Source organism: Sparus aurata, chromosome 2 (genome assembly GCF_900880675.1).
Source record: "Sparus aurata chromosome 2, fSpaAur1.1, whole genome shotgun sequence".
NCBI classification, from domain to species: domain Eukaryota; kingdom Metazoa; phylum Chordata; class Actinopteri; order Spariformes; family Sparidae; genus Sparus; species Sparus aurata.
Window position 1 is genome coordinate 19,724,100 of NC_044188.1, and position 576,716 is coordinate 20,300,815.

At 40.9% G+C, this 576,716-nt stretch overlaps 21 protein-coding genes and 2 non-coding genes across 33 annotated transcripts in view; 12 read left to right on the top strand and 11 right to left on the bottom strand.

Moving 5' to 3' along the window:
- Positions 1-24,076: 24,076 nt before the first annotated feature.
- On the bottom strand, positions 24,077-32,950 carry rab38a (RAB38a, member RAS oncogene family). The gene is made up of 3 exons (XM_030441540.1): positions 32,571-32,950; positions 28,642-28,922; positions 24,077-24,820 (listed from the first exon to the last, which is right to left on the bottom strand). Exons 1-3 carry the CDS (start codon positions 32,770-32,772, stop codon positions 24,665-24,667), a joined length of 639 nt encoding a protein of 212 aa, XP_030297400.1. The 5' UTR covers positions 32,773-32,950; the 3' UTR covers positions 24,077-24,664.
- Positions 32,951-33,927: 977 nt separating this feature from the next.
- Positions 33,928-43,858, bottom strand: ctsc (cathepsin C). The gene is made up of 8 exons (XM_030404403.1): positions 43,239-43,858; positions 42,015-42,160; positions 41,095-41,249; positions 39,608-39,763; positions 39,373-39,491; positions 35,973-36,104; positions 35,272-35,504; positions 33,928-34,980 (listed from the first exon to the last, which is right to left on the bottom strand). Exons 1-8 carry the CDS (start codon positions 43,396-43,398, stop codon positions 34,714-34,716), a joined length of 1,368 nt encoding a protein of 455 aa, XP_030260263.1. The 5' UTR covers positions 43,399-43,858; the 3' UTR covers positions 33,928-34,713.
- An 11,448-nt stretch (positions 43,859-55,306) lies between these two features.
- Positions 55,307-125,341, bottom strand: grm5b (glutamate receptor, metabotropic 5b). Of its 4 annotated transcripts, none has more exons than XM_030398400.1 (18): positions 124,972-125,234; positions 118,337-118,728; positions 117,243-117,680; positions 116,938-117,052; positions 107,477-107,551; positions 106,847-107,021; positions 74,570-74,805; positions 73,691-73,812; positions 72,350-72,474; positions 72,058-72,226; positions 71,619-71,745; positions 68,607-68,724; positions 68,185-68,371; positions 67,047-67,205; positions 66,490-66,615; positions 65,465-65,647; positions 64,289-64,455; positions 55,307-61,748 (listed from the first exon to the last, which is right to left on the bottom strand). In XM_030398400.1, the coding sequence occupies exons 2-18, from the start codon at positions 118,490-118,492 to the stop codon at positions 60,665-60,667; spliced, it is 3,762 nt and encodes a 1,253-aa protein (XP_030254260.1). In that variant the 5' UTR covers positions 118,493-118,728; positions 124,972-125,234; the 3' UTR covers positions 55,307-60,664. The 4 variants fall into 4 exon arrangements, with proteins under 4 accessions (XP_030254260.1, XP_030254290.1, XP_030254279.1 ...); XM_030398430.1 differs by lacking the exon at positions 124,972-125,234 and adding an exon at positions 125,277-125,341 and having other exon boundaries at positions 60,665-61,748; XM_030398419.1 differs by lacking the exon at positions 124,972-125,234 and adding an exon at positions 123,231-123,763 and having other exon boundaries at positions 60,665-61,748.
- A 10,241-nt stretch (positions 125,342-135,582) lies between these two features.
- Positions 135,583-141,345, top strand: tyr (tyrosinase). Its single transcript, XM_030405446.1, has 5 exons — positions 135,583-136,729; positions 138,355-138,571; positions 139,297-139,444; positions 139,770-139,951; positions 140,037-141,345. The coding sequence occupies exons 1-5, from the start codon at positions 135,902-135,904 to the stop codon at positions 140,282-140,284; spliced, it is 1,623 nt and encodes a 540-aa protein (XP_030261306.1). The 5' UTR covers positions 135,583-135,901; the 3' UTR covers positions 140,285-141,345.
- A 704-nt stretch (positions 141,346-142,049) lies between these two features.
- On the bottom strand, positions 142,050-166,755 carry nox4 (NADPH oxidase 4). The gene is made up of 18 exons (XM_030405432.1): positions 166,298-166,755; positions 165,780-165,875; positions 159,470-159,580; positions 158,878-158,962; positions 157,319-157,416; positions 156,534-156,561; positions 156,155-156,227; positions 154,661-154,741; positions 153,384-153,543; positions 151,526-151,690; positions 151,264-151,326; positions 150,446-150,506; positions 149,011-149,092; positions 147,658-147,777; positions 147,447-147,555; positions 146,477-146,545; positions 144,431-144,531; positions 142,050-144,330 (listed from the first exon to the last, which is right to left on the bottom strand). The coding sequence occupies exons 1-18, from the start codon at positions 166,352-166,354 to the stop codon at positions 144,210-144,212; spliced, it is 1,680 nt and encodes a 559-aa protein (XP_030261292.1). The 5' UTR covers positions 166,355-166,755; the 3' UTR covers positions 142,050-144,209.
- On the top strand, positions 144,949-145,021 carry trnam-cau (transfer RNA methionine (anticodon CAU)). Its single transcript has one exon. It is a non-coding gene; the product is annotated as a tRNA-Met (tRNA).
- trnad-guc (transfer RNA aspartic acid (anticodon GUC)) lies at positions 145,788-145,859 on the bottom strand. Its single transcript has one exon. It is a non-coding gene; the product is annotated as a tRNA-Asp (tRNA).
- Positions 166,756-172,634: 5,879 nt separating the features above from the next.
- naalad2 (N-acetylated alpha-linked acidic dipeptidase 2) lies at positions 172,635-186,000 on the top strand. Its single transcript, XM_030408405.1, has 20 exons — positions 172,635-172,957; positions 173,394-173,505; positions 174,793-174,979; positions 176,138-176,239; positions 176,421-176,546; positions 176,778-176,858; positions 176,951-177,056; positions 177,152-177,245; positions 177,551-177,646; positions 178,302-178,387; positions 178,617-178,736; positions 180,976-181,058; positions 181,196-181,259; positions 181,377-181,444; positions 181,567-181,658; positions 182,412-182,502; positions 183,051-183,315; positions 183,416-183,497; positions 184,767-184,859; positions 185,095-186,000. Exons 1-20 carry the CDS (start codon positions 172,876-172,878, stop codon positions 185,282-185,284), a joined length of 2,220 nt encoding a protein of 739 aa, XP_030264265.1. The 5' UTR covers positions 172,635-172,875; the 3' UTR covers positions 185,285-186,000.
- Positions 186,001-188,849: 2,849 nt separating this feature from the next.
- Positions 188,850-193,238, top strand: LOC115574165 (uncharacterized). Of its 2 annotated transcripts, XM_030405481.1 has the most exons (7): positions 188,850-188,878; positions 189,383-189,427; positions 189,668-189,952; positions 191,164-191,275; positions 191,410-191,513; positions 191,622-192,008; positions 192,099-193,238. In XM_030405481.1, exons 2-7 carry the CDS (start codon positions 189,394-189,396, stop codon positions 192,110-192,112), a joined length of 936 nt encoding a protein of 311 aa, XP_030261341.1. In that variant the 5' UTR covers positions 188,850-188,878; positions 189,383-189,393; the 3' UTR covers positions 192,113-193,238. The 2 variants fall into 2 exon arrangements, with proteins under 2 accessions (XP_030261341.1, XP_030261350.1); XM_030405490.1 differs by lacking the exon at positions 191,164-191,275 and having other exon boundaries at positions 191,481-191,513.
- Positions 193,239-194,222: 984 nt separating this feature from the next.
- Positions 194,223-204,897, bottom strand: LOC115574160 (NACHT, LRR and PYD domains-containing protein 3-like). The gene is made up of 12 exons (XM_030405470.1): positions 204,534-204,897; positions 203,592-203,789; positions 202,712-202,804; positions 201,902-202,076; positions 201,416-201,563; positions 200,640-200,732; positions 200,071-200,423; positions 199,251-199,466; positions 198,739-198,914; positions 198,263-198,533; positions 197,519-197,734; positions 194,223-195,147 (listed from the first exon to the last, which is right to left on the bottom strand). The coding sequence occupies exons 1-12, from the start codon at positions 204,557-204,559 to the stop codon at positions 194,752-194,754; spliced, it is 2,361 nt and encodes a 786-aa protein (XP_030261330.1). The 5' UTR covers positions 204,560-204,897; the 3' UTR covers positions 194,223-194,751.
- A 1,706-nt stretch (positions 204,898-206,603) lies between these two features.
- LOC115565800 (nuclear mitotic apparatus protein 1) lies at positions 206,604-224,389 on the bottom strand. Its single transcript, XM_030391327.1, is given in 26 exon segments — positions 206,604-206,819; positions 207,088-207,134; positions 208,107-208,424; positions 208,536-208,637; positions 208,853-209,137; positions 211,231-211,367; positions 211,568-211,766; positions 212,141-212,246; positions 212,722-212,847; positions 213,306-213,502; positions 213,681-213,890; positions 214,145-215,487; positions 215,490-218,784; positions 219,564-219,677; positions 220,479-220,619; positions 220,823-220,940; positions 221,294-221,405; positions 221,621-221,760; positions 222,185-222,344; positions 222,505-222,598; positions 222,731-222,805; positions 222,884-222,972; positions 223,384-223,457; positions 223,634-223,719; positions 223,813-223,889; positions 224,233-224,389. Coding segments are annotated over 25 exon segments (7,611 nt in total). The 5' UTR covers positions 223,852-223,889; positions 224,233-224,389; the 3' UTR covers positions 206,604-206,815.
- Positions 219,673-227,087, top strand: lrrc51 (leucine rich repeat containing 51). 2 transcript variants are annotated; one of them, XM_030391349.1, is made up of 5 exons: positions 219,673-219,813; positions 225,305-225,376; positions 225,764-225,969; positions 226,070-226,218; positions 226,778-227,087. In XM_030391349.1, the coding sequence occupies exons 2-5, from the start codon at positions 225,325-225,327 to the stop codon at positions 226,911-226,913; spliced, it is 543 nt and encodes a 180-aa protein (XP_030247209.1). In that variant the 5' UTR covers positions 219,673-219,813; positions 225,305-225,324; the 3' UTR covers positions 226,914-227,087. The 2 variants fall into 2 exon arrangements, with proteins under 2 accessions (XP_030247209.1, XP_030247200.1); XM_030391340.1 differs by lacking the exon at positions 219,673-219,813 and adding an exon at positions 224,491-225,055.
- A 179-nt stretch (positions 227,088-227,266) lies between these two features.
- lamtor1 (late endosomal/lysosomal adaptor, MAPK and MTOR activator 1) lies at positions 227,267-232,415 on the bottom strand. The gene is made up of 5 exons (XM_030391358.1): positions 232,158-232,415; positions 230,797-230,942; positions 230,612-230,689; positions 229,613-229,736; positions 227,267-229,322 (listed from the first exon to the last, which is right to left on the bottom strand). The coding sequence occupies exons 1-5, from the start codon at positions 232,197-232,199 to the stop codon at positions 229,230-229,232; spliced, it is 483 nt and encodes a 160-aa protein (XP_030247218.1). The 5' UTR covers positions 232,200-232,415; the 3' UTR covers positions 227,267-229,229.
- Positions 232,416-234,346: 1,931 nt separating this feature from the next.
- Positions 234,347-239,255, top strand: sfrp2l (secreted frizzled-related protein 2 like). The gene is made up of 3 exons (XM_030439458.1): positions 234,347-235,081; positions 237,194-237,274; positions 237,416-239,255. The coding sequence occupies exons 1-3, from the start codon at positions 234,556-234,558 to the stop codon at positions 237,808-237,810; spliced, it is 1,002 nt and encodes a 333-aa protein (XP_030295318.1). The 5' UTR covers positions 234,347-234,555; the 3' UTR covers positions 237,811-239,255.
- A 487-nt stretch (positions 239,256-239,742) lies between these two features.
- On the top strand, positions 239,743-242,941 carry tomt (transmembrane O-methyltransferase). 2 transcript variants are annotated; one of them, XM_030397789.1, is made up of 5 exons: positions 239,743-239,805; positions 241,054-241,321; positions 241,403-241,599; positions 241,778-241,900; positions 242,380-242,941. In XM_030397789.1, the coding sequence occupies exons 2-5, from the start codon at positions 241,060-241,062 to the stop codon at positions 242,575-242,577; spliced, it is 780 nt and encodes a 259-aa protein (XP_030253649.1). In that variant the 5' UTR covers positions 239,743-239,805; positions 241,054-241,059; the 3' UTR covers positions 242,578-242,941. The 2 variants fall into 2 exon arrangements, with proteins under 2 accessions (XP_030253649.1, XP_030253657.1); XM_030397797.1 differs by lacking the exon at positions 239,743-239,805 and having other exon boundaries at positions 241,040-241,321.
- Positions 242,942-243,154: 213 nt separating this feature from the next.
- anapc15 (anaphase promoting complex subunit 15) lies at positions 243,155-246,095 on the bottom strand. 2 transcript variants are annotated; one of them, XM_030397829.1, is made up of 5 exons: positions 245,778-246,095; positions 245,322-245,443; positions 245,185-245,244; positions 244,619-244,759; positions 243,155-244,380 (listed from the first exon to the last, which is right to left on the bottom strand). In XM_030397829.1, exons 2-5 carry the CDS (start codon positions 245,439-245,441, stop codon positions 244,333-244,335), a joined length of 369 nt encoding a protein of 122 aa, XP_030253689.1. In that variant the 5' UTR covers positions 245,442-245,443; positions 245,778-246,095; the 3' UTR covers positions 243,155-244,332. The 2 variants fall into 2 exon arrangements, with proteins under 2 accessions (XP_030253689.1, XP_030253682.1); XM_030397822.1 differs by having other exon boundaries at positions 244,619-244,762.
- Positions 246,096-247,397: 1,302 nt separating this feature from the next.
- Positions 247,398-251,908, top strand: folr (folate receptor). The gene is made up of 5 exons (XM_030397811.1): positions 247,398-247,624; positions 248,885-249,017; positions 249,302-249,490; positions 250,898-251,033; positions 251,576-251,908. Exons 2-5 carry the CDS (start codon positions 248,889-248,891, stop codon positions 251,848-251,850), a joined length of 729 nt encoding a protein of 242 aa, XP_030253671.1. The 5' UTR covers positions 247,398-247,624; positions 248,885-248,888; the 3' UTR covers positions 251,851-251,908.
- A 5,127-nt stretch (positions 251,909-257,035) lies between these two features.
- On the top strand, positions 257,036-283,964 carry inppl1a (inositol polyphosphate phosphatase-like 1a). 3 transcript variants are annotated; one of them, XM_030397775.1, is made up of 28 exons: positions 257,036-257,534; positions 265,356-265,419; positions 266,075-266,222; positions 266,621-266,702; positions 269,447-269,593; positions 270,018-270,108; positions 270,900-270,989; positions 272,070-272,168; positions 273,827-273,977; positions 274,499-274,605; positions 275,065-275,167; positions 275,335-275,531; positions 275,766-275,883; positions 276,326-276,422; positions 276,590-276,728; positions 276,827-276,926; positions 277,561-277,649; positions 277,738-277,819; positions 277,929-278,018; positions 278,506-278,624; positions 278,938-279,112; positions 279,210-279,365; positions 279,481-279,565; positions 279,777-279,863; positions 280,010-280,160; positions 280,398-280,760; positions 281,078-281,211; positions 281,509-283,964. In XM_030397775.1, exons 1-28 carry the CDS (start codon positions 257,359-257,361, stop codon positions 281,615-281,617), a joined length of 3,549 nt encoding a protein of 1,182 aa, XP_030253635.1. In that variant the 5' UTR covers positions 257,036-257,358; the 3' UTR covers positions 281,618-283,964. The 3 variants fall into 3 exon arrangements, with proteins under 3 accessions (XP_030253635.1, XP_030253622.1, XP_030253628.1); XM_030397762.1 differs by having other exon boundaries at positions 280,010-280,760; XM_030397768.1 differs by having other exon boundaries at positions 278,506-278,619; positions 278,936-279,112; positions 280,010-280,760.
- A 615-nt stretch (positions 283,965-284,579) lies between these two features.
- On the bottom strand, positions 284,580-288,763 carry phox2a (paired like homeobox 2A). Its single transcript, XM_030441555.1, has 3 exons — positions 288,129-288,763; positions 286,576-286,763; positions 284,580-286,449 (listed from the first exon to the last, which is right to left on the bottom strand). The coding sequence occupies exons 1-3, from the start codon at positions 288,349-288,351 to the stop codon at positions 285,955-285,957; spliced, it is 906 nt and encodes a 301-aa protein (XP_030297415.1). The 5' UTR covers positions 288,352-288,763; the 3' UTR covers positions 284,580-285,954.
- Positions 288,764-299,360: 10,597 nt separating this feature from the next.
- On the bottom strand, positions 299,361-333,300 carry clpb (ClpB family mitochondrial disaggregase). The gene is made up of 16 exons (XM_030391580.1): positions 332,640-333,300; positions 332,414-332,465; positions 329,309-329,395; positions 322,024-322,127; positions 320,425-320,553; positions 315,045-315,142; positions 312,827-312,941; positions 307,198-307,275; positions 305,285-305,340; positions 305,018-305,062; positions 304,464-304,625; positions 304,228-304,384; positions 303,783-303,856; positions 303,509-303,628; positions 301,879-301,983; positions 299,361-301,127 (listed from the first exon to the last, which is right to left on the bottom strand). The coding sequence occupies exons 1-16, from the start codon at positions 333,094-333,096 to the stop codon at positions 300,930-300,932; spliced, it is 2,037 nt and encodes a 678-aa protein (XP_030247440.1). The 5' UTR covers positions 333,097-333,300; the 3' UTR covers positions 299,361-300,929.
- Positions 333,301-337,376: 4,076 nt separating this feature from the next.
- Positions 337,377-354,201, top strand: stard10 (StAR related lipid transfer domain containing 10). Its single transcript, XM_030391594.1, has 6 exons — positions 337,377-338,294; positions 347,330-347,477; positions 347,592-347,695; positions 351,289-351,406; positions 351,863-351,915; positions 353,185-354,201. The coding sequence occupies exons 1-6, from the start codon at positions 338,136-338,138 to the stop codon at positions 353,392-353,394; spliced, it is 792 nt and encodes a 263-aa protein (XP_030247454.1). The 5' UTR covers positions 337,377-338,135; the 3' UTR covers positions 353,395-354,201.
- Positions 354,202-357,541: 3,340 nt separating this feature from the next.
- On the top strand, positions 357,542-410,124 carry arap1 (ArfGAP with RhoGAP domain, ankyrin repeat and PH domain 1). The gene is made up of 34 exons (XM_030393939.1): positions 357,542-357,672; positions 368,346-369,491; positions 374,815-374,978; positions 377,507-377,595; positions 377,674-377,756; positions 379,192-379,344; positions 379,537-379,606; positions 379,825-379,945; positions 380,081-380,265; positions 380,662-380,768; positions 381,564-381,763; positions 381,925-382,010; positions 382,386-382,568; positions 390,307-390,481; positions 391,065-391,199; positions 391,276-391,411; positions 391,516-391,618; positions 392,412-392,604; positions 392,798-392,843; positions 393,072-393,235; positions 394,524-394,736; positions 395,897-396,002; positions 396,096-396,243; positions 396,899-396,982; positions 397,724-397,801; positions 397,933-398,050; positions 398,932-399,045; positions 399,157-399,302; positions 399,392-399,474; positions 400,288-400,347; positions 403,273-403,336; positions 404,158-404,316; positions 405,781-405,818; positions 407,169-410,124. The coding sequence occupies exons 2-33, from the start codon at positions 368,431-368,433 to the stop codon at positions 405,799-405,801; spliced, it is 4,848 nt and encodes a 1,615-aa protein (XP_030249799.1). The 5' UTR covers positions 357,542-357,672; positions 368,346-368,430; the 3' UTR covers positions 405,802-405,818; positions 407,169-410,124.
- A 23,109-nt stretch (positions 410,125-433,233) lies between these two features.
- The window catches only part of pde2a (phosphodiesterase 2A), a 168,092-nt gene continuing 24,609 nt past the window's right edge, over positions 433,234-576,716 (top strand). The window contains exons 1-9 of one of the 2 annotated variants that reach the window (XM_030393820.1): positions 433,234-433,736; positions 493,458-493,548; positions 569,348-569,437; positions 569,682-569,770; positions 573,316-573,425; positions 574,205-574,260; positions 574,489-574,548; positions 575,785-575,941; positions 576,623-576,675. In XM_030393820.1, coding sequence (XP_030249680.1) covers positions 433,678-433,736; positions 493,458-493,548; positions 569,348-569,437; positions 569,682-569,770; positions 573,316-573,425; positions 574,205-574,260; positions 574,489-574,548; positions 575,785-575,941; positions 576,623-576,675 — 765 coding nt within the window. In that variant the 5' untranslated portion in view covers positions 433,234-433,677. Of the gene's footprint in view, positions 433,737-492,893; positions 493,093-493,457; positions 493,549-569,347; positions 569,438-569,681; positions 569,771-573,315; positions 573,426-574,204; positions 574,261-574,488; positions 574,549-575,784; positions 575,942-576,622; positions 576,676-576,716 lie in introns of those variants that run through there. The other variant, XM_030393828.1, reaches the window with a different exon arrangement.

The following is a 576,716-nucleotide window of genomic DNA, read 5'->3' on the forward strand; positions in this document are numbered from 1 at the left end:
TTGTAAAACCAATGAGGGGTTCAGGTGGTTTGTGCACAAACTGGACCCTATTTATATTGCCCCCAAAAGGCTTGGGTAAGTACAGTACATGTACGTACGCTGTAGTTTAATTGGACAATCAATCGTTTTCTCTTTTTGGGGCCCTAATGGGGGCCACCACTTTAAGTAAGGCTGCATACCTGCTGTGTTGCTGTTGACCATAAATTAAAGAGTTTTGTTTTGCGGTTGGGAAAGCTGCCAGAAAACAAGAACAATTCCGAGGCCAGAGAGTTTCTGATGGAGGAGGAGGAGGTCATCAGGGAAAACATTGCTTGCATAATGACAGATGCTGCTGCAAATACAAACCTCATTAACTTGTGCACTGACTTATGTCATTTAAAATGCTCCGAACTAGACTCACAAACAGCAAAGGTATTGAATGTGGTATCAGTTGGTATGGAATTTCTTTAAGATAAAATATGTAACATCTCCACTATCAAAATTTCTAAAACTGACTTTTGTTGTATATTTTGTATATTTCAGTGGTGTACTTACATTGTCCTAAATGTTTTCAAAAATGTTTATACCTAGAGATTTCATTTGCGACACTAGTGCGTTTCATTGGGTAGCCTGTCGACTCAACTTCTGGGAGAGAGTCAGAGAGTGAGGAGGGAAGTATTTAGTGAATGTTTCTGGCTGAGACACGTAAATAGTTTTTCATCAGCAGTGGTTGGTTTGTTTGAAAATGAAGACAACAGCTCCCACGATCCCACACTGTTTATGTCTTTTGTTTTCTTTTGATCAAGAGAGCAGAATCAGCCGAAATTATGTACTGTGCATGTAATCAAGCGCTTGGTCTGTAAAATATCCAATATTGCATGAATGTCTGTGAGATGCGGGTTTATAAAGCTGTGAAAATGTTTACTCAAGCTGAAGTCGACATATTGTCAGGAAAGTGTTTAGGAGACCGTTCCAGGCCATTTGGAGTCGATTGGTACCTATTTGTAGTGACACTTTTTTGTATCATATTGTTGGATCTAGGCTTAGACCCAAGATATTTGTGAAGAATAGAAATTCCACCTCTCATTCAACTAGTAACCAACGACATTATGTGTGGCATTGATTTTGAGTCAATGGGTCAAATGACCTACAAGCTAATGAATAAGACATGTCCCTATGCAAAGTGAATGGGATCGATCATTGGTGAAATTTGTCAGATGTTCAATTTCCCAGAAAGTTCCTCCAGGATGTATTCAGGAGCATGTTTCAGGCCGTTTGGAGTCCACTTGTACCAACACTTTTTCAAAAGTTTCACATAGTTGGACTGAGAGGCAGTAAACTGACTTCAGTCAATGACTGAGGGTTAGACCTAAAATATTCGTGAAAAATAGAAATTCCACCAAATTCCAATAAAACAGGGGTGCTTCTTTTAACTAGTAACCAAAGACATTGTGGCATTGAGTTTAAGTCAATGGGTCCAATGACCTAGAAGTTATTGAATAAGATGTGTCCCCATGCAAAGTGAATGGGATCGATCACTGGTGAAATTTGACCAAGTGTCAAAATCTATTGATATTATTCTACCGTTCACCTCATCATTGTCTTTTCATCTTCTTCCTGATGCCTTACTCTATCACAGGTATATTATGCTCAAGTGTCAGGACCAAAATGATTCCCCCAGAAAGTATTTCACCACAGTATACCAAAGTAAAGTAACGTTAGAAAAATTAATTTGTGAAATCTGAAAACTTCTCTAGTGTGTTGCCCAACATATAGATTAGTTCTCGAACGTAATGTTAGGGAATGTTTTCAAAGCCACTGGCTCAGCCCTGCAGTGACTGCAGACTCCATCCCCCTGCGCCTGCAGAGGAATATAACCACACAGGTGAGTCCTTTTATTTGCTGTCATCCTTCAATGATGCCACCACGGAGCTTTCGGCAGAGGAGAGGGTCTCTGGCTCCAAGGCAACGCCACCTATTAAAAATGATTGAATGTTCTGTCCTAGAAAAAAATTCCTGCTGTGACCAGTCACTGCAGTCCACCTTGGAGAAAACCTGAGGCGGTTCAATCTGAAATCATTGAGTACCACTTCAGTGACAACAATGCTGGAGCCAGGATTTAGAGAGCCGGAGTTTTTTCAGCTGAACACACGACAAAAAAACACCTCTATCACAAGCTGCTGGACCTGGAACCTCCTCAGCTGAACATATTCAATAAATATTTATCTGACATAATTATATGAACATTATCATCAAAAATGGAACAAATCAATATTCACTAACAAATTAAAAAAAAACTTTGGTGCCATCTATTTGGGTGCAGCAGGTGCATGTATGTATCAGTGGTGGGACTTGATTAAAAAAAACATCTAATTAATTAGAGGCTTTGTAATCAATTATCTCAATTAATCGCATATCAATATTTGACACGAGAAGCAACATTTTTCAATTTAAATGGATTTTGGTATATGACTGAATCAACGAATAGACACATAAATGGGTTTAAACAACAAATTGTGTTAATTTTCATCACTGAGTGTTAACATACAGTGCAATATGAATAAAGAATATTATGACTGCACGGAGAGTGGCCGACAGTCCACTGCAATCCACTTTGTCAGTGCGTTTGTTAATTCGTCAGTCATAGACTTACTCCTTTTGGCTCTGAACCCTGTCATCTTGTCGAGTGTGGATTGGTGACACTTCCTGCTCAAACTAGGAGCGTTGTCTGTGCTAACTGCAACATGTTTGGCATTGAGGTGGTAGCGGAGGCTGGAAGTGCTCCGTTGATAGGCAAATTCTTTCTTGCACAATTTGCACACAACTGTGCTTTTATCCAGGTTTCCACTCAGCAGTTTTTTAAAACTAAAATTTCTTCTCACCGGTTTCCATTTCTCGTGTTGTGTCCTGTGCATCAGTATTACAGGTTTGTCAGGAACTCGTGCAACGAGCAGCAATCGGCAATGTTTGGAGTGCAAAAATAAATTGCGGTTAAATGCGTTATTTTTTTTATCGCTTTATTTTTTCTGTAATTAATTCATCGTAATTAACACGATAAAGTCCCAGCCCTAATATATATATATATATATATATATTAATCCCTGATATATGGACACCTACTAAGTAGTTCCAGTCAAATTGTCTGTTCACCGTTCTAAATTAATGCACTAGCTGGCGTATCAGCCTGTCTCTTAAATGAGTAACCATAGCAACGGGAACGCAGTCAAAGCCTCTGTTTACAACTTATTGCAACACCGCAACAAACTAACAACAATGAGTGACTTCAACATTTATTTTAACCTATTTGGAGAATATGACAACTTTGATGACTGGGATGCAGCTGAAGAATGAGAAATTGAAAAGAAAAGAGAGAAATGGCACAAGGAGTTAACACCGGGAGAAGTAAATCAAATAGAAGATGAAAAAGATGAGATCAACACCAAAAAACACTGAGTGCAGTCCGTCAGTCTTTCAGTGTCTTATCCTCTGAACACCACAGAATGGCGACTGTAACACACAAGCTGCAGAAAGTACACTTCCCCTCCAAACTTACTGATACTTTGTATCACATAAGTGAATAATCTCACATCCCGTTCACTGTTCAACTCTCTACTTCAGGCTGCAGCCACAGTAACGTTACACACGGCCAATCATTTGTTCGTGAAAATCTTGATATTGATTTTGCGACAATGACATGACTGGTTAGCTAGCTAGTCTTGTTGTTAAACATACTGTCAAATTATATTTACTGTTTGTCAACCGTACGCGATGTTATTGACTTTGAATCTTACTAGCATAGCGTTAGCTTTCTGGCTCATCGCTGAGCGGACTAGAATATCTCCCGTTGCCAAGTCGCATCTATGGTCCGTCCTATTTACTGGAGGAGTGAACAACGTCTCCGTTGCATAAGAACCTTACAGGAGAGTAATGATTGTTCAAGGTATTAGTCAAAACCTCAGACGTTACCAAGGAAACTTAGTTATGGCTTGTGAAAAACTTTTTATTTTGATTGTAAAACGCATGAAAATATAAATTAATGGTCTTAATTTCTTTTCTTTGGCAAGTGACCATGGTATAAGTGGGATAATGCCCTTCGAGGTGTCCATAATCAGGAATTAAAGGCCTCTCCGCGTCGTCCATTAATTCCTGCTTATGGACAACTCGTCGGGCATTATCCCTTACATATATGCTAACCTGCAGCTGGTAAGAATCTACACAAAAAGAATGAAACACAGCATGTTCAAAGACGAGCCCCAGTAGAGTTTGGTTCGTCTTTTTTGTTGGGTAACACAGTCAATGTGCTCTTGTACTTCTCTCATCTCCCCTCCGTATTTCCAGGAACACATAAGCGCTTATGACTCACTTGTGTTGGCTGCACATTAAGCTCATCAAGCGCAATTCAGCTGGCTTCCTGCTTTCCTGGTGTTCATAAGGTGTGAGTCACCCACAAAAGAAAATACTCGACCGCCAGTTGAAATTGAAATGTTGGAGCCACTTGGATGAATGGCATCTAAGAGGCTGCTCAGCTGCTGGGTCTGCATTGGGGCAATTTGCAGACCCTTGATGCCAGTGTTCCCCAAACCTTTCATTGCTCTTACCTACCGTACACAGACACAAAACAGGCGCTGGATGAAGTTTCATGCATCAACCGTTTCAGGTGGAGCTGACAGCTAGTGTGGCGCTCTCAGAGTAGGACATTCTAGTATCAGGAGAAACAGTGAAGCACACAGATTCAGACTACAAACTTTATTTAACGACAAAAGTTTTGACTTACAAGAAGGATATGTAGAAGGATGTAAGTTTTGGGGTTATTGGTTTTGTTGGTTATATATATTTATACCATGGTCTGGGGGAATACTCGATTCTGATTGGCTGCAGGGTGTCCATTAACCCCTGATATATGGACACCTACTAAGTAGTTCCAGACAAATTGACCGTTCACCGCTGTAAATCAATGCGCTAGCTGGTGTATCAAATCTAAATATTTTATTTCCAGCACTGAGTGCAGTCCGTGAGTCCTTAAGTGTCTTATCCTCTGAACACCACAGGGTGGCGACTGTAACACACAAGCTGCAGAAAGTTCACTTCCCCTCTAAATTTACTGATACGCGAATAATCTCACGTCCCGTTCGCTGTTCAGCTCTCTACTTCAGGCTGCGGCCACAGTAACGTTACACACGGCCGGTCATTTGTTCGTGAAAATCTTGTTATTGATTTGGGGACAATGACATGACTGGATAGTTAGCTAATCGTATTAGCTAGCATACTGTCAAATTATATTTACTGTCTGTCAAACGTATGCAATATTATTGACTTTGAATCTTGCTAGCATAACGTTAGCTTTCTGGCTCATGGCTGAGCGGACTAGAATATCTCCCGTTGCCAAGTCGTATCTATGATCCGTCCTATTTGCTGGAGGAGTGAACAACGTCTCCGTTGCATAAGAACCTTACGGGAGAGTAATGATTGTTCCAGGTATTAGTCAAACCCTCAGGCGTTACCAGGGAAACTAAGTTATGGCTCGTGAAAAACTTTATATTTTGATTGGAAAACGCATGAAAATGTAAATTAATGGTCCGAATTTCTTTTCTTTGGCAAGTGACCATGGTATAAGCGGGATAATGCCCTTCGAGGTGACACCTCGTTGGGCATTATCCCTTCCATATTTTCCATGTATCTAATAATAAACCCCAGCTCTGAGGAGATGTATATGGCGTCAAACGTTCCTTTTTGTGTGTGATTTATTATAGTTTGTCGCTAAATTAGGGTGCTCTGGTATACTTTGGATTATATTCGCATAGTCTCTCCTGATATAAAATGGGTGCCCTTGGCAGCTATTGCCAGGTTGGCAGGCGAGTCATTTTCAGTTGGAAATAATGTACAATAACTTGTTGACGCATAACGTATCTGTCAGTCTCTCACGCTGCTTTGCCTCTCACTTCTCCTCTCAGTCAGGTAGTGTTGCTCTGGCCGGCTGATGATGTGATAATACCTAAATAAAACGCCCTTGAAGCTGACAGCACTGTGGCTCGGAAAGTAATAAAAGCTGTTGCTGCCACATCTGTGCACACTTATTAGTTATTGCTTCAGGGAAAGTAATGAACGTTAAACCAATGAGCCTGCTGTATGAATATTGAATTACATGATATAACAGCTCACTGTGTGCCATCTGATGTAATAATGTAATCTTTGTCTCTGCGGACATGTTTCTGATTTCCTTCTCATTTTTCAGTTTTGTAGGCCACATATGAATCGGCTTGTACAGTTAGTTATTAAATAAACAACTTTCAGATATACAGCAGCACAGCGCCTGCTTCCAGGAATTCATATAGATGAATAGCTCATATAAGATTAGACATTAAGATGCTCATTACTTCGGTGGATTGAGGCTGGGCGCTGGCGGTCAGCCTCCCTGCTGTCTGAGTGGACTCCCCATCAGAGGGTGATCAGTGGGCAGCGCTGCACACTTATTTTTCCAATGATCCGTGTCGATGTCCAAAACATATGGCCTCATGACTCGTTAAACAACCGCAGAGTTAATCATCAGCCCAAGGAGGTCTGGCACTAATTGCCCTTATAAACCACCGTGTGCCAGAAGAATAGATGTGTTCTGGACAGTCCAGGAGGAGCACGTTGAGGCTGGCTATCTGTATTTAATTTCCCACTGCACCTATGGCTCTCAATGCACCATATTCCCTGAACCAGTTCTTGTTGTCGAGTTCAACATCACAGTCCACATCCCTCACCTCACAAGTGCTGAGCAAATATTTTCTTTTCTCCCCAAGCGAGGACAGATCTGGTTCAAACTGGGGAATTTAGGGAGTCTTTGCAGGATCCTGCAGAGCGAGCAGATAGTGTGAACATCACTTCATCGCTGGTATGTTCTCCACACGGGGATTTGCAATGATTGAAACCACACAGCCGAGTCTGAGGGAGATTATTGTCACAGAAGAAGCTATAAAGTACGCGGGCTCACACACACTCTAGAGGAACGCACCTCCCTCTTGTACATGCATGAGCAACTGTGCACACTGAGGGCGATCAGTCTTATTCTACAGAAACGTCGGGGGAGCAGTCTGCACAAGTCTACGGCAAATTTAAATGTCAGACAAAGCTTTAATGTCACTACAACAAAATGTCAAGAAAATCCAAAGTCACTCTCACATTCCAGGTCGGTCCACAGAGATGCACACACACACTCTCACACACACAAAGACACATCTATGTGCAGGCACACCATGCCAGTGCTTCTCTGCATTTCCGTTTCTTTTCACTTCTCTCATCTGTGTTACATTTCTCTCATCTCCTACTTCATAGTGAAGACAGAGATGGCAGTATTAGTCGATCTGTCTTTTAAGCTTCCAGCAAATTTCTTTCACTCTCAATTAATCTGCTGATTATTTTCATGATTAATAGTTCAGCCTAAAAACATTTTCAGAAATGCTCATCACAATTTCCCAGAGGCGAGCGTGACGTCTTTAAATTGCTTCTTTTCTCCAACCAGCAGTCCAAAACCCAAAGACTCTGTGTTCACTGTCAGAAATGACAAACAAAAGCAACAAGTTCTGTCATCAAAGAAGCTGTAACGAGCAGATGTTTGACATTTTTGCTTAAAAAATGATTAAGCAATTATCAAAATAGTCGACAAACTAATTTATCGATCATCTCATTATTGCAGCTCTGCCTCCGACACTTGGAGGGTGTTTTCTTCATTAAAAGTTTGTTCTTAAATGTAAATTTTAAGAAAGGAAAAAAAAAAATACCCATGATAACTCCAACAAGGTCATCTGACCTGTCGGCAATGTCACTTGGCTCACAACTGTTTTCTTTCTTTCAATATTTCACTTGTTTCTTTTCGATCGGCGACTGTAGTTCAAGTCACATCATGTCATGTCATGTTCAAATTCACATTTATGTGGCTAAGCACAAAATGTACAATATGTAGGCAGTAAACAACTATTCTTTCATATGATGTGTATCCATGTGTAATTCTAACTTCTGTGAGTAATAAAATAAAATAAAATGTCAGTTTACGATCTTTGGGCAATTTGGAGTGCAACAATAGCGCAGCTCTTGTGTACCACTAGGTGGCAGCTCGACTCGAGCACCACTGGCGGACCGTGTACCACAGTTAGGAAGCCTCTGCTTTGAGGCCAAAGTTAAGGCTCCAAAACCAAAAAAGATATTCAGATTAAAGCAATATAAAACAAGGGAAAGCAGCACATTTTCAGATTTCTTAAGCTACAACAATAGATTGTTTTGCCTTTTTTGGTTTTGTAAAGCGATGTAATAGATGAAATAAGTTGTCTTTAAATATTTTGCTGATCAACTGATTTCTAATGGCTTTGTGACATCACCAGCAAATCACTTCAGGAGATTATAGGGAAATGTTCTTAGCACACATGAACGATAAAAACTGCACTGTGTGGACTTTGCCCAAGTTTCACCCTCAGGTCCAATTGCTAAGTCAGGACACACAATAACTAATAATCTAATATAAAGATTGCAATGAAATTTGCTGGGTACATTCACGAGCCCAAGCAATTTAATTCCAATCGCAGCATGTCTAGTCTCAGGATGGACTTCACATTTTCAGGCTGAGCAATGATGTAAAATATTCTGTTTGGCAGCATGACATCCATCAGTGTTAGTCTCATATTGTCCAGCGTATTGCAGCCTCTTCGCCTTTTCCAATTTCTTCCTATAGGCCACTCTCCTCTTCTTCACCATCGCCTCCCATTTCCCACGACCTCTTGTTCCACATTTGTAATCCCCAGATGTAAATCCCAGTCGTCCTCTCCAACCCACTCCATCCCTCTCCTCCTCTCCACTTCCTATTGAGCGCCGCTTAAGGCCATAATCTGTCTTCCAGTGCTCACCGCTGATTGGGTCCGCAGGGAACTGGCAGCAGGAGACAGGTGGAGCGACAGGGCAGAGGAGAAGCTGTGACAGAGATAGATTGTGTAGGTGTGTGTGTGTGTGTGTGTGTGTGTGTGTGTGTGTGTGTGGGTGTGTGTGTGAGTGAGTGAGTGAGTGAAAGGATGCGGAGAGATGGAAGAGCATCACAACACAGAAAAGTTTAATTTAAGTAAAACTTCTCTTGCTGCATATTTCCATTAAAAAAGACACACACACACACACACACACACACGCAAACACACACACACACACACACACACACTATTTCCAACAGCCATACAGTGGTTTCATGCATTATGTATGAATGTGAAGAGAAGGGGAAGAAAGTGACAGGTTAGGTGTGTGTGCGTTTGCGTGTGTGTGCATTTGACTGTGTGCTGGGCAGTGCAGTGTGACCAATTGGCTGTAGACTCCCCGTCTAAATCCTCTTTTAGACAGGTACATGGCCTCGATCGATACCTGAGATACACAAGAGATGTGTGTGCTCGAGCACATCCGCTGCTGTTCAGTCCTCATCTGTGTCTCTTGTCGCTGAGGCTCCTGCATGTTTGTATATGTATTCAAACAACCTTTACAGCAGGAGAGCTCATTTAATAGCAGCAGCAAGACTCACACACTTACTCAAGAGGAAGAGTAAAAAGCTTTTCTAAGCATATTTAGTAAGCTTTAGTAAACTGAAACTCAAACCTTGCCACTGCACCTGGACCTCACGTCCAAAGTTGAATTTCCTTTTTTCAAAGTCAGAAAACTTTGCACACTACAAATGATCAATGATACCACCATGTTCCTCAGTAGATCCTCACTAAAAGTAATCAGAAAAGAGGTACAGGGATGTGGCTTCACAATTTTTTGAAATCATATCATACACGAGTGCACAAAGCGAGAGTTTGTTGTTGAGCTCACCTGTTTTTGTAAGGCGTCCGACACCATCTGCTCTTCTTCGTTCTCAAGGCATCGGGTTATACCGCTGACATCGTGCTGAGATGATTGTTATTTTTTGAATTTAGAATTTTGCTAAAGGAGTCACAATCAGCAGTCACGGCACTCTGACAGGGTTTGTGTAAAATACCAGAAAGGTTGTCCACAGCACCATGAATAGCCAGATTTAGCATGCACCTGTTGGCTGTGAGACACTGCAGGCGTGTTTGATTTGTTTCACTTAGCGTGCTGAATAAATTACTAGTAATACTAGTACTAATTACTAGTCTGACTGATCATTGGGCAAGGACTGCAAACGGCATTCCCACTTTCCTCCTGCTATCTGTCTGCTACTGTATTCAGAATGCTGTGTGGAACAGAAACCTCCAAGCTAGCAACCTACACACTGAAAATGGCAAGTTACCCTGACACCAGCCTGGTCGATGAAAATATGATAAACAATCTTGCAGCTGTGACCTTTATTTTTGAGTGGATTAAGCTGTTTTTAATCCCAGGGCCCGGGCACGTACCGCCACTCCATCCTTGGTTTCACGCCACCAAGGACAAATGTAAAAAATGTCATATCGTTGGTCGTTTCTTTTTATATGTATATATTTTATGGTACAAACCTATTTTTCACCGCTCTGTAAGCAATAGTTGTACGTTTAATTTTATCTATCTTACTTCAGCTTGATTGTCCTTGTTTAAACCTTTCCGATTTGTATCTTCCTGTAATTTTTTCTGCGCGTAGCATTGAGAGTCACATTCCTTGATTGTCAGTATAATATTGATGTGTTGGGTCTGTTATGTTCAGCCGTTCAGGCTCATTCCCACGTCTGTTATTGAGCCACAGTGAAAGTTATTCTTGCTGGGGGAATCATTATATTTTAATGCAAATCTCAACTTTGGAATGTCAGCCTCGGGCAGATTCGGCTTTGCTATTTCACGACAGCGAATCCAGCGAATTTGGGCAGGACAGTTGCAGAAGGAGACAGTGCGGCCATGACGATGTGCAGCAGGAGCTGCTTCCAGCCGCTGGCACTCCATCAAAGACAACAAGACAGGGACAGAGAGAGAAAAAGACATGAAAGTGAGACGGGGGGATGGAGACGAGCGAGGGCCTGTGTTACAGGGCATCTGGCCTGTGTGAGGAGACAGATGTTTCTCGTGTGGAGGGGGAGAGGTGAGCGCACACGCGCCCTGTTGCGTCTGCTATTGCAATCTCCCCCTGGGATGAACAAACAGATGTGTAGAGAGGATGCACTGGCATGCTGGGACTCTCAGAGCTCATGTAGCGTTTCTCTATTGATATTCTCTCTTCTCCTTTCCACCAATCAGCATCATCATCTCCTCTTCCTCTGCTCATCAGGCCTCACAAGTCCTCAAGAGTGGCTCATACTCATCTCTCAGGCTCCCCTTTTAACGGTATTCAGTTACTTATTTTCTTAATTTTCAGAAAGCATCCACAGCCTGTTATCTGGAGAAGAAGTGAAATGATAATCCATTTGTTACATTGTTTATTTTTTTACATGTTTTGTTTGTTGCTGTCAGTAACTGAACTCTCAGTGCCCGCTGTGCTGGCCTCTGCTCTAATTCTGTCCCATGATCTCTGATTGAATTACTGCTGTTTATTTAGAGTGGGAGTTGCTTCTCCCAGTATGATCTTGCAGCGTCCTAAGGTACCGAACACATGTGAGGGAGCCACACAGTCATTTCAGTACACCTGACAGAATGCAGCTAATTATTCCCACGGTGGCTTGAATCCCAGAGAAGACACTTAAAGACACTTGAGTATGATTAAGACAATGGGTAAAAACAGACGTAAATATAGCATAACTTAGATGGCTGATTGGTTTTGTTTGGAGACAAATTAAATAACATGGTTTAAAATGTTATGCTCATTTCTTTTCCTGTCAAGATTTATGCTTTATACATTTATTCATGTTTCATTGTTCTTGTTTTATGTCATGCCCATCATGTGCTTATTGTCTGGTTAGGTTACAGAATACACTTGGTTAGGGTTAGGATAAGATCAGTTTCTTGTCTTAAAATACCTACTTTTGTGTTGCTGCAACCATGGCAGTATAACCATATATTATGTACTCTTAATATGCTTCTTTCTGATTTCAGGATCTGCTCCTCCTCAAGATAAGAAAGTCAGCTCATACACAATGTAATATATCATTGTGTTATATATAATATAAAAGTGACCATTTGTGGCTTTTGTGGATTTTATTTGTGATAAAGACCAGTTTTTTCTCAGTTGTCCACTGCTTCTTTGTATCATCTCTTGTTACCGTGCATGTTAAAAGATGCGGTTGGTAAGCTATAGTTTTTGGAAAAAAGTCTCTGTGTTGCAGTATTCACAGCACATTCAATACAATTCAGAATGTGTTCATTATCGCAGCAGATTTCGTTATCCATTTTCGTATTTCTGCAGATCCTACATTCATCTCCTCTCCTCCTCACACCCTTGTGTCTTCTGTCTTTCCTGTCCTTGCTTCCGGTAAGTGTGGACAGATGAGCACACTGTCAGGTCTCAGGTGGTCCCGTGTGTTTGTCCTGTTTTCCCCTCATTCACTCTCCCAGGGACGGGGCTTGTTGCTAATACAGCAATAAATCACATTGCACGTTGTTCGTGTGCATCCCAGTGTGTGTGTGTGTGTGTGTGTCTGTGTGTGTGTGTGTGTGTGTGTGTGTGTGAGTGTGAGTAGGGGGGTTCGGGAGCAGACAGTAAAGGCACACAGGGGTAGTAGAGGTGAGAAAAACAGAGCAATGGCTTGCTGCCACAAGATTTCAGGGTTTAATTGGTTACTGCATTATGACATGATTTACAGTTTAGACATTTAGAGAGAAGGATACAAAAAAATGAGTTCCATTGTCGAGAAAAATGGAAAATGTTGGCTTTGCTTCCACAATTATTTCTTTTATAGGTCATTTTATCATTTTCTAGCAACTCTTTCTTTATTTAAATGCTGAAAACTTTGACTATGTCTGTGCAAAAGCTGCTGTGACATTGTACCAGTATGTAAATGCACCAATGAAAACCTGTCAGTACACAGAGATTATTATTCAAACATACAACTTTTTTTTACAGTTTTCTTCTCATCATTTTCACTTACACAAGTATGATTTATTCATTTTCTGGAGCTTGTGTGGTGTCGTAAGTGGTCCATCATTGGTAGGATTTTTGGTTCGTCCACCTAAAGCCCAAAATACTGCCAACATATATGTTTGGGAGAAAAAAAAGTTGTTTCAGACCAAAGTTTCTGATAAATGAATGAAATGTAAATATAAATGTGTGTGTGGTGCTCCTGAATTCGCTTCAACATTAAAGGTGTAGTAGATTTTATTTAGAAATGCAAAAAAGGAAAAACTGGGAAAAAAATAAATAAAATGGCTTCATACAGCTCGTCCAGTGTAGAGATCCAAAATTAATTTGAAAAGATAATATTCACCCTATTTAAAGCTGTATGGAGCCATTTCATGGCTTGCTGCTTTGAGACACTCGACATGCACAATATCACTCCTGCAAAAACAAATAGCTTTAATTAATTGATACATTATAGAAACCTCCTTGTGTGCTTGACGAATTACTCTGTTGATCATCAGCACCCTGGTAGGAAAGCAGCGCTGTGCGCAGAGCATTGTTAACATTATGTTATTATAATGTATAGACATGCTGAGTTGTCCTATTCTATTCAATATAATGAATGAAGTGATGACAATGGCTTCAGTCCAATAACTTCTATTGGTGTGTGGTCTGGATAAGAGCGTCTCCTGACTGCATGTAAATGTAAACATGGTAAATCTGGAGAAGAGATTATATGTTTTGGCCGATACAGGTCACATTCCTTGACCTTGCATGTGATGTGTAGCATTGATAAGAATGCCCTAATCTTCTCTCCGTGCCACTGCTGCGATAACCAGGAGCAGTGGGTCAGGGTTACACACTGACTATAATCTTGGGCAGAAAAACATCATCACATGCACACATGATCACACAATAGCATACACTAGCTAAATGGTTAGTTTTCGAGCTGATATTTTTAGAACATATGTGATCCAAAGCATCATGAGTGACAATATGTTTTGGCCATTTGGGGGCAGCGCAACATGCTGTAAAATCAACACTGATGTGTTAACGTCTTATAAAGCTGGGTTTTCGCCAGCCTTGTTGCTTTTTACGAAGTTGGAATGTCTTTATCTTTGATGATTACTTATTTAGCTTTCAAACAACCTCCACAGCCAGTGGGATACCAGAAAATGCCTGAGGGGTCACAAGCCTGACAGAGTTAAGCAACCTCTGTGTTTTGAAGCTAAATCAGTAGAGCTGTGAATTAATGGGCCGTGTGTGTGTGTACCATTTGAGATGGAGCGAGGGGGAGGCTGTGAGGGAGCGAGAGAGGTGAGGTGAATTACCGCTCCCTGTGTAGGAAAATCCCACCCGTGAGTCCATACAGGTCATTAGAGCGAAAATCCAAACACATATACACACATAAAAATACAGCCTCCCTGCAATTTATCACCTCCTATTTATCTCTGTTACAGCTGTGGAAGAGGAGGAGCGCGGGGGATTGGAGAATGCGGGGAAATGGGGCCAATACATTGGCGAGAGAGAGGAGAGAGGTCTGTGGGGTTCTGGGACAGCTGAGATCTTGAGGAACGAGACGACATCCTCTGTTGCCATGACAACTGCCTCCACGTGAGCGCTCACTTGCTCGGTCCCATGCTCGCTCGCCCACACAGAGAGGAGGCACACACACGCGCACAGACACAACTCTTGAACGTGCCCTCAAACTCCCACGCTGCCTGCCTGGCAACACACCTCTCATCCACCCACCTCCCTTCTCTCTGTCCACCCACTCTCCAGCCATCCATCTATGCAGTCTGACTCCCAGCACATCAACATCCACGGTCCCCGGCACTCCGTCTGCCACCTTAGAGTTATTTCCTTCTCTCAAGGTATCAGAAACAAAAGTGTTGCTAGCAGTGGAAAAAGGTGAAGTGCTTACTGCAAATGTTTCATCCAATAATAGTTTTGCTTTTGTCTTGTAACATTTTGATTTTGATTTACTTTAAAGGTTTAATATGTAAGAATTCGTACAACAAATAGGGGGCAGCATATCACCATATTAGCTGTTAACTGCTGACAACTGTAGCTGCTGTTAGCTAGTTAGCTCAGTTAGCTGTGAAGCGAAGCTGTGTTGGTGTTTTCACCACTAGCACAGGAGTTTTGATCCTCCACATTGTGTAAGTCTTTAGAGTTTGTTTTTTTTAACCAACATTCTTACATATTGCCTCTTTAAAGGTTTAAGCTTGAAACTTGCAATAATGAACTAGAAATTATCAACGGAATGTGAAGAAATAACAGTTTTGATTTAATGACAAAAACATGTACTGTGTTAAGGAGAATATCTAAACTACAGCTAGCCCCGGCTCAAAGCTCACAGTTTGGACTACTAGCTGCAAATCCAACTGAGCTAACTAGCTTACAGCAGCTACAGTTTGCAGCAGTTAGCCGTTGCTCCGGTGATACGCTGCCCCCTGTTTGTTTGGAGTATGAATTTGAAAAATGGACAATTGTTACATAATGCACCTTTAAATACAGTCTTTGGCCATTAGTTTCTAACTGTGCAGAGTATTACCTTTGTTGAATCTCCAGTTTAAATCGATAACACGACTTGTGATGGATGTCTGATGTAATTGTTGAAAGAGTGAAGCGAGGGTTGGCAGTGTGTTTGTTGGTATGCATTGTTTGTGCAATACACGTCCGCTGCTGGATAGAGCTATGAGGCACCACGGAGAGGATGGCAGTGGAACAAAACCCATGAGATGATTTTCTGCATGTGTGTATAGAAGACAAACACTCACACAAACACACACTGACACACAACAGATGTGGCAGGATTTTTAATAGGGTGGATCGCACTCAACGCAAGGTCACATCAACATGGATATTCTGTACACATGCTGCTCTGCACACATCCACAGTGGAGGAGAGAGAAATGGCACACAGGGGAAGGGCTTCGCTGACCAATCCTACACACAGCTTTTTTACCCTGCCAAGGCAAAGAGAGCCGGCAAATACTCTGTTGACACACACACACACACACACACACCACACAGACACACACACACATACACACACATACACACACGCGCATGCAGTGGCCTTGGCCAAAAGACTCATCCCAGGGACAAACACGATGCAGCAGCAATCAACTTCCTGAGCCGAGACACACTTGTTATAAAGTGAAAACCGTTAAATCCATACTGTCATAAATAACAGCAGCCTTTCCCTCCTCCTCCTGCCACAATATGAAGAGGGTAGACTGGACAGATCATGTGCAATTGTATGATAATGTGACACAAATAGAACTCTATTGTCTCTTTGGAGGACACTGTGGCATCATGTACCTGGAGGCTGAAATCAGTGCATGAAAAACATCAATTAGTGGCACAATACAAAAATAAAACATGATTTACCGGAAATAAACCAGCCATGTTTTCAACGTTTTCTACCATCACTGTCCAAGGTGCTGATCCTGAGACTGGCAGTTTACAGGCTGTCGCTGATACACTGACATCAGTCTGGGCTGTAAGTTTTGTTGAGCCAAGCTGACACACCACATGTGTAATATGTGGAAATATCATAAAAAATATACAGCAATTTACTTAATTTGCACATCGATATTGCCTATTTAGATTCAATCAGTAAGTGCCCTGTATCAAATATTAGTATTTATCAAACATTGTCTACTGGTTTGTTCTTCTGAAATAGATGTAATAAAGTACACAGTATACTATAATACATCACACACGTTATCCCTCAACTTTCAGATGAGAAATCAATCGAGTGCCTCAAATGCTTAGACAATGTATTTATTGATCTACCAGTTGCAATATCGTCAGATGATGATATTTTGTGTGCGTGTGTGTGTGTGTGTACCTTTTGATGAAACTTTACAAGTGTGTAGTTCAGGTCAAAATGAAGGCCAAGTTTGAAAAATGGGGGTTGTCCTGGTTTTCTCCTGGCTCACCTGGTGCAGACTGGAGGTAAAAGCCTGTAAATCCCCTCTTCCTACTGTTTCCAACATCCTCGTCACTACATGAGCCACCAACAATAACAACCTCCCTGCTGTCAAGCTACACGCGAAAATGGTAAGCTACCCCAACACCAACCTGGCCACTACAAGTAAGACCTTAAACTAGCAGCTGTTACCTTCTGCAGGGATTATGCCATTTAAATGCCAGGGCTCGCCTCTCCACATGCAAATTGAGTTCCCCCCCGACCTTATTTGGCAGAGGCACAGTCGCTGCATCTTGGGTTTAGACCGTTTAGCACCAGCCAAGGCGGATCTTCCTCCAGTGCTGTGGAGATAGGACCGACTGCGAGACCAGTCTGCTCGTGGACAGATTTTTGTCACTGTGATATTGTCATATAAAACTTTACTGGTGTTGAGATAAAATTGAAGGGTCAGAACGTGGTGTTGCAGCTCAAGTTTTTTTCTGCATGAGAAAGGCTGGGTCGCTCAGATGCAGAGAAACACCCTGAAAAGGTGAACTATCTAAAAGCACTTGCACACACACAGCTACTGGCAGTCTAGAGCTCCCATTCGACCTGACTTTGATGTCCGTGAGTCTTGCAGGAAACAGTAAGGCGGTGCAAACTCAGCACCAGGAAGTGCCTAAATTTCTTGCCATTACCTGGCAGAGCTAATCACAGAGCCCATGTGTCACTTCATACACAGACAGCCTGTTCAAATAAAAGGCGGGCTCTGTCAGTCACTGATGATCTGTGTGGCAGCAAGGATAACAGACCAAATTTGTGACTTGGGGGATGATGCCAAGTTTTCAAACCAGGCAGCGTTCCAACTGCATAGGAAGCTGCTTGTGATGAGTGGGTAAACCTAGTGTTTGCTGTTTGAACCTGAAAGCGTGCGACTGCCTGCATATGTGCATTTAAAGAAGTCGGATTACTGAAAAGTGCTGAGCTGAAAAAACACAAGAGCGTTTTAAAGTTTGCAGATAATTAAAAGTCCAACTCACACAGGGCTTGAAAGGAAACACCGATAATCCACTGAACCCTGCGGGGATCTTTCAGTCGTTAATTGTAACAACAGATGAGGGCATTCATCTCCTGTTCCTTTCATATAAAACATGAGGAGCCTTGTAGTCCTGGAATGGTATTACAATCCAAGAGCTATGTTTTCTGTCAAAGGTTTATCCCGTGACTTTGAGATGTTTCTTTTGTGTGACAGTGACGTTAATCAGGTGAAAGTGAGACTACGCTGCTTGTCGTTCTTTATCAGCATCATAGTGATATAAAGCTGCAGAAGACAAAAATACACAATTCGAGCTAAATCCTGGTGTGCATGAGTAATTCAGCACATGTTTAAGGAAACTAAAGAAATTACTTGCTGTTCTTTGGCTCATGGCAGTGTGTGAGCTCTGTCTGGCTTTGACAGACACACACACCTGTGTCCTCTTCCCAGCACAGTACTTTGTGTGTGATTTAGACCCAGGTGGAGAGTTCTTTACTGTCTGAGCAGCCTCTCCACTCAGTCGGGAGCTGGTCAGGGTACATTATGGAGCTTTTTGTCTCTGGCAGTACATTACATCTTTTACTGCCTGTGCCTCGGCAGCAGAGACCACGAGAGGGTAGAAAACATACAAAATGGAGTAATGGTTACCTCCAGTTTGGATCATGTGCATTGTAACTGCTCTTTTCTTTTTTTCCCCCCCTCAAGTTCAAGTGGAGCACAGCAGCAATCTTTCCAACATCGGACAGAACACGCAGCCACTTGACTCGCAGGTAAGAGCAGCAATTTGATGCCGAGTAGGAGCAATGCTGGGGTTAACCAACAGGTGAGCCTGTCAGGAACCATTATGGTCCCCGACTAAATCATGGCCGTGTCAATTCCCCCCCACCTCTCTTCCTATGCTTGTCGGCTTGTGGTCATAGATTGCCATCCATTGCGTCGAACCATCTCCAGCTTTTTCCAATAACATCAATCCAGCTCTTCTCCTCCCCAATCCTCCTGTAATCGCTCCTGAGCTTTTTTCCACATCACGTCATGCATTGCACGGACGCGAGCTGGAAGTGGGCTGTCATTTTGAACAAAAACAGAACAGCCTGGACTGTTTTCTTTCGCAGTCAGTGAGATATTTGAAGATGGCAGGTGTTTGTGCTCCTGACGATTCTGTCGACCAATCAGCAGACTGAAGTGTTTCTCGCTTTACCCTTTAGGTGCCGGATCAATGTGCGGGGTACCTTAAGAGAAGGGCTCGGAGAAATCCGGACGGCATGGAACGGAAAACATGAAAAAAAAAAATGTGCAAACGTAACCAAACTGAACCATGCTGCTTGGTGGAAACAAGGCAAAGACCGGAGATACTTATGAACCCCATGTCCTCAAAGACAACCGGTTGATGCACTGTATGTGTCACTGGAGGATACCACTGGAGGGCATGTGTTAGCTCCTATTGTTGTCCCTGACTGGCTTGCTGGTTTCTGACCCTGGCACATCCTCGCACCGACACTACACTGCTCCTACCCTTCATGTGCATAATGAATCTTGCACACGCAAAGTGTTGATTTCACGCTCTAAACAGAAGCAGGATACGCCAGCTCCCATGGGTACCTGAACAAGTTGGTCTAAAGCCACTGATATAGAGCTGTGACAGCTCCGTGCTTCATCCCGTTGCCACCACAAGTATCCTCCTCAAATGCTCAATTTATTTCACAGATTCATTTCTAATTTTTTTGCATCAACACTTCACATTCTGACTCTTATTGCTACACAAATGTCTATTTTCAAAGGAATATCTGCTCATTTTATTTTATTAATTTATTTTTCAGTGCACATTGGTCATCATCACTTGTAAATGTGCCGCGGTTAGCCTCATTTTCAAGTGTTGTCCCTTTTCCAGATGTAAGAGAAACATTATGTTGAAATTGGCTTTTCTTGCGATTTGGCGCCCCCCACAGTTTCTGAGTCCAACACCAATGTCGTAAATCCAAATCCCAGGTGCAGGAACAATGAGTGTGTGGGGGGGTATCTATTACAAGTCACTGTACCATGAAAAATGATTATGACACTGTTATTTTAAGGTAAAAGCGTTACATAATGTTGCTTTAAAAAAGCATTCAAAACGACCATTAGCATTGACATATGAGTGACCTTGTGAAAAACAAACAAAACAGTCCTTTTACATAACAAGCTTGTAATTTCCATCAAATCAAAGAGTGCAAAGTGCCGCCGGGACTGGTGGCAAAAATACCCAAACAACATCACGTCCCACACAACTGAGTCAAATAGTACCTGCTGCGAGTGGAAACAAATCCTCAAGTGTAATCAATTGTACATTTGTTTGCGTGCGTGCATGTGTGTGTGTGTGTGTGTGTGTGTGTGTGTGTGTGTGTGTGTGTGTGTGTGTGTGTGTGTGTGTGAGAGACCCAGGAACTGGTATTGAAGCGGATATTCTCTCCGGCCGAGCTGGTTGTGAATGGTGAGTCATCCAAAGCAGGACTTTGATATTCCACATAGCACTCCATTTAAAACTCACTGGGATTTGTGCTGCTGGGAGGTCACTCACACACACACACACACACACACACACACACACACACACACACACAGGCTCACACACAGACACGCACTTATCGATCAGCGTCGGAGGTGCAGCCTCTATTTTCATTCATCCTCTTGTCTCCTGTGGCTCCTGCTTATTGATTCCATTTTACTGTGTGCTTAATTCACAGCCAGAGTGCGCCTGCCACAGCCTCCACTACCAACACCTCTCTCAGTGTTTATCGACCATATGGTAGAACCACAGCCGAGCTCAGTGCCTGTATTTTCACTGGGACTGTTTTATTGCTGCTCTCATAACGTTTTGTTATTTATACCTGCGTGCATCACCGCTTGAAAATGAATATCCTTTATCCTCAAAGGGTAATTTGTCATCTGAGAGAACAAGCAGCTGGATTTACAGCGAATGAGTGTGTTTGTGAAATGCTTGAAAAACAATTTACAGCACAATAATCGTGAAAGCCTGGACAGGTAAAGCTGTGTGTAAAATATCCATGTGTGAGTGTGTGAGAAAGAGCGGGAGAGAGACTGAAGTCATCCTGAAATCACGTGCAGCTTATTACCTCCTTATCCTGTATGACTGAGAGGTCTTGTGATTACAGTCCCTTGTTATGGTCTCACTCTCTCTCTCTCTCTCTCTCTGTCTCCTTTGATCTCTGTCTCCTTTTCTTCTTCTCCCTTTGGTCCACGGGAAAGAACAACAGGCACGGGGCCTGTAAGTAAAGAGAAACTATCACTTTCCCGGCAGCTTGTTGCCTTAGAGACCGGCACAGAGTGAGAGATAAATCTGCAAAATCTTCTGATCATCCGTGTGTGTTTCAGTGTGTGAGGAGGGTGCCTGTGTGGGTGTACAGAAAGGGGGCGGTTGGCTTCTGACACGCCGCCAAAGGGGAAAATTCCCAAATAACTGCACATAACCTTTCTTCCTGCCCCTTGAAATTGTAACATCAATGCTGAAAACCAGATCTAATTATTACAAATTAGAGAGCAACATCGTCTTTCTCCAGCGCGTGCCCCCACCTCTAAACCAATATCCGGCAGAGGCCGTGCAAGGCGATAGATTGTGTCTTTGCCACCCTAGGATGAAAAGAAACCACAGTGTTGAACAAGGCCCCGAACGTTATCTGCAGAGGACATTAATTAGACAGTGTCTATCTGAGGCGGGAGTAAGGAGAGGAGACTGAAAAAAGGTTGGATAACAGTACAGTAATGTTTTGGTGCAGCATTTGTATAAATATTCTATTTACCGAGCTGACTTAAATCTGTGACGGGATTTAAAAAGAATACCCAGGGAAATGTTGATGGTCGCCCTAATCTGGCCCTTTTCTGTGTGACTGCTTAGTCATTGACCCCAGTTAACTTAATGTTGACATTCACAAATGTAACCAAACGAAAAAAGTATGGCAGTGTAGTAAACCACACACAGAAAACACTGAAATGCCTCATCAGTAGTCCTGCCTTTAATTCTGTGACTTTGTGACATCACACCGTGTCACACATTTGAATAATGTATGCCTAGTGGCTAGTTTGACATGTAAAGAGAAGTAAAGGCTAAAAAGCTAAAGACACAGGAGTCAAAACAGAGTGTGTCAGACATAGGGGGAATACAGAGCTAAATATACATATGTCAGTATTCTTTTAAATGGTATATCTGTCAGTTTATAAAGAATATATCAAAAATACATTCCAAGTACATTATTAAATATATTTCAATACATGTGAAGATGACACTGATTTCATACGTAAGCCTGCGTCAGCTCTTTATGTTTCATATGTTATTATGAGGTGAAAATATTGTCATATGTTTAATCAACATTTACATTTTGGTGTGAAGGTAAAGTGCTGGCTGCAGTCATATGGCAGGTCAGAAGCAGGTCACTGAGGGGAAAAATACAACACCTATTTTGTTGGAATCTGAACTTTTCTCTGTGAAAATCTGATTTTCAGCATATCAGCGGGAGCTACCGGTAACACATACAGTGAGAAAAACAGCAGAAGAAAAATAGTGCTCCTCTAGGAGGACTGAATGTTTTTACACGACTGAAATGAGGGATTGATTCTGTGGCTCGGTGCCAGGAGATGTTTGAATTGTATCAGTTTTCTTAAGCTTTGACGAAATCTGTTAATTTGCTGCTGTCTGATTTTAACAACCACCTCCTGAAAATAATAGACTATTTTGCATGTAGCTCCGGCAATAATGATGTAACTCTGGTTACAAATCAGAGAGAGGTGATTGAAACATCACATTCTGCCTGTTTGTGGCGTCTTTTGTTTTTCTGTTTGTTTTTATAACTGATTTGATCAGGGAGAGAACAGGGTGGTTTAAATCAAGCATGATCTGGTCACAATCCAAAAACACGCTTGATTTTCATGGACCAGGTACAGCTTCGAAAAGGGTTGTCATAATTTCTTTCCCACAGCCCCATCTAAATTTCTCATGTTAGCCATGTTTATATATGTAACAAAATGTCTGGATACATACTGTATATGTGCAAAGACAAAAGATGTGATGGCAATGAAACTTGCTTTCTTAAGTTAAATAATAGACAAATTAAGATACATATAAACATAAACACAAAATCATAAAAAAGTATGTTTAAAGTGTCTTTAGCTAAGTGAACAGGAGTGAAGCTGATGCTTACTTAGATACAATTTCAAAGACTGGATTACACACTCCTACCTACACACCAATAGTCTCTCACAGGTTCTTTACAGTTTCTTAGTGTTATTAACTTTCATCACTGCCATTAGTTGGGACAGCTGCACACATGCATTTGTTTGGATTACATCATAGTACTTACTTTTCAAGCAGCAAGGCCAGCTCAGTGACTGTCTTGAGGCCTTTTTTTTCTGCAAAGCTCTCCCCATTGCTTAAGAGCCGCTCTGAGACTAAGGCCCAAGTTTTACCCCTAACCCTTGGTTCTCAGAATAGAGTTACAAGGTTTAGTAGTGGAAATTCAGTAACGTTACGACCAGACATTTCCAATGTGGTGTCTCCCGCTGTGGGGCGGTGCAGAGTTGAGTTGCGTTTAGAGTTGAGCAGAGTAGCCGGAGTACATGAGAGGGAAAACCAGAAAACATTTTCACGACAAAAATGATCCAGTTACACTGAAATCAGTGATAGCTGGTGGTGTGTGTTGTAGTGCTGTAAAGAAATACAAACTTTTCAAAGGAGATTGTGCCCGGCAACACAAGTTACATTGTGCGAGAAGAGGCGTTCAGGTGCAGAGTGGGAATGAGATGCACCATTTGCCTTCTTACAATTTAGTGTAAATTTTGATTTAATAGAGTTTAGTGACCTCATATAATTCCCAGCATGCCTCCATCCAACATTAATGTGAATGGGTCCAGTCAGCCAGATGAACTGAAATACATAGGTGTGTACAGCATTTCTTTAATACAAAAAACTTTTACTCACACCCAGGCAGGTGAAGCTTGGTTTATTCATATGAACATGTTGAACACCGGATACATCTTTGGTTCTATAATCTGTCTCATTATATTGGGTATAATATGTACATACGCATATTATATATATATATATATATATATATATATATATATATATATATATATATATATATATATATATATATACATACAAAAAGTGAAATATAAATTTCATATAAAACCATTGACTTACGAGATATAAATGTGCTTTTTTCCCACTCATCAGTGAAGAATGACTTGTGAAATACTCAAAATGGTGTCAGGGAGGACAAGCAGAGTCAAACTCAGACACAGAAGAGAAAAAAAAGAGTGGAGAGGAGACTGAACGAAGGGTGGGAGAAGAAGGAAAGCGAGGACGAGAAGGGCAAAAAAAGAGAGACAGCTAACGTGGCTTGTAAATAGAGATCACCTCCATGGATCCTCAGTACACATAAACTGTGATTTGCTGCGATCTTTCTGCACGTGTGTTCATTAACGGTGTCTCCATGGTAACCGAAGTGGCAGTGTCGGTGCTTGAAGTCGCCCAGAGGGTGACCTTGCCTTTGACAAGCGCACACAGCTGCATCCATCTCTCTTTCTGTCTCTGTTTCGATCCAACCATTTCTTGAGCCAGATGCCTCTCTGTCAACCCCCCTCCCTCCTCCCCCATTTACCCGAGCCACCAGACAGGAAACAAGTTGGCACCCACACATGCTTCTTAAAAAACAGCCAAAGTCATTCTCCTTCCACCGCCTCCTGCTCAAAGACAAACTCGACTTTGTGTCGTAACGAGATACAAAAGGACATCCAACTGTCAGGAGCTGTTACTGGGATCTAAAGCAGGAGGAGCATGTCCCGCCTTTGTCCTTCTCTAACTGGGGGGTGATGGTGTCGGGGACTTCTGTTTGGAGCATGTCGCTCTCACTGGCTATGATGTGTTTCACCAGGCAGTTAGCTGCTTCGTCGATGTTGATGTTTTCCTGAAAAAGAGAGGAGAAAGCGAATGAATGCATGGAAGAGATAGTATGAAATGGTGGGGAGGGGAAGAAGAAGAAGAGGGATAAACTGATTAATGCAAACAACGAGCCAATGGCAGCTAAGTTAGCTGCAGTGTAGCAGTAACTCTGGTGAGATACTGCCCCCTGTCGTTTGGAGTGTGAATTCAACAGGTGGCCAGTTCGGACATATTGCACCTTTAAGATATCTGACAATTAACAAATAGTGTTGATAAATGTAATTCGACTTATAAGCTTGAATTTTCAAAATAGTTTGTTATTTCTTAAGTGTGTCTACATGTAAAATATCAAAACTTTAACCCCATTTTGGACACCTTCTGTGCACTCTTACAGCAGCAAAAAAGACTAAAGTTGAATGAACATATCACACAAACACTCACATCAGCAATATGATTATTTGGACAATGAATAATAGGACATTTTTGGTGCCAGCTGGGTAGCTTTGATACACTATTAACAATAGTGAATGAAAGCTTGGTCAGCGAAGCACAGTCTGATAGAAATAAATGCTCGGTCTAATCGATTCTCCTTGTGTTTTGAATCATTTCAAAACATATTTATTTTTGCACCACTGCACTTCATCTTTCCTGTCATTTGTATTTCTATGAGGCCATTGTCAAAGGGTATTTGAGGACATTAGGCCTTAATTGAATAGAGACAGGAACCAGAGGGATGACATGCAACAAAGGTCCGGAACCACGTGTGCCTACACGATGCCAGCCTTACACAACTTGCCCACGAGGCTGCCCATTTATGAGATGATTACAGCCAACATAACAGGGCTGAGAGATAATCCTGAGATCCTTGTCCTGCCTGATTCACAAAACCTATTCTGCCCGTCAAAATAAAACACAAATTAACTCCTCGATAGCACCCACACGGAGGATTTAGAGCGACTTGGACCAGAGCTGAAAGCTGAGCAGACTAGAGAAACGGTCCACTGCTGAGGTTCACATGAGGAGAGGACCAGCAGCCAGTGTGGATGAGAGACACACACATGTGCAATGCACTGTGCTAACATGTGAAGCAAAGAAATACTGAATATTCATTAGATGTAGCAGCATGCTGCTCAGTAGGATGTGACACGGTGCCGTCTACAGAGCCTTTAACTTCTCACGCACACACACGAAAACTCCTCCGTCTGTCACGTCGTGATCTATTATACTTACTGGGAGTCAAACTAAAGATTCCTCCAAATCAACACAAAACACAAGAAACGCTCGTCTCTGTCAAACTCACTTTGTTCCCTGTACATGTGGAGCATACCCAGGTTATATTACAATCACACACCTCAAAGGAGAAACTATTCGCGCTACTTTTTTGTGGCACATCAGCGTGACATCACATAATATTCACGGACTAGTGCTGTTTAGATTTGTTATTACAAATAAATCGGTAGTTTCGGTACAAAATGGCTGAACACTTGCCGCTGAAAAACATTTCCACAGGTTTTTATGAAAACAAACACAAAACAAAGAGCTGTATGGTCTTCAGACTCTCCCTTTGTGTTCAAGAAAAGCCTCTAACTTCCTTTCACTGGTTTACCGCCATGATTTCAACAGCTTCGATCCTCAAGTTCATCTCTGTTTATCTTCTTATTTCACTGCAGCAATCAATGTTGGTCAGTATTATTTCCAGGTACCTCCGCTCCCCGTTTATTTCTCTGCTTTTTCTATTTTCTCTATTTACATGAATATTTCAGCGAAGTTTGGTGCAAAGGTACAAGTCAATAGCTTGTCTCCCCATCACTTTTTATCAGCGTGATTTGTTAAAAATAGTGTAAATGAGAACACTGTGTTCTCCATCAGCACCTGCAGCTGAACCTGGCTGCTGCCAACATGATCTGAAACTTTGACAATATTCAAACCCAGGACCTGATATGTACATACGTTATAAACAACAGTCATCAACATGATGATGCATCTACTGTATATCTGATATTGGCTTTTTTTATTGATTTATGCAGTCATTTTCCTGTAACCCTGTGACATTGCCTAATATCGCTTATATCAATGGCTGTTTCAGAAGTTGTTTCATCTGAGCCCCTTAAGTCCCTTTACTTTTCATTATAAAGCTTGTTCCAACCAGTATGTAGATGCCTTAAGTGTGTGAGTGTGTGCGTGAGTGCGTGTGTGTGTGTGTCTGCATGCGTATGTGCACATCGCAGTCTATTTTCTCCCCTCGACATCCAGCTGTGAGATTCCTGCTGCCCGTTAGCTGCTCTAATCAGGGCTTGTGTGTAGGTGGGTGAATCCTCAACTCGCATCACTGTCAGAATTCAGTCACCACTTTCTTTCACCCCCATATGCGTCAGTGAGTCTCGAATTATACTGTCCTTAATCAACATTTTCAAGACTTTTCATAAAAGTTTCATGTTTGTGTTTCATGTTTTCTCAGTGCTTTTTTTTCTGTTTATCTGTCCAATCCGGGCTGTGAAGGTTAACTTAGATGGACTGTAATGCCCATAAATGGACAGCTTGCAAACATAAAGAAAAAGTGGCATATACTCTTGTACATCTTCAGTAATTTAGAATGCCTTTTAAGATCAAACGTAAGTCTTAGATCTAATATGAATTTCTAAGTGACATCTGCTTTTCTTTAACTGACGGCCAAAAGCAATTTTGCTGTTATGTTCAGAAATGTATTGATTAGCTTATGGCTATACCACTTAAAGGTTAATTTATGCAACCATGAACCCCTGTCATTTTTGTAGCGGAGGTAGTAAATGAGCTGAGCTGATGTCAGCGTAAAAAGAGGGAGCCGGCAAGACAGCAGGATGAGAGAGAGGTGGGACATTTGAGACAATTTGTTAGGTGTGCAACACACAATTTGGAGATTTTACATGCATCTAGCAGCTAACTCAAAGAAGAAGAACAACTGAATATGTCTGCAAATGAGGTGAGGAAGCCGGGAGTTCCCTACAATCCAAGCAGAGGACAAGATAAACCATTAAATGACGGTTAATTTGTCGTCGTGTTTGTATAATGTCACACAGTTAATGCTGATGCTGTTTGTTTTTACACGGCATGTCTCCTTTGCTTCTGGAACCGTAGCATGCTATCCAAAATGACACAGCGGGGCAGCAGTATACTTAAAGGGCAAAAGCAAGCATGAAGAAGGGTCATTACTGCATCAGTGTTGTACGATCTCTGTGTAAGAGGAGCAACAGAAATGCTGGTATTTTTCTCTGCCACTGGACAACATCAGGCTGGCCATTTCCCCCTGTTTCCAGTCTTTATGCCAAGCAAAGCCATCCATCTTTTTAGACTGATATTAACAAACACATGAGAGTGGCATCCATCTTCTGTCCAGGAAAGCAAGTTAGTGAGGAAGAGTTATTTCCCTAAACGTTAAGAGTATTCCTTTAAAATCTGTGTCAGTCAGTTAAACACAGAGGATTCATATCATTTCTCAACATTCTCGGACATCCTGTCTGGATGATCGAGCACCTGATGCAAGCGCAGCTGACCTGAAATTTTCCACCAGAACGCTTTCTGACTGAGGTTTCATTCATATGCTAATACTGAGCAGACTGAGAGTCTGGGAAAACTCAGCACTTTTAAAGGATTTCTTCACTTCCTGAATGTCTCCACGGTGGCCTCTCCACAGGGAAATCAGGTGCTGGGTCTGACACAGTCGAGCCGATCGGGAGTCAGCTGCTTCTCAAAGACATTTGAACTTGAGGACACACCTGCAAACACCTCAGAGCTCCGGTTGAAGGCTATCGGCACTATCCTGCTAGCTGTGTAGCTAGTGTGTGTGTGTGTGTGTGTCATCTTTCTCACCTTAGCAGACGTCTCGTACCATCCCACGAAGCCGTTCTCCTGGCAGAACTGCTCCATCTTTATTCCATTATTGGTCAGTACATCACGGCCCTGGTCACATTTATTAGCCAAAAGCACAGTGGCTACATGTTTCCCATTGGCAAGTGTCAGTTTGGAATCCAAGTCCTCCTTCCATTTGGTGACGGCCTCAAAGGAGGCGGGCCTTGTGACATCGAACACGATGAACGCGCCCATGGCCTCGCGGTAGTACACCCGGGTCATGTTGCCAAACCTCTCCTGACCTGGAGGACAGATAGGAACAAGGACACAGATGTATACACACAGAAATAAATATGATGTAGTCTCTCGGGTGCAAAAACTCATCTCAAGAGAAATTCATCTTTCCATTCTGTACCCCTGGCTGGCAGCGAAAAAGCTGCGAGTGACGCAGTCTCACTTCAGCAGCAAACACATGGACGCTTGAGTCTGAGTCATCCGATTTAGTCATTTCATCACACTTGTGTCTCATACGTGCAACCATGCAAGCATTCCCAACATACCTCTACACCCACTCTCTCAAACACACACATACACTTGATACGCACACGCCATTACATGCATGATTTTACTGTTAAAAGATGTAGACACGAATAGAAGCAGGAAGGAGGGAGGGGAAAGGTGTCTCTGCTGTGTGTGCCTGCCTGTGAAGTTGCCTGTAAAAAATTCCTGAGGGTGAAATTAATTCGGTAAGCCCCGTTGGAATGTTGTATCCACACTGATTTTCCCATCCGTAACTTCTGCTAGAGCCCCATCAGTAGCAGCCTCTCAATCAGCTCGTGGGCAAGACATTTTCACACTGTGGGCTGACCAAATAAACTACACTGGTCCATCAAAAAAAAAAGCAGAGGAGGGGAGCTAAGGTGTTGAGGCCCGGAGAAACATTTTCTGTTCTCCTGCACAGGTGCACCAGAGCACAGGGTCAGCTGCAGAACAGCTGGGGGGACGTCTGGTTGTAGGACACACAGTATCAGAAGGGCAGAAGTACTGTAGGATAGTATTACTGTACACCACTATGTTTCTAACTTCCTGTGTGAGCCCAACACACCAGAGAGATCTAGTAGATCATACAACTTTTACACTGATATTTGGGTGTATACGCAGGTTTTTTAAATGCAGGTAAACCTGCTCATAACTGGCAGCTAACTCCTTTCACATTGCCAGTCGATGAGTGTGCCTTTCTGTGTTTGTACTCACAAACGTGCCTGAAAACAGGGAACAGTAAAGCAGCGTATGATACACCTCATCAGACTACATCCAGACGACATTAAACGGAAGTTGCAGAGGAGCGAGACATCTCGCTTCTTTCTTATCTCTGATGAGCTGCACATGCTCAGTACTGATGAGGGGACTGACCAGCCTCAGACCACATGGAGGCCACAAAGAACTATTTCTTTTTTATCATCTTTAACTTCAATCTCTCTTTCAAACTCAGGGCTGACTGAATGTTGCCACTTGACAGAGATGAAAGACTAAATATTAACAAGCCAACAGACTGACAGGATAGAGATTTAGATATAATGACACTAATTGATCAAAAAAGTAGGTATTTCAGAGTATTTAAGGCAGGGAGAATCATGTTAATGTGGATGAGACCTGCAAATAATTCAGCAGTGAAGTCGAGTAGCTTGCCAAAACATCTGGAGTTACTCCATCTCAAACCCAGTCTGCAGCCTCAGACTTCAACAACTCAACATGTGTATACATCTATGTGATTTTAAAAGGTTGAAGAGTTAAAAAACAACTCCAATAAGCCGTCAAACCAACTTGCCTCTTCTTCCTGATTTGCCTGTGCAGCTAGCCCTGTCACCCTGTCAGCTCAGGCTGTAGAATAATGGCATCCAAAAATAGAACAGTTGAAGTTATTACTCGTCTTGGGAAATGCACAGAAACATCAAGTGATTTATCACATCTGTGGCATGAGAAAAACTCCATCATCAAATCCCCAAACAAACCCACAGCAGGGCAGGAAGACATGTTCTGGTTGTGACTTACATAAACTGGACGCTAACATAATTACTTTAATCATCTTCAAGTGTCCTTTCTACGATCCACAGACTCCAAAGGATGCTGACCCAAGAGATTTCCCACCTAAAGGCTCGCAGGGAGAACATACAGCACAGACCTATAGCATGTTTCTCTGAGGGGGACGCTCATTCTCAGTCCACAATAAAAGCCTTCTGTACACAAGAGGCTCAGGCCTCAAATCTCACTCACATGAGTTTGAGACACATGACTGCTTGCGCCTACTGGAGAGGGCGCACAGGAGGGGAGAGAGCAGCGGGTCAGAGGATTCTTCTGGTAAACCTCAGCCGACACTCATGTGAGATGAGACTGCTGTAGCCTTCAGGTCTGTTATCTTGAGCCGCTCAGTCACAAGCCTTTATTATTTATCAGTTATGTGTTCGCCAAGGACACATGTTTTCATCTTATAATCAAGACTGTTCCACCCTCTAAATGGTAAAATCTGAGTCCCCTTAAAAACAAATAGAACAAAACACAAATGCTTAAAAATAAAAGATGCCACACAGAATAGGCGACTGACCAATAGGTTGTCTGTTAAATTTTGAATTAATGTATTTTGGTGTGTGAAATTGAATTACTAGTATATTTATAAGGAGAAATGTGACCACACCATAACAATGATTCAATCAAAGCTCTGATTAGGCGGGAAAACCAACCATTTCAGGGCTCGACAATCCAGCTGATCGTCAGGGCGGTTCATCCTGATGACTGCAAAGTGATAATGATGGCTGACTGTTGCCATGGTGCTCCCTGGCGTCATGATGCTGTTGCATAAAGTCAAGTGACGCTCAAGATGATAAAGAAAGGCTTATGTGTAAATGTTAACACGGATCTATCTTTTAAAAATGATAAAAGACAGCTGAGTGCCCCCACTGCACTGCACAGAACAGCTTCTGTTCATGAAAGGTTAAAGGTCATGGTCATGGACTTGATTTCACATATATAATAGGAGTCATGTGCAGTCTTGTCACCTGGGAGGGGAACGTGTCTCGTGACTTTTCCGGATTTGTGTGCGTGAATGTAAACAAAGCGAAACGCATAATTTTTGAAATGTGTTGCCAAGTGATTTGAAGTGAGCGATTGCCTCAGGTCAGCTGGTGCCCATGAGGAACATTAACCCTGGATAACCCAAAATCATCCTTCTGTGAGCATGTTTTAAAAGGGTCTAATGCTCAAAATCTGTCTTTTTCATCTCTAACATCTACCTGAATGAAAGATGTTGGAGAAAAGGGGCTGAATAAGCTCTGGCTTTATACAACTTGTTGCCTCTCCTGAAAGGAAAAAAGTCTTTAGTTTCCATTTGTGCAACCGACATGATAAATGTTTTCATTTTGTATTCAGATTTGTCTCTGACCTAAAACAACATGCATTAAGGATGACTGAAAATTGACTTCATAATGACCCGCTCATTGTGTGAAGCACATTCACTCATGAGTCATTACAAACATAATTTCCTCCAGGACCACAGCTTTCCATTAACATTAATGAAATTTACAGATGTAGCCTTGAGCTAATGCAATTTAACAGATTATTTTTAATAGACTGGGACAGTTTATTTAATTGTCTCACAAAGCATTTTTTTTGGCTTGATCTTTGAAAAACAAAATAATGATTATCTAACGACTTTTTTATTTTTTTTTCAACAAACGGGCTGAACTAATATGCATCTATTTTTGACCAATCACACTCCTTACTTCTTACCTTCAGTTATCAAATCTCTTTTATTCTTTTAAATTTACCAAATCGGCCGTGGCTCACGTAAAAAAAAAAGAAAAAAAAAAAAAGTGTAAACTTTGAGTCAAAGTCACAGATACCGCCCTGTGTGGGAACTCATTTCATGTGCGCCGTGCGTAAAAGTTGGACTGTACCTGCGATGTCCCACAGCTGCAGACGCACCGTCTCCTGGTCCCAGTTGAGGACTTTGAGTGCGAAGTCCACCCCGATGGTGGCGCGGTAGTTGGGGCTGAAGTTGTGGTGGACATACCGTTTGATGATGCTGGTCTTGCCGACCCCGAGGTCCCCTATCACAAGGATCTTATAGAGATGCTCCTTTTGGTGGTTGTTTTGCATGGCGACCGAGGAGGGCGAGAGCTGAGCATGAATCCACCGTAATGGAGAGGACCGTGGGCATGAAAGGGGAGAAGCACAAGGACAGCGCAGCAGAGAGGACTGAAGAGAGCTGGGAATGAGAGAAGGGGAGGTGTGGTACGCCCTGGCCCGCACAGGGAAGTGGAGCGGACACGTCCGGACCTTGTGACTCAATCAGAGGAGCTGCCTGCCTGGGAGTGCCACCGTGAAGCGCTCCAGAGCTCCAAGACGGAGAGAATAATCACTGTTTTGATGAGACAACAGGGGTGGAAGAGGAATTGTTAACGGCTTACACAAAAAACATCTTTAATAAATGTTACATTGATTCAAATTTAGCAGTTATGTCAATGTTAAGAAACGATGATATTTTTATTTAAAGTTGCAAATGTTGTTTATACTTAACAAATGCTTGATAAACACTATAGTTCACCTAGTCTATCTTTAAACATTATTTGGGAAGCCATTATGAAGTGAAATGAAATTGCTTAATAAATGGTTTATAAAGAATTGCATTGTTTATTAACAGTTAACTATCAATGAGCCCTCGGGAGCCTATATGCTTCGTTAGGTGCCATTTATGTATTTGAAATAATTTTTTTTTTGGCCTTTGTATGGCTTTATTGATAGGACAGCTTCAGAGATGACAAGAAGCAGGGTGAGAGAGGGGGGTGACACGCAGCAAAGGGCCCCAGGCCGGGACTCGGTACTCAGGGCCGCTGCAACAAGGACAAAGCCTACATGTCGCCCATGAGACTGAGCTGATAGGCACCCAGGTGCCATTTATATACAGTAAATCAATAATAAATATTTTTCGTAATAGTTTGTCAATGGAAATAAGAAATGCATAACTTAGATTACCCACCACTGCTCCTTATTGCTTCAATCAAATTAAACATGCATATGCTATACATTGTAATATAAACTGTAAGATTTACCCACTTAAAGTTGAGTGAATTAGCCATTTTGGGCATCATTCCCTCACCACCTTGTACAGTCATCCTCTAGTCAGGCATATTGTTGTGACAATCTGTTTGAGAGAAAACTGCTGATTAGTTCCAACCAAAAAATAAAAAATAAAGAGCCCATGAAGATTGTGTAAGAAGATGGAAAACCATTTTAAACCAAACGAGACTCACATCAGTTTTGAAACGCTTTTATTCCGTTCAAATCAAAAACAGTGCAAATCTCACAAAACAATGGAAACACTTGCTTACGCTGAATTGGAGGCAGAATACAAAAAAGGCACAAGGTACAATTACTTAGATCCCTTTATGAATTGATTTTAAGAATCCCTTAAAAAAAATGCTCCACAGGGAAACAGTGGCAGTCATAGCTAAGATTTGATGCGAGGACAAAAGATAACACCATTCTCCCTGAGACAAAGAATCAAGGTGACTAGATAGAGCAAACACTGAGTCCTCAGCTCCCTTTAAATGTAACAATTAGAAGTTAGTAACCATAATTTGTCACAGTGTGCACCAATCCATTTTGATCCAGAGTTTGTGTCGGCAGTTACAGCTTCAAGAAAATCATTACAGGCAGCTAATTGTTGAAATCAGGACACATTTAAAACACTTAAACAACATGTTTGGCCAACAGATGTTTTCTTGTCGCTTTATGCTTTGAACTAATGTAGGATGAGATTTGCCTCATTTTACTACAGTCTCCAGTGTAAGGTGATATAAAACTCTCAGCTGGGTGTCACCTCATGTTACAAGTTACTCCCATAAGCCAGGTCTTTCCTGGAGAATCTATTCAGCTTAATGGTTATGTGTGTGATTATAGAGGAAGAAGACAGATGCTACCCATGTGAAGAATGGCAGATTTTGGCTCGAAAACAGCTAAGCTACATCGTGAAACTAATCTAAGTTGCACTCATCATCAAGACAGCCATTCGTTCTGTCGGCCCTGCGCTCGCAGCCTCTACAGTTTGGGGATGGGCTTGGCTGCGACTGCGATGCTCTCGATGGAACACTCGTCGCTTCCCCGGCGAATTCGGAAGTAGCCGTCCTCGCCCCAGGTGGTGCCCCAACTGTTCTTCACAATCCAGTACTTCTGCCCGGTCATGTGGCAGCGGCCATACCCCACCAAGAGCACAGCGTGGTTGGTCTCCTCGAAGGGATTATAGTTGTATGCCAGGCCTGTGTGGTGGTAGATGCCCTCCTTGTAGTGCATGAAGTCAGGGTAGACCTGTTGAAAGAAAGGGAACATTTACCTTATTTTTCATTACTTTGTGTCAAATTCAAGTTACACACAAGAAGGAGAAAGGGTTGCTGAGTTGTAAAGGAAGTACAGAGAAGCTTTCGTAAAGGATAGAAAGGTTAGATACATGATCCAAATTAATGGCATGTTGGCGTTTTGTCTTTCAAATTATGACAACACAGGTTAAACTCTACGTAAACTCTAAACCACACCGACGGAGCAAAAACTCCAAATGCTAAGTGAGCACATATACTGTACATATAGGACTAGCTGTTGTACCTCAAAGGCCACTCCCATGGGTCCATTCTTGACCAGTTCCAACATCATGGCCATCTCACTGCAGCCGCCATAAAACCCACCGACGTAGTAGTACTCTGCTGTGTAAACGCGTCTGCAATTTTGAGGAACGCCACAGGGAGAATCCTTTCCAACGTATGGGAAGCATGACTCGTCCACCAAGCCGAAATCCTGCGCATACTTCCCGATCAGGTAAGGGAACCCACCATCACAACCTTAAAGTGGAGAGATGAATATTAAATCTGGTTTGTTCAACAGGTCTACAAGCTATGGTTACCAATTATGTATTTTGTTGTGAGGTTGTCATGACTTTAACAAAGGGTGAAATCTCTTATGTGATCAAAGAAAGAATATGAATGTGGCTTAGTGAATACTAATCAGGGCAGTTGTGAAACGCTGCACTTTCTAAAAAGCAGTTGGGTTCAAAGTTACGAAAAACCCTTAAGCACCACTTGTTCTGATTAGAGAGGAAGGCAGCCTGGAGTTTTCCCACATACAGCAGTAAAACAATCATCCATGATTATTGCTTCTCACAATATGAATATTCTACAGAGTACATCATGTATATTTTTAAACCTCTACCTGATTAATATCAGCAATAATATGCACCAGCTATTTTAATGTAAAATGAAGTGATATGGTTGGAAAACCAGACAGATTTTATTTTAGATTTGTGTGTTCACCTTGAGAATATTCAGAACAGGAGACCACTTGTTGCGGGCTGAGGATGGGAGTGTCACTGTTGTTGGTGAGGATCCGAAGACGAGCCTCCAGCATTCCCATGGTGGCAAAGGAGTAGCAGCTGCCACACGAAGCTGAAACAGAGCGTTAAGAGTTTTACACATGAGTTATTACCTCAAGTGATAAGTAAAAAAACAAAAAAATATCTGGAGATATCCTACAGATATGAACAGAAATGGAACGCCAAAGTACACATATATAGTATTTCTTATTTCTATACATTTGTATTCTTTAGTTTTTATTGATGTCATTTTTGTTGCATTTCCTAAATTATTTTATCTTAGATTTCATTATTCTATTTTTGTTAGCGTTTGTTTTTTCTTTATAATAGTGGAAGTCCATTGTAAAAGGCCTGTGGCTTCTTGACATCCCCTGATCTGTTATTCTTTCATTATCTGGATTCTATTGCTGTTTTATGTGTATGCAAATTACAAGAATACATTTAATTTAATTTCAGTTTCAGTTTTTGTTAAAAGTTAGAGCTAACTCTGGTCATTTCTGAGGCTATAATAACTGATGCTGTTGTACTAGCAAGCAAACAGGTTCTTCGAATATTTTGTGGCAAAAATGGAGACAAAGCAACGGAGACATCTTTTATTTTAACATGATGCAGCAAGACCACCAATAATGACCCCAAAAGGTACACCTGCACAACTTGATACAGCACCACTGACATTAAATCCTAATTACCTAAGACATTTATAACACTAGCCAGTACAGACGTTTCTGTAATGTTCCTGACTCAGTATAGTCAGCCGAATGAGTTGTACTGCATAATAATGGAGCAAAGCACACAGACAGATACACTGATTAAAGCCACTGGTTGCCCTCCATAGTATGAGACTCCAGCTTCTTAATAAAAAGCTCCACAGAAACAAATTAGGTCAGAGAGTAGAGGCTGCAGGGATCTGTCGGGTGGTTTAATTGCAGTAATGACTCAAGTCTGGATGACACTGAGAACAGTTTTTATTTGGGTATAAGACCTTAAGTCCCTTAATACTAATAAGGTGCAACAACCATTCATTCAATTTTAAAGACCTATGCTAGTGGGAAGATTTGCTGTCCTGATTTTTTTCTAATGATGGAATCAGTTAAAGTTTGTCATGTCTGACCCACAGGAATCTCTCACAGGACTTAAGATGAAGCTTTAAGTTGGTACAATGCCAGTTACACCTGCGTCTTCCCTTCACATTTGGCTGCACGTTATGCAAAGTACCAGCAATGTTCCTTTGCAAGACTATCCGGAGCAATTTCTCCTCAATCCTACCAATTTTTGTGAACTGAAATGGACACTGCAAGTGTCCACCTGACTAGTAAAACTGAAGCAACATAAGCTTCACAGCATTGCACAGTGGCTTAGAGGGCTTCTATTGAGCCACTCCAGCCCTCTTACAGATCCTTAAACCAAGTCCTACAGAGGCCCTCTCACACACTCAAAATACTCAGCACGTATAATCTCTCCACTCACACACTAGGCTGTGCAGAAACACAGGAGGAGAGCAGAGAGCAGACTCAGGCCTGCCAAGGGGTAGGCAAAGTCACTGGTGAGCCGCTGTCTGCTCTTACAGGCTGGCCACACTGGCTACGTGAGGTGCACACGTGCTCGGCATAATGTGTTACTTTTTTTATTTCGACTTCCATGTTAACAAGTGAGAGCAGCCACACTGGCGGCGTGAGTCGCACTTCATGCATGCATGTCAAGAAAGGGCTGCAGCGAGAGATTCAGAGTCTCACCTATTTTTACCGCGACATGTGCGCATTTCTCAGCAAACATAGACCTGAAAACGACCTGTAGACAGTCATATGGATGTGATAACACTGTCTGTGTGTGTAGAATATGTCACAGCCATGAGGAGAATTCACACAACAGGTAAAGGGCAGTGTGCGTTACTGTGCACTCCATTTTTTTTTCCAACTCAACCAGGACAAATCTGAAGCCATCCTCATTGCTTCCCCAGCCCCTCTCGGCAAAACCTCCCACCTGAGCTTCTCCATCCCCGATTTCATCACATCCACGGTTGCTGAAGTTAGAAACTTAGGCATCACCTTTGACTCCACCCTCTGCTTTGAATCACATATCAAAAACATCACAAAAACAGCCTTCTTCCATCTTAAGAACATCTCCAGACTCCACCCCTCTATCTCACTCTGTCACAGAAACACTCATTCATGCCTTCGTTACATCCAGACTGGATTACTGCAATAGCCTTCTCCTCGGATTGCTCAACAACAGACTAAAAAAACTTCAGCTGCCAGAGTCCTAACTCACACCTGGTCCTGGGAACACATCACCTCCACCCTTCAGCACCTGCAGTCCAATGCCAAATCACTTTTAAAACACTTTTTCTGGTTTTTAAATGTCTTCATGGCCTGGCACCTCCCCATCTATCCCGTCTTCTCCATCCCTATTCGCCACCCCGTTCACTACGTTCCTCTGATTCCCATCTCCTCTCCATTCCACCCTCTAGACTACGCTTTATTTGTTTTATGTATACTTAATTTGTATAAATGTAAATGGTCTGCATTTTTATAGCGCTTTTCCAGTCTAACGACAGCTCAAAGTGCTGTACAATACATGCCACATTCACCCATTCACACACACATTCATACACTGATGATGGAGGCTGCCATTGCAAGGCGCCAACTGCTCATCAGGAGCAATTTGGGGTTCAGTATCTTGCTCAAGGACACTTCGACATGCAATTAGACGACCCGCTCTACCCACTGAGCCACAGCCGCCCTATACTTCATTTGTATACTTCATTTTGCTGCTTGACTGCTGTTTGTTTTTGTAAAGTGTCCTTGAGTGACCTGAAAGGCGCTTATAAATAAAATGTATTATTATTATTATTATTATTTTTCTTTCCCTCTCTTCTTCCCTCTTTTCCCCCCTCCCACTTTCTCACTCTTTCAACGGGGGTAAATGAAAATCATGTCATCATATTTATGATAATTCTCAGTGGTATACTCCATGTAAACAGATAGGACAGGCAGGAGACGGGCTGCAGCAGAAACACTTTTTATGGACACATACAAGTGAGCAGCGGCAGCTAAGCAACACACACCCACACCACACCCACTACACTACACAAACAGCCAATGTGTCCAGCCTTATACTGAGGGCTGCTCAAGTGTTAAGGTACGGCTCTGTCTGCCTCTGATCTGGTTTTCTGTTTTGTTTTGGCATCCTTATAGTAAAATGTGTGTCATCGTGTGTGCAAAGGTGAATTACAGTTATCTCCCAATCTGTTTAGAGCTGACTTTTTCCCATTCTAACTCACTAACTTTGCATTTGAACAGTCCAAATCAAAAAGTTTCTGCAAAACAACGACTGAATGTCACCTTGGTTTCGCACAGGGCTGACGAAGTTAACTTCATTAACGTTTCTCCAATCCCAGCGCTCAGGTAGAGCTGCTGCCATCTTGGCTACCTCGGCTGTCACAGGCATGGGGCGAACACGCCTAAAGTAAAAGAAAAACAATCCCATTTGAATCACAACGGCATCAGCTGTCAGACATTTTGTGCAAAAGCTTGTCGCACTTACACTCCATCAAAAGTAATGCAGGAAAATACTCACCTGGGGATACGGGAAGCGGGCCCCCCTGCTCGGTTGATCAACTCCTGCAAAGTGTACATCTCATGCTCTTTGTAGGCCACAGCCTTCCAGGATTTCTGGACTGAGTTGATGGAGTCGATGAAGTCCATGTTGTGTTTGTACGGCTCCTGGAGCAACCTGGAGGGGCGAGATGTGACGTTATTTGAGTGTGAGTGTGTGAGTGCGAGTGTCTGCCCCAGAACCAGAAGAGGGGAGCGTAGAACAACTCCCAACACAATACAAGTCATTTACACAGTGACCACAGCGTCCACAACAGCATCAAATGCAGGTTAGTAAAAGTTCAGCCAAGGGAAGAACAGCAACTCTAATGTTACCCTTTCAAATCAACTCATTTTGAAAGTGTAAATCATTACCATGGGTGCAAGGTTTCACATTTAATAGTGGGCGACAGATTAAGTATAAACATTTCAGCAACAATTGTGAGCTTTGCGTAAGTGAGGAAAATAAGACATGACACAGTCTGAAGTGTGAAGACGCCTGTTCTGATTTAGCAAACTTCAAGAGAAAAACCACTCTTGCCATGCACTCCCCTACTGCTTGTAAGCTGTGTGGAAACGGTCTCTTTTTTAAGTAGGATGTTGAGCATTAATGTGTACCAAATGTTGCCTGGCTGGATACTTTCAATTTCTAGCCCGAGCTGGACAGTTTTTCCAACTTACTGACCCCAGCTTTAAAAAGACATACCCCAAGTTCAACTGGTCCATCTTTGAATACTCTGAATAAAAGAGCTTGGATTTTGTACATTCTTTTCATTATGCAAAACTTGTTGAATCGATGCTTGAGAGCAGGCTGGGGCAAAGATGAACACAAATAGGTACATTTTGACTGAAAGCACGCAGCCTTTATACTTTATGATGTTATAGTACTTCAGATGATAATATGCTAAAACGCTATCATGACAATTGATGGTATTTGGTGAGTAAGTCAGACAACACAGTGGATACCAGCATTTAAATCAATGAGTCAATACACTAGATCACAAAAAATAAAAGTATTTTGCTCAAATATACTTTATGGTTCAAAATACAAACCGACATGTATCTACTGAACACTTGTAACCAACTTAAAAAATACTGGCAAAAATCCAACTGGTACAAAAGAGTCCAGGAAGCAGCTTTGCATTGCCAGAAACTGAGTCATGAAATTGACCCAAATATTCATTTCTCAGTCAGGTATTTTTGTATCAACCTGTTCAGCAACGTTTAAGCTTTCACATTCAGATCCCAGGCCCATTTCCGAGGGTTACCGAGGGTGAGTAACTCAGTTCACTTTAGAGAGGGAACATGTAGATTAAAGCAGAGAGCTCAATAGTACACTGAATGTGAGGATCGTCAACACTGCACTGTGCTGAGAATCTGACTACAAACAGAAGTCTTGGGTTTGTTAGCTTGTGTTCCTTTACTTGGAGATATTCACTGAGATGTACAAAGATATCATTATTTACGTACCTGCTTCTGAGGAGAGGTTTGAAATCTGTTCGGGGTGGCACTGGTGTCACCCTCTTCCCAACGAAACAGGCCCAGTTGTTTCCCAGGACATCATGGACCCAGCCTGGCAGGGTCTGGTCGCAGTAACTGGTCACCTTCGGGCCATCCTGGCTGTACTGCGAGTGTAGTGAGAGATTCATTCAGGGCTCGTCATTCTATATCCTACTCATGTAATTCTATACAAATGCACATACTTAAATTAACATCTGACTATTCACAGTACATTATTCTGACAATCAATAAGTTATTGGTTTAAGAAGGAAACACTGACATAATTATTATTTCATTCTTTTTTTTTAATCACCCATTCTGCTCAAACCACAACATTAACCTAAAACAAGTCCAGATAATGAGGAAGTTCATCTAGACGTAGATAGACCTTGACTTTGGTTTGCAGACAGAAGGATTATGACACTTCCTCCTACTCAGTGTCATGTGAGTGTCAAAGAATAGCACATGACTGAAAGATAAACTTCGAATATAGCTGCTTTAAATAGAGCAGATTTCCATCATATATCAGCACCCCCTTGGTGTACAGAAGTTATGCATATTTTCCAGATACTGCCTTGTCAGATGAAGGGAGAGGAAACTGAGTGATGATGAAACTAAACTTTTAATGTCAGGGAGATGCAACTTCCTTGCCACATCATTTCCAACGAACTTCTTATTGCTTCAAGTGACGACATAAAGTTTGTTATCTGGACTAAGTCAAGGAAGATTAACAGTGTATAACACAAGCTCAGTTATATTACAAGATTGTGATATCATGTAGCCCTCAGCAAGCATTTTAGTAGAGTGCAGGGAAAACCTGACAAGCCGAGGAATGACAGGGTTTTGCAAAATGAAAAGATCACTCAGACAAATTAATTCTGTCTTTTTACCTTGAAGAAGCCGAACCATTTGTATCCATTAATGACCACTTCAAAGCCCTGGTTGTAGATGAGGGTGAAGAAGCCGGTGTTCCCCAGCTCGTCTGTGGCTACAGACAGTTTCTCCAGGGTCACAGTCACTGTGCTCTCACCTGTAGCTGGGGAGGAACACCACGACACGAGATTAGTGTGCAGCTAATGATTATTTTTTTATTGATTAGCAGATAAATCCAGTCCCACAGCCCAAAGGGATGCCTCACGTCGCTTTTGAGAAAAATCCTTACAGTTAAAAAGGTGCAACATGTACGAATGGCGTCTTGTCTAACCTTTACTCAAATCAAATTGGGGACGGCATGTCACCAGAATAACCACTACCTGATGCCAACTGTCATTAGCTTGTTAGCCCAGTTAGCTGTGTGTCTAGCAACAGGGTACTATAGGGGTTTACACCTCTTGCACAGGAGCTTTGGACCTGTACAGGCCAGGGCTAACCAGTTAGCATGCTAACTTCAGTAGTTATCTCTGCAGCAAAAAAACATAGAGGTTGCAATATCAAAACTGTTTTTTTTTAAAAATGCATTCAACTAAAATTCTTACACACTGCACCTGTTATCAGTTTAATCAATTGATTGACTAATCATTGCAGCTCTACATACAAGGTGTTTCACTGCAGGGACTGATTAAGCTAGAGTCATCTTTTAGAATATCCATTCATTTGCTCTCGACAACAAAGTTTCAACAACCAATGCTCCTAAATAATGAGAATGATGCTATAATATAGTGTTGATGTCATGTAGGTGTTGACAGCCACTGCAGAGCTTTATCTCATTCCTTGGGTGCTCAAACAGACTTTTCACTTCCAAAGTTGACAGATTCTGATTCATGCATGATATAAATGTATGTTTAAGAGTGACATCACACATTTAATGGTAACATTTGAGGTGGCTTAAAGTATTTAACGTGAAGTCCCTTTGCTGGTCATAATCAGGATACACAATGAACAGCACTAAAAAAGAGACATGACACAGCACTGTGTTAGCAACAGGAGTATGAAATTAAAAGATTAAAAATGTCAAATCAAACATAAGGCATAAGGCCACACAATGAGGAAGTCTTGAGTGAATCACCTGCTCCTAGTCTATGTCTGGAAACCATGTCACGTGATTTCCAAATGAAACCGCTAGTGTCATCATATCTGATCAGTCCCATGATGTGGGGTTAGTCTTTTTTTCATACCTTCGGCGGAGCAGTTGACGGTCTTGTCGCGTCCTCCTTTCGACACCTGGAAGACCCATGTCCCCAGCAGGTCCTCATAGGTGCAGTTGGCCGGTGTGTCACCCCGGGACCCCTCAACCCAAAGCAGGAACACACACACCAGCACACCGCTCAGCCTCATCTTCACACACAGCTAGCTTACCTGCCCCCACACACACAAATGCACCTTAAGAACTACGCAGCCAGCTCTGCGTCTTCTGGGAAAAGCCTAAAAGTTTTGACCCTGTGTGTCTGTTGAGCACCTGTCTCACCCTGTGACTTCTCCACTTCCCTTTTGTCCGCTGACTGTTATTTATGCAAGCTGAAACTTTTCTACAAAGAGCTGCGTTTCAACGTCTACGGTCAAGATAGTTCACTGAAGCCCTATAGCACATGCGTGTAAGGATTGTCGTCTAGCGAACGTTCTAGGCAGTTAAAGTGTCCCGACATGAGCCCATTTTCAGATATTAGAGCAAATTAAAGAGTAATCCTAGAATTCTAACTTACGTATATTAATTGAATAACATATGTGCATAGCTAATTGCGACTTTTACACTCTTTCACTTCGGCTCTGTCTACTTTGGTGTAATCTAACAAGGAACCGAAGACCAGTGTTTCTCTCGCCCTCGACTGTCCTTTGTTTGTTGGTGGCTGTTTGGTTTCGGTTTCCTTGTCATGTGACCCGCCAGCTGCGGGCATGCGCAGTAGACTTGAGAGATGTACAGAGTGCAGTTGGAGCAAAATAAGAATTAAGGCAAGTTGCGTCTTTGCAACTTGTAATAAAGGAGCAAGTTATAGTTTTGGAGAAGAAATTCAAATGCAGACACTTAATATCTACAGTAGTAATGAGGTGATAATACAAACTCAGACATATATATATTTTTTCCATGACTAGATAAACAAGCTGTTATCAGAGGAAATAAGGTGAAGAACACAGTTTGAAGCTAGAAAAGTGGCAGGGTCTGCCAATTATAACTGAGAAACATCAGTAAAACAGTGTGAAATTGTATAGTCCTTTAAGTGTAATCCAGTCTGTTTAATCGGTTTATTTAGTCATGAAAACTAAAACTACACAGTGCACCTTTAATCTTCATGACTGAAAACTGAGATCTTTTGCCATTTTTATAGCTAAATTGCGTTAGCTTAAATTATATGTTTAGTTGAATAGTCCTATCAGAAAAAACTGAAAAAAGAAATTTGTGAAATTACATTTATATTAGCAGACGCTTTCGTCTAAAGCACATCAGCAGCTGTTAGGAGTTCAATATCTTGCCCATGGACACTTTGACATGCAGACCAGGGGAATCGAACCAACCAGAAAAAAAGTTTCAAGTTGTCCCCTCCAAAATTGATTTTTAGTTTCTACCCCCGGTTGTATATCTGTAGTTTCCATCAAAAACTATAGGTTAGTTTTCACAGCACATATTTTGTCAAAACAGAAAAAGCACCGCCAGGTGTAAATAAGAAAGAATTTATTATAATTGCATTCAGTTTAGGTGCCTCAATTCATGCACTGAATTCATTACAAAACACCACTGTTTTATGATTAAACAGGTTTTAAAGAAATCAAATTTCAACAATTTTATTTTAACCATTCATATTACTTCATAACCACACACCCCCCTTTTGGTTACTGCACATGCGATCGGCCACGGTATGGTTTGCGATGTCTAATCACCGTTTGGTTAAAAAGAATGGCACCAGTAATTTGGTCATGTAACACAGCTGAGACATCAACATGGTCATCACTGAAGCCTTTTGTGATGAGCCAGAGAGACTAAATGACATCACATCAGGAGCTGGCAGTGATTAGAGCTGCAGCAAATTGCCCTGTACATAGGCTGTCAGAGGTGATCTGAGGTCGAGGTGCCTTTCAGTGTATAAGCCCCAAAAACGTCTTTCCCTATTAGTTAACATAAATATGACAATAAGATCTTGTTGATCTCTTTTCCTTCCTTTGAGTCAAACAATTAGGTCTTATTTAGCACTTTGTAATCTTGTTGATAATGTTGTGGTAATCTAATAATCCCTATGGGGGAATTCTCTTTGTCTCCGGAGGGAGGTCAGAGAGTCAACTTGCCTGTTTGCTCGTGTATTTGTGTATGTGCATCACTGTAGCCTGATAGGTCTGTAGTTAAAGGGGTTAAAGAGCTTATTTTAGCCACCGGGCACTTAAGGGAAGTGCTGGAGGCTTTGATCACCATAGTAACTATGACATAGACTGACTCATCTCCTTGACAGACCATAATAAGCACTCATCTGAAGAAGGGACTGAAGAGGTATTAGTCACGCAGTCTCATTAGTGCCATTACAAAGTGTTTGTGTGGAAGTGTGTGCACATCAGTGTGGGCAGATGTGTACGTTACTGCATTTATGTGACAGTGTGCGTATATGAATGCCAGTGTGTGTGTGTGTGTGTGTATATGTGCCTATGCAATAAAGCTAAATAGAGGAGCAGGGAGCAGAGAGAGAGCGACAGAGACGGAGGGGTGATGTTATGAATGTTAACAGCCTGAGCCCACTGAGCTCCCTCTAAGAGTGACTCAGTGAAACTCGCGTTTCAATCTTGATATTGTTCTCGCTTCCACTGGCAGGAAATTAAAACTCAAGTGACTTTCAGTTCTGCTATATTGGCACCCACAGATTTGTCCTCTCCATGGGTTCCTCTCTCTCTCCATCATACTCTCTCTTCTTCCCTCATGCCTTTTCGGTTCCTCTCCTCTGCTCTCGGTTGGCTGTCTCCTTTCGGTTGCTTTCCATACTTTCCATAAATTTCTCGTTTATGTTTCCCCAGCACAACACAGGCTTGCGGTCTGCTCCATAAACACACTTACAGATATCATGCGACACAGAACCTGTCTCCGAACCCAATGTTAGACTCGGGAGGGGGGGAGTGGGCAATAAAAATGAAAAGGGCATCAGCTGTAAGAAGTCGGGCAACCTAGAGGGCACTTTATCAGCTGCAGCCATACCATAGGGGCATCAAAGAGCGCATTTTCACAGCGTTTTATTGTAACGTCCACCAGTGTGCCAACCTGTATACGTGGCAATTATTTTCTTGATTAATCGATTATACATTTGGACTTTAAAATGTCATAAAAATCATTCTAAAAAACATCAATCACTATTTCCCAGAGCCAGAGGTGACATATTTTAATGTTTCATTATGTCCAAAATTGGTCCAAAATCCCCAAATAACACATTTACAGTGAAACAATGGTGAGAAAAGTAGCAGATCCTCACATTTGAGAAGATGGAACCACTTGCTGGGCTAATTGTTCAGCTCAGCCTGGGTGCAAGTACTTGTGTCTCAGTGTGTGTGTGTGTGTGTGTGTGTGTGTGTGTGTGTGTGTTTACAGATGTACTGGCAGTAAAGTTGTTGCAGGCCAGCCCAACCTACATAAAAATATAAACAAAAAATATGAAAATCTAGGGGGGAATGCTCTGTGCCCGCTACTTGGACAATAAATAACAAATGCTTCTTCTGGGTATAACAAACAAATGCCTCCTACAAGCCCCAGCAAGAAATAAAATGTTAAACTGAAGGTGTATAGGAGCTTGGAATTTATGTGGTTCCCAAATAAACACCGTTTCCACCTCTACTCCTCAACCAGGAGTCAGTCTCTCCACCTGCGCACAGGTGATCTGAACCCCCTGCAATTAGTCATGAGGGATTTTGGAAAACCAGCCCAAAACAAAGAAAAATCTCAAGTCTCAAACAACTGGACTGCTACGTGTGTGTGAGAATATTAAGCATTGCCTCCATCCTTTTTCCACCAGTTCCTCGCTCCCTGCACACAGCTCTGTTGGAGCCTGCATCGCTTGTGTATTTTGTAACGCTACATTTATGCAAATTTAAACTCTGGATGAATTACTGAATTTAATATAACTGTAATAATAAAAGTAATTGATGAAAGCGTTTGCTCCGCTCCTCGGTTCAGACCGGCTGAGTCATGTTAAGAGCTGTTAAATACGTGATGAACATCTGTGACTAAATTGCCTTCATTTATATACCGCTGTTTCAAAGCCGTTCGGCGCCTCATGTCGCTTGAGTGTGACTGCAGAAAACACTTTTCCCTCAGTGCGTTCATCAGTTTTTGGGTCCTTCTTGATGGGTGCTGCATGATGGTTCGAGCTGAGAGGGTCTCATAAAGCCAATAAAACCCCATTGAAGCGAGCTGATAGAACTGATCACATCGTGTCTAACAACATCTCTCAGCCGCACTAACACCATTGCCTTCTCTGCCTTTTTCTCTGTTTTGTCACTCACAAGGGACGCAACGGCAGCAGCATTTCATTAAGTCGTTGGAGGTGTGGGTGGAGCCACTCCATCGCAGAGTGGGGTTGGCCACTCGGGCCTTGTGGTGTTAACGCTGCATCCTTCACATTTAAATGGAGTCCTCTGGAGTGGCTTCACGGTCAGTTACCTCAGCCATAAGCATTCCACCTACACACGAAAGAAGTGTGCAAAGTGGAATGAATGTTTTCACCTTCCTCATACGTCCAGTGCCCACACATAAGTGCTGCGTGTGTACATACGCGCAGCTAATGTATACGTCCATGCACACGCATGCACGGCCTGACACTCACTGTTAACCACATGCTGCCATGACACCCCATTGCCCACACAGTCTTTATATAGAGAGTCAGCATACCATTTACATGAGAACAAGCAACACCCAACACTGATTGCAGTGAATGTACATTGTAGGATGCTGAATGAGGATTAGTCACGGTACGACCTGGTTTTGTTTCTTGTTGTTTCTTTTTGAATGCCATGCAATGCCGAGCAGTTACTTATTTGCGAATGTAAGAAGACAAACGCACACTCACTGATTTCCTTACTGGACCAAACACACAGCTCAGTTAACAACCAAGTGTAAGGAGGTGTAACGGAGAAGAGATCCCTCTGTCTTCATGTTCCTTTTAATATCACAGGTGCAATCAGGTTTTTATCCACTTAAAAACATGCCAGCGGAGGGCTTTATTGATGGTAATATTATAATCTTTGCTGACGTGTCTTTGTTGTTTGGGTTTGATCGTGCTGCAAATCACTGGTTGTGGTTGATTTGAAATCTGCCTGATCGTAATTGCTGAAAGCCTGATTACTATACTTTTTAACCAATGGCATAGGTCTTTACCGAAGAGAGTACGACTCTCAAACATTGTCCCACAAAAACTCAAACACTGGAGCTGTTTATTTAAAGCTGACATGCAGAGACATCCGTTGTTATCCGTGATCACTAAATCAATACATATTCCTCTAGAGACAAACACACACACGTGAGCATCGCACAGGAAGCAAATATTGATGCAGCCACTGCAGATAAACACATCAATGACCAAGCAGGGCTGATGAATGTGTTTCTGAACATATAACACGTACTTACCGCTGCCTCCATTCTAACATCAAACCAATTCCTACCTGCTAGCCTTATATTTTTTTTAACAATTTTTGTACTCCTGTTGTTTGCCTATTTACTCTTCATCCATCCATTTCCTTGAACAGCGGGTAATTTGCAACAATTTTGGAGATTTCTTCTTTGACAGGGCTATTTCTGTACTGACATTTGGAGAGGAGGAAAGAGCGGGACGGTGGGGAGGAGTGACAGAGGCAAATGGAGGCTGGTGATCGGGCCAGACCAGGAGGAGACGAGGAGAGAGAATGAAAGATGGCAGGGTAATTTTATTGTCTTGACCTGCATGCCTTCAGTTAAATGAGCAAAATGTTTTTCGGGGGCTGATTCATAGCCGAGCTGTGTCCCTCTGTCACAGCGGCTGCCATGTCGCTGGGACGCTGGAGGAGACGGAGGAGGAAGCAAATATCACAGGAGCTGTCAAGGTGCTGTCTGGCAGCTTCCACTGACTGGGTTCAATGTGGAGGCCAGAGACTCACAGACTGTTGAGTTTAGTTGTGGTGGGCGATCAAACTGGGAGCTCGTCCAAATACTGGATGAAAGATATCCAACGCATACTGGGTTCTTTCTCCAGACCTGTACTGCGAGGTCTGATTCATTTCCATTAATTATTTTCTAACTTTTGCACGATGATTGCTGCAACGATTATTTATTCATTTGTAATTGACTGTATGGATCTGGTGGATGTGGTACATGGTGTACAATAGCTGAAGCGGGAGTTGGAATTAACAAAGGACTGTGGTGGCTTCAGGGTCATGGGGCCGAGTATTGATCTGAGTGCTTTGTTCTTTAAAAACACCCCAAAAAAACAAAAACGAAGCCTCACTCTGAGGAACTCACTGAACACAAGACACAAAGATGTGGATTTGCTGATTGATGGGGTCAGAATTTGCAGAAGTAGTCTCTTATTACAAGAGTAACATTCTTCATCCATTTATTATAGTAAATAATACTATAGTTAATAATTGCATAATAGTTTGTTGCTCCTTCAGTCGCTAGAAATTAAAACCAAGCTGCGATGCTTCCTCCGCCCAGGCCTTTTTATATTCTGAACCTGCATCGACTCTGGCACAGGAGTGAACAGTGTTGTGAAGTTTAAACAACAGTAACATTTACTGTTTTACTGGGATCCATAATTTTCCTACCCATTCCAGATCAGAGCAGATTCTGTCCCAGTTTACCTAGTTTGATATTTGCTTTGCTTTTGGCATTACACATTTCTAATATAACTACAGAATTACAATTAGGAAATTGCAACCGTACAGCAGATACTGACAGCCACGTTCAACCCCCTCAGCTGTAAATTTCATTCTTCTCAATTTTATTTAGATTCTATCACAAACAAGAAAAGGAATCCGAGGTATGCTTACTTCATCTGCACTGTCAGTCATGTTGAATCCCAATTCGAACGCTGTAGTGATCATTCTTAATTACTGATCGACTGATTAGTAGCCTGGTTGATTATCTAGCATTTTTCCAAATAAAGAATGTGTTATTTTGGCTCTGATGCAGCTACGTACCTGCATTAATGTGTCCATCACTTTAATGTTGCAGCTGGTGATTTTGGTGATCTACAATAATACACCACAACAGTCCATAATAGTTATTTTGTATTTTGTAATAACCAGTAACTAATGTTACCAAATGAACGTAGTGGCATGAATATTTGCCTTCAAATTGTGTATACAGTATACATACAGAAGCTGAAATGTTTAGAATATTTTATTTTACTAGAAATGTATATATGTATATCAATTCCATGTATCAGCTATAGGTCTTCTTTATTACTAACATTCCTGTGAGTATACCCGGAAAAAAACATATTGGTCGATTCTAACACTTAATCAATTAATAATCAACAACCCTGTATTCACACAGTGTGGTTATCTCATGATGTGTATAGACAAGATGCTTTTGGATTAAAAGCCTGGTGAGCGTAGTTAAAGATAGGTTGACTGTGTGTTCTGTATACTGTGTCTGCACATGGTTTGTATTTAAATGCCTGTAACCGTCTTATTAAATAACATCTGGCTGAAAAGAAGGAAACGACAATGAGGTTAATCATAGTTTTTTTTAATAATGGTTTCAATAATGATTCAAAGGTACTTCGAAGTACACTTACACAATGATTCATCAATGGCAAAAATAACAAAACAAAAAGAAGCAAAATGCAAAACTCTCTTTATTCATTACCCTTTTTACCCCACACCATATCCCATCTCTGGTCTGACTCCACAGCACTGCTGTATGGTCACACCAGCTGGAGGGCCCCAGAATTGTTTGTTACATCCCGGTGAGAAACAACACAAAGAGAACCATTTCATCCTGACGAGCTGTAAAGTTATAATGAATGCCCAGTGACGTTTGGTTCCATTTTAGGAAGGCTACTTCCAGCTTGGTCTCGGTGCTCAGTGGGTGACTGCAGTGAGTCAAACTATGGTGACTTTTAAAAATCCACCTGTTAATGCCAGAGTGCTTTTTTAGCACAGTGTTTCTACAGCGAGGACAAGTGCTCAACGAAAGATTTAACGTGTTCCCAACACAATTACACAATCACAGAGTTACTTCCTGGTATGTGGATGTGTAGCGAGCTAGAGCTGCCTAATGCTCGTCTAACTTTCGGTGCCCACTGATTTTCGTTTCGCACATTTTGGGAAGGCTTGCGGTTCTTCTCAGATTCCATTAATGCATCTGCACTTCCTGTCTTTCATATTTTTTCATCTCGCTAACAACAAAAGCAAAAAGCAGGGACAGAGGAAGCAGAGCAACATGGTATTGCCTTATGGGATGCAAAGGACAACAAAAATAAAGAAAATGTATAAATTTTTTTTCTTTTATTTGCCAGCTGATTCTCTCAGTTGTTGCATGGTCCAACTGTACCACCACCCCTAAAAACATCACCTAAGATAAGAACATATTCATGGATAGGTGTAAATCTTGCCAGATTCAATATTTTGGGGTGAATTCTGTAAAAGATAAATGAGTGAACTTATTGGCTAGCATAAAAGTGTTTTGTTATTGCCGCAAAACAACAGACAAAATGTGACTGTGAGCATATACTCCTCGTTCTTGTGATAAAAACACTGTATATTAAAAGAACATGGAGCATCCTGTCAACACTGCCCACTCTTCTTTGTCTTTCCTGTTCCCAATGGCAACAGATCAGCCAGAGAGGGGTCTTCACAGGCACCGCCGTGGGCTATTTTGGAATGAGTAGATAAAGATCCATTAATTGGTAGATGAGAAGAACTCTGTTTGGCCAAAACGGTCCTTTTGGGAGCCTCTGAAAAGCCTGCGAACAATCTAGGCCCCAGTGTCTGTGATAAACAATGAGGAATCCCTTAGATTTATTTAGAGAGCAAACCTTTCTGAGTAAACCATTTTATCTCATTGTATAATGGTTGAGGCTAGTTTTAAGCCAACTTCTGGGCATAAACATAATTAATGAACCTAAAAATCTGTTGACGACTACAACCCCCCAACTCACCTGTCATCAACCCTCCCCCCCAAAAAAGCCACTTAGAAACATACTGCCTAGAGCCATATATTCTCACACTGCACATTTCACAAAGCTGAGTGAAAATATTAAGTATTGAAACAAATATCCAAATATAAAACCATCTTCCATGATCACACCAATATAAAGCATCAAATTACATTCTACAGTTCTGAACACTGGAGGTGACAAAAACCGAAAAACCAACACATCGGAGCTTTAAAAGTTGTGTTTGTCAGAAGTAAATCATTCATGAAATGTGTCTAAGGGTGGATAAACACTACAAGACCTCCTTTATAAAATCGTTACTTAAAGTTATCTTCATCGCATTTACAAAATGTTTAGGAAAAAAATAGATATAATTTTTTTTCTCACCATAGAAACTTGAGTAGATTTGATTGCAGTTAAACCAGGTTTGTGTCTTGTTCATCCACCCGAGGTAAGAAAAAAATGCAGAAGCACTTGAAATAAAAAGACGAGAGAAAGTTGGCACTGAGTGGAGGAGTTTATGTCAGCCACAGGAGTTTAGGGATACGCTGAAATTTAATCTAAATAAATGACTAATTAACATTTATTGTACATGTTAATTTCCGTTATAATAATTTTCTGCCTGGAGTTAATAAATACTTTAAAATTAAAAAATATATTACATTCTGTACACATTCATCTTCCCTTTAATCATGTTTATGGTACCCCTACATCGTCTTTGTTATTATCAAAATGAAGCCTGAACTAGCCGCTCCAACAAGCACGGTTGAATTAATGTGTTGATAGATCTGGGTTGTAAAACTGATTGGAACACAGCACAACGCCTTAATCTATATGCAGATGAGCTGCTTTTGTTGAGAATAAGTTAAATTTGTTTTCCACGTCAGTGTACCCAAAAAAACGCAAACACATGTACGCTTGCTTACAAAAATGTCTACAACAACCGAAAAGTAGTCTTGATTATCTCAGGTGATCAGTAAGAATGTAAACATCACTTCTTCTAGGCAACATTCATCTCCTTATTTATATCTCTAACACTCTACTGAAAATAGAATCTCATCAGAATTTAAAGCAAGGGGTATCAACAGGAATTTCCTGTGCGTTTGTGTCCACAACAGCAAACCAAACAAGACGGATTATGATGAAGAATAGAAAGCACACAACATAACACCATGTTCATTCACTGCCCATCATGCCCTGCCCAAATACCTCTGTGTTATACGGTGTGATGTCACAGCTACATTTGGTTTAATTCTCTAATAAATAGAAACACGGGATGAGTTTGTTTACCTAAATATATTTCACACCACCATCAATACAAGATACTGTAAATTCTGCTCTGTATGTAAAATGATAATGCCCTATAGACACACAAAGACCTGCCTAATACATTATTCTGCTTTCTCGAATTATCCTGAAGACAAATAAACATAAAACCCCCCCCTTACTTCTAATCTATGAAATACAGAACCTTGTTTCTTATTACCTTACTCCATCTCCTCTACTATCCTACACCAACTACTGTACCTAAAATCATCTTATTAAAACATACATGCTCTTTACTCTGTTAGAAAAAGCAACATTCAAATCAGCAGCTTCAGACAAACTTACAAAAATACTGTTGATGATTTTTAAGACATCTAGTCATTACCCCCAACCGGGCCATCGGTTTCATTAAACCGGCTGCAGCAAAAGTGGATTCATCTAACATTCATCTCACAATGCTCTGTACCATGTAGTTTAGAGGGTATTATTTCAGGTTTGCAGGTACTGTCTGTAGAACGCTTTTTACCTCAATCTGCGCATTTAGTATATCAGCTGATTTGTAAATACATGCTTCAGTATTCAAAAGAATGGGCTATTCTCACCAGCAGAACTGGATAATATTTGCTTTAATATAATAATAGTATATGCTTTACATCTAGGTCTTTGTTAAAAGCAATTAATTAATGGTTAATAAGGCCCTTATAAGTCCTTGTAAGATACTAACATTAGTAGGACTAACACGTTTATTGTCAGATTAATAGACATTTACAAACTCTTATAAGAGCAGACTAGAACATTTTAGAGACTTCTTAGGAAAGCTAAAGGACCAATATTTAAGTTAAAAACATCCCAACATCATGCTAGCAGCACCGCTATCTGAGCTAACTTAGCTAACGGCAGCTACAGTTAGCAGCAGTTAGCCGTTACTTTGTTTTGAGTATGAATTCAACAGTTCACACCGCTTTACATCGCCGCCAGACCGGCCTTTCTTTTGGCACTACATTTTCTCAACCGTAGAACCTCCATATCCCTACTCCTGAAACTCTGACCCAAACAGGTGATCTGCGGGCGATACAGTGCGAGGCCCAGTTGCGCTAATGCGTAGGGATACGGAGGTTCTACGGTTGAGAAAATGTAGTGCCAAAATAAAGGGCGTTCTGACGGTGATGTAAAGCGGTGTGAATTTTCTCTATATAACGTACACTTGAACTGATATAGATTTTTTTAGGTGAGCCTTGTTTTGGGTGTTTAAAATTTGCTTTGCATCTGGACTTCGTTCACTGCAGTACAAAGCTGAACGTCTGGGCTGGAGCGGCTCTCTACTTCTCCAAACTGAGGCTGCGCTGATCGGTGATAACGGTAGGAAACAGGTCGACTATAGATATGTACTTTATATGACCCCACTTTAAAAAACCCGAACTATCACTTTAAAAGTTTCATATTATTGTTCATAACAGCATAACAAACACATTTATTGAGTTTAACTATGTTAATTAAGCTATTATGTCATTGTTACACATGTATGTACTAACTTTTGCCACTTTATTAAAGATGACATCATAGCTTAGTTAAACTCAATAAATGTGTTTGTAATGCAATTAAAAACAATTATAAGAAACACATTTTTTATGCTATCGTTAACACTAATATAGTCTTGATGATGATAATAAGCATCTTATAAGGACTTGTAAAGGCCTTATTACCTATTTGCTAATGCTTATTACAGGGACCTTGATATTAAACGTTACCAACCTGTCAATACTGGTTTCTAACAATATTTACTTTTAATCTATTGCTTTTTTCCTCTATATAACAATCTTCACTCAACACTCTAATAATTTGTTTCTACAAAATGTTATGAGTCATTTACTCTCAGGGATGGGGATCATTAGGATGTTATCCATACTGCTAATTGCTTTATTTTGATTTACTTGTGATAAAAAAGATAAAACAATCAACAGATTCATCATAAATGGATTAACAGGCAGAGGGAAGACTTCGTCGCAACCTCGCCATGTACAAGAATTTCAATACCCAGCCTTACACAACACCCCCAAGTGTGGTTTAGGCTAACAGTTAACTCACATAAGCATCTGGTGATTTACTAATGTCATTAACACCGCTAAAATGGTAAAAATTTGTGTTATCAACACTCATGAAGGTGTTCAACCTGACACATTATTTATAATAATTATGTGAGAGTCTGTGACAGCGGGCTGACAAAACAAAACTTCTTCCAGCCTGCCCTGACAGTGTAAACAACCATATGTCTATGCTGTGTTTATACAGTAAACATAGTTTTGTTTTCTGCATCAAATCAAACAAACAGTCAGCCAGGGCAGTGGGAGAGGCCACTCCATCACACAGCGCTGACAGTCAGATTGATAGAGCCTTAAATGACTGTTTTTAGCAATACTCCTTCTGTGGGCCATTCTTCTGAATCTGTCTCCCTCATCAGTACATCAGCACACCGCCTATAGATGCTGACTTCTGCTTAACTAAATTAAATTTCACCCTGAAATCCGGGCTTGTTTAAAATGCCATTATAAATAACATTGAAGAGAAACATGTGAAGCAGCCTCACGATTATATCTGACTCTGAACCAGGGTTAAAGTACTGAGAGACAAGAGGGAGCCCTAGATGGACTGCGAGCTGGTTTTCACTCCAAACAGTATAAAATAAAAAAATGACCTTGTGTTTTTTTTCCCCTCTGATCAGCAGATGAGCATGCCTGGATTAAAAGTATTTTTGAGCGCAGGGATTATCAATCCAATTCTTTAGAGTGCATTTATGAAAATAAGTCGGCCAACAGCTTTTTGGGTAGACATCATCAGGAGATCATCTTCCTGGCTAGCATAAGACATTATGTTTCAGCTTGAAAATGAAGGGAAACATCTATAAGTGAGATCACCCCAGATTAATGTGAGCAGTAGCTTTTTGTGATCCTTGAGGCAGGGCTCAAAAGCGGAGCGATGGTATTAGTGCAGAAAGCTCAGTTTGTCAAGAAAAATGCTTTTGACAAACTGAGCTTTCTAACCTTTGTCCTAACCCCGTCCTGCATTACTACTGTACTGTAGCTCGACTTCTGCGTGTTTGTCATGGAAAATTTCGGAAAGCTCACCAGGTATAAAAATCCCCTGACAGATGAGGAGATACGATTCAAATGAAATCATATTTGATCAACACGTGACAGATTAAATTTGATCTCTCAGTGAGTTTGTTGACCTTACAAATCAATGCCTGCATTAACTTTAATATGAGGCCACGATTCTCCAGCATTTTCCTGATGAGCCGGCTGCTACTTAACATTGGTCATGTGTAATATTTAATACAAGAAGATATAAAGTCACAGAACTGAGCCCTTAAAGAGAATAAGATAGCAGCAGACGTAAGCATCGATCCTGCCTTTTTCTGCAGAGGTAGCACTCAACTGTCGAGCCTCACCCAGGGGGGCTTATAACACACAGCCGAAGTGCTGAAGCAAGCTCCCTTTGACTCTCTCAGCATGTTTGAAACACCATCAGTGACAGGAGCTCTCCTCCTCGACAATAGCGCGGGTTCATTTTATGACAACAGGTCAGGGCCCAGATTGTTCAAATTAGACAAGTAGATGTAAAGGCAATGGTGCACAGACAGCACTTTGAGACAAGAACCAATTATGACAACAATTATCAGCAACAGTTCTTTCTTCTGGGTACAATTCTATGCCTATCATAATGAAAAGTCTCTGTACAATAATCTCACAAGCTGTGCATTTTTTTTTCCATTTAGTCTCTTTGCATTGTCTTGTTCTGAGTTGACAAGACATACTGTAGCAACACCAGATCAGGTTTGCGTCTTAACTAACGGGCACACTACAAAAATCAGCAAAATACTAAACTATGATTAGTGGCACACACAAATATTCTCCTTAACTCCTGTAACACTGTAGTTCTATGTCAGTTCCAAAGTGAGAAGATCACACAGCAAAAATAGGGAATCGCACCATCTTTGATACAAGAAATGACATGTACCCTTCTACTTACTTAAAGATTTAGTGAAAGTGCAAAGAAGAATTTCAACTTATCTACCCGCCATCTTCCTTGTTGAATTGTCCAGCAGAAATGACAGAAAAAAAAAAAACAAAAAAAAAAACAATCTAAAACATTGTCGATGATTTAAGAAACCCCTCAGATGTGCACCTTGTATACATATGGATAATATTGCTTTAACACTGGAAAATGTGGAATATTTATATAGAAAATATCCAAAACAATAGAAACAGTTTTACATTTAAATTTTTTCTTATTTTTTTTATGAAACCACTTAATTACCCACAGGCTAATAAGCTAGACCCTCCCGAACCCCTTTGGCACAATAATCATATTAATATTCATTATTATTATATTGTTGAATTACAAGACATTTGAATAGGAATGGTCACTCACATTCAGAGTAGTAACACAGTTTCTGTAGTCTTTAACACATATTGGTACTGTATGATGTTATAACATAGTTCAAAAACATCTCTTTTTTTCTTTTTTTGTTGATATGTAAATAAAAATTACTTTCATCTGAAACAAAACAGAACTGTCTTTGCATGCCCTTAGTATTTACAGAATCACGTTGTCTGAGTTTGTTCTTGCTGGCTACTGTAGAGCAGAAATACGTCACTCACGAGGAGAAATCAGAACAAGGACTGTATCCGCATCAGTCAGCTGTCACGGCAGACGGATGCATATGCTGCAGAAACTATGATGTAATTGCGATGGACAATAGTACAGGCAACATTTTTCGAAGTACTGATTTGTGTTGAGATACCAACAGCTTAATTATCTTTAAGTCAGACGTACAAATCCACGTCTTTGCTGCAGGTAACATTCCTCATACAAAACAATTAAAATGTTTGACTCTTGTTTTTTCTCTTCTTTTTCTTTCTTATCTCTTCTGAGTGTGTTCCGCTGTGGAGGGAGCTGATACAAAGCCAAGGCCCCATTTCTCAAATGCATCTTAGAGAATGCAGTCACTGGTACATCAAATTTTATATTTCAGTCCTACTTTGGGTCGAGTATTCTGTTGAAGTGTTGGTACAAGTAAAAGTTCCTTTTTTAACCGAAAACTGAAGTGGGGGCAGATTAAATATGTTAGGTTTTGCAGTCTTTTTCAAATTCACTTCTGTTTGCCCATATAAATAGACATCTATAATAGGAATTAATCATGATATCTAAAAATGAAATATTGATATCATGTTAATTATACACCTATGAATATAATGTTTCTTTTTTCTGTTTCTTTCTGTTCTTTTATTGTCATATTAGGTGGCATAAATACACCAAAAAATCTGAAAAATTATGAAGAAAACACAGTAACTAGCTAGAAAACACAGCGTGTGGCTACTACTCCTGCACAACATCATGTCGGAGAGGATAACAGACACTCTTTCCAAAATGTGAGAAGATATTGGGATATTACAGTTCATGGGAATTCTTTTGGCCATGATAATCATGTACTGAAAATCTGATACCGTGACAGCTCTCATGCAAGGTAACGTCTCATTCAGACCCAATGAGTCAACTTTTGCAGGAATGCAGTTTTTATGTTTTCATGAGCACCAGGTGACATGACATACCATCACATCGGCCAAAAGTTCACATTCAGAGGTTCGACAAATTGCTCTGATTGTTTTTTCTATGACCTTGCTTGGGGCCTCCATGCCTGATTTGATTTGAGTCCACATAAATCAAACTCTGGTTCCTAGAAATAACGAGATGTACTACTGTGATTAAATACATTTTAGAGATATTGTAATAACCAGCTGGATAACGTTTTTTTTTCCAGAATAGAAAACATGACGTTTGGGATTAATCCAATTAGGCAAGACCTTACTTTAACAAAATAGATTTGATTATTTTGATTAGTTACTATTAAAAGAGAAGGTCGATACCACTCTCATGTCTGCCTATTCAGAATGAATCTGTTGTTGCTCCATCATATTTGTCTGTAAAGACTGGAGACATTAGAACAGGTCTTCACACCAAGAGATGATTGTGATTTCAATTAATCCCATTCAAAGCACTGTTTCTGATAAAACAGAGTGGCACTTGCGCCCTGCTGACACATTGTAAAGAAAAATGTCATGATCGGGATCCAGCTAAGCCTTACATAATGCTCTGTAAAATGTCATACACTAAAGAGGCGCTTTGAGGTCAGATTTCTGCCAATAATCCACTTGAACCAGATGGTATGACTAAGATGTTTATAGCAAAATGAGGCCTTGTCTTGTCAATCTCTCCACCTCCCTGTTTCTCGAGTAACAGACAGAGAAATACAAAAGGTTTGGTCCCAACTACTTCAGGAATCGTGTAGAAAATAGACATTCAAACTTCTGAAGAAAACAAAACTTGGAAGAGTAGAAAAAATAAGGAAACACTGGCAGGAGAAAAGAAAGCAGCGAGAGAAAGAGGGGACAGAGGAAAAGAAAGCAGTACGGAGGGCTGAATTAATAAAAATATGCGTTTGTGATAAAGTTCTTTAGAGTAACATACAGTCGGGTATGTTAACACAATGCACTTTTTGTCAGAAGCATGTTGGATTTTATCACCACAGAAAAATCCATAACCTCCTCATATATTTACATTTTTTTTCCCTTAAGTTGTATTTGTTTGTGTGTGCTCACACCTATGTGTTTGTGTGTTAGTGCGTATGACTAAATGTATATGTGCCCTTGATAGCCTCTCTTTAGTCCAAACAGGCTTTGGGAGTCTTACCTCATCAATACTCTTTGCTGTCATGTCGCCATAAACTCTCATTATCTAAGAGACAGCGAAAATATACTCACGCACACAAACACTCACACACAAACACACACACACACACACACATTCACAATCTCTAATTAGTTGATAGCCATGTTACCTTAAGGCCACTACCCCAACCTAGCTGACACGTAGCCCGTTACCTTCGAAACACCAAAACGCTGCACAATAGCAGCCATTTTTGTAGTTCTTCACGCCCAACTTTAAGAAACAGCACTAGGAAAATACAACGTGTGCAAGCTTCTTATACTTGCACCTCACTGCGAACATGTAAACACGAATACAGCAGACCTTCAACGCTCGGCGTCTTCATCAACCAGCCATCCACGACTCCTTTACTTCAGGTTTTCACTCCACGTAGGGACGAATGGATTTCAGTCTCTCCATCCTCTTCTTTCACCGTTGTTTTTGAGTGCTCCTCGCTTCTGCGTTTTCTTTACTCAGCCTCACAGTGAGGATGAACTCTGGCTGTAGTTTCTGAGTGTCAGTCTGCTGTACCTAGGCGAAGGGGGAGAGGGCGGAGGATGGGAGGGGACTGGAGGGAGACAAAGACCTGTCTCTGAGATAGGCGAGCTACTACTAGACGCCAGGGAATCGCGGAAAGGCGAAGGCGGAGTCAAAGCAATGAGCTCCTCTTCCAACTCTGCCCTCCTCAGAGGGGAGTCGGCGAGGCAGGTGATCAGTCCTCCACGCATGGGGGAGAGAGAGGGGGAGGTCTGGGGGTGAGGAGGCGGCAGGGGGTAAGGTGAATGAGGCATGGAGTGAACAGGACAGCCATCCCGGCCCCCCATGCCAGACTCGACAGGTGGAAGGGGCTGGACTTCAGCGTAAGTGGTGAGTGTCGGGGGCATCTGGATTTCGCGGGGCAACAGGTATGGATCGGCTGGATGAGGAGAAGGCGGTGTGTGTTTGTGCGTGCTGTGCGAGTGCGTTGGAGAGGGTGTCAACATCATGCTGTTGAGCTCAGTGATGTTGGCAGTGAAGCGGTTCACAACGCAGCTGATCTGATCCATCAGCGAACTCTGGGGCCGTCCCGGATGGTCGTCCACAGTGACCAAACGGCCGTCACTCCCAACAACAACAGAGCCGCTGCTGGAGGGAGCACAACTGCTGCTACTGCCGCCACTGCAGACACTGCTCGGGTACTGTGGAACAGCAGTCATCTGAGGCTCCTCGACGTAACCTGCCCCCAGCCTCTGGCTGACCGTGCTGATTGGTGAAGGTGTCTGTGGTCGATAGGTGATAGAGTAGCGCTCGTCCGCTTCAGAGAGATCATACAGGGTCTTGTCTGTGACAGAGTCGGGATGACTAGGCAGGGAGGACATGGAGGGGAGGGAGGGAAGAGGGACATGCGGGGGCAGCCCCCCCCCTCCATAATAACGCTCCTCAGAAGTCTTGGAGAAGGGCTTGATGACAGCAGTCTGATTGTTCTCCTTCTTCTTGATGTGGAAGGACAGCCGCTGCCACAGGTGGCTGCTGCGTGAACCGCTGCGCTCCGTCTGCGCCCAAGACACTGATTTACCGTTGGAGCTGGAGGACAGGAAGAAAGGAACAAGAAAGAAAGGGGGTTGTTTTTAGTTCTCGAAAGGTAGATTCAACACATTTAGCTAATTAGTTTATTATGATTTTTTAATGATTCACCACAATATAATATAGGTACAAATACATTTTTTTCTTTCTTCTCAGTTTATATAAAACAGAGAGAGATTCTTTTGTATGGTTGTGATTAACATGTTTAAGGATCAGAAACATTTATTTTACTTATTTTTCCTGCAGACTCTACTCTCTGGCTGGCAGCTGAACATTAGCTGCCCTTTTTTCAAATGTCTTAATTTTGTATCACATCATGATACATCACATGTAGATGTGATATTCTTACTAGACCACGTGAAGGCTTTGTTGTTAAGAGGAACTTGTAGCTTGCAAATACTTTAATACTTGTTTCTCCAATAATTGTGCTCCTTTCAATAAATTCATCATGCTGTTCATTAATATTTCATCTTGACAGCAACATCTCCTTGTTTAAGTATGCATTAAATCAGATTTTTCTCCATGATAAAATACTGATGTTGCGAGGACAATTAAACCTGTTTTGTGGAGACAATCTAGAGGCACTCATTAGCAGTTAATTAGCATTACAAGCCAAAACAGTGAAAAAAAATTACATAAACTGTGCCTGATCCGCTCTGCGTTATCTAAAATGTATTAATCTAGATGAGTCATGTAATTTAATAGATACAAACATATTCAAATGGAGCCTTGACTCAATTGGAGTTTACGTGCATTACAATTAATTTCCTGCTCTGTATGTTCTTCATTTTTCTTTGTCAGGTTCTCTCTTCCTCTATTTCTTCCTCTATCTTACAATTTTTTCCAGTTTTCTCTGCTTCACATCAGTCACAGTACTCTGTCCGCCCCCCCTGCCCACTTCTTCCTCTTTTCCTTTTGTCAGGTTAATTAGTGTGATTAATCTATAGTGGAACTCGTGATTAAACTTCATGCCGTCCTGGCTGGGGGTGAAAAGAACTCAAATCATCCTGGAGACATGCATACGCACACACATCCAATATGCTGCACACGCTGACCTGCACCTACACATAGTTCTGTGATCTATACATTTCATCCCATGGGAAGAGTCTCTTAGAGGCTGTTTACATTTGGTATCAACATGCACTATGAGCGATCCAATCACAAGTGGACAGCTTTAGGCCCATCATGATGGCATCTCACTTCCCCGCTCTATATGCAAATATATATAACACGTTATACAAAGAAACAAACATCTTTATATATTGTTTTTAATGCTGAATTTACAAGAAGGTATCAAGGATTTTAAATTTACTGTAGCTGCTTCACAAAGTTTCTCCACATGCAACAACTCTTAAAATCATGCAATTTGTAAGCGAGTGCACATCTGTAATAAGAGCTGTCCACTTGTGATCAGATCACTCAGAACATGTTGTGATACAGGCCGGACCACCTTCTTATTGAAGGATTTGGTATGACCACACCAGACCTACTACTAGCTTACACCCACAGAGAGTTTGTTTGATATCATCTTACAGAAATCCAGCTCTGGTGTCTGGTGAAGGCATACCATGCACTTTTCAGAAGACAAAACATTTGGTTCAAACATTAGCCAAATATTTATCTTCAATATTTCTTCTATTTCCTCTCCTGCACTGCTGGTTTCATGTCTGCCTGTTTCTGTTCAGAATACACAATGACAGCATCTCAAAGGAGTCAGCTTCCAGCCCTGCACTGAGGAGATAGACAGCCCTGCCAATTACCACCACCCACAGAGGGAGATAGGACTAAAAAGAGATGGAGAGGGGAAGAGGGGAATAAAAGGAACGAAGATGGAAACACTTCTGATGGAGATAGAGAACACATTTCTCAGAAGAGCGTGATTGAAATCTTGCTTGCCAAGCCGGGTGAGCTGAAGTAACCTGCTGACAAACGAAAAAGTGTTCTTGTCTTTTTTCTCAGCTTTTCATCCTGGCCAAGTGACTGTGCGTCTCTCCCTTTGTTTCCTTTGATCGCTTCCTTGTCACTGTAGATGACTTGTGGATGGCTTAAAGATAAGCGTGAAAGTTTTTATGTCCCTCCTTGTCACACTACCCCATCAGCCTTTTCTTCTCTTTCTCTTCCAGCACTTCTGTTTTTCACCTCTCTGTTGATTCCCTCCACCCTCTCGTCTGTATTCAGGTTCCTCCTTCAAAAATGTCTCCCCACCCTCCTGTCCTCAGTTCAGTCCTCTCTCTGTCTTTGCCATGTCTCCATTAGGCAATTGTCTGCAGTTCATGTTAGGGTCAGAAGAACAGTCAAGCAGACTCAAGGGAGTTCAGGGAATCAATCTCTCAGAGAACTCACACAAGCACGCAAGCCCACACAGACACACACACACACACACACACACACACGCCATAAATAGTCTCAGTGGGGCCATTACAGAAATGGTGCCTTGGACTGTAACTGAGGAATAACCTGGTATTAACCTGGCCAACAAGCCTCTAGTGTAATAGCACGCACGCACGCACACACACACACACACACACACACACACATACCTGAGTGTCTCTCCAGTTGAGCCTCTACGTTTCCACAGGTTTACCAGACTGGAAGAACGGCTGGCAGCTGAGGACGATTTGCCGTCGCCCACATGCATGCGCACCACTGTGCTCGTGGTAAAGGCACTGCGCACGTTACGCTCTGGTTTGGCTAGAATGATGTACACCTGAAATGTAATAAAACATGGAGTCTGTTATTTAAATATAGCAAAATAATTCATAAAAGAAGACCACTCAATTTAATAATGAGCAAAAGTAAAATCTCTGCATATGTTTTTGGAAATAATTTGATGCAGCCTGTTTAGACAAGACTCTTTTAATAAATGTTCCTTTTAGAGGAGTGATGGAGGCTGTCACCTTTGTAATGTAAAACTCTTATTAAAACATAACGCTCAAAAGAGGCAGCTGCTAAATGTTTTTATTGATTCTATAACTGCTGTGGTTTAAGCACAAACTTTCTCCTTCAAACTCCATGGGGACATCGAGCAATTATAAGCTGGACGAGCCATTTTCACTTCAAGGCACTACGTGAAAAAGTCATTTCAGGTTTCATACTATTTATTTAAAAACTGAACAGTGAACACTTACGTTCAATTACATGGTGTTTACTGGAAGTGTTGCCTGTGTGTGAATTACCACTCTAATAACAGGTTTGCCGTCAAGCAACAAATATTTCAAGGGGATTTATCGTCACGTTTAAGTAGTCACACACCAAACCAAATTGTGATTTACTGCATGCACAACATTTGGATAGGGGAATGTGAAAAGTAAAATTTTACAGTGGTTCTAGGAGGAGGATGTAAATATTCTGCTCTAAAACGAATAGAAAAGATTGACATAAACATTCAACAAGCATCTATACATGTGAAAATAAACCCATCATATTAAGTTCTCCAAGATTTTCTACATCAGAACGCCTCAGGGTGTATTACTGAGGACATATAAACAGGTACTACTGACAGGATGCATATTAATGCTTTTGCTAAGGTTACCTGCCGTTTAATATACCGTGTGCACTGATTTAGACTGATTATAAAGACCAAGTGTTTGAGGTTTCCTTATATACACTATTAATGGACAGCTTAAAACCAATCAAAAGGTTATTGTAGCATGTGGAGAGATATACTGTGCGGTTCAGGGAAGTGAATGAGTGGGAAGTAGAAACTGTGGACCTACCTTGGGTACGAACATGCAGCACAAAGCCACAGTGGCACTGAGGCTGACACTGAAGCACATGGTGATAATTTTGTAGTTGGAGCCGAAGTAGATGGGTACAAAGGCCAGCCAGATAATACAGGTGGTGTACATGGTGAAGGCAATGTACTTAGCCTCGTTGAAATTAGCTGGGACGTTGCGGGTCTTAGGAGAGGGAAAGAGTTGCAAACAATGAGCAAACATTCATACATTTCTCTGTTGTTCTGTGGATCCTGCCTTACATTAGGAAAATAAAACAAAGAAAGACAGTGTTGTTAACCTCACCATAATGTGCAATTAGCTGCAACACCGAGTCATAATCATTCACCACCACACTTGAATTAGTTTTCTCTGCTGCTGTGTTCACAGACACAGAGCATTCGTGCAGCTCTGAGCTCTACGGATAGTGGATGCTCTCAGGCCACCGACAATCAAACACTGACTATAATATGTTTGGTGTGACAGATATTCATTTACTACAAACTCTATTTTAATCACGGTCTGACTAACTACATAAGGACTGTACTTGAATAATCACCAATTTGAGGTACTTTTACTCATGTTTTTACTGCTCATGTCACTTTCCACTTCTACTTACAATTCAGAGAGACAGTTTTAGTTACTTTACTAATTAAGATTTCTGCATACAAAAACATTCTAAAAACGAACAGAGAAAATTATTTGGCAACTATTTTGATAATCATTGTGGTGTAAATTTCAAATAATTTGACACAAACTGAGATGCAACAATGTACAAAAACTGCACAGAGTCCTAGTACCCCTTTAGCACAGTGGCCGCAACTTGTCCGAAGTAAAGGGTCTGAATATCCTTCCTCTATAACTGCAAATTAGACCTATTATAGTATGAGTACACAAGCTCCTACAGTACACCAGGAACGTTTGGTTCCAACAACATGTGTCCTCAGAGCTTTTAAGCACTCAGTAACTTTATTTCTGATATTTTTATTTGAATGATATACAACAAAAACAAATACTTTGGCCTTTACCTTGAAGGCATAGAAGGTGCAGCTGAGGATGAGCAGGCAATTGTATCCCAGCGGGGCAACCACAGCCAGGTTGGTGGTGTTGCAAATGAGGTTGACCTGGCGGATGCTGGGGTAGTCATGGATCACCTGTAAAGACATGAAACATGAAGACAACAAAACATGATAAAATCTTGAAGAAGCAGTTGGGGCTAATGAAGGTGAAGTGCTGCCTTTAACTTTCCCCACCCAGATTTATCCTGCCGGTGAGCTACTAGGGATTTGCCCTACTATAAGCGCCTTTTCTTTTTCTTCCATAAAGCAGGGAATGATGATGAAAACAGACGCACTGACAGAGAATTAACACTGACATTCATTGACCTGCAAACTTCAAATGCCCAATTGTAGGTCTGGCCAAGAATTGTGAGAATGTTCAACTACTTTGGATTAAGAAAACAAAAATGCATTTATGCTACTATGTGATTTAAAACCATTATTGAGGTGAAGCAGACTCTTAGAGATTAAACTCTTTCAAGCAACTCACACACTCGCACACACACACACACACACACACAGTTTACCTCAGGCGGCTCCATGAGGAAGAGAGCCACGATGATGCTCAGCTGCAGCAGTATGAGGAGGAAGGCGATGATGAGCTGAGCGCAGGCAGACATGAAGCGAGGTTTCTTTGTGCAGATCTTCTTCTTGCTGCCTGCCAGGATCCGAGCGATGCGGTTTGTCTGGGGTCACATAGCAAATGCCGTCAGGACCTTTTAATTAACTACATACTGAACATACTCTATGGCAGTTGGGTCATACTGTTTTTCTGTATTTGTGCTGACATATTAGTGAGAAACACTTGCACAAGGGCGTCAACATCATTTGCGAAAAGCTCAAGGGCATATTTTTTCAGTAGACTACTGCAGTTCCCTGCTGTTTTATTAATCTGACCTCCATGTTCCTTCAGCCCTCAGTCCCAAAACACCACATGGAAGGGGCAGGAGAGACATTTGGCTCCCTCTGATGTTAACCATTAAGCAGTGTTCCCCAAAGAATGGGAAATGGGGTGTCAATATTTGACGGCCTGAGAATGAGACTAAGAAATCTTCACTTTCTTCATCAGCACTATGTTTTTATATATACGCCGCAAAATGGCGTTTTTGGTGGACTGCATCTGGAGGAAGCTTGTCGTTAATAACACAGAGCATCGAAACCAATGTGGTGCCACGTTTAACGCATTAATATGGGGAGGTTGCATCACAATCTTTTATGTGAGGGATGTTATACAAGAGAACAGGGTAGGTTGAGGGCAGTCCACTGTCCACTAGTTAATCGTTTGTGGATTGCGTCGCTGTCTTTAAGTACAAATACAAGTAAAAAAAAAAGCAAAAGTCGGTTGCCAAATATTCTTTGGTGGCCGTTAATATAACTGGACAGGCCACCGAAGTAAAGTCTATGTGTGTGAACCACTGTTAAGGAACAGAAGGGGTAATAATTGCAGTATCAGGGGACTATAATGGCCACTGTTTTTTCTCTGTTTCTTTCTCATTAGGGCCACAATCTTGCTTCCGTCCACTGATTTATCTCTACTGCTAACGCTCCATCATCTGAAGCTTTTCTGTGGCTATTCCCCACAGACTATTGATGAGCAAAGCACATTAGCATAGAACTAATGACTACTGAAGCCTATGCCTCATACTTTTTTTAAATAGTCCTTACCTTGGTGACAAGAGCAGAGTAGCTCATGGCAGGCGACAGGCCTATTCCCAGTCGCTGGAGGTAGCAGTGGATGACATGGGGTTTGGCTATGAGGCTGAAGGTGCAAAGGTACCCCAGGCAGATCCCTGCCAGAATAATGTAGCACAGCTCCCTACTGGAAGATTTTACTACTGGGGTGTCCCGGAACCTTGGTCACAGACACAGTCAGAAAAATAAATGTGTGCAGGAACACAAACATGTAAGTGAAGACATACACACACATACACACAGTTTATACACAAGAATTAAAACACACACTCGTGAAATCAGTAATTAAGCAATGAGTATAATGTTTAAAGTGAGCATGTATAGTGTGTACATCTTTCTAGTCTAACCCTGATACAGATACATATATGTTCTGATACAGATGAAAGTTTTGTTACCTGATGAAGACTGCAGTGACAAAGAAGGTGGCCATTTGACCAAGGCAGGCGAAGACCACAGCAGCAATGGGTTCAGGGTCTCCCCACCGCAGGTACTCCACTGGGATTAAGTCACAGCCTGGGGATATGAATATGTAGACATGTATTTCTTGAACATGATTCAAGGAAATGTGTGTGAATATATAATAAAGAATATATTAAATGGAGAGTAGATTCTTGATAGAACTTTAGATAAGACCTCCACACTTTTGATAAACATTTAATTCTATGTTTAACGTTTTTTGTGATCTCTCTCATTCTTTTTGCTTTTGTTTCTCTAGATCCTTTTACATCAAGCTTTGACCCACATCCGACACAGATTGAGCCACACACACATATGTTGGACCCACAGATGTCTAAACAATTAGCTGACTGACCAGGATTGCCTGAAGCCAAAGCCTGCTTCATGTGTAACTAGCTTGCCATAGGAAAAATGATGGGTGAGGTTTAGTGTTAAACACATGATTTTGAAACAGGTCAATCACGGGCTTCATTGAGTAAATGACAGTTAGTGAATGTTTGTGTGCTCTTTGGATGTGTGCAAAGATTTGTCAAAACTGAATGATTGTTTACCGTTAATCCATAATCAGAATACCAAACTGAACCCATTGCTTAGCATGTCTCCGTCATTATTCAATGTTGCTCTCCACGTAAGGATTTCACTTTCTTCTCTGTTCTCCACACTTTCTTTCTGATCCCTCCGTCTGCATCTTCATTCCCTTCCTCTCAATCCCCTGTCGTTAAATCTTTGAATCTGTTTCCTGTCACTCTCCTTACTTTGCAATGCCCAATCCATCACTATGTCCCTCTCTTTTGCCCCAAATATCTCCCACATCTCTCTTCATCCTTGTCCAACCCATCTTTCCTCTCCCTTCCTTCCCCCTTCCATCTCTGTCTCCCTCCTAGGCAAGGAGATAGTGTCATTAATTAAAGGGACAGTTCTAATTACAATCCTTCTTAATGCTTGCTGAAATTATCCGGCTGGCTGGTGCTGACGTACTGTAGCAGCAGGGATGCACAAAGAAACTTTCGGCCCCTGTACATCTTCACTTTATCCATCCTTTCCTTTCATTAGCTGCTTCTCTCTCTCGTAAACACAAACCTGTTCAAACAGCACTGCAATTCGCAGCGGGAGAGGAAGAGTCACAACAGTCATTAAAAAAGACTTAAGTAATGTAATGACTTTGTCTTTAACACGGTCAATAAAGTTTATCAAATCAGTGATTTACGTCTAGGGGCATAAACAGCAGCCTAATTGCTGAATGGGAGCCACGGGACAGTAACAAACAGACGGAGAATAAGTCAGGCCGTGTAGCTCACTTGCAAGTGCCATTTCCATTAGAACTGGATCAAATCTGTGTAAATCAGCTTTTTTACTACTATAGTAAAGACCATGTTTACGAGAAATCAGTAACTATACTGCCCAGCAATGAGGGGTGTGGACCATGCACATGTGAAAATAAAAGGTGGGAGCAAACTAAGGAACTTGGTGTGAATTTAGCGCTTTCATCCGGGGATGAGTTCAGTTCACTGAACATGCAGGAAATCGTGTAAGGGTTAAACCAGTGCCACACTGGTGCATCAAGGGGAGGGGGTACCCTTTGGGGGGTTCAGTCAATATAAAGTTTTTTAGGCAAACTCCTTCAAACATGTTCAGACTCAAACTGTGGAACTTTACCGATCAGTGGAGAGGCTCAAATCCCAGAGCTAATCCTCCCTTTTTCTGCTCCTTTCACTCTCCCAGGCTGCTGCTTCTGTCAAAGCCCCCATTCATCTCCATCTCCATCTCTCTCTCTCTGTCTCTCCCTCTCTTTCATAATCACTTTTTTCTTTTCTTTTTATGTTTCTAAGTCACTTTTCTCTCACTCTTCTTCTTCTTTTTCCGCTATTGCTGTCTCCCAAATTCTCCTTTTGCTTTCTATTGTTTTCACACTCACTGCACCTCTGTCCCTGCCAGCTGAGACCTTGCTTTATCTCTTCTATTCCCTCTGCCTCTTTATCTCTCCCTCTCTTCATCTCTCACACTCTTTCTCTCCCTTTTTTTCTGGCCTGAGGGAAAGAGATCAAAATGTCTGCCGGAGGAACAGGGCAAGCAGTTTGTTTACACCTCATTATTACTGTTCCATACAGCCCCACTGGGGGACATGCAGCACTTATTGTTGATGAAATGAGTCACATAAACGTACTCGCACACAAGAACAACACAATGTAATACATGGGTGACCCAAAGCACGCTTTTAATTCTTTGTCACCCTCCTGTTTCACTGTCAACTTTTTCTGCTCGTCAAATTCGTACACTGGTTTGCTCCCTGTTTTACTTTAAGGATGCTTCTGTCTGGCAGTGAAGCTCAATCTGAATTTCCAGCAGGTCCTGATTCATGTTTTAATCATTGAGCTTGGTGAAGAGCTAGCAAGCGGTATAATGAGCAGCTGAAAAAATAACAAGGCAATAGCCAACCTCTTCGAACGCAATGGAGCGTAAATAAATTTTCATTGCAACTGAATTGTATTTGCATTGAAAGCTGCTCTTGATGCAGAATAATTAAAACACTGGTGACCATGTTGGTAACAAATTAAAGGGATGAAAGAGGGGGAGGGGAGGGGAGGGAAAGAGGAGAGGAGGATGAAACTGAAAGATCTCTCTCAGCTTCTCTCTCTCGCGCGTATCTTGTACAATAGTTTCTGTTTAATAATATGCTGTAATGGCACACTGTATCAATGAAACCTATCTCATTCTACTAAACATATTTTATCCTATGACCCTACACACATACTGTAGATGCACAGACACACAGTGCTCATTGTATGGGTTCCTATGAGTGACATCAATACTATGTAAAACTTCATCAAATACTGCTGTTTCATGTCCTCATTCAAGTGTTTCCATTCAACAATCTTCCTGAAAAGGGAAAAATGCATGTGAGATCACGCCAGAATATTATGAATAAACATGCACACGCAACAGAGACTAACCTGTGAGGTCATCAGTCGGCCAAGAGCCCAGTTCACAGGCTCGGCAGGTGTACTCGTCGGAAACAAACTCATTTTCTTTACAGGGAGTGCACGTCCAGCAGCAGCTCACCTCACCTTTACGGATCACCTGGAAAGGAAGAGATGCACAGTGTCTGTGAGTACCTTTGACTTTAGCTGTGCACCAGGTGCTGTATTATGTGGAGCCTTTTATTCCAGTGATCAGAATGAAAATGCCTCATGAATTTAACTGATTTATTTTAGGTATAATAGATTCCACATATGAACATTTTTATGAACAGGATGCTGGATTCACAACATTGCTTGCAATGACCTTTCTTTACAATTACTTACTGCAAACCAGATTTTATTTACTACGTTATGTGTTTTATGTCTCAAATACCTCCTGAATCCAGAAATGTATCTGTATCTGTTATATTACCTTAATCTGTCCTTTGTCGCAGGGTTCACTGCACACTGACTTGATGATGGATTCTTTGTTGGGCCAGATTTCATCATCATCTATCTTCAAGCCTCTGTTGTCCCAACTGCCAACATTAATGTAGTCATAGTAGTCCTTGCCCATCTTTTTGAAGTTCATTATTTCATACCTGTGGATAAAAAGAAAACATACAGTACACATTCAACACAGTAACGTACACATAGTGAGGTCACATGTTGAGGCCATACTAAACAGAAATCCATGTCAGCTCTGTTCAGTTACACCTGTGTACCTGCCAGGTGAGTCTCCATTCTCGTCGAATAAGATGCCCTCTCCTGATACACCTGTGAAGTTGGTTTTCATCAGGAAGTCAAGCAGTGTAGCACCATCTATAGGTCGCATGGCATCACACAGGCCCTTGAAATTACACGAACAGTCATGTTACATCCAACAAATATGATCCACATCCATGCTGATACAAATTAAAAGAACTGAATACAATCAACAGTACAAAAAATCCTTTGGTTAAAATTCAGTTTGAGAACAGTGATATATATCCAGACATTAAAACTGTACTTTAAAGGGACAACTCAACCTAAAATCAATAATACATATTTTTCCTCTGACCTTATCCATCTGGAAGTTTTGGAGATATCAGCCATAGTGATGTCTGCCTTCTCAAGAATGTAATATAATGAGATGGCACTAGGCTTGTGGTGCTCAAAAGGGCAAAAAATACATTTGAATAACTTGAGAGAAATGTCTCTTACTTAAGATAATCGATGGACCCAGTTGTGAGCAGTTTCATGTAGGAAATATTTTCTTTCTATCTCTATCTATGTCCCCAAGCAGAAGGAAGCATGCATCATCTTATCAACAAGAGGCTTCCTCACTTTAACATTAGCCTACTTAGTTAGCTAGCCTGGAAAAAGACATTGCTGTTGAGTTTTTCAAATGTATTTTTGGGGGACGTTGAGTTGGTTGTATGGGGGAGAAGAAAGACATCTCTATGGCCGATATCTCCAAAGCACTGCAACTCACAATCATAGAGTGGCTTAAACAATCTAGATGGATAAATAACAATACAGGTGAGAGGAGATGATGTATTTTTAATTTTGGAGGGAACTCTCAGAGGGGTGTAGCAGATGTTATTTTTCTATCCCATGACTATACCATTAGGCCACCACTCCAACAGTGGATGGTGCCAAGTTCAATGATCTCATAGCACAATGATGAAATCTAAAGTGATTACCACAAAGTTACAACTTATATGAGACAAAATTGTTAAACGTTAAGCAGCAATTATGTATTTTCTTGTGTTTTTACTCTCTTAGCTAAATTTGGTTCACTTTTGTACATTTCTATCTGAATCCTTAGATTGGCTTGTAATTAATAAATCATATTTGTTTAGCATAGGCAATCATCCAAGTTCCCATCTTGCACTATATGTAGTGAGATGTTAAGTCAAGAATGGCCACCATGTGAACCAAATCCAGCGTAACATGGCAGCAATACCCAGCTGGTACCTTCTTTTTGTCCCACCATTCCTACTTTCCACTCCCCTAATGTCCCTCCTTATCTCCTTGGTTTGTCCTACTACATAACTCCATTAATCCATCAGAGCAGTACCTACCTGATAGCCTGGGCACAGTGCCCGTTGCATGTTATGCAGGCCATATGCCATCGAGTAGATGGCATTAATGACAAACCCCATTTTGGTGTCCTGTGCATACTGCTGCCGAAGTGACTCCCGCTCTGCAGAGGTGGTGGGGAAGAGCCAGGGGGGAGGGGACGGAAAGAGAAAAGCAGGTATATCAGAGAAACTCTTAATTTCCCCTCTAGTTTAATGAAACACAGTCTGCTTTTTGTACCTGACATCAAAGACCTCTCTCTTTCCTCTCATTTCTTCTCCACTTCCCACCTCCACATCTCCTTTCTTTCTGCCTCTTTCTGTGTCCTGTTCATTTTTATTTCATGTCCCATTTCATTAGAATACATGAGACATGACTCCCTTTGATGCAGCTCTCGCACACTGTTTTGCGTATGAATGGAGAGAATGAAACAGAAAGAGAAAGATGGGGGGAGACAGATACAAAGAAATAATGGAAGGGTGCACCCACAGCCACAAGGGATATCTCCAGATGAACCGGAAAGCTGTGTGTGTGTCCATATGGTGTGTGTGTGTGTGTAGGTGTGTGCTGTCTGTTCAGCCAGTATGTTTTGTGAGTGTATGTTATTTGCATTAATAGGGGCCATTATGAAATGCTAGTCAATAAAAATGCAGATTGCTGCTGTAGCCTGTTGTGTTGACCGAAAACAATGCAGTCTCTCTCTTTCTATGTACTCCAGATGGTTTTGTCCAATCAGACACACAGTACAGCTGTAGAATTCTGTGTTGTCTATGTCCATAAACCTGCAATGATTATTTTCACGATCAAATAATCTGCTTATCAATTCCTGCATAATATTCTGTTTTGGTTGCCCTTGAGTGTGTATTTGTGACTGCACTCACTGCCGCAGGTGCGGTTGTGTTTGCTGCTCTCCTGTGGGTGGCCTTTAAGACGACAGTGGAAACGATGCTGCCAGAACTCCGGAAACCAGGGGTTCCTGTGGTTGTTCTCAGGACGGAGTTTAAGGTAGTACTCATCAAACCACTTCACATCAGCCGACTGGAGCTTGATGGTAATACCACCGGCAGCTTCCCTGACATAGCCATCTGTTACATCATATCGGTCAGCCCATCCATCACTGAAAAACAAGAAAAGACAAGACGTTTAGCAAACTCCAAGAACAGAGTTGGGATAACCATCAAAATATGTATTTGTTGTCCTCCAGAATTCTATGATTTTGGCTGGACAATGACCCTGGTGCAACATTACATGAGATAGTCAGCAACTGAGTAAGCAATTAACAGCTGGCTAACTCAACATGCCTTAAGTTCGGACATGTTGCATTCTCAAAACACAGAGAGACAAGACAGCAACTTGTGTCAGTGTCGTGACATACAAATTCAGGTATCGGAATTGGGTGAGGACTAAAAAAAAGTTACTTGTGCATCTCTATTCAAGACCCCTATCAACTTATCTGTGAAAAAAAAAAAACATACTTGCTCCACTTTTTTATACAATATTTCCATTGTTTTGTCTGAATATGTGGGGAATCGTGTGATGGTTCCCCAACACTTCTGCTGACAATATTGCACAGACGATTCACTTAGATGTAGATGTTATGTCTATCATGTCAATGTTTTGGGGGAGGACTGGGGTTGAAACCATGTGGGAAACATGTATTTGTAGTTTTTTGACTTACTATCTTAACTAAAGGCTGAAATACTTGGGCTGACTCAATGATGTTATGGACTGCCCAGTAGCCAACGTTTACACCTCATCTCATCTCACATTACCGTTTTCTGAGCGTCTGTTGCTATGAGAGAATCTCGTATATCTAACAGAAACCCCCTCGCATGCTGCCATGTAGGGCTGTGGATTTTTTAAATGATCAGCTTCTATATGATTTACAGTAATACTGGCAGTTCAAATAATCTACCCAATTAGTTAAGCATGCACAGTACATGCAAATTATAGTGTGCTGAGATGCAAAGGTGAATGGGTCAGTTTATAGAGCCCATTAAGAGCGCTGATCTTTCTTCATAGAGATGGGATTACAATAAACAACTATGTTCGTTTGGTTTCTCTGTGTGTGTGTGTGTGTGTGTGTGTGTGTGTGTGTGTGTGTGTGTGTGTGTGTGTGTGTGTGTTGTGTGTGCGTGTGTGCGTGTGCGTGTGTGTGCGTGTGTGTGTGTGTTTGTGTGTGTGCATGCAGTGAACAGCTGACATGCCTGTTATTGTGTGAAATTAAATGTTTGGGATGAGAGGTGGAGCGCAGGGACACCGATATGTCATCATAACAAAAAAAAAACCTATTTTACACACCTGAACACGCACACACACGCACACACACACACACACACACACACACACATAAAATCACACAGACATTTACTTGGTGGGTGCTCCAGTTTCCAGAGGGGAAGGGACAAACAGAGAGAATAAGAAACAGAAAGAGCAAGAAGAGAAGCGGGAGAAGGAGAAGCAAAAATAGCAAATGAGGGAGAAACAGTGAAAGGAGGCACAAACAGAATGATAAGCAGAGAGTCAGTGGACACGTGGGAGGGGAGCTCTTACATCATTATGGGCAATGTCCAAATTTCATCATATCGCTGACAAATAGGCATAAACACTATGCATAGACACACACACACCAGCCGGGTGCCGAGATGATCTGGGTCAAATGGAGTATTTTGGCTGCAGCTCAGCAGTCATGCCCCGTCAGACAACAGCAAGACGAATACATACACACACATGGATGGTGTAGACATATCGCTGTGGTTTGCATTTTTGGGGAGCAAAATTTGGGTTTACTGCTTCTCAAGGAAGCACAGATGGCACAGTGAGTGTGTGAGTGAGAGATAAAGAAACGGAGGGAAAGAGAGAGAAGTGGATGCGAATGACAAATCTTCCCTTCTCCTTTCTCAACTACTGCCAACATAGCCTCAAGCAACACAATGATCCTCAGCTCTTCCAGTGGAAAATCTTTCTTTTCTTTCTTTCTTTCCCTCTTTCTTTCCCTCTCTCCTTGTCTCTTTCTTTCTCTCTGAGCCTCAAGAGAACAAAACTCATTTTCTCCTACAGCAGTCCTACAGCCTCAGTCATATTGGAGGGCCAAAGTGTTTGTGTGAGTCTGTATGTCGGTCTGCCACCAATTGTGCCACTATCCCTCTTTTTCTCTTTCTTCCTCTCTGTCATTCTTCTCGTCACCCATTGCCTCTGAGCTGTGGCCATGAATCACGCTGGAAGCATTTCTAGATGAATATCCATTACATGATAGTCCATGCCTGTAACCATCCAAAGAAATGTGTGTTTGTGTGGATGCATGTTGTCATATTTGTGTGGCGGGTGGGCAGCAGTTCTGTCACCAAGTCTTGTTTGGCTTGTTGTCGTAGCTGAGTCACAAAATGCTACTTTGTTGGATGGACTGATGTAGAATCATGATGTACAGTAAAAAAAATTGTAATGATTTGTTTTTTTTATAAAGACATGTAATATGTTAAGGAAAAAATAGCTGATGAATAGCTCAAACTGAAAGAGGCCACAGGATCATTGTATATTTATTTTGTAACACTTTACAATCAGAAGAATAAAAATGTAAGCAGATACTAATGAGCGAGTAAGATATGAATGACTTGATAACTAATGAATCGTGAATGCGTAATCCCTGAATAACTGTCATTCAAAGACTATTTCGTAGATAATGATGAGTTACGAGAAAACAGACTAGGAGATACTTTATTAATGAATCATTAGGTAATGATTACTTCATAAATATCTGTGAGTCAACATACTGACCACTTTCTTCATGAGTTGTTCCTGGCTAATTGTACTTCTCTCTACGCCTTTAGAAATTACTCAGTAACTGGTTGACTTGGTCATAACACATCGACATATGCAACCATGACCCAACTTAATAACTTGTGGGGTCTCACGCCAGGACGGTGGGGAACTTCTGGTTTATGGTATACTTTGGTTTTTATCAGGTTCCACAAAGTAACAGGACTTTAAGTAAACAACTTGAATTCAAGGCACAATCACAGTACTACAACAAACATATTCCTCTTATGTAATCTTGATTGAAAAAATAAACTACATGACTATCATTTCAATAGCAGTAATACATTTGGTACAAGGCATTACTTCTCACCATATTGTTCTACATGTCATTGAGTCTTGACTTAAAACCATCTCCCTGTAAAATGGGTCTTAGATGGAAAGTAAATCAATGGAGCTTGAAATAGTGTTGAGCACACACTATTGAAACTCTTGGAGATCCACACTGCTGCTCAAACCACTGGCCATTTTTGTCTCTAATGTTATGCAAAGGACCATTTCATTATTGAAGTGCTGTTATTGATATTATGAGACAGTGTGTCGCAGAGTGAAAAAGAAAGAAAGAAAGTAAGACAAGGAAAAAGAAAAAAATCGAAAAAATTGAACTGAGATTAACAGGTAGAGCCAGTGAAAACACACAGAAGTAAACAATCGATGACAATTAATTAATCAGCACTCTCATCCAATTTCTTCTTTTTTTCACTCACAGTTTTCTCTCTCCATCTGTCTCTTTCGCCCTCTCTCATTAACACCTTCAGCTTTCCCTTGAGCCCCTTCGCTCTGTTTCTCTATCCTCTTTTTCTTCCCCCTCCTCCGACTCACACGGCACTGCATCTATCTGTCAATATGTCCTTCTCGTTTTTGCTGCTTATTTCTTTCCCATGCACACAACACATCGATACTGTCGCACACATACACAAACGCGGCATGTGTATGTGTTTCTCTAATGCTACATCTGTTTATTTTCGAAATCATTTTTGTTGTTTTAATTTCTCTCTCTTTTGTCTCCCACTCACTCCTTCCTTCCTTTCTTTCATTCTTTCGCTTGTCACCTTTTTGGCAAGCTTCCCAGAAAGTCACACCTGCTGCTCCTCAGAGGCCAAAATTACACGCAACACACACCAACATGCTCATTAACTTGCATTAATCATCACCAGAAAGTAAGAACAGTTCTGGAAAGTTGTCCTTAATTCCGATAAACAACTCTGCTTGCGCCACTGAGGTCTTGAACCCAATCACTGACCTCACTAAACGGCTTCACTCCCACTGCATTATACTGTCTGTGATCAAATTTCAGAAAAAAATTAAAACAGCACACTTACCATTGCTGAAAAAATATGCAGCGTTTTATCAGCAAATTTCTAATTGCCCCTTCAGAAAGTAATATGTTTGGTTGGCTCTCCGGCACCAAATCATATTTGCACTGTTCTGTCTTGCACTATAAGCATAAAAAATATGATTTTAATGATTTCCTGGTTAACACAATGACTCCCACACATGTTGGAACAAGACAATCAACAACAATACTTTCTTCTGACTCCCACAAATTCATTTTATAATTGAGATATTTTTCATGTGTGTTGACATTTAACCAATAACTGATGGCCTTGGGCTTGTTTTCCAAGCACTGTTGTGCTTCACTGGACAATGTATCATAAAATAGCATTTTTAAACAAGATATATGTAGTGACTTTTCTTTTTATGAATTCTCATTACTGATATGTCTGTAATAGCTGGAGGACAGCAAAGATCACTCCGACCAGCATGCAAACATAAAAGAGACCTTACATGCGCTCTGCATATGCCAGCAGTGTAATTTCAATTCTTACACAGTGAGGTCTGTCTTCACCTGCTCCTGTTTAGTTATCTTGGTGACTCGCCTTGCATTAAAGCAGGCGGTGAGGCCTGCGAGAATGTTACATATTAGGGTTGCAAATATGGATTGTTTCTTTCAGCCAATACGGATAACAAATTATTAACAGCTTCTTGTTATCAATGTCGATGTCCCCCACCATGACAACAATATTTGGCTCTCTGGTCTACAGTGCATGGATTGGCATTGTTGTGCAGGTGCTCATTACACAATTTAACGTTATGACTGAGACAACAGCGTGCCGAGCTTGTCCTGCTTCGTCTTCACTGTTTATTTTGTGGATCACACACCAACTTCAAAACCTTATCATAGTTTATAGCTGCTGTGCATGGAAAGTCCATGAAAGCATTGCCAAATGGCTTTCTAGTGTTGGCTCTATTTATTGGCTATAATTTCACTGAAACCAATAAATAACTGATAATATAATATTACCAAAATTGGGGCAATCATTTATTGATAATTTTATTATTATCCAATAGATATCTTGCATCGCTAACAATTTTGGTGTCAAGGCTGTCTTATGCTTAAGTGTTTCAAACTCAAACCACTCATGATGGACAGAAAGCTTGTTTCCTTATCAATTTTTAGTATTCTATTTATTTCCTAATGAGTTGCAGTATTCAGCAACAACACAGCACCTATTGAACAAAAATATTTGTATCATCTCAGGGGACGGGACTGGACTGTTCAGTTACAGAGTGTCAGAACATCATGGTGGGGAGTAAAACTGCAGGTGCCTCCAACACAGAAATACCACAGATGCACTGGTGGGCCCTCTGTTTACTGTGCATTTGGGGCATCTTTTCATCCCTTGCCTGCAATTCAAAACCACCTATAGGGCCATATGTGCTGTGTGGCTTTAAAGACACAAATGTTTACATATGAAAATCTACAGTATGTATCTGTGTGGGCGATGTTCCCACAACAAGTCTTCAGGGTAGATGTAGTGTGCAAAGAACATGTGTGTGTGTGTGTGTGTGTGTGTGTGTGTGTGTGTGTGTGTGCGTGTGTGTGTGTGTGTGTGTATGCGTGTGAAGGGGGCAATACTTTTCTGTGTGTACCATCTTACATTAGGCTAATCGATCACTCACTATACCTGATAAAAAAACAAACTGATCTTAATGAATTCCTCTCTTTCTCTCTCTCTCAACATGTCTAGGAGCCCAAGGCCGTTGCCATGGTTTCCAGCCCACGCTCAACCTGCTGTCTGTACTTTGTGTCTCATTAGACCACACTGGATTTTAAGTGTATGCACATCCACACACACACACACCAACACACACACACACACATATCCTCTTCCTCTTCCTCTCTCTCTCACTCACACACACACACACACACACAAACACACTTTTCTATCCACTATTCAATTAACATTAGATGGCCTGTCTCTACCAATATTGGAAATGCTATTTGCATAATAGTACAGTATGCCAGTGTTGTAGGCCAACGCACTACCTTAAGCAGAACTTTTTACAAACCCACTCTACATACTGGAGCCTGGGGCAACTGCCTTCCTATTCTGTTCATTCAAAGTATAAATAGAAACTGGGACTCATTTGCGAGTGATTATTAATTTTCAGTTGGTTCTTTCTTGGTTAAGAAATCTGTCTCACGCCAGAAGTTGTTCACTCTTTGAATTCAGTAGTATGTCTTCCAGGTGGATTTGGTTACATGATTAGTAAATGCACCAAACAAATGCATCCTTTGAACCATGTATTTTCTGATAGCTACTCCTTTACAGGAGCTCTGTTCAACTTTCAAGAAATGTACATGTGTTTGTTGGCTATATGTGAGCGTATTGCAATGTGACATGAAAAATTTGATCTTCCCCATCCTGTGGACAATGTTAAAGTTGTTTAATACTACTGGACTGTGGATTTCTTTCTAAAGGACTTGGGTCAGATTTTCATTGACAGTCCAAGGGATGTGACTTTATGCACATTCTCAAGTGCCTCGTCTCATTGCCTGTCTCCGCTCCGCTAAGAGGTAGCAACAGAAGCTCATGTTAGTTTAGGAAGGAAGTCCACTAACGTAATAACTGGCTTCCAGCACAAAACAGAAGTTCCAAAGAGCCCCTTTAAGACTTCATTAAAAATGGTCACATCTAAAATCACAGCTGAACAAGGACGTTGATGAAATATTGGGGCAGTAAATGTGTGTCGTACAGATGAAACAGTACAGCTTAATAGAAAAAAAAGAGAGAGAAAGCTATCTAAGGCAAAACGTTTCTCTGTCGTTTGTGTCTCTCTCCTTCCAAGAAGGAGAAATTGACAACAAGAAAGTTGCATTCAGAAATAAAGCAAAGGGGGTTTTGACTAAATTTGACTGCTGGAGTGGGTTTTCATTCTCTTTTTCTGGACAACAGCAGTGAATGGACAAAAATCTATTGCGTGCGTTATTGATGATTTCTCAATTGGCCTTAAACTCAGCTTTCTGTGATTATCTTCCAAACTCCTTTTGATCTTTTGTTGAAGCCTTTGTGAAATGCAACTGACAAAAAAACCTTGACCATGATGCATTTGATTTAGAAACTGGCAAACTAGGGTGTTTGGAGAGTGTTATCCTGACCAGGTGCATACAGTCTCTCCTTTTTTATTCAGTTGAGTTTTATGGAGATTAGAATCTGCATGTAGGACAAGGTGATGTGGATATTAATTTCAAACATCTAAGACAGTCCGCTGCGCCTAATTAGTAAGTAGATAAGGAATTTTGGACTGTGATTGCTGAATACAACTAAATCAAGGGCTGATTGTATCATTGCACCTCTACAGCTAGACAAGACCATCCATGTTGAACATTTCATCTGAATTAAAGGGAGCTGATATCATTTAATCAGTGAATTATAGTGTGGGGATCCACAGCTTAAAGTAAATGCTCGTTTGTGTTATTGTTTACCTTTGACCTCAAAGGCTGTGCTTCGTTCTTGATACAGTCGTTGATGTGGTGAGAAAACAAACTGCTGCCAATGTTTGATGAGAGAGTAGAGAGTGGAGGCATGCATTTCAATTTCAGAGCTGTTATATCAGGGTACAAATTTGGATTGTTCTGCGATCATTGTAGTAGGACCACTTTAGCTGGGGTAAATAAGGTCAGATTTTTTATTGGCAAAATATGTGAATCTGATCTGAAGCTGAGCTGCCAATGGGTCACTTTAGAAATTAATGTCTGCCACCCGACCCTAACCCACCCACTCTCTAGCTGCCATGGCAACCTGGCAGTGATTCTAGATGAGCATCTGCTGCTTACAAACGTACTGCGTGCACGCACACGCACATGCACACACACACACACACACACACAAACATACACACACACACACACACACACACACCAGCAGCCCACCAACCAAACCTGACAGCATTAATTAGCTGGACAGACAACACAAGTAGGGAAAGTGAACATGGAGCACATAGACAGACGGTCACAATCTGACAGAGCGGAAAAATGAAGGGGGAAAAGAGGGATGTAAGCTGCTCTGCATGTCCGAGAACATCCAAAACTTAGTGACACAACAGCTGTACATGCAGAAGCTCTGCTGTCAGAAAGCAATGGGTAAAACAAACATCGATGTTCTCTAAAGGAATTTGGTTGTCTACTCCTTTTAAAATGCTCTTGTTGATAAGCACAACACAGCAACACATGTAATCTGCAGCAGACTATTTGGACAAAATAGGATAATGCAACCCAACGCTGGGAGGGGATGCTTTTTGCAAATACTATGCATCCACAATTTGTAGGAGAGAGATCTGACAAGTTGGGATTTATCAGTGTAGATGTCAGCTGGGTCAACTCCTTCTCACTGATGGATGGTGAAAACATCTGTTCAGTGCCCTGGATTTTAGCAATGTAGTTTTACCCAGACAGCTCACTAAGTTAAAAAAGCAATGATGCACAGTAAACTTGTTTTTTTTTTTTTTTTATCTATGACAAACAGCTTTTAAGCACATCAAACTAACCATTCTCTTATAGTTTTACAGAGTGTGAGGATATCATATCTAACTTCAGGTCTGACATTATGGGGGACTTTTGGTTTCAGATTAAAATGCAGCATTTTTGTTATGATTGCAAAAAAGTAGGCATAAATAATTGTTTCCATTCTTACCCTAAAGATAAGAAATTAGTATATCTGAGCAACTCCCATTGTAATAAATGACTGACAATTTGCCTGTATAGCAAAGCTATTGTCATAAATATTGGCAAAGGGCAGGACTTGCTAAATTACTTATACTAATATCTAAATGTTAAGAAAGGAGAGGGGCCTCCTTTACATTTTTATTTGTCTATTAAGTGTGTAGAGTCAATTCATGGAGAGTTTTAGAGTGAGGCTTTAGGAAGAGCGTGAGCTCTGACATTCTTTTTCAAATTATAATTTGAGCGGAGAGGATCCAGTCACCAGCCGTGAGCCACATCACCTCATCTATCAACAGCCTCAGCCGACTGGAGGTCAAAGGTCACCATGACAACAGCAAAACTCATTAAGCCAAATGTCAGAACTGTCTCACAGACAGACACAGTGGCACTAAACTGTGTGTGTGTAATAACAGAGAGAGAGAAGGTTGTGAGCCATGCCTGTGTCCATGTGTGTACCCAACTGTGTAATTATGTGAGTGATCGGGCCACTTTACACGGCCGTCATTCAGTAACACGCACACACACGCAGCAGAACAGCCCACGCCTGCTTACCTTGGCAGCAGGTTCACTTTTACTCATCTATCGATGCCACACTTCATTACTCTCCATCTCTATTTTTTCTGAGACTCTCACACACAGTTTTTCTTTTTTCCATTTTCACCCCACATCTTGATCCTCCCCTTTTTATTCTCTCTTCCCATTTCTTCCACTTAATGCCTCTCTTTTAATTCCTTTATTTTTCAGCATTTCTCTATATCTAAATATCTTTTCCATACAACTCTTTTGCTTTTGCTCCCATCTTTCACAAGTTGAAGTAAAAGATTTAAAACTTTTTTAAGCACACAATATAATTAGCACAAATTTGCTGAAATTCCATGTGACTGAACAACTCCTTTTTCTTTCCCTCATTGCAAAGATAATCCATTTGCATGACAGGTGTGGCAAGTTATATGGTTGGTGCCCAGGTGTGTTTTAGACTAGTCACAGTAAAGGGCCACTCCAAACTTTGCAGTTTGTGCAGGAAGTATTTGGGTTGTGTAAAACAACTGTTGCATCAGCTGGTCTCAGACAATCATGCAGATGCAGAAACTGGATGGGCAGGTCCTGGGCGGTCATGGTAACAAGTGATGTGTGGATGTGAGGCCAGTTGAATGTACTACAGAATTATCGGAAACAATATTTTGAGGGGGCATATGGAAGTGAAATGAGCATTAAATTCACTAGTAACTACTCTGGTTGATATTCTCGCAGTCAGCGTGCCAATTTCACGCCACCTCAAAACTGTGTGTGACATTGGTACATTATGTGATAAAACTGCACATTTTAGAGCGGCATTTTATTGCGACTGGTCCAAAGCACACCTGTGCACTAATCATGGTGTTTAATCAGTATCTTGATATGCCACACCTGTCAGGTGGATGGATCATCTTGGCTCACTAAAGGCAAGTTTCCACAAACCATCATTTCACGCCTCCCACTCACTGTATATGCATTGATGTGTTTCAAGAGATGGGGTGTTGCGCTGCCTGCTCCTGATTTGCATAAAGTTGATTTCTGGCTACTTGATGCAAATCAGTGGCGTCTGGTACTGGTACGACAAGATGCTTCTGGAAAAATGAAACATTATCAACTTAAAATGTAGAAAGATCCTGCAACAGCATGGCTTCATTCTCGTCTAAAATGTCTTCAGAAACACCTTTCGCTGAGCTGAGCTGAAAGGTTCCTAACTAGCCGCGGTGTTGGTTCACTTTGAAATCCCATCACAGCTGCCCATGAGTGGCGGTCGTCCAGTCGGGTACAGCCAATAAGAGTTTGCATGGTTGCTGGAAGATGTAGCCTGTTTTGGTCAAATGTGCTGGGAGGGCTGGGAAGCGTTGCCTGGCCTTGCATCAAAACATGCCCCTGTGGATATACCTCAACACAGATTTCAACACATTTGTGTTCAAAATCTAGCAGAAATAATGATGATTTTGTGTGGAAAAGCATATTCATAAGTCTAGGGACAGTCTCTAGAAGATAGATTCATTTCTGTAAACTCAGCACTTGGAAATTCCTATTGTTTTGTGAATGTGAATGTGATGTCATGAGTTGGTCTGTTCTTTAATCTTTGATGAGATTTACCTGTTTTTCTAGCCAGTCTCCACAATATGTTTCTTTGATAAACGTTATTTACCTTGTAAGTAATCTAATCTAGGCTCTTGAAGACACATTAAGCTCTAACCTACTTTAGTATTACATTTATACTGCTATATTATTTCTATTGTGTACATACGCATCTATCTATCTATCTATCTATCTATCTATCTATCTGTCTATCTGTCTATCTATCTATCTACAGTATGTATCTATCCTCTGTTTGCTCTCTGTTCTATCCATTTCTTCTTCCTTCTCTTGCCATTTGCTCCCTGTTGCACACATTTCCTATATTCTTTCCTAGACTATTACTCAATCTTTCACAGAACCATAATTACATTGGCAGATAATCACTGTAATTCAGTTACCTAACTGCCTCATAGAACAAGAAAATAAATCAAACAAGACAAACACACACAGACAAAAATATTAATATTACTAAAAGGATATAGAATGTTTCAACAAAATGAGTGTTTAGTTCATCTAAAAATATATAAATTACCAGAATTGGAAGCACTTTCACCATTCAATCAATGCAATAGGAGTCAATGAAAGTTCCATTTTTGTTCAAGTGATTCTTGACCCGAATCTAATCACTTTGAATAACTTCAAACCCTCCAGGGGACCCCTTCTCAACAACATGCGCCAACCTTAGAAATGCCCTCACTCCCTCAACTGTCTGTAAAAATAAGTCACACAGATAGACGTGCACACTCCCCCTCATTCTTACACTCACCCACACACACATTTGTTCAGGCTAGTTTAGGCATACAGAGTGTATTTTGGATTTTGGCAACTTTGCTGATTTCCCCTGGGCTTCAGACAGCAGACGTTGATTTGATATATGACAGGGGGACAAAAACAAAACTGTCAAGGCAGAAGAGAGAGAGAAACGCATAGACAAAAAAAGGAAGAAAGACACAGACAATAATATTCAAGGGGGACTGGTGCAGAGACAAGCAGGCAGGCAGGCAGCCAAGGCAAGAGCAAAAAAGTAAGGAAAAGTAGATCATTCAGATTCAAACTAGTTAATCATTCACTCCTGGATTACTGTTTTAGCAAAAAATGGTGTTCAGACAACCCACTCCATTGATTCTCACTCATATTGACTCAGCTCAGAGAAGGTCATTTGGAAAGAGGGAGAAGAAAAGAAGAAAAAGGAGAAACAAAAAAATTGCTCTTTCCCAATAGAGAAAAATGACAGTTCAAATTTGATCGATCTCAAATTACAGCGCTGTTTCTTTTTCGTATGACAGTGTCATTTTTTTTAGCATGCTAACTTCATCAATGTGTACTGACCTTCAGGGCCCATCCAAACTCGCTCTATCACTGTTTGTCATCGAGAAAATGTTCTTGGAAAATATGTCACAAGCAATGGGAAAGAACTGTTTTGTAACAGAATTCGCTGCAAAGCATCACTGGGAGACGACACTGTGGGGTAGTTCACAAGGACATAGGTATATGATCCAGTGCAGTGGTGGAGGCAACACATTGGAAAATGTCCAATCCAATTTGTTTTCATTACTGATTAACTTAATGTTCAATCAATGGCACTGTGGAGTCAATAAAGATAGAAATAACTGTTAAGAGGCCTGAAGAAAGTAGTAATTAGCCTTAACTTACACAAAGGCAGAGTAGAAAGAGCAAAGAGAAAGACAGAGTGATAAACAAACACAACGAGATTACCAAGAACAAGAGATGTCTGGGATTATAAAAGTACATTTTGATCAGTGTGTCCTCAGTGGAAACAGAAGCACAAAACCTCCCATGCTCTACCTACTGAATCATAATTGGAAAGGTTTTATGGCTCTCATTGTGTGCAGAAAGCGTGGCATTTTACTCCCATGCCAATGCATGAGAACGGTTGTAAAGTTTGCTCTTTCTTGCTAACTTTGACTTAATGACTTTTTTGACACTGACAACAGAAATCCCAAGGAAAGCTCACATTTGCATTTACAAATTGGCAATGCTGACAAGTGATCACACAAAATGTCATTGCTAACACCTCTCTGCCACAAACACAGATAAATATATAATGTTAAAAGCAAACTGAACACTCTTCTTTTGATTATATAATCCTGTTTTATTACAATAAATGGTTCTTCAATTACAGCGTGCCTTGCATTTTCATTCACAGTATGTTTCATTAAAGCAGGATTGCGTTGGAGAACACTTATGGTTAAGTGGACCTTGCATTTCCATTTCAATACTGCCAGGCAGTCTTGTGGGCTATAAATGCAGCTTGAATTCAAATTTAAATTATATTATGAAATCTGTACATGTTGAACAAAAACAGAACAGAACTGTCCTTCGTATTTTCCCTTTCGAATGGCGGCAGAAACACCCCTCTTCACCCTCAAATTGGAGTACTGAGCAAACATAAAGAAAAGGGGGCAGCAGGAGATGCATTAAAATTAGGAGGAGTAAAGAGGGAGACACGAGTGAAAATAACTTTAGATGGAGGAATGGCATCGGTGGAGACTGAAATAGAAGCAGGGAAGAAAGATGGATGAAGGTAGATAACAGACATTACTGCCCTCCAGCTGGGGTCTTTGACTGGATGCAGTCAGCTGTGTGAGTTACACACAGACACAAGGATATTTATAAGACACAAATACATACATTGGTTTGCCTCTGCTGAATAGTGTCTATGTGTGTGGATATGTGAGCAAAAGAACGTTTCAGTATTTCGGGTTATCAGATGGACATTGATTGTAAGTCAGGCATTACCACACAAACCTTCAATGACAGCCCATTGGACCCATTTTATGTTCCTGCAAACAATGGATATGTTCACACTTGTCATAAATATAATATCAACATTTCTACAATATGTGTCATATTACATTCACATTACATGCTTATGAGCAAAGCAAGAAACCAGTTGTCAATACAGTGTCTTAACATTTGTTATCGTGAAACCGCTGAACTTTTTAAAATTTTCCTGCCAACAAATCCGCAGTTTTATTAGAGCTGATGAAAAGTATCTATTTCAGAAGACAAAAGTTTAATTCTAATTACTCAGGAGAGTTTCTTCTGTCCCGCAACTTCATGACTACAGCTTTTAGGTTTGCTGCTTAAATACACCGTGATATTTGTTCCAGTGACATTACTGCGTGGATAGAAACGTTTAAAAAAAGACTGAAAGCAGCCTCGCCAACCACTATCTATGTAGGCACATCTTACTATCTGAAAAAGGTGCCCTTTAAGTAGCAGGAAAATAATGCACTATTGGCACAGTTGCTTACTGCTGCCTAAAGAAAGCAAGGCGCCATCAATGCATCAGACCACACCTAATTTTAGGACCAACACAATCAGGGGCGCATAGGTGGGCACAAGTACAATTGTTATTTACACAACGTGGGCGCTGGGCATGAAAATAACAACTGCGTCAATCTGAAACTAGCAATGGCACTTTGGGGTCCCTGGTTGGCAAAAAATGTACATTGCCAACAAATACATATCAACAAAGAAAAGGAAACATGGCAGGGAGGATGATTAAAGAAATAGCAAAAGGAGCAAACACAGCCTGTAACACACGATGAAACTCTTGAGAGAAACACCGGAGGGAGAGGAGAGGTTAAAGACAACTAAATCCACGGAGATAAGGCGGGATTGAGCTAGACGAAGAGAAGAGAGGATAAAGTGACACAGATATGATCTCTGGGGGGAAAGACAGAATGAGTGACAGAGGAAGAGAGAGGATGATCAAAAAGGAGGCGCCAGTGTTTCGTAAGGCTGGATAACATTGTTTCTTGAGGTCAAGAAAGAAGAAGAGCAATGATACACAAGGTAAAGAAGTGAGTTGAGCAGTGGAGAAAGAAACACAAAGAGAGATTGGGGAATGATGTCAGGGGGGAAAGAGTTAGAACGAGACAGAGGCTGTATATTCTGCCTATTCCTCCTGGTCTGGCCTCATCGCTTTTTATTTCCTCACACATTAAAGTGTCATCTCTCATATTCAGCACAGTAGACATTGTAATATCACCTGCTGAGGTAATACACCACCACTGTAACATTACTCTCTCTCTCTCCCTGTCTCTCCTATTTCTGCTTTATCTTTATCACCACAGTGGCCTTTTGGTCTCTTGCTCCCTGATGTTCTCACTGCTTTTCCAACCTTCTCTCTATCCTCCCAGCACTTCTTCATTTTTTCAGTTTCTATATTCAAAGACAGCTGTGCCCAAAGCCAAGTCATTTAACTGACTTTCAAAGGAAATGTCCCGGCCTGGGACCAGACTCCGAGGTGCAGTTTGAAGTTAAGTAGCTCCATTATTTGGAAAAGGCATTTCCATTTCAAACCAGCCATGTGAATCAACAGTTAGCAGATAGGTTAGGAAGTCTATCTTAATATATAATGTCATATTTTAATTGGCAAAGTGGTCACCAATCATTGTAAAAATAATAAAAAATCTGACCTATCCTTATATGAGTTGGGAATCTCAAGGCATCTCGCCATTTGATAAGATTCTCATTCACAGAGATATGATGGAATTATGAAACGATTAGTAATGTTTCTTAATCATGCATCTTTATAATTCTGTACATGATTTTTCTCACTTTCTGACTTCTTGCTGCATGTAAAACAAAGCATATTTGAAGTGATCCATAACTAAAATAAGCATGAATTTAATTCCATTTTCTTTGCTCACACTCATACTCCTCACCAAACCTCAAGAGATAGCCTCGCTTGGAACATAAACACGACAGACAAGTTTATGTCTGCAATGTTTCATCATCCAGTTGCTTCTTGCATTACTGTAGGTCGCTTTGGACAAAAGGGTCTGCAGAATCGGTGTGGGTTGCCAAAATGCACATAATTTGATTTTTTGCCATAACATTACCTTAAACATCTCTGGTAATAACAACTATAATAACATATACAATATACTATATGCAGTACTTATATTCAGCTGAAGCCTATGATTTTACATCAGCAGAGTAAAACTAACTTTTAATAATCAGGTTCAGTTCAAGTGGATTCTGAGGCCATCAACATTTGAGAATCTCTAATGCCAAGTCACTTTTCAGTGCACACACACAAACCACAAAGCACCACAGCCTCCTCTCTACACACACACAAACACACAGCCATTAACCGACAATCTTGTGTAACCTAATGATGGGCCAGTGGCTTAGAAGCAGCAGTCAGAGCTATTCCCTGCTTTACACGATGGCAATAATTATACTGGTTGGGCTGCACACACACGCACACGCACGCCACCAGCCTGTCTGACAGCAGGGATTAGCAAGGAGAGGTGCAGTTAATGCCCAGTAACGAGACATCCAGCTTATCGCCCACAGAATCGTGTGCGTGTGTATGTGTGTATGAGAAAGAGAGAGACAGAGTACTAGATGGATCTACAGTAAATTAGCTGCATGTCATTTTGCAATTTAATGGCTTTCCCACATCTCATTGGTACCACATTTCTCAACCAGCGCTCTCCTCCTCTTCCTGTCTAGTCCCCTAAATCCAAATTTAAATGTGCTTTATTTGCATGAATGGGTGTTAGCTGGTTTTGCAAATATGACAGCAGATAATAAAACAAGACAACACTTTCTAACCTAATAATTAATGATGAATAAGTCCAATAATGTATAGTATAGCTTTAAGCATGCACATGAAGATTATAATATACTATGAATATACATCCATGTACACAGTTTACATACACAATGTCACATACATGATATCATTGAACAGATGTTTTCAGTCTGATGGCAGGTGATGATATAATCTGCAGATTTTTGTGGGTTGGTCTACATTTCCCCGCACAGCCCTGATCTGCCCCTCACAGCTTAACTTATATAATTCTGGTGTTTTTTTCAGACAGAATATTTCTCTGATCTGTTTATACTCTGAGGAGAGTAAAATATTCTGCTTGTCCTCTGCTTGTCCCAGCTAACAATGTTAGCAATGTTTTTGTTGTGACAATGTCTATGGCCAGACTGTTTCCCTACAGTTTTGTGATGCCACAACCTTTAGGGCATACAATTTTAGATTGTTATGAACAGTAAAATGTGTTGCTTGTGTTAATTTTACCATCATGCCTTCAAACTCTTTGGGGTTTCTGTCTGACACTGTAGAGATGTGTGTAGCCAGTTTGCGTGAGCCAATGATTAGTCCATTCTTTGGATTTTTTTTTTATCGTCAGGGTGTTTTTGCTTTTCTGAAACACTTTCATTCGGTTTGTAATTACTGATAATTCCCAGCCATATAGCAATTTTTCAGCATGGAAAGGTTTTGCTGCACTACCTGTGTTGTTGAAACAGTATGACACCTGCATTGACAGGCCCGAGGTGATGAAGATTATTCATTAATATGCAGTGAATGCTGAATAATGTGTCTGGTTGATGACGTTTAATGCAAAATTGATTTGTTTATGATCTCAACGACTTTACCCCCATGCAAGCTATTTTTTTTAAACTCTTGTGCCAAATACTAGTAACACTTTCAAATCAATGAAATCAATGTTTCTTTGCTATATTTTGTCTTTGATGACACATAAAATGTTTTTTTTCAGTCATTTATTATAGCAGTAAATTATACTTTTGTGCTTCTCAAATGTGGGGAGCTGGAAGCTGTAGATTAATGTTTAGGGTTTTTGGAGCATGTTGTGAAAGAGCAAGATCATGTCCGACGAATAATGTGACCATTTGCAGGATATCTGTTGTATTACCTTGCCTCTGATCAGTCACTCTGTTACCATATATGTGAATTTCTCCATGTGAATTGAAGTAATCTTCTTCAGTCTTCAAGTCGAAATAAAAATAAAAATAAAATGTACCCAAATTACCCAAAGTAAAGAATGGGAGTGAAGGATTTAGAAACCATCCTCATTATAGTAAGGGGACACAGATGGAGGCATGTGTAAACATCCTGATATCTCTCTCACAAACTTTCCCTCTCTCACTCTATCTCTGTCCTTCTATAATTTTCTTGCTCTCTGTCTCCTGTGTTGCTATGGTAACAAGCTGTGCGGGGGCTGTGATGCGGCACACATCACACCCGTCTCACTGAGCTCACCTTAAGGGAGAGAATGTAAGGGAGACAGAGACAAATGGGCGACAGGGTACATGTGTATATGTGTTTGCAGGAGTCGGGGGAGGATATCCTTAACTGGCAACTTTAGCTGTCATCTGAAGTCCAGTTGAAGATATGTTTACAAGTTGAAAGAAACATTTTGATGTGCTGTTGATATGGATTTAATGATCCGTACAGCATTGAGATCACATCTGCAGCCTGAAAGATGTAACCTAAGAATCTCTGTTTAAATGGCTGCAAAAGAAATCAAAAGTGATTTTGCGCTACACTGTTATCTGGTGCTTGCTTAGGCTGATGCTAAACTTGGCCAGCACCTGCAGAACACTCTGTGCTGGTGTTAGAAATAATTATATAATGAAACCAATCACACTGTCTGACAGTTTCATGAAGTCACCCAACACAGGATTAATTGTTGATTACAGAGTAATGGCTCAGGAGTTCTGCCTGTTAAATATTGTCTGATTAGGGTGGGTTATCCTGATTAAACTAATCTCCAATGGTTACCCAAGACTGTTAACTGTCAGTACCTGGTGTCTTTTAGATAAGTAGTACTGAAGTACTACTTATCTAGTACTGAAGTACTAGTACTGAAGAATAACTATTACAAAATGGAGAGTCAGGCTATACAAAAAAGCTACCACCATGTTCATTTATAGCACCAGATATCACGCTTTTGGAAATTAAACCTAGACTATTTGGTGGATTACATGGAAATGCCAAATTACCATTTAACAACATTAGGGTTTCATCAAGCACATACATTTACAGTATGAATAATTTTACAGATGTTCTCTCTAAATCTCAAAATGCAACATTTAAAAATAAGGGTGCATCACACACTCCTGGATTCGAAGATCATTGTGCCAGAGAAGCAAGTCACCACTTCATGTGATATCTCCCATGTGATCTCATGGGGAAGAAGATAAGATAAGAAGACAAAATGGAGACTGACATGTTTCAACAACTTGCTGTAGTAATGTTTTGCAGTGAAAAAAAAAACTAAAGTAGAGGGCTACACTATTCTGGATGAAAAAATGGTTTGGGAGAGGCACAGATTGTCCATTGTTCAGCTAGAACTGGAGGTGAGATTTAGAATTTCTGTCACCAGTCATATGCTAGCTAACGTTGGCCTCATGGGATAGAATGTTTGCTGTTGCCTGACAGTTCTATAAGATGCTTCGCAACATCTATCTATTGTGGTCCTTGTGAGAGAAAGCTGAGGTAACCAACTAAATCTTAAATTGAACATTTCAAACATGTTTGAAACTATCAGTGTGGTCCCGATCGGTTTTCGAGCAGTTCAGAAGGCATAAGACTGGACCTGTACACCCCTCACATTACCAGAAATTCTTGGTCAAACGTTGGTACCAACCAAGTTCCAAGACCAGATTTCACCACTGAATGTGTATAGGGGCAAATCAGGAAAAGAAATCAGCCCAAATCTCAGTGCAGTGTTAAAGAGAATCTGTAGCTCATCAGAACACAATGGAGGGTGCATAGAATTTTTTTTCAAAATGGACATAGACTACCTTCTTATCCTTCTGTGAATGACCTCCTCGGGAGACACCAGAGACAATCTGTGAGTATAGTGGAAATCAGTAAAACATGCATCAGTAGTACTATCAGTCAGCCAAGTTTCTGATGAAAATTCCAACTCCCAATTCAAAATTTGGATACAGTTTCTCACAGCTCATCAATTTTGTTTATAAATGACTTTCCCTTAAGGATTTGAATTGGCAGGCAATGAACTCTGCTACAGCTCCCCCTCCTCCTCCTTATTTCTGAGGTTTCATGTCATTGGGAAATCAAGGTTAAAGCTCCTGTTAGTAAGATAACTGATTCTCATTCCCAACTTGTCAAATACTGATGCTTTTTGGTCAACTCGCTTTTGGATGGCGGCCATTCCGACCTACAATTCCAAAGCGTCAGCATTTGACAAGTTGGGAAATCCAAACAGACGGTGCTACTATCTTACCAGAAGCTTCAAGCTACTTTACATTGGCAGAGTAGAAAACACAGAACAAAAAATGTATGTTATCACTGCTTGCTAATTTGAATTAGAATTACCACCCTGCAATTTATGCCTCCTGCCAACCCGGTCAACATACAGTTTACAACCATGTCTTTATGATATATGTAGTGACTACTTTGAAGGAATGTGGTGAAATGCATCAAGTGTATTTCTGGCAAAATGATATTAACATATGATTTTAGGGGGTAATTCCCAGTGAAAAACATGCTGCCCCACTTACTATTGTCACAGACGAGTACAGTGCAATACCAGTCAACTAAAGCCCAATATCAGCGAAACCAATGAAGTTATGTTTGACTACTGCTGTACGTCTATTAGTGTGTAACTTCATTGAGAAACCCAATAAACAGCAAATTCTTGTTTAAGTTAAACACTGCAGCGCCAAAGATCAAAGATTCAAAGTGAGTACCCAAGGTTAATGTCACCAATTGAGCATCCAACCCTGTAGATCATATAAATTGACCATTGGCCACTGGATTAAGATGCCATGATTTCATTTTATACAACTGGATATTTGTGTGAAATTCTGTTATTGTTAGCATATCAATAATGATAATAATGGAGTCATGGCCAAAAAATTGACAAAAAGTTATGTGCTGTCACAGGAGCTTGACTTTGACCTGTGACCATCAAAGTCCTATCCATTTATCTCTTAGTCCAAGTGGGTGTTTTTGCCAAATTGGATGAAATTGCCCCAAGGCAGTCCTGAGATGTCCACAAGAATAGGAAGGATAAACAGACCGACGGATGAACAGATGGCAGTAACCTCAATGCATAAAGGCTCCAGCCACGACATATCAACACCTTTTAATTTTTCTCTGTATAAATAACTTGTTCGTTTTGGTCTGAAAATGTCATGTCAGAAGCCAGTGTAAATCAGTTGATTTTTCATGATATTTGCGATAATCAGCCGACACAACCCATTTTCAATAGTGTTTAGTTTAATTTGTTGACACATTTCTTGCTGTGACCCATTAAAACATTAGGCAACTGAACAAATTGCCTGATGTGATGAATCAATACATGCTGCTGTTTCTCTTCCTGTAACATGCCAGGAAGAGCTGTCTTCTTAAAAACTCAATAAGAAGACAAAGGAGACAGTTAATGAAATACTGAGGATTAGATGCTTTCTTTCTCGAGGCCCGTGTCACGTAATCCCATTTCTACAATTGCTGCCATTTTTCTGTTCTTTTCACACAAAAGCAGAAAAACAATTTAAAACATGGTATCTGACATAGACACTCAGCAGCTTCAATTTATCCTTATTCGTGACTTTTGCCTCAGTAGGGTTCTTGCCATTGCTTACGGGCATCACAGTTCATATTTCTCTTAATTACCTTTGCCTGGTTCAGAGTCGAGCTAAATTAAGGGCCAATTCATTTCCTGTCCAGACACTTCAGGAGATAGCAGGGCAATTTTTCACAGATGGCCTTTCAAATGTGTGATGGATGAAGAGCAAGTGTATTTTGAGAAGAGAGAATGAGGCTGAGAATCTGTTGCCGATTTTGGAAATAAGTAGAGATACAGAAAGTCAGGTGTATTAATGAAATGAAGAGCAAACATCAGAGCTTATTTCCATACCTATGAGATCCTTGTTGTCATTCATTAATGTTCACTCGATATCAGCGTAAGACAAAGTGCAGTCAAACTAATGTACAGAGCATTTGCATATCTCAAAAATTGAACAGAAAAACAAAGGTGAAACCCTTTAGATTCCTCTGTGGATTATCATAATGACTATAAAAAGGATTATTTTTGTGTTTATGTGTGCTTGTGAGTGAGTGTGTGTTTGAGAATGCTGAGCCACTGGGCTGACGTAACAGTCCGTTTAATCTCACAGTGTAGATCTCAGAAAATGAGCAGCAAAATGCCGAACTGAGAACTCACAACAGACAAACCGCGCGGACAACTCAGTTTGTTGTACCAACACACATTTATAAACACACACAAATTCACACAAGGACAGATATATAATTACTCCGGGTAACCTTCTCACCAGCTCCCTTTCCTACTGTCTCTCTGTCTTTTCTGTCCATCTGTCTGTCTATCTCCCCCTCCTATCCTCTCTAATTCCCAGCACTTTTCTCATTGGAGTGCTGTAAGAGGATAAGGCCTTTCCCCGGGAGAGCAATAAGAGGATGAATATGTGTTTATAGGTATGTTTGTGTGTCAACCAATGCTCAAGTGCGTGTGTCTATGCATACAGAGGCATTTTTTTGTATGTTTACATGTCAGTAAGCCAATGTGAAACAGAATACAGGTGCATATAATTGTATACTTGTGTATGTGTGAGTGATTTGTGTGCGAGAATGCATGTGTCTACATTATCTGCACGTGTGTCTGTGTGTTTGCCCATAGGTCTGCCCTACATATGGAAAACCCCCTTATCGCCCACCATGAGATTCTGAGATTTGGAATACCATTCCTGTGTATTCCTCTTTTGTGTTTGAATATCTCTGTTTTTCCCTCCCCTCTGACTGCAGAGTGATCACTAGCAGTCATTAATCAGAGAGAAAAAAGATGAAGAGGATATGCATATGCAGCACCAGAACTGCCTAATTGTGGAAACATTCTAAAGCAGCCTGTTTTATATTGATTCACTCAGAAGGATGGAATCAGAAAGAACTGCAATCATCGGGGAGTTTTTAAACCAAGAAACAGCTGATCACAGCAGTCAGTCCATCATTTCATCTGCGGACATTAAGATGAGCAACTGGAGATCCAGGAGATGCTAGCGTCTCCTCGGTCTCTGTGGCTGTTTGGTTGTGTCAGCTTGTTGTTGTGTCGGCAAGCTAAGAACGGTCGCTACTTTCAAGTTAAAAGCCCCCGCTAAGAACCCAGTTCTAAACTGCAATGGGGTGCAATGTAAAGCTCTTATTTTGAAGTCAAATTCGTTGTCATTGTTCACAGCCCAACTTCGAGCTTCACGTCACGTCACATGTTTACGCCCACCTCAGAGGCAGCTTTTGGAAAAGGTGGAATATTACGCCTCCGTTTTAGAAAGACAGGCCGGCACATTGCCGTCCTTACCTTGGAGCAAATGTGCCGCCTTTTCTATCTAAAAAGGGCTACTGATCAGTAAATGAGTGGGTAGACAGGTCCAAGTCAAACATTAATATCAGTGTTCTCCTAATTTTCAGAATGAACTTAAAAGAGAAAAGCACCTGCTAAATAAATATTTGTCTTGAGAGTAGCAAGAGGTAAGGCAAGCAAGTTTACAAATACATAATCTGATGTTAAAACAGATATATTCATTTAGACACCCCAGTGTTTCGTTCTGTTGCGAAAAATAACCTGCACCCAATTTGCCATAAATCAGTGACCAGTACTTGAGTCAACTTCTCCTTGTTGAGAAGAATATAAAACTGAAACTATGAACGGAGGGGGAAGATTCATGTCTTTGATTCAAGTTTTTCTTGTTTTAATATCATTCTCATTTGTATTCTATTCATATATTTAGTGAATACATAAATACAGTATACAGTTATATACAACTCAAATCGAATAATTATTTATATGGTATTTGTGCAGCTGCAGGCTCTCATCAGTATGGCTTGACAAAAAAGAAGCTGTCTGCTGTAAAAATGCCTAAACTCAAATCTCAAAACTGTTATGCCAAAATTGTTGTTGATTGTTGTTTATTCAAATGACTGAGCAACAGGGAAGCTGTTGTCCTGGATGTCTCTTTAAGTCTTTCCACTCCTCTCAAATAAACATTCATGAGCTGACCTTCCTTATTCAATGTGGAGACCCGAAAGGAAACAATAAAGAAAGGGGCAGGAAGACAGAGAAGGAGGAAGAGTAGAGATGGAGTGCAGTGGACAGATACTGAGAGAGATACGGAGAAAGAAAGGAAAAGACCTGTGAGCGAAATAAAGAATTCTTTGATATTGGGTAGTTTCAGTTCAGCAGCCTTTTGATCGACTGTCTTAGAGGACTTTACCCAAACTGACAACAGAAAATGTAAGCCAACGTGGAGTTTCATTGCACTTTCAAGTGTGAAGACATAAACCAGCTGACAGAGTTCTTTGATATGTGGTTGACACTTCTGACACCACGGAAGAAAGAGATCCAAGGGACATTGCTTTATGAATTCCATTCTTTGTCAAACTCACAGGGAAAAAAAGGCATTGATACAACAAAAGAATGCCACTAACAATGACAAAAAACTGTTTCATGAAAAAATATTTGAAATACCAAATCCAATGAAAGGTGGCAGGATATCTGTCGTATAACTAAAGAGTTTTACTTATTTATTTATAATATTAAGTAAAGCTCTTTTTTTTAACTCAGGATAAGGTTTTGATTAAAGTTGGCATTAGCCTGATGTATAAAGAGTTCACTTGGTCCTCAGTTTTGTGTACAAATGCTAAAAAATGTAGATTCCAAATAGTGGAGATCTTAACAAAGAGGAAACAAGGTCAGGAGTACGAAGATCAAAAAAAAATTGATTTAAAATATATGACCACCATATATCTATTATATTGAGCAGTCATTTGCCAATTGGAGGGTCAGTGGTTCAGTGGTTTGCTCTCGTGGCTCTTCCATTGGTATGTGGATTCGTATGAATGGTTGTGACTCCCGATGAGCAGGTGGCACCGTAAATGGTAGCCTTTGCCACTAGTGTATGAATGACTAAATACTGACTTGTGAGTTGGAGTGGGCATTAAGACTAGTAAAGCACTATATAAATACAGGCCATTTGTCCATGAAATATGCTTTGGATCAAACAGTGAGTAAAACATTACAACTTCAAATGGATATAGACGGAAAGAGCTATAGACCACTGTGGGTAGCCCAACAGAACAGGTGAACCGCCGGAGCGAGTCGAGTGCGAGTCGAGGAGCAATTAACTCAGAGCTCACTGCAGCTACAACTACAGAGGCGAAAACATTACTTTAGAAGAAAATGTTAAGTTGTACCAGCTCTGCCGTACTGGAAAATGTTTACGGGAGCTGTACTTTTCTGTTGGCTGACAAAATAATCACGAATTGGAGACTGCACTGAGTTGCAGAAGCTATTGAAATAGAGGCTAGCTCGGATTTGACACTAGGACTATAGCTCTCTTTAGATCAGTCACCAGTATTTTCTGCTAAAATGAATCTGAGAACCCACAAATGATATCACATTTGAAAGACAGATGGCTAAATAATTGCACGGAGGAATAGAGATCTCCTCAGAAAAGCTAAGCATGGTGTAGATTAGTGATTCGGCTTCCAGAAATCCAAACATTCCCTGAAAAGAAGGAGATTAACTCGGTCTCAAAGCTAGATGCCCCTGTTCAGACTACTGGGAACTCGAAACAAGATTTGAGTGATTAATACCGACTTCAAATGTTGGATTTCTAAACCCAGTTTAAACACATTTGGACTGTTTACTCACATTTCAGCAACAGTTTCAAGAACATGCAGTATGTGCGTACATGCGTGTGTGTTCGGTTGATGCAGCTCCCTGAGGGAGCCTCCAAAGAGAATCCATTTATTGATCTCAGAATGAGACCGCACCATAGGGAGAGCATTCACTCACTACACTTAAACAGGCGCAGACAGTCACTCTCTTTCACACATACCCCCCCACACACCTGCATACATGCACAGTGCCTCACATTTGTATAACTGACATGTCAGCAGAGACACAACGATGATGTCGCATCACACGCTTACAAAAGGAACCATGAAAAACATTTTTTTCTTAATCCTCCATCTCCCTCCCTTTTTTTTATCTATCCATCTTTCTTCCCCTTCATATTCCCCTGTGTTTAATTAATGGCAGTCTTTTATTGCAAAGTTATGAAAGTAAAGAGCAAAATTAATTTCCATCATTCCACCAATTAAATTGCACAAAGAAGCTCTTGTTTTAATCAAGGGTAAATTAACATGTTATGAGCAAGCATTACACAGCCCCGTGTCAGCTCACAGACAAAAAAAAAACCTTATTTGCGTGCGATGTACAGTATGTGTCAGTGTCTTTGTGTGTGCTCATGTAAATTTGTGCGCTTGTGTTGATACATCCCAAACCCAGCGGTGATTCATAAATTACTCTCCTACTGCGTGGGATTTGCTTTTCATGTCTGGCAAGAAATCTTTTATTACCATCTGAAACACACGCACACACATACACACACTGACACACAATACCTGTCCTCTCTGCTCTGCTCTCAACTGCTAATCTTTCCTCTCTCCAATCTTCTCCCTTCTTTTCCGTACCTCGCCTCTTTGCATCTTTCCTTCCCCTCTTCGCTCCGTTTCCCTGTTCTGCCCTCACCATGTCTTTGATCTCATCTCAGAACCATGCCGGTGTACAGTCCACTAAAAATCAATTTTTAGGATGTGCTGCTTTTAGACATCTTGAGCCGCTCTGATGTTTTTGCCACAAGGTGCCGTTTAACCCCTCTTTACAATTTCTTTCAATTTAAAACCACAAGGATGCAGACAGCTGTGGTGTTAAGTGGGACACTGCGGGGGTCTGACCTCTGTTAAACGATCAGTTCAGGGTCTCTGTTCTCATATATCACATTTTAACTCTCTGACAAAACCACAAGCGTCTGCATTCAGAGAGGGACACAGTGACAGAGAGTGAGAGACAGTGAGATAAAAACATATGAGCGAGGGAAAGGAACAGACTGATAAGAAAGGAAAAAGAGCATTAAGAATGAAGGAGAGTCTGACACAGATGAGAAATGTAACAAAACAAAAGAGTTATGGGACACAAGAGGGCAGTGGGGTCATTGGATATTAGCTGTTCAGGCTCTGAAACGTCCATTAGCCTTATCAGTAAGCTCTTCTTCTGACAGTGCTGAGTGTTGTTAATGGCGCTCTCACAATATGACAGAAAAACCTGACAGCCACACACAAATATATAGATGCACCCACGCATGCACAGAGCCATTCACATAAACACATGCGCATGCGCCACATATCACCCCAGCTGCTATGCTGGATTCATCCAAATATGGTAGGGGATATTTCCATGGCAACAGCAGGCAGAAGGGGTGCAGACTTTTGCTGGATGATCTCCGGAGAGAGTCTGCTTTTTGACTTTTGATTCAAACTATTCTCTTTCAATTCATTCAACTGTACAGGCATTTCATCAGCACCAGTTAAAATATCTCGGCTCATGAAAACACACTGAATTTAGCCTTGATTACATGTTGGCTGCCATGGAAAATGCAACTTCATTGCTTCAACTGTAAGGTTGCAAAACTTGCCTACATTGGTTTTAACCAATCCCGTTGTCATATAATGTTTTAGCTGTTTTTTAGCAACATGGGTCTCCTCAGCAAGGATGTTCACAGTACACAGGATATTTCCCTGTAATCTGTTGCAAAACAGCTGCAGGTGTGAAATCTATGACGCAGTGGACATCCAGAAACAGGCGAAAATCGAGAGAGTGACTCTGTGACAAACATTTCCAACTGTATAGACCATAAAATACAGAGATGTTAGTGCTGTGAAGTCAACCAAATGATAAGCTATAGCTTTTATCACTGACTGCCTTACAGAGCTTGAAATTGTATAGGGAGGAAGGACAGTGCATCAGTAGATTTTGTGTGAGCACGTGTGTACAAGAAGTTAAAAAACATTTTAAGCTCTGCTGCCTAACACAATTAGCCATACATCTATACATTTGCTAACACATGCAAATCTTTCTTTCTTTCTGTAATATGTCTTTTAGAGGAATTAGGAGTTTGGTAAATGGTAATTCACAAACTAAGGGCTGACCTCACGGTGGGTGTATACTTGTTTTCGACAAATACGATATGTATCTTGTTGGGTAACTCTGCATGGCTGAAATGGGATGTAACATTTTACAATTGCTGGCTGACACAGATGTATTTGCGTCATTGATTAGACCTCATCTGAACTTGAGAAAGGAGAGTCTGTTTCACTTAATGACGGATAAAAGAGGCTATGTGGCATTTGGCTCTAGATATTTATTTCAAGCCAGCTATTCATTAATGGTTCTGTAGCCTGCTGGCACCATGAGAAATTATAGGACAGAAGCAATCAATACATTCAGGCTCCAAAACCAGCCTCAGTGTGTGTGTGTGTGTGTGTGTGTGTGTGTGAGTGACATAGTTTTCTTATGATGTGGTAGTTAGCCCTAGGACCTGCTGTGGGTTTTTAGGATTATTTCTAGAAGAACATAAAAAATCTAAAACTAGAACCTGAGTGCCTGCTCAGGGCAATTTCATGTAAATAGACCGGACTGACAGTATTTCTCGCTCTGAAGCCTCCTCTACACTAAATAATCTTTATACAGTATATTTTATATATCATGTTAATTTTAATGTAGTATCATGTTAACTGAGGGTATATTTATACATAATTCGCAAGTGACAAAAGTGCCCAGTAACTCAGTAAAAGTACATATACTGAACAAACAAGATCAAGTTATCGGGTTATTAAAATGTCATATCTTGAAATTATGCAAGTACTTTGTCATGTAGGTCTTGTACAGAAAAGAGAAGAGGATTTTGTTTTGTCAAAAGGTGTACAGTAAATGTGTTCCTCATGAGCACACTATGAAAGGATGTAAAAAGTATCAAGATCAAAGAAATTCACAAACTGGGGACCAGAAATCATCAGAGAGTGACTAATTCAAAAAATTAGAAGCCGGCAAGTGTTAATGAATTTTCGTTTATCTGATTAACCCGGTAAGAGAGGAGATTCAGGACATGTGATGCCTTGCTTTGTGTGTATTTAATGAAGCTTATCTGCAGTAAATCATGTTGTACTTGATGGGAGAATATAGAGTTTGGTCTACCATGGAGCCAGTGCATCTCTCGTATGAGATATTTTGAAGGTTAGATGCAAGAGGAACAAGAACGTGACCTTGTTTGTCTGGGAGACATCACACCTTATCTCCCCAGCTGCTCAATACAACCGTTCCACTATGACTGTAGGGCGAAAAAGAGAAACCTCTGCACACAGAGAAGCCTGTGACCCTGAGCATGACCTCAGCGTAGCTTTGCTTCCTGGGTGAGCAGAGAGGTAGGTCTATATTGATAAATGTAGGACAATATTAGCAGCGATAATACAGACAGACGTCAGAAAAAAATCTGACATTCACCTTTAATTACTGTTGGCATCCAGCTCACAGCACATCTCAATTTAATGATCATACATTTCTCCCACAACATTTAAATTAGTAGAAATGTAATCAGGAGATCTACAGAGCTTGTGGTATTCTACTCCATTAATGACCATATCTGCCCTAGGTAACTGAATAATCGTCTGTGTGCTCTTGTGGTAATGTAATTATCCTGGTGTTAAACGAGTGTCTGCCCAACTGGGCTAATCAGAAGTTCCTTCCACAGACCTCCTGTGAGCAGGGCACCCACCCGTGACCATCTCTAATTTACAGCTACAGTCCGTTTATGATGCTGACGCTAACGAAGGCTGATATTCAATTAACCCACCTAATCAAAACAGACTGGCCGCTGACGAAGGAGTACAAGATGTGCTGCAAAAAATATCAATTTTAAGAAACCATTAAGGTCTAAATTCAGCCTTAGAAAACTACTTTCTTCACACAAGTGGAAAGTCAAATGATGTGAGAGCTGTAGTCGATGTAAATTCCTTTTCACTTAGTTCACAAAGTTTGAAGTGACAACTTACTATAAACATTAAATAAGGGAGAATGCTCTACTGGTATCAATATGGTGCATGATTGAAGGAAACTGTTGTACTAAGTTCATTTAATTTGGCTGTAAGTGATGTTAGGATAACTTCTTAGATTTAATATCAAATAAATAACACTTTTCTAGGTGGTTGTTGTTGTTAAAATGGAACAAATCACAAATGGCTGTGCCAATTTTCTAGTCAGTGTGGTGAACAATAAATGGTCTTGTCATCCTTCCTATCTTTTATTTATTTAGCTGTATATGTTTTCCCCTTTTTTCATCCAAATTGGGAATGTCCACTTTCCCCTGAACTGCAGTCCTCAGAGGAGTTAAGACAGCCATGTGCTACACCAGCTGACTCATTTTGTACCTGACAGCAATGAGCTTCACAAGAGAGAGGTTCCTGCTTTACCCCTGATCCTACCTCCATGCAGGTGCTTTGAATAACAAGTAAGAGAAACATGACAAACCAGCGACAAGGTTAAGAACCTGCCAAAAACCACAAATTGGGTTTACTGGAATGCACAGAGTTGAACCCCAGGTCTCTGCAGCAGTGAATGAGAATTTTTCACCCCTCTAACTCTGACTGAGTATGACAATTGTTTTGACTTTTATCCACTTCCACACACTCCCATTTAGGAGCTTCCATATATTTCTACTGCGAACCATTGAGCTGCTCCACTGGACCAGTTGGAGGTTAAGTGTTTTGCTCAAAGGCACATTCACAGTAATTGTTAGAGGTGGGGAGAGCACTGTAGTGGGTTTTTCCTCGGTTTTGTAGCTTTGGGCCAGGACTCTAAATAGATGGGCTCCTGAGTAATATTATTTAGACTGACACTAACCCCAACACCCTCTGTATCATATATAGCCACAACTTAAAAACAACTTAACCCATGACAGGATATCAACATTATGACTTAAGCTCATCCATTCTGATCGGATCTTTCTTTCCCTTCTTCCACTTCCATCTCTAATGGCAAGACAAATCAAATCAACAGGAAGTACAGCATTTTCAGTACGGTTTTAGACTTTACCTCACTCGCAGCAGGATGACGATGATGATGATGTAGATGAAGATGATGATGTATAAGATGAGCTTGGTGATAATAAGCATCATGGTGGTGATGGCAACAAAACTGCTATGATATAGTTACACAGCGCAGTTCACTGGGGGGGAGAGTAGAATAGAATTAAATAGAATTAGATTTATGGCTTTTGAATGGTAAACACGTGAGAAGCTTCTCAAAGCATTATTCATCATATGTATATTACACAGTTGACATGGAAACCAGAACTCAATAAGCTGAGAGGCATCTTTCATACACACACATGCATACATGCACACACACACATACATATCCGCAGATGTATATTAAAACAGTTCATTTGGTGAACTGTTCAAGTGAACTGTAGGAGGAATTCATATAAGTGAGAACGAAGCATAATGTGAAAACCACCTCCAAAATTCAAAACAGCACGTGGGTCTGTGTGTGTTTTTGTGAACGTCTATTGTTATTTGGATGTACAGTCTATGAGCACCATTCAGTAGGCTTCATGCTTTGTTATATGCAGAAAACTAATCTACCATTTTACAGAGGCACAGCCAACACGGCAAATATCTCAAACTTCTTTCACTAACAAGTCACAGAGTTCAAAATTAACTGGCCAAATTAACATGTTTGAAAAGGAGTCTTAAAAAGAATGCGGAGTCCTGGCTGCCACTGTAATTACCAGGGTGTGCTGGAATAAACACTCTAGAAACTAAACTGATCAAAAAGACGAAATGTCTGGATCTGTCTAACTCAGCTGAGCTAATTACAATGTTTGGTCTATTAGATGTGTTACCCATTTGCATAATGGCAATTCATTTTTAAAAATTCCACAAAATTAGGAAATAACGTGTCAGTTGGGAAATGTTTGAGGCAAATGGCTCAATCAGTCACAATCATCTGGGGAAGTGTGCAGGATAACGTGGAAAATGTTGGAGAACTTAAGCAGCTCTAGATTCACATTTTATGCAAAGAACTTGGTTACATAAAGTTTTGAGTAGATCTTTACTAGCTGAGCTTATTTTAACATTAATAGCTCTGCATTTATCATCATCAATGGCTCGTTAAGAGGGTTACGCTCACGCAGAGCCACTGCTTTGCCTCTCCATCTGCCCTCCAAAACATCCAGTGACTGAAATCCCCAAGATCACATATTTTGAATATAGTTGCCTGGCTATAAATATCATGGAACACGCTAGTTACAAAACAGATTTTTTTTTCAGTGGATTCCGTTATACTGATCCGATCATATCCATTAACTGGGCAACATTCACTGGCAAAGAGTAAACAGAGGAAATCAAGGACCCATTGATAAATCTCCATTATATTACTTCAGTAAGTAACTTGTCCAACATGTAATCAGAGAGAAGTTGTTGGGGGAAACCCTAAATTTCCCTCATATAGGGCAACCTACCACTACGCAACATAATGTGCCACAAGTGATCTCCACTGACCTGCCGATGAGTAGGAACTCTCCAACCAGTCCCTGGCGTCTCATGGCCATGAGGATGTTGCGGACAGTCATGCCTTCGCAGAAACATGCCACCACCCTGGCCTTAGGTAGGTGGGCCATCAGTCTCTCCAGCAGCCGGTCGAAGCTCTGCTCTCCAGCATTGCTCCAGATTTTGCCTGGGGACAGCGTGACAGACACATGCAGATGTGGTTTGTGATGGTTGTAATACGTTTGCATCGCTCTTGCATCATGTGTTGTGAGGTGTTGGCTGTCTTTTGTTTCTTGTCACAGTTTCTCTACTTTATTACTTATGTTATTCAGTTCTCCTAAAGTGTCATCCACCTGACACCGCAGTGTGAAATGTGTCACAGGGTAATAAAACAACAGGCCGACCTTTATTGTAAAATGTACTGCATCTTTAAAGGATGTCTGCAACCTGAGACAGCTTTTAAATTCATAACTGTCGACACCATGGTGTCCTTGTTTTAGTGCTGCTTATTGCTGTTTAAGTGAAAATGTTAACAAACCCTTGAGTACAGTAATGTTTGTAATGTTTTAGATTATTATAACTGCAATGTTTTAGATTATCATTGCTTAGTTTACTGTAGTTATCTTGACCTGTGTATCTTACCAGAGTGGGCGATACAGATGCCCTCTTTGGCCGCCATGTCCTTGAATGCTTCCATCCCACTTTCACCATAGTTGCCTGTAAATCAGGATGACACAATTAAGTTAATTCTGTTTTGTTTTGAATTGACTCACACTAATGATTGAAGAGCAGAGGAACATGGATATCTGTGTGTAAAGACAGATACATGAAATCACATACAGTATAATGGAAGATGTGCATAATGATAGTTCTTATTGTCTCAGTTCAAGTCACGACTTGTGTAAACCAAAAAAGGATACATGCCATCACAAATGATGTCATTCTACCACAGAGACGATGATTTTGGTGTAAAAAATGACCGTTAACGACTTGATCCCTGCTGATTTCAAAACATGCTCACTGCGATACCTTGCCTGCTATCGTGTGCCTCACAAAAAGCTCAAATTTATGTCAGAGAAAGCGTCTCCCTACTGTGGCACCCATTTCTTTGCCAGAAAAAGTGGGTGACCTGGAATTTATGCTAATGAAGGGTTGTACACACTGGCAAAGAATATGATAGGATTCCCCTCTTTAATTTCCCTTCCTCTCCCTTTTATCTCTTTCCCTTCTCTGTGTTGATTGAAGAAAAGATCAAAATTCTCTCTTTCTGTCCCTTTTTACCAGTGTTTCTCTCTTCTCTCAATCAATGAGCTTGTTATATCTTCTAATGCCTCCTCCTTTTTACTGAGCGTGTTGTCATTATTACAATGCAGTCTAATTAGGCATCATTGATCTGTGCTCTAGTTTAACTGATGAAGCACACGAAGAGGTCAAAAAAGAGGAGAAAAAAGTGCAAGAGACAGATTGAGAAAATGAGAGAGATAAAAGATGGCAAATGATGGTGGGAAAGAGCACACAGAGAGCAAAGGGGAAAGAAAGGGAGAGGAAAAATGTACACTGAAAGTAGAAGAGGTCCCACAATCCCTGACTGCTGCTGTATCTCAGTGTGTGTGTGTGTGTGTGTGTGTGTGTGTGTGTGTGTGTGTGTGTGTGTGTGTGTGTGTGTGTGTGTGTGCGTGTGTGTGTGTGTGTCGAGTAGTCAGGCCCATGATGAGCGTGGTGGAGCGAAGTGTAAAGTCCTGTAATTAGTGTCTCAGTGAGAGGAGTGGGAGACAGATGGTACAGACCATCCTTCCCCTCATTCCCCTCACACACACATACACACACACTCATGCACGCACACACATTCATACTGTTACCATCATCAAAATCGATAAAGCTTGTAACCTACTTCGCTCTGGTCTCAACTGGGATTTATGTGTGAGACATCTCTCTCTCTCTCGCTCTCTCTCCCGCTCACTCAGTAAGCCCATCATATGTCTCTCTACCACCCTGTTTCTGTCTCTCACTCTCTGAAACACTCTCCATGCTACTTTACATTACTATCACACTCTCTCACATTAATACACCTTTGCTCCAATCACTCCCAAACAAAAACCCAGCCACCCCCACACACACACATATTCCTCAGCTTTAGATCAAAATCCAAACAGAAAGGAGTCAGTCTGCACCCACAGAGTATTGTGATTTCACAGGATACTCTCCTGAAAATCCATATTGAAATTTGCAGATAAGCCTATTTGTCACTATTTTGAGAAAAGTGAATATGAAACATCATATCGCAATCATGTCATTATTGCATCATGGGTACTTATTCAATGCTAGAACAGATATTGAGGTAATTCATTGCATGCCAAAATACCACAACAATGAATATATGTATATATGTATATATATATATATATATATATATATATATATATATAGAGAGAGAGAGAGAGAGAGAGAGAGAGAGAGAGAGAGAGAGAGAAATATATATATACATATAAATATATATATATATATAGAAATAAACCAAAATCATAAAATCAGCACCTGTTTGATTAAATACAGAATGAGTAACTGCAAAGCAGAGTGAAAATGAACAAAGAGCCTACTCTCAGGATTAATAGCTAGCTATTACTGCAGTCAAAACCAAAGAAACCAAAGAAAAGTAGCTTTTCTAAGTTTAGCTCTGCACTTCCTACTTGCACCCCCTGTATGATGCAAATCACTGTGCACAACCACTTTCCATTTACTTCAAACTTCCCCCTCACAAGTGGTGACTGCATTTGTTTCATCACCTGACAAAATCCAACTGGGACCTGCAGCATAGAGATCACACACCCACAGCTTCCCTATGGTTTCTTTGTACCCCTTTGTGCTTTTGTCCCTTTTACCTCTTGCTTCCTGTGTCTCTCTTTAATCCCTATATTTATATCTATAGTTTCAATGATTAAAAAAACAGAACAAAAACAACTGCAACGGGTCAAATTTTACGAAGAAAATATAAAAGGAACAAAAATCCCTTCTCGCCGAGTGCTCTTCACATTTATGCCCCTCTGCCCTCTTCTTCTTTGATCTCTCCTTCGTATTCATCTAACATATTGCAATACTTTACAACATGCAATCAAATGCAAAGCTGAAGGGGCCTTCTGCTTGCCCTCTGTGGAGCTTCCTCTCCCCCCTTTAGCTGCTTGCTTCTTCTACCCCCGCAATCTCACAGCAGCAAATCAGGCAGTAAAATTTTAAATACTGAGACAGGGGGTTCTGTGTCTTTTCTCCCCTCCTTTCCTTTCCTTCCCTCTCCCTGTTACCCTTCCTCCATCCTTCTCAATTACCATCCTCATCCTCTTGTCACTCTTATCAGGTCTATTACATGCAATTACATGTTCCCTCCCTTTCCCCTGTCTCCCTTCCCTGTCTTTTTTTAACCCTCATTCCCTGCAGTCACAGCTTCACCCACAGAAAAACAAAAATGTAACATTATTAAGTAAAGGCCAACCTCCTGCCATCTCCTCCCATTCCTCGCCATCCCGTTGGTTTTCTTCTCTACCAGTTCTCCTTAATTCTCACCAATTCCAACACTACCCCACATCACATCTGGGGTGCTATAACAATGTGCAGCTAAATGTCAAACATAGTAATACCCCGGGGGTAAACCGACACTCACACTGTGTCAAACACAGAGTTACACAAGATTACAGGATTACATGGCTAATTGAACACATAACAGCATGCTTTAGCACACAGACATACACAGACATACACACTCTTTATGACGAATTTGTGTCTATCAATCCACATTAATAAGGAATCATTAATGCAGAGGAACATTGCTGATAGACATTTTATTCCTTTTAATGCTGTTACACAAAATTAGGGCTGCAATAAACAGTTATTTTAATTAATCTGCCAATGTTTTTTTCAAAGCAGTTAATTTTGAGCCTAAAAAACGTTGGTAAACAGTGAAAAATGGCCATAATAATATCCTGAAGCCGAAATGATTGTCTTCAAATTATTATTTTTTTTCCAATCAACAGTCTATTTCATAATATAACTCCAAAATATTCAGTGGACAATTATATTCAAGTGGAAAATCGTCAAAATTTAAAAGCTGATACCAATGTTTGTTATTTTAGCTAGGAATAAGATACAATTAAGACTGTATCTAACAATTGTTTTCATCTGTTGATTAATCTGTCAATAATCAGAATATCCTCACTGCAATTTCCCAAAGCAAGGTTTTGAAATTGCTTCATTTGTCAAACCAACAGTCCAAAACACAAAGACTCTTCATTTACTGTCACATATGACAAAGAAAAGTAGCAGATTTCTACATTTAAGAAGCCGTAACAAGAAAATATTTAAAATACCTTCTTGATAAATGACTGACAGGATTCATCAGTTATCAAAATAGCAGCAGATTAATTGTGTGTCAATCGACTACTTGATAAATAGACTATAGCTGGTGCAACTCAAGCTGCAATACTAATTAATTGTTACAAATTCATTTGTTTCAGCTCTACTAGCTATTAATTTAGAATGTAAGTATAAACTGTTGCTTGTAGCTACAAGGAGAAGGAAAAGCTGACCTGCACTGGACATGACGGCTTAACGTTTTGTTCCATAAAATCAGTTAATGTAATTACTCACTCAAGGCGTGATGCAAATCTTTTCTGTATCTGAAGGATAGGATAACCATTTAGCCTGGAACTTTCTAATCTGATAACACATGAACAGTCTCACTAGAACCTATGTAAACTCAAGGAAGTTGTTGGCAAAATCACTTATTCTTACCTACTATACATTATGTATGTATCCTATCCACGTACAGAAATTATTGTTTTATTTCCAGCCATGCAAATCATACTACAAAGGAGGCTCAATGTCAGTTAGTAGCTAAGTTCAAATCCCTTTAGTTATTATTATAAATAATCAGCTGTAGGATATATTTGAATGAATTTCATTTTATGTATGCATGACTATTAGCCTTTTTTCTACAATGGATATAGCCCCAGGTCACAGAGATGTGGTTGTGGTTTTCTCCACAGGTGTAGTTTTCACTCAACCTAAGGTAGCATTAGACCCACACCTTACAATTTAAATTGATTAGGTTACCTGCTGAGCTGCTCAGAAACATCCTGTGTGTGTGTAATCTGTGTGTAAAGTCTTGTCAATTAAAACACATGCTAAAATGCAAGCACACAAAACTGTGCAACTGCATCAGTGCACGCACACAATTACTGCAGGTAGAACATTCCCTTCCACATACATCCTCCAGTAAAGGCTTTCAACCTGTTTTACCATGGCAACAGCTCAAACATTTTTCCACCTTAACAAACATATTTGCCAGTAGGAAATCTCTCTTTAAAACACCCTCATAGATATCATGGATAAAGCCAAGGAAGCAGAGTGGCTGGTAAACCATCGACCTAACGTAAAAGAAGCCATTAAATGGATTCCCACAACATAAGTTCTTAAAATCTGAGCCCAAGAGTAGATGTAGTCCTGTGACCCAGGCTCATTAAAACACGGAACAGCTCTTGTTTTATGGGGACCCAACAGAAACTGGCCCATGACCCACTTTGAATCTTCACCCTTAGGCAATACTGCCAGAGAAAACAGTCAAAATGTCAGCAGATTCTGTCATTCTCATCTCCTCCATTCATTATACCTTTCTATGTGCTGCCCTCCCCAACCCAGTTCACCTTCATGTTCCTCAACCCTGCCAAGGCCATGACAGTTAAATAGACACAGGGCTTGTCATGCTCCAGAGATGCAGAAAGAGAGAGACGATGGAGAGAAAAAGGGAGAGAGAACAGACAAGGGTGAGAGAGAATCGGTGGTGTCAGAATCCTAATAGTCGATAACAAATCGGAGAAATAAATGAGGGAAAGTGAGACAGACAAAAGGGTAGCGAGAGTAAAGAGGGAGCAGTGGAGAGAAGGTTGACATCTTGATTTATGGAGGGATTGATCAGTTTCTGTTGGAGCGTGCTTGGGTGACACATGTCACATTTCATGTCAATAAAACCAATCAAGCTGAATTGGATTGAACTGAACTGAGCGACACAGAGAGGAATGAGGGAGGGAGGGAGGGAGGGAGAGAAGGAGTGAAACAAAGGAATATTAACCACTGTGAAGTGGATGATGCCGATACTGAACACTGAAACCCAACCTCAGCCATGTGTGTGCATTATCATCAGACTGACAGCATATACTGTGATCAAAAGAGTGAGATATATGCACACAGAATGCATATACTCTAGGTACGACCAATAGCAGAAGAGGATGATGGTGGATTGAAGAAGAATGCTGACAATGGACAACACCTCCCATCTCTTTCGCAAGAACTAGTGAAGCAGATGAGCACCTTCAGCTACAGGTTGGCCTCCCCGAGGTGCTCTACAAAGACTTAATTCCAGGAAATGCCAGACTTTACAACTTCTCCTGTCTGTTAAAGCATAGACATCAGTGTGTTGTAATGACAGTGTTTCTGCCGCTGTTCCTCCTCAGCTCAAATTTTGTTTATGAAGCCTTTTGTTATCTGCCTGTAAATAATTTTTTTATGCACTTGACCTTTCACTACGCTTCACATTGCTATAATATAAGTTAACATGTTATGTAACACAGTTCATCTGGGCTGCTATGCTGCACTGCATAATAACTATTTATCCACCTCTATTTATCTTTTGTGTCTGATTTCTTTCTGCCTCACCTCTAATTTCCATGGTGACTGGACCTTTAGCTTGAAATCATAATGATTTACAAAAGACAAAATGAATTGATGATGATTATAAGATTATCCTAATTCTTGTCATTGTCCCTGCAATAACCCATGTGTTTCCCCTGTGTTTCTGAGTCTGTGTGCTGCATTCTGGGTCCACTCATTCCTAAACATAATATCTCTAGTGTGCTACAGTTAACCTCAAACTACTTCTGCATTTTATACCATAAGGGATTATTTTATGCATTTAAATCAGCATCAGACACAGAAGACACAGAAACATAGGTACTGTAATAGCCTAACTATAAGACAATGTTTCTCTCTGAAAGTTAGGTTTAAGGACTAGACATTTAGGTATTCACAGAAACAGATGCTTGTGTTAAACTTGTGCTATAGGGTGAGTTTTGTACAAAAGACCGATAGAGAAGAAACGTTTTAAATCCACATATCACACGCATATATTCAGGCATGTACTATATCTACCTATGAGAAAGTTATATTCACAATGTTTCCCCTACATTAATGTTACTTCATTTCTTCAATGTAATTACTATGCTGATATTGCATACATTATTCAGATCCTTGCGTATCACTTTCTATCGTCTCTTGCCTCCAGATGCCAAATGTTAATCCAAAGAATTAATGAGTCTCTATAAACTTAACCCCCCACCCCCCATCCTCATCACCATCTTTCTCTGAATCTGCAGCTCCTGTATACTCTCTTATCTATCCAAAGCATTCGACACACACACGCGCACACACACACACACACACACACCTTGTACACAGTCTTCTGTGGTTCTCTGGCACTATTATCATTGCTTTCCCATTCGCTCTTCCACCCATGTGCCTCATCCCATGTTTTTCTTCTTCCTTTTGGCCTTAAAAAACCCTTCATTTCCTTCCTTCCTCCTCCGTTTTCTGCCCTGCCCTCCATGCTCACCAGCCCCCTCTCCCTTCATTCATCGCATGCCTTCGCTATCCTTTGCCTCTCATCCTTATCTCTCTCTTTCCCATCCTTTCCTAATTCTTTCCATCTTCTCTCTGCCACCCTCCCTCGCTGGCTCTCCATGTTGGAGAATGATTGTATTTGAGAAGGCAGCGGATGACCTTGAAGACCTGTTCCAAGGTCAAACGCGCCTGTCTGAGGAAATACAAAGACTGATACTTTGCTGGCAAACACTCACATTTGCAAGCACATCCACAAGCGCTATCTTAAACACAAATGATAACAAAACACGCAGGCTACCCATCTTGTCCAAGACTAGTAGCAGCAAGCCAGAGAGCTCAAATATACACTCATAACTCGTGTTTTTTCTGACAGCATCATTGTACATATTGTTACAAATATGTCTGCAAGCCCTCATTTATATAATCAAATATAGGCACATTTGTAAATATGTCTTGAGAAGCCAGATTTAATATAAATGACATGTGACTTTAAAAGGCTGACATTTTTTTACATCACTGAAATTGATCAGTCACTGTTGTTATCAAGGTTAGTGTCTTATAATCCCAATCTCTTTCATTGATACCAAAAAAAATTATTTTTGGCAGGAACTCCCCACATCTGTTGACTACAATGAAAAAAACATCGGTCAACCACATCACTGTTGCCTTATGCATTGCCTGCTAATGAAAACAACATCTTATCTTTCCATGCTAAAGTTAACAATAACATATATGCATTGTATGGTTATGCTTCAAAGATAAAGGTTTTATTCAAATTAAAACTATCATCATCAAGTTTATACCCAGTACACCAGGCTTTTTACAAGAAAAGACTCACTAGTAGAGCGCTGTATTCATTTACAGCAAATACAAATATTAACATTTCCTACTGCTGCATCTTTACATTAAGAGCATTTCACTGCCAAATCACAAACTGACTTGAGCAAAACAATGGTCAATAACAGCATTTGTTTACAGCTGATAAATTTAAAATATGTCAGGGAGTACTTTTCAATGGTCTGTGGGAGTAAAGGAGTTGTTGATGAAGATTTGTAGTCGACAGGCGGCACAGGTCCAACTTCTCAGTGAGTGACCAACACCTTCTGCCTCATTAATGTTGTCCGGTGTCCTATAAGACTTGCAGCTGCTGCTATATGGAGCAGACAAGTTTGTAACTGTAGCGTCCATCGTCCTACAATATATTGATTGAACTAGGACGACAGTGGAGGCTGGAGGAAAGCAATGTAATTGGTGTATATCCAAGCACCGTCACCCACACATGCTGTCTTCTACTGGATCGGTGGGTCCATTACACGCTTTGACATGAGACTGGGCTGCCGCTGATGCTGTTGTAAAACCCTCAGGCAATGCCAGAGGCCATGATCTTAAGTCGTCAGTGTGTGTGTGTGTGTGTGTGTGTGTGTGTGTGTGTGTGTGCATGTGTGTGTTTATCGCTCTTTATCACACATTTTCAGGTTCAACAAGCCCTCTCTCAGTAGACACATGCACACACACACACACACACACACACACACACACACACACACACACACACACACACACAGTAACTGCATTGTCCTCTGGTTCCAGTAGCTGTCACACTTATCGCCCACCAGTAAACCCACTGACTCAACTCAACTCACTTCCATCTTCACAGTGACTGAGTTAATTTTACAGTAAATCTCCATGCCTATGTATGATTAAATTTCATTTAATTTTCCTTTCCTCTGGAAATTATTTTAATTGTCTACTGCTTCCTCCCAGTTTCCACAAGTTTCTCCCTTGTCAAAATTCAGGCATATTGAGAGGATACTTGATACTTTGTGTTCAATGGCACCTGACACTTCATCTTTGTTTGACTATCCTCCCTGGCACATTGTCTACCTTGCTGATATTTGGCAGCATGGCAACCACCTGTTCTTGTGACCCCATTCATTTTCCTTTCCTCCAGCAATTACCTACTGATTTACACTGCTGTTTCTGGACAGTACTGCTTCATCAAATTCTTGGCTTCTAACTAGCCTCAACCCAGCTACAATAATTCCAATTTTAATCACATGTACCTCAGTATGCTGAAAACTCACCTTCCTCTTTCTATTATCTTCCTCTTTCATTTCGCCCTTACTCTGAAATTATTATTTTTCTGCTTTTCCTTTTTAGCTCTAATATCTAACAAAATTCCTTTTTGTAAAGCACCACACATTTTCCACAGCTGCAAATTTGAGCACAATCAATAGCCATCCACTTTCCACTGACAGTAAGTCACTCTGCATACAGTTGAGGTTAACAAATGAGTAGCAATGATGAGCAAATAACACACTGTAATGAAATAAAAGCAGAGAGGAGGAGAGAACAAAAAGAAAGAAAATAGAAGTTTGTGTGTCCATGTTTAAGCGTGGTAGAGAAGTTAAAAAGGCCAAGACAGATTGTGTGGGTGGTTATACCTTCAGTGTGTATAGCAGACACGTAGCTCCAGTTGTATCTCTTGACAATGTCTACCATAGCTCTTGCCTGCTGGGCATCTGAAGGCACCACCCGCATAAAGTACTTGTAAAGGCTCTGGAACAATGGAAATAAATCAATGACAAGCAGGGTTATCCAGGAACATCGAGAACATTCAGTTAAGTAATGGGTAACATTACATAATTAAAGTTACATTAAAGCATCAGTATTTCCTCCCTGAACTGATTGATTCCCTTTAATATTGATGGGCCTATATCTGTAAATCTTCAATAAGATAGAGTCTCACCTTGTCGCTGAGGTCCATACTGGTGGCAGAGTAGGCAATCTGTGGTATGTTGAACAGCTGTAGAAGGTTCTGGACCTGGATGGCCACTGAGCTCGACCCTGGTCCAATTAAACCCACAATGGGTTTCTTCCCCCGCATTGGAGTGGCAGAGGGGTCTGAACACTTCATTGTCGATACTCCGCCTCCTCCCCCTCCCCAAGAACCTCCTCCGGCCAGCTCCTCTGCTTCGTCAGAGGAGACCAGCGAGTCCCGAATGAACTCGATGCTCTGCTCCAGAGCAACAGCCGAGTGCCAACAGGAGTCTCGGATTTCACAGCCTAGGCTGATGTTGGGAAGGATGTTTTGGTCAGTGTTGATGCGGTCAAGTGTGTGCATCATGGCCTCCACCCTCTGGATGCCATACTGCTCTCGCACCGCACCACACTTGCGCTCGTGTACCTGCACATGATGCACAGAGCAGAGGAAGAAATCTCTGCAAATTGAACTGACATTTAGATAACAATGTTGTCCAAATGCTCTCACTACTGATGATGACATCAATTATTCAGATTTTCTTTTGTGAGCAGATTGGATGAGCAGTATGAGAGATTTTTAAATTACGCTTTTAACACAAAGGTGCTTCACTGTTGGACTAATATTGGTTTTATATTCGCATGGTTGCCAAGTTCTAAGAGTCATTTTTTCCTGTTTGCAATTATCTGTAATGAGATGGAAAAAGCTTGCGTGTCAGTGGGTGACTACAGGTTCCTGGGGCAGCTAATGGAGACTGAAGGTTCATGGACTTAAGAGCTACCCATTGTGCAAATTGAATATGTCCTCTGGGTCTTAATAGGCAGAGTAACATTATGACTCTCCGTACAATAGGTCGGACATTTGGCCAAACATTATCTCCAGTAATTTTTCTGTCCATCACTTTAGAAATGTACTGTCTTAACTCGTGTACCATCCTCAATGTGCCTCCAGGCAGAATTACATGACATCACATCGAAGATCAGTGTGAATGGAATGTTAAAAGTCACAACAAGTGAATTCCTCAAAATGATGACACATAAACCATTCTGCAGACATAAGCAGACAAAAAAAAACAAAATTACCTTGTCAGCAGGAGGCTGATGATGGACAGAGAACAAGGCTCCAATGATGATGTCACCAGGTATGTGTGCTACAACTCGCCGTTCATTGGACTGGGCAGAGTCAGCTTCATCAGGCCCCACCCACATGGAAAGAATTAGCAGCAGACAAAGCATCATCTTGGCCCGTTAAGGTCACACAGGAGAAGCAGATCTCAAACGTCGTGTAGAGCTGTCACAGGAAACTACTTGTCCGAGAAACACTTTTCCTGGCCATGGCGAAAGCTAGTGGCACACTAGAGTTTTTGAAAATGGATGATTTCAGTATATTCCTTTCTTCAGATTTGTATTTCTTTCCTCCGGATTTCAAGGTGGGACCATCACTGCAACAGCTGAGACAGGTGCAGCAGTGCAACCTGGGAAATTCAAAAGAAAAATCTTTGCTAAGTCTCACTGGCTGACAATAGTTCAGGCTCCCCCAATTATAAGGCAGAGTTGGTCTCCACAGTAACAGGTGACAGACAGACATGTTCACATAAACCTGTGAGCAGAGAAGACTTTGTTAGAACAACTTTCTTGCTTCTGGATTTCACAAGCATGCTTTCCACAAAGTCTCAAGTCTGATTCGCCGTATGTACTTCTATAATCATCTTCTATATTTAATTGACAGATCTTCTGACATAATATTCTTTTCACATCTTCACTCTCACCTTGTCTTTTCAGCTGCTACTAGCAAATATTCAATCCCGTGTCAATTAAGTGCCAAACTTATATCTTTCACTCTCTCAGGATATTTGTTGTTTAATGCAAAAGTGGATGCAAACTGGGGTAAGCCAACATAAGTACCATTGTGTCAGCCATTATAGTCATAGCCATCATAATGAGCAGTTGCTGTTTGTTCTTCACAAGGGAGCTTAACATGATGATTGAAGTTGGCTGTAGGCAGTTTTAAATCACTCTGACTGTGCGGAGTCACCACTGTGTCAACATAGTATCAGTAACATCGTATCACACCTCACAGCTGCTGTGGGGGATCTCTGGTTGGCTGACAAGTTTTGTACAGCACTCACTCGTAAAACTGTGACACCAGCAAGGTCACATTAAACCGCTGGCAGCCTAATTTTTCTCCTAATTTTCGTACTGTTTTGGTCCTTGAAGATTAACACGGTTAAAAAGCCCTGATGAGAAACAAAAAAAATCCATCAACATGCCGTATGTCATTCCTCAGGTGTCCGCTACCCGACTCTATCCAAATCAAACTTGCTATGTTACCCTGCTGCTTTTATGGTATTAGCTTAATATTGGCTTTTGGGTTTTCTCTCCAAATTGGGTCCCCTTGCATCATTCTCATTACAGTTAAAATTGTTTTCAAGAGTGAAACAAAGACTACAATGCAAAAACTTTGGCATTCAGGGGTACTCCTATTGTTTTAAGAGAAAAGGTTGACTGTTGCATTGCTTTGTTATTATAAATGATAGAATTCATCATCCATTTAATGAGCTGCAAACATATGTTAGATAACATGGAAGAATCCCTTTTGCAAAATGTAGGCAAGTCCAGCACTACTGGACACATCGAGCGAAAAGAAATACACCAAGCATGGTGTTTAACAGTCAGACAAATAGGGAGGACATCAGCTTCCTCTCCTGAGTCTTTCAAGTACCCATCCATCTGCATTAATGGAAAAGTATTTTAATTTGCTCAACCTCAGAGCTGAATAAATACTTTACTTTACTGCAATGGAGCTTTTTAAATGACCATAAATGGCAGGGGAACTGGGACAGTTTAGACAATGAAATCCACTGCTCATACAAAACAGGATCAAGGTCGTGACAGGGTTGGTGGTTAGCTAAGTGGTGTAACAGGGTAGAGACACTTATTTTTTGCATATATCTGCATATATATACATATATATATATATATATATATATATATATATATATATATATATATATATATACAGATTTCTATTCTGTATTTGATGTTGTTTCTATTTCACACTTGTAAACAATGTAAACGTCTCGTTTTCCATGCCAATAAAGGCCCTTTGATTTAAACTGAATTGAATTGAGTGGAAGGGGAGTCGAGGGTAGAGTACAGTGACATATAAAAATAGAGGATAAGGTGAAAGAGGAAGAGAAAAGGTGGGAGAGGAGAGAGAAAGAAGAAGTGTGGGAGGAAGAAGTAGAGGAAACGAGATAGAGACAGAAAAGGAGATAGAAAGGAGACAGAAGACGAGGGAGGGAGGGACTGTTACAAAAAAAGGCATCAAGGGACAGAGAGTCTCACTGAACGTAATTAACGTGACAGTGTCAGGATGGCAACAGGGCTAACTGCTGCTCCAATAAGGAACAAATCAAAAAAAAAAAAAACTCAGCTCACTCTCACACACATACACACTCGGTCTCCATCAGTGACGCAATCGTGTCTCTGTCTCCCATCCTCTCTAACTGCTGGCACATTAATGTGGAGTTACAAATATCCTTTTCACACGCACACATATACTCGTACACACACTCCCACTCACCAAAAATGATTTCACCGCACATTTCTATCTCCCAAAGATAAGCCACTGTTTAATTTCCAATCCTCCAGTATCCTCAGTCACATACATGCTGTGTTCCTCTGTCGCGCTCCCCCTCTGTGTCTCTCTATCTCTTGTTGCGTAGGCCTAACTGTAGCTGAAAGGGAGAGAAAATCAAATCCTCATTCCCTAAACAAACATCTTGCACACGCCATTAGGCATTTATATCTCTTCTTCTATCCAAACTACGCACAAGGGCATTATAAAAACCTTCCAAATCAACTTTAACACAGACATAAACACACAACACAGGCAGAGACAGACAAACATTCTCCCTCCCTCTCTGTCTTACTTTAATTCAGTGGGTTTCATTAGTGCTGACACACTGTTCAGTGTGTTGGGAAAGCATTTAATTTTCTGCACATTGAAAGTAACAATAACAATTACCATGTATCTAAAAGCATGTTCGACAGAAACGCAGAGGAAACAGGCACCTTCAAATGATACAATATCTTAGTGTTCCTCCAATGAATTGCTGGCAACTAAAATGGGTCAGACTGTTTTTTTCTGTTGGGTGCAAAGTTTAAGGAGGCAGCAATATTTGGGGAAGCTTCAGTTATTCAGGGAAGGCTTTTGCTGAGTGGGCATGTGATAGTGTGTCTCCATGTGCCTATCGTTCCCGAGTGGACAGAGGTTTTCTGTTCTTGTTGCACCTGAGCCCGAGGAAACATCTATCAGCAATTTTTTTTGGAAAGGTTTATTTCTATCTTCACTAATTGCTGCCTGCCTTGTTTCTAGAATTATCTAATGCGCTGCTCAAACAGAGTACACTAAATGTAAGAGATGCTAACGCTCTCAACATTGTACTGACCAGCATTTCCTTTGTTAAATCGTGCCCGTCTGCTCCAGCCAATTACATTTTTTCTTAATCAGTCTGCCTAGCTTCAACTCTCAACAAATAAATAAATAAATAAATAAATAAGACACTGGGTGATCTTATCAGACAGTAAAGGGCATGAAGATGTCAAACAACATCTGAATCTCCGAGCCAAATTCACTAGTGAGACAGCCGAAACCTACACCAGGTATCCAACAAGTATGTCAGTCACTGGAAACATGCTGAGTGCTAGTTGACTTAGGGCTATTCTCAAACATGCAGGTACAGCCACTGTGTCATCAGGGAGTGCCAACACAGTAAGGACTTTACCTGCTGCAGCACACAGCTCACAAGCTCTGACCTTAAATCACTTCACCCTGCAATGTTTCAACAGGGACTTGCAGTCTCCATCGTCGGTTTTCAGCGACCTCACTTTGAATCTGCAGCTATTGTGATTTTGTTAATACTCCTACAGCGTCTCGATAAAGGGATTCGTTGACTGGCGCGCTGTTTTGTATAATCCATCACTGACACGCACGTACGGTGTCTGGTCAAACTGCCTCTCTCTCCAAGGAGAAAATCAAATCCAGAGACAACAACAATGACTGGCGCAGCGCTGCATCCGTCACCCGCAATGGGAGATCAGAGACCATCATTCGTACCGAATCCAACACACACTCACCCGATTTTATTACGAGCGATTTGCGCAAAACATGACAGAGACACCGTCTGAAATGAACATGCCTACAACATGCACCGACGCAAACCGGGTTCCCGATCCCTCTCTGTCTTATTGGCATGACCGTACCTCACACACATCAGTGCAACTGGCTGCTCTCTTTAACTGGGTTACGGGGTATGACATACAATGATGTTCAAGGATAACTAGAACAGATGTAACTGCAAGTAAGTCTCTTCATTAATATTGCAACAACAGCAGGCAATGACAAAGTGCGACCATATCCCTCTTGAATATGGAGTGAGGTAGACAGGATAGTTTTTTTAGAATAGAAATTTTGAATGAGTCGCGATTTTCTTTCATTACGTTTCTGCAAAATCGTCACAGCCTTACCTTATAGGAACCTATATGGCTCTCACGTCACCGGCACGCTCCCGCTTGGCAATTAGGTAGCAAGTTACAATCACAGAAAAAAAAAGACGCCGCCGATCATGTGCGGTCCAATGTCAAACACTCCGGAGCTGAGCTGCCTGATTGCTGTGCAGCTTCCGAGCTTCCTCCGTTTTCCAGTCACGCACACCTGAGCCTCTCTCCAAACACCTCTCTCCCTCTTCCCACCCCCTTTTCCTGTCCTCTGCTCCTCCTCTCCTCAGCCCCTCTCCCCGCTTTTCTCTCCGCTGCCCATCTCTCTTTCTCCACACACCCCCATCCCACCTCTCCTCTCTGCCAGTTTTACACTCTCATCTACCCATCTCTAACTCTCCATCTTTACCAATGTATCCTCCAGTCCTCCACCATTCATCCCTGATTTCCCCTATCTCCACTTTTAGTCACCCACCTTTTTCATTTTGCCTCCTCTTTGCTGCTCTCGTCTCCTCTTGTCTCTTCCGCTGCATCAGTCATTTTATTTTTTTGAACATTTCTTTTATCTTTTGAGAGGTGAGGGCAAACTAGAGGCCAACCTTTCTGCAAAGAATAGACGAGCAAGCAGCTGGTCTGCTACTAATTAACGGAGGAGCTAAAGTGAGCTAACTAACGTTAGCGTTAATTGTCTTTGGTCAAGAATATTTCCTTAATGTCATAAATCAGGGAGCAACGAAGTTTATCTGTAACGTTAAACATATTCACGTTGTCTGTTTTTAATTTAAACAATACACCAAACGTGTAACAGGCAAATCTAGTTAATGATAACGTTAACGCACATTTAGCAACTAGCTAGATTCTTTCGAGACTTTAGCCTAACGTTAGCTAGCTGCATGGCGGTTCAACTTCGTTGCTAAGCAACGCGCCACGGAACAGGTATTTTGCTTAAGTTTTTTCTCCCCATCGATTACTTAATGGTTCCGCCTTCCCCCGAACCCAACTTCACTCCCCCACAAACTCCAACAAAGCATCTTCTGCATCAAAACTCCTAATGTGTAGAAAACGACTTTCTAACTAGAACAAAGCCATGCTTACATTATGTGGGGTAGCTAAGGGACATTACATGAGGGGGGACAGACTTTACCATAACACCTGTGCAGTCACTTCTGATTCAACCAATCAGAGCCGAGGAGCTGTATCTCGTCTCTTCTCCATCGTTTTCTCTAATTTATAATTTACCTTTTATTCAAGCATGATTCTCTGGCAAGACATTTAGTCTTAACTTTGGACCGTTTTCACAATAAATCCCGCACTCACACGCCCCTCTTATTTAGAGCTGAAATACTGGTATATCCGAAAAATTGGCAGAAATATAGCCCACTGTGTCAGTAGATCTATATGAGTTATTACATGAAAGATGAAGGCGGCCTGCGTGCATCCCCCCTCTCTGATCAAATAGACATCAGAGGTGACACTGCGGGCTGGGATAACGATGCAGTGGACGGGATCGATAACATCTGAAGTTTCGTGGCGGTCATACGAGTAAGGAACCATTAACCTATACTACAGCTTCGCCTGGCGTCCAACTTTAAGACCCACAGAGAGCAAATTGTTAAAGATAAGAAGAAAAAAAAAAATCAATAGAAATCTAATGGAAACAATCCGGCTCCTCCCGCGCCATGTAACACTGATACTGACGGGCAAAACGACAGGCTGTCTCTGGTTCTGCGCGAGGACAGAGTTTTTTGTAATTCAATTGAATTCAGTTTAAATAGTTGTATTCTTTTTATTTGACTTTAATAATAATAATAATAATAATAATAATAATAATAATAATAATAATAATAATAATAAAATATCAATATAGGGGATTGTCGAGATGAAACACAAGTTATCATGGTGGCGTCTCACAATCAGCAAATATGAAAAACAATATTTGAGTGGAGAAGAAAAACGACTTAAATGATACAGTAGAAGGTCATTTACGTTACACAAATCTGTCTGTGTAAGGACATTATGAGCGGTGAAAAATATATGCGCTATTGACTGTGATGGGTCTCCTCCAAAGCGTAAAAGGGTTTGTCCGAAAAAGCGTCCCCTTGTCACTTTCAGATGCATTCCCGTACGTGAACTAAGACATTGTCTTTCCCCGGTCATGCCCCTACGTCTATTTCCTTCCACGGATGGGGAAACAGGAGAAGTCAATGGTCGCATACCTTTGCATGCAGGTGGACAGGTGGACGCTCCTGGAGAAACACAGCATCCCTCACGCGTCCATCAGGGCATCATGCTCGCGATGAGTAATCTACTTTTTCACTATGGCAACAAATAAACCCACTGTCCTCTCTCTCTCTCTCTCTCTCCCTCTGTCTCTCTGTCTCTCTCCCTTTCTCTCCGCCGCGCCATGCGCTCCAATGAGGAGGCTCCGCGCGCTTGACAGGTCATCCTCTCTCTGTCTCTCTGTCTCTCTCTCTCTCTCTCTCTCACACACACACACACACACACACACACACCTACCTACCTCCAAGACACCATCTGGAGAGAGATGCTGATAGAGAGTAGCCCTGGAGGAAGAATGGGGGAGACATCTAGGAGAGGAGGGGGAGAGGAGAGGAGGAGGAGTGGGGTATGGGAGAGAAGCGGTTTTAGAGCTTGGCTATGACAAGGCTTGGATTAATTTGCCAGCCAAATGCATTTGGGATTAGTAGACCATTAAAAGAGCATAGACACACACTCACACACACAAGCATACACACTCACAGGCACAACTGCACAAATTCACACTGTTTGCCCCACGCACTCACACACATGCGGCTTTAGCTGATGCAGTGATAGCCTTACTAACCCTGACCTCTCACTCTCTCTCTATCCATTTCACTTTTTTGAGCTGGTGTTGACACAAACAAATGGGCTAACAGCCAAACTTAGCAGTGTGCATGTGACACCGAAACAGACTCTCTCTCACACCCACAGCTTCACAATTGTGTGTGCAAGTGTGTGTCTGCTGGTGGAAATAATCTGTGTGGAGGTAGTAGACATATTGCCCATTTGTTAGGCCTCCTGGAGCCGTTAAAAACTAATAGAGTATAAAAAACAAAAGATGGATTACCAAGTGTGGCAGTTAGCTTTTGGTAGATTAACTCCACCAATTTTTCACTTTAAGATGTGTTAACAGGTCTAGGGGAGTACTACAGCATATGTGAAAAAAATAGTATAAAGCCGTTTTTGTAGCTCCAGAGGAAGCGTCATGTAATCTGATAAACTGATTCCAGTGATGCCATTCAGTGGCTATAGCCTTGTGGGTAATGTAGGCACAAGAAAAGCAGTAGGCCACCAAAACTGTGGGATTACAGTCTGGTGAGACATAAATGATCAAATCGATACAGCACAACCAGAGATAACACCTTTTTTATTCCATGCAATCTTCTTTGGTTTATAAAACCTGCTGCCTACATTACCCACAATGCAATTAGCAGCTGAGTTTGTCACTGGAGGCAATTTAGCTTCCTCTGGAGCCCCAAAGGGCTTTATTCCCCTCTATGTAGTAGTACTCCCCAAGACCATATAACACACTATAATGTGTAAAATTGGTGGAGTTCCCCTTTAATTGTCTGATCAAAATAAACTGACATTCAGATTCGGGTTCAGGTTACTTTATTTGTAGCCGTTGGTAGATTGGGTTTGCAGTATCCGTCTTAAAGTGAAACTCTCGCCAAAATGCAACCTCTTTTTTTGAATGTATATGAGTCAAACCTTTGTGTAAAAGAATAATTACGACGAAAGAGGCACTTTTAAGATTTACTGTATTTTCATTTTCGGGTCAAGCTAATTTTCTCAGTGCAAGGGGCACTTTTACGATAGCATCAAAATTGCCTTTTTTAAAACACTAAGAAGGCTCGACACCACATGAAACTTTGCTCGTAGTATCACCAGGGTCTCTACACATGAACACAAGCGTTGAGATCATTGTTTGTGTACACAAAGTTTTGACTCATGTATATTCACACAAAAAGCCAAGGTTGTATTTTGGCGAGAGTTTCACTTTAACACACATTATGTAACAACACTGACGGACGGATATCATTAAACACAATAAAAGTACTAATTGTTCCACTAACTAGCATTAAATCAACTCTTAATAAAGATAAGTAGGAGAACATGAGTGACTCAGTTGGTGCCCATATCTCCTTTCTTGCTCTACGACAGTTCTGAAAATGCCAAAAGCATAAAGAACAGTTACACCAGTTACTTTTCAATCCTGTTCCCAGGCGGACCTGCACGTTTAGATGACCACACCCTTCTAAACCGCAACTGATTCAGACGATCATCTCGTCATCAGACTGATCACAACCCAGTTATTTGAATCAGGTGTGGTATTGAAGGGAAACATTTAAAACATGCAGGGCAGGGGGCCTCCTGGAATAAGACTGAACACTGATTTACACCATCAATAAATTAGCAGGTTTATTTTTGCAATGATGAAAAGCAAGCTGTTTTTTAATTAGAAGGAGACACAGGATATGTTGAAATCCTGCTGTCAGTAGAGTTCAGACGCAACTAATTAACCATCTGTGTTGATGTCTCACATGAGGGATAAACCATGAGGCAGAACCAAATCAAGATTTGGATCTTCTGAGGGACTCCACAAAGATGGGTGCTTTAGGGAACCTGATGGTTAGACTGGAACTATCCTTACTCTTTAAACTGTGTAATCTCACAACCTAATGGTGCATACGAGTACCAGACTGTAAAGACATATTTAAACAGCCAACAAAGTGCCACACATCCGTTAAATCAGCGATTTACACAGCAATTCCACGACACAGCACCTGAGCTTCAGTTTCCCAACATAATGGAAAAGCAATGTATCAGCTTTGAGAAATGACCTCGTTCCACTGACACTGCTGAATTCATCAAGATAAATATATAAATATGTCCAACACTTCAACTTGTCAGTAAATTACATTCATTAACATCAATTTCAGGATGCTAACAAGAACATTGCAATTCATGACTTATTTCCAATATCTTGCAGTGACCTTTTCATTGATCCAAAAGTATCTCCCTCATCCCACCACAAATATGGCACATATGGTCGATGGTCACTTGAATGCACCATTAAACAATCGACCCGCTTGGATTGGAGAGCATTATGGCTGTAATGAGTCTCTGGATGTGTGCTGCAGATTCAGGAAAACAGAAAGTGGTATTTCTTGGGGGGAACGTCTTTGTTGATGCATTTTGACACGTTTGGTGTTAAAATACAGACTTTGGAGGTTTCAGTCGCTGAATTCAGATGCAGTGTATTCTCTCATGTCCTCTTGTGTCCCGGCTTTAAGTCTGAAATCACACTTATTATGATCTTAGAGGATCAGTCTGTACAGATCTCTACCTGACAGTAGGCAGAAGTTAAAGTGGAAAACCTCTCTTCAACACACATACTGTATTTTTAAGAATTTCCCAGACCACTCACACAAACATCAACAATACTCAAGCACACGGGAAGTTTGGGACCGCTGTCACATCACATCGTGTCCTTGATTTTCTTAACAGGGCTGCACAGGACAGATGAAACGGCAGAATGATCTGGGGTCACATTTCCATGGCAACCCCGTCTCTGTTGTAGTAAAGCAGAAAATCAACAAGCAGCCAATGGATCAACTTAGTTTGTCTCATTTGATACCAGTCAATCACTCTCTCTTCTCACAAATTCAACTCAATAATTGCTGAAATGGACACCTGATGCAAATTTGGGTCAATAAGCGAATCAACACTGAAGCATGTCACGGAGCAGAGTGTGTCGAATCCTGATGAATTGGATTGTATGGTACGATAGATGAACATCATCTAGTTACCACACTGTATGTGCGTAATGTGACATTGACACTGTTAAGCGTGTGGGCTGCAGTGGAGTGTATCACAGAGTGCCAGGTCTCCTGGTTAGAAGAAAAGAAGATTAGAGGGACACAGCAAACGGCACAAGTACACCCTGTGAAACATACCCGCACACCGTGTACAGCGGCACATGCTCACACACATCTATATGGTAAAGTCGTCTTTTTTTTGTCAACACTCCTACGCAAATCACAAGCACAACGGAGTCAGTGTCACAGTCAGCAAATCAATTATTCAATGGCATTTCAAAATAACAGTGGATACCCATGGTTGCCATAGACACAGCTGATTTACAGGGTTGTCACTTGACTGTGATATTCCCACTCTAAGTAGGACAAATAGGAAGAAAAACTACAACCACGTGATGCCAACAGAGAAACAAGATCTTCCAATATAAAACAGCCACTGTCATGTAATGTGATCTCAGAACAAGTGAATTTTGATTATCACTTATTTGTTTTTAGTAAAGGAACGAGTGACATCTGGTAAACATATTCACCCTCTGGCCTTTAATTTCCGATAAAATCTAATCATCTTGATTATTTCCCTTATCTCATCATCAGGTGACTCTTTCAAAACATTTTCATGATTTTCATGAAGGCCAAACAGTTCTCAAACATAATATTCAAAAATCCATACGTTACATATGTTGTGCTAATTTCTAGGATCAGAATCTTGTTTTGGGTTACTAATAGAACAACTTTACATGTTTTAATGCTCATAAAAGGCATCAGTTTTCTCAAACTGTCCTTTCTGTCTGAAACGCTCTGTTTTAGCTCCTGTCTCGTAAGTCCCACCTCCTGAATACCCAGTCTGCTCTGATTGGTCAGCTCGCCCGACCAAGCACAGCTAACAACAGGGCAGATGTGCTAAATTGACTCCTAAATGAAAAACTAACCCCTTGGCATAAATAATGCAAATGTGTGACATAGAGACGTAGTGTGATGTCACAAAATCACAGATTAAAAATTTAAAATTATTGACGTGGCGTTTCAGGAGCAGTGTTTTCTGTGGGAGAGGGGAGCTACCGTTGGTCAGTACTTTGATCTCCTCTTTTAAAATATTTTGCATACATCAGAACCTATATAAAACAGTCGGCGAAAGGAAAAAACTACATTATAGGTCTCCTTTCGTAAAAGGTATTTTAATGTGACATTTTGACACAAGTGTCAAGTACTTCAACATTGTCTAACTCCACTCAGCAAAGATGTAGAAACTAGCTGAAACACACTGTATTCAAAAAGCCTTGCTTCATTTGCAGACCTATACCTAATAATAAAATAACAGTGAAAAAAAAATTCAACAAATGTCCTTTAAAACAGAAGCCTACTGGAGCAGATGTGGGTTTGAACTATAACATAACACTGAGTCAGTCCATCACATTTTAAAGCAGGAAAATGCAAATTCAACACACTTTAAAAAAGAGAGCTTGTCCTCAGATCCTCCAGTAGGATGTTCCAGAGTCTGGATGCATACGAAGTAAAAGCAGCCTCAGTATCGATGTTAACTGTCAGCACAGGTTGACAAGCTGTCACTGTGTCTCTGAGTACCAAGACGCCCTGATAACAGGGACAGCACACAAACTGGGATGATGCAGCAGAATATGAATGCTGTCATGCAGAAATAGCTAACTTTGAAGTAGAAGCCCCACTCAGAATATCTTCAACTTAGGGATTCAACTAATGATCGTTTTTCATTACTGATTAATCAGGTTATTTTTCTCATCCAATCTGTTTGAATGTTTTATTTAATCAATCACTTGGTCTATTGAATATCAGCAAATAATGCCCATACCAATTTCCGGAGCCGGTAGTCATGTTTAAAGTGTCTTGGTGTGCATAATCGACAGCTGAAAACCCGAAAAATACAAACTGTCATAATCCAGTGGAAGACGTAATCAGATCTTTTACAGGTAAAAGTAGTAATATCTTATATCTTAGCATTGCTTTGGTAATTATAGTACCAAAAGTAAAAGAACTTGTTATGCAGAATGACCCATTTCAGAATGTATAATATATTACTGGATCATAATTAGTGATGCAATAATGTATTAATCTTTCTAATGTCTAAAGCTGGTAGGCAGCGATGGAGTGTGACTAATAACACTGATAATCAGTCGACTCACAGGGTGCAATATTTACATACATGTAAATACATCTATAATTTACTATTACTTGTGTTTATGATACATTTGATATAATATTTTGAGACTTTTACTCAAGTAATATTTGTATGGGTTACTTTCATTTCTACCAAAGCAATATTATAACACATTACCTCTACTTTTACCATAGTATGATTTTTGAATACTTTATATAACACTGCTGGTAGGTGGAAGAGCTGTTTTAAACTACTTTGTATACTGCTGGGTAGATAAATCATTATCAGTACATCATGTTGTATTGGTTCACTTCTGTTTAGCAGAAATAATCTCAATCTGCATAGTATCAAATAAATGCAGTAGAGAAGTAAAGAGTTTATTACTGGCTTCCAAAATGTAGAAGCATAAAAATGACATACAATGGAAATACTCAAGTGAAGTATAAATACCTCAAAACTGTAGTACTTGACTCAATGAAAAAGGTTGCTTTCAAAAACATTCACATTAAAAAAAAGGTTGAACCAGTTATGTATGCTTAAAAGAATGATTAAATGACTAAATATACAGATCAATCGATGTAATTTAGGTTGATTTGTCTGTCCGCCGCACTTCCTGTTTGGATGCGGATGAGGAGTCATGCAAAGGTCAGGAGGTCATACCATCTGACCTTCTATGAACCCCATACACACACACACACACACACACACACACACAGCCAGCTGTTCACTTGTTCAAAGATTGTTCACAGACTACAAATCAGCTCCACCTGTTTCCAGGATTGGACAGAAAAGCAACGTTCTGACTTCCAGGCAGATCTTCTAAGTAAGAGAATAATTATCTCCTCGGGCTACAAGGTGCAAATCAAGTCTCTCCCCTGTAGTCAAATCAGCAAAAATTATCTTTCATCTTTGCAGGGCGGCGGGGACGGGTTTTAATATGAAAAAGCTTTCAGAAATGAGAAAACAAGAAGTCAGAGGCAAAAGAAAACACCAGCGGCAGGTCAGATCATCAGTACCCTCCATCCTCTCCTGCCTCATTACAGCTGTTGAGGAGGAAGCTCTGAGTGAACTAACCACGCTGTGACTGGCAGTCGTCCTGTGGCGCTCTTCTGTTCCAGGCAATAAACGGGCCCTGCTGCCCTCTTGTGTCTGCTGGAGGAGATTAATGAGAAAGTGTCACTCAAAGCCTCATTCTCAAGTCTTTTACATGATGTCACGTGGGTGATAAATTATTCTTACTGCTGTGACTTGAAATTCTCGGTAAGTTCAAAGAAAAAGCTCCCTGTATATCTGTCTGTCTGTCTGTCTGTCTGTCCCGGAGCCCTGCGGACAGGTTCATCCTGTGATGGTCATTCCTGTGCGCTCCACCGGGTCCCTGCAGCGGGATAAGCTGCATCCCGTGCCTGGCTGCGGCAGCATGTGACCGGCTTGTGATCGCGGGGTATTGCGCAGATGACTGTCTGACCTGAGCCCGACTGTAACAACTTGAGGAAGAAAAGCCAGTGAGGGGAAACAAATATCTCTCTCTCTCTCTTTCTCTCTCTCTGCACGTATTGGACATTCCTGTGTTGTGCAGATGATCGGCACGCTGCATCATGTGGTGCAGATGACGAGGACGCTTTCAAAGGCTTTCTGTAGCACAGTGTTTCATAAACCATTGCGTAACTTTCATGTATTATCATCAATTGATATCGTTAACGATGACTACCATGGGGTGTTCTGTTGAGGCTACTTGTTCTTTACATTTATAAATGTTCATTTTATGCTACCTTATACGGAGGACTGACACCGACAAAATCAAAAAGATTCATAAAGAAATAAAGAAACGGATCTAATGTATTTGATATAGCATAATACTGTAATGATAAAGCAAAAATGTTTACAAAACAAAACTAAATGCAAAAACTACTTACTATGAATAGAACAACTGTGGGGAAAATGCAGTGCCAAAAAAATCAGAAATAAAAACATAATAATTTAGAATAATAAAATGTGATTGTAAATGCTATAAACGAATAAATACATGAATAAAGAGGTGAATTAATACAGAAGCAAACTGAAACGGAAGAGAGCCATTTATTTGTGTATTATTTGACTTTTGATTTGATCAGTTTCCATCCTCAAGAACTCAGTACTTCAACATCGCTACATTTCAGAGAAATACAGTAGCTTCACCTTCACCAGTTACAACATGAAATATTGTTCACATTTAATTAATAATCCAATAATATAATATGATAAAGCAAAACTGGTGGATTAGTCTGCCACATTATGAGTTGTTTTACATCTGTGCTTTGAATACATTGCTGATGCAGGTTTCTTCTATTTAAGTAAGACTTCGACCACATGTTTTTACGTGCCGCTTCTTTTGCTTTCGGTCACTGATCATCCCCCTTATATTTTAACTACAATGCTTTAAACGAATTAATGATGATATCCACATAGTTGTCTTTGCATAACATGGCAGCCTTGGATATTAACTCAGTGATCATCTGCTTTGTGCTTTGCGTGTGTTTTAGGAAAAATAAGGAAGCAGAACGACTGTAATTTCCACCGGGGAAGTCTCCTCTGACCTGTGCACATTACTGGAAAGTCAAAAGTGGAGCAGCGCAGAGATTTCTTCATAGAAGAAATTACCACAAAAAACACACAGTGGTGGATTTTTTTTTCTCTTACAGTGTGAAAATACTGTCACTAAACATGGTGACATGAATTGTTTGTTTGATGGAGCCATGTGTTGTGCCTTACATGTCAACATTTGTATGATAAAACAAGAGGAAACAGCCACAGTCTATGTTTGTTTACAGTATGTGGCATGAAATGAGATACAATAGAAACTCACATCTGCACGTGTGACAACCTCATACATAAGTCTGTGATGTCGTCATGCTCTGAACAGATGACTGATGTTAAAGAGAGAGGAGGTGCCATCTGTTTCAGTATGGCATTAAGCCATTAGTTTACACTGTGGATGACTGATTGATAGATGGTTTATGCGCTCTCCAAAACATTATTGGTTTAGCTTTCCTATTCAGTCACTATAAATGCTTCCTGCCAATTTTCAATCCTGTGTAGTCATAATAGCATATAACAGTACCAGGAAATGATGAAAAGATGAAAAGAGATATTTTGACCGTTTATTCTCAAAGTGGTATATCTCAGCAGTATATACAAGCTACAACCAGGCTTTATTGAAGTTTAGAATATGAATTTCCACAGGGTTCCTCGTGGGTCACTTTATGTTTTGCGCTGTCTTTTTCCAACACGCTGTTTCAAGAGTTGTCTGATATTGTTATTGCCCTGGACACCCTTTAACGCTGTGCTTTATACAAACGTACTGAAAGTATTTGTTTGTGTTGATCATAATACTTGAACAGAAAAAAAAAATGAAATTAACGGTCAGTAAAATAATTTTATCTCTCTAATAGAGCTCAGTTAGTCATTCCAGTTGATCTAAAACTAATTAACATTAGTATGTTTTTCCTACCGGGGTCTCCTCTTGGTCCTCTTTTGTAAACCATGTACATTCAAGATACACAAGATCCACAACTGCATAAAAACACCCACAGAGGAACAAATGATAATTCCTCTTCATTTACCTCTTTTATTGACATAAGGACCCGACCAATATATTGGTTGGTCAATATTATCAGCTGGTATTAGCCTATCACAGAGATATTGGTGAATGTTGTCCCATATTATAATGCAGAAAAAAGGTGCTTGGGGTGATTTATAATTCTTAGATTGCCTGTGAAGTTTAGACAATAAAGTTTATTGTTTAACTATAAAATCTCCTGCCTCTGTTACATAGCTTTGTCACAAGTGTTTGATAACCACCTTTGAGGGATCATTGCAAAAAAAATTGTGTATATCATATATATTCTAATACATATGTGTGTGTACAAGTGTGCCTTCAGATATGTCTTGATGAAATAATCAAAAGTCATAGTAGAGGGGATTTTTATGTGTGGGAAGTTTACTATGGTTTTTTCTATGAGTGACAATTTGTTGTGCAAGCCTCAGGTTTTCGACTTGACTTTTGTCTTGTCTCATAGCAAACCCTCATTAAATTTAGAAGGTACACAACTCTTACATAATACAGCGATGGCCCATGGCCTCACAAGGCGGAACCCAAATGAAAATGCTGCATTGGTCTACATAATGAACAGTTTTGCCTGAGTTAGCAAGCAGATAGAGATTTAATATGTTTAACATGTTGCCCAGGCTCATGCCTATCTTCACTGCATCCTTATAGAAACATTTATCAACAAGCAGATTCACAGGACTCCCATCTACCAATCTTTCATCTTCAGCAGAAAGGGAATCAACATAATTCCTGCTCTCTTCATCCCAATTTATTGGTTACCCCATACTTTCCTGTAACACAGAGTGCACTCTTTACCTTAAGGACACTGTGGCACAACACTGGCTCCTCTTTAATAGACTGGGTAGTATTAATTAATACCACCTCATCATCTTCTGTTTCTTTTCCATTTCTCACTTCCCTGTTTCAGCAACAGGACATCAACCTCACACTCGATCATGCACAAATTCCGGGCCAGCCTTTTGTTTAGGATAGGGGGTGGGGCGTGCACACACACACACACACACACACACACACACACACACACACACACACACACACACAGTCTGCCTGAGGTATAGTGGAGCAGAGGTCAGCTGGTCTTAAGACAAAATCAGAGAGGAATCAGGAATATTATCCTGAGCATGTGATGGTGTGTGAGTGCACATGCTTGAATGTGTGTGTGATCCCACACTTTGTTAGAGGACGGCCCACTGAAACAGCTCAATGAGTAGGGAGAGAGCAGGAGACTGTTGGCTGGGTGCGAGAGAGAGAGAGAGAGAGGTGGAAGGAGGTTTGGGAGAGAGTCGGATGGGAGCACAGAGGGGTAGAAAGTTTCAAGAACCTATAAGCTGGAAGTTTTTTAAATAAGTAATTGGTCGCTTATGTGAATACAGGTACCTCAAGAGTTTGAGTTTTACTCTTAAGTGTGTAATGTATTTCTCTGCTTACTTAGTTAGCAGAGGTAACTTTGAAGCACTGTATCTACTTCACTGTGCTGCTTTTGCTCTGTTGCATCGATCTTCTCAGCACGATTTCACGCCGTGGAGTTGCCCTGACTTTTCATCATGAGGAGCCTTTACACATCTCTAGTTCTGCTTCAGCTCATTGGGATTTGTTTGTGCCAGTTCCCCCGCCCTTGTGCCAACTCAGAGGGGCTACGGACCAAAGAGTGCTGCCCAGTGTGGGACGGTGACGGCTCAGCCTGCGGCGCCCTGTCAGGTCGAGGTTTCTGCACTGAGGTGGAGGTCTCAGACGAGCCCTATGGGCCCCAGTACCCACACAGTGGGATTGACGACAGAGAGCGCTGGCCTTTGGCTTTCTTCAACCGGACGTGTCGCTGTGCTGGAAACTATGGAGGCTTTAACTGTGGCGAATGCAGGTTTGGTTACTGGGGTTCAAACTGTGCTGAGTACAGGGAATCAGTGCGCAGGAACATCCTGACCATGTCGACTGCTGAGCAACAGAAGTTCATCTCTTATCTCAACCTGGCCAAGAACACCATCAGCCAGGACTATGTCATCTCCACAGCAACGAGAGCAGAGATGGGGGAAAATGGGGAGAACCCCATGTTCTCTGAAATCAACACCTACGACCTGTTTGTCTGGATGCACTACTATGTGTCCCGAGACGCCTTCTTGGGAGGGCCAGGGAATGTATGGAGAGACATCGACTTCGCCCATGAATCTGCAGCATTTCTGCCATGGCACCGAGTCTACCTGCTTCACTGGGAGAACGAGATAAGGAAGCTGACAGGAGATTTCAACTTCACCATCCCATACTGGGACTGGAGGGACGCCCAGTCCTGTGATGTGTGCACCGATGCTCTGATGGGAGGACGCAGCTTCAGTAACCCTAACCTCATCAGCCCCGCCTCAGTCTTCTCCTCATGGAAGGTAAGAATTGATTAGTTTCTCTCCTATTCTGAGTATCTGCGAGCGAAAGCATGCTTGTTTGAGTATGTATTGAAGCAAATATTTCTCATCCATCATTAAGAGAGTGAAAATTCCTTTCCCCCCATCAAACAAACAAAGGCTTGTTTTATTTCCATTTCACTCTGAGCGTCTGTTCTTCTAAAGCTGGCTAAGCCTCTTAATCCAAAGAAGTGAGTACTGCTTCAGCCATCTCAATGAGTGTAGCAATTGATTTAAACTGAATATGGATGATTGGGGAGTACCTGTTAGGAAGAACCTGTTATTAACAGCAAGAATTAATAAAAAAGCTCATGTGATTTGCTTTGAAAGTACAGGAAATGCTAGACAACCATTGTTGATCTGTGAAACTGACATTAATAACTTGTGATCTCAAGAAAAATGTCACTTCTCTTCATGGGAAAACAGAGGAAATGTTTCGACCCATGGCCATTCAAGGCTTCCATACAAACCCACCCTACAGAGCAGTGTGTAGGTAATGGTCCACTCTGGTTCACAACTATGAATCTTATAAAGTCACTTCCTCGTGAATAATTCTCTCACTATCTTGGGAAAACAACATTTGTTATGTTGTGATAATAATGTGAGCAAAGTTCGTTTTCCCGAGCTCCCCAGAAAATTATCTTTTTATCTCAGAAAACTCTTTTGAGCTCAAGAAAACGAATAGAATTAAAATGTCAACACAGGACAACAGAGCTCTCTTTTAACATCATGCCATTTTGTCTTCACTTGTTTTAATCCATGCTTACACTCGGAAGCAAGTAACACATACAAGTCTGCTTAATCACAGAAGCAAACATTCCTCTGTGGGAGTCATTTCACTGATGGATGGAGATCTAAAGGCCCCCACACACCGCCCAGACGTCCAACTGCCTTATCCGACCACTCCGTTGCCTCTTGTCTGACCCGTTCGGCAGAAAAGTTGCATTGAACACACCGCTTCGACGTGCTGCCTCCGCCACAGTAGCGTGTACGTTCTGCGCTTGCGCGAGATGCAATAAGCGGGTGGCGCTTGTGTTGTGAGTTGTAAACGAGAACCTTATGCACGCAACTCTCTTTACTTTCGATCAAAACGAAACTTAACTATTTCCGATAAAAAACAGCTGCATACCAAACATGCAGCGAGGCATTATCCGACGAACAAGAATTAATTCGTCCTGAACGGACGTAACAACTAGTCTGGTGCCACTACTGCAAAACATGAAAACGGGGAATGACGGAACGGAGTGCATAGAAAAACAAAGCGCACACAGTAGTCCGTCCCTCCCACACACCGCGCTGATTCGCCAGCACACCGCCAATCAGAACGGCCATTCAGCTGGCACACAACCAATCAGAGGATCCAACGGCCCAGACGTCCGACGGCCCTCCTCCTCACACTTCGCATGCTCAGTCGGATCCGACAACGTCCGCGCGGCTCCGAAAGCTTCCGACGCAGCTGAACACACCAAACATATGTGTTCCCGACCTCGTCCGAGCCTCTCCAAACGCTTCAGACGTCCAACGGTTGGGCTGGTGTGTTCCTGCCTTAAAGAGATCGGTAGGCTCTCTGATTTCAGTAGCTCACTAAATGTGTGTTGTGTGTGTAGGTGATCTGCACCCAGCCAGAGGAGTACAACAGCCGAGAGGCATTGTGTAACTCTACCGGGGAGGGTCCGCTGTTGCGTAATCCCGGAAACCATGATCGGAACCGCGTGCGGCGACTCCCTACATCAGCTGACGTGGACTTCGTTGTGGGCCTCCCCGAGTACGAGACTGGACCCATGGACCGACTCTCCAACATGAGCTTCAGGAATGCCATAGAGGGTACACACACACACACACTCCTACACACACTAACACACAACAATTTGTCGCCAGATGTTGGAAAAGGTGCCGTCTAGGGTTTTTATTGTTTTCGCCCCTGCCCCTCAAACATCCTGAGTTCGCCACTGCAATTGTGTCTGCGTGATACGCATACATTCAAAGAGGGGCATACACACAGACATTCTTAATGTAAACCTATAATGTAATACAGAGACACACATTCAAGCAGGACCAAACATATGTACTCTCGAAACAGCTCCTTAAACCACACTTCTTACTTAAACATGACAACAAACAAATAATTTCACATCAGCCTGATAATTTAGTTTTCTTGGTTAATAAAAAGAAAGTGTTCTTTCAGCAGCAGCATGTTGCTCTTGCCCAATATCTTTTCATTAGTGTTGAACTCGCAGTTACCTCGAAGCAGTTTCTACGAGGATCACTCAAATACACAGTAAGAGGCCTTCAGCTGTTCTTAAGCTCAAAGAGTCCCTTGCTTGTCAGTGTGCTAGAAAGCATCCATCTTAAAGCAAAAGCATTTCAAAGATCGGTGAAAAAGCTCAATAAACACTAGAAGTGACTCCATCAAACCCAATCAACCATTAAAAAAGAATTGATTTCAAACAAACTATCTTTTTAAATGATTGGACATTTCTGCAACAGAATGTGGGGCTTGAACAAAACAAAAATTTACACATATCTCTTATCAACTTACCTTTCCTCAGGTTTTGCAGATCCAGAGACCGGTCTTGCAGTGCAAGGTCAGAGCACCATGCACAACGCCCTGCACGTCTTCATGAACGGCTCCATGTCCTCGGTGCAGGGCTCAGCCAACGACCCCATATTCCTCCTGCACCATGCTTTCATTGACAGGTACACACAGGAAAAGAGCATTATGGTTACAGAGAGTTGACAATCAAGTATTCATCTGGTCGATTATACAGTAAATGTCAGCCTTCTTATGTGTGTGTTCGCATTTTTGATATTCACACGTGACATTTTTAGTACTGCATGTTTGTGGGGATCTTTGTAATGCTGGTGAAGATTTACACCTCCTGAATGGAACATTGCTCCTTTTTCTTCCCGTATGTCTTTGTCTGCATCCTGGTCTGACCATTATTCCTGTTCTGTCTTTATCATACTCATCTTTACCCATCCTCCCTCTTGTCCCTTCCCTCTCTATTTCATCCCTCTCTAGCATCTTTGAGCGCTGGCTCAGGACTCATCAGCCTCTCCGGAACAGCTACCCACGTGCCAATGCCCCCATCGGCCACAATGATGGTTACTACATGGTGCCCTTCATGCCTCTCTATAGAAACGGAGACTACTTCCTGTCCAACAAGGTGTTAGGATTTGAGTATGCCTACCTGCTGGATCCTGGTCAGTACAGAAAAAACAACCACGTCCAGTAAATTAGTCTTTCTATAGCTCTTTCTTTATGTTAAACTCCTCCACCTCCCCACAGGCCAGAGATTTGTTCAGGAGTTCCTGACGCCCTACCTCCAGCAGGCCCAGGATATCTGGCAGTGGCTCCTGGGAGCAGGGCTCATCGGGGCGGTGATCGCCGCGATCATTGCTACACTGCTAGTTGTCGCCAGAAGGAAGTGGAAGCGCAACCAGAGGAGGAAGAGGGTTTCGAGCTATGGAGAGAGGCAGCCACTGCTGCACAGCAGCTCAGAGGAAGGCTCATCATCATATCAGACAACACTGTAACACACAGATACTGTGCATACTGCTGCGTATGAATGTACAAAATGTTAGGGACACTGTTTTGTCACTGATGTCCCATCATAAATCTGTGTTGTTAAATTTCAAAATAAAATACAACAGTACAGATGAGTTAGAAAGAAAACATCTGTTGCCGTCATCATAGGAGACAGTTTTGCGTGTCATTGCAAGTCTATTTTATTGCACCCCAACGCAGTGGAGGTGAAGTGAATTTCATTGATAGCACTGAAAAATATCAGCGTTTTTAAAGGCCTTCTGACTTTTAAGATTTTTGGGCATCAAAAAAGCAAAATCCACTTCTCTTCTGGTTATTTAATATTGAGGCGCACAGACACTTCGAGGTCTGAGAAGATTTTTAAAAGGAGATTATGAAGAAAGAGCAGGGACCCAACATCAGAGAGATGTCATTAGTGTTTCATACTTTCTGTTTATACCACACACAAACTGTAAGGCTTTCAGAGCTGTCTCGTGTGTCGGGTTTCGTGGCATCTAGGGGTGAGGTTGCAGTTTGTAATGCACCATTACCAACTGAACACCCCTCACATCACGAAGAGCATAAAAGGGCCACCTGAGGGCCCAGAAAACATGGCTGTGCATCATGGTGGACTCTGTGGAAGAGGACGATGTTTAGTCTATGATGAAAACATAATTTTGAATATTCAGTGTCTGTGCCTTAATTCCCCTGAAACCCAACACACTACATCTTTAAGTGATCATTAGCGCAATGTAACATATTGCCAAAATAAAAATGTGAAGATGTTGACGGTACACTGAGTATTTTCTCTTGGGTGTTTAACCTGTGACTTGTGTTCTCATTTTTGAGTACATTTACTGTCTTTTCACATGAGCTACTTCATCAACAGCCTAAAAGCACTGTATGTAATTACTGTGAGTTTACTGGAGTATGAAGTTATATAATATTCAACTGACTTGCGCACAACTCAAAAAGTCAAGCCAGGTCTGCTGCTGTATCTGTATAGACTACTCAGGGTGTAACAGTCACATTATTTGCCCCCTCACACTCAATAAATCAGTGTCTGAACAAATTTAAAGTCTTTCCTACTATATAACCTCTACATCTTCATTAGTAGAAATGCATTATTTCAGAATCTCTAACTGGCAACAGAATTGCTGTTCTGGATGTGATTTGAACATGATTCCTCAGATATGTGTGTGTGTGTTTGCACTGGTGCTATAATGTATAAAGTATAGTGGTATCACGGTAACAAAACTAAATCATGAGTTTGTACATGCTGCATTAAAATCCAACAAATCGGATCCAGTTTTTTCCATGATTTATTTGTTCCTCTCTTGGATATGCAGGAATTCTGACTGAATGCTTTCACCCTGATATAATCTAACCCTACTAAACTAACTAGGATTGTATGCATTTTACATATGTGGTAACCGGAAACTGAATTAAATTATGGTTTTGGGTTTTACCTTTTGTAAGCCAGAGCCTAGACTGCCAGCCTTTATAAAAGGGTTGTACTGTCAGTTTGTATATTGAGAAGCAGTTGTTAAACTAAATTACACTACTTCCCTTTTGATTTGGGGTTTTCAAAAATCAAATGAATATGTTATGGCTAATTTGAATGATATCTAACTACTACTACTGTAGACTACTGTCTACTTAATGCCACTAAACAGTTGATGTATTGTAAAAATAACATTGTTTCTTATATGCTTCTGACCAAGAATAACATTTAAATATGTTCTCACTTATTGCCTGCAAGTAATGAAGAAATAATAAATAGAAAATCTTTTATTTCAGACGTTGCCTTGTTCTTAATAAAAAAGAGGACAATCCTGAAATTCAATATGCAAATGAACGTGAAAATATATTTAAATTTCCAAATGCTAAATATGTGGTGGCTAATTACAGTGTGAGAGAATATGCTTGTTTCAGTCATGAAATCAGAAATATCAAGACGTTCATTCTTTGCAGACACCTGGGGCCTCATGTACTAAGACTTGCGTGGATTTCCTACTGAAAGATGGCGTACACTAGAATCCAGAAACTGTCGTACGCACAAAAAAAATCAGATGTATCAAGGTGTGCGTACGCAACATTGATACATGAGGCTCCTGGTGTATTCCAGTTTTGGCATTTTTCAAAATAATAGCTGACTCCAAAACACAACAAAACTTCTTAAACTGTAGTGTCAAACTTACACATCAGTTGTTATCAACTGCCATCTGTATCTAAATTTCTTTCAACTTTCTGGATTTGTGTAAAAGTAATAACAGACACTTTGTGGAAAAATTGCCAAAGCCCTGCAGAAGTTTTCACATAACATAAAATAACTTTAAACATTATAAATAAATTGAAAAACAACTTACTAAAAATACTGACTTGAGGTGTAGTGAAGGTTTGCTTTGCATTAAAGCAGATCTTTGATATACAAAATATGAACAGAAGACCAATAGTTAAACATGGAAATGAAAACAAACTGAATTAAGTGTCCATTTTGGTTCCGCTCCTTCTCTCAGAGGCTGATGATTGAAAGTCTGGCAGACCAATCAAAACTTAGTTCTGTTTCCCAGCTCAGACACAGGCCTGACATTTTCAGTTTTTTGACAGTTCACCCCAAAATCAAAACATACATATTTTCCCTCTCATTTGTAGTCCTATGTGTCCATCTAGATGTCTTTGGTTTGAGTAGCAGACTTTTGGACAAGGGGCTCATGGTCCTAATGTAAACATTAAATGTGTCCTCCTGGGCTGAGCAGTAATGTTACCTAGCTTAGCCAGCTTAGTTAGCTAGCCTCTCTTCTGCGCTGTCATGAGGTTCCAAAAATATTTCCCATAATGAATCTGGTCACATCAAGGTCTGTGGATTGTCCTCAGTAACCAGGTCATGATTTCTGTAAGGAGACATTGCTGTTGAGCACCACAAGCCGGGTGCCATCTGGTTCCATTATATCCATCAGAAGGCAGAGATCTCTCCAGGTAATATCTCAAAAACGTTGCCAAAACAACCTAGAGGGATAAACAGCACCACAGGTGAGAGGAAAAATAGTGTAGTGTTTGAACTCTTACAGACAGCAGTTTTTGAGTGCTGACAAAACACAGTTCAAATGACCAGGCAAGTCAATTCTTTACGTTGTGTATAGAAGAAGGTACCTGTATGTATTTATGATGGATGAAGACAGACAAGCTACTGAATCTAAAGCCGGAAGTGGTACTGGGGACTCTTAAAAAAACAAAAGTTTTGCTCTGTAAGGCTTGTTGGGAGCCAGTTTGGTGTCGAGTAAAGGTTACATGAGGTCTGTCAGTCACAGCGCTGGGTCACTACAGCTGGGTTACCCGTGTGGTTCCACATCTCTGGTCTTTCACTGTTTTGTTGTTTATCTGGTCTCTGCAGTCTGTGCAGGTGCACTGAGAGATGCAATTGTAGATTGTGTCAGAAGTTGTTTTTTTTCTCCAGGGACAGGGGATAAGATGAACTCCAACAGGAACTATAGAAAAACAGTGCACCATTAGGGGAGAATCCCAGCAGGGAGCATGTCTCTTTAGTTTTCCTCAGAGATTTATTGGATCAGATGCTGAAGCTGAAGCTCTTGGGGGTCCTCAGTTGGGCGTCAGGCTGCTCTGTAGAGAGGAACAGGCCTCGTACTGTTTGTTAAAGTCTTACCCTGCTGGGGCCTTTGGTGACTGACCATGGGCAGGGATGCATATGAAATAGTAACACAGTGTAAGAATATGCAAGTTCTTTTGGCCTGTTCCGAGTGTGTTAAACATTTCAAGTAAAAAAGATCAGCCAGAATCAGATATTCAGGAATTTACTTGAAATGAAGACCACTTTCTCCTAAAGCTATGAAAATCAATTGGTCCCAGGGTTGCTGGGTTTTTTCTTTTTTGTTGCTGGGGTTGAGCTCGGAGAGTGAAGTCTGCTCTGATGTTGGATCAGCTGAAGGACTCTTTGTTGAATTCAAAGGTTGTTCCAGAGGATCGGGCTGAGTTACACAGTCTGTGGAGAGTCCTGGAGATGCCCTTTGGGCCACAGCAGAAAACCCCAACTCGCTTACTAAAAACCACAGACAGACAGACAGACAGAGAGAGAGAGACAAAGTTGATAGACATAAAAACACTCATACTCCAGCCCTGCACATTCCCACTCTGCTCACTTGTTATTGGTCTTCGCAATCTCATCAAGCAGTAGCTTCCACCTGGGTCGACCAACCAGCAGTCTTGAGGTGAGCGGGCGGTATTTCTCCTCAGACATGCCCTGAAACAAGGGTACATAACAACAAAATCATTTCAAGAACAATTTTTGGCCATACTGGGACTACACTAACATTATTACTTTTTAAAATGATGCGACAAACATGTTCGCAAATTGTGTCCGTCTGCTGTTTGATGCTGAGCAGGTAGTAAAATTTTAATTTGGAATTAAAATGAGAGTTAATATATCTACTTATTCTTTTACTATTCAATCTACACTGGATTCCCATCGGTCTGCTAGAGGCGAAAAAAAGTCTAGGGTAGGGATCATTTTACTGGTCAACACCACCAGTATTTCATTGGGTGGGGGGGATTTTGACCGGTTTAATGCATAAAAAAATAGATGTTTCACAAAATGTAGCAGGCAGAAGCATCCTGAGAGAGGAAGTTCGGGAATTCTGTGGAATAGTGTCTCTTTGTAGCCTCGTTGGCGCAGTAGGCAGCGTGTCAGTCTCATAACCTGAAGGTCGTGAGTTCGAGCCTCACACGGGGCAGGTGTTTTGGCCACAGCGCAAAATAAAATATGGAGTGTGGACTGCAGGCTGAGGACAATAACCGATCACCTCCTGAGAATTGCAGGGATGCCCTTGAGCAATGGACCAGACCCTAATTGTTGTGACACCTCTCTAACATCATAATATCCTAACTTCATGCAGTTTGAGCTAATCTAAGCGGGGTTATCTGAGTGCAATGGAAGGGGGTTTCGAGGAAAACCATGACAAAATCTGAACATGATCAATAACTCATGCTGTCAAATTTAAAAAAGCCACATAATGTGTGAAATATATTTTTTCCATTAGGTTTAAAAATCCTAGTCTAGCTTTCTCCTGCTAACCTGCACTCTGACGCAGCCTGTGTTATCTGGAGCGCAAACAGCTGTGAACAGTTATCAACAAAGCAGTGCAAACTTGTGGGATCATGTGAATGTAAAAAAAAATCTGTACCAGTCACGTAAGCTTCTGATATAATGAACCTTATCACAGCAAAACAGCTCTGAGACAAGTCAAGATTTTTCCATTGAGGGGTAACCTGACACCCAAAAGTGTTATCCAGCCTTTACCACGGCGATCCGGGTGACAGCTGTAAACCTCACAAATCAGGAATATAAAACATAAACAGGGACTTGACAGAGCACTTCTCATACTTCCCTGATAATTTCCTCCGACCGGCTGCTGAACCACGACAGACCAGTTTTTTACGGCCTCTTGTAAAACCAACAATGATTCAGTGAACCACCCACACGCTATGAAAAGAATCACTCTCCCCGTCGGGGAATTGAACCCCGGTCTCCCGCGTGACAGGCGGGGATACTCACCACTATACTAACGAGGAGCTGTTCTGGCTGCATCACATGATCTATAAAAATCATGTCAGCCACAGGGAACACATTTGTTTTGGAGCTTCATGGGTTTGTATTTCTATTTCATCCACATGTATGTGGGCCATTTGGAAAATACAGATATAAAGATTTTGGCTTGATCTCAAAGACATGAATCACTGAATAAACACTGGAGGGGATTTAAACAGCCACTGCAGTATTTTTCAAAATATGCCCAAAAAGTAAAAACAATAATCAGAATTTCTTTCAACATAAACTAAATGACTCAATTACTGATCTGCCTTGAATCTTTGCACAGAAAAAATGAAATAGAATTTTTTGTTATATTTTTAATACATTCATGGTCTCTTATAGCTGTTTTTGCAACATTGAGAAATGATGAAGAGAGTTTGAAATAAGTGGATTATTATAGAAGCACATTCACTGAAACAATATGACACCATAAATGCTGTACTGTTCAGAGAAAAAGAGAGCCGACAGATGAATAGACTTTAGACTTCAGCGTCTCTCACTGTCACATAATTCCCCCTAGTGGGGAACAAACACTGGAACGATGAAGATTTAAATGGTTGAACACACAATGAAATAAAAATATGAACATAAGACATACCTGCAGGTTGTCTGTCTGACTGATGAACAGCTTCAGATTGAAGTAGTCCGGTCTGTTTTCCTGCCAAAGCTAGAAGACAAACACTGACATTCGTAATTCAACAAAGTGATATATAGGATAAAATGCAACATTTCTTTGGGTTTCTTTGACTGTGTGTTTTGATTTTGATTATTTAAAACCCATTCATCTTTATGCTGAGACAACAAAAAATATGATATCAAGGAAGGATTGTTTTATTTCAGGGATTCAATGATTTTTGGTGATTCTGTTGATAAAACACAAGATCATCTTGAAAATCAAGCATTTTTTAATCCATATAGTCACATATATTTTCACAAACTCAAAAACAAAGCGGTTGTAATAATCTTTTTCCAAACTTTCAAGACCAAACTTTGGACAAACACTGTTACGAACAGCCACGAGATGGCGCCAAATGCCATAAAACCTGCATTTCATTCTTTCTTATTTCACTCATATCATGGCAAAACACTGCTAAAATTGTTAAACCTGGTTCATGGGGCATGTTTTCCCTGCTCTAGCTAATGGTTTTGGTATGCCTATAAAGAAAAAACACACGCATATACTAAACAGTACACTCAGACAGACAGACTCGAACGAGTCATTTAATTTGACCAAAAATGTCCACACAAATTTTGTTTTACTATAATGAGACTTTAAAAGCGCAGGTGCCACAGTAATGACTCCCCTGCTCGACTGAGGTCTTTTACGCCTTTAACCTCCGACCTTTCTCTCCCCTTCGAAACCCGGAAAACTTTCTTTGACCTCACTGCCAGCCAACACACACAGGAATGAAGAGCTGCGAACCTCTATAGCCTGTGGCGAGTAAATTATCTCTGCTGGTAAACTGGCTTCAGTTACGTTTTCTGAACAGATGGTGAAAGCAGAAGCATTCACAGATGTTTTGATGTGAATCTTCTGACATTCAAGCAATCAGTAACTTCGTACTGACCTTGTGATGCACGGCACACAGCAGCTCAGCAAACCAATAGAAGGACTGGAGCTCCCTGCAGACCCACACAAAATACAACCTCTGCAACCTGAAACCCTTCCAGCCGTCACTGGGTGAACAGCAGGGAGGAAGGAAGAAAGACGGATACAAATACTCAGTGTTCAGATTTCTCATCATTTGTAAGGGATGTGATCATCTTTACTGCACTCACAGCAGGGCGTGCAGCACACAGGCGAACGGCGTGACTCCGATTCCACCCGCAACACAAAGACTGACATCGTAGTTGAACACTTCCTCTGATGGACTTCCAAAGGGACCATCCACGTAGAGCCTGAACACACAACGTTGACAAAAATACACGAGACGATTAGCAGAGAAACCGGACAAACATACACACATATATTTATACTTTCCCCTCAGGGTCAAACAAACATAAACAGATAAACATCCTGCATTTGAAATCCCACAGTCTGGGTGGACTCTGTGTGTGTGTGTGTGTGTGTGTGTGTGTGTGTGTGTGTGTGTGTGTGTGTGTGTGTGTGTGAGACAGACAGTCCCCCCTACACACACCCATCATCTCTACAACAGCTGCTCAAACACTTGTGTCACTGGGAAAACACACACGCGCACTCACAGATACTAAACAACTGAGTACAGTCAACCAAAGCATTTCTCTGCATTAAGACAGTACACTCACATGTACTATTTAATGTACTCACACAGCTCCACACATGAAAGCTCAGCATTGAGCTCAGGACACGTTGGTAATGTTCCAGCAGCCTTTACACACCCCAACACCCTCCACAGGGCCAAGTGAGGCTTGGCTCAGTATAACTGTCACATAATCACAAGCTCTGTGACCTCACTAACACTTCTGGGACTTTTTTTATTCATGGTCCAAACTACTGCAGGGTGGGACGAAATATTGATATGGCAATATATCGTATTTTTTATATGTTTTGTGACACTTTTTGTGTATACAGAATAAGGACACATATGAAACGGACTCACTAAACTCACTATTTCTTGTCTCCTCATGGAGTAAAAGTTCATTTACACAGATTGTGAAGTTGTATCCTTCCTTTAAACATTTCAACCCCGCAGCTGTTTTGCTTTTGAGACTCTATGCACTTGTATGTGCATTGTTTTATTTCCCTTGTCAAATTCTGTGAATTGAATAAATGCATTACTCCTGCTCTTTGCCTTGATAGAGGTGTCTTCTTCTTCTTTAATTACAGATATTGTGATGTATCGTGTAAGGATTGTACCCTAACCCTTCAATCTGTACGTTGGCACTGTTGAACACTAAACAGCAGGAGGGGGTCTAGAGGTTCTGATTGTTTGTTTAGCTCTGGTTTACTGTCACAAAACAAACTCTGGTTCACCCCCAGCCCACATCACCCTCTCTATCTCTGCCTATCTCACTCTCTCGAACACAGAGCAGGAAGAGCACAGGGTCAGAGGTCAGCAGGTCAACACCTCTGACCCATCTGTGATTCTAAGCCTTCATGAGAAATCATGTCAGCCACATCTCGCGCACACATACTCAAACACACAAACTTACTTGGGATATCTCCTCTGTTGCACCATGGGAAGGATCTCCAGGTCGATCCTTGGTTTAGGAAGTAACAGCTGTGTGAATCGCTCTGAGGAGAGAAGAAAGGCTTTGTAATTTCACACCACGTTATCCACTGATCTAACTCTCTAAGAATGGACGAGCCATAAAGATTTTAATGCATATGTTGGGTCTGTACAAATATTGCCATATTTAGAGGTGCCTATACATTCCAATTTAATGTTTCCATACAGCATGTGGTCGCGGCAGATTGAGGGGCCAACACAAACAACACCGACTTCCCTTCCTGTGTTCCAACAGCATGTGTGCGTGGATATGTACAGTAGCAAGTGGAAATGAGTGTATGTACTCTCGCATGTGTCACACGCTCCCAGGGGCCACAGCTTCCTCTGACAGTGAGTCCCTTCTGAGTCTGATGCATACCAATGCAACGGATGCATTCAAATAAAAAAAGCCAAGACAAAGGATAGTGTTTTTCCCAGTGGAATGAATTAATTTCCTTTTCTCTGACTTGAATATGCATGTGGGATGGGGAGTGAGGTATTGTTTTTATTGTTCTCATTGTATCGAGCACTTTCTTACTTTGCTGTAAGAAAAGTGCTATTCAAATAAAGTATCATTTAAATTGTGTCTGCTTATGACTTTCAAGGTGAAATATTTAAGAACTGGCCACCTGCTGAATTCATACTCCAAACAAATAGGGGCCAGCACGTCACCAGCATAACTGCTAACTGCTGATCATTGTAGCCACTAATTAGCTTAGTTAGCCAGGCAGCTAGTGGGAGCTCAGCGCACCAGGGGAGTGCTGTTGTTTACAATGCTAGCACAGGAGTTTTGGACAGTGATGATGATGACTAGCTGGTTGGCATTTTGATACATTCCCAGTATTTATATACCACCATGACCTGCTTTATAATAACACATGCTTTAAAAACATGGAAATCTCACTGTATGCAATAGGGGACCTTCAACACACCAAGTTTTGGAAGTGAAAAACATCCAGAAATAAATATACTAGTTCCAGTTTTCCAGTTATGTTGAATCCAACAAGCTCTGTCCTTGTTAATAAACTGAGTGTGCACTAATAGCACATACAGTTTTCCAACCAGACAATAAAATTGTGGGAACCGTGAGAGCCTCAAGGTAAGAAGAAGTCCCCCACACACACACGAGATAATAAAAACATAACCACATAGTGAGACAGAGAGGGACGCACACATAAGAACGTAGTTTTGGGGAAATCCATCCTCCCCACAGAGGAGGACAAAACAAAATGACTTGCATCCTGTCATCTCTGATAGGGAGCAGATAGTTTGCTTGTGTGTCTATTTGTCTGTCCTTTAATCTTTGTGTGTGTGTGTGTGTGTGTGTGTGTGTGTGTGTGTGCGAGCGTGCGTGCATGCGTGCGTGTCTGTGTACCCACCAGTCCAGTCTCCCACGACTCGGAGATGGATGCCAAAAGTTTCCTTGTTCTCTGTGGGACACTGCGAGGAGTTAAGAGAGCAGACAGTGAGTCACAACAAAATACATGCACACACACACACACACACAATCACACAATGGCATAAACAAGTACACTCAAGTATACACACACTCAGTTGCTAGAAAGAAAAGGAAAACACTCACATACAGCGTACACGTGCAGCTAACACAAAAACCACACACACACAGAGCCCAGTATGCACACATACAGTACATAGCTACAATTCTTTTCATTAAATTTAACAATGCGCGCACACACACACACACACACACACACACACACGGACACACACAGCCTTCCTGTTGGCAGACGGCGTTACTAGCCTCAGGGGTCTGTCTGCTCTCTGTCAGTGTGATTCTTTGCCCTCCTCCTCAAAGCTCCATAACACACCAGGCATAGGCATGCACATACTATGGTGTGTGTGTATGTGTATGCTTCTTTGTGAGCAAGCGTGTGTGAAATGAGTGTGCGCTCTATGCTGTCGAAGCAGAAAGTTGCCTCTGTGTCTTCTGTCTTGTCTCATAAATCTGTGCTAAATCTTAACATTAGCAATAAAAATCGTGACGCAGGGTATTACTGGACGACCCAGCTGTCAGTCAGCTCGCAGCAGAGGGGGGCGGGATGTTGAGGGAGACAAAGAACTGCACGTTCTTTGCCAGGGGGAAGAAAGTTTAAGAAACCATGAAAACATGTGTGTGCGTGAAGAGTGTGTGTTTGCATTGTGTCATGTGTGAGGAATGCGTTGAATCAGATCTTACTGTTGTTAGCGTGAAGGGATGGTTCTCAAATGAAGAGACACCTGGACAGTTAAGAACAATATACTGAGAGAGAGACAGATGGAGAGACAGCAGGATGACAGAGACAGAGCGGAAGAAAGAGAGGATTAGGGAGAGGGCATGTGGAGAGAAAAAGAAGGGGGAGAAACAAAAGAAAGAACTCGTCAGATGAACTTTTTAACTCAAGAGACAAGCAACAGTCAGTAACAACAGAGGACCCGATACCTCCTCAAAATCCAAATACCTGTCCTGGACGAGCTTTAAAGTTCTTCTTCAGCATACGCAACTCGATGACATCACACGGGTGCCTGATGACTGTCACTATGGTAACAGGGTCACAGCTCCGGATGTAGCGGTAGAAACGCTCAGCACAGTAAAGACAGAGAGGACCGGACACCCAAAGCCATGTCTACAAAAACACACAAGACACAAAAACTACATTTGTCATCACACTGGCGCTCTCTACATTGAAATGTTAACAGTTAATCACTCACAAAGGTGACCGAGTCAGTTTAAAATGGACACTCTGATGTCATGTTTGCTGCCCTGTTTGTAGCGATTACTTTGTTGAGCACAGATGGTTTGCTACAAAAACAAACCCAAAAGTGGAAACATATGGTTTTCCTTTAAGGCTGGAACGTACTTCGCTGAAGTGTATGTGCGTCATACAAAAATGTTTATATGGAATTTTATTTCATATTTCTACAGACTTTAGGTATAACATTAAACATTATAAAGTCCGTCAGGGAGTTGCAGCAGCCTCTGACATTTAGTCATCCATTACAACTTTCTCTGCACAGACCTGCAGAGACGTTGGAGCTCTCGTGGATCAAATACACTGAGGTAAAAACTGATTATTCCTCTTCTTGTTTAGTGTAAGGATGCAAAAATTATTGCTATTAAATTAATTGCCAACTATTTTAAAGGAGACCTATTATACATCTTTTTCTTTCCTCCAGTTTGTTATATATGTTCTTTTGCATGTTTAAAAAGGTCAGTGTCCGCACCAGCAGAAGCTCCTCTCTCCCACAGACAACACTGCTCCTGAAACGCCTCATTAGCAGTCCTGCCTTTAATTCCATGACTTTGTGTCATCACACCACGTCACAAAGTCACACATTTGCATAATCATTGTTTAGTGACTAGTTTTCAACGTATAACACTGATTTAGTCAAATTTCTCTGATTTCAGCTTCTTATTACTGAAAATCTTCTGATTTGTTTACTCGTAAACTGAAAATGTGAGGGTTCAGGACCAAACAGGACATTTGAGGAGATCTTCGTGGGTGATGCCAAGCAACTGATTCTCAGTTAATGGAGAAAACAATCAATGACTTGATGATTTATTAACAATGACAATAATTGTCTCATAGTTGCACCAGACAAATGAAAATCAACCACAAATGAGATTTGTAATATACTACGAAATACATAAGTTGAAAGTATGTAAATCCATCTTTAACTAATTCAATTTGACTACATTAGTGATACATTTGGATTTTACATGGATGTAACTGCCAAATTAACACATCTTAATGAACAGAAATTCCTACACAACATTACAACTTGGAGGTGGATTTAAACATTTTTTTCCCCACTAGGCTGCTGTCCCAACTTGCTTCAAAAAATCTCTGAAAGATCTCTGAACTAAACTTGGCCGAGGAGATTTTATTCATGAGAGTACATGTGAGATTTCTTCATCTTTCTGTCACAGTGTGTGGTGTTTCTGTGTGTGTCTGTTGGCAGTTACCTGTCGCAGACTAATTGCTCACAGCTCCCATAAAGCCCGCGGAGCAAAATCAGGTTTAAGGGGGATTTTATGGAACCAGCTCGTTGCTTAACGACCATGTGCAAACACGTAATCACACATGCAGAGGGAAGCACACAGCAAAACACAGGCCTTGATGTAGAAAGAGGATGCCTGCCCCTCCCTAACAGCACCTCACCTCTAATAAACAGGGCCAACTCCCTCCAACACTTCCCAAATACTCCACACCCCCTACAACACAGACACACACTTACAAATACGAACAAACACGCCTTCAAATAAATGGAAATGCCAAAACATACATAACACACAGACACGCACACACCCACACACACCTGGGGGTAGTGAGGCTGGAAGTGAGCCTCCTCTCTGCATCTCCTCTCTTCATCCTCTCCCTGCTCCAGCTCCTCGCCTAGCTGCTCTGCACCACTCTGATTGGCTCGGAGGCAGCCGGGAGGGTGGGCCTCGATGTTGGTCTGGTACTTCAAAGCTCCTCTGGTGGAAAATACAAGAAGAGAACTGATACTGTTCATTTGATTATTCCAGTATAACGTTCAGGACTGGTTAGAAGACCAAACAAAGCCTCATCCAGGAACATATTAACATATCTAACAGGATCATTTTTTACTGCCACATTCAGACCTCCTGTTACAAAAAAATACAGAAAAAAACCCACAAGGTCTGCAGTGTTATTTGCCTAATATGTCGGGAAAGGGATACACATGTTTTAATACACTTTATTTTAAGTGACACTGTGCAGTTAGCTAGGCAAGGTGCACAAATCCACACGGTGGTACAAAGTATCTTAGTATATTTACTCAAGTACTCTACTTTAAATTTGATGCACTACTACTATACTTCTACTGCTACCTTATACTTCTATTCAGCCAGAGTTCAGAGGCAAATATGGCACCTTTAACACCACTGCATGTATTTAACAACTTTAGCGACAAGTTATTTTGCAAATGTCGCTTAATGATACAACATATAATAAATAAAATAGCTATAATGTGACACTGTAGATTAAGATAAAACTTTATTGATCTCTGACCCAGCAGATAATATCATATCCATCAAGCCATCAAGAGAATACTAAAAACTCCCATTTAACAAGCTATAACTCAACTGCACTGAATAAAACATCACAAAAAAGGGAACAACTGTGCACAAAGAGAGCAGGCGTGTACAAGCAAACCCTGCTGAAGTTACAGATGAATGACTGTTGGCGAAGTTAAGCAAAGAATTCACAGGAAAAAATTCTCTTTCACTTGTCAGAACAAGAAATAAATGACTCTTTGTGTGTTTTGAGAGAGTGGCGTGATTTGTATATTGAATAAAGGGAATTTTTAAAGAATGCGTTTCTAAAATGATGCATGGTTTGTGGATGAAAACATGAAAATGAAATGTGTGTTATCTCCATCGGCATCTGTGGGAGTCTCCAGTATTTGCTGACGCTCAAGTGAAGCAGACCCTTATCTCGTTTCTGAAGGTAGTGGTTGAGATGAAGACTAAATGTACTAACAGTGACTCGTGCAGAGATAAAAACCCATACACAAAACCACACACATAGACGTTTTGTGCTGCCATCAACAGTTTCAGCGCGGAGACCTACCCGACCATGTGCACCATGAGGATGATGTAGAAGACAATGAAGAGGTTGTGTGTGTACCAGAAGATCTCATAGTTGGACACCCTGAAAATGAATCAATACCAAGGATGTAAATGCCAAAATAAAAACAAAGTAACGTGATATACAAGGAAAGAAGAGAATGAGAGACACAGAAAGAGCAGAGGCAGCAAAAGAAGAAAGCGAGGTCAGAGTTTGTTCAGGAGCAGACGCACAGACTCAGAGCTCAGAGCCTGAGTAAGCAGGACATCAGAGGTCAATATTAAAGGGGTCATTACACACGACGACCCCCCCCCCCCATAAACACTGCAAACAATGAACATCATCAAACCCTGTAGCCGTCCTCTTTTGACTGCAACTTCTTTCATGTTTCGGACCAAAAAAAAAAAAAAAAGCTTCGGGTGGTTCTTTTTTTTCTCTTTCGCAGATGAAGAGTTCACGCACTTCATTTGATGAAGACGCACTTTATGACCGGATTACATTTAAATCCCTTTAATTTATAACATGTCAGAATTGTAGCCAAGTGTTTGTACTTTGTTTGCACAGTTCTGTTTTTGTTCCTACAATGACTAGGAAGGTAACCTTTAGCTATTCAGAAAGCGACAAAACATTATGTGCAAGTCGTGCATAAGTGAAGGGTAATTTATTCTAAGCTTTCTTTGTAGAAGAAGTTGGAAAAACTCAAAGATCAGTGAAACTCTTAAGAACTTCTGGGGATATTATTTGAACAATGATGAAATGTGATGTTTATGAATTGACATGCCCGAAATAAACAACATAAATAAATTGTTTGTAATTTAATTGTTTTCACCTGACTTTTGCAATAACAAAACTCTATGCTAATTTACTGTTTTACAGTACTGATCCTGTGCCAACAAGCTCATTGCGACTCATTATTTTGGTATTCTTCTGGTGAGCAGCAGCCTTCATCCCACCACGCCAACAGCCACTTACCCAAACTCTTATCTAAAGCCTCAAGGGGTCTGGAAAAGCCTCTTATCCTCTGTTCAATTACTGAAGAGAGCCAAGAGAGCACACGCGCACACACACTGCAGGTTTCACACACCTGCGCGCATGCACACATGCAGAGTGGGTGACCCGCCATGACCCGAGTAATGACAGAGCTGTGAGTGGAACACTTAGTGGGGATTTGCTCCGTAACAGACCTCTGTTGGCACGTCTCCTTGTGGTTTCCATCTAATATTTCTCTCTCTCACACACACAGCTAAGATAAACTCAGACCGACAGACAAAGGCGATCAGGTTTCACTCACAGAAAACAAACCAAAATGTTTTTTTTAATTACATGCGAGGCTCACAGAAAATTGATTTTCCTGGCTCTGAGACACTTTTACAAATGGCTGTCTATGTTTAAGATGCAGCGCTAAAACTGGACCCAGTTTTCCTAATACATCCTTGAGACAACACACACCAAACACACAAACTATGATGGTTTCAATTGTGGAATGGTTTGACACACCGTACGCAGTAGGAGGAGGACGTGAACATAAGGAAGAGGATGAGAACCAACAGGACGCCCGTGACTCCAGGGACTGGGGAGAAATCAGCAAATCAGAGAGCAGAGAAACAAAGTCAAGTTAACATCCCAGGACACGTCTTCAATAACTTAATTTAGAAAAACGGAAACAATTTAACTTTCAGTGACTTCTTTTACAAACTCGTAATTAAAAATGCCGAGATGTTTAAAGAGAGAGACTAAAAAAAACAGCATGACTTCCTGCTTTCTTCTTGGCATGAAGCCACTCTAATCTGTAACACGTTGAGCAGTTTCATTGCAAAGAAAATACCAGCATACACAGCACATTTGGTAATGTATGAGAAAGAGTAGTTTATCTTACTTGTGGTCAAAATGATCAGCTTGGGGTCCTGATAAGGAAACACAAAAAAAGGAATAATAATCAATTTTTGTGAGGACTAATTTCAGTTTCAGATCTCACAGCTGCAGCCAGCCACGTACTAAAGAGAGAAAAACAGTCTGCAGGTTTCACTTCGACCAATTGCTTTAGCAGCTGATTTCAATGCTAATTTCCTCCTCTTCACTTGAATGCATGCTAATCTCTGCGGCACACGGTCGACCACCTGCTGCTTCAGAGACAGGACATTTTTGGAACATGTGGACACTTCAGTATGCTTCACACTTAATGCTCGTGGGCTCATCTAACAGCGTCTGAACCACTGTCATGTAGAAAGATGGAGGACGTACCTCCACTTTCTCTCCCCACCTCCCCCAACTTTCAAATGCCAATATTGAAGGATAAGTATGTCCACTTTATGAAGACTGAATGGATCAAAATAAGGGTGGGAATGCCAGAAAGGCACTGGTTTCACGTTGATGAAGAGGGTCATGAGTGAGACACAATGAATGCCTTTGAGATGCCTGTCCAGAGTTACACAGCTCATCACATCTCACTTGACTTTTCACCCCGTCTCTAAGTTCTATCATTGAGAACATGAGTGCTGACTATTGCTTTCAGATGTGGTCAGACGACATGTTCCAAGCATACCACGGCCTTAAGGTTAAGGCAAGATGAGGGGTTAGAGACGTCCCTGTGATGGTTAAGCATAGGGGCCAGGTTAATGATGGCCCTCACAAGTATAAAATCAAACTGTGCGTGTGTCTCACCTCTCCTCTGTAGCGGGCCAAATTGAGAGCGGGAAAGTCGTCTGAGTAGCTCACGCTGAAGTTGATGACATTCACCAGGTGGGCAGACACGTGCACGACTGCAGAAGAAGAGAGCGGGTTACACAATACTGATTGGAAACACACATTTTTTTGCACCAATATCAGCCGAGGCGCAGAACACGGACTCTACTTCAAACGCACACAAACCTAATTATAAAGGTCAAAATGAACTGCGAGACACTCACACAAACATTTCTTTGTCTATTCAGCAGAAAGTCAGCAAAACATCCTCCTGACTCACTGGCACACACACACACATACACACACTCCTCTCTGACATCATAGACGAACCACGCAGCCCTTCGACAGCTGATGGAATTAGAGGGCGTAATCATGAGACACAAGGGTCCTTTTTTCCCCACTCACATCCTTTCCCACTCCCACTGTCTCCCACCCCTCAGTCTCTCTCTCTGTCTCTCTTTCTTTCTTCTCCTAGTCCATGTCTCTCTACCATCCCGGCCGTCTCTCTGTCTTCATTGTCATTTGTTGTCTCAGAACTTTGGAACTCAACGATTAGAACATGAGCGCTTCGCCCGAGGGAAGAGATATCTGTGTCTGGCGTTGAGAAGCTGACAGTAATGATGAAGGGAGGTTTAAGCTCAGATTCTCTGCTTTTAATCCATCCTGAAGGAGCAACCAACGTATAGCGCCCGGAGAGACCAACTCCAGACTCTAAACCTGCTGGCCTTGGCAAGGACACTGACCGAAGAATTGACCTAATGTGCATGTTTTTGATGGTAGGGAAAATCTGTTTACCCTGTAGGAAACCCACACGTGTACAGGAAGAATATTCTAACTTGCCCCAGTCAGGATAAAGTTAGGATATGTTGACTTCTGCCGTTTTGATCGTCTCTTATGATTCCCTCAACTTTATGGAATTACATGCTTAACTGCAGAAGAATCCCTTTATAATCAATCCAGTCACCACCCTCTACATGCTGTCTGGTGGATCAGGAGTCCTTTCAGCTGTTGAACACTTTGATTCAGAGGTCAGCATAAAGCAGTAGGCAGAAGAACTTTAGAAAAGAACCGGACCTGAGAACAATGACTGGACCACTACGAAGAAGCGCGCACAGTACGCTGCTATATGTTGGTGTTGGTTGTCGGTGCTGATTTAGGTCGCCTTTATCGTGAGAAAAAGAGAGTCACGTGTGACTGGACTGATGTGAAGCCAGATCTCTCCGACATGAATGAATAAGAGGAGGAAGAGGATACACAGCTGTTGGTACTGTAGCTCCCATGATGTCATGAGAGGAGACGCACAAGATCGACACAGATACACAAACACACACACACACACACACACACACACACACACACACACACGACCAGACAGCAAGAACACACATGACCAGCTGGACGGACATCACAGCTGGTACGCCAGGAATGCTGAGCCAGCCTCAATCCATTTATCCACACTTAACACACACCCATACTGACACACACTCAGTGTGATACATGTAGACATATGAGCTGTAGTGGTAAGTGACAGTTTTTACCAGAGAAGATGCAGATGGCGACTCCACAGGCCACATGAAAGGTCTTGCTCTTGTCCAGCAGTCGACGAGTCTTTCTGCTTGAAACCTGTGTGAGTGTGTGTGTTGTAACACAGACAACAGTATTATTCATGTGTGTCTTTAATGACAATGCACCAAAACTAAAACTGTTTTCATGCATTTTTACATAATTTACCTCATGGACGACGGTGCATTGTAGCAGTTAATTTTCAATGTAAGAGTGAGTTTACATTAAAATAAAACATCACAGATGTTAGAGCAAACCCTAAATTCAGTTGTCTCTCATAAATGTACATGTGATATAAGCAAAAACTTGTGTAGCCGCAGAGTTTTACCAACCCCCCCATCCGCAAACCCTTTATCTAAATAAAATTAGAAACAGCTGTTGACATTTTTAACTCACAATGAACTTGCTGTTTCAAATTAAAAGAGGAAATTCAAACCCTCATTCCTCTTTTATTATGTTCTCAGAGGTTTCATCACCACTGAGAAGAACTCCAGTCACTCTGTTTTCTTCCTCCCTCTTTGCTTCCTCCCTCTCTCCTTCCTCTACTCCCCTCAGTCTCTTTCTTACCGTGTGTGATCCTCGGACAAAGGTGAGCAGGGAGCGACACATGGGCAACAAGACCAAGCTGCAGTTCAGGTTCAGCACAGACGCAGACGCCCTGCTGATGCACAGCCCTGGCTAGAAAAGACAAATGATCACACACAGACAAACGCACACTGTTAGGTAGGTTGCTGAAATACAGACGGATTCAGTGGATGTAAGGGGACTCACAGGCTAAGATACATACTTTTGAGCTGTTCTGATTCAGATTTGGACACTCCTGTGTGCACACTGAGAGCTTAAGGCACGAGTTCCCGGCATCACCGAGAAAGTTACACCCATCTTTGTCCTTCTCAGTGCGGAGAACCTCTCTCTCTCTGCTGAAGCTTTGTCTCCAAATACAGCTCTTTATTTGAGTATATTTGTATTATGACACACAAAATCTTCTTTGGTGATTGTTCAAAAGATGATTCAAAATATCCATCTGAAATAACTGAAGTCTTTAAATAACACAAGACAAATGTATATATCAAAAGTAAGTTTTATTTTAAAAGATTTGTTGTTGTTTCTTAAATTGTTTTAGATGTTTGTCTCAAATACTAACAACTTTTCACCACAGGGCAAACACCCTTCCTGAATTATTTTGAAGAAAACTTAAAAATGTGATGATTCTGGAGTTTGAGGATCTGTTTTATATCGCATTCATGATAATGACATCCTAGGAATGGGTTTAGTTACACTGAATCCAAAACCACATGTACCATGTTTGTTCAGATTTAACTGAGTTATGACTCCGAGAAGAAGTAGCTTGAGTATTGTAATTGCCTCCATAAGTTGTGTATCACAGCCACTGCTACTGCTGCTGCAACTGCTGACCATGTTGGTGAATAAGTCCAAATCAGCAGGCTAAAATACAATAACAATGTCCCTGTCACATTCATCAGTACACGAATCCCTATCATCTTAAAGAGCATCTTGCCTCATGACTAGCGCTCACCCGTTGACTGTATTATACGCAGTGAACAGCCAATTACTCCTGTCCACCCGATTCGGACTAGGACTCTCCAGAACAACACTAAACTGGTTTGTGTCCCGGCTCAGAAAGCGAGGTCACTCGATCACTAAAAGTGGCATTGCGAGGAAAACAGTCCAAGTGTCAATTTCTTTCCAATGGGGTTCTGCAACGGTGTGTGTTTGATCACATTCACCTCTTAAATTTATACCATTTCTCTCAGTCCGACTATTCTATCACAAGGGCAACAAGTAACCATTACTATGCTTGTGATACCCAGCTCTGCCCTTTCAGCATTGTCTCCCCGTGCCCTCAAACCCCTGGGTGCCCTGGTAGTCCAATGGAAAAGGGAGTTGACTGTTTAATCACACATCAAATGAGACAATAATTAGCTAGCTGGTGTGTTCCTAATTCTACGTGCAGTCATTTTTTTTCCAGCAATTGGTTTGTAAAATAACAGCCAGCAGCAAAACTGATAAAACAGACTGTGGTTTATGTGGTTTCCCGGCAAACACATGGACATCCTCGGCTGTCGCCGCTGCAGCGTCTTTGGGATGGATAGCGGACCAACGCGATGGCAGCCTTGAAATGATAAGCCCTACAGATACCCAGCCTCTCCATGCTGCTTAGCCCAGAGAAAGCTCGGGGAGAGGAGAGCCACTTCGAAGGATAAGTAACCCACAGAAGAGCAGCAGCAGGAAGGAAGGAGGGACAAAGAGGTAGGTGTGTTTACCGGGAAAACTACAAACACATGCTACACTATCAGTCAACAGGTTGGGTTAAGCATAGAGAACAGAATCAATGAAGACAACCAATCAGAGGCAGGGTAGGGTTGGGCTTGCAAGAAAACAAGTGGGATCCAAAAAAACACACACTGAGAGATGTCTGCCGTTACTGTAAAAGCTGTTTTCATGCAGAAACAATGGATGTACTTTGGGGTCTACTAAACTCAGCACATTTAAACACTTTCTTGGCAGCCTCTGTGAGCACCGCCAGTGCCGTCTCTTCTGATTATCCCCAAGAAACTGAAACAACTAGTGTGAGAGGTGAAGGTGTGTGATTGTGTGCATCAGCGAGAGAGAGAGAGAGAGGTCATATGTGAAACTGCAATCCAACATTTTAAGAGATACTTCACCCTGAAATCTTTTCAGTCTTAGACTCCTTTAAGACTCAAATTTCAATTTTGGACTCCTTTTTTAAGAACAGTTAACAATGCTATACATGTTACAACCAATGTAATTGTGTCTGTTAATTCTCTTTTCAGTTATGTTATAAATAAATAGGAGGGGGCATTTAGGGGCAGTAAAAATCAATTGCAAACACGATGGGAATGCACAATTTTTTCAGCCGCTACCAAAAAACAATAATTACTATTTATTATTCCACAGTCTCATATTATTCTGAGTTGATGAAAGCAATTTATCTTCATATTGTTGGCTCTATTCTTGAGCAAGAATTTTGATAATTACATTTTCCAATATCAGGACCAATATCATATACTGGTCCCATAGAAATCATGCATCCCCAAAACTCAATATCAAAATTCTTAGTTAATATGGTTACAAAAACACTTGTTTACACATCCAACAGTTAAGAAACATTTATTCATTTAACATGTATTCATCAGCACAAACATGACCATATATTAATTCGTGTCTGATACATGTAAATCCAATATTCATTCTTCTTTTTTGTCTCCACCAACTCCTGGAGGAAATATCTGGCTCTTTAGCTGCTAAATGCTCCACTACAAGCTAAGCTCATCATTAATTTTGTCTGTCTGCAGTAGGGAGCTTATAAAGTATAAACTTGTGAACCAGACAGCTAAAAAAAAAGAGCTGAAACTCACTATAAGATAAGCTGCAGATTCAGGTGATAATTCTTTATCGTTTTATCCGTCCAAACAAGCTCTTTCACGCTGTTTTGACTTTATCATTGATACACTGTTATCGTGAAAATAAAGTTTATAGACACTATGACGTGCAGGTTGGCTTATATAGTTATGACTTACTTGCATGTTGACATACATGACAATCTGTGTATAGAGAAAGCATACTGCTGAGTTTCTGAAAAGTGAGAATCTACATTTAGAGATTCAAGGTTAACTCAAGGTTAACTACTTAAAAGTCTGCTACCCTTACCCTTTAAAACTTCCCACACACATTCACTCAATACGGACGGCAGCTGACGGTAAAACCACAAGCAGGAGATCTGATATCCTGCTTTCTGTACATCCCCGACACCCCCAACACCCAAAACACACACAGGCATGTGCACTGAACCATACAGGTGGATGTGATAAGATGCTTTTTGAAGTCAAATCTAAATTCCCTTCAGCGGCATTAAAGCTTTGAAATACATCTCCAACTTGTGTGTGTGCACACACACAAGCACACACACTCACATAAACTTAAGCCCTCTGGTAAGGCATTCAGTCAAAGCCAGCGGCGTGCCCACACTTGCCCCTCTCTCTCTCTCTCGTGCCTCCCACTGTAAGGGGTATGCATGAATAGCTCACACATGACGCTCGCTGCTACACCAGATTTTCTCTCTTGTTTCAAACAACACACACATCTGTTTCCAATCTATGTTAATATCATATTTTTTCCCTGACTCAGTTTGTTTTAAAGCTGTTACTGACAAAAACATATGATGTATTATAGTTGCTAAATTGTTAATTCACCTTTGATTTTGTATTGCACTGTCTTTGAAAGTGCAAAAACAAAAATTTCAGAGAGTCGTCGCACCAAAATCTTCCTACCTGGTGGCTGCTGTCTTATTGCTTGGATCTCCTGAATCCTGATGAGTCAGGAGCATGTGCCGCGGTTATCAACATGCTGTATATGTGCTGACAACACCTCTTCTCTAAAGTAATAACACCCATTAGAATACAAATAAAGAGAAAACGGGGAGCAGTGCAAATTTGGTTCTTGCTTCGACAGAGCTGATCTAGAGATCAGCACAAAGCAAATGGGTTGTTCAGCTTAAATGACCTGACACACCAACATGAACCTGTGACAGTAATTACACCAACACTCACGAGTCAACAAACACCAAAATTGAATTGTGTGTGACTGGTTGCCCGGGCTGATATAAATTTGGCTTGTCAGAAATATTGTTATCAGTATCTGCGTATGTGTTGTCGGTGTGTATGTGCCCTGACAACACATACATGAAAAAATATTCTTGTTTTTCACAGAACATAATGCAGAAAAAGATGACTGTGGTCTAAATAAATCTATACATTTGAGTGAAGCTTGTTATTTCAGTGCACTGATGGCATTTTGGATAATAACGTATAGTAAAAACTGCCTCCATTACATATCTTGACAAAAAAATGTGTGTTTACATGTATACTGTATAACAATATTGGAATATTTTTACTCCTTAATATCGGTATTGACATCAGCCCCAAAAATCCAGCATCAGTCAGGCCCCTACGCGCGCGCACACACACACACACACTCACACACCCCAACAGGAACTTGTGACAACGATTACACCAATGCTCACACAAGTCAACAATCAACAAAATCAAACTTTTGACTGTGTCTGTGTGTGTGTGTGTGTGTGTGTGTGTGTGTGTGTGTGTGTGTGTGTGTGTGGCTAAGTAAGTGTGACCAGGCCCCTGGGTTCATACTGCTAACAGACTGGCAAACCTGTGAACACACACACACACACAGACACATGCACACGTGTGTGGCTAATTGCTGTGACAGAGTTTAAAGTCACAGCTCAGACTCATTAAACGTGCACGTGACAGTCGACCATCCATCACAAAGCCTGCGCCTGTGATATAAATAGACATTTCTGAAGCCAGAGGAAGCAGGTTTATAAAATAAAAAGACTTACATTACGATTAATGTCGACTGAAAAGTCACTCGAACGTGTCACATGACAAATTTTGGAGGCAACGCCTCATCATACTCTATATATCAGGATGTTTCTTGTTTCTGTTTCTTCTGTTTGAGTTTCATTGCTGATGAGGATGTTATTTTTTTCTCCTTGTGCCAATTTAAATATGGATACTACTCACTCTCTAACTTACTTTCTCCTCCTTACATGTAGCTTTTAAAGAAGCTACAGGATGCTCTAAAGCGTTTTCCATCCATCTGAACAGCTACTTCACAAGTTTTGTAACAGACGCTGTCAACAGTTAAGAGTCCGGCTGAATCTCTCTGCACACAGTCAAAACTTTGAAGTGTGAATGCGCTGATGAGTCAGTGTAGATCTTAGAGGCCTGGCACACAAACTGTATACACACCGAGACAGTCCCCAGTCACGGACAATAAGTGGAAACAGAGACAGTAAATAGCTTACTCTAGCGGTAAATCAAGATTTCTGACACTCATGAATCATCGTCATTTTGTGTGATTACGAACAGGTTTAGTTTTACACAACTAGAACTTTTGCATCTATAAAAATGTTGCAAATTGCGTTGTGGGGTTGTTAGCAGAGAGTACTGAACATGCAGATCAAATAGATGGTTAAATTATACTAATTATATAGAAAAAAACGGGGCACATTTAGACACAGTGTAGGTCTTTGCTGCAGCAGACACGTCACCTCCGTCCACCCCAACGAACAACTTTTTTACAGCAATGGTCAATCATGGGGCCTCTCAATAGATCCCAGAAGTTAGCTGCCTGTACCGAAAATCACAGTTCTGCCTGTATATATTCATATATTTAAACTGCCCGCCAAAAACTTCCTGGAACTATCTGAGGTTTACGTGGAATCACAGGACAATCAGCATTTTCGAACTTCCGTTGTCACAACTTACTCGACCGAAGGACTCTGGCTGGCTCTAAAGAAAATTGGAGTTAACGTTACTTTAACACTTTAGTGGCAGATCAATACAAACCTTTAAAGCTTCCTCTGAGCCAGGCCACAACTTACTTTGGAAGAATGAGGGGACTAATAAATAAACGGTCACACTGAGCAGCATGAGCTGAATGTTTGGAATCTTACTTCTGCGTAACAAATCCCACCAGAGTAACCGCTAACTGCTGCTCACTGTAGCTGCCGTTAGCGAGGTAGCTCAGTTAGCGGTGCAGCTTGCGGTCCGGACTTGGCGCTATGAGCACCGGGTCACCGTAACATAATGTCAGCACTGTTACTTCTTCACAGAAAGTTGATAATTTGAGTTTTAAACTAAATGTGTACATATCGTACCTTCAAAAGGAGACACATCTTTCTAATGGTACATATGATTGATAAAAGTATGCAGTTTAGGATGTAACGCTGACTACTATGGATGAGCTCAGCCGTGACTTGAGTACTGAGACATATAAATTTAAAGTATGCAGATGTGTCAGGTCTCACCCCGAGCATCTTGTAGAGGTAGTGATACTGCTGTCCCGTGGAGTACAGCAGGAAGGTCTTCAGGAACAGCCAGGTGTTCGCTGCCAGCCACAGCATCTGCACGAACACAAGATGTACAGTGTAGTGTAAAGTACTCAACACTAGGTCAATGTCAACCAATAAATACGATATCAAAACAGGGTTTGTCATGTTTTTGTGGGACTAATGGTAGATAACTGTCTCTAAATAAACATGTAAGAAGATTTACATTCATTCTTGTGGGAAACAGTGTAAACCTTGGGCATACTGCAGTGGTAGCCTGTTGGCCGCAGCACATTCAGTACAACAAACCCACTGGTGAACACTGAGAGCCTGACAAAAAGTCCAGAGCCTGTGTCAGTGACTTTCCCTCGGGATGGAGGACTTCGGAAAAGACTTTTTGCAAGTTGCTACGGAATAAAAAGTTGTTGTTCGCAGGTAGAAACAAAACAAATCCCTGAACAATGACTTCCGACGCGAGCTTTAAAAAGTTCACCCACCAAGACCAAGTGCTTCCCTCCCTCGTTGGCGACCCAGCTCCGCACCGACACGACCATGATGCCTTCACTGACCCCGCAGCTGTCCCAAACTTTATTCAGCGGAGCCTCGGTGTGGCTGAGAGGTGAAGCAGGGCTTTTCCTCCTCCCTGCAGGTCTGCCTCTGTCTGTCTGACTGTCTGACTGACTCTCTGTCTCTGTGCAGCAGCAGCAGCAGCAGCAGCAGACCGGCCGGTGTCTGCTCCGTCCGCCCTCCCCTCACTCCTCCGTTACGCCGCTCCTGTCTGCTCTGAGCGCGTCTGGACTTTCTCGTCCCCCCACAGAGAGACTCCGCGAAGAGCTCCGTCTCAAACTCGACTCTCCATCCGTCCCCATGTCCCTTCAGCTCGCCTCACGTCTGGAGGTCAAGTGGGCAGCTGAAAAAAATGACCTCGGGTTGAATAGAGTTAACCAACACGCACACAGAAGAACAATAAACATCGCTCCACCGCTCAGCACTGCTGCTCTTCTGCCGCCAGAGGGCGCCACAGTCTCACATGTGAAGCACAGAGAGATTTCCAGATTACAACCAGCACAGATTACACTTGAAACTATAAGAAATGAGACTATAGTCCGGCATTGGCGATAGTAATGTGGTTAAATCTTTGAATGATGGCTATTCTAAAATGGATATTTTTTTTAATAATAACCAAAGGTCTATTATGTTTCTCAAGGGGTGATTTTATTTGACCAACAGCAATAAGATATGTGCACTTAAATGTTTGATTTTTGCTGTAATCCTGTAATGCTGTAATTTTTTTTTTAAATCGGTAGTTGACATGTAAAGTCATTTAATATTTTTTATGATAAAATGTGCAGGTTACCCATGAACAGAACAGGATAATCACATATTTTAAGGTTAAGGTTGTATTTTCAGTTCAGAGGCCCAGCGTCCTCAAGCAAATCTGATGATTGTGTGTAGACCTGCTGTAAAAGTCCCTGAAACATTGGGTTATTTCAGTTCCCCCTCTAACAATTTGTCAGACATGATGTAGGTGCTAACTACAAACAAAATTCGTTATATCAACATTATGTGTTGAAAACTTGTACATTTAAGTTAACATAATGATACTTTAAGGTGGAAAAAGTAACATAATGGAGTATGTTAACAATTGCCATGTTATTTGTAATAAGTAACATACTACATTTAAAGGTAATCTGACCCAGCCCTTATCACCATTCCTCTATTAATGGTTAATAAATCATTAATTATCTACAAACCATATCCACTGATTTCTTGTATAAATCTACATAGATATGGACTGAAATAAATGTATTATCATCTGATCAAGACCTGCATTTGCAGATTTGATCATTCAAACTCCTTTGTTAATAACATATTAACCAGACCAATTAGCATGTAACAACTGATTGTCAACATTGATAAATGCTTTATTGCCAAATGAACACCTGCCAAAGGGATTTTTATTACAACTCACCCGCAATCAGCTTTAAACTGAACAGTGGAGCATTTCCAAATCATGTATTAACCATTCACAATCCCATAAGACATGGTTTATAAACCAATTATAAAGGATGCCTCATTAAAATGTGGCAATCAAGTGGTAAAAACAGGATAATTGATACTTCAGAGTGGTATCAAGTTAGTCCGTGCATTCCATCTCTCTGGACCGTCAGCACGATCTGTTGCTCGTAGGAAGAAACGCAGCCAAGGGAAAGTGTGAGAGAATGTTTCTATTGGACCAGAGATTAATCTAAAACAAAGGACATTAAAAACAGATGCACATAGCATTGTATAGTGATCTACAGGAAACGTCTGTAACTATATTTTGTGCACCTACCTCTACCTTTTTTTTTTTTTTTTTTTTTTTTTTTATTTATTTATTTTTTTTTTTTTTTTCTTGAGCCTTGGCGGGTGGGATGGGGTGGGTTTGTATTACATTGTATCATTGTATCTTTGTCGTTCTTTGTTTTGTAAATTGAAAATCTATAAATAAAGTACTTAAAAAAAAAAAAAAAACAGATGCACATGCTGAAGTTGTGCGATATGAAACCACAGATCAGTCCAAATAAGTCAAAACATCTGGTACACCATATGACCAAAAGTATGTGGATACCTGCATCCACAACACACTTCTGTGCAAGTATTTTTTCATCGGCTGGACAAAGTTAGTTAGTTAAAACCAAGATACATTTTAATGATACAGCTTTCTTTTAGATTTCAGACAATTTTATGGTGAGTTTCAAGAGTTCTTGTCCTTACAAATCTCAATTTAAGCTGCATTTTGTATCAGTTTTTGAGCATTTGATTAAATCACAGTCTTTACCAGCAACTGAAGCTCCAGAACTTCTACTAAATGGGCCTTTGGGTTGAGTTTGTATTATCATAGCTTCTAACTTTATAGCAACCGTTTGGGGAGGCACTCTTTTCCAATCCAGAGAGAAATACAAAGAGAAAATCTGCTCTCTTAACTTGTTCTGGCCTGCACAGAGTCATGACCTCAACCCCGTCCTACATCTTGGGGATAAAGCGGAGCACAGACTGCGGGCCAGATCTTATCAGCCAGCGTCAGTGGTGAGTGCTCTTCAGGCTGAATAGAGGCAAATCTCTGCAGCCAGGTTATGATTTGTAGAGAACCATCAAGGCAGTTCTAGCAGTGATCATCATCGAAGCCTTTGGTCTACATCAGGGTTTTGTCATGCTTGTCAGGGTTTTTCTGGATGTTCATCAGGATAAACCTGTTGTTGTAGCCACGATATACAGTATCATACTGAGTTTTTTAAAATGGGGAGCAGCATGTGTTTCTACACTGGTAATACTTGTTGTGAAGGCCTCATCCACCAGAGAGCAGACTGAGATCAGGATTGTCCCAGTCCTGCTCCACATAGTTTATGTATTTAAGTTGATTGATGCTCTGTAACAGTGGTTCCCAACCTAGGGGGGCGACAGAGAATGCAGGGGGTGCGCACAACTTTGTCTGCTCTGAGGTTGTGAGGTCACCAAAATTATATTTGTGCACATCAAATGTATAAAATCCCAATAACACACCCAACTGGATGATCAAACTCTGTATAATCCAAATTGAAACATATTTTTGGCACACATTTAAATTCATTAAGTTATTTATCACCAACACCCCTATGAGGTAGGCCTATTCTGGTCCAAAATTAAACTGTGTGTGTTTGTGTGTGATACACCTGATGACACAAAAAGGAAGGAAATGTATCTATACATTGTAAACCAAGGAGTATAAGAGCAAAAACCTACAACTGTTGTTTATTTTTGCAAATAAAAGTTTGTAATTTATCACTTTATTCTTTTAGTGTATGTGGGTTGGGGTTGGGGGGGCCTGGCTTGTCTTGGACACATAACAGGCAAGGGGGGCTTCAAGGAAAAAAGGTTGGGAACCACTGCTCTGTAGTACTTTTGTTATAAGCTGTGACTGCAAGATGATCTGTTCAAAAACCCCTAATCATAATAAAACAGTAAAGGTAGGCCAAGGTGTATTGTTTTGGGACATATTACCAGTTACTCCAATCACTTTGAGACTTATATGAGATATTTCAGCCATCTAATTGGAAGTTCATTGAGATATGAGCACACTCGCTGTGATTGTTCACACAAACAAAATTCATGAATAACGTGGTAAAAATGTATTCATAGTTTATGTTTTTTTCATTGCCAAATTAGTGGTCATTACTTTTCCAGATTACTGTGTTTCTCACTGGGTAATACTCCTACTGACTTTAAAATAGGCTAAATAGCGCAGTTATAAGAGGTTGTCATCCTGTGTAATGCCTGATTCAGTCCTAGCCTTTCTGAAAAGCTTTTGAATGTAGATATTGAGATCTTAAGGTGTATCGTGATATCATCTAAAAGTATTGCAATATTTTAAGGCCATGTCACCCAGCCCTATTCAGACATACACTTCCAACAGTGCAGAATAAAAAAACAACAGTGTTGTTACATTTTATGATTACCCACGGTCCTTTAATCATGGAAAAGTAATCAAATCCAGCACTTTTTTTTTCTAACCAACCTCCCCCTTAAAACCAAAAGCTGCCGGTTTAATTAAAGTCATCTCTCCAGATAAACAACGTGTTGAGGATGAGGCAGAGCTGTGGTCTGTGTCCTCCCCACATTCCTGAGGGCAGAGAGTGTCCTCCCTGCTTCACGCTCCAGCCCTCCGCATGAAAGAACCGTCCTCCACGCCACACAGCTGCTCACAGAATCCACGAGGGGTCAAGCACGACCAAGGCTGCATGTCTCATAGTGTGGGAAAACATGCCTCTCTATAGCTCTATATGATACCCAGCAGTGTTGTAACTTAAATCTATCCTGAACAGAAATTTGAACTGAAAGTGAACTGAAGCAGGCTTTAATAACCTGACTCAGCACACCTGTTGTAACTGAAGTTAGTTAGTAGAAGTTGTGTTAGAAGCTCTGGTGACTGACAGTGTATATGTCAACTAAAGTATGACTTATGACTACATTTTAACCCACTAAGTAAAAGTTATGAACTACTTTGTCAGATGTTCGACATAATTTTTAACAGCAGGGGAGATGTTAAACTCAGTATCAGCCGAAATTGGCTTCCATACATACATAATTCAAATCTTTGTATATAATTGGAACCTTCTGCTGCGATTAAAAAGTGAGATTCTTGCTACATACGTTTTAAATCTAGCAATATTCAAGTACCAGGTAAACAAATTAACTTCATTAGACTATTAAGTCAAGTCAGGTAAATTATATTTATATATCTGTATATTATAGAGCTTTACAAGCTGTCCTTAGACCCTCGTTTCAAATAAGGAAAAACTCCACGAAACAAGCCTTTAACAGGAAGCAAATTGAAGAGACTTGGGAAGAGTAACAGAGGAAGGATCCCTCTCAGAGGGCAGACAAATTGCAGTATGTTACAAAATGATGATGACATAAAAAATACTGTTGTATGAAAGAAAATGGATCCAGGAGTAGAGGAATCTCAAGTGTCTCCAGATAAATAGGACCTGAACCACATGTCCTCATTTAAAGACCTATAGACTCTGAAGAGACCTGGAGAGAGGACAAGCCACACAAACTACAAAAACAGCAAGCACAGCCTTGAGACAGAGAGAGAGAGAGAGACAGAGAGAGAGAGAGAGAGAGAGAGAGCGAGGGAAACAAACTCCTTGGGGGCAAATCCAGAACGAAACATCACCGGCAGCCAACAAAACAACAGAGAGAGAGAGGTCCCAGGGCTGTCCAGCAAAAAGAAGTCTGGATGAAAATAGAGGGAGAGAGCAAATGAGGGAGATGTAGAGAGAGACCACACAGCTTAGCAGCTTGTGGGAAGCAAAACCAAACACAGCAGAGGTTAGAGAAATGCAGTGGTTGTCGAAAAGTTTGAAAGTTCGTTTGTTTATTTCTCTGGTAGGAGAGTGGTCACAGGCTCAAGGCCTAATGTATCAAATAATTAGCACAAAAGCAAAGTTAAGGCATTAAGATGAGTTTCTAGCATAAAACTTGACATGAAAAAAAGAATAAAGTGAAAGGACGGAAAAGGTTCTGCAGTCATCAGACTGTTGGTGAAATGACAATAACATTTGAGTAAGCACTAACTGCTGCTAACTGTAGCTGCTGTTAGCTGATTAGCTTAGTTAGCTGATTAGCTTAGTTAGCTGTGCTACTAATAGTCTAACACAGGGGCTTTGGACCAAGACGTGACACGGCTAGCTGGTTAACATGCTTCAGTAGATATCAACATAATACAGGAACATCGTAACTGTATTTTTTTTTTCAAATTCTGTTGATAGTTTATGTTATTTCTTAATGTTGTCAACTAAAATTCGTACATATTGCACATTTAAAGTGTGAAATTAGCCTCCAGAAGAGCTTCAACACTCTTTAGTATTGATTCAGTGAAAGTCTGAAAGTCTGAAAGTCATTTTTGGTTAAAGAACATCCCCTTATTTGGTGTTCAGATGATGGTGGTCCAAACTCTTCCATATGTTCTGCTCACTTCTAAAGCCATACATGATATGAGTCACATCATCCTCATCACAACACTGTGTATTGTTTTGTTTTTCCTTCATTTTGTCTGTACATGAGATTGTATCACCGTCACAGACAATTTTAGTTACTGTAGAATCAGTTTTCCACATGAGCTCAGTACCTGCTGATCCCATCTCCAACTTAAAAATACGTGGGGGAAAATTGTCCTCAGACTGGATTCTTGGCCGTCCAGCCTCTTGGTTGGGTAATAATGAGTCAGCCTTGGAGCGACCAAGGTGCACAGCGCACAATCCTCAGTCTCTTGGCCAAACATAGCACTAATGACCAGCTCTGTCATTGTGAACCCCTCCAACTTTTCACTCACTGCCTCTTTCTTTGCCACTGACAGTCACCCGGCCCCCCTCTCCCCCCTTCTCTCTCCCTCTCTCTCTTTGTCTCACTCTAACTCGCTCTGCCATGCCTCCACAGTGCACTACTTAAACAAATTACACTCTATCTCTATCTCTGCGAGCAAGCGACTCTGACTCTGCAGAGTCAGACGTGTCGGTGTGAGTGGAAGCCTCTGGGACGTACTGCTTTGAAAATGAGAAAGGAGAGCAGGTTACTCAAATGGATCTATTTGATCGTGGTCGTGACGGCTTTGTTCCTGCTGGGCTTCGCCATAGGTAAGATAAGATAAGGCAATAATCCACAAGTGATAAAGTTAATTTTGTCTCTCAGTGCTGTTAATGTTGAATCCTGAAAGTGTGTTGTTGTGTGTGTGTGTGTGTGTGTGAGAGAGCTCTAGTTTGTCTCCACTCTGACACATTTCACACCTGTCTGCCCACAGCAGGTTAACACATACTGTCCACAACCACAGCTCCATTTAAATAGGATCTCTAACATAGTGGGAATCCTTTTTTTTAGGATCCAAAACAACTGGGCAGTCGGCGAAAAATAGATGTTATTGTCCTGCTGCTTTGTCCCACTTGTATGACTGTAATATGTTTTTGGGAGAGGTCAGTTTAATCACATCATGAAGTCGTGCAGTGGTAACAGTCTTCTTGAAATCACACTATTATTCTTGAGCTGACTTTGCTGTGTTTGTGTGTTTTGTCTTAGGATGGTTTGCAAAGCCCACGCATCCAAACACCGAAAACAGCAGTGCTTCCCGCAAGTATCTGAGGGAGTTTCTGGATGAAATGCAGCCAAACAAGATCAGGGAGCATCTCAGGTAAGAATCCAGTCAACTTACTAAACCTGTCCTGCTCATCAGTCCAAGGAGTTCAAAGCAAAATGATATGATAAAAACAGTGTTACTCATTCAAAGGGGTCTCAGCAGGGGAAAGAAAAACTACTTCAAAACTCAAAGGAGACTATCTTGGAAAGGAAGAAAGTTCATAACCAAACTTTTCGATTGCACAACAGCTCAATTCTTGATGTCATGCCTCTACTAACTTCAATCAACCTCAATCTCAAACCTAACAGCACACCAGTGTGTGGGTCTTTCCACGATCATGCTGTGCAGCCAGACATTGTTCTTTAATACCAGCGGACATGTCAAAGTTTGCAAAGATACCAAATAAAACAAAACAAATCCCTCAGCTGTCACTGTATGCATTAAATAGCTTCAGTTAAGAGCTGGAACACACAGAAACACAATATAAGCATAAATACATGCTTCCGTTGGATGCTACAGTATTAGACTCACACTGTGTTCTAAATCACATACTTTTCCAGTATGTACTATTGCATGCAGTACGCATACAGTTATTTAGACATACTACATTGCCACAAAATTGTGCCTTGAACTTTCACCCTGCAGCAGATAAATCCACTGCAGTCCTTTGTGCCAAAAAAGAATGTGATGTGGAATGCAGCGGATGAGCGGCCATCTGTCTGTGCTCTCTTGATGCCCCAGCTGATGTGACTTAGCTTCCACTGCACAGAAAATTGTTGGTTAGAAAAATGACTTGTTGATGATGGCTAAATTTCGTTTGGCTGTGTCAATTTTGGGGTTCTGGAATCACACTGTCACAGCTGAGGACACACGAATAGAACAAAGCCATCATTGATGTTATTAGTAACACTTTTCTACTTTGACAAGTCAGATAATCTGCTGTGAAAAAGGTCTTTTAGCTGAATGGATTGTAATTTGTTCAAGTGAAGTCAGTCATCAAGAAACGACAGCTCTGCATGCATTTACTGTTATTGTCATTTTCGGTGGGTAGATCTCGAATATCTCAAATTAAGAAACAAAATGCAGAAAGAGATAAATAACGACTTTCACTTGTAACTTGTTATGTTGTTTACGTCATCAGTCACCTGTATCAAACAGAACTATGCACAAAGCAGAACAGACAAACTGGGAGGAATGTTGTGAATGAGATTCTCTCGCTGTTTATGTCTGATAAAGTCAATGACAATACATTGTTATTGTATGTTATAGTGTGTTTGCCTGAAGCCTTTTTCATTCTATGACTGTTTGCCGCGTCACTGACAATTAACAACCACTCTGCAGGAAATTTACACGACTCCCCCACCTGGCCGGTACAGAGCAGAATCTGAGATACGCAGAGCAGATCAGGGACGAGTGGCTGGAGTTCGGACTGGACTCAGTGGAGATGGTGCCCTATGACGTCCTGCTGTCCTATCCCAACAAATCACAGCCAAATTACATCTCCATAGTTGATCAGCTTGGCAACGAGGTACAATAAATGCGCACAGGAGACATGATCACTTGTTTGTCAAAGGCACATGTACTGAAAAAGATCAACTAAAACTAAATATTTCTTGTCCACATTTAATGTCAACCTCTCTGTAAAACGCAGGTGTTGCTTCAACGTCTGTACTTTAGTCTGGTGCAATATTGTCATTACTGTTTGCTCCCATCTATTATAGCATTAGGGTGGCAGTCAACAGCCTGTGGAGCCCAGCTACCAATTATATTATTTTAAGAGCATTTCACTCCTATGCCTTGTGTTCACAGTGAGATAACACATTTTACTGTATGCTTCTTTTGATGTTCTGAGAGCTTAAACATTCTCCATTCTGTACGCTCACACCCCTGGTGGCAAAGTATTCAAGAGATTGTCTTTTTCTCACGGACATGAACAATAACACCGATTCAGCCTAAACCCCTGAATACTCCTCAGTCTGTTTGGGGAGATAACAAAGTTTCAGTGTGCACGTGGAGATCACAAACACAGCCTCCAGCTCTCCGCTTTTCAGCTGTTAGTCCTCTCCGCAACACAGCACATTCAAGTCCAAGGTCCCTTTATAACCCTGCTATGAGATAAAACTGTCCATGTCTCTTATAAGTAGAGATAATGATACAGCACAGAGGCCAGCAAGAGACAACATACCAGGGTTTACTGCATGGCACTGCATTGAAGAACGCAATCCCGATTTTAACATTTAAGTCAATTGAGTAATACATTTCAGCTGAGAGCCATTCACTGAACAGCACACTGATCCCGAGGTGATGGCTTAAAACACGCGATGATCAGGTCAGACTGGTCAGGAGATACTGAAAGTCTATTCTGAAGCTGCCAGCGGAACAGGATCTACAAATAGCTCAGCAAAGTCATTTTAGGGCCTCTGATCACTCACCGTGTTATTTCTTATTTGCAGTAGGGGGAGGAAGACATAATCTGCAGGGTTGTTCAGAGGTGTGAGCTGATTGACTGCTTTGTTCTGACTACCACCACTTCCTCTCTTCATTCACTCTCCAGCTCACTCGACCACTACTGCTCTTTCTCTCAATCTAGAATGTAACAGAGTAAAATAAAGTGAATACATAAGAGACTCTTCTCATCAGCGTTTCTTTTCATTTCGTCGGACCTCTTCTCATTTTTGTTCCACAGGTTTTTAACTCGTCCTTGGCTGAGCCAGTTCCAGAGGGTTATGAAGATACTTCTAACATTGTACCTCCGTACAGTGCCTTCTCTGCTAAAGGACAACCTGAGGTACACACATGCACAAAAACACACAAATAACCTCATACTGACAGGAAGAAAATTATGTTTTAACACCTTTACACTGCAGCAGTAAAAGTCCTTAACATGGATTTTAAGCATGACCCACCCCCATCCTCACCTAACTGATCCGCACCTGAGTGACGTCTCCTCTTTCTGTCTTCCTCTCCAGGGGGATTTGGTGTACGTGAACTACGGTCGTACAGAAGACTTTTTCCAGTTAGAGAGGGAGATGGGCATCAATGTTACTGAGAAGATTGTCATTGTTAGATATGGGAAAATATTCAGAGGCAATAAGGTAAGAAAACTCTTATATCATAACTCGTCATGCTCACTGAATATTAGAATGTAACTGTAACCTGTCGTTAATTGACCGGAAAGTTAAAATAGCTAAAGTGCTAGTCAAGCTTGATCTGTTGGTATTTCAGTTCAGATTATTAATTCAACGCACTGTGGCATTTCAGATTATTCAAAATTCAAAATGTTCAAAGTGTCCCACCACCCTCTCACGCTCTGTGTGGCTCCACAGGTGAAGAACGCCATGTTAGCTGGAGCAAAGGGGATCATTATGTTCTCAGACCCAGCAGATTACTGGGCTGCTGGAGTCCAGGTACTACTGGTAGTATTTTACAAGTATCAAAAGGTATTTTTGTGTTCACTTGTGTCAAGTCTGTAAAACACAATTTGTGTGCGCGTGTGCAGCCCTACCCTGCCGGCTGGAACCTGCCCGGTGGAGGAGCCCAGAGAGGAAATGTTCTCAACCTAAATGGAGCAGGAGACCCACTGACACCTGGGTATCCCGCCAAAGGTGCGTACGTCTGTGTGCTTGTGCATAGAGCCTGTATGAGTGTCTACATGTGTGTTGTGAGTTTATCTAACGTAAGGCTGTCTCCTGTTTTACAGACTATACCTACAGATTCAGCCTTGAGGATGGGGTGGGGCTCCCTAAGATTCCTGTGCATCCAATTGGTTTCCATGATGCAATTCACCTGCTGAAGTAAAGGTTTTTCATTTTACAATTTATTGTATTGACCCTTTGCAACCCTAGGTGGCACTAGAGGAAAAGTCTAGTAATTACAAAAGTTATTCTAATTCAACTATGTAGAACACGGATGTAATCAATGGCAATCCACCTCGGAGTTGATGAGATATATTTTTGTCTGGACTGCCACCCTTAAACCTGCGTAATAATAATCTTGAAGTCAGGACAAGAAACTGAAACTTTCATTGGGCTCCTGAAATTGTATGAGCAGCTGGTTTCTGTTATTTATAAAAGAGTGTTGAATATTTATCATTCAACAGGAACATGGGAGGACAGATTCCACCCAACAACTGGAAAGGAGCTCTGAATGTCTCCTACAGGATTGGGCCAGGCTTTACAGATGACTTCAAGAGCCAGTAAGTGCTTTTTTATTTCTTCCATCCACTTCACTCTATAATAATATGATCCCCCAATCCTCCTCTACTGTGAAATTGTTTTTCTCTTGAATCCCTCGTCTCCTGCTTCACTGCAGTCTTCGCTCTGTGTGTGAAGTGTTTGAATTGTTTCTCTCTTTTTGTTGCTCTTTCTTTCTCACTCGGCTTTAATGACCCGGTGGCAAGCAGCCAACTGAAGTACAATGAAGGCCCTTGTGTCTCCTGTGTGTGAGAGACATACATTCACATACAAACTCCACAAAAGCATGTAGTATGTACCTATTTGCAACAACAGAAATTGGGTGTTTTTGTGCTTTCGAACAGTGATTCCCGGAGCAACATCCCCCATCACAACAAGTAGAATCAAATCTGTTATAAGGGACTTTAGCAAACATTTAACAGGGTATGATCTGAACTTTCTGTTTTTCTGTCCTCTCTTCTCTTTCATTGTGTCTGTTTGTATGTGATTGCCATTGCCACCATTGTTTTGTTACTGTTATAACTTGTTCCTCCCTTTTTCTCTAATTTCTTTCACGTTAGTAATTTCCTGTTTAGCATAGCTCTATTGATCCGTCTCTCCTCTGTATCTCTTCCCTCCCTGTGTGTTATCACCACTCCCTTAACCTGACTGTCTCAGGAAGGTGCGTATGAACATCAACACTGACAACAAAGTTACCAGGATCTACAACGTTATTGGCAGGATTAGAGGAGCTCTGGAGCCAGGTACAACATATTATCATGTTCTAATCTTTCATTAAGCTTTTAGCGACGTTATACACACAAGGAACACATGCGAGTAACATTAATAATGCCAACATGGACACGAATACTGATGTGCTGATGTAAACAGGTTAGGATAGCTTGATGAAATCATTTAAATTCATTTTGGTCAGTAAAACAAAACTGTAGCTGCTTCACTCTGTTTCTAAACCTGCGTGTTTGGTGTGTGTAGACAGGTACGTGATTCTGGGAGGGCATCGGGATGCCTGGGTGTTTGGAGGAATTGATCCGATGTCTGGTGCTGCAGTGGTCCATGAAACTGTCAGGAGCGCAGGCAGGCTACTCAGTAAAGGTGCGTCTCTGCAAGTGTGTGAGTGAGTAAATAACAGTACCAATAGTCAGTAAACAATGTCTGTGTGTGTGTGTGTGTGTGTGTGTGCGTGCATGCATGCGCGTGTGTGTGTGTGAAAGAGAGAGAGAGAGAGAGATAGAGAGACTGTCCACACATTGCTATGAAGACAAGGAGGTGTGTGTGAGTGTAGGCCTGTCATGATGATCCCGTTATCACCTATTTGTACATATTCTGTTTGATCAATGTATTTTCATCAACGCCATATTTGAAGACCTCAATATTGCCTGGTAAGTAACATTTATGTTAGAAAGTCACCCACGTCTTAGCCAACATGAAGTCAGGGCCCATATTCACAAAGAATCTTAAGGCTAAAAGTAGCTCCTAACAGGCGAATTTAGGAGCAACTCCTAAAAATAATGGGCGTGTCAGTCGTAACTTTAGGACTCCTAATTTTTGAAAATAAGAGTTATTCACAAAACATTTTAAGCCTAAAAGTAGCACCTAAGTCTGGGAGACCTTAGAAGTAGTCCAGAGGACTCCTAACTCGCTAAGACCTGGTCCCAGCCGAATGTTTTGGAGATGCTAAGTGACAGGGAATTATTAAAACGATGTCGGATGGACCGTGAAGGGACTGAAGTTGTGGTTGAGTTGGTGAGGGACGCAATAACGTTCCCAACCAACCGAAACAATCCAATAACGCCAGAGTTAAAATACACACCGGTATTTGGCTACGGGGAAAATGCAGCTCTTCGCACGGGACTAGTATTACCTGGGGACCTCAAGTGATTTAGAATTTATCCCACCACGTCCGTGTTTCGTGCGGCGCATTCGCACAGGATAAGCAAAGTCTGTGTTTTACTGACATTATCCCCGGGTCGATCGCACCGGAGCCCTTGCTGGAGCAGCACAACTGTTATATATGGATATTTTTAATATAATAACTGGTGAGCCTGTTGAAAGATGGAAAAATGTTCCTTACCGCATGCTGCAATGCATGTAATCCATCTAATCATCTTTCGAAATTTCGCTCTTTTGATGAGCCTCCTGAATTTGCACCCAAAATGCTGTCAAATGTTTCATTTATAATTCCCAACGCAGCCTCCATAATTCTCGACTGGGAAAAAGGCAGAAAAAAGGTGGAAACACAAAAAACCTTAAGAAAAACAAAAAACGACCCCAAATCACAGAGATGCCGATTCGCACGGGACTGATGTTATTAACTCATGACCTCTGTGTTTGGTGAAATATAATAGGTAATTTGCAGTGGAATTTTTACTTTACAAATTATGGACATGGCAGATTCACACGGGATTAAGATCACAGATGACCTCCGCAATTATTACAAATTACTGGCGGTCCCCAGGTTATACTAGTCCCATGTGAATAGGGCTTTTGTCAATCGGAAAAAGTTGCATTCCATCAATACACAAATTGTCTTTGACGCATGTTACAATATACTGGACATTGTTGCGAAATGGCCCGGATCAACACACGATTCCCGAATGTTAATGGAGAGTGGTTTGACGCAGCTTTTCGAGCAAATTCCGCTTTTATTGACAATTCACGTTTTTCATCGCAATCTTCTAATTTGTAGTTTTTGTCTGAAGCGTTTTTGTTTGGGGGGGGGGGGTTGCACTTCATTCTCATCATAAACACATTTCTTTATCCAATATCTTTCCATAGGCTTTGTCATGGGCTTGCAGGCTTCTTCCTTATTTTCACTTCATGCATTGCGTAGCCTAAATGACTTTTCAATGGGCTGCCCTGTCACTCAACAGCCAATCACCGTTGTCACCGCTTCTAAGTGCGTCCTTATAAAATGACGTCATCCATAGCAACAGAGAGTTACTTCTAGTTTAGGAGTTCACTGTTTTCATAACTAAAAGTAGGTCTCAGCGGCTTTGTGAATTACTTTTAAGAAACGACTCCTACATAAAAACTTTTAGTCTGATTTAGGAGGACTCCTAACGTTAAGATAAAAGTCTTTGTGAATACGGGCCCAGAATTCTTGTTTTCCATACCCTTCCAGGAAATTGATTGTTTTTTCTCTTTCACATTTTATTCAAGTTTTGGTTTTGTGATTGCATTTGTTTTGTTTCTTATCTCAATATGTTTCACATTGCAATAACAATGTATGAATATGCTTGAAAGGTCAGGCCTGCACTTTTATGCTAGGATATTATCACCTGTGGCATAAAATTATTTTAAAATGCCAATAACAATTGTCCTGTGTTTGTAGGTTGGAGGCCCAGGAGGACAATAGTATTTGCCAGCTGGGATGCAGAAGAGTTTGGACTGCTGGGATCTACTGAATGGGCAGAGGTATACATACACCGACCCATACCCCCTTATAGACATGCCCACACACACACACACACACACACACACACACACACACAGACACACAAATGCACACAAACACACGCATACACACACTGACACTTTACCCTTCTCAACAGGATAATGCCAAGCTGCTGCAGGAGAGAGCTGTGGCCTACATCAATGCCGACTCCGCCATTGAGGGTGAGTGTGTTTCTGGGCAGCTCAATATTCTCAATGAATTCAAGACAACGTTGAGGCTGAGTTTGTTTTGTTATGGTTCATGTGTGCGAGTGTGAATGCATATTTTTTTGAGTGCAGGCATGTACACACTGAGGGTTGACTGCACTCCGTCTCTACACACGTTGGTGTACGACCTCACCAAGCAGGTGAGCAGTAAAGGAACGGTCCATCTGAAAAAGATCTGAGTAAATTAATCTTGTCCATCATGCTCACTCACATGTCTTATGCCCTCCCTGGTGTTCTCTCTGTCTTGCCTCTATGCATGTAGATAACCAGTCCAGAAGAAGGAGAGGAGGGAGTTTCTCTGTATGAGAGTTGGCACAAGAGGGACAACTGGACGAATGACCGTGATGCACCCAGGTGCAAAACCTCACAATCAGATGCTTGTTTGGTTTCAGAGCCAGGGTTTACACATACTGAAATAACATCACAACGCCAATGAAATACACAGGGTTCAAGAGGAAAAAAACCTCAGCAGCCACAATAGCAATACTGCAATCAGAGGTTAGTAGAGGGCAAAACAACAGGATGAAATAATAGATCTAAGTGACAGCTGGGGATTACCAGTTCTATAATGCAACTGTTGGAGAAATTTTGCAGATTGAACACAATATGAAACACTTTTTGGTCAGTCTTGGTCAGCTAACCAAACAAATGATCAATAAATTAAAGATATGTCTGAAAGGACTGGATCTTTGTTCAAATATCAACTGAACTGCCTATTTATATTATCACAAATTTTTCCAACAATGTTAACACCCACAGAAATATAAGTCAAACTAGGTATCACATTTGGTTGCCTGTCACTATACCTTCAGAGGTAGCATGAAAAACACTAGATGATGCTTCAGAAAGTGAGGACGGAAGTCACAAACATGATTTAAAGTAAGGTGAATGAAGCTTCAAAACATCCGTGAAAATGTCGTCCTGGGTCACCTCATAGATTTCCAGTGGTAATGGTGGTTGTTTAGCAATGATGAAAACCACTCCTATGATCCCAACAACAACTTTTGTTGTCATTGTTTTGATTAAGAGATATTTAGCAGCCTAAATTACATTCTGTGCATTTTATTAAACAAAGCTCGGCCTGTCCTTTACTCCTTTGTCCTGTAGGATCAGTAAACTGGGGTCAGGCAGTGATTTTGAGGCCTATTTTATCCGTTTGGGTATTGCTGCCGGCAGAGCGAGATACACCAAGAACAAGGTGAGAAACACTGCACTTACACGTGTCTGCAAAAACATTATTCATTGTTACTGTTATTAAGGTTTACTACTGGATGTGTTTAATTACATCTTTTTGTGCTGTGTCGGTACTCTGGACTTGAAATGGTGCCAGACTGAATGTATGTTCCTGTAAACCACTGACATGTTGACACCTGGCGTTGTTTTATTTTTACCTGACGCTTTGCTCATGGTCTGGTGAGGTTAAGGCACAAAAAAAAAACTTTGTTTGAGGTCGGAAATATCTATTTCTGGCTTAAATTCCCAGTTTCGCCTGAAAAATACATTGACGGCTTGGTATTGTCAGCAAAAATGGTGCCCTTTAAGTGGTTCTATACTGGTCTCTCGCTTGGCAGCCAACTGGCCTAGTTGCCTTGTGTAATCTGAAGGTAATATGACAGATATTGTAGAAATACTGCAATGTATATGTGGGCCTTCGTAGACTCAATGTAACTCATTGAAATGTCCTTTGTGTGTGTGTGTGTGTGTGTGTGTGTGTGTGTGTGTGTGTGTGTGTGTGTGCTCATTCAGAAAACAGAGCGGTACAGCAGTTATCCAGTCTATCACAGTGTGTATGAAACTTTCGAGATAGTGGAGAAGTTCTACGACCCTACCTTCAAGAGGCTTCAGGCGGTGGCCCAGGTGAGAGGTGGGCTCATCTTCCTATTGGCTGATTCTCAGCTCCTCCCTCTTGACGCCGACCAATACGCGGACTCACTTAGGAAATATGCACACAGCATCACGCAGCTGGCGCAGACCCACCCAGAGGAGATGAAGGTGTATGAGGTGTCGTTTGGTGAGTTGGTTGTGGTCTTTGAGGGCTTCATGTGCTGCCAGCCTGCTGACTTTTCCAACAATGTCTCTGCATTTTTTTTCCCCCCATTCTTTCGTTATAGATTCTTTGTTTTCTGCTGTGGAGAACTTCACTGTAGCAGCCAGGGACTTCCATGAGCGCCTGCAGACTCTCAACAGAGCCGAGTGCGTTTAACATTTTGATACATTTCAGATGTCCAAACAAATGCTGAAAATATACAGTGTTAGTGTGCATGCTCTTTTTTTGTAGTTGCTTTGAAATATCAGGTGCACATGTACAATCTAATGCAACAGCTAGTCTACCTTTTCGAAACTCAAAACACTCATTGTTCATAGCTCACGTTTATCACTAAGGTCGTTAAAGATGGTGTGGCATCAAATTGGTGGGAAGGGAATGGTTCATAATTTGGTTCATACCTAAATAAGTTGGAAAGAATATCAGGAACCCCCTCTGAAGATAATGCAGTATTCTATTTTATGAATGTATTGGTTTATTTTAATGCACATTAATAAAGAGTGCTGCAAATGTATCATGTTACCCAAAAATGTACCTAACAAAACCACTCAGTGTACACTACCTCAAACGTTTTGGATCCAAAAGATATCACATTTTCCGTGAAAACCAAGCTTGAATTCATTAAATATGTGGTCAGATGAAAAGAAAAAACAGAATCAAGACTCTGACATTGTCCTTTAAACGTTGCTTTCCTCAAAGAAATTAGCAGCAATCACAGCCTTGCAGACCACTAGCACTCTAGCTGGCCTCTTGTCCTCTTGCGTAGTTGTGCACCAGGGCCACTACTTCTCTCTCTACTCTGATTTGAGCCAGTTTGTGCTGTTCTCAGAAGGGAGTAGTACACATTTGTCATAGGAGATCTTCAGGTACTTGGCAATTTTTCACATGAAATAGCCTTCACCTCTCAGAACAAGAATAAACAGACAAGTTTCAGAAGGACTAAGACCCACGAATGATGATGCTCCAGACACAGAGTCTAAATATTTGTAATGCTTCTTTAATCAGCAGTCAACAGTTTTCAGCTGTGCTCACATGATTGCAAGAGCACTTTCTAATGATCAATTAGCTCATTTAACACAATAAACTTGGATTAACATACACAACTGTCCACTGGACCACAGAGGTGATGGGTGCTGAAAATGGTTCTCTGTTTATTCACAGTCTTTTACCATCTTTGTAACATTTAGACTGTTTTAAATGTGATTTTCATAGAATAGAATGGTGCTTTTCTTTAAAAAATAAGGACATTTCTAAGTTATCCCAAACTTTTGAGCAGTTGTGTATGTTCTATAGAGTCAAGAGTGTGTAAAACACAATTCACGTGTGTGTGTGTGTGTGTGTGTGTGTGTGTGTGTGTGTGTGTGTGTGTGTGTGTGTGTGTGTGTGTGTGTGTGTGTGTGTGTGTGTGTGTGTGTCAGTCCTCTGCAGGTGCGTGTCATGAACGATCAGCTCATGTATCTGGAGAGAGCCTTCATTGACCCCCTGGGTCTACCTGGCAGACCCTTCTACAGGTCAATTAGTCACACACACACTCAGTCACATGTTCCCAGTGGTTTAACTGCCTTTACAGTCAAAAATCATTTTCTACCTACATGTCAACACAAGCTAGAAGTGCTGGAAAATAGATTTCTCCCTTTAATCCGAGACCATTTTGGGCTTGTTTTAAAGAAAACACTCAAAGATATTTAATCTGTAGTATCTCCAGTGCATTCCTAAATTTAACACTCCCTCTCTCCTCTGTTTCAGGCATGTGATTTTCGCACCCAGCAGCCATAATAAATACGCAGGGATGTCTTTCCCCGGGATCTATGATGCATTGTTTGACATCGAGCACTCAGCTGACCCGCAGAAGGCCTGGGAGGAAGTCAAGCGTCAAATCAGCATCGCAGCATTCACCGTTAATGCTGCAGCTATGACCCTGACACCACCTGCATGAAGCAAACCGTTTATAGCCGTGTGATCGAGCCATCTATTGACAGATATAACACCAGGATGTGAAGAGAAGGGATACGCTACCTGCAAGAAGCACAGAAATGGACGATCCCTGTTTAATGGAACAGCCGTGATTGGGGGAATGTCCAGAACTCAGTGACGCTGTGAATCACATGAACTGCCTTTTTGCTCCTCTGTGTTTTGTTATGTTGCCCCAGTAAAGAATTAATTTATGCATTTTCTTATTTGAGTTTTTGGTCACAGGGGAGTCAAATGAAATCAATCCATGTGAGCTGAAAGCAATTGTGTCCAAGTAATGTGACAGATGTGACAATTATTAACATATATGTTGATATTTTTTAATAAATTACTATCTTCAAATTCCTTATAAACACTTTAGCACACATCAAAACCAGTTTTCTCAGTTGGATCAACAGTGACTAACTTGACTAAGACTTGAAAATAAGCTGACTGTAAGTTGATGGGTAAGACACAGAATATATGTCAAAGTTATGTCAAAATATGTGAATACTATTCAGTATATTGTATCAGTTTTGCAGTTGGACAATCAGATGCTGTTGTCCTCAGTGGCCTGCAGGATGGAGAAGCTACAGTGTGAAGGCAATATCATAACATACAAGTCCTTCAGAAACAAACGATCTTTTAGTGTTGAACAACAGTAACAGACAGAGATGAAATAAAATGGACTGAAAATTTAAATGTTCCATGAACCTTCTCTAATGTTGTTTCTACATTTGATAAACACACCAGCCAACATAGCCAAATGCCATTATCACTGCCTGAAACACAGTCACAACTTGTCGCTGGTTTAAGGATTTTGTATCCACTGAAATGATTGTAGATATAAGGATGATGCAGGAGGACATTATGCTCAAACAGATCTGACTTTAGGTGACGGCACTGGGAGTGAAGAAAATACCAAGGAAGTGTTTGACATCTTCCTGTTGCTGACCCTGTCGGAGGAAGGGCAGGTCCAGACAGGTTTGCGTGATCAGCCCAGCCTTCTTCAGCGACACCTTGATGTCTGCAGCCATCAGGTTCACTCTGCCTCTGTTCAGAACAGAATGAAGGAAAAAGTTTGGATCTTTGTCACATGCTTCCAGTTTTTAAAACACACGTACAATGCTTTCTTTGGGCAGATGTTAGTAAATGAAAAACCCTCTCATTTCTATTACATCAGTTGTCTGAGTTCTGCAGCTATTTGTTGTGCTTCTTCAGTTATTTTGGGTTGATATTTACAAGATGTTTAGATTTCAGGGTTTTGATATCACAGGCCATCCTTAGCATGCAGTCTGCCACAGTGGGTTTAATTATATTACCACAAGAGGGTGCCATAGTTGTAACACATTTTACTTATGGCAACCTTGAACCTTTTTAGATCTTCTGTGCAATTTCTTTAACTCCCTCAAACACCATAGGGATGTTCACGTGGAGCAATCAGAGACATATAGCAGAGTCATTTGGACATATGAGGGAGTGCACGCGAGAGTGAGCGCGCTGCCATGTCTGTGTATGTTTTCGACGCGGTGCTGTCAGCCTCCGTGTAGCTGAGCTCTGGTGGGTGAAGGAGTTCTTGGCATAGATAGAGATGATGATTAAAAACATTCTCGGTGAATGCATTTGCTTCTTCATTGTTTGACAGGACTGCTTCAGAAAGATGACAGGAAATAGGATGGGGGAGGTGACAACCAGCAAAGGTTTCAGGCTGGACCCTGGGCACATGGGCGTCCGCTCTTCCAACTGAGCTAATGGCGCCCCGTCTTGTCCTCATTGTTGATACTATTGGAAATTAATACCTGTTAATGCATCTTAACTGGACATTATATACTTTTTATTCTGTGTGACAGTGCTTGTTCATGTCCTATTTATTATGGTTATGTTGCAACTATGTTCAATGATGTCTTCTTGCAAAGAAAAAGAAAGTACAAAAAACAGAAATGCATACATCTTGTCTATAGAGAATTCTATTTTTCAAAGGCAAGTTGAGTAAAATAAGATATCATGTACACCTGTGACAAAAGAAGCATTGCCCCATATGCATTGTTTGCATAACCCAACACATTTGCATGCTCACATGCACCTTCCACGGAACTGATATTTGCATCTTCTGCGACCAAACAAACTGATCACACTGTTAGACTGCTGAACTTGTGTTTGCATGTGGTTTGCGGAAAACACAGAGGATCGACACGAAGGCCTTGTTCCACCGAATACTGTAATAATTTCCTGGAAATGTGATAGCGCCTCAAAAATTTTATTCAAGTTGCACTTAAAGCAACATTATGTAGAAATTGTGTGATCTGGAGTTTCTGAAAGCAACACCACCGTCGTAAATACAAATTCCGGTTGTGTAACAGTTTGTCACAATGTCATTAAGGTGCTAAATAAGAACAAAACTCATGACGTCATAACAGTGATATGTTTTAAAACTTGTATGTTGACGTGAACATGTGTAACGCTGTTTTAATCCTGCCCTCTCACTGAAGTTACACAGTGCAGAAACAAGTGATGAGGGGCAGAGTGGCTGAGACAGAGACACCATTCACCCTGTTACAAGACACTGAACCATCAAAAATGATTTAGAAGCTGTTATCTTAAGATTTAAAAAAAAAAGTTACATAATGTTTCTTGAAAGCCTAGACTTTATATTTCTAAACACGAAATCAGTGCCGAGTCAGTAAGGTAATTTGATAACATCACTGATCAAATTATCAAACTATTGTTTTTTATTACTTTCTTTTATAATCAGCATAAGGTGCATTGTTTAGGTGCAACAGGCCTCCTGTAGACCTCTTTTATCTAATTTCAATACGGACTGTCTTTTCTGTTGTGACCTTTTAATGCAGTAGCAGAAGTGTTTCCATGGAGCATCAGCCAGAATCAACACTACACTGTCATAAGCAGCTACAGTGTTGATTTGTGTGCATCCGAGGATTCAAAACACAACGTTGTTTTTATGTATTTTTTTTTTTGTAAATATGATCGAAATGAACAGTTCGCAATCATTTTTCCTGATGATTCCAGACAAACATGAATAAGTACTGTCAACATCAAAGCCAAATACTTCATGTTTCATCTGAGAACATTTGGGAAAGCAGAGAACTGTTTTTAAAGGGACAGTCTGATCAACATTAACATCAACACTTGCTACAGTGTTTTTTACTGTTTTTGCAAAACCAAAGACACGTGCTAACTATTGATTAGGTTGTGCTGTCAGACTGCTTTGAATTTCTGTTGTGGGCACGTGTTCACCATACAATATCACACAAATATACCATTACGTGTGATTTTACCATAAACTGTATTGATAGAACTGAATTGTACAAAAGTTTAAGCACTCATTCCGCTCAGCATTCTCTACGGGTGCCCATGTGTTACAATGCATCCACAGTGTCCCTACAGGCATCAGATTAAATCAGTTTAGAAACAAATGAGCGACAGGGTGTGGGTGTATTTTTTTGCTCGACAGGCGGGAGAGGTCAGCAGCTCTATAAAGTGATGTATTGTGAAAACTCTGGTTCACATTTACCTACATACCCTCCCAACACATTCTGAAGAGCTACACGTCACTTGCTGGGTAAGTGTTTGATTCAAACAGCCGCTGAGAAAACTGTCATTTTCTTGCTCAATCCTGTCGAGCTGAGTAATACATGTGGTAGAAGAAATCACTGAAATAGATATTTTAATTTTGATGTGAAGTTGTACATTTAATGATAACTTACAGTGTGTAGTTACGCAGGGAGACCGGTGTTTTTCACATCAGGTGTTTGTCAGATATATGTTTTAAGAATCTACCAAAAAATTAAAAACAAAAGTTTCAACAAATCAACATTACATTCTCAACTAAAGCACTGTCACATGTGGAAATGTGGTACTTTTATGTAATGTGCTGGTACAGGACATCACTTTACAAACAGAACAGGGCAGTTTATATCTACGCTAAGTAGATTAACAAAAGGTTTATGACATAGACCTGTGATTTTTAATAATAAAATTCATATAAATAGATGAGTTTTAATAATCTACATGTAAGATGTTGTGTGCGCTTATCTTCTCAACTTGTAAAACCTTATTTGTTTAGGTTTTGTGGCCATGGAAAAATTCATCCTTCTATCACTGCTGCTGGGTATGTTTTAGTATTAGATGTATTCAGAAGCCTTTTTTGTTTAATTTCATCAAGATTATTATTTTCTTAATGTTAAATCACTGTGCATATTGTTGATATGAATAAATAAAGATCTTGTTACTGTAAATTACTGGATTTGCTATTCTTGTTCTTCACAGTAGTTTCTGGTTTACCTTGCTTTCTAAGTTATTAGGTTTGTACAAAAAAAACTGATTCTCATTTATGGTTTTTCTCTTGTAGCAGCAACAGCCCAGCTGCCTGTTGTTTCAGTGACAAAGATATTTGAAGTGGGGAAAAGAGAAGTCACTTTCAAATTTCCTCCAAACTGGACCGTTGAATACTGTTGCAGAGATAACATGTGTAAGTTTTTGGAAAGTGATATCAGTTTTCATAAAGTCAAAATAGACAAAAAAAGCCTGACTATTGAAAAAAATCCTAATGAGCAAAGCATCGGGAACTACAGCTGCTATGGTGACTCAGACCCTCAAATCGACACTGATCTGCTTCTGTGTCTGAAGATAACAGGTGAGCACTTTAATCCTTTGACGAGCTTATTAATTGTCTTCCCAATCAAATCAGTATTTTATATGATTTGTTAACATTACTTATCTTGAGAAGAATGTGAAAGCCTCTGTTCATAACTTCACATGTCAATTTTCAAGTACAGAGTTTTCCTTAAATGAACGAGCAGGATGAGTTTTATTGTAACTTCTGAGGGAATCAGCACATGTCGAAAATGTCTTTATCCGACCATAAGAGAGATTGGCTTAAGGGTAAAAACTACAGGTGAATGGGGTAAAATGTATCGCCATGAAACTTCCCAAGCTAAATATTTACAATGAGACAATTATTTTAGTTTTACAAGTTGTATGAGATTGTATGTTTAAATATGCAAATGAGACATTATCTAATAAAAGGGTTCTCGTTATGCATTTATCATTTTCATCTTTCTTCCATGATCTTTTTTGTAAATAAATAGTACCTAGTGTTAAATCAGATAAGTGCATGTTATGTATACAGTGCTCCAAAAGTGCATATTGTTCAAATGCAACTCACAAAGGGAATGGCCATGGCCCCCCCTGGAGGGCACCACTGTATATAGCTGCTGCTTAAGATGGAGTATTAATTCAGAAAACTGTGTCCAGCAAACTCATTCATGCACACACACAAGCATGCCCTGAAGAATAATGAGGATAAAGGACTTTGAAGACCCTGGATTAAAGAGAAAAAAAAAACGTGTTTAGAGAAAATGGCCTTTAAAGTATTGTAATTGTAAAATTCTATACAATCTAAGACAGACAATATTGAATAGGGTAAAAATTTGAACAAATATATCACCATGAAACTTTCTAGCTGATTATTTAATACTTACATTAAGACAGTTCAACAGATACCAATTAAATAGGCTCTAATTTGCACAAATGTCACTATAAATAAACACTTAAATGTGTATTTTGGAAATGCTCTATTCACTAGTCTGAAAGAAGAGTTGGTATGGAAACAAAATAGCTCAAAATTGAACAGTGCATGACAAAATGGTATCTTCACCTGTATCCCCTTAGAAAATACCATTTGCTCGGTCACAAAATTACAGATCCAGGGTGGAAAAACAGCTGTAGCATATTTACAGAAGTAAAAGATTTAGCCACTACACCTAGAGGAATGAATGAGGTTATGGAAATCTGTTGGAACTCCCACTCTAACTGTTTTTCTGAATTCTTGTGTTTATAAATCAGGTTGTCAGAATCAAAAGTCTTGTAGTGTCGAATTTTCAGACCATCTACACCTTACTGAGGATGACTTTAAGGGAATCTGTCTAAAACCTAAAGGAGCTGCCTTCAAATTCATGTAAATGTAATATTTTTTTCATAAAAAGTAAATATCTGTTTTGCGGAATTTGTCAGTAAAAAGAAAATCACATCACTGTGGGTCCATCTGATTAAATAAAGAGTTGTAATCAGACTTACATTTTCCCCCCACAGAGACAATGAATGTCACCTGAAATCAGATTGTAAAAAGGTTGAGATACAGCTTAATAATAACTTTGTCTCAGGGGACTGTTTCAGCAACAGCTACAGTGGAAATGGTAAGTGATTTCCTTTTATCTTTAAAGGACATGGTAATTATTTTTGCAGTATCTTTGTTTACCCTATAGTTTTACCTTTGAAATAACAAATGAAGGTTATTTTGCAAGGTGTTGAACATGATGCAGATTTCCAGTTCTACAAAGAGGCCAAAAGCTGGATTGATGCCCTGGAGCACTGCCAAAACAAGGAGTCCTCCCTGGTTGAAATCCCCGCCCAGACAGTGCAGGCCAGTGTGGACTCTTCCCTGCTAAACGAGACGAGCAGCATGCCGAAAGGGGCATGGATCGGCCTGGAGCGGTCCATCTTCGGAAAAAGCGTTGTCCCATGGAAATGGATTTCAGGGAAAAAGGTTGAAGAACATGAACCCTGGAACGAAAGCTTTCCTGTCGACAACTTGAACCACCACTGTGGAAAGATCATCTGGGTAGAAGAGTTAAAACAGTTCAAGTGGCTGGACGCCTGCTGCCATGAGGAGCTGCCTTTCATCTGCCAAAGTAATCAGATTTAGTCAGTTATCCATTTCCTGTTTTGAATGAAAGGCCTTGCTTAAGGTTTCTCACCACGTTTTGTCTCTTATATCTCAGGAGCTCCCACATAAAGACAGTGTGGCGGTCTGGAGACTACAAGAGAGGTTCCACCATCCCTTCACCGTTTCATTGAATACTGGTGTGTTGGAGTACTGCTACTTGCTTTTTATTGCACGTGTTTTCCCTTCAGGATATTTATTATATATACAGCATATGTTAACTTTATCATAATAACTGGGGGACATGTCCCCACCACTTTTTGAAATGCCAGTTTTGTCCCTCTCACTTTTCAAAGCATTATGAGTTAAAGGTGCTGTTTGTAAGAAAAGCAGATTTTTGAGTCTCATTATTTGAGGAGTTGGGAATGAAACTCAAAAATTCAACTTTACTTCTAAATGACACCTATAGAGATGTGCTAAGAAAGAGCTTGCGCTCAAATTCTAACTTGTAAATTAAATCAAATTAATTTTGATGCGCCATGTGATGTAACATCTACTCTGACTCGATCCCCTTATCAGATTGTCTCAAATGGCACATGTTGAAGATAATTTGAACTAAAAAGAGTGTTTTTAATCTGAGCCCTGGCACCCCTACCACTTTTCAACAAAGTGACGCTCTTGTCCAAGTCTAAACAACACATGCAGGGAAACTGTTATTTTTCATTGAATAAAGATGTGATTAGTGTACTGTAAATAGATCAAATCAGTGCGTCTTATGTGATGGATTTTACAGCAAAGCAGTTTCATTTAACATCTTACAATAAGGTTGATTTATTATTTATTTATGTTGTTTATTTCGGGCATGTCAATTCATAAATTATCTTTAGCTAACGGTGATAACATTATTCCTGCAGTTGTTCTATGTTGTCATACTTTAATGCAGCCATACTGAATACTGTTATGTGATGCAGATGAATGAATATTTGTTGTGCTGTCAACTTTGTACATTTTATCGATTCTGAAGTAGCTACCATAAATATTTACTCTGACCTCATACAGTACCTTAATTAAACTGCCTGCATTCGCATTTTGAAGACTGTTTATAAATTGTTTTCATCTCAGTCTTGATGTCCTTGTGACACTTGTGTAATAGCTGATTGATCTGCTTGCCTCACTGTAAAGCCAACATGCATTATGTATGTACTGTAATGTACTGCATGCACTTGTTCATCATTTATCCATAAAACAACTTCACCAATTCCTCTTCCACTAGTGACATTTCAGTTGTAGTTCCCTCAGATACAAACTAACTATACAGACCAGTGATTAAATAATGAAGTCAAATAAATGAACTAGTCATTGTGAAGTGTCAATGACGGTTTACACATGTTTAATCATAACGGTGTCAACAACATAACCACCAAAATAAAGAATCAAGAGCTGAGCAAGACACAGAAAAAAAAGACAATTCATGAACCACCTGTCCATAAAACATCTATCATCCATTTTAACCTTATCAATCATATTGACAGGGGCTGAGCAAGTACCCGCGTTGTATACAAGTATACAAATAATGTACTTTTTTACCAGTAAAATGTGTCAATATCCAACTCCGGATGAATAAAAAAATCCTCATTAGGTAAATAAAAAACTTGTGATCAATAATACTGATCTGAAGTTCAATTCTGAGGCTGTTCTTACAATAAATAAACAACGTCTGGTTACCACACCCACTTCCCATTTAAACCACGCCCATTCAGAGTACCAATACAGATAATCTCACAAAAAAAAAAAAAACATAGTGAGTAGCTGGTGGAACAGATACAGATAATGGTGTAATCGCTCATCCGTAGTATTTTCCAGATTTTTCTTGAAATCATGGTAACTACTTTTACACTTCACACAAACAAACAGCCTTAAATATCCCTTTTATCAGAGAGACAAAAACAAAACATCTTTGCTAGAATTCTCCCTTTAGTAACTCTTATGTCAGGTGTCAGGTGGTTACATGAAAGCCTAAAACAAATGTATAACACAAATGCTAAAAGCATTATATACCACATAATATATTCTGATGAACTGATGAAAAGACAGACTAGCAAGTGTATAAATTCAAGTATAAAAACACAGAGACACAAACACATGATTTAAAGCCACAACTATTTGAAAATCAAACTCATCCATAAATATCATTACTTTTCATCAAGATTCCATTAAAAAACACAAACAAATCAAACTACAAAATGGTATCACTATATTGGTTTCCTCCAACAATCTAAGGAGTAGAGCGGTGTGTGACGCTAAACATGCCTTATATGGTTTGCATATACAGATGGGAAGGTTTTCTCCGAATGAACAAAGTCAGACTTCATCACATTTCTTAATCACATTTTTTGATCTTTGCTGCTGAGTTAACATTTTATGAATCTTAAGAGTTTGTTTTTTTCTTTTATCACTTCAGTGTATTTTGGTGTGGAGAAAAATATCCATTAAATAAAAGATGACAGCTGTGTGAAGTACAAATTCACTGAGGGAATGCATTTTTATTAGTGCTTGTCTAAAGACATGACAGACTCTTTTGAAACAGAAATGCATAGAATAACATTTTAATTTGTCTGGAGCAACACTTTTACGTCTCAATCAAAAACATCGTAAGACATTTAACGTTATCAAAGCCTAAATGACACAAACCCTTCCAATCAAATCACTTCTTAAAGTGATTTAGAGTTCTTAAACCAATGCCGACTTTCTTGATTCAATCTTACACAGACTCACTCATCTTCCTGGATCATTTCTCTAAGGCACTCCTTTAAGTTTTCCACTCGGTCTCTATTGTTCTCTTGAGCGTTCTGTATTGCCTGCTCCAGCAGCCGCTGCGTGTCATCGATTCCACTCACCTTGGGTGAGTTGCGGCTGAAGAGACACCCGCTCATCTGATTGTGGTGGCAGTCCAGGGAAAGCATGCCGCACAGAAAGCGCAGGAACATGTCGTATTGGCCAAGCGGGGTGCTCAGTGTCCGCTCCAGGGCACACTGGACCAGGCCTGCTGCTGATTTGGTCTGATCCTTGGAGGTGAAGAGCTTGGGCATCTGCAACAACCCGGAGTCCAGGACGTTCTTGTTTTCTAAGCGGAACAACGTGAAGACGTACACAGCAGCTATGAACTCCTGGAGAAAAGAGGACATACAGTGGTTTTAGATGATTTCTTCGGGGTAACTTCTTGGCCAGGCAGTGTAAGGGCATGTGTCTCTGCTACAGGAATATTTTACAGGAAGCTGCAAGTTGTGTTATATAACACCAATTTAGCAATTTATTTATATACATCTATACACATTATATATATATATATATATATATATATATATATATATATATATATATATATATATATATATATATATATATATATATATATATATATATATATATATATATATATACACATATATACACACACACACACACACACACACACACACACACACACAATATATTTAATATATATTAGAGCTGGGACTTTATCGCATGGATTACGATTAATTAATTGCAGAAAAAATAAACGCGGCAAAAAGAATAACGCATTTAATCGCAATTTATTTTTGCACTCCAAACAGCACGGAACGTTGCTCGTTGCAAACCCGTAATACTGATGCACAGGACACAACATGAGAAATGAAACCGATGAGAAGTCTTTGCCGGGTTCGGTGGGTGGAAATTTTAGTTTTAGAAAACTACCGGGTGCCTAGTTGGAGCAGGCAGTGTCACGAATCCGAACTCGACAAGATGACAGGGTTCAGAGCCAACATGAGTCCACGACTGACAAATTAACAAACGCAGTGTTTTGTAAAAACAAATGTGGTTAATACATAAGACATTTTACAAAAAGTCCTGAAAAAGCTTGAATATAGCTAACTTGAATTTAAGTTTGTGCCTTGTGAACAGTGCAATCATAATTGTTTTTTATGATTGCACGATTTTGTTGTTTAAGCTCATTTATGTGTCTATTCATGATTCAGTCATATACGAAAATCCATCTAAATTGAATAATTTTGCTTCTCGTGTCAAATATTGATATGTGATTAATTAATTACAAACCTTCTAATTAATTAGATTATTTCTTTTAATCGAGTCCCACCACTAATATATATAAAAACAATTGATATCTATATCAAAAATTCCTTTCCAAAATAAAATTCCAAAAAATCCTGGGCATTCTTTTCTCTCGCACAAAGGTTAAAATATTTTTCATCACACACCTTGGAATATATATCTTTATGAAATCAAATCTGATTTGAGATGATTAAATAAAATCACCTATGCTATGAAACCATAATGGGGTCGTGGTTCAGAGGTGGTTCAACTCCACACCTAACCACTAACTGCTGCTAACTGTAGCTAGTGTAGCTATTAAGCCGAGTTATCCGTGCAGGTAGCGAGGGATCCAATTAGCTGAGTCTGCCCAGACTGGGAGCTTGGAGCAACAGGGCTCACTGGTTAGCATGCTAACTTTAATAGATATCTCTGCAACCTAATACAGAGATGCAACCTTGTATATATTTCACCTTTAAAGTCGATTCATCTCTCTCATCTTTCTCCCCATGATCCAACACCATAGGTGAGGCAGGTGGAGGTCCAGTACCGCTCCGTATTCACTAAGTCACGTCCATTTCTACACAATCCAATTAAATACATCACATCAGATTGGAGAAGCTAAAGATCTAGCTCCCATTCCACTGTAATTTTAAGAGTAGCAGCACCTGTTTTGAGCAGCTACCTCTAGGCACTTCAAGTGCAAAGTCAGGTGATGTCAGGAGACGTGTGTGTGTGTGTGTTTCCCATGTCTCACATTTCAGTTGAGTACAAAACCACAAGACTTACATTGACAAAGAAAGCAAAAGAGAAATACAGCTCTGATAAACGATAGGCAGCACCTCACGGATCTTATATTACCTGGTGGAAAGATGACGCATATGTGCACACTTTTCCTTCCATTATATTTGAAACTAATGGCCAGATGATAAAACATCTAGAGTTGTTTAAGTGCAAAGTACAAAATAAATATCTCCAAAATATTTAAATAGTCTTCTTACAAATTCGAAACAGCATATCTACTTACGTACTAAATTAAGTTATACATATAGCATATATAGCATTTTTTGTGTGTTATTTATACTACACAATTTTGATTTGTATTTTTGTAATCATTTAAAAGGACCCCAGGAGGATTAGCAACCAGATTGTGGAGGCTAATGGGCTTCCCAATAAAGAATAAAGAATCTACCCCTTCACCCTCACTACAGTATATGAATAGCAAATGTTCATTTCAAAAGTTTAACTGCTAGACAAAGAATGTCTCCTTATTACTACTGTACTAGGTTCATTCTCAGTGTACTTAGGATGTCACAAAATGATGATCATACCTACACGTGTTAAACTTAGATTTAATGTTAGCTCAGAGAAATGTTCCCTCCTTCAGCAGACACATTCTAAAAAAACAGCCATCTAGCGTCAAACTCTGTGAGATGGAGAGAGTTGTACCTGGAAGGTGTAGTGTATAAAGCAGAACGTCCTTTTCCCATCTGCGGATGCAGCAGGGAGCTCAGTGACCACGCCGGAATACACTGCCACCTCCGTCAATTTCAGGCTGTATTCCTTCAAGTCGTCTTCAACGAACACACTCTTGTTTCTCTCCAGCATCTTCAAGGCCATCTTGCCCATCTTTATCACCAGGTTCTTGTCGTCAGTGGACCATTTCTAAAATGAGAAATTCGGATGATATTGGACGTAAGATGTTCATTAGCCTTTCTGGGCAAATCTCTTTTTTTTTAAACATTCAAATTCCAAAAAAAGCTCAATTTTTACAGGGGTACAGGGGGTTCATTTTTGAGGCAGAAGTTTGATTTGGATTATTGGATTAGTGGAATGTGTAAAATGAAATAAAAAAACACAAATGCTAACTACAGTCTTAAGAAATATTGAAAATTATAATGTTTCACAAAGTTATTTATTTCAGGTTAATTTTGTAAGACATCTAATGGTACAAGAGTTCATGGCATTATATCCCCTAATTTATGGATTAGTAAATCTCTGCTTGTGACAAAAATAAACAACTACATTTTAACTGAAATTTAGTACCAAATAAAATAAGGACTAAACAACAACAAAAAAAGCTATTAAGTGTTTCATTTTTGTACATTTAAAAAGATAGGTGAATGTGGATGGTGAATTAAGTTACCAGAAATTTTATGAAATCACTTAAAAGACAAAAAAGACTCAAATTACTAGTTCGTTTTCCCCTTTCCCATAGTAGAACTGCAGCCTGCGATTGATCTGGACAATCAAGATGCTGACATAGAACGGTGTCAGCCTCGGGGGGTGCTCCCCATATCCCCGATAACGGTAGCAGCGCTCGAACACTGTAGCCACCATCCAGCTGACAAATGGCTGACGAGCGAGAACTTGGAGCATTGGCACGCGTTTGTAATGTGCAATGATCTTCGATGGTAGATCGCCATCAAAGCGTTTGGCCAGGTATTCGTCTATCATCTCATCACTGGAAAAAAGAGGAGGAAAAAAGATACAAATTTAACTACTGAAACTGTTTAAAATGATTTTTACTCTATTTAAGTCTACTGATGAACAATTTTTACATTCTTACTGTACATTACCAAATATATTTACAGGATCATATATACGAAAGGCTAAAACCAACAGCAAGTACGAGATACAAAAAAAATGTAAATAATCTACACACACACCTGAAGCCCTGTATTTCCGTGACAGCGTCTACGAACTGAGATGGTATTTGCGAGACAGCGGCCCGTCTCCCGAGGATCCAGACGCGGGCACCACGAAGCACGGTGCCTCGGATGATATTTACAATTAAGACATCAGGATGTGCTGGGGTGTAGTTGTCATTTATGACTGGAGCATTCTAAAGAAAAGAAAACCCAATTTAAATACAAATATTAATGTATGAGTTTTTTCTAGTTGTTTTTTGTTAGAAAAGGAACAAATTAGTAGACTAGCCATTTGTATTTTGCACTTTGAAAAGTCCTATCTATTATTAATGTGAAAATCAATCAGCATTGTCCTCATTAGTGGATATGGAAAGTGGATATTTACATCTTTTAAATAACTCTACTGTTAAGCACATGAAAATATATATTCTTTTTATGAGTTACAAATTAGTATCCATCATTACAATTTGATTGGTGCTGATGAGTTGTCAATAATTCAATGTGGAGGTGTATGTGTGCAGATGAGATACCTCCCAGTCCAGAGGGGCTTGGTAACAATCAAGTGCGTCCATGATGATGAGAAATTTACAATCCTCTTCCTCCAGGAATTTAGTGTCTTTACACTCTTTATGAAAGTATTCTATGATTTCCATGACGGACATTTCGGGCTTCTTTGAAGGAAGAGGGTTTTTGGTTCGCAGATACCAGAAGGTTCGAAACGAAAGTTTGATGATGAACTGCAGATCCTGAACAAAGAATGACAAGGAAATGGTGTTAGTCACGAGAAACTAAGTAAAACTAAATCTTCAACTGTTAGAATTACAGGTGAGAAAGAGCAATTGCATCATCTTACCACTAGGTTTTAAAAATATAAGAAATATAACTCAACATACCTTTAAATTCAAAATCAAATATGATGATATAATGATAAAATATTCATGTGCTGCCAAATGTTTTCAGTGTCTCATACATGTCCCTACTGCTACATAATTCAACATTAAAGCAGCATGAATACATTTTTTTTTTTGGTCACTTAGAGGCAGATGTTCACAACAAAGTCAACAACACACTAACACACACACACACACACACACACACACACACACACACATTTGCCCCATTATCGTGTTGCACACTTTAGTTTACAATCACTTTGCCTATTTACATCCAAAAGACACTGAACAACTTCGTCATTCATTTGGAGTCCCAATCATGGTGATCCAAAGAATATAAGACCAAAACAATTCTGGCTGTTTAGATGAGGGAATGCTCTGCAATGTTTACTAGCTGGTAACTAATTTTGTTGGTCTGCTGTTTTGTGCTGGGCAGTTTGTGTTTGTTTTGAATCACCTTATTCGCGCGCAGTTCTGACCAATCGAGGGCAAATTTTCCCACAGACACTGACATCCCAATTCCTGGAATTCCAGTGGTCACCACTGTCCTCACCAGCTGACCATCAGCCTTCTGTAGGCGGAAAAGATTGTTCAGGTCGACATAGGTGTCGGGGCTGGGGACCTGGACAGGTGACGGAGGTTGTCGTGGGAACAAGTGGGAGGGGTCTATTCCTCCATAACCACAGGTGGAAATATGGGGCTGAACGTAGATGGTATCCAGCATGTTCTGTCTTCCGGCACGAACTACCCCCTCACGAATGACTTGGTGTTTTCTGATCAAATACTGCTTCAGTTGAAAACGCATCAGCGCTGGAGGTAGAGAAAGATGAAGAGGACAGTCAGATCAAAATCACATGGTTGACATGTACCATCCACTACCATATACAAAGCAGTCTCTGCTCAGTTACAAAACTTGTTTTAAAACGTCATGTCAAAAACACACTGCCACTACATTCAGGTTTAATGAATACATCAGATTTCACCAGTATTAGCCAGTGTGCTCAGACAAAACCAGTGTTCACTTGCCTCTTTTGCACTTTTTCTTTAGTTCCTCTGCCTCTTCTTTCTTGTTGACTTGTTCCAGGCTACTAATCGTATGTAACAGGGCACGATCCTGGCCTGCAGGACAGAATTTGAAGAAAAAATAAAGAGAGTAAGCTATCGCTGACACTAATTTAGTACCTGTGCTATCCACGAAGCTGTATCCTTATTTTCATGACACTGAGTTTTACTCAGGGTTCGTACACATTTTTCAAGGTCAAATTCAAGCACTTTTCAAGCACTTTTAAGAGTCATTTTTAAGATTTTCCTGCACCTTATTGCTGGGGTAAAATACATTTCCAAAGGAATATATATACTTATGATTTTTTTCTTCATTTTTTATCACAATTATGTACATTGTATTATGTTGTAAACATCTAAAATCATATTTTCTAATAGAAAAAACTTCAGAAATTAATTATCCAGTCTGATCCCAATTTTGTGAAAGACACAGAGTTATAATGTCAAGCACTTTCAAGCACTTAAACTAAAATCCAAGCACTTTTCAGACCTTGAAAACACAACATTGAAATTCAAACACTTTCAAGGATTTCAAGCACCCGTACGAACCCTGTTTACTGTTGCTCATCTCATCTCATCTCATATACTGTTGCAAGATTTCAAATTCAGATAAAAAGAGACAAAGTTTGAGAGAAGAAAGAGTTTTCTTCAAATCTGCCATGCAAAAAGTCAAAATATATTTCTCTAAATGTTTTGCTCTATTTGTACTATTCACTTTGAATGCACTATAGCTTTCTTACCAAGGATCTCCATGATCCTGTCCACAAAATCAAGAAGGTCTCCATCCATCACCTGCTGCAGGGTTATGGCTGTTTCCCATTGGTAAAACCAGACCTTAAATTTGTAAAGCTCTTCTGGAGTGAGACCTGACAGAACAGCCTGGACACTCTGCAGACAGGGAGAAAGGCATAAGATAACATATGGTCTTACAGAAATCATGTCAGCATTATTTTGAATCATAGCACTTATTACCAAACTTGATTAAATTAGAAAAATGACACAAAGTTATTTGTTAACATTTCAAGTGTTTTAATCTAATAAACAGGGTGTGTTGAAGGTTTTTCAACATATCTAACAACTGAGTCGGACATAAATTGATAACTGTACTTTTATTGGGATTATAACATCAATATGCAAGTTAAAATGCATTATCAGGTCTAACAAAGTCCGCAGACCAAAACAACTTCTCAATATTAGGCATTGAGGACCAAACCTGATGTACCAACCTTGAATATATGGGGCAGGTCCTGTTCTGGGTGCAGTCTGCCCGGCTGGCTGTTCTCGTCAGTCTGCATTGTGTCATTAAATTCAACAGGCTCAGGTGGTTCTGGCGAATGAGTTACCAAAAGTTCATCCATATCTTCCTCATCGTTCTCTGAAAAATCCCCCAGATCAGATGACCTAAGAGACAAAAGGACCAAGGTCAGAAAGTGCACTGCAAATCTCATCCAAGGATCACCTGAGGTCTTGAGGTAAAACTGCATTTAGCATATTGATTAATAGATAATAAAGTTTTTTCTTTTCTTTTAGAAAGAGACCTTTTAAAGATAGTTCCCACGTGTACAGTAAAATAGGCCATACTGAATGTATCTTAAGTATCTAAACGTATCTTCAAGTAATACACACATGACCAACTACAGCCTAGTGGTATCATTTTATTTACCGCTGACAAAACACATCAGTGCAATCAGAGACGTGACTTGCACTGCAACCTTAAACTGTTTAGGCACATTTAACTCTTTGGCAATCTTTCAGCTGTGTTACAGTTCTGGTAAGTTAAATCCTTTCACTATTGTTTAGTCCCACATTCATTAACTTTCCTGTCAAATTTCTGCAAGTGGTGAATTTGAGAGGAATTAATAGATTTCCACTTTTTGTACACTAATGTGCATCTACAAAAAAGCATTAAGTAAACATAGCTATTGGTGTTCATCACATTGTCCAGATTCCTGACAGACAATTATTTTTCTTGTGTGTGTGTGCGTGTGTGTGCGTGTGTGTGCGTGTGTGTGTGTGTGTGTGTGAGCACCCTCCACCTGGTGTCAATGACAACAGCTCCTGGAGGTTTGGTCTGCTGCGTGGTCATGGTGTAGAGCGTCTCTGGAGACTCTGAGCGAATCATCTGCAACCTGGAAAAAAAATTCACCTGGTTAACCTCCTATTAGATGTTTCTAAGTCATTGAAAGCAAACTTGAAGTTCACATTATCACTTGCTCTTTACTAAAAAGATTCAATGTGTTCTTAAATAGATCCTCCCTTTAATATTCTAGCTGAATCCCAAAAACATTAACACTGAAAGTTCATGAAGTTGTGTGTTGCAATACAACATTTACCTGAGGGAGGACCCCCAGATTTCTCTGCCAAATAGGTGCACCTAAGTCTTCCACAAACCTAGGGAACCACTGGTGAACAACTGTTTAATCTTGGGTATAAATGAAGGATGTTCAAATTTTACTGCTCAGTGAGATGTGTAAATAATCTTGTAACTTTGAATATGGAAAAGCAACCTCCAGTATCATGTGAAGGCGGTTTAGAAATACTCCTGAAAGGAACCTTTACCTTTACATGATCTATCTCCAGAATTCTTTAAGTCTACAAACTGACTTGCATACTATACTAAATATCAATGCAAGGCCAGCCTAGAAGGTCGGAAATCAACCTTGTGAGTTGAAACTTTGTGAAAACTGGTGCTGGCACCTAGAGCCCAGAGAGGAGAAACAGACTTGAAAGGAATAATAATTAAATAGCAAGCCCATCACGAGCTCAGGTGCCGGATTAAACTGGCAAGATCAAAGCAAAAAGTAACGTCAGTAGTGGTGCGAAGTTATGCCATCTGTGCTAAACTGGCCAAAACAACAATCAAGACCAAATATACACACTGGGATGAAGCTCAATTATCAAACCAAGACACAGTACCTTGTCCCCCCATGAGTTGACGACCCAGGTAGCGCCACAGGAAGCGGGGGAACAAAGGCCTGTCCAGACTCTTCATCACATCCCTCCTCCTCCTCCTCCTCGTCACTCTTCATCGAGCCATAGCTGGAGGGAGGCCTCTGGTGCTTCTTCTTCTCCTCCTCGTCATCCTCCTCATCCTCTTTCTCTGGCCTCAAGATGCTGAGGATGACAAAAAGAAGGTGTTATTGTGCATGTGGTTAGTTTTAAATCAGTACAACAGATAATCAATGACCAATAATATTTTACTGGAATGTTTATCTGATAAGTCAGGAAGGAGTTGACAAGATATGAAAAGTTTTTGGTTTGTTTGTTATTTTTATTCAATATCCTTAAATACTTACAGGCAATTTATACAAGTTCAACATTCCAGTCCATTTTCAGCACAAGCAAACGTCAACTAACAAAACAAAAACAGTTTAGAGGTCTGCTAATTAGAAAAAGTAACGTTCAAATATCTAAATAGTCCGTTTGTTTGCCAATTTCTGTTTTTCAGATCAAAATTTTAAACTGAAGTCAAATATGATTTCAGATTGTTGGCAAACATTTCATCTGGGGAGAAGTTGGATCCAATTAAAAATTAGTAAAATATCAGTCAGTTGTTGGAGTGACACATTTTCTAAGTATTTCTGAAAGGTGCGTAAAAGGTCTGGCAGCTCAACGAGCTCTGGGCGTGCGTGGGTGTGTCAGACGAGACCAGTACACTGTAAGTAGTTAATTTACTATAGAGCTAACAAACAAGCTTAAGGAGATTAACAAAAACAACTTAATTATCAAAATATTATTATTTTGGGTGAAGTGACTCAACGTTGAAGTCCGGTAACTTTTGCCAACTTTGTGTTCAACACGCTCTGTAAGTGATAAAAATCAAAGATGGCAGACGCTACAAACTGTCTTCACACTCACCTTTCAACCTCAGTGTCCGAGTCCATGTCTGTGGCACAAACAGACTCACGCGCCGCAGGTGTACAGGTGATTTAAGTCTTGCTTATCGCAGCAGGTTCAGCCGTTACGTCCCAAAAACCTGAATTCTCTGTGCTAACGTCTCTGTAACGTGCAGGCTGTCTCCCTCCGCCGCTGCTGTTACGAAAACGTCATTAACAATCCTACATTCACACCGCGAGTTTATGATTACACAGAGGCGTTGACGTCTCTCAACAAATAAATAAAACAGATAAAAGAAGCTAGAAGATATAGGGTAACGTCAGCGAGACTCCATTTTAACTTGTTTCCTCTTCAGCTCTAACTTTCGGTTTCGAGCACACTCGGTTTCCGGTACCGTGTCCTTCAGAATAAAAGCACACATTCGGTACAGCAAAAAAAAAAAAAAAAGACGCACAAATAATGTCTCAAAACAGTCATCCTGACTTATACTTTACCCCAAGTCATAATTACATTTGTACGTGTCTAAAAACACGTCATAATGGCTACTCATACATTTGCTGTCAAAGAAATTAAGTAAAACGTCGTTGGGATTCAGATTACACTTTTTGGGGTTTTGCCTTTCCTTTATTATGTTATGTAGCATTTTTGTGCGTGTAAAAGGTCTGCAAAGTGAAAAAGCAAAAGTGAGTTTTTCCCTTCCACAGAAAACACTGCTCCTGCACTGCCTGAAACACCTGGTTTGGAATCGAGCCCCTTACTTCCGTAAATGATGTGCATCACTATGTAACAGGTGTTATATAAATACACATATTTATATTTTTATTATAAAATCTATACAGTCCAGTCAGTCAGCAGATATACAGTTGCTTGTGCTGTAGGGGTGTTATTTTAGATCCCACTTCCTTGCTTAGCATGACCTTCCCTATAAGTAATGCACATGTGCAGCTCTCACCAAAGATCGAACAGAGGCGAGATGTCTCACTGAGTAGCTAAAACAAAGCGTTCAAGACACAGTATGAATGGGATGCTGCAGCAGTGCCCCAGATGAGATAAACATTGTGTTTTCTGAAAATTCAAGTATGTTAGCATATTCTACTAGGATCCCCCAATAAAAGTACAAACCTGAAAATTAGAATAATAACCTCTTTAAAAGGAAAAGCTTTGACTTCTTGGACTGAAGTCACCAATGTGAAATATCTTAAGTTACATTGTAAAATGAGGCTTATGTTATGACAGATGCTGTGCTTGCATATTTTAAAGCTACCAAAAAAAGAAATTCATAATATTCTGCTTTTATTTTGAAGGCGTACAGTGCATATCGGAAGTGAAGTTGCGTTTAAATCAGGAACTCAGGTGACCCGTCTTCCTTTTTCTCATGTGCAGAGTAAGCACTACTCAGAAAAGCAGACTTACATGAAATGTAATTGTATGAATTATATATTTATTTGACTTGTATGTTCCTGGACAAAAATAATGTTATATGTGCGTCCGAGCCCATTTTGGCAATGTGATTGTGGACTATATCAATACAGTTTACTTGATTTGACTTGTGTGAGACACTTAGGATAAGATGACACTTCCTTGTAGTTGTTTGTATCCTCATAACACCCTCTATCATAATTACACAGCATAGATCTACTTGTTAACAATTTTTTTTTAACAAAATAGGTGTTTAAGTAGTTGTTCTGACAATTATGCTGCTCTACCAGAGAATGAACTTCATATATGATAAACATGCTTAGATCTTAGACATGCTTAGATAATTCTAATAAGTGGGCAAAACCAACCTAAAACATATTCATGACTTGAGCTTCCTCGCCTTACAATAATGCCAGATTTAATCAGATTACTTGAACACATTTAAGTACAGTGACACTGGTTTGAGTTAAGTCTGTCAGAGAGCCATGAGCCCAAGTGGCCATGACCCCATAAATCATCTGTGCTACTAGTACTGTGTTTTCTGAATACGTGGATGCCTGAGACATATGTAATAAAAACCTGTGCCTGTTCTCAAACATCAGGTGTGGCTCTCTCACAATATTACCTGGACCATCAATGATCTGGGTTCAACAAGGATGCTTTCTCCCAATGTGTCATTTAAATGTTTTTATTAACAAACATGTAAATATAATACAAAGCAAATAAAGAAAGAAAGGTTTATTTGGACACGATTGTAAAAAGTCCTAAAGGACAAAAAATAAAAATGAATATCAATTTGTGAAAAGAAGAAAAAAGTAAGATCAAGTAGATGATCATAATGAAGTCGTATTCGGAAGCCAGTCCTCACACCTTCATCCTGTTCATCATCTGTGGATTAAGAAACAGAAGATTTGAGTTAATCGGAAGCTTGCAAACACATTACAAACAAATTTTAATGTGACCTTTAGTAAAAACTGAAATCACATGCTGCCAGTGAGTGGTGTTTGACAGAGACGTGCGGGCATACAGGATGTGAAGTGAACACACCGTGAGTTATTATGGCATTAAGTGAGAACCAACCACCAGCCAACCACCATAATGAGCACACAAACCCCCATTACCAAAAATAAAATGAGTATTATTAAACTATATTGACCTTCTAAGACTTTCAGCAAGATATTCTTCCTTGATAGTCAGACGTTTCTGAAAACAGTGTTCAGATTCAGCAGATATTGAGATGTAATGATTGAAAACATATTTCAAATTCTTTCACCTTAGCGCAGTGTTGCTTCTTTAGTTAGCAACTCTGGTAGTTTGAAACAATATATGCAAAGTTGCATGTTTATTAGGTATACATGTAATCTATAACAATATAAAAAAAATGCCCTGGAACTAATTCTATCACACATTTGGTTTTTAAAAAAGGGTGTTACGGCAGAGTATCTCTGCACCACTTCAGTGCTGTTTTGTCACACATTTTACCTTTAGCAGAATTGTCATATTGTGATTTAGGTGATATTTTGATTAAATATTATGTTGCATCAGACTGAATCATATTGAAGTGCTCTATTGCTCCATGCCCTTCTCATGTGTAAATGGTAAAAAGGAAATGTATTACAAGCATAGACAATACAATAAAATCATAAAATCTGCACCACTAACATGGAATGTAGACTATAGACACGTTCCTGCACCAAAGCAGGAAGAAAATTACTATCTATTAACACTAATAATGACCGTTACAGCCACAATACCTGAAGGCTAGTGAACCGAAATACAATGCAGCTGTTAAACATGTCTGACAAGTCAAAATATGTAGGCCATTAGAGTCCAGAGTTAATTTGCAAAAGCAGATAGGGAACATTCTTCATAAGAATAAATCCAAACCAGTTAAATATTCCCTAGAGTGCACAAAAAACATGATATATGCACATAAATAAAAAGAAATACTCTATCATTTTAGCAAATTAACTGTTGAGAGGATATGCCTCAGAAACAACATTTTGAAGGTGGACTACAGCCAATATCAATGACATAAATGTTAGTCATAGATGGTAACTGCTTGTGTATCAATATTAAAACTACCCTGTGGAGTTTTGACCATTAGGACAGCTTGTTTCATACCTTAGAAATTATTATCTACCTGTGGCCTGTGAAACACGGAATGGTGTTTACCTTGCGAGCACTAGCTGTCAGTCCAGGAGACTTCGCAGTGCTGCTGGTGCCTCGTTGAGTTTTACCCTGTCCTTTAGTTGCTACCTGAGGTGACTTGGAGCTGCCGATTCTGCCTGCCCGCCCCACTGCAGTGCGAGAATTTCCTGAAGGCACGTTTTCCTGGTACTTGCGTGCAGATGTCTGAGCAGGCGACTTCTTTGAAGTTTTGCCTGGAGATTTACGGGTGGAGCTGCGTAGTTTGTTCAGCCCTTTCTTTAAGTAGTTGCTGCTTTTAGGGGTGTTTTCAATAGTGAACACCATAGATTGTCTCCGATCAACCTAAGGAGATAACCCAAGTGGAACAGTCAGTCAGCATACAAAATATAACGTTGATGGAGGATTGAACCAGACAGAAAATTCTAGGTATGTGTTCACCCATATCATACTCACTGGACTGAGAGCAGGTCGAAGCTGAGAGCTGGAAGGTCCACTCATCACGTTCTTGTTTTTGGGAGTTAGTGGACGTGGGAAGCAAGAAGCCTTGACTTTTTTCTATTAGATGGAGAGAGGGAAAGTTTAGAATTCTGAGAGCTTTAGTTAAAAAATCATAATTACATCTTCGGTAACTAGAAATTAGAGAGAAAATTAAGCTAAAGAAAACAAAAACATCAAATATACATAAAAACTATGAAGCATTAACTGATAGCTTAAAGATAAAATCCCACAAGATGTAACAAATATTTCTGTGTATATTAATGTGAACCAACCTCAGGCGAAGTTTGATGCACTGACAGCGTAGATGAAGATCGCTTTGTGCCTTTCGGGCTTCTCAGCTGAGAGGCGCTGACAGATTTTGATGGCAGCTGGCCCGGCATCAAAGACAGACGATGAGAGCGAGTACTGGCTGCAGCACCCATCATGAAGGAGAGCCGATGGGATGTGAGAGAGTCCTGAAGCTGGCCGGGCATCATGGACGCCCGACGAATTGTGTCAGATGGGTCACCAGTGCGCAGTTCTTCGTCTGTGAAAGTGAAAGCATTTTTGCAGCCAGTCTAGGGGAAGAGACAGCGAAAAAAATTGTAGAAAAAGTGTCAAGGGCAGACAGTGCAACGTAATGTAACATTTAAATCCTCTTTGCTGCAGACTTAAAGCAAAAATCTTGCCAAAATGCAACCTAGGCTTTTTTTGTGAATGTATACGAGTCAAACCTTCATGTAAAAGCATAATTACGACGAAAGAGGCACTTTTAAGATTTACCATAGTTTTGTTTTCGGGCAAGCTCATTTTCAATGGAGTGCTGGGGCACTCTTACGCTAGCATCACAATCGCTATTCTTAAAACACTAAGAAGGCTCAACACAACATGAAACTTTGCTCGTAGTATCACCCGGGTCTCTACACATGAACACGAGCATTGGAAACATTGTTTGTGTACACAGAGTTTGCTAAAAAGAAAGTTTTTGGACAACTCACTCAACCGTCCTGGCAGCCGAGAACTATCGATCTCCAAAATGTGATGTAACTTGGAGGTGACTTAGGTGGACCGCTCCTAAAGCTTAGTTCCATATAAATGCACGGATAATTCATTGTTTTGTTGTTAGCGAAAAACAATATTGACCTTGAAGTTGAAAAAGGAGCCTCATATAAGAAACAATACTTAAATCAAAAGCCGGAAAAGTCAGGCGAGATACCGCGTGGATAGTTGTTGCCGGAAGACAGTAGCGTTCCACCTTAACTGTCCTCAAAGTTACGTCACATTCAGAGATCGATACTTCTCGGCTGCCATGACAACTGGGAGCGGAACAAACTACTGCTAAGGTGAGTTGTTAGAAAAACTTTCTCTTTAGTCAACTCTGTGTACACAATCAATGTTCTCAATGCTCGTGTTCATGTGTAGAGACCCTGGTGATACTACGAGCAAAGTTTCATGTTGTGTCGAGCCTTCTTAGTGTTTTAAAAATAGTTTAGTGTTTTAATGCTAGCGTAAGAGAGCCCCAGCACTCCATTGAAAATGAGCTTGCCTCGTAATTATGCTTTTACACAAAGGTTTGACACATATACAATCACAAAAAAAAGCCTAGGTTGGATTTTGGCGAGAGTTTTGCTTTAACAGCAATGCAGCATTTAGTGAGGCTGAAACCAAATGCCTAGAATGGGGATTTTCTGAGCATTTCATTTCCATATTTATCACAATTGTTACTGCTAATCAAGGACATCTTTCATGTGTATGTGCAACCGTACACATACTGGCCCTCATTTATCAATCTTGTGTGAAAACGGGTGCAGATCTAAGCGCAGAATTGGTCTTACGACAGGACACACATGTGATTTATGAAAAGTTCTTATCTGACCAATCCCAGCGTACGAATGATCAGGTCTTGTTAAATGCGGCGACTGAATTCAATCGTCATTAACATGTTACGCCCTTAAATATTCCTGGTTCGAAGGCCTCGCCCACTGAGGTCGAACATGGAGAGAAGAAACACTGGCAAGAAGAGAAACTCTTCCGAGATGGAGATCAGCATCCTGGCAGCGCTGGCACATCAAAGGCACTCCATTCACTAATGCAATGTTGTGCAAAACTGAACAGGCCAAAATAATATCGCACACTTTCTCTGGGATATACAGCAGAATTCCCCCTGCTGGTCCGAGACGGAGCCACCTGCCCTTCAGCAACCCGAAGCAGCGCTCCACTGTGACCCGTGTGTGTGCACTATTGAATCTGCGCTCCTGCTCTGTAACAGGGTTTGCCAGCGGGGTTATTAGGTATTCCGTTAATTAGTTATCATATTTTATTTTACAAAAAAGTGGTATCAGTAAAAACGTGGGCTTTTTTTTATTTAAATGTTTGTATTTTGTTTTATTCGTTTTAAGAATCCGTTTTGATCTGTTCTAAATATGGGACTGTTTATGCTTAATGACAGCCGAGGTTTGTTTAATAATTATTTTCAGACTCAGCCAGATTTTGCTGTGCTGCACCTCAAATCCACAGACTAAGATTTGCGTACACGAGCTCAGACCTGACGTGAGATCTGAAGCCAAAGCTTGTGTGGAAATGGTTGTATGCACGGTTTTCTGCCGTAGGTTCGTTTGATAAATGAGGGCCACTGTGTTCAGTGTGTGTTCAAGTATCTATCTTCACTAACATCAAACTCCGCAGGGTAGCTGCTCTTGAGATGAGGAAGGCAGGCCTTGTTCCGGGCCTGAAGCTCAGCAATCCTCAGCCAGTCGTCAGGCGCACCGTCTGGCTCATTCTCTGCCCCAACGCACAACGTACTCGTGGCTGAACACAAAGGACGAAGAAAAAATAAGAGATATTAATAATAACAACAATAATATTAATAATAATAAATATAATAATAACAAACATACACCACTTTTTCTTTTTTTATTTTAACTCTTTTTTTTATTCTGGGTCCGAGTTCGACCTCTCATTATACTTTGCAGTTTGCCCTCCTGTAAGTGAGCCATGCATCTACTTACGTTGTGAATGGATTGTGCTCCGTCTGTACCCTGGAAGACCAATGAGCTGGTCGCTGGCAGTGCCGGTCTTTCTGGCAGGGGTTTCAAACAGCTCCATAGACACAGGTCGAGCGGAGTGGGCACTGGAGAGGTTTGGCTGGGAGCGAGCTGAGGCCAGACTGTAGAAAGTCTCGTCATCTTCACCGCCGCCTGGGGTTTTCTACAGATCAGAGTTCAACGATCAATTCAATAATTCTGCAGTGGGAGTGTGGGGATGTTCCGAAAGAGCTGAAGTTGAAACATTGGGGTTGAGTCATTTGAGCACATTTTTGTGTACTGAGAGCAGTGCTCTCCGCAATCTTAAAGGCCAACAGAGAAAAACTAGGATGACACTGTCCTAGTAAAGAAAACAAGCGCCATTAACGCAAATCTAAATTTGAAGATTCAGTTGAACCTTCATAAAGCTTCATCACCATGAGTATATTTGAGAAAGGGTGAAACAGAATCTATTGTGATTGTTAAAGTGTTGAGCCATTTTTCAAAAATGTGTGTTATTGTGAGCATGCAATAAAAGTGCAAGTGATTTTCCTCCACCTTGGTCATGGTGATGTTAATAACCTGCGTGGTCCTGCGTCGTTTGACAGATGAGGTCGGATTTCTGCAGGCCGAGTCCGGTTCCAGTTTGTGCTCTTTATTGGTCCTAGGCGATGAAAAAGAAGGAAGGAACTCAGTGACAGAGTATGGAAAAAACTGTGACTGCGGTTAAACCAAGATTAGGAAGTTCTGTGTGTATTAGGAAGGGAGAATTTTCCAGGGAATATTTCTAAATAATTTTTTTTCGGTAGGTGGAGCACTGGGACTGTGTCCTCGCTGCAGCAGCCCAGGCTACAGGCCTGTGGCCCTTTGCTGCGTGTTGCCCCGCATCTCTCTCATCCTATATCCTGTCATCTCTCTAGGCATTCAATCAATAAAGCCATGAAAAGGTTATGGTTTAATTTAGGGCATGGTAGGCTGAGTAAAGCTTAGCAATTTATTAACATCTTCAGTATACTATATGCTGAAAATACATTTAGTGGAACGCTAATACACCGATCACTCATTTGTGAACAGAAAAAACTCCGTCTGTGAAGTTATTCTTTGAAATACCAAAATTGTTAAATTTTTGGGTGATGTACCTGTTGCTTATAGGTGTGAAGTAAAGGGTCTCCAGTGACTCGTGATGCAGACCCCGGCGTTTGGCTGCTAAGCGCTCTGAACTGCGAACAAGTGGTGTGCTTGATTCATCAGGTACCAATAGTGTCCTGCAAAATGTAAAAGACGGCATTGTGCAAGATTAGAACAGATTCTCACTTTACACCGTTAATGTTAGATTTTATGTTTTTTTCTGCATTTCCCAAGTTGTGTACTTTATTGGAGCAGAAAGAAAAACAACTACACAGTTCAAAATCACAATGCCAAATGGGTGAAAGCGGATGTTGGTTCGGCAGAAAATTCAGTAACATATGACAAGATATAGTTAATTCTTATTAAACTGGCCCAGTTTTGGTTTGAAAACTACAAAGACATGTTAGTGTCTTTCAAAAAAACGTTCATACCTGCACCAGCCATCTTAGTTTTAAATAAATAATAAAATAAAAATGAAAACGCTATAATATAAATGTCAAATGTCAGTTTAAAAAGTTATTTTGTCGCATAATGAGATATCTGAAATATCTATATTGAGGATTTCATGCTATTTCGCTGAGATGAGGTGTGTTACCTGGTAGTGTTCAGGGAGTCCTCCAGAGAGCTCTGGTCCAAGCTGTCAGAGCTCATGGTCCGCTTTGCTTGTGCTTGTAATTTAGTGTGAACGCTTGGTTGTGCATTGGGAACCTCCAAATAACATGACTCTGTTGCACTTCTTTCACTACCATGAATCTTATTCTGTTGCCGCAGGTTGCGGTCAGCAAAGGCCAGCTAAAGGTAAATAGATATAGTAAGAGAGATCAGGGCAAAATGCAACAAAAAAAAAGCACCATTTAAGTCATAAAATTCAAAGTTTCCTTTTTTGCAGCAATTGAAAAGGCAACATTTCAGTCCAAGCTTGTTCATGATCAATAGATTCAGTTCTCATGCTTCAAAATAAACCACCAACCTGTGCCTCCAAACTGGCCACCATTCTCACAAGTTTCTTCTCATTGGTCTGAGCCTTATCCAAATCCAACTGAAGCATCTTTTTCTCCATGTCAAGAGTCTTCATGTCACGCTCTTTATCCTCCAAGGTTTGCTTGATTTCAGCCAACTCCTCTTGGCTTTCCTGGAGTAGCTGCTTCTTGCTATTGTAATGACTCACTGCCTTCTCCATCTGTGGCATTGGGATAATAAAAGAAATGTCTTGTTAGTGTCTTTGTCCACACTACTCATCTGACAGCAAACAGAAGTATGTACATGAAGCTGTAGTACTCCTCCAGTTGATCTTACTGGTGAATAATTACATGCAAGAAGGTAAATATTTACATCAACCAGTTTTACCTGAAAACAACTTATACATACAGATATACAAATAGTGAAATTGAATTGTGTTAATGTTCTGTAGGGATTGTTTGAGCTCACACCAACCTGTGCCTTGTAGTGATCTGCAACCTCAGATTTAGCCGAGAGCTGTTCCTGCAGGTCTCTCTTAATAGCCTCAATTTGTTCAGCTTTTTCTCCCTCTTTCAAGAGTTTGTCTCTCTCCATTTTCAATATGTCCAACTCCTGCTGTAGCAGAGATTCCAGTTTATGGGAGGCTATGTTTTCTCTCTCTATGGCCTGCTTGGCTTGAGAAAGTCGGTCCCTCTCAAAGACGAGAGCTTCAAGTTGTTTCTCCAGAGCTTTATGATCCATCTCCGCCTGGAGTATTCGGGCCATCAGTACTTCTTTTTCCTGAACAAGAGCCTCCTTTTCCCTTAAAGCGGAAACCTGCAACTCCTGTGCAGCTTGTGTCTCTGTTTTTACAGAGACAAGCTGCTGCTGGAGGAGGTCCATCTGCTGAGCAGACTCCTGTTTAGTTTGAAGTAGCATCTGCTCTTTAGCAAGAAGATTCTGAGAAATAGTTTCCACCTCTCTTTTCAGATCCATGATCTGTCGTTGAAGAACATCCGTCTGTTTTGAGCTCTCCTCTTTTCCCTCAGCAAACATTTTCTCATTGGCTTCGGCTTCCTCTTTTGCTTTTTGAACCAAGTTGGCTTGGGCTGCGACCTCCTCTCTTAGGGTGTTCAGATTTTGGTCTTTATCAGCGACAAGTGTGTTGACGGAAGACAACTCTGTTTGGAGGCACTGAAGCTTCTCCTCAGCCTTGACAATGAGACAGTCTTTCTCACTCTGAGATTCTTTAAGCTTTTGAATCTCTTCTTCACGTGAATAAATCTGTTTCTGTAGAATCTCTACTTGTGCGACTTCTCCTTGTAGGCTTTGGAGTTCCGTCCTTTGTTGAGTATTTACTTGTTGCTGTTCAGCTAACAGATTTTCTTTGGACTGTACATTCTCCTCAGCTCTCCTCAGTGAGGAGCCAAGAGTCTCCATCTGTGCCTTTAAACTTTGGATCTCTTTATGTAGTGAAGCTGACTGCTCTGAGCTGTCAGTCTTCAGCAATATCAACTGTTCTTCTTTAGATTGGATCTCCTCTTTTACCTTTCTCACCTCTTCCTCAGAAGCTGACAGCTGTTTCAGCAGCAGCTCTTTTTGTTGGGCGCTCTCCTGCTCCTGTTTGGCGAGCAGGTTTTCTTTTGCTTGAACCAGCTCTGTTGTAGTCTTCAGGGATTCATTCACACTTTGTACTTGATCCCTGAGTGTTTGGATCTCATTTTGTAGCACTTCTGTCTCCTTGCAGTTCTCAGCCTTCGTCATGTTTACCTCTTCTTCTTTAGTTTGGATTACCTCCCTCAGCCGATTAACGTCTTGTTCAAGAACTGCACTGTGCTTTTAAGTTCCTCAATCTGCACTGTGCTCTCCTGCTCCTGCTTAGCCATTGCTTCTTCTTTGGCTTGAACCTGGTCCTTGGCGATTTCAAGAGAATTGCTCAAAGTTTTAATTTGATTGTTCAGACTATCAATCTCCTGCTGTAGCAGCTGAGAGTGAGAAGATGTCTCAGTCTTCAGCAAGGCCAACTGCTCCTGCTTATCATGAATCTCTGCATGTAGCTTCTTTACCTCATCTTCTGATGCTACCATCCGTGTCTGGAGTGCCTCCATTTCTTGAGTGCTCTGTAGATGCTGCTCAGCAAACAGATTTTCCTTAGATTGCAAATTCTCCTCAGCGTTCTTCAGTGAGGAAGTAAGACTGTCAACTTGTGTCTTTAAATCTTGGATCTGTTCATATAGTAGTTCTGACTGCTGTGAGCCTTCAGTTTTGAGCAATATCATCTGTTCCTCTTTAGCTCGGATCTCCTCGTTTACCTTTCTCACCTCTTCCTCAGAAGCTGACAGCTGTTTCAGCAGCAGCTCTTTCTGTTGGGCGCTCTCCTGCTCCTGTTTGGTGAGCAAGTCTTCTTTAGCCTGAAGTTGGTCTGTTGTAGTCTTCAGGGATTCATTCACACTTTGTACTTGATCCCTGAGTGTTTGGATCTCATTTTGTAGCACTTCTGTCTCCTTGCAGTTCTCAACCTTCATCATGTTTACCTCTTCTTCTTTAGTTTGGATTACCTCCCTCAGCAGATTAACGTCTTGTTCAAGAACTGCACTGTGCTTTCTAAGTTCCTCAATCTGCACTGTGCTCTCCTGCTCCTGCTTAGCCATTGCTTCTTCTTTGGCTTGAACCTGGTCCTTGGCGATTTCAAGAGAATTGCTCAAAGTTTTAATTTGATTGTTCAGACTATCAATCTCCTGCTGTAGCAGCTGAGAGTGAGAAGATGTCTCAGTCTTCAGCAAGGCTAACTGCTCCTGCTTATCATGAATCTCTGCATGTAGCTTCTTTACCTCATCTTCTGATGCTACCATCCGTGTCTGGAGTGCCTCCATTTCTTGAGTGCTCTGTAGATGCTGCTCAGCAAACAGATTTTCCTTAGATTCCAAATTCTCCTCAGCGTTCTTTAGTGAGGAAGTAAGACTGTCAACTTGTGCCTTTAAATCTTGGATCTGTTCATATAGTAGTCCTGACTGCTCTGAGCTGTCAGTCTTTAGGAGTACCATCTGCTCCTCTTTAGCTTGTATCTCTTCTTTCAACTTGTTCACCTCTTCCCCAGAAGCTGACAGCTGTTGCTGCAGGAGCTCCTTCTGTTGAGTGCTCTCCTGCTCCTGTTTGGAAAGCATAACTTGCTGAGTGTGAACCTTCTCCTCAGCCTTTGCTAGAGAGTCAGCCATATTAGCCAGTTTCTTTTCAAGACATGTAATATCTTGCTGTAGCTTGTCAGAATGTAGGGAGCCCTCATTTTTTAGAGTAACCAGCTGTTCCTCTTTAGCCTGGATCTGCTCCTTAAGCTGACTCATCTCCCCTTCTGAGGTCGTCATGAAGTTTTGAAATTGATGTTTTTCCTGAGAAATTTCCATTTCCTTTTGAGACAGCAGGGTTTCTTTTGCCTGAATCTGGTCTGTTGTAGTCTTCAGGGATTCTTTCAAACTTTGTACTTGTTCCCTAAGAGTTTGAATCTCACTTTGTAGCATTTCTGTCTCCTTGGAGTTCTCAACCTTCAACAGGTTTACCTCACCCTCTTTAGTTTGAATCTCCTCCCTCAGCCGATTAACATCACCCTCAAGAACTGCACTGTGCTTTCTAAGTTCCTCAATCTGCAATTTGCTCTCCTGCTCCTGCTTAGTCATTGCTTCTTCTTTGGCTTGAACCTGGTTCTTGGCAATCTCGAAAGAATTGCTCATACTTTTGATTTGATTATTGAGACTTTCAATCTCCTGCTGTAGCAATTCCGAGTGAGAAGATGTCTCAGTCTTCAGCAGGGCCAACTGCTCCTCCTTGTCATGAATCTCTGCATGTAGCCTCTTTACCTCATCTTCAGATGCTACCATCCGTGTGTGGAGTGCCTCCATTTCCTGAGTGCTCTGTAGATGCTGCTCAGCAAACAGTTTTTCCTTGGATTGCAAATTCTCCTCAGCGTTCTTCAGGGAGGAACTCAGGCTGTCAACTTGTGTCTTTAAATCTTGGATCTGTTGATGAAGTAGTTCTGATTGCTCTGAACTTTGTTTTTTCAACATGCTCATCTGTTCCTCTTTAGTCTGGATCTCCTCCTTCATGCCCTTAACCCTTTCTTCAGAGATAGACAGTTGTTGCTGCAGGAGCTCTGCCTGATGAGCACTTTCTTGCTCCTGATTTGTAAGCATAACCTCTTGATCCTGAACTTGTTGCTCTGCCTTTCTGAGAGAGTCATTCAGACTTTCTAGTTGGCCCTTCAGATCTCTGATCTCTTGCTCCAGCAATTCAGACTGTCGAGAACTGTCATTTTTTAGAATAACAAGCTCCTCATTTTTGACTTGTATCTCTTTGTTTAACTTCTGAATCTCCTCTCCACATGTTGCAATCTGCTGTTGAAGACCCTCCCTTTGTTGGATATTTTCTTGTTGGGTTTTAGCCAGTAGGTCTTGATTAATGTGAATTTCCTGTTCAGCCTGTTTAAGGGATGAGCTGAGGTCTTCCACTTGGACTGTTAAGGCCTGGATCCTAACATGAAACATTTCTTGCTCATTAGACTTCTCCAGAAGTAATGTGGCAAGCATTTCTTCTTTGGCTTGAATTTCATTTTTGTTACTTTTGGTTTCATCTGTAAGAATGTCAACTTCTTCTCTGAGACAGTTAATTTGTTGGTCTTTATCAGCCAATAGAGAATTGGCAGCAGATAACTTTGTCTCAAGATCTTTCACCTTTTCTTCAGTTTGGCAGAGAAGGTCTTCCTTTTCTTTCTTAATTTCCTTTAGATTTTTAAGTTGTTGTTCACAAGCAGAAATATGCTGTTGTAGTCTGGTCATCTGCTCGTTTTTTTGCTGCTCAACTTGCTCGAGTTGAAGCTTGAGATCCTGGATCTCTTGCTGAAGGACTGCCCTCTGCTCAATGATCTCCTTTTGCAACTTCTCTAAAATTTCATCCTTGGCTTGTATAATTTCTTCTGTTTGGGACTTGTGTTGCTTTAAGATCTCTTTCTGTTGTGTAATTTCATCCTGATACTCTGTCAGCTGCTGTGTTTTGGAATGAATCTCCACCTCAGCCTTTTTCAGGGAGCAAATTGTGCTCTCCAGCTCATTCCTCAAATCGTTGATTTCAGTGTCAAACTTCTCTCTCTGGCAATTTAAAAAGGAGTTGACAATTAGTTACCATTAAAAATCTAGAAACAAACTTTATATTTAATCATACAAGATTTCCAAGTTCAGTTTGATGACACAATCAGTGCGTTTACATGCACAGCTTAGTCAGATTACAGCCATAGTTCGACTATGCTGCTCAATTGGACAACTGCAATTATCCGAGTATACATGCCAGTGAGAAAATCGAATTACTGGCCGTAAGCATGTCATACCCCGGTACGCTAGGTGGCGCTGTACCCATTTCAACTAGTGTTAACGGCGCACCTCCGGCTGACCTCTTGACGTCACCAGCTGCCTCGGCATTCAAGAAAGATGGCGTACGAAGAGCGAGACGAAGCTACATCTTTGTACACTTCGTATATGGTGTACATGATAATTACACAAACTAGGTGCACTCTGGCGCTCTTTCTTGCGGTGATTTCGGAGGAAAGCCGCCGCCGCCACCGCCGTCACCGCCGTCCGTCTACTTCCGGCTCGCGGCCCCGGGGAAAAATCTCGCGCCTGCGCAGAACACAAAATCCGATCCGATCCGCTGGAAACGTATACATGCAGGAGTAATGCGACTATCAATCGAATAATCAACGTGGTGTAATTCGACTATGAGAAATCCGATCCGGTCCGATTTTAGTCAGACTAAGGTGTATACATGCATCTTAAAGATCCGTTCATAGTCAGACTAACGCAGTAATTCGGTTTTCTTGAGTGTCATGTAAACGCACTGAATGTCAGCTTCTACATAGAATTGTGGACTTTACCTCCATTACAGGCCCCATATTCTCTCCTACTTCTTCCTTTGCGGCCCTGCTTATTTCATCCTCCAAACACGAAATCTTTCCCTGGAGGATCTGAATTTGTTCAGTCAGTAGCTCCTAAAAAAACAGGAGGATAATGCTGCATCACTAACTCATTAGTGCAGAACTGGAAATGAGAATTGATTCTAATAAACAAAAACACATACAAATGATCAGTTTTACGACCAGTCCAGCAGAAACACAGTCAAATAATGTGAGTATGCTTTTCTTCCCATAATGACCTTGTGTTTTTACATTTTTACCCATTAGAGTCAAACTTATGTCGACTTGACAGACCAATCAAACAACCAATGGTACTGAGGCCTACTTGTCAAGTGACACATTTTGAAATGTTTTTAGAACGGTGATATGGCATTTAAACTATAACATAATATTGTTATATACCTTATATTACATTATTGTAACTGTTTATTTCTCCTGGGTACAACATGAATCATTTAAAGTTAAACTCTCGCCAAAATGCAACATAGGCTTTTTTTGTGAACAAATACGAGTCAAACCTTCATGTAAAAGCATAATTACGACAAAAGAGGCACTTTTAAGATTTACCTTAGTCTTGTTTTCGGGCAAGCTCATTTTCAATGGAGTGCTGGAGCACGCTTAAGCTAGCATAAAAATTGCTATCTCTAAAACACTAAGAAAGCTCGACACAACATGAAACTTTGCGTATTTTCGTTTTCAGGTCAAACTTATTTTCAGTGGGAGCGCTCGGGGCAAATTAGCGACAGCATCAAAAAAAAGAGTGCATATACATTCATAAAAAAAGCCTAAGTTGCATTTTGGCGAGAGTTTCACTTTAAGGATTTTTCAAACCAGAGGCAGTTGCAAACACAGCTTCAGTTTTGAGGATATATCTACCTTTTGAGCTGTAGCTTGGTTGAGTTCAGACTCTAGGTGGCATGTTCTGTTTCTCCACTCCTCCTGAGTAGATGCTTGGGTTTCTGTCAGCCTACCAACTTCTGCCTCGTAGATGGACAGCTGCGAAAACACTCCTCTCATCTGTGAAAATATTCAAAGAAAGCCTTCACAATCTGTTTAATGTTATAGGGTTGTTACAAGTGCCCAATCCACAGAGACTTGACAATGGCAGCGTATTCACACAACTTGTTTTAGTTTAAGTCTGCTTATGTTTAATTTTATGAAAATGTAAGAATTGCACAAGGAGGATTCTTGAGGAGGTTAATTCAAAACTTTGCACACACCTGGGAAGAGAGTAAACCATTTTCTTCAGACAGCTCATCCACTTTGCGCTCCATAAGCGAGGAGGTACTCTTGAAGTCTTTATTTTCCTTTAACATCTCATTAAAACGCATTTGTAACCTAAGAAAGAAAAAGAAAAAAAACATAAACGGCAAGTGAAGTTGTAAAGTCCTAATTTATATCTGGCCCAAATCTTGCAGTAGTCGGAATAAAATAACATTCAACTCTAAGGTTACTGGCTCAGTCTGTTTATTTTGAATTTAACAGTTTCAAATTAGGGGCAAGCGTCACCTGAGACCAAAAGGATAATTGTTGTAATTATTGTTGATAATTTGCAGGGAAGGTGTCATGGCCCATTGAAGTAAATATTTTTCACAAACTCAAGTTGAACACACCTCTTTGATGTGACATGGTGTTATTCACTCAAAATATGCCTCATGTAAAAATAAAAAGCTCTGGTCTTAGGTACTCACGTGGAGTTCTTGGCCTCAAGCTCATTGATTTGCTCCCTGGTAACCTGTTCCTGATCACATTGTTCTTTTTTAAGCTTATCCAGACGGTACTGTAACTGGTTAATGTGGGTCTCTGGGGAAAAAAAAGTATTAAAAGGAGCTTAATTTAAGGAGAAATAAAAACATAGATGAAAAGGCAGACAGTAATATTATGCAGTGCATATTATAACTATACGGTAAAGTAGCACTTTGACAGAATGCGTTTGATAATATTACATTATATTATGTTTCTCTTATCAGCCTAACTAATGATGTTTTTATCCAAAGACAAACACTTAAATGTGCTACCTCTTTGTGCAATAAGTGCAAGCTTGCTGGCCAACTCTCTCTCCAACCCATCTCTGTAGTCTCTCTCCTTTATCATCTGTCGTTGCATCTTCCTCAACTGAAATTTAGGTGTGTTCATGATATCCTGCAGAGGAGATGTGCTGTGGGAATTAAGGCAGATCAGACATAAAGAATTATAATCAAAGTATCATACCACTGACTTGCAAACAATTATGTAGAGACTTGAATGTAGCTTGAATATTAGACAAAGTTTGAATGTTAATATGCAACTACAAAATTTGTCATTGTTTCAGTACGACAACAAAAATATTAGTTACAACAAGTTTATCAAAGCACAGAGGATTACACTGTGTTCATGTTCATATAAAACTAAATTACAGGCTCTCATTACAAAGAATACAAACAAAAGTTGCTTCTGCCAAATATTAATTCAGGCGCAAGGTCTTTCAATTGAGACGTGCAATTAATTAAGCTGTGAAATGTCAAGTTTGGACCATAATTGCCTATAAAATTTGATACATTCAATCAGCCCCCCTCTTGGAATAAATTGAAATCAACAGATACCTGACTGAGGAAGAAGCGACAGTTTTCATATCCACAAATGTGATTTTCTGTGTGCGGCGGAACAAGGGGGACTCGTCATCTGAGATCGAGGAGATAGTGGACATGTTGGAGGAAGAGGTGGTTGGCGATCGCTCAAATATTTCACGGGCAGCAGGCAAACCTGAAATTCAGGGAGATAAGTTTTGAAAAATGTTTACAGCTTGCATGTTAAATTCAAACCAGAAGACGAGCACTGTACAGAAACATTACATGAGTGACACTAATGTCAGTTAATGTAACATAACATGAGGAAATGGAAGATTTAAAATTGCGTGACTTACGTCTCCTTGCCAGATAGGCATCAAGTCCATTGCTCAGATAAACACAGCCTTCGCTCTCCATCACAAAGGAGCTGGTAAGGTGTGCTATCTCTTGCTGATAGACAGATAGACAGATAGACAGATAGATAGATATGTATTAATTGGCTAAGAATTAAATGGTCAAACACATGATGAATGAAACCTGATATATCTCAGTAGTGATATAAAGATAAACAGTGCGGCTTACCTCCACATCGCAGTTCAACATGCTCAGAGTGCAGCGGTCATTCATAATGTCATGGTACACCAGCAACAAAAGCACCTGGTGATTTCACAAAGAATGAGTCAGAGTGGGTCTTTGCCTATCCTTCTCTTTAATGTTTTTTTATTTGTTGTATACCTTTGCGATTTCAACTGTTAGGTTGATGCCATCTCTGATGTTGTCCCAAGACAATGAAGTGCCTTTGGTTGCATTGAATCTGCCGTCCCCTAATACACAGAAAAGACAGATTGGTTAATTCTCAAGGGAAAGCAATTTTAACATTGGTGTGCCTGTGAGACTGAAAGAGTTACAACACATACACAGATAAAACATTTCTACTTGGGGTGTGTTCTTCATCTGCCGGTTGTGCTTACAGGTGTACTTCACACCACACCCCTCAGTGATGTGGGGTGTGGTCAATCATGCAACAGATTTGAATTCCTCAACTACAAGATGTCAGAATAAACAGTGCCTTAAATCCAATAATGAACTTACTCTGAGCTGCTACAGGTACATTTTCTTAGCACAAATGTTAAGACACCCAACTTTTGAGTCTTGGATAAAAGTGGAGACTAAATCACAGATTTTTAGTAAACACATAGTAACTGAGAATATACCAAAAAACTAGAGAAACTCACTCTCCAAAAAGTCTGCAATGACCTTTAACCTGCCCTCGATGGTATTACTGAAACAGGAGTGTGGTTCCTTTTTCCTGAGATGACACAAAGTTGAAACAAGAATAAAATGAAGGTTTATTCCAAGAAAGGCGCAGTTCTGTACTTTCATGAACCCACTGACAGGAGAAGCATGTTTAAAATGTAGTTCAACAGACATTGACCTTCTCCTGTTTAAACAGACCAAGCACGTCAACACATAGCTCCCACTTACAGCATATAAACAACTTTCAGCAAGACTGTGCCATCTTGTAAATCGTCCATAGCTAATTCTCGGTCTGACAGCTTTACACTGTTGACCTGTAAGGAGAGAGTTTGATAGATCGGTTAACCAAGACAGCAGCTATCTTTACTTAGTGTAGCACTTTACTTAAAATGTAACAATTAACTTACCCAGCCGAGAAGAGCCTTGACACCCAAGTTAATCGTCATCTTGGCTGGCTGACCCTTTATCTCAAGGGCCTTTCAACCTAAAAGCGAAGGAATAACCTTACAGTCTTAACAAGTGTATGCTGCCAGCGTTATCAAGCCAACTAGCTGATGAGCACATATCAACAAACCTGCCCTCATTACTTTCCATCTTGCTAATTAAGTTATTAAAGTTAACGATAACGCCTCTTAAAGCATTAAACTTTACGAATTCGATTGCACAATGCGAACTTAGCGTTAACAAGGTGCTGTTAACATTAGTGCTGACCTAGCTAACAATTACTGTGACGTACGTTACCGCTAACTGTAACAACCTAAGTCTTAGTGAACGTTAATTCTTGAAGAACTACGGTAGGAAAATGTTGCTTCAGAGCAGAGACTTACCTTAAATGCCGAAGACTTCAGCCAACTTTCCGGTATCGTATTTAACTATTAATGGTTCTCCTTCAGCCCTTTCATTTAACTGACTACATGGGGCGCCTGGTACGAAATAAACAGTCCCATGCGAAGCCAAATAAAATTCAAAAAGCCTGCTGAGGATTGAACCAGCCAATCCGCTTTGACAAATGCGACGCGTCAGAAAATAGGTAAATATGATTGGTGCAAAAACCGGAAGTCATTTGAGCGATGCGTTGGTTATGCACGTCGGTGTGCTCATTTTCAAAGGGAGGCGGGGAAAGACAGCTAAAATAAAATCGTTTAAAACGTTTTATTTATCACTAAATTCATTCATACTAACTATATGATTTGCGGTTTTTTAACGTCACCATCAGTCAGTCGGCAAACCAAGGACATTTAGGGATAATCCCGTGTTTAGTGCAGACTTCGCAAACCCGGATGAATTTCGGTGTACGCCGGTGGTGTTTACAATTGAAATGTATTTCTAGCGAGCAAGAGACTCATCCTACACAAACAAACACTAACACATCGCTTATTCTTACCCAGTTATTATCACTGCGACAAATTGAAATCACAAAATCATGTTGTACTAGAAGCAGGTGGACAGGCCAATTGTAACTGTAATCTACACAGATACTGTAATCCAACTACAAATCCCACAATGAACCGGGTTGTTTCCTCGGAAACGGGTTGTTGTCTCTTCGGCAAGGCTAAACGTTTAGCTAACGCTAACGTCACATCGAAACACGGATTTAAAAAATAACTTCAGTTCAGAGGGCTGTCACTCTTATTGGTCTATAGTGTGTTGGTGAGTATATCATATCTGTGATAGGTCTACAGTTCATGCATTGAGGTAGTTCAAGTACAAATCGGGAAGTATTGGGAAATGTGCCTGTGTGAATGTACCAGAGAAATGTATCATTTATGGTTGCATGAGATACTGAAACATGACACAATAACGTTAGCTATCAAGAAATGATAATTGAAAAACTGATTTGTATACTGGTGCTTCTGGGGAATTACTGGGTCAAACCATGACGTCACTGTCCCCCCACAGGTGAGTGGACAGGTGTGAACATGTGTGGAGCTCCAGTGGATTTGTCTTTTAAGCAAATCAGCAGTTTGGCAGGTAGTACACTCTATCACATTTCTGAAAGGCTTTTTAGTCTCACATATAGTCCTTAGCATCCTGTTTATTTCCTGTATTTACATTTTATTATAAGGGAATGACTGCACCTTTGCTGTAATGGCTGTACTTAACTGCAGTATAACTAAAATAATAATTATAAGTACACCTCAGAAATAATTTTTCACAATATCCATGTACATAGTTTGTGATACACATGTACATATAGGCTGTATAATTTTTCTCTGTTATACAATTTTAAGCATTTGATCTACTAAATAATGAATATATCAATGTAAATGCTCACCACCATAAAATATTACCAAAAATCAAACAAATCACCGAATCAGTTATTAATATTCTCTGCATGTATTTTATTCACGGTCTCAGGTGCATGGACAGAGGAACCACGCACCAGTCTGCGGCCTTTAAAGAGAAATTCAGAGATGAAGTACCAAAGTCGCTCCCTGCGTCTCAGTAACAACGACATCACTGAGCTTCATGACCTCCAGAGGCCTGTTAGACACTTCCTTGCTGAGCCATCTCTGCTTGCCTGGCTGGACCTCTCCTTCAACAAAATCTCACACATAGATCAAGTAAGCTCCCTTCTCTCTGTGTCATATGTTCATGTTTGCTTGCAGAACTGTCTTCCTTAAGTCAAAATAAATGTGCAATATGCATGTTCCTGTGTTGCAGGTTTTGTGCGAGCTGCGTGAACTGCGTGTGTTGTATCTTCACGGCAACAGCATTTTTATTCTATCAGAGGTGGACAGGCTGGGAGTGCTGCCCCATCTGCACACCATCACTCTGCATGGGAATGTCATAGAAACCCACAACACCTACAGGTGGAGCAAATTCACCCCAAACAGTCGCACACACACCCTGCTTAGATGTGAGACATTTGTAATTCCCAGCCATTGTTTTGTGGTTCTTTGACAAAAACTATGAATAAGCATGGTGATCATAGCACCCAGCAGTAATCCAAAACAGCTGGTAGTTTGCAGAGACCAGGACCAAATACAGTCAAAGTCAGCACCTCATGCTGTCAAACACTTCAGAGCTGTGGGGTGAGGGTTTTACACTTATGCTACATGAGTGCAAGGGTGTCAATGTGTGTGTCTGTGAGAGGCTTGAATGCTTGGCAAGCATGTAGGTGCAGAACATTGGGACAGGTGCTTGAATGCAGATCAAGCTCATATTTCATATCCTACTCTGCGTAGCAACACTGGATACAAACAGGAGTCAGAAGAGGGACTGACTCCTGGATTTTCCCATAATAGTTATGTGTGTGCAGCATTAGCAAGGAAGAGATAAGGTCAACGTTTTAAAGTTTACACAAATGTATGTGCAAGTGTATAAACCTTTTTGTTCATATGCATCAATGTGGTTTTTTTCTGCATTCAGGAGTCGTGTGATATCTGCTCTACCACAGTTAAAGGCAATGGATTTCAGCGCTGTGACAAGCCAGGAGCGAGTCATGGCGAAGGTTTGGCATCACAGCAACAACCGCGGCAGAAGCAGCAAAAAGACTCTCCAGTGATCAGTGCTGGTTCATCTCCATGGTTGTGTGTTGAGATCAGGGTTTCACCCAAATGTTTTGTGCTTCACATCCTTTTCAGGAAAACCTCAAAAATATGAATGTATTGTATATGTGTCTGTATATATGTGGTGAAATCAGCTTTTAATCAAAAAAAAAATAAATCATTGCTTTTAATGCTTATGTTTTATATTAAACTGCTTAAATAAATAGTTTATTATTGGATAGCATGAAAACGAAATAAAAAAAAATATAAAATGCTCGTTCTTTTTCAATAACACTGCAGCCAATGTCACTGAATGATGTGTACACTATATTGGAATATTTGCAAGATTTAATTAATAAGTCCCAAGTGCTTATGTTGAAAATTTTTAATGAATTAATTAAACCAAAAAATAAACAAACAAAAAAGAAAAAACAAAATCTTAAAACTTTTTGGTACTAGCCTAAGATATTACAAACATATTTCAGGTAGTATAACACAGTTGAGTAACAAACAAAAACAGGAAAAACAAAAAAAAAGAAAAAAAAATGCCAAGAACCCATTGCAAAAAAAGCTCAAATCAAAAGCGTGGTTGAAATAATCAGAGCCAGGTTGCAGATCATCCCTTTAGAGACTCAAGAGTGGCTCACCGTGCTCCCTGCCCACGCATACAGTCGCATGCTCTCCTCCGAAGAGCAAATATACATTTAAAAACACAAATAAATAATCAAAAAAAAGGTCTCGGATCATCTTATCTGCAGTGGTGGTACATAGATTGTTAACGCTCTCCCACACTGCTACAATGGTTAGTTTACTGATTAATATGAACCATTCAATCATATAACAATCTGCAGCGAAAGCATTTTTTTTTTTTAAAAGTCGACAAACGCAAGCCTTAAAAGTGTTCTTGCGTCTCGTAAAAACGTTTCGTCGTCACCACAAGATCATAACCAATCCTGACCAATGAACTCTCTAGGATAAGAGGAAATTCATACAATCCATCATCTGTTTTTTTTATACTCACTCGGAAAATTCTATACAAAGAAGGCATGAATGCACGATATCTGTACCTGCACCCTCCACACGCCGATCCCCTTCATCTCTGTATGCCTTCACTCCTACATATTAGATACATGAAGTTCTAGGATTTGATTTAAAGAGTCTGCCAGCTCATTTTGTTAGTGCTAGAAAACTGAAGAGGACATATTACTGTCTGTAAACTGGAGAACGTGTGCCCCAAGAAATGCTCCATCTTGTGACGTTAGTAGGCCCACCCAGCACAACCATCCTCCGGCGTGCGTTTGCATCCTCACCAATCACCGGCCACGGACAGGTCACTCATGATCTAGCCTCAGTTGGAGTGACAGATTACAAACTCGACAACAACTAACCAGCCAGGCCTGTTTCACTGTCACTTTCTAAACATAATTACAGTGAGAGAAAAAAAAAAAAATCAATGAAACTCACTCAAGTCAGATTGGTTTACTGGTTCATGTTCAGGCTGTAATGAGACATGCCAAAAATTAACTCAATTTTGATGCTCAAACCTAAATTATGACATCTCAATATTGAGCATATTCTCCTTTTTAAAGGTTCAAATGTTTACTCTCTTGGTGTTGTTGTTGTTGTTGTTGTTGGTGGTGTCTAAGGAGAAAGACTGAGGAATGGGCATTGTCATCCAAGGACAACTGAGTGGAGTTAAAGACATGAAGGGCAAAATTAAAGCCAGGTTGCAAGTTTTATATCCAGGTAAACAGCTAAAATACTCAACCACTGCACTTGCACCTATGTTACTGTGATCATTTCTATTCCTCCGTGCCACTTAGATTCCTCATTTCTCCTGTTCCAGAATCCAACAGTTCTGTCCCAGGTTATGAAACTGTATATTCTTGTTTTTCTTCGGAGATCAGTCTGCAGTGTGGCCTGAGTATACAGGCTAGAGAAAAGAAAACAATAAAGATACTGAGTCAGCCCTCAAAAGCAAAAAAAAAAGAGATAAGAGAGATCACCAAGAAGGATGAGTGATGATTTTTCCACAGCTGGTTCTGATAAAGCCTGTGATCCACACATAGAGAGGAGGCCTTGTTGTTGTACATATCAGATCACACCCCAGCGGCCCATTTACAGTAAACACTAAATAAAAGCCATCGGGCGTAATCCTACATCATGTCTGTCTTTGTAGCAGTTAGAGGCAAACCTAAGAAGCACAAGGACCAAGATGCTTTAATAAATGGTGAGCTGGAGTAGAGGGTGAGGATGCAGAGGTGAGAGAGAGAGAGAGAGAGACAGAGAGACAGCAGGATGGGAGGAACAATATGCAGGCCAGAGTTGCAGAATCAGGGAATGGCAAACTGGACCACCAGTTCTTCTTTAGCATCCACTTTGATTTGAGAAATTGCACTGTAAGCGTAGGCTGCTATCTTGGACACCTGAAAAGGAAGAGGAAATCAGTTAAGAATTTATGTGAAGAGTGCAAACAAAGTCATATAGACAATTATGCTGAATAAAACAAGACTAGTCAAAGACAAAAGCAGTAACAGAAAAGGGTATGGTTCCTTTAAGGTCTATTTTAGTCCACACATTTCGCCACGCCTCCCAACACCAAAATACCAAAAGGTTACACATGTTGCATACCCTTTCCTCCTGATGTTAAATGTAGCTAACAAGGAAATGGCAAATGCTAAACATCTCTCTCGTGTATTAGTGTACAACTGATTACCTGCTGAACGTCTGAGTATGGCACCAGGTCACTTGCAAGCACTTGGTGGGGCTGGCTCGTGAGGGAGGGGAGAGCGAGGGCTTTCTTCTGGGGCAGACTGTTGCTCAACACAGCCAGCTTCGTACTGAAAAACAAAATACACACAAGCGCACTAAGACTTTTCTCCGTCATCACCTCAACTGCAGTTTAGACTTTAAAAGACAGTTTGTCCACCACGCGTCACCTTGTCTCTCATGTGTTTTTAGCCTTAACAAAGCTGCTGTCTCACTACATCTGAGGTTTAAGGTAATGTTTGAGGCAAGAAGGCCTAAGGTGTTGCAATTTTCTAGTTGAGTCACTTCCTCTGTCTCCCTCTTGAGTTGTCAGGTTGGTGTAGAAATTTCAAACATTGTTTACAGTTTCATTTTCCCACCTACATTTAAGTCAGCGCATACCATGTGTTCCAACAAACCAGTAGATGCTTTTGGATACACACCTGGCTCACTTTTGAAACAGACAACTTTCTTCCCTTCTCATTTCCAATTGGTATAATTGATGGCGCCGCTGTCGCAAAGACAACTGGATTGCTTAACATTTTCCTCCAAGTAACAAGATGGTGGCATAATTCAATCTATGACACCATCAATAAACTTGGCAATGAACTTGTGTACTGCCGGGTGAAGTTGTTTTTCCCTTTAGCTTTAAATTAGTGAGCTACAACCAGAATACACACCGCAGAGCACCATACAGTAAAGACAGCACAAAAGTGCACAACATTTTATAAACGAAAGACATCATCATTGTATGGCTCTTGCAACTCAAAAACCCATGATATCTTACACTGCTTAACAACCATTTTCAGATAAGTGCAATGCACAAATGTGTCTAATTTTAAAAGCCAATGCTTGTCCAAACAGAGGCCAACACGCTTCCCATATCCATTCACATAAACAAAACAGAAAACTGCAGAGCAGCAGCAACCTTCCGCGACAACGATTACCCAACCGCTTACCCACATACCTGTATTGCCGAGCTTTGTCCATGTATTCATGCTGCTCCATCATGACGGAGTCAGCTGCTGAGACATCAATGATGTTCCTGACAGAAAGGAAATCATGGCAGGTTCATTGAAAGAACCACATGAAACAGTGCTTTATTATTAGGAAACATGTCAAATCTGGCTCAGCTATGCAGAAATTACTTACTGTGCTGTCTTGGTGAGGATGGATGTGAGGAGGGCCTGTTCATCTGTCCGCGCTGAGGGGACACTGGGAGTGAGCCAGTCGGTCCCATTTGGGGGTTTGCTGACTGGGTTCGGGTGGGGGATCAGCGGCTTACGTTCATCAGGGTCCTATAAAAGGTCGAGCAGAATATAAATTCACAATCACAAAGTTATTTTTCAGCTAATGGCAGTAAAACAAATGAAGTTACAATGTATAGCAAAAAGAGTGCCTGAGGTAATACTTTCTTAATTGAGCATGACATAAGAAAACAAGAGACAACAGTGTGACCCATTAGAAGTGGGTTCTCCAGTAGGTACAAAAATCAGTTTGCTACCATTAATAATTAGATAATGTGAGTAAACTCCGAGGTATCACTTCTCCTTGCAGAACCTGCTCTGAGATCAGTTTCACCATTCTTCCACTCACAGTCAAACCTTACAAGAAACATAAATATTTGATCCAACTGCAACAGCAGTCAAAGTTTCCTTGTTGCTAGTAAAAGTGGACTTCTATCTGAATGAATAACCCTAATCAAGTTCACACTGAATTGAACAAAATGGACAAATTGGACTGGGTTTAACTGATGATTATATTATATTACATGAGACTAGGTTACATTTTCAGACTAATTCTTATTATTAACACAGGTTCAATATAGGACAGATATGTCTTACTACTTAGTACTCATTGTGCTATTGTCAACTCCAGATTAACTGCATATGAGGGCAGTTTAGTGAGTGAAGGAAGAACTGACTAGTTTCCTGAAACTAAAAATACCAGGAATCTTGATTGTCATATGACACAAAACACAACAAGACCATGGACCAGAATATCTACCCCTTCTGTAGTCCGTGGGTACGTCTGTATCACAATTCAGAATTTAGTCATTTACTAGTTGTTGAATTCTTTACAGATTACTTGAAAACAAAACAGAGACAAGAATGTAATTAAACCATTAATTGTCTTGTGCAGCTAATCTTTAAATTAGCTGTAAATAAATTGTCATATGTACCCTACATTCATTTTCAAAACGCGTTTATTTGCCTTCACATATGTGCAGGTCTTCTTATCTATGATCGTTTCTCATCTGAGTGCCAACTTCTCAGCCTGCCCTCGGCCAGGCCTTTCACGAAGGCTTAAGCTAGCAGGCTAAAGCTGCTTTTAGGTGTCACATTCACTTTAACTACTTAAAAACAAGCCCTTGGTAAATTCACCACTCATCAATCAGCGGCAATGCATGCATAAAACATCCTGGATGAGTAAAAGACAATATCTCGCACGTCGCTTCTTCATAAAATCATGGTTATTAAAGGGACAGTTTTAGCCAGCTAGCAGCTAACTACCTGCTCTGTGGTCTCGTTCTCGCTGCTGTAACAGCAACCCATGACAGCGTCCGAGGGGCGAAGCTACACAACCCCAGCCTCCCTGTTCTCCGTCAGAAACGAGACGTGTTTATCTTCTCCAACAAAACATAAAACTTCTCCCCGGCGTGGTTTTACTTGAGCTTCATCTAAAGGTAGGAAGCTACTGTCAACAGCAGCAGCTCCTCTGACGAGCTATCACATGACAGCAGCCCTGGTGCAACAACACAGCGACTACTTCCGGTATTTGAGAGGCAGCTGCGGCCCTCGTCACGTGACGGGGGACTTTTCAAACGTGAGTTTTGGTTTTTGAAAAAAAGATGGGGAAAAAATGATAGAAAAGTTTAAGATTTCCAAAAAAAAACATCATATTCTATGACATTTAGAATAATAATGTGTCCTTTGTGGACAAGACCAAGCTGCATCAGAGGAACCCCTTAAAAACAGAGTTGTAGTTTTTGCATTATGTGGTGCATAAACAAGAATTAGTAATTCATCTGGTTGACCTATAGCTTTAGGTGTATAATCTGCTGTGTGCACTGTACTCAATATTAGGAACTTTGAAATGACAGGGTAGGCCTAACAGAGGGCGGTAGGAGCCCAACAGCAAACAGTGCCCTGGTGCACCAAACAGGTCAATTCAGCCAGGCTTGTATTCATTAAATTGAGTGTTAAATAACTGATCCATTAACCTAAGAGGTGTTTTAATATTGAGCAGTATAGCTACTGTTTAAACTCCATACTGGTATGATCTTGACATGAATATAAAATGCATTACAATAGCTTTCATGCACTATGTTCCACTCTAGCACACTGCCAGTTTCACCTGCTCGAGCAGTGTTTTCTTTACCTTTTCTCCCAAAGAGTGTAGCAATTTTAGTCACATACAAACATTGCAAATGTTTAATCAATCACAATCTATTTGATTATGCTCAGTCTTAATCCGTAAGAGGCTACGACTGAGCATAATCAAATAGACAGCAGCGGGAGAAGGGAACAGGACGAGGCATGTTTCTCACTGGAACAACATGAAAGGCTCCATGATGCCTTCTGGCTGAGTGTGATGACAGAGAACCACACACAGAGATTCTCTGACTGACACACAAGTTAGATTTTAGTTCTAGTGAATCATTTCATAATACAGACAGTGTTTTTGTCATACACCTAATCACACATTATCCTATTCTTTTGGCTTTTACAACGAAACTTTTGTGAATTCTTCCTAGTTTATTATAAATGTCTTGCAAACAGAAGCACACTACTTATTAGATGAATACAGGCCTAACAGTACAGACAAAACAAACATTAACAAACAAAGAAATCCAGCACAAAATACAATCTCCAAAGGCAAACATCACCAGGCAAAGATTGGGATTCAGAGACGAAGAGAAAAAGACTTTTGGACTGACTGAGCAGCATCCTGAATTGAAAGTTGCACTGTTTAGCTTCATGTAATCCTAATCAAAACAATAACACAAATTTCCACAAAATGATATGCACAATTGGCAGTCAACCGTTGTGTAAAAAGTACAAGTTTTGCAAAGAAAGATAGAATAAATATTGGTCCACTAAGCATACATATCGTGTCTGCATTAAATGCATGTGTACATACATAGCCTAGACATGTTATACACAGTGTGCAGCATTCATGTTGTAAAATTATGTAGCCTACACCAAAGTTTAAAGATGCACTATATAGTTATGGGAAAGGCATTTCAATCAGAGGAGAAAAATATTCATGACTTATATTTTTTTATGTCTAAACAAACTAAATAAACAAACTCTCTCTGTTTTCATGACTGAATAAACACGTGGATTTTAAAGGACAACACAATTTCATACTGTTTTACTTTGTTTAAATGTGGCGGCCCCTGACACCTTTTCTTGCTTCAAACAGTGTTCTGGGGACCTTATTTTCCTCTGAGAACAGCTTGTTTATTCACTTATGGAAACAATACATATTTCTGAGTTTGTCAAATTACCTAATTAATTTTGCAAATATTTAAATGACTTTTAAAGTCATTCACAGAACTACACAGTGCCCCTTTTCAGCATAGTTTGAAATTACAAGGCAAAATGGAGATTATACTTCACTTTTCCCGCTCAGTGTCAACAACACAATTGAGCAGGAACAAACGATATTAAAAGAGGCTCTCTCTCTATAATAATGTCTGTGACAACATGCCGCCGCAGGCTCTGTAAAGTGTGGAGGCAGACGCCAGTCTGATAAGGTGCGGTGATGGCTGGGAGGCGCCTGCCCTCTCATTAACCCCCCGTTTCCTCCACACCTCTTCGTTTACACCTTCAGGCCGGTCAAGTCCAGGCAGCAGTGCAGCAGCTCTGACGCCTCCAGTCTGTTCTCCCTGGAACAAACGCAGCTATGTTAGTCTCTGTGCTCAGCTTTATTCTCTTGGTTGGCGGTTCTCATGCGTCTGACACCGTGGTTCCTGCCCAGCTCGGGCCGCCGTCGCTCGGGTTCAGCTCCTCGGTCCGCTCGGTGTGTAAACCAATTCCGAGCACCCTGTCTCTGTGCCACGGTATCGGCTACAGGCACATGCGGGTCCCCAACTTGCTCGGCCATGACACCCTGAGGGAGGCCCAGCAGCAGTCGGCGGCCTGGCTGCCCCTCATCTCCAAGCTGTGCCACCGGGACACCAAGAAGTTCCTGTGCTCGCTGTTCGCTCCGGTGTGTCTGCCGGAGTACAGCGGGCCGGTCAGCCCCTGCAGGAGCCTGTGCGAGACGGTGCGGGACGGCTGCGTGCCCGTCATGAGCGCGTTCGGGTTCCCTTGGCCGGAGATGTTCAACTGTACCCGGTTCCCGCGAGGTACCGAGCTCTGTATCCCGGCAACCGGAGAGCACGAGGGGCGGACGGTGGAGGAGGTCAGGCGCGAGGAGGCACTGAAAGGTCAGAGGACAGATATCCTTCAGGTTTTCTAACTTTTTACTGAACTATGATAACTGAAACCTCTCACACCATCTCAAAAACACGTTCACCATCAAATATCATCTTAACTGTGAACTCAAACACATTTTTCATCTTCATGTTTGAGTTTGTGGGGTTTATAGTCTACCAAGAAAAGTTTTTCTTGCACTATATCTGCTGTAGGGTCCCAAGTAAATTCACAATACCCTATACCAACATACTATACTATTCCATAGTTGCCAACTCTCCCGATTCACGCGGGAGACTCCCGATTTTTAACCCTATCTCCCTCGACGCTCCCGGTCAGTAATTTCTCCTGTTAATCTCCCGATTTTACAGTAAAGGAAACAAGTAAGATTGTGTCCCTATATTTGTTGCAGTATCTGGCAACCCTGGTCTGCCAAAATCATTTGATTTTGATGATGGCGTGATTTTTGTCTGTTTAATATCACGAGCGAATGGGGAATTTAAGTTTCACACAATATTCTGTGGATATCTACTCGGGTCCAGCTGAGACTTTACTGAGGTTCCCCCAGTGTCAGCAGCAGGAGGACGGTTAGCTCACCTCTCAGAGTCTTGCACTGAATCACTGGAGACTGATTTAGGGACCGTCATTAAATTACTTAGCATAAATATATTAATACAAAATAACTGCTGTTTTTTAGAATATCTTTCATGTCATGTGACCCAGTGACTCCAAACCAGCTGCAGATTGTATCAGTAAACTGGACGAGTAAGACACCTATTGTTATTGTATTTTAGTGCTTCCTCTATTTAATATGAATATTAATATGCAGAAATTATGATTATTTTTCTCAATAGCTTCCATGGCATGTGGCTCACTGACTTCTGAAATGCTCAGGATGAACATATTTTCAAGCAGCAATGTCAGCTTCTACACTATTTTGTCTCATGTCTTAGATTCTGATTCTGAAATTCTGAAAATGATTTTCTTTTCCAAAATCTCACGAGTAGGTGAGATTTAAAGGGTCATTTTTCAAAAAATTTTCCGGGGAGGCATGCCCCCAGACCCCCCAGGTGTTGCTAGGTTATCAACTCAGAGCACAGCTGCTATAAAAAAAAATAGGGGAAACACTGTTCTAAGAATTTTGGACATGTGTGGTTTAAAATACAAGGCAAGAAATTATGACAAATAAATCACACACCTGGCGAAGGAACCTTGTTACTTGGGCCGATACACCAATGAAAAAAATCTCCCTATTTTTCACAACCCAATGTTGGCAAGTATGCTATTCATACATAGTTCTTTACAGTCCACACACCAGATTCAACCGATATCTGTGACAAACAAGATTTGCTTGAATATAGATATGTCTGAGTTCATTTGGAAAGCCTTGGTTAGATAGTTATTCCAGCAGAGTGCAACCTGACATTCAACCGTTGTATCCCGCTCAGTAGATTACATGTCATGATCATAGTTGTTTGCTGTATCATAGAAGGGTGCAGCACAGAACACATGAGGTAAACTAGGAAGTACAAAAGTGGCATACCCTGTCTCCATAGGCATTTTCTTTTTGGACTTAATGACGTATTGGCCCTCGGGCCTTCTTCACGATCAACAAAACATGATAAAAAAAGTTTTTAAAAAATGCTCATGGAACCAGAGTGTGCATACTTTTGCCCTATTTTCACAATAGTTAAATAACCCCAATTGAAAGGGTCCTTCATGTGTTTCTGTTTAAAAAATATATTGATATTGATATTGGTATCACAAGGTCATAATCAATCAGGCTGTAGTACAATTATTGCACAGAATGTGTTCGACCCAAGGCACTGGGATATAGTGCATACAGCCTTTGAAAGTTATCTCTTAATTCTATAATTTTGTTTCATGCATTTGTTTTTCAGTTTGTTCATTTTTGCAGTTGTAACAACTACATTTCGCTCTGCTTATCGCTGCAGTTCAATCCAATCTTTTCTTATAATTGCTTTACGTGCCTTGATCCTGGAGTTTCTGCTCAAAAACAACACTCCCACCAGTCTTTGTGATTTTCTTTTCAACATCCCTGCTGCAGACACTCACAGCTGTCTAATGTTAATGCTAATACCACTCCCACCTTTTCCATCCCGCAGGGAGTGTTATCTGTGATGCCTGTAGTCTGGCTGCTGAAGGAGAGACTGACATCCAGGAAAACTTCTGCCGCAGTTCATATGGTGAGAGCAAAGTGATTTAGATAACACAGGTTTACAAAATACATCCCTTTTTCTTTGCCGAATGGAGTAGAGCAGCATGACCACCTGTATTGATACAAAACAATATAATGTGGCTGAAAGTTCTCTCTGTCTCTATCGCAGCATTTAAGATGCGTCTGGGAAGTGTGTCGACAGTGGGAGGGGACCGTCAGCTGGTGCCTACGGCCCGCAGCCGCATCCTCAGGTGGGCAGGGGGAGGTGCAGAGAGGGCAGAAGGGGTCGGAGGTGCAATGGCTCACAATGCTTTGTGGCTACAAGAAGGAGGCACCTGTACTTGTCCTGGCTTAGACTCTGCGGAGACAATCGTAGACAGGGGGTTAGAGGAGGAGCAGACAGATAAGAGACAAGCAGGGGCCCAGGGTGGATGGTACCTGGCACTGGCTCAGGCTGAGGAGGGAAGACTGGTGCTGACTCGACTGGTGAAGTGGACCAGAGGGGACAAAGAGCTGAAGAAGTTCATCAGAGGTCTCCTTAAGCAGTCCTGCCCAGAGCTGTAGATAGGGCTGCATCAAAAAAAGAAGCAGCATATCCTCTCATTTAAGAAGCCTGAACCAGCATTTTTGCCATTTTTGCTAGAAAAATGACAAACAAGTTAACCGATTATCAAACTAGCTGGCAATTAACTTTTCTTTTGATCAACTAATTGATTTATCAACTAATTGTTGCAGCTGTAGACAGGGAGTTAACTATTGCAGTCCTGCATCTGGACGTTGCTTTGTGATCCTTATGTGCTGCTATTAGCAACAACCAAAGTTAAAGTTATCCAAGAATGGGTTAGGAACAAATTGGGAACAATGCTCTGCTTAGAAAAAAATCCTAAACAACATTAAATAAATGAGTTGAGTACAGACTGTTGGATACTATGTAAATGAACCAGTGTTTAAAGATTAGTTCATGGACGTCTGTAAATCTGCATACCACCCACTCTTTTGATTAATTGTTCTTGATTAAATCTAAAGAAGGAGATAAATTCCAGGTAATCAATCAATTCTTACTTGGTAAATGCGGATTATTTTCTGTCCCATCAAGGATCATTACATCATGATTACTTTACCATTACTCACCATGTTTGTGTTCCTTCATGTAAAATATAGCCTAATTTTTGCAAACTGACCAGTGAGCGCTTTTGACAATGATTATTAGTTCATGAATGACAAAAGACAGAGAGCCCAAGAGTCGATACATAAGCCAATCAAAAGAGCTAATTGCAAACCCTTTGATAATTATTTTATAGTTTCATTGGCTGGTTCCAACTCCTTGAAGGTAAGGACTTGCTGCTATTCTTAAATGAAACGTTTTAGACTGTTGGTCGTACAAAAGAAGCAATTTGAGAACTTTGGTCTTTGGGAAATTGTGATGAAGATTTTTCGCACTTTTTTGACAGACTAAAAGATTAGTCCTTAAAAAGAATCAGCAGATTAATCGATATTGAAAATAATCATACATTAAAGCCCTGTTGTTTCCCTTTTTGTAATTACAAAGTACCCTATATTTTCAAAAATCTCACACAGGCGCTGATGGTAAGGCCTTGTTACAAAAGTTACTGCTGCACATGGCATGCAAAAGTTGATGTTCTTAGAACTGGAGCGATATTCATGTATTTTCTTGTACATTTGTATATATAGAATCAAAGTGTTTTGTTGGTGTTTGCAGGGGTCTAAGTTTTGTATTGATACATATCTGGGTTGAAGCATTGCATTTGTTACTTTTAATGATAAAATGTTTTCTAACACATTATAATATTTTTCTACATACTTACACTTTTCTAATACTACCATCATCGTAATACTTTTCTGCACAAAGCATAAGCAATAAATATAAAGGACCTGTTATTTAACCATTTTCATGTCTCTGGATGCCATAGTCTCAAGTCACATCAAAATAGAAGCACTGAATAGAAATAAATTAAATGTGATGTCAACAATAAATCATTAACAGCTGAGTTTGGTCATTGTTCTTCATTCATTATATATATTTGTACTTAACATGATTGTACTGAAGTTTTTAAATACTGATAATATTCCTCACATCACCTTCTGTGTGTCTTTCTTGATCATTCCATCATGACTCAGTAAAAAAACAAAGAAATTTGATTCCACACAGACACACACCTGTTGATGTTAACTTGATATATCAAGTGTCTGTTTCTTGCCGCCTCTCTTTGTCTCGCTGTATCTGCTCCTATTCTTATCCTGTACACCTGGACACAAGGTTGTCTGTTTGTTGGATCAAAAGTGATCACAAAAAAGTGTTGTTTAACAGCTATAGAGTTAGTTAATGTCACTGTATCTCAACTGGATATAATTATAGGACATACACTGTCCCACACGTGATACATGAATTATTCATACCTCCAGGTCTCTTACCTTCTCCCACACACACACACACACACGCGCGCCTCTCCGTCTTTCTACACTCGTCTCAGCCACTTTAATCTTCACTATCATCCACGCTGCTGCGGCTCTGCTCTCACCTGACTTTTAAGAAAACAGGTGAGTATGTCAGCTTTTCATGGGACAGTAAGATAGACTTTAAGTCTGATGCAAATGTTTTGTTAGATTATCTGTTGTGTGCGGTGCAGAAAGCCTGAAGAGTCTGCAGTTATCTGAGGCAGTAGAAACATCTAGAGAGGAAGAGTACTCACATCCACCACAGGACTGAGGCGTGAAAGGTTGTCAATGTGTAGTCTGTTCAAGTGTACTTCAAAACAAGGATGGTTTGGCACGTGTGTGTGAAATTTTTGTAAAGATTATTTCATTGTTCTTTATTTTCCTTCTTATCTAATACCAACTAAAAAGATTGCAGAATCCCAGCTTTAAGCAGACTAGACACATTGCTTTCTTACACTGTACTGCCGGTACAGTTACATTTAAAGTGACAGTTCACCCCAAAATAAAAATACATATATTTCCTCTTACCATGTAGTGCTATTTATCCATCTAAATTGTTTGGACATGAGTTGCCAAGTTTGGGCAGTTTGGCTGTAGAGATGTCTGCTAACATCAACGGGCCTCATTCACCAATATCTTCTTAAGAGTCTTCTTAGATTCTTTCTTAAGTTGTTCTTAAGAGGTTCCTTAAGAAAACCCTACGTCAGATTCACCAACTCGTTTGTAAGCTTCAGAATTGTTCGCAGCTGTGTTCTTACATTGATGAAAGCTGCAGGAGCAATATATATGCCATTGTTTTGCGGGCCTTGGATGGAAAAAATGCCACATATAATTAGGGTGGGGGGGTTACTAATTGATGGCATGTTTCCAATTTACTTGATTTATCTTAAATCATTGGCACATTTAATTTATTTTAGAAATCAAATTCTTTGTAAATTACCAAAAATATGAAATAAACAAATAAATGAAGAAATATGACAGAATTATCACTGTAATATTGCATTTTATTGAACTACACAAGAGAAGAAAACACAACAATGCCAACATTTCGGCACTGAAATGTGAGTAAGAGTACTCCTGAGTGTTCGTAGGATTTGTTCTTGCCTAAGAAAAAATCCTAGATAAGAAAAAATTCATGAATGCCACAATCTTCGTAAAATCTTCGTAAGTGGGACTTAAGAACAAATTTGTTCGTAAGAACGGTTCATGAATGAGGCCCAATGTCTCTTCACAGAACCCATGACCTGATTACTTAAGATAACTTTGGCCTCCACCACATGGCCCCCAGCTGCTTAATACAAGGTATTATATCATGAATAACGAATCTACTCACGTGCTTTCTTTATACAGGATAGGATGGTGTCTCCTGCTATTGCTCTGGCCTTCATTCCCCTCCTCCTGACACTGCTTATCAAGTACCGTTACTACTTTATGTTGTTATATCGGGCAGTCCTAGTCAGGATATGGAAGGACTGTGTTACTGGTCTGAGCCGAGAGGAGCGCGCTTACCAGTATGTTCTCACTCACGCCACCCCTGGAGACCCTGACAGCATCCTGGATGCCTTCGATATCTGGTGCAGCAAGGTGGAGTTCATCAGCAACATTGGGCCTAAAAAGGGTGAGGAGAGCCTTTATTTTACACAACAACTGTCCTGTTTACAAGCATGATTTTTTACATGTTTGGTTCATCTGCATGTAGGGAAGATCCTGGACCGGCTGCTGATGGAGCAGAGCCCCCTGACAGTGCTAGAGTTGGGTGCCCACTGTGGGTACAGCACGGTGAGGATTGCCCAAGCTCTTCCTCTGGGTGCCCGGCTCTACAGCGTCGAGATGGACCAGAGGAACGCTGCCATCGCTGAGAAAATCATCCGCCTGGCAGGGTTTGACGATGACACGGTGAGAGTGCAGAAACATGTCACCTTTAATCCCAAAGCTCTCCGGTTTAAAAGCCCCAAATGACCGACCTACAGGCAATCGTCATTATCTTTTTATATAAATCTGGGACATTTCCATTTTATTTATTGAATATGAGGAGCACTGTATCTTTGAGACGGCCATGCTGTGTGCTCCCCAGGTGGAGCTCATCGTGAGTCCATCTGATGAGGTGATACCTCAGCTGCGGTCCAACTATGGTCTGGAAAAGCTGGATTTTGTCTTCATGGACCACTGGAAGAAATGCTACGCTCCTGATCTGCAGGTGACTAAAACAAATCCTCAGAAAGAACATTACAACAGAGGTCTGCTGTTGCTAGCTGGTTAGCGTGTTAACTTCAGGAGACATCTCTGCAACAGCAATTCAAAATATCAAAACAAATTTCTTTATTTTGTCGATAATTCTAGTTAATTTTTTAATGTGTTCAACCAAAAATCTGACATTTTGCACCTTTAAATGTATTTATTTATTTAGATATTTATTTGATATTATTCTCCCTTTGCGTCTCCCCTGTATTCATAAAATAATCATCAAGTATACAAATAGGGGAATTAATACAAAATAAATCAATCAATTAATGGCATATGTATTTGTATATATTTATATAAAGTCTGCCGAAGCCTGATTCTTCAAGATACCTCAGTAATATACATGCACTGGAATTGTTCTTAAATAAATACATTATATTTTGCCACCTGTTCCACTCCTTCAGTTACATGATACTGCCTCTGTATGTGTAACAGATGCTGGAGGGTTCTGGTCTGCTGGGTAAAGGATCTATGATTGTGGCCGACAACGTGCTGTTCCCCGGGGCTCCAAAGTTCCTCAGACACATTCGTAAGAGCGGCCTGTACGAGTGGAGGGTCCACCGGGCCACGCTGGAGTACAGCAAAGGCATCAGGGACGGCATGGCTGAGCTGATTTACCAGGGAATCAAGTAGATGAAGTGGCAAGAGATGGGCTGATGATGGTATACCCCCTGTTCAAAGAAATTTTGAATACAATTTTGAATGAAAACTTAACTGTATTTTATTTTCTAGAAAGTTTGATTCACCTGAAAACTGAGTATGTAGTTATTCAGTAATGTATGGCAACTCAAGGAAGCTTCATGAATGTCTTTCAATATACCTCACCAACAGCACCCTCTTCTGTGGTAAAAGGGAACTATCAGGAAAATAAACTGTCATGTACAAATTTAGTAACACCTTGTGCACAACACAGTTTTTACAGGAACAACATCTGCCCTTTTATTCCTGCTGAGGATCTTTGTAACCTGGCAGCACTCTTGGTATTTTGTCCAGTCAGCTGTCCAATAAAACCAAAACAAAAACAGAAGGAAATCTTTTAATAAATATGTCTTTTATTTAAACTGCCAAATTCAAACAAAAGCACCAAAAGCACTTGTTGATTCTTTAAATATGCTATTGTTGATCAGTTAATAATAAATGTCCTCCATTCACTTTCCTAATATGAAATGTTGAATCACTTAAAGTCAACTAAGGACCCCTCATTGACATGTTACATTTTGTGTGTTTTTTTTTTTTTTTAAAGCAACATTATGTAGAATATGGCACTGTCTGAGTGCCACACCATAGTGGTAAATACAAATCCAAGGTCTGTAACAGTTTCAGTCAGATGATATTTAGGCGCTGACTACAAACAACATTAATCATGTCAAAATGGTTCTATGTGTTAAAAACTTGTATGTTGAAGTGAACATGTGTGTAACGCTGTGATCCTACCCTCTCCCTCAAGTTACATAGTGCAGAAACAAGTGACAGGGGGGCAGAGTGGTGGACACAGGAAACACTTTTCACCCTGTTTTAAGACACTGAACCATCACCATGATTTGCATAATGCTGCTTTAATAAGACATCAAATATTTAAAAACGGAATAAACTGGGTTTCATCAAAATAATTTAATACAAATAATCATGGCTCCTGTTCATTTCAGTACAAATAATCAACACGTCTGTAAGGACTCCTTCAGGAGAACATAAGAAAATGGATAGACTGTGTGTTCATATTTACATTCCGATTCTTCAGTGGTTGATGGCTGCTGACATTGCAACAGAATATTACAACGCATTTCAAAAAGAAGTGTCTGAACATGAAACTATTTCACAGGCTTGTTAGAAAATTCAGATATCTGTAACAAAAGATTAGCAGCACACACAACACTGCTCTGAAACAGAATTGCACCATATGGTGACATCTCCTTCATAGGTAACAAATTATTTCGCTGACTGAAGTGTTGTTTGACCTCAGTCAGCTGTTTGGAGGCTATCAGAGAAGTGGCACATGACTGACCATATAACAAGGTCATATTTTAAAACAATACAATTTTGTGTGTGTGTGTGTGTGAGTGAGAGTGTGTGAGATTCACACATTGCAACTAAAAGAAAAGTCAGATGACAGTCGCCAGTGTTTTAACAATGCCAGGTAGCAATGCTCAGCTATTTCCACCAGCATCCAAACTGAAGCTTGACGTAAGACACTTTTGCTGGATTTACCTGATCTGCTTCCGAAGCACCTTGGTACAGCTTTGATTCAGTACTATTCTTATTCCTGTTTACACAACAAAATTAAATGTATCTGTGTCCTCATCTGAAGGGGCTGCAGTCATGTTTTACGTGAGAAGTAAAATATCCAGTGCCAAACAGCTTCATCAAGACCAACATTGTCCTTTTTTTCTCTTAAATCATCCATTGGTCTTGGTCTTGATCTGGTCCCTCCATGTCCACCTGAAAGAAACAAACAAACAAACCCAGATGAAATAAAAGTAATTCTCCGTTTGGCAAGAGGACAGGGAGCTAAAAAGGAATCAGTGCTTAATTTCAGAGTATTGTAGAAATGTAGTAACAGTGCCTTCAATCAGAAAAAGTACTTTTAACAAAGATGTTAGAGAAGATGAATTCCACTTTGTACACACAATTTTTACTCTGCAGTTTTTTCTTCAATACAATTCATACGTCAAAGCACCTCATTGATCTCGCCGTCATCGGGTGATTCATTGTAGTCATTCATCTCATCCATGTCCTGCATGTCCTCTTCGTCTTCAGAGTCTTCCTCACTGTCCTCCTCATCCTCGTCGTCCTCCTCTTCCTCGTCTTCATATCCCCCCTGCTGACAGGTGAAGGCAGACAACATAAATGGGGGGCACTATGTAACCAGTGTATGTTTCACACTGTGGCACAATGCAGATCAATTTATAGGATTAGTTCACCCTAAAATTATTCATCAGCAATCATTAGCACCCTGTCTGAAGTGGGTGCACGAGCTTGACCGAGAATTGAGGGTGTGAAAAGCATTTTTCATCATCAGGGGGCTTCCAGAGACTGGGATTACGCCAAATTAGCTGTATGGAGCCATTTATGTTTTTTCGGTTCAGTTGTTTATGAGAATGATGCCATGCATTTTTCTGGGGCTACAAAACTTTCCATCGGGTGGTGGGTGAGTAGATGAAGACCGAATGTTTAATTTTTGGTCGAATCTTTCCTTTAAATGTATCTGAGGACCATATCGTCAAGGCTACACCTTCACATTACCTCGAATATAGGTTTCCCGATGGGCATCAGGTTGTTGTCCTTCTCAGCGATGCTCTGCAGCTGAGGTGGAGACGAAGTGTTAATGTTCAAGGATCAGCATGAAGAGAGTGAGAGGGAGACTAGGGGCGATTTGTTACCCAGGTTTGGTGCTGCTGCTCCTGCTGGTGCAGCTCGGTCTCGTCCACACAGGGCCGATCCAAATTGAACCACAGGGACTCCGTTATCCGGGGGAAGAGAGAGGGGAACAGCGTGGACATGTCTGACAACAACAAATACAGTGTCGACCAGCTAGCTTCTGTGTAGCAATGAACAGTTCTCACACAAAATAAAGAAAGCGAGAAAAACCCGGGTGTTTACAAGAGAATTTGAGCTACAAGGGATGTGTCTGAGCCAATGTAAGAAAAGCAGCAGAGAAACTCAATTGTCCACGACACGATAAGTTAACGTAACATATTGTTAAAATACGAGTTGATGTCTTCCGGTTTTCCAGCCTAAAAACCCTAAAACGTAATGTCACCAACGATGATCTTCTATATATAAAATAACGTAATAAAATATCACGTTTCACCCCTACTTATATGTCGTATACGTACCTGCCAATCTTTCGCTCCAGCTTTCAAAAAGATTCAAAACAACTCTAACCGGAAATCGCTGGTGTTCGCACACAGGGTCCGCCTCTCGTCCGGTGTCACTGCACAAAGGTTCCGCCTGGGAGCTAAAACGATAACGTACTTTTGCGAGGGACTGTTGACCTTGAGAACAACAGGACAACTAATTTTATGAGTTAATTTTCTTTAATCTGTAAAAATGTCTCTTGTATTCTAATTTGAAAAGTAATTATTTTGTACAGGGGCGATAAAAGCAGTTGTCACTGCCTACACTGTTATTATATCAGTCACAGCATACACTAATCAACATTGAACTGTGTTACCTTCGTCCCTGTAAAAATGTGTTATTGCCTTCACTGGAATGTCTTCTCCTTTCCTGAAATGTGATAGCCTGCACATACAAGGGGCTGATTTATTGAAAAAAGGAAAAACGCAAGTCAAGTACTTCAAATTTGTTCTTGAGATCAGTACTTGAGTAAATTCTGTTAATTTCATCACTGCTTGTTTGAAATGTTGACACATTTTTACTGCAAATTAATATCGACCCCAGATATCAGTTTTCATTCTATCCCTATCGGATCTGAAATAGTCAAATATGGACGACCCCTAATACTTACACAGGCTTCTCATTTTATAATGTTATGAAAATTTGTATGGCTGTTTTCGCTCTTTAAATTAAAGCTGTTAGTAAATGGGTTTTCAGAAGGGGGGCCTTAAAGAGACAAGAGGTAAACAGAGCGTTTCAGACAGAGGGGAGATACAATGCTGCAGGACTGGACTGTATGACAAAACTGGTGTGTTTTTGTGTGAAATTATGAACCTGAAAATTAGCATCATGTCTCCTTTAAAGTAATCCCAGCAAAACAAGGGACAAAATAAAGACTCCAAATTAGAATTATATTCTGTCATTGCATATGTGGGTAAGGGTAAACACAATGACCAAAACAACTGGAAGAAATGCATGCATAAAATATTGAATTACAAAGCCTGAGATGGTATGATGCATTTTCCTGTCACTTCAAGTTGTCATATTTCCAACACAATATAAAAAGTGACAATTTAAGCAAGTTAAGATTTAAATTTTTTAAAGTCAAAAAGACGTCTCTTACACACAATGACGCAGAAACTAAAGCTGTTCCCAAACAAAGGCTGATAACAGAAGATGTGTATAGACGAATCTGAATACACACACATACACACACGCACACTCGAAAATTAACCACCCACTTCCACATACTTGTGATGTCTAAAGTTGAATCAGGAGTTCACCAATACAGATGCAGCAGAAACTTATCTTAACTACCACCTATTTACTCCTCTTATTGCCCTCCCAGGTCACACTGCCACTTCACACCAGATGGACAGTGTGTGTGTGTGTGTGTGTGTGTGTGTGTGTGTGTGTGTGTGTGTGTGTGTGTGTGTGTGTGTGAGAGAGAGAGAGAGAGAGCAGGGTAGACCTTGAGACAGGACAAACATTCCTCATAGGAAGGCGTCATAAAACAGATTATCACATACATATCTGCCTCTTTCTTGTACTTTTTTTTATCTTGAACACACACACACACACACACACACACAAACACACACACACACAGCGCACAAAAGGCAGACTTTGGATTCTGGAAAGATATTAAGTAATAAGGGGTCCACCCTGCTTTCAGTCACACGCCACTCACACGATCATAGCCACTCACACGATCATAGCCACTCACAAACATGCGCAGGTGAGTGTTTGGTAAATCTAACTTGTGCTTGAGAAGTGTATAACAGCTGAGTGGAGATACTGATTGGAGTATCATCTCTTCAGGAAGAATCATCCCAGATCTAAAAAGGTAAAGTGAATCTGTTCATTATTTCTTGTAGAAATGCTCTCACTGGTCTTTAAATGTGATGTAACATTATAGTTCTTATGTCCCCTGGATCATGTATTTAGTGCAGCAAGATTCAATTTCTTTTCGAAGATGGTTGAAACAATCCTTTAAATGTTGCTGTAATATTCACAGTGACCTTCTTGTTGCTTTCCATTGTGTTATTAAGGTCACAGGTTCAGGACTATTAATTTGTAATATGTCTGCAGTTGTGACCACATTTTTTCAAAGTGAAAACAGATTCTTATAAAGCTGTTGATGTGTTTTAAATTTACATAGAAGTTACAGAGTAATGCTCTAATGTGTGTGTTAGGTCAGAACCTGAGTTTGCCTTTGCCCATCAGATATGCTGTCATTATGAGTCAATCACATCACCATAAATACCACTCAAAGGCTTAGTTGACACTTTCTGTAACTAGATTGTGAACAGTTTTACATTACATGTAAAGAATTATCTTATACATCAGTCTATCTTGTTGCTACACCAAAGTCAATGTGCTGCAAAATAAAATCTGTTTCTTAGGATAGCATGTGGCATGTTACACTGACTGTTATTAAAGACGTACAAGACTTTGATTGATTGGATTTACACACGGGTTAAATACATAGATAGATAGATAGATAGATAGATAGATAGATAGATAGATAGATAGATAGATAGATAGATGATTTCAATTATCCTGATGACTGAGACTCATTCTCGAGAATTTTACTTCTTGGAAAATCTGCTGTCTCTTCAGTCTGTGAGTTTCTGTCTTTTAACCTGCGCACGAAGAACAAGCTGCTGTCTGCATTCATTGTCTGCTCAGAGGCACAAGATCCATTCATTTAATTATTTATTCAACATGTGCCTCTGTATTCATAGGTAGTCTGATTTTTATGCCAAATGTTACAGGGAAATGCTCAGGGATGATCAGCCTCGCGTGTTTACAGCGTGTCACGCAACGATAACTGTTTGTTATAAAGGAACTTGTTTGCGCTCCGTTTTGTTCACCTACGGTCAGACTGACACATTTTGAAACAACCCGAATATAAATCTTGATGGTGGTACACTTAAGTTTAATCTACTTCACTCCAGTGATGTCGTGATTTGTCAGATGGGATTTCCGGTTCAAACGAGGATACGGCGCGTCTTATGAAGTCTGGTGCGAGGAAAATGTCAACAATGAGCTGTACCCTGTGAACGTCATTACACCGATGTACGTTAATGCCTCTCCTCTGCAGAGCCATGTGGTCGACCCTGGTCTTGCTGCTCGCCCTCTCCAGTGGCGCTCTATCTCTGGACAAACTCAACATGTGCATGGACGCCAAGCACCACAAAACAGAGCCTGGCCCCGAGGGACAGCTATACAAACAGGTGATGAACACATGTGTCATTTGATTTGGTTTCACCGTGAAGGCCCTGCTGGGAAAAACCAGCATAGACCAGTACCAAAACCAGTACAACATATGTTGTGTTTTGGTGCTGGTCTATGCTGCTTCTTCCAGCAGGTGGATAATAAAATCAAATCAAATCAAATGTGTTTTATAGTTTGTTTGTTTTCTCTCATCTAAGGTTTCTAAGTCATACGCAGGGCTTGAATGATGCTTTTTCCGGATTCAGTTGCATCACCCCTGCTTCTTCTTCTTCTCTTCCTTCAGTGTGCTCCGTGGAGTGACAACGCGTGCTGCAGGGCCAACACCAGCGAAGAAGCCCACGCGGATAACTCCTACCTGTACAACTTCAACTGGAACCACTGTGGAGCCATGAGCGACCAGTGCAAGAAACACTTCATCCAGGACACCTGCTTCTATGAGTGCTCACCGCACCTGGGACCCTGGATACAAGAAGTGTGTATTGTGCATTTGCGCTCTCTAGATGGCAGCATAGGACGCTGAATGTTGCCATTATTTTCTATCATAGTAATAAGATCAGAGAACAGTTTTTCTTGATTGCTTTGACCTGTTTAAACAAACAGGAATCCACTCGGTTTTCGTCATCACTGTCTCAGCAGAGCACAAGACACCTCTTGCAAATGTGTTAACCCTTTCTCATTGAATTGACACATTTTCCCCACCCTTTTGCAGAACAGTTAACACGGATTTCATTCAAGCAGTCCAAACTCCATTGTTTTAGCTATGGTAACCAAACAGAAACCATCTGTTCCTAACTATTAGAAACTACCTACATCAGTATGAAATCACTAAAGCACCTGTTTGACACTCCTAAACACAAATCTTCAATGAGCAATCAGTCTACAGGCCTTAATAAGTGCAGCGGCTGTGTTGTTCTTTGCCAACATGGATGGAAGAGGTCTAAGGCAGATGAGAGTGAGAAATTGGTGCAGAGGAATGTCAAGGTTGGATGGCATGCAAGAAGATTTTTCCCTTGGTTCATTGCAAGAGAGGATAATGAATGTGATGTGGATGAGGCCATGTGGCCCCATCGTCAAGACAGAAGAGACTGAGTATCAATAGTGGCTATTTCTTATACTCTACAGTAATAGATTGTTATACTTTACTGTAATATTTTATACCTTTAACTTCTTTTCTATGTTTTAAAACAGGTCAGTTGTTCAGGAAAATGCTTGCTGTGAAGCTGCAGAAATGTTTTGTGAACTATGAGACTACCATCTTTCTCATTTTCTTATACTCTAATAGATTTTATTTTGGTTTCCATGTATTTTGTGTAATATTTACAGTATTTCAGTTTTCAGCCACAGTTCGAAAAAAAATAATCAATGGAATCAAAAAATGCATCAAAGCATTTCTGATTCTGGATTCAATTCTTTGCAAGACGGCAAATTTGACAACAAATGGCACTGGCATGAAATCTACGTAGAGTAATAGGCTACAATGACAAGCAATGGTGCACCGATTCGCACTGAGTGCTGTATTTTGTTGTCCACTGTGTAATGGTTGATTGGAAGAGCTCATACACTTGTTTGCAAGTTGTGTTATTTGAAGGTAAAATTTGCTTTTGTTGCATATTTTAAATGTTTTGGCACAGTTAGAGCCTTTTGCAAACAAAATGAGTCATTTTGACCATGAGTGCCACTGTTTCGGCCTGTGTGTTAACTGTTTTGAAAATGTGGAGTTTGAGTTGACTGCTGCATCAAAGCAATCAATAAAAACTGTAATTCGTGGACACTTTTTTAACTCACCTGACACGCGTTACAACTAAAAGGGCAAGCGGTTTGATATAATTATTTTATTCAGAATTAATGAGCAAACTAACTTGTGTGTGTGTGTGTGTAGGCGACTGAGAGCTGGCGTAAGGAGCGTATCTTGGATGTGCCTCTGTGTAAAGAGGACTGCCACCAATGGTGGGATGACTGCAAGAATGATTTCACTTGCAAGACCAACTGGCACAAGGGATGGGACTGGAGCTCAGGTAAGTACAAAAAGGTGTAAATTATACATAATTATATGTAATTTTATACTGTATACTATGTGTTGACCATTTATTTATTTTATTATTTTCTCAGATTGCTGATTAATTCATTTACATTTTTTCTGGGTTTGGCTCTGATGCAGCATGAAATCTAAAGTATCTAAAAGTAACTAGTAACTAAAGTTTTCAAATAAATGTAGTGGAGTAGGTAGAACAATATTTGCATCCAAAATGCAGGAGAGTGGAAGTATACTATCCTTTAACACTACTACTACTACTACTACTACTACTACTACTATAAAGTAGCAGGAAATGAAAATACTTGAGTAAAGGGCCTCAAAATTGTACTTAAGTACAGAACTTGACTTGACTTACCTGTAGTATATCTACACATTACGATGCAATCACTCACTCACTCTTAAAAAACAGATCTGCTTCTACACCTTTTTACCATTTGCAAGGTATTTACTGCATTTCATCCAATTGTACCTGAGAAATACAGTAGTTGTGGCTGTAACTTGAACAACTCTGCCTCCCTGCAGGTATTAACAAATGCCCCGAGGGCAGCAAGTGCAGAAAGTGGACCGACGTTTACCCCACACCCAAAGACATGTGTGAACAAATCTGGTCCAGTTCCTACCTTTATACCACCCACCTCAAAACCTCTGGCCGCTGCATGCAGCTGTGGTTCGAAGGTGCCAACCCCAACAGGAAGGTCGCAGAATACTACCTTAACAACGCACAGCAACACCAAAGCTTTGCCTTTGCAACGCTACTGCTCCTGGCTTTGGCATCATTCTCTGTAATGATGTACTAAAAAATGATGTTCTTTGTCACCTTGGAGGTACCAATAAAACTGATTTCAAATACTATCACCTTTCTGTTGTTGTCTAGTCCTCCTTTGAATCAGAAAAGACGCCACCTACTGTTTCAATTTAGGGATTATTATGTCCATGTCTTAGGGTACATACAGGATATGCATCTGCTAGCAAGTCGAGCAAAGGTTCAGGGATAAGTTCATCCACAAATGAAAATTCAGTCATTTTCTACTCACCTTCACTTTGATGGAAAGTTTTTAATACATTAGCTGAGTATCGTAAATGAAGATTGAGGCTTAAAAAAGGTGTGAATAATGTGTTTGGGCCTATGAAGAATTAGATCGAACCTGGCCAAGCTGTAGGAGTCCATTTTGTGATTTTTTTTAAAGGCTTTAGAGCAAGTCCCCATCTACTTCCGTTGTTTAGGAGAATGCAGCAATACCGTTTTAATGTGAAGCTCCTGAAATGTTTTATGAACGACAAAACTTCACCTGACTGTCCATCAGCATGGGGGTGAGCAGATAATGACCGAATTTTAATTTTCAACCAGTTGGATCGTCAACTGTTCTTTTTTGGAAATATGCAGTTGAAAGATTTCTCTATTAGGATAAAAACAGCAAAATGCCAAAAAAATGAAGTATAATATATGCCTAATGATTACAGCTTCAATACCAAAGTGTAAAAGTAGCCAAACCCAAGGCAGCACTGCAGTTTTGTGACTAGGAAAGTATTTTATATTTGAAAATCTGTGTGGTGAAAGAAAATAAAACAAAAATAAACTTGAGCATCTGGACAAGGCATGAAGGGACATGCCACATACTGTATTACTGCACGGCTCTGGGATGACATATCTCATATAAATGCAAACTACGGATAAGTTTAATAACCCCTTCATAACCTCAACCACCAGTAATGAAACAGTAAAACTGACCCAGGATCTGCACAGAGGGAAAATGTTTCTCTACGCTGGGCCCCGGTGATCACACCATCACATGACCACTCTGGGCCGGCTAGTGGTTAGTGGGCTCCACTGCCTGGTAATTATGGAGTTCCAGTCCCCTTAGTGTGTGTGTGGGGAGGGTGTGTGCGTGTGGGTGTATGTTTGTTTGTGTGTGTGTATGTTTGTTTGTGTGTGAGTCTGTGTGTGTGAGAGACAGAAAGAGAAACAAAAAGAGGCAGTGTGTGAGGGTGTGTTAATGTCTATCCTACTCCCTCAGTTTATGTGTGCTTTTGTGTCATACAGTCTCTATGTGTGTGTGTGTGTGTGTGTGTGTGTGCGTGTGTGTGTGTGTGTGTGTGTGTGTGTGTGTGCGTGTGTGTGTGTGTGTGTGTATGTGTCAATGTGAAGGGCATGTGTTTACAGATGTGTGTGTGTCAACGCCACGTCTGAATATGTTCAGGTCTTTAGACAAGTCTTGTGATTGGTTAGCTGTCAAGCAGAGAGAACGTTGACTAATCATAGATAAGTCTGACTTACATATTTATCAACTTTTGTGCACTTTGTACTATTATAATCAAAGTCTCAGTCAATTAAATGTATTAATTAATTATCTAACTATAATGAAGTCAAAAGTATATTCATATTTTAAAAATGCAGCCTTACCCCCAGTCAGAGATCAGATGTGTTAAAGTGCCGCTTCATTTCTGATGCTGATAATAACATCCTTCCTGATGATACCACTGCATAATTTATCAATGCAAGTTCAGCTGCAACTGTGAACTCCAGGCCAGTCTTTCCTGTCTATTTTCTCTGTATGAAATTAATGCATTAAGATCCTATTCAAAGGGACGACTGGGCTTAGATGGGACTTATCCCGGTAGAGGATTTGCAAAATCCACTTTGCAGTTTGCAGAATGACCAAAATGCACCCCCCTCTCCATTCTCTGGTGGCAGAGAGAGTGCAGGAAAAGTGGAGTCATTTACTTTGTTAGTCTGGTCTGCCTGACACATTGGTCCTTCATCTGACTGAGGTTCACTGTAAAAAACAAAGTTAGTGCTCAGGCTGCCTTACAAGTTTGAGTTAACTGAATTTGACAAGACAAGTTGAGGAAAATTTTGCAATGATGAATGAAAACAAAAACACTTAATCATACCCCTTTCCACTGGTCAAAAAAAATAAGTTTACTGATTTTCTCTTCTGTTACAACTGTTTCAGGCACATTCATGATGTGAAACGTGGTGTCAGTGACAACGTATCGCTTCAGATAAAAATCAAAGACAGGCTGTCTTGCTTATGGGAAGGGAGAGCAGGGTCAATAGGTGATTTTTAGCACGCTAAACCACATAGAAAAAAACCTCTGTAGACCTGCTAGTTTTGATGGAATGCAATATGTAGCAAGTTTCCTTCATGTATGTTTTCTACAAACTATGAAAAAGAAGTCTCTCAGGAGCGTTTTAACTCTCAAACAATGCATGCTGGGAAGTCTGCATATAGGCTGATCATGTTTTTAGAACCTTTTATAATGCGTACCCTCTACAGTACAAACTTAATCTGGGTTTGAATGACAGACGTTTTTACAAACACCATCTGTTTGTCATAATCCCCACACAATGCAGTTACGCAGTTTCCCACTTACCTCTGGTAAACCAGATGCTGACTGCAAATGTTATTCATACAAAACAATAGCGCAACAATGTTAACAATTATACATTTGATTTAAAAGGCATATTTTGTGGCACTTAAGGTCACTTTACATCATAGAACCCACACAGTCGACAGCAGAGCACCAATAAATTATCACTGTTAACCATAAGACATGTAAGATTGAAATATACAGTAAGCAGGAGCACGGTAATAAAACACGCCATTAAACAACAAAGCACCAGTGATAAAACATCAGTCCAGTTAAGATGAAGGCATAGCTCAGTCAATGAGTTAATAAACAATGTTGTATTAAAAAGGGATGCTGTTAAGGCGAGTAGGCAAGTTAAAAACAGATGTGTTTTGCAAGAAAGTCCAGCATGTGGATTGGAAGCTATTCATCCATTGTTCATCCATCCAAAAATTAGATTTCTGGGTTTTTAATGAACATAACAGCCTCACTATGCTCTTTGCCTGGTTATAGACAATTATGCAGAGAATCAAAATGAAATAAAAGGGCAAAATTGGTTATTTTTAAGATGAATTGCTGACTAAGTCATTTTGTTATGATATGACATCTCGCAGCACACTTTTACAATCTCTGCATGCAGACATATTGTTAAGCCACAAACTTTTTTACAGTCTCATACAGTCAACTCACTCACACACAGAGACAAACACAGTGTGATGCCATGCCCAGAAATAGCTTTGGGATGGCTGCTGTGCCTGTGGCTATTAATACTCAGCTTTTCTGAGGTCATTGGCAACACACACCACCCTGCCCAACTCTTACCCTCTCTCTCTCTCTCCCTCACTTCAACTGTACCTCTTATACTGTGTGTGTGTGTGTGTGTGTGTGTGTGTGTGTGTGTGTGTGTGTGTGTGTGTGTGTGTGTGTGTGTATCCATGCCACATTTTGGGAGTCATACTTTTGTGGGCAAGTCAGGGGAAAAAAGAAAGGCTTAAGTCAGAATAATGTGCAATGATCTCTAAATGTTGGGTTGGCTGTTTCCTGTGTTTTGCCATTCTGGCCCCTAGTTAGACAGTTACACCTTGTGGGACTGTGTGTGTATATGCGTGTGTGGTCTGGAAAAGAAAGGGATTGCATAAATGGATCGGAGCTTGTGTTGAGAAATTACTGCAGTCTGCCCTCCTCACTGGCTGCAGGTCACGCTGATATTGAAAGAGGAAAGCCCTCTGGCATGAGTGAAGGCTTAGACCATGGAGGCCATAACTTTTGAGGATTTGTACATTTCAAAGGGGAGATGATGATGTATCACTAGCTGCAACATCTTTAAGTTCAATTTGGTAGCTTTTTTATCTATATGGGGCCAAAGTGGATTCAATGGGTTTGAAAGTCCTTAGTTTTAATCTAAATGTTGTAAGCTTACTAAAAGCTGCATGAATCACAGAAGGTTAAGCCCATGCCAAGTACCCACAGGTTAGAAGATTGGTTGGTACTTCAACAAAGGGGTGCAAAGGGGGAAACTGAAATGTGTTCCCTCTCTTCAGTGGTGGAAAAAGTACTCTGATCCTTTACATAAAGGAGGTATACAATGCTCATTTTCAGGTTCATAATGCTATTTTGCGTTACTACTAGAATAGTTTTACATGCATCAGTGCTCAAAAATACATCTGTTTGCTCATATTGCCAGTGCAGCAGCTCTGTATTTCCCCTCCATCTGAAACGCCGTGTTTTAGCTCCTGTCTCTTTAAGACCTGCCTCCTGAATACACAGTCTACTCTGATTGGGCAGCTCACACATGCCTGACTCAACACTGCTAACAACAACAGAGCAGCCAAACTAGCAGCTAGGTATACATTATGCAAATGTTTGACATGGTGACATACCAGATGTTACATAGTCACAGAATAAGGGGCAGGACTACTGATGAGTCATTTTGGGAGCAGCGTTTTCTGTAGGAGACAGGAGCTCCTGTCGGTATGCACTTTGACCTTTTAAATATTAAAGATCTTTTACACGCAACTATATAACAACATAAATACATATATAAAACAAAGGAAAGGAACAAAAACATAACATAAACTTGTTATAAGTTCCCCTTAAAAATAAATTTGATTTGCCATCTGATATAAGCCTTTTAGAGTGTTAAGTTATTGCATATCATATTGGATTATCATTATTAATGATGCATTAAGTTTTATGAAGCATCGTATACACCTTCATGCCAGCCAATTAAAATCACTTTTTACACTGCTAATTAACGAGAGAATTTTAAACTTTACAGTTCTTTAAAAACTACTTTGCATGAAGTATAGAGTTGCATAAAATAAGAGTACCTCGTTCATAACTGTACAGTAGATGAGTACATGTGGTTACTTTCTACCACTAAACCTCTTCTCTAGTCCATTCCAACACTTTTCTTTCTCTCCATCCACCCCAGTGTCTCTTTATCCCTCCATCCCTCCTTCCCAGAAAGCTATATCAAGCTCACTAGAAACTTCATAACAGGAAACGAACTGTGGGTGACATCGCCTCGGAAATAAAGCGTCTTAATGTAAAGTCGCCCAACGTTCATTTTATTTTGAAAATTCCAACAGGAAGTGCTCATTAATGACACTATGTGGGGTTTGACGCGACCCCGCTGCTGTTCCCCGGTCTCCAGTGTGGATTTACATACCCTGATTTCCGTGGGACTGGGAAGCGAAAGAGGAGGGCGGTGAGCCTTTCAGGAACTGAGGAAACAGCCCCCAAGCAGCGTATTTTAACACATTTCCAACTTTTTCGCCTGCTCGTCGGTCCTCTCTCTGCCCCTACACTCCGTCGGAGCGAGCGTTGGCGGTACTTTTTCTGCCTCTCAGCGGCTCTCACTGGATCATTTCTCTGGTGTGGAGGAGGGCTGGGAGGGTGTCGGAGAAGTCTGGAAGCAGCTCGAGTTGAACCCGGTTTGAAGGGCTGTGGCCATGGCCGGGGGAGGCGGTGGTGGGATTTCTCCGTTGGGGCCCGCACCGCCGATGTGGTATCACCGGGACCTGAGTCGAGCGGCGGCCGAGGAGCTGCTGGCCCGGGCCGGGAGGGACGGCAGCTTCCTGGTGCGGGACAGTGAAAGTGTCAACGGGGCTTACGCTTTGTGTGTGCTGTAAGTACCTCGTAAAACAGAAGTCTGTGTGAGCTGATAACCTGTGTCTGAGGCCTGCTTTTTGCTCTATCTACCTTTTTAAAAGCGAACATTTTTAGTTTAAAGGGTGTTTTCGCAGCTAGCTCTGCCTCCAGGGAGTCTGAAGTTTTGAGTTAAACTCACAGCTAGTCTGTTGTTGCTACACAAGCTTAGCTAAAGTTGTACACACACTTCCCAGCAGCAGCAATGTGCAGTTGTGTGGGATCAAATTATAGGTGAAGCCGACGTAAGCCAGTGTTAACCAAGGTTTCACCCATTTGTTTACTTTCTCCTGGAAGTTAGTGAATGGGAGAGAGACTTTGTGTCTGCCCAGCAGTGAGGCTCCAGCATGGCACACACACAACTTCAGGGCTGTCCCTGTCTGTCTTGTGTCTGATGTGGTCGCCTGCAGCGTTGATTTTTTTTTTACAGGCAACTGAAACTGTACGGTGGTGGAAGTTAATGTAAGCGTCTATGGGATGGTGGAAGCCTTGCTGATGTTTTTAATTGGAGGCTCATATAAGATCAGGGCAGTGGTGACGCAGCTGGAGACGCACACACACACACACACACACACACACACTAGCTGTTTAAAATGTCAGTCTGTAAGCCAAGGCACTGCAGATCTTTTTGTATTTTAGAGGGCCTGGCATCCTCTTTGTGAAAAGAAGTGATGAAACCTCCACCTTCATTTACACAAGGCAGATTTTGCCACCAACCACCAACATGTCCACCTGATCCTTCAATACACACACAGACAGACAGTACTTCCAGTGTTGTGTGCACTTGGCCATGACTCAGGCAAGTCAACCGAACCGTGGAAAAGGGTGTTAAACTTACAAATGACCAAGATGACTCACACGCCCCCTCAGTGCCCACATGCCATGTTAAACAGAGGCATAGGCTACTGATCGTGCAGATGCAGGAAAAAAGAGGCCCACGTGACACAATACTCTGACATTGACTCGACCTACATCCCCTATCTGATAGTTTACCCCATGCTAAGTTCACTGTGTGTACGTCTGTGTGTATACAGTCTGACAGGCTCACTCTCATGTAAACACATCACTCATCCTGGCATATAAGAACCAAGAAAGAGTGAGTGCAATATATTTTGACTGCTGGCCTATTAAAGAATAACCAAGATCAAACAGATTCATGAAAAACTGCTGGCAGTTCTCCTGTTTTCTTCCTTTGCTGGATGCACTAGTAATTCAGTAGGTCACTCTATGACCAACAACACTCCTAACATCCATGCATCATCCGTTTCCGGATTTTTTTTCCCGCCTCCACCTCTCCCTTCCTCTCCCCTTTCACCTTTCACATCATAGACTTTGTTTCATCTAGGAAGGTTTCCTTCATGATGCCTAAGCTTGTTCAGGTCAGGCTTCAGCCAAACTGTGATTTTTTTAATGATTCTGCAGTGTTGCCACTTTCTACCAAGAAGTTTTGCTCCCCATACAAACAAAAAACATGAAATGGCAACCTTTACCGTTTACTGTCACTTTTAAACCAAGTACTGCGGAATATTAACTAGCACTGTATTTTGTAATTACTTTGTTGCTGTCATGGAGCAGAACAGTGGCACTAACATGGACTGAAACTGCTGTAATCTTAAAATAACAATCTTTCCACCCATTATTTTGTGTAACTCAGGTTTTTATGTTGATATTTAAAAAGATGAACCACATACTGGGATGGATAAACAAATTAAGAAGCTTGATCTTAATGTTATAATTGGTTATCAACCATGTACATTTGCTTATAAGGTATTGAATTATACTGTATTCATGTTATTAGAAGATATAGTTTTTAAGTTTGTATCAACTTCTATGTCTGTCAGGATATGATATTTTGTGCAATTATAAAATAGCATTTGTTAAACTAAAAAGAAATATATATGTATTTCTTTTTAGTTTAACAAATGCTTTTGTTAACTCAATTTAACTGATTTTTGAGATGTATGTTCGAGGCAGCTGTTCAATATTGTGATTTGCTGTTGACGCAGTTATTGTCTTTCAATACTTACTCAGCTACCCAGGCTAAGTCCATGATCATTAAAATATTAATTATATACATTCACTGCCTTAAGATAAGAAGACACATCTGTAAGTGGGTGAAATAAGTGATTTCAATGTACTGTTCATTGCGCCATTTGCTAATTTCAGTGGTGAATGTTATGGAAAACATATCATTCAACCCTTTTAAAACCCTCTTAGGGTCAGTTTTCTCTGTGAAAGTTGATGATTATCATACTATCTACATTTGCTTATCCTCAGTATTGAATTCTACCATAATATTAGTAATAAAATTATGCTATCTACTTGTCCTTTTTAAAAGTTATTAAAATAAGATTTAGAAATATCTACAAAGCTTAAACATCACATGTCAAGATGTCTCGTACATGATTATGTATCACAGTTTACAGTATGAAACATTTTTCAATACAATGCAAGCAGTAAATGTCAGTGTATACCCAGTCACATGTCATGTTGTTAGATCAGTATGACAGGAACAGTCTGTCTTAAGAAGTAATATCATAAAGAACAGGGTTCTCCAGTATTTCCCAACAGCCCTTGAAGGCGTAGAGGAAAAGATGATATGGTAAAGTAATCTCATTCCTGTGAGGTTGTGCTGATGTTGCTGCTTTTAAAAAAAAAGAAAAAAAAGCATTTCCAGGAAGTACAGTCTGAATCACTAGAAGTGTGAGTAGATTCTAGACTGCTGAATGGCTCACTGTTTTAGTCATGGCAGCAGTGTGCCACACCGGATGGCTAAGGGTTGATGTCTATACCAGATCTTATTGATATTAGGTATCCTTTGTCTCATTTGCTTGAACTTTATTAACTGTTAACTCAAGCAGAACAAAGCAAAACTAGCTAGTTAGAAGCTTCTACTAATGTACTACTAAATAAAAAAGCTGTATCAGATACAGTACCTTTTTCAAGCTGAAGTAATCATTGTATTTTAACTTATTTTAAGGTTTTGATTAATTTTGGCAGAGTTTTTTTCTGTTTACTGTCTTAACCTGAATCACTTGGTGACGGCTGTCATGTGGAAATGTTTTGTCTTTTACCTGACCATTGCCACTAGTCATGGCCTACTGTTGAACTTGCCCTAGTAAGTTCAAACACAGACATGTGTACTTCCTTTTGAGGGCTTTGGAGGCACCGGTGTGTTCAGGACGTGTTTCCACTCTGCTGTTGTCTGAGAATAGACAGAAGGACGAGTGTTTGTGTGGGGGACTTTACAGAAGCTGTAGAAATCAAGGACTGACTCCAGGGCCAGTTTGGGTTCATGCCTTCGCCTTTCACTTCCTCCTAGTCTACATTTCAGTCTGCAGATTTTTTGTTTGTGCGTCTGCATGCAAGTGTGAGGCCAACACAAGTGTACCATTTAGCAATAAGAAGATCGACAAATATAGCTGATCAGTAAATATTATGTGTGCATCAGCTGGTGCAAAGTACCTTGAAGTATATGTATTGCGGTACTGCTTTGCCACAGTGGTTTTTCATGTATATTTAATAAACACGTGATTACCCATCAGTGTGACAACTACAGAGATAATTATTTGTTTACTATTTCCTGTCAGGGAGATATTCTTCAGTATCAGTGGAGCATGTCTGAACACGTTGGGGGTTCAGGCATAGCCTGGTGTGCATCTTCATGTGTGTTTGAAACGTGCATGTGTCTGTGAAAACATTCCTCACCAGGTTTTTACAGCCACGGTCTCTTCCTTGCGTTGTTTTTTGCAATTACATTTAAATGCTAGGAGGATTTTGCAATGGAAACTTAAAGGATATGTTCACTCAAAAATAAAAATGCCGTCATTATCATCTCACCCTCGTGCTGATGGAAAGGTGGACAAGGTTTTGTTGTCCAAAAAACAATTCAGGAGTTTCACAGCAAAACAGTTTTGCAGAATTCTCCAAAACAATTGAAGTAGATGGGGACCTGTTTTAAAATGTAAAAAACAACATGAAAAAAACCCTTGAAGAGTTCCATACAGCTCATCCAGCGTAATCCAAGTCACCTGGAATCCCAAATTGATTTTAAAAAGACATTATCCAGACCCTTTTAAAAAACAGAATCTTGACCAACAGCAAAGCTAAATGCGTAAGCATGCACCCAGTCTGAAGTGGTTGCATGAGCTCAATTGTATGTTGAGAATGGAAATAACCTAATTTCAAATCACTTTGGGATCTTGAGGCTTCTGGAGACTTAGATTATACGGTATATAGCCATTTTAACCCCAAGAATGCTGCAACACTGTTTCGATTTGAAGCTCCAGAAATGTTCTGTGGACTACAAAACTTCACCTAACTTTACATAGGCACAAAGGTGAGAAGGTAATGACTGAATTTTTATTTTTGACTGAACTTCACCCTTAATGTAGAACATTTTAAGCCCCTGTTACATCCTTATATTAAAAGTTGTAAAGCTAAAATCTTCCCCTGAAACTCACCCCTTCTTTTCTTTACCTTGGTATTATTTTGATAAAGAGAACGTTCAAAAATAAGGAATTGTTTCTCTTACCTGGATTCATCTCATCAGTCTACTAAAATTCCCTTACATATTTGTGCTTTCACAATCTTGTGTGACATGCACAACAATGAGACAACTGCATATGGCAGTGAGTCACCACTATCATTTTGATTATGAAGCATATTTGAGATAATCATTATAGCCAGTCAATGGAGTTTGTTGATGCTCAGAGTGCTTGTTCATTGTTAATCCATGTACTAGACTGACCTGCTGCACTTGGAGGCAATGAGGAGTGGATGTGACAGAGGAGGAGGTGGTGGCTCTCAAAGCCAACAGGACAGAGGGAGTCAGCGTAGCAGTCATTACCCTCAACATAGGCTATTGTTGACAACACACACACGCACACACGCACATACGCACACACACACACACACACACACAGCATGCTTTGGGTCTACGTCTATCCCATAATAAACCTCTCGCCTTCTGTCTCCCTCCCCCTGTTATAACTTTGCTGCTACTGAAACAATAGTATTTACCCCACAGACCCGCAGAGAATCTCATCTGCTGCCAACAGGAAGGCAAAACACACACACACACACACACACACACACACACACACACACACACACACACACACTCCTATACACTGCAGGAGCTTCTCTGTATGGATTCTGTGTCACTGGACCTACAGTACACTTACACAGTTCATCAAACTCACTGTTTACTGCTGCACATTGAAAGGCAGGTGCGAATATTTATAAAGTTTGAAATGTTGTCTGCTGGAGACTTGATTTGTGGAACTATTACTGGCAATAGTCTGGTAAATGTACCTTGTAAATCAATTACAAAAAGGGAACTTCTGTTCTCGTGGTTTATCTGGCCCAGTCCCATATTTTTAACTCTTGACACTTTGGGTCGACATCTATACCAGGACCTTAGTCGCAATTCTTTCTCCGCCTCCCCTGTGTCCTGTCAAATAAAAAGCAAAACTTGATTTAGTTAAAATATATATAACATTTGTGTGTTAAAAAATGTCTAGGAATTGTTACACCTTTGTTGTATATTAGATAAACTGTATACTTACATTCTCCCATGTGTTTGCTACAATGTTCAATCCGTGATTTTACTCAAAGTAATGGGGTGTTTTATTTGATCACCTGTAGCTAAACTTTTGGAAGAGAGTCAGAGAGAAAAGGCACTCATTTTGAGTAACACATTTTGTAGTAAACGTTTCTCAGAAGACCCTTTTTAGGAGGTAAATCTGTTTTTTTTGTAATAGCCAGCAGGGGACAACTTAACTGGTTTCAAAAATGTGTCTGATTTTATTTAATCTTATGAGACTTGATTCATTATCTTAGTAAACCATTTCCTAACAAGTTAATGGTCTCGATTGCTAGTTTCAAATCTTCCTCTACACAGCAGGATGTTTATTTGGCACATTATGGTCCCATTTGGAGAAAAAAAGGTGATAAAGCAGGGCTACCTTGTGATTGACAAGTTGCTACCATGGCATTATCTCCTCCGCCCTTTCATCCAAAGATGTTCACTTCTGGCTTGAAAAAGCCGAGATGGCAACGGCCATAATGCTCAACTCGAGGCTTCATAATGATAGTCCATGAACCAACAGGTGATGTCACAGTAGGTTAACACTTTTGTCAGACCCACGATGAGCTTTTGTCAGAATTAAGGTCACAAAGTCAGTTGTGATGACCTGATTTTCCCCATTAAAGAGACCTGTGACCTGATCTACATGTTTTAATGTGTAAATGATTCACACTTACCAAAAGTCTTGGAATCACTCCGGCAGATTGCCTCAGCTGGCAGCCGCGAGACTTCATGTGGAGTGAGACTTGTGTTTCTGGTTCCAAAACGGATCTTATTATTTTACAAAAAGGTCTAGCTTTGTAGGAACTGTTTCCGTAATGATGTCAGACACATAGAATAACAACCTCAGCCTGTCAGGAGCAAAAACAAGCACTTTTAGTGGATGTTACTTTTGACAGTCAGAGTTGCCCCTAAGGGTTACGATTATTATGTAATTCCAACAAAATATAAAAAAGTTTAACAAACATAGGCACAGGTGTAGAAATACTGGAATTCCCCTTTAAGACAGAAAACAAATGCTGGTTTAGTCCATGTTACTGTGTCAGTCTGACGGGGCATGAGTAACATCACCAGTGAAAAAGTTTGATTAAATGTGTCATTTATGCTCAACAGAAACGGTTATATCTTCTCATGAAGTTAATTCAGTCCACCTAAGTTAAGTTTTTTGTGTATTTGGGATGAAAAGAAATAATCCTCTTGTGATTTATTGTTAAAACACTTTTATATTTTAATCCAGTCCATGTTTTGGTTCCTGTTGGACACTGACCTGGAAAGACCGGACAAACAGCTGAGCGTACAGGGCGGGATGAATACCCGACATGGATTTATCCCTCCCTCAGCTTGTACAGTGTATACACATGTGCATACTGTAAATAACCACAGTATAAGCAGAAGTAAAAGTGTTTTTCATAGGCTGCAATGCTAACATCCACGCTTCTAAAAAGACGCACGGTCATGACACACAAATACAGCACGCACACCAACGGACATAAACCACAGCATTTGCTTGGCAAATTGAACATTTCGTGTCCGGTCCACTGAGCAGACATGAAAATCAATCATCTCCAGCTTGTGGCTGCAGGCGTGCAGTCATGGCTGTGCAGTCATAATGTCAGAGCATTGATCTGCGATTGGCTGATAGAAAAAAAAAAAAGCTTGTGGTTCAATCAGAAATGCTATTCAGACTCTAGAGTTTGATACACAGCTGTTGACTGGAAGAAATACCAGACTGGATCATTTTCTTTTAATTTGTAGTCTCACAAATGATGGTGCTTTCATGTTGTTCCTTTACTTGATGCTGTCACTGTGACTTCACAATGTTTAAACAGCAGGTTCAGGTCTGTTCTGCTCTACTGTATCACGCTACTGTAAAGATAAAGCCCGCTCACAACTGTGACAGACAGCAACAGGTTGAAGCTCTCTCCAGCGTCTAAATCCCCCTCACTCTTATACACACACACACACACACACACACACACACACACACACACACACACACACACACACACACACACACACACACACACCCCTATCCACTCAGGTCAAATATAAGAGTGTGACTGTGACTAATAAGTGTTATTTTTTGTTGAACAACAGCCTAAAAGCTTTCTCCTCTTCTCTCCCTCCTTTTTTCACTCCATTTTCTCGAACTCTCTTTTTCTTTGCTGTTATTCTGTCCTCTGCTCTGTCTGTTTCTTTCTTCCTTTGCAGGTTTCAGAAGCATGTCCACACATACAGAATCCTCCCAGATGATGAAGGATTTCTGGCTGTTCAGGTACAGAGAAGAGACACACTCTCACCCATACACCTACACACTCCACGGAGGTTAAAAGTGTGTGCATGTGTGCAGCAAAAACTGTATTTGCTTCAGTAGCAGCTGGCAGGCAGAGATGCTTTTGTTGGCTCTGAGCTCACTCTCTCGCACACACACCGACACACACCAACAGCAGCCTCTTTGTGCCCAACAGCTGTGAAGTCCCCACCACACACACACACACACGCTCTGCCTCACACACACACACACACGCACACACACACACACACACACACACACACACACACACCCGACAACATGGTGGTTAAGACTATCGTGTGGCCACATCACAGACATCTGTGTCCCTGCTGTGTAATTTTTTGAGTCTTAGCTGTGACATTGAAGAGAGGCTAAAAGTCTAATTTGGCTTCCTGGAGCTGAGTATGTTTGACAGCAATGTTTACCAAAACAGTTCTTCCTGGTTTGAATTATATTTAGACTACCGTGTCATATTTGCTTACACAACATTAAATGTGGAACAATAGAGGCCACCAGAGATTTCAGTAACATGTACTTGTAGCCAACAAATTGTTATGTTCATACCATGTAGAAAATAACTTTCCTTCTTTCCTTGCGTCTGTTCCTCCCTGATTGTCCTCCTCTCTCTTCCTCTCAGACGTCCCAGGGCGTGCAGCCAAAGCGGTTCAAGACGTTACCAGAGTTGGTGTCATTGTACCTGCAGCCCAGCCAGGGTCTGGTCACTACTCTGCTTTACGCTGTGGACAGAGAGGAAACGGCCATCAGTGATGACAGAGACTACTCAGGTAGCTCTACAACTTATACAGGGCATGATAGAGAGGCGAAGTGACGCTCCTTCTGGTGGACCACAATGATTTCAGAAAAGATGTGTATAGCGAGAGATAAATAATGTTAAAAAATGTTAAAAACTGAATTATACTTAACAGTCTGTGCAACGAATTGTGACTTTCTTGATCTGCGAAATTATCTTTTAAATGGACAAACATACACATCGTATGTGTAGTTTATGACACAATTCAAACAAGAACAACAAGGTATTTGACTCTCACCGTTGACTACTGTACAAAGTTTTTCAGAAATCCCATTGTGGCTCACCAGAATGGGTTAGACTTCTGTCTACTGCGTACTCAGTGATTGTTGCCTTTCTGTCACATGTTTATTTTCCTTTATCTATCATTGGTAGATGGGGAGGACGAGAAACCACCCCTCCCCCCTCGCTCTGCCTCCACCTCCACTCCTCCTGGACCAGACACACCCACAGAGAGGTACAAAGTCTATATTAGGATTAATTTTATTGTGTCCAGTGTGCAATGATAATATGCAAGCACTAAGAAATCACATATGACCTGCAGCGACTCTTAACCAACATGTTCATCATGCTCATGTTGAAAACAAACACAAGCAAACCGCTGCAGCACACACACACAAGGAGGAAGGATGTTGCCTCAATGTGAATGTGATGATGTTGGAAGTCAGCTTTGGTTACAAAAATAGTAGGCTGAGGTATCATTTGCCCCATTCACGCTGCCCTTTCATTGCGGGAATCGTGACGATACTCCACCTTGCCGTCTGTGTGAAAGTTACAGATGTGGAGAGGGGGGACAGTTTCACTGCGGCTCTGATCCACCTCTGGAGGTAGTATCAGAGCCGCAGAGGATGCGAGCCGGCATCTGTGTAACTGCACTGTTGTACGACCCACAGCCGGGGAGTTTTAAAACCAAGAAACAGCTGATCACGGCAGTCAGTCCATCATTTCATCCACGGACATCAAGATGAACAACTGGACAGCCGCTGAGATCCAGGAGATGCTAGCGTCTCCTCGGTCTCTGTAGCGGTTTGGTTGTGTCAGCTTGTTGTCGTGTCGGCAAGCTAAGGACGGTCGCTATTTTCAAGTTAAAAGCCCCCCGCTAAGAACCCAGTTCTAAACTCCAATGGGGTGCAATGTAAAGCTCTTATTTTGAAGACAAATTCTATGTCACTGTTCACAGCCCAACTTCGAGCTTCACGTCACGTCACATGTTTACGCCTACCTCAGAGGCGGCTTTTGGAAAAGGAGGAATATTACACCTCGGTTTTAGAAAAGACAGGCCGGCACATTGCCGTCCTTACCTTGGAGCAAATGTGCCGCCTTTTCTATCTAAAAAGCACTAGTAATGTGGTAACTGGTAGTGTCTTTGGCAACTTGTATGAGGAAGAAGCCTCTGAAAGCCTGTCTGTCATCCTGTCTGTGCTTCCGACTCTCTCACATTTCTGCCCGAAAGACAAATAACAGCAACTGTAGGTGACTTCTGCAGTTGAATGGCAGTGATGGTGTGACACAATTTACAGCAAATATCTTTAACTCATCCTGTCACCTCTCACTATTGTGTTGTTGTTGTTAGTCTCTGGCAACTTGTATTCACTGCGATGGTCAGCCCTCCCGACTGCTACTTCAGTGAACTTTCCCCCAGAAAACAGCATCTCTCCCCGCGAGTGAGGGAGTCAGACAGCGTCCTGTTTACTGATGACGATTATGCAATTATGCAATTATGTAATTTAGAACGAAAAAAATTAACTTTGTCACTTTTTCCACAATGCTTGGTGGGTCAGGATCTCAAACACAACACATTATAACTGCATCCATATGAATATGAACTGTCGGCAGATACATGTTTAGATTAACAGGTGAAGAAATATGTGAAAAAAACACAAACAAATGTCAACATCGCGATGTGTACTGTCACGCCTTGTTTGGTTCTGCAGCACCAGTGTGCAGTATGAAATAACACACTGGAGAAGCTTTAAGCCAGCACTGCTATGGTTCATTGTGAACAAAAAAAGGGGATATAAAGGTGAGGTGGGCTATTGATTGTAAGAGCAAACAAACACACACACACACACAAACATCCTCTGCTCTCCCTCTGAGCCCTCCTCTCTCTACATAGTGAAGGAAAGCCACATCCTGTAGAAAACCACATCGGCCACAGATGATGCAAGGCTTTGATGAAGTGGGGGGTATAGTTTGTGTGTGCAGGCAGATGTGTGTGTATGGGCTGCTCATATCTTTGCTTATTAATGAACAAAGACTGTAGTGAAAGGAGTAAGGTGGCTGCACCTTTGTTTTTATAAGATGGACCTCACTGACATGAAAGAGGTAAACAAAATGAGTGTGTTGCAGTTACCTTTGACACACAGTGTCAACTGTAGGTGCAGTCAATAAAGCAGCATCCTCCTGTCAGTTACTGTGGTCCTCGTTTGTCAAGTGATCATGGAAAAAGGTGTAGAATCAGCCATGGATATGAGCCATGACACTTTCTACCGGTTTAGGTAAATTCACAAAACATTACCTTTCACTATACCGTTTTGTGGACTTTACACGTTAGAGATAATGCTTAGTGCAGGAAACTTAACTTTGTTGTGTTTTATATGGCTTACATAAAAGTGCATATTGGCTGCAAGAAAAACAAAAAACTGCAAACAGCTGATTATCTGTCAGCTCTGATTCTACACCAGAGTAAAACCAAAAAAGGAAGTTGCTTTTCTTTTCTTTTTTTCTTTTTATTTTCACCTTTTTCAATGTCTGTATCAGAAAGAAATGGTGTCATGTTAAAGATTTAAAAGCGTTGCAAGTTGTAGAAGTGTAGTCGTTGGCCAGTGTGTTGGTGGCTGAGGGCATCCTGCTGGCTCACATGGTTTGGCAGGGTAGACGTAAGTCAGCTCTCTGTCTTAAAAGGAAGTGTGTGTTTCCAAAATCCTGACTGCACAAATGCTGTGCTGTATCAGCTGAAACTTTAAATACTTACGTGTGAGAGAAGAAACAAGAATATAACAAACAATAAAACAACATACGACTAAGAGCGAAAGAGGTTTAGGCAGGACTTTACTGAATGGACGAATGAAAAAGTTTAGTTTTACAATAATTTTGTTATTTGTAGCTTCCTTCTATTATAATCTGTGTTCTCGTGTCATGGAATTATTTGCATTAAGTGAAGATGGTTATAGATAGTCACCTGACTTTATTGTGTTTTAGTGCACCAGCAGCTAACGGCCTCAGCACCATCTCCCACGAGTATCTGAAGGGCAGCTACGCTCTGGACCTTGAAGCAGTCAAACAGGGAGCGTGTGCCCTGCCTCACCTCAACAAGACATTAGTGTCCTCCTGCAAACGCCTGAATGGGTAAGAAGTACGCCACATCTCACCTGTTGAGCCAGATATCCAGCAGATACACACTCTCCTGTCCATGCATATTTCAAACAAAGCTGTTCTTGTGTAAATGCTCATCACTGCACTGAGAGACCATCTATTTATATATATCTATCTATAAAGGATTTACAACTAACAGCTGCCTGCATCCTCAGCTCATCTCTTGCTTTGGTAACATGTTTCACATTGAAACACTGATAATAAATTGAAATTGAATGTTGAATTAGAACATTTAACAAGAATAACATAATCACATGATTATTAACCTTCTTTTGTTTAATGTGTAGCCCCTTAAAGTATGTATTTTTCTTAAAAAGGTTCAGGTTAAGAGACATAAGAAGGATTTCTAAGCTTTGAGATAATTAAGTTGTTGATCTCTCTTTTATTCCCCAAACAGGGAAGTGGATAAAGTTCTGTCTGGTCTGGAGATCCTGTCTAAAGTCTTTGATCAGCAGAGTGCTTTCATGGTCTCTAAGATGATCCAACAGGTAAACATCTTCGCTTTTTTGTCTGTGCTTGTGTATCAGCTTCGCTAGAATGGAAGCAATGGAGACATTCCTGTCTTCCTAATGTTAGCAAAAAGTTTAACTTAAACCCCATCTCCATCTGTTGTCAGATTTGACAGCTCATCACTTACAGGACTGCTCACTTTGAACGTTATGTTTGTCGCTCGGGGAAATGAAATCAGCTTCACGGACAGTGGAATATGAGACGTGATGTCTAATGTCATCACTTTTGTGTTAGCCTTGTGTACAGAGCAGCCAATCAGAATACGTCAAAGAAATTCAATAACAAGTTCAGGAAAAAAAGGAAGAGAGATTTTTTGGAAGAACCCTTAATGGCTTTAACACATAGTGGAAACTACAGACACATGCATATAGAGTAGTTGCATGAGTTCGTCACACACACGTAGACGCACAAAACGTTTTTTTTCTCCAGGGTCCTCTTAGGCCAGCTGAATTAGACTCAGTCACACCACAGTCATACACATGCTGTTCTTGTATCACAAGGAAACACTCACACAGAGTGGTTTGTGTCTGTCTGTGTAGTAAGCAGAATGTGCATGTGCCTTATCGGTGAAGTTCTTAAAACAGTTAGGCGATGATATGTCGCACACTTGTTGATGTTTATGTGAGATGTTTATGAGCAGACCAAAAAACATAAAATCACATTCTTTCCATCTTACTCTTACTTGTCCTGTTTTTTTTTTGTTTTGTTTTGTTTGTTTAAACGGCACAGCTCACACAAGTTTTAATTGTCTGTTTATTTTCTCGATCAGTCAGTGAATCAGGGTGGAGACCAGGAGTTGGAGAACCTTGTGACCAAGCTGGCAATTCTCAAAGACCTGCTGTCCTCTATAGAGAAGAAGGTACAGGCATATATTCAGTCACGTGTAGGCACGCACTCTCACACATAATCGCTCCTGCTCTCTCTCCAAGTCTCACACAGACACACACACAGACACACACACACACACACACACACACACACACACACACACACACACACACACACACACACACACAGACAGCTGCTGGTCAGAGGTGTTTAGTTTAGATAACCCTCCCCATATGATGGATCATCTGTCCGGAGGCCTTACTGGCTGCATGCGTAACCCAGCATGAGGAGTCCAGGCTGGTGTGTGTGTGTGTGTGTGTGTGTGTGTGTGTGTGTGTGTGTGTGTGTGTGTGTGTGTGTGTGTGTGTGTGTGTGTGTGTGTGTGTGTGTGTGTGTGTGTGTGTGTGTGTGGGCGAAGCTAGAAAGAGAGAACCTTTTTCTTTTTGCCGCCGTCACTCACAACATATGGTAAAATAAGAAATTGGGGGTGGATTTCTTGACATTTTTTAACAGAGCAGCCATTTTTCTAGCAGTACAGACAAGCAGTTGAATAATATTTGCATAAGCTGTGATATTGTTGGAGCCAGATGGGGAGGGAGTTTCATGTAGGTCACAACAGGGAAGTATTTAGAGCTGAGTTTTTTGTGTGCCATACCTTACATTAGTTTTCCAGCACTGTTAACCTCACTAGTTAGGCTTTATGCTTTTATCCCTTATTTGCAAGTACAGTCTGACCACCTCTGCCATGTTAACAAGTCAAACCATTTCTACTACTGACATAATTTTTGAAGGAGGGGCTTTAGCTGCCAAGGAAGGAAATGGCCTCAGTGTCATTAAAGCTGCATGTCTTAACTCATGTGATGTCACAGGCTCCACCTTCTCTGCTCCTGTTGGATCATATCCAGAAAAATGGGGAACCGTTTCCTTGTTGACACCGACACTGAAGCCTAAAACAATACATTTTATCTGTTTGTGTGTGTGTATGTCTGTCTATCCGAGGGTGTGTGTGTGTGTGTGTGTGTGTGTGTATTTGTGTTTTGCTACTTCTCTCTCAGTCTTTATTTTTTCTTGTTCTTCCTTTTTCATTGGTTTTCTCTCTTTGTCCCCTCAGGCTCTGAAAGCTCTCCAGGACATGAGTTTATCCTCTCCATGCTCCCCTCCTCCTCTCTCCATGCGTCATAGTAAAGCCATCCCTGTGCAGGCCTTTGAGGTATATATCGACATCTCCCCACATGCATGCAAACTCACATTTTATTTGTGGTTGTCACCGTGCAAGGTGATGTGAGGTCGGTATTAAATAGGTAGTGATGATATCATCTGTTCCTAGCTCGTGGTCTGTACAGGAAGTGCATCAAATAAAACTAATCACAGAAGAGTTACATGAGAAATGTGTGCATTTTAGCAATTATCAGAGTGGCCACAAAATCATACTCTACTATATTATCAATTTAAGGTATGCATTAAGGTTATATGATATTGGTAACAAAACCTCACACTGCTAAGTTTTGGTTTTCTGACATCTATTTGGCAATTAGAAATAAGTTTTCAGAAGACTTAATTAGCTAAATACAGGCTAAGCACGTAATTTCTCAGTCGGCAAAAGTCATCGTAGTTACAACCACTGAGTAGCAGAACGACACACATTGCCAACATTGTTCATGTTTATCAAGTATGCAAGAAAACATAACATGAAACATAAAAGAAAAACATCTATAATGTGAAAAAGTTAACTTCCCGAGCTTAATACTGCGCACACTGCAACGTGACTATTGTTGATGCTGCCAGTGCTTAAATGATATATTGTGTAGCTCAAGTATGCACCTTATGATCAGATCTTACGTTTTCATTCTTCCTCTTTTAAGACAACAAGGAGATGTGTTGATGTCGCAGAAAGTTTAGATTTGATTCATGAAATGCTACGATGCTGGTTTCGTTTCACAGAAGACACACTGAACTCGAATTACATTAAAAACAGGCTGTGAAGTCATATGTTCATCACCATACTGCAGGAGGTTTCTCAGCAGAGCCGCTGTGAGACTAAAGCATGTTGTAACGTAATGCAATTCCTCTTGCATCATCAGTGGCTTTTTCATGATTTATGGTATCAATCACGGTTGGTGTCATATTGACACATACAATGAGTATCTCACTGAGTGTGTATAACAGAAATTTTGAATCAGTATTTGAAGGTGAGATATTCAGAGTAGGGAGTAAGAGGTTAATAAGGGATTATAATCACTGGTAACATGTTGGGGAACAATGTGAGACAGAGAAGGAAGAAGAGGTGAATGATTTGAAACGTTAGCCAAGTCTGTATCCTCTGTGGCGACCTCCTCTCAGCAGCTTCCTGTTGCACAGGAACAGAAAATGTTGTTATGATGAGGAGATAGGTTTAAGATGTGGCACCTGAATCGCCCACTGACACATAAACAGACTCTTTTGAGGTCTTACATGATATGACTCAGAGTCAGAGCACAGTTCTGTCTTCTGGTTCACATTTTTCTGCTGAGAAATAATGAGTTGTACGTCTTTTACAGCATGCCCTTTGGATTCAAGTACCAAAGTCGCAGCTTCTCATTGACCTTTCAGAATATTTATATATATATAAGTATATGATAAACAAAGATTTGTGAACTGGCTGTATATAGTTGACTACGATTTCACACGCTCTTAAAGCCATAGAAGCAGCAACTTTGTTAAAAAAAAAAAAAAGAGAGTGCTGACAAGTCCACTACTTTACTTTGGAGACCCCTGGTGGTGTCGGGAGTTGATATGATTTGAAAAGACCCGTAAATGTTGATGAATGCACAACAAGCAACCCCAGTTCTGTGTGTTTGTTCAATCCCCACCTCCTCTGCACCGCTGCAGGTAAAGCTGGATGTTTACCTGACAGAGCTGACAAAGATAGGAAAGAGTCAGAAGTACACTCTGTCTGTTGATGTGGAGGGAGGACGACTGGTAGTGATGAAGAAGGTGAAGGACAGCCAAGAGGACTGGACGACCTTCACACATGACAAAAGTGAGGATTACTCAAACACTCCGTACATAATAAAACACAGTGTTTTCTGAACAGTTTGATGATTGATCAGTGTTTCCCCCGATAACTTTTCGAACAGAAATCTGTAGAACAGAGATAGTGAGTCACTCAGATCATCTTGTGACCAGTTCAGTTTGTAGATGGCAGCCTTAACAACAGCCGCATTCATTAAAAAATGCCCTTTTCTGTGATAAAGAGTGTCTTTTCTAATGTTTTATCTTGTAAAATTAAGAATACTTTTTTGTGATGTTGATCTACGATTCTCGATGGTATTTGTTTTGAGACACAGGTGAGGTAAAGACATGAAAAACTGAACGCTGATTTAATGGAAATCCACTTGTTTTTTTTTTCTCCCATTCACTTTTTTCATTGCCCTCCTTCCCTAACTTAAACCTTCTTCTTGCAATCTATTCCTTGACCTTGCTTTCCCTCCCTGCCTTTGTCTGCCTCTCCCGCTCTCTGACCTTCTGTCTCCTGTCTGTCTGCCTATTTGTCTGTCTCAGTCCGTCAGCTGATTAAGTCTCAGCGGGTGCAGAATAAACTGGGCATTGTTTTTGAGAAGGAGAAGGACAAAAGCCAGAGGAAAGACTTCATTTTTGCTAGTGCCAAGGTTTGTGCACACACTAACACACTGCCTCAAACATAGATTTGTGGATGTAAGAAAGCACAATTATTCAGAAAGTCAACAGTGAAAACACATAAACACGTACTCAGAAACTTTGCAGTGTTATACGTATTCATATTCAAGCTGACAAGGAAGTGCTCTCATCTTTCAACATGATTTGTTTATTCAAAATCAGACAAAGGACACTAGCATGTCCAGGATTTGTCAGTTTTTATCTGAAATTCTTCCTAAATTGATTCTCAACTCATTGCTGTCTGTCCTTTGAGATATTATTTATCTTTCAATTTGGATAATTTGATGGAAAATAGTGAGGACAGTTGTGTGTAAATAAGAAATTAACTTAGTCATTCAAATTGTTTAAGGTTTCATGGAGGCTCAGATACAAACTCACTGGTGGTGCCTTTTTTATGCGGACCTCCACTCACTGTTGTGTGTGTGTTTCAGAAGCGGGAGGCATTTTGCCAGCTGCTGCAGCTGATGAAGAACAAACATTCCAACCAAGATGAGCCAGACATGATCTCCATCTTCATAGGCACCTGGAATATGGGTTAGACACCCACACACACACTATTTTTAGTGTCTTCAGATATGTTTTTCTTTTAAACACGACCTGTGTTAATAGAAAAACATATTGATGTATCATATTTATAGTAAGTTGCATTGAAAAGTAACATATTTTAGATAATAGTTTTCCATTTTGGTCTTTGTCTGCAGGCTCAGTGCCTTCGCCAAAGTCTGTGGCCTCATGGGTGTTGTGTCGCGGCCTCGGGAAGACCCTGGACGAGATGACCGTCACCATCCCTCACGATCTTTATGTATTTGGAAGCCAAGAAAACTCTGTGTGTGATCGGGAGTGGATGGAGTCGCTACGTGCCATGCTGAAAGAACAGACAGAACTGGATTATAAACCGGTGAGGAAAACGGCCTGAAACATAGATCTTAGTAACTAGAGATCTTAAATGAACGAGGCATTATGCTACATCATCACAATCTTTGCTCACGTTATTCTTACTATCATTGAAGTCATGACGGAGAAGAAATATTCATGTTTGAGGTTGAAAACTGGATATGAAAAAAGACAGGGCTAATACAGCACAGAAATTCAAATGATGGGTTCCTCATTGTCTTTTGTGTGTTGGTCGCAGATCGCAGTGCAGACTCTGTGGAGCATAAAAATTGCTGTGTTGGTGAAACCTGAACATGAGAATCGGATCAGCCACGTGGGGATGTCCAGTGTCAAGACGGGCATTGCCAATACACTGGGTAACAATTATACTTGGTATTCAGTCTGTAATCTTCCATCACATGCTATACTTCCCGGTGAAAATCAAGCGGAAAATATGCAAAATGAAAAAACAGCACAAAAAAACGTTTTCTGTTAACAAAGGGCCAATTCAAAGTGTTATTATGATGTCATTACTGCAACTCCTGTGGTTTGATGAAAAAAATGGACCTTGAATTAAAAGTTAAACATCTGTTTTTTGTCTCATCAGAATTCCATGATCCATGTAAGCTCTGTAAACTTGCAAAGCAACCTTGACGTTTAATTCCCTAACTTTATGAATAATTGAATGACAAATTTCACTTTGGACAGGATCAAAATGTGTCAACGTTTTTTGCTCTTTTGCAATAAAGTAATGCATGTCAGTTACTGCCAATTATTGTAATATTTTTTGTTTGTATGTTTGTTTTGATGGTTCCCTAGGTAACAAAGGAGCTGTGGGTGTGTCCTTCATGTTCAACGGGACATCTTTCGGTTTTGTGAATTGTCACTTGACATCAGGGAATGAGAAGATTGCCAGGTACCTGCCACAATCCTACACACACACACATTATGTGTACGGTGGTTTTTTTCAGGTTTACAATATATCCTGCTTTGTGGGGACGGAATAACATTTTTAAACCCATCGTACACATTGCTCTTTTACCCCTTATTTCCTGTGACACATGTAACCTTTGACTCCTACAGGAGGAACCAGAACTACCTAGACATCCTACGCCTGCTGTCTCTAGGAGACAAACAGCTGAGCTCCTTTGACATCTCACTGCGCTTTACACACCTGTTCTGGTTGGGAGACCTCAACTACAGGCTGGATATGGACATACAGGTGAAACTGAAGATCCACACAGATATACACAGGGTGATGAATCACAGCAGACTTGGATGACGCCTTATTTCATAATCCTGTCTCATTTGTGTCTGCAGGAGATTTTAAACTACATTAACAGGAAGGAGTTTGATCCTCTGCTGAAGGTGGACCAGCTCAACCTGGAGAGGGAGAAGAACAAAGTGTTTTTACGTTTCGGTCAGTTTGCCTTTTGTCTACATGAGACTGTTGTTTACCTTGACTCCCTGTGCACAATAGAATAGATCCACCTGAGGTGTTTTATTGTAAGATCAGGATTATGCTTCAAACGATAGTTAAAATATCTCAACATTAACAGGAGGTTGCTTCACTTAAAACAACTCAAAGCATATTTCGATGGCCACACAGGGAAAAGAGCCGAATCAATCAGTTTATATATTTATTTATTTTTGCAGAACTGCAGAAAGGTAAATGTTGGAAGACTCTAAAGTAAGCTGAATGCAGTCTGTCACCTTTTAGGAATTGTAAGAAACTGTGAGAGCTTTCTCACGAGCTAATGTCAGATGAGAGTTGCTTAAAACACAGGCTGCTAACAGGGAAAACTGCTCTCATCAGCCACCGTGTATCACAAAAACTGAAAATGTTTAAACGAGAGAGGGAGAAGGCAGTCTGGCATTATGTATGTTCATGGTTTAATGCAAACAATCTGTCAACTGCTTCCTGCTGACTTCTTTCTGGTGCTGTCTCACATAAGTGTCTCATTTAGATGTACTGATGTTATAAATTGCTTTACAGCTTAACACTTAACCAGCTACAAGCTCTAACATTTGAGTGATTCTCTGCTTGCTTGCAGCGGAGGAAGAGATCTCTTTCCCACCCACTTACCGGTATGAACGTGGCTCAAGGGACACATATGTCTGGCAGAAGCAGAAGGCCACAGGGGTATGTTGTTTACTTGGCTCACATCACAGTATCACTTTATTTCCCCTTTTTGTGAGTCAACCTGATTTTTCCTGTCTGTCCGTCACAGATGAGGACTAATGTTCCATCCTGGTGTGACAGGATCCTGTGGAAGTCATATCCAGAAACACACATTGTCTGCAACTCCTATGGTGAGACATTTGTGTTTCTCCTTGCGTAAACCTCTATGCATTGCTTATACTTCAATTAATGTGATGGACTAACAACTAATCTTAAATATATGCTGTTTTGTTTTTTCAGGCTGTACAGATGATATAGTGACCAGTGATCATTCCCCTGTGTTTGCTACCTTCGAGGTGGGGGTGACCTCCCAGTTTGTCTCCAAGAAAGGTACAAATATATTAACTTAAACTCTTCAGAAAAGACTTTCTTTGTTCACTTTGTTTATTTTCCCTTCCTGCTCTGAATCTTGCTGCTTTCCTTCAGTTCTTGATCTTTCTCAGGCTGCAGGTAGACCACACAATTTGACCATAAAGGCTCATTTTCAGATTAGAGCAACTACTCGCACGATTCAAGAAACTTTATGATGACTGTTTTTTTCCAGCTCAGATCTGGACAGTTTGTGATGTACTCATGTAGTCTGGCCAGTGACTCACAGCTGAACAGAAACCAGAAATAGAGTTGAGCTGAACAGAGAGGAATAAATACATCAGCCTGTTACTCATTCTCCGTGTTCATTCAAACTGCAAAATGTCACATTTACAAGTAAATTACCAACTCTGTTTCCATCCTTTGTATGTGCTAATCATCACCACCCACTCAGATATTTATCCCCCTCCCTTCCCACCCTTCTCTGCCTCCACCTGTCTCTGTTTAGGTCTACCAAAGTCTTCAGAGCAGGCCTACATTGAGTTTGAGAGCATCGAGGCTATAGTGAAGACGGCAAGCAGAACCAAGTTCTTCATCGAATTCTACTCCACTTGTCTGGAAGGTGAGGTCCACATCCACCAAAATCCACCAGGAGTTACAGCACAGACGGGGTGGATGTAATAAAACTGTATCTGTTTCTTCTTTTTGTATCTCTCTCCCTCCCTCCCAATCTCAGGCAGTCAGTATACCTTTAAGCTAGAATCCATTGTTGACCTGTGCTGCACGCCCACCTCCTGTCCACTCTGTACTTTTGAATGAATTGCAATAGAAACATCTCCCTCCTCTTCTCCCCTCCTCTCCTACCCCGACTCGTTCCCTTTGTCCTACCTCCTATCTACCCCTCCCTGCATTTGTATCTCTCTGTCACTTATCTGCAGAGTTTAAGAAGAGTTATGAGAACGACAGTCAGAGCAGCGACAACGTCAACTTCCTGCGTGTGGGCTGGTCCAACAAGCAGCTAACAACGCTCAAACCCCTTCTCTCTGAGATCGAGTACCTGCAGGACCAACACCTGCTGCTAACAGTGAAATCCCTGGATGGATATGAGTCCTATGGTATAAAGAGCGTGTTTTGAGTTTTTACAACGGCCTTGCAAAGCTTTTACACTTCTTTTAGTCTGACAAACAGCTGTGTATGTGCTTTCCCTGCTAGGAGAGTGTGTGTTGGCTCTGAAGTCTATGATCGGTAGCACAGCACAGCAGTTCCACACCTACCTGTCCCACCGCGGCGAGGAGACAGGAAATATCAGGGGGTCCATGAGGGTCAGGGTCCCCTCTGAAAGGATGGGAACCAGGGAGAGACTCTACGGTAACTACAGGGGAAGAGGGGAGGGATGTAAATGAAGCAGCTGAGACTAATTAAAGAATGGAAAGAAAAGATGTGAGTTGTCATATGTCCAGCTATTTTTGTTGTTTTATTTCAGAGTGGATCAGTGTGGACAAGGACGACACAGGCGGACCCAAAGGGAAATCCACTTTGGTAACCAGAGTGGGACATGAATACGTCAAGTCAGTACAGTCTACTCTTTCAATGTTTCCATTGATGTAGTTTTAGGGTAAAATGCAAAAACACTGAATCTTAAAATGAAAATAGGGTGTCAACTCCAAAATCCGTCTCATTTGTCATGTTATGTATTTTTACCTTTATTGCAGCTAATATCCTTCACTTGACGTAAGTCCCCCTTCTGAATTCTCTGTATTGTATCTGTTCTCGATGCAGGCCGTCTGTGGTTCGTAAACAGCTTGGAGAGCTGGGAAAGGTCAGTGAGGAGGGAGAAAGGACCAGCAAGGAGGAAACCACTGCAAGGTATGGACACACTCATGTACTGTGTACACAATGACGTTCAAATACACAAGCCAAAAATACAACCTGCCAGAATCACTTTTGATGTGTTGATTTTTTTACACAATAAAACATCAACCGACTGCTCTGTTTGTGTTTGTACTGTGAAGGCCCAAACAGGACGCACCAGACGGTGATCCATCCATCAGCAAGAACAGCTACAATAACCCCGCCTACTACATCCTGGAGGGCGTTCCCAACCAGTCAGCAGCTGCTCTGTCACCTGAGCTTCTTCCATCTCCTACCTCTGCAAACCCACAGGTAGCTAAAGCCCCTCTTCCCTCAGCTGGGGCTCGAACCAAACCCTCCTATATAAGCCCAGGTCACTCTCACCCACGCAGACCTATGACTGGGCACCCAGTCCGTGCTATTAGTGAGGAGGGCTCCTCAGAGGACGATGCAGGTGTCTGTGTAACAGGAGTGCAGGGTGTTGGAGGAACAGTTGGAAGCACACTGAATCGACCCCCTCCTGACTTCCCCCCTCCTCCTCTCCCTAAGGGAGCCCTGGAGATGGTTGCAGAGGCCACCTTCCCCAAACCTCGCCCTCTTTACCCAGACTTAGCTGAGGTCAGGATCCCGGCAGCCAGTCCTGCCGCCCCGCTGGCTCTCGGAGAGGGTTTTAGACGAGGAGGAGGACCAGGACCAGGACCAGGATCAGGGGCGTTGGACGACCAGTCGTGTTCTGTGCTCCAGATGGCAAAGACGCTGAGCGAGAGTGAATTTCCTGGGCAGCCTCCACGCGCTCCTTCTGCACCGCCACCTCTCAGAGGGCAGCCGATGGGTATAGGTCTGGACGCCTGTCGCACCTTCCCACCCAGAAATCCCATCCCAGAGAGTATCGCAGAGGACATGCCTGAGGAGGTGAGCAGTTCAGTGGACCATAGAATAAAATTATTACTGCAGCTGTAGGGAGTGAAGCTGTGTGTTAAATTTTATTGTTATGGCTTGCCATTTTGTTTTTTTGGATTACGTTTTCTCACAAACACAGACGCACTTTTCAACTTGGGCATGACCAGGCTACTTTTTACATCCTGTTCTGCATCTCTTATCTTCCTATATTTTGTAAGTTTAAGTGCTTCCTTCTTGTGCTAAAGGCAAATGGAGCCCATCCCAAGCAAGCATATAGTTTCTGTTAGTGTATTTTTAATTGACACTGTTTTTTTTATCTTCCTGTTCAGGCTCTTTGGGGCAGCAGTAGCTCATCTTTGTCTGTTGGGGAGTCTTCAGTCGGGGAGTGGCTGCAGAGACTGGGACTGGAGAGGTATGAGCAGGGTCTTCTACACAACGGCTGGGACGACCTGGAGTTCCTCAGGTACATACACTCACACACTCAGACATGTTAATGTTCATGCTCTGGTGCGTGCATTCACATGTAATAACTTTTCTGAGCTACTTAAAACTTGCTCCTGATAATAATCCCCATATTATGATTAAAACTAAAACTTAAAATGAACCTAATAGAAACTAAACCAAGATTTCCCAACAAAAAAAACTACACTCTGGACCTCTGAACAACAAAAGAAACAAAATCAAAATAAACCTTCATGAAAAAACGAAGCCATAGTAATAACCCCAAGATGTTGCTGAGATCTTGTGTTGTTTTTTCCAGTGACATCACCGAGGAGGACCTGGAGGAGGCGGGGGTGCTCGACCCAGCCCACAAGCGAATCCTGCTGGAGAGCCTCAGGCAGCAGCAGCAGCAGCAGCCACAAAAATAAACTGTATTGAACTGGTCTATGACTGGTCCAAACTGACCTGGTACCACACCAGGTCCCAAGAGGCCAAATCTCAGCTGAACTGAACTGAACTGAGCTGGAAACGTGCCAATTAATGCCAGACTGTGCCTTTTAAGAGAAATTGCACTCCATTTGTACTTTTCAAAAAAACACTTGTTGAACTACCATCCTTTTCACGTGTACTGTATGTGTGTTGTCGTTGAGGTGGCCTTATTTAATGAAAATCATTTCAGACTTTAATGCGTCACTACAAAACCCTCTGCTTTAGTGAGAAGATGCGGGACGAGTCCATTTTCCTGGTCAGACAGAATTGGAGATACGACACATGTATGGAGTCGGCTGTCGAGTGTGTTGTGCCGTCAGTTCTGACCTGCAGCCTCAAGCTAGTGTTAAAGCTTGTTTTCCTTTCTTTGTCCTGAGAAACCTTCACTGAGGAGAACCAGAGTTGAGACCCCTCAGAAATGGGAAATTGCAATTAATTAGAGCAAAATGAGAAGAAGGTTATTTGTGGGAAACTAGAGCCTTGAAAACACACTGCCTGTGTTTTTGTTTTTTGTTTTTTTACAACACTGTGTTCTTCTCTGAGTCTCAGGTTTTTTCCCCACTAATGGTCTCATTTGGGAAAGTGTGTGTGAAGTGTTGGAGAGCATTCGAGGGTGGTCAGGCAGAGTATCTCCCTCGCCTCGGTGATGCAGGCAGAGAGGAAGTGGTGAGATTAGAGAAGCTAAGTGAGCTCAAAATTTCTCTATTTTTTTTTTTTTTTTTACTTTTGTGATGATGTTTGAGCTACTGTTTTATTGCCACAGAGTCTCCGCATGTATTTATAGTTAATGTTTGTTTATTTTTTTTTATGTTTAATTTTTTTTTATGATAAAGGGAATATGGAGCAAACCAACCAAACCAGTCCTGCTAGAGCTAAAATGCATATTCCCCCTTGCTACAACATCCGACTGAGAGACCCTGGTGTGTGACTCAACAGTGACTGACTCACCTTTGTTTTTCTGACACTTCCTGACACATGCAGAGTCTTGGTGCAGTCACTATTTGGTTAACAGATCAAGAAAATGAAGTAGATCAAGCAATAAAATAGGAGGCAATAAACACTGCGCCAAAGTGAAATATCATTTTTAAGTTTTCACCCTGTACATTTCAATTTAAGATCTTATTTTAGCAGCATGTGACCCAGGTTTGATGGGTCACACCTGTCACTCATTTCGTTTTTAAATTGTGTAGGCAGAGCAGTGTTCAGGGAATTGGCTAACATAGCCTACCAGATTAGCTAACGGTTGTTCTGCTGAAGATTTACCATCGTAACTGTCATTGTCTTGCAGAAACTATTTCTTCCTGTTACATGGTATAAAAATGTGTCTTATTCTGTTGGTTTTATTTGGCAGACTTGGCACTTCATAATAGCTAAAAGAAACAGAAAAGTCAGGTTCATGCAGGACTCAGGATGGTGTGAGGGCTGTTATTCTCTGATTTGACCAGCAGGTGATGCTGCTACTCCTTAAAACTCGTCAGTAGAGGCTGACTGTGGAAACTTTTGGGGAAAATATGACACAACTAAGTCATGTTCAGTGAAACGTTATAGTTCTACTCAATGGTTTGTTTATATGTTTTTTTTTAAGCTAAGCCTTAACTTACCCGTTAGTGTTCAGTCTGCCTGTGTTTGTTCTTAATTTAAATCCTGCCTTCCCCTCTGCCCTTTGAGACTGAAAGCCAGTTTATGGTTGTTGTAAGAGATGCTGACGTGGATCCATCTCGACATACCTGACACTCTTTTTCTTTAACGCCAAACTGTTTCTCAGATTAAGCAGACAATTTGCTTTTTGCTACTAAAATAAGATGTTAAAAATCAACAGCTCACCATGAGAAGGCCTCGAAAGAAGAAACGAATGTGCTGTTGCATAATTGGGACTGAATATGTTGAAATCTTTAAAGATGTGATTGTAGCAGCTCTATTTGTCATGTCTGATTTGTCATCTATTCTTCTCCTGATCGTCTTTGTGACGCAGCTCCAGCCTGTGTTTTTTTTTTTCTCCTACAATGTGTCTAACCTTTTAACAGCCAAACAATGTAGGTCTGCCATTCAGACGCCTTTTTTGACCTTTCAGTGTTTTTGGTGACATGTGCGTGTGTGTGTGTGTGTGTGTGTGTGTGTTTGTATTTGTGTGCATGGGTGAAAAAGAGACTCTGCCATTGTTTGTTTTCTCTGACACTCCATTGTATCCTGTTCCTTCATGTAGTCTCCTGTTTAGATTATGTTAAATTAATGTAAGATGTTCACCCATGTCATTTTTTTCAATTAAAATCTAATATCTTTTCCTGATTTCATAGATTCACTCCTTTTTTATGCTTGTTTTCTATCATCTGCAGGGAAAGCTGACAGGATGAGAGAGTTATGGTGCATGAGCTGTAGACCTGCCTCATTAAAGGAAAGGGAAAGACAGTACGGTAAAATTAGAATAACTGACACACAACACCCTAAGCACACAAGAAACCACATAGTCAAACGCGTCACGTAGTGCTTCCATAATGATTTATTAGAATATTCAGAGTAGTGCTATAAACTCTCATTCACTAGAGCTTCCGTCGATTTCATGGTTTCCATGTCGGCCTGTGAGACAGATGCTCTGCAGTGAAATAAATCTGTAAAGCAACGTGAGAGAAACAAAACAAAAAAAGGCTACCTACTATTTATATTACTAATTACGGAATTTACAGTCACAAAATCTCATGGAGCAGTTCAAAGAAATGTGTGGCTTTCTCACTGACATAATAAAGAATATTAATAAATACATTTTTTTTTTTTTTTTACCATCTGGATTTCCAGAGTAAACCTGCCCCCCCCCCCACAAAAAAAAAAAAATCAGCTCTGAAAACAGTCAGAGAAATAAAATGTTATAGGGATGATACACAAGCAACTTTTCAAGATGGAAGAACATACAACTGGCTCCACTTTTTTGCTTTTTTTTTTTTTTTTTGCAAATAAAAGATGGAGACAAAGGGAACAAAATGTGTGTATTATCGGACACACGGTATAACACTCCAGCAACTGTCTGCAACTTTCTATATATCGGCAAAGGAACAAGTTCAATCTTCAGGATTTGCGTGCATGGACACAAATTCTTCATTTTAAATGTCACAAAAAAGGGGGACAATTTGTGACCATGTTCATAAAACCTATTGATTAAATTGTGTCCGTATTAGACAAACCTCCGTGCTACTGGTTGCAACATTCGACAAGCTCGTGTTGCGTTTCTGGGAAAGGTCATCCCGTACTTAATGGAAGTGATTAAAGAGTCAGAGTGGGTGATGATGAGTTGTAAGTCCACTAGGGTTTGTTCCCATCAATCCAGCAGGAGAAATCATCAAAAAAACTCTTCAACAGTGAGACCCAAGCAGTTGCACCACGGTACCAACATCACAAGTCAGTAATAATTAGGTTGACAGATTTGTAGGTTACACAATGCTCTGTGTATCTCTTCCCACCCGAAGAACAAGGCAGGAAACTGAAAAAGTCTAAAGTTCTCCGTCTCTTTCCTTTGCTGAATTTTAACAAAGTGCCCTCTGTTTGATGGAGAAAGGCAGGATGGGACAGAGAGCCTCGAGGGGCGATGAGAGTGGGGGAGTCGGGACTTAATACAGTAAAGAAGGAGGAGGGGATGAACTGGGGAGGTGTCTGGTCTGGACCCGGCTGCCCTAATTGGATTTCGGGGTGGATTTAAGGGGGACCCTGTTCTCTCTGGTGGGAGTCTGTATGTCGGGGGGGGGGGGGGGCTTAGAGGAAGTTGTGCTTAAGGGGAAAAGTGTGTTTGTTTCCCCAGCAGACATTGAAGCATGATGTTTAGATTTCTGCTTTAAACTCGTACCTGACCGACATGCTCATCGCTGTGGATGTCCGAGTGCACGGCAGGCCTTTGTTGCGATGCAGTGAGTGTGGGAATGTGACGGTTGTGATTCAGCTACACACAAACATCCTTTTTAGACACTGTACATGAAGACACACACTTTTTAGTTTTATCTGAGGAAGAGTGGATCCTTGTCAAAGTCTGTGAGCAGCTCTGATCTGAGGGTGAAAGTGGAGAGTTTTGCAGTTGCATAATATATTTTAGGGGGAGAAAATGTGAGCAGACCTTTTGACTTTGTTTTCTGAGCTTTGAGTTTTTTAGAGAGAGGAACCGAGGGCCTCGCTGAACTACAGCAGACTATGCCAGTGTGAGAATGGACGGGCCCTGACTCTCAACAAAAGCTAAAAACTCGTCACTGCTCCGGTTGAACACACAATGTCTGTTTCTCATTTCCTCTTCCTCTGTGCTTCAGAACAGGTTCGTCTTGATGGCGGGGTTGGGTTTTCTGTGGAAGGAGGACAGGACTCCGGCAAAGGGCCCGGTCATACTGTCCGCCGGCTGCCAGGCCTTCAGAATCTCCTGAGTCTGGACGGCAGGCTGGGCCACGGCAGGGTTGGACGGCCCCAGGCTGGACCAGCTGGGCGGCTTCAGCCCCTGGAGAACCGGAGAGGTGGAGGTGTTAGCGTAGCCGCTGTTGGCAGGAGCCGGGCTGGGGCTCAGGCTGGCCGGGCTGCCCAAGTTCCCGTTGGCCGAGCCCGGCAGGGAGGCCGTGCTGTCAGGTGTGGGGCTGCAGGTGGATTCTTTGGACTCGTCGTCGTCGGACGAAGATCTCAGCTCGCCGCTCTTCTTCCCTCCAGAGCTGCTGCTGCTGGTGCTGCCCGAGTTGCCACCAGAGTTGTTGGCTTTGGCGTTGGCTGCACGCTCCTGCTTACGAAACTTGGCACGCCTGTTCTGAAACCACACCTGTTCAACAGAGACAGAGGTCAGATTAACATTTGATTTAAGACAAACGATAGATAGATTGACAGATTGATAATTTAAGAATGTCTGTAGCCTTTTTTTTTTTTTATTAAAGCCTGGTCCTCTCACCTGTACCCGGGCCTCAGTCAGATCTATCTTCAGGGCCAGCTCCTCTCGAGTGTAGATGTCGGGGTAGTGAGTCTCTGCAAACACCCTCTCCAGCTCCTTCAGCTGGGAGCTGGTGAAGGTGGTCCGGATACGGCGCTGCTTCCTCTTCTCGTTCAGGCCGGAGGGGTCTGAGAAAAACTTGTAAGGGACTGACGGAGAAAAAAATAATAATTAGTTTAGTTTTCGAAAAGCAACATTTTAAAATGAAATGTACCACGTCAGGGTTTCTTTGTTGTTTTTTTTAATAGAAAGAAATTAACAGGTATGTTATCAGGAAATGTTTTACAGATCGATTAATTATAATCAAATGTTTTTCGTAAAGTAAGAAGAGACTGTTTTTGTGCAGCAGCTTCTGGTTTATGGAAGGTTGATTGTTTGATTGATAAATTTGATAAAAAAAAATCTGAAATCAGAAAATCTGACCAAAGCAAACCTGACATTTGATACTGTAACTACAAGTTGTTAATAAAGGAAACATTCCATTTACAAAGCTGATTAAATCACGCTTTTTACCCTTAATTTGGCCAAAACATATTTTTTTTCTGTTTTTAATGTTCACTGTGAGTTTTTGTCCCGTCATTTATCCCAATTACTCAAATTAATTGTAGGCTTAAAAACAACTATAGGCATTATGGGACTGTTTATTTAACGGATTTATAAACGAAGAGTTCACCTGAGGTAATTTTATTGTTTGCAATTAAAATCGAATTCGGTTATTTGGCTTTACGCGGCTTATAGAAATGTCACGATGCATAAAGCACGCGTTAATAAATGTAAATGTAAAAAATATATGTATGTGGGTGTGAGGCTGTCAGAATTTCATCGTTATAAAGGAGGAAACGAACGAATTGCATGTTGGGTTTAAAATCTTACGTTAATTGGATGTATTAGTATTGATTACACACAAACAGTTGTATGTTAGGTGTGTGTGTGTGATTCGTTAAGCTTTATATCGGGAAGCTGTCAAACTTGAATTATCATCGCTATTATTATCGTTATTATTATTATTATTATCATTATTATTATTATTATTATTATTATTACATTATTGCTATTTAAATTATTATTATAAGCCTGTAGTCCTTTTATTTGTTGTAGATTGGTGCACGATGTAGATTACACTGATTTATTATGCAAATGTCTTGCTTCATTAATTTATATTTTGTCTTGTTTCATTCTCAGGAATTCTGGATCAATACACATAAAATAAAGCCCATTTAAGATTTAGGCCTGAAACACTATATGTTGTAAGGTCATCTAAAACGAAAAATATAGGTGACAGTTGAATATTTATTGTTTTTCCTTAACTAAAGAATCTATGCCAGTTTACGCGCGAGAAAATGATGGCGACGAATAAATGTTCAGCTTTTATAACTTTCCTCTCCGTCTTAAAAAACAAAAAACAAAAAAAACAACAGACGAAATATCCTAATGAACAGTACTAATTCGTTCCTCCTCTTACAATCACATATTTGCAGAGCCTCGTGATAATAAAGCTGCAGCCCCCGTCCTACCTGAGGAGTAAGGTGTGGGCTGGTGCTCCCGCAGGGCTCCCAGGGTGCAGCTGGCCGTGCTGAGCGGAGTGCAGCCCGGGTTGGAGAAGGGTCCGCTCCGGATCGGGTTGTACTGGAAGGAGCTGGCCTGGCTGCAGGAGCTGAAGTCCGCGTAGGCCGACGCTTCCATGGCCGCCATGCAGGAGTCATAGGAGTTCAGGTAGGAGTAATCCATCTTATACATGGAGGTGAGCCGGCGCAAACACCGGTCCGCGAGAGAAACGACGAGGGGAGCTGTGGATGGAGAGGTTTCTGCTGTCTTCAGCCTTCAGACTTTTATTTCACTTTGTTGTGCTGAGGGCAGAGTTGGTGTGTGTCTCCAGTATCTCCCAGGACCGCTGCCTTTTTCCTCCACGAGCTCCTGCCAGCTGTGTATCTCACTGTCACGCGGGCTGTGTGGCACGTTTTGTCTCGGTAAATAATCCAGATGTTGTTGCACTTTTCTCACTGTCTCGTGGCCCTCTGGTCTTTTCCTCTGTCCGTCTCCTCTCTCTTCCTCGCGGGACTGCGGCTCGCTCTGCTCTCGCGCTCCGTTTGACAGCGCGCTGCGGCTCGCGCGGTGTTTATAATAAACTTGGCAGAGCGCGAGACAATAGCGAGGCGGTGGTCTAGTTTCCATGACAATGGGACCAGTGAGTGAGCGTGGACACGGACTGCACCCCTCCCCCCCTTCCCCCTCTCCTCCTCCTCCTCCTCCTCCTCCTCCCTCCTCTCACTGCACCGCCCACGCGCTCCGGAGCATCGCGAGCTCGTCGCAGGTGTCTGCAGAGTTAAAGTGTAAAACAAAAACAAAAAAACCCAAACACTTTTCGTTTAAAAACTGTTGTAATGCTCCTTTTCTAGGACGTTTCTAATTCTTGTGAGTCGACTCTTCCCTGTCAGCCCAGATATGACCAAAAAGCGTCTGTTTCAATCATCACACCTCCTTTTAATGAGCTCACGAGCTCCCCTGGTACAAATGTAAAGACTGTTTTCATCCAAGACACATACTTCTGAAATCAGGCTGTAATTCCACTGTCATTGTGCTGTGTTAAAGCAATGCCTCCGCTGTGATTCGAGCCCGTGAGCCGGAGAAAGTAGTCCGGCCTAACAGCATCTGAAGCGGCTCGTAAAACAAATGTAGCGTATTTGTGGTGTTTTCTTGATTTGAAACAGCTCATATTTGTATTCAGACAGAAGACTGGGACTCGAGGGGACTTTTAGCTCCTGAATTTGAATGTAGAGTTGTGTTAAATATCCTGAGAGGCCTATGAGCCTGAAGAGGTTTTAAAAAAGTGAATAGAAAGGAAATCGGGATTGGTCCGATATTGGAAGCATCTACAAAAACACTTTCAGGATAATCATCCTTTTGCTCTTCCCGGATAATAATGTCTGATTGTTTTGCGACATTACTGCCCTGTAATCACAGTGTAATGAATCTATTAGGCTGTCGTGACTCGGTGCGTGTTAGCCCTCAAAATAACGCTCCACTGCCGGTCGTGGAAACAACTGCACCTCAGCCACAGAAGTCTTTATGTGACTCAAAACGTCCAGATGTGACGGTGATTGCTGAGATTAAAAGCTCTGATTTGATTCCGATCACTTTTGCAGAGATGTCACCAGAGCGCGTCAGGTTGATGTATAGGACGGGAGAGGGAATTGGCTGCGGAGACAACCGAGCAACCACGACAGGCTAACCATAAACGCATTGACGCTTCATAAATTGGTTTAAGTTTATTGTTCGGTGTCATACAATGTGATAAGTCATATCCCACACGGGGCCCCCTCACACACACACACACACACACACACACACACACACACACACACACATACTCGAGCCAGGCGTGCGCTCCGTGCAGTTTAAAAACACGTCGGCTGCTGCTGCATTGCAAGCTCTGCTCATCAAATGAACAGGCTTTTTATTATCGGATGAAATCTGACAAATAATACCCAAAAATTACATTGTACGCGCATGCCAGAAATTAATTAAGTTTGTCTTGTGTGGCCGCTCTTTCCTCTTATCGCTGCCTGACCAGAGGCTGCATGATGACGCGCCTTAATGACATTAACCCAACAAACACGCGGGCGCATGCGCGGATTGGCTGGACCCACTTAAACTACAAACAAGTATTGATAATAAGATGTTTGGAGCGTTTATTGTGTGGCTGCTGGAGGGTGTGTGTGTGTGGGGCGGGGCGCCTGTTCGTACAGCTGTTCATGTCGTGCAGATTTCGGATGATGCAGTTCTGGTTGGACATCCCTTCTGTCTGTCTGTCTGTCGGTCCGTCTGTCCGAGGCTCATCAAGGCCACACACAAGATACCAGAGTTTTAAACTTTAATTCGATATCAATCTTTGATAAAAAAGATACTGTATAATTATGGTTAAAGGTGTAGTTCCTGCTGATGACCTGTATTTCAATATAACTTCATTACATTTACTCAAGAACTGTATTTAAAGGGGCACTATAGATTTGAAGAAGAAATTCAGAGTCAGAATATTTAATATTTACAATATTAATGAGGTAATGATACAAATATTTATTTGTACCATCACTGAATAAACAAGCTGTTCTCAGAGGAAAATAAGGTCCCCGCAACACTGTGGCGAGAGGTGGCAGGGTCCGCCACATATAAACAAAGTAAAACAGTAGGCTATTAAACTGTGTTGTTTTTTTGAGGTCAGTTTGTTTATTCAGTTTATCCGGTCATGAAAATAAAGAGAGTTTGTTTATTTAGTTTCTTGAGGCATAAAAAAATAAATATATCAGTCAATGAAGATTCTTCTCTTCTAATTAAAACATCTTACCTTTAGCATAAATAAAGGCCATGTTTAATTTCCTTGCATTGACTTGTACTTACTTACTCTTACTTCTGGTGCAATAAATATCAGATACGTCATTACCCTTTTTCACTTTTATTTGAGTAATATTTCAACATGACATAGTTACTTTTATTCAAGTATGGCTTGTGGGTCCTTTTCACAACGCTGCTAATGACAACTAGCCTTAATATTTATGCAAAATATTGACCCAAATGTTATGCTTCAATCTAGAAAACAACGATTTTCCACAGTAATGCAGCTGGCCCTGCACAGATTTTGTGATTTTACTCACGTTCATATACAGACTCGATGCTTCAGGCCTCAGAAATGGGCTTTATAGACGCTACATTGCCTCAAATAGCAGCACAGACACAGACAGAAGTGAAATTTCCGACGGACAAGTAAATCATTTCTAACATCTGACTGCGAGAAAAACATCACCAGCCCCAGACTCTTCAGATAAAATCATCACAACAAAGCTCTCTAGGCGCATAATCTCTTCAGAATAATGGCAACTGCAATAAAGCTATACAATATCACCAAATTCTGTGTGGTGCGCATTAATGCACTATATTCTTTAAGCCACTATAAATGGATAGAAATGCGCAGTGATTTTCTGGCCTCCACATTAAGCAGTCAGCTCCCAGGCCCGGCCGTCTGTTGTGCGTCCTCGCCCCGTCTGCTGGGTTCAGAGGTGAGTTTACAGAGAAACTTAAACTGTTTCAAAGTTAAACTCTCTCGTTTCTCGCCTCCCCTTGAAAAAAAAGAGCAGCCAGGAGCGACCCTAGCTCTCCCGCTTTTTTTTTTTTTTTAAAAAGCATTTAAAGTTTAATCCCTTCAAAGAGGCAGAGCAGCGGTCTCTTCCAGGCCGCTAATCCGCTCTATAGTGCTCCATGCGGCGCAGGGGGAGACCTCTCCTCCGCGGAGGCTTTAACTTTGGACTTTTACATTCATGGGGGCGATTTGACGGAAACAGTAACGGGGATCTTTGGCATTCATGACGTCTGAGTCAACAGAGGGGGGACACAATGGTCCCCTAGAGGCTCCTGAGGGCCCCTGAGAGAGGAGCGCCGACTATAGGGATTATAGGCCCATGGAGGACTGGGTTAACAGGGGGAATCTGTGGATGCACTTAACATATACAGAGTTATGACTTAGATGACATTAAAGGATCGATTCACCTATTTAGTTTTAATTTTTATCTTTGATTTTCAGGCTTTTGCAACATTTAAACATTCGGTTATGACGAAAAAGTCTTTAATTAGGATTTTCTTTGTTTTGTCCTTATTTTCCCCTTCATTGTGACTTCTCTGTTCAAACGTGTTATACTAAATAACTATCATTTCTATTTCCAGGCTTTATGGCCAGAGTTTAACCTAAACGCATTTTCTGAGGGATCTACTGACACTTTCTCCTGCGCTATGATCGCCAGCTGTATTGTTTCAGAGAGAAAACTGCACACTGGGCCTTCTAGTCAGACCCCGTTATTTGTCATCTCTGCCCGAGCTTATTTCACACACGAAAAGAGGCACGATCTGTGATTACATTCCCAGCGCTTGCCCCTCTTCTGCCCCCATATTTCCTGCTGTTGTGATCGCTAGTGATGGTCTGGAGCTCAGCGGGTTTACATGCAGTTTGGGAAGCACGCAGTCGGTTTAACTTGTGTGGCAGGGAGCCCGGCCTCTGTGATGGATGTCTGGACGCTGTTGATGGAGAGGTGCAGAGGCGTATGCATAGAGACAGCGGATCAGGGATGAGTGAAGGATGGGAGCGTAAAGAAAGGCCACGCGGGAGGCCCCCCGGCCCGGTTTGTGTCCCGCGACACGCGGTGGTGGTCTGAACACCAAGTGAAGCTGTCAGTCAGAGAGAGAGGCTCCATCCATCATGGAGGCTCAAAGAAGAACACGTCCCGTGTGGTGAAAGCTGCTCCCTTGATTCAGACCGGGGCAGCCATTGATCCCCAGGTCTGGATAGTGTCCTCCTCCTCTGTGTCGAGCTCTGTCAAACATGTGCCCAAAAATGCGTCGATCAGACCGTTACTGTTGTTTCTTTATTCAGTTAAGAGTTAATTGAAGTCTGTGTCGTTGGTATTGCATGATGGGAGCATGCAGCTGATGGTTACTGTGTGAAAAAAAACAGGCCTGGGCCTCGTGCAGAGTCTTGTGGTGAGGCTGGTGCATCCTCGATATCTGATTAACCCCTCCTGAAATGACATTTTAGTTAATGTGATATCGCTTTGTAAACAAATACACACACATTCACACCCTTCAAAATAATGCAATAATCGGCCATAGTGAGTTATCTTTGGCCACTAAATTAAATCTATTCTTATGTAGATCATGCGGTTAATTATTTCGGATTTTATGGCTTTTATTACCAAATTATTAACAGTAGCCCATAAATTAGTAAGTCAAACTGCCTGAATGTCAAAATAATGCTCGCATTGTGCATATTTAAATATTAAACGTGTGGCCAATCAAGATAGATGGGATGTGGATTGCAATAACAGCGTATTTACCTGTGCGTAATTTGCGCGCAAGCACCATGAGCACATTTACGCACATTTCCCTCTCACTCGCAGAAGACCTGAATAGGCCTGCATCGCTTGAATATTTCTGGTACGCATGTGTCATTCGTATTATTGGTATTTGTAACCCTATTTTTTTAAATACTTCTTTCTCATTTGCTCCAACTTCATCCACAGCTGCTGACTGTGTGCTCAACCAGGTCCAGTGGTGGCGGTGGTGGTGAGGAGCAGCCGGCTCTCTCTCCACCTGCAGTGTCACTAAAATGTGTCGTGTCATCGCCCCTCTTAAGATCCTGTCTCCTCCGAGGAGGCGGATTTGATCGCGCGTAAAATAAAATTAGAAATCACAGATGCCGGCGTTCACGTCGGCCCGCGTCTTTACGGCAGCCGAGGCTGGCGGCGCATTTGATTTGCCCGGTGATGGATGGAGAGGCGGCGGAGGAGGGTGGGGACGGTGGGCTCCCGTCGGTGCGCCTGTCCCCGCATTTTAATCCCCAATTACCGGAATGTGCCGTGACGCTCCCGCTCCAGACGACGGCAGCGAGTGTGGTTTAGGAGTTACATTCAAGTACACAGGAGCCAAATCACTTTCGCCACTGATGGACAAATATAGACTATATGTTTTTTTAAATGCTTTCATCGACTTCTTTTTCCAGCCAAGGCCATAATGTGCCGGTTATTTGGGTCATACATGGACCAAAGCATCACCAAAGTGAAGATTTCATGCATAATTAGTGTAAACAGAATAATGAAATCCCCACAATCTTCAGGACTTGAGAAGAAAATGGACTGAAACTCTTTTTGTATGTGTGTGTGCTTTATCACAACTTCAAAAATCTCATCATATGAACAGCGTAATTAAAAAATAAATACAAGTAGCTCTCCTCACTAAAGAGCATCATATTTGCTTGAATACAGTAATGAGCTTGGCTTTAGTTTAATAAATCCACAAATTATAATCAGGTTGGATCAGAACCAACACAAGAGACTAATCAAACAAAATAAAGGCTCATCAGGCCGAGCTTTTCTAAAGATCGCCTCAAAATGTAGTCATTAATTCCAACCCGTCAGATTACACTCATCCTAATTGAAGTCCACTCTAACATCAATTCAACACGCGTTCACCTGCCAGAGAATGACGCACAGCAGCTGCGGCTGTATTCACATGCTGCGTACATCTCTCCACTGCGGCACCAGACCTGTATTATCCTAATGGATAACGGCATGTTACTTAAAAAAGAAGCTTTTTAGGATAAAAAACCAGGTCCCGGGAGACCACGGTGCACACACACACACACACACACACACCACAGCTGGAGCGGCGAGGGATGGCCGCGCGCAGGAGAGCTTCTCCAAACACGCTAATTAGATCTCGAGCTCTGGCCCCGCGCTCTGAAAGCAGCCCAGCGGCGGGGCGCGCGGAGCTGTGGAAAGTTAATTGAATTAAATTCCCTCTAAACTAATTAGGCTGCAATCTGCCACGCGAGCTGTCCCTGAGCAAGGTTCGAATTAGGCGGAATGGATTTGTTCCTTTTCTTTTAAAGAAAGGAGGACAGACCGGTGCATCTTTTTTTTTTTTTTTTTGGTGGGGTCCTTTATTTGTCTTTTATGCTAATTTTCCCAGGGGGGACCGTCACGTGACTGCCTTGCGGTAACCGGACGGCATCCGGTGCGTCCGTCCCCGAACCACATCAACAGAAGCCTCCATGAGTTCACAAGAAGACCGAGAGTCTCATCTGAGAGACGTGTAAAAATCCCTGGTGCGGGCTGATGTGCTGCTGCTGCTGCTGCTCACAGCTGCATGAATGAGGAGCGTCTTAAAAACTGAGAGCACAGAGAGGACTGAGGTAATGGAGGTGAAATCGATCGCCTTCCATGGGGAGCACAATACGAGAGGGAGAAGGAAGGAAGGGAGGGAGGGATGAGAGGAGTGCAGAGGGACACGGATGAAAATCCCCCGTTAAGAGCAGGGACAGATATGATAATGGGCGAGCCTCGAGTAGTCGTTCATCATTCACCACCTCCACCTGGCTGCTGCTGCACCTCTCTGAGCGCTGCTGCTGCTGCTGCTGCTGGGGCTGGAAGAAGTACTCCCATCTTGTACTTTATTAAAAGTAGAAATATCATCAGTGTAGAAATACACTGTTAGAAGTACAAAAGTGTAAGCATCAAAAAATGCCAAAATGTAAAAAGTTAAAGCCCTCATTATACAGTTCATTTATAGCCTAGTTCCGAATATTGTAGCCTGGATTATATTATTACATTGGTGGTCTATAATTATGAGATCATCGTTAATACGTTGTTTATATTTTGTATTATTCAACTAAATCTGCAAGGTTACTGCTAACTAAAGTTTTTTAAATAAACATAGTGGCGTAAAAACTACAAATTTTCCCTTTAGAATCAGAATCAGAATCAGAATGAGATTTATTGCCAGATAGGTTTTTACACAGACGAGGAATTTGTCTAGGTGCAATGGTGCTTAAATATACAATCACACAAAAAATAAAAAATAAAAAGTTCATTGTCAGGTAAAAGTATCAAAATATTGAAATACTCAAGTGAAGTACATGTACCTCAGACTGTGCTTGAGTTAAACTGCACTGTTGCCCAGCAACTGCACCTAAAAATCAAGCACGCCCTGACGTTGTATTTATATTTATAGGCAGCAGAGCACATGAGCCAGATGTCACTCAGCATTATCCATTTAAGATGATATCTGAACTGCAGCACTTACCAAAACATTTTGATGCAAGTTGCGTTGTGATAATTATGCATTTCTTTTTAAATTGCCTAGATTTATTCAGGGGTCTTTCTCAAAGAAGCCAGTTCACTGTCTTATCTCGATAAACTCCAGCGGTGGAACACGTAATCTTGTCCTCTACATAAATTAGTACACAGTGGAAACCCTTCACTACAAGTCAAAGTGTTGCATTCAAAGTAAAACTGACTATGCAGAAAAAAAACGGTCCCCGTCATTGTTTTACTTTAATGTCATAATATACTGAGAGTGGCGGAGAAGAAGTGTAAAGTGGCATAAAATGGAATGGAATGTACCTGAATGTACAAGTACCTGAATGTGTACTTAAGTATCGTGCGCGTGTTATCCAGATTACTTAAAAATCCTCTACTTATGAGTGGCTTGCCGGCCAACTGTGAATCTAAAGTGGTTTTTATTATTATTATTATTCCTGTTGTCAGGGCGTTGCACACTGTTATTAGACGGCTGACAGGATGAAGATGAGATGAGGGCAGACAGACAGACAGACGGGGAATGACGTGCAACAGAGCCACCAGTCCGAACACAAACCAGGGATGTCACAGCTCGTCGTCGACCCCGGATGGTTTTTGTAACTCTGTTATTAGAGGTTGTTGAGAGAATTTGCACCACATAAGTGCAACATCAACTATTTATCAAATGATTGGGTTGCAGGGGCACCCTGGGTGATAATTCTCAGTTGGTGTTGTGCTAAGAGAGTGCCCGTGTCTGACGTTTGAATCAGATTATCATAGCTGACAGAAAATCTTGGGGTGAGACGGCATCGCCCCAGCAAATGAGTTCTGGTTGGTGTCTGGGTCTGGGCATCAGTATAATGAAGCTGCTGCCTGCAGTCTGCTGTATGAACTGTGCTTTGATGGCAGAACCGAGCATGGGAACATATTAACACTGAAATTAGGAAACAATATTTGTCATCCAAATGCATTTTTCTGGTTTCCCATCTCCCTTCTCCTTCCATGTGTTTCCTTTGAACCTCGTGCTCACTTCTCAGTTCGGCTTCTCTCCTGCACCTCAAAAAAACCTCGCCTCCATTTGCAGCAGAAGGTGCAGGAGACACACCAGGACAGGGAGGGACAGACAGATGGACAGCAGAGGAAGAGGCGGAGGGGAGTGAGTGAGCGAAATCTAGCGAGATAGAGTGAGAGGGAGGTTAGGACGATGGAGGGCCAGGTTTCTGTTTCTCCATAATCTAATCAGAGAAATGGCAGCAGTCAGAAATAGCCTGACGGACAGACTAAGAGCCTCTTCTCTTTTCTCCTCCTCCTCTTATTCTTGTCTTCCTCCTCTGGGAGGGTAAATGGATACACACATGTGCACGCACACACACACACACACACACACACACACACACACACACAAACACACATACGCGCCAGCTCGACTTCCTAAAACCATAAAGTGGAGATGTGTTTGAGGCTTAGAAGAGATGGGAAAAGCCTTGAGGTATCACAGCAAAACCTGATCCAGTGTCCAGATGCAGCAGACACTTTTTAAAAAGCTCTGCTGGTGGAGTTTACAACATGCAGATGACATTTCAAGTGCACAGTTTGTTAATAACACAACCGTGGGAACAGGTTAAGATTCACAAGTGGTTAGCAGAGTAGTATTTCGCTCTCTAGACTGATGAATAACAGGGAAGTGGGTGGTAAACAAGAGAGGACGAGTTGAAAAAAAATCTCTGCTTTTTAGTTCCTTGGAGGCCAAACTAATGACCAGACAAGCTTTTGTGGATGTACTGAATATGAAAAAAGATATTGGTGGAATACCCAAATAAATTCCATAATTAAAGCCAAGGTGCGATATGTAAGAATTTTAGTATAGAAAAATTCAAAAGTTAATAAAGAAATATCAACAGAATGTGAAGAATATCAGTTTTCTACTTACTCTACTAACCCTACCACGCCCAGCTCCCAGTCTGGACCACTTACTGCATGGCTAACTGAGCTAACTAGCTAAGGGCAGCTACATTGGAAGCAGTAAGTTACTCTGGTGATACGCAGCCCTTATTTTGTATGAATTCTAGAGATGAAAAAATTCTCACTATTTGCAGCTTTAAAACTGTTACTGTTTAAATAAATATTTTTTGTAGCTTTGAGATCAAGATGTGACTGAAAAGCGTTAGTGGAAGGAAACTGTGGACGCAACAAAAAATGTATTTTCATTATTGAGTCATCTCTCTCGCATTAATCGTTGACAAAATGACATCTACATTGAATGACTTTTTTTCTTTTTATGCCGAAACAAACCAAATAAACAATTTGTTTTCATGACTGAATGGACAAACTGACCTTAAAGGACGACACAATTTCATACTGTTTTACTTTCTTTATATGTGGCGGACCCTGCCACATTTCTAGCTTCAAACATTGTTCTGGACCTTATTTTCCTCTGAGAACAGCTTGTTTATTCAGTTATGGAGAAAAATAATTATTTCTGAGTTTGTATTGTTACCTCAATGATATTGTAAATATTAAAATCCAGAGTTTGAGTCTTTTCTCCCAAACTACATAGTGCCCCTATGCGTCATTTAAAACAGAATAAAGCATCAAATCATTACATTAAGGCTGGAAGCAGAAATCTTCAGCAATTTTGCTCGAGAAATTACTTTTTAATCTACTAATGAACTGACTAATCATTTCAGGCCTGCAAAAAAAATTGTCTTGTGTTTCACTGTAAATCTGCTGTCACAAAACCGTGCAGTGACAGCTGCAACGACGTAGATGTGAGTGAAACAGGCTGCATGTGTGTTGTTGTTGTTGGGGGGTCCAGGCGGAGCACAGTAAGAGTGAATGTGTCTTTTTTCCTGCATGCTAATTCCTCCCTATGGGGAAGACATTCCTGCAGGGTGTGTGTGACGTCCTCTACATTCCCTCCCAGTGTCTGACACAGACCCCCAACACAGAGCAGAATTCCAAGGAAATTCCTCTGTCATGTTGTCTCACAAGGTGGACAAGCGTTATTGTTGCAGAATTCCCACCCAGGCACTGGTCTCACACGCGCGCGCACACACACACACACACACACACACACACACATCCATCAGGAGTGTCGGTGCAACACAAACAGAACAAAACACCGAGGAATTCCCCTTTTTGTCGTGATGACTTTATTTACACGGTGGAGGTTGGGATACGAGAATGAAAAATGTGGCTGGATCACATTTGCCGCCTTCCTGAAACATTTATGAACCAAAACACTTTGAATATTATTTCTTTATGACTCTAAATTCCTCTTTATGTCACACAGAAAACACACGCAGCAGCAGAGCACCGCGGCGTGACAGACAAGACTTCTCCACATTAACATGCATCAACAGACACAATTCACAAGGCAGTTATATTACCCATCATTCAAATGGGCTGCGAGACATTTCTGCTCCACTAACACATTCTTTACTAAAATGAAGCGAAGAAGTAGGTTGTGTTTATTTATCAGTGAAGCTTTGCTGGTGAGGATTTCTCTTGAAGTGGAGTCAAAGTGAACACAAGCAAACTGTCTTTGGTCATTAACACTTCCTCTTCCTTCAGTGGGTTTCTTTCTTCCAACTTTGGCAAAACAATTGTCATTTTTTGAGGTGCAATATGTAAGAACTGGCCACATGTCCAACTCAACTCCCTCCACTTTGTTGAGGTACAAAGTAGCTTGGTGCTAGCTGGTAAGCATGCTAACCTCAATAGCTGTCTCTGCAACACAAAACATTGTCTTTGACATTTGGTCAAAACTGTTCATTACATTCTGAATTTTTATTATTCTTGGAAAGCTTTAAATTAAAATTCTTACATATTGCACGATTAAAGCAGATTACTTGTTATTTAAGAGATTAGTTTTAATACTAGTTGCTATGATAATTGAAAATTGTAGATATAATAGGCTAAAACCTTTTTGTTCAATATTTTATTTCATTTTTAGTTTCCTTTTAATCTAATGGCTTATTGTTGTTTATTTCAATGTTCATTGATTTTGGATCATTATTAGTAAAACACATTACTTTTACTAGTTAACATTTTCCAATTAATGTCCATTTCTTTTTCTTTTTTCTATTTGACATCCCCCATCACTACAAAATCACTCAATATACCACTATTAACTACCATCAACTTAATATACATATATCTTTAATAAATATTAAATATGTTGGCTGTTGTCAGTGTTCTACAATATAAATCAGACGTTAATGTTTCACTATGTCACAGCTAAGTTGCTTCTACTACAACATAATGCAGCAAAGCTTTTATCAGCTAATAAGCTGGCTTCAACTGACCGATGATGAGATGTTTGATGATGATGAAGCCTCAATGCTACTCATACAACCACTATCTGACACATTTAGTCCTTCTCCTACTGATATCAAAGTCTGTTATAACATTAATATAATGGTCCAGTAGTTCTAAAATTACAGTTGACCCTGTTGGCAGATTGTGTACTGCATGTTGTGTAAAAGTTGGCATTGACATGTTTTTACTGCATGTGTGTACTGAAACAGAGGCAGTGATGTGTTTGACAGAGGCATCTTTATTATTAACATCCATCTAGAACCTTCCATCCTCCTGACGCTGATGGTGATGATGGTGATGATGATGACGAGGTTGATATTGTGAGCTTAAAGTGTACATGTGTGCATAAATATCTGATATAACCTCTGTGTTTCTGTGTCAGTGTTCAGGGCTAAGCGGTGGACGGATGTCCAGCATTCTTGATGAGCTGTCCTCTCCAACCACCTCCAGACGCAGGCTGGGCGTGCTCCGTTCCTCCTGGTCCTCTGATTGGACAGACAGGCGCAAGATGCAGCCTTTGGGCAGCAGCTCCTGCTCGTACGCTGCGGCCAACTGGTTGACGACCCGCCGCTCAACCTGAGGGATCAGTGACAAGGTTAGTTAGTTAGGAGTGTAGACATCGTTTTTTGTAGCAGTATGATGGTTTTCACACAGTGATGTGGAAGTTTTGTCAATTGTCTCAGATTATTCAGTTTTCCACTTTTCCACATTTTGCACTTGGAGTCACATTAATTAGTTGCTGCTAGCTTCCTATAACATGTAGGCTGATATTGGAGATTTTTCTAACACCTTATTACTGGTCATTGTTCTCTGCAGATATTCACATATTCTTTTCCATATAATTGCTGAGAACATTACATTTCTCTGGTAGTGAATTAAGGTGGTTATCATTTACAACTACAACTGGCAGAAGCAGACATACAGTGCTTTTCAAAATGTGCTCGTTCACTGAGCAAAATAAGAAAATCACATGGTTGGTTGGTTTGCGCTGTGTGTGCGTAAGGGCAGCATAAACGTATCGACAAAAATGTTCATTTTTGGATGTTGATATTTAATTTCAAAGCCTTTGTCCATCCATACTGAGGATGTGCCGATATTAACCCGCAAACATTCATGACTGATCAAACATCTACTTTACAACTGACGCATTAACAAACTGACAAACAACATCAGACTTAAATTAAAATTCCAAAAAAATCATGAAAGTCACAAAGATGTCTAACACAACTAAAACAAGACCCAGACTTCCAGAAAAAAAGATTATATTATAGAATAGTACAGTAGTGTCAATGCTTGTGACATCCTGGTGTGGCAGTCTGGGTGTTACCTCATGTTTGATGGAGCGTGCTCCGTAATGCATGTTATACCCGCCCGCCAACAGGTCCAGAACCGGGCGGTCCCACTGAAGAGTGATGTCATGACGCTGCTTGGCCTAATGAGAAAGATGAAAAACAAAAGGGAAGATAGTGAGTAAGTAAGTAAATAGAAGAAGTTAATTGGCTGTGTCGGTGACAAGAGCATCATCAACAGTCCAATCAGAAAGAGAGGATGGTGGCGGAGACGTATCGAAGAGAATAATGAGTAACGAGATTGCGAGGAGACAAATGCCAAACCAGAGAGGAGATACTGTCATGCAGCATGTCTGCCAGCGCTAATCAACAGGCCCTTAATGCGCTTTAATCAAACTCCAGTCAATAGAGCTGCTCATTAAGCTCCTGATGTAAACACTCCCTTCAATAAATACAATGCCATGTTTTACTCCAGAGAGATAAACTCTAATATTACAACACTACTAATACTGATAATGATAGCTAAACATTTAATTGATTTAATATAAGTGAGCGACAAACAAATGGCTCATGAGGATTCTGTTATAATGAGATTTCACATACAGACATGCACACTGACAGACAACAGAGACACACTAACAAACAGATAAACACACAAATACACACACAGCAGCGTACACAAGACAAAAGACGGATGCACTGAGTGAGAGTCATGAGTCAGGTCCCTATCAGTTGCCTGCAGGGCCGATGTCGGCCATCAGGACAGCAGCTGTAATATTAATAATTAAATATTGATGAAGGCTCCACATGTTAAACACTGTAATCACATTATAGTGAGTAGCAGTGGCACATAATATTGATCTGTGTGTGTGTTCCTGCACAGCTCAGCGGCTGCAGGACAAAGTGGGGCCTTACAGTCCCAGCGGAGGACACCCGTGATATAAATGCAGGGTGCTGAGAAGAATCCTTCTCGCAGATACACACAGAGAGGCTTTGTTGAGCATGCCGTTGTGCTCGTCTCTTATCTGAAACAGCACAGAATTAAACAATAATGTGACTCGCCTGTTTGGATATTAACTCTCAGGACATGTTGGCTCAAACCATAGGGCACTTACACCCCAGAAACTCAGGAATCTATCCTCTAATGGCCATGAAGGTTGTTTAAAGCGGGAATGTTTTCTTTTTTTCACATTTTTTTCATGCAGCATTTTTAATAATTAGATGCAAAAATTCATTATTATAATTTATAAACAAAACCAGTTAATTCAATTCTTAATGTAAACATTACTATTTTCCATAATGCATCAAATTAGAGAGTTCCTCAGAATGGTTTTACAGCATTAGTTTTCTCAGAATCTCTTCTATATCCAAGTATAATTGGTATCATGATCGAAATATCTCTGAATCGAATCCGGAAATCAGTGGCGATGCCCAGCTGCATCAAACACTACATACTATAAAAAAGGGTCAGGGGTTACTTTCATTGATAAAATAGCACAGAGGCTGGTAGAGTGATAGTGTAGATTTTAAATAAAATCACAAACAAAAAAAATATTGTTCATATCAGCCATAATCCACTAGGCATTCTGGATCGCCAGTTAACAGTTTTTTTTTTTAAAAGAATCACATACATTGTGTACATTGTGATATACACACAGTGCTGCGTACCTTCTTGGCCCAGAAGCTGAGCTCTTTGCTGACCAGCTGTAGCAGCTCTGAGTGACAGAACGGCAGGAAGTATACAATTTCATTGATCCGACCGAGAAACTCGTCCCTCCGGAAATGGGCCTGCGCCGGAACCAAAGAATTAACTACCAAAGCCACTCAGGCCAGTTACAGTGAAACAGTGCAGAACAACAAACAGTTAAACTACAACATTCACCTGTAATTACACCAAAACAAGGTGTTTATTTTTTTCATATCTGTGTGTATTTTTTTTTACCTTCAGGATCGGTCGAATAACAGATTCTTTAAACTGTCGGGAGATTTTGATGTCGTCAACTTTCTGTACATCCGCTGGAGGAAAGCACATCATCGATATTAATGTCAGTTTTATTTTTTATTTACTTGACCTTTGGCTGTGTGATGGCTCTTTATGTTTTCTCTTTAATAAATGTTACATCAAATCTCTACAGTTTGTGCTTGCAGTGGCTAAAATGTCTATCCGAATTATTTTTGCAATACAGTAAAGTAGTCTGATTATAGATTTAGACAATCTGCCAAAGTTACTTTACCTTTACCCGTTTCCCAAAGCAGGGACTCTTTTCAGTTCATTTTACAGCTGTAGCACGATTTACGTAACAATTGCAAATTAGTCTGATGTCCGTGTGCTTATCTTGTTTGTGTTTACATTCATCAGCATGTATGTATTAGTGTGTTTCTCTCACCGAGGTTGTCGGCCAGCTTTCTGCGGCTGACCTCTTCAGCTTCCTGTCGAAGCTGCAGCGCATGCTGAGCGATGTCATCACTTGCTACGTTAGATGTCATGATGAAAATGGCGTCTTTACATTCGATGGTCTTCCCCTTACCGTCTGTGAGGCGACCCTGAGAGAGAAATCAATTCATTAAAGAAACACCAGAAGAACAGAACTTCAAGAAGCTGTGTTTGTGTCTGAATACACACCTCGTCAAAGAGCTGCAGCATGATCGTTAGAACATCAGGGTGGGCCTTGTCTACTTCATCAAACAGGACAACGGCATTGGGACACGCCTTCAGCAGCTTGGTCAGCTGACCTCCTTCCTCATGTCCCACGTATCCCGGCGGGGAGCCGATGAACTTGGCCACCTGAGAGACGAGAGAGGGGGTGAACAATCAAAAAAGTTAACACTTAATTGAAATACTGAGGTGGAGAGACTTCATGTGGTTCTCGAATGTAACATAACACAACTCTGATTAACTGATTAAATCTATTCATCACCCAACTTTGACAAAGAAGAGCAGAAAAGGGTAAAAAAACAACATTAATTTTGGTTTATGTTTCCATTACGAGTACATAAACAGAATTAATCCAATGCGTCATTGCAGCAGAGTGATGCAACTACAACAGACACTCTCACTTGAAATGAATGAATCTGTTAGAGCGACACAGTCAACACAGTGTGTATGACTCCATCAAACACTCTGGCTGCTGCCTGACTTCACACCCCCATATTTCGAACAGGTGAAAGGCGTCCTACCTCGTGCTTTTCCTGGAACTCCGACATGTCCATACGGATGAAACCCTGCAATCACACGACAGGTTAACCTCCCCAAGGGTCACGACAGGTTACTGTGTCGGTGTGTATTTTTGTGTTGAACGTGTGGTACTCATAGTTACCATGGAAACCGACACAAATTGAATTCTCTGTCATTTCTTCACTAAATTAAATGTCTGTGTTTTATATCTGTGAGAAGACCCTTTTTCCACGTGTGTGTGAGTGTGTGTGTGTGTGTGGGTGTCATACCTTTTTCATATCCTTGTGCATGTAGCGAGCCACCTGTTTTGCCAACTCTGTCTTTCCTGTGACAGACACATTGTGAAATTATTCAACTTCAAACAGGAGCTGCCTCCATTGAATTATTTGCCTTCTTTAAAATACATTGGTATGTAAAGATTTTAGTAACTCTGGAAAACAAACAGACTCATTTCAGATAGAAACACACTCGCTCTCCTTCTCTAAGTGCTGGTCTAAACCCTGGTGCCTCACCCCTGCAAAGCCTTCAATCATCTCCTGCTCTCCAGAAGCAGCTCACATTATGTTTGTCGGTAAAATATTCTGCATATAAATGCTCATATATGATATTGATGTCTTGCGTTTGGTATGCATATGACGTGTGTGTGTGTGTGTGTGAGAGCGAGCGAGAGAGAGTCTGTGTGTGCGCCTGTGTCTTGTTGCTGTGTTTAATATTGATGTCTCATGGCCACTGCTTGTCGCTAAAGGCAACAGAGAATATGAACACCGTCTCTCCTTCATCTATCTCTCTGGCCTGTCATTTCACCGTCTCCCTCTTTTTTAGCCATCTATCTGGCCCTTAATATCCCTCCACTGTAACACACAGGCACACACACACATGCACTCACACTTCTTTGTCTTGCTGCTTTTTGAAAACATTTGAGCTTTTCTCTCAACTCAAGATGCCCTTTAATATTGAACATCATGCTAATATTGAGCTGATCTAAAACTGTAGTACAAAGTTGCTCCAAAGAACAATTCACGTTGATGTTTTACTAAAAAGAAACACTCTGTATTTTATTACAACATGTTGTACAGTGTCCTACAGTGTATGAAATGCATGTGTAGAGGCGTGTCAGCGTGAATATCAATAATTGAAACTGCTGGCTCTTGTTGTTTTGTTAGAGTTGCTGTGAGATCGGTTCACTCTGCTATGTCAGGTCAACAAGAGTTTGTGTGCAATCAGCTGTTTTTGACAGCTGGTGTACCTCGAGTTGACATGGATGGAGCTTTATAAAGTAAATACTGATCAATATAAAAATGCCTTGATGGGTTCTAAAATCAAGTTTTCAACTTTTAGTTCTGAACCATTTTCTTTAAGGTACTGCTTTTATAAATGTGCTTTTGCTTTTTTGAACTTTGTATGGACTTCAGCTGACTGTTCATTGAAATAAGACTAAAAAAACAGCCGACTCAGGTTGGGAACACAACTAACATTAGCTAAAAGTTTAGTCTGCCAAGCTGTTGCTCTTCTGGCTATAGGAGTAATACACTAACTAAAACTAATTTCTTACTGTCTATCAATTAAATGGGCAGATGTGAGTCAAAAATGCTGGTTTGAATTCTTACTCTCTGCACAGTTAATCAGAATATTATCAAAACTGACCGTGGCTAAATTAAAATTGCAAAGCTTTGATTTGTTGATAAAGGTAAATTGTGTAACAAGATTAGAATTTGTAATGTTGCAGAGATGCCCAAACAAACTTTACAAAATCATGTTTTGAGTATTTGCTTAGTGCAAAAATGTTCAATTCCCATAATTTGGAATCACACTGCAAGCTTGATATCCAAACCAATATCTAAAATAATCACAATATAATATGCTTAGCGCTTCTTCACACAGTAAATTAAGATACTTTGGAGACAAACTCATTAACAGAATACTATCTGGAGTTTCTCCAATTTGTGTTTTACAATGTGACACATGCTTTTGTAGTCTTGTGTATTCAGTTTCTTTTGAAATCAGCAGACTGGCAGGTGGAAAACACGCTCCATTCAACAAACTTCAGGAACTTCACTTGCTCAAGTGTTCTGTTTATTTTGGCAGCTACTTTTAAGGAAACTGAAGAGGGTTTCTTTTCCCATCACTTGATGAGATCAAACTAGAAGGGAGGTGCTGGGTGTGAAAGATGTGAGTGATTTACCAATTCCAGATGAGCCGAGGAAGAGGAACACGAGAGGATGTTCTTCATCGTACCAACCATTCTCCTTCCTCCTGATGGCTACAGAGGGACAGAGAAAAGGAGGACTATTATTTAACTCATTTGCATTTGTTGACTTTTCTTTGCTCGCTAAGTTTCACCCAACTGAACCGAGCTGACCTGAGGGTGACGGGTATCCCAGAAACTATGATAAAAGAGTGAGAGAGCAGGGATGAGAAAAGGGTCAGAGACATTTGGTGGAAAAAAAAGCAGAAAGCAGAGAGACAACAGAGCAAGAGAGCAAGATGAGAGACCTCCAGAAAAGCTACCCACGATGCCTCTCTTCCCCCCTCAGTCAGTGGGGCCATTAGCCAGCAGTAATTGTGTTAGCCTCCCTGGCGCGGCCATGGCGAAATCAGTTTAGCATGGATTGCAGCCTCACACACACACACAGACACACACGCTTGCTTAAAGAGGAGTGCCTGCCATCACCCCAGCAACCACACTCACACACATACACAAAGACAAGATGATGAGGTGGGTCGGAGGGGAGGAAAGAGTGTATTTGGCCGTGGTTTCAGCCACTCGACGAAGAAGCAGACACCAGCACAAACTCTGTTGAGAGGCCAAAAACCAGAGCGATAGGTGAGCAGGGGTTTGCCAACTGAATCAAAACGAGCACAGTGGCTCAGTAGATTATTGGTTAGCATGGCTGCCTTGAGCAGAAATGCCCTGGGTTTGAATCTAATCTACCTCTCTGTGTTGTCTGCATGTTCTTTCTGGCTGTTGTACGTTTTTGTGGACAAAGTGGCCTCTAGATTGACTGGAAACCTGTACACACTGTTCTGTACCTCAAGGAGCTGGTAGGCTTCAGCCCTCACATTGATAAGTGGGTTTTAAAAAAATGGATGGATGTATTCCGATTAGATCATTAATGAAGTTAGCATTTAAATCTGGATGACAGTTCTCTTACGAGCTGAGCATCCACAAGACCTTACAGTACAATGGATGGTTGCCTTAGGGTTGTGAGACATAGCAATATTATAACATGATTGCCATATGAGACTATATAATGTCTTAGATTTTGGATATGGTGTTGTCTTTTCTAGGTTTTAATGGCTGCATTACAGTAAAGTGATGTATTTTCTGAACCTACCAGACTGCTGTACTTGCCTTTACCCTAATATATCCACATTACTGATGATTATTGATCTAAATCTCAATGTGTTCATATTTTGTACCCCCAGTTATTTCCACAGAATTATCAATAGAGCTATGTGGTCAGAAATACCATAATATTTGATGTTTTTGGCTAACAGGCTGCTGCAGAGCTTTAAGAACATTTATTTACAACCTTTACATAATTTTCTTACTGTACATCCAGCATAACAATTCACGTAGCATTTTGTTGGGTCATTTTTAGGTAGAACATGACAAATGTTACCTCTCAACATGTCTTTTTGTCCATCTGAGTTGCTTCAGAGTCAGTATATAATTATGTTTATAGAGAGACTTGTATCATCTTTACTGTAAACACAACATACTGTAATTATCTGTTTTTGTTTCAGAGATCTGAAATATTTTAAACACAAAATATTCAATCCCTCCAAAGTTCATGACAATAAATTAATATAGTTTATAGGCTCGGATGCACTGTCTCACTCGTTTAACAAATTATTTTGATTTAATGATAACTACCTAATTTTTAAAAATACTTATTCCTATTCTTTCTCACCTCACATGGCTTGTGCAATATTTGACATCTGTTTATTTTAGTGTATGTAACTTATTGTGTTTGGGGTATCACTGTTTACACTGTATTGTCAATTACATGTTGTTTTTAAGTTGATTGTAGCTGTATTAGGCAATAAAAATCTCCTCATGGGGACAATTAAGTGTCTTATATCTTATAATGAATTGTTTGTGTTGTTGTTAGGAGCTATGACAAGAGCATCCAAACGATTAGTAAAATTATGAGTATAATATGGTCATTTCATCGGCATAAAAGGGTCAAATTTCTAATTACAAATTTCATCATTGGCCATATTGATACTGCCACTACAGGCCAAGTGTTTCATAGCCCGACAGAGCCACAAATCATGAACCTGGTCCTCCTCTCTCACATTAGACCTTTCTTTAGCTTTAGCTTTTTGACAACTTAACCTCTGGATTATTCATATAAAAACTTAAAACATGGGTCCTAAAAGTCTTTTACATCTTGAAACCCTGTTCATTCAGTCTTTGACTTTATAACTTCTGGCCAATTGTTCCTCACAGTACACAAGTTCTCAGCATAAATGTCTCACAGTTAGCAACACTGTTTGATATAATGAGCTTAAAAAATTGCCTCTCAGGGGTGTCAATTTCTTGGCACAACATCGAGTCCAGCTGGAACAAGAAAAAAGGCAGGAGAACAACAGGATTCAACTTTCAGCTACAGCAAAAGTGTGTCCAACAACACAGCATCGTTTAACGACCTGCTGCAGCTTTGAGGCTCCGTGTGTGTGATGCAGTGAAGCTAAAAGACTTCACGACAGACATGAGATTTGAGTGCTAAACTAGCTACTAATAGCTGATAATCATAAAGAACAGATACTTGGCAAGAGAAGCAGAATGAGAAAGGCAGTGAGATGGTGAGATGGTGCAGCAGAGAGGGAAGCTGCAGGAGGAGCAGAGATAAGGAGAGGAAAGAGGAGTAAGGATGTAGAGGGAGATAAAGAGGGGAAAGAGAGAGGAGTGATAGAGATAAGGAGACGCAGGACGAGGTAGAGAAACAAACGAGCGTGTCAGAGATGGACACGGAGATGAATAGTGACAAGAGGGGCTCCAAAGCTCCGTCTGCTTTATCAACGGCTGTGTGAATGACAGCGTAACCTTCTGTGTGTTTGTGTGTGTTTTAGCTGATTGAGAGCGACTTTGACAGAAGGGCACATTGACATTTCTCAGAGGACCCTGACAACAACGAGGAAAGGAAGGAGGAACAAAACAAATGAAAGCTTACTCTCACTCTCTCACACATGCATACACACACACACACACACACACAGAGTAGTGTGTATTGGGCAGGTCTGGTTGGCTCTAACATGATTACAGAGGGATGATTCTCTTCAATAACTCTTAGCCCTGAGAGCTAAACCTGGATCAATCTAACCTCCTTCCTGTGTGTGTGTGTGTGTGTGTGTGTGTGTGTGTGTGTGTGTGTGTGTGTGTGTGTGTGTGTGTGTGTATCTTGCTGCTGGCCCATTGTTCATCATGAGGAGTTCAGGTGGAAACAGCCTTTTCGGATACATGACAGCACACCAAATGTAACAAATAACAACAAACAAACAAACAAACGAATAAACAAACATATAAACAAATGAATAAATAAGTAAGTAACTATAAAATAAATTACAACAATCAGAACATCCGTCATGATATACTGAAGTATAAAATAGAATACGTTCAGTAGAGTGCATAACTCTGCCGAGGCCTAGAAGAAAAAAAGGCAAAATACTTGCCACTACCTGATTCTCAAATGTCAAATTTGACTTTCTTTCGTTCCATTTTTTAAAAATCTATCACTGTTATTGCTGAATATCTCAATTTTGAGAGTTGGTCACAGGAAAAAAGCAATTTCATGGTATCTATCACCTTAGGTTTTAGAAAATATTTGCTTTAAAAAAAAAAAAACGCCAGATAGGAAACATGGAGTAAGAAGAATGACATGTGTGGGATGACAAATGTCTCTGACTAGAATTGAGGGATGCCCCGTCACTATTTTTTGACATTTTATAGACAAAATGATTAATAGAAATAAGGAACAAATTAATGGAAAATTGAAACATTATCAGTTTCAGTTTTTTTCATTACGGTATGAGCTGTGTGTTGCTTCTGCGATGACATAACCTGGTCATGTTCAGCTGCCTCTCTGCTCTTTATCTCTACATCCCTTTCTCATTTGTTGCCTCCTTATCTGCAGTGTATCCCTTCCTCTCTTTCCATCTCCTCATCTCTTAATCTCGACTTCCCCTCTCTAGCTCTTTGGCTGATTCCTGCTCGGCACACCTTTGATAAAAAAAATATAGTGAACAACATAAGTATGAATATACAGTAGAAAATGTCTATTTTTGTAAATATCTTTGCAGATGTCTGCTTACTTGCTTGCTTTCAGAGTGTGTGTGTGTGTGTGTGTGTGTGTGTGTGTGTGATGTGTGAGAGTGATATATTCACTGTAATACTTCTCAAAAGATCAATAAGCTTCTCTTTTATCACTGTGCCGATGTCTTCTATGGCTTTCAGGACAATTTGCCATGATAACAACAATCATTCATCACCTTGCCAAAGACTACAATTCCCACGATTCTCTCCTCCTTCACTGACTCCCAGCAAAGCTACACTGACACTTGTAAATGCAGTTCAATCTATAGTTGTTCTTTATGGAAATGTTGTTATCTCAAGTTTTTTTTTTTGATGAAGTCTTGAACCAAAAATCCAAGTTATTCTCCTGTTGGTTATAAACTCTACAGTCTTTGCTTTCATGAAAACAGATTACAATATCTGCTTCTAGCTTTGGGAGTGAGTTGATTATTTTCACAAATCTGTCCAAGATCATAAAAATAATACACAACAGCCTCTTTCTTTCTTTCTCACACACACACATACACACACATACACACACACACTTTCTCATCTGCAGATCAATACATGGCCTCCATGGATGCCTGGTGTAATATCAGCTCTTTACTGTCTGCTGTGTTATTGTGCTCTAACTCATCCTCCCTCCTCTTCTCCATGCATTACACTCGCTCTCTTCATCTTTCTGTCAATGCTCAGAGCTTTCTGCTTCTCAGCTACTTCTCTGCTATCTTCTCCCATCAGCGTTCCTGTCTCTTTTTTGTCTCCCATTGCCCCCATCTGTTTCACCCCTGTCTCATCCATTTTTCTCTTCCTGCCCCCGTCACTTTGCCTTTCGACTGCCCATTCCCGTCTCTGTGCATGTCGAGGACGGAGGAACAATGATGGAAAGATGCAGAAAGTGGAGTCCACGAAGTGAAAGTGGGAACGGATAGAAGGGCAAAGGAGAAAGAGTGGGTGTGATGAGGATCGAGGGGGTAAAGCAGGAGAGAGAGAGAGAGAGAGAGAAAGAGAGAGACGGAGAAGAGAGGGAATAGAGACCGAGAGGGGGAAAGCAGGAGAGAGAGAAAGAGAGAGACGGAGAAGAGAGGGAATAGAGACCGAGAGGGGGAAAGCAGAAAGAGGAGGTGGGGGGTCTGTAGTATGTCTCCTCTCTCTGTAATCGTGTTAACTGGCGGCTCCAAGCCTGGCCTCTTCAGCTGTCACACACAAACACACACAAATGCACACAGCACCTGTGTATGCCTGACAGACAGCTCATTCATCACAATTAACCAATTACAGCCTCCGCCGGTCTGTCTGAACCCGCCTACTGCAGGAGGGAAGGGAGGAGAGCAGGAGAGAAGAAAACAGCAACACTGAAGAGAAAGAAACCAGAAGAAGAGGAAGACGAGGCTGTGGCTTCAAATCATTTCATTATGTGCACTTGTTTGTTGGTGTGTGAGCATCCCTTTTGCTAAATGTGTGTGTCTACCTTTTCACCTGAGAGTGTGTGTGTGTGTGTGTGTGTGTTTACCTGAGGCCACAGTATTGATGGCCCCCTCCTGTCCAATGATATGCTCCTTCAGCCTCCTCTCCAGGGGGAACCTTCTCCTCTCCTCTGCCTCACGCCGAGCTTGCGCCTCCTGGAACTAGATGGGAGGGAGCAAAAAATACAAAGAAAACAGATATGACAACGAATGAATCAGGAAGAGAAGATATTTTAGGGGGAAAAGCAACAGAGTAAGAAAAAGACTCTCAAGGAAAAAAACATGGAGGACATTACTCCTCCTTTATTGTCACCTTTTTCAACTCATTCCCACCACACATAGACAAAACCAGGAAGGAGTTAGCAGACAACTACTCTCTAAAAGCATCCACCTCAGACTCCCCTCTAGACGTAATAATAAAGCTGTTCATCGTTTTTAGTTTTTAGTTTTTTTATCCTTAACCGAATCAGCGTTCTGAGGATAGACAGTGTGGCAGGTTGTACAGATTGTAAAACCCTTTGAGGGATATTTGTGATTTGTGGCTTTATCAACAAAATTGACCTGACTGGACCTTAAGATCAAGGAAACTGTCCCTCAAAGCAGTTGGAGCCATTAATCTTAATATTCTAATTTGTCCCAACAGGAAATGCTTTATCTACGTCATAAAAGAAATGTGATGTTTGCACACAGGTGCCTCGTAGACAAACAAAAAAACAGATCCTGTACCCTGTAAAACTAAAGATTAATTTATATAGCCACATTTCAGTTAGGTGACTTTCCTCTAACATTTTGCTTAAAAGAAACATGTCTGTTCAGTAATTTTACTACTACTACTACTACAACTAGTAATTTTACAGCTACCTGTTTGGCCTCAAACAAATGTATATATTGTGAAAAATTTAGTCTATCAATACATTTTCCTGTGAAGTGTGATGATTTTTGTTACTTTGAATTATTTCATTTTTTCAATCAATAATTTCCTTAAATTAGGTATCACATTTTTTAAACCCTTGGAGTAAAACTTCTCACTTCACTCTCCAACTCCATCCAAAAATGTCCCTCCCATTTCACAGCAGTTATCCACTTTACACCTTCTTCTACCTCCATCAGCCTTCTCTCCTCTAACCCCATCTTCTCTTTTCTGCTGACTTCATCTCTCTTGTCCGAAATCTTTTCGCCCCCCTCATTTTTACACTTACTCCCCCTCTATTTCTTTCTTCAGCCACCCCATGACTCATTCATCCTCTCCTCTTTGTCTCCGCAGACTCCAGCTTTTCACCCTGCAGTGGAGGCAGGCTGTTTATTCTCTCTCTCCATCTTGCTTAGCTCTGGCCTGCTGTCAAGCTGCTAGATAACTACGGATAACTCAAGTTTTATTTAAGAAAACGGCAGACCTCTCTTCTACTACTTAACCCCTGTGAAATACCAAGGAGTTCCTTTGCTCAGCTGATTGTGTAGCATTTATAAACCTAACTAAGCCTCAATCAGACCTCCCTATTCAAATCATATTTTAAAAACCAGAAAGCAAAAACTGTATTTTGCAGTTTACCTACAGCATTCTTAGTGCATTTTTCAGGTGTTTGTGGTGATGTAAATGCACTTATTTGTGCAGGATGCACAAATAAGTGCGGGATGAGAATAAGGGATGAGAATTAGAAATACATTATTTTATCACTGCATTCTAGACCAAATACCTTGATAATAATAATGCGACAATAATATAGAGACAACTGGAAACATCAGTTGAGAAACTAAATGATGACCGTGTGTGTTAATACCTATTATGACTTCAGTACCGTCTGCCTTGGCTGCGTGCACTGATTTATTGTAATTTTAATGTAAAACAATGATAAAATCAAGTTAATAAAATAAATATTTAAACTTTTCACAATTTCTAAGACCACTTACAAAAATCTATATAAAGTTGATAAATAATCCAACTGTTTTTAACCCCAGTTAACCTCTACCATCTTTCACATCTCACATCTTCAATAGCACCTGTCACTCAGTCACCAGACACACACAGACCTCCTGAGGAGTGTGTGTCTGTGTGCATGAAGGCAACTAAATGACACAGATGTCTGCAGAGTGAATTGTGCCGAGTCATTTAGACCAGAACGCAGGAAGCAGCAACAGTATCAAAACATTGTGTGTGTGTGCATGGAAACTGATGCTGTTTTAATTGCAAAACATTCTGCACAGCCTGTATGGAAGAACAATGAAATTAGTGTTTGAGTCTGTATGAGTGTGATGAGTGTGTTGTACCTTGCCCTCCCACTCCTGCAGCACTGTGCTTACGTCTCCCTCCTTAGCGTAGGCCCGTGCTGTGTGTCCCAAACCATTGGTCTGCAGGGGGTTGGCACCTGTATGATAAACACAAACAAATCAACAGTTCAAACATTAGAAAAATATGCGTTTGTAGGAAAAAAGTCCTCATCTTTTACAATAAGAATATGCACACAGCACCTCAGCAGGAGGGTCAACACGTCGATCCAGAGAGTAGGGGTTTGGGGTGAGAGGTCACATGGTTCAGGGGTCACTGAGACTAACTGCAGTGTAGCAGGAGGGCCCCGCAATGACCCTGTAGGGGGTTTCATATCTGCAACGCGTGCCAATAACACACTCTTTGACCCCTACATCCGCACACTAACACTCTGGATTATTATACAATCTATACACACTGCAGGTTGTTGCAGGTTGGGGGCCTTTGAGACACAAGAACACACACTTCCACACAGCAGGAGGGGTCAAATGGAGGATACCTTTGTTAAACGGATCATCTTTAAAAAACCATAATGTCACAGCACGGGTGAAGTGTGCCAGGACTGGATAGTGGCCGACTTGTCAGTGAGGGGCAGTTAGCAGTGCCTTCTGCCCTGACCTGTGCCACTGCTCTCAGGCCAGAGTCACCAACACGTGCGTGCCTCCACATGAACAAGTGAAGGTTTCCATCACCTAGCCTTCAACAAAAACGCAGTATATAATTGAAAGTATTTTATTTTCTGGGATGTAAAGTCCTCCTTCTGTAAGGACACAACATGACAGCCATCACACCACATATAAATACAAATATGCAGCTTAGGTCTACAGTAGATTCGTCCAACACATGTCCACCTCCAAGTCCAGAACACCAAGTAACTAACACTTCCTTGTCCTGAACCTCAGTCTAATGAAGGACAAAATTTGAGGCTTTTTAAAAAAAAAAAAAAGTCACACTCCATGTGTGGAGTCTAGCAGCTTAACAAATGTCAACAAGAAGGAAAAAACCATGGCACTCTGATTCCAGTATAGCAAAAGTAATACATGAAATATTTAATAATATCCTTTACTATTTTATTGACAAGACATTTGAAACCAACTTAGTTGGCACCAGTATAGATAATTTTAAACTCCCCTACTAACCAATAAAGGCCACAAACACTCAAGCTTTATGCTCTGAATTCATAAAAAATTATTATTTCAGTTAGGGATGTCACAATATTAGATTTTTTCTACTCAATCACTACTTATCGCAGACAAACAAATTCACCATAACAATATAAGCACAGTATTAGAAATAAAAATCTTTGTTTACTGTGTTTTGAGTCTTCGTCACAGTGATAAACACAATGCAACATTCCTGTTCTTTATGGATTTAAACCTTATTTCAAGTGGGTTTTGGGACTAGTCACTCTGCAACAATCTTTAATGAGCCAGTCTGAGGACTTAATATAATTCAAGACACGAGTGACACTCCTGAGAGGAAGAGTTAGAAAAAAGCAAACTCATTTGGGACATAAAAAAAGTCAATCTAATAATGCGTCGGCAGTGAATACACAGAAATCTCTGTTAGATGATTAAAATTAATCACTAGCAAAACTCTTAACTAAGAATATATTCAAACCAGGCCCACCGATGGAGGTCTCCACTCTACACTTTCAGCTGCTAAGGGCAGATATTTGCAGATCTGAAAATGACGTGTACAACCACATTAGTGACCACTATGGTACGACAGGATGTTGAACGGTACATTAAGAACCAGAGGACCCATCTGAAGTTTTTTCTGGGTGAGCTTAACTCAGAATACTCTAACAGTGTATGTAATCAATACAGGTGCTGGTCGTCCCTACTGCTCCGAGCACCGACCACAGAGACTAATAATCACTGTGATGATTATCGATAAACCCTTAAATTTTGTGACCTGCTCACAAAGCTATTGATCCTGACAACAAAACACTGCTAACCCCCTCTACCCACCCACCAAAAACATGAGGGAGGAAAGCAATAAAGCACACACACACACACACATACACACAGGACATAATAAATAGCATCATTTAGGGCTTTAATATCAAGCCAACCCTCTGGGCCATAGCACTTTATAACAGGATCAACTCTAACGACACTCACACAAACAGACACACACACACACACACACACACACACCCACACACAGAAACACACACACACAGAAACACAGAAACACACACACACACACACACACACACACACACACACACACACACACACAGGATCCCTTCATTAGGAGTGCTTTAGTTATGCCTATTAGGAGTCCCCTCCTCTTTCCTATTTCCTCCTCCCTCTCTTTCACTGCAGCTGGTGGGAGAGAGCCCCTGCTGCTCTTTGTGCGTGTGTGAGTGTGTTCTTGTATCTGTATTGTGAGCGTCTGTGAGCATGTGTGTCTCCTCTGGCCTCCTACCACCTACGGAGCCGTCCATTACCGAGTGCCCCTGGCCACTGGCCTGATGTGGAGCCTGGGGAGGAGCAAGATAGCCTCGGCAGGTAGTGCGAGGGACTGTGGGCCGAGGAGAGGCCCGAGGGTTGGCCTGGAGACTGTGATGGATGGAGATGTTAGACGAGGGCCGGCGAAGGCCAAAAGAGCAAACCCACGTCTAGTAGAGTAACACAGACTCACACAAACACAGGGGAAATAACAAGGTAGAAGAGACAATGCGCACATACATGAGGGGAAGACGCACAATCACACCCAAATCCTCATAGATGTCCTGGAGCTGTCGCAGTTTGTAAGACATTTTTGTGATGATGTTAAAAAAAGATGGATAGGAATGCTACAAAAAGGAAATTAAATAAGATTTGTCAAGAATAATCAAACCTGCATTAAAAATGTGAATGAAAGTCTGTAATTAGGCGACCATTCACACAGAATCACACATGCACATGGACAGTAATGTGTTTGTGATACAAAGCCTGTGATGTCATGATTGCTATTGGCCGTGATGGCGGCGCCAACCCCAGCAGGGAACAACCCCACCCCGTCTTTAATGCGATTGTCTTAAAACAAATGTCTCTGCTTTGTGAATTTTCTTACCTTTTTAATTCAAAAATGCGTCTGCAGAACATTTGATCGAGTTAGACGAAGTGATTTGTTTAAGCGTACACAGACGCAGGGGTGAGACGGGCAGACAGAGCTTTGAATGCACCATCCATCATAAACATAAACAAGACATTAATACTAGCTTGTGTGTGAGTGTGTATTGTGATGGTGGTCAGGGTGTTTGATCCAAAAAATTGAGTGTTGTTTGATCAAAAAGGTATCAGCATAAAAGCTACAAATGTCCACCAAGTTAAAACTCAAACAGATGTGAACAAATTTAAACAAAAGGATAAAAGCACACATGAATATATGAATATTTTAATTCATGAAATGGAGGCTTGAGTGCACAAACACACACATTCTCTCTCTCACACACACACGCGCGTGCACACACACACACACGCATACACACACTGACAAAGACACACACATCCTGTGATTGTGGAGTTACCCCAAGGGCATGTTCTGTGCGGAGGTCACAGTTCAACTAGGCTGAGCTTGTTTAAGAGCTGCTCGCCTGGAAACTAAGGGGGATACTCTGCCCCGAGGGTCTGAGAGTGTGTGTGTGTGTATGTCGGTGGAGCTGAGTCAACGACAGGTGCGAGGGTAATGGGGGTGAATAGAGAGGGGGTATGAACAAGTGATCAATTTCAAATGAGCTTTGTAATACTGTTTATATTACTCGGGGGTGGAAGCGTTAAGATGATGATACATGGCGAGCTTTTTAAAGCTGATGGAGACGATTCTGCCTGCAGCTGCGAAGGCTGAATGAGACCATTTAGTTTGGATAGCAGAGATTAAGGTAAGGAGGTCGGCATGTGCCGTGATAAAACTGGTAGCCTTGAGTTAGTCATTTGTTTCCTCAAATTAATAAGTCGAACAATGGAATTAGTAATTCTCTCACATTAATTAACAATACAGAAACAATCTTAGCCCATAAATTGACACACATTTGTGTTTATCCTCGTAACCATACAAAATCCAGTTGCTCATTAGTCTCAAATAAAATGTGTCAAAAAAGGACTTACTTTATATTAATACTTTATAAAAAATACTTTATATTACACATAGCCACCTAGAAAGTAACATTAGAATGAAATAAGTGGGGATTTGAATGTGTTTCACAGGCAGATTTTTTTAATATACTTAGACTGGAGGCTGGAGGTCATAGTGAGGAGTCTAACAGCTTATAAAATGTCAGCAAGAAGGCACTCTGATTCCATTATAGTTAAAGTAACATATGTAATATCTAATAATATCCTTTACTATTTTATTGACAAGACAAAACATTTTGGCTTAAAGCCTTTGTCTACTACAAGCAAGACTTGCCTAATATATTTTAGAAGTAGCATTTTTTTCCAGTGTTATTTTACTTCTACACTTTTCTTTCCACTTCAGATATGATTATTGATAAGCTGGCGCCGAATATTGATATTTTTATTTAGAACATGCTGTATACTGAAATGGTGGCACATGTCAACAAGTTGACATCAGTGTGTGTATGATAAGGAGGCACTAAGCTATGACACTGTGCACTTTTTGTACACTTTTATCTCAGTTCATGTCAAATTCTGTGAAACTGACCGTACAATGCAGTGAATAAATACATAATTCCTGCCCTTTACCTTTAGTATTCTTCAGTCAGAGAGATATAATACATCATTACATGATTGTCTTGCAATGTATTGAATCTCATAGAATCTCTATCATCATACTATTGTTATCAGGAGCAGCGCATCGTGAATCCTGTTACATCGAATCAAGCGACTCTGTGATTCCCACTTCCACACCAAATATCATTGAAAACTGACCACAAACAAACACATAAACATACAGGAATATTATAAGCAAAGCCGCTGTCAAATATAGACTGAGTATTACACAGCCTAACAACAGATAAAGACATTGTGTTAAAGCAGGGAGACTTTTCCCCTCTGGTGGATGATATAATTGAGTTCTGTCGGTTTGTTTTAGCTGAGACTGACTGAGTTCAAGTGACAGCTGCATCTTCTTTTTTTTTTTCCCCACAGTTATTCCTTATGGAATTCTAAGCAAGTCCATTTCTCTGTACTATAAGTGATCAGGATGCAGCATGTCAATAAAGCCATAGCAAAGGCAAGACTGATACTACTTACAATTTAGGTGTATGTTCAACTCACACCACCATGATGTAGAACTGCAGAGTTGTTAAACAAACTGCTCACAGGAACATCTTATTCTCTGTGTGTAGATATCTAGACCCCCAGAGGTCTGTTGTTGATTCTACAGTGAGATTAGGAATGTGGTTGGGCTGGGTGGGGTATTACATACCAGCTTCTAACAGCATGCTGACGGTGCGGGGGTCATCAGCCAGTGTTGCGTAGTGTAGCGCTGTGCAGTTACGGAAGCCGGCCCTGCTGCTGAGCCTGCTGCTGAATTCATCCTCTCTGGACACGAGTACTGCAGGGTTAGGGTTAGGGGACAGACAACAAAACATTGAGAGCAGAAACATTACAACTAAAGACACAATCAACCAAAAAAGGGCACATTCTTAATGACTTTCTACTGAAAATTGATTTGTCAAAAGGAGGACCAACACGACTCCAATTTGAGATTCAACCAGTGTAACTCTGATGATGAATTAACACACAAATTTAACTGGAAACGTTTGAGCCGCGAAATCTGAAAGAACTTTTCTTTAATCTATTTAGTCAATGTTAAGGCTCCACAAAGTGAGGCAACTATAACACTGCAGGCTACAAAATTGTCTTTCCTGTTTCCAGTTTTACTCGAGTTGTTCATTTTCACAGATTTAAGCTCAACTGTCCGACATTATAGAAATAATGTGCGTTGCATTTTACGGGTCTCCTTTGCTGCGCTCCTTACTAATAATAGAGACAGTCTATCATTCTCTCCTTACTTCTCTTTTTCATAAGAGCACTCATCTCATGCCACTCCTCCATCATCCATTTTTATTTTTTCCGCCTCCTTCCTCTCCTCCTCGGTATCCATCATTTCCTTTCATCACGCGAACCATCTTCCTCCCTCCCTCCCTACTCCCTCTATCCCAATAACTTTGTCTCATCCATTTCCTGACTTCCTCTCCCTCCCTCATCAGCCGACCCATTTCCTCCAATCCCTCCCTCCCTCCCTCCCTCCCTCCCTCTGTCCCCTCATCACCCCACCAAACATCCACATCTTCTTCCTTCTCCTCCATCTTTACCCTCGCCCTCACTCCACCCATCGCCGCTCCCTGCCTTCTTCCCTTCCCCTCGCTCGTTCTTTCACTGCCTTCCTCCTTTCATTTTTTCCTTCCTTCATCAGTCTTTCCCTTCCTCCATCCATCCCACTCTTTTTCTCTATCTCTCTGGCAGTCTCTCTCAGCTGTGTGTGTGTGTGTATATGTGTGTGTGTGAGAGAGAGACAGGGCGGGATAATCATAGCTAACCCAATAAAGCGTCGCACAGGCCCCCCTAGCCCATCCATCAGTGTGCGTCTGGGAAACGCTTCCCCACGCTACGCCGGCCCCACGTGGACCCAAACCTGACAGCCATATAAATGTCTGCAATATACATATCCCATATAAATATGTCTGCAGAAACCCAACACAGACTAGGGGGGGTAAAGTGTGTGTGTGTGTGTGTGTGTGTGAGAGCGTGCTTGTGCCATCTTGTCTGCGCATTTGTGTAAGCTTGGAAGAAAAACAAATAAAACACACACACTTCTTGTCACAGAACATATAAAACAAATAATACAGAAGAAATGAAACATGTACATATATGCAAATCTTTATGCAAATCATAATGTCTCATAATATCTGGTTCAACACTTGGGATTCATATGTGTAATAAAGCAACCACACACAAACATGTGTGATGAATGAGCACATACAGGCACAAAGTGCTTTTTTCTCTTTTTCTTTTCTTTTACCTTCCAGTGAGTGGATGCCTTTCTCCCGTGAGGTGTCGTAAACATTGTTGAAGTGATCTCCGACGTTTGGGTCTGCACCGGCTTCCAGCAGAACCTTCACCACACTGCAAAACACAAACAAAAGACACACACACACACATATTTAAATGCATGCAATAACGTGCACACAGATGAGGCTCTCCACTGTTATAATTAAGTATTTACAGCCACCAATGCTGAAAGATGTAACAAAATCTATGGGTCGGCGATATGACTAAAATCTTTGGTAATATTAATAATATGTAGTTAACAGATAATGAGGCACTCATACGTCCAACGCTTATAAACAGTAGTGAGACTAATAGCATCATCAACACAACATTTTTTATCCCCTATAAGAACATTTTTGAGAGTCTAGACCAGCCATCCCCAAACCTCAGAATGACGTGGCCCAATTTGAAATCAGGAATTCTTCTGTGGCCCAACCAAACTTACATATTAAAGGGATAGCTACTTTGGTATAAATGGAATAGGAAACTCTTTTAAAAAACACGGGCGACATTATGGGCCACAGCACCTCAACGTATAGGCAGGTGACAGGAAGGAGGATGCAGGACTGTACAGACTTCTTTTATACCTTCAAACATAACCACGACCCTTAAACAGAGTATCTCTAACCTTACAGTTTGAAAACAAACAAGCTGTACACAGACGCAGATGCATTTACCCACACAATGACTCTTTCCCCTGATTTACTTCCATTTCTAGTCTATCCCTGTGTGATGGACACACTCCAGTAGCTGCTTCCCTTCCCTCCCGTCACTACACACTTGTCTGCTTCGTAACATGTACATATGTGCACACTGAAGGGGCAAGGGTCGGGCCTGTTTCCGGCGCCGTTGGGGGGGGGGGGGGGGGGGGGGTCTGTGTGTCATAGTAGGAGTTTGTGTGTATCCCTTCATTGGAGCGTACAGCCTTAAAGAACAAACACGAGTACCTCGGCAACACCACTCACTGTGACCCAACGGACATTCCAGGTACTGTTTCTCCGTCTACAGAATACACCAGCACACACGTTTTACCCCCATGAACATGAGCAGTGGCTTTGACATTGAGACAGAGACACGCAAATGAATACGCAAAGAAACTAGCCAGCTAGTCTGTGCCAAATGAAAGCGAGAGCAGGGGCAATGGCCGAAACATGAACCCAGCCAGTACGCTGCCGGCTGTCATTAAACCTGTGACTATGTAATGTAGCCTGGAAGGGAGTGATGGATCATTTTCACCTAAATGGTTATGGCATGGGGCCTGAAAGGGCTTAAATGAAGCAAAATGAATGTTCATAGAAGGATGAGGCAGACGTTTTAGAGCGACTACACCACGTTACAGGCTTCTCTCTGGGATAATCTGTGCTCTTTAGAACGAGTACTGACGTCCAGGAGGTACGACGTTAAGAATGATGGCGCAACTCCATGATTCAACACTAAAATCTTAAGATATTTTAACAGGACAAAATGTAACAAAAATATAAAACACTGGGTTTGACAAGAGACTGAAGCAGTAAAGATATTCTAAGCATGTGTCAACATATGGAATGAGGAATGAAAGATGAATCTGAATATTTGTTATGAATATTATTGTTATTGTTGGACTTTTTCATGGCTTTATTGGATCGGACAGCTGGAAGATTGACAGAAAATTGGGATGAGAGAGAGGAGGCAAGGACATGCAGCACAGGGCTACAAGTCCTGACGTGAGAACATAGCCTCAAATGAATTACTGTATAAAATGTTTTTAACAAAACAGAGAGAGCTTACATATTCAAATTGCTTCATTCATCCCTCTAAACACAAAAATACTTAAAATACTAGTCTACTATTACATGAGATAAAGGAATTATAAATATACACAACAGAAACAGTCAAAGATTTATCAAATAGTCTATTACTCATTTATATATTTTAATAAAAGTTTCAGCTCCAAATGAAATCTTGTATCGATGTTTGTTTGGGATATCATTATAGTAGGCCTGGGCGGTATGGCCTTAAATTAATATTACAATATTTTAGGCCACAATGCGACATACGATATATACCTCGATATTATAAAAAAACATTCTTGTTTCTTTTTTTTACTGTGGTATCACATTACATATCAAGAATCATGGAATTCCTCTGGTATTGGTGATGACCACTTAATTCCAAGTATTGTGAATGTCACCAAATTTCCCTTCATCACATAATTAAAATCGCAGCAGACTTAGTTAGGTAGTTTGTTTCATGACTACAAAATATGTGTGTTTCTGTGGGAGGGCAAGGCTGAGAACAGCCTGGTCAGGTCTTTGTGTCTGACCTTGCTGAGGGGGTATAAAGGACTATCGGGGGGTCCCCTTTTGTTACTGTATCACTGTGGCTGGGGGCGGCAGGGGGGCCGTGACCCAAAGAGGGCTCTCCTCTCACCCTCGCAAGCACTTCTACAAACACATGGATGCATCCTCTGAGACACATACAGACGCACACAAACTCAAACTACGGTTGGTCACACGAGGTTGGTCAGGACTGTGTGAAGAAATGAGATAGTGTGAAAAGGGTTAATGGCATCAGAAAGGTAAACACGGAGGGATAAAGACAGGAAAACAGCAGAGAGGAGGAGGAGAAGGAGGAGGAGTGGATGAAAGGAGGGAAGTGCAGCTAAAAAGATGAAAGAGAGGGAGATTTAATTACACAGGATAGTGCTAAAACTAATGAGCTTTTGAAAACAGTTTATAGTTTTACTAATCAACTGATGATCAAGTGGCTAACTTTATTTGGGACATTAAGGAGGAGAGTTGCAGCACTAATTTGAGGCCAAACTGAAGGCATGCAGAGGTTAATTAGGTTAAACTCCCATTTTAAGAGACCGGGCCAAAAGTAAAAATTACACACTTCCTAATAGGATTTTATAGAGACCGAAACAACATTATACGTTCATTTTTTATTATTATTATTATTTTTTTTTTTTCAATTTTCAATTCTTGAAATCTAAAAAGTTAAAGAATGTTCTCTCTGCTGTACCACCATCTACCTCTGGTATCGAGATCTTGAATTAATGATCACTCTTAAATTATCAAGCTGGTCGGTAGATTCCTAGCTTGTGCCAAGTTTACCAGCAGGTGACTGGTGTTTCTGCTCAGAGCTGGTGTTAGTTTCTCATCCTTGCCCCGGAGGGAAGACAGGAAACAGACACTTCCGTCTCTCCTGGGCTATAATAGACACCCGAGCTGAACTGACCATCCATGTCTCTGACCACCTGGCCCAGACGCTGGACCTCACTTGACCTCATCTCACCTGGTGCACACCTGGGGTCACATAGATGCCAGAAAGAGTGTTTCACTGCATTTTGTTAAGTGTTCTTTTTTGAGTTAGCTCAATAACCTGAATCTTCAACATGTAATTTTATTTAGCAGCATTTACTACAATTTACTGGTTTTTTCGTATAACATATACTGTACATTTACAAGACCTAAATGAGATGGCAATATTTTTGACTATAGCAAGCTTATAAAAAAAATACACTGCAATGTTTTACTTTTTGTACTTAGAACTTGCATCTTAACCGAACCATCACCCATCTGTTCACACATCCAGGTAAACAGCCCCTTCCTCTGCAGTCCTGTGGAAAACCATTTAATAACTCCCTGGCATCATGACTCAAATGGCTGCTGTTGGACACAACTTAGCTTGCTGTGTTTCTTGCCCATCCTTATCAAAAAAAGTCATAAGATGTCATTCATAAGGTGCCTATCAGGGGTGGATGACCATCAGGTATTCAATACAACTTTGTTAAAGTGCTTTTCTGTATCTACAGCTCATAGTGTAAAATGTATTCAAAAAACAAAAACAGCTATGACAATATAAGTATAATGTTCTAAAGACCAACGTCCTTTAAAGCATTTAAAAAAGACAAGTTCACTTCTTTTAAAAGGGTGCAATGTGTAAGAATTGGCGACCTGAATTCATACTTCAGGGGGGCAGCGTATCACCAGAAGAACCACTAAATGTTGCTAATTATAGCTGCCCTTAGCTAGTTCAACCAGTAAGTTGTGCAGCTAGTGATCTGGACTGGGACTCCAGATCAACAGCAGAGTGTTAAGATGGGGAATGCTAGCGAGCAGCATTGGGCTGAACCTCTTGTGGTAAAGAGTGGTACTGCAAGTCAGGATGTGTCAGGTCGAGCTGCTTTGCATGCTAACTTCAAGTCATAAGGTACATGTATTCATCCTTTTTTGAACAAGGGTTGAAAAACAAAACAAAAAAAGAAAGAAATAAGAAATGTATCCATACTGATTGTCCAATGTAAATCAAGTCTCTGGAAGCCCAGAGAGCCCAAACTGATTAGAAAATCAAATCTGTTATTTACCTCCATTTTACCCCGAAATCTTCAATGTAGCTGCTAAGGTAGAAGCGTTTGTGTACCCCATCTGAAATGGGTGCATGAACTTGACTCTGCCGATTTTCTTTTTATGTTTTGAAAAAAGTAAAAATCTAGTTGTTCAGGAAAATACTGCAACAGTGTTTTGCCATGAAGCTACAGAAATATTTAGTGGACTACAAAGCCTGGGGAGTAGCTAAAGACTTCTCATTTGTATCCTTAGGATAATTACTATTTTGTTTAAAATTTTGGTATTGTTCACAAAATTGTTAAAATTTGAAAACCCTTCGATGTGGCTTTAATGTGGCACAGGACAGAACAGCCCTCCAGTCTTTTATCATATTATCAGTGAGGGAATATTGTTTGAGTGTACCGGGAAGAAACAAAGATATCCAATTTATAATAACTGACAACTTATCATCACAATGGTGTTGTATCGTGACCAAGTGATGATAATATTTCAGTGGGAAAGCTCTGGTGAATTCAATCACTATTCAAATCCAGCTAATCCCAGTCCCAAACCCATAATCCCACTCCACATCACTCTCTCTCCACATCTAAACCATTCTCTCCTCTCTTCCCAACGAGCCACTCATCCTCTCATACTATCATCCCTCCTGGTTTCGTCCCCCTCCCTCCTGTCGAGTCGCTCGGCCGACAGGTCGTAACGGTCAACAGGCGTTACACTCGGCTGAGCGCTCATTGTGCACGTGAATGCAGCGAGGGAGGGATGGAGGGACAGAAAGAGAGATGGAGATGGGTATTGTACGTTAAAGAGTGCAAACAGTGGGCCAGGCCCTGCGCCTCCCCGATTTAGCCCCACATCAAAGCTAAGCAAACACACGCCCCCTGAAGTCTCACCCTTAATTCTTACACACACCCCTCTACTCCACCCCTGATTCCCTCACACAGCCGCACCTCGACCCCTGAACACAAGAGAGGCTGCCTGGTGAACACCATAAACAGTCAGCTCGGTGATATCCTCTGCCTCTGACACACGGTTATCACTTCTGGTCCAGGAAAATATAAATACAGTGTGAGAGAGGGGTGAAGTAATTCAACAATAAGATCCATACTGACACTCTAGCTACAGGCTAAACCTTGTTCATGAGTAATGTTCCCTGTGTTTTCACTTAACTGCTGCAAATAAAGTTGTGTGTGACTGAGTAATAGGCAGTTGGCCTGTAAGATATTTGCTATAAACTCGCCTCGTCTGTGTGTTTGTGTGCACATGCAGCCTTACTTGTTGTGCGTGCAGATATAATCCTGTGTGTGTGTGTGTGTATACGAGAGACGTATGTGACTGATGTGTGTGAACTGATATTCTGTCTTCCCTGCAGCAGTGACGGCTCACTAGGGGGTTGGAGGACGGGATTAAACACAGAGGAGTGTCACTGCCTCGCTGAGTTATAGCACTCATAACACACACACACACACACAAGACAGGGCAGGGGCACGCACGCACGCACACACACACACACACACACACACACACACACACACACACACACTGAGTACAGACACAAACACACATACAGCCAAATTTGTATCCAAAAACACATTACATGCATCAAAATGTCACAGACAGACAATCGCTCAGCACATGTCATGTAAATATCTAACACTTGGAGCTCAAACATCAACACAAAGTGAAATAATCAAACCATGTGATCATATTACAGACTAGATAGTGAGTGTAGGAGAGTATAATAGTTAATCTTACAACTAATTTTATGATTATCATCTTTGTTGAATACTGTGAACTATGTTCATCAGAATCTCTTTTACAATTATGCAAAAGTGACAAGTTCTCAAATTTAAGGAGCTTTAACCAGCAAATGATTGCTGTTTTTCATCATATATGATTTAAACTATAGACAAACTATCAAATTGTCAATTGTCAAATTGCCAATTGACTGCATTTCAACACTTTATTAACTTTATATAATATTTAAATCTACTACAAGGAGTTTTGAACTAGTTATGAAAGTCTCAAATGAATCCTGATGCTTCAGCATGAGTAATAACTAGTCCTGTTTCGGTCTGCGTGCACACTGAGCCTCTGTTCACATTTTCCCAGGCAAAGTTACAGTGAGTAGGATGTTTGCCAGTTAAAAAGAAGCAGGATGAGATCTTTCTTTAGATCATTTATTTTTGACATTATATTTTGTGGTTTTGATGATGTAAACACTACAATGGTTGTCCACAGAGGCCTCCAAAATCAACAAAATATTAATACTTAATAAGTTCCTTGTAGTAGCTTCAAGTATTGGAACACTTCAATATAAAACGCAGATCATGCACTCCAAAGCCTGCAAACATTGATTCGTCTCACATTTCCTCCCGGTAGCATTCACACTCAATGTTGCAGATGTTTCAGTTGTAGCAGCATTAATTAGGAACAACAAAGAAGCAAATATCACCCTGAGATTTAAAGTATAATCTCATTTCAACCCATTTTCATATACAAATTTCACATTATGCTTCTCACAGGCACATGAGGCCCTTAAACAAAAAAAGTGACCACACAGTCCTGGTTGTTGAAGAGAAAAGAAGAAAAAGATCTGTAAATTGGATTTGGCCCAGCCTTAACCTCGGCCCCTCTCTGTGTTGTGTGTGTTCTGGGGGCCAGGAGGCTAATTTAATTTGTCGGACAGAGAGATGGGGGACCGGGTATAGACCGTCTGTCAGTCTGAGAGTCGCACTTTGCACTTCTGAAGACCTACTGTAACAACTAGAGCAGGGACATGGATGACATATGCTCACACGCCAACTCAAGCAGACAGCTGCGTGGTACCCAGACACTGCATTACTGTTACATATGCTCACCGGGGGGGGGGGGGGTCTCAGAGTTGTAATACACATGATATGTTCAGTGGTTGAAACACACACAGACCTGTGCTGTCGGTTCATGGCAGCAACCATGAGTGCGGTCCATCCGAGGCGGTGGCGGTGATTTGGGTCGACCCCCTCTTTTAACAGTCTGATTGGGAAAAAGAAACAAGTCGTTTTAATTTAATATCGCTATCAATTTCAACATATCGTAGAGGACATCCTAAATAAGTGTGGTATCAAAATAATAATAACAGACAAATCTCAAGATTAAATGATACTAAAATAGAGACTGATTTTGCTTAAGAGGGAGAAGATGCACGGATGGAGATATGGCTTTCCATCTGCTCTGCGACTGTATCAAAGAAATGCCTTGTTAGACACACCAGCATGAAACCAGCTCATGATGTCACACACTTGCTCCTTGACCAGTTAATGTGTCTGTTTCTATAAGCCAGGTGTGTGTCGAGTCTTCACCCCGAGGGTATGACATCAGGCACTGGAGTGGCACGGCCCTTATAAGTGTGTGTGAGTGCGAGTGTGTGTGTGTAAGTGATCCGTCTGTCGTCTCTTGTGCTGAGCAGGCAGACAGTGTGTGTGTTTACAGTCAACACAGTGGCCTCTGTCTGGTCTGCACTCAGCTCTGAAGCTCTCTGGCTCTGTTTTAACTGCCTAATCTGAATGCAAGCATCAGGGAAATGCCTCATCAATAGAGCTCCATGTGAGCTTTTCAGGGTGTAGATCCTGATTATCGGTACTGGTGTTGTTTGGGTCCAATTGCTGAGAATATTTAATACATTTAAAAATGCAATACTTTGTTGCAGTATTCTTTCTCTGTCTTACTCATCTCTGTGGTTTTACTCAAAGTCCTGCTGTCAGCACTACCTACATGGTTACACATCACATGTAATTGCCAATTAAGATTGAATAAGCTGAATATGCAAAATAAACTAGAAACTAAAGATATGATATAATGTAGTGGGGTGCATGTCAAAGGCAGGAGAAAATGGAAATACTCAAGTAAAGTGCCTCCCAATTGTACCTTACCATAGTAACATTCAATCACTGCTTATTATTAACTAAGATCTGTATTTGTATTTAATTATTTTGTATTTTATCAGTTTCAAATATCAGTTATCGGTCTCCTTGATTCAGACAGCAAGTGTCGCCATCGGCCCTGAAAAAAAACGTATCGGTCAATCCCTACTTCATACACTTATTGATGCTAAAACGCTACCTCAAGATTATAAAAGGTTTCACCACAGTTGTAGTACAACTGCTTTGATGCAGCCTGTGTGAAAACGAGACCTCTCTCTTCTCCGCTGCCTGTCAGCAGACACACCCTGACACTCTACCACTTCTATAAACTAAACCAAAGCACTTAACACATCTGTGATGTGCTGTCTGGCTGACTGTCTCACCACACTCTCACCTTCACCATCTGCCACATAGATACAGGTAACCTAAGCCACCAAATGGAGACACACATGGATAGACACATGTACAGTGTGCTCATGTGCACTGATATGAATACTCAACGACATGCCGCACACACAAAGCACAGATTCAACACAAATGAATATGATTACTGCTACAACTTACTACTTCATTTAACCATATGTGCTAATACATATCACTTGTTGTTTGTTTTTTAATATTTTGGAGTCACAGATTTCCAAAAACAAATTAGAGGATTGTCACCCTGTGCTCGTGTGTCTGACTACAGCGTGAAGAATTCTGTCTGTTTTCATAGTTACTCAGAATTTGTAATGCCATATTATCGAAAGAACAAATGTGACCGAGAAGTACTATCAGCTGTGGAGAGTGCCGTGGGGGGCATAGGCACACACACACACATATTGCATATTAGAATTTGGGAGGCTTTTGTTGACACTCTCTGCCTGTGCAAAAAAAATAGGGGGTATTGAATTTAAATGTAAGATTAGTCTCAGAGCACGGCCACATTTTAATTTGTGCATAAAAACAAAACGAAACAAAAATCCTCTCCAGACAGACATTTATCCACACACACTGATGGTCCTCTTCTTCCACCTGGTGGTTACTGGTGGGACTACAACAACAGGTTCAACGGATCAAACTGTGCTTTCAATGCTGTTCTAGAAACTGGCCTCAGCAGGTGATCTGTGACTTATAAAAGCCTACATAAAATTAACGGATGATAGCTAATTTACAAGAGCTGTGTGGGAAATTATTATTTTAATATATAGACAACTGCGAAATTGCATTAAACTTGCAGGGAATATGGTGTCCCAAAAAAGTCACTAATTAAATAAGGTAATATCTCAAACTAGTCATTTAATTTCACACGGTAGTTTTATCACTGTACTGAAATCTATGACTCCTCTGCATTAATTAGAAAAATATCAATATTCGATGCCATGTTCAATACAACAAGAAAAAAACTGACACAACTTTGAGGGCATAAAATATTAAGATTTTTAGTCAACTATAAATTCTGTATTGTGTGATAAGCACAACAGCTTTTCAGGTATTTGAGTGTGAGTAGGCGGCGTTTTAAGGGCACTGCAGTGGTGTGTGGGTGTGTTATTCATTATTCACACACTGTCTTACACATACCAATCTTCTCAGTCATATTACGTTTTATCACAATTTAATCACAATATCACAGTCCCACTAAGATTCTCAAATGATTTTAACCAAAGACTTTTTACAGATGTGCTACCAATAACAAGCCACCAAGGTAGTTCCTCCTTTCCTCCGACACAGGAACAGTGTGAATAGTATGGCAAAGGCTCTGCTTGAGTCATCAAATCTAAAACATTTAAATGAACTAATTTTCATCATGATTACAGGAGGTTTTGTTCAAAACACCCCAAGTTACAGGTTCAGCACATATTGTTTGGAAGTATTTAAATACTTACTTACACATAAAGTCTACTGTCATTGTAACAAATAAAGGTAGAATTGGCGGTTCTCTGGCATAAAGATTAAAATATGAAAAAAATGTACCAGCCATACAAAACGCAACCTTGGCCAGTTTGAATCAGGTGGTTGACAATGGAGTGAGCCAGGGATACATATCCATACTATGTTGCTATGATGTGTATGTGTCATAACATTTTGTGTGTGTGTGTGTGTGTGTGTGTGTGTGTGTGTGTGTGTAGGTGTGATGGGGGTGAGAAGATACCTGGCAACATCTTGGGAGTTATTGGTCCTTGCTGCCTCCAGGAGAGCATCACCTGGTCATCACAAAGACAGAAACAGATACACAAACATTACCAAATTGTATATCTGCCAATGTGATTTTTGGAAACCAACATGGGTTGTAATTAGTTACCGATCTCTAATATTCTATAACATTTTATCATTAATAGATAAACCAATTAAACCATGACATTACAATGCCATTCTACCTTTGTTGTCAGAGTCTTTCTTCAGGCAGAAAGCCACGGCTGCAGCAGATAGCACACCGACAGATGCCGCTCCTGCCCGGCTCGATCCTCCACCTGTCCCGCGGCCCTCACCTCCGCCGCTCTGTCCGCTCTCCTCCCAGTACTGGTTGTTATTGCGCCCCCTGCTGGCCAGAGCCGCCCAGGAGCTGCGGCGGTTTTCCAGGTTGGACATCCATCTAGGGGCGAGGTGGTGGTACTGCACCGCTGGGTTCACATTGGCACCAGCGGTGTCCTCAGCCAGAATGCCCCTCCTGGAGACCCGGGAGGTGGACACGATGGGGTTGCGGTTGGACTCCGCAGGTGTCTCGCGGATGCCCTGGCATGCGGCGCCGCCCGCGCTGGTCTGGAGCACGCGTTTGCACGGTGACAGGCTGCGCGACCTTCGCGCTATTAGCCTGGTGGGAACAGATGATAACATGGCGATAAACTCACCGAAAACGACGCGGGGGTTGAAACCCTCTGTCCGGCAGTAACTCCAGAGAGGAGGGGATGTGCTACAGCCCAAACACACCGCGTTTATCCCGATGCAACCGCCGCTATGCTTCAATTAACAGGCAGCTAATCTAGAAACACCGAGACGAAAACAACCGCTTCGCCTCATCGTAGCGTGGATGTCACCAGAACGCGCGGTGCATCCTGGGAAATTGTGTTTTACTGGGACTTCTGCGTCAGGCGCAATGGCGAGATGTGTATCTGCTCCATACTTCCGTGTTTGCTCAAACCGGGTTAGACTGCAGTGGGGTGGGCCTCTCACGTTTCTGTTGCCTGTCGTTGCATAGACATATATACATATATACGTATACAAGTTTATGTAACGTTGGAGATTTCAGCAAAGACGTAAAGCAATACTGACGAAAGGGCCTCGCGACGAGTTTAGCTTTGAATTAGCGGTTAGTCCTATTATGCGCATGCGTAATGTTGACCGTTATTTTTAAAATAACTGATGTATTTTACAAGAGAGCTGCCTTGTATTTGTAGGACAACATGAGACAATGCCCACCGCACGGCCATTCATGTAGTGTATCCGGGCCGAACAGAGCTGTTTCGGTTTTCTGGTCTATTCGTATACACCTAAATTTGATGACACAAGCGGTTATTTTGTCAGCGTACTTGTCCTTTGAGAGTTCATCATGGCCGCCAGGTGGCATCAAAGCGCAGTGGAAGTTGGCCATTGCAGGTAAATGTCATCATCCTCATTAAATGCCATCTTAGGTTTCGGACATCATATTGAAACTTAATTAGTTATCCTCACTAAAAAACAACTTACAGGCGGATAAAAAGCTGCACTTTTATCATAATATTCTACCATTCTTCTTTTTCGAAGTGTAATTTGTACATTTTTAGTATTGAGAGGAGAAAAGATGATTTTTACATGTCTGTGATTTATTATAGACTACGAGATATTGCTGGTATACCTTGGGCCTTTCCCCCCAATGTGAAAACACTTACAGCAATCTAATGATAGATATTTATTGTTTTTACTTGACCAGCTTCACTGTGATTGCTAAAGAGAGGATACAAAGATTAGTAAAACGTTTTTTGTTTATATTCAAACAGTATAAGGAAGAACACGTTTACCACACACACACACACACACACACAAACGCAGGGCTGTTGCTCTGGTTGAGTGAGTTGAGGGGAAACATTGCATTAATTTATTACTTCCTGCACCAGAAACCCTACATTAATATTTCTGATAATATTACATCTTTAAAGTCATAATAGAGGCGTAAAGCTGCAGTGTATTAAGTGGGTATGTTGTGTGCTGCTGGCAGTACTGAGCCTCTCCACACATGAATTATGAGAGGACATCATGCCCTGCCATCATAAATCCAATGACACCTTTACCAGCCAGTTAATTCGAATTCTATGCACTTGCAGTACAAACACTGAAAAGGTTACCGTGTCATAGCAGGAAAATCACAGCTGGAACTAACAACATTAATTACGGCTTTGTTTCAGCAGTCACTGCAATGTAATACAGCATTTCATTATGATATTGATCACACCTGTGTTTGGCAAGTCAAAATGTCTGCTGTGAAAAGGTCTATTCAGTTCATTCAACTCTTACTTGCCTGTCTCAAGAGGTGTGACATCATCGATAGAAAACTGGAGCTATGACAGCTTTTTATTGACAGTTTAAAACTGAAACACACATTTTAAATCTCCTCTTCCTAGTGTTTCCCTGTGGTATTATTAGTGACGCCTATCGCAAAGAAAGTGTTAGCAGCATGGCTACTGTTAACAGCCCGACTACTGTACAGAGCAAAAAACAACAGTAAGACCTAAAAATCCTGATCCCAGTGCCATGAAAAGGAAGAGTTAAACACCAAGCTGTATTGATAAGTACACAGGTTTTGTTAATTACATTTTAAATGGTCTCAAGTCCCGGATGTAAGACAATACACATACCAGCGAGGGAACACACTTCACAATCTCAATCGAGTGAATGCCCATCCGTTTTACCTCCTCGGTCTCTATTACTCTACCTTTTCTTTCTTTGCCTCCTCCATCTGTGCAGTTCTTTCTCTTTTGCAGTGTAGTGTTTCCACAGTTTTTCCAGTTGTTCCACTGTTACCTGAGGATAATGACCGGTGAAAACAGTGCATCTTCCTGTTTTGGTTGCACTGCAGACAAACTTCCTTTGGGACGTACCGGTAATTTGTTCTTCAAATTTTGCTGGGAAAAAAACGAGCCCAGTGGCAGACTGGATAGCATAATGAAAGCGAAGCTTTATAGGGAACCAATCTATATACATATAGTGTCAGTTTATGTACAGCCTTTACATGTCCAGCAATCGGTAATTACTTGTCCATTGGCAATTTAAGCAAGGCTGTCACACGGTAAATGGACTGCGACCACTTGTCACATTCAGCTGTTCATTCAAACACAATCCAAGAAAAAATGCTCCAGCATATAGAGTGGGTAGCACATGGCAGCACAATGGCTTGAGTGTGGGTTTTAAAGACAGTTTCAATAACCAAGAAGCTGTATTGCTCCTGTTCTCAGCAATGACTCAAGTCCATGTTTGTGGGAGGGGAGCACACCTAAATGACAGTGTTTTTCTGTGATGGGTGTACATGCAGTGCTTAAAGATGACCAGATCAGACTGGTAGCCTGTGTGGGTGTGCTGATGATATAGATCAGGGTGGTAGGTTAAAGCACTCACTCTTTTTTAATATAGATATAGTTATATGTATCTAAAGGACGAAATGTACGATGCACTTCAGAATTTTTGGGCCTCAAGATGTCGTGAGAACACCCACAGATCAAATGGAGTGAAGGAGGCCGATAATGGGCTTACACACATCAAGACGAAAGGATGGAGAGGGATGAAACGGAAAATGACAGGATGGACTGAGTGAGAAATGGATGGAGACAGCAGAGCACAGTGAGTGTCACACATACATGGTGACACTTACATTCATGTTGCCTTATAGCAAATGTGGAGGACTTTTATTGTTCTCAATAGTAGTGAGATTATTGTTGTAATGAACAGTTCCGACGGACGGAGGACAGACAGGCAGACAGACATGTGAAGACAAACTTTCCACGTCAGCCAACACCAGCCAGGCGCGCGCCTGCTGCTCTGTGAGCGAATTAGTTTACAAAAGGTGCGCGTGAACGGTGTGATAGCGCGTGCTGCGTTCAATTACTTTCGGTGGTATGAAAACTAGAACAAAAAACAGAGTTCCCTGCATTATTTACCGTGGAAAACTAAAACAGTGGCTCCATTATACAACTTCTTACATAAAGGTCCTATCTGTAAGCAAAGTTGAGTTAAGAATGAGACTAAAAAAATCAGCTTTCTTACAACTAGGGCCTTTAAAGGGTAACTACACCAATTTGACACATTGAAGTGTGTTCACATGTCTTTGGGAGTACTTAAGTAGTTGTGAAAAAAGTAGTATAAAGCCTTTTATTCCTCCAGACTAAGCTGCATGTAATTACCTCAAGTGTTATCACTCAGTGGCTAGGTTGCATTATTGGTTATGTAGGCTTCAGGTTTTGAAAATGAAGAGGAATGTATGGAATAAAAAAGTGAGTTGAGGAGAACCAAAAAAAAATTCACTTGCAAGATGAGACATGAATGCTACTTAATTTGGTCGCTCTAGAAAACTAACCCGGGAATTCCTCAAGTTGCATGCTCCATGCTCCATCGTCTATCAACCCCTTCTGGCTCTGGATTTGAGTGCAGCCCGGCGCAACACTGCCTGAAAGCTGGAGTTCCATAAGTCTGTGATGTCACAACTGTCACCACCCTCAATGCACCCAGCTATGGTTTCAGAGACATGGGGTGGTGCATGATCAGGCCTGTAAGAGCTGACCAACCAGAGCAGACTGTGCTTTTAGGGAGGGAAGCCATAAAGAGACAGGCACTAAAATGGAGCGACCAGATAGAGGGTGAATAGAGGTGCTGCAGCTATGGGCAGAAAGAAAAAATTTGCATTTTTTAACATTAAACACATGTTACCACTTTCTCTCAGACCTGAAAATAACCGTTATAAGGGATCTTTAAGAATAATTCTGTTAAAACTTCCAATCTTCTTGCTGACAGCCTGTAGCCTACAGATGATGCATACCACTGTATCTACTATAAGTTTTCATTACAGCTGCTGCTACAAAGAAATGTTACACGAGAAAAATGTGCTTGGAGTGAGTTTTACAAGGAGCCCCTGAAGGCAGCACAGGGAGGCGTTTCCACTGTAGCCGTGGCTGCGTCACCTGCCTGCTCTGCTGCGTCCCTCCTCCTCCTTTTCCTCTTATTTCTCACCGCATCTCCCCTCCACCACCTGCCACAGCAGCGACGCAGCGATGGAGAGCTGCTGCACATTAATATAAGCTCACCAAAGACGACCACAACTGAGAGAGAGGGAGACACACAGAGACAGAGAGAGACGGGTGAAGAAGAGGGAGACAGAGAAAGAGACAGAAAAAAAGGGAGAGTGACAAGCGGAAGCACAGAAACATATGGTTTGTGTGGAGAGCGGCTGCTGACCGGGGGCTGAAACTTATTCAACCAACTAATAATGCACATTTGATGCGTCCATCTCATTTTTAGGCACTTCTCTGCTCCATTTTTATTCTTCTCGTGCTCTCACCTGTTTTCCGTCCGTGGCTTTTTACACCTGTGTGTGATTAGTTTGTGCCGGCTGGATTGCGGCTGTTGGACCTCCCTGAGCGCGCACGCTCACACGCACACGGATCATCACAAGACGCGGTGCAGCCCTACAAAAGCTTCTTGCAAAGGAGGAAATTGAATTAGACAAGTTATCTCCACGGGAGGAGGTGGACAAGCGTAGCTGTGCTCTCGGCTTCCTTCCCTTCCTTCCCCCCGGCTGGCTCATCGCGTCTCCTCCAGGGCCCAACAGGAGTCTCTATCAGAAGACCCCCTCGCTCCCCCCCTTCACCCTCCCTTTTTTTTTTCTCTCTCTCTCTCCTCCTCGGTAACGAGCCATGTCTGGACAGACTGTGACCATCCCGGACGACCGGGCATTTGCCAGCTTCAAGGCGGAGTGTCTGTGCGAGGAGGGCTGGAGTTTGAGGTACAGCAAGTTGGGGATCACGGTGTGGAGCCAGGATCTGGAGGAGGGGAAGTCCGTCCACAAAATCAAGGTGAGTAATGTTACAAAACAACAAAGTAGGCATTTGATCTGTTCGCTTACTCTTTACAGAGTACTAGATATATTGAAACCCCCCCACAGAAATAATAGAAAGTACCACAGAGGAAAAAAAACAAAACACTGCTGCACTGTATACTCCAGCTGGCAGGGGAAGCGCTTCATCTTAACTCCCGTATGATTCAAACTGCTGACATGCTTCATCCACTGCTTTTTACCGCAGAGGCTTCCATAACCCACTAACAGCTTATTCATATGAAGGAGAATGTAATTAGATGACACAGCAGGCCCCATGTAACCAAACTGGTTTTAAAGGTGCACTGGGTAGTTTTGAGGAAGACATTTGATACACTAGATAAATCAACTGTTTGTTTTTTTTTCATGACTGAATAAACAAACCGAGCTTAAAGGAGGAGACAGACCTGCCACCTTTCTAGCTTCAAACAGTGTTCTGGGGACCTTAAACAGATTGTCTTTTCAGTTATGGAAATAATAAATATTTCTGAGTTTGTATTATTACTCCATTCATATCACAAACATTAAAATTCACTACATAGTCCCAACCTGATGTTAACAGTGCTACTGCAGCAGATAACTGTTAAGTGAATACATCCTGTGTTATATTCGCTCCTCTTTTTATAAATGGGAATAGTGGTGGAGTCGTGATGCACTCTATAAGAAATCCCCCCCGACTAAAGAGAAGTGAGAGCAGGAGTCGGCCTCAGGAGGCATGTCTAATGCTCAAGGGACGCCACATTCCTTTGCCAGTGAAACCATTTTCAAGCCTCCACCTGAAAAGACAGTGTTGCGTGCGACATGTCAGCCTACTTTGGTGGCTTCTGTGGTGTTTGATTCATCAGACTCACTGGGAGGGAAGTGAACAAAAGTTGTGCACTGTAATACTGACATGGTAGAAGAGACAATAGAAGTGACAAGGCCTGAATAGTCAATTAGCTGATACAAAATGAAAGGCATTTTATTCTGTGGTTACATCTTTTGAAATTCGTGGATTTGCTGTTTTCCTGAGTTTCATATTAGTCAAACTTGAATATATTTAGGTTAAGGGACAACATGTAGAGGTTAAAGACAGTATGTTGGGCTCTGATAACCTGTGATGCACACAATTTGATGTTAGGAACAGAAGGCGCAGTGGGTTTAAGAAAATGTTGTATTGTAGTATCACTGTAGTATTTCCTGATCTTTGTATACGTAAGGTAATAATGTGACAGGCATGTGAAAGTACATGATAAGTAAACTTGGTTATCTAGTCAAATAGCAGTCGTGGCAGTTTGTCTTTAATGTTAATGTTTGTCTTGGGAGTTGGTGTGGAGCCATCATGAGGACAGCAATCTCACCTAAAGCCGTGGAAAAACTGCCAGCTAACACTTTATGTTTGACCACAGTTTTGAATAATGCTTTGTTAATGCTCCGGGACAAAGACCCAAAGGAAAAAGAACTAATTCAGACTCATAGCCTTCATAGCACATTTGCTGCAAAAATAGAAGAGTTTTCTCTGAGAATATGAGTGAACTATTATAGTTTAGCTTTATCGCTTGAATTTGCACACAATTTGAGACACAGCATTATTTTTATTTTAAATTATAGAATTAAGAGCTGACCTGATGAGCCAGATTGTTTGTTAGACAGAACCATCAGGGAACTCACCCTTACATGCTGTGGGAAAAGGGCAAGCTCTTTCATCATCTTTCAGGGGCATTGTTCAACAATTAAGATAAATGAACCATGTTATTTAAAGCAACAATATGTCACTGTCAATATTTGACAACGTGGGAATGAAACTCAACAATAAACTGGCTTGCTCCAGAAAGTTACATATTGTTGCTTTAACAGGAGAGTGATGGCGAATACATGTTTCTGGATCAAGAAAAACCTTCACTTCCATTCTTTGTCTTTCTGTTAATTGAATATACTCTTCGGTTTTAATGTAACTGACGCTATAGCAGCATCTATGCTAACCTCTTGAGGAGCCGCTATTGTTTTCTTATTAACAGTCTCTTTTATCGCTGGTCATCACAACTAAACTACATCTGTAGTTGCCAGTGGTTCCTCATAGGACACTAATTGTTGGAAGAACTGTGGTTCGGACACATCCAAACAATGTACAGTGTCTCTTGTTCCAGTGAAATCTAGCTGCAATTATGGACTGGAAGTCCCCGGGAATTGATCAAAGCGATCAAGAAATGAAAAAGAACATGTAATATACTTCTGTTATACGTGTATAATTGACTTTCCTAGTGAACACCGAAGCTTCCACTTCGCCTCAAACCTGACTGACCAGCAATTCACTGCTTAACTGTGTCATAAATCTCGGCAGTGTCGTCACTTCCACGTTCAGACAGATTTTACTTCACAGCTGACAGTTTTTGGAAAGGTTGCCTCCAGATTTCCAACCTTTTAAAGAACGTACTCATCTGATGGCACATCTGATTACTGTCACTGTCTTTGGGATACATTCAGGGATAGAAATGGAACACCTTCTCTGCGTGTATGCGTGCGTGTGTGTGTGTGCTTTCCTGCTGGTACATCCGGGTCTGAGGAGCATGAACGAGCCACCAGGTGTTTACTTTGTTGAATAAAGTGCTCTGTGTGTGTGTGTGTGTGTGTGTGTGTGTGTGTGTGTGTGTGTGTGTGTGCGTGTGTGTGCGCGTGCATGGGTGTGGGTTTGTGTGCATAGGGATGTGCGGAGGGCCAGAGCAGCAGAGGGTTTTTCCCAGCCCCCTTTATCTTTATACCTGTGAGGCAGATTCTTCATGTGTTTGTGGGGGGGGGGGTTCCCTCAGGGTATATCCTGTGTGTCATGTGTGCATCGGCAGGGAATGAGGTGTGCGTGTAAGTGTGTGCAGACGTTAAGGGTTGTGCTTATTAATGCTTTTTCATACAGGACAGGTGTGTTTCCTCAGGACAGCTCAGCAAACAGAGAGAAAGTGCAAACAGACGCACATTTGGAGTTAGGGTGGGGTTTCTACGTACAACTGAAACTTTATCTTTATGTAAATATGACAGTTACAGGAGCCTAATTTTGCATGGTACATCAGTCTTTATCTCTGGCTTACTTTCAGTGTAATATTATCTAAACACAAGTTTTTTTATCCCCCTGTAAATCTATAGAAAAGGATTACATTAACTGTGTTTGTGCTCATAGGTGTATGCTTGCGTGTGTGTGTGTGAGGGTAGGGTTGTACAGAGATGCCACAGATACAGCTCGTCTATTTATAGCCGAAATAAAAGCATGCATCTTTGCTGATGCATGTCGAATGATTAATGTGAGTGTCGAGGCTTAACGCTCTCTTCCTGTGTCAGTTTCCACTCTTGGGCTGTAGCACCAACAGCAGTGAGACAAGAGCGATATATGTCCAAATCAGAAAGTGAGAAGACAACAGGCTGGCAATCATCATTATCATTAGTGCTTTAATTATCATCAGCTTCATTTTCATTGCAATCATCGCCACCGCCATATTCACCAATAATGACTTTTGAGTCATGGTGTGATCACAGCTGTAATCACTCACGCAAACCAGCATCATCATCAACTCATTTGTCAAGCACATGACTCCACACATGGTGCATAGTGTGTGGGTGTGTGTCAGTGTGAAGGTGGATTTGTGTACTTTTAATAGTTAGACTTTCAGACAGCTGCCCCACTCATCCACACATGCACACACATATTGGAGACTCCTGGGTTTGCCTCCTCCCCCGCTGTCACACAGGGAGGCCTGGCTCTGAATCACACACACACACTCACCCCTTTTTTATTTAAAATTTTTTGTAATTGTCTTCCGCAGTCATGTATCAGCACTCAGAGGAGTAAGTAATGTGAGTTGACAGGTTGGCAGGATGAGGGAGAGAATAGAGTGAGTGAGACATGGAATAAGGGAGAGAATGAGTAGTGGGTGGACGTGCGGGGGTCAGAGGTTGTATTCTGAGTGGGCCGTGGGCACAGTGTGGACTCAGACGAGGCACGAAGTCTCACCAAACCACACACCCAATGTTTGCGTACCTACTCGTCCGCCTTTTAGTCTCCTTCCGTCTCTGTTTTATCTTGCTGAACTCTCTCTCACCCGCGTCTCTCTTTCTCTGTCTCCTTGCTTCATCTGTTGTCTTCACCGAATTACAGTCTAATAGAATAACGCACATGTGTACTTAGCTGGCTGTATGTCTTCATTCCGTGCTGGACGTCTTTTTTTCTCCCTACAGTTCTCCTCTTTCACCGTTACTGCTCACTTCTTCCTTCTACTCCTGTTTCAGTTTGCCTGTGGATGTAACACATCTCATTATTAGTGTGAATGCTGGAAGGATTCATAACTTATGTTCTTTTACACGTAAAAAGCTGTATTATTATACTTCTGTTTCGTTTGCAACTGAACTCCTTTCGCATTTTTTAATGTAGGGACTTTATTCACATGCAAAATTAGGCTTGATGCTTTTTCAACTGTCACTAGAATGACAGGAAGGGAAATAAAAAAAACAAAAAGAACATTATTACCAACATTGTAAAGGGATAAGACAAAATACTTAAATTCTCCTAAGTGAAGCAATGAAGTTTAGCTCCTAGCCATTAGTGAAGCAATGTATTTCATCCCCAAGGGAACACTATGTTATGCGTCCTGCATCCCTTTACCAATACGCTTGTATTTACTTATTTATACTTTCAGCCAGAAACTCCAACATTTCCAATGTTTCACATCTTTCATACTTTCTGGGTATTATTCAACTTTCAAATCCCTTGAAAACCTTTCAAAATGTTTTCTTTCCTCTCGAGCTAATCCACAATTGAAGCCAATTAGAGAGCTCTTCAGACCCACTCGTCTTCAGCCTCTCACCACTCATCAATACATTCGAATAGAAACTCCATTTGAACTACACGTTTCACACACTCACTCTTTGATATTATTCATACTTTAAAAACAATTGCTGTTTAAGTTTTGTTAAATTGATAGACCATCTAAGATTTATACATAAGTGTACAAGGGAAGGAATATTCAGAGCTGGAGTGGAGAGGAGCTTAAAAATCTTTGCGTATACACATTTGTAGATACATTCAAACATAAGAAAATGTGTGCCAGTCAGATACACATAACTACTCACAACTTTGGCAGCATGATCCTCCATAAACAGGAGTGCCAATGAGCTGCCACGTTGACTCCCATTATAACTAAGAGCACACATGTGAGGAGGGAAACTGAAAACACTATTTTTCTAACTACCCCAGGTTTCACATTTTAAACACTAACCACACAAATTCCATGCGATGTACTCAGCAGTGTCTCCTATTTCTTCGGGTGTTGCCATTTAGGTGACGGGAGTTAGTGCCTTTTGAGGTGGAAGCAGGAATATGAGAGGTGTGCCTCAGCTAAAATCTCTGTGAACTGAACTCTCTGAGCCAGGAGTCAAACCAGCACTTTGGCGAGCTTTAATTACTGCTGCGGAAACAATGCTTATATAGGCTTTCTAATTAGTGCAGATTGAAAGATGCTCGTCAGGCGCTCATTTCAAAACATGATAATGTTCCGCATCCTTCATATATCATGAGATCTAGGGGAACACAATGCTCTTTGGAGAAGGCTCAGGGATTTGGGTGTGCTATGAACATTGAGCATTAAAATGTGTGTGGTCCATGTAAGGATATTTTTAACTGTTTGATTTAACAAAAGAATGACAGGGGAAAAAGGGACAAGGGAAAATAAGCAATTGTTAATTTTTGTTACCAACATGATACAGGAACAAGACAACATACTTTACTTTTCTGAAGCAACACAGTTAAACCTTCAGCCATAAACAGAGCAAAGCAGTATAGCTCCCAGAAATATATTAGAAGTATCATAATGCATACTAGGAAAATGCAACAACTGCCTATGACCTCTGTGCTAAAACACATTATTGAATAACACATTATTAAAGAAGACCTACTGACATTTAATGGATTGAATTGGATCCTTGCAATAGCACTTCTTGCCTTATGTCTTATATCTTCCATATATCAGTAAGTGCCCTTTTCCCTGAATACGTATGTTAAACTTTTGGTGCTGAAATTGTTACCTTTTTAAATGGTATGACCACACGTGTAGCTCTATTTGGCCTGTGTGCTCTGGACCACATTCACCCATTCACATGTTTTTATTCTGTCTGTTCTGTTTTATGTTGTTGACAGCTTTCGGTACGTATTAACCTGCTGTCTCACCCATTTGTACACTGTCTTGTTCTCAGTGAGGATTCTGTGGTCAAGGGATGTCGTTTCCATTTAGCATTTTCAGTTTTCCTTGTTTCAGTGTGACTGGTTGTGAAGCCCTATGAGACTGTAGATTTGTCTAAGAGCTATATGAATAAAATTGATTTAAACAGCACTGGCACAGCTCTTGCATACAGTTTGCACAGGGACATTGTGGTACATGTCCACTCTGGATTCAGGGGCAGTAAAATAAAATTTTTTGAACGGGAAGTGGATCAAAAGCCAAAATGGGACAATCGGTACTATAGTGATGTCTGGTCCCAAGGTGGTCTTGGTGTGAAAAAAAGCTTTGGGAAATGGTGACTTTTTGTGCGTCATCCATCATCACTATTATCTTATCTCACTTGACCTGGCTTCCTTTTTTACCACCATTATTTGTCATTTTCTACTTTGTGGAACACTGACAATGGCAAATTCTTAATTATTTTGGTCTACATTTAGTTCTGTATTTGATTTAGTAAGAATCGTTGTGTTGTATGTTTATTTGCCTATAGTGTGGGGAAATTCGATCACAAGTGGCGTAACACCGAATAAAAAATGTTATTCTTAAAGTTGGCCAACCAGTGGCAATCTGTTCCTAGTTTATGTGGATGTTTTTCTGATTAATAGATATCTGTTGTAGGCTCTGGAGATGAAAATATTGGTCCGTCTGTCAAGTTGCTCAAATGTTAGCATGTTAACATGCTAAACAAAGATGGTAGATGTTAGGGCTATGTTTTATATTTATATATCAAAGCATAGCTATTTTCTTAGCAAGTGCTGAGCAAGTTACTTTGAAAATGCAATATATAACATACTACTAGATGCCTTAATTTGAAAGTAATATATTACATTACAATATCATATGAACACAATAGACCTATACCTTCTATAATATAGCCAATCATGACACAACAATCACAACCTTTTTATTTTGGTCCACAGAACAACATTCCCTTGACATATGTGATGTGCGCTCGGAGGATTAGGCTTCATCACCTACAAAATACAACTGTATGTCACACACAGACTGAACTAAGAACTTATAGGCTTGGCTATATTAAACACAAGCATTGCTTATATTAATATGGCCATGCGTGGTGTGGATGGCTTCATAGAAAAACAACAATAAACGCCTCACTTCGGTCAGTAACTTGTATTGTAACGCAAAAGTGATGTTCGCACTGCTCTCCCTAAATACAACCTCACTAGCACAGCTGTCGACCCTCAGTCATGTTATTTTACTCTTTCACGTGGCAGAAGTATTAGTCAGTGAAGATTATTAAAAGATTTTGCCGATCCATATCTGAATGAGATAATGAGCTTGTCAAATGCAAGTGCATATTTTATGCTATTATACCAAAGGTGAGTATGAACTATTTCATAAGCTGGGTTGTTATAGGCTGAGGGGAGATCTCTCTTTTTGAACAGCTGTATAGCCAAATGTAGAGTAAGGCTGGTAATCATTTTCTTAAATTAAGCCCTCAGGGAACAAGAGAAAGGAGGCTGATGTAGATTGAGCTTTATACCCTCTGGACTGATTTCTAATGGGAGTTAAAACCACCTGGGACAGACAACCACCCTCTGTCAATTTCTTTCTCATTTAGTCTTTGTCTCTCGCTCTGTTTTTATGTCGGTCTCTCTTAGCTTCTCACTGGGTCTTAAAGTCTCTTTGTGTCACTCATCCTCCATTGTTCTGTCTGTCTTTGTTGTTGTTATTATAAAGACTAATTCCCCCTGACAATGGTAACTGTAGTAACAGCTGTACTCCTGGGCTGTCTTACGTACAGTGCCATCTACTCCAAACCTGACACAGGCAGCAGGAGTCCCGGTGGTTTCATTAATATGCATTGACACACCCACACCAACCTTCCTCGTCAACAAGTGCGGATGTGTGAATGATTCATTCCATCAAGATTTTATTTTAAAAATCTATCACTATGATTTGTCTTAAGAAGATTTTATGGATCAATTGTATTTTGGCCTCCATCACTTTTTAAGTAATGTCTTATTGAATCTAAATTGAAGCATGAAAGGAGTCAATCTAATTTCAGGTTTTTAAAACTGCTTTTCTGCAGACAACTGGAGAACTGGATGTTTGTTTTCCACTCAGAGCCCCTTCTACCCCATCACATTCACAGATCATGACTGACTGACTGTGTCCTGTACTGATAGTGTTTTTGTTTTTTTTCCATTCAACAGCTCAGATACTAGACCTGAGCTGTTGAATGACTCATCTGTGGTCAGTGGCCTGTCTCTTGATTCTCTTTCTAATTTTTCTTTCTCTCTATCTCTCTCTCTTACACAAGCACGTACGCACACACACACAGTCTCTGCTCTCTGACCATCTGATGTCTAATCTTTTACACATAATTTGCCTTTTGTGTGCATTTTTCTGTGCAACTGAGTATGTTCAGGATCCCTCAGCATTTACATTCATGCATCCTCTTTATTTATTTTTTCAGTTTGCATATTAGATTAGAATGGGTGTTGAATTTTGTGCTTTGATGTGTTCATCAAGGTTTGTTTTCATTTCACACCCACCTCTTTCAGAATAAACAGCCACAACTGTGAAGCTCTCCAACAATGGTCCAGTACTTACTCTGAATTTATGGGATGCAACATAATTAAAATGTAATGGAGTTTCCTGCTTTATAGCTTGCATTGGACAGAGCTCTGAAATGTTTTTTGCATGATCAGTGCAACAGCATTAGTTATGGATTGATTTTTTTTATGTGATTTCTTTTACATTTCTTGCCTAAAAATGAACTCTGTCTCTCTTTCTGTCCGTCTCTCATTCTCAGTGTCAGATGGTGTGTAAGGACGTGTCAGCTGAGACTATGTACGATGTTCTCCATGACATCGAATACAGAAAGAAATGGGACACAAACGTCATTGAGACCTTCGATATCGGGAAGCTTACCGTCAATGCGGACGTTGGTTACTACTCGTGTAAGTTGCACACACGCATGTAAACATGTGTTGTTAAGAAAGTGTAGAGACACACATGACATGCACATTGATCTGTAATGTCTTGTTTGCTGGGTCTGTCTTGTTTGTTAATAGGGAAGTGTCCGAGTCCTCTTAAGAACCGCGATGTCATCACGCTTCGTTCCTGGCTGCCAATAGCAAAAGATTACATCATCATGAACTACTCTGTCAAACATGCCGTAAGTACACACACACACACACACACACACACACACACACACACACACACACACACACACACACACACACACACAGGGCTTATACATGCTCTCAGCTGAGGCCCTGCTCATTCACCCCTTTATAACTCTTTGCATGTGTGTTCAAAGGTGCATTGTGAAAAGGCCCGTTTCGAAATGAGTGCACATTGGGTGAGCACACATGAAGGTTGATCCAGTTTAGGAAGCTTAAGGGCGTCGTGCAGTACGAAAAGAAATCCTTGAATATTTGTGGGAAGTCGGCAATACAAAGCTGTGTTTGTGGGTGTGCCAGTCAGTTTCTCTTCCTGTCTAACAGTAAACGTACTTTGTCAGAGAATGGTGGTGTGATTAATCATGTTGTTGTTATCGTCACAACCAGGCAGCTGTTCTAGCAAGATAGATATCACTAGCATGGATTGGCAGCATCATCGCTATTAGCATGGATCAGCAACATGAATATAAGCAGGGATAGTAATGGCTGTCCCTCAACCATAAGTTCTTCTTGGGTATTGAGGAGCTGCAGAGTTTATTCATGGTCAAACTGCAACCTGGACTGTTCATTTACTGCCATTAAACAACTTATCTGCTGAACTTTCCCTCTGCTCCACAGCTCCACAGCAGAAAACAGCTTTGTATTTGCCGATCAGTGTTGCTCATCAACAACGGCTCCAAAAACTATGAAGTATCATTAAAAATACCAAAGTACGCTGGAAGGGAGCTTTAAACATCCACTGCATGCAGGAAGTAAAGAGAGTTTGGCACCATTCCTAATGGCTAACAAGAGAGCACTCCCTTTCCTTGTGCCCCTGATGTCTTTACCTGGGGGAATGATAGATCTACCCTGTGCTGTCACTGCTTCGTTGTAGGTGTAGGAAAGTTAATCAATTGAGTTGAATACATTGTGTTTTTAGTTCAGCTTCCAGTTGTGCTTTGTAGGGGAATGCCAAGGGCCAGTAAAATAGGCTGATTAGAGACTGTATGAGTGACTTTCAGTTTGGAATCAGGCCCAAATCCTCAGACTTTAGTTTGGCTGCGTTTCTTGCCAATAGGAAGAAGAGGACTATCTTGTAAGAAAGCTGTACTCATCACCTCTTATGAGGGCAGCAACAACTGGTTATTTCAATTGTAGATTAATATGGTGATTATTATCGCAATGAATTAATTATCTGGTTTATAAACTGTCAGAAGATGGTGAGAAAAAGCCTTTCACAGTGTCAGGATTATCATTTTACTAGACCATAAGACAAAGAAAATCCTCATGAGCTGGAACCAGATAATTTCTGCAAAAAAAATCACATATTTGTGTAACGATCAATCAACCAAGTCACTGTTTCAGCTGTATCTCTCTCGATACAGACTCTCATTTTTCTCTTCCGTCATTGTTTCTTGCTTCTCTGTCTTTTTGCCTCTCTGTGTCTCACTCTCAGTTTCACTCACTAATATAATGTTTACAGAAGGATAAGACCTCTCATGTGACTTTTAGCTGTTGACTTCCGCCCCCCCCTTCCGCATTCCTGCATTAACAAGTGGTTTGGAAAATAATAGACAGAATGTGTGTGTCTGTGTGTGTTTGTGTCCCGTGTGTGTGTGTGTGTGTGTGTGTGTGTGTGTGTGTGTGTTTGTGTCCCGTTTGTGTCCCGTTTGTGTGTGCCTGGCACTGTATGTGGATAGCCAAGGTCATTCTTGATAGTCATTTGAACTTGAGAGCTTAAATTGTGAAATGCAGCTTCAGTGGATACTTAATAGATTGCTGAGTTCATGTGTCCACTGCCAGGAGTCAGTCAACCTGTGCTGTATTTGACACCACATTCATGTGTTCACATGATTAATAACAACAGTTTGTCCAGTCATACCTTGGAAAGGTTTCCGTAATCAGTTATTGGGGTCCTGTAGTAACTGTGGTCTGCTCTACAACTGAACTTACATTTGGGCAGAGTGCTATAGAGTTAACTTGTGCTTGCAAGAGAGGTCTATATATTTATATTAGGGCTGCAGCTAATGACTGCTAATGACCACTAATTACTTTTTTCATTTAATCTATCGAGTCCTTTTTCAGCCACAATTAGACATGGCTCCAGGATCTCTCGGCTTGTCGGTTGCTCCATCACTTTGGTCTCAACTAAAATCTGCTATTGGGTTAACAAAATTTTGTACGGACATTCGCGCTTCCCAGAGGATGAAGATTTCTGAATTGTCTTCAAACATACAACAAGGAGTTTTCAACTGGTTGTCTCAATATGATATCAATGAATCTAACTGACCTACATAAGTGAGCTATTTATTAATTATTAATGCCTGGACCAAAGAAGCTGCTCTATAGGCTGGTGGTATGGCAGCAGAGCTTTCTTATAGCTGCTTTAAGAAAATTTGTATTTGTCCAGCACTTCTTCTTGACCAAAACCCCTGCAAAACGAATGGCATTTCCCTCAACCTCTGCTCGACGTAGTGTTTAGTGCTACCAGATTATACTGAAATACTGAAATATGGTAAATTATATGCCTGAAAGCCTCACAGAGCTGCTAGGCATGGCTGTAGTCTCCAGCTCTTGTTCATAATAGCTGAATTCATAATATATCAACAAACTGGATCATTGATCATTGCAAGTTACCAAAGTTCAGAGTGATACCTTTTGATGACTTCTTTTGGCAGACCAGCAGATCAACTAACTGATTGATCATCAATCCCCCATGTCATAAGATACGAAGTTTCCTGGTAAGGCCAATGTGTCAAGACTGTAGAGGGACACCTCATCGGTGACTAATGCTTCACATTTCCTGCAGTCTCTCCAACAAACCCCTCTCCATTAGCTCAGAGCAATATAATGTTGTCTCTGATTTCCCAGAAACCTGCACATTGAATGATTCCCAAAAGCTGTCTTTGTTCTTCAAAAGTCCTATTACTAGAGAGGTGCAGGCACAAAAACTGTAAGTCAAATAGTGTAGAAAAGATAAGCAGTTATCTGAAGTTCTCCCCTGATAAAGGTTCTTTTGCTGACTGCTGCTCTGTGTGCCTCTGCAGTTCTCCTCACAGTGCCTGTCCCAGTTAGCTCAGGCTAACCACTACTGAACTTGGTCATGAATAATAATCTTTAGATTATGAGGAGGCAGCAGTGGAATAGTGGGCTTGAGCTGGCCTTTACTGCTGTGTTATTCACGGACTGGATTTGCATCAAAAAGATGATAGTGAAGCAAAATCTGATGGACTGGCAGCAGAAAAACACAGCACAGAAAAACACAGTGGTGCACACTCTGGACAACTTGTATCAGATATTCATGTTTTAACTTTTAGCAGTGATTTCTGAATATCTCTGCTTGTATTCATGCATTCATTTGAGTGGTTTTGTTAGTTGTACTGTTTAGTTTACATGTGCTGAAAATTGATGATATCCATTCTAATAATAATCTGTTAAACTCGCTGTTAAACTCTGTGTGTGTGTGTGTGTGTGTGTGTGTGTGTGTGTGTGTGTGTGTGTGTGTGTGTGTGTGTGTGTGTGTGTGTGTGTGTGTGTGTGTGTGTGTGTGTGTGTGTGTGTGTGTGTGTGTGTGTGTGTGTGTGTGTGTGTGTGGTCTCTACAGAAATACCCTCCTAAAAAGGAAATGGTGCGAGCTGTGTCTCTTCAGACTGGCTACATGGTCCAGTGGCAGGGACCTAACCGCTGTATCCTCACTTACTTGGCCCAGGTGGACCCACGAGGTAACTGCACACACACAGACATGCACACACTCAGTCAGGTGCTCATGCTCCAAGTTGTAATGAATGATTCATTTCCCTGCCTTTATGTTGGAACAAGTCACCATAGTTACCATATGAAGGACAGAGTCTATTTCGCGCTCCTGCTGCCTTCACTTTCCTTTGCTCCCTTCTTCCATTCATTAGTCTTATTCTCCCTTTAATTCACCTCTCTGCTGTCACTCTCTTGCTTGCAAAGTGCCGATTGTGTAAAGCTCTCTAGTCTGGTTGTAGTGAGTAGGAAGTTGCAAAGCTTCACTTTGATCCTGGACGACATGTCATGCAATAAAGCAGATGTTTAATCCCTATTTATACCTTCCCACATCTTCCTCTTCCTCTGTACTCCCGTTCTCACTCACTTACAATCTCATCCTCACACTTATCCCCATCTTCCTCTGTTCACTCTTTCTCTCTTTGCAGGTTCATTACCAAAGTGGGTCGTCAACAGGTCTTCCCACTACTTTGCTCCTCGTGTAAGTAATTTGCAGTTTAACACCTATTCTGTGATTGTGTTGGATGTTTGTCGATGTGTTAATCCACAGGTCTTGTGCTCATTGAGGTTATCATTTCTCCTTCACGTTTCAGAAACATACTGTCACTGCATTTGTTTTTCTGTCTGAGTTTGTGTGCATGTTTGTTTAAATGGAGCAAAGATTCTCTGGAGAGCACCCAGGGATGGAGAAATCCCTTGATGAGTCAGAAAATAGCAGCTCAGCGAGACGCACAAATCCCCCTGACAATAACCATGCTGATGACTTCAACACAATAAATACAAGAAGGCATTTTCTGTCTGGGCTTTACAGATTTTTTTTTATTATGACTCATTTGTTATTCAAAAAATTGTACAGAGATAGAAATATTACCATTTGATTTGACATTTTAAACTGATATTTATATTGAATGAGAGTCTTTTGAATTGTAACCACAACTTCATAATGTCTCTTGCAGTTTTTGTACTATGAGAACTTTGTGAAGACACTTGATGATTTGGCTCTGACAATGATGACCTCGTATGTAATTCAGGTTAATGATTATCAATACACATTCATAAAAATATAAATAAAAAAATAGAGAGCCACTCAGTAGAGCGCAAACCTTCGCCAAGGCCCAAACATGTCACCTTTTATTCAATTAAGCCTAATCCAATGTCACATAAACTTCTCAGTGTTTCCCAACCAATGGCTGTGTACTTCTGGCAAGGGGAGGGTCCAGTTTGTCTACTAGTAAATCATTTGTGGATGGCAACAAAATAAAATGCAAAAAAGCTCACCAAATATACTTGGCCAGCCAATAATATACCTTGGCGGACTGCTGGGGCAAAATATATGTTTGGGAAACACTACTTTTAAATTTGCCATATCCAGATTTTAATTAGGATCTGCATCAAATTGTACTCGCTCATAGATACTAGCCACCTAAATACACCAGCTTTTTATAAATAAATAAGAGCATTACTTTAAAAATTAACGCAAAGTGTTCTCACTTAAACATTGTAACCCAGTGTTAAAGTGAGAAAAAAATCCTGGCCTCGTCTCTTTAACTGGGTCTGCACCAAATGTTACCAGTGTCTATTCTGGGCTAAGACCCAGTTTTGTCGAAATACATTCAGTAGTTTTTGTGCTATCCCGCTGACAATCCAACCAACAAGCCCACGTACAAACCAAGATGGGTGAAAACTCAACCTTCGTGGCCGTAGGACGTGTTATTTTTGTTGTGCTATTAATCTATCTTGTTCTTTTTAGGCAATGAAGAAGATCAACAAAGCCTGTTTGAAGTATCCAGAGTGGAAGCAGAGACACAACCCTTGCTTCAAGCCCTGGCTCTACCCCGAACAGACTACATTACCCAGCATCCCGCTCTCTGAGCTCAGCATCCAGCGTGCTGAGAGCCTGGAGAAAATTGATGAGAGCTCCCTGGCTGAGACCCAGGATAGAGAAGCAGACAGCGACTAACACACACACATAGTCATGAATTCGTACACACAAACAGAATGCAGGGTTACATGCATGCCTGATCCATAGTAACACATACTTGCATACATACTGTACATGCAGTTGCATATGCAGGCATGCTAACAGGCACATGTATGGAAGCATTCGTGCACACAGACAAACTCATACTTGGCCAGCTCATACGTGCATACATAATGTATGAACACACACTATACAAACATGAAACATAGATGCACTCACAAATACACACCCACCCACTCAATCACAGGGGGGAGCGAACCTACGTATTTTTGCAAGTCAGTAAACTTATCATTGTAAACAAAAAAGGGGCTGTACATGTGATTTTTCATGCATATTTAAAGGATATCGGTTTTCTAATCAGGACCTATGCAGATCATCATAGCAAAAATATATTTTCAGTAAGAGGTACTGTTTAAAAAAATTGTTTACAGAATAACCTGACAGTGGAGAAAACACCTCAGTATGACCCCTAATGGGCACAGACATACACACATTCACACATGCATATACACATAGTTTGTGTCTTTCTACCTAGGTTGTCTGTCTTTTACTCATAATGTGTCTCCATCACATTCTGTAAGCACATGATAAAATATGCAGGTGTGCAGAAGGCAGCTGGAACCCCCAACCCAACCTGCAACCCTCTCACACACACACTTAAACTCACACACAAATACAGATTTTACACTCACATGTACTGTCTTGCTCCTCTATTTGAGAGATGTATGAATGTATGTAGAGTTTAAAAAATTAAATACAGATTCCTACAAAGGTTTTCAAATTTCACTGGTGAGCTGAGTCATTTTCTTTTGTGTGAGTGTCAGTGTCTCTGCTCGAGTTGATGTCTGATGCTGCCTGAAGGTTTGCATGGTTGTGCTGATGCTAAAAAAAAGTACAATGAATCATTAACCTGATGAACTGGTTGGTCTGGTGTCACACACATAGCCATTAATTTTTAAACCTCAAACAGAACATGGAAAAACAAGTGACACACAACCTATCGATACATTTCTTTGAGTGCATGTGTGTTTGTGCGCGCGCGCAGTGGCCTAGATCAGAATTAGGAATCCCCCAATCTGTTGGCATGGCAACTCTGAGATCGGCTCAGCACTGGAGAGAGACAAGGAGAGACGAGATCTTGCATGTCACAGAGGAAGTGACTTATTACAGGGTCTACGCCCCTTCGTCTCTATGTAGAATTAGACTGAAGAGCCTGTTTACTGTAAATGCACCATGTGCACTACGGCTGCACTTTCTGTCTGCCTGCCATGGGTTAATTGGATGACCTGACGCTTTCACTTTCATAGCACAAACTAACACACAGTAATATGGTTTAAAGTATGGCTAAAGAATGCATTAAACATATTGGATCCATGTAGAATTATTTGAAAGTCCATAAAGAGGGAACATCACATTGAACTATACATCATGCTTTTTTTTGCATGTCATCCACTATTACAGTTCCCTTTTTATAACATCCGCCTCTGCATATGCGTCTAATTAATTATGAATGATGAAGGAAATAGTATGCGAGAGATGCAAAAAGGCATGAGGTGCATACTCTGTCCTTTTTTCTTTCCTACAGCTGTATATCCCCTATCCATCCTCAGAGTCTTAATGAGGCCTCTCGCTCAGCCATCATCATCTTCTGCATGTGTGTGTGTCTGAAGAAAGGACTGCTTCTGTGCACAAGTGTGTGTGAACTGTGCATCCCAGTGGCATCCCTGCATTGTCTTCCACCCGCCTCCACAGCAGGAGGAGGCATATAAGCAGCATGACGGCCGGCATCCCTCTGTGTGTGTGTTACTGCATATGTGTCACACTGGCTGCCACCCCCACAGCAACCCAGCCCACCAGAGCTGAGATCCTGGTGATGACTCATCGTAACCCCACCTCCTCCTCCTCCTCTTCTCTCCCACACCCTCTCGCTCCATCTCTTGTATTTTCCCCCTACTGTCTTTCTGCCCCTCATCATATCCTCAGTTTTTCTTCTCATTTGCCCCCGTTTATTTTCTTTTCATATCCCCTCATCCATCCTTTCATTTGCTCCTCATTCAGGCTTCTCGTCTCCTTTGATCCTCTTCCTCCCCTCTTCCTCTTTGTCCTTCCCTTCTCCTCATTTCCCTTTTTCTTACTCAAAACCATTTGTTCTCCTCCATTTATTCCCACTCTGTCTACTCCACAGTCGTCAGCCTTATTTGTTTTTTCTTTTCTGCTTTTCTCACCTCTGCTTCTCATTTGTTTTCAACCTATACTCCTTCTCTCTCCACCACAACTCACCTTTTACCTCCGTCCATCCCCTTCTGTTTCATTTCCCAAGCTAATCTTTATGACAGCCTGCTGATCTTTATCCCAGGGCAGGAGTGAATAATGAGAAACATTATGACAAGTCACTGACTCGCCACAAGGTGTGTTGTTCATCCAAGCTCCTGAAGGCAATATATTCCCTTTTTACTCATTAGGTCTTGGGGGCCTCTGAATGTGACGTAAGAGAGCAGATCACATATATGACAAAGACAAAAACACAAAGTCCAAAATGATCTTTGAATGTTTTCTCTCTGAAACACGTGATGTTCAGTAAAATTTTGACAAAGCATAGTGACGAAGTGGAATATATTTAGCTCATGAATGTTTTGTGTTTGGATGTAGGGTGTGACCGTGAAGTTATGGCTTCCAATTTGGTCCGACGTTTGTCTTTTATTACATGCCAACATCCCTCTCTCTCAGTTGCTTTGATCTTGCTGACTCCCGTCGCTGTGGCTGAAATGCAATCAAAGGGCCCTTATTTAATAATGTCTGGTCCATTTAGATGCAACATCGTCTTTCTACTTTCCCTTTATTACTTGCTTTTTAAACTTGATACTTCTTTAAATTTTCCCCCATCTACCAGGCTCAACAATATCTTCATGGTGAGTGGTTGCCCTCTTCTGGTTCCTATGGGAGTTTACAAGTAACAAATCAGCTGCCTTGTGAATGCCACATCACTGCCACCTCCAAAAGAAATATCTGTTCAGAGTTATTTCTACTGGTGGTCACGGCACTGACTAGATATTTCCAAGATTATACCAGTTTTTACATCAAGGTTGGCACACAGACTGTACTGGAACCTATGCAAATAGATAGCTAATTGTTGTTTATCTCATATATGACAGTAACTGTTATTTAAATGTTGTAATTAAATGTATGTTAATCAATGATGGGTAAATCCACCCAATTTCTACATATACGTTTTATCAAATAGCCTGATAATAGTTATAGGGGTACATAGCTTTGGAGAAGAAATTAAAAGTCAGAATTTTAATATTTACAATATTTATGGGGTAATAACACAAACTCAGAAATATTTATCTTTTCCATAACTGAATAAAGAAGCTGTTCTCAGAGGAAATAAGGTCCACAGAGCACTGTTTGAAGCTAGAAAGGTGGCAGGGTCCACCACATATAAACAAAAAGTATGAAGCTGTGCTGTCCTTTAAGGTCAGTTTGTTTATTTGGTTTGGTCAGTCATGATAGGGAAGAGAGTTTGTTTATTTAGTTTGTTAAGGCTTTAAATAAAGTCAATAAATTTCTTCCCCAAAACTACATAGTCAACCTTTAATACTGTTGCTCTCTAAGGGAAATTGGGAAGCCTGTAGCTCATAAAGTGTGACTTTCAACGGTCTCTTGTCAGTAGTGAGTTATTAACACATTCTCACATTCAGTAGCCTATCATTTTCTTAAATGATAGCTCTTTTTAATATTTTATAATAGTTCAAAATTGCATTTTGAAAATATATATCATAATAGAGACTTAAAAGATATATGGAGGGCCTACATATTCTTTACAGATAAAGCCTTCTCAGTGCTGTAAATGTTGCTAGTCAAAGTAAGTGGGATAAAAGGTAGTTTAAGTGGATTTGCATGAAAACACTCTGGGCTGTCCAGTCTCTCAGTGGTCACATGACGACCGTACGGAAGTTTTTGCAATTTTCGTGCGTCAAGTGGCACGAAAAATGCCGGAAACACTAATTGTTTGTCCTTCAAAATAAAATACCACATAAGTTGATGGCAGTGTTCATTTTTATTTTGAAACGTGTATGCGGAAGTTGAATGTTCATTTTATTGTCGCTCGACACTCACTGTGTGAGTCGCTGCTGCTTTTTCACCCGTGAGAAAAATGTTCTCCGCTATTTGGCGTCGCAGTTGTGACCACCAATTCACCTCGAAAACACACAAGGCCGGTTTGTTTCAGTTGGACGCTTGGACAGACTTGACAAGGTAAGACAAGCACAAGAATGACAAAACTTTCATGTCAAGACAAACTTTCCCAGCGCAGCTAATGAGAATAGACACATAAACACCACAAATTCGCACCAACTGCCCGTTAGCTTGAACGTTGCGGTGAAAATAACGTAGATAAGTCGGAGGAAGAACATTTGTGTGAAGACACCGCCGGGCGGGTCCAGTTCTGCTTTTAACGGCTTACTGCTAAATGGAGAGCAGGAAATAATTGAAGACTTTTAATTGGTTAATGTGAAGTTGTTGGACCAGTTTGGCTGTTTCTCCTCAGGCTCTCTCCTGTAAAACTGGAGAGGAAACGGACCGCCTGCCACACAGGGTTGTTTATCCCCACTGGAATTCATTATCTTTAAGCTGGCTGCATGGATGGACTGACTATTAAATCGCTGTTTTAACTGAAATCATAAGTAAAGTAATTGATCCATGCCTTGTCCTAAGAGAGCTCATCCTGTGCCTGATTTTCCCACATCAGTCCGTTAGCAGGTGGGCATGCGACAGGTGGACATCCATCCTCTTATCCATTTTACACTCTTTCCACCTCTGCAGTCGACATTTACAGATTACACAAGTCCACCTAACTGCTGAAGTTTGTTTCTTCAGCTGCTTATTTCTGCTTTAAAAAAAAAAAATTTAAGCAGTCTAGGGCAGGGCTTACAGCCTCTGGTTGATTATATGTGACCAATGAAACTATTTTTGAAAATGCAAGCAGGCAATTTATTAAGCAAAGTGGAAAATGTGAAAGTGTTTCCTTTTCAGCGCTATAGCACTCTGTAGACGTTTTGCTTGTGGGCTTGAAGCCCTAAAATAGAGTACTTTTTGCATGTCTGTTTCCCCAATTGAGCCTTAAAATAAGTCAGATGTGTGAGTTGAGTGTTCTCACAAACAGAGCTGCTGAACCACGAACAATAATCTCAGTTGTGATTAAACATATGTCATTTTATGCAGCATTTACAGAACTTGGCAGTATATTTTGATAACCTGAGCAGGGGTCTTGTCAGGGTCATGTGAATGAGTTTGAAAGAAGGATCAAACAACCAGTGTGCATTTAAATGATATGCACCAATTCATCACCTCAAAGGGCAACACAAAACATGACCCAGCTGTTTTTGCCAGTTCCGGGATATGCAAACTAAGCTTTTAAACCGCGTCACGGCCCTATCGACCTTGTTTTGTCTAGTTTTGGACACTGGTAAAGAGTATGCTGGTGACTGTCTGTTTTTGGCTTTCACCTGCACACTGAGTGCCACATATTGCAGTGTCACAGGATGTTGTTTATCTTGGCAGATATCAGTATCTCTCTACCCCCTCAACCAATGATTTTTGTGTCAACCAGTGCGAAATGCACGCTAGGTTGAGCCAAATCAAATTCACAATCTTGATTTAGATTGATTGCACTCTTACAGAGGGAGAGAACTCTGAATTATTTATCGGTCATTGACATCAAGTTTCAGCTGAATGCCTCGTCTGTCTTTCTCTTCTCTCCGTCTTTCTTTATCCCCCTTGTGTCTGCCAATTTTATGCCTTTTGTTTCCCTCTTCGTCTGTCTCATACGCTCACATGATTGCTCACCACTGAATCACTCCTTAATGATGTGAGAGGAGGATCTCGCTGGTTCAGAGGGCTCATCGAGACTAAATGAAGTGGCCTGTTATGCGAGAGGTGATAAGTGCAGGCATTGACTAAATGGGCGTTAAACTGAAGTTATTAATTCTGCTTCAAGACTGTAGATTTTCACAGGGGAAGAGAACATGTCATTCAGTGATGATTTTGTACACCTTGTGAAAATGACATTCGCTTGACATAGAGGAACTCATTTTTATCTTGTGTCCCGAAAGGCTCAAAATTGTTGAAAGAGGAACATTAGAGATGATTAATTTGGTTTCTTCAACTTTTTTCACCTAACTGTAAGTTCAGTCTAGTACAACGGCTCTTCAACAAAGCTGGCTTTCCTTGCAACTGTTTTAGAGAGGTGTCCGTTCAGCTTTTTTGTCATTTTGGAAGATGAAGGTTGTAGTGCAGTTTGGGGTGGGAGATCTGAAGGCATCCACAATCTAATTTTCAGACGAATCATTGAGATTGCGGTGTTAAATGTCATAAACTAAGAGACGTAATAAACTTCTGTTTCCAAACTTCAAATAATGTCATTGACTAGCAGATCCACGCTCCATGAACATATCAATAGAGTGATGTCGCTAACTAAACGGCTATAAAGACTGGACAAATTACTTCATGTATCTCTCTTGGGTGACATATTTTAAACAATGCAACGTGAGTCATAGCTAGAGGCCTGACAGATGAGGAGCTTGTGCCAAAAAAGAGCTTTCTATGATTCAATGCTGTGTTTAATGGTGCTAATAAAGAAATCACAGTCTATTTTAAAAGTGGCTATAGTCTACAGAGACAAAGATACCAATTTTAATTGTGGACTGTGATTTTGATCAAATAGATTATGACTTTTGGAAGCCAGATTGCCCGGTGTTTCTGATATTTTATCCAACTTGTTTATTTGATTGAAGATAGAGTAAATATCTGAACGACCTCCCAGTATATCTCAGTCTAATTCCCCAACATTTTGTAAGATTTTCGTGGTGCAGTTATTTATTTACAGTGATGTTCTCATGAGACTTAAACATTCAAAATATCCACTACTGTCCTTAACATTCTATTGAAAGTTTGTGGTATGCACAGTTTTGTACTTGAAGTAATATCAACTGACATACACCACGCAAGGCCACATCATGACTCCAAGAACGTCATACCTAAAGTCAACAAACTGATGACTTTGTTCCCATTAATGGGCTTCTTAAATGTGGTTGGTAGTTGGTGGTGGGTTACCATGGGAAATGTCCTCCTGTGAAATGCACCCTGAAGATTTCAAGGCGAGTTTGCGCACACTGACACGGGCTTGTTCACACGAGGACATTGTTCAGATGCGTTTTTTTACTGGCAGGACTGAGTCACTATTCAGTTTTAATTGTAAGTGGGCTGACGGTAGCAGCGTGTCTGGTGGTGGGTTTATGAGTCATGTCCCATATGTGTCTGTGTGTTTTTGTAATCCTTATCAGGATATCACCTTGATAGAAATCTGAGGAGGTAAAATCTTCTATAGTGCCTACCCAGCGACTTGTAGTTTGTGAAGTTACCTGGCCTGTTGAGCAGCAACAGAGCAGCAAGAAAGAGTGTTCTTTGCACAGCAAAGTTATATTTTGCTGGTGAACAGTATGAAAATTATGGACTTACATTCATCCAGTCACTTGTAACATGACTTCAAATGATTGCTTATTGGCTAACAGTAGAGCCTGATTGATACTGGACTTGTGGGGCAAGAACAGCTGTGTTTGGAGTTTGTAGAATCTGAGTTCCATCCATCCGCCAATATAATTTGTTTTCATTAACTCATTAACTAACTGCATCTTGGCTTTTATTGAGATAGTAGAGCTCGAAAGGAAATATAGGAAGAGGAAAGGAGATGATAAGCATCTAAGGACCCTAAATGTTGTGGTAGTTGAAGACGGTATCTGTCTTAACCACCAAGCTGCTATAATTGGTTATTGTGACCAAGATACTGTATGCAGCACATAGTTAAAAATAATTAACTTGTTTGTTCTCTATGGTAGATTCACTATATGTGGAGACACTGTTTCTTAATGCCTCAAATATATTATATACTTTTTTATATACTTACATACTTTGATGTAAGCAGTTGCTGTTTTTCTTTGTCATTTGACATTAAATGAAGAGTACTTGGGTTTTGGAGTGTTGGTTTGACAACAGAAGCAATTTAAAAAACCTCACATTAGGCTCTGGGAAATTGTAATGAGCATTTTTGAGCATTTTTCTCAATTTATCTTGACAGTTTTGACGGATTAATCAATTAATTGTAAAATATTAATTATAATGAAAGTATTCATTAGTTACAGTATAACATGAGTAATTGTTTGCTAACACAGTAGCTATAACAACAGATATTATGACCCAAAAATTTAGCCATCTGTGTATTTTGAATTATAGACAGTAATGATAATCTATATTTTTCAGTGGAATTTGAATTAACCACAGTCCAATGCTCTTAAATGGAATCGCCCTGTTCTGCTTTAATGTTTTATCAATTAACCATCAATAGGGTGTGTGAGTGTGTGTGTGTGTGTGTGTGTGTGTGTGTGTGTGTGTGTGTGTGTGTGTGTGTGTGTGTGTGTGTGTGTGTGTGTGTGGGTGTGTGTGGGTGTGTGTGTTTACACTGTGGGAATGGAGGCAGTTTTAAACCTACGCATATCGCACTGCAGAGCTGACATGGTCTTTTTTGTCATAGGAAATTACGCCGTTTCCTCCACATTTTCAAAATGACTGCAGTACAACTTTAGTTTTAATGTTGATATGTGACGATTTACAACTTTTTACTGTGTTCGTGGATGGATGGCTCGGCTAAATCAACATCATTATCTTTGTATGGAATCCACTTTCATACACATATAATTGAGTGGATGCTTTTTGTTACTAAGTGCACAGAGTGAGCTGTTTTTAAGGCACAAACAGCAATGTAAAGGTGATAAATATGATAAATAGAATACATAGAATATACATCCGCCTGCAAAACATTTGTTCATAAAGTAGACTAGTTCCTGATTTGAAAGGATACTCCTGTGCTTTAGCAACAAATCATGATATTCCTGCCAATGTATTATTCAGAAAGTAATGCTATTTTGACACTTTATCCTATCACTACTTGGTTTTTGTACACATGAAAAGATGCAAAGGGATCCAATCTTAAACAGCCTTCTATGCATTTATATTTATGAAATGTATATATTGTGTTGTTTGAATAAATGAAAAGCAATTTTATATTACAAATCTGTAAGAATGCCACAGGGAAGAAGGACTTTCTCTGTCCATTTTGTTGAAGTCACTGATGGCGGTCTTGAATTCTCCACATTCTTAGTCTGTTGTTCTACATCATGATGGCAGTCAGTAAAAAAAGCATTTCCTTTCACTTGACCCTTGTGAGTAATGGGGGAAAGGACATTGTAACAGCAACACAGTAAAGGGTGGTAATCTCTATAACAGCTGAACATCAGGTGTTATCGATATACTGACGCTTAGGTCTGTAAAGAAAACCTTGAAACATCGGCCATTAAAGGGCACATATCACCTTATCTTTATCATCATCATCATCATTCAGCACCCTTTGCAAATTTAAACACTGTTTAGCATTAATTGATTAAATTATCCAGAATCAGCATGAAGTGTGAACTGAATTCAACCTCATCATTAGCCACGAGCACATTTGACATCTGCAATGATATAAGATATTAAAATTCATGATTCTGTGTGTGTGTCTCAGTACACAGAAATAGTTAAGAATATAAAGCATTTCTAAGGATCTGATACACAAGTATTTGTTCAGTAGATGTGTCAGTGTAGCACATTGTCTTTTATCCATATCTGACATCAAACCTCCACAGCTGATACTTCTGAAGTGAACTCAGAAATTAGACCAATGAACCACAACATGAAAATCACCTGCCATATATTTTACGAGGTCTCCTTCTGCTGTCAAAACAGCTCTGATCGTCGAGATCAAGAGTGTCCGTCACTACGATGCTGGCAGTGGATCCTATAGGTTTTGTGTGTTCTGGGTGGGGCCTCCATGGATCAAGCTTGTTACAGCAAGTCCAACAGATGTTTGATTGGATTGGGGAATTTGGGGGACAGTGAGTGCCATCGCTATAGTGGTATGCTGAGCATTGCATTTTCACCAGATGATCTAAGTCCTTCACTTCATCTGTCAGTGGTTTCAATATTGTGGCTGGTTTGTATACATTATATTCAGCGTTTGCAAGTTAACTGGAGGCGATCAGAGCGAGGGGGCCGCAAGTGTTACAAAGATCTTGTTTGTCTGTGGTTAACAAACAAAAACACATCCTCAAAATTGATTTTTAATATATACTTTTAATAATAATCATATTGTAGGAGCCGCATTTAAGTTTTTTATGTTTTACATAATTTACTTAAAGTACTATTATAGTAATTATAGTAGTATACTATTTTTGTGACATTTTTTCATTTTTGAGTGTGCACCCTTTACATGTGGTGATGGTGCCACCTTTTTAAAGGCTGCTGGTAGATCATGACGGCGTCAGGCGGGCCAGCAGATACCGTCATTTACCTCAGTCTGTGAGCTTGCTGTGCATGGTGTCTGGTCATGTGAAACCTCCTTCAAACCTCTTGCATTTTATTTTGTATTTTGTTTTATTTTATTTACCAGCAACAGTGAACAGTCAAACTTTCTCTCATTGGATGTTTTTGGACAAAAACTTCGAGGCTGACACTGCATCACCCGCATTCTCCAGGTGCTACAAACACAAAGGAAAAACTCTAAACTGTTTTTTGCCACTACACATATAGTTTAATCTTTAAAATGTTAAAGAGGAAACTGTAGCTGTGTTCAATTGCACAGAAACTACATTGATGTTCACAGCCTGACACTACAGCTTAAATATACTTTTTTTAGGCTTCTGGCAAACCTAACGCCGTTGGTTATGACATTGTCACTGAATATTTTATGTAAAACTGTGCATGCAACGAAAGCAGGAGCGAAAGTCTTGCTTTTGGTATCAGTAATGTGTCAAGTTGTTGCTGAGCTCACATTGCAATTATAGTCCACACACAGATGAAGTGCAACATCCTCGATATCTGTGTGTGAAGTAAATTGAAAGGGGATATGAAGCCTGAAACTAACTATGCATGTGCGCGCACACACACACACACACACACACACACACACACACACACACACACACACACACACACACACACAATACAATACACACAATATTATTAGGTGAGCGCTTGTTTTGGAGACTGTGACCAGACTTGAACACCATGCGTTTTCCTTCTTCTTGTTACTTGCCTGGGCAACAGAATGCCCCATTGTGCAGGCAGCACAGAGACCCTGTTATTGGCAGCTCTCTTAGTGGGAGGGAGGGAGGAAGGGAGCGCAGAGAAGGAGTGAGGGAGGGATAAATGAATTGAAATGTCCAGAGAGCAAAATGCTCGTTGTAATCTGCAGAAAGAGAAATAAAAGCCCTGGAAAGAAAGAAGTCAGCAGCAATGAACGTTAATTGACTGTGCAGAATTTACAGAGCACCTATAGTTTTATGTAATATCGTGTTCGAGTTAAGGTGAAAGCTCTTGATTTCAGCAGTTTCATTTTTGAAAATAGACTTACTTGCCATTTTACAGTCAGATGAGAAGATCTGTATCAATTTATCCGTCTGCATTTCTACAGAATAGGGTCCACGTCATGTTTAGCCTAGGGAAGCACAACTACAGGAAGCAGGAAGCCCCTTGTTAAAGTGAAGTGAAAAAATATTCCTTGCAAATACTGTATAAACATTGTATCTACATGATACATCTGAGGTAGCAAAGCAATCATCAGTACATTTAAGAGTCAGCTGGGGGTTTGTTCAAGGTCAGTAGAGCTGCCAATGTAAAGGTCCTACTGAGATTCTAAATTATTAACCCAGTTGCTGGTGTGTTTATTGGTTTTTTGGGGTCATAAAAACTAATAAAACTATTTGACAGAGTTTTAATAATTTTCTAGTGGTATTTCATGTTACTCATGTGTACAGTAACCGTTATGATGCCTTACATTTTAATTCACATGATGGATGACTGTCAAACAGTTCAGAGCTAAAGGTAAATATACAGTTCGGTATATCTTGTTTATATGTAATGCCTAATGGTGACTTCCATCCAGGTTTTAAGAGAACAGAACAAAAAATGTACTGCCAGAAATATTTAAAAGGTGCTTTTATCACAAAATAATTTGGTACAAATGTGCTTAAAATACACAAGATTCATTGTGTAGACAAGCCAGAAGTTTATTGTGTACTATGCTGCTGGAACTCTGGGGAAAAGACTAAACTAAGTTTCCTCCTGATTCCAGTGTCAAAGCCAAGTAAGGCAAAGCTTAGTAAGGCAAAATGTGTCTTGGATATGTCAAGGTCCTTTGTATCTTTGTACTGGATGCCTAGAGATAGAATAAGCTTCTTCTGACTTTAGGTATGATGGCAGTTTTCCCAAGTGAGCATTCCTGTCACTTTAACATAAACTCAGAAATGAACAAGAACATATTTACTACTCTATTAAAAGATTGTATTTCTGCCCATCAATTTAATCTCTGATTTTTAAGACCAATGGTCAGGTCGTAGCTCTTATTTTCAGAGTATGTGGAGTCAATATGTCTATTACCCGCAGTGCCACATTCTATTTTGTTCATCACCCACACTGGGATACTGTTGGCGAAAAATGTCCCATTAACCTGCCTGAACTCATGTGCTTTAAATTGGTTTTACTTATATCTGCCACATAAGAAGTTGTATGTCTGTATTTACAGCTGTGTTACACGGGTCACATCATCCATCATGGTTCCTAACTGTAATGCAGTTAAACCCACCGATCTTATAGTTTGCTTGGTTTTTCCGCAGGATTGTTTGTAGGTTTTAACAACAACAACAACAACAGAAATATTATACCTCAAAATCATTGAATATTTCATCAGTGAGAATTTTTAATTTTTAAAAACAGATCTCGTGATGTCCTTTTATCTCATTACCTCTTGTTTATTGTACTGACTTTTTTCAATCAAAAAGCTGTTTAGCAACTACCAACTACAACTGAGTGTATTTCAGACTGAGCTGTTCCCATTAGCTTTTTCTCACCTACTTCAACATTTGCGCCTCTTGATGTTGTTCCTCAAAGACACCCACACATCACACAAACGGAACACACAAGGCTGATTAAGCGTTACGATAAAAAAGGTGTCTTGTGTGTGTCAAAAGTAATTTGTGGACGCAGTATTTGTGTGTTTGGTCGATGATTAACATTCCAATGATGGCTGAAGACCGATGCAACCGTAACTCATTAAGTGTTTTGAGTTCCTCAGTTTAAAAATAGGAACTGACTTTAATCAGAGGGCTAGACTCACGCTGTCCCTGTGCCTTGTGGTGTCTGCCCTGTTTGACAGGAAATGAAATGCATTCATTTCACACTCACACACTGGTGAATAGTATTTCTCGCACTAGATAGTGCGGGTGACTGTGTGCCCGCTTAGCCTCCTCAACCCTCGCTTCCAGTCTCCAATCAGATCCAGGTCATATTTTTTTTATATATTTTATCAAATGTACATATGCTTGATATAATCAGAATTGTTGGCATAGACAAATTTCAGGTGCCTTGGTATATTACGTTTGAATTGTTATCATATTAAGCCATGTGTGTGTTGAGGAAAGAGTGTTTGTGGCTCTGCCTGAGAAACCAGCAGCTTCCCTTGTGGTCAAAAGAGATAAACCGTAGTGAACACCGTAGGCATTTAATGATTTTAACAACAACAAAGTAGCCTTTCTTAGGTATGGTCCAAAGTTCCAACACTGTCAGAATTCACATTTGCTGTTGTTTTTTGTGATGGCGCTGGTTTATGCATTTACAACAGTCCTTACTGAACTGTTGCGTACAATCCAGCAGGTTTGCATCATGTGAATGCAACGGGCTGGCACTGCCTGCCGTTTGCTAATCAAGGCCTGACATTGTGAAAGATCTGTGTGTAAAAACTTCAAAAAGAAATCCTCATGCTTGTAGAGTTTGAACGCTGTCATAAATGCAGTAAGTACTACATTAGAAAACCAGAACCTGGGGAGGATGGAGATGTTTCGTGGGAAGCTGATCTTGAACCTACTTCTGCAGCGTTCTAGTGTGTTAGAGAGAATTGAGTGAGTCAGTATGTACGTGCTGTGAGTGTCAATACTTGTTGTGTCAATTGCACTTCCTCTCATAGTGGTCTCCTGTGTGATAGTGCTACAGTACTGCCTGTGTCTTGGCTGCTCAGAAGGAATAACCTTTAATTTAAGCAATTTTAAAAGTTTTTTCATTTCTAATGTTTATGTAGCACAGAGCCGATATGTTTGTCTTGTATGTGTAAAATATTAGGGATAATATTCTAATAGGTGTTCCCTTCCAAGTCATACTGAAATTATGTGAGCTGAGCAGTGACCTGAGCAGTTTCTGGATGCACAATCATTGTTTGTTTAAGTGAGTTTAAGCTGTATATTGACACAGCAGTGAACAGAAGTGCTGTTGAAAATGATAGTGCTTATCAGAATGACTAAACTGCTGGGGGATCTCAGCGTAGAGGCGCTCACACAACTTCCTCTTTTACCGAGGTGATGATAGTCATCCCTCATGACAAAAATGTGTCACACACAACTCTGAGGCTGCTGTTAACAATATAAAAAATGTACCCTCATGAATTGGTACAGTTGTCATTGGGATTATTAATCATATTTATTTATGTCTTTCAGGAAGCTAAGTTATTATTACACTTATTGCACGTCTCAAAGACGTCCGCAAGTCTCAATACGGTGTGTATGTAACAACTGTTTTTCATCATCTAGTCTATAATCAGACTAATGTGACGCACAGTGATCTGTTTTTAGGAACTAAAACAAAGTTTATGTCTAAAACAGGGAAAAAAATACTAATTTTGAGCTAATGCATGCTTTTTTTAATTGTTCCTTTAGAAACACCTGTATTGTGTAATTTATTTCCTACAATGGATTTTGGTATTATACATGTTCATTTGTTTCTGTCCTCCACAGATTGTGTAAGCCATGATCTGAGAAAGTCTGCATTGTCCCTGTGGATGTAGACTTGCCATCACCGCGGCACTCGCACTCATCAGTCATGTGTGAATCCCGTGTGACTGTGTTGGACTGGTTATGTGTGCTTCGTCTGGAGCAGTATTTTGAGGCATTTCAGAGTGCCGGGCTGGTAACATTACGACAATGTCGCGACCTCAGGCCAGATCAGCTGGAGCAAATGGGCATCACTCTGCCGGGTCACCAGAGACGCATCTTGGCCAGCCTGAACAAAACACATGGTAAGAGTGACACATACTCTCAGCTTGGACAGTTGGAGAGAGATCAGAGATTGGAGGAAACGGGAAATGCCCACGTTTTGCAGAGTAAAAGACCTGTGCCCATCCCAGGGGAAGAAAAACCTGTCCTTAAGGAAAGGGAGAAAAGAGATGGAGAGACATTGAGACCTACACCCAGGGAAAGAGAGAAACCAGTACCCAAAGACAGACAAGTGTCCAGTGTGAAAGAGGACATTGAAGATGGAGGAGAGAAGAAGCCAGTTCCTGTACAAAGACATGTAACACCTAGAGGAGGAATAGATGGAGAGAAAGATGGAGGAATAGATGGAGAGAGGGAGAAACCTGTGCCTAAAGAAAGGACCAAATTTCGCTCTAATGCCCAAGCAGACTGTCACCCAAGCTCCAGCCTGTCTTCAACTTCTGACCCCTCTTTGCCTCCTGTCCCCCCTCGAAGCACCCCCAATTGCCCTCCACAGCGCTTCACCTCTCCTCTGAGCCCCTCACCTCCTGCTCGAAATGCAGTCTCCCCCAAACTGGACACACACGTGGCTAAAGCCCCGGCTGTATCGAGCAGACAAGCGTCCCAGAATTCAACCCCCACCGGCACCCCTACCCACACCCCCACACATGCACCTCTTCACCCTCCCAACTTCCCCTCCGCCCAGGCTAGGCCACAGACATTAGCCATTCAGCCATCGGCCCAACATTTGGGTGGTGATGGAAGAAGAACAAGTTTACCCGGCTCCCCTGTTGCTTCCCCCCTCAATGATAGAAATGTTCCACCTCTTCCTCCAAAAGCAGGGGCAACACCTAAAGGCCCTCCACCAGTCCCACAGCGGTGTCCTGCACTGTCTCACAGAACTCAAAGGTAAGGCTGAACTTTTGTTAAATGGAATGTTTGTATTTGCTGTAATGGGCTACCTGACGATTTAAAATGTATTTTACTTACATTCTGACACTGCCATTGTGAACTGTATGCATGTTAACGTTGAGCGGAGGAATAATTAGGGTTTTAGTAATATGCTGTTCCTATAACTTTGCAAACAAATGATGGTCCTCTGTGTTGGTGTTTTCTGAAATTATTTGAGTAATAGCCAGGTAACTTATCCTTAAAAAAGAAAAAAAAGCATGGGGATAATGATATTCAACAAGATTAAAAACCAAGTAAGAAACTGATGTTTTGCAAAAAGAGTTTATAGCTGTTGTTAATTTTACTCTTGTCCCTGGCTGGGCTTTTACAACGCCTCTGTTCTTTGTTTCTCTGAGGATTGTGCTGCCATCTGTTGGACAAGATGGAAACTGCATCTCTTGTCAACTTCAGTAGCAGTTTGACACCAAGAATGTAGTGGGGACACTTCCTTAAATGTAAAATTAGGCACTTCCTGAAACTAAGTGGCTGAAGCACATTGGCTGTGGCTGACTGTATGACTGAGTTGACCTAAAGCTTAGTGGCCTGTTGAATACGGAAATATGTGAACAAGACCTGTTTAGTGTGGTCTATGAACAAAACAAGCTATGAGACTGTTGTTTTATGGGTGTCCATACAAGACAACTGGAGTGCATACATGTGGGGTTTTTTCAAAGGCTTCGCAGTGACTTTTTATTCACTACCATATCCCTATACAATTTTCTGTTCTTTTACAGAATTAAATTGTTTCGCAAATTTTTTTGTCCAATTGCAAAATTGTGGCTCTTCCCTTTTTTTCCTCACTCAGCAGACTTTTATCCCTGCAATAGTTTCACTGAGGAAACTGTAGCAGCCCTTTATCATATGTTTATGTAGTTCCTGGTGATGGCATACAAGATAAGGAGCTATTTCTTTCTTCTGTGCTTTTCGTCACCGGTAAGGGAAAGGAAACTTCAGCCTTGCCTCACGCTTTGGACTGGTTCTTTTTTGAGAAACATGTTCTCTGTCTGTGTTTTAAAGGGAAGCTAGATGCAAGGAGAGGGAGGAAGTTACAATGGAGAACAACACAGAGCGGTTAAAAACTCTCCTCCTCATTAGCTTCTGTGGAGAGAAGGAGAGAGTGAGCAAATAAAGATATAGGGGAAAACAAAAGTGATTTGTTACCAGGAACTACCTTCAGACTTTATGTAGCCTTGACCAACACACATTCACACGCTCTCTTGTTTCCTTTTTAGTATGCTTTTTTGCCTCCTCCCATTTTTAGGTTAGTTGGTCATTTCCTCCTCCCTTCTTTTTTTTTTCATCTCCTCCGATGTGTGGGTGTGTGTGTCTTTAAGCTTTTTGTATCATCATGGCAGAGGACTCCCTTTGAACATGTCGAGACAGGTAATATTGATCCTAAACATATCTTTACATGTCTTTTCTCAGCCTGTACTCGTCTTCAGCATGTGCTTTCTTCTTCTCATCCCCCTCCTCATTCTGTTCTGTGGTAGGGTTTCAAACAAGGAAGACTTTTCTTTCTTTCTGCTCATGTTTTCTGCTGTGCTATATGCGTAGCTTTGTTACGCTTATTACCAGTTAATAGAAAACAGGTTTGACCGTGTTAAATGAGTTTGTTTTACCTTGACAGGAGGAATGTTCTTGGATGAGACCAGATATCATACTCTGTCCTTAGACTTTAGGTGTTTAGGAAACTGATATTGGTATTTGTGTATGGTCTGAATGTCCGTGACAAAACCACTCAGATGGTATTTTCCAAAGGTGTCCCTGGTGTGTTTAGTTGTCATGGATATCAGGTGTGCTCTCTTATCTTTAATGTTAGCACTCCCCATCATCAGTGACATGTAGAGCATTATTCAGAACAGAAATGTAAAATTCTGTACATTGGCTTTGTGTAACAGCATAGATTAGCTTTCTGCTATATATTTGCTAAGCCTACTTCAGACCAAAACAGGCTGGAAACACCATAACAAAGGGGTCATTTAGCTATTGGCAGATGTTCTCAGTGTAGAACAAGTGTAACATTTTCCCAGAAAAGGTCATATACACATAATGTGGGAGGAAAAAGTACCGTTAATATTTTTTAAGCCTACTGTCATCCGTTAGCTAGCGGAGAGCAGGTTAAATATAGCATCTAGCTAGCCCCCCTCTCAGCAGTCCTCCTCTGAGAAAAAAAGGAGGAACTGTGTCAACAGGTCAGTTTCCCGTCATTGTGAGTCTCTGTATCATTTTCTGGAGGATTTATAACGGAGCTAATGAATAGGAGATATAGTTAAGTATGGTTAGCTAGGCCACTTTCTAAATGTATTTTGTTTTTGCAGGAACAAGTGCATAACAAAGCAGTATAATTTGTCCTCAGGGGTCCATTAATGTGGTATATATTGATTATTGATTAAATGTAGGTGTTCTTCCTCTTGACAATACAGACACAACCTTAAAGTGCCACTTAAAATGAAACTAGCAGAGCACATTGTTTCCAACAGCTAACAAAGCTTACTTCAACAACTTTAAATTGAGTATGTTGTCTCTGAAGTACAAAAAATTTGTTTTGGATGTAGAAATGTAGAAATCTGTTCTCAAGTGGTTTCCTGTAATGTGTGACTCAAATCTCTTATGTGCTTGCAAGTGTAAAAGGAGATTTTTGTGACTGTAATGAAGGAAATTCACTAAAGATGGAAATTAAAGAGGAACTTTCACAATACTGGATAGACTGAAACAAGGCCTATGTGCTCACTCTTGACTTTCCTGTCAGCAGGACAATAGTGAATGACTGTTTATAACATCGTGTGAATGACTTTATTTCCCTATGATTGAGTTTATATGTCTAGACTAACTAAATGATTCATAAAGTGGTAACAATATGAAAAGTAAGCAAGAAAATCAGAAAAATGTTTTGTGCTTTGAAGGAATACATTTAATGTGTCTTTATGCATAGCCAAAAAATCGCAATGCAGGCAATTTTTGCCAAATATGTGCGTATATGTGACGAGCAAATACTCATCAGTCCATGTGAAACAAATCATCCTTAAGGTGTTGTAATATTTTATGTGTGTAATTTCGTTTTAGCATCAGGCCTAATGACCCTGTGTGTATTTGTTTGAGTCTAAAATACAAAAAAATGTTATTATTTCAGCTAATATTACAATCAGGCTATACATGTAATGTAAACAAGCAGCAGAGATGTTGTTTACAGGCAAGATGCTGTGCAAGATACACACGGAATTCCCTGCATGGATATACTCTCTGGCTCAGGAAAAGCTATACAAAGTAGCTAAGGAGAGTTACATGTGTAATACTTGGCCTGCTACTTTCATATGGCTCTTCCTTATTCTGCATATGCTATTCCAACATTGGCCTCCACCTTCCTTGTGTTAGCAGGTGAGTGTGTGACGCTGCACTGTGACAGCAGACCCTCGTGTACAGCCAGCTGAAGTGTGTGAGAGACGCAGCCCATGCTTGGTACCTCAGTATCATCCACTGCTTTTTACATATTCCTTACGTTGTCATGTAAAATGACGTGGACCCGTTGCTTGTCTATATCACATGCGTTCAGCATCTCCTCGGTTGCCTGTTGTACATGCTGAGATGGTAGGGCATACCGGAGATTCAAAAACTCCAGGTGATGAAGAAAACCCTGATCCTTTACCACGGAGATGAGCTGGTTATCCAGAGCGATTCATTTAATTACCTTCTCTGTAATATTTTTTGCCATGTCGCTGTCTCGAGGATATTTGTCTTAACTTTTGAAAGTACGTTGGACTACTGTCACTTTTTAATTTAAGTTATTTCCACTCTGCAGATATTTTATCCACAGGTTTACCAGAGTAACATTACGCACGCGTCTGCATTCTGCCAAAAGGTGTGCTCTGACGTAAAAAAATAAAATAAAATCGGGCTTGGGTCCACGTTCAAAATTCAACCATTAGTGTCAATGCAGCAAAGTGATGTCAGACGGTCTGACTCTCTACCACCACATAATGGTGATAAACAATAATAACAATAAATATAAATATATATCCGATCCCTGATTGGGATGTAACGTCCGATTCCGATCGAGTCTGAAACCACATGATCGGCCCCGATTTCTGATCAAGTGATCGGTTCAGGACATCCCTACTAAAAATGTCATGATAAATGGTATTATCACAGTATTCAACAGACCTTCCTGAAATACTTTTCTCAGTGCTAAAACAATGTAAAATTGCAGTGGATTTAATCAAACCTTGCAGCTTTTACAACACCGTAAACCCGACCTTCATAAAATAAAATTCATGAACTCAATGGTTTTTGATCCGACCTACCTATCTATAAAACCTTCTAGGACCTTCTTTCTTCTAATTGTGTAGTGCTGGGTGTCAGTAGTTAAAGCGCAGATCATCAGGACTTGCCTTATGGCGAGAGTTGACGCTGTCCCGGGAGGAAGAATGTACAAACAGTGTCTGAGATCCTGTGTGTCAGCCATGCGAAATTCACACTCTCTCACTGAACATTACCACTCAGCATCTGCAAACTAGCTTCAGTTAATCCACGAGGTAATGGTGCCTAGTAAAAAGGTGCTCCCTTGCGGTGAATCAAAATACACCGGCAAATAAAGTGTTCAGTGTTGCCCTCTGAATCCAGCCATAATTATGTTAATGTACAGTACAATGCAACATGTTGGCGATATTGTTATGATTGGAATCCTCCACAGCGGTATATTGTACAACTGATGTACCGGCTCATCTCTGGAGCAAACACACTGTAGATGTGTGTGTTTGCAGGTGATCTAGGTATGCTTTGTTTACATGGAGATCTTGCAGGGTGAGGCAGGTTCAGACTTGCTGCTACAAGCAGAAGCAGAAAGGGAAAACAGAGGGGAGGAGAGCAGAGGGTCACCCTTTTGCCACAGCTCTGGGAACAATTCTTGTATGACCGAAGAAGACTCAGCAGAGACTACAACTCTAAAGTCAATAATGTGGACTGAATCAGGTTACCAGAGTTGTCTCCATACCAATCTTAAAGGCCTCTGTGTAACTTTTTCGCTTGCAACCCGACTTTTTTTCCTTTTGGATTAGTGGCCTGGAGTAAATGCTGTTGTCTTTGAAGTTTTTATGATGGAATGAGAAACGACAAGTCTGGAGGGGAGACAGGAGGAGGGAGAAGGCCTTTCTTCCCATCAAAGGATGTATAGAATCAGTCGTCTGTTTGGGATTTTCACAAGATCTCAGATTACTGGAGTGTCCGAGGACTCATCTCCTGCCCTTCAAACCTCTGCTAAGCTCTCCTGCACCCCTTTATCCCACAGCCCCACCAAGACAGTTGCTGATGAGACGCAGAAAGAGCAAACTCCACAGGTCCCACCTCGCATCAGGACGCCCCAAACTCTAGAAAACACACAGCAGTCGACTCAACCTGACACTTATCCCACTGTGCCTACGAGGATTGTGTCCCAACCTCTCTGTGACTCCCGTAAGTACTAAAATCAGCATATGATACTACACATAGAATGCAGCATATAATTTATTTTATTTTTTGCCGTGGGAATTATATCAAACCTGCATTTCTGTTTATACTGTAGTAATAGGCTACAACTTCACATCCTGTCAATTTTTGCTTAACTGTTTGAATGACGAAAACGTATGTGACTGCTGCTGAATAGCACTTGTGCATTTACTCCCTTGTGGTAGAAGAGCATGAATGAGGATAAAACTTGTAGTTTTTATTATACAGATTTGATCACATTCAGTCTTTCTTAGGAAACAAATGTGTCCATGATTCCTGTCAAAGCTTTCTTAATGTTCTCTTTATCTTTAACAAATTACAATACGTTTGAAACCTTCTCTTAACAGTTATCGCTAGTTTGATTAGCCTACTTCCATTCAGGGTTTATTTTAAGCTTAGCTCCACTTGAGGCATAACCAATGACATGGTCTGCCAACCTGATCAAAACTCAGTGTTATCTCACAAGTTCCTCCTCTGCAGTTGTTCTTTACTGCCGTGAACCAACAGTACTGTCAGTTCCATGTCAATTGGATGTGACATTGGGGTCTAAAAGTCTGAGACCACTAATGAGGATACTTCTATTTTGCCTTTGTTTTGAATGTTATAATACCTTTTTCTGAATGAAAAGTGAAGTCATTGGAAAATGTGCATGTGCACTCTTTCCAGATTTATGTGACAATATTTCAGATTGTCTTTCTTTTGGACCCTACTGCATATTGTTGTTCCAGGTTTTGACATAACAATCAGTGAGAAAGAACCCAGTTCCACAGAGCCATGCCTTGTGAAAGATTTATTCTGATTCCCAGAAGCAGCCATATGAACACGGTCTCCTCTTGAGTTGAAGGAGCCTGGAACACAGTTTGGAAAGGAGCACATTGTATGCCTTACATCAGAGGTTGCAAAAGTCAAAATGTAATAAACATAATAAATCATGAGTAAAATAATAATTTCTCATGTAAAATCATAACCACAATATCTTCTTGCTTTAGGTTACTTTTACTTGAGAACCAGGCTTTGTAATTTAAACAGTGAATAGATCATTTTGACACAACTCATTGTGAAAGAAGTATTTTCACTCAAGTCACAAATGTCATGTTTGAAAATTAAAGAAATGAAACAGACCATGCCTGCAAGAACAAAGTAGTGTAATACAGCTAAAAGAGAACCATTAAAATGTTGATTGTCTTGCACAAATCAACACTACAGCTTTGTTTTATATCCCTCTCTTCTTCATGTCCCTGATCTCTGTTTGAAGGTGCATTCAGTAAACTAGGTAAAAGATAGTTTGATCAAGTTGGCTCTGAGTTGGCATTATGGAACAGGTGTTACAGGTTTGAAGCTTAGTTGAGCCTCAAGTAGAGTCTGTATAGTTCAGCTAAAGTAGAGTCTCTGTATAGTTCAGCTAAAGTAGAATCTCTGTATAGTTCAGCTAAAGTAGAATCTCTGTATAGTTCAGCTAAAGTAGTATCACCAGGACTGTTGGTTAAAAATTAATTTTCACTTGTGCTGCTGATGGAGTGTTGTCCATGCTGTCGCAGACCAATACATTCGTCAGCTGTTTGCAAGCTTGCAAAGACTTTGGGCTGCAGTGCTTAGTAGTAACAGCCTCTGTAAACTTTCTGTCTGTTCTCATCTAAAAAATTAGTAAAAAAAAAAGCAGTTTCAGATTGATATTATCTACCTTACCTGACGGGCAGGAGGGAATATGAGTCAAATATTTATTTTCTTGTGTTGCTCAAGCTGAAAAACTAGTTTAGGGAGCTAGAGAGTCCTACCACTGACAAACTGATATCTTGTGCTTGCACAACAACACTTTCAGCTGTCTTTGCCAGGCTATTCTATTTCTGTTGGCACATAGATCAGCATAACTGACGCTAATAACTTGAGTAACTGGAGTAATCAGTTATGTTATTTACTTTTGATTGTGTACAATATCCCTGTTCTTGCTCTCGTCTGACATGTATCATACTGCATTTCCAAGAATGGCTTTTAGTAACCCTCAGAGAAAGACTGAAAATGTGTTGAGTTTGAATCTGGTTCTATGTGTCTTGAGTTGAGTGTTCAACATTAATTGTGTGGATTAACTTTCTCTGTTCATGGCCTTCCAGATGTGTTCTTGTGGTTTTGATTACTGGTGGTTTCACAGCTGAAAATGGAAGAATCACATTCCAAAATGCATACTTTGTGTATTACCAGTACGGGATGCGCAGGGTTATCCATTATCCACATACAAAAGGCAATATGTCTTGTACAGTATTGCTGTGTTGCAGAATAGTTAATAGAGGCTTGTCCAAAGTTATAGTGTCAGTACAATGTGAAGCTTGTCGGTCCTTGTTGATTAATTCTGGAAAACCAGAATTTTCATTTAATAAATAGTTCAATATATTACCTCTTGTGTTGATAGGACAACTATGAAAGTGTTTTAAAGTTCCTCTGCAAACCAGGCTTACAGCTGCACGATTCCATTCCTGCTAATCCTCTCCTTCCTCCCTCAGGGTTGGTTTCAGTCGATGATGATTCTGATCACTACGAGGATCCAGACTTGTTATACCCAGGTGTTCATCGTTTGAACACACCAGACGGGGTAAGAGTTTCCTCTTTTTACACCCATCCTTCTCTTCTTCCCCTTCTCTGTGTGACTGACCTCTCTCTCCTTCTCTAGGATATGACCCTGCAAGTGCCCGCACAGCGAAAGGGACGCTACAGTTCTTTGTGCAGTGATGATGAGATGCTGGATGATGATGAGTGAGTCATGCATCAACACACAAACCATGAACACAAGCCCAGACACTCATGCTGTAAAATAGAAGGAAGCAAACAAGCAACCACAGAGACAGATTTGACTTTTGAAGTCAGTACATTGCTGACATTGGTAATCCACATATAGCCTCAGTGTGAGGTTGAATGTTTCCCCAGCAGGCCTTTGTGTGCTCATTGAGTATACAAGTATGTATTTGCAGATAGACACATTATCTTATATCTATGCATTCCAGAAACAGAAAAGGCAAATCTAAACAAATGTGTTTGTTGTGAGTTAGAACCATCCCTCTGTCTCTGAAATTAACTTTTTTGAACATCTTTTTCATCCTCAAATGATTACATCTTTATGCACAAAAGAAGGTTAGTTCCCTTTCAACATTTACATCTATGTATATACAGTTCAGAGCCTTAAAGCGCTCACAGATTTTGCCTTGGCTAACAAAGTGTGAATGCACTCAGCAAATTCCGCCTCCAGCCTTGCTTGCTCATCAGAAATGGCGCAGACCTCAGCAAAAATTATTAACCAGTGTATCTTTTTTATTTTGAACTATCTGTTATTTTTTTTACCATTTACCTTGCTTGGTTAAAACCTGCTTTCATGTAACTATAAATACAATGAATATGCAGTGCACAAGCAAGTATACCTGTATATTTACTTTCTAGCACAATTTATTACAGGAAACAATTGGGTCATGCATCTCTCTCTCAGCTTTGTTGTAGTTTTAAGTTCACAAAACCAGAAACATAACTTCACATATGACCTCAGAAATGCCCCAATAATCAGTGCATTTATGTCTGTTCTATACATCTGGTCCGTGTTGATTAGGAATTTCTTTGATAACAAAAAGGTTGACTCATTGTTCATCTTGCTTCTTGCCAATCATTAATTAAACAAAACCACTGTTATTATATGTAACAACAACATTATATGTGAAAATGGACTAAAAAGTTGAAATCATGAATTATACTATGAAAGTCTCAAGGGGATTTCCATTTCTTTTTTTGTGAGCTGCTGTTGATTGGGCCTGGTGTTTAGGGGACTTTGTTAAAGTTTTGGTCATTTTAAGTAATCAGTTTTAACTCATTGTAGATCATAAATAGTTTGTGCAAGCTCAGCTGTTGAGCTAAAAAAATCTTACAATTTCTATAAAACTGTAATCTAGTCAACAACTTCCTTCTTGTTTTATGTGAAGTGTCATCACAGTCACCAGTCAGATGAAAACTCTGTCAACCAGAAACAATGGTTTGTGTGGTGACACAGAACTGATGCTTGTTGGTTTTCTGTCCGACTAAGTTTAATAAAGGTAATTGCAACATTTTGAATGACTGAGAAAAAGTTATTCATTCAGAAAAAGAAGACAAGCTCATTATACAAACATTAATTTCAGGTTTCTTTCTGTTCATATTGTTTACTCTAAAGGTCTACACAATGGCAAGATGGGGGCATCAGCAACCAGCAAGGCAGTGTTTATCTTCCAAGCTCTGGCAAACTGTCTATACCCACTAAAGAAGACAGCTCTCCGCTCACTGCTGTCATCAAGATGGGCTGGCTGGACAAGAATCCACCTCAGGGGTATTAATGACAACACAAGTTGAATATTAGGCCTACCGTTAATAATTCAAATGGAACATTTCTAAAACATTTTTTGCTGAAACATCACTACCCAGTTTAATAATGCAAAACCTTGATCCCTCTTGTATTACTGTAAATGGAAAACATGCTTCACACTTTGCCTTCTATACATGTGTTTTTTCTCCCTCACAGTGCCCTTTATTATCAGAGACGATGGGTGAAGCTGGATGTTGACTACCTGAGATACTTTGACAATGACAAGGTAACAACAACATGTAACTCTAACACGTCATCACTTTAGTCTGTCTTACTGGTATTCTACATCTTTTATAAGTGTTATTTTTTTACCTGTGTGTGGGTAGCCAATGAGATGCACTGATTAAGACTGACTCAAAAAAAACCACATGAATGCACTACCTGTATGTAAGATATGACTCTGTAACAGCATAGTGGTTGGCCTGTGTGTGTGGTGTGTTATAGGATGTGTATTCTAAGGGGATCATTTCAACTGCCTTCATCACTAACGTGACCAGTGTTGGAGAGCTGAAGTTTGAGGTCGTCACAAACAACAGAACATTTATCTTCAGAGCTGAAAGTGAAGGTCCGTCCAATAAGTCTGGTCATCTTTGTCTCTAAAAAAAAAAAAAAAAAGCATCTTACTGTTTACAATATGTCATGGGCATATGTGTAACAAATACTCATGTGCGTTGGTCCATGTGTTTGTACATCAATCCAGTTGAGAGAAACGACTGGGTGACTGTACTGCAGGACTGCACCAGGGGGCGCCGTCCACGCAGCACCATTAGCCCTTCCTCACCTTTGACCCCGGAGTATCAGGGTAATCTGGAGCTCAGAGGGTTACGTTCAAAACTTTATACTGTTGTCGCCTCAGATAAAGTCTACCTTTACAAAAACATAGAGGTAAGGACCCTGTGTGTGTGACTATAGAGATGAGATGTAACAAGCACATATTTGAATTGAATCTATATTAGATTGTTGCGTATTTTGTGGTCTTTATTTTGTTACATATTATATAGATGAAGCCTGAGTTATAAATAATGAAAATGCACCAAAAAACTTTTCTATTTAGCTTTTTCTTTACAGAGAACATCTCAATTTTACAGTGCTAAAAAAACATTGTCAAACTAAAGATATATTATCAATGTGAAGTTAAATTTATAGATTAACTTGTGAGGATCCTTTCAGTCTTCTTCACATAAAAAAGAAACCGTAAAGTAAAACATTTCAAATGATATTTAAACACAAATGTATCATATATCATAATATCTCAACCACAACAAAACCTTTTTCTTCCAGGACTATCGTATAGGAGTGGGCATCACGTCCATTGAGATGAATGTTGGAAATGTTAAGGAGACAGATCGTCGTTGCTTTGATCTCACCACACCTTACAGGATATTCAGGTAGTTGACTGATCTGATTTTCATCTCAGCAATGGATTAATGTTTTCCCACAAGGGTTTAAGTGAAAATCATTATCATCGTTATCATTCCTCATTGTAAGTCAAAGTCAGGCTGAGTTGGTTGTGGTGCTGGGATACTTGGTGGAAATCAGATCATGTTGTTTTACTGAGAACTCCCCTGTCCAACTATCTTAACAGACCTCAGCTGGACATCTTAGAGATTGTGAAAAGCCCTTTGTATGAGTGTCATTTGTATGTGTGAAAAAGAGTGGGGGAAATGTGCGTACACAAGTGTATGTGTTGGCGTGGTGTGTGTGGTCTTTTGGCTGACAGTGCAGAGCCTGCAGTGCAAGAGCTCAGCTTGACAGGATGGAGAAATCTAAAAGGGTTTGTGTATTTGTGTAAGAGTTGGGACTGTGTGTCAGTGTGTGTCTCAGTGTAAGTTTGCATTTTCAGAAATGTGTGTGTTTGCATGTGTGTGTGTTTGCGTATTTTAAGGTCAAAGTGACCAACATGTTGTTGCACAGATGAGAAGAGGAAGCATTCAGACATGCGAGTCTGCGTCAAGCCACAAACCTGTCTGTGTGTGTGTTTGTGTGTATAGTTTCCAGTCTTGGCTCAAATATATTTAGTATGATGAGAGCAAAGTAAGAGTCAGTGCTCAGTGGGCTCGTGAGCATAAGGAAACAAACAGACATAGCAAACACAGGCTTTCTCATATTTGTCATTTGGTAGTTGGTGTCGACACCGTCATGTCGGCAGTAACACTTGGCCGTGCTTTTGTCTCCATACGCAGTTTTATTGCAGAGTCGGAGCAGCTGCGAGAGCAGTGGGTGGACGCCATGCGGGATGCGATAGGTGAGGCCCTGTCGAATCGTGAGGTGGCAGAGCGGATTTGGGTGGAGCCTAGCAACAGCCTCTGTGCCGACTGCGGGGCTGTCAAGCCGGAATGGGCTGCCATCAACTTGTGTGTGGTGGTCTGCAAACGATGTGCAGGTTTGTGTCCGTGTTTGTGGGGCTAGTACTGTTGTCCATGGGAAAATTTCTGTTAACCAAGTATAGTATATGTTATCTAGAGTGGCTGCAGCCAGCCTGATGAGAATTTAACAGCACTGTTATATGGTCAGGATGTAATTTGTCCTGTGTGTGTGTTTCAGGAGAGCACAGAGGACTGGGACCTAGCATCTCAAAGGTTCGTAGTCTGAAGATGGACAGGAAAGTCTGGACAGAGGAGCTTATACAGGTATTTCTTTTTTTTTTTTTTTTTGCTTATTTTTTATTTAGTGTTTTGTCAACAACAGTGCAGCATATGCATTTTCTTCCTGCTCAATTCAGGTTTAAGCAACATTTATAAACATTAATACAGGTATTTCTAACACAGAAGTGAATGATAGTGTTGTAATGGGCTGCTTGTTTTAAAAAAATAGAAAGTGTAGACCATATTACATTCATATTAAATGAAAACTGTACAAATAATGGAAATAATAAACGAAATAATTAAAATAATTGCACTAAATGTATACACACATACCTAATAAACAGCACAGTTTATAAGTTTTGTTGAATCTCACCATCCTTAATGTGGAAATACTTCTCCTGTATCCTACCTGTGGTGCAGGTGTTCCTGTTGCTAGGGAACGAGCGAGTAAACAGTTTCTGGGCGGCTAATGTCCCACCAAGTGAAGCCTTGACACCGTCTAGCTGCAGCGAAGAGAGACGGCGCTTCATCACCAACAAATACCGCCAGGGCAAATACAGGAAGTACCACCCTCTGTACGGAAACCAGAGAGAGCTCAACAATGTAAGCTGAAATCACTGATTTTATTGTGTTCTTTTATCAGTGTTACCCTCATGTTCGGATTTGAATCTACACTTTATTTATTTTTGGTCAGAGTTAAAGTTGGTCCACACAGCTTTGGTAAGAAAGGCTTTGAACATAGGGAGGGTGTAGTGGCAGTTGAGATGCTTGGTTTAGCAATCAACTATGACTTAACCACACTTCATCTTTTTAGAGCATCAGAGGCTTAGTTGTGACTGGATTTTGCATGTGTCCAGTCATATACTGTACACACCCCGTACATTGCACATCTGCATTTTTTACTACTCAGACCATGACTAAGATCCCAAGAATAAAGAATCGACTATATTCTGTATGTTTTAGTCCTCTCTGGGTTTGTTCTTGGACTGACCTGTTTGACATAACAAACAACAAAACAGACTTTTCAAATTAAACCATTTAAAGAGAACAGAAAACAATAGTCCCTTGATATTAATGCACTTTCAAGAGCACAATATCTCATTAACAAGAGCATGTAATCTTATTTTAGGCAAATGTGAAAGCATTCAACACACTCTATTAAATTATGTTACTTGTCGCATTTCTCAGATCAGTAACTTTTAAAATAGTCAGTCTCGTCTTGTCGGCAGTAGATATTTTTCTCCCTTCCTAATGAATTGATTCAAACAAGCTATATCTGTCACTAGAAACTAGATTAGGGAATTCAAGGAACTGATCTGAACTCTGCAGTTGGAGTGGAACGCACGTCCCTACATTACAAAAGCTGGTCGAATCCCTGATTAAGTCCAGTGTGTAAAGAACAGACTGCAATACGCTCTGACGTCCAGAGTTTAACTAAATGAAACACACAGAATGACATTAATGCAGGTTTCAAATGAGTAATTCCTGGCTCGCCCCTGGCTAGCCCCTGAGTCACTAGTGTTTGCAAAACATTTAAGCACATACAAGAGTGTAAGAACATAAGCAGTGGTCTCTGTAGGATTGATATTATACAGAGTTCCAAAGGGTCACTTTAAATCCTTGAAAGTTTCTGAATTTGAGGGTGGAAAAAAATTTATTAATTTCTTAAATGTGCTTGAATTTAGATATTTCATGCAAGAAAAAAATATTCAGGTTCTTATTAGACATAATTAGCCATGTTCCACTGTCTGCATGTGTCTACTGCAGGTTTCTGCCATCACTGTACCACAACACAGTTGAGAAGTGTTTGCAAAACTCATTACATTTGATGTTTAAGAAGGGGTGGGAGCTGTGATTACATTGAGGTCCAGGAATTACCGCACAGCCCTCTCAGAATGGACAAGCTGGCTGTCTGTCCTTTTCTGTAGGAGCTTGGATATAAAGTATAACTGACTGTGCCCTCTCATGAAAAAGCTGGTCAGGAAAAAATCAGAAGTAGGACATTTGGGAATGTCTGTAGTGAGGGCTTTTATATTGTCCCATCGCTGTGCTCCACTGTGTGCGGTAAATGCCTTGGAGTTTCCGACCCAGCCTGGTCACTCATTAGCTGCTTAACCCACTTAACCGCAAACAATGTGGACTGCTCACAGACGCACTGAGTGTGTGAGTGAGTCACATTTAGCACCTGACTGCCACTTCTGTTTTTCCTCCCTCAAGCGTTAAACCTTGTCTGTGTGTGACTGTTTATGTGTGTAAGTGTTGTGAATCACTGCGTTTGGGATGTGCAGAAGGAGATAAAGGAAGTTTTCTTATTGTTATACACACACACACTGCTTGTTTGATTTAAAGCTGTTTTTGTCCAGCTGCTGATCCTCCCCTTTTCATTTAGTCCTCCTCCGTGATGACTATCTCTTTTTCCCGCAACTATTTTCTGTCTCAGACTGTCTCTTGAGAAAACATTATCTCTCTCTCCATCTCACTGAATGCAAAAGTTACCCTCATTTCAAACAGATACTTACTCTGATGACTACTGATCTACCTGCTCTTCTCTGCTGGATCAAATACTTGAAATTCTTCAGCTCTGTGTTGCTCTTTCCACTTGGGTGTGTCTTAAGAAATAAAAGCTTTTGCAATGTGTTTGTTTTAACCATGTGGTTTTAAGTGTGTGTATGTGTGTGTGTGTGTGTGTGTGCGTGCGTGTGTATGTGCATGCGTGTGTATGTGCATGCATGTGTGAGAGAGATAGAAGTTAGCAAGCCGTCACATTCAGATTTCTTTATCTCGTCCTGGAGTTTACCACCTCTTCTCTGTTTCCTTTCTTCTTTGTTTTTCCTTTTTTTTCCTGACTGTGACATCATTACTCACTGCTTAAGCTGGAATGTGCTTTAACTCCACCTCCCCCTCTTGACTCCACCTCTCCTCCTCATTGTTTGGTTGGGACTGCTGAGGAAAGTTGATCTCCTCTCTCCTGGCTCTTTTCTTTATTTGTAAGTAGCAAGTATTCATTTAACTTTCTCCCACACTAAAACACCACAAAGTACATGTTTTTTGTTGCATTTGCAACTTTGTGTGTGTACTGCGACTGTATGTCGACTCCCATTCTGACAGAGGAGTGATTGAAAGGAACTGAAAACTTACAGGTGAGGTTGTGTGGACTGGTGAGCTGTTGGAGAGGGTAGTGAAAGTGTGTTGAATTTGTTGTATGTGTGTGATCTTGTATCTGTAAGAAATGTTAGTGTTCACATGTTTTACATTGAAGATAGGTTAGTGTAGGAAAGAATGGACTTTGGATCTGTGACAGTATGTGATCTCAGTGCAGTTGAATGTGTTTGTGGGGCACAGTTTTATCTGGAGACTGTAAGGACTGCTGTACTGTAGCTCTATGTTAGTGAGCACATTAGAGTTATTGTGTGTATGTATTTCACTGGAGTGGGCTGAAATACATTAACATGTTTATTAGTGTGTAGGCATGTTTGTGTGCCTTTTTGCATTTTTGGTGTGTATTGCTCCCTCTGTCTGTGTGTGTGTCCATGTGTTCACTGTGTAGTCAAAGTGAGAAGATCGAGGCTCACCTCGGTCAATGGACATCATTGTCCCTCTCACTTTGCTTCCCCTCTCTCTTTGCCTCTTGCCCTCTTTCTTCGCTCTTTTACACTAGGTTCTCAACTTTAGATGTTATCAACAGTCTTACATTCATTAATTTTGTTGCAAGAACATAGTGTTCATGTTTTTATCACAACACAAATATTAAAATGTGTTTGAGCATCCAAATTACCCAGGGGAACTCGTTCTTGTTTGGTTTTCTGTGTGAATACTCCATTGTTTCTTATAATGTAACACTGTTATTTGAATCTTTTTTTAAAGCCTTTTGATAGATCTATCAGAAATGCTTCGTTGTTTGGTTGTTTCCTTGATGCATTTGCAAGAAGAAGCCTAAGAGCACAGGGTGGAGCATGACAAGACAGAGAAATGTAGACAGAAAGAGAAGTGTTGACCGTTTGAGAGTATGTGTGCCAAGGTTTGAAAAGGATTATTATTTGTCCAGGCTCATATTATCATGCATCTTTGCTGAATTTGTTTGAACAAAACTGTTGTTTACAGTGTTGTTTATGATCCCTAATTAAATTACACTTAGATTACAATTAGATCCCATTTTTGTTTAAGTCACGAGCAGATGAGTTCACATCTTCCCACCTGGACCACCACAACTGATCCAAGTCTTGTTGAGCTTGTGTTTGTTGTGCCTATGTTGACATTTATAATGGTACTTATTATAGCAAACTGACGTAGCTGAGAGGCAATAGTAAAAACCTCTTTATGGGCTTGTTTTTGTGCTTTTATAGTTTTGGAAAGTGACTTCCACAGAAGAAAAGCTCCATCTCCCTCACACTTTCTTTCTGCTGGAGCTCACTCTTTTTTTCCCTTCTCCAGCTCTCATCTTCTCCTTCACGCTGGAGGATTTAAAGTCATAAATCCTTGTTGATTGTACAGGAAGATGTGATCTGGTTTCTTGTTTATTTTCTAAGTGCTTTTCGTTCCCTCCCTCATTGTCTGCCTTTTTCTGTGTGTCTGCCTTTCTGTTTTTCCTCCGTGTCATATTTATTCTTCTCTTCTCCTCCCCTTCCACATCCGTCTGGATTTTCACCTCCATCTTCCTGGTGAGGTAATGATGGAACATATGTGGATAACTGCTCTACCTCATCTGGATTTAATGTATGGACGTGCGTACACACACGTATATAAAAATGTGGGTGTATCTTTGCTTGGATGTCCAGTTTACACTGAAATTGACAAAGCAGAGTCAGCTGCGTATGTTGTTATCCGTACTTTAGGGGCTCTGAGTGTATTGTGTTGAGTTGTAGCCAAGTACAATCAACCTCTGATTAATGTGCCCTTCGCTTTCATCTTCCTTTCACAATATTTTTCTTTCCTCTCTGCCTCTCATCTCTCCCCTTTCCTCCATTTCTGTCCCATATAACTGCAGAAGCCAGATGGAGGCCTGTGATTTCAGACACACCCAGATACAATCTCTTTTTCTCTCTCTGCCTCTCTTTCTCTCTCTGGGGAAATTGGGAAAGATTCTTGAATTCCCTTCTCTCTCCCTTTTTCTCTCTTGCTCTCTGTGTGTATGTGTGTCTATATGCGTTCTTACATTACTCTCTGTTTCATAGGCAGCAGATGTTGGAGGGCGTGAGGTCCTCAAACACTCAAACCCATTTCCTCACTGTACTTTGTGCTGATTGGCTCACTTCTCTCTATTGATACTTCATAGGACACTGACCTATTTACGCAACGTGGTTTTCATATGCTTGTCCACGTGGGACAGAGTGCTGCTTTTGTTCATTCTTTACTTTGACACACACAGTCTTTGGGTGAGCAGTATTTCAACAAAAAAAAAAACATCACATTGATCTGTACTTGCAGCAATGTACTGCTTCTGACCTGCATTGTGCCTGTGGTATTACGATAGGGTCAGGTCTGCAGGGATTGATCTAAATTATTGATTTTCTTTGGCTTGTAACATCAGCCAGTACCGATAAACATAATGGTCATGTCACAGTGATGATTTAAGTGGATAAAATGGGAGTCAGCCATTTTTCTCTCATAGCCTTAGTGATGCAGAGCAAGCTAAAGCCATGTTTTTATTTGTGGTGTACAGTTTTCCCAAATATGAGGCCTTAGTTAAATCTTCCTGACATAAATTATTGGAAAAAAGCTGAGTTAACACCAGAGTTCAGTTCAGTCTTGTGTAGTGTGTCGAATTAAAAAAACAAGAAGACAGTGAATGCTTGCCAGAGACAATGAGAAAAGAGAAAGTAGAAAGTGTCCACATCCAAGTAGAAAAAGGTGAAAATACAAAATGTCCATCAAACCCACTGCAGGGATCAACACTTCATCTAGCATGTTGTTCCCCTTCGATTCACTATTCCAAGATGGTGGTGCAATTTTCCTTCTTGTCGGCATTCAGACTCTAAAGTAAATCTTTTGAACTCCCTCACCTCTGTCTCCTTACCCTCTACTGTAGTTCAGCCCCAATCAGATATAACACTAACTTGATCTGCCCCTATTCCAAAGTTGTAAAATAAAATACTGCAAGTTTTTCCCTTTTCTCTTCATTACTGCTATGATATGATGTGTTTAGCTGTATTGAAAGAAAAAAAAAAGCATTTACAGTCGGTCAAAGCAACAGGCAGCTAGACTTTAGTACCTGCCAAGAAGATAAGGCAGATTTTCATCAGCTATGTTTGTAAACAAGGTATATCAGTTTCAATCAATGTTTACTTTAAAGGATTTATTTTATGATTTAGTCAAAATTAAGAAGAAAGGCACAGAGAATAAACATTTTAATGACATTTTAACACTCGGCACTCGCAACTCTATGCACTAGAGTCTAGTTTTCTCCATCTTAACAGGTTTTGTTTTTATACCTCTTCTTATGCATTTTTAGTCTTAAAATGTACAGTCAAGTCTACAGGTGAATCTACCTCTTTCAGCTGCAACATATATAAATTGAAAGAATCTGCTGCAACCTATGGCAGGCTGTTGCAGCCACTAAAGTACCTAGAATGTAGATTGAAATAACATTATCAAGCCCTATATACCAGCTCTGTCATGGCACTCATGTGATCCATATGATGAGATTATTGGAGTGGACGTGTTCCACCCCAGATGGCTGACTGCAGCCTTTTAGTTCAGATGTCTTCACTGGTGCGTGAGACAGAAGTTGCAGTTGGTCTCGATGTCTTTTATCTGGGTGTCTGGGTGTCTGGGTGTGTGTGCTTGTGTGTGTGTGTCTGTATGTGAAGGGGGGCTCTTGTGTAATTTTAATCTGTGTTAATTGGTTTGTTTGTCTGTATATATTTGTGTAGAGGCTCAACAGTGCTTAAATAGAGGAGGGGTTCTGTCTGTATATGTGACAGAGTTCTGTGGAATTTCTCAATCAGATCCAACAGAGCTTATTGGTTTTAACAGAAGACAGACTTTGTGTGTGTGTGTGTGTGTGTGTGTGTGTGTGTGCGTGCGTGTGTGTGTGCGTGCGTGCGAGAGAGATTGCACTAGTCTGAGTTCCTCAGCTGTAAAAACACTGCATCTTCCTTTTCTCAGTCCTAAAATATTTCCTATTCTGTCTCCCCCTCCTTCCGCTTTCTTTACATCTGGGTTTACAGTATTTGGACAAAATGTGTTACTTTAATTGCTTTAAGATAAAACAAAGCCGTAGTTTCATCCTTACAATTGTTGATTAACAGAAATCTCTATCTGTTTGTCATCGTTTAGGTTTTTTATAACAAAATTATCTCCAAAGGAGGATAATGATCCACAACACAAGGAAGTAAAACATTGGTTTTGTCTTCTGCATTCTTTGACATTAGTGTGAGGTAGTATTTGTTTTTCATTTTTAACAAATGATTATTTTTCTGTTTTGCCAACCAAACATATATGCATTTACATTTTAACTTTTTTTGGGGGGTATATTGCTTCATGCTGCACAGTCAGAAGTTTTGATTGGTCCATTTGTATGGGAAGTAGATATTGGAAATGCCTCAATAGTTCCTGAATTAATAAACAGCAAATGTGTACTTCAGTACCACTGAAATAAATGAGAGTTAACATATCTATCTTTATATAACTGTAGCCCTACACAAAGAGGAGGCAAAGATTCTCAGATTAGTTAGCTTGACCTTTCCTATTAGATTAATTTCAGCAATGCTCCTATGAAATGAAGAAAGAGCTTCACCTGGACTTACAGACTAATCACTTTAAAATGGCTCCAGGTTGCTTTGTTATTAAATGTGCGTAGAGTGGATTTAGAGAGCGCTCAGCAACTGGCGCAGGCTTAAAACATTTGAGATATGATGGTGGTTAAATCATAATAATAACCTCCCAGGTCGAAAATCCCAAAATTATGACTTCAGTTTTTTTATTGACATCACAGTATTTTTATATTTTTAACAACAACAAGAAGTTGGAGGCTTTCGGTGAGTAAAGGGCCTGCTGCAGGTTTTAAATCCTGCCTACACTGACACACTGAGTTTGACCTCAGCTGTTTCCCTTGAAGCAAAGCTGACAGGGGGTCACATGACTACATTAAAAGCCAGGTCAGCAGCTGCAGGGCTGTAGTACAAGTCATCAGTTTTATTATCAGTTCAGTATCATCCTTTCTCTTTTTTATTTATCTCTTTCTGTCTCCGTCCCTCTGACCCTGCATTTTTCTCTTGCACACACTCTATTCCTTCTGTGATGTTTCAGCATCGGTCTGGAGTTTGATAGTATTTCAAATACTATAAGAAAATGAACCATGTGTCTTTCGGTTGTGTTTCTCTTCCTCTCTCCTTCTCTCTAGGCTCTATGTATTAATGTGCAGTGCAGTGATGTGTTGGAGACATTAAGCCTGATATTCTGCGGTGCAGATGTAAATTGTTCCACTGGTATGGCAAGTTGGCCCTCCCCTCTCTCCCTGGCCAATGCTCACTCACAACCCTTACAGGCGGAATTAATAAGCCACAATCTCAACACAGGTGCAGTATCTTTTTTTTTTTTTTTATTGGTGAAATTAGGTGAAAGACAAGGTGACATGGGGGACAAGTACATCACACCACGAGGATCAACAAATACAGATAGTGGACATACAGTACAGATAACAACAAAAAACAACATAAAGTTATTATGATATGTACACAGGTGCAGTATTACTGTTTATGAAAATGTTCATATTGCAGCACCTTTATTTTTAATGATGCGTACATAATGGTTTAGCAGGTTCTTTACATGTTTCACACAATATTTGCTTAACATGTGCTTTTTTTGCCTAAGTATATTGTCTGGCTGGTGTGACAATAATACTGTCAAAATGACTATGTGTAGAAAATGTACTCCTTGTAATTTCTTCAAAGTGCCTAATTCATTTTCCAGCAATAATGACATTTTTCAAATGTAACTCAACCAATAACACATTCCTGTCATACCCAGGAGGGTTTTGGGTGTTTACCATTTTCCACATATCTTTACCAGATGCACTTCTCTGTTTTTTTCCCAGTAGATGACAGCCTGTATTATAGGTTTTGCATTATTTAACTTTCGTGTTTGTTTGTTGTCCTGCAGAACTACCACGGTTAGAGGTGGTTGGGGACATGGACCCGGTACATTATTCAGCACCAACTTGTGTGTCTCACAATGGCTTCCTGTTCAAGACAGCGTCCATGGCTCGGGCTATCACTGAGCGCAAGGCCAGAGAAGGTAACTTACTAACACTCGCATACAATAAAGTTGGCATATTATGTGTGGTTAATCTTCATTTGTGCCCTCCATGTAGAGTTCAGTCGTCGTTGGTGTACTCTGAATGATGGCACCTTCAGCTACTATGAGAGTGACAAGAACTCGAACCCCAACGGAGCTCTGAAAGCTTCAGAGATAGTCTGCTTGGCTGTCGAACCGCCTGAGAAACATGGGTACGCGCTTACAAACAAAAACTTGCAAATTGACTGTTCTCTGTCGTCCTCCTTTTTTTTCACCCTCTTACTCTCTTCCTCATAACATTCTTTCTAACCCTCAGGTATGACCATACCTTTGAACTCTATATAGAGTCTGAGCGTCTCTATCTGTTTGGCACTGATGACCCAGACAGCCACAAGGAATGGGTCAAGTCTATTGCCAAGGTAACCACTAAATACACATTACAGTCTGGAATCACAAGCACAAATTCTTCTCCGTTCTCCTCAGATCTTACAGAAGGAAGATTTGACATGGTAATGTTATTTTTTTTGTAGTGAGAGTAGAGAGGTCTGACAAGTGGGACCTTTGCAGTTGCTTCTGTAGTGAGGCGGGAAATGCTGCCTAGTGGTCAGGACAAGACTAGCTAATGCTGACTTGTTTCCTGTGACAGTAATTTTCCTTCAGAACAGATGAGATAATTTCAGCTGATGGTGGTGGTGTGAAATGACCCGACAGTTACATTGATCTACTTCTCTTAACAGTTGAAAGAGAAGAAAGTGTCTGTGTTAAAAGTTCAGTAATAAAAACAATTGCATGTGTCAGAGTTTTGCAGCAGTATTTGAAATGATATGGATGATGCTGGATTGGCTGAATGAAGATAAATTGCAGCTATTGTCCGTTTCCGCGTGACAGAGCTTTGCAAAACATAAATTCCAAGATGGTAGATTTACAGTACAGCCATGGCTCCTGCATGTCTAGCCACAAAAACAGTATGACTCGACCCTAAGGTGAATTTGTGGCATGGTTACTGACCACATGCCTTGCTCCATGTGTCTAGCAATCCCCCTACTATTGAAGTGCAGGACTTCTTCTAGCAATTTAATTAGTATTGGTTTTCTCAGAGGGTTTCAGTAATGCAAAGACTGAAGTGGTCAAATCATCATCAGAAGAAAAGGGGAAACGATGATTAATATGTATTGTGTCACAAAAGCAACAATGTTCTTCTTTTATTTGCAGAGCTTTATTCCGGCCACTGCAGAGCCTTTACTGAGGTTGGGCTTTGAGCGGATCGGGCGTCTGAAGTGTAAGGACGGCCTGAATCTACAAACATCCAAGGTTGGATGGTTTGCTCTGGTGGGCTCCACGCTTCACGCCTACCTGGCCGACAGCCAGGGGGAGGAAATACACCTCCGGAAGCTGAATGAACTCTGTGAGTGAGACACATGATCATGCATGCACATTGATATGCACACACATGTTGTCAGTGATGATATTTGTGATGATTTAAAGTGCAGAAATAAATCTGTATAAAATTCAGTAGTGTGAAGCACAAACATAATGTAAAGTGTTTAAAAGCATGACTATCTGGAATGATATGATTTTTGTGTGTTTGTGTTTTACAGCAATTCAACAAGACAACGAGGTGCTGGTTCTGGTGGAGAGAGGAAGGTGAGAGGAGGGATGTATATGCAGGTTGTTTGTTACAATGGTGATAGTTAAGTTAAGACACTTTTAGAAGTGTACAGTCAATAGTATGATAATTTGTTTCTTTTAGAAAATGTAATCGTCATTAAATAATTTTTCGTCTTTTCTCCATTTCTCCTCCTCACTCTCATGCTGTTTTCCATCTCTTATTCCACTTGTTGGATGTTGACGTCTGCCTCTCTCTTTATTTAGAACTCTGTACATAGAGGGAGAGAGGAAGTTGGACTTTGCCGACTGGTGCACGGCCATCCAGGCGGCAGCAGGGAGTGGAGGAGACACGCTGAGCCAGCAGCAGCTGACGGAGACAGACATACCTGTCATAGTACACAGCTGCATCGGCTACATCACACAGTGTGGTGAGAGACCTGCAGAGATTCACACAGACGGTTAAAGAGTCACAGCGCTCACTCACTCACACACTGTGTTGACATGTGTGTCGTTGTGGTCTTTCTTGCAGTTTCTGTGTACACAAACACTTGGCATTTGTGTCCTCATGTGACTATAATTGCAGGAGTTCTGGCTTTGCCAGAGACCAACGGACCGCAAGACAACAAAACAACTCTGTTCCACCTCCATTTCTCCTCTTGCTCCCTCTTTACTGCTTTCCCTCTCTTTTGTTTTCTCTTCTTAATCTGGCATTTCATTCTTTGTCTTCCTCCCACCTGAACCAGCTGACCTGCTTTTTTGTCACTTTCTGTCAATGCCTGTTATCTCCATTTGATCATTCCGTCAGTTTTCCTCCCCTCACTCTGACATTTCCCTCCATTGAATGTAAACACTTTACTTAAACCACAAATGTGTACAGGCTTCATTATGCTGATATTCCCTATTTTGTCAATGTTAATCCCTCTGGTCAGCATTTTGGGAAACCAGGGCAAAACGGTCTTGTTGTTTTCACCTGCATGTACTAGTTGCTGTTATTTGTCATGAAATACTGTAACATCTGATGTAATCATCCTTTGTGTTATGTTCAAGTGTAGGGTTTGTTTTGTTTCCATTTTTCATTCTTTTTTGACATTTTGACAATATACATGACTTCTTCTGAACTTCAGATGTTTGCTGAGAAACTGCAGTCCAAGTGGACAGACATACTTGTTTGAAACAGAATGTTATCATGAATCATTGGCACTGTGAGCAGTAAACAGAAGAACAGCACAAAGGAAAAGCAAGCAATGATGAGCAGAAGCCCTCTGCTGGACATAAATTGCATTGAGTCGTTTGTGCAGTGCACACCCAGGACAGTTTATTTAATTGAAAATTTAACACAAAATTCACTGTAAGCATTTTGCTGTTCTGTCCCCATCCCCCATCATATACAATGTCACGGAAGATATCCTGCTGTTATTATTTAAAGTCAGTCCGACTGACCGATGATGGATTATACAGTCTTTAGCATCATTAATTAATATTTTGTATGCTTTAGGTTGAATGCAGCAGAGTGTTGCCATGTTTCACAAAACAATCTAAAACTGAATTGCCTCATTTTCTGGACCCTGCGATGCTTCTGTTTAAATTGAGAACATCATGTCAGAAAAATAATGCCTTTTTTAAGCAAACAGTGGTTTAACATTAAGACCTGTCTTTATGTGTATTGCCTGTGTTTGTAACATCATATTTTCTGTGTATGCTTGTTTTTGTTTCTAGGCTTGACATCTGAGGGCATCTATCGCAAGAGTGGTGTGAACTCCCGTGTGGCAGCACTGTGTGAGAGATTCCGTCGTGACGCTCGCAGTCTTCGACTGAGAGAGGGAGAGCACCAGGTGGACGACGTCTCCAACACACTCAAACGCTTCTTCAGGGAGTTAGAAGAGGGACTGTTCACATCAGAGGATTCAAGCACCTGGCTCGGTGCTGCTGGTGAGTGTTATAGGGCTGTTTTTGTGCTCAAGCTGTAATGTGAGGATGGTTCAGTTCACCCAAATCACAAAAAACACATTTTTCCACTTACACCTCGTGGTATGCAGCTATGCGAATAGTTCTATATTTATTTTATGAGGTTTGGAGACACTGCATTTGTCTCAGAGGCTTTTGCTGTCACACCAATATAATGGAGGTGAAGAGTTTTGACAGTTTAGGGATGACTAAAGTAGCAGTTCCAACAGACTTGCATTGTATTGATGTGGCAAGTGACATCTCAGTGTCTGTCATCCCAAACCTTTAAAGGCAGTTATATCTTACAGGGGCAAACAACTGTGGAAATGGTGTTTTCACATCAAGAAAGTCTGAAGACATTTGGAGTTGTTCACTTATGAAACAGAATGTGCATCAGGTGTCGTATTGTTTGGATACAGTACTTCTTACATTTTCCATGCATACACCTGAACTTGTTTGCATGTCACTTCACAAGAAAATATGGCCTTTGATTCAGAACACAACACAACTCTTTATCAGGAGCTTGTCTCTTTTATTAGTGGCCTAAACATATTATTTTGATAATGTACACATTTAAATTGCATATTTACATAGGTTGCACTGAAATGATTTTTCAAAAAGCAAGTGGCATTTTCTTTTGTAAACAACACTGGTTAAATGTTAACTGTGTTTCTCAAATGTTATGCAGCCACTTGCTGCAATGGTACTAGTTGCCTTTAAGAAATAAAACAAAATTGAAAAATAAATTTAGGAATGAAATTATCAGTTTCAAATTATTTTTATAATATACAGAACATTTTTAAGACAATTTTTAAGTACTGAATTGCGCTTGTCAGACTGTTTTCTGACCAGTTGCTTGTCTAAGTATAAACTTTAACATCAGGAAAATTACTTGTTGGGAACATCCCTACTTTGAACCTCATCTATGTTGATGTTTGTTCTTTTTTACTGTCTCTCCTCTGTATTTACATTTGTCTGTCTACATACTGTTTACATTTTTATTCTCCTTTCACTGACTGACTAACACTTTCATCCTGAGTTTCTTTCTTTCCCTCTCACACTTCCTGACACTCTCTTTGATCCTGATTATTCCTTCTGTTTTCACAATTTCTGTTTTCTTCCCCTTTCTCTGTCTTGTACTCCAGCCATTCAGGATGAAAGTATGAAAATCTCCCAGTACCAGCTACTGTTTAACAAACTGCCTCATGTCAACAAGGCTACACTACAAGCCCTTATCAACCACCTCTACTGGTGAGTAACACACACTCACACATGCAGAAACCCTCTTGTATCTGTGTGTGGGTCTGTTTGTGCTCATATGTGTTCTCCCTTCATGTCTTTCAGCGTGCAGCGTTTTTCTGAGTTGAACCAGATGAACCTCCATAACCTGGCCATAGTGTTTGGCCCCACACTGTTTCAGACCGACGGGAAGGACTACACTGCTGGCCGCGCCATTGAGGACCTCATTCAGCACTACACGTCCATCTTTGAGGTCAGACTCACAGCTCAGTGGCAGACAGGGTGATGACAAGAGGGCTTAACATATTGTTCTCTAAGCTGATTCAGTTATCTTAAGTGGTGACAAGAGGAAATGGCACACAACACAGTGGAGAGTGCACAGCTCTGAAATGTTCCAATGCCAAAGAACATGTAAGCCTATAAAATTTTAATCTTTGAAAATAAATCGATCTTCACATGCATAATTGTTAATTGTATGGTGATAAGATTATGTTCTTAGATAATTTTGTATTTATTTCTAGAGATTCTTTGATCAAGGATGTTAGGGAAAGAGTAAGAGTAGGAACCTAATGAATCCCTGCGCTCACTGTCAAAATGTACGTCTCTTGAAAGACAAACTGCAAACTACAGAATGCACTATTATATTATTATATCATTATTAGCTGCATTATTTTGTTTTGATGAGACTAAAATAAAGTGTCATGCAGCGACATTAGCTCCAACATCAGCAACAATTAATCTGTAGTTTCCCGCTGATTTGGCAGCAACTTTGAGTAAATAAAGAGGCTTGAAATATCGGTGGGGATTTCTGCTAGCGATCTAAAGATCGGCATGAGGCTGTAATTAAAGTATTATGTCAGCTGATGATTGTTTGTGTGAGTGATTGATATGTGCATATTTGTTTGCAGGTGGATGAGCAGCAGCTAAAGAGACAGCTAGAAGAGATCACCGCTATCAACCAAATGCGAGAGAAACTCAACACAAAGTTTCCCGTGAGTCACACACACTCACACAATACAAGTTGGTTCTCTTTTGTGTCGTGTGATCTGTGAATCTTAAGTATTCCTGTTTATGTAAAAGTGTGACATGTGTGAAATGTAAGCCTCTTCAGTCCTGATTGATTTGGAGACACCTGTAGTTACTGGTGTAACAGCACATGTAGTTTAATACAAGAGGTCACAGGATTGTACTGAGAGCAAACGTGATCGGATTTTAGGGCATGAGTGTGCAAGCAGCAGGGCACAGTGAAGGAAGTTGAAGGTGTGCAGCCTGTCACCCGCAGCTCTTCATCTGTCAGCTCACTATACTTCATGTTGCATTACTCCTTGGAATATTTCAAACCAAGCCCATATTAACAAATGCCAAAAATGATCAATGTCTTATTTTGAAAAGGGTATTAACTATTTACTTCTCAATTCATCCCCCACACTCCGCTTTATAAAATAGTTTGTTTTGTTTTCTGTGATGTAGCATAAAGGGACTCAAACTCAGTTTTGTCTTGCAACCCCTGTGTTGTTAAAATCATTATGCATTAAGTCATATTTACATACAAAACATTTTGTTTGCAAATATGTTTGCAATATGAAACATTTTGTAATTATCTATAAGCCGATATTGTGTCCATGCCCATGTATTCTGCAACTGGACATCTAAGCATGCTGTTACTTGTATCCTTATGCTGTTATCTTGTCTGATTTTTTTGTCTGTGTGTTTGTGTGTGCCGGACACTTCAGAGTACTGAACCAGGTGGGCACTTCATCTGCACAGTTTACCTGGAGGAGAAGAAGGACACAGCAGAGCAGCATGTGAAGGTGAGCTAGACTTCACCAAATGACAAAATGTAACTCATAACTGAAACGTTTTTGGTGCCCAGTTCCTCTTCTGTGTGGTGTACAGTAAGAGTCATCCTTTGAAAAACTACTCTTGTCTCTTTCTTTCTCAGATCCCTGGTTCTATGACAGCAGCAGAGCTGGTCTGTGAGGTTCTGGACCGGCGTAACATTATGGTTAAAGAGAAAGAGTACTGGAGCTGCTGGGAGATCAGCGACAAGGAGGAAATGGGTGAGATTAATTGAAAGACAGTCCTTCTGCTATCTTCCACATCTACCTTTGTTATTCTCAGAGCACAGAGCTACATTTATAACCCTTTTTGTTTGGAAAGCAACAAGGGTTGGCATGTAAAATTCACACAAAACATGACGAGGTCCACAGCGAAACAAAACAATGATTTTAAAGCTTGTGAAACGCTCTCCACTCAACCTGCAGTCTGACCTACTCGAAGTGACACAAACTCCAGAAGAAAAAGGATGGTTTTCAGCAATGTGACTGAGTGTCAGGGTTTGTTTTGAGCCTGGTATGCAGGCCATCTGGTTCCCTCATGGGAATCCCATAGATGTCTTATCAAATGCCAGTCAACTTATATGGCAGATTGCCTATCACTGCCCAGAAAACCAACCTGCTGATTACAGGAGGATGATACTGAGGAAAGGAACTACGTTAGAAAGAGGATGAGTGACAGGAAGAGCTGGGGGGGATTCTGTGAGTCATATGTTTACTATAGACGTCACTTTTAGTTTATGATAACAAAAGCTATTTTCATTTAGGTATGTAGGCGGAAAGCACCAACTGTTTGCAGGAAGTTAAGTGACATCAATCAAAAAACAGATTTGCATTTCAATGATCGCTAAAATAGAAATAGAAAAACAACAAAAACAAAACATTGTCATTGCATCAGGAGCTGTCAGACAGTCTGACTGAATGAAAGTCAAAATTCTTGATTCCAGCATCTTTAATTGATTTTGAAAAAAATAGCACAGTAAATGACAATGAAAATAATCATTCATTGCAGACTTCCCTCAATAACTATAAAATTCTTCATGATCATGTAAACAAATGAATCGAGGATAATTCAGTTGTGTTGTATGTCACTGTGCCTCCCTCAGAACGTCCGCTCCACTATCAGGAGCGAGTCCTCCCCATCCTTCACTCCTTTGGCACTGATTCTCATCTGCTCATCAAAAAACATGTGGCGATGGATGCCATGATCGTCTACCTGGGTGAGCACACAAACCAAATCACCAACAAAACAATTCTCTCATTCTCTCCATAAATAAATGTATTGTTAGTCCTTTATTTGATGCTTGTTAATGTCTCATTTTGTCCTACAGCCAGTAAAGTGGATGCATCCAAACACGGGATGATGAAATTCAGAGAGGAGCGAAGCATTTTAGGATTGGGACTCTCCTCTGGAAGTTTCCACGACCGATATTTCATCCTCAATTCCAACTCTCTTAGAATGTACAAGGAAGTCAGAGTAAGATGATTTCCTATGTAAATTTGTTTTACGTTTTTTATCATCACACTCTCACAGGCTCATTCACTGTGTCTCTCTCTTTCTGTCAGAGTAACCGCCCAGAACGTGATTGGCCAGTGAAAAACCTAAAAGTCTACCTTGGTGTTAAGAAGAAGCTCCGTCCACCCACATGGTGAGTCACCAAGCGATCCTCCTCACAACTACTGAGTGCCAGTGCTGAGTGCTGAGTTTTTTTAGATCTTTTCACCTGCATTGTTTAAAATGCGCTCATCTTTATGTCTGCGAATAATACGAAGATTCATTTTTACTGAGAAAAGTCTGATTGCCTTATGATGCACACCACTTCTATAACTTTACTATGCAGAGTTTAACACCTCTGCACCATTACACCTTCTAGATACGAGTGTTAATACACTACCAAGCAAAATGCAACGTTTTTATTCTGAATTGAGATCAAAAGTACCTCTTAAGTTTTCAGCTGTGTGAGCAGCTTTTTATGACTGTACCTTATGAAACCGCCAGTGATGAGGACAGTGATGGTGATGACCAAATAGGCCTTAATCAAACACAGTTTGATTAATGCAAATAAATGCCAGAAAGACTTCAAAGTACATTTATCAAGACGTCAGGACATTTTAATGTAATTTTAATGGACATTATCATTAGAGTTCATTAAAATGACCCTGAGCTTACGTCAGAATTAATCTTTTAAAAACTGTACACAGGTTAAGAGCCAATTCTGTAACCCCACATGCTCTTCAGCATAGTAATTTAAAGGAATAATAATGAACGTCTAAACTTAAAATAACACATTTTCCAATTTTTAGATACATTTAATCATCTGCCTTATCTTAAAGAGCTCATGGGGGCTTATATACAGAGTGACCACTAGGAGTCAGACTGAGCCCAAGAATCATAAGCTGCTGCTGGCACATTTATAATCATTCTGCTGATGAACTAATTTCATATTTCTGTCTGTTTGCAGTTGGGGGCTGACAGTGGTGTACGAGAGTAAGAAACAAGAGAAGCCAGAGAGACAGCAGTGGTGAGTAGCTGTAGTAGTGCTCTGTGTATAGCATGCAGACCTTTTATATATAGCCCAGAGCACTCACAGCTCAGGCCTGGCCTGCTCATGTTCTCAGCTTCAACAAGCACACATGCTTTATTCGGTCCTTATTACAACCCAACCCAAGATCGATTTGGTGCGGGGGTCTGGAATCTCTCTCTAGACTTAGAAAAACTGTCCCGTGAGAGACATCTTGTGGTACAGCGCAGAGCATATAGACACATTAAAAACACGCAGACAGAAACAACAAAAGCCTGAGATCATCTGTAGCAGCCACCATGAGTGTCATCACAGTCCGACAACTCCCCATGATGTGTTTTAGTTATGTACTCATTGAGCGCTGCAGGGATGTTTAAATAAATGACCTGTAACAGCAAATGAGACCATCAGCGAAAAGACTTATATATATTTAGTATTTTTATATGGTTATTATTAATGCCTGTGCTATGGTCCGATCACAAATATCACATATAAAATCACATATGAATACACTGACCCATTGTAATCCGTCCTGCAGTCTCTCTGTCGCTCACTTCCAAAACATATGCATGCGCTGACGGCATTCACTAGCAAAGATCTTTACAACAGCAGGCGCTGGTGTCGTACAGCTTTTGGCCAAAGGGGCCGCTAGAATGTACAAAAACTGAAAGTTCCTTGTTCCTGAAAAGTTTGGAGTTAGGATAGTTTGCCAGTAAAATCCACCCATAAAGATGTACTAATGAGAAGATAAGTGTTCGCATTTTGTATGATTTGCGTTAAATGTCAACGATTACTTCTGTTATATCATTTAGTCACTTGTTAGCGACCACCTGTTTTAAGACATGTGAAAGCTTTAAAATTCCCCTGTGGGGTATTTACTGATGTATTTTATGTTGTGGAACAAAAGATGAAAATCTCTTGAGCTTGTGTTAACCCACAGACCTTATTACAGACATTTAAGCTCATTTACTTCTGGGTTTAAGGACTCATTCCTATGCAGTCTATTTCAGTATGAAGAACTAGACAATATTATTGTTTCCTTTTTTAATTCCCATCCTACTCTTACAGTTTAAACATCATACCAGCATTCAACCAGAACTACTGGTTTTTATCTCTCTGCAGTAGTACGCAGCCTTCAGTACAAACTTATTCAGACATTCTGACACGCCTGCTGTTGATGCTGAGTGATTTTTCCCTTAGTGGCACTATCTATTTTTGACATGCATGTAAACATGACCACTATTGGAAAAAGCTAGTGGTTTCTGTGTAGGCTGAGAAAACGGGTCAGTTCCCTGCATGACAGTTTGGTGAAGGAGACATACAAAAGGTCGGCTCCACCCAGGAGGGAAACACACATGAGTACACCTGTAGCCATGCCTCTATTCTAATCCTGGTTTGTTCACATGTCCATCCCTATGTGTGTGCGTGCATCAGTGGAATATGTTGTGTACATCCACGTGCATGCTCCGTGTGTGTCCGTGTGTTGATGTTGCAGTGGGCTCCACACTGTCAACAGCAGTAGACATCAGCGCTGTTGTAATGGGAGTGCTGCTCTCGTCACGCTGTAGGCAGTATCATCTCTCGGCTATGCTTCATCGCCATGTCGCTTACAGCAACAAAAACACACCTGAGAGGAAGAAACGGCGTGAAGGAGGGAATGTGAAAGAAAGATAAAGAAGAGATGTGGGGGACAAAGTGTTGCACTAAAGGGGAGAAACTTGCACGTTATTGCAGGTAAAAGAAAATGTAATGAGTAGAAGAGCGTATAGAGCAGAGGGAGAAGTGAAAATATTATTGGATGGGGAGATTCCTATTTAGCCGCAGTCTCACAATCCTTCCCTTAAAGTCTCTTAGTTTTACCCTGTTTCTGCTTCTATCCATCTTAAACTCTCCAACACTTAATTTAAGTGTTAATTCACAATAATCTACCTTTTTTGTTGTGCCCTTTTATCAGCATATTCTTCCAGTCACCTACTTAAGGGCAAAGGGACGTTGATAAATTCTCAGAATATTATGTAAATTGTATTCCACGTCTTAACGGAAAGCCACGATGATTAATGAGCAGCGTTTATTCCTCTGCAGCTGATAATGTTCTAGATTAGCAGCGCAGCTAATTGCACAGAGTAGATGTATTGTAAAACATTACTGCACTGTATGTATGCATGCTACAACAGAATGACTGTCCTTCTTTGAATCCCAACAAGCTCTAATGTGGACCGCTGGCCCTAATGATGAAAACTGGGGGGCTGTGTGTGTATGTGTGTGTGAGGTGTTTTAGCATGTGAGCCAAGTCTCTTGACTGCTGCTAAATTTATGTCAGTACATAAATTTAGTGTACCGCATACTGTTTAGTTCTTAAGTCTGCATAGCTGTTTGTTGTGTCTCAGTGGAGGGCACTTGAATAATTGTTGTAGTCTAAATCTGTTCTCACAACAATAATAATTGTATAAATAAAGCGTATTTATTCTGCACACCAGCATGGCTGATGACTCAGAGGGCTATGTGACGGCAACCTGAGTGGCATAAAATATGCACGTACACTCACTCACACACACACAGACACACACAAACATTACAGAGACGCAATTACACTTTTCACGGACACAGACGCACACGAGCGCCGAAAGCTGAAGGTCCCAATCAGTGTTTCGCTTTGTCGGGAGTTTAAATTAGGAATCACACTCAGTGTTTACGCCGATGGCGATACCACCGGGTGCCATAAGAGAGGATGTGTCAATTTCAGTTAATATCTTTGAATAACTCTCAGTCTTTCTTCTGGTTCTCATTCCAATTTCCCCTTAGTCTCCAAAAGCCTCCCTGCCTCTCAGACTTCTTCTCTTCCAAGACCACAAACACACACAAACACCACCTCGTGATTTTTATCACACTGTCTCCCTCACTTCATCATCCTCTGTTTATTTACAGGTATCTCTGCTGTGACACCCAGTCAGAAATGAGGGAGTGGTATGCTACTTTCCTCAGTATCCAGGTGAGTTCTCACACGTATGAACAGACACACACAAACAATAACATGAAGGCCAGTTGGATCAACTACCCACAAGTGGCCCTAACGACTCTGTAAAGACATTCCCACGCAGAGTTTAAAACCCTGCAACTCCCTCCAGAGATGGGAAACGTCTTTAAGAAACTGAAACACATCCAGTTGCCTACGATACAGCACAATTGGCACAATAAACACCCACTTATTTAGCTTTGCTAGCTAGCCTCTTGTCCATGAGTGGATGCAGGCTTGCTTCTGTGTGGTGATACAGATAAAGTTCAGTTTAGAGAAAATACCTCTAACTAGGGCTGTTACAATATTATATTTTCACTGTACGATGGCCAAACAAAATAATGGTATTATCACAATGCCTAAAGAAATGTAGCTCAAAATGCTGCAGCCAAATTTAGCTTTAATTTTGTTTTCTGTCTGTTTTGTCTCTTTTTTGGCAAATAAATTACCCTCGAAATATTAGTGTAGGGAGCTGGAGAGAAAGTGTAACTGGAAAAAAAATAAAAAAGTAAAGGTGTACAGAAATGGATGATACACTCAGCAAGAGAAATTGCAGTTGAGTGTTTTTTTCCCTTCTTTGAACACCAAAAGCCGAGCGCCATTCAGTTCCTTTATGTTGGAGAGAAAGCCGACATCTCTACGGAAGATATCTCCAATGGATAATTGGCACCAAAGGAAGGAAAATACTGGCAAAAAAATAGCACAGTAACATGCTTTAAAATCGTTGTCCTTAACCTGATGATTGTATTTTAATATTGTAAAATCTCCTCTGGCTCCCTCCCCTCTCCTCACTAAAGTACGACGGCGACTTGTGGCCTCAGGACGGACTCCAGCAGACGCGGGTGAGCCGTGTGCTGCCAGACGCACGTCACGGTAACGTGTCACTGATCCCGCTGCGTGGCAGTGAGAATGAGATGCGGAACAGCGTTGCAGCTTTCAGCCAAGACCCGCTTGCTGTGAGTTAACCCAGCCAATCACTGGGACTAATCTTGAACAAACCAGGAAGCTCAATCTAAGAGCTGCTGGCTAGTCAGAGACATTCATGCTGCACAGGTGGAGAGGAGAATGTATTTGCACTGAATGTGTAATAGGTATTTTGCATTTTAAAGGACAGAGCTCTTTTGAGAATTCAACTTATAATTGCACCTGTGCAGAATCAATATTCTCTGCTCCATGATTCTTTTTGATTTATTTCATCATGTGTGATCTGGGTTCTTAAACTGTGTGTTTTGACCAAATATAGATTACAAGCCTCTTCCTTGTGAAACACGAGTGTGTGCTTTTATGACACCGGACTCCAAGAGAAGAGGCTAAATTACTAATTCGTGTCTGGGTCTCAAAGATATTTAAGAATCCAGATGATGTGAAGCGGAGTAGACAGCAGCATTTTCATTTTGTAGGAGGCTTGGACCCAGAAACTGAATTTCAACAAGAGTTATTCTGGCCAGGCTCTGCCAAAGCTTCAAAACACCAAAAGAACAGCAGAAACAAAACACTAACACATTTGAAGTAAACCTGTGCCTGCAGGGAAACTGTGGTTAACACTATGTTTCACAGCACTGCTGCCATGTCAGCTTTCAGAGTTGTGTACTTGGCAAGAGTTTGACAAACATCACCGTTGGTTTGCTCAAGCACTTTAAGCCAGACCTGTTCAACAACATCAAAATCTCCCTCTCCATCTGTTCTCTTGTTTTCATAGACGATTTGATTGCAGCCATCCAGGATAACTCACTCTATACTCAGTCTTGGGGCTAAATGTCCACAATCTGATGATGCGGTTGTCTCCTCCTGCTGTTTCTAGCCATCACATGCCTCTCATGAGTCTGCTGCCGGCTGCAGCAACACATAAAGAATTCGACTCAGTCTTTGGCAATAACACGATTGCAGGGTTGCTGTGTTGTTGCCTTCCAGATATTTTCTATTGATCTCCACCAGTTCAGTGTATTGACTGGATACAATTTTTGTTGGGTGTGTGAGAGGAGGTGTGATTGCTTTGGTAATGGGGCAGCAGCAGAAGCCAGCATTTTTTGCAGGATGTTTGTGGGTGTCGGCGAGAAATTCACTGCATGTTGATATGCCCAATTTTCAACGTGCAGTGAAAGAGTAAGTGTGGCAAACTGTGTGCGTGCTGTTTATGAGACTCAAGGTGAAACCAATGATGTTTGGTGTGGTTTTTGAATCCTAATATCATCAAGTCCCTCTTTCTCTTTTCTCTCACAGGTCTTCACACCTCTCTTGTTGTTTACATATAGCCTACTATTAGCACCTGCCTGTCTCCTCTTCCTTCTTTCACCCTACATGTCCCTCCTGTCTGCAGTCCATCACTGTCCTCACCTCCCTGATTTTCTCCACCTCCTGGTATCTTCCATCTGTCTGTCTCCCTCCCTGTCATAATAACCCTTGTGTTGTTTATCTTTCAGCTTTTTAGAGATGTACGATAATGGTTGCTGCCAGACAGGTAAGGCCATTTCACACACAAAATAAATACATAATGATTCCTACCTCTCAAAGCTATTCACTTCAAAAATGTTTTTTTCTATTTTTTTTTTTAATGCTATTCCCTACAGAGAAGAGCGCAAACTGGCTCTAACCAGAATAAAAAGAGAAGTGAGGGGCCCTGGTAGACTAGAATGCCAAAGGGCTGCAAGGCTGTAGTTGCTGCAAATGTCGTTGACAAAAGTAAAGATTGAAGGACAAAGAAAAATTCATTATTTCATAACGTGTCAATGTCGTTTTTGGAAACTAATTTTAAGGTACAGTGTGTAATATGTAGTGGCATCTAGCAGAGCAGACTTGGCAGAAATGTCGTATGTTTTAATTAGTGTATAATCACCCAAAAATAAGAGTTATTGTGTTTTCATTACCTTAGAATGAGCTGCTTATATCTAAATGGAGACTAGGTCCCAGTCCACAGAGGTCACCATGTTGCACCGCCATGTTTCTACAGTAGCCCAAAACGTACAAACCAGGCACTAGTGAGGGCCAAAGACAGTAAAAGTTATGACTTAATGTGACAATGTGACAAACTGAGAAAAAATCTGCGAATCACAGTTATTAAATTCAGAGAATATTTTTTACCGTGCCCCGTATCTTCTTTGAACCATCCTTATTATTATTATTATTATTTTTTTGTTATAATCTATAGTTTTATAGACTAAATAACCGAATACCTCTTCACCTCATCGCTTGAATTAGTTGAAATACCCAAGGCTGCTGTGGACAGAAGGGAGGGTTGAAGGAAACCTTTTAGTGGTAATATTCATAAGAGGCGTTTAATATCTTTGCGGGTTGCACTCTGGATCTGACCAAACAAGCGATTTAAAGACGTCAACTTGAACTTTTAATTTGCATTTTAGTTTCTAAATGTGTCTACATTTTACAGACAAAATAATTGATACATGCAACGCTAACAGTATGTAAGAGGTTTGTGTTAAAGTGTGTGTGTGTTTAAGTTTTTATAACAGAAATCTGAGTAGAGGACAAAGCATTTTCTTTGAGTTTAAGATGATGTGTTTATCTGTCAGGGTGTGTATCTGGATTTATCTGCTCTCTTGACCGCTGCTTATTGAGTCCACATCTTGTCAGCAGCCTCCTATCTGGTTGCCATGGCTCCAAGACGTTGGTAGTCTGGATGAAAATTTTAAGCTTGACCTCTCAGGGGACTTGAAAATGCAGTGAAACTGATTTTAGGTTGAGGGATAAAAGTTAACACCGAACAGACAAATTCATTCATACAAATGAATAATGGTAACATTTATATATGAAAAGTTCTTTCTGACAACCCTCTCTTGTTGACTGTTCTTTAAAGGGTGGACGGTCGACCTCAAGTGACCTCATAACATTCCAGTGACATCATCATTCCGTAACTGTGAGGACCAGAATGAGGGATGCTCATACTCTACGCGGATTTTGGTCTCACACTGCCATCTGCTCCTTCTGAAAATGGCTGTCACGGAAACTAACGGGATCCGAATAAACAATAAACTGGAATAAACAATATAAAGGACGACAGGATCACATGTGAAATCAAACCGCCGCTGGTTCCTCAGCACAAAAGAAGTACACTCGACTTGATGTACATTAGAAGCAGCTGGGAGCTGCTGTGGCATTAGAAATTGAAGAGACACTTCGATGAACCACAATCACCCTGAAGATTTCCTGACTGGCTTCCAGCTTGATGAGTGACAAGTCTGAACCCAGCTGCATTGCATTGTGGGACAGAGGCATAAAAAACAGAAAAACTGTAATTTTTTGTTTCAAGAAGAATGGAGTCGGGTTATTCTAGGCACTAGAATTGAGTGCTTAGCAATTTTTTAAATAGGAGATTAATGACTTTGTTTTTAGCTCTCTTTCTGTACAAATGCTTAAAGAATTGTTGGGATCATCCTGCAGTTCAAAATTCTCTTTCAAGCAAAGCTGATGTCATAAGAGACGGTGACCTGATTTAGTTCAGAGTGTTCTCCACGGGGACCAAGAGCCCAGCTGAAAGAGAGGCTGAAAAAGGACAGGTGATGGATCTGTGTCCGTTACTCTACATGACATTTGCCAGCACTGTGCAAAACCTCGTACAGAGTTGCATATTTGTGCTTGTGTCGACAGTATGTTTGAATACATGTAAGTGCATTCATGAGTGGATATGTTTTACGTACCTGTATGTTGATATTGTGTCTTTCGGGCTGTGAAGAAAGGAGAGGCATGTGCTGAAAAAACGTCTCCTCGTGTTGAGAGAAGAAAATTCTGGGGCTAAATGTCTTTTGCCAGACGTTTTTTTGTGTTAAAATATGAGAAGTACTTGATTTACTATTACCCCTGATTCTGAATCAAATAAGTAGGTCAAACCATATTGAAATATTTAAAACAATGTATTAACCCGGCCTTATTAGTAGTCTTGTCCATCTTCTTCCTGTCCTCACACAGTCCTCAGCACTGCCTCTTCTCTGTAGGTCCATATCTAGCCTGTGATGCTCAGAGTAATATACTGTACAGTTTATTGACAGTTCTATGATTAACCAGCAGTATTTATGAAGTTTTAGATTATGAATTAGTCATATTGGAATAATTCGTCTATTTTTTTTTCAGTAAATATCATATTGTTGTAGTTTGTTCTTCGAAGCAAGGCTCAGAAGCTCTTACCTGTAAGCACAAGACACAAATTAAAGTGCATCATAATCTTCTATCATTCTTTCTACTTGGGTCCAAGCTTGTATATATATTCAGTGAAAAGGAGAGCCTTGAAACAATCTGTGTTAACCGTATTAACCTGCCAACAGTTGCCTTACTGGCTGCATCAAGCTCTTCACTGCCTTGTAGGTTTTCCCTGTTCTAAAGAGTTTTTTATTTATTTGGACAGCAGAGGACGCTGGCTGCTGTGCCTCTGCAGGTGAGACATGACGCTCTGCAAAATGTTTGTGATGTAAATGTGTTTATGCAGTATGTGTGTATGAGCATGTGTGTTATTAGCTGCCCTACAGCTCAGACCTCAGTAGCCGTTGAGAGAAGACTCTGTGATTACACTGCCTGTAGAAAGTGTTTATTCCCTTCATGTACTTTTCCCCCCTTTTTTGTTTTCAACATTGAATCACCTTTGATGTACTGCAAGTATTTTTAGACACTGGTCCTCAGAAAAAGTGAAAGCAGATGTTTACAAATTTATTAAAATGAGGTAAAGACAAAGGATTTGAGCTCTGTCAGGTCGCAGTAAACTGTGATCAAACTGTCAGCTTCACAAACTTTGTATGAATGAAGGTTTCCTTCAATCCTTCCTGCACTTTCACTTTCACAGTCTCCTCCTGGCAAACAGGTTGAAGTCATGATTTCTATCAAAAGCCATAAAGCAGCAGTTGAAGCACCAGATTTATTCGTTGTTCCTCCCATCATGCAGAGTCCACATGCCTCCTGGAGGCCTTCTTAGAAGTGCCCTTTTTACACAGTCAGATGTTCTGGGCAGATTTCCAAATGTAGTATTTTTGTCTTTCCCATTTTCATGTCACGACTCTTACTGCACTTTTAAGAGACTTTAATTCTCTGGAACTAGTTTTCTTGCATCTTTTCCCTTACAGATTTGTCAAGAATGATCCTTTGTCTTTATAGTTTTATAGAACACCGTAGAGCTCTCCACAATTAATGGATCAGATGTCAACCATTAAATTTAATCTCCAACTGTTTTGATAATCAATTCATTGATTTGCGTAAATGAAAGTAAAAATGCTCTGATTCCACAATTGAGAAAAATTTCTGGTTTCTTTACGCTTTTATGACAGTAACTGAATGTCTTTGGGTTGTGGACAAAACCAGAGTTTTGAGGAAGTCATGTTGGGCTTTGGGAAACACTGATCGACATTTTTCACCCTTTTCAGACATTTTACGGACCCAACAACAAATTGATTGATCGAGAAAAACAGTTAACAGATTAATCGACATTGAAGTTAATTGGTAGTTGCAGACCTAGAAAACTGAAGCTTATTTAAAGCTACTACAAGGAACGTGGATATTTTGTTGATTTTGCAGGCCCCTGTGGACAAAAGTGGTGGTGGAAGCGTCTCATTTGCGATTCATTTGATTTCATTCATATCGATCTTTTTTTATGTAAGTCTCTATCAAAACGTCCTAAGTACATGACAGTGATTCAGTGTTGTAAAACAAAGTCTTAAGTCCAACAGTGAATACTTCTTATAAGTAGTGTATCTTCTCTCTTTCTGGCTCTCCTTGTTCGGTTAATCTGCATTTTATTGCATCTCTGAAACTTTAATAAACACCTTCAGCTAGTTGTGTGTGCAAGCTGTGTCTTTATGAACATGCATACTGTATAATTACTGTACAAAGTCGAATAGTTTTTTTTTTTTTTTAAAGCTTGATACCCTCCAGCTCTGCTTTGCCCTCATGGTAATGCACTTTTCCTTCAGTGCTTTATAAATTTAATGTTTAAACACACACACATTGAGTCAAACTCAATTCCCCCCTGCAGTGAAACAGAGGAAAAGACAAGCTGGTCAACAATCATATACACACAACATAATGTGTCTACACATACAGTTAACACAAATACATAGGGAAGGACACTTTTGCAAGGCCTGTGGGTTTCATGACAATGTCATGCTACAGTCATGAATTGGGAGCCTATAGATGTGCTTCGAGGAAAAATGTCAGGAGTGTGTGGCTGGGGTGCAGTGATCATAGAGAGAGCCCTGAGGAGGTTTCCTCTGTGTGTGTGTATGTGAGTCACGGTGGTCCACCAGCACTCCGTTCATTCTTCTAAGCAGAGCTGACACATCAGGGTCACTCTGTACCTCGAGACACACACCGGAGAGCCCCGCGAGGGCCTCGGCCACAGGAGGCCTCCACTATACCGTTCACACACACATGCACAGGAGGCCCACCGGGGGAAACACAAACACACATACAGAAAGATGCTTAAACACACACACACACACACACACACACACACACTGAAATGGCCGTCACTACATTGTAGCAGCTGCATAAAGCTGAACGAATGTATGACAGAGATAACTGAGGAGTTGAGCTTCAGGGGCAGACCTACGGGGTGGCAGGACGTGCCAACTGCCAAAAATAAAATACAGATTTTCATTGAGCACAGTCTGTAACATCCCCTGAAATAGGCAAACAATGGCAGGGACAATAGCAGCGGACAATCTGGACATCCACCTGTGTGAGCCAGTTCCCTTCATTTCCACTCAGAGCACACATCCACACAAGCAGCGTGAGGGAGTAAATTGACTTTCGCTTCATGCCGTGCTGCACCAGCAGACGTGGATACTTCTTTAATGCCAAGTCCAGCCTGAACCAGGACCGCAGTGAGAAGCAGGCGTGGGTCTGGGGGCAAAATGACGGGCTGCTGTCACTGAGTGTTCCAAGATCAGTGGTGGCAAGTACTGAGTACATCTTTTCGAGTACTGTATCTAAGAACAAATTTGTGATAGTTACACTTGCACTTACTAGTCACATTTGATATGACAATTGCTGTCAACTTTGTCCAGTACACACTATTTTATCCAAATTTGATGATTTGGAATTTGAGTTGCTCTGATAAACCGAGCAAATCGTCCCACTTGTTAAGCTGAATAAACTACTGGTCACACTTTATAAGAACCATCATAAATAGTAAATGTAAAGTCATTCACTTTTAACCATCAATGAAATGCTTTAAAAAATAGTTTTAAAGGTTTATAAAGGTCAGTTAAGACCATACAAATGAGGTTTATAGACGAACACAGCTCAGCCATTGACAAGGTATTATAAACAGACGGCTGTCATCATTGGGATGTATTTGGTTTTAAGTCAATCCAACTGCACAAATGTTGTTGGTATATAGTACGTACAGGTTATACGGCATGAGTCATTTATCGATCATCCAAAGGGGCAAGGCATATGTGATGAGCTAAGGGACTGAATAGAAATGTGTATTTTTTTCAGTAGAGTGGATATTTTATCAAAATGTTCGAGCAGCTCTCAGCACCGGTGACTTGTCCCACAATGTCCCACACAAACACAGAAATTAGCCTGAATTTGGTTTGCTGGGATCTGGTCACCCTAAGTAGTTTTACTTCCTTTATTTCACGCTCACCTCACTGTAAACTGTCATCTGTTGTTGCTGTTTCTGTCAGTTATCTGTCTGATGGCATTGGATTGTGAACTTGTCACTAAACTTGCTGCTTTGAATTTGGGTTCATTAATCTCGACACGTTTGCGAAAAGCCTGTGCAGTTCAACAAATACTGATGTGAATTGCGACATTGAAGAGTTTTAGAAGGTGACCGCAAACAGCCTGATAAGGGGAAGAGCTGTGAGAGAAGACTGCTGGTTATTATGAACAGCTTCGCCTACAGTACTTTATCAACACAGTCACATGCATCAATTTGAACCCTTGTATGTTATTTTGTCTGTAATTCCTCTGTTAAATATTTTCTTGTGTCCTTCGCTGCACCCGCTCCGTTCACCTGCGGCGGTCAGCTGCATGAGGCATCAGTCCAGATTTGGATAATTACTTTGCACCATGCCAGAAACTTCTGCCACCCCCCTGTGAAACCTTCAGATCCACCACTGATGAGCGTTACTCCAGTTTTGCAGGAAAATAATCAATCGGACCCGTTTGTTCAGTTCATATTCATTACACGTTTTTTCTCCTGTTCGGTCTCAGATGAAAACAATCACTTCAGCCTCAAAAAACCTTTCTGCTTTGCTGTCAAGGAAACCAGCCAAGCGAGTATGGATCACATCAAAGGTGTTGATCCTTGCAGCATTTGGACTATAAAAAGCATTACTGTCAGAGGCCACGCTGTATTTTTTCTTTAATGCTATGCCTCAGATCTGTAGGGTGCGCTCGAGGTATCGAGCTGCATCATCAGGAGGTTCACACGATCACGAAGCAGCAACAGAGTGTCTTTTCTCTGTGTCGTCTGAGCGCTGAGGTTCGGTAACACACAGTGATCCAAAGCAGCTGTCAGGAAGATTGTAGAGGTTTGATGAGAGGTGTTCAACATTCATCAACCTTCTGCAAAGCTTTTTGTTCTTTGTCACTATCCTTGAGTAACTTGTCAGTTAGTGAAGATAATGAGACGTGAGTGATCAAAAAGTCAGAGCGACTCTGTCATTGACTCACTGTCTAACTTTGGTGCAGAAAAAAACAGTTCAGTCAAGAATCTCCTCTAAAGGCATTTATATAGCAAAAATAGGATAACACAGCAGGCTGGCTGGCTGTACAAAACATGTTCAAGTCTTATCCATGCTTATTATTCTTTGCCTAATATTGCCTGAACTGTGGCTTACACGAACAGGATTGAGGCAAACATCAATTCCACGTAATTTAAAGGGTTTTTGAGGATTTTAAACCACAAAACCTCCACGTTTTATTGAGTGTATTTTTTTGATCTCTAGTCAAAATGTCTCATTTTACTTAAAAACTGCATGAGCACCTTATAGGAAACATTTCAGTGATTTGAGTTTCTTATTTCAGGAAATCCTAACAAGCAAAATAAAAAAAAAACAAAAAAAACACTGTATTCATTCTCTTTTCACTTGTTTTTGAAGTGCTTTTCTTTTTTGACAGTGTAAACAAACATCGGGAGCCACTTTCTCATCACCATCAGCAGAATGTCTTAACAAGATGGCGAGGAGAGGAAAACAGCAGCTGGAGAGATGAGAGGAGGAGGGAGTTCGTCCCAAGAGAGCAAGAAAACATTGACGCAGAATTATGTTTACATAAGGCCCTTAATTAATGAATGCAGTAGATCATTCATCAGCTCTCTCAGGTCAGGAGCCAGACGCAGAATATTGATTTGAAGTTAACATGTTTACCTAGCAAACATACAGCAGGCCCGCAGTAAATCTAGACCACGCAGACTCATATTTAATGTCAACAAAAAGAAATTGAAATGGCAGAGGACATATTGGTTTTAATGACACTGTGGCAAATCAGGGCACAAGGGGCACCGACAGATCATGTAAGCATTCAAACCAAACCCACACATGAAAACACAAACAGCTTAGTCACATTCTCCTCCTACTGGCTGACACAACAACAGGTGAGCTGTAGGAACAGTGGAAATGTGGGCAAAATGTCAAGCACAAAAATGCCACAAAAACATTGTGAAAGCAGAGACTTCGGAGCCTCAGAGGCTTCCAACTACCCTCCTGGGATGCTACAACAGCGTCACAGCTTGAGTCGACTTAAAAAAAAATTGGCATTTTGGATAGTTCACAGTAGAGATACAGATGGGAAACCGGGCAACAAAATGTCATCTTAAAACACTGCCTTAATTCACAACTTTACATTTACAATTTTTGCTCAATTATAAACATCATTGTCTGGTGCACGAGTCCAGACAAACATAACCTGTTTCATTGTTTTATTTTAATCCAAACAAACTTTTACAGTAATACAACATGACAAGAAGTCCTTGAAGTGCTCAGAGGAATGGAAATGTGAACATTTAACATCACCTGCTGAGGAATGTTGTGTGAAAAAACATCAATTAATGATGATATGACAAGAAATCTGTCTGTCTGTTATTCACATATCTCAAGAACCGTTCCTTCTAATCTACTTGACATGGCAGTTTTGTTGCGGCGGCTGGGGGACTTTGTGCAATTTAGACTCGTGACACATTTAATATTAATACATTTTGGATAAACAGTGAACCACTCATGCAGAGCGTGGCTGGACTCACACCTGATCCCTCTTATGGGATCTCATGGAGAAGCAGACGTAAACAAAATGGAGATTAGCGTGGTGCAACAACCTGCTGTAGTAACCTGTTGCAGTGAGCAAAAACACAAAAGCAGGAGGTCTTGACGAGTGAAGAAACGCAGTCATCACAGGTTTTCTATTTTTTCCGTCAACAGCAGTAATGCTAGCTAACGTTAGCCGCAAGGGCTAGAACGTTTACCGTCACTTGGAAGCACCGTCAGCTGCTCCGGGACACTTCTCTCATTGGTTGCTGTGGTCCAGCTCGGAAAAATACGTATGTAATCGTCCAAATTTCAAATCATATTGATATTATCAGGTGACATATTTGACAGTCTGTATGACAGCATCTGATGTGGGTGTCTTGCAGGAAAATCTCCAAAAAAGTACAGTGGCCCTGAGGTTCAAAACACTGAAACACTTCAAAAAACACAAAAGCCTCTCTCATGGCATGTGAAATAGCCTGTTTCCCGACATGTTATGTTCTGTGAAACGTGATTCTTGTAATGATGATGTGTATTTCTATTTTTTACTTTCAATACAGAACCCCTGCATACAGTAAACACACACACTGGCTGGTTTATCCTGTTCTCTGAAAGGTGAAGTGTGGAGTACAAACAGCTTCTCTGAGAGCTACGAAATCTGAAAGAAACATGAAAAAGCACGCAGCCACAAGGCCTGTAGTCATATCTATTATGTATAGCTGTGTTATTTCCTACTTCTGACAACAAAATAAATATATGCTGTTCTCCTCATCCCACAATATACACGGAGCTGTTGCTACCAGCTCCTGTGTGCAGTCGTTGGGACCCCTGCAGCCAGTCCTGCAGGCTGTGGCCACAGATGAAAAAGGAGTTGGAGTGAACTTGTGTGATCCTGAGGCGGTTCGATGGTCCGCACGTGCCACGTGGAGCATCTCGCAGCTGGATGCAGCTCATCTGAACAGTTTCCTTTCATACATTTCATTAACACCTCTTCTTCAGTCACCTCCAGCTGACTGGAAAACACACACACACACACACGCAATCTTCTCTCCCACTATGCCTTCATCACAAAGACACACACGCACACTTGCCGAGTCCTGCAGCACTTCTTCGGTTCTGCGAAAGCTGTCGTGCTTCGCTGCGTCTGATTGCCACCCTCCAGCCCCTCCCTTCAAGTTTATCACCAATTACTGGTCCTCGAAAAAAAAAAAAAAAAATGGAGAAAAGGCCCCTCTCGCCTCGTCCCCATGGCAACCGCTCTCCTCTTTTCCTGTTCTGCACAATCAATCAGACACGACCGTCTAGCTGTCCTGCCCCGGCCTGGCTAAAGAGGAGAGGTGCAGGAGTCAAATATCACTTTCGGAGGTTTTGGTGTTCAGGCTATTTTTGGGTCATTTTCACCCACAGCATGCTCTTTGCATCTTTTCCTGTGCTTCTATTTGCGTGTTCCTTTGTCACTTCTATAGAACAAAAACATATTTTAGACAGCCAAAAAACAATGACATTTAAAAAGTCCTCACTGTTTTTACAACTGATACATGAGTATTCAGTGATACCTCTACACTTACTATGTCTTGTTTTGACTGTTGCTTCTTGCAACAGGCTATTCAAAATTAAAAAAGAGAATTTGACTTGTCGAAAAATACTCTTAACTCAAGCTAGTTTCTTTCCAGTAGCCAAGTCTCCCAATGAAATGTTGGCATTGTACTTTTTCCAACAAACCACTCTTACGTTAAAGGTGGTATTTGAAAGAAAAGTCATCATTGAGTCTCATTCCCAACTCGTCCAAAACTGACGCTTTGGAATTGTAGAATAGGTATGCATAGGTCCCATGGCTCAGTTAGCTGTGGAGCAAGTGACCTAGACCGGGAAACCACAGGCAACGGGGCCTGACATGACATTTTGTGAATTTATTTTATCCATTTATTACACTACTAGCTGGCATATATCTAGATCTGTCAATCAGACTATCACTTCTTGCTTATACAAAGTAATATTCGGCTCGGGCAATCTAGTGAGCATGCTAACTTCAGTAGATATCTCTGCAACACAGTACGAAGATGTCTTTGACATAACATCAACACATACACACACACACAAATGCAAATTTGTGGTTGTATAAGGAGTTATGTGTAGACTGTTTCTGGGCCCTGAACAATTTACCCCTGTTTCCAGTTGTTGTGCTAAGCTAAGCTGTCACACTGCTGGCTGTAGCTTCATGTTTACCTACAAACATGAGCGTTGTATCAATACTCTTATCTAACTCTCTGCAAAAAAAGCAAATACGTGTATTTCCCAAAACGTCTAGCTCCTTCAGGCTCTCTGTCTTTCCCCCCCATGTGCTCATCTCATATCTGTCTTCCCCTCTACAGTGCCTGTCCAGCTATTTTTTCCCACTCTTGTCCTGCTCCCTTCCACCTGTCATTTTTCTCTGACTTCTCTGCCCGTTTTCCCACCACCAGCAGCGTTGACAGAGAAATACAGTAGGAGAACATTTTCGTGTGTGACACCCGGCTTATCGCACAGATCATCACCATGAAGGGACTCGGGAAATGGTGGGGGTGGTGAAGGAGGAAGAGAGGGAAGAGAGTGGTGAGGCGTAGAGGTGTAAAAGGGGATGAGAGATGGCACAGGGGGGAGAGGAGGAGGAGGAGGAGGACAAGGAAGATTAAAAAATAAAACATGTAGATGTGGAGGGATGAGGTGAGGAGAAGTTCAAAGGCTAAAAGGAGGAGGAGGATTCTGAAGGAAAACCTCTACAATTAATCCAGCTTTTGTCATTTCATGTGATCTCCTTTATTTTTCAAAAAGATGCTGAACCCTAACGATCAGGAAACCCCTTCGAGGTGAAATCGATGGAGGAGGAGACGGAGCGGAGAAAAGGGAGGAAGGGAGTGGTGAGAGGGATGAAGGGAGAAGGGGAAGCAAGGGTCTGTGAGACAAGTGCTAATAGTAAATTAGTCACTCTGAAGATGCTGTGGGCTAGTGCACCGCTAGTCACTGTGTGTGTGTGTGTGTGTGTGTGTGTGTGTGTGTGTGTGTGTGTGTGTGTGTGACAGACTGACAGACTGAGGAATTTGCCCCAGTTTAATTAAACCTGATTGATTTGATGAACACACACACACGCAGAGCTCCATAGGGCACATGATATCACACTATTATATTCTAAAGGCAGCTGTAGCAGCAGGCAAGTCATCTGCCAGCATGCACATTTCTCCCCTGACATAGTAGCATAAATAAAAGCTCTGTGTTTAAACATTTTGACAGTGACTCCATCTTTTGCTCGTGTGTTCTCTTCTCTCTCCGCTCCCTCGGCCACATAGATGATGACATATTACAGTGTGTGCATTTGTGTATTTTACTGACGTGTTAGGGCCCGCTTGGTCCTTCCCACTTCAGGACAGCTACCGTCAATACAAGATCATGTTGTGTGGACAAACTGTTCTTAGGAAATTACAGCAACCATGTCAGGCTGTATTTTTTAAGAAATGTGTATGGGGGGGGATTCTAACCTGAGTGACGAGAAAGGTGGTAGAAGCCAGACATGAGGAACTGTCTGAGTGTGTACAAAAGCATTACACCATGCAACATGTTAACGCTGTCAAAAGTATCACTAGATATGGGTTACTCAAAAAACACATACATTTTCCCATACTGTCCAGTTCTGCAGCACTGTACTCCCCCTCTGTCTGAAAAGCTCTGTTTCTGCTCCTGACTCTTTAAGGCTCCTCCTCCTGAACACCCAGTCTGCTCTGATTGGTCAGCTCACACACACCTGAGCAAGCAGCCACTAAAATCAATTCTTACATGCCGAACTAGCGGCTAGGCAGACATCATGCAAATGTGTTTCATGGTGACAAGTGTGATGTCACAAAGTCACAGAATTAAGGATGGGGCTACTGACGAGCGATTCAGGAGCAGAGTTTTCTGTGGGAGAGAGGAGCATCTTGGAACCAAAAATATGTACAAAAGGCTGCAGCATCCCTGCAGGTAAATCCAATACCTCTCCTGACACAGGTAAGTGATAATCATTCATTTAACCTTCAAGTAGAAATACTTTCACATTGCATGTACTATAACACACATTACTAATAAACAACAACAAAACATTACTGTTCTGTATTTTACTTTAACTGGAAGTGTTGAGGGTAAGTGTAGAAAGTCATTATATATCTGCAAGTTACAGATCAATGATGGAACAATGTTAATGGAACAATGGAAATTATAACCCTGGCCAAAACTTATAAATCGCATATACTGCTTCCTCCACTTTAAGAAGTGGATGGATATTCACAACTTATAAAGGAACATCCAATTCTGCCATTCGTCTAAAAGTATAAAAATATGAATGGACAGTGTTTATTACATACTGAAAGGCATTTTATTAGCTGCGCATTGTCACATGTCACATTCAGACTTTTTGCTTACAGTATCTCATCAGCTTTTTGGTGGGGGAAGAGTTCATATGGCTAAAACAGTCAAGAGATGACTCAAGAGATAATAATAATAAGTGCATCCCATAATAACCATTGAGTGTATTGCTTTTACAGGAAAGCATAAAGATAGCTGTAGATGGCTTTTGTGTGTTATGGAATAGACAAATAAATAAATAGCTAAATAAATGGATTAATGTGTCATGAAATGCACCCCAAAAAATATTCAAAGGGTTGGCATGGGTCACATTAAATCAACACAGGAAGTTTTCATCACCTGTAGGTAAAACATAAAGAGAAAACCGAACACATGACCGAGGTCAGCATTCAGTGCTCAACAGTGATAACAGTGGTCGAGGCACAGCGCTGCAAAATAAGAAACAAAGATGGACAGAGCCCAGTCAAGTGAGGCCTTCATGCATCATATGTCTGCAGTTGGGATCAGCCCTCTGAGCACAAAGCAGCATGGGTGCTGTTCAGGGAACGAGAGGAAAAATAGAGAGACTCTGCAGATGATGTAGCCACAGGGCCTTCTCCTGTGTGCCTGTGTGTGTGTGTGTGTGTGTGTGTGTGCAGTCTGGGTTATGCTCTCTGAGTTACATAAGCTGTTTGGGAAAAGGGCTAAACTCTACACATAGTAACAGGGAGGGAGAATTGTATAAGAAATACAATTTACAGGGGCTGAAAATAACCCAGATTTTATCCTGAATTACACACAGACGCACAGGCACACGCACGCACGCACACATACACACACACACACACACACACACACACATATAGAGAAGCTACAGTAATTCCACAGTCTTATTCCATTATGATTCTCGAAACTTCTCTGCCTGTTTTCTTAATTCGTGCACAACTTTTGACACTGTCGCATAATCCTCTTTTCTCTCCTCATTTCTTTCTTTTCTGCAAAGTCACTGCCCTCACCCCTCTCTCTTCCAACTTCATTATTCGTTTCACTGTGCGCCTATCAGCTTTAAGCGTGCGCATGCACTACACTACTACATGTCGCCGCGTGAGGCACCAGGCTGCCGCTAAGCCAGAGAGACATATCAGCTTTTTGCCACAAATGCCACCATCTGTGTGAAATTTCCGATGCCAGAGTGTCTGTGTTGCTCTGCACTTAAGGGATAATCCCCTTACTTTTATTATTTGATACAGATAATACATGGGATTAAGTGGAAAGTATAAAATACAGAAGACACTAAATTGCTGTGGTTGGTTTACAAGTATTTATGGAAATGTAAGCAAAGCAAGATTTAGTGGTCGACTTAGACCTTGGTAGCAGAATTGGTTCTTACAGTGTGGTCCTTGTTGTTTTTAGAAAGCCTGGGCTGTGTGAGGTTGCTTAGATCAAGTACTGTGCACTCTCCGATTCGACGGTCTCTCAGACTCAATGCTAAGCTAAGCTACACACAACAAGGTTCTACATGATATCTACGCAGTATAGAAAGGTAAGGAATTAGAGTTTTTTTCTAGGTCTGGATGAAGATGGAAAAAAATAGTTTTTACCACAGAGATTGGAACGTGTAGCCAAAATGTGTGAGAGCGCAGGCAAGAACGAGATGAATGTTGTCAACAGATAGGACGAAAAGTATGGCATGCAACTCTGGTGGACTCTTGGATGCCCCTATGGTTGATAAAACAAGATAAATTGCATTCTAGGGGGCCCTTCAAGTGGACATAACACGGTCAAGTACTCCCTCTTCACTATAAATATATCACTGTCTGCATGCTGGTGCCTTTTTTCTGCCCCTGCCCCTCGAACAACCTAAGACCGCCACTGGTGTGCACCCGAACACACACTCCTACAAACAAATGATGTTTTGAGTTATGCACCAATGTAGTAATCATAAAAGTAAATTGTCTATTTTAGGAAACTGAGTTCATGGTTGTTTCCAGTCCACACAGTGAGTAGACAAGGCTGCACATATGTTATGAAAATGAAGTTAACTTTTTTCAACTCAGGTTGTTTTAATTTATAAAATAGACAGGACACAATAGAATAATATTATTTATTCAATATGTATGTCCAATTTAGCCATAGTGGCTAAATACAAGGGCCAACCTGACAATCCCAAATACCAGATTGGTGAAAGATTTAAATGGAAAAGGAAAGCTTCATACCAACTTTGTGTACTTATGATGAGCTGGGAAAATACAGAATTTTGAAATGTAATATTTGAAGGAGCCCCAGTCTCAGCTTCATACTTTAAGCTCAAGCACTAGATGAGTATTGATCTCTTCATCTGACTCTTGAAAGAAAGCAAAAAAACATATTTCTCAAAATGTCAAACTTTCCTTAAATGTGCTTTTGCGTTTACTGTGATTGCATGCTGCAAAGAGGAAAACACAGAAAGCACTAAGGTCTTCCAGTATGAAGTGCTGCTATTGTTGGATTTCTGTTTTAATCATTGATTGAGTGTGACAAGCTGGGAAAACAAGATCTCTCTTACATGTATATTTTACCAAAACAGACTGAGCCAAAACTCAATGAATGACTTTGTTTCATCATTCTGGACATGTAGGTGAAACATACTGACTGTGGATCATGTTTTTGGGGAGCTGCCCGACAGGCTCAGCAGGCTGAAAATAATTTTGAGTTTGCTGTGAACACCTAGAAGACTCTGTCCAGAATGATTTCATCTTTCATCTCCCTGCAAACTTAATGACATGGAGTCTGGATGGAGCCCATTCAAAACCGCTACCATGCAAGCAGCTGCATCACTCTGTGGCCAAAGGGTAGTCTGAGTCTGTCACGGTGGTGGCCAAAGACCTAAAGGAGGTGCTGACTGAAGACAGAGACCTTCCAAGCCTGGTTGGCTTGGACTCAGCAGGGAGGGACCAGCAGGCCAGAAAGGCTGCAGATGGAGTAGCTGCAGAAAAGAAACCAGGGAAGCATGAAGCAAGAGATCACAGAGGTGACAGGTGATGGCATCTGGAAAGTGACATACCAGTGAGTGTATATAGGCTAAGACTACAGGAAGAGTTAGCTATTTGGTTATTTGATAACATTAACTGAAAAGTGTATTTTCACACATTCACAACAACAGTGAACTCTTCACACTGTGAGATGCAATCAAATGTGATGCACTCTTAGATTTTATTTTGGGATACTACTGGAATATGTTTACATACTTTAATGCTCAAAAACACTCTGTATGAAGCTTCTGTCTCTTTAAGGCCCGCCCTCCTGAAGACTCAGTCTACTCTGATTGGTCGGCCCACACACGCCTGACTCAGCGACGCTAACAACAACCGTGCAGCTGTGCTAAATCAATTCCTACGTGCAAAACTTAACACTAGGCATACATTACGCTGATGTGTGATGTGTGTTCCCTCCTGCTAGACCTGGTTATGAGTCTGGCAGCATTATTTTGAATCAGCTGAAGTTTAATAAAATAAAGCGTTGATGCATTAATGTTCATAAGGAACATTAGTGTTTAAATGTTGATTGATGCAGAGATGCATCAAACAGTCCATTCGTATTAAGCCTCATTTAAACAGTGGAAGGAACACAGGTGTTTTTCTGGGACTGAACGGGTTCAACAGGAAACATGCAAAATCAATCTGATGGGCGTTATGGCAACAGGGCTAAGTATCATTTGTTATGTTACTTGTTCACATAATCTTGAGACCCAAATTAAATTAATTTGCCTCTGCCACATCGTCGGCATTATGAGTCAAGGTCGTCACGTACTGTAGTCAAAGAACCATCAGACACATTTAGAGGATCAAACTGGCAAAGCCCTGAAACACTGATGTACACACAGGCAACGTGCGTGTGCATGTGTTTGTGTGCGTATGAGTAGAGGAGGCTGGCGTGCGTATCAGGCACTCTTTTTGAAGTGTATTAATGGAAAGATAAGCACAACTGTCTCATATGATTTCCTTTAATTCATGCCGCGAAGTCAGCCGCCAACCATCTGGCTCCCCATGACGATCACGCACAAGCAGACACGCACACACACACAAACTCAGGGGGAATGACAATCCGAGGGCATGCAGTCAGAGAGGATATTATGCCAGGCGAGAGCCACCAAAACTCTCGGCTGATGGCGCATTCAGACACTTCATACCCTCTCTCTTGCTCTCTTACACACAAACACACTTACACATGGCTGACAAAGTGATGAGAAAACCCTGCTCTCTTTTGTCTGCCTGGAGAACAAAGTAATTCATCAAGTCCAATTTCTCTGTCTGTCTTCGAGGCATTTTTTAAAACTATCCGAGGCTCTTGACTGACCCTTTTTGCCCTGTAAATCCAATAAACCCGCTCAGTCCATCAAAGACGATGTAGAGGCCCAATTGAATAAAGACAAAATCAAGACCTAGTGCTCCTGGTGATAGCTGTTGTGTTAAAGGGGCACCAGTGGTTTTGGAGAAGAAATTTAACATCACAAGAATATCTACAATACTAATGAGGTAATAATACAAACTCAATTATTTATTTTTTCTGTGAGTGAATAAACAAGACATGTTTGTCAGAGGAGATTAAGGTCCACAGAACACTGTTTGAAGCTAGAAAGGTGGCAGAATCTGCCAGGTATAAAAAAGTAAAAAAGTTTTAAATTGTGATTTTTGAGTCTCATTCCCAATGCCACCTTTGGACAACAGGCAACCTGCTTTATAATCCCAAAATGTCATTATTTGACGAGTTGGGAATGAGACTCAAAAATCAAATTTCTTACAAATTGCACCTTTAAGGTCAGTTTGGTTAATCAGGTTATTCAGTAATGTAAACAGAGACAGTTTTTTTTATTTAGTTCGTTTAGGCATAAAAGCTTTCTCTTCTGAATAAAATTTCTTCCCCAAAACTTCATAATGTACCTTTAAAGCTCTGCACAGTGTGTGGTGCTACTGCTATACTTGAAAATGGATGTTCACAGTGGCCGTGACAAATTCAGCACATGACTAACTGCATCAGCTGGCTTTGCACTGACATTAAACTCAAACAATGTAGGTTTTGTTGAAATATGTTTGGGAACTTTTCCACAACATCTCCTCAGAAAAATTTCCATTTCTAGAAGTTCTGCATGACAATCATCCTTTTATGTTGCCTGAGGTCTCCTGCTCCAGCACGAACCAGTAACTCAACAGTTTACACTTCAGGGACTCTTTAATCCAGACTGACTAATGAGCCTGACCAGGTAGGAGCGTCAGTGTCTATAATACCTCCATCCAAAGAGATTCCATGACAATGATGTTAATCATATAGATGATTAGAGAAAACCTGTGTACTGTCCCAGTGACCTGCTTTGTGCTTTGAATTCGACCACAGTTTAGTTCTGAAGCTTTATTTGGAATGAATCTTTTGAAGCACTTGATAAGTTATGCATCTAAAGCGGACTGGCTGTTGAAATTATTAAAATATGCACAAAGAAAACAGCGCAAGTGGAGGAGTTGTATAATGTCACATCACTTTTCTCAGTCTGTTTGTGCTGCTATCGCCTGATTAACTGGAAGTTCTCCAGCATAGTTACAGGGGGCAGTCTAATGTCAGCACTGTTAAAGATCACAGAGAAATATGCAGGGATAGCCCACTATCATGTGTAAGCACATGTAGCACACACAGTAAACATGTGCCCATACTGATGAACAGGAAGTTGCATCTCTATTCATTATGGAGGCTGATGAAATCCACTTTAACCAAAATGCAATGTAGAACCAGTGTCGCCCAGCCATCTGAACTATTTCAGAAAGGCATGCGGGCTAACTTTGAGCCCTGAGCTAGCTGGTCCTGCACACTAGCAAGGTAATACAAATGCGGAGGATGAACACTTTGAGATGGGGTTTAATTAGTTTTGGGAAAACTCAGCCCTGGGCCGGGGATAACACTGGTCTGCAACTGGCTGTGATAAAAACCCGCAGAAGATCAAGTGAAGATGGCAGAGCCCATAGGGCTTCCAGTTAATGCTGTGTTTGGATGGCTGTGAGAAGAGGCTTACATGTGCTGGGGATGGCAGGATGGCAGGATGGAAGAATGAAGGAAGGAAGTAAAGGAAGAAAGAGGGGGGAAAGAAGAAGCAGGGATTGTAGGCTACAGGAAGGTATTAAAGCGAGCGCAGCAGGGATGGAGAGAAGGGGAGAGGATGGAGGGGGAGAGGGAAGGGAGCCTGGTGAAGATTAAGATAAGGGGAGATAGATAGGAGGGGTGAGAAATGTCTGAAAAGCATGGGAGCTCAACAGGAACTAATTTTCTTTGCTGGCAGTCGATTTATTTCCAACGATCCGTCACACCGAAACATTACGTCAGGTGGTTTGTCAGTACCTTCCATCACAAACCAGACGACTGCTTCTAAAGGGACCCATATACCTTATATATAAAGGCACTGTAGGTCCAGAGGTTTAGTTAACCATATGGTCAAAGCGGCTGTTATCAATATGTTCATATTAACATTGGATCACATAACACATTGTCCATGGAAGAGGCAGTATATGGAAGCCCATTTGTGCCAGTTGAGGAAAACAATTGATGAAAACTTCCTGTTTGCAAAAATTTATGAAAACAAAGTCAAAATTCTTAGATAATTTATGACTTGTTATTTAAATAAACTTAGTTTTATCTCACAATTTCAATGAATTAATTTCATTTTAATTCATAATTACGCCTTACGATGGGAGTATTCTTTTCATAAAGCTTAGTTTTTGTCTTTTTTTGGTCTGGCAGAAAATGACCACTGAAAATAATCATCAGCATTTTTGATTTACGGCCTGTAACTTCACTGTATTGGTTCATTCTCACTGCTCTCATTAGCATTGTTTCTAGCAGGGGTGGGCGGATTGATCCCCAAAGTATCAATGCAACTGGTACACAGTCTTGTTTTGAGTATTGATCCTAGTGTTGTTAAGATCAATGCAAAAATAAAATTGATCCATCACATGTTACATCACATCCTGGACACTCTCCTCTGCTGCGGTTGCGACTGAACCACCTTTTCGATTCATGCAATTCATATGATGAACATTTGTCATTTACCTTCACAGTTCACCACTGGACATAAACAAGATGGAGGATTGTATTGATTACCTGTGAGCTTTTGTACAACAGATTTTTGTTTTTATCAAGAAAATAAGCATGGGCCATCTCTTTATGATGATATATGAGACAAAGAGAAGACTTTAAAATGCAAAATGAATGACCTTTTCCAGCCTGTAGAATACAGTATGCCACACCCTCTGATGACATCACGGTTTGCAATTTAGGACAGGGGAAAAAATGCTATGTTTTGGCTCCAGCTGGGGACCAAATTGTGTGGTTTTGAAGCTATTTACTTTTAGTGAAAATGCTTGGAACGATTTAAAAAATTAGATGCACAAACCAAACTTGTTCCATGTAGGTTGAATAAGGATACAAGAAAGAACAACCAATATTTGCATGGCAGCAAGGTGTTATTTGTTTGGAAAATGTAAACAATTTATCTTAAGGGAGTTTCCTGGGAAGGTCACTGAAAATGTCACTGGGGAGGTTATTGGGGAAGTGATATGTCTGCTGCTTGGCAGAACTAGTGTAATAAATGAAGTATAATAATAATGAATGCACCAGCAGCACCTTCAATGTACCATGGGGCTCGGAGAAAAGTGGATATTCCTCAACTTCTAGTCCTTACTCCGCATGCCCTTAAAATCTGTCTTCCCCTCCGCAAAGCAAACCTCGTAAGCTGCTGCTGCTTGTAATTTGTTGCTCGTTGCCGACCTGACTCCGTGTGAACAGAACAAGCTGGAGTGGAAGTGAAAGAGAAGGAGTTGGAGGTTGTGTTGTTTGGACAAGGTGATGCATCTCGCCCTGTTGGATAGTTTTCCTGCCAAAATCAAGCACTTACACTTTCAAGAAGATCAGGAGGGAGATGTCAATGTGTGTTTGGTAAAAAGGGAAGTGGACTGAGTCGGGCAAGGCAGAGTAATACGAGCCATAAACACAGGAAAGAAAAAGCCAAAACATCCAAAGCTTTGCCAGCCTTGCCCAGTCCGACCCGCAGTGTGCGATCTGAGTTCAGTCCAGCTGAGAGAGCAGATAAATCTTTCCATGCGAAGGGCAGGCAAGGACAGCAGCTTTATTTCACCAGCAGCTTTGGAGACTCTTTACCTCTATCCTTTTGATATTTTTACAACAATATTGTCACTCCATATGTCTATATGCAGGCACTGTGGCTCATCACAGCCTGTTGGAAGATAACGTTATCACTGATATTGTGGCTCGACACAGAGCTATTTACCAATCAGGCCACGGGCGCAGAAAGGATCATAAATAATTAAGCGTCCGTTCAGTCGGCACTTTCAAATTCCAGGAAGTATTAACGATTGCTTGGCTCATAAATGTCAGTAAACACTCCAGGTTGAGGACAGAAGGTCTAATCAGGTTCTGATGTAATCAACTCAAGGAGCTGATACAGGAGGAACACTCCGGAGAACTCAATCAACTGAAGCGTGACACAGTTTCTTCTTCTCGCTGCGCGGCTTTGTTGGATCATGACTAGAGGATTTTATCTTCACGGTCACTAAACTTTTCTATCGATGTCAGGGGAGTTGTCTTGTCTTGCTGCTCTTCTTTATCTGATTCACAGACTTTCATTAGACCTTGCAAAGGGACACTCATGACAGGCGCTCAGTCTGGTCGTGATATTGATCCCACTGAGCCATAAACTGCAGCACATCTCACATTCTATGGGGCTTTTTATTGATTGATTATAACATAATATATATATATATATATATATATATATATATATATATATATATATATATATATATATATATATATATATATATATATATATATATATATCACCATTGCTTTGCACTTCCAACACACTTGATTTGGGCTCGGGGGGATGAAATGTCTCCAGGTTTAGTCTTATATAACAAACAAATCAGTTTTTAATGAGGGGGAGACTGTTCGGGGTCACATCAATGGGTCACTTCAGTTCTAATCACGTATTTAAAGAGTTTACAATAAACAGAGCCGTGGTTGGCTGCTCTGCTCATCACTCTCATCTTATTTACAGCAGCAGCAGCTCTGCTCAGTGTGTTTGAGTACATGCTGGAACAACGGGAACTTCCCCGCTCATAAAAATAAGCTTCACTGCACTTTATTGCAGAGCACTGGTCAGACACTGCTGTCACCCTACAGCTGCTGCCTCTCTGTGCTGGAAAGCCTTTAATCCTTCTGATTTCTCTGTAAGTACTGACAGTATGTTGGTTTCTCAGCATCATGTCCACAGGGGGATGTGTGAAGAGTAATGCGTGAAATTGTGATCTCACAATTTTGATCTGTTGTGGCAACCAGAAATGCTTGCTGGCCTCGGTTTGTTGGTCAGCATACTGATCGGTTAAACTGAGAAATATTTAAATGAATGAGATTTAATAGCATATTAAAAAACCCTCTGATGAAGTGACAATGAAAAATACAATTATTTGGGTTCCATGGATGTCAGTGCTGGTTTGTACCTTATTCCAGACAGACCTATTTTAGAAGGATTGCCACAGAAGTTTTTCAGACAGTCGTGGCCAAAGGATGAAACTTTATATGACCTGGTCTGACTCACCGGGTGTAGACTGAGAGTTTAAGCCTACTATTGTTTGACTATTTCAGACAGCATCAGCATCGCCAGATGGGAAATGTTTAACTATCGTACCAGTGACTTAAAATGATATTATTTGAGGAAAAAATGTTGTACAAACAGGCATACATACACGTGTAATCTTACAGAACTAGTATTTAAAAAGAATAACTGGTCCATTCAAAACAACTCAACTTGAACACAGCAAACCTTTGTGAGAAAGTCGAAGCACCACCTCAGAACCAAGCAGCAGGGGAGAGAAGGGAACGTTCATTTTTAAAGCCCACATAAAGCATGATTGGCTGAAAAGATGTGTAATGTGAGACCTCTGATCTATGTTTTGCTGTCATAATCGTGTCAGAAAATAAATTAAAACAGGCAGCATAGACTAAAACCAGCTTCACATGCAGAAATCACGAAATGGTAGATTGATTTTTGGCATTATTAGTCGAGCATCATACAGAGGGTAACATTTTCATACAGTTACAATAACTGTTGTATATCTGGCAACGCGAGATGGCATTCTCCTCCCTAATCGCTTGTGTTCCACCAAGATCAGTTCCTGCCGACATTATTTTGCAGGGGCACCATCGCCGTATTCTTGGTCTTTGAGCCGCTCAAGACGATAGTGATAGGTTTATAGAAAAGCAAACAAGCCAGATAATTATAATGGGCGCAGCCAGACCATTCTCCAGCACTGGCTCAGCGCTGTTGAAATAGGTTTGTGTGACTAATGATACCCCGTCTCCTCCTCTGCAACCACTTTCAGGTCAAAATTGTTGTGCCACCCAATTCTGCATGATCAGATATTAGCAAAACTAAAAAACATTATTATCTGCCTCGGCTGCACTTGCATTGCATGCTAACAAGCTGAACTAAGACAGTGAGCATGATAAACATTATACTTGAAACACATCCTCATGTTAGCATCACGTAAGCATGCCTACAGAATATTAGCATTTAGTCTAATGCTAATTCATGGGTGTTTAATGTTGTTTAATAAACCCGCTAGGAGCACACTTGACGATGGAAATGTTAGATTTTTGGGACAGAAAGCCAAAACGAAATAGGCTCTTGGTTTCTTACAATAAAGTAAATGTGGGCGTCCTGATCACTCACCTGCCGGAGTGTGGGCCCCATATGCTCGCGTTTGACTCCAACCTGCAACCCTTTGCTGCATGTCATCTCTCTCACTCTCCGATTTCCTATCACACTCTGATTTACCTTATCCGAACAGACTAAAAGCCCCAAAATAATTTCCCCCAACTTTTTTTTCAAACTGCTGCTGTTAATTATATTATTAAAACAATTAAAAATAATTCATTGATGCACAAGGAGTTTCTAAAAAAACACTGGTATAAATACCTCCTCCAGCTGGTGTTGAGCGGAGGATCTGTTAGTGTCCACACTGACTGATCTGAAACCAGGGTCCTCAGGCCTCAGGGAGTTCTGCCGGACACACACACACACAGATACATGTTGAGACACAGCTGAGCACCACGGATCTGTACGCCAACACAACAGATGTGACATGCACACACACGCACACACACACACACACTGGCAAACTTTACATGTCAATCATAAGGTTCCCGGTCTCTCCTCTCCTGACCCTTTGCATCACTTCTGCATTATTCCTCCTCTCCCTCCTCCCGTGTTACCCTGTCACACTCTCTTGTTCTCTTGTCTTCTCTCCCTCCATGTTGTTTTTTCCCTCTCTGTCTTGTCCTCCTTTGTAATTGACAGCTCCTGCTAGGAGACCTGAGATGACTCTTATTAAAACTGCAGGGCTTCACAGACACTTCGCATTGTCCCTTTTTGTTTTCCAAAAGATTTACACTCTTCACAAAATTAGGCGCAGCATGCCTCCAGCTGGTGGTTCCCTACATGACAGCAGAAGAAGAGAAACATCCTGGCTTCTGAATTGACTACTTTTTTAAAATGCTGTTTGACGCTGATATTTAAGTTTGATGTTTGAGCACAATCCATGTTTAGTCCTCTGCATTGATACAAGACGATGGATGGATTTGGACAGAGACACTGGCATATATTTACACAGGCACAACAGATCTGATTTTTGGACTCCTTCTGGTCTTCCTCTATTACAGTGAGATAGTCTGGCTTAAATCAGATTTTATCTGTTTAGACAGTAAAGTGGAGATGATCCACATGCCACAGATTATAAATAAACACACTTTCTGTTAGGATCTGAAGACAGCCCAAGCAGGCCTGTAACTACCATAGAGGACAGTGAGGTAGTGTCAATTCACATCACACAAATAACTTTTAATATAATCAATTATAACTCCTGTATAGAGGTATACTACATCTGCACACAATTTAATGGCCACAATACAAGAAATAAAGCATATCCCAGCCTAAATACTGTACCAGTTGTTTTCTATGTTTTTTTTCCAGTGGTTTCCAACACAGCGTCTGAAATCACTGTAAGTGGACATGGGATGAATTCAAGGGTTTACAAGAGGATTACTGAGACTGGAAAAAAGTGAAAAACAACATTACACAAATTTGTGTAAAAGTTTTTTTTCTAACGTCTTTGTTTGTGAAACATTGGCAAGCTTTACCTCCAATAACTTACCCATAGCCTTAAGAGGAAGACCGGGCCATCCTCTACTCAAAGGGTTGTCTATTCGATCCCCGGCTCTGGTTGTATGTCAGACGGCAAGAGAACTGGAGACCTTTCAAGCTGCATCTGTGGTGACCAAAACCAGATATTTTTCACAGGAAGTCGGGCCATCTCCAGCAGTGTTTTGAAGGAGACCTTTGGATATCTCCAGCCGTGTTTATTTTAAACCAAACCAAGATAATTTCCTAATCATAACCAGGTGTTTTGTGTGCCTAAACCTAACCAGAGCATAAGCACAGTGTTGTAACAAGAGACAAATAGAAGATATGATGACTAAGGCTCATTGTGATGACACAACACAGGGACAGAACATATATACAGTTATTATTGTAGAAATACACGTAAACATGCAGTGCATCTTTTGAATCTGTGTCCGAGTGAATGTAAGCAGCAGTGACAAGATGATGATGATGATAATGTGGTCGGCATCTTCATATTAAGTAGTCTTTGCTCTGTCTGAAACAAACGTAAAGTCGCAGCATAAAGAAATGTGCATCTTGAACTTCTGTGGTTTTGCAGAAACAAACATTTATTCTGGTGATTGGTTGGAAGCGCTGCATCACTCCTGATGAGCAGGTCAGCACCGTCCATGGCAACCTCAGATCTCGGCTGAATGTTTACAATGTTTATGTGTTGTAAAATGTGCTGAGTGGCCGGTAATTCAGAAAAGCTCTAGCCTTTCTATATGCAAGTCCATTTGCCAGTTACATCCATTACTGTCAAACTTTCCACTCATAACACAACTATCACTATAACAGCATAGTCTTGAAACTTAAGACGTATAATAATGTGTAGAGGATAATATTATAGTGATCAATCTGCATTAGCCCGTCACAGTTGTTACAGACAAGTAAACCATTGTCATACACTATAATCTGCTGTGCTCTGCATGGTGTGTTCCCTGTTGTAGATAAAAAATTTGCATGGCAGGCATTTTGATGGAGCCTGTGTAATTGATAACGCTAATAATAGTTCGTTTAGGTGTGCCAGTTCAAGGATCCCGCCACTGCAGCTGCATGTTGGTGCACCAGTACAATGAGACACTCAGTGGAACAGACACATCGGTAATGTTAGCAGCTACACCTGTGTTTTTATTGCTACACTATTGGACAAGTAGTAATGTTGGTCTTGAAATGTGGCTTTCTTTTCCAATCAGGAGCAGACCAATCAGTCTCTTCTAGCCCATGTCAAAGCCATGTTTCCATCTTGGTCTCTTAAAAGAAAACGGCAGCAGTGTAGAGACAGACTTATTGCTTTTGACGGAAAATATGAAGGTGCAAAATCGTACGTGCTGCTCCACATTCACACAGGTGTTTGCAGTTATGTCTGATTAGTCCCCTGCTTGGGTTGGAGTTGGAAGATGGCAGACGTTTCCTGAGGTCACCGAACTCATTAGCTAATAATAATGATAGAGACCGTGATGATGAACAGATGCAACAACTGTTGGGAGACTGTCAGAGATGTCAATCAATCACAGTCTGTGCATGCTCTCACAGTGCAATCAAACAAAAATAATTGAAAACACCTGTGTAGGTGGACTTCAGGCGGTGATTTGTTTACCTTAAAAACTGATTTCATTTTAGTCTTATGTGAACATATTGCGCCAAAAAAAAAATCCTTAGAATGTAAAACAGCTGACACTTGAAGGATATTTTGAGGGCTTGAATGTCAACAAACATGTCACAGGCTCCTGTTACACTATGCAGTAGTGTGTTGTGAGTCCCTGCTGCTTCTTCCTGTGCACACTGGGCAGGCCTTATAAGGCAGAAGATCTGTGTTGGACCTTGAGACCTTTGTCCCGTGATAGACACACTGGAGTAGGGTGCAACATGTGGTTTATAATGAAAGCTGATAAGAAACTCCGAGACAGCGCACTATACGTAGCAGGAGAAGGGGAGCGTGCACGCGTGGCGGGAGTTGCGTGAAGGAGCGCAGCTTGAAACGTGAGATTTGAAATCTTTTCGCGACGAGACGACTTTCATTCCCAACGCGTGAAGTAGTGGTGGTGTTAGCGGAGGAGCCGGTATGAACCGAGGAGAGGAAGGAGGAGCAACGTGCGCGGCTCTGCTCCGCCTGACGCGTCTCTGACTGTTTTGGTGTCCATGTGGCGGTGAGAACACCGGCTGAGCGCTCTCTCTCTCTCTCTCTCTCTCTCTCTATCTCTCTCTCTCAGCCGTTATATCCTCGCGCACCCACAGCTCGAGTATCACTTACCGGGTCCCGACCAATCCCCGCGCGCTGTCAGAGCTCGAGAGGAGAGCAGACCGGAGAGAGGCGGACAGAAGAGGAGAGGAGAGAGGAGCACACACACATATATACACACACACACACACACACATACACATACACAACCGTCTATCACCTAGCTCTCCATCCATCGTCTATCCTCCGTCACCTCCTCCCAGCACGCGGGCACCCCTCCCCTCCAGGTCCTCCTGACTGCAGCTGTTTGGGTTAACCGGGGAGGCGCGAGGCAGGATGCGCGATGGGACAAGCGTGCGGACACGCGCTCCTCTGCCGAAGCCAGCCGCCGTCCTCCGAGATGTAAGTGTGTGTCTCATCATAACTACGCGTGTTGTGTGTCTGCGTGTGTGTGTGTGTGTGTGCGTGTGTGTTGAGCGGCCGTGCGGACACATGGCGCCGAGCGCTGAGCCAAAAACAGACTGTTGTAGTTTTAAGTGTGACCCTGCTGCTGGGTGTCCTCACCCCCCCTGCTGACAGGGGCAGCGAGGACCCCGTGTGAGCCGCGCAGGCAGCTGTCAGTATGAACTGGTGGGTTCAAACCCTGCAGCTCACCTCCATCACTCTGAAATCATCCCTGAGATGTTCTCACGCTGCCACTACAGAGAGTTTAGTGACCTCATTGTGCCTTTGGTATCTTCCTGGGCGTCATAACAGCACTGTGATGGGCTTCCATTCCTCGAATATCCCCATTTGGGACACATACAGCTGCTGTGAATGCCTTTCTCATTCGGTTCTTTCCATGACATTCGTTTATACTTCTGTGGTAGGTTTACTGTCCAGCATAACCCTAAAATGGTAATACTTTATAATATGGCTCCTTATAACATTTATAAGTTGCAGCTATGAGCTTCATTAATGATTGATACATAAATGTATAGTGCCTTATAGATCAAATTTAAACTGACTGAATCGGTAAGAACAACTTTTGGGTAGTGGCCAAATCTCTTTGATGGTTTAGACTGACTTTATACAGTAGAAGAGGTCTGCACAGAAACTGGACCAGGATCTATTTATTACCAATTTGACTACCAACATAGGCTACGACACCAGCTGTTCTGGCATCTTCTGGCTTTTAAGTTAAAAAGAAAATGCCGGCCCACCAATTTGGCAATATTTCAGGTTTAAAATGGGAGAAAATTGCGAGCCAAAGGATTTGAATGAGACCACACGGCATCTTTGTCGTGAGCAATTGTTAGCGAAACAGGACAACACCACACATTTGCATTCTTACGTCACCATCCATCACCCAGAGCTGTTTGCTTCCCTCGATATTTGGGCTGGAGAATATCAAGATATAAAAGTTTGGTTATCATCCAAGCCCATATCAACATTTGTGTTTACTGTTACCAATTACCAACCGATATATTGGTTAGCCGATATGTAGAGACGCTTGAGGTAATTTATAATAATTATGTTCCTATGGAAGTTTGTTAAACTCTATTGCAATGTCTTTTCCCCCAATATTATAAAAAAAGAATAGCCGTCTCACTCTACTTATTAAGGGTTTACAACTGTCTTATAAGACATTTGTGTGTGATTTACTGACCATTGATAAGGAGTGTCTTATCTTTAGAGTGTTACCCATTGGCCATTTTAAGTTTTTTCATAGATAAACTTGGGGGTAAATGCTCCTCCAATGTAGTTTTTTGCTTTGAAACTTACAAAATGCACCTTCATGGAGTTAAGACAAGGCTGTTTCTCAGCATCAAAGTTCATTCTGGACCCTGTGGCTGTTTTTCATGTTCATGAAACTTCAAATATGTGCTGTGGCTCAAGGGCATCTGATGTCATCACTATAACAGTTTAATGCAATAAAGCAGCGCAGTATTGCATCCTGTAAGTGATTATCACAAGCAAGGACATCTCAGGGAGGTGTTCATTAAACTCTGTGGTAATTATTTGGACCATTACTTGTAGTGGTGTTGTTCACTCCGTGTAAGTTTATCTTGACTTGTCTCAGCGACACCTGTCTGCATAGATATTGACTTTGAAATGTCAGGGTCAGACTCTGCGCTCAGCTAAATGTTAGTTAATAAAATGGAGCCCTCTTGATATTGACCCAGCTTTCTTCTGTTTGAAATTAAAGTTTGCCATGTAAACACACAACCAACCACCCAACCACACACACACGCCCACTCTCAAATTAAGTGACGCATATGCTTCTGATGGAGGCAGGTGATTGTGATCAAAACGTGTGGCTGATTCAACACCCTGCCCATACTGTACAGTATATATGGCGCGAGCTTCCCTCAGGACATGTCTTGATGTATACACTGGACAATAATATTGTGATGCCATTACACACTGGTTGCACATATTATTAGAGATATCTTCCTCATGTCAAGTTTATGCCCCTTTTTCTCTCAAAATTGCAGAAAATCCTCACCTAACGTGTCTGATTCTCTTTTTTTCATCCTTCATAATTGGTTTGAATTCAATAAGGGCAATCACTGGAGGATGATGGCTTTTATTCACCTCACTAGTGCTTTTCAGAAAAAAGATTTAAGCCTCCTACAGTTGGCATTTGTTGGCCAGTTCAGAAGAAAATATCCTGAGTTGTGGAGGAATAATGAATCTGCCAGGTGGACGTCAGTGATCTCTGACACGCAACTGGTTTCAGTCGCTGGTCTAACCTGCTTCCTTCAAGCTGGAGCTGGTTTGACTCAGAGATTCAGAATCAGTTAAGGTCACAAAGTGTGATGCTGTCACAAAATGGACCAGCGCAGATGTCATGTCTGAACCCAGTGGGATACGTCCTGCTTTTGTGTCTGAGCAGTGTGATCAAGGCTGGACATCCACAGCCTTATCGTGCTGGTTTTCTGGAGTCTTGGATCCCTGGTTTGAAGCTTTGAGAGCCTTTTATTCACCAGGAATATCGACCAACATCAACATTTTCAGCAATCACATATGTATTCTGTCAGAGCTTGGAACTCCCTTCAGTCTTAGTTTGCTGTGAGGGTTTTTAAAGCCTTTTCAAAAGGGGACGCTAATATACCATGCACTCTGTTCATCTGCTGTTACCATCATATAATCTGTATTTGGGTTTCTGTGTTCGTGTGCCAGTGGGTGTGCACGTGAACAGTCTTCAGCCTGAAAAATAGTGCAATTTACTGGATAGACGCCAGGAAGTCAGATCCCCCAGCCTCCTGCTGCACACACACACACACACACACACACACACACACACACACACACACACAAACACAATAACACACACAATCACACAGTCACACATAGAAATGCCCAGAAGTACACATCAGCAGCAGCAGCAGCAGCCGCAGAGTTGTAACCCGACTCCTGATATGTGAGCGTGTGTGTGTGTGTGTGTTGGGGGGGAGAGAGAGAAAGAGGGAGAAAGGATGCTGACGTTGCATTGTGTTATCATCAGTAATGGGCTCATCAATACTAAAATATTCAGAGAGAGTAAAGAGACAGCGACGAAAGGGGAAGCAAAGAGAGTCTATTGTGAGTTGTGCTGCATGCTTTTGCACGTGTTTATGTGTGTTTGTGTATCTACAGAATGTGTGTGCTTCATCAAATCAAGTGTTCAATTGGCCGATTTATCTGCATTTGGGCCCAAATGTCTAGAATTAACATGTACAGCCAGCGAAAAGTACGACATGCGTACGTTTAGTTTGGAAGTGAATAAATAGTATAGATAATAAATCATATAATTAGTTTATTACTAAGAAGATCAATAACTGTTTCACATCTAAATATAAATATATTAATATAGATCAAAATACATAAAATAATCTAAATAGAGCCTTGACAGATGATTCTGCCTAACAAAAAGTCTTGTCTTCCATGCGAAGTGTAAATTAAGTGTACAGTCACTTTTGTAATACCGAACTAAATGAATATCAGTTTGCTCTCTTCTATTAATATTCTGCATACGTATTATGAGGTGACTGGCAAAGCTGAATCATCATGTGTAAAAAAAACTAAATCTGTCTCCATAATAAAAAGTTAAAGGTCAGGAGTGTAATACCTTTTTTTTACACGTAATAAATAACCTGCTAATATCTAGCATTTGTCTTAAATGAGAATGGGTACAACTGCTGTCCACCCTAGCACCAAAATGACTGTGCGGTAGTCAAGGCTACTTAATGGCTCCAGCAACATTCGGCTGTGATGGTAACACAGCACCCACGCAAATTTTTACCCCATGTCAGGCGCAGTGCTGAGGGGCATTGAAGTTAAGACTGCTGCCTCATTAATGCTTTTAAATCCATCGTGAATGAGAGACTGAAGTTAGATATTAACATAACTGCCACTCTCAACAAGGATGAGAAAAAAGGGAGATTACCCGATCCATTAGTCTATTACCGTATATTATCGATTAAGACTGTTTCAAAACACGATTTAACATCTTCTGGTTGTAGTTTGATGAGGAATATTATGTGTTGCTGTCCAATCTTCCCTGTTTTTTGCACATAGTGACAAAAAAAACAGACAGGCAAACTCGTCTCCTGACAATAGGAAAGGAGTCAATTGCCTTCTCTAAGCGGTGCGACATCTCTCTATAAAAGCAAGGAATCTCTGTCTGTCTGTGTGTGTGTTCCTCAAATATCTCTGCGTATCAGGATCAGACTGACCTGAGACTTACAACATGGCTGCTGCGTAGTTTAAGGGTGTGCGATGTCGGATTTGTTTGGACTGCAATGATACCGTTAATAAATTATTTCATACTTCATACTGCTTTACCAATTCCACGAGCATTGTCAACCGTAGCCACCATAGCCACGTGAGCACCAGAGCCAATCACTGCACACCATAGCCATGTGCACACTAGAGCCAATCACTGCACACCATAGCCACGTGCGCACCAGAGCCAATCACTGCAGAGCCCGACTCCACGACAGTATAGCGGCGCACCGTCTGTCCGGGGGGGGGGGCGCGCGCGACCGCTCGTCAACGTCAGTCCGGGGGGGGGGCGACCGCTCGTCAACGTCAGTCCGGGGGGGGTGACACGGACGTACGGACAGCCGGTCATCAACTCCGTCAGCCGGGGGACGGACAGACGCTCATCGCCGTCAGCCGGGAGCTCCTAGCCGTCAACCGGGGGACGGCGGACGGACGGACGCTCGACACTGTCACGCGCGGAGTATAGCGGCGCTGACCGAGCGGTAGAGCGGCGCAGCGCCGCTGTTCCACCGTCTGGGGAGAACCCTGCACCATAAGAAAGAAGCGGATTTATACCTGCTTGAGCTGGACCGGGATTTTGCCGGCAGTTCGGTTCCGTTCTGTGCATCTCAACTGACTGTTGTGGATTAATGAGACTGAACGAGTCCGGACCGAGTCTGTTCCGGTCTTAGGAGACCCGGATACGCGACGACAACAAACTGGAATCGGAATCTGTGGATGTTCGTGCGTAGCTAGCTGCTAGCCCACCCACACGGCCCACCTCCTGAGTCGACGCACCGGACGCACTGGCACGTCCAAAACCGGACTTTTCGCGAACATTGCTGTCACGTTTGCTTTGTGTCTGGTGCAGGAAGAAACGGTAAAAACAGGCTTTTGTCACGAAAGTGTCCGCAAGCAGCAAGTTTGGTTGTTGAGGAAGAGGGAAATTTGTGTCAGGGATGCCGGCGGTGATACAGACAGCGACAGAGATGGCGAGTTTTGAGAGTTGAGAGATTTGTGACATATAGCGTGTTTGGAGTGTATAGTTAGTGTGTTATGTAGTGTTTAGTGTAGTGTGTTTAGTGTGTAGTGTAGTCGTTTTTTTGTGTTGTGAGTCAAAACAATGAGGAGACTGCTGAATGTGGAGCAGGCAGTGCAGCTCTTCATTTAGCTGAGGAGCCTGAGGCATTGCCTGCATTTAAATGTAAATAGTCACAGTAAAAAATCTAACTTTTTCCTACTTTGATTTTAAGTTATTTTGTGCTTTTAGGTCCATAGTGTTAATATAATATGTCAAAATGAAAAAAATACTGTACAGTCACACAGGTTGTGGTTGTGCTGAAAATAATGACACCAAACAAGGCAAGGTAAATAGTTTTTAAGGTGAAATATAATGGTATAATCAAAAGTAGTCAAAAACAGCCAATTATATCCCTGACGTCCCACCTTCAAACACAACCTCATTTGGCCATCCATGAAAAAGCTACGTAACCTCCCACTTTTCTATAGGAATACATGCTTCCTACGGGCAATGCACTAGTGTGTTTAAAAAAAGCCTGCGTATACGTGCTAATTTCTTATGTAAAAGTGGCGTAAGAGAAAAAAGAAATCAAGTATGGCTCGCAGTGAGTTTTTAGGCAACTTTAATTCACTTACCGAGCTTATGGTCACAGCACCATTAATGGTCCAATGGCAGGTTTGTGATAAAGAAGATGCTTTGCAGAACTTTGATAATACATGAAGCAGTTTTAATAAATTGACTTTGGGATTCAGGGTTTGGTGAGATACATAACTGGTGAAGTGTTTTGTGCCTGATTGCAAAGATGTAGCCTTCTTGATTTGCTACAGCCCTAATCGGCCATTTCAAACTGAAGAAGAAACTCTATTTCTCTGTAACCAAGATAAAACAAATTACAACCACACAGTATAATATAATCCTACAGTAACATCATACAATTATCTAGGAGACTCTCCTGGATTTAAGAGGTTGTCATTGAAAGATAACCCCAAACGCTAATACATGGTGAGAGCACTGCTTCCCAACCCTGCTCTGCTCCCTTTGCTACTGCTCTTCAGTTTACCATCCACTTGAGAATGAAAGAGAACCAGATGAAAGACAACCACTGAGATGGGTGAGAAAAAGGTCACCTGAGTCACACACACATACACATGCATCTTATTTTCATGCATACCTCAGCCAACAAATAAACACACACTTCAGATTTCAGAGCATGTTGAGGTGTGCTAACAGTATCTGTCAGCGAGAGAGAGACGAAGCCCATTGTGTGCTCAATGTTGCTCAATGTTGCTGCTGTCCAATGTAAAATTTCATGCACATACTTTAGAGCTGTCACAGATACGACTTTCCTCAATATGTTAATTTAACTTTTAACACAAACATTTATAGACTTACAAATAAGGGACAGGTGAAATAGATAAGTATCTCAGTTTCAAAGATGAAATCAAAGAAAACTTGACTTTTTCTCCCATTCTAGCAGATGCACATGTCAATGAGGTTTCATGAGCAGCAGTTAAAATCATATTTCCTTTGGTGGGGTTCTGATGGAAGGTCACACACAGGATAATGGAAACGACTCTTTTGTATTCAATGGAAATCAAGGCAGTGCAAATGAGTGGCACTATATGGAAACTGTAGCTACACCACTGCACCAAACTGATTTAACTCAACCCACTCAATGCATGCCATAGCAAGGCCTGTACCTTACTACTGTGTGTGTGTGTGTGCGTGTGTGTGTGTGTGTGTGTGTGTGTGTGTGTGTGTGTATAAGCCTGAGGGAAGGAGATGGATGCACCAATTAAGTGATGCCAACATGCTGTTTAACATTAATGTTAAACAGAGTATAATCTATGTAATAAGATGTAATATAACTGTCAAAGTGGAAATCCATTTGTTCATTAGTTTGGTTCTCCTTGACTTGGCATGTAATCTTCCAGTGATTTCCTGTTTTATCCAAATTGATGCACTACACTAATAGCTATTTACTGTAAAATAGAACAATAAAGCAAATACTGTGCCCCCTAATTGAGATATAAATGGAACCAGTGTGGAGTGAAGGAGAGGATGTATATACAGATGTGTTATGTTTCAAACTTCAGTTTATCCAGCTGTTCAAATTTAGAATTTAGCGAGGGAAAATTAACATTGTTTTTTTTTTTTTTTCATGCGCTTGTGTTGACTGATTTTTTTAGTCCCGAGCTTCTGAATCAACATCATGCACAATCTGTCCAGATGAGAAGGAGGATCAAGTAGAAATGGGACCAAAACTTGAGATCTGCAGCCTTTTGCATCAGCTGTGTGTTAAAATTTAGCCTTCTTAACATAAATTGTTACTAAATTGTTTTTTACACGTTACTAGAAATAAAAGCAGCTGCATCAACCCCAGGGTTGGTGTAAAATGTCAGAATTATACTCACTAATGGTAAAACAGCCACACAAAACATGCTATTCTGCAGCACAGTAATCCAGTAAAGGGCCTAAATTGTTGATCTTTCAATATCAATCTAGCTTGCTATGATGTGATCCGGTGCCAAGTGGCTCATGCCAGCCAGAAAGCTAATGAGGATTGGAACTCTGTCTTTATACATGATTAGCCACTTGCCTTAATTATGACCTTCTGTCCAAACTAGTTTGGTTAAGCCCCAGGTACTCATGGTGTAATCAAGTAGCTGATTTAGTTGCAAATGAACTGTGAACTATTAGTCACTTAGCCTGTAGTAGACTTTACGTCATAATTTAGGAGGGCAAATACACATAGTTGTACAACCTAGTGCTGATAGTTGGCATGAAGCGTAGGTGCCACTGGAAGTCTTTTACTGTGAAGCAGCTGCAGGCATACTGTATGTTGTACAGATAGATAGATTCAAGATGAACTTTTCCCCCAGCAAGGTAGGTTGTTCTGGTTGGAGACATTCAGACATAAGGTTTCCAACAGACAGGTTGCCAGGGCCGGCCACCCAGGAGTGGGGAGTCAGGGTTTGAGAAGCAGCTTGTCATTAAAATGAGAATAGCTGGTCCACCTTAAAGGTCAGTCCACCTTAAGTAAGGCTGGGTCAAAGTTGTCGCTAACTCCTTCACTTTAACCAGCAGTACACAAGCAAGACACATGAACCTGGCTTGGGTCTTTAGGAGCTGTAGCTAACACACTTAACTGCTAAGTTCACTGCTATAACATCAGTGCCATCTTCATACTCATCATCACATGCACGTTCTCGTTCTCTCGCTGTCTTGACCCCACCACATGCTAAATTTTTTTAAAAACTCCCAAATGCTCAGGTCTGGCACGGAGTCAGTGTCGGTCTGACAGTCCGTCAGTCTTAATACTTTCTACTGGTAAAAACCCTGAGAGGGGTTTTAGCTGGTGGACTTGTTTGCATCATTGCAGGAGAATAGTGATGATCATTACAAACTGTGGCAGTGCGTAGTGGATTTGAAAACAATATTAATCGACAACCCTAAGGTTCTGTTCATGAATCACACCCTTTTTTCACCTGCAGACCTATCCTGCAGTTTTCGGACAGTTTATTACATTTAATTCGCACATGAACCACTGCAGAATATAACTAGTCAACAGTATATTTGCTTCTACATAAAATGTTATAATGTCACACCCATTATTGTTCCAGCCAATAGCATTGCTCTTCTTTTCCTTATTATTTCACCTTAAAGGAGAACTTCGGTCGATTTAAACATGCAGCTTCATTGCTCAAGCTACCCTTGACTTGCCAGTACCGAAGACGCGAACAAATTTGGTCCAGCCATTACAGAGCTCCTTGAACGGAGACTTAGCATTGAACGCTAACAGCATGGGGTCAGAACTTTACACTGTGTTTTAAGCGTCTTAACATGCTCCACATCTCACACCAAAAGTTATGCAACAACAGCAGACACCTTAGCACACCGCACTGTAGCGTGTATGACTCAAACTGAATAAAAAAGTAGTTAAAACAGTGTGTTTGTGCAAGGAGCCACTTACCTGTTTGTTGACATCCGTGTCTTCCGGTAGCTAGACCAAACTAGTCAATACGTCGAGCCTGCACTTACTCCCTCACTGGCGGAGACGGAAACGTAATCCAGCATTTTCGTGTTTATGTTCATAATGTACATGTCCATGTTACAACCTGTCATGAGCCATGAGCCTTACAATAGCCTGTTAAGCCTGTTAAGTGCACACTCGATGGATATGCTAGTTTGGTCTAGCTACCGGAACACGCAGATGTCAACAAACAGGTAAGTAGCTGCTTGCACAAACACACTATTTTAACTACTTTTTTATTCATTTTGAGTCATACACGCTACAGTGCTGTGTGCTAAGGTGTCTGCTGATGTTGCATAACTTTTGGTGTGAGATGTGGAGCATGTTAAGACGCTTAAAACACAGTGTAAAGTTCTGACCCCATGCAGTTAGCGTTCAATGCTACATCTCCGTTCACTTTGCTCTGTAATGGCTGGACCAAATTTGTTCGCGTCTTCGGTACTGGCAAGTCAAGGGTAGCTTGAGCAATGAAGCTGCATGTTTAAATCGACCGAAGATCTCCTTTAATGCTCTGCGTTTCGTCTATCATGTTTGGGTAAAAAAAAGGCGGGAGGGTGTGCGTTTAATTTTTCTAGAAACTGTGTAAGATCTTTTTTGGTATCTCTGCTGTTTCTATTGTGGGTTCTGCACAAGAAGAGAAAACCTGGCCAGCTGGTCAGTTGTTATGACTGTTTCGCACACCTTATTAGGATGCGTTTTTTTAAAGACAGAGGCTGGAGTTACAGTTAGGATGATCTGAAGGGTTCATATGTTTCAGGTCTAAAATTAAAACCACAGCAGGTTAAGTGTTGGAAGAAGGTTTGGATTAACTAGTGTTTTTTATGGTTATGGTAAGAATTCAGCTCCAGGGAACAAACAGCAGTCAATACAATGTCGTCACAAGTGTGTGTGTGTATGCATGTGTGTGCATGTGTGTGCATGTGAGAGCCTGGAGGTGTCATGGGGAAATGGGCCTGACAGCTCCCATGGTTCCCAGCTTTAGCTCCAGCAGCTCCTGTCAGCCTTTTTATCTCTATGGACTGTTGCCACAGACAGGTGTTTCTGTGTGTGTGCAGACATGTGGGTCTCAGAGTGTGTATGTGTCAGTGTATAGAAGTAAAAAGCCTCTGTGTGTGTGTGTGTGTGTGTGTGTGTGTATGCCTGTGTTGCTGTCACTAATCCAATGGGCAGCCAGGAACTAGTGTGTGAGGATTTCTGAAGGTTTTTTTGTCAAAAGCTACAACTGGCATTCAGTGTGTGTGTGTGTGTGTGTGTGTGTGTGTGTGTGTGTGTGTGTGTGTGTGTGTGTGTGTGTTAATGTGTGCACTCCCAGAAGACACTAAGGTGGGAGGTGAGGCAGCTGTGTTTGGGACACAGAGCTTGGTTTAATTAGAAAACAGTATCAAGTAGCTCCGAGTGTGTGGTGACACCCTAATTGATAGGCGGTAGAGGTGCGCTGTGTGTGTGTGTGTGTGTGTGTGTGTACCCTTCCCTATAGCCTGAGGGGTAAATAACTTTGAATAAATGTGTCGTAATCTGCCAGAGAGAGGTAGCATACAGCAAATTAGGTTTGACATCCGGTTTAAGGTTTGTTGTTCTGCTGTGACACTAATGCATCGACTTCTTTAGTTTGAAGGTTGTTTCAATTTCTTTGTGAACAGCTTCATCTATTTTAGTTTGTGTATGTGTGGGTTTAATCAAGTGTTTGTTTGTGTCATGTGTGTCTTCTTTAGACAGATGGAAGTTGCAGGGGTCACAGACACAACATCATAGTTGTCTGCTCTGAATGACCATTTTGGTTGATTTTGCTTTCAATAAGCTGACACCCCTTAATTCACCATTAATTTATTAGGGAATAAAATACGATATGATGTTAAATACAAGAGGTGCTTTCCATTTAATCCGTCCCTCAATTAACTCAATGAGCTCCAGCACCCAGCGTGGTTGTCTGACATGTGCTGGACGTCAGGCTCTGATTGAGGGTCATGCTAGTTTTGCATTGTTTCAGAAGCTGTGAATTTAATATTGTTCATGAGAGCTGTCAAGCAGTTGCTTGTCAGAGCTAACATTAGCTTGTCTTAGCTGTCTTGACTTTTAGCTCGTCATTCTTCTACTCAGAGTTCTTTACCACATATTAAGTCACAGTAGTTTTTGATGTCACAATGTACGCAGACTCGAGGTAATGGGTTTGAATCCCTCATCATCTACCACAGTGATTGTCATCATATATCCTCACCAACTGCTGAGCAAACCTTCTTGCCCCGGCGAGCAGTGACTTGATCTTTGGCTGCGAGCCATCCTCGGACATGGCAGCAGGGTGTTTCTCCTTCTTCAGTGTCTGTATGCAAATTTACTATAGATATGTAACCAGTCAAATATTATTTTTGCAGGTTAATTATTGACATCCTTTATGTATATTTTTTTATATAATACTTACAACAGCGTGTGTTCAGAACATTCAGAAAATTAAAGGTACAGCATGTGGAAATCTCCAAAAATGAGCTCTAAATTCAAAATTGGCCGAGCTGTTGGCTTTAGGTCATTGCCACAAGACACTTTTGTAGGTCTTGGTGCGGGTGAAAGTAGTCCCAGGACCATGTCTCAGGCAGCGTTAGTGAGCAAGTTACTGAGCATGTTTAGGCCCTCAAATAAACAATTAAAGAAAGAAAAGGTTAGAGGTCCTCACACTGTTTTGGTTCTCAGGCAAGACCGGACTCACTGACTTGAGTCACAGTGCCTATCAGAATGCACGAATGCTATAAGCTGCGTAGCGTCATGTGCGTGTTGTAAAGGCAAGAAATGCTTCACCCAGGCCCACCATCAAAGAGAAAAAACTAGGGAAATTCTTCCTCTTAGTCTTGCGTGCTGATCATAGTTGTGATCAAAAGTTTTGGGTGGCCCCAAAAGATTTACCAGTTTTGAATTGGGTCGAGTCATACTTAACTTTATGAATGGCTGCCCTACTGGATGTGAGATTATCCATGCATCTAATCTCTCATAAATGTTTTGCTCTTACAAAAATAGTATTAGTGAGACTAAATCCTCGAGCAGCACGCTGTATGTGAAATAAAAGTGACTGTTTGAAGTAACTGCTGACAAGAAGAGGGGGAGAAAAATGACACAAGATGACTGAAGTGAATTATTTATGAATCTGAAAATTCAGACACAGAAATCCCTTTCACACAGCGCCAAAATTTGCAAGCTCACACCGTAGAGAGGAGAGATTACTTACACTCACATCCTGTTTTCTGTTTTTGTGTTCATTTTGTGCAGGTTAAGACACTGAAAATGTCCTGTGGTCAGTGAGTCCCATGAATCCGTAGAGCTCAACTGATCTTATTTTGTTGTCCTATTTTCACTGCTGTGGGCGATGTTATTATCTTTTTTAATGGTTCTTATAGCAGATGGATATTACTGATATTCATCTTGTGATGCTGTTGAAAATCCACAGCTGTTGTTCCTGCTGATTTTGCAGATGTTTTAGCAGCTGCAGATGTGTTTGTGTGTGTCATTGTTTTGCTGCTATGGATTTTTCCTCTTGTTGACCAAAGATATATAGATGTTGTTACAATAGTTATTATTATTATTATTGTTGTTGCGACTGTTACTCTCTGCATTGTTGTGCAGTCGGTCTCTACAGCTGAGCAGCAGAATGTGTTCCTATGCTCCGCTTCCCCTCTTCCTGACTGCAGGGCTTTTTCTTATTGATCGGCTCTATTGATTGACTCAAACAGAGATAAAGCCACTGACAGGCTGTAAGTGTCGCATTTGGGACGTTCAGGGGTTTTGTGATGCTTGTAGTAAATGAAATGTCTTGTTCAACAGCATATGAACACAGACTGTCGAAACACACAAGCACTGCGCATGCATAAGCAGACACACACACGCACGCACGCACACACACATGCGCGCACATGCTCATACACGCTACAGCTCATATGCTGTTATAATTTTCACAAAAGGCTGATTGTATTCCTGTCTGCACACTGTATCCAGTGTTTTGACATGAATCCCATTAGGAGCACCCAGAAGCCATTTTTATGCCGATTGCCAACTGGAAACGTGGTTATGATTACTCTGATCATGTGGGCGATAAACTATTGACTGTGTATCTATCTGTCCTCACTGTCTTTATGTGGCCCTGTACTTGTTTGTTATTATTTCCGACAGACTCTATGTTCCCTATTATCACCTCATCTGTGTGTTATTGTCTCCATCACCTTTTCTTATGTCCTCACCTCTCTGTCCTGACTCTCCGCTTCTCCACCCTCGAAATCCCACCCGCCAGACAGACATAGAGAGGGGGACAGGTGTGACAAAGAGAGGAAGAAGCTGTTGAGATGGCTTGATGAATCATGATGGGCAGGTGTTTCATCCAAGGAGTAGTCCTGGTTGCCTGGCAACTAATGGTGTCAAAGGTTACCCTACAAGAGGGATATTATATTCTATTAGTGCTAGATGTAGTGTGCCCCTCTTTTGATCTGCAGGTATAGTTGTCTTTTCTTCATCATACACGCATGTACAAGACATCTGTACATGTGAGTGTGTTTGTGACTGAGGCTGGATACATTATGGAAAGGCACGATGTATGATCAAATGTAAAGAATTAAAATTAGACTAACCCCTTGTATACCGAAGTTTTAATGGTTTTTGAGTTCCTAAACCCTTCATACTGTTACCAGCCCTCCAGTCTAATGGTTGCATGTACTGCTCCTCACCTGCTGATTTTCATTCGCACCATTTAATACAGACTAATTTTCACTGGGTTCACCAGGTGACTGCAGCCATCGACAGCTCGAATAGAAACCCAGCAGGATGACTGTGCCACCCCTACTGCTTTTATAGCTGGGACTGGATGTGGCAGGTACATTGGAGAGGAGAACCATTACTGGCAAAAATCAGTATGCAGCCATTTTTGTAACACTTGTAACTTAATGACATGAAACACTTGATGTTCAACAAAGGATACAGTTATACCGCACAGTATTCAGAATACTTATTTAAGTGAGTGCATTAAACAGATTAATTCACTAAATTAAACAATCACTTGTTTCTTGTTCACATGTCAGAAAACAGAGAAGAAATGGCTACTGTGATGTCCCAGAGCCCACTGTGACTTCCTCAAATTGCTCCAAAACCCAAGGATACTCAAGTTAAACAGTGATAATATGAAACCAAAAAGGAACAAATTGATTTAAGATGCTGGGACCCAACCATGTGTTTGCTTAAAAATGACTTTCTTAAAATATTTGCTGAAAATGTTTCTTCAATTGTTTGCAGTGTAAAAGTTCTTAAAGGAGATCAGTGTTTCCCCTACCATTGTACAACAAAAAAAATCAATATGCCAAAAATAAGCCACCTATCAATTCATTCATAAATCAATAATCATTTACATTAGGAGTGCCTCTGTGCAGCGCAACGCGAGTCAACCTGCTTCGTTGCCTAGTAACGATGCGAGTACCGCTGCTGAGAGCGCGGGCATATATTCTGGGATGTTTAAGTTGTTAGCAAACCAACTATGGCGCCGCCGAAGAAATGAAAAAATATCGCGGGTGACAGACAACTTAATATAAAGAAATTTTTCTGCCAGACTCCGGAGCCAAGGAAAATAGTTGAAGGGAGAGTGAACAGAGGCAACTCCAGAAAAAAATGACAGGTGCAGGTGAGACGGAAGAAAGGGGGGCAGATTGCAGTGGAGAGGGGGGCTGCTCGAGGACCGTGACTGCTCCTGACACCGGTCCGACTGCCAACCCCTGTCCGACGGGTGACCGCGGGCCCGGTCCGACTGGTAACGTTGACCCAGCAAAAAAAAATACAGCTAAGCACAGAACATCTGGCTGGGATCCCTAATGGCTTAATAACCATAACTACAGCCTTTGGTTGTACCTAACTCCCCATGGTTAGTTTACAATTTGTTGTTTAGCTTATATTTTTGTTCTGATTGAGGAGCTTCTCTCTCCCTTTTTTTTTTTTGGTAAACAATAAAACCCAGAAAAATCAAGTGCAGCAGAGAATGATGCACACTGTGTGGTTGAAGTGCCAATGTAGCATGTTCCATTTGTACTGTATGCAATAAATGCACCTTAATAAGTCACTCTCTCCTTGTGATCTTAAATACACTCTGGTTGAACAAAAATTTGAATGCAAATATAATAATTGCAGACTGCTTGCTGTGCCACCTGACTTAATCCAACTGCACCAATACACCATCCCACGCGTCTCGTCTGTTTAGGGTTTTTTTGGTGGGTACCACCGGGCCTGAAAAGAATTCTAGGGGAAACACTGCAGATGGACCAAATGGATGTGTAAATACATTTACTATTTCTATTACAGCTACTACTACTACTACTACTAATATTTTGATTCATTGTTTATCTTTCCAGTGCTGGTGCACAATTAGAAGTAATTGCACAACTAACAAGCAGCTAATTTGCATCTGGTGGCCCTGGGCAGGTAAACAGCAGGACAGCAAAAACACTACACGCAACAGCACAGTATTCAAGGCCAACAGTGTAATATAGAATTGGTATGTTAGATACAATAACAAGGCAGTCCTGTATATTATTGTAATATTAGCTTTTGTTTTGCATTTTTTGTTAGCACTTTTCAAAACAAGTGCTTTACAACTGGGTTCAGACTCCAAATACAGCTGGTGGAACCATGGGCCAAGAGATAAAAGAAGTCAAACAAAACAAAATAAAATGAAGATTTAGAGGATAAAAGAGCTTGAAACCTAAGACAGTCATCAAGTTCTCAAAATGAGAAAGATTGAAAATAGATCATTAAAAATCCTGTTGCATTAAAATAGCTTTAAGGAGAGACTTAAGAGAAGAAACAGACACAGCAGACCTAAGCTCCTAGAAGCAGGGACACCCACTGCCTGACAAAACATCCTGGCCACTAAAAGATCCCTGGTGAAGGATCACAGAGACCTGTGGCACAAATAGAGTTAACATATAAACAACCAAACCAGAAATGATGTAATCCCTGAATTATAAGCGTCTTTAAATCTGTCACAAACTTTACCGTCAACCATTGTAGCTTCTGTTTGAGGGGAGCCTGGCAGCTGTTACTTGAACAAGATGAGTAAATACGGAATTGCCGTAATCAAGATTGAAAGATAAGCGTGTTGTGTGGCGGCCGGTGCAGGGCAGGTTAAGTGTTCTGTGCTGACATTATTGAGTTTACGTATAGAACCATATGTTTTCTGCGTAGCAAAGTACCTCTTGACTGATTCAACTTTATGATCAAAAGGGAGCATGCAGGTATAAAAGGATATTGGGCCCAGTATTGATCCCTGAGGAACACCACATGTAAAGTGACTGCAAGAGGAAGACTCTTTTTCAAAGTGCTAACAAAATGCAACCCTTTAAACATAAACCTGAACAAACAGAACATATAAACAGGTAAACATGATGGAAATGATCAGATAGAAACGTGTTGTGTTCTGTTTCTATTAAACAGAAGTGGAGTACGAACATTTAGAGAATATTTTTAGGTGGGAAACAGCATGTACTGTAGGTATGTTTGAGCTGAGTTGATGAGCTGCAGACAGATCCACTGAGCAGGGATCTTACAGTCTGCACAGGAATGAGAGACCAAAGACGTCCAGGAGTCCTCTCAGAGAAAACTGTCAGTATTAAAAACACTGGATGGACATTATGTAAACTCTAAACCAGCTCTGTATACCACACTGTCACAAAGTGCTCTTGAGGTCAGTCATTTCCTCAACAAGGTCCAAGTACAGATGAGCAGAAATGTTAAGTGCTTGTGCCAGAGGCTTTTAAAATGCACAGCAGAGGAGTATAAATCAAGTCACGTTAAATTGAACTGTTGCAGAGGCAGAGTGCTTTTACTTAAAGCAGAGGATTTGTAAAAGTATAAACTTCTGTACATACAGTACATGTACAGTCATCTTCAGCAGCAGGGACTCAACACAAAATTCTTCTTCTTAAGAAACGGCTGCATACAGATGCCAAAGATACAGTAAATGGATGATAACAATAGGCCTGTGTTATTTTTCTTTATTATAATCTTTATTTAAAAAAATATATATTTTAGAACTTTTTTATGAGGAAAACCTGTCCAACCATTTACACATGTGACAGCATTTAACACCTGGGTATGTTGTGATAATAGTGTTGGCTGACGGTCATCGACTTCTGGGCTCTGTACCGTTGTAACGTCACAATTTCATCAGAGAACACAATAAATTGAGTTGCTGTAAGGTGAGATGTTGGTGTTTGCGACGTGCAGGAGAGGAAATTAAAAGGAGTTTGTTGCTGCTGTTTTCTTATGAAACCTCCACAGTTAGGAGAGCCCAAGATGCTCGGTTTCACTGGTGGCAGCTGTGTTTCTATTCTGCACGCCCTTGTTTGTTTACTTAGCTTAGCTTCCTCAGTATTGCCAACCAACTAACTTTGTTTCAAGCTTCTGAGGCTGAACACGACAAAGTTACTGATAATGTGGAGAGGAGACAAAGACCCTTTTAAACCTGGGTGCAGGGATAATTGTCGGACGCTTGCCAAATAGAGATGTGAGAGTTGATCTGACTCCCTTCGCTGGTGACCGGATCCAGTTTTCTATGCTGTCTGTCTCAGGTTGCTGTCAGTGGCTACAGAAGTGAGCTATGATTTGCGTGACATCTTATGCTAATTCGTTAGACATCGCTCGACCCTGGGTGATACATAATTTTAATGGTTCACTGAAAGATCTGTTTGAGTTCAATAATGACAATCTCGGACATAAATTGCTCCCAGAGCTGTATTTACTTGCTTGGGGGAGCCCAGAACAGAAATGAGCTTCTGGGCTTCTAATGACCTAACTTCATCCCACCATCTGTCAGTTTTATTAACTGCAATCAGTCAATTATTTTCAGAATGGATTTCTTTCGACTCACTTAGACATTTTCAGTGAAGGGCCATTAAAATAGTTTACAATGTGTTATTTTTATCTGCTATTTAATTGTCAATGTTTCATTATAAACAAACTATTGAATGTTCTGTTAAAAAAGGTTCCAAGTTATAGTTCTTAGAACGAATGAAAATTGGAAACCGCAGGTCAGAATCTTTAGGGTGTAAATGTGAGTCTTTCTCTCAGAGAGCGCCTTGGTTTCTTTGACCTATTGTGTCACATTTTAGTACACATGCATGTAACACAGTGGTGGAGAGACCATAAACTGCTCCCAGACAAACTCACAAAGGTTGTCCTTGACCCATGCGTGTTTTTCAGCGGGAACACACACTGCCCTGGGCCGCATATGTGTGGTAAAGAATAAAAAAACACACACACACACACAAACAGACAAGTCACATAACTTGAGTGTTTGAAAGTCTTGTAGAAGTGGTGTGAGGCAGTCTGGCAGGACGAGTAGAGCTCATTAGCATTCAGACAGTGTTCTCTCAAGTCTGATTGGCTGTTAAAGCAGCAGCGCCATGATATGCTAATTACATGCAAAGGAGCCACCCCACCGACAATTTCTGTCTCCGAAACTCTTATAAGCTCTAAACGATAATACACGGAGACAGACACCGGTAAACACACACACACACACACACACACACACACACACACACATTCATACTCACACAGATGGACGCAAACACTGTTCTGCAGTGTAGTTTTTAATTAGAGTTTATGCTCATTTTGCAGCCCTGCTGTTAACAGAAAAAAAAGCCTTATGTGTTTCTGTGTGTGTGTGTGTTTGTATGTGTGTTTGTGTGTGTGTGTGAATATGTCTGTCTGGCAGGTTCTTTTCCATTATACATACATCTATCGGTGTGACTCTCCCCAATGTCTGTGGCATCAATAACCTCAACTGGTCGCACCTGTCCCTTCATGCCTTCAGACCACACACACACACACACACACACACACACACACACACACACACACGCACACACACACACACACACACACACAGATTTGTAACTGCCCGGAGGCGCCTTTTCTTCTCTGTCTCTCTCTTTCTAGCTCCTGTTCAGCTTTGTTTCCTTATTTTAAAAAAAAAAATCCTCTTTAAGACAAGTCAAGCAAAAAATTAACAATTTTTACAGCCAGCAGGGCGTCTTGCAGGGATATATGCGCTGTTTTTATACATGTGTGTATTTATGCATGTCTGCACTGTACGGTAAAAGTACACCCATGTGCACAGAGCTGCACCTGAGCACATTGCATAGGGCCCTATGAAATCCGTTTTATTTTTTCCCAAATTCCGTTTAATTTTTTCCCAAATTCCGTTTTTTCCGTTTTAATTTTTGGGAATTCCGTTTTTTCCATTTTAATTTTTGGGAATCCTGATTTACTCTTATTATACTACTAAAAACAGTGTGTTTTCAATGTAAATAACTCAAATGTACACAAATTAAATAGAAATTACCTTAAATTAATTGAGGGGACAAACATATTTCCTCAATACTGTACCGTACAGTACAGTAAACTGCATCAAAAATATTTTGACTTCATCATGTCTTCATACAGTAGTATATTTTGTGTTTTTATGGGTTTCATTGAATAAAAACATGGTCAGCTCTCAGGCAGATCCAGAAAAGCCTCCCAGCCCAGGCAGAGTCAGCTAAGAGGGCTGTGGCTAACGGGGCTAGCTAGCTAACAGCAGCTACTGTTAGCAGCAGTTAACAGTCACTCTGGTATTATATACAAATTATATGAATCGGACAGTGGCTAACTCTGACGCATTACACCTTTAATTATGATTTCTCAGGTCTGCTTCTTTGCAAAACAACAGTTCACCTGACACATACAAGTCGTTCGGGAACTGCTCGGCTCTGTACTGAGGGGTAAATGTCAAGTTTCTCAGCTTTTTCGCCGACGAAGACGGAGCTGTGGGCAGCCACTTCGCCATGCTTGCAATGTTTTGACCGGAGAGCTCAGTCTGTGACGAGGGGGGCGGCCGCGACTTGTTGTGCCACCCAGATTTGGTTCCCCAGACAAAAGTTCCTCTTCCACACGAGAACAACATTTCAGGGAAATTATGTCAAATTCCGCGATATTCCGTGTTAAAAAGTAGATTCCGTTTTAATCGGCCAATTCCGCGATTCCGTCCGCAATTCCGTGATCGCGGGAATCATAGGGCCCTAATTGCAAAACATATGAAAGGAGTCTGTGTTTTTGTTGTTGTGTTTTGTTATTAAGGGGGATGCTGCATGCCTCCAGACGTGTGCTTCCACTTCTAGTTTGTTGTTTCTCCACACGGAGCACACAGGTGCACATGTGTGTCACAGTTTTGCTGATGTCTCCAGGTGCAGCCTCCTTCTCAACATCAAAGTCAATATGGACAGATTTTTTATGTATGTTTGATAGCCATAACCTGTGTGTTTCTCGGGAGAGCAGCGAGAGTTTAAGTCTTTGATGGGCCCAGTGCACCTTTTTTAAGTCTTCTTTCTTTGAGAAGCTTCCTCATGGTGAAGTAGATTGATATCTAAGAGTGAGGCACACTTGCTTTCATCTCCTTTGTCTTTTTCCATGTCCCTTAAAACAGCGTTTGCCTTAAATCTTTTTTTTTTTCTTCATCACTCTGTTTATCCATTCTGCCTCTTGACTGTCTGCCTCTTTCATCCTTGCCTTTTTCGATAAGGATGAGAGGTCGCGTGTGTCGTCCCTCGTCTGCTTTTCTGGCGAGATTGCATCGGGACAGCGCTCGCCTGGTTCCTAACTAGGCAGTCTTGGAAGCGACTTTGATGTCACCAACAATTTGAAGTCAGTAATGAGGAGGTGGATTTATTTCTGATTGGAGCCAGCCTTGCTTGAATCACAGCTCTGCCTCATGTTTGCTTATGGTGTTTGTGTTGTTTTGACTTCTCATTTTCATGATCTGACTGATGTGATGGGTTGATTTTCTGGGCTGGAGTGGGAGTATGAAACAAGGAAGTTGCTTCGATAAAATCTCCTACTCTGCTTGGAAACAACAACAGCTGCACCAGATGTTGATAAATCATTTTGTACTGAGGAGATGCTCGACTTTGTACATTTACCACTTCAAACTCCACTCTGTGCAGGTTATATCAAGGGGAACACAATCAGACTGCACCTCTCATTGTGAGCAAGACATCAACATAATGTCTTGGCCGAACACAGCGTCTGGTCTGTGAAACATTGCAAAAATCAGAGTTGACACATTTATCAAACAAAACCATTAGGCAGCAAATAAGACAACAAATCACTGTAATTGCCATTGCAATGAAAACATTCAGGGCTTCACAAACATGTTGTGGGCGTCCACTGTCTTACTAATTCTGCTGCAGAATGACACTTATGTGGCTGTTACAGTTTCGAAAGTAATTTGGTCTCAGATTTTAGAGCCTTCAATGATTCCCTGTAGTGGTTTGTGTTGGTGTTCTTTATAGATGTTTTAAAACATGTATCTGTTTAATCAAGAGTCAAGAAACAACCCAGTTGTGAAAATCAATTTTATCCAGGTATGTTTCTGCAAAACCACAAATAAGTTAAAGCCTGACATCTCTTTGTGTTGCAACTTTATGTTTGTTAAGGCTCAATTTTCTATTTCTCTCCTGTCACAGCACTGTGCTTATGGCTTGGTTAGGTTAAGGCACAGAAGCCACTTGGTAAGGGTTAGAAAAACATCACTGTTTGGCTTAGAATACCAGGTTTTGGTCGCAAAAAACGTGACTGGAAATGCACCGAGTTCTCCTAAAAACTGTGCTGCAAGAAAAAACTCTCTTTCTATATTTTCACGTGTTTCTCTTTCCTTGTCTCCTCCTTTTTTCTGTTTACTCTTGTCCTGCAGTAAACACTCCTCCCCTCTGTGTCTATGTCTCATTCTGCATCTTTCTTTTTCTAGATGGTTGTTTCGCTGTTGTCTTTGTGTGCGTGGTAGAAAGAGCGACGGAAGTGGGAGCAGGTGACATTTTAAGGAGCCTTTTAACGAAATTTCTGTTATTTTTCTGTTGTTTGATTGTTAAAGACATCAGTACAGAACATGAGAACTCAACCTTTTTGTTTGTTTTTTTTCTCCCTCTCTCCTTTCACCGTTTCTTGTTCCTTTGTTGTTAATCTCTGTGCTAGTTAACAGCATGTTACGCCTCTTCTCTTAGTCACAACTTCCATATTTTTTTTTCTTTACTTCCGTGAATGTTGGGGATGAAAGCTATTGCTTAACTGATTTTACTTAGTTTTTTAACCATGACCTGGAATATTTTTTCTTTAAATTTACTTTGATCCTCACCCAGATTTTCTTTGAGATTTGTCCCTGCGTCCAAATATTGTTGTGTTTTCTGCTGCAGAAGACACGTTTCACTGCAGTTTACAGTTCATTCAGGCAATGAGCTTAGAAACAGGGCTGTCCAATCTTTTCATGCCAGGAGCCCCATGGAGGAAAAAGTATCTAGTTCTGGGCTATGAGCCTTTTGATCTAAGAGACTATCTTAATGAGCCAGTTTTACGCACTTTGAGTACAGTAAGATGAATTTAAAGCTATTGAATTTTACCCACCAGCAAATATCACTCCTAATGGGAAGAGTGTTTCTGGGCCTTGGACTGAAGAACTGTATGATAGTAGTGATGATTGTAATTACATAGCACAGATGACTCTAAGTTATCTTGTCCTGTGTCATCAGGGAAGATGTTTCCTCGTATATGTATGTCGAGAAACCTGTTGGCATGAAGCCTCATCTGGTAAATCCGGACTGCTGGTGGCAGCTCCCGATCTTATCATTACTAAGCTCTGACTGCCTGTCCTCCTGTAATTCAAAATTAGGGTTTAAAATGAGGTTATGTCCTTCTTGATGGCAGCAAAATCTTGAAACTGCAGGTTCAATAATGTAATCAGTGATATTTGCGAAGGCATGCCCCATTTTCACAGAAATGTTCGCGTTTAGGATATTGGAGATAATTGACTGCAGAGTCAGAAAGTTTACAGTGTTGCTTCAAAGTTAGTGCTTTGCAAAAAATGATTTCATGTGTGCAAACATTTTTTTATAAGCCCATCTCGTTCTTGCAAACTTCAGTTATTCAGATGGCCAGAGAGATCATCTCAAAAAGCAACACCTTCCAACCACTCAAGGTTGCACCAAGGCTGTGATTTTTTTCTGAAAAAGACAAACTGTCAGTTTCTGATCTCAGCAAATAAACTACTCCAGAAGTTAAGAATCTGCCTGGTATTACAAGCTGGTACCAAATAAGTAAAGAAAAATCGGTTGAAAATGTAAATGAGATGGTAGTTGTGTGCCATAGTACTAACAGAGACATTATAAGAAAGAGAGAGACCACTTAAGTCATTTTGAATAGCGAAATTCCACATGATGACACATAGCACATAATCTAGTGTGTGTATGTGTTTTCACCAGGAGTCTTGTGTTATTTTTAACCTGTTTTAGTATTTGTAATAAACATTGATACTTTCCCCGATTAAAAAAAGTAGTAGCAGTTTTATTATTTGTGAAGGCCTTTGTTGCGCGCACACACACACACACACACACACACACACACACACACACACACACACGGGCACATGTGAGAATACACTTTGTCATATGCTTTTTCCTGCTGGTCTGCCCATTCTGATACATAATACATTACATCTGAGACCAAGTGGGCTTCCTCCCTCTCTCCCTCCCTCCCTCACCTACTTCCACTCCCAGTGCTGATGTTGTTTTCTCATCCTCCCCCCTCAGCTTCTGTCTCTCACCATCGTTCTCTCTCCATCTTGTTATGTGTTACTGTATTATTTGGTCCCAGTAGTAATTTATTCATAGAGGTACATGGGCTGGCTGGTCTCTCCCAAAATGGAAGGAAGGATGGACAGTGGACAATAGGAAGCTGCCAAGAGATGTGGGGAAGGATGGAGAGAGTGAGGACAGGGATGTGATGACAAGCACTTCAGATTTGAACAAGAAATCACATCCATTCATTAACGTTGTTTGTGCAATGTCGCAAAGCACAGAGGAAGTGTTTACAAAATAACATTTCTGTTCAATTCTCAATAGGCAGAAAGTAACAACAATGAAATGTCAACCAGAACATCTGAAAATGTGGGTTTAGGGATGATAGATTCCGGCTCTGCTCCACTGTGAAATGTATACTGTGTCCTGTGTTCTGGCGGATATTTTCTGTCTGAAATCTTACCCTGATAGATTTCGTATCTTCTTTTTTTATGTGATATATTTGTGTCCTTTCCCTTTTTGTTGAGTTGCCATCCACTAAAAATTTGTTTGCCGATGTTTGACCTTCAGCTGTTTTCGAAAGCTGTTTTCACATTTATCTGCCTAAGGGGGAAAGTTCCTCTGCGCACAACTTACGTCTTAGTAGAGACATGTATCCAATTACCATTTATACCAAGGTTATTATTTTTCCTATCTTAAAACATGTCAGGTTGGGATCTTACAAGAGAATGAGATTTTTCTTCACCTTCTGTCACATATTGTCAAACTACTTGCGATAAACCTATTAAATAGTCAATTTAGTTTGGCTTAAGGATATCAGCCTGGGGAAAAAGGAGACAGGAGGATAATAAATATTTGTGCTCTGTATTCAAAGGTCAAAACTCGATCCAATATATAACTCTGGGTACATTTATAGGGAATTGTAAGGTGCCCTTTTAAAAATACCTTGTTTGGACAGACTGTTTTTCTTAACTGCTCAGGGCATCAATATGTGAAACTCCTCCATGGGATCAGACGTGTAGTCCTGAATCTTTTCATAGCGTTTTTATGGTATTTTTCTTGTACTGCTGTTTGTGCCCTGCGCTGTTTCAGCTGAGTATTCCTGCCAATGGAGGGACAGGCATCACAAACTACACACATTTATAGTCCATAAAAAATAAAAACAGACAATAAATAAGGAAATTAATGAATGGAGCTAAAGGGATTTTTTGGACCTCCCGAGGTGTCCTGAATTGAAGAATGCAGCACCATTAGATCCACTGTGCCATTTAGCAGGTGTAGCTTGAAGCAGAGGTACTGTTGCTCACCTGAAGATCATTTTACGTTGTGCACTGATTCAAAATGGTGGTCAAACACCTGACAGCCAATCAGAAACCGGTGTTTTCAGAGGTCATTGTGAATTGTTTCTTAATAGTTACACAGTAGATGTGCTGTGTGAAAGGGTGGTGTTTGTAATGGCTAGATGACCATTACAATATATTGTCCAATAACCACCAGTTTGCCCAGTGAGCTGCCAAATTGTTTCCTGTCAACGTGTGTGTGTGTGTGTGTGTGTGTGTGTGTGTGTGTGTGTGTGTGTGTGTGTGTGTGTGTGTGTGTCAATGGCGGCTGTGTTGATTTTGTGAAGCCAGCTGCGAAGTGTGTCTTCCTTCAGCTTCCCAAGAGGAAGGATACACAGACCCATTAGAGAAAAGAGGAGAGAAACCTAATTGACCGACAACAGGACATCACAGTCCACACACACACACACCCACATGCACATAAACACGCGCACACACACACACACACACACACACACACACACACACACACACACCGGTTTCCACCCTGAACCAGTCACACATCCTTCCTGTTACAGAGATGATCTTTGCGAACACAAATCTCAGTTTTATTGTCACATGTTCCAGATGTTCCAGATACTGTTCAGTTACAATTACAACACATTGTACAGTCATTTATTCTGTCCACACTGCTCCTGCACTACAAGCTGCTTTCCCTCTACTTCCACAGCCTCCTCCAGCTAAATCATCAAATCATTTGACTCCACTCCTTTTTTTAATGTTTTAATAGAAATGTTGTCCATCTGAGGCTCTGCTGTCATACGGGAGTTGTGATCTTAGGGTGTCTGTGTTAAGCTTGCTCAGATTTAAGATTCATTTCAAAGTATGGATAGTAATTTAATACATAAAATAATAAAAGACCTTTTTTTTTTTTTTTTTTAGAATTTTAGGTTAGAGCAGAATTAAATAGTTAATGAATTGATGAGTTGATTCACGGAAAGTTAACCAACGACTGTTTAAATGACTGAATAAAAGTATAATTCACAAAATCTTTGCAGTGAGCCTCAAATGTGTTTATCAAACAAACAAAGGTTAGAAGTAGTTGAGTATTACAAACTATAAACTTCACTGGGAATTTAATTATTCTATAGCTTTTCTGCGTCTAGGAAGATAACAGTATATCTGTGATAAGCCAATAACAGATGATAATATTGATAAAACGAGCGAATTTAGCAAACTATTGTTCATTTACACATCTTGAAGTACGGAGCAACATTATCATTCATTTGGACTCATGATTCTATTCACCTGATGAATGGAATATTCCCTCTCTTTAATCTCTTTTGGTCTCTACCAACTCCTAAAGGAAATATCTGGCTCTTTAGCTGCTAAATTCTCCGCTATCTTCACCAGCTGGTCATTAACTGTGTCTGTCTGCTGCTTGCTGCTGAGCAGATAGTGTACAGAGGATTTTTAGAGCTTTTTTATTCAAATCAGCTGCCTGTTGAGACCAAAAATGACGATGTTAGAGTGGTGAGAGAGAGGTAATACAGTTGAGTTTTCAGCCTGACAGCTTAACAATGAGCTGGGACTCACTATAAAGCTCCATGATAAATTATTTTAATTTATTTCGCCACAATAATCCTCTCAGTATCAGTGTTGCTTGCCTGGGTACATACATTAAAAATGAACAATGAAGCCGGATGTGAGTGCTCAAAACATGTCTGAATATGCCTTGAAATTCCATCAGCAGGTTGCTGCTTTTTTCCCCATAGCACCTCCTGATGGTTGAAAGTATTTTTAAAAAGCTACAAAGACAGTGTTATGAATATTACATGAAACAGTAGTGATCTGTGAATTTTAATTTCATGACCTGTGTTAGGATTTTGGAGTTTCTGATGACGCCATGACTGATTTATGATGCTCCCTTGTGTCCCTCTCTCTTTGCTCCCTCTCTCTGTCCATGACAGCTATTAATTATGAATGGCTCTGGCTGTGTAAAATGCCAGTCCCTTGCATATCAGCGAACTGTCCCTCTTAGAAAGCTAATGTTGACAAATGACTGGGAGCATAAGGCATTTGAACACACTATTAACCTCTGAAATGTCATTGTGGCTTGTGTGCGTGAGTCAAAGAAAGAGGGATTGTGTGCGTGTGTTTCTGTGTGTGCATGCCTGTCTATAAAATATTATTAGGGCCTTTGTGGGCCGTTACGAACCTCTATTGACCTTCATGATATTTCTGTCTTGTCATTCTAGTTGCTTTTTCTTCAAATGCCGTCACATATCACAGCGATAATGTCAGATGCTGGAGTTCCTGCGTGTATGCTAATGCAAAACGTCATGCGCTGACAGTCCCTCGCTCTGTCTCTTTCACACACACACACACACGCGTGCGCGCGCACACACACACACACACACACATACACACACACACGTTGCCCTCAGGCAGGTTTTGTCTTTTGTCATTGTTAATGAATAGTACAGTGTTAAGAGATAAAGCTAAACTGGACTCATTAAATCGCGCCTGTATGTTCAAGATCGAGTTTTCTGTGAGAGAGTGTCAGAGAGAGAGGGACAGAGAGAGAATGGGTGAGGAAAAGGGGGAGAGAGAGCCTACAGGTTGCTGAGCTGCTTAATTACCTTGCCATGGAAAATCATGTTAGCACTGTAAGAGGTGCCGGATTAAATGTCAGCACATCCGAAAGTATAACCAGCGTGTGTGTGTGTGGATAAAGGTGTGTGTGCGTGTGTTTGTACATGCAAAAGATTTTGTGTGTGTGCGCATATGTGGGTTTATGGATGCACTTTGTCAATTCCAGTAGCTCTCATCTCACACTACTCTCTCCTCCCGTCTCGTAGGGAGCTCTCCTCCCCGCTCCATTTACTTTACTACGCTGTCTGAGTCTGAGCATGCGGGAGTGTGAGTGTGTGTTTTGTGTGTGTGTGTGTGTGTGTGTGTGTATCAGGTCATTGTGTGGGTGTTATCAGCCTTGTTTTATCATTCTGCAGATGCTTATTAAACTTGCTTGTGGCCTCCCTCTCTCCTCTGATTGTCTCCTCTTCTCCACCTCTCTTTGCTTCTCATTTCTTTATATAAAGTATTGTCTGTTCTTTTATATTCCTGTCTTATTCATCAACTTTCTCGCTCACCATCCCAATTTCCTGTCTGACTCTTACTGTCTGCCTTTCGCTGTCTCATAAGCAACGATTACATAATTATTTTCATTAAATTTGAGGTTTTACACACTGAGTCACAACTGACAATCAAAAGTCGTTCTGTACAGCACAGCTCACGTACTGATTCAAAGCAGCTGTATTTTTACTTAGCATAAACAAAATGTCACACAAAAGAAATACGCCACACATCAACCTGTAAGAAAACACAAGCAAAATGATTTGTCTGAAGACGAGTGATGTTTTAAAGTTATGGATAAATTAAGCTTGGCGAATGTCTGCTGTCACAATGATTTCACAAGTTAAAGAGTAAATGACCCCAACAGGTGGTCATTGATGTTTCATAACCATCTCATATAACACTTTAATATCATTTATCGAATAATCTGACAAAAGATGCATGTACATGGCTTCTGAATAAACATTTCTGAGGCTGCTGTCAGTTGATTAGCAATCCAACCGTTCCCATTTTCTGTTAAGTGAGCAGAGATCACAACAAGTAACACTCTGCCGAACCTTGTTCGGGAATAATAAATCATATTTCCCTTCATTAGTTTGCACTTCACAGCATCATTAGTGTGCAGCGTGCAGTATTTCTACTGGCTCAATTTGGAATTTAGGTGCTGCAGTGCTGTTTGAAGCATCATGAGGTGAGCTGACTACGTTTACGTAAAAAAAAAAAAATCAGATTTTTGTCCTTATGTTCCTGCTAACCTGTTAACACAGCTAATGAAAATGAATATTCTGCATATATTTCTGTTTACATGCTGCTGTGCATATTCTGATTTACAAACATAATCTCTTTTTTTTCAGTTGCACAAGCACTCATTTGTGATGTTATTTGTGCATGTCCCAAAACATGTTGATATCCAAATGTTTCAAAAAGTTCTATAGTAGGTGTGTTTCTCCTTCTGACTAGAAATGTTGACTTTTCGTTTTTGCATGCATCTCAACCCCAGCCTTGCAGACTGTTTGCCAGGCAATGCAAAGAGCTGACCATTAACAGGCAAAAGTCTAAAAACCACCACTGGAGATACTTTTTCTTTAGAATAATGCTCCTATAACCAGAACAATATGTTTACATCCCAGGCCTTAATGGGAGAATGCGACTTTCAAAGACTTGAGTCAGAATGTCCAAACCTTTACACAAGCCATACAAAATTAGGAACAGGGTCATATTCTGAATTATAGTGTGTATGTAAATATAATCTTTGGGATAAATAACTGTTTCTATTTTGCAGAACAGCTGAATTCACCACAAAGCTGACTCTGTTTTCCTTTTAAATCCAACATCCGTTGATCTCTCATATCTTGCCCTTGTCTTTAAGTATTTTTCGTGCATGTTATACATCACCTCATGGAGTGGTACAGGTACAATTTCAACCAGTTTGGGTCTCCTCATGTCTCAGTAAGTTGTTAATTACTGGTATCAAGATGACACCCATGTTTTAGTACCAAAACTGGACTTACTGGAACCATGTTGTTTCTTGTTAAATGTATACCCTTCATCAACAAAATAGTGTTTAATGTTGTTTGAGCACAAGCAGCATTACTGGAACCTTGCTGAAATTATTTCAATTAGTTTGGCTCTTAGACTCTACAGGGAGATTTTGTGATGGAGGAGTGTTTATTCTGAGCAGCAGCAAGAAGAATATCCCCCCGTGGAGACACTGGTGGTGGTGATGACTCTGCAGAGACCGATAAGATGAAGGCGATGAACCTCTTGAAACTGAAGACTCGGCATTGATGGGGAGGTGGAGGGGACACACAAAACCAGCAGCATGACTGAATGAAAGGCAGGAGACAATCATATTTAAAAAGACAGCAATAAGATGATAGGCTAACAGTGTAGATGTGTCACTGTGCAATTGGAGAGATGTGACCGGCAGATAATGATGGCAGTAGTGAGTATGCATGAGAGGAGTGAACGACAGGATAATATGAGAAATTAACAAAACGCCAAAGTCTGTTAAAGAAACAATCATTTGCAGAGTTTATCAAGGAATGTTAACAAGATCTGGGCCTGTATTCACAAAGACTTTTATCTTAACGTTAGGAGTACTCCTAAATCGGACTAAAAGTTTTTATGTAGGAGTCGTTTCTTAAAAGTAATTCACAAAGCCGCTGAGACCTACTTTTAGTTATGAAAACAGTGAACTCCTAAACTAGAAGTAACTCTCTGTTGCTATGGATGACGTCATTTTATAAGGACACACTTAGAAGCGGTGACAAAGGTGATTGGCTGTTGAGTGACAGGGCAGCCCAGTGAAAAGTCATTTAGGCTACGCAATGCATGAAGTGAAAATAAGGAAGTTGCCTGCAAGCCCATGACACAGCCTATGAAAAGATATTGGATAAAGAAATGTGTTTATGATGAGAATTCAGTGCCCCCCCCTCCCAACAAAAACGCTTCGGACAAAAACTACAAATTAGAAGATTGCGATGAAAAACGTGAATTGCCAATAAAAGGGGCATTTGCTCGAAAAGCTGCGTCAAACCACTCTCCATTAAAATTCGGGAATCGTGTGTTGATCTGGGCCATTTCGCAACAATGTCCAGTATATTGTAACATGCGTCAAGACAATTTGTGTATTGATGGAATGCAACTTTTTCCGATTGACATAAGCCCTATTCACACGGGACTAGCATAACCTGGGGACCTCCAGTAATTTGTAATAATTGCGGAGGTCGTCTGCGATCTTAATCCCGTGTGAATCTGCCATGTCCATAATTTGTAAAGTAAAAATTCCACCTCAAATTACCTATCATATTTCACCAAACACAGAGGTCATGTGATAATATCAGTCCTGTGCGAATCGGCATCTCTGTGATTTGGGGTCGTTTTTTGTTTTTCGTAAGGTTTTTTTGTGTTTTCCACCTTTTTTCTGCCTCGGGAATTATGGAGGCTGCGTTGGGAATTATAAATGAAAGTTTTGACAGCATTTTGGGTGCAAATTCAGGAGGCTCATCAGAAGAGCAAAATTTCGAAAGATGATTAGATGGATTACATGCATGGCAGCATGCAGTAAGGAACATTTTTCCATCTTTCAACAGGCTCACCAGTTATTATATTAAAAATATCCATATCTAACTGTTGTGCTGCTCCAGCAAGGGCTCCGGTGCGATCGACTCGGGGGATAATGTCAGTAAAACACAGACTTTGCTTATCCTGTGCGAATGCGCCGCACGAAACACGGACGTGGTGGGATAATTTCTAAATCATTTGAGGTCCCCAGGTAATACTAGTCCCGTGCGAAGAGCTGCATTTTCCCCGTAGCCAAATACCGGTGTGTATTTTAACTCTGGCGTTATTGGATTGTTTCGGTTGGTTGGGAACGTTATTACGTCCCTCACCAACTCAACCACAACTTCAATCCCTTCACGGTCCATCCGACATCGTTTTGATAATTCCCTGTCATTTAGCGTCTCCAAAACATTCGGCTGTGACCAGGTCTTAGCGAGTTAGGAGTCCTCTGGACTACTTCTAAGGTCTCCCAGACTTAGGTGCTACTTTCAGGCTTAAAATGTTTTGTGAATAACTCTTATTTTCAAAAATTAGGAGTCCTAAAGTTACGACTGACACGCCCATTATTTTTAGGAGTTGCTCCTAAATTCGCCTGTTAGGAGCTACTTTTAGCCTTAAGATTCTTTATGAATACGGGCCCTGATGTTAAGTGTTCAATCCTGGGCCCATATTCACAAAGACTTTTATCTTAACGTTAGTAGTACTCCTAAACTGGACTAAAAGTTTTTATGTAGGAGTCGTTTCTTAAAAGTATTTCACAAAGCCGCTGAGACCTATTTTTAGTTATGAAAACGGTGAACTCCTAAACTAGAAGTAACTCTCTGTTGCTATGGATGATGTCATATTATAAGGACGCACTTAGAAGCTGTGACAACGGTGATTGGTTGTTGAGTGACAGGGCAGCCCATTGAAAAGTCATTTAGGCTACGCAATGCATGAAGTGAAAATAAGGAAGTTGCCTACAAGCCCATGACAAAGCCTATGGAAAGATATTGGATAAAGAAATGTGTTTATGATGAGAATTAAGTGCCCCCCCAAACAAAAACGCTTCGGACAAAAACGACAAATTAGAAGATTGCGATGAAAAACGTGAATTGCCAATAAAAGCGGCATTTGTTCGAAAAGCTGCGTCAAACCACTCTCCATTAAAATTTGGGAATCGTGTGTTGATCTGGGCCATTTTGCAACAATGTCCAGTATATTGTAACATGCGTCAAAGACAATTTGTGTATTGATGGAATGCAACTTTTTCCGACAAAAGCCCTATTCGCACGGGACTAGTATAACCTGGGGACCTCCAGTAATTTGTAATAATTGCGGAGGTCGTCTGTGATCTTGATCCTGTGCGAATCTGCCACGTCCGTAATTTGTAAAGTAAAAATTCCACCGCAAATTACCTACCATATTTCATCAAACACAGAGGTCATTTGATAATATTAGCCCTGTGCGAATTGGGGTCGTTTTTTGTGTTTTCCACACCTTTTTTCTGCCTTTTTCCCAGTCGAGAATTGTAAAGGCTGCGTTGGGAATCATAAATGAAAGTTCTGACAGCATTTTGGGTGCAAATTCAGGAGGCTCATCAGAAGAGCGAAATCTCGAAAGATGATTAGATGGATTACATGCATGGCAGCATGCGGTAAGAAACATTTTTCCATCTTTCAACAGGCTCAGTTATTATATAAAAAATATCCATATCTAACCGTTGTGCTGCTCCAGCAAGGGCTCCGGTGCGATCGACCCGGAGATAATGTCAGTAAATTCCAGTTAAAACACAGACTTCGCTTATCCTGTGCAAATGCGCCGCATGAAACACGGACATGGTGGGATAATTTCTAAATCACTTGAGGTCCCCAGGTAATACTAGTCCCGTGCGAAGAGCTGCATTTTCCCCGTAGCCAAATACCGGAGTGTTGCCAAACATTTTAACTCTGGCGTTATTGGATTGTTTCAGTTGGTGGGGGACGTTATTGCGTCCCTCACCAACTCAACCACAACTTCAATCCCTTCACAGTCCATCCAACATCGTTTTAATAATTCCCTGTCATTTAGCGTCTCCAAAACATTCGGCTGTGACCAGGTCTTAGCGAGTTAGGAGTCCTCTGGACTACTTCTAAGGTCTCCCAGACTTAGGTGCTACTTTTAGGCCTAACATGTTTTGTGAATAACTCTTATTTTCAAAAATTAGGAGTCCTAAAGTTACGACTGACATGCCCATTATTTTTAGGAGTTGCTCCTAAATTCGCCTGTTAGGAGCAACTTTTAGCCTTAAGATTCTTTGTGAATACGGGCCCTGGTGTTGATATTGGATGCTGTGGACACATCTTTGTTGGCAATTCAACAATATTTAGATCTGATACACTGTTCTTCTGTAGGCGAAACTCTGTGACCTTAAAATCTTGAGGTCAAGCAACATCACTCATAGCCAAAACGTCATAGTTTTATAAACTCATCCAGTGAGGTTTACTGTGAATTCTGTCAAACAATAAATACCTGCTAAGCACGACATTATTGTTACTGTGTTATTGTCCACTGCCGACATCAATGTAGAACTTGATCCAAACTTTTGCATGTATCATTAAATATCACATGGAGATGCTTGATCATTCTCTGTTCTTCCTGTGTACTGGCTTTGTGTCTTGAGCAGCTTTTACTCTTAGGTCACCTCCAGTCAGGAGGACGCAGCCCACACACTCACTCATGTGTAAATGTTAGTGTGTGCACATTGGAGGATATGGTGTTATCCTTTGTTTGTGTTTCTGTATGTGTCAGAGAGATGTATTGTGGCTGACACACGTGTAGGTTTATGCCTGTGAGTGTGGTATATCATATGTGTGTAAATCTATGCATGTGTGTCCGCACACAGGCCTTGCTCTCTTATCTCCAGCGTCACACAGGAACTGAACACACAGACAACCGGAAGCCTTATCGCTCCCAACACCGCCACACTGTTTACTCTGACAAACAGACACACACACCTTTACTTTCCTCTGGTATATTCATTCAGCTTAATGAGAGGAAGTGTGCTGTTTACTGTATGGTGTATGCATGTGTGTTTTTGAGTGTGTGTGTGTGTGCCTGCGTTTTATGTGCCTGTATGTGGGCAGGTCATGCATGTAATTGGTTTAAGGTCAGATTAAATGTGTGAAGACGTAATAGCAGCTTTGAGCAAGATTACATGGGCGGTGTGTGTATTTACATGTGCATAAATATCTGGTGGGCATACTTTTTTGTTTATATAATCCGTGTAAAGCTGATGATAGAGCCGAGCACATGAGCTGAGAAGATGGACAGTGTATGATTGACATTTTCTTCAATAGAAGCAGAACGGAAGGGGCTTCGATCACTAAAAACACATTTTTTTTTCATGAAGTATTATTCAGACAATTATTTTTTTGATTAAAGGAGACATTATGTTCATTTTTAGGTTCATAATTTTATTCAGGTTATTACTACAATAGGTTAATCTGCTTTAACGCTCAAAAAACATACTGTCTCATACTGTCCAGTGTTGCGGCACTGTATTCCCCCTCCATCTGAAACGCTCTGTTTTATTTCCTGTCTCTTTAAGGCCCCCCATCCTGGATTCTGAGTCTGCTCTGATCGGTCAGCTCATGCACGCCTTAACCAGCAAATGCTAACAACAACAACAAAGCAGCTGAGCTAAGAGTTCTTAGCGCCAAACTAGATGCTAGGTATAATTATGTAAATGTGAGACATGGTGACATAGTGTGATGTCACAAAGTCAAGGAATTAAAGGTGGGACTTCTGACGAGGCATTTCAGGGGCAGGGTTTTCTGTAGGAGAAAGGAGCTTCTGTTGGTGTTGACTTTAAACCTTTTTAACTTTCAAGATCTTTTATATGCACAAGAAATTATGTAATACACTGAAGGAAAATGGTGTAGGTCACCTTTAAACATTGATTTGTCCAATCGACAGTCAACTTTAATATCTGAAAAAAAAAGTTCATAAATACAAACACAATTTCAGCGTGCAACATTTTCCAACATGTTCACTGTTTTGATGTGCACACCATCCACCATCTTTGCAGTCACATATTGACCCATGAATGAGATGGCTGTAGCCTGTGGGTGGAACATGCTGTACTATAACTGGGAGACTATTTCCACTGCTGTCCATGTGGCCTGTTTAACACAGAGACTGATATAGTCTGACCTGTGATGCACCATTTACTATGACTCTCTGAAAGGCCAGAAAACTAGCTTCTAGTTAATGTAGCTCAAAAACAGTATGCTATTTGTTACATAATTGATGGCAAAGTTTCAGCTGTTTTCTCAGATTTAGGAAGACAATTGTGTTCTCTGGGTCATATATTTTTCTAATTAAGCTTTCAAAGCTAACACAGTGTATTTCTCTTATTGTGATCGCTCTGTTATCTTGGAGACAGATTGCTCAGTCATTAATAAGTGTTGCTGTGTATAATTATCGTCATTCACGGGATGAGCTGCAGAATGAAATTGATGGGGGGGAATTATGTTTCTACGGGGGGGACTTAAAAAGTGTTATAGATATGTTTACAAACTGCCTGCAGCAAAAAGAAGAACAGCCCGACTGCTGTTCGGCATAGTGGGCTACCAGTGTGTGATTAAGTGCCTAAAACTGAACCAGATGTGCCATTAGCGAAAATTACATTGCAAGTGAGTTAAAACTAAGACTCAACATAAGCACTAATGAAAGTTAGATTTGTGCAGAGTACAAATTAATGTAGAGTAAATGTGCCGCAGATGAAACACTGGCAGTGATAAAAGAATTGTGTTGATGCAGTTTCCCGTTTCCCTGACTAACTGACATAGATGAGCAGGCAGTACCTGATTGTGTGACTGACCCACAACAGGTATTATTGTTGCTGCTCAGCTGCTGGAGAGACGGTCAGAGCCAGGCCTTCTGGATGAACACCCAGCCTCGTATTTGATTCTGCTCTGATCCAGAGCCGTTTACTGATGGGGTGAGAGCTCAGAGTTTACTTATAAACTTTTGTGATATGAGACTATATACCGTCTTAGATTTGGGATATCGTTATATCGTGATATGACATAAATGTTAAGCTTTGCTGTTTCACTTGTTCTAATACTTGCCTTTACCCTCTTAGTCATTGTATCCCATTACTAATAAGTGATCAGAAATATTATTATAATAACCAAGAATCATCCCTACAATATTGGTGCATTATTGATATCGAAGTGGGGCCTATTCAGTCCATAATATTGTGATATTTTAGTCCTAACTTTATGATGTACTTTAGAGAATATTTCAAAATATCGAGGTATTTATCACATCGCGACAAAGCCTTGCATTGTGTGATTGTTATTAGAAACTCTTGTACATGCTTTTGTCGCCATGTTTCATATGAGGTGAACTCAATGACTTGTGTGCCAAAATTTTCGAAGACTTGTTCCCTCTTGAGCATGTGAATTTTAAATTATTATTCGAGGTCCCCAGCTACTATTAGTTCCTTGTGAATAGGGCTTTAGAGAAGAGGTCAGGGTGAACATTTGGGTGTAGAAAGTGTAAGAATTTGACACTGCAGACAATCCAACAATGTTGGTGATCTTTCCCTAATGGCCATGACCTTTTCATAACTTTAACAAATCGTTTTAGTGGCCTCAACGTGGCAGAAATATTCATGAGTCATTGTAGAAGGCACTGAGGGCAGCTTTTTGAAAATGATTCATTTGTGCAGACTTACTGATAGCATTCTGTATTAAATTGAGCTTTGAGTGGTAGTAAGTGTTCGCTATAGACATCACATCATCTGCAGCTTTCACTGTTTGATAAGAGAGTGCTCTCACTCACATGGTTTACATAGAGCTGGGTTTTGGGCCCATTTAGCTCCACCTCTCTATGAGCCACTCCCTGGCCCCTCGGGAGGTCATTATTAATGTGCTTCTCTTTTGATTAAAATGGCCATTCATCCCTATTAGGAAGTCTGTGTAGAGTGAAGGTTAGACACCGAATGCAAAGACTCATCCAGCCATGATTGTTGTTTGGACGTCTGCCTTCATTTATCTGCAGTGAAGTCAGGGTGCGTACAGGAGCGTGTCAGAGCTGCCGCTGTATGTTTGCGGATCAGCTTTTCCCTTATTCCACTGTTTGCATTAATTAAAGTCGCTCTGGATAAGAATGTCAGTGAAATAATTAAACGGTAAATGTACATGTGAGGAAGAATTGGGCGAGGGGGATTAGGCGAGGGAAGTGAGAGGAAAAAGGGGAGAGAAGAGAGAGAAATGATAAGCTGAGAGAGAAGGAGAGAGAGGAGAGGAGAAGTTTACAGAGAACTTTTTATCAGCCTGTTCACACACAGTCACACAAACAAAAAGACAGACACACACATGTTTTACATTTACATACTCAGTCCTCAGACACGCACGGACTCTCATTTGAAAACTAATTTCACCTTATTTGCATCCTCAACTGAGTTACGAGCATGGTGACGGTTCAATCAATTCTTCCTGTCACCCGCTTTCTGTAGCTTCCACTTCATGTCACTCTCCTCTGGGGATGTTAATTGAAAACGCCCTCTCTGCTCTCCATCAAAAGCGAGCTCCGTCATCCACTTTGTCATATTTCATATATTTCAAACAAATAATAAGTGAGTTACCTGAAGAAACGGGTCCTTCTCTGTGACATACTTTACATGCGAATATGGAAGAAATTACTCATTAAATCACCTTCCATTTGTCAAGTTTAGAGTTTTTACAGTGAGCCACACATTTTCTTGAGGTTTTCACCGACCCTGTGGATAGGTTGTTCATCGTGGGGTCAGGATTCCTTGTCCTTTTCATCCTGCAGCATTTGGTGCCATCACTAGCACAAACATTTGCTCCACATGGTCTTGGTCATATTTAATCACAGAGTGTCGTATCCTAAATGAAGCTCGCGATTTTGCGTCCTCCACAGTTTCTGAGTGCAACACCACTGTTGTAAATTTAAATTCCAGGTCTATAACAATTTGTCAGGTGTGATGTAGGTGATAACTACAAACAACACTGTGATCCTACACTCTCACTGAAGTTACACAGTGCAGAAACAAGACAGAGACACCATTCAGCCTATTCCAAGACACTGTACCATCAAAACGATATAGAAGCTGATATTCTAATGTAAAAAAGTTACATAATGTTGCTTGCAGTGCAGTGCTTGAGTAAACTGGACGTCACTGTTTATGCTAGATTTTTTTGTAATGGTATTGGCCCTGTAAGAAACAGGTTGCTCAATCCCTTATGGGTTGCATTCAAATAAATTTATTTCAGTGACAATCTTCTTTGTGGAATATAACATTCATTCTGTTGCTCTTGCATTTTAGCATCTTTAAACAGTGCAGAAAAGTCTTCTTTTGGCATGTTTATGGATAACATGAGTCAACAAAGCTGTTAAGTGCAACACCATCAAGAGTAGGATGGCTGTATAGGTCCAGACAGGCTTACGCTCATTCAGGGAAGCATTTTCAAGGTGCTTTCAAATCTGATACATAAAGTGCACATTGTTTTTTCTGGGGAAAAAAGTTGGTAACAAGAAAACTCTTCAGTGAAAACAAAAATAAATATGAGAGGATGTCAAGTCAGGACTAGAGAGCACACAGGAACAAAATGTATAATGGAAAAAAATAGTTTTCTGGGCAGCCTAAGCCAGAACTGTGTTTCTTTTGAACCTGCAAGATGTGAGTGAGAAGCAGGGCTTCCTCTCATGCTATCTGCAAAGTTGCACGGTCACGAACTTGACAGCCGAATCAGTTGTATGCAAATCAAACTGAGAGCGGAGATAAATCCATTGGATTTGACATGCCTCGAAAGGTCATCCTGTTGACTCTGCCTTCTGTCAGGCTACTTCCCGGTGTCACCCAGCAGCTGCAGCTGTTGCAGTGATCTCACCCTACGTGTTAGAAGACTGTTGTTCAAGGAATGGCTTCACTGACTTTTATCAGAAAAATATTTGTGGTAAATCACTAAATGTGCAAACCACAGTGTCTTGGTAAACAGCGTGGCATATGTGTAACTTTAATTTATTTATCATCTGAGCTTTGCCTTTGAGCCTCTTTTTGCACTGTTGATCTGTCATGCTTCCTCCAACTTCCATTTTTCTCTCTGTAGACTCTTCTGTCTCTCTACCTGTCAGTCATCTTGTGGGGGTAGCAAAGGCTCACACGCCTCACGTGTCTTCTGCCCCAAATCAAAGAAAAGACAGACTCTGCCTCTGAGTAGCAAACTGAATGCAACCAGAACAGTTTCAATACAGTGATAGTTTTACTGTAAGTGCAGCAGTGTGGTTAATTTTGAATATGTTGGTCATTTAAATGTTCCTCATGAGAAACCTCTCTATAGAGCTGAAGAGTCACCTTGTTGAGCTGTAGTCAGTGTGGCACCATTCATTAGACGACAGTAGTGACAATTGTAACTGTTGCTTCTTAACTCTTTTTGCTAATGGATTAGTTAAAAAATGTATTATTTCAAAAATATTTTCAATAAATTTCTTTACTACCAAGCTGAATTAAAACCCTGTCCTTCTCTCAAACACTCTTTCCTCTTGCAAACAATTACAAATATATCATATATGCAGTGTTACAGTGAAAATGTGCACAACATTGCATCATAGTGTATTGCGTCATATTGTCTCATACTCCATTGTATTGCATCCTGGCAGGGCTGGCTTTAAATGCATCATTCTGACAGCACATATTAAACTGGATGCACTGTAAATATGGATTTTGCTCTCTAAACTTCCCTTGCATTTATGATTCTGACCTTCTGGGAGTGTTTCTTTGCATCTTCTTCAATTTCTGTCTTATCTGTCTTTTGGTCTTCTTTGGTGTCATGTTTGTCTCCATCTCTTGATGTGAAAACCCTAGAAGATGATGGAGGAAAGGGGGAAAGAGAGTGCAACAAGAGAAAGGCAGGCTGGAAGGCGCTAAGTGGGACTTTTTGGAAAGCATAGAGCTGTGACAATAATGCCGGGAAGCAGTAGAGACAAAGCGGAAAGCAACATCAAGGGGAGGAAGAGGAAGAAAAATGGGAAATTTCAGGGGAGAGTGTCTGTTTCTACCAGGAGGAACAGAGGAAGTTGTTATCACCAGGTTACCATGGCGACAGCATGGTTCTAGCATTGCCTTTTTCATCCCTTGATCACCAACTGTGATAAAGATGATAAAGATGACGCATGTGCATGCGCGTGTGTGTGTGTGTGTGTGTGTGTGTGTGTGCTCAATCACCCTGTCAGTCTATAGGCTTTTGTTTGGTTGTACGTATTTGGGCATTAATGTGTGACCGTCATTATAGCATTCAAACCGGTGCATGTGTGCGTGCGTGTGTCTGTGTGTGTGTGTGTGTGTGTGTGTGTCTGTTTGTGTGTGTGTGTGTGTGTCTGTTTGTGTGTGTGTGTGGGTGTGTGCGTGTGTGTGTAATTGAGCTAGGGATACAAACAGGTGTTAGGACTGAGACACGGGAGGAATTAAAGGGGGTCACAAAAGGCAGAAACAAATCGTTTAAGAAAAATCATTTAAGCGTAAACTGTGTTAACAACAGAAAATAGAATCATCTCCAGTTACAGAACCAGATGGGAAGAGAGAGGTGAGGAGAGGAGGGAGAGAGGGGGGAGATGACAGGTGAGGAAAATTGGAGAGAAAATGATTTCTGATTTCCTCAGCAGTGGTGAGGAGATTGGACAGGCAGCACAGCCGCCTAGATGGAGTGCTACACATACAATCACACACACACACACACACACACACACACACACACACACACACACACACACACACACACACACACACACAGGGATTCACACACACACTTATCCACTCTCACTATTACACTTTGTCAGTACTTTAATGTTGAGAGCTACAAGCAGGGCCTGGCTGCAGTAATCATGAGATAAAGTGTTTTAATCGTCCAGCGGAATCACTTCCCTCATCCTTTAATCTCCATGATGTGCAGGATTGGGAATGTTACTCTTAAAAATGTAAGCTGGCACAGACAAGTACCAGCTGTAACTGTAATTTTTAGTGGAATACTTAAACTTGGGGTGGAAGATATGATGACAAACTGTATGCCTGCACCATGAGACAATATAGACAAAAACCTAAATTTCGATTAAAAAAAAGGTTTTGTAATACTAGATTATATTAGACATATATTAGACCAGTGGTTCTCAACCTGAAGTTAAAAGGGTTAATTGTGTTTTAAATGTACCATGTTGTGCTTATTCTCACACTTCCATTTTGAAAATGTTCAAAAAACACATTATTTTTCTCAGACTGTCGATTGCTGCAGCCCCTCTATTCACACTCAGTTGCAGTGCCTGTCTCTTTAAGGCACTCTTTTCTAAAAAGCCCAGTCTGCTTTGATAGGTCAGGTCTCACAGGCCTGAGCAGGCACCTCCGACTGTGTTTCCACATCAGCACTGCCGGTCTTTTTGCAAACATAACTATGCTATGGTGTGGCTGAGAGTGGTGACTGTACAGTGAGACATCATAAAATTATGTTGTCCTAATAACTCTTTTAGAAGCACCGTTTCTGAATACGGACTGTGTGCATTTCTCTTGAACAGTATTTTTTATATAGTATAGTGCATATGTAAGTTTTCTAAACTTCTACAATGTGGGCCCTTTGAAGCTTCATGATAAGTAACAAAAGCTGTGCTCAACAAAACACAGTGTATGTATACTTGAGGTTTAGCAATTGCATTTGCCTCATTAAACATTTACAAGGCAGATTCATACCATCCACCCCTAACTCGAACTCAGCAGCAAACACTGTGACAGAGTTACACGTGGACACGTGCATTACGTGCCGCATGCCCTTTTTCTCGGCACCAGCTAAGGATCACCTGCTGAGAGACTGTGTTACACTCATACACACACACACACACACACACACACACACACACACATACACACACACAAACACATATCCGACATAAACATACATGCATATCGGTTGTTCACCAACTCACACACACACACAAGTTTTTACGCTAGAGTACTTATGTCACAGTCAATCAGATTCACCCGAGAGAAAATGCGACTAAGATAAAGAGACTGAAAAATGAACAGAGAGAAGAAGAGACTAGAAAGAAAGAAAGAAAGATAAGCTAAGATAAGACGGTCTGCACTTGCACACACATTGTGAGTGCCAACATATTGTACTGTAAATCTGGCCTACTTGGCACCGGAGCCTCTCAGTGGATTAGACTTCCTTCTTTCTCGTCTTTGTCTTATTTATCCTGTTTTTTGGGGACAGACGTGATGTTTAATTCTTACCCTCTTTAGGCCTGCTGCTTCCCTTTGAAATGGAAACAATAAGCTCATTGGTATTCCTTATAGAGATGTGTAGGAGAGAGAGAGAGAGAGCAGGAGGGAGAGGGAGAGCACTTGTATGACTTTGAAGTTTGTGTTCGGGAGGTGGACTGATGCTGTAATTGATGCGGGGCATTCGGATGAAGTCAGCGCAGAAGTTGCTCTTTATTTCCGCCCTGCCGTATGATTACAGCACCTGCTAGAGAAATTGTGAAGAAAATGCAAAAATCTGTTTCAATTTTGGTCCTCAGTCTGCTCAAAGCAAGGGGAGCAGTGCAGTCATACATGAAAATAATCCAAATGAGTATGAGAGCAGTAGTGCACGGTGTGTGCAGGTGCAGTTGGGAATTTCTTTGATGAGCACCAAGGTTATAGATTCACTCATTTGTATTATCTTGGGTAAATGCATGGCACAGTAGTAGGTAAGAGACCGTCAGAAAGTCAGAAAGGATAAAAATAGATTGTGGTTGTACGATGAATTTAAATGCTGCTCCGACGCCTCCAGAATGTATAAAATCTAATGTTAAATTCCAGGTCCAGATACTCCATATGCTGAGTGCAGTTCAGGTATTTGTACACTTGAGGGCACTCCGACAGCAGCACCAAATTGTTTAGCGCGTGAAACCTGCAGCGAGAGCACAGAAAAATCTGGAATTGAAGGTCGGAAGAGTGGATATCAGAAGACGGAAAAACAGATGATGCTAAGGGGGAAAAAATGTGTGAAGGAAGGAAGGAAGGAAGGAAGGAAGATAGAGGGAAAATATGAGGGAAGAGGAGAAAGGTCAAACATGTGTGTGGCTGAGGTGTGTTTATTTAGGTGTGGATGTTGTAGGAGTGTGTAGAGGGCGTGTGTGCAGATTTGTCATGCATGTTTATGACCTGTTCATGCAGAGTGTGTGCATGTGCGTGTGTTGGCTCGCCCTTAGCTTCCGTTGTGTATTCAGACACAGGTAGTGTGTCTTTGTTTGACCTGTTGACTGTCAGAACTGCGCCACAGCTTCAAAGGACTTGGTCCGTTTCTGTCGTGCTCAAACTAATGAACTGGTTCTCTGTCCTCTCGCTGACATGGTATAACTCTCCTCCTTCTGTGTCCACTCTGTCTCAATCAACAGTGGAGTCTTCAGCTGTACAGCTGGCCACCCGTCCAGACTGGAACAAATAGTGTTACTTTATGTTCATTATCAATTAATGTGACACTTATTTACCTGATCATTCACATCATTTAATCAGTTGGTATATATGGTGTCAGAATATAATGAAAAGGGTCCACAAGCAATCACTTCAACATTCCTTCATAGTACTTGTTTTGTCTGTCCAACTGTCAAAAACCCCAAAAACTGTCAATAAAAGTTTGATTTTTAATCAAAATTGATCAAAATGAGTGATCAGTTTCAAAGATCCAATTCAAATGAATTATTGAAGGGGAAAGAAATGGAACTGAACCAAACTAATTACATTTGCAAAGATCCTTCATTAATTTACTTCAGGAGACTGTTTACTCTGGACAGTTTTGAGACACCAAACTTTGTAACAAACTACAAGATTCAGTTTGTAACAAAGTTTCTTCTTCTTTTGTTGTTCTCTGAAGGATAGTATTGACAGTTGTGGGAGCATAAAAGTCTGAGTCTTACAATAGCATAGCTGTCAGTGCAACAAAAAAAAAAAAAAAAAAGAAGAAGAAGAAAGAAATAGAAACTCAAATCAAATCTGGGATTTGAAGAATCATGACATCCTTGTCAATACTAACTACATTTTTCTGACCATAACCCAGAATTGCTAAGCTTACATGTAGCTTGTATTTTCCTTTCACATATCGCTGCAAAAGGAACACACAAGTTTTGTTTGATTTCCAAGCACAATAGATAGACAATCTTATATAGTACGCTTTGGCTCTGGTGAATTGTGATTGTATTGACCTTGTATATGACATTTTATAGACATAAAACATTTTTTCAAGTTTGATGTTGTGCAAATAGTTGTAAATACATATATTTTTAGATTTACTGCCATTTTGAACTTAAGATCTCTGTGAGCAACATGGACAAGAAGAACTGAAACACATTTCTATTGAGCCAGAAACCTTCAGCGATATGATCAAAAGCTCGAGAACACTAATGCTACCAGCACTGCAACAGTACTTGCCAGAGATCTTCTGTTTTTATCTCTAGGTGCCATAAACTTTTTCACAGTCGGATCACACACTCATCCACAACATCCTGGTGTCTGTCTCAACTCCCCCTCTGCCTCTATCTGCGCTGTAAAACATCTTGCATCATTATTCGACATGTAATGAGAACTCTGAAACAGAATTCCCATCAGATATTTCTACAGTATTGCACATAACTCTGTCAGTTTTGTGGATATGAGTGATTTTCTCCTTAAGCTACTAAACAGATCTGACTGAAGCTCTCTAGCAAAATCATGGGGGGTTTGGAAAGTTTAAACTTGTCTATGTTGCTACTGAAGCCAGTCAGTGATTTGTTCCTTTTCAAACCCAGCTTATTACTCACTCTCACGTATTAGGTAAAATTGAACTGAACTCACGGATATGGCTGGGCTGGGGTTGAATTTTCAGCAGCACAGATGCTATTGAATGATCAGAAAAACTACAGGCAGCATTGTGTCTCTACGATCCTCTCAGTTTTCTGCAGCTACACTTTGCTTCTTGTCACTGTCATCATCATAAAAGTGACGCTACTCTATAAGATACAATACAATACAGCAAAAAAAAAAAAAAAAAAGAGTATATAAAGTATAGCTTAGATAATTTTATGAAATCGAAAGAAGGGCGGGACTAGGACAAAGAGGCGCTCTGCTCCATCAGCACCACAGATAGCGCTGTGGATTTATCAATACACAGCATAGTTAGGGCACTTAGTCCTGATTTGGGCACTGACTGTATATAAAGATGAAGGACATGACATCCAAAAGTAAAGCCAAACTATCTCGATGACATCTCTCCAAAAGTGAAGCCAAAATATCTCGATAGCCACCTGGTGACTGGATACCGAATAAGTCACAAAGCCTCCTCAGTGTTAGCAGATGGGACATGTACCAAACTGTAAGTAAATGACAAATACGTTTTTGGGGTTTACATGGGGTCTGTAATTTAAGGTCATGATAAACTGTTTTGTTTTAATTACTTATTTGATGCTTTAAAAGTGATGCTATAAAAAAGATGGTGTGATGTCATGACTTACAGCTGAGCCCTGCTCCCTGCTGAGTTGTGTATGGGTAGGACCTTGATACCATGGCTCCAACAGTAGATTACTGCTGTGCACACTCCAAACCGTATTATATCTGGTAAATTAGCTTCTACTTTTCACAGTTAAAGGAAGTGGAGATGCTTAATCCATCTTTATACACAATCTGTGGATGCCATAGATTTTAACCTGCATTAACCTCAGTCAAAAAAATAATTGGTGAGTCAGGCAGACTAGACTGACACATTTAACTAAGCACTCTCTCCGCTTCTAGGGGATGGAAGGGGGGAATGGGGGATAATGTACTACTGACTGCACTGTTTTTGTTTGGGAGTTTATTTCTGATTAGCTGTACAGTAACTTGTCCATGAGTGAGCAAAATTTCCCCAATGAAAATATAGTTATTCTATTTTACAACTCCTTTCAGTTCCTGAGGTTAGTTTGGATCCAACATTTGAACCAGTGGGTCGAGGCTGCTCTGAGAGAGGATAAAGCTGCTGCAAGTGTGTGTGCGTGTGTGTGTATGAATGTGTGTGTGTGTGTGTGTGAGAGAGAGAGTGCGCACCAGGGTCATTTCATTCACTGCTTCATTATGGAGAGGAAATTGTGGGTTTAAATTGTTCTGTGATATTTGCACCTCAGGAAGATGGGGTGCCATAGCAACAAATCGGAGTCGGTGTGGTTATTTCATGCACACACACACGGACACACACACGGACACATGCACGCACAAACGGGCTGTCATCGTCATTACCACTTGTAGCCTTCATTCAGCCTGCTCAACACTAACACACAGCAGATAGTCACTCTGCGGCATGCAGATTGGTTGAACGGAGGAACCAATTAGATTAGAGAAATGAAAAGATAAAGAGAGCACAGAGGTGATAATACGGCCAGACACCATCACACACGCAAGCAATCACATGCAAAGTATCATGCAAATATCAGGTTCACATTCCCAAACACACATTGCAAACACAAAGGCAGTGCAGGGTGTTGCTGTTGGGGTCTGTCGCCCACACCTCATTAGTTGTTTGGTAGTTTTGTGCAATGAAAGTAAGAGAAGAAAACGGAGCGAGAGGGTTGGAACTGTTTTACTGCAGTGTTCCAGCGTCTGTCTCCTTTTTGTCTCGCTGGCCCTGCATGACTTCTCTCAGCTATTATTCTTTAGTTTCTTTCTACAGCTGCTGCTGTTGTTGCCGCAGTGTTTTATTTTTCTCCTAGCGCTCTCGCCTTCTCTCAGGTAGTCTCTTCCTCCATCTTTTAACCTTGCTCTAACTTCTGCTCCATTTCCACCTTTTTCACCGCAGGAGATTTTCTGTGGCACTCTCCGTTTGACCTGTGTGTGTTCGTGTGTGTTTTGTTGCACCCCTGCGGTGCATGTAAGCGTGCATGTGTCCATCTAACAAAAACTGCTTGTCGGCTTTGAAACCTTTTAGCTGACGCAGACATTACCAGAGGCTACACTGACGATGATCGACAGGTCCAGGTGCCTCCCACCTCAACCTTTAACTTCCCATTAGCAGGTTTGCCGCCTTCCTTCCATCTCTCTGTCTCCTTGGTCATCTCACTATCTCCCCTTCACTTCCCTGTCCTCTGGGTTTTATCACTAACTCCTCACCGTTTCCCACTCACCTCTGACCTGAGCAGCACTAACCAAATACTAAAGGAAGGAAATGTGTGTGTGTGTGTGCCTGAACATTGTTTAGCAGCACATCAGGAAGGAAGCAGCAAACTATGACAGGAGGGGAGCTCTCCTTTACCCACATAAACACTAACAACATTTTGATACCTTTATTTATGTTCGCACTGAAAAGTTAAGAGGGTCGTCTCGTCACGATGGGTGGTACCATCAACTTTATTAATGAGTGCTTCTCCAAATAGCTGCAGACACAGATCAGTAACCTGAAGTACTAGTAACCTCTTTGGTATCACTCTCTAGTTTTATGTTTCTTAGTTGTCATTGTATAGCATGATTTGTTTGCGTTTGCTAGACTGTGAAATAAATAATAAACAAAAAAATCATATTCCAATTATTTTGATGGATGTTACGATTGTGATATGATGACTGGGAATGATTATTTTTGCCTCACAATTTTAATTTTCATTCAAAAACAACTACAGGAGACATATTATGCTATTTTCAAGTTCTTCATTTTATTTTGGGTAACTATTAGAGTAGGTTTACATGCTTTAATGCCAAAAAAACCCTTTAGTTATCTCACACTGTCCAGTTCTGCAGCACTGTATTCCCCCCTCTGTCTGAAGCGCTCCGTTTTAGCTCGTCTCTTTAAACTGCATTAGTAGCTTCTGCGATTTGGATATTGCACTTGCAGTTTTTGATAATGTTACGATTAACTGTGCAGCCTTGCTGCCCTACAGACAACTGGATTGTCCTCAGCTCTAGTTCATCAGGTGACCACTGTAGTTGATCATTAAGCCACTTATCTGTACCTCCATGAAAATAGCTTAAGAACCAAATTCCATTTATTGACAGCCTACTAACAATTACGTCTGCGGACTAGATAGATAGACTGGATGGAAATCTATAACACCGACTTACTTGCAGACAAGATTGCTTAGTAGAAAGTAAGAGACCCTTTTAAGTAATGTAATTGGCAAAGGGTCCAACTTGCATCCATCAAGTCTGCAGTTGTATCTGTTAATAAGTTCTTAACAAATGGAGTCTAGTCCAGCTTCTCTGCAGCCCAGCTCAATGATCCATTCGAGGGTCGTTCCTGATGAATTAGAGCGCTTCCCTAAGAAGAGTAATACCGCAGCCGAACCAACCAAAGGGATGTTCATTTATTAGAAACGGCTTTAGACATTAGGCAACATGTAAACCCTTGATATGGAAGTCATAACACGTTTGCAAACCACAGAGATGCTGCTGCTGTTCTCATTAACTATGTTGACATTAGGGGCGCAGACACCAAACCAACATCAAAGAGCGAGCTGCGTTGAAGGCCGACTGTTGAAAGACTCCGACGGCCGACTAACTATTCTGTATTCATCATTCAAAAAGGGAAACTGAAGATGTGATACATATTCACAGATTCTACACGCAATCAACCAAAAAGTCACTGACTAGTGCTAACGGTACAGCACATACAGGGCCACAGATGCTGAACATCATTGCCAGGGCCCTAACAGGCTGGCCACACTTACTGCGTCCATGTTAACAGGTTAGAGCAGCCACACTGGCACTGTGAGCTGCGCTTCTCATGCGGGTTTCAAGCGAGGCTTCGACGGTGTGTCATCTAGAGATTCGCCTATTTTTACCATGACACATGTGCTGTTCTCAGCAAAAATAGACCTGAAAGCGACCTGTGAATAGTCATATCGACACCATACCGGCGTTTCACAAGAGTTTTAATGTCTGTATGTGTAGAATATGTCACAGACATGAAAAGAATACACACAGCATGTGAAGGGCAGCGTTTTATTTACTGTGTACTCTTTCTTTCTCTACCTCCCTCCCTCTCTTTCCCCCTCCCACTTTCTCGCTCTTTCAACGGGGGTAAAGAAAAATCACCATTTTCATTGATAACTAGAAAAGGCAACAGCTAGAAAACAGCTAGAACGGGCATGAGCCGTGCTGCAGCAGCAACTCTGCCTGTGTGGACACACAGGTGAGTGAGCAGCAGTTCAGCATGGAAGTTGCCACACACTTTACAAGCAGCCACTCAGTAAGGCCGCTGCAGAGTTTGAATGCAGAAGACACAACGCAAGAATGTTTCTAGATTCCTAAATGTATAACCCAACAGTGTGTCATCAACCAACATGTGAGTTATACATATAGCATCCATTCACAACATGCAACACAGAATCAGTGAGAGAGAGCGAAACAACAAAAGGCCAGATGAGGAAGACTGAGTTGGGACCGACTTGGCTTTAGCTGTAAATACAAGACATGAGGTAATCAAAGACAAGTTCGTCAAATGCCCAGGTCTTTAATATCTCATTACAGAGTGATCATCAGCAGGAAGACAGGACAGGGTTTAAACCATTGCAGAGTTGTTGTTGTAAATCCACTCAGAGCTTCTCTGTCTTAGTGGTGAGTGACAGAGACCCTCACATGGATCAAAGGATCAGTTATGATGTCATTACAAACAATTACAGTTTCAGAGTCTGACCTCAACCAGTCCAGTTCATACAAAGAGGTCACAAAGATTGATGGAAGAACAAAGCCAGCAGAGAATATGTCTGTTTTGCTGCTGTAAGTCCAGGAAAACCGGCTCCTCTGGTTTTGCCAGGTCCAAAAACAGATAAACTCTCCTGTGCTCCCCGACAGTTTTGTCATCATTACTCCACAAATGCTCAGCGAGCTGACAGCCTGGTGCCATCTCATCCACTCCACATTTTGTGCCTTGAACCTTCCCTTTGAGTGTTAGCTTTTTACTCTGCCCACTCAGAACTTTCCTCCAAAGTCAAGGTAATTTGACTTTGGAGGAAAAAAAGCTGGATTTCCTGCTACCTGCTGAACTGCCTCCATTTCAACATCAGTAAACCGTAAATCAGCAAACTAAAGAATTATACAATATACCCGTTATTAAGTCTGCTAGGTGAAATTCTGTCTCAGATAAACATACAGTGTTTTCATGAACATTAGCATTGTAGTGTTGGTCAGCAGGTGGGATGCTTTCTATAAAGCAGTAGGGTCTCTCCTCTCTTTGCTTTTCCTCTGATCTTTTTCATTTTCCTCATCCTCTCATCTGCTTCTGCTCACTCAACTCTGCCGAGATGGACTCTAGTTAGGAGACAGTGTGTGTGTTGGTATGGAAACTGGCTTATAAACTGTTCAGGTTGCCAACGTTCCAACTCACATAGCAACCAGCAACCCACCTCTTGAAACGTTGACGTGAAGCAGCTTTGTCATTTCTGATGAATAGAAGCCAGAAAGGTTTATTAGCTATGTGGATGGACATGTGGACGCTCTACTTGTAATGAGATGACCTTTGTGACATGTGTAGCAAGCTTTAGGTTTTTCTTCTTCTTCTTCTTCTTTTTTTTTTTTTCACAGAAAGTGAGGATATTTCTACCATTTGAATGAAAGGCACCCACGCACCTACCTTGAATTTTACTGGTGTGGAAATGAAGCAAATTCTGCACTGCTTGAAAGGTTATGAGTCATCTTAAGACCTTTGCTTACAAAAAACTCAGCCTTTTCATCATCTGATTAATTTTAAAACACAAAATGGATACCTGCCACTAAAAAGCCTTCAAATGAGTCTTGCAGTCAGAGCAAATTTTGCGGCAGTGGGGAGGAGACTGCAGTGTCCTTCAGTGTCAGTGAAGGACTTTTAAAGCATTTTTCTTTTTTCCACATGAGGACAAATGTTGTGTAAAAATGTGTAAGCAGCAGTGTCCTGTTTGAGTTAGCGATACATGCTAAAGGTGAAATATGTATGTGTGGGTTTTTAAAGTACATAGAAATGGATTTTATCTCGCCTGGTCCAGCACACCGGCTGTTATTCCTGCATCCCGTTGGCAGTGTTATTGATGCCTGTTGCATTCAGAGGCATTGTTTTAGACAAGTGCTGTGCCTTTCAGGGTACAGCCACTGTTGAAATAGGTTATCAATACAAACAGTGCAGCTCGCTGTTAAGTGTGTGTATGATTGCGTATGTCTGCGTGACTTTCCAAAGTAGGGCGTCATTGTCGCTTTCCTGCTGTTGTTTTACTGCTCGTGTTGTTTAAGGAAATTAGTTATGAGTAACAATAAGCTTAAGTAATATACACACACACACACACACACACACACACACACTCACACAGTCAGACACACACTTTTCTCTAAGCCGTTAGTCATGCACAACGTGGTGGACGCTTTTTTAGCCATGGCACTTAACAGTTCTGAGAGAGCATAGATTTTCAGAATTGACGGATCCAGGCAGTAGCTTTGGCTTTTCTTAGCTCTACACAAACTGTACCTATAGACTCATTTACACACTGATTAATAATAGATTGAATCTCTCATACAGTACTCCACTGTTTGGGATGAATGCACTGTGTATTCTCTTTGAAATGTCAACACTAGTCTCTATATTATGGGAAAGGAGAATCCGAAGCAGAATTAGAATCACTTTAATTTGCAAGTATTGATAAAGCCTCCAAGTCCAAAGTCCAAGTGGCTTGTAGTGATGAAATTCTGAGAAATTCTCAGGATTATTCCCTTAAAATTAAGACTAGACCGAAAGGACTAGAAGTTATTGACAAAGCATCTTAGGAGAGCTCCTAAAACGAGAAACTGTACGGAGTAAGGAGGAGGACTCTCTTTCTTAAGAATAGAAGAAAAGCATGGAAATATAAAGAGGAAGATAAATATTGTCCAAACACTGAATGGCAGCGAGTTAATGAAACGCCACAGTTTTGGTCGTGCAGGGATAATGTTGGTCAATCTCGTTACGCAAAAATGCTTAAATGTCAGAAATGAAAGTGATCGCAACATGAGGATATTTTGCAACTGTGAAAATGCATCAGTGAAGCAGTTATGACTTGAGTCTGTCACAATCTTCCATGAACAGAGTGATGACACAAACAATTACAGCCCTTTCACAGTTCCTCTCGCTTTGGACTGCAACTCATCACACGCCCCAATGGTGCGCACAACCAGAGGGACTGAGACGTATATATTCTCCCTCACCTGCATCTGGCTTTGAATTTTCCTTTTAAACTGTTTTATGCTCATTGATATGAAAAAGTTGAAAAAGGCCTACTAAAATTATAACTATACTATAACTATCAGCATGTGGATTGGTTACTGTGTAAGTCAACCTCTGTTTTCAAACAATTTCTTGGCTTCTGTTAAAGTAAGGCTTCCAGTTTATTCAACAGATATGTATATAACATAGAACAACATTCATGATAAAACAGTGTCTTAATAGAGACTCAAATCTGGGATTATCTTCTCTGATCTATACCAGTTATCACTAAGAGTGTATTACATTAATTTATTTGTTTTGATCAACCAATCACAGCTTTAAAAAAGAATGCAATAGGGTCAATCACACCTCCTGTCCCCTTGTGTCTCTTTGTCCTTCTTGCTTAGAGTTGCTCGAAGAAGTGTCCGTAAAAACTAAGTTCACCAAAATTAAAGTTAATTATCTATTCACCTCCACGCCGATGGATAGTCGGGTGAAGTTTCGTAGTCCACAAAATATTTCTGTGCCGGAAGCTGGTCCAACATAATCAAAGAGATCCTAAATTGATTTGAAAAGCTGTTATTTGCACATTCAACCTGCATTCAAGCTCATGCGCCCACTTCAGACAAGACACAGAGTGTAAAAAATGTTTTTTAAAATCAGTTTGGGACCTCAGGGCTGTATTTTTTTTTTTTGGTTGTCTTTTTGTTTTAGAATTATAAAACAAGTCCCCAGCTGCTTGCTAAGAATGACCTTGTGCTGTTTTGCTGTGATGTCCAGAACTTCACCTGACTTCCATCTGCATGAGGGTCAGTGGATAATGATAATGAGTCTTTATTTTTGGGTGAACTTTTCCTTGGATCACTCCTAGGTGGGACTCTTAGCCTCAGGCTGAGTTAGGAGCTCTCTGAGGGAATTCTCAGAATGTTTGTGAATACAGCTCCAGGTGTGCAAGGCTTTCGCCGAGGACCGGTGTCAGAGTTAAAGACAAAGAACAGTTCTTTTGGGTTTCATTCTGTAAGCAGAATAATAAATAAAGACAATAAATTAAATCTGCTGGGCTGCCGATATTTAGACAATATAACAAGACATGACAGTGTTTAAAAAACCAACAGTATTACATGATCAATAAATGGAGGATATCAGGGTAGTCTTTATACCAAAATTATATTTTATATACCAAAAAATTGACAAATTGTTCACCACATCATACCAGAAGCCAAAATGACATCCTCAAAGGTTTTGCTTAATTGACCAGATCAAACCCCATATGTATTGACTTTTATTTACTATTCACCCTCTACAAAGATAGAACATAAGCCGTCAGAAATTGGGGCTGCAACGTACGTTTATTTTCATTGCCGATTATCCTGTCAATATTTTTTCATGAATAATCGATAAGTTGTTTCATAAAATGTCAGAAAAGGATGAAAAACGCCAAGTCGTTTATCAAAATATCTGTAGGTTAAATGAATAGTCAACAACTAATTGATTAATTGATTAGTCATGGCAGCTCTGCTATGAAAAACACTTTTACTGGTATGCCATACAGGTTTAAGATAATGCCTTTTTACTAATGGGTTCAGAAACTGTAAGTATGCAGTTCTGTGCCTTCACAAGTCTTCCAGCCAAGCACCTCGATCTGACCAAACAATCTGCACCTACACTCCTCTGCAAGCGTGACCATTTACTGCCTCTCTACCATCTTTTCCGGCTCCTCAAACAGCCAAAGCGTTTCCATGAGTGCACATCGCTCATCAAGCTGCGCACATTTCTGAAGCGGCCACCTCAAGATGGAAACCACCATTGTTCCACCGGAGAGCATGTCAATGCATTTGCAGATCCCTTTTAAGCCGGGATGGACGCGCAGTGAATGAGAAGCTGATGTGAAAAGCTCTCGAAATGTTTCATTCCACGGAGGATCGGTTCTAGAGAATGTCGCTTGATTTTATTAGAGAGGAATTGATAATGAAATGTTAATATATCTGTCGAGAGGCAGTAATCTGTCACCTGAGAGGTTGTCCTGAAATAATCAGTCATTAATCAGTGATCACATGAGTACAATGAACAAATATGCACTTAAACCTGCATGAAAAAACGGCCCTGCAATTATTGTTGTAACAATACAGTAAAATGAGGAGCTTGTATAAAAATACTGATTATTTATTTCGTCAGAACTCAGATGTTTTTATTATCTCTGGTCTTTTTCATCAGCTCAGTCAGATCAGCGAGAGGGAAACTGGTTGTGTGTGGGGGATGAGAAGGAGAGGCCAAACTGACACCTAGGTGTGTGTGTGTGCATGCGTGCGTGCGTGCTTGCGTGTGTGTGCGCGCGTGCGTGTGTGTGTGTGCGTGCGTGTGTGTGTGTGTGTGTGTGTGTGTGTGCATGCTTGTCTATGTGTCGGGGGGGTGGATCAGGATGCTGTTAATATAGCTCCACCATTATGTATATTAGCCCTATTCCCCTGAGTGCTGCTTCACCATTTAGAGCCTTCAATCACTCTGCTCCCTGGACACACACACACACACTCACACACATTTCTGTGCACATTTGCATTTTTAATCATTGTATTTTATGGAAGTCATATACTCACATTAACCCCAAACCTCACCTCATCACAGCCAACAACACAAATATGTTCAAACACATTTTGTTCGTAAATACACACACACACACACACACACTCTCACACACACACCAAGGTTACTGGCTGTATCCTCGTCAGATCCCAGGTCCTAGTTGCATATGCACTAAATATGTTCCTCTGTGTGGTAGCTATTCATGCTGCTGCACTGTGCTTGTGTGTGTGTGTCAAAGAGCAACTGAGTGAGTAAGTGATTACACATTTGGTTTGTACGTTGATTGCATCTGAGCAGCAACAACAGCCCCTGTTTTAATCAAAAACTTGGGATCAATACCCTTTTCAGCTGAACGTGTATGTGTGTGCATGTGTGTGTGTGTGTGGGTGGGTGCGTGTGCGTGTGTGTGTTTAAAAGGTAATCTAGATCACAGAGTCCACAGCAGATGAGGAGAGACAGTCTTTGAGGAGAATTTGCTTTGAACTTACCTGTTTTCAACTGTGTGTTCTGGCTGCTTGTGTGTTTTCCTGAGCGCATGTTATGGCCCACCTGAGTGTGTATTCACGTGTGCTCTATCAATGAGAGACACAGTAGCAGAAGTGATAACATGAACAGTCTGCAGCACTGATCTCCTCTCTGTGTATTTTGCTTCTATTAGCCAACACGGGTCAATGTGTTTGAGGCTCTGCTGTACAGGAGTAACCTTTCACCGTGTTTAGGAAACAGGCAGCCTCAGGGTTTTCTGGGATATTACAGCATTTTATTGCTGAGCACACTCAGGTCGAAATGACTGTATGACCCCAGGATCAACCTCTGACTCTGTGAGCTCCACCTTTCTCCGAGCACTGACCAATTGAACAGAAGTCTTTCACGTACGCATCCTTTGCAAAAACCTCACATTTGCATTTTTATATGTCAAAGTCACAATTTCACATGTTAATTGAATATTTTCACAGGAGATCGGCTAATAAATTAGAATTTTCGCATGTCAGTTACATACATTTGTATGTGATTGGCTTTATTCACATGTAGAATAGGCTTGTCAACTGATTAAAGTAAAGGTGCTGAAAGTGCTTTCAGCATTTTAGCTAACATCTGTCAATTTTTTCAAGGCAGCTCTCTTTGCCTCTTTGTTTTATTTTTTGGAGGGTTTTTCTGTTTTTCTTTGTTTGGTAGTAAAAGCTGTCATGGGGAGCACTGGTGTTCAGGAGCTCCTGTTGATGGCGTTTTCTGTCCTGATTGGATAAAATGTACAGGGATGCGAAAAAGAAATGTGTCACTGACCAAACACACTTAAATTAGAGAATAATGCTTACAGCATGCTAGTCATGCTCAGTTACAGAAAAATACGTACAGTACAGGAGTACAGAACATTTCGTGCATTTGCATTATACTTTTTCAAACACTATAGCTCAGTATATTCAATATACAAAAAAAACCCTCAATAATAAAACTGATCAAATGTTTAAGTGATTAAAGTTCTCACATTTTCAAAGATGCCTTGTTATTTCAGGCAATTTCAGCCTCCAGTAAACATGTCACGGCACTAATTCATTTTTTTTCCCCAAACAATTAACAATATCTTTTCTCAGTCAGCCCAATTTTCAGCATTTGAACCGAAGCAGCTTACTTCATTTGAATTAGAGGAGCCGTTTCTCTCAGCCCGTTGTCATCCAGGATTGTGGCTGTTTGCTTGTGATAGCGTCAAATTGATTCAGTCAATACCTTTTTAAGTGATCTGCGTTTAATAAAAATCTCATGCAACAGTAGTCTCACTGTGAGACGCGCACAAACCAAAAAAATAATGACAGTGTTGACTTGATACAGCGGCTGTAAGAGCAACATTATCCATCTGATGTGACGTGACATTGTTTGAGTGTGTGCATAGCTGCCGGCCAGCTTGTTTTTAGTAAATGACTCTGAGGGCTGTTGTCAGATTGATGGACGACATTACACAGTCCTATTCAACCTGCTGTACAGCTTCGTGCTAAATGTCCCATCACTGCCAATGTCACCTCAGAGAGTCAGCTGTCAGGGGCTCACGGGACACTTCCTGCAGCAGATTGGGGCTGATATGATGAATCTGTCTGCTGAATACATGCATTGAGGAGTGGTGATGGAGATAAATCTTTGAAATAGTTGATGCATTTAAATTATTTGTTTGTGTTAGGCTGGTTGTAGGGCTAAATTTGGTTTTATTTATTTTCCGGGAACTCATAATGTTTAATTTTTATATTAAGACTGGGTGAAAATCAGATTATAGAAACAGCATTGGCAGGGCAGAGACAGCAGTTCATTCCGTTTTCTGGGCCTACTTTATGTTACTTTGCAGAACTCTGGTGCATTATTCACTTTTTCTGCCTTTTTTCAAATCACTTGCTCTTACATGAAATACTCTTACCTCAATCTTGCGGAATTGAGTGTGAAAGATCTAAATCTATGATCAGGAAAATATTAAAATTTCAACTGTCTTAAGTATACATATATATATATGGAGTATGAGAAAGTGAGAAAGTCCATCAGGATGGAGGCCGAGGATGACGGATGGGTCAAATTCCATTAATGCAAGTATTGCCACTTGGCAGCCACTCCTTGGCACGGCAAGTTATTTTGGGCTTAAAAGACTTGCGCTGGTGCAATACGCCGGATGTAAGCAAACAGAACTACTGCCATGCTTGAGCCCTTGAAGCGAAAGCATCCTGGGGTGGCTGCATTTACATTGGACCCGGCAGTGTGGCGAAACGCTGCAGGTTGGTCCGATGGTGTGGGTGTCACTCCATGGTCCGTGTGTTTGACGTGGTGTGAACCCCCACTGATCAGTTTGCAGACAGACAAAGCTGCTATGTTGTTATGCCACTGATATGCTGGTTATATTAGTGTTGTCTCTTGTGTTCCCTCTGTAGTAATTATCCATGCTAAATAACAAGCCCGACCCATTCTCCTCTGTTTATGATCTCTTATGAGGTTAAACATACTGGTTACTAGTTAATACTAATACTAGTTACTTTTTGTCCACACCCAAACGTAATATATATTAGGATTACACAAATTACCAGTCAAACCTGGTTTGTGAACAATGCCCCACAGTGCACACTTTTTCATATTTGTTTGTTGATGATTGAAAATGATTAAATGAAATATTGAAATATAAATGACAATTTTAAAAATGTTATTTTGGGTCAATTCGTTGTGATATTAATCGAGTAATAAAAAAGTGATTGATAGATTCATTGATAAAAGAATAGCCATTACGTGCAGCCCTGAACAAGATCAGACCTATATCTAAATGATTAGGGAGAGAGTCATTATTTCACCTTCAATGGTCCACCTGATGTCAAAACTGCTTGTGAGTAATCCCTAGTCAAATCTATACAAATAAACAAATGCGGTGACTTTGGCCCATATAAGGTTTAAATTTGTTTTTACCTCACGTTAGAGTTCTCAGCTTATATCTTTAATGTCTAATGTTAGTTAACGAGAAAGATTTTTGTACCAGTCAGTCAATCACCAGTCATAACTGCTTGTCAAGGTTGCTTGTCAAGAAAATGTTAAGGTTATTTCGAATGTTTGAAACAAAAAGCTAGTGAATCTTTTTTGTGGTAACGACAGTGTCGAGATCTGAGATCTTTTGAGAAAAGTCTCTTTTTTAATTGAAATCACTGAAATCCAAAAGGGACTAGTCTCATTCTTAGTACTTAATATTATGGTGACTGGGTTCATGATTCCACATCTACTGTACCTGTATTTTTGTGGTTTCTTTTGTGTGTGTGTGTGTGTGTGTGTGTGTGCGTGTGTGTGTGTGTGTGTGTGTGCGTATCCTGCAAGCGTACACACTGACAGCAGGAAACTGAAACATGTTGAGGGTTGAGAGAGGCAGTAAGACCCAGAGGAGGAGCAGAGAGAAAGAGAGAAAGGGAGAGAGGGAGAGGTGGGAGGAGAGAGAGGAGGAGGAGGGAGTGTTCACTCTCAGCTCTATGCGTTGCGGCTCACGGTGTTGGCTCGCCAGTGTGTGTCCTAGCCTGCCGGCGCGAGTGTGTGCATCGGTGCATCGCTGAGTGTGCGAATGTGTGTGTGACTCCAGCGCTCTCTCTGCGTACGACAGGTGGAGATGACATGACTGCGCTCGAGAGGAAGAAAGGGAAGGACCTGTAAGGACTTTACACACAGACAGACACACGCACACACACACACACACACATACACACACACACACGTGGACACACTCACCTTTTCTCCTACATTCCCTCACACACACCTTTAAATTCCTGCACTGCTCAGTTCAGGCAAAAGATAAGTTGTTGAGTGTGTGTGTGTGTGTGTGTGTGTGTGTGTGTGTGTGTGTGTGTGTGTGTGTGTATGTGTGTATGTGTATGTGTGTGTGTGTCTGTGTGTGAAAATGCTCTCTTTCATGCAGCTTATCACTCAGCTGACTCCATGTGTGCACAGCGGACAACTCAAATACAAACACACACACACACACAGAGGTCCTGACTGTTATTTTTGATGCCTGCAGACGCGGTCAGCAAGTGTTTCTGCGTCCTGATGAGAGTTCAGCTCCAGCTCTGACTACCAGACAGTCCACCACGTTGTCCGAACAACTCCAGGTAGGATTCACTTTTCTTCTTCTTCTTCTTCCCTACTCTCTTGTCCACGCTGTGTGAAAAACAGGATGCTATATGCTTCACGTCCTCTGCCCTCTTCTCTCTTCCTTCTTCCTGTTTTCCTGTTTTATTTCTTTGGCCAGTCTGTAACAACTACAGGTAGTCTGTATATACATTCACCTTTTGGTCCCTTGATCTCCTTTTAAATTTTCCTTTCACACACACACACACACACACACACACACACACACACACACACACACACTCTTGTCCTCTTGTTATTCCATCACCATTCTCATTTTGGAGAAGTCTGGAGGAGGTAAGTTTCAGCTCCTGTTGCTGCAGTTTTCTGTCTTTCCCTTCTGATGGTTTCCCCGAGATACTTATTACTTGCCTACAGCTTCTGTTTGTGTATGTGTGCTTGTGTGTATGTCTGTGTGTGAGGGTTCAGATAAAAAGAAGGCTGGATAACACATAAAACAGCAATAAACATGAAAGGTAGGAAATTAAAGGCAGTGTCATTTTTGTTTGAATGGCGGATGAGTGCTTGTGCATCGTCTCCACTTGCGTGTGATACATGCAGGTTTGTGTGTGTTTTAGTTTTTCAGTTGAGTTGACGCAATTTGTTCTTGCAGTCCCCAGAGCAGTAAGCCCCATTTTGATGTTTTTTCTGCCCCTTCGTTTCTTTTTAGCTCCGTCTCGCTTGCTCTTTTGTACGATTCGTGGCGCACAAGCAGATACCTTGAACTCAAAATTTCTGCTCTCTCATATCCTCACACGTGCCGTCAAGCAGCATTAGTTTGAGACCGCGTGTGTGTTTGTACACAATATGAGAGTGGTGTTTGTGTGTGTGTGTTTCATCTGTGTCTTACATTGCAGAGGGATTTAATGTTACTGGCAGGCAAACAGAAAAAAATATTTGATTGTCTGCCAGTGTCGACATGTTCTGCACAGACCTAATTACCTTGACAGATACACACTCACTGTGACGCAGGCACGTGTGTGCGCACATTGATGACACACACACAACCACACCTGCACAAATTTTGTCATTCATACATGAAAGAGATAAACAATACTCACATGTGAAGAAATACTTACTAATTTATGTCAGTGTGTCATTAATATACATAAACATTTAATTATATATCACAGTATATACTCTGTGTGGTACAGTGTGTGCATGTTTGCGTGTGTGTGTATGTGTGTGTGTATGTGTCTGCTTGTATTTGTGTATTTGTGTGCATCTCAACAAGTTTCTAAACACAGCTCGAAATTTCACAAGCGCTGATAATAACAGTCTCTTGTGTGTCAAATTGCGATGACCATTTGTTTAATTTAATCGACCTTTATTTATACAGGCTACAGTGTGTGTGTGTTTGTGTCTGTTGTTACAGTGCAAATGCACCTCTGAGTCAGCCCTCCACATACGCATTTCCACAGACAGGTTACGTTGCTGAAAGTCTTGCCCAACTGCATTCCTCTCTTACAGCCTTTTTGTGTTTGTAAACGGTTTGTTTCTGATGGTCGATTGCTGGAGCGTCACCAGTACTGTAATTCTGTGGTTAGGCTGCTGTGCAGTGTGTGCAGCGCCACCTGCAGGAGCTGCCTGAACACAGTTTGTTTGTGTCTCGAAGATGCGTTTAGAGGAATGAATTCTGTTTTTGTTTTACAGTCCTTGTTTCTCGATTTCCACGCAAAGGTTTTGGTAATGTCACGACTCCTATCCTCTGATCCAATGGATTAAGATTTCTGTGAATACGAGCGTCTGATTGTCTTCAAATGCTCTGCATGTGTCCTGAATATATGCGATTATGTGACCCTTGCTCTTGTATGTTTGCACAACATGTAGGTGTGAATGCGATATACTGTATATATGCAGTCATGTCTGTGCATGTGTTTGTGTGTGTTGATTTGTGCGTGCGTTTGAGCCAATGAGGCAGTAAAAGCAGCAGGTTAATCTCTTCTCAGTCTCCAGCAGAACAGATGTGAGGATTAATTCGTCAGGGAATCGGGGGTGGTGCTTATGCACTTGTGTGTCTGTGAGGGAGAGATGGCCCAGCTTCACTAAAATTCGACAAAATAAGTGTTTGTGGAGATATCATTTATATATTTATAAGCTCTGCTGTTCTGGGTGTTTGTTTGTGGATGCAAATGTATTCTCAGTTTCATAACTGCTCGTATTCACACATCCTGAGCCTTTGCTGATGTGCTGTCTGTGCAGTTTGCGAGAGGTTCAACAAGTGTTTGCACCTCTAAAAAAGATATCCAAAGCAACACTTTGGGACAGGTGTGTTTACCTTCAGCTCCTCCACAATTATCTGCATCTCTCCTCCTCATCTCCCTGCACAGATGTCTCTACTTTTTCTTCTTAGTGAGTAATGTGTGTGTGCTAAAACGCTATGGAAAATTCCTGTGCAGAATACTGAGGTGGAAAAATTTGAACATAACAAATGCAACTGCAGAGCACGCAACTATGTGTGTGTGTGTGTGTGTGTGTGTGTGTGTGAGTGTGTGTGAGAGAGTGTGTGTGTGAGTGAGTGTGTCCAGGAACGCTATACTGTACAGTAGCGGCCCAGATAGATTGACCCTAATGACATGAAAGTGTTTCTGGCTGATGGAGTAGGTTTAGCCTCAACTGTGCACTCTATAGGGTTATAATTTTCAGTTTGGGGACAGGCGCGGCTGTGTGCTCTGATCTCATTGCTGGAGGAAAATGAAAAGAGAATTTTCTCACGGGAATAATAAAAAACAAGTGGCACATTGTGAGGACTATGGCATTAGTTGCACTTTGTGTGTGTCCGCCTGCCTGTCTGTCCTTTTGATTAAATTGTTATCCTGTTCTGATCACAAACATTCGATATAATGATGCCAGATGTTTGACAGTCAAGGAAATTAATTGTATTCCTCCATCACATCATATTGTCTTACCACTTAAAAAAAAAATACTTTCCTGTATATGAGCAGGTAGGCATTCATAGTCTTGCTCGAGGACATGCAGCTGAGCTGTCGATGTAGCTACTGACAGGGGGATCTTCTATGTTAGTCAAAAATCTATATATACATTTATTTCAAACCATTTTGAGCCAGTCGACTCACATACTGAATAGGAATTTGGTAATTTAAAATGAATGAAAACAGATTAGATTTGGTTCCCGGAAACACTTCATTTAAAGGGTAATTTAAAGGTTTATTTTACACATTGAAGTGTATTTACAGATCTTGGGGAGTACTACTGCTACGTGGAAAAGCATGCAATCTGATAAATAGCCTCCAGTGATGTCCTTTGTTTTGTTATGGGTAATGTAGTCAACAGGTTTTGAAGGGGAAGAAAAATGAAAATGTGTTGGATATAAAAGGTGAAAAAATCTATTTTGATCATTTGTTTTAAAACTGTCTGTTCAGTGTTGAGAGTATTGCAATGCTAGACCAGTGGACTGCTTTTCAAAAACTGGCACCTTCATCATCCATAATGCAACTTAGCAACAGAGCAACATCACAGGAGGCAGTGTATCAGATTACGTGCAGCTTCTTTTGGAGCCACTAAATACTTTATACAACTTTTTTACACGTATGCAGTAGTGTAATCCTGTAAACACACTTCAGTGTATGAAATTGTTGGAGTTGTCACTTTAAAGTCACTGGAAAGCATAAAATCAAGAGATCATTTTGTTAAAAACTACACCTTTAACAGCCAAGTCTCATTCCATAAGGTAGTGGAACAACAAACAATATCCCCCCCAAAAAAACCTCAAAGGTAAGTAAAATAGATTATTTAATAAAGTAGAATAAAATAGAAACATAGACCTGTAGTTTAAACAAACAATCAAACTCAAATACAAATAGGAGGAACTAAAGACAAGAAGAAGTGATTTCTCCCTAAAAATCTGACTCAGTAATTTCAGCCTTGTGTTTAACCATCAGTGGGAACTTCTTCTTGTCTACTCTGCTTTTATCCTCAATGTGAGTACCAGCAGTCTGATGTGCAGCAGTAAGCAGTCGACACAGAGCTTGATATTCAGCACATTTTGTCGAACACACACACACACACACACACACACACACGCACATGCACACACACACACACACACACACACACACACACACACACACACACACACACAGCCACGGAGCCCAACATTAATGAGCACTCGATGCTTGAGATTGAAACACATTATCTCCAATGGCATCACGTAACAAGTGACCTATGTAGGTAATATAGGACTGCACCGTATGTGGAGTGGTGGTGGAGCCACTACAGGGAAAAAGGTTTAACTCACCAGATAATATTGTATAACATAACCCTGAAAACCTGCAAAAGCAATGTTCTCTGTGAAGATTCAAGTGGACCCAGACAGCCAGGCATGTTTCAAATTATCAGTCACACCTAGTAAAAATATATTTATTTAGAGCAAAGAAATGTTGCACATAAATGTTTTTTTTTAAATTAAGTGAATGTGCTTTGATTCATTTTTATGCAACAAAAGTGATGAGTGAACCATATCGGTATATATTTAATAGAAATAAAAATGTTGGTCTTCTAGCTTAACTGGTTTGATCTATTGTGTAGTGAACATATCAAGCTCCAGTATCACCTACCATTGTCACTCGTGCAATTTTTCTCTTACAAGTGCGAGCTCCTTCCCTTGGTTTTTATCGCATCGATCGCTGTTGACTTGAATAAAAATATCGGGAGCAGGATCTGTAACGTTCTACAGTCCCCAACATCGTTCTACGGTCATCCATCGATAGGGAACGCCGAGGGACTCGATGATAACAGGTAAGGCGTTACATGCATGAGTAGTAGTTGCAGCAGTGGAGAAAGTGCAGTGACTTGACAGCTTCACATTGATCGTCCGGCGGCTGATGGAAGTAGGCGAGCATGGTTGGTGCATCAGCTGGTGCCGTTGTTCAGGGGCGTGTGTTAAGACACTTGCAGGCTTTTTTTCCCTTATGTATTAAATCTGGAACGGTCCAGGTTTATTTCCAAAGTGTGTACATGCACAAAAACAGTATTTTCCAAGTATTTGCATGCAGCTTTTGTTTGCATTTCATTTGTTTTTTTCCCCTTCATATGGACATTGAAATACCAACCACTTGCGCTATGCAAGTTTAAATCAAGCCCTCTTTAATGCAGCAAAAAGACTGGATAGAATAGAGGCAGACAGGAACTAACAAGATGGACTTCCAGCAGTAAACATAATAAATCAATAATAATCTGATAAATAAAACAGGAAATATCAGCCCTGTGTAATGTGTAGCTCAAGTTTCCTGGATCTTTTTAGTTTGATCTGCTTTCTTGATTTTTTAGTCCAGACGCTTAATACATCAGTTTAGGTGTTTGTGACTTTTTGTTATATTTGACATTATTAGGTGTTAATAATTATTAAACTATTAGCATTTTGCTGTTGTAGCTGGTCGAGGTGGAAATAGTTAATTGCATATTGGTCTAAAGTCTAACTCATTTGTTTATTGTATCCTTTTTCCTGCTTTGGTGGTATTTGTCCTGTCACAAAGCTCACAGTGGATGAATGATGCAAATCCAAACACAGGTGAGCGAGTGTTTTACATTAGAGGGGGGCACACATCAATAGGGTTCAAAGCGATGAGGAGAAATGTACACAAGTAGAGACCAGTGAGCTTCGCCTGCCATGGCACTTTGAATCACATATTCTGATAAATGACCACCGACACAAGGGCACCTTCACATCCCGGCAACCCTCTGAGAGTGCTGCATATATACATGTGCGTGCGCGTTTGTCAGGGTTAGTGTTTTCTCCTTGATAAATGGAGGGTATTATTCAGTGCTGCTGAATTTTATCTCAAGTGGATCCCTGCAGGGTATTGAGCAAGCACCTTGTCTTTCCCCTTGTGTGTGTGTTTGTGGGCACATGCCTACACAGTCCACCACTGTACATGCACCTATCTGCAGGTAAATATACAGCGTGGCTGAATATTTGCTGCCGTGCAAAGTCCCTGCTAATATTCTAAACTTCAAAGAGTACAAGAAGGCATTTGAGTGCTCTACATTGATTCAGCTTGCAGGCTAATAATCATGACACGTTCACCGTCTGTTGCCTGTGTTAATATAATTAAAAGGAAAGCACGAGGGCACAGCGACTAACAATCAGTGCAGATACACTCTGAAAGGCAGCACACAGTGTTTCAGTGGTTTACTTTGTAATAATCAAGTTTTTTGGTCTTTGCTCCTCCTGTCGATTGGTACAATGTGTCCTGTACGAAAACAATGACCTCCACATGGGCCACCATTTTCACTCATAACTCAGCAAATATGGCAGCTTGGCCTTTGTGGCCTCTCAGTCTCAAGCTATGCGTCTGTGTTACAGATGATGTTATTAACGTTTGCCGAACATTCAGGATTTGGTTAGGTTTACGTACCCAAACTACTTTGCTGGGTTTAGGCACAGAAGTTGCTCAGGTTTAAGAAAACACGCTGCTGCAAAACACTTGCCTTTGAATGGATGAATCAGAGGCAAGTGATAAAACACATTGGATGGAAATGGTATATCAATTCAGTCCATTTTCTTGTCCATTTACCGTACGCTGAAGAATTTGTCATTGTGGCTTGACTGGACATTTTGTAGTTTTTGGTAATATAACAATTTTTTCGCACCTTTTCTCCACTTTGGTTTCCCATTTCACTGCAGTCCTCATCTCTTTTAATACTACCTTTGGCCATATGAGTATTTCGAACCCGTGACCCATGTGACCCATGATCAATTTAGTTTTTTTGGATCACATGACAAATGAATGAACCTTTATACAGATAAAGTAAGATTTGTCCTTGGTAGAACATTCTGTGGAAAGATGAAATGACTATTAAAAAAACCCACAGCAGTAAAACCACAGGGCACAATGTGATTTTATTGTGTGTCAAAAAAAGGTTGACAAGTGCAGACAGATACACATCATGTAAACAGCTAATCACCTACCCCTCTGGACTTATTTTGTAATATCGATGTGTAACTCCTGCTTCCCTGGGTGTAATATATTGTAGTCATAATCCATATAGAGAGTACGAAAATCTGTTTTCTGCTGCAGGACGTGACTTGCCACTTCTTGAAGTGCTCAAGTTTTATAAAGAACTGCAGGTACACAATAAAGAGACGTGATTATGTGTGCCGTATTTCTCAAGGCTGAGGTAAACTGGGAGAAATGTTCAGAACAGTATTTTGTTTTGTTGTTTTTCTGCTGTGAAATTGGCAAGTGAAGATCAATGAAAGTCCAAAAAGTTTTCATCCAGTAAGTTGTATTGGTATTTACAGTGTAAATAAAGCGCAAATTATTTGTTCTTCTATTGTTTAGCCTAGTTTATAGTAAATTGAGTCTGTCTCGAGCTAATTCATCCATTGCCATGCCTGAGCACAATTTGAGAAATTAAGTTGAGAGGTGGCGGGCTGTAAGGCAAATTTCAGCGCTTCGAGCAAAACAGAAGAAAGAAACAACTGATGAGTCACTGTTCACCTCATGTGGGCAGGGAGATTTCTGCTGCTGCTATTTCTTAAAGTGGCGCTCCACCCAAAATCTCTTTTATTGAGAATCAAACATGCCTCTGTATTCTTGAAAGGTGTAGTAGCTTAAAAAAAGTTTTGAGTTACAAAGTGAACTTGAATCCTACGTGTCCATATTGTACATCAGATAAACTTCATGTTTATGTGTAGATAAACACAGGTTTTGTCAGTTTGATCATTCATTGTTCCCAGTCAGGCTAATCTTTTTTTGGTTGATACTCAAATTTTTTTGTCCTTACACACGTTGTTGATGTTGTTGTTGTTGTTACCTGCTTTGAAGGAAACTGGTCACCATGGTTACAGAAAAAGTGGTCCATCCTTTGGTAATAAAAAATGAAAAATGACAGAGAAAAAAATGCAGATGAGTTACTGATGATGAGCCCTATAATTAAGTTTAGGGATAGCCCATTGAGATTTTGGAGGAATATGAATTACTGTCATTGTGACTCACTAACTGAAAGATGTAGTGTTGCATAACTGCAAGATACACGTCTGATAAATGAGGCATTATGGGATTTTCTAGCATGAAATAATATGCACACCTTAGAGGCTTGTTGTACAGGGTTAATAAAAAATATATTTTGAAAATCAATTATTATAAAGAAATTGCAGTTCATAGCCACAGGGCTATATTACATAAATAAATGGAGATATTTCCTTTTCCATACCTCTCCCTTCATTCCCACTGCTTGTGCAGCAGAAAACAATCATTCTTTACTCCTCTTTCTAAAAAAAGTTGGAACAGTTTTTCACGGTTTTCTTAGCCAATGTATGATATCTATCTAAAACTTAAGGTGGGTGGCCTGCCCACACTCCTTTTACAAAAAAAGGGTAGATGGTTTTCTCTTCGACTGGCATCGCTGCAGTAGCTCACCGCCAGCGAGGCCAAGTTAGATAAGGACGTGAGTGCAGAGGCAGGAGAGAGAGGCAGCATGAGTAATAGACAGTTTGTCAACCGCAACAACAGCTACATTAGATAGATAGATAGATAGATAGATAGATAGATAGATAGATAGATAGATAGATAGATAGATAGATAGATAGATAGATAGATAGATACGATAGAATAGACAGAGAGATGGACGCAGTTACCCTGGTGATAAAGGTGCACTTCCTTTTCAGTCTTCATTTCCCTTTTAATATCTCAATGTGTTTTTGGTTGTTTGTGTGTTTTAGTGCTATTCTCTCTCTGTCCATTCAATTTGCGGTCCTTCCTTTGTGGTAATAGAGCATTAGTGAATGGAGACTTGAATAGAGCGGAGAATAAAAGGCAGAGAAGAAAGAAAAGAGCCGAGGAAGTGGGTAAAAGAACAGCGAGGAAAGAGGTGTCAGTGTGTGATTTCCCTGAGGGATTGAACTAAAAGAGAGGGGTGTGTCCCTTTCGATCTGACTCGCTAACACTCCATTTGTGTGTATGTGTGTGTGTGTGTGTGGGTAGGTTCACCTACACAGTGTGCTCTTGCACCATGCCACTCGGCAGTACTAACCTTCGTGTATCTCTGACATGCTCCAGTTTTCCCATTGGACAGCATTTTCAATAACCAGCCACTCCAGAAGAAGTGTGTGTCTGTGTGTGTTATTGAGGGTATTTATGTGGGTGCATGCGTATGTGTGGCAAGCACATGCGTGCTCTTGCATGTAGGTGTGTTTTTATCACTTTATATACGCCTTTTAGATATTTTTGTTGACTGACTTCCTTAGTGATCAAATTCACACCAATAATGGACATTGATCCCCTTCCATTTCCCCGTGCACACACACTTCCCATTCCACACACACATACGGCACTACGCATGGACATACACATTCAGGCACTCAAACTTACCCTTAAAATTTTCCATAGGCACAGAGGTCATCATCCCTCAGGCTTATGTACCTTTTACTCTAAAAGCTCAGCTGCATCAAGAGGGATACATCGAGACAAGTGAGTGGCTTTTAGATATCCCTGTGGGGAGACTGACAGTTAACTGAAAGGGCAAAATGAGCTTCTGTATCTCTGCGGACAGTCAATGTAAAAATTATCCAAACACTGTCAAGACATTTCATCTGCAACTGCATGTAGAGTCCAAAAAAGATTTATGTGCAACTCACGGAGTTAACTTTAAACGCTTAATGAAAAGCATTTCATGAATATTTATGTGTGTGTAAATATGTGTTCATCTGTCTGTTATTTCACTAAAGAAAACTTTATTCGGAATAAAACAATAAAATGTTCATTTTGGGGGAATACCACATAACTTTAATGTCACCACTGTAACTCTGGCCATGAAATGTAATCATTTGTCGGTCTTCTTTCTCTCCACTGTGCAAAAATTATTTTAAATTAGGTTCTTGCATGGAGCCTGCACTAATTATTCACTTTAGTCGCAGCATCCTACTTTCAGATGAGGCCCACTTGGAAAGTTTCCCAGAGATACTAACAGAATCTCCCTCATCCTAAAAGAGAAATATGAAATTTCTTCATTAAAGGGCCATCCTCAGCAGAAAAAACTTCCATATAGGTTAACAGTGCAAACACCTAATTACTACACACATTAACATTTATCATTAGGCAACAACCTTTTCTGGTCCTACTAATTATTACAGCCACAAAGGGGGAAGTCAAGAGTGCAAGAGCGCCAAAGTTCGCATATGGAAGACTTTCACTCAGAAGGCTGCTGTTCATGTCCGTTGTTAGCCCGTTTTCTCTCCAAACGCTTCAAATAAAGCAGCCTGGTCAGTCATCCTATGCTTCTAAGTTAGATCCTGTTACTTATGTTACTTACAATATGTTGCTTGTGCAACTTGCGTTACTGGACTAAATTTAGTTTTTCTCAACCCTAACCAAGTTTGTGCCTAACCCTAACCAAACCAAACCTAAACAAACCCATATTATGAGTTATGAATTAATAAGAAGTCATAGCTTATGATGTTAAGGAATGGTGATGTGATGATAAGGGCAATGTAAACATTTGTGTAGCTTGATTATCAGTCAGATACACTGTCTCATGTCAGTCTTTGAAGTGGTCAAAGCTATTTTCTGTCTGCCTGCTCATCACAAAAGACAGTGACAGTAATCATTCCTTGTTACTTTGCAATTGATTTGTCTCTAGTCTGTGGATAAGAGTGTGCTAACTTGAAGCGTTGACTGATTCTAAAAGACAAAACTATAAAGAAATATCATCATACAGCAAATTGGGGCAGTCTGTTAACTTAACTGCTGGTGCTCCCCCTGAATTTTAAAAAGCAAATGGATGGAAACTTCAAACTTAAACATTTGACTGATCTCTAACGCTTCGCAGATGACACATCCCTGTCCAGTGCACTGGTGTCGCTGGACGATGAGGATTTTTTTATATGGTGGGTGGGGTTGTTGGTCACAGTCATCAGACCAAATGTCATGGAGGAAAGGGAGCCCTTTCTCTGTGTTACAGCTCAGCACACGCTCTGACACTTTGACAGTCAGAGTTTGAATGGGAGTTAAAGCAGCCAGCCGCTGTGTGCATTGAAGCATCACCATCGGCATTTCAGCTGCAAGAGGGTATCTCTACAGAATGGCTCATGCAGCACCGGCATCATTATAAAGCGTTTTGATAAGCAGCCAATGCCTGAGGTTATAGCTGCACGTTGATGCAAAGGATATGACAGTTATGATGGTTGTATCAGTTATAACACAAAGATTTGTGTGGTTGAAAGAGTTGTGAAATTGAAGCACTATGTTCCTGTGATAGGTAGATCATGAAGTCGCACACAGCTCCAGGCTGAGGTTGACTCCCATTTGCTGTTGTGACTCAGGGTAAATGAACCAGTCAGACACTTCAAGATGCACAATGTTAAAAGTTTTATCAGCTTTTGATCAAAGGAGAAAAGTTTGAATATTACTTTAGGGAAGAGTTTTGTGAAGTGTACTTGCAGTAAAAGGAATGTGACATGTCATTTAAATCACGTAATTCCTTATGGAGCTAACTGTTGGCTGTGAAAACATTCTTCATGCATGTGAGTTAGCTCTGTATATTATATGAGATATACTGTACCTTTCAGTACATCTGCTGAAGCACTTGGTCACTGTGTGCTAAGACTGAAGTTGCATGTGTTATTGCAAGGTTTTGATTTTTCATATCTTTTCTTTGGGTCCACTTTTGAAAATCTTAAATTGATTTGTAAATTAACTTGCAGAAACCCCTAACTACATTTGTCCGTGTGAAGAAAGCATTTTCTTATAAAGATAATGTTGGGTGTGTAAAGCAATTATTCTTAAAGCCCAGTTGACTGGGCTGACTTATTTTCAAGGAGTAGACATTTCATTGTTCAGTACTTTCACTTTGGAGTGTATAAATTACAGGTACAGACACTGCTACCAGGGTGGCCCATATTATGCTGAATGCTGATTAGCAGCCTTTTGTCAGCTATAAATGTGGCCTGGCAATCGGCACTTTGATATGTGCATTTTCAAAGCAACAGGAGGCAGCTAACAATGATGCAAAGAGCCGGCGTATCAGTCACAACAGCTGATAAATCATTTGTAAAGTCAAGACTGGCAGTTTGAACAATCATGACAGGAACCAGACAACTGCCCTAACAAAACGAAGCTAATCAGAGCGATGATGATGATTAATTAACTTCAAAAAGATCCTTTTCCAGAGTTTATTTTGTCCAGTCTCTGCAGTTGGACCTGATTTAGAGATGAACACATCTGATCCTGACTGACACTGAAGTTTTTCAGCCTGTCTATGATGCAACTTGGCAGCTTGTCAACCAAAACATTTTTTAATGTCATCTCTGTATTAGACTGTCATATTTGAGCTCCTCTTCTCTTCCTCTCACTGGCCTTTTCTCTCACCATGTCTTCTCTTTATCTGTTATTTCTGCATGCAGACGAATTACATCCATTTCCTTGACAACTAAATACACTTGAACTTCTCATAATTGCAATCTTTTCTCTGAAAAGTCCTGACATGTCATGTTTCAGGGGCAAGGCTCCAATCCCTGTCCAAGTATGTAACTGCTGAACTGCATGACAGGCATGTAGAAGAGTGTGTGTGTCTAATGTGTCGCTCAGCGCTGCTTGATAGCAGGCAAAACGTCAGATTGATGTTGACGCTCTGTCCATCTCGTGAGTCCGTTCCTTATGTTACTTGTGGGCTACTGGCTTGTTCCCTCCAGCGCTTCAGTCTCGATTTTGAATATTACACACACTCAATTAATCAATGTTACAGGTAGTTTCAGTCTGAGTGTGTCATGAAAATTAAATAAACCGGAGGCAAACTGACAGACCCAGACTGAGCAGCATAAAATCGAGCTAATGTGTTCCAGCCTTAGCTAATCCTGTTCGACCCTGCAGAGGAAAACAGAAAACTATTCTTTTTTCTTTCCACTCATGCAATTTTACATCCACAATTTAATTGAAGGAAATGCTTCCTATTGGCTGCGATATTGAATGAAAAATAAATTACAGAATTTAGTTCAGTAAGAGGACCGTTAGGTTGCTTGCAAAGGAACATACTCGATTCAACATGTTATTTCCAAACCTAAAACTCATTAAAGAAAAAGATAAGATAAGAGGAAAATTAAAAAACTGAGCAACCATCAGGTAAAACTATGATTATCTCTATCAAAATAAACAAACTCCTATAGCTGCTTGACCAGAACTTAGTGAAGCGAACACACCTGTACATTCATTAATTGATACTTTTTTATTGTGAACATGTCAGAAAACAATTGCAAAATGACAGAAAAGACAAGAATATTGAGAAAAGGAAACAAACAATAAACCTATCCAACAATGCATATATTTATGTTTTTACTCAGATGAAAACTATCTGAGCTATTAATGCCTTCATTGATTAATTGTAAGCAACTGTTTTGTGAGAATTTGCTTCTTTAGTAGCATACAGTATCAGTACTGTTTGTGAAATTTTAGTACAACATGCTGCTCTAAATGTGTATCATTTCAAGATTAATGTGTGCTTTCCACTAAGTCTTCTGTGAAAAATAATAATTGAGACACTTGACCTATTTCTGTCCTCTTCATATTTAATTGGCATCTCATCTCTATTTTTGGCAGCAGTTCTGACGTTTAGGTTGGCGCCATATAGAAAGGGTATGCTCAACCACTTCTGAGAACTGACACCGCAGGGAGAAAATTAAAGCCATGATGAATTACAAGATCACACAACCTGTTACAGTCATTTTACTGCCTGGACAAGTCAGCCGTAAACAAGTTAAACATGAGTGGAGATAATGTTCCACCTGTCATTACTCCATTGAAATGAGTGAGATAATAAACCGCACTAACCCCATTTGGCCCTAATGTGCATATTCTGATGTATCCACATCAAATCTGTAAGAAATGTAAAAGCTGGTAAGTTTTCCTCCTGCTTTAAAGATTTAAAATATAAAATATGTAATGTGTATACGTCTTGAAACGTCGCCACTCAACACATTTTTTAACTATGTCTAAACCCAGAGAAATCTGTTCTGGTAATATTCAAAGTCACAGCGCGTTTTATTTGTTCGCCTGTCACTAGAAGTTCCAGGTAAATGCCAGATGATAGTAAGCGAACATGACAAACATAATCTGAATAAAAATCTTCATACATAAACATTTCTGCCAGACTCTCGTCAGATTGATTTTTACTGGCGGTAGTGGTTGTTTAAAAATGAAGAAAACAACTCCCATGATCTCACTGGAACTTATGATTTCAAGTCAAAACATTTTTATTCTGAAAGCATCTAAAATACACAACCCCAATGGATTCGTAAGAGCAAACATGCATGATGCTTGACTTGAAGCTGTGGAAAATAGAAAATTGATCAGCATTTGTCATGTGTATGGTGTTGGGCTTGCGGTTATCATTTTTAATTTCACCCACTTTATCTTTAATGTGGGAGATAACAGCACCACAATTACAGAGAGTGTCAGTTATAATGGACTCAAAAGCCAGTAAATCAAGTGGGTAGACGTGGAATATGTTTTTGACAGGTGTATTTATTTTGTATCTCAGCTGTGATGTGATGTGATCAGTTCTGCATGTTTGACAGTCATCTAGCTGTTTTACCGCATCATAACCATGCTTTTACAGTAAACCTTCCACGGTTATATAAGTCGTAACAAAGCTTCTGCCATCAATATCTAATGGTGACGTGGTTTTACCAATATTCATAATTCTGAACATATTTTACAGTTGATTAAAACTATTTTTTAACATCTTCCTGGCAGGAGAATCAGCCCACACAGAGCTGTCAGTTCTTTAATTGAAGCAAAGTAGAAGACAGAATACAAGTGTTCCCAAGACTGTTGAATTCAAATGTCAATATGTGGATCGATTATAAATCAATAGCACATTATTTGCAGAGCCCGTTGAAAATTGAGTTTAAAGTTCATGTCATGTCTGCTGACTGTGAATGTAAAAACCCAATAACAGACAAAACGAAGACTCAATTTGTCAGCAGGTAAAAAAAGACAAGAAAAGCGCACACACTCAACTCGCTGATAGATGAAACAATGAAGTCTTTGAAACTGAATGGTGGTGTGTTATCCTCCTCCAGTGACTTTATGACGCAGCAAACTCAATACTGTGTTGCTGCTGCTGGTGACGAGTCATCGTTTACCGGGTGACTACATGTGGTTAGTCATTAATCTGTATTTAAATTACCTCGGATCAAACGTGTAGGATTTTAAAACTCATTTGGTCATTGAACAGGAGAATAGCTTCTGCAACACCTACGTGAAGATGTTTTGTAACTGTTACATGATTAAATTCAACTCCAGTATTCTCTCGATGCTACATTAATCCAGTATTTCTTCATTTAAATCGTACATGTATAGTCTCTTCTTTTTGTTACATGGCAAATGTAACATTTAAGCACATTTGGATTGCCATTATGCTTTCAAAAATGTAAAAATACCGTAAAAATGGCTACTTATACTCTTGTTGTTTGCAGTGCTTTTAAAGGTGCAGTACCGTATGTCAGAATTTTTGGCTGAATATATTTGAATATTTTAAACTCAACGTAAAGAAAATATCAGTTTTGACAATGTATTGTGTTGCATAGACATCAACTGAGGTTGGCATGCTAACCAGCTAGCCCCTTTTCCCATCCTGGTCCAAAGTTCCTGTGCTATTGGTGTAAACACCAGTGCTACAGGTATCCAATTCTTACATATTGCACCTTGAAAGAAAACTTTCCTCATGTATTTGATTTTCATTTGATATCGCAAAGTATCAGGACTCTGTTGACTCCCACGATGACATGTACCGTCTGATCGTTGGGCTGTCCATCCACCTTTCCTCCTCCATATGAAGACTTTCCTGCTCTTCATGCTACTTACACCTCAATTCTTACTTTGCTCCAGTCATAATTACTACATCCCCTGTAGGTCACCGCCTGACAATAAAGGTAAATATTAGTTGTGCTACGCGCCCTTCACAGACCACCAAACGGCCATTTTTCTGGTGAGTAAGGGCTGACTGTGATGTTTGTAGCTTTCATAGTGTGATGAGCCGACAGGAGGTCCATTTACATCACTGTTATATTTTCAATAAAGATAAAGTAGATAATCATTTTGTGAACTGACCCCCATCTTATAAAAGCTTTTGCAGTATTAACTGTTCTCTATAGTCACTGTGGGAGAGCGCTTTTATTTCTGTGTTGTGCCACAAACAATTTTCGTGAAGCGTTTCTGCTGCTGCTGTGTCTTCACTCGGATCCCACGCCAGAAAAAAACATTTCACTTCCTGTGGATCATTTATGCTATTGTTAGTCTTGCAAACACTGAAGCCTTGAATGGGGTGCAACAAATGCAAGTCATTTATTCAAATAAATTCATCAAGAACCTGATGCATACAGAAATACGATTGAAAATGTATTCAAGGATAACCATCAAATAATTATAAAGATCATATACATCTGACTGATCAGATGATCAATGTGATGTTTGATGAATACAAGAGATTTGTATGATGATGTTCTGTAATTAACGTTTCCTGGAATATCCACTTTATCTCCATCATTTCCCTGAATCCCTTTCAGCTTAATTTACAGTCTTAGCGTCAGAGTATTTCTCCCCTCAACAGGCAGCCAGAGAGCACAGTGACAACACTCATAAAACTGTGATAATAACAGCAATACAGGATGCCAGTTGAATAAGTGAGTGACGCACCCCTTACTCAGCAAGCCGAAACGTGTCTTGCAGCTGTATTGCATTGTGGAGAAATCGTTATCTTCCTTAGCTAAAGGATTCTCCCTGAAATAGTGTCTGAATTTTGTCTTCTGTCTTCACATGTGAGAGACACAAAAATGATGTCACATCACCGATGTGTTAAATCAAGGGTCAAAAACATTTTTCTGCTGTCGTGTTGACATTGCTTCATGTCTCGTCACATTTTATGTCATTTTGTTAGCAGAGGTTGCACCACGAGAGAGAGAAATATAATGTTAGAATGGCAAAATGTGCCCAGAATAGAAGGTGTCACAAACCAGCCTGTAGGGAAAAGATAATCTTATGATACTAATTGGTTTTCTGAATCACATTATATCGTAAAACTAAATGTCTGGCAACAAATTTTCTGTCCCTGCTTCACTTATGTATAGCGCACATTTCAAAACATGGTGGTTGGTTGGATGATGGGAGAACAAAGCACAGGACTTTGATGATTTTGATTAAATATTAATGAGAAGATGCCCTGTCTTATTCATCAAGTCGCCTTTAACTGCTAATTAAACCAAGATCATGAACTCTGCCTCACCTCAGCAGGCAATCACACTGAGACGTGCCAGCATAACTATTGTTTTCTTACGGCACAGTGTGCTTCAGTCTTGTGTCGCACATTACATTTTCCCAACTTGTTTTGGAAAATTAAACATTTTTAACTTCTCACTGTAAGGCGTTTATTACATATAATAACCAGTTTCGCACACAACCTCTGTCCCACAAGCACATTGACAAGCACAAGAACCGAGTCTCTGCTTGTGATCAGGTGCTGCAACATTTCTTTAGTGTCAAAAGAAGAAGAGCTGAGTTGTTAGTCTGAATTACAGCTGCTGCCATGTGTGCTCAGACCAACAGTTGATTTTCTCCCAAGTGGTAATCAGGGTATTACTCTAAACTGTGTTTAATTAATTAAAGAGCCAGTTAACCAAAGGTCAGTGACCCTTTCCGTGATCACTCCACAATCTTTGGGTATTGATTTCTTTCACCATTGTTTCCTGCCTCCCTGCTTCCTCTTTCACTTCCTCCAGTGAGTTTCATCCGTTTCTTCATCTGCACCCATCTGTGTCTCTGTGTCCTCCTCCCAGCAGGCACTTATAGTATGCATCACTTGGCCTGTCAAGCCTTTACAGTTAATTATCTGACTCTTCCAAAGAGCTAATCTTAATGTTTACCCTGGCATTGATTAGCCAATAGCAGACAGGTGGCCATTGATTAAAGCACCAATTGTATTGCTCCCTGGAGAAACGGGCTCGAGGACAGTTGCAGGTCACATAAAATGCACACGTATACAGGAAGAGAACGGACAGAAAGGCAGGCCGAGAGACAGACGGGCTGGCAGCTGCAAAGATAGATCACAATAAAAGAGGAAGGCACAGACGAAGCAAACAGAAACGTCCTGTAATATAATAATCATGATCACATTACGACGTTTTATTATGATATTTTGTTACAGCACCTTATTACTATGCTGACAAAATCACATTTATGCCGCAGATCAAATACATTTAAAGCTGCTGGCACCTGTGCTGAGCAAGGTTAGCATACACGCACACACACACACACACACACACACACACACACAAATACAGACTCTTGCAGGCACAAAACAAGACGCACACACACACTTAGGCGGCAGTATGCTAAACAGCAGGCCTGTTTCATTAAATCAGATGAGAATGAGATGACATGTTATCTATTCTGATCACACATCGTGGCTCTGAAATCTTAGACAATACCCCTAACGTGCAGTACACTTCCGGTGTGTGTGTGTGTGTGTGTGTGTGTGTGTGTGTGTGTGTGTGTGTGTGTGTGTGTGTGTGTGTGTGTGTGTGTGTGATGGTTATTAAATGGGCTTTGTCTTGTTCTGCTCCTCAGGAAATGAACCTGACATTACTCATCTATCAGGACAACTAACGCTCCTCTCATCTCTCCCCTCTTCTAGTCCCCACCTCATCTTACTGTCTCTCCTTCGTCATCTCCTTTTTCTACAATTTTTCCTCTGTCACTCGCTTTCAGTCCTCTCCTTCTGTCTGATATGCCTCATAGTCCCTCTTGCTCTTACCCAATTCATCTTCATATCCCGCACAACTCTCTCTGCATATGCTGTGTCTTTTCTCATTTCCCCCAATTTTTTTTGTTTCTCCCACTCCCTGCTGTGCATCACTTTCTCCTCTCTCCTCCCTCCATCTGCTTTATTTCCTATTTTCCCTCTTTGTCTCCTCTTTTATCCATCGCTGGATCTGTGCCTCTCCATCATTCTCTCCTGCCCCATTCTTCTTCTCTTACTTATCTTTTTAAGCAACCGCGTTCCCCAGCACAGCCATTCTTCTTGGGTGCATTCGAGTGCACTGAACCCTCTGATAAAATGTGTGCAGTGTCAGTTTCTTAATCCCTCGTTTTTCTCACTGCCTGCTCATAGCAGCTTGAACGTGTTCCACATTGCTTGATTTCAGTTTGTCTGACGAGTTAACACCAAAGTCTGAAAGTTGCTGCAGTGACAGCTTCAGACCCAAATTACGTCACACACACACATAATTGCCTCCCACAGTGACTATTGTGTTCTGCTTCCTTCCACCTTTAGTTTCTGTTTTCCATGAGAACTGACATCAAGCAGCTAATAACCAAAGCTGTAGCAGCTTATGGAACAGGTGCAAAGTGTTCTTCTGCCCACCCAAAATTGAGACAACCAAGGCTATTTTCACCTGTCGGTGTCAATGTGAGATTTGCCTGGAACCAGCAGCTTTGTTTGCTTCGTGGAGTTTAATGGTCGGTTTTAATCACAATGGCTTAACAGCTGGTTTATCAACTGTTGTCAGAGGTGGAAATGGGCTGGAACGCTCCACAGTGCCATTGGGAGAATCGAAGTTGTGATGAAACAATGTTCCAGCTGAGATTGTGAATATCTAGGGAGTGGTTTCATTACAGGAAAAACTGCCTGTGTCGGTATTTTCACTGTCTATAAAGTTTGTGCATTAAACGAAGCATCATTCATGCTCTCAGAGTCCGAGACAGGAAGAAGCAGTCCTCAAAAAACTGATATTGTAAGAGGTGGGTTGCTCGGAATCAGAATCATATTTTATTCAACATCTCTTCTGTATATAAGGAATTTGTTTAGCAAAAGGAAGAGATAAGATAGAAAAAAAGATAGACAAAAAACATAAGAAAACATTAACAATTATACATACTATGAATATAACCTTCTTTAAAAGGAACTTAATTGATATTTATCATTTTACTCAGTCACTCATGTTCACAATGTTTTATAATCCGTGTTTGGTTTCATTTAGTGTTGCCAGTTTTTATCTGCTGTTTTTTGCTTTCTTTTCCTTTTCTGCCAAACACTTTGTAACCTTGTTTAAAAAAGGGCTAAAGTGTGCCAGAGATAAATCAATTTTAATAAGACATACATCGATTATAAATATATATTGTACAATAATGTACAAATACATAAAAACAATAGTATCAAAGACACTGATTAATGTTGCCTGATTTGTTTGTATATTATACATGTTATATTTGATTGGGATTTACATTATGAACAAAGAGTAGAGAATGGAGGAAATTAATGGACTGTGATGGGTGGCACATAGACCGCATTCCACAGCGGCCATTTTCCCACTAACACCACGTTTAGGATGGGAAGCTGAAATGTTCTCTAATGCACTGATTATAAATATGTTGTTCGTGTTGAAATATGGTGCAATGTATGAAAATATATTGTTTTTGTGTTCAAAACTCCCAGATATCAATATCAATATTGGCCTTCAGTAGTGGCTGATCAAGTATGCTAATATTAGTTACCCAGTGGGTCCTTTGTCCTTATGCACTCTGTCTGCTTCATTTAGATTCATGAGAGCAAACTACTAAGAATAACAGAGAGCATGTGTGTAAAAGTCACACCTGGTGTCTCTTCTAATCAGTCAGAAAACAGGATCACTCAGGCTGAAGGAGAGACAGAGAGAGGAAGGAGAATGTGTTCTTCTGAGTGTGAACACACAATGTTGTGTCATCGAGCCACTGATAACAATCAAGCGGAGAACGCAGCAGCTCGTGACGTCCCTTTTTAGGAGCAGCTCTGGAGATTAAAAAGGTTTAAGACCTCTGATGTAAGCTCATGTGAAACAAACAGTGGATCATTCAGCTTAATTTGAGTTCAACTCAAAAAAATGTTAACGTTAATGCAGTGACATCACTCTACTAAAACATGTGTTTGCTGATTGCCCAAAAGAATAGAAAATAATATTCGAATGACAAGGCAAATATTCAGAGGTGCAGGCTGAACCTCATCAAGTCAGTGATTATAAAAATTCCAAATCCAAGGTTCACTTACATGTCCCAAGGTCAAGAATGAAGCTCCACACTCATCAAATCAGTATAATATCAGCATATTATTCTGCTCTAAGTAAAAAATTCATTATCATGCTCTGCTCATAGCAGCACAGTTTGAGGTTAAGTTATGGTACAATTATGTAAAACGTCAGAGCCAAAAGTCCCTCAGCTCAGACATGCAGCTTCGTAAAACTGTTAACATGCACAGAAGTACAGACTCCAGATTCACTCTAAAATGTGTAATTACTCTCTAATTTTAGTATTTGAGTCTTCTTGAGTCTGGTTTCAGAGAATATTTCCCCCTATAGTAGAATAATAATCTGTACAGTCAGACTTTTTAACAATGGTGTGCCAGTGCTGGAGGGGATAAGTCTGGCTATGCAACACTACTACTGCGATTGTAGTGGTTGGAAAATGCCCAATACCAAGAAATGTCCCCATATCAACTTTAAATGTGATGATAGGCCAATGTTGTGTTCACAACAGGTTTCCGTCGGCCTCAAGTGAACAACAAAACAATTATAGCAAGTTTTAGATTATGCAGTACTGTAAAGTAGAAGAATCTTGCATCTCCTCTCCTCATCTCTTCTTTGCGCATATCTTCAGAACAGCACAACCATCACACTGCATCTGTTTTCCGAGCAACCTGATTCAGATTGAATCCTCCGCTCCATCGATCTCGGCACCCTTTAACTCATTGATTTTTTTTCCTAAGCTTGTATTTTTCCATCTCCCCTATTATTTTTAAATCTGCTCTCTAGGTTAGTTAGTGTGTCTGTGTGTGCGTACTGTGGTACATTTTAGTTAGTGTCATCATCGGACCCCCGTGGACCAATACCAATTTACAGCGTTGACACACAGAGGTGGTCCCCCTCTAACGACCACTACCAGCACGCAGTCTCTTCATTAGCCTTTACACCCCTTCAGCCATATCAGACATATCATTAAAATAGCTCTGCCATTTAACAGACACATGCACATGGACAAAAACACACTATTCCTTTGTGATTACCATTCAAATCCTGGACTGTAGCATACACGTTGGCAAGACAGAGAGAGCGAGAGAGAGAGACAAAGATCCAGGCAAGAAATAGAAAGAGTGGGTGGCAGAGGAGAAACTGAAATAAGTTTTAAGATTGCTGCAGATAAAACAGACATGTAGATAACGAGTGCGATGGACTGGTGCATTGTGCAGTTCTCATCTCTTGTCTTTCCATCAGGTTGTTGTTCCTCTTCAATGCTGTTTATCACCGTGGCAACTGTCACTTAGACGTGCCGTCGATGTGGGGGCGATGGGAAGTGAAGATGTGTTATTCAAGACAGGAAGCAAAAAATTGTAGGGCTGTCGTCAAATTGAGACCAGAATAATGCAACGTCAGTGTTTAATAATTGTCCGGAGTGGACTAAATATGTGTGTGAGATTATTCGTGTTAAAGACTGAAAGTGTTTTGTTTTTTCCCCCTAGAAATTAACTGTGAAGTGAGTATATATTTTTTTCATCATCAAGGATGAAGACAGAGAGGGAAAGCGGAATGTAATAGGGAAGGTGTAGAGTGTTTGTCAAGTCGAGTGTGTTGTTTTGCCGCTACAGAAACAGTGACATATAATTCAGGTGGGATGACAAATGTCGTTTCAATAATTAAAGTGTTCGTAGCGCTCTAATGTGCCGCTGTACATAATACAGCATCACACATAACACAGAGCCTGTTTGCTTGATCTGCAGCCTGAGGCAATTTCTCTAAACACAAGTCTTCATCTCTATCTTGCTTATTCTTACTGCCTATCCTTCTATCAGTGCTGCTTTTTGTGCTCATGCTTGTGTGTGTATATTCTGCGTGTGATGAGTGTGCGTGGGTGTGCATGTGGATGTTTCTGCCATTCTGCTTTTTCTCCGCTCTCCGCGAGTTAGCGAGCACTTTTTTCATTACGAGATTCTTTTCAGTGCCTCGTGTCAAAGATCACGTATTCGCCTACTGACTCGCACACGCACATGCAGTATGTGCAGCCTCAGACACGGCTCATATATGCTGAGAAGAACAGTTTTGAGGCGAATGCACTAATTGAGTCTTCTTGTGTGTAGGTGTGTGGGTCTATTTTCAGGGTGAGTTCAGCTCCAACTTTTTCTACATCTAAGTTTCTTCATGCTCAGTAAGTCAGCAAGGCCATCGTTTCTCCATATGTGTGTGCGGTAGAGCTAGAGAGAGAGAGCAGAGCGAGAGAGAGAGGGAGAGAAGGAGAGACAGAGAAGGGAGTGCAAATGCAAGTACAAGCTGCACTATGTACATGCACTTGTTGGTATTTCCTTGACCTTGAAATGCACTTCCAAGACCTTTTGTTTCTCTTATGCTGTAGAGGTTGACCAAGGTTCACAGCACGATGGGCAGCCCAGTCTTCAGAGTAAAATCTTGGCATTTCACGTTTCTGCAAAACACTGATCTGTTCAGATTTGTTTGTGTCATACGTGTTAAATCAAGTTTTCCAATCACGTTCACATTTCATGGTTATGAACTGATTTTTGTGTATCGGGTGGTGGAGGGGATGGTAGTGACAAGACAGCTGGTGTTACAGAACATCTTCTGGCTGTACTTGTGGCAACAAACCAGATATTTTAAATGAGATGTCATTCATTTCCAGCTGTGTTTTTCTTAACAAAAAACAAGTAAGCCAACATGTGATAATTTCCTGACCGTAACTAGATGTTTTTTTGTGCCTGAACCTAACCAGACTCAACGGAAAAGGTCTGACTTTACATGAAAAGTATAGTTTTTTTTGCAGAAACCTACATTGCCAACATTTATTCTAGCGACTGGGTGGATGTCCAGGCAGAGGCAGCAGGTCAATGTGAGGTGTTCATTTCTAGGTGAAAAAATTTGATCTTCGATATGAAAATAAAACACCAGAGGACCAAGAGTGCGTAATGTGCAACAGCCGCTCATTCTGTCATTTGGTGATTTGACAAGCAAAGTGTTCAGTGGCAAAAATGAAATACCCAAACAAAATGATCCTAAACGTAGTAAATAAAGAATTAATATACATTATCTAACCAGAAGACATGTTTAGAAAGACAACAGAAAGACAATGAATGACAGTCCTGAGCTGATATTACCAGATAATTCTGCAACGGTCCTAAACCAACAAACCAATGTAACATGCAATATATTTCTACTGTTGTTGTACTATTTTTATTCTGAATCACTATTTATACCATTTCTCCCAATTGCGGCACAAAATGAACAAATAACAAGTTTAATTTTTGATTGGCTGTTATCCTTGCCCACATGACCTTGTGAATTGCACTTGTGATTCGAAGTTGTGATTGGGCTGTGAAGAGGCCACACTGTCTGTAGGAAAGAGAAAAATGCAGCAGGATGTAAGAAAAAAAACGTGTGAATAAACAATAAGTGTGTCTCCGTGGCTGTGTCTTTGTGTGTGTTAATCATTTTGACTAATTTTACAGTGTCTACCGCGGTGTTCTCCATCCTGGGTTTTCTGTTACCTACGTGTTTGTAAATGTGCGTTTTTTTTTTTGTGTCCAGCGTTAACAGCTGACCTCCTCTCTGGGATGGCAGGACAGGAGTAAAAGCCCTCTCCCTCGCTGACTCTCTCACCCTTTCCTTTCACCAACAATTCACATCAACACGGGTGAGATGAAGTAAGCAAGAAAGAAAGTGTCAAAAGTGAGGGTAAAAAGGACTCAGTAGGAAGTGACAGTTACTGTAGCGATACTAGAGAGAGAGAGGAGTAGGTCAGCTTTATTGTTTGGAGCAGAGCAGGGGAAGGATAAAAAAAACTAGAAAAATGTCCTCAAAGTATGGGCTACATTCTGCCCTCTCTAACCCGCAGTGCTCAGCAATGACTTGCAGCAAAACAATTTCAAGATTTTTTTTCTCCTGGTTTTAGTCTGATTATAGCTGCAGTTTGCCCTTGCACTGAAAATTGGCAAGAGCAGACACTCAGTATCTTTCTCTCTGAAGCTTATTTTTCAGCAATATCATAAACCTGGGTGTAACATACTGAGCACAGGTGCACAGCAAAAAAGTCAGGTTTTTTTTGGGACCTTTAGCATTGGAATTCATTATAACCACCATGAATTCAAGCTGACCGCCGCTACAAATTCCCCATGTACCAACTATTTGCAGTCATGGCTACAATTCAGCGCTTCAGTTTGCTGTATGGGTTCAAACCCTGTGATTAGTGGATGACCCACTCAGCGGTGTCTGGGAGAATAATAGTAACAAAAGCTAATCAAATACCACAAATACTGGTATTTTTTTATATCAGACACATGCAAGGACTTCACTGCGCAAATCATTCAAATAAATCTGATAATAACGACATTGGTTGCTCTACAGGGCGAGTTAGGGATTATCATGCCCTAATAAGGTTTTTATCAAGTTTTATGTCTGTCAGGATGAAGTATTTTTAGAGTATTTTTAGAGTACTTACAAACAATATGGGAAACAAACAATATATATATATTGGGGGGGGGGGGGGGGAGAGACACGGACGGACGGACAGACGGTCATCAACTCCGTCAGCCGGGGGACAGACGGACGCTCGTCACTGTCACGCGCGGAGTATAGCGGCGCTGACCTAGCGGTATAGCGGCGCAGAGAACCCTGTATATATATATATATATATATATATATATATATATATATATATATATATATATATATATATATATATGTGTGTATATATATATATATATATATATATATATATATATATGTATGTGTATATATATATATATATATATATATATATATATATATATATATATATATGTATATATAGTTTGTAAGTACCCTAAAAAATACTTCACCCTGACACCTTCACCTGACATTTGTATAATATATATAATATTTTTTGGTAGTGTAAGCCGTAGGGCTGTCAACGAATATATATCGAATATATATTTGAATATTTATAAAAAACGGAGATTCGATTGTGAATATGAATATTCGACTGTGGAAAAAACACATCAGCGGCTGCTTTGTGAGTGGGTTCACGGTTTGACCGGTCAGGGACAGGTCACAGGAGTTGCACCTGCACAGCGTCACTCACTGCTGAAAGTGATACGCGACAAAAACCGTGGCAGATGCAGATGGCAGAGAGAAAAACGTAATGGCAGAAAGTTGAGAGCCCAACTCGGCAGCAGAGAGAGTGATTTGTACTCAAAGCAACCTAAAAAGCCTGTTTGGAAATACTTCGGATTTTGGTCAGTAGACGGCAAAAATGCGGAGCCTCGAGATAAAGTTGTATGGGTTAGGCTGTGTAAGCTACAGCTAGCTTACCATTCCACCACTAGCAACATGAGGGCACATCTTGAAAATGTGCACCCAAATGAGCATGCCATGATGTCTGGAACTTCAACTAAAAAGCCACGTCTCGACTCATATTTTTCAACGCCCGCCACAAGCTCTTGGTCTGCAGCATGACAAGAGGCGTGCATGAAGAAACTTGCTTCGTTCATATGCAGGACATGAGGCCGATCAGTATCGTTGATGACACAGGCTTCAGAGAGTTTTGTCAAGAATTGGAACCGAGGTACCGTATCCCAAAAATACCTATACAAGTAGTTATGTCTCGTTGTATTAGTTTGTCCTCCTGTTATTTACATAATACGCAAATCTAGATATTCGAATGGTTCGAACTTATGTGTGTTTTTTAGAGCGAATATTCGAACGTCATTTTGGAGCAATTTTGACAGCCCTAGTAAGCCGTCACCTGGAGCAAAGAAATTGGTAGTTTTTTTCTGTATAAACCACCAACTTCTGTGTTCTGTGTCTCACCAAGAGTCTGGAATAATTTTATGTTTCAGATTAACCACTTCAGTCATTTGCAAACTTGAACTAATGTCACTTACAAACTCTAAGCTCTTCTAACCTCATAGTAAAGTGTTTTTCACCGGCAACCTGACTTTGAGTTTTTGTTTTTGTGTGTAATAGTAAATCTGTCTCTGATTTGTGTCAGAGCTCCAGTAGCTGAAGAGATATCAGGGGACTGTTCCTGAAAATAAGATTCAGACAATTTCCTCAAGCTGTCACCACAGCAGCTCCACTGTCATATTGGTGGAAGTGAAGAAGCGTGTGATGGCTCTGGGCATAATGTGTACTCTCCTCTATAAAAACGTTGACCCTGCGAGAAAAAGCTTCATTTCATTTAATCTCCAAAGAGGCCTTCGCTGGTGATTCTTTCTTGACATGAATTTATAGATTACTTCCTACTTGTTCAATTTTATTTTGCCGGTTTGAATGCCTGCCAGAGGAGATACTGAATGGATGCAGCTGACAGCTGAGTTAAGTTATAGAAGCATTTTTTCAAAAGGGCAGTTCAAAGATCCAAGACTTTGAACAATAAGTAAGTAATAGTTTAAATAAACATTTAAATGTTTTTTGTTATTTTTTGAGATAGTGTTTTTTCACTTTCTTTACTTTGCATCTATTAACATTTTCAGTAAATGAGTGTGTATGAAATTAGCTTTTGGTTCTTTTAAATCCTGTGGCTGGAATCCAAATCTTTGCAGAAACAGAGACACATGCTTCCAACAGCTATATTTTTTAAGTTGTAGCAGAAATTAAAACATGCTGTTTAGCACAGATGATCAGCCTTCTGAACTGTTAACAGACTCGTGGACAGTGCTATCAAGCAATTTTTAACATTCTAGCCCTTGAGACTAAAGTCAGCTAACATGTTAACTTAAAATCTGTCTCTCATTTCTCACTGAAGAATAGAAAACCCATGTCGACCGCGTCTTTCTACGTATCCAGACTCGCTTAACCTTTCTGCTTTTGTTTTCTCCCACTGCGCTACTGCAGAGGGTTGTTGCACCATGCTCATCTCCGTTTTGTTTACGTCTGCTTACCCATGTAATCCTGTGAGAAGGATCACAGAGCGGTGTTCGCTGTAAATTCAAAATGTATTAATATTGAATGTGTGTCCAAATTGCACCGAATTTGACACTTGACTTCAACAACAAGCCGGTCCAGTGTGAAGTAGATTGAAAGAATGGTTATCAAGATTTGCAAAGAACAGAAAGACAGACGCACGGACAGAGATTCATTGCTTTATAGTTGACAGGATAAACCTCAAATGTCCTTGTCCAAAAGAACAATCCAAGTGTGTACTGAACAGTCAGTGAACTCCAATCAGTGTCATCTGTGCTCAGAGAGGTTTTTTCTCTTCCCTGCAGGCTGTTGGACTGAGTGGAGTTGAAATAAGGTGATGGAGATGTCTGTTTGCTGCTTTGTCACTCCGATCCCAGTCTACTTTGTGCGTCATACACTCCTCAAGAGACCACCTTCTGTCTTTTGTCTCTTCCTCCCTCACTTCGCATCCTTCAAGTCAAATCAATTTTAAGGCACTCTGCTTGTTGATGACGGTATTTATCCATCACATCAAAGCACAATGAAAGGCTTGGCCTCTCACCTGATATATTTCCTCTGCTTTTATCAATTCCCGTTTTTCCCTCCAAGCCATCATTTTTATTTTTTCTACCCTCTGTCCTCCTGTCTTTCCCTCAGCACCAACACTCTCTCGTTTTGTCTTTTAACCTCTCTTGCCTCTCCAGCGTCTGTCTGTTGATCCCTCAAAGACGCTCGACAGAGAAAGCCACTTTTTACTTTCAACCAATTTCTTCCTAAAAGAGAATATACAGTGGAGAGGGAAAGATCATGGAAGGGAGAAGACAACATGCAAAGAAACTCTTGAATGACACAAATACAAAAATATCTATCTAGCCCCGTTTGCTCAGAATTTAGTTCTCTGGGGGAAGTTTGGATGATTTTAGTACTGTAAGCACTAGTTATTGAGTTTAATCCTGTACAAATAGTATACTTTACATTTATGATTTTTCTCCCCGTACTTCAAGTATTATGTGCACCAAATTCCGAAGTACCTGCTGTTTTTTAACACATTTCTTGGTCCTAGTCCTGTTTGGACCGACATCTTTATTTTTAAGTGCACCTTTGACCTTCCTTAGACAGTTACTGGTGATTGATGGACATAGTTTTTCAAAAAAAAAGATGTTGTGTAGCTCAAATGCAGCTGAACTTCTGATGCTTGTTTTCCCAATGGTAGGCAGAAAGATGGGAATAGTACAAAGGGTATTACGAAATTAAATTAAACCCCTTGGTGTAATTTCTTGGCATTTGCTCAGAATACAGAGTTTGAACCTGCAGAGTTTTCTGACAGTCTCTGCTCTTCAGAACAGAAAGGTGGTTTCAGACTCTGGGGTATTACCTCTGTCCTGGCCTCACCTTCTGTCACCATATGCTTCTTATATAACCAGAAAAATCCCTTCAGATTTAGATATATATTACAAAAGTACCAGTACAAAAGTTAGATGGAGACACTATAAAGAGGCTGTGACGATCAACAGGTGCTTGTAGGTGACTGTTCCTGCAGTGTGACTTTGTAAATAAAGATAACTCATTGAGGCTGACTTTGCAAGCTAAATGAAGGCTACGACACCAGGTGCCATCATACAATGAAAAGAACAACAAAATGCAGAGATGGCAGTTTACACCCATTATTTGATACACTCAATACCTGTATGGTGACACTATTTTACTACGTCCCTTCCAAAGCTGTAAATATGAAGGTCACACAAGTACCTACTTGCTCTTATAAATCATTAGATCATACATTTAGGCCTGTAGCTGTTGAAAGACAATTTAGGGACACTACAGTCATGACTCAGAGAAAGGACATCTGGGTAGAGTGCTGCATCATCTGCATAAAATGCACGTCAAGTCATGTTTTCATGATGAGGTTTCCGAAAAACTGAAAATAAAACAGGCAGAATTTTAGATTTAGAATTGGGGTTTATGCAAAGGATGGATCTACAAGTTAAGCATAGTCGCCAGGATAAAATCTTAACATTTAACAAGTCTGTAAACTGCTGATATCCCATCACCGGTTTACAGACATGTTACCAACATTTTATCCTGGCGACTGGGCTTAACTCGTGGTGGAATTACAGATGCGAAAGCTAGCAAGCCAGAGACCACAGCCAGTGATCACAGTTCAAGAAAACATTTCAACATTTTTAAGTGTGAACAATGTTCGTGGTGACAGTTTTTCTTTTTTTTTTTTCCATGACAATTCCAGTCATATTTTTGGTGACAAAACAGGGTGTTTGGCAGAAGACTTGCCATGTTTGGGGCAACAAAACCTTATAGGTGTTTTATGCCAAAACATGATATTTTTCTAACGCTAACCAAGTGTTTTTATGCTCAAAGCTAACCAGATCATAAAGACAGTGTTTTAATCATAGTATGAATAAAAAAAATTGTGATATATTGTTAAAAAAAGTATACACAAAATCTAAAATGTTTTCTAAAATTAAAGAGCTGCACAGTTTTATGCAGGAATGTGCAAAATATTAAGGAATGCAAAGGATCACAGTGTTTATTTAACAGTCTAAGAATCACACTAGTGTTGTCAATGAAGAGTCATTCAAGGCTTTCTGTGACAACACATTTTTAATTGTGCAAGCTCCTCTTACGTAGCACCAATCAGCTATACAAATAGTATACACAAATTAATGGATGCTTTCTGCAGTATTGATACTATCAGTTGTTACTAAATCAATGTTGTTAGACCTGACCTGACACAACCAACTGTCAAGGAGTGGGAGTGTGGAAATAATTTGGTAGATGTGGTAGGTCCACTATTTAATAAAAGGAGCATATAGGCAGCTTTACTCTGTTTGGAAAAGAAATTGGTCCCTGCCTAAAAATATGAGCAATGGCTCAGCAATATAATCATCTGAAACCTTTAAAAGATTGGTCTCAAAGCCGTCAGACCTAGGTGACTTTTTTGGATCAATAGCTTTTAAAGCAATACAGATCTCCACATTAGAAATAGAGCTGAAAAGAAAAGGGTCCCTAGGTGAGCAACTACAGAATAGAGATTTCACAGTAGTGGCATTTTAGCAATGAGACCCTGCAGCAGACAACACTACATCATGTGAAGTAGCTGTGATGTGATTGGCACTGGCTAGAATTTCAAAAACCTAATCAGCAGCTGTTAACCACAGTTACCATGTTGATTTGGCACCGAAGGCGGGAGCAGACCTGTTACTGTTGTTTTCGGATATTTTGCACACATAATTAGTGTCCTCTAGAAACAAAATGCAAACAAAACCAAAATTGTCTGTGGTCAAGTGCAACTTTTAACAGCATAAGTGAGTCGAAATTATCCCTTGGTCTTTGCCTGATGAAGATCTATGCATTTTGCATGTTGGGGGGGGGGGGGGGGGTGTGTGGTTAATCGTTGGTCATAAACCATTAACATCGCAACCAGACTGCTACTCCAGCAATATCAACATTTTTGGCAGGGATGGCGATATCATGTGTTCTAGCTGTAAAAAAAAAAAGGTAGTATGAAGCCTTCTTTGACTCCAGAGGCCTGCTACACGTTAAACTGCCTCTCGTGATGTTACTCAGCGGAGGCAGTTTATCAGACAACATGCAGCCTCCTCTGGAGACACAGAAGGCTTCATACTACTTTTTTCAAAACCTTAAAATGTTTATGTTTTACCTAGAAATTATAGTTTTATGTATAGTGATATCCAGCTAACAGTGTGGCTCATCCACATTGTCAGGAAAGGGCTCGGAAAAGTATGGAATGTCACAAAAACGGCAAAATACATTGGAGTAGGGCTTTTATGGATTAAGAGCTGTTATCTACAAACAAACAGATCAGCCCTGTATAAAAAATACGTGTCTGAATGAGCAGTGGCAGCAAATACATTCCAATGCTCTACATCAGGTCAACTCAGCATCAGAGATCAAACTGGCTATCAGTGTCACTGGAGTACATGCTGACTGTACACTGCTCCCCATCTGCTTCCCTTCAATCAGTCAGTTCCCAGTAACAGCTGAAAACATGTATACATATATAGTGTTACCATATTGTTGAATCATGCAGGCCTCTATAGATACACAGATTAATTGGTGAAAAGGCTCGTCTTTGTTAGCTGTTACCCACTTTATGTTCCTCTTCGTCCAATGTGTTTGTGGATTTGTGTGTGTGTGTGTGTGTGTGTGTGTGTGTGTGTATGTGTACACACGCGTGCACGTGTGTGTTCTTCACCAGCCCTTGCTGTGGGGGTGTCTGTTATTATTAGCACCTCTGTCGCCATGGAAACTATTTCAGTTACACTAATTGGCTTCATAACAAGAAGAGTGGGTACGTGTTGAACTGGCAGAGAGAAGGAGGAAAAATCGAGGGAAAGAGCGAGAAGGACAGAGTGAAAGTTAGAGGGCACGAAGAGAGTTTCTCCAGGGTGAAAAAGTGAAAATGCAAAGATATGTAGACGTGATGGAAGACACAGTTGAGGATGCAGGCGGAGACAATGAAAAAATGCTCCTTTTCTTCCCAGATTTTGAGAAAATAGCACACGGATTCCCATGAGGTCCTGCACTCGGGCGTCTGTTCTGCAACTGTTAGGATGATATGTGTGTACGCATATTTGTTTTTTGATGCTATGGAAGAGAAGCGAAGACTGGCTATTGTAGTGGTTCACTAGCATGAAGGACTTAACGCCGGTTGTTGCGGTCGTAAGATCAGTCATTAGATGTTTTTATGCACAGTCAGAATCACTAGGCTTGTTTTCCTTTATTCAGATAAAGCCATTTGTCTCCATTACTTCTTGTACAGAATCAGGAACAGCTTCCACAGGCTTCAAAATTACTCAAGCTGCATTATCGAGGCTAACAAACAGCCTGCATTTTTGTCTCTTTCTCTACACTGTTCTTGTTTGTTGTTTTGCACTGTGTGGTTTTCTGATCAGTGCAAATATTGCTCTCACTGGACCAAAGAAGATTTCTTTGACTACATGAAAAAAGATGCTCCAGGCTGGTGTCAGTACATATAGGGCATGGACAAAACTTTACACCAATCGCTGCAGTCCTCTGTGACACAACACAACCACCTGTCACATGTGTCCGCTAACAAATCACACGTCACTTGTGCAGATTTTGTCATTTGTCGTTTCAGGGCGTCTCCGCTGCAAAATGAGAGTAATTAAACGCGACATGCATTGCAAAATGCATGGACAGAAGTAAATGGGCTGTACTTTAACTCAAAATGACAGTAGCATTCTCTTATAACACTGGCTGGCTGTAAGCTTGGCAGTGAGACCACGGCAGGCTGGTCCATGCATATTGGAGGCACACAGATGGCCTCAGCACTGAATATGGATGAGGGATCTGACACCACAAGTCAGATAGACAGCATGGAAAAGCGAGAGGAAGAAGAGGGGAAGAGAAGAGGAGGGAAGGAGACAGGAGGGCAGATCGATAAAGTGGAACCTCAGGTGGCAGTTATATATCAGTAAATACATCTGCTTTTAATAACCTCACTCCATTTTCCCGTTCCCCTTATCCCTTTTTCTCCCTCCCCCGCCTCCTCAATCCCCAGTCTATCCCTCCGGCTATGGCTGTATGAATTATGAGGCACAAATTAGATGTGTGTGCACTTGTGTGTCAGTGCGAATGTGCAGTATATTGTGCTGTGTGTGTTTGTCTGTGAGTGGGCTGGAGGCCAGAAGTGAGCGAGCGAGTGAGCGAGAGGCTCAGCGCAACAGTAGCTGCCACAGCATCTGTCGGTCCGAGGGTGTGAAGGTATTCCCTCAGCGGTACACAGAGGTTATAAAAAGGCACACACTAACACATTTTTCACACAAATGCACAAAGACAAACAGACAGAAATACACACAAAACATGCAAAAACATATATTCACTCCTCACAGATGACTGTACACTCGGGCGAGAGATAAATAAAACATCAGGGATCTTGCCTGGAGCACAACAGAGGGTATTCATGTATGTTTGGATCTTTTTTTCTTTTACTTTTTTGCGTCGGTGTATCTGTATTTGTGTAGCCAGGGTTAACAAGCTCTTTAGTAGAGGTAGTCTTTGTCAGCCTGATGAGGGGGGTCCAGCATTTTCTACCATCTTGCCACATTAAGTCAGTCTCTCTCTCAGTGAGGGGGAAAAAGAACAAGGAGGAGGAGCAAGAGAGGTAGGGACAGGTGGCAGGTGTGTGGAGGGAAGGATGAAGAAAAGAGGAAAGATTGGGGAGATGACAGGAGAGAACTGAGGAGCAGGTACCTTGAAAAGAAGCAATCCTCTTACGAAGAAGATCTTTCAAAGATATCGCCATAAATGTAATGAGCTGTAGCCAAATGGATGCTATTATAACGTATGTCAAAGATACTTCCTCTTAATGATCAAACAAATTACTTGAATCCAGGTTAAATTTCTCACTGTACATCCACGCCTGCCGTTAATACAAATAAGAGTGAAACAAGTGAGTTGGAAAATGATTTTATGCTTTCAGATGATTGCGATGTGGGATGGGAAGTCCCTGAAGTGACATATTATATTCATTGTGAGGTGTTTATGAATAGAAATGTCATTAGTCTGTTAAGAAATATCAGGTGGCTTTGCACAGCTTGTTCCATTAAGTGCAGAGCAGATATACTTCGTATTTTCCAAAACATATAAGATTGATACAGTACCTTTAGGCAATGGCTGCTTTCAGTTCTTGACTTGCAAAGAAACTTGCCTCAGAGACGTAATCCATCACAGTGAACATTTAATCAGCTTTATTTTTTATTTTTTTGTCAGCGCCACTTTAGCTTCATTATGTACTTTGAGCATGCAGTCACGGAAAGTCTTTTAAAACTCCTCCTCCTGGCTCTCCTGCCGTGTCTTTCACTGACACTTTAACAACAAATCTTAAAAACGAGAACTGTTTAAATGCAATGAATGAGCAGATTTAGAGTTTGTGTTTGTGTTTGTTAATCTTCTCCCTTTCTGGTTTGATTTACCAAAAACAAACGACTACATGGACTGCACAGACACTGCAGCCAGCAGCATCTGTGTAATAGGAATCCAATAAATACTTGAATGTGTTTTCATCATCTACTGGATCCCTTTCAGTCTAATTGATTGTGTGTTGTGTGTTACTTGCAGAGTCGGCTTGTGGTATTTTAAAGCAAAAACTCCAATTTTACCAGAAGAAGAAGGCATTGGTATTTTTTCTCTGTCACTCTGTAACTAAAAATGAAGCCTAATACAATAAATGACCACAAACCACACACACGATGTCAAATACTGTACGTTTAAACATCCATAGTCCAACCATACAGACGTTGCCACGGATGACAACCTCTTGAAAAGACCTCCGCTTGAGACCCTGTAGGAACTGTGCTTGATTGATGTCTCCCTCACTCTTCTTTTTAAGAACAGTTTGCTCTTTTATGAGAGGCCCACACAGAGGTCATTCTGACCTATCAGGTATGAAAAGCAGGTGTTGCTTAGAACATTAATGATGGCTCTTTTCTATTCAGTTGTCCCAGTAACCCTGACCGCGTGATAGTGAGTCAGCATGAACAACTGCAGGACCCTGAGAATGAAGCAGATAAACAGAATTCAGCCACCACAGATTTAAATATGTACACCTGTGCTTTTCCCACCGTGACATGTCAAAATGTCTCCTGTGAAAAAGGGCCTGTTGCTATCAGTTCATTAAGTTTGATGAATTCCCAGCGTGACTCCTAGTTATTGATAACACTTGTGTGGGTGTGCAGATCCAAGGACAACATCATATTACATTCGGAAAAATTGTCATAAAAAAAACAAATAAATGAAAAACAATTAATACACGGTTCTTGCTTGTAATGAGTAAAAAATAAATCTCTCATTGGAATAAGAGAAAGTTGTCTAAAAACAAGTCCCATTTATCTCACTGAAATGTTACTTTCCCTGTGTTTGTATGTCATAGTAAGTGAAATGAGATATTTCTACTAAAAAAAAAGGGGTTTTAATGAACAATTCTGGAGGTTTTCCTCCATGAAACCTAAAGATAATGTTGTCACCTCAAGTAATATTTTAGCCAAAACATTGCATTCCAGATATTTACAGTGGTAGCTATAGATAAAGTCTTTCCAAGTTTGATTTTCACAGTAGAAGATGCTGAAATAAAAAGAAACCAAAGGCTGCATGGAAGGTAGAAAATCCATCAAATCGAACTTATGGTATTCTTGGCAGTAATGTGCAGTACCGGTAGCTTGTAGATAATGGACCAAAGAATGCAAAAACCATCATTATGATTCTTGATTCTTGATGGTTTTCCCCAGGACTTGAATATCAGCACTGCTCTTCTCCTGTATTCCTTCTTTCTTTCTCATTTTCTCTTTTTCTGACTCAAACAAACTGAGGGAACCATAAAATGGCCCTCCTCGGGGAGCAGCTTGTAATGTCTGTCTGTAGAAGATTGAAACAGGAAAAGTTTCACCTCCGGCTCAGCTCCCCAGTGACTGCTGATATCAGAGCTATGGGCCTCGATTACTTTCTCCTGTATCTCCTGTCTCCATCTCCAGCAGGGAGATGAAGCACTCACTGATATATTTCTCCGTCTGGGCTCAAGAACGTTAACTTGAGTCCTTTTGGGTCCACTCCCTCCCTTCCTGTCAGTAAAGCTATGTTGCTTTTGTGTTTGTGTGTGTCGGGTGAGGTTGGAGCTCCCTGCAAAACGCACAACTGTGGTGGCGCAGTAAACTAATTTGATGATCTAAGTATCAGTGTCTCTCTCGTTGTGCACTCTTTGATCAACACTCAAAGACAATCTCAAGTCTTTTTGTTCCGTCTGTTGCCACTGTCTCTAAAGTCATTTTTGCCTCCTTGACTGTGCCAGTTTGATTTGTTTGCTCCTTTTGTTCGAGATTCACATTGTGAAATCGTTTTTTTTTTTTTCTAAAATAAATCGTTTTTCTTTTGACTCTTGGATGAGCTATTAAATTGAAATACTTAGTTATTGGAATCCTCCCTAATAAAACTCCATTCACATTTTTAAGCATTTAAAAAAAAATACAAAATACTACTTTTTTTGCTTTTTACATTTTTACAGCCCATTAATTAGATTTAAATATGATCATACTGGACAATTCTGCACCCCTAACCATAACCACCATGTTGGCCAAACCTTAAAGGTATTCACAATTTCCCCCAAAAAACAATGTATAAAAAACTAATCTTCCTCAAGCAACCCTAAGAAGTGTTTTAATCTCTGTTTTATTTCTGTTTTGCTGTGTTCAGGAGTCTCTTTGGGGGCGTCAACCATTGGGCAGGGGTGTTTAGCCCCAAGCCAATGATAGTATTCAGGATGTGAGGTCAAGACTATTAAAACATAGCGACCAGCTTACATTGCTTACTCCGTCTCTCTCCTCTGCTTTGGGGCTGTCATAAAGAGCTGCAGGTGTGTGTGTCTGTTTGACAGAGGGTGAGCTGAGCTGAGCCCACAAACAGGCAGAGCAAAGAGGCAAACAGCTGAATACATTAAATACGGGCAGCCCGGTTGTGCAGCGGTTAGCACTGTTGCTCACAGCAAGAATTCACAGCTTCGGCAAGGCTTTTCTCTGTGAACTTTGGGTGTTATCCCGATGCTTGCTTAATATTTCCCTGGGTGCTCCTGTTTACCGCACCATCAGCAACATCCGGTCAGCGCCCTTGACCAAATGCACTGGCTTGGAACTGGAGTTGGTCCACGGGCCCCATAGGTTGGCCGTCCACTCCTCCTCAGGGGCTAAACCATATTGTATGATTGTATGTATGTGAATAAATATTTCTCCTTATTTTAACTGTCTAAACCTAACCCTTACTTCACTATAATATATGTGTCATAACCATGTTCTTTCCCTAACCTTACCCAGACCATAGTTGCCATGCACTGGTGAATAAAAAGTGAATTCAGCTCGACATAATTCAAGGTCTTGGGATGTATTTTTGGTGATTAATGTTCATGTATGTAGCTTATCAATTAAAGCAGGGATGTAAGCACCACATCTTGGATTAGTAATGAGTTTTATACACAACAGAGTGCCATATATACACACAGCAACTATTAGATATCCCTGCAGGAATAAATGTATACCTGAAAGGTAATGGCAGTAATTACAAAGAATCAAAGCACTGACGGAGACAAGGGGGGAGATGAAGACACAAGAAAGGACAGAACAAGGAGAGGATGAGGGAGGAGTGAAGGGGGGAGTGAAAAGTGAAAGTGCAGGAGAATAGGTGGAGGTGGATAATAGGAAAGTGATAAGAGGACAGCGATGTAAATTGGCACAAACCTTGCCATTTCTGTGCAGTCAGCAGAGTAACGGAGATGAGACGAGGGTGCAAAGAAAGACGGCGAGGCGTGTAAATGCGAAAAGAAGCAAAAGACGCGACAACAAAGACGAAGAGATGAGACGGAAAACGTAGGGGAGAGAACAGAGAAGTGTCACATCGGGAGAGTTCGTAGAAAGAAGACAAGGATGGGAAACAGTGCTGACGCTTCTGCAAACTGGATAAAATACTGAGCATTAGACGGCTACATCCAAAGCTGTGACGCATGTAACTCAAATGAAGTGGAGATGTGGGAGGGGAGGGGAAGAGGAGGCATGGAGGGGGTCGCCGTTATACAACTGTGTGCCCTGACAAGTTCTATACTTTCACTGCAGTTTGACTGGCACAAGCTCCACGAGAGCATAGACGTGTCATTGATCCACCTACCAAAGTATGAACATTTCTCTGTTTTCATGATGGCAAACTGAAAGAGTGCTGCAGAGGCTAAAAGGCAGCTATTAGAGTCACTCAATCAGAAAAAACAAATCAAACAAAAACACTGGATATGTCAAGTTTTTTTCCACTTTCACCTGCATTACATGATTTCAGTCGAGAAAGAAAGAAAGAAAGAATGAAAGATTGAAAGAATGTAGAGAATGACATACCTGAGCCCTGCCGAGCCATCTGAACTCACAAATGCTTTCACTCAGGGCTTATTTAAACAATCAAATGAACATCCCGAGGGAGCGTAATTAGACTCACTCCTGTCTTCCCTCCCCTTCTTCCTCTCCCTCACTCTCTGTCTCTTTTAACGCTTTAATTATTTATGATTTAATCACAGGGAGCACGAACAGACGCCACAGCTGCCGCCAGTCACACACACACGTACACACATAAACGTTCACGGTTGAGAACATGACTAATGACACTGTGTCAGTGTGTTTTAAATTGCTCCTATTTTCCAGTGGCGATACCTTCATAATACAAACTCGCCAAAAAACAAAGGAACTGGCTGAAAAGTAGCTTTGCAAAATTTTGCGTGTTGAACCGATTTAACCTTTTCCTGTAGTGATATGTTCCCATTCTCATATCTCAGCAAAATCATACCTTGTGTACACACCTCCCTCCGAACACGCTGTCAAATTCAGGCTAAATGCTTTGTAAAAGATCCCATCAGGGCAGAAATCTCTCACTCAGTACCCAGACAATTAAAATTAGTTCCAATCTAAATCCAAATCTTACTTTTTTCCTTTCCAATTATCCATCCTGACCAAGAAACAGTCTCTCTTAAGCTGTAAGCAAAGGAGGAAGTTGGCGAGACTGAATCATTTAAATGTGCAATTTATGCATTGGAGGCTGAAGTGAAAGTACATATTGAAATTGCCTTTCAGGCAATCATTATTCTGTGACACTTTCTTTTCAACCCGGTCTCTCAAACACCATGTTAAATGTAGGACACACTATTACTGCACATCTGACATTCTTCACTACATTTTACTCCCAGGATAAAGTTGAATTAGCTATATTACTTTTGGATATTAACATATAAAGTAGTGCTTAAGAATGTTTGGGAAATTATTAATTCCTGACTTTCTTACTTGGTATTCGATGAAGGTAGGCAAGGAGGAGGATGGGTGAGAATGGGGGAAAGAGGAGAGGTTATGTCACTCCCTCAGAGAGTAGATTAACTGTTTAATTCAAGTCATCAAAGTGAAAGTCAGAGACAGATGGGGGTGAGGAAGGTCGGGGTTACCAACAGAGGATGGGAGAAGAAGTGAAGAGGAGTGGGAGGTGGTGGTGTGCTGTTATTGTTTGGATGTCGGTGTCACATTTTATTTGATGAGGAACAAACTCACAGTGATGCAGGATCACATCCCAGATTTTAAAGACTAATACAATGCTTAAGCTAATCTACTGTGCATATAGGCACTACATATAGCAATTTAGCAACAACAAAGGACATTATGGCACAAACAATTTCCAAAACATGGCAATGTCTGTTCACTGAGAGTTTGTTTGGATTCTACAGGTAGACGAGTTTTAGATGACACACTGGAGGTAACTCTGAACCTCTCAAATTTAATTTTCAGTCAGTAATTGGGAATTCTGTCTGAATGACTAACAAAGGAATGACCTTTTTCTAATAAGGCAACACTGATACTGCCTGCTCCCAAAGACACACACACACACACGCACACACACACACACACACACACACACACACACACACAGGCACTGATTTAAACATATGATAACAGAGACAGCATTAATTCTGAAGCTCATCAATCTTTTTCTTCCAAGAGGAGAAATTGTCTCATATCTACTCACAGCCCTTTGTGTGCATTTATGTGGGAACATACATATGTATGTGTGTGTGTGTGTGTGTGTGTGTGTGTGTGTGTGTGTGTGTGTGCGTGAGAGTGAGAGTGATTATATTTAGACATGTCGACATGCTTCCACAGGCAATCCTCTTCTGCGTTACCATGGAAATGACAGAGCCAAATTGTCAGTTTGTACTAGAAAAGAGGGGTAAGTGCTGCAGAGCCTTGATGTGTGCGTGTGTGGGGCCTTAGTGGGATGATGTGTGTTTGTTTTGGTTATTGAGGCTGAAAAAACAATATTAGTGACGTCGCGCCCTGAGCCACTAAATGCGACCAGGAAATTAAATCTTTGATGTCTTTTAGGCAACGCCGAGTCGTTTGATCTCCCATGTTGGCTCTGACCCTTTTCCGCCTGCCGATCTTTCTCCCCTGTCTGTCTTTGCCCGTCGACATCTCCTCTCCCATTTCACTTTTCTTTTGTGCCGTTATCTCTCTGCGTCTCACTCTGCCTCTTAGTGCATCTGTCCACCCCTCACTGGGCGATCGTGGTGAGATGCAGCTGCTTTGGGAGGAAGCTTAGAAGACAGATGAAGAGATCTTGAACAAGGTTCATTTAACTGCTTTTGGGGGGTCGTGAGCTCCCCAAAAGCAGTTAAATGAACCTTAAATGTTGAGGATGGAAAGTTTAAATTCCTAAACTTCTGACAATGACAGTGCAGCTGCCAGTTTGACAAGTTTTCTTTTAAGAGTGGGAGGAATAGCTGTAAAGTATTTATATAGATTCATATAAATATAAACTAAAAATAAGTGTGACTGAGTATATATCAATAACTCAGAACCTATATGGAATTTATTGACATCCTCTTGTCAACATCTAATTGACGTAATTGATGATACATCATTTTGGAGCAATTCATGGTTCTAAGAGGATGAATCCTAATGACTCTGGTGACACCCTGTCTTCTCTGTAGCACCACTATCATGCTAAGGTTCAGAATGCTTCACTTCCCCCTGAGGATTAGCTTGCAAATGATGATCCTTCAATCTTCTATTTATGTTTCCTTCTTCATGTTTCTCAGTCAGTCACGGATTGTGTATCAGTAGTTTGGGTTGCAGCTTATTATTTGCTTTGTGAAACTGATTTTGGAAACTATACACTACACATATGCACACATAATGCACACATAACTAGCAGATGTTATGTGCTAACATGCTGAACTAAAACAATGGACATGGTGAACAACATACGTGCTTAACATCAGCATGATGGCATTATCATTGTGAGCATGTTAGCATACCTATGTTTGTTTTCAGCTCATCTGTAAGTAAAGCCTGACAGAGCTGATTGCATGGCTTAAGGAGTAGTCATCTCCTGAGTAACATTAGGTCTATGATGGCAAAAAAAAGAAAGGCTCCATGAACAATTTTATGCGTACTGAAGCCACAACCAGTCAACCTGTTGTGCTTTACCGTTACAGATTTCACCCCAGCCTCATTCCAGCTTCTCACACACAAACAACGTTAGGCTGAAGTTAGTGAATAAAGTTAGCGGCACAACTGCGGGCGAGGTGGCGAGGAAAATTGCTCGACAAAATGTGGGCATCAGTTTTGGGGGAAATTACAATGTAATTATTTTGTCAGATTCTTAATAGTCTCCTAACCTCCGGGTACATTGTTCACTGTAGCGTAATAATATATGCTGACACGGATCAAGTGAAAGTAAAACTGCAGCACACAGGAAATTGTGGGGACAAGATCAGCACAATCCTCTTCAAACAAAGGGCATGTAGGCGTGAAAATACTCCAGCAGTAGACACAAACTCCACCCCACGACGGGGAGAGAACGAACGGTAAAACTGGGCAAAGCAAATCTACTCGAGCAGGGAGAAAAATACATCTCTACATCCCTCTCCTCCCCCTTTCCTCTCCTCTCCTCTCCCATCTCCTTCATATTGTCAGCATTTCTATTGGTCTTCAGCTACACATGCTTGCTACCTGTGGACACTGAATAGAAGTACTAGAAAAGACATAGTAAGAATGCAGCAAGGGGAAGGTCAGGAAGCAGCGATACAACAACGAACTGTGGACTTTGCTCGAGGGAGGCCTGAGGGATTGTGAAAATGTTCTGTCTGTGTGTGCACCAGTCTTTGGAGGAAATCTAAAGAGATGAACGCGCATAGTGTCCGCGTCCAATATGGCGAGATCGTTCGAATTAGCAGTCCATGCAGGTGCGCCGCTATTTTTCCATACAAAAAAACAGTGTGTGTGCAGACTGAGACAGAAGCTATTACTCTCATCCTCTCATCATGTTTCACTTCATTTCACTTCAGCGCTGTTTTTCTGTGTCTATCAGTGTGAGTGGCAGTGAGTGGGCGCATGAGAGCGTGAGAGGAGGGGAGAGAAGAGACAGTGGTGGTAGCTGAGAGATATTCACGGACAATACACACGATATGTTGTATAAAAAAAAGAAAAATCTGCAAAAAGTCTGGATAGAGTACCGTTACACACACACACACACACACACACAAACACAAGATTTATTTAATTATCAAACAAGGAGATGAGGCAGGAATGTCACATCCAAAAACAGCTCGGTACGGAAGGAAAAAGAGGATGTTCTGCGTCTCCTTAATCCAATAACAACAAACAGGCAATTCTCACATTTTAATGAATAACACTTCACTTCTATAACACATAACACAGAGGAAACCTGTTGAAGTACACACTCTGCACCCTTCATTTCATTTAGAAATGGAGCTGTGGTCCATGGAAATATGGTGAAAGTGCACTCCTGTCTAATAACTCTTGTGTCTGTGCAAAGCAATTCATGCTTTTAGTACACAGGGTATAATTTGATCAGTTTGGCATAAAACATGATGTAAGTAGTGACTTAAACTTCACTAAACTTGGTTTAAAAATCCAAAAATCAAAGCAAAAGTATAGGTGGAAAAGCATCTTAAGCAGGGGTGCCCAAACTTTTTTCCTCTTCCATGTTATTATTATTATGTATTATTATTAAGATAAACACTTAAAATCCCCTTAAGAATGCGTGGCTGACCAGATATGATTGCCAATAACCAAACAAAACATCAACTGCCATCAGTTTCTGATTCAAATGTTGATCAATTCTGACTGGAGCACAGAAATACGTTTTTCACAGAAGTCGTTTGAGTGTTGTCGTCTGAAAACCAATGAGATGAGAGGAACAAAAACATAATGATTTCATGGGAAATGTAAACACTGCTTGGTCACAAACATGACTAGAATTAAAAAATAATGATGCTGTTAAAAAACATCTAGTTTCTCGGCTGCAAACTTTTCTGGCTTCTCTGCAAAAATATGCAGTTTTCTTGCCAACAATGTGGCTAGAAATGTCCAGACCTTTTATTAAAAAGACAGCATGGTTACACACTTCCAAATGTTGAAACGCTGTCTCACACGGTGGTCTCATGCTCGGCTGTAGCTGTCACACCAACATCATCATGTAAAATTACATATATTGTTGAAATGTTTGTATGATATGTGTGAAGTGCATGAATTCAATGCATCAGTCATCTGCAGAAACATACAATACAAACATATTATTCTGGCGACTGGGCTGAGAAATTGTGGATCTATAATGTTGATGTTGACTGATATTGAAATATAAAATGACATGTCCTGTGTCTTAAAGATTTTATTCATATCACCTAGTCCTAACGAAGGCTGAACTCTGTACCAAAATCCCAGCAATGACTGTTTCAGTTATACAACTCTGTGTAGTTGTGATGTATTTACTTGTATCATGTCTCCTTGTCACTCCGTTAACCATCTGAGACCCCTCTCTTCACAACCTTCTGTTCAGGGCTACAACTTAGCCTCTGAGCAGCCTGATATTAACTCCCATCTGCCTGTGTACTGTGGAGCTGTACCTTGCTCTGGCCTGTTTCAAAGCAACTCAAACTGCTGCTATGCTGTTAGCACTTACTGGAAGAGCGTCAGCTAAACAGTGTGATAATACTGAACTGAAATTCTGTTTCTCCCTCGACAGAATAAAGATACCAGCAGAGAGAATTTGACAGAAAAGCACCACGTGTTACAGTTTCATTTCTCAGTAACCGTAGAAACAACCAGTAGGGATGAAGAATTGCCGTCACCTTGGGAACGGGATGGAATGTATGGAGCGATAAATGTATGGAATGGGTCGTGGAATGATTGATGCCATTATGGCGGGTAATACTTAGCATAGTAAGGTGTAAGGCGTGTGTGAGAGCGTACTGGTGTGTTTCTCTGAGTGTCAGTCAAACAAAGAGAAATCAAGGTGTTGGGAGGAATTAATCAGTACCCTCTTTTCTTCCTTTCAGCAGAGCGTTCTGATGGATACAGTTATTATGTAGATGATTGTTCCTGCGCTCGCTCTGCACATCCTAATTTTGCCTTCTGTGCCTGCGCACTGAGATCTAAAAGTGTGTGGGGGTAACGTGGGTGTAACAGATTAGTAGCAGCTCCTCTATGAGTGGAGTGAACTACACTGACCTCTGAGTCACAGTAACCCTCAGATCAGAGCACTGAGCGCTTTGCAGAGCGTTGTTTTCTCTGCTGGTTTCAACCAGTTTTTCAGAGATTTCCTACACAAATTCAAATCGCTCTTTAGCATCCGGGTGGAAACGTTTTGATTCACTAATCCTCTTTAAAAAGGGAGAAATCTCGTAAATTCTGTCTAAGATTCCCCTAAAATATCTTTGGCATTTGGTAGAATGTCCCATAACTGCCTGCAGAGCAGATTTCGGAAGACCCCCTCCTGTTCCCATACAAAAGAAGGCTCAGTTATTCTGGAGTCCCTTCTCTCAAACTGAGTCGCTTCATCTTCAAACAATTAGTGAAAAAAAACAGCAAAAAAAAACAACACAAGGGCCAATCAAAAACGCATCTTGAATGGAGCATTCAGACTAGAAATCCTGCATTAAAAGATGAAAACACTGGCATCAGGTATCAGTGAAACGATGAAATACGCTCCAGGAAGGTTAGAGTTATAGATTCAAAATACTAAAGGCTTATCAGACGCCTAAACACTGCACAGCAGTTTATCGTACTGTGAGGTAAGAGAGAGTCGTCACATCGACAAGCATGTTATCTTCTGCTGCAATGATTGTAAGGTAAACAAAACAAATAAAAATTGTATTTCTCAAGTTACAAAATGTTCTGCCAAGAATGTGTTGTTGCACATATGATTAGCCAGCAAAGTGTTCTGCTCGACCCTGAATACTTTGTAACAACTATCATTTTGAATAATAGTAAATTGATAGTTAATTAAACTTTATTTTTAGGCATTTCTCTGTCAGAAACAATGAAATCCTTTATAAATCATAATTTATAAATGGTTTATAAAGCATTTCATTGAAATAACTATCAATGAACTTTAACATATGTAAGTGACTAGCAGGTTTCCAGGAGAAAGAATGAGAAATTATCACCTTTTCATGCATGAAAAGTTATCACTGTACATGTTTATGAGTTACATGAGCGTGCACACCAAACTTACCCACTCACAGTAAAAACATCTCCAACTTTCCTACAAAGAGAAATTAATTTCCATATGAGATGGAGGCTGCAGCTCCATCTTTGTTTTCATCTGAAAGCCTGACTACACGCTCATCCTCCCCACACGGCTCGACCATCAGCCTTAACAAAAACATTATGTCCGAACTATAATCTCAGATGGTTTTCATGAGAGTACACAAAGCACTGCTCTCTGAAAGGAAGAATTTCGAATTTCGTTTCACTGTGCAGCGCGATAGAACCTTGAAAACTACACTTGAAATGTTTACACACTATTGTTCTCGTCAAACTGTAAAGTCAGTTGTGGAACAAGAAAATTAGCTAGAATGCAGCCCGCGAGTGTGTGCTGTAACTTTCTCAGTGCCTCACAGGTCAACAGCAACAGATGGGGAGAAAAGTGAATGATGCACACGGACCAAAACACAGAGAAAAAAGTACGGAGTCTTCTGCCACAGCACAGACAGGAGACAGTACAACACTAATACATGTGTAAGTCTGTGAAACACATAATATGGCATGTATTTTCTTTTACTTTCTGAAATGAATGTTCTTGTATCGTTTGCACAAATGAGAACAGCAGACGTCGTCTTTCCTTCGCTCTTTCTTATCCCTCGATCCTCTCTTTCCATTTCCTTCATCTCTCCCAGGTCAGGTCAGGTAAGATTCCAAGTAAGCTCCAAAACAATCATCGTAATTTATACGGGGAGCTCAGGAGTCGAGGCCTGAAAGAAATTCCATCTGAGAGTGGTCTGAAATGAGGGTGGTGGGTTCATTTTGTCTGTAATCCCTTTGAAGTTGCCCTGAAATCTTTCTGAATATTGTCGGCAACAAGGTAAAAAATACCTTTTTAAATTTTTTTCCAGCATTCATTTATCTTAATTACTTATTTTTCAATCAAATCAATGTGTACTTCCAACACAAATTGGTATACATTATAAGTTCTAATATTTTTATAAGAAAAACAATTAATGCACACACCATCTATTTAATCACTTTGCGTTGAGAGTACGGCTGCCTGATAAATTGAATTTTCATCGTCAACGCGATACAAACATGTGCAATAAACACATCGCAAAAGACTGCCTGACACCCAATGAATAAGAAAATTATTTTGTTTACATGCGCCATACATGCAGCTTGAGCATACCAACATTTAGCCTATCAGACAGAGCCCTGGATACAAGGGCCAATCAGATGAAGCCCCAGCTAGCCGTTAGCTACCCTGACAAAATTAATCAGTTTGGTGGTGGTTGCCAGGTTATGACGGCTGAGGGAGGAGAGAAAAGCGGTGAAAAAGTGGTCAACGAAGACCTTATGGTGAGAAGAAACAGCACTTCTGCTACATGGACTTAATTTACCACCATCCTCCATCACCACCTGCAATACAACCATAAAGACCTACACGAACAATTCAAAACTAACGTTACTCATCATTAACTGTATAGTATAGTAATATTTATTTATTGCAAGTTATATTGTCATCGCAATATTGAACAGTGTTATCATACATCGCAGATTTTCCTCATATCGTGCAGGCCTAGTTGAGAGTCTTTCCACCTGATATATCTTCTGGCGATTACAGAAAGGAAAAAAGTCATACACCTCTGAAATATTGAAAGCCAAACAAGGACTGGAATTTAATAAAAATAAATGTTGACTTATGTCAGAATTACTGTATGTTACACAATGCCATTGGACGTAGCATTAGAGTTAATTATGTATTTGGCATTTTACGAATGGGAAGTAGAGGGACGGGCGGAGCTGCAACACATGTACTTAAACACACCCCAACAAACACACACAAACACATACACACACTAACACGTAGATGAAACATCAAAGGCAGAGTGACGGCTAAGTGACAGCTTGATCAGAAAGTTTTATGTCTCTTCCTTCGACTTATCCGACAGGAAACAGACACAAAGCCTCTGTATCCTGGCAACAGCCCCGCTTTCTGTGGCACTGAGAGATGGACAGGATGCAAGGGTGTGTGTGTTTGTGTGTGCGCGCGTGTGTGTGTGTGTGAGTGTGTGTGTGAATAATGGATTGTGACTACACCTCTGTCAGTTTAACCTCCTAAAATCTGTCCGACCCAGCAGCAGTCCGTCCACTCATGCTTTGGGGCCGAACGTTCAAACCCCAGAGAACTTTGAATTATCACAACATTTTCTCGCTGAATTTGGTGGGAAATCTGTATCAAGAAACCAGACTCGCTCCCCTTTTACTTTATCTTTAGCGTAATGGGTCTTTTTAATGGGAGAGATTTGAACATGCCGAGGCAGGACAGACAATAAAATCAATGATGGCTGAATTTCATTTAGCTGCTTCGGTTTCAAGGTCTTGCTATTGTGCACGCTGGCTCTCTGTCACAGTGTCTGAATCTAAATGTCGGCCCTTTTTGACTTGCAGACTGGGCCCTCATGAACTTACACACTGTGAAAGGCTCACCTTCATCATGGCGAGCTCGAGAGGCTACACAGGCCTCTGACAAGACGGGCTTTGCACTTTACTGTCGCTTTTGGTCGAAAAATTTTTTTTTCTTTCAAGTTCCTACAATTTGATATGGTTAGATGTTGCGTCTACATGATGCAAGTATAAAGTCTCATCATGCTTTTTATGTTTTATACATTTATTTTCCAGAAGTTTTTTTCCCTGCGTCAGCGAGTAAGAAAATCCCACATGAGCCGTCTCGCAGACTTTTCCGGGAACGCACCCACGAAGTCAGCCAGTCTGCAAGTGTGATGAACACTGGCCATTAAGATTCAGCCCGTGTGATGACTGACTGGAACGCTTGTGTTGAACGGACAGATTGTAAATGTAACTTGTGCTTTTCCGAGTATGACAAGTCAAAATGGTTGCTGTCAAAAAGGCCTCGGGTGCAGCCAAGTTAAACATTGTATGTTTTTTTTGTGAGTGTCAGTCAGAAATCGATCAAATCTTGAAAGAAATTTGAGGGCAAAGGTTTCAACTTTAGGTGTAAAAAGGTATTTATCATATCCATAGCGGGTTAAATAGTCACAGACTTGTCCTTCAGAACTGGCATGGCATTACACTGTGTGACCACACGTGCTGTTGAGGCTGTTCCTCTCAATCGAGATTCATCGAATACTTAAACATAAAGTATTACATAGCCTGAATCTTCTTTCCCACCTGGGTTGATCAGTTGAACGAAAATACATCTACACCAACTCCAGTGAATTCATCACAGACCGACTTTACCAAGCAATTACTGAAATTCACCCATTCAGGCCAGTCTGCAGATTCAGCAGTTTGAAGTCAAAGTCAAAGTCTGTCGGCCAGAAAAACGGTCCAGCATTGTGACTGCTCTGCTCAATTTGATTCAGTCTTCAAATGTGTTCACTTTAACTGCTTCAAGTGAGCTTTCTACTAACCTCTATTTACATTTAGAATATTATTCTGAATGGGTCCCAGACTAGACTGGAAAACATGAAAATTGAATGACATGGCGTCTTCAAGGGTGTTATTATTACAGGGGGAGGTGACGATGTTGTGACAAACTGCATGATGACGAGGGGGAAGGCAAAAATTCCTCATCAGATAATCAGAGCACAATCTGGAGGGGAGATGCATGTTAGCGCCAGATGTAAAGCGATGCTTTGTGTGTTTGTTTGCATAGGAACACGTGAGCACATCTGCAGGTAAGCGTGTTAGAATATTTGTGAGAGAGCGAAAATCTGACTTTGGCTCACCATTTTGGAGAGATGTCATCTTGGGTGTGGGTGTAACAAAAGAGAGCATACCTTTGCCTGTGTGTGTGTGTGTGTGTATGTGTGTGTGTGTGTGTGTGAGTGTGTGTGTGCGCGCGCGTGTGCGTGTGTGTCTTAATCCTGCCCGTCAAAATGATTTTACAGCCCTCGCTCATCTCCTCCAGTCTTTCCAAACAGAGGAAGAGAAGATTAGTCACACCTCCTCCACTCTTGCTCTCAGTCTCTCCCTTTATCCTCTCTTCCACAAGTGTGTATCTGCGTGTGTGCACGCTTGTGTGTGTGCGTGAACACGCGGGTGTGTTTGTGTTTGTGTGTGGGCTCAGCGGTTTTACGTAAAGCTCCATAGAAAAGGTAAGAGTCAAGCAGAGAGTCCTTGGCAGTAGAATACAATTGCTGCTCAATGGACCATTTTCTGCAGAGCTGACCCTGCCATATTGAGTTTTCTGTTGAGGAGCGCACACACACACACTCAAACCAGGCTTTAGATGACAAGGCTGCGGTGAGGCATTTGAATCACAAAAAGAGAAGTGATAGGCACACACACAGACACACAAACACGTCCAGAGGGAATCGCACACATACTTAGATGTCTGAGTGCAACAGCATCCGCACACATTTACATCACACATTAGGAAACACACACAAACACATATATTTAAGTACACACACACGGATGAAAGGAAGCTTTGGTTTTTCAGAATTATGTGCCCACGTTTGGCTTGATAATGATAATTACCACCTAATCACATATCCACGCACAGAGCGTAATTACACGCACAGCTGTTTGTACACAGTGTGTGTGTGTTTGAGCGTGCGTGTGTTTATACAGCGTGTGCAGGCGTGTATGTGTGCCTCAAGGTCAAAGGGAAGTGGGTGGCGTTCTCTCCAGTGTGGAAGTGTGTGTGATGACATGATGACCTCTACATCAGCGCCGCTCTGTCACCTTTGACCTTTCGCCTAAACGAGGCTTTTGGGGGACTCCTTCATTTACACAATGTCATGTTGCTTGTATAATATGTTTTTAACCACAGGTCCTGACTTGAAATAGGGGACTGACCTCTTCTGTTGGCTTGTATGTTTAAAAAGCCTTGTTTAACTGTATTTCAATGGAATAATTTTTTCCGTGTGCCAAATTGATTAAATGACAAAATCTTTTTCTCATGCAGAATTTGGACATAGTTAAAAGAACTGTTAGAGCTTTGCCTACATACCGTATCTGTGAATTACAGACAAAGGTCTCAAAAAAAAAGAAGATTCCAGGTTTTCATATTTTGTAAATGCAGCTTTAACTAAGCATTGTTTTTATTAAAGCTGCAACATGTAAGAATTGGCCACCAGTCAAATTCATACTCAAAACAAATAGAGGGCAGCACATCACCAGAGTAACCGCTTACTGCTGCTAACTGTGGCTGCCGATAGCTAAATAGCTCAGTTAGCTGTGAAGCTTGTGGTTCTGACTAGACAATCAAGGACGAGGGTTGTTACTGTTTACACCACTGGCAGCTTGTTTAGTTGGTCAGCATGCTAACTTGGATAGATATCTCTGTAACACAATACATAGACATCATAACATGAAAACGGTCATTTCTTCACATTCTGTCGATAATTTCAGTGTCCTTTTCAACTAAAATTCGTCCACAGTGCACCTTTAATGATTCATCAAGTGATTATTTTCATTAACTCATCACACCCTCTCAGAGCTCAAATTAATTCTTTTGTCCTACAGCTTGAAACCAAAAGACTCTTCATTTGCTATCATAAATGATAAAGAAATGCAGCAAATCATTCCATCTAAGAAGCTGGAATAAGCACACGTTTGACATTTTGGCATGGAAACTGAGTGATACGATTAATCCATTATCAAAAAATGTTTCCGATTTCTTTTGTACGACTTATAAATTAATTGAGTAATCATTGCAAGCTGAGGTTGTACAATTGTTCTATGATAATAATGGTCTTCTTTCTCTCTGTTTCTCTCCCATTTATGTCTCCCCTCCTCTTGTTGATGCTCTGGGATGATCCTTTAAGGTAAGACACAAAAGCACACACAGTGTATCACAACACTGAAGGTCATACAGATAGATGAATAGGAATTTGGACTATGAGATTGGCTAAAGAAGCAAAACACTGGAGATGAACAGAAAGACTGATAGAGCGACAAGCAGAAGATGGATCAATAAACAGGCCTCCTGATGAACAGGAAGATTGATCGAGGGGACTGACAGAAGGGGAGGACAGATCAACAGATGGGCAGATTAATAGATCTCAGATTAATAGATCATCACACAGACAGAAATAGACAGATGAACAGAGAGATATAAAGAGAACCAAAAAAAAGGTGGACAGAAGGACAATCATGTCTACAAGTCTGATAACAGACATTTTGGCTGTGATGGCTTTCCTCTGTTGCCATGGCAGCACCGTCACGTACCAGCTGGACTGGAAGAGAGATGCCACAACACACAAAAACACACACACACACACAACTCACACACACACACACACACACACACACACATATGCATTTTTTTCTGTTCTCTTTTACCAAATTACTTATTTTATTTAACAGCATAAATTTTAAACACCTCCCTGTAGAGAGGGAAATTATGGAAATCAAGTCATTATTGCCTGTGAGTACAGTCTCGACTATAACAGCGATTCCTGCAGTGCGACGTGTAGATTTTAATGGTGCCCTCAGTAAGATGCGGCTCTTCAGTAGCTTCCGGGGCAGCTGTAAGAATCTACAGCAATGTTTGCGAGGGCGACATTAATAAACCAATGAGAACTAATAAAACAAGGTAGTTAGGTTTTGTGTGCAGGGATGTGCATTCAGCTGTGTGGGTTAAGGTCAGTCAGTGGCCTTGCAGGCCTTGCAATTCTTAAGTCTGGGAATGGCCTCTATAGTTGAAAGCTTCTATACCGTTGCGACACAGATACGGCTGCCTTATGCTCTCTTCCTATACATCCTTTTCTCTCTCAGCAATATGTAAGTGTTGCAGGTTGAAACGAAGGTCACATCTGTGCTTCATTAACATAATTATGATTCTCTTCCACTTGATATGAGTGCAAGAGTTCAGTCCAAGACAGCAGACTACCAGAAAAGTTCAAACTGCAGGTCATCTTACCTCTTGTTGGGCACATCCTGCCTTACTGTGAAGCCATTACTCTTACATTCATTAATCTCTCAGTCATTATTCTTCTAAAGTCACCCGCCTCTCTGTGCATTTCTCTTTTATGCGCTCTTCTCTTTTGGTTTATGACCTAATTTACAACATGTAAAAGGTTAGGTGATTTCGAGGTGTAAAAGCAGAAAGCACATCGCAGTCTGTATGCTATCAGATCGTCCATCTGAAAGGTCACCTAACTCATGTTGATGAAGGTTCTCAGTCAGTCAGTGGGAGGAGTCACCCACCTCCGAAAGCTGCTTACTGCTGTCAAAAAGCTGCAGACCAATCCTTCCTCTTCAAAATATCCCAGCTTCTCCTGCCTGATATGCAATCTGAGATTCCATTCCATATTGTAGATTGTGAGAATGTCTTTTTTATGATGAAGCGGGTCTAGGTCCTCCATAACTACTGTGAGAGAACCCCAATGCTCAGTTTACAGAGGAATGCATTCCTGAATTCAGAAACTAAGGTACAATCCCTGCCCTCTTCATAGTCACAGGCTGGGCTGATGGGCGGCTTCTGCTCAGGACCAACAGAGTTTTCAGACAGAGGGTGAATAGAGGTGCTGCAGCAAAAGACAGTGTGAGAAAAATGATGTAATTTTTAACATTAAAACATGAAAGCATGAACCTGAAAAGGTGCATGAAATGGGACCTTGAAGACAAAAAAAAGATCAAAATTGTATCAGCGAAATCATCTCTTTTATAACACACAGTTAAAACCAAAACATGCCAAAACCTGGTGTCTTCATGACCAACAATGCAACTGAAGTCAACACAAATTAATTTATTAAAGTAAATTTACAACAAAAGTTATCTCATGATACTTTCCAGTTGGAGCACATCTAGGCCGAAGTTTACAGATACCCAACCTTCCTCCATGAGCAAACACTTGGTGACAATGGCGAGAACAAACTGCCTTCTTCATTTTCAAGCTTGCAGTCTTCAGACCCAATCAGCAATGACTCAAGTGATCTCTGGAGGCAGATTGCATCCAGGTCTCTCTGGAGCCACAAAGGGCTTCATACAGGTTTTTTCAAATGTGCAGTAGCGCTCCCCGAGACTTGTAAAAAGACTATAATGTGTAAAATCAATTCCTTTTTAATACCAGGTGTAATGCAAAGGCTCATTATCTGATGGTATTACCCAGATGATGTATCAGAAACAGATCTAATTTTAACGCCAGACATTTAAAAGCTCTTTATCTCACTTCTCCCCTCTTTCCCTTCTCATTTTTCTTTCTTTCTTTCCTTCGAACCTTTTCCACCCTAGTTCGATCCCCCTTAACCTTCCATATATTCTAATCCCTCGTTTCTGTCAGTCCCTCTGTCTCCCTCATCTGTCTTTTTAACTTACATCGACACAGACTCACACACGCACACAACACACACACACACACACACACACACACACACCCTCTCCCTCTCTCTCTCTCTCTCTCTCTCTCTCTACCCCCTCACCCACCCTATCTTTCCTCTTTTATTCGTTTTCCCTGCCATTGTTCGCCATCTATCACATCAGGCTTGTGTAATTTCAGCCCCGTCTCTTGTTTCATGTCTCCTCATCTCTTCACCTGGTTCTTTCACGTCCTTTCCCCTCCTGTCATACTCTTGCCCTGCCCCTTTCCCTTTCCCTTTCAATCAGTTTTATTGATGAATTCAATACAGTCAAAGTGAAGATTCAGATAAGGTTAAGACCCCGAGAGTCATACTCTCCCATCCTGCTTTGTTCATAATGCATGTGCACGTTTGTTACATATACTTTTTAAAGGATCATGGCTTTCCCTTAAGATCTGTTGTTTCAAGTTATGCATGTGTGTATGTAATGAGCATATAGGATCATACAGTAACCGCACATGTATGTGACGACCAAATACACACAGAAGCACATGTAACACAGTGCTTTGAACCAAAAGTGTAGTCATCTGTGCAGTCGCTCTTCAAACACATTAACCTCACTCTGCCTGCAGACAATGTGTGCAGTTCAAACATTGGGTTACCCACACACAAAAATGGTACTAACACAGGTAGGTAACACAGCTATGTTAGTAGGGTTTAAATGATCGACATTAAGTGTGTGTCAGTATGTAAGTTAAAATGCAAAATAAGACACACTTGCAGGTATTCTCAGTACTAGAATATTATTTCTAAACCAGCTTGAAAAATAGATGTTGATTTGTTTGTTTTTTGTCCGTGCCTTCTCTGTCACCTCTGTTGAAAATGCAATTTCAGCAGCCTAATTGTTTGGATGACAAAAATGCATCTTCCCAGCACTTACCAGCTCAAACGTATTTGGAAAAGTACGCATCACATGTGTGAAGGTCTTTTATGCTATAAGATGTGTATTTGTGCTGAAGTCTGCAGCACACTGATCAATTGTGACTTGCACGTGGGGGGATTTTGTGTGCTTTCTCTGAATTAAATATGTATTTAACACAATGTCACTGCTACACACACACACGCACACCTACACACCTACACACACAGGAGATGTAGTTATTTTGAAATTCAAAGTAGACTTCTGCAAGTCCCTGATAAGACAGCCTCAGGCAAAATACAACAAATATTAATATTAGTTTTCACTATTTCACTGGCTTTGCGTCAGTGGGGTGTGTGTGTGTGTGTGTGTGTGTGTGTGTGTGTGTGTGTGTGTGTGTGTGTGTGTGTGTGTGTGTGTGTGTGTATGCGTGTGTGTGCACGTTTGTGTGTGTCTGATTATGCATATTTGTGAAGTAGCTGACATCCATCACTAAACTCCCTATCAATCACTTTTTGTCCAATCAGCTAAGTGGACCTCAGCAGGGGTTCTGTGTGTGTTTGTGTGTGTGTGTGTGTGTGTGTGTGTGTGTGTGTGTGTGTGTGTGTGTGTGTGTGTGTGTGCATGTGTGTGTGTGTGTGTGTGTGTTTCAAAAGTATTAGACTGCTCTATTTAATTTGCTTGTCTTTCAATATATTCAGCTTTTTCTGTTTTGTCAGCAGAAGCACATTTAAATGTCAGATTTACGGTTCGTCAAGCATCTCCTGCTCACTATTTGATTAATTGAAACCAAACATGTGACTTAACAAAGCCGATGATACAATCAGTGTTACAAACACACACGTACATTTTGAAGCCTGGTTCTACAGTAGACCGCTTCACAAGCTGGTAACGCTACGATATCTACAGCATCTTCACATCAGCTGTTTCTTCACTTTGAGGCATCATTTTCTCACTGTGTGTGTGTGTGATTTAATGTTCCTCCACAGCAGGCTTCCTGTCCAGTCTGCTCTGTCCGTGTGTGTCTGTGGCAGGAATCCTTTTGTCAAAATTATGGCCTCAGGCAGCAGATACACGCTGTCATGCTGTGCGTGTGTGTGTGTGTGACCTCTGGGGGCAAGTATTGATTGAGTGTCTGGTGCCCCATTGTCAGCACACAGTTAGCCTCATTAGAACAGGTCTCGCTGCCCCTGTTCTTCCTCCTCTTCCTCCTCCTCCTCGCATCTCTTCATCACAGACTCTTCCTCTTCCACCTTTATGTCCACTCTATCCTCCTCTCCTCTCCCTTCTCCTTCTTTTCACCAACTTTAAATGTAAGATGATACATGGGCACTGTTGTTGCCAATGCTCTTTCAGTGTGAAAACATAATGAACTGTGAAGGACAAAGGTTTAATGAAACCAAACACTCTTTGTGTAATTATTGGCAGCAGCTCATCTTTTCACCCCAAAAAGCAGCTGGTGAATAATGAATTTAACATCATCCCTCACCGCCTCTTGTAGGATTTGCGCAAAAAATATCATAATTACATAAAAGATGATTCCAGCCTGCTGTCCCATGTGTGCATCCTCTTTGCAATTTGAGTAGTCTCAGTGAAACAAGTCATTTGTGTTGACATTTAAAGATATGTGGTAAGTCACATTGTCCTTTATGTTATGACACAACTGTGGATAGGGCATAGCAGGTAGGGTATCAAAGAAATATATCAATATGGCAACTTATGATTTATATGTTTTTGTGTACCAATCTAAGATTTAAAACAAATTACCTCCAAACAACCGACCAAGTGATTTGTAAATGACCCTCAAAACAACTTTGGCGCTGAAGCTGTAAAGACATCTGGATCATCTCTTTTTTTCTTAGAGTTGCAAATACCAACCACACAGGATAAAACGTGTTTATTCATTCATTTAGTCTATAATGGAGATGTGAACATGGATAGAAATCAAGAAGTCAGTCTTAATTTTCCCAGAAGATTTTGTGCGCAGTGGCAAACCAAAGAGCAAACTAAAGCGAGTTTAACGAAAGAATGTAAACCTGTTCTAGTCATGACCCAAAATAAAATTAGGTACCTGAAAATTATGTCAGTTTTAGATTTGGGCCCATCGGGCGCTGTGAGGGCTTAATAATGCAGTAGACGTAATGTCAGAGCTTCACTGTGTTACCTTCTGTGCAATAAAAAGAGGCCAGTCATGGGGGCGCCGAGGGACCTGCGGGAGCATTTGTCAAAAGCCTGGAAGCAGCATCCTGCAGCAGCTGCCGCCAGGTCATTGTTGACTGACTGAGGCAGGAAAACAAGCCAATACCAAAGACCTGACATGATGAGATAAAAGCATGAGAGAAGAAAAAATGAAAACCTGGACAGGTTGCCAGTCCATCGCTGGATGAAACAACATTGACAGACAAAAACAAATTCTCACTCATAGTTTCCAGTTCACCTGGTCTGCTTGTCTTTCACTGTGGCAGCAAACCAAAATCCACATGAATCCACCAAATATTCAGTGTGTTAACCAGAGAATCACAATGCTGCTGATGTGATAGAGTAATTATACTTGCTTTAAATAATCAGACTAATGCAGATGAGTGTGAGGAGCAGTGGAAATAATGGGTAAACAGGATTTTGTTGAGGAATTAAGAACACCTAGCACACAATTCCCCCCAAAGAATTTAACAGTATAAGTCAATTTATTTTTTCTTTGAGTCGGCTGTTTCCTCGGATGTCACAGACATTGTTTAATTATCCAAAGAGCAGAGTGGCAACAAATTAACTCACCTCAATTAATAGACCCATCCCGACAGCTTGTAATTACTGTTTTCTGGGCTTGTTCCATATAATGTTCATGCTTTCGGGGTTATAATTGTTTTTCTGAATCGTATTCTTTGCCAGCTGAAGTACACAGTGTACTTCCTGTAACCTCGGGTTATGTGTCAGTTGTGCCTGTGCCAGGGGAGCTGTATAATGAGACTCTGTGGTTGCGTTTGTTTGTGGATGTACTATTCTTGTGACATTTTGTATATTTCTATAAGAACTACATACTATTTTTTAAGATGGGATGTTATAAACAAGGCCAGAAATCAGAGGATGATAGACGGAGGAGATCCAAGTTTTCTGTACGTTTCTGCATGCAGAGCAGTGAGTACTGTGAAGATATACCGTAAAATCAAACTAAATAATGTTATTTTATGTTTGTAGGTTCCTTGAAGTATAAGAATAGAAAAAAATGTGACACTTTCTCAAACTATGTTTCCTCTATTTAAAGGGTAGCTTGTAAAACTACCTTTACACTCCTGTTGTTTCTCTGATGTCCGCCCACCCTATCGCTTTTCTCCTGATATTTTTACACCTAACACATTGAATTAAGGGTTTATTTGTACCAAAATAGAGTTGGTGATGTTGGGGGTAGTTTTGGAGAGCTTGTTTTTTGTTTTTCGTCGTGCTTGAGTGAAGTGTGTTTTACAACGTTTAAATGGGTGTTTCTGCAAATGGAGTCTGGTGGCTTTGGAACACAGCTGCTTTTGGTGAAACAACAGGGATCTTATTCTTTTAACAGAAAAGTCTATCTCTGTAAGGATCCAGTCCATAAGATTGCCTGGCACTTAGAATAATAGCCCAGTTGCCCCAAAGGATTACAGTGCAGCACACTGCACAATTATCCATTAATAGATATTGCATTATTAACAGTGTAAATGATAATAAGACATGTGTGAGGGAGCAAAAATGTATTTGATGATGATATGGAAGAGTATCACACACCTGTGAGAGTTCACAAAAATCTTATATGATTCATATAGCATGGTTGGCTGCACAGTTAGCACGGTCACACACACTTGCTTGGGTTTTTGTTTTGGGAGGTTTCACATTCTCCGCAGGTCTGTATCAATTTCTTCCGAGAGCTCTTGTATCAACAGACATGCAAACCAGCTGAATTTCAAACTCTGAATCATAGGGCTACAATTACTTTCATTGTCTATACTTTTTAATTTCACTTATTTATCATTCAGTCAATTAGATGTCAAAAAATGACAAAAGGCCCCCACTGCAGGAGCCCAGTGTTGCGAATGTCTTTTTTTTTTACTACCTGTCTAGATCTACTGAATTACTGGTGTCTATGTGTTGGTTACCCCTGGCCAGAATACAGAGTCTATCTTACCAGTACATGGACAGTTTGAAAACTAGATGGTGTTTTAAGCAAAGGATACTCGTTGAGTGAAGGGAAGAGTTCAGATATACAAATGTGGATCTACGTGAAGACATAAAGTATCAGCTAAAATCTATACACGATGTTTAATTTCCCTCCAGTTTGCATTTAGAGTGTCAGACCAGGACAGACTCCGATTAAAGTTTCCACTGCTGAAATCATCATCACAACAAATAGGTTCACTGGTTTGAATAATAACTCTGCTGTATAGCTCAGTGATCTGAAAATCTGGACCTCTGATAGTTTACAGCCTGATAAATGTGTTGACTTTGTCTCTGGAGAAGATTGATGATAGCTGATGTGTCTGCCATCAGGGCCATCACCTCAGTGTGCCCATTACAGGACCAAATCTCACTCCTCTAACATGTTCACACCTGCTTTCACCATGTGATTATCTCAGCCTCATCCTACACTTTTTAAATACAGCAACCTTGTTCCTTTTTCATGAGACAAGCGTACAGGAGCACACAAAGCCATCTTCACATTAATCGGGTATATAGTTTTTATCATAAAAGTGTCTTTATCATGTTTTTCCAAATTAATGTTTTAGGACTTTCCCTGAAAACTAGAACAGTAAGAAATCTAACGATAAAGTATTTATGAATACCCACTTGAGGATCTCAAAAGACTTGAAGTACCCGCCCTCAGCTTGGAGCAGCTTGCAGCCAGTACACCCTCCAGGGTGTCGCCACTGCAGATTCAAAAACACACACACCACTCAAAGTGACCTAAGGGTTTTTTGCAGAGGAGGAAGAGAGGTCATGGGAAAGAGAGGAGCGAGCGAATGGACATGAGGAGATGGAGAGGGAGGCATGGAGGTAGGAAGGAGGGGTGACGGAGGGAGGTAGAAAGGAAAAAGAGAGGTGAGCGAAATGTCAAGGAGACGTAGAGGTAACATCAGGAGACTGAGGCATTGTAGTGTGTGTGTGTGTGTGTGTGTGTGTGTATGTTGTGCGTGTGTGTTCCTGAGCAGATAAACAGGGAAGCTCCCAGAGGGGAGTCCATCCTGGAATTTTTAACAGGAAATGTATTCTTCCCCTAAACAATGGTGTAATGCGTGCACACACACATACACGTACAAAAACAGAAAGTATTCGTACACACATACACACATGTTAACAAAGCCTCTGAGTCTCATTAGGAGTGCAAGACAGTACAGCAAAACATTTACATCAATCAAATCACTCACCTTGGACAGTATCCGCTTGCTGTAGATGGTGTCTGTGTGTGTGTGTGTGTGTGTCTCTGTGTGTGTGTGTGTGGAGGTGTGCGTGTGTGTGTGTGTGTGTGTATTCTTTGCATTCACTAATGTGTAAGTTTGTTTATTTTCATGTTTTCGCTGGAGATTCAATCATTAAAATTCTATTTGTGAGCTTGCACCTGTGCATATTTTCATCCGTGTCTGTTTGGGTGAACTAATCACACCGTGATTATAATTCAATTTAATACATTTTCATTTTTAATTTCCTGCATTCATGTGCAATAGCTGCCCCAGGTGTACACTTTGAAGTGGGATCTCACAGGCACAGACACACGCAGCCTTTCGTACGGTGACGTGTTAAACAGAAGGCTGCAGTCGGGGTGAAAGGCTCGGCCGTTGAAAATAACAAGTGTGTGAACCCATGAGCACAGGGAATACACCTCTCCTTTTCCTCTCTTCCTAGAAGCATGGCGGTATTCCTGACTTCCTGTTTCTCGCACAAAGAAGAAACTCAGTGTTGACAATTAATAGTAGCGACTCAGAGGGATGGGAGGTTTTCAGTTGTGTCACAAAATCTCCTGGCAGCCGTTGTGGAGACAAACTGGAGAATTGGCTGTGAGAGAAAAAACATTCAACAACCAGACTCGAAAAAGCTGAGTGTTAACTTTTAGTCTAATAATAAGGTAGATTTCCAGTTTTCTCTGCAGTCTTTCCTATGGTTCCAGTGATTACCAGGCTGGCAGATTAACTTGAACATATAATACCAGCCTTTATTAAGTACACTGGCTGCCACTCGTATGTATTAATAGCAATAGGTGAGGGTTTTGTGACTGTAAATCTGTGATTAGCCAGTTAAAAATATGATGTCATCCATGCAAAACTCCCAGAACTGCAGTTTCTTAAAATTCTGTTATATCAGCTGAAGGTTTTGTTTTTTTTATTTATCAGTCAGTTTCACCTGTTACACTATATCTAAGAAACAGCTTCTACTTCACAGTAAAAGGAGGGTTCAGAAGAGACTCTTTAACATGATGCCAAACAAGTCCCATGAGTGGCCTCTAGGCTTTTTAAGCCCTGCATATCCCCGCGAGTAAGAGGAAAGTTCTGGCTTGCATTTCTGCATCTATTTTCAAATGTGACTAATATTGGCAGCTTGTGCAAGCTGGAGAAAACGCTATGGCAGAGACAACAAGAGCAAGAGCAGGAGATGCTGAAGTCATGCAGTGCCAAATATAAAACAAAAGTCACACACAGTTGTTTTGGAACTTGAGCAACATCAGTGACACTGTGGTGGTCCAATAGTTTCCTATAATTGAATAGAAGGAAACAGATATGTAGATGCAAGTACTTCATACTAATTACAGAGAAAATTAAGATTGTTTCCTGTTTTAGATAATAAATAGCTAAAAAGGTCAATTGACCATGCCAAATGTTACAGTTGTCCGCATATGGAGGAAAAACTTGGCCAAATGATCCTCCAAATAGAACAACAAAATACAGTGTTTTTCTTCGCCCCCTAGACACTTTAGATCAGAAAAGTTGAAAGTGTTTTCTGATCTCAAACCACCACTGTGCCTTCAAAAACTGGTACAAATCACTGTTGATTGTTGCTCGGGTTTAGGGAGGCATCAAGGTTTGCATTCAAATAAGTACTTGAGCTTAGAGCTGCTTCATCATCATCGTTACAAAAAAAAAAGTCTCAGATTTGTTGACTCCTCCTCTGTACACTGACCTCTCTCCACCATATTTCTACTATCCATTATTCCCTGCGCAAATTATAGGCATGGTTAACAGTGTGTCCAGAAACAAACGGTAACCAGCATTTTACATGGTAACAGAAAGCCAATCCTTTTTTATAGAGTTTGCAGCACAGCATGTCATTCATTCATAAAGATCTAGGTTAGTGACTTTGTCAAGTGAATACTACTTAGAGTACTATTATTGCTAAGCCGACTTACTACGCTCCTAAAGCCTTTAAAGTGCCGCTGGTGCATCAGTTATTATTGTGCCTTATTATTTACACTAACACCACCAAGATCCCTCCCGCATAATTGTTTCCCCGTAACCTCTTCTCCGACCTCACAAGGAAACTTATTCGCTCCTTTCCTAATCGCTGTGACAACTAGAGAGATATATGTATCAAGGCACTCGCTGAAATGACTGATCCTGCCGCTCTTCTTGGAGGCAGTCTCAAATTGACTGTTTAATTATTTACTCGGTTTGAAATGCAGCAACCCCCAGAGAATCAATCAGCTGCTCCTAAATGCAATGAATTCCATGTCCCAAACTACCAGTGGTGCCAGAGTGTAGGGGCGAGATGCACTGAGAAGCACAGAGTTGTGCATTGTGATATTATCATGCACTTTGCTGTGAACAACATGGCAACTGTGTCTGTATTCATGAACTGCGCAGGCAGTTTCCTAGGCAGCAACAGTTGTTGCCTTGTTTCTAGATAGATAGATAGATAGATAGATAGATAGATAGGTAGATAGATAGATAGATAGATAGATAGATAGATAGATAGATAGATAGATAGATAGATGGGTAGATAGATAGATAGAAGGTGCAAGACAAGGTGCTTAACAATACAATCAAAATATAACAAATAATGATTTTTTTTAAAAAGCAGAAAGTATTCGAGCAGGGTAACAACCCAGTGTATGATGAAAGAAAAAACAGTGAATATAAAGTGAAATGGAGCCAAGAGAATGGCAAGAGCATGTGGGTGTCTGTTCCTGAACAGAAGAGTCAGATTAAAATAGAACAACAGCCATGTGACGACAGTGTGACTGTCAAACACCTGCAGTGGAGAGACAGAGAGAAAAAGAGGGGAGAGACAGAGAGGTAGAGGGAGAATGAGAGGGAGGCATAATGGGATGTTAGGGACAAATGGAGAAACAGACAGGTGACAAAGAGATGTAAGGAAAGGGTGGGGATGGACAATGTGAGTAGTGAGACTATGTAAAATTTTAGATGGAACAGAGCGACAAAGAGGGAGCGTGTGAATCAGATACAGATGAGGGAATGGACGGGAACAAATGAAAATGAAGGTGAGGTTGAAGAATGGAGACCATTATTGTGGCCTGGCTTCCGGAGTTTGTGTGAATGATAAAGTACTGGTGTGCACTCCCATCACTCTACCTCTTTCCTGCCCAAGTGCTTTGAATACATCCTACAGCAGTGCTGCTGGGGGGAGAGAAAGTAGAAGAGCTGAGGTGTCATTGTCTCAAACAATAGTGCTATCATATGCGACACATCTGTTTCATTTTCACAAGCTAGTTTTTCAGCGGCCATGATATTTAGACAGGTCTGATTGGCAGTTGTTGACATTTTAGAGGAGGACAGTCCCTCGGTGAGAGCTGATGACAATCAGAGCCATTTCAATTAGATAAGGTGCTTAGCATTTTACTGCATCACCCCTCAGCGTGCATCAGGAACCAACACAGAGATCAGACTCACATTCATTCAAAAGTAGTACATTATTATGTTATATATTATCAAAACAAAAGTCAGTAACGTACAAGCACATCAGTAACTCAGTACGTTAAGTTTCCATGGTTATATTGCAAACAGGAACTGTTAGATTATTTGGCATGAGTTTTTGACATGAAAAATTGACCAAAATGCAAACAAACAGAGCACGGAGGCGAGCCAACCGGACATCCATTCATTCTGATGGGAATCTCCGGGATTGCATTATCTGTATTTACCGATCTAAGGACATCAGTCACATACGTTTATATGTGATAATAATTGATAATAATATTACACAATTTCCCCAATGAGAGATCTATAATAAAAGTACTAAAAATAACACAACTATATACAATTTGATGGGGTTTCTAACTTTTTTCATTTAAAAATAAAAGATCTCTCATATCTGGCCAACACCACAACTTAGACAGATTGCAACAAATGGCTTCACAGCGATCTTCTAGTCAGCAGATACACAGAAAGCATTGACTCAGCCTGGTCAGTGCCGTCATTGTTATCATTGGTGTAATTGTAGGAATGTCATCCGATGCGGGAACATTAGTGCTGCTTTAGTCACCACAGACGTCGACCACCAGCACGACCAGCACGAGGAAGTGTCAGAGTGGAGCATGCTGATGTTGCTCAGTCACAGCCTGAAACAAAAGGAGACACATTTGAACGCACAGCAGAGGAACTAATTAATTTATTCACATAGACAATCATCAACATGAATAAACAGCTGCACACTCAACAAGCTGGACACAGTTATTCATTTCTCATCAAAAGGAAGGTTTTACTGTTTACTTAACAGACAAATCTACACTGAAAGGCTCCACATACACAACACACCTGTATCAGTCTATACTTCTGCCGTGCTTCATTTCTTGCCACTCACTTTTTCAATTCTTTCTGTCGCTTTCTTCTTAATTAAAATGCAAAATTGATGAGAGCAGTTGAGAACAGCTGTCTGCTGTTGTCCCTGGAGATGCTGAAGCAGCCTCAGACTGACTGAGAGGAGAATTGGCAGTCGTTCATCACTGCCAGAATATTTCTGTCAAGTTTTTAAAACGTGATGATTCAAATTAATCTTGTTGAATTGGTTAAAGGTGAGCTCATATGAAATTTGACCATGGACATTCATTAAGGTCTGAACCCTTGATAGTACTACCAAAAAATGTGACATGAATGATTGATTTTTATTGTAGATCTGTGATATTGTAGAGCACAGACTGGACACACGCTGGGCAAAGAAACTTCTTCACTCTTGTTTTTATGTCTCTTGGCCTCGCTACACACCGACTCTTGTCTCTCCTGTGTGAAACGGCAAGCCATTTTCTGTCGTTATGGGATTGGTTCTCCTTGTTTAGTCAGTCCAGCACTGCCTTTCTACGTGTTTTTTCTGTCTCTGACTGTCTGTCTATCATCCATCTCCCCTGGAGTCACGCTGAGGAATCATTTATGAATTATGGTCTGTTGGCTGGTCTCAATTTAATAACTTTCACTCCAAATTTGAGAAAAATCCTGTCTTTTTCAAGTTTACTCAGTCTCTCTCTCTCTCTTTCTCTCTCTCTCACACACACACACACACACACACACACACACACACAAACAGAGGTTGGTTGATTAATTAGAAGCACTGTGATGCACCTGTTTCTCACTGTGATAGGTCAGCCTTATCATCGTCATAGCAGCAACACTTCATTGTTTTACACTTCCCGGCCTTTATCTACTATGTGTGTGTGTGTGTGTGTGTGTGTGCTCATGTGCATGCATGTGTGCGTGTGCACGGGGAGGTCCGTCATCATGGCCTGGCTGTATTCTACAGTGCATGTGTCTCCAGTATGTTAGTGATGCTACTGGAGACCCAGCTCTGTTGGAATAACAACCAGGACCGACTGCAACACTACCAGCCTCCCTCAAGCCGTGCTGTGTGTGTGTGTTTGTGTGTGTGTGTGTTCTCATCTGTGTGTGTGTGTTTTTCCAGCTCAGACTTACTGATTTACTCTTTACATTGTATCCCTCTTCGCTCCTCTCTCCCTTTACTGACTGACCGGCGGCTGGCACAAAATCAATCTGCATCAGCAATTCACTCAAGTCAGATGTTAAAGAGTGAAGAGCACCGTACGTCTGCTGCCGACTTAAACAGCCTCGGGTGTACATGCAGCAGGTGAAGGAGTTCGCAAGCTGGGGATTTGCTAAAATGCACAGAGGAGCTTGTCGGAGCATGAAGATAGTTGATTTTACATAAAAATCTATAGGCATGAGGGAGGATGCCTTTAATCATCTGCAAGTGGATTGTCATTACCCTTCATCCTCTCGCCTTTGGATCAAGGTCGAATGGTAAACCTCTTGGAATGCAGATTGGCTTGATTCATGGAGTCAGATAGCTGTCTGCACAGTGCAGCAGATAAGAAAAATACGGGAGTTACCCTAAAGGCTCCAATTAGCTCCTTAAACTAATCCTCCCAGTTGAGACTTAAGCTAAGCTATGTCTTTACCTAATGTTGCCAGTTTTGCATAATAGTATTCAGCTAATTGTGCTAAGTACAGTACTTGTAATTCTACATTACAAAGTGCTTCAAAAGGCAGCAAAATAAAACGGATAAGTTGCAGAAACCTCAGGTTTTAAACCTGTTAAGGCACACAGCTTGTTCACCAAACTTTACAAACACATCTAGGCAAACAGGCTATCAAGTGTACATACATTGATAGAAAGCTTAGATTCCCTTGATTCAACATGAACAAACAAACAAACAAGCTTAAAATCTAGCATTTATGACTCATGCCAATTCACTAATCAAGTGTCTGGGTATTTCAGTAGTGCTCCAAACTCCAACAAAAACTGTGTTCTCTTATTCCCAAATAAAAAAACAATCAATGTCAGTAGCATATCAAGTCTAAAACACAGTACTCCATGTATATGTGGGGACAAAATGGCAAAAATACTGGACTCTTGGATGCCTTTTCATGCTAAAAACTTTAAAAAGACGAGTTCATATGCCCAACTTAGAGCCTACAACAACCACTGAGTGATCCTGTAGACCAGTGACTCACTCTCTCCTCTTTTGCCTCTCTCCTGAGCCACTTACACACTATCCTCCCGATGATGGAAGCATCATGTGGCCAATGAGTTTTTAAAGCAATAAACTTGTTGTAGACTCTTTCATATCCACAAAGTTAGTATCAATAGGTAAATAAAGAACTATAATGAGTTTTTGCCCCTCTTACTGTGCAGGGGTATTTTGAGGGCAGGTTGTTTCAGAGCCTCTGACTGCAAATGCCCTGTTCCTTTTAGTTTCCTGCTGTGCCGCCGGGACAGACAAAAAACCTCTGCCTGAGGATCTCAAAGTTGTACAGTACAGTACAATACTAGAAGGCTGAGACATACAGAAGAGACAGAGTCTACAGAGCCTTAAAAGGAACCACTAAAATCTTGATATCTTTTCGAAAACATACGCTTAAACAATGTCAGGGTGTTTTTGCACTGTGAATATTTTGTCTTTGAAATGAAAACAAAACCTTTCAGAAGTTTTAATTTGACTTCATACTGAATTAAATGAGTGAATGTTGAATGTTTTACATCAATCTGAGTCTGACTTGTCCATCGAGGGCTGAGGAGGGAATCATCTGTTTAATATTGTGAAATACAACTCATCTCCTGTTCTTCCTGAGCTGCACAGTTAATGACATTTACCTACAACAGGGACAATGACTCAGAGGAAGAGAAAAATCTGTAGAACTCTAGCAAGGTTTTCCCAGTACATGTTAATATTCAGGTGGCATCATTCAGGGCAGCTCTTTTAAAGCATACTATCATTTTCAGGAACACTTTGTGTTAACATGGTGAAGATGTCTTTAAACAGAAATTTCATATTGACAGAAAGCAAAGGTGTTTCACATCCTTTTCTTTCTTCATGCAGCTGTGATAAAGTGGCACATTTTTATCAATGATGGAATGAGAGGATCAATAGAGGAGTATAAACTGATGTGATCTACTTTGACAGTTTACAGTTTTCAAGGTTGGATGAGAGTGCACAAGAGACAGAAGTGATCATATTGTCGTCGCTCACAAATTATTGAAACGCAGTCTCGAACAGTGGTGCCTCGCTTGGCAGCTGTCTCACCTTGCTGCCATACTAATTTAATGTACGTGGGGTTTGCAGAAACATAAAACCAAGACATTTTCTAGTGTTGCTAACGTCATTTTCTTTCTTATATTAGGTGTATTCTCTACACACGACATCTATTACACATCTGTCCGCTCCTCTTCTATTGCACTCATTCCTGCTGTTTCCTCCCGTTTTCATGTCTTCAAGATTTTTTGACTTTCTTCTTCATCCTAAGTGAGGGTCTAAGGATAGAGGGTATGTTGTGAAGCCCTTTTTATTTTGAGCAGGTGAACTAAAATTGATTTAACTTGAGCAAACTTCATGTGTCGATGAAAAGCATGAGACGTGGCTAGAAGTTTTAAAAATGTTCTAGTCGGTGGAACGGTTTAAAAAATATTAATATAAAAAAGCAGGAAATCGGGTTGGTCTTAAAGAAAAGTCCTTTCTCTCTTCCCTTCATTTGAATATAAAAGACAGCAGGAGATGTTACTGTATTGTAACTCATCTTCTCCTCATTCATCCACTCCACATGGCTCTTAACTGGTTGCGTTGCTTTCTCGCCTCACCGCCACCACCTCCAATTCTACTTGTTTATCAAGTATATTTGCATTACCATTTTTCTTGCATCTTACATCATGCGTATTCCACATCTCACTGGTGTGCTCCTCAGGGGCTCAAATTGGCTTCCTGCTGAACCTTTCATAGGCTGCTGCTGCTGGTTTTTAAATGAAGCCCTCAGAGAGCAGATCCTGCACCACCAACTACAACTGTACAACTGTTGGTGCAATTATGCTTTCACCATTAGAAAGCAAAAATACAGAAAACATGAGAGCTGACTCGCAGAGCTGGGTCAAACAGCTGCGGGAAATACATTTGTTTTAAACAGCTCGAAATATTACTGCCTTCAAAGACGTGTACGAATCAGGGAACAACATGGAAGCTGTCACATATAGAAGTAACATAGAAATTAGTGTATTGGATGTGAGCTATAACAAATCCCTGATCAGTGGTCAAACAAAGCAGGTTAAAGTAAACCTTAGAAAAAATGTGTAAATATTAATTTGCCTAGTTCTGCTCAGTGGGAAATTTTCTCACATCACACAGAGCTGATTTGGCTTTATCCTGCTAGCTCGAGCTCTGTCCGTGTAGACTTAATTAAGCTTTTCAGTGAGTTGTCCTCCTGGAGTTGTGCTCCAAATGTCTGCTGCCTCTCTATTAACTCTGATTTATGACTGCTGTAGTTCAGGGAAAAGATTGAATGAAAGGGTAAAACTTTGCCCTTTATTTTTTTCCATAACTACATTTATCAGCAGATCGGCATTTTCTTGTTCGACAGCCAAGCCCTGCTTCACTATAATCTCATTTCCATGCCATTGTAGGCTGACCACCATGCTCTCTGCTTTTTACACCGGCCTCATAGCAGCTTCACAGACATGTTTTAGGCTTAAGTGCCCTCCTGAAGAGCAAATGGAGCGTGGCTCTTGCAGGAGAAGAGTACACACTTCAGACACTGTGTACCTTTCTGTCTACAATTGATAACCAGCAGTAAGTCCAAATCAAAAGTGGACGGCAGCTTTATCCTTAGACCCTTGATTCGGATAAGAGAAAAGTTCTCAAATACCCTTTTATCTGGATGGATGAATAGAGCATGGATGAGCACATTGTAGATATACTTTTAAACATGTGACCATGGGGAGATTACACAAGCACACAAGAGGCAGGATGGGAAAAGGTCCTGCAACCTCCTAACTTCTTTTTTACTTTAGGGAGAGAGGAGAACTGAGCACAAGGAGCAGAGAGTATGGCGCAGAATATAAAGTATAGGCTAAGGAGAACAGACAAGTTTGAGTAGGAAGTACATTTACAATTTCATAAGTCATCAGAGGCACCTTAAAGTCTGATATGACTTGGATAGGGCACTAAAGGTGTAAAATGGTATTTATACCTGGTTTGAGTTACGATCCTAGCTGCAGCGTTCCGTACCATTTAAGGACTTTGAGTGCTAGCAAGTAGCAGGCCTTAAAACAAAACGTTACAACAATCAAGTCTGCATTAAAATAGAGGTGGGAAATGAGGACTACATAGTTGCATTATTTTCACTTACACTTGTGTTGCTTCAAATTTCATTAGGAATTAATCTGACACCGTGGATCAGAAACCCTTAATCCTGCAGTTCATGGACAAACTGAGTTAAATCAGAGGAAGATTCATTCAGTAGTCTTTACGCAACACAAGGTTGTACGAGATATGTGTTTTTGTCCCTTTATGCTACTCACAAAACAAAACTACATAATTGAATGAACAGATAATAAGTCAAAAAGTGGAATGATGTTGTAAAATTAAAGAACTGAAGGCAAGGTCAGCAACAAGCTCTGGGAATAAGATCCAAGTGGTCTATAGAGTACAACAAGGCGGAATGATGCCCTGGACAAATAAATTGATATTGATGGAGATGGGTTTAATACAAGAGTCTCACATGGGTTGAATTTAATGTTAAGTTTGGAGGTTAAATTGAAAATAGACAACATTCCCATCTTGTTTAGTAGTTTGACAGTCAAGCAGAAGTCAGTAATCTTATATTTATAATAATGTAGATGAGAGTAGAGAAAATATTGTGATTGATGATTGCCTTCCCACACTGCAATGCAATTATCTCATAGATATTTTGTTTTGGGGGGATTTATCACTTCACCACTGCCAGTTCTAGAGATGATGATTAGATTTTGGTGATTCAAACACATTCAGGGTAAAATAACTTTTGAGTAATACGCCAGGGAAAGTAGACGGTCTCAATGTTGCAGATAGTTTTCACCGTGAAAAATATTGTAAGTAAGCTTCTGAGCATAAAAGTGACATAAAAGTTACAGTTCTATGTGCAGTGTTATGAATAAATGTCAGAGGGTGAAGAGAAGAGCTTAAGGAAAATATGTGTACATGTGTCTCAGGGGGTGTCTGATAAAGATAAAGAAAGAGGGTAAGTTGTGGTTAGTTATGCTGATCACTGGTGCCCTTCAAAATGTCAGAGCGCTCCGAGTGATTAAAAAAGCCTGCAGATAAAGACAACAGCAGAGACGACAGACCTGCGGGGAAGAACGGGAGGAGAAACCTGGAGATCGATGTAAAGTTTAGGTGTTCTGATAGAAAGATGCAGGGAGGAAAAGAGGTAGAGGAAGTCAAGTTAAGAAATTCTCCACACGTATTACTATGACATTTGCAGGACAGTACATCCTGCTGCAGATGAGTGCATCGCTGTAACAAATTCTGAATTACAATGATGCAATGAGTAGATGTAATGCAGAGTCTATGAGAGTCATTTTTTTAAAATTGAATAGAAATAATTCAATAAAAATAATAAATACACCATTACCATAATGGCCCTTCACATCGTCCCGGGGATTTAATGTCTCCCATATTAAAACATGTATTCTGTTATGCCATTTTCAACTCAATTCAGATAAAAGCCTCAGCCAAATTCACATAAAATCGAAATGGCATTAGAACGAAACAAACTCTGTTAAGGTAATGAAATCACGTCGCTGTTGTCATTAACATTTTTGAGACCGTCCTGCTTTAGTTTTGAACTAATTGAAGGATTACACTGTCCTCTATCTAATTTTGTTTGCCGGAGAGGTTCGCTGACCCCATTGGATGAACCCTTAAAGTAGGTTATTTAATTTCTAAAAAAGCAATGCTTATCTTTTTAGTTTTTTTCCAAGATGTTGGCATGAGGCTTTCACGTGACAGCCACAAAATAGAAGTGAATTAGTGAATTTCAAGATGAAATGTGGGAAAAAAGTCAAATGAATGATGTCATAATTAGAACTCATTAAGCAATAGAGAAGAAATGTTCCACTAAAAGCTGTGACAAGGTACATGCGTGTGTTTGTTTGTGTGTGTATGTGTGTGTGGTGTGTGTGTGCATGCATGTGAGCGTGTGTGTGTGTGTGTGTGTGACGATTGGTGGTGGAGCAGGTAAATTAAGATAACAGATGGTTTGAGGTTTATGGCGAGGAATGATTGTGAAAGGTCAGACAGACAGAGTGTGACATTTGCCAAGGCACACATTTTACTCCTTGTAATACACGTGCACAAACACACACACATAGACACACACTCATGCTTGTATTCCCTCATTGACATAGCTGCGTTTAGGATTTAGGGGCAGAAATGTAATATGTCGTCTTTTAGTTTTTGTTTTTTTGGCATCGGCTGGACAATAAAGTCTTAAAGTTACAAAGCAACGTCGCTCTTGTGCTTGAGTGAAGTAACACAGTAGAGAGACACAGACCAGTGGGAACACAGGTGAGGAGAAAGTAACTACAAGACACGGGAGGCTATGACCCCAAAACAAAACAGAGCCATGACAGAACACACACACACACACACACACACACAAAAAGGATGGCAGCGTCCATCCTTGACAAGTTCCTGACAGCAGAGTGGACAGGATGGGATGCCAGAGACGTTTGTTGTTTGTCTGCTGTTCGGATCTACTTCCCATCAAACATTACTTATGAGGACTTGCGTAAGATGCAAGACACTCAAATTCTGTCTCTCTCGAACGCACACACGCACGCAGGCACGCACATGCACATGGGCTGGCAGAGCTCCAGCTTCATTACAACAGCACTCTGGCAGGCTGATTGAGTGATCAAAGCTAATCTCATTTAATCATATCTAATCACATGTAATAACCAACACTGAGTGCTCAGGCATGACAAGGCTCTCCACTCTCTCTCCATCCCTCCCATTTCCTCTCTCCTCATCCCTCACTCCTTGACTCTCCTCACCCCCTCAGCCACTCGCTAACAGCTCCTCCTTCTCCTCCTCCTTCCTCCTCCTTTGTCTTCTCTCAGTCAAAAACAGGACTGAACGTGATGAGAAAGAGGGAAAGGGAGAGAAGAATTTAAAAGAGAGGGTGACAGATGGACAGCCTCAGTAGAACATGAAGCCCCGTACTTCTGGTGTGCTGTATGATTCAGGAGGGAAGAATATGTTCTGTCTTCCGGCTCGGCTGTGTGACTAAAAGCTTTGTCAGAACGACTGGAAGAGGACGATCTGGCAGTCACAGGCAATAGTTTCAACATTACAATTCGCTTTACGATTTATATTCAGCACACAGTTTTTAAAGCTGCAGCATCTTAAGCCGCTACGACTTCTTCCAGTGTTTTTCTACGCTTTGATCATATTTTGAAGTCCTGTTCAGATTCAGTCTTAAGGCTGCGCTTACATGTAATAATAATGCAGTGTGATAACTGGAACTGGTAGGGATTTAAAGCAGACACCACACAGAGTGTAAATATCCTGGTGGAATGAGGTTGTAGACGTCACCCGGGATGTTACAAGCACTTTTCTGATAAAGTTGCGGTTGCGAGTCGCTGTACGTGGCATTTATAGAAGGTGAAAAACAGCGAAGTACAAACCCACTCTTGCATGACCTTAAAATATAAGCTTCTATTATCACAGATCTCCTGTTTTCCCATCTCTCAGCTTGCCTACCCTGTTTTCCAAACCTAATCTTTATTAAAGCAGACGGTTGTTTTGAGGGGACCAGAAAGTGCACTTGAGGAAAACAAAACATTTCAACTTGCAGTTAAATTGTGCCTTTTAAGATGTTAAAATGCTCCAAAGAAAGTGCTTTTTGTAATGGTCACACTCGCCCCCTGAAACATCAGACATCAGGATTAGGTGGGCTGCTTTTTGTGCAATTTTCTTCTTTCCAAACACCACAGTTGGACAACAAACCCCCTTCTTTATGCAGCAATTGGCCTGGAGTGCAGAGACAAGTAAGAAGGAAGGGTTTCCAACTTCTCTCTGGAGCTGGAACTCTATCTGGAACTTATAATAGAATATCATTGTGCAACATCTCCATTTGTACAACTCAATATGTGTGGCCCCTCTCACTTGGAACTGGAATGCAGAGAAAAGCACAGGAAGTTCAAAAAAGCAAGATCTTTACTAAAAAGCTGGGCAGTCATACATGGAGAATCAGTCCAGAATAGGCAAAACAATCTAAGATCCATAGATACTGTCTTGAGAGCAATGAATACATGATGTGCAACAAAGACAATCAGGGGAGTACTTCTGGCAAACTAACCATTGAGATGAAATGAAGAAACACATTTCGCTGAGCTGTTTCCCGGCGCAGCTGGTTCGTCCAGTCAGGTGCAACCAGTGAGTGTTTGCGTGGTAGGCAGAGGGTGTCGCCTGGTTGGGTCAAGTGTGCAAATCTGGGAAGCATCGTGTGTCCTCACAGGAAATTACGCCTCTGTGGACACAGCAATTAACAATATATGGCAGTAGCACACATCCAAAGAATGCGTATTTTATATATTTAAATGATCTATTGGAAGGTGTATAAATACATTCAACTTAAAACAAGTCCTCACACTGTGGCTCCTATTTACACGCAAGTCCCTGGGACATCCACACGTTCAAGTGACGTTTCGAGCTAATGCTCTTGGACATAAACCTTGAGGCTGCATCCTAAAGGTCTGGATTTCACCACTCTTGCAAGATTAAAGAGTTTGTGGGCACGTTGGCGAGAAGTCTGCAATTGCTGGGGTCTGTCTAAACCCACGATTCATCAGTCCGCACAAGCCTTCAAACAGACTTTCTACAGACTTCAAGAAAGTGAGCTTGGGGTACAGATTTTGCTGGAATGGACACTTATTTCTGTTGCAGTTAGTTGTTATGAATTTATTAAACAATGACTTTATTAAAACATTACTTGAATCATGATGGCCAGAAATTATTTTTATCCTCATCATGATACAGAAATGTGCAGCAGTATATGCTATTACGCTATTATTGTTGTAGTCCTTTACCTTATGAAAACTGAAGTCTGAGACGGCTCAGTCCAGAGAGTGGACATTTTTCAGCCTTCAGCCCCACCACCTAGTTTATCTCAAGCATCCCCAGCCTTTTCTGTAGTGAGGAGTGATTATGTCCTCTTTTATTTCAGCGGTGATGAGACCCTTCATGCCTGTCTGTCTTTTGATGCGAAAAGATATTTTATCAGAGTCAGAAGAGATAAAAATAGATTGCCTCTCGTTAAATTTTGTCTGACTGATCAGAGGCAGGCTGTAATTAAGATAACCACCACTCTGCTCCATGTTAAGTGCTTTTATCCAGTCTTCAAAAAATACTGCAGTAACGATGAAGTAAATATCTGTTACATAATTCGTGAACCACATCATCTTTGCCACCAAACACCATTTCATGTCATGAATCATGAGCTTCTTCTTGCCTGGCAAAAACACAGCCGATGAATTGTCAAGTGCTTGGTTTTCACAGTGCCAAAATTAAACAAAAGCATTGAGTGTCCTAAAGAGCAAAACCAACTGCAGCAATTCTGGTCGATGTCTGACTTCGGTACATTTTTAAGTGCCTCACTTGTGCTTCCAACGAGGACAGGCTGCTTTGCGTTTACCGAGTGTGACACAGTTTAAATATTGTTTCAGAGGCCACTGCCAAGCTTAATATCTGGGGAAGAGCTGTTGTCACATAAACCCTGTATCCACAAAAAAAACAACACTATAGCCAAAGCCTCAGGTTTTTTGAGCTGCACGTTGAGATCATAAACAAACAACCAAACAGACATCAGGGCATCTGTTTGTCTCCCTCCCCAGGATGCATTGCTGCGACTGGCGGCGGTTACCGACGCGCGCTCGCTGCGAGCGGCTCTTCAAGACAGCGTACAGGAGCTGCTACCCAGCACGGTATCTACACACACACACACACACATACAAACTCTACATTTGGACAAACAGCTGAACATAATTGAAATTCTCTTGTATGTATTACCTGAACATAAAAAGCTTCCTGTTAGTATTCAAAGCGGTCCTGACATGAGACCAGGGGACAGAGGCCCGGGTCTTTGTTGCAAATGAATAAGGCTCATCACTCATTAAATTAATCAGAATCTGATTAATATTACAAATGAACGTGTGTCTTTCATTCCAGGAGTGTGTGTGTGTCTACATGCTGGAGGGAGTCTCTAGGTTGCTCTGTGACGACCCACCACATGAACTGCCACAGGAGGGAAAGATCAGGTGTGTACTCTATGTGTGTGTGTGTGTGTGTTTCTGTGTGTGTGTGTGTTTCTGTGTGTGTGTGTGTGTGTGTGCGTGGAGCCAGCCGCAGATGTTTCACAGTAGAACAAGGGAGATTAGAAGAGGGGAAAGTGAGACGGATGTTTTCTCTGTGTGAAAAGCAGGTGTCACCTGAATGAATATGAGAGAGGACCGTCAGGAGAGAGATCTCTTGTCCTCTTATTTTCACCACCTCTTACTTTGGACTCATCCCTCATCACTTTTATTCCCTCATTAAAACTCCCCCTTTATCTCACTTTCTTCCCCCCTCCTGTTGCCCTCTCTTGTCATGTGATAATCCACCGTCCTACCTCGCTGCGCCAGTCCGTCAATGCCCCTTTTTTTTTTGTTCCTTTCTCCCCGAGGAGCCATGGAGCACTAAGCTGTCTGCGTTTCATTCTTCTCCTTCCTCTTTCTCTCTCACCCTCAATCCCTCTCCCGTGGAAGCGTTGCGGGGCTAATAGCCGAGGTGACAGCGCCCGGAGTCCCTCAGCGAGACACCGCGATCCTCTCCTCTCTTAAGTGCTCTCAGAAGCTCTGCAACCGCCGTGCGCGACTGCGACTGCTGCCCCGGCTCTGGCAAAAACCAACACTACATTATAGATGAAACTGTCTGTTTGTCAGACAGGAACGCTTTCTCCAACACCTCATTGCCGCACAAACACAGGATCGCACACAAACATGCTAATGCAGACAAGGACACAGGCGACACACACACACACACACACACACACACACACACACACATTTGTCAGTGCTGCATGCAGACTAGAAGTAGCGGGGATATTACAAGAGCTACAGGGCACTTTGTTACTTTTCTCCCTCCAGTTCACCTGCTTATATAAGCCTGTTATCAAGACCTTGGCATACACACAGACACACACTCACAAACAAGCACAGACACCCACACACACACACTCAGTGAACCCATCTGAGATGCAGAAGGCTGCTGTGTTTGTGCCTCATTCCAGCCCACTTTCTAAAACATACAAGCCCATTTACTGGACCTTCACACACAAACACACATGAATGCACAAACAGGTTCAGCCAAGACAGTTCTCTTGATCGTTTGTCCTTCAGACTATTTGTTGTGGAAAAGATAACTGATGCCTCATAGCCAAACAAGCTATTGTTAGAAATGCTGCAAAGAGTAGACACACAGTGAAAGGTCTGAGATACAGAAGAGGTACACACACACAATGCAGTTACACAACTGTGGCAGTAAACCTCTTCAGTCGAAGGTTAGTTTGATTTCCACTGAAGCATGAAACTTTTTGCCATTTTTGAAATGTGTTTTCACATTTTACTCACTATATTGAGCAGATGATTAACAAAATGCAGGTGATCGATTATCAGATGGGTTTACCGTTAAATGTGCGGTGTTGGGGAAGCTACTTTGGGAGCACAGCTTTGCAATATACCACTTCAGCCACAACAACATTTAGTGTAGTTAAGGCCTTCCACATATACAGATAGTTCTTAAAACTAGCTATTTCTCTGTGTTTTATGAGGTCCAAGAGGATTCTGGAAAGGGCATTTTGGTTCCACTGGGTCATTATATTTGTCTTGTTCTCAGAAACCTTCTTCCTTGGTACCAACCCTGGTAGCTGTGACATATCAAGGAACCTAACCTACCTGAATATATTTCTGTACATGTGGACCAGGCCTAAAACTACTCAGAAAAACTAGTTTAAACCACTTGTGAAAAAAACAATGTACAGTACATATACATGCAATATGGAATTATAGCAAAATGTATTACGGGTAAGCAGCAATAAAATGCCCACTTGTTCACATCGTGTCATACCTAATTAACATTGGAAATAGTAGATCAACAGTTTTTGTTAGACCTCCATGTGGCCTTTGATTAAGATATAGCAGCAACCAAGTGTTGTCTAACACAGAGATTACATCTGCAGTTTGCAGCAATGTGTTTGAAAAGGTAATAGGATTTGTCGAACTGAAAATGATGAATATTCATAATTCTTTTATTTGCGTTAAAAATGTTTTGACGTGTTTAAATAGAAAAGAAAATATTTGTGGAGCTCAAGTTTTGTGGCTGCAGCCATATTTTTTTTATTTGTGCGATATTTTCAATGTTCAATTTTAAAGTAATCCCGAAGTATACAAAGTTAAATTTTTTTGTAATCCAATGGATTATGTTCCGAACTAATTACAAAAGTATTAATGCAATTTTGATTCAGTAAATGACTACATTTCAACCCAAGCCTGTACACCATTATGTGTTAGTAACTGTGATGTTTCTTAGTGATGGTTGAGCAGTTACCACAAACAGAGCTCGAGGTGCAGCAGCGACATAAAGTCATCAGCACCACCTAGATCACACACACTTAATTTAGCTGTCGAATTAGATCTCTTTGCTACTGCTGCTGCTAACTGTTGTCACTTTATACAACACACACTGCACCAGCTTTGACCTACATCTTGTTCAATTTGACCAATCATCGCTGCTGACGGCTGTAAGGCTCTGGGTGACCTTATAGCTGTCTTCATACACCACGAAGCAGACATTTAATCATACGTGTTATCATCAAATGTAGAGTATGTCACGTGTACAGAGAAAACTACATAACCTTAACACCACCCAGGGTTGTTTTGTTTTTTTTTGTTTTTTTGCTTTGTGCCTGATATAAACTGGCTTCATGATGGTGTTGGGAAGCTCCTTTGATTGATGACATTACACAAAGGTCAACAGTCTTTGCCTCAGCATTAAACTACAACGACAATGTTTCATGACAGAGGTAGATGATTCACCAGTGAGCTGAAATAAATGGATACTTTTGAATCAACACACCATGCAAAGATTTGACGGTTTGAGGGGATTTCAGACTCTGTGAGCATGTAATGGAGTGACTGCTGCTACGTGCGCGTGTGCGGCTGCTGGAGGGCTCGGTAGATTATTATGTGAAGCACACAGATCGAGAATTTACCTGAGTGAAACCGTTTTCCCTCTTTTTGTCCTTCATCTCCATATTCATGCGACGCCTGAGTGTGTGTGCGTGTTTACTGAGGTGTGTAGTGCTGTTGCCATGTATGTTTTGTACGCATGTGTGTGCGTAAAATGCACGTATGTGTGTGTCCTTTGGCAGATGTCAGTCCAGAATAAACAAATCCCTGTCTCATATTTTAGCATAAGAAATCTGCCCTCTGCGTTAAGTATAACACACACACACAGACATTCACTGTCATCACACCAGGCTACGCACCTGGCCAACACTTCCGCACAGAAACGGCATGTAATTTCACAAAGAATAATAGTTCTATTCAGACATGTTATGGTTGGTGTCATTGAACCCAGCGTGTCTGTTTTTGTAATGCTGCTGATTGTTTTTCCATTTGCTCCAATTGTCTCCCCGGTGTCTAACAGACACTCTCTCTCTCTCTCTCTCTCTCTCTCTCTCTCTGTCTCTCTCGCTCTGACTAATTTGCTGGAGATAATCGTCTTCAAACCTGACTCAAACTCGACTTGTATCTGTCTGTCTCAGGTGTATCGTGGACCAGCTGAAGCGATGTCAGTGCACCGGCCTTCCTCTGTCGGAGCTGCCAGAGAAATACAGAAACTGCCTCGCAGCACCGTTACCAGCGCACAGAAGAGGTGTGTGAGCAATGCTAGTGGACAGACAAACGGACCGACATCTGAGTGCGCTTGTTTCGAGGGTGTGTGAGAGTGCGAGTGTGCATGCAAGAGGAGCAGAGAGAGATGCAAGAACGTGGGAGCATAAACAATCAAATGGAGGTAGAGAGGGAAGTCGTGAACAAGAGATGATGATTGCCGAGGGAGAGGTGTGGGCAGTAAAGTTGTACAAGATACATGGAGGAAAAAAAGGAATGAAAGGTTCATGATAAGGAAAAAATGAAAACAAAATGAAAAGACCCTCCATTACTCTTCAAATAACACTTTTTTTGTATTTGAAAGCAGAACAACTGGAGAGATATGATCATGGAGACTTAAAGCACACATGCATGCACCACTTTGCACTCTGTGGTTCAATAAATACCACTGAACATTTAATGATGTTGCAGAAGTAGGACTTGTGGCAAAAACATCATTCAGTTTGTTGTTCTGTCTGGAGCAAAGATCTTTTTTCTGATTATCTTAGAAAGTATTTTGTCCAAAAGATCTGCCATTGTTATCTGCTCTACATCACGAGAATAACAAAAGATGAATAAACACTGTTATGCACAAGAGCACATCAGGTTCATTTTTTTTCCATGGTTATATTTCTATTAATATCAGAACATGAAAAAAAGAATAAGAAAAGATTAAGAGCGAAACGAGGACATTGAAAGAAAATTGCGGGACCAGTTGTGTTGTGTCTGAATCAGTGCATTATGTATTATGAATGCTTTTTCTATTACGATCTTTTATTTCAGCCCTTGTCATTCCTCTCTTGGACCAGGAGCGGGACAAGGCCCTCGCTGTTGTATTGGTGAGTCCTTGATTCAAGGACATACAATAGAAATACAAAAATGAAATTAAAAAAACAGTAACAAAAGAAAACATTTTCTCCTCCATGATGAAAATGTATGTATGTGTTTACAGCAACATGTATGTGTTAGTTTGTTTTTATTTAACATTCACAAGTTAAATGACCTCTATAGAGACACCAGTGAAGCTCTCACACTGCACTGGACTGAAATATATATCTGTGTTGCAGGTGGGCTGTAATCCACTGTCCGATCAGGATGAACAGCATCTTAACGTGCTGGAAAAACATGTAAGCTCTCTCTTTCGTTTCCTTTCTATTTTGTTCACAAATGGAAAAGTACAACTTATTGATAGATCCTTCATTCTCATAATGTTTGTTTGTATAACAAAACAATGAATTTCTAAATATTGTTCATCAAGCCGATATATACATCATATCAAGGAGATATATGATGCTCATTTTCAGGGTAATCATTTTATAGGTTTACATTCTTAATGTTCAAAAAACACATTCTCGCCGTGTTTTCTGTGGGAGAAAAGCTCCTGTTTGCACAGACTTTTGGCTTTTTAACTTTCTACTCGTTTTACATGCACAAGAACCTTTAACACAACGCAGGAAAGGAGAGAAAACAGAAGAGCATAATTGGTTTGAATTGAGACATAATTTATAATTCAATTGAGATTGAATTGAGACAACTTTTTCGCCCTAGCGTTTCCAATTGGTGTTATTGTTGGTGCCGCTCTGGCAAAGACAACTGGATCTCAGTGTCCCAAATAACAACAACACGGGATGAAATCTGTATTCATTCATTTAGTCTATAATGGAGACTCGAAGGCAGAAAGAAATAATGACAGGCTGCCAGCCTGACTGAATCGCCAATCAGCCTTAATTTTTCTCTGTGATTTTGTGCCCAGTGGCAGACAAAATACTGAAAGCACGGTTTATAGGGAACTAGTCTAAACACAGATGGTGTCATTTTTATATTGTGCAATCTACATTAACTTCATAATGATAATGTTGCTTGTTTAAGGCGCAAAGTCAGGAAAAGTATAATCCTTTTTTGTTTTTCTTCCCTGTAAAGTTGGTGAAATGTCACTCACACCATCTGGTTCTCAACTGAAGAGTTATCATGCACAGAACTTGTGAAATATAAAAAATACCCCCTGACTTGTACATTTCTGAGATTACAAATCCAGAAAGTCTGTTTCAATTTCTTGATATAAAATTAATATCAACACATCCTCAGTCCTTGACAGACCTTATTAATATCAGTTAAATAAAACATTAGTTACTGATTGTTTGTCCTCCAAAAATGTTGCCTATTGGATAATTCATATCGCTGCAGAATTATGCTCACACTATGAAGCGATTCAACTGGTAGCTTCTCAAATGATTTAAAAACATTTCTCAGAAGACGATAAAATGACATCAAACAGTGTTCAGACTGAGTATTTTCTCCCGCAAATTGTCTTTGATTTTAATTGACATTTGGTCTTTGCATGTTTCTGTATAATGACATCCTAGGCCTCAGTGGCATGTGTGCGGGTCCATGCTGTTCAGGCGTCCTACCAGAGGCCTCCTCTCAGCCCCTCGCCGATACAGTCCCACAACGCACTGCTGTCCCTCAACGTCTCAGAGCAGGACTACTGCGAACTGGACCGCAACATCCTGCAGCTCTGCGGTACGTACGCACACACAGGAGGCACACTAACTGGACCTCTGTCTCTACGCTCTCTCTCACACATGCGTCTTACATTTCCTACACTGGGGTAAACATGATCACACAAACACACACACATGCTGGTATATGTGAGGTGAGGCGTGTTAATAGAGAGAGCTCATCTGGATAAAAAGCTCCATGAATCTTGATGGACTGTCTGAGCGGGTGACTGCTCCTGTGTGAAAAACAGAACACTTTGCAAAAACACTGTTAAAAATCTCATGCATAATGGAAGTGCACTCGCTAATACATACACATACATCAACATTGTTTACTTGCTGGTAATTGTCAACACATATGAGTTCTCATTTCTTCTCAGTTTCTTTCCGGGCTCTGCCTCGCCTTTTCTGCTTCCCTGTCTGACTCCTTTCCTTCTGCCTTCATCTACAGGCCAGGCAGCCCTCCATCTCTTGCCTTGTCTTCATTATTAGGCCCTCTGTTAGCTGCTTCCCATTCACCCTTCCCCGACCTCGCTGTCTCAATGCATCCCTCCCTGGATTGCTTTCTGTCCACATGCGTACATGCTCTGCATTCCCCCGTCTTCCTTCTTCCCTCCAATCTGCTCTTGCTCCTCTCCGTTTTTTATACTCCCATCACTGACTCTCTCTGTTCTGCTCTCTCTCCCTCCCTTTTCTCCTTCAGGTGAGCTCTTTGACCTTGATGCAGCCTCTCTCCAGCTCAAAGTCATCAATTATGTAAGTGGTTGAGATCACTCATACGCTCCCTTGTGCACACA

Bases quoted from the DNA above. Each gene is read 5' to 3' on its own strand.
- folr (XM_030397811.1), top strand. From the start codon at position 248,889: ATGTGGTCGACCCTGGTCTTGCTGCTCGCCCTCTCCAGTGGCGCTCTA. The intron at 249,491-250,897 runs GTGTGTATTGTG...GTGTGTGTGTAG, and splicing joins TGGGACCCTGGATACAAGAA to GCGACTGAGAGCTGGCGTAA. The intron at 251,034-251,575 runs GTAAGTACAAAA...GCCTCCCTGCAG, and splicing joins GGGATGGGACTGGAGCTCAG to GTATTAACAAATGCCCCGAG.
- nox4 (XM_030405432.1), bottom strand. From the start codon at position 166,354: ATGGTCGTGTCGGTGCGGAGCTGGGTCGCCAACGAGGGAGGGAAGCAC. The intron at 156,562-157,318 runs GTGAGACACACG...TTTCCTTATCAG, and splicing joins TGGCCCGCTACAGAGGAGAG to GACCCCAAGCTGATCATTTT. The intron at 153,544-154,660 runs GTAGGTCTCCGC...ATTTTCCACCAG, and splicing joins CTCATGGTGCACATGGTCGG to AGGAGCTTTGAAGTACCAGA.
- LOC115574165 (XM_030405481.1), top strand. From the start codon at position 189,394: ATGGAAAAATTCATCCTTCTATCACTGCTGCTGG. The intron at 189,428-189,667 runs GTATGTTTTAGT...TTTCTCTTGTAG, and splicing joins CCTTCTATCACTGCTGCTGG to CAGCAACAGCCCAGCTGCCT. The intron at 191,514-191,621 runs GTAAGTGATTTC...TTATTTTGCAAG, and splicing joins CAACAGCTACAGTGGAAATG to GTGTTGAACATGATGCAGAT.
- inppl1a (XM_030397762.1), top strand. From the start codon at position 257,359: ATGGCCGGGGGAGGCGGTGGTGGGATTTCTCCGTTGGGGCCCGCACCG. The intron at 257,535-265,355 runs GTAAGTACCTCG...CTTCCTTTGCAG, and splicing joins GCTTACGCTTTGTGTGTGCT to GTTTCAGAAGCATGTCCACA. The intron at 276,423-276,589 runs GTACCTGCCACA...TGACTCCTACAG, and splicing joins GGGAATGAGAAGATTGCCAG to GAGGAACCAGAACTACCTAG.
- rab38a (XM_030441540.1), bottom strand. From the start codon at position 32,772: ATGCAAAACAACCACCAAAAGGAGCATCTCTATAAGATCCTTGTGATA. The intron at 28,923-32,570 runs GTACAGTCCAAC...TCTGTCCTCCAG, and splicing joins GCAGCTGTGGGACATCGCAG to GTCAGGAGAGGTTTGGCAAC. The intron at 24,821-28,641 runs GTGAGAAAGATG...TCTCTTTTTCAG, and splicing joins GGTACGAGACGTCTGCTAAG to GAAAACATCAACATCGACGA.
- phox2a (XM_030441555.1), bottom strand. From the start codon at position 288,351: ATGTATAAGATGGATTACTCCTACCTGAACTCCTATGACTCCTGCATG. The intron at 286,764-288,128 runs GTAGGACGGGGG...TTTCTCCGTCAG, and splicing joins GCCCACACCTTACTCCTCAG to TCCCTTACAAGTTTTTCTCA. The intron at 286,450-286,575 runs GTGAGAGGACCA...TCTGTTGAACAG, and splicing joins TGACTGAGGCCCGGGTACAG to GTGTGGTTTCAGAACAGGCG.
- sfrp2l (XM_030439458.1), top strand. From the start codon at position 234,556: ATGTTAGTCTCTGTGCTCAGCTTTATTCTCTTGGTTGGCGGTTCTCAT. The intron at 235,082-237,193 runs GTCAGAGGACAG...TCCATCCCGCAG, and splicing joins GCGCGAGGAGGCACTGAAAG to GGAGTGTTATCTGTGATGCC. The intron at 237,275-237,415 runs GTGAGAGCAAAG...TCTCTATCGCAG, and splicing joins CTTCTGCCGCAGTTCATATG to CATTTAAGATGCGTCTGGGA.
- tomt (XM_030397789.1), top strand. From the start codon at position 241,060: ATGGTGTCTCCTGCTATTGCTCTGGCCTTCATTCCCCTCCTCCTGACA. The intron at 241,322-241,402 runs GTGAGGAGAGCC...ATCTGCATGTAG, and splicing joins CAACATTGGGCCTAAAAAGG to GGAAGATCCTGGACCGGCTG. The intron at 241,600-241,777 runs GTGAGAGTGCAG...TGTGCTCCCCAG, and splicing joins CAGGGTTTGACGATGACACG to GTGGAGCTCATCGTGAGTCC.
- arap1 (XM_030393939.1), top strand. From the start codon at position 368,431: ATGTGTGAATCCCGTGTGACTGTGTTGGACTGGTTATGTGTGCTTCGT. The intron at 382,011-382,385 runs GTATTTCTTTTT...CCTGTGGTGCAG, and splicing joins GGACAGAGGAGCTTATACAG to GTGTTCCTGTTGCTAGGGAA. The intron at 391,200-391,275 runs GTAACTTACTAA...CCCTCCATGTAG, and splicing joins TGAGCGCAAGGCCAGAGAAG to AGTTCAGTCGTCGTTGGTGT.
- stard10 (XM_030391594.1), top strand. From the start codon at position 338,136: ATGTCTGGACAGACTGTGACCATCCCGGACGACCGGGCATTTGCCAGC. The intron at 347,478-347,591 runs GTAAGTTGCACA...GTTTGTTAATAG, and splicing joins GGACGTTGGTTACTACTCGT to GGAAGTGTCCGAGTCCTCTT. The intron at 351,916-353,184 runs GTAAGTAATTTG...TGTTCTTTTTAG, and splicing joins CCCACTACTTTGCTCCTCGT to GCAATGAAGAAGATCAACAA.
- grm5b (XM_030398400.1), bottom strand. From the start codon at position 118,492: ATGATGCTTTGTCTGCTGCTAATTCTTTCCATGTGGGTGGGGCCTGAT. The intron at 67,206-68,184 runs GTAAGGACTATT...ATGTGACCCCAG, and splicing joins ACTCTGCTCTTGTCACCAAG to ACAAACCGCATCGCTCGGAT. The intron at 65,648-66,489 runs GTAAAGGCCAAA...CCCTCTCCTAAG, and splicing joins GCACCTTCTATGCCTTCAAG to ACCCGCAACGTCCCAGCTAA.
- tyr (XM_030405446.1), top strand. From the start codon at position 135,902: ATGAGGAGCCTTTACACATCTCTAGTTCTGCTTCAGCTCATTGGGATT. The intron at 139,445-139,769 runs GTACACACAGGA...ATCCCTCTCTAG, and splicing joins CACCATGCTTTCATTGACAG to CATCTTTGAGCGCTGGCTCA. The intron at 139,952-140,036 runs GTCAGTACAGAA...ACCTCCCCACAG, and splicing joins TGCCTACCTGCTGGATCCTG to GCCAGAGATTTGTTCAGGAG.
- anapc15 (XM_030397822.1), bottom strand. From the start codon at position 245,441: ATGTCCACGCTGTTCCCCTCTCTCTTCCCCCGGATAACGGAGTCCCTG. The intron at 245,245-245,321 runs GTAACAAATCGC...TCTCCACCTCAG, and splicing joins AGCAGCAGCACCAAACCTGG to CTGCAGAGCATCGCTGAGAA. The intron at 244,763-245,184 runs GTAATGTGAAGG...TTCACCTGTCAG, and splicing joins TCGGGAAACCTATATTCGAG to CAGGGGGGATATGAAGACGA.
- lrrc51 (XM_030391349.1), top strand. From the start codon at position 225,325: ATGTGTGGAGCTCCAGTGGATTTGTCTTTTAAGCAAATCAGCAGTTTG. The intron at 225,377-225,763 runs GTAGTACACTCT...TCACGGTCTCAG, and splicing joins GCAAATCAGCAGTTTGGCAG to GTGCATGGACAGAGGAACCA. The intron at 225,970-226,069 runs GTAAGCTCCCTT...CCTGTGTTGCAG, and splicing joins AAATCTCACACATAGATCAA to GTTTTGTGCGAGCTGCGTGA.
- clpb (XM_030391580.1), bottom strand. From the start codon at position 333,096: ATGTTATCATCTGTTCCCACCAGGCTAATAGCGCGAAGGTCGCGCAGC. The intron at 315,143-320,424 runs GTATGTAATACC...TTTATCATACAG, and splicing joins CAGCATGCTGTTAGAAGCTG to GTGCCAACCCCCTGCAGACC. The intron at 312,942-315,044 runs GTACAACACACT...CCTCCCATCTAG, and splicing joins TGCAGGAGTGGGAGGGCAAG to TTCCAGGAGGCGCAAGCTCG.
- naalad2 (XM_030408405.1), top strand. From the start codon at position 172,876: ATGAGAAAGGAGAGCAGGTTACTCAAATGGATCTATTTGATCGTGGTC. The intron at 181,059-181,195 runs GTATACATACAC...CCTTCTCAACAG, and splicing joins GATCTACTGAATGGGCAGAG to GATAATGCCAAGCTGCTGCA. The intron at 181,659-182,411 runs GTGCAAAACCTC...TTTGTCCTGTAG, and splicing joins AATGACCGTGATGCACCCAG to GATCAGTAAACTGGGGTCAG.
- lamtor1 (XM_030391358.1), bottom strand. From the start codon at position 232,199: ATGGGTTGCTGTTACAGCAGCGAGAACGAGACCACAGAGCAG. The intron at 230,690-230,796 runs GTAAGTAATTTC...CCTTTCTGTCAG, and splicing joins ATCCTCACCAAGACAGCACA to GAACATCATTGATGTCTCAG. The intron at 229,737-230,611 runs GTATGTGGGTAA...TTTGTTTTTCAG, and splicing joins GACAAAGCTCGGCAATACAG to TACGAAGCTGGCTGTGTTGA.
- ctsc (XM_030404403.1), bottom strand. From the start codon at position 43,398: ATGAGGCTGAGCGGTGTGCTGGTGTGTGTGTTCCTGCTTTGGGTTGAG. The intron at 36,105-39,372 runs GTGACATTCAGT...GCTCTGTTTCAG, and splicing joins CAGCCCTGTGCGAAACCAAG to CTTCGTGTGGCAGCTGCTAC. The intron at 34,981-35,271 runs GTACAACAGCTA...TTCTTTCAACAG, and splicing joins CCATGGGAGTGGCCTTTGAG to GTCTACCCTGACTTCATGCA.
- LOC115574160 (XM_030405470.1), bottom strand. From the start codon at position 204,559: ATGGACTCGGACACTGAGGTTGAAAG. The intron at 202,805-203,591 runs GTACTGTGTCTT...TTTTTTTTCCAG, and splicing joins TCAACTCATGGGGGGACAAG to GTTGCAGATGATTCGCTCAG. The intron at 200,424-200,639 runs GCAAGTGAACAC...CTCTACCTCCAG, and splicing joins AAAGAAAAAGTGCAAAAGAG to CGCTGATGCGTTTTCAACTG.